Source organism: Gopherus evgoodei, chromosome 9 (assembly GCF_007399415.2).
Source record: "Gopherus evgoodei ecotype Sinaloan lineage chromosome 9, rGopEvg1_v1.p, whole genome shotgun sequence".
Taxonomy (NCBI): domain Eukaryota; kingdom Metazoa; phylum Chordata; order Testudines; family Testudinidae; genus Gopherus; species Gopherus evgoodei.
In genome coordinates, this window is record NC_044330.1 from 61,798,338 (window position 1) to 62,375,053 (window position 576,716).

General features: G+C 47.9%; 1 protein-coding gene and 1 long non-coding RNA gene across 6 annotated transcripts; one reads left to right on the top strand and one right to left on the bottom strand.

Moving 5' to 3' along the window:
* Positions 1-18,384: 18,384 nt before the first annotated feature.
* LOC115657517 (probable E3 ubiquitin-protein ligase MID2) lies at positions 18,385-420,284 on the top strand. Of its 5 annotated transcripts, none has more exons than XM_030575451.1 (10): positions 18,385-18,450; positions 88,185-88,900; positions 244,305-244,400; positions 278,637-278,744; positions 331,158-331,306; positions 332,710-332,837; positions 334,507-334,650; positions 357,650-357,811; positions 395,257-395,464; positions 417,062-420,284. In XM_030575451.1, the coding sequence occupies exons 2-10, from the start codon at positions 88,241-88,243 to the stop codon at positions 417,462-417,464; spliced, it is 2,058 nt and encodes a 685-aa protein (XP_030431311.1). In that variant the 5' UTR covers positions 18,385-18,450; positions 88,185-88,240; the 3' UTR covers positions 417,465-420,284. The 5 variants fall into 5 exon arrangements, with proteins under 5 accessions (XP_030431311.1, XP_030431315.1, XP_030431316.1 ...); XM_030575454.1 differs by lacking the exon at positions 18,385-18,450 and adding an exon at positions 62,463-62,547; XM_030575455.1 differs by lacking the exon at positions 357,650-357,811.
* Positions 371,043-381,766, bottom strand: LOC115657518. The gene is made up of 3 exons (XR_004001993.1): positions 381,753-381,766; positions 375,581-375,583; positions 371,043-371,190 (listed from the first exon to the last, which is right to left on the bottom strand). It is a non-coding gene; the product is annotated as an uncharacterized LOC115657518 (long non-coding RNA).
* Positions 420,285-576,716: the final 156,432 nt, after the last annotated feature.

Here is a 576,716-nt window from a genome sequence, read left to right on the forward strand (position 1 = left end):
AACAGTTAATGCAGTTGCCCTTGTTGAACCTCATCAGGTTTCTTTTGGCCCAATCCTCTAATTTGTTTAGGTCCCTCTATACTACCCCTACCCTCCAGCATATCTACCACTCCTCCCTGTTTAGTGTCATCTGCAAACTTGCTGAGGGTGCAGTCCATGCCATCTTCCAGATCATTAATGAAGATATTGAACAAAACACTTGGGGAATTCCACTTGAAACTGGCTGCCAACTAGACATGGAGCCATTGATCACTACCCATTGAGGCTGACAATCTAGCCAGCTTTCTATCCACCTTATAGTCCATTCATCCAGCCCATACTTCTTTAACTTTCCAGCAAGAATACTGTGGGAGACCATATTGAAAGCTTTGCTAAAGTCAAGGAATAACACATCCACTGCTTTCCTCTCATCCACAGAGCCAGTTATCTCCTCATAGAAGGTAATTAGGTTAGTCAGGCATGACTTGCCCTTGGTGAATCCATGCTGACTGTTCCTGGTCACTTTTCTCTCCTTGAAGTGCTTCAGAATTGATTCCCTGAGGACCTGCTCCATGATTTTTCCAGGGACTGAGGTGAGGCTGACTGGCCTGTTGTTCCCCGAATCCTCCTCCTTCCCTTTTTTAAAGATGGGCACTACATTAGCCTTTTTCCAGTCATCTGGGACCTCCCCTGATCGCCATGATTTTTCAAAGATAATGGCCAATGGATCTGCAATCACATCCGCCAACTCCTTTACCACCCTCGGACGCAGCGCATCGGCCCCATGGACTTGTGCTCATCTAGTTTTTCTAAATAGTCCTGAACCGCTTCTTTCTTCACGGAGGGCTGGTCACCTCCTCCCCATACTGTGCTGCCCAGTGCAGCAGTCTGGGAGCTGACCTTGTTTGTGAAGAGAGAGGCAAAAAAATCATTGAGTACATTAGATTTTTCTACATCCTCTGTCACTAGGTTGCCCCCTCATTCAGTAAGGGGCCCACACTTTCCTTGACATTCTTCTTGTTGCTAACATACCTGAAGAAACCCTTCTTGTTACTCTTAACATCTCTTGCTAGCTACAACTCCAAGTGTGATTTGGCCTTCCTGATTTCACTCCTGCATGCCTGAGCAATATTTTTATACTCCTCCCTGGTCATTTGTCCAATATTCCACTTCTTGTAAGCTTTTTTTGCGTTTTAAGATCAGCAAGGATTTCACTGTTAAGCCAAGCTGGTCACCTGCCATATTTACTATTCTTTCTACATATTGGGATGTTTTTTTCCTGCAACCTCAATAATGATTCTTTAAAATACAGACAGCTCTCCTGGACTCCTTTCCCCCTCATGTTGTTCTCCCAGGGAATCCTGCCCATCAGTTCCTTGAGGGAGTCAAAGTCTGCTTTTCTGAAGCCCAGGGTCCATATTCTGCTGCTCTCCTTTCTTTCTTGTGTCAGGATCCTGACCTCTACCATCTCATGGTTACTGCCTCCCAGGTTCCCATACACTTTTGCTTCCCCTACTAATTTTTCCTGGTTTGTGAGCAGCAGGTCTAGTAGAGCTCTGCCCCTAGTTGGTTCTTCCAGCACTTGTACCAGGAAATTGTCCCCTACACTTTCCAAAAACTTCCTGGATTGTTTGTGCACCGCTGTATTGCTCTCCAAGCAGATATCATGGTGATTAAAGTCTCACATGAGAACCAGGGTCTGCGATCTAGTAACTTCTGTTAGTTGCCGGAAGAAAGCCTCGTCCACCTCATCCCCCTGGTCTGGTGATCTATAGCGGACTCCCACCAAAACATCACCCTTGTTGCTCACACTTCTAAACTTAATCCAGAGACTCTCAGGTTTTTCTGCAGTTTCATACCAGAGGTCTGAGCAGTAATACCCCTCTTACATACAATGCAACTGCCCCTGCCCCCTTTTCTGCCCTGCCTGTCCTTCCTGAACAGTTTATATCCATCCATGACAGTACTCCAGTCATGTGAATTATCCCACCAAGTCTGTTATTCCAATCACATCATAGTTCCTTGACTGTGCCAGGACTTCCAGTTCTCCCTGCTTTTTTCCCAGGCTTCTTTCATTTGTGTATAGGCACTTAAGAACTCACTGATTGTCCTGCTTTCTCAGTCTGAGGCAGGAGTCCTCCCCTCTTGCACTCTCCTGCTTGTGCTTCCTCCTGGTATCCCATTTCCCCACTTACCTTAGGGCTTTGGTGGTCTTTCCCTGGTGAACCTGGTTTAAAGCCCTCCTCAGTAGGTTAGTCAGCCTGCTTGCGAAGATGCTCTTCCCTTTCTTCATTATGTGGAGCCTGTCTCTGCCTAGCACTCCTCCTTCTTGGAACACCATCCCATGGTCAAAGAATCCAAACCTCCTCTCCAACACCACCTGCGTAGCCATTCGTTGACTTCCACAATTCAACGGTCTCTACCCAGGCCTTTTCCCTGCACAGGACAGATGGACGAGAACACCACTTGTGCCTCTAATTCCTTTATCCTTCCTAGAGCCACGTAGCCTGCAGTGATCTGCTCAAGGTCATTCTTGGCAGTATCATTGGTGCCCATGTGGAGAAGCAGGAAGGGGTAGCTATCTGAGGGCTTGATGAGTCTTGGCAGTCTCTCCGTCACATTGTGAATCCTAGCTCCTGGCAAGCAGCAGACCTCTCAGTTTTCTCGGTTGGAGCGGCAGATAGATGACTCAGTCCCCCTGAGGAGGGAGTCTCCAACCACCACCACCCTCCTCCTCCTCCTTTTGGGAGTGGTGGTTGTGGAACTCCCATCCCTAGGACAGTGCATCACATGCCTTCCAATCGGTGGAGTCTCCTTCTGCTCTCTTCCCTCAGATGTATCATCTAGTCCACTCTGCATTAGTACCTGTGGAGAGAACATGAAAACGGTTACTCACCTGAATCTCAGTTGCTGGTACATGGACGCTCCTCTTTCTTCTGGAGGTCACATGCTGCCAAATTTCTTCACCGTCCCTCTCTCCCCTCTGGACAGCCTGCTCCAATTCTTCAGGGTCTTGTGCCTGTAGAAGCATATCCTAACATCTGTCCAGGAAATCTTCACTTTCTCTTATGCAACGCAGGGTCAATACTTGTTGCTCCAGACCTCAAACCTTCTCTTCCAATATGGAGACCAGCTTGCACTTCGTACAGACAAAGTCGCTTCTGTCCTGTGGAAGAAAGACAAACATGGCACAACCTGTGCAGGTTACAACAGCTGAATGCTCACCTTCCACTATTTCTTTCTTCTAAGAGCTTCCTCAGCAGTTGCAGCAACTCACAGAAGCCCACAAGATTAAAGCCTCAGTGGGCTCTCCCCAGGCAAACTCCCTCTGTTAACCTCTGCTGTCCACTGTACCTGTTCCAGTTTGAATTCATCCTTCAACATGGGAGACCAGAACTACACACAATATTCCAGATGAGGTCTCCCCAGTGCCTTGTATAATGGTACTAACACCTCCTTATCTTTACTGGAAATACCTCGCCCGATGCATCCCAAGACCACATTAGCTTTTTTCACGGCCATATCACGTTGGTGGCTCAGTCATCCTATGATCAACCAATACTCCGAGGTCCTTCTCCTCCTCTGTTACTTCCAACTGATGCATCCCCAATTTATAACTGAAATTCTTATTAAACCCTAAATGCGTGACCTTGCACTTTTCACTATTCAATTTCATCCTATTACTATTTCTCCAGTTTAAAGGTCATCTAGATCTTCCTGTACGATATCCCAGTTCTTCTCTGTATTAGTAATATCTCCCAGCTTTGTGTCATCCTCAGACTTTATTAGCATATTCCTACTTTTTGTGCCAAGGTCAGTAACAAAAAGATTAAATAAGATTGGTCCCAAAATTGATCCCTGAGGAACTCCACTAGTAACCTCCTTCCAGCCTGACAGTTCACCTTTCAGTATGACCCGTTGTTGTCTCCCCTTTAACCAGTTCCTTATCCACCTTTCAGTTTTCATAGTGATCCTCCATCTTTTCCAATTTAGCTAATAATTCCCCATGTGGAACCATATCAAATGCCTTACTGAAATCAAGGTAAATTAGATCCACTGCATTTCCTTTGTCTAAAAAATCTGTTACCTTCTCAAAGGAGGAGATCAGGTTGGTTTGGCACAATCTAACTTTTGTAAAACCATGTTGTATTTTGTCCCAATTACCATTGACCTCAATGTCTTTAACTACTTTCTCCTTCAATTTTTTCCCTAAGATATTGCATACTACTGATGTCAAACAGGCCTATAGTTACTTTGATCACTTTTTTTTTCCTTTTCTTAAAAGTAGAAACTGTTAGCAATTCTCCAGTCGTACAGTACAACCCTGGAGTTTACTGATTCATTAAAAATTCTTGCTAATGGGCTTGCAATTTCATGTGCCAGTTCCTTTAATATTCTTGGGATGAAAATTATCTGGGCCCCCGATTTAGTCGCATTAAGCTATTCAAGTTTGGCTTCTACCTCAGATGTGGTAATATCTACCTCCTGTCATAAACGGATAGTTAAGGGTTAATAGAACAGGAGTACTTCATGTCTCTTTTGATGGTAAAGGGTTAACAAATTCAGTGAGCCTGGCTGTCACTTGACCAGAGGACCAATCAGGGGACAGGATACTTTCAAATCTTGAGGGAGGGAAGTTTGTGTGTGTGCTGTTAGAATTTGGTGGTTGTTCTCTCTGGGTTCTGAGAGTGACCAGATGTGCAACCAGGTTTCTCTCCAATCTCCCTGATACAGGTTCTTATAGATCCAGAATAGTAAGTCCTAGGTGATAAGGCGAGTTAGGCTTATGTTTGTTTTCTTTATTTGAAAATGTGTATTTGGCTGGAAGGAGTTCAAATTTGTATTTGGCTGAAAGGATTTTAATTTGTACTTGTATACTTAGGCTGTGAGGGTATTCCCAGTGTCTATAGCTGAAAGACCCTGTAACATATTCCATCTTAAATTTACAAAGATAATTTTACTGCTTTTCCCTCTTTAATTAAAAGCTTTTCTTGTTTAAGAACCTGCTTGTTTTTTTTATTCTGGTGAGACCCCAGGGGCCTGGGTCTGGATCCACCAGGGAATTGGTGGGGAGAAAGGAGGGAAGGGGGAGAGAGAGGTTATTTTCTCTCTGTGTTAGGATTACTTTCTCTCTCAGGGAGAGTCTGGGAGGGGGAGAGAGAAGGAGGGGGGAAGGTGGATTTTCCTCTCTGTTTTAAGATTCAAGGAGTTTGAATCACAGTGATCTTCCAGGGTAACCCAGGGAGGGGAAGCTTGGGAGAGGCAACAGTGAGGGAAAGGGTTTACTTTCCTTGTGTTAAGATCCAGAGGGACTGGGTCTTGGGGGTCCCCGGGAAAGGTTCTGGGGGGACCAGAGTGTACCAGGCACTGGAATTCCTGGTTGGTGGCAGCACTATAAGTACTAAGCTGGTAATTGAGCTTAGAGGAATTCATGCTGGTACCCTATCTTTTGGATGCTAAGGTTTAGAGTGGGGATTTATACCATGACACCTCCATATCCTCATTCCCATTTTTCATCCTACCATTATCCTTAAGCTCCTCATTGGCATCATTAAAGATTGAGGCAAAGTATTTGTTTAGATATTGGGCCATGTCTAGATTATCCTTAACCACCACTCCATCCTCAGTGTTTAGCGGTCCCACTTCTTTCTTTCTTTCTTTCTTTCTTTTCTTGTCATCATGACGGCTGGGCCAAACCTGAGTAATGCTGGGACCCAGAGGTTGCAGTGCTTGGAGCAGGAAGGTGAGCCCAGCCAGTGCCATGGGTCAGGAACTGCAGGAATCGTCACGTGACATTTTGTAACATTTTGGCGACCCAGTTTTGTGTCCTGACCCATGGGCTGAGAAGCCCTGCTCTCTGTGGAACTACCAATAGGGGAGGATCATACACACGCTTTGCCAGTGGGTTTCATAGCTGACAGTAGAGGGATGAGGAGACTCAGGAATTCTGGGTTCAATTCCCAATTTTGCAGGGAGTGTCCTCTAGTCGTTACAGACCATTCTGCCTCTATTCTCCCCTTCTCCTGGAAAACCTGCCTTACACTGGTAGACTCGCAGAGCTCCAGCACTACCCAGAGGATTCAGGGGCCTCTTCCATAAAAAAAATTGCAATACTATAGAACACTATATTCTCATGGGGGCCCCTGTGGGGCCCAAGGCAAATGGCTCCACTTCCCCCCCTTCCGCCCCCCACCCCGGCTGCCCTGGGAAAAATAAACATTTAAGAACCTTCTGCATGTCAGCACAAACCCAGTTCTGAGAACTTCTTTTCAAGTCACCTTTACAAGATATCACTGGTTCTCAGCATCAGCTAGTGCTAAAAGGCATTAAAGCTCATTAAAAGGATTGGACAAATATTTTCCATCAAAACTTTTTTTGGATCCAAAACTAGGGGTTTTTAAAAAGCAGAAAAAAATCACGGACAATGTCTACTTTCCTTCAAAATTTGTTGTGGTTTTTTTTAATTAAAAAGCTGAAATTAGTCTGCCAAAACCTGAACATGGTTTGGGGTTTCAGAAGTATGTGGCCAAATATTTGCTGCTTGCTGTGTTTGTTTAAAGAAACAATAAAAAATTTTTGCTTAAAAGAAATCCAAAACTTTTGAACCACCTCAGCTTGTGACCAGATGCCTGAGCCCATCCAGTCAGACTTTTTCCAGGTTTCTGCTACTCCGCTGGCTTCCTTGACTCATATCTGTCTCCATAACTTTGGGTTACTTTAGCTTAGAACAGTGGTCCCCAACGTGGTGCCCGGTAATGATCAAGTGATCTCTCTCCTGCCATCCATCTCCACCCTCTGACAAACAGAGGCTAGGGACACCATTCGTTACCCATCCTGCCTAATAGCCATTAATGGACTTAACCTCCATGAATGTATCTGTTTCCTAGAGACTGGCTCCATGGGGTCCCTCACAAACTGGAGATGGTTACTGTAGGTTTGTCTTTATTATAGCTTATGTACATATTCCACGAACTGAGCATTTGAGCTTGTTCTAGAATCTGGGATGAGCCTACGTTGTGAAAACTGAAATGCTCAAAATAGCACATGCAACCTGTGTCCATTCACATGCTAAAATTAAATTAACTTAGGGATTCTCAAACTAGGGGTTGGGACCCCTCAGGAGGTCATGAGGTTATTACTGGGGGTCACAAGCTGTCAGCCTCTATCTCAAAGCCTGCTTTGCCTCCAGCATTTATAATAGTGTTAAATATATAAAGTGTTTTTAAATTTATAAGGGGGGGGTCATTCAGAGGTTTGCTATGTGAAAGGGGTCACAAGTATAAATGTTTGAGAACTACTGAATTAACCCCTCTGGAGCCTCGGGGAATGCAGGAGAGGGGGGTCTCTCTTGGTAGGGTTGGGAAAGAGGTAGGTGGTGTAGGATGTTGCTCTTCTCATGTGATCCCTCCCCCATGGAAAAGATAACAGCTTGGCTCTTTGTGTTAAATAGTGGTCTGCAAGCCTCAAACTGCTGAATGAGCTTTAGGGTAGGGTAGGCTGTGCCTGACCAAGCAGCCTGGCCCTGCCCCCTATCCACCCCCAATCCACTTCCTGCCCCCCGACTGCCCCCCTCAGAATCTGCGACCCATCCCACTCCTTGTCCCTTCACCACCCCACCCAACACCCCCTCCCCAACCATCACCCTGGGACCCAACCCCCCATCAAACCCCCTTGTTCCCTGTCCCCTGACTGCCCCGACCCCTATCCACAGCCCCCCCCCATGCGAAGTCCTGACAGAACCCTGGAATGCCCATGATCCAACCCCCTGTTCCCCATCTCCTGACCACCACCCCCAGAACCTCTGCCCCCTCCCTGTCCCATGATTGTCCCTGGGACTCCCTGCCCCTTATCCAACCCCCCTCAGTCCCAGCCCCCTGCCATGCTGCTTACCCCCACCTCCACCCTCTCCCGGAGCCTCAGTGCGCCACGTCCACGAGGCCCTGGACAGCACTGCAGTGGCATGGCTCCAGCAGGGCCTAAGTTCCCGCTGGTCAGCCTGGAGCCCCGCCCCCTTACCATGCAGCTACGAGTGGGGAGGAGCTCAGGCCCTTCCCCAGCCATGCCTTTTTAGCTCTATCCAAGGCCACTTCTGGATGCAGCGGCTGGGGGAAGGTGGAGATGGGACCAGGGCCAAAGAATTCTCATGGGGGCCCCTGCTGGGCCAAGGGGCAAATTGCCCCCCCCCCCCGGCAGCCCTGCAGAGCTCAAGCAATTTAGCCTAACAAAGAGAAAATTAAGGGATGACTTGATCACAGTCTATAAATATCTACATGGGGAACAGAAATGTGATAATACAGGGCTCTTCCAATGCCTGGATGCTGAAACTAGACAAACTCAGACTGAAAATAGGGTACAATTCTTTAACAATGAGGGTTACTAACCATTGGAACAACTGACCAAGGGTCATGGTGGATTCTCCATCACTGGGATTATTAAACAAGAATGGATGTTTTTCTAAAAGTTTTGCTCTAGTTCAAACAGGAATTAATTCAGGGAAGTCCTATGGCCTGTGTTATACAGGAGGTCAGTCTGCATGACCAATACAGTTCCTTCTGACTTTATAATCTATGAATCTATGCCCCCTTCTGTCCCTGTCCCCTAGCACAGTGGTTCTCAGCCTGGGGTATGTGTGCCCCTGGAGGTACGCAGAGGTCTCCTGGAGGGGACTTCAACTCATCTAGATATTTTTACAACAGGCTACATAAAATGCACTAGTAAAGTCAGTACCAACTAACATTTCATACAGACAACGACTTGTTTATATTGCTCTATGTACTATACACTGATATGTAAGTACAAGATTTATATTCCAGTTGATTTATTTTATAATTATATGGTATAAATGAGAGAGTCAGCAATTTTTCAGTAGAACCGTGCTGTGACGCTTTTGTATTTTTATGTCTGATTTTATAAGCAAGTAGATTTTAAGTGAGGTGAAACTTGGGGGTATGCAAGACAGACTCCTGAAAGGATATAGTAGTCTGGAAAGTTGAGAGCCACTGGCCGTAGTATGTACCCCAGAAACCTTTCTCTGCGCCTTTCCTGCTCCTGCGCTCTCCACAGCCTGTCTCTGCCTCCCTGTCATTCTCTTTACCTACAGCAGGGGTAGGCAACCTATGGCACGGGTGTCGAAGGCAACACGCAAGCTGCTTTTCAGTGGCACTCACACTGCCCAGTTCCTGACCACCAGTCAAGGGGGCTCTGCATTTTAATTTAATTTTAAATGAAGCTTCTTAAACATTTTAAAAACCTTATTTACTTTACATACAACAGTAGTTTAGTTATATATTATAGACTTATAGAAAGAGACCTTCTAAAAATGTTAAAATGTATTACTGGCACGTGGAACCTTAAATTAGAGTGAATAAATGAAAACTTGGCACAGCACTTCTGAAAGGTTGCCGATCCCTGACCTACAGCCTGTCTCAACCCCTTTTCCCACCAGAACTCCTCTCTTCCCTATCGCCCCCTCCACTCCCTCACTGCTCTGCACTCCACTCAGGCTGTTTTCTCCTTCTCTTAGGTGCCAGCAGGGGGAGCATTGAGAACACAGAAGAGAGAGTCCTTGAGCTCTCAGTTCTTGTACCCAGTGTCATAGTGGCCTGGCAGCCTGAAGGAGAAATTGAAAGGGAGATTATTGCTCAGCTCCTGCATTCCTCGGCTGGAGCACGCTCAATTGTCAGTTGCTTTCCCGGGAATGGCATATGCACAGTCCAGTCTGCATGTGGAAGCTCTGGATCTGGAGACTGTCCAGTGCAGACAAACTCTTTGGAGAGTTTCAGTATTGACAACCCCAACAGTTCAAAAATCATGACTCAGAGCCAAATAAATCATGAAATTCACCCAAAATTTATTTATTTATTTATTTTAAAAAATTATATTCTGGTTTTGGTCTGTCTTTGGATTTTTAAACTCCCCTGTCCACTCGCTGGGCATCTGTGTCGCCAAATGTATAGATGAAGGTGATTTGGGGCCCTGCTGCTGAGACTTTAAAAAGAAAAGCACCCTGAAGCAGATACACAACATGAGACATTTCAGTCCAAATGGTTAACATTTGGCAATTATAAGCAACTGGCAACACGTTCTTATAATGGAAAAGTGTTGCTGCGTGTGTGTGATGGGGTCTACTAGCCCAGACAGGGTTAAGCCCTAGGTATTGACAGCAGAAATCCTGCCTCTCTGGCAAGATTGGGCATGCTCTAAGTGCACTAGTAGTACAAAGGGAGGGAGACCAGCTCATTCTGAGTGGAAGGCTGTAGGGGCAGCACCTGTGGAGGGCCAGCCACAGCCTCTGGCTGCACCAGGAATTGAAGCCGTCCACGGCCTGCCTGCACCCCGGTGACTGGAGGGAACCCTGGAGACAACTGGCTCTACCAAACACAGAGGACCTGGTGTCTCATGGGAAACCCCAACTCAGACTCTGGTAGGAAGTGACCCAGGGAGGGTGATGGAGTGGTACCTCCCACCCGGGGAAGCTCAGTGTGTTTAGGTAGGACCTCCCTGCTGAGTCAGTGGTAAGCTGCTATGCCACTGTTAGGGCCCTGCATTGGGGGCTGGTGGAGTCGGGTGGGCCTGAGCCCCCCTACTGGGGCAGCCACACCCCATAAGGGGTTCCCCAATGCTACAGACTCGAGTCACTAGACTATGCTGCCCTGCACCAAAGGGCTGCTTTATGGACTCTGGCCATTAGGCCCCACTGCCCTGCACCGAAGAGTGGCGCTATAGACTCTGGTCGCCAGGCCACACTGCCCTGCACAGAAGGGCTGCTTTATGGACTGTGACCGATAGCCCATGCTGCCCTGACCCTAGGGGCGTGGACCATCACAGCATGCCACCTACGTTAGCGGTCTGCTAGGATTAGGGCTGATGAGAGCAGAGGAAAGGGAGACAACGGCACTGGGTCCCCAAGCTCAGGGGTCCTCAAGCTCTCTCCTGTGCCCCTAATCCCTTCACTCCTACCCCTTTCATCCCTCTCCTGCACCCATGTGGGGAAACTGACCCCACTGGATGCACAAAGCAGCTGGCATTGCTCCTTGCTCCCCCACTGGACTGCTGCTCCTCTGCCACGTGCATCCCCTGGGCTGCATAAGGAGAGGGCAGAAGAACAGCAGCTGATGCCGCCTCAGCACAGCCCAGGTGGGGAAGTGACCTGAATGCAGGGAGTCCTGGTGTTATGTGTGTTATGTGTTTTGAGGAAAGTGTGTGACAGTGTGTGTGCATGAGATATACAGTGTGTGTTGGGTTGAGGGGAGAGTGTGTGTGCCTGAGTGTAGGCATGTGCTATCTCTTTAAGAAAACACTCAGGGGCAGGAGCCTGAAGGCTTGTGTTCAGACACAAGCAGCCACCAGCAACTCCGGACCCAGAGAGGCAGCAACACACACAAACACATTCCCCCTGTCCCATCACCCCAGCTCATTGGAGGAGCGGCACCCCTGCTCTGGAGGAGTCATCTGGCTCTGATGGCTGGTCACTCAACTTCCCCCTTCAGCTTGGATCTCTCCCCTGGGCCCCCTCTCCAGCGCTGCTGCTCACCTGCCTGACTGCCAGCCATGGCAGACCAGGTGAGAATCCAAACCCTGCTCACAATGCCCTCTTTGGCAGGCTGCCTTGGGCAGGGGCCCAGACAGCCCATCCCAAAGGCCGGCCCTGGTCCTATCTTCCAACAGTGACCAATGCCAGGTCTGTCAGAGGGAATGAACAGAACAGGTAATCCCTGTCGCCCATTCCCATCTTCTGGCAAATAGAGGCTAGGGACACCTACAGCATGGGGTTGCATCCCTGCCCATCCTGGCTAATAGCCACTATGGTCTAGTTCTTTATCCAAACAAAATCTTTCTCAAAAAATATTAAATAAAAAGTCCTTAAACCAAAATAACCTCCAGGATGGTCTACCACTCCCCCATTACTTCTTCTGATGCCCCCATCACTTTGATTTTGCAGCTAGCCTTGCCCTTGTCTCCACTGTGCCCCCATGCTGCAGTACTGGGAGGACTCGATTCATGACCAGCCTCTGTCATATCCCTTGCTGCCTAAATCTCTGGAGGTGAAGTGTGTTGTGGAAGGGTCCCTGTTGGGCACTAGGGAGCAGTAACAGTTTCCCACTTCTCTGACTAGGCATGCTTGGAGCTGGGGGAGCTGGAAAAGGGAGGTCAAGTCCACTTTTCACCACACGCCCGGCCCTCTGCTCTTCCTCTTCCCCATGAGGCCTTGCCCCTGGCCATGCTGGAAACTGGATCCTGGCCCAGGTACAAGTGGCCTGGGGAGCCCAGGCAGCCAGACCCTCCACCCCCCTATATTCGGGATCCAAGCACAGCCCCTGGCCCATGACCCCATCCCCCAGACCACTTGTCCAAGGCAGATGGAAGGTCCGCATCTCTCCATAGCTGTCCTGAGCAGTTCTTATCATGGCCCAGCTGCAGCTCTTCAGCCTTGCTTCCAGGCCAGAAGCCAGAGCTGGGTGGTGGTAACAGTCATGCAGGCAGCTGTGGGGAGCCAAGGACCTTCCACCTGCTCTGTAGGGTGGGGTGGAGATATAGGCAAGGAGCTGCTCTTGGATCCTCCCACCCTGGGCTAGTGGAGGGGCCTGGGATCCCCAGCCAGGATCCGGCTTCTGGCTTTGCCAGGGGTGGCGTTTGGAGGGAAGAGGAGAGGCAGGGGTGGGGCCATGGAGGGGCAGGACCTTGTGCCCCTCCACTTTTAGGAAGAATCTGTTGCCCCTGCATGGAGCACCATTGCATTGGCTTCAGAAGCCTTATTGGGTGCAGGAAGGACATGATGCAAATGGCCATCTGGAGATGAGAAAAGACTTGAGGGATGGAGAAGGGCAATTCTCAAAATGTCCAAGCTTAGACCTCGGCAGACCAACCATAGGGGAACCAGACAACCCTTAGTCAAGTGACTGGGAGTGAAAGCCTGATCTCATTGATGTCAATGGAAGTTTTGCCATTGAACTCAGTGGGGCCAGGATTCCTCCCCTGCATGTTCACGCTGAACTCACAGATGACTTGAGGCTGAAGCTACTGGAAAGCAATTTTATCCGAAGTACATCTGTTCATTTTCCTTCTGTTAAGAGTGACTGGGCTAAGTGCTGAGTGAAGTGACTCTTCGAGAAACACTGCAGAGATGGTTTATATGCACAGACTAGAGCACACAACGTGTTCTGGAAGACAATACACTGGCACTGGATGAGAGAAGTCAAACACTAAAGAGATACTTTAGCCTGGCTGCTGATACCCCTATCTGAGAGAGCTGAACAATAAAGCACAGGGTTGGCACTGATGAAGAGCATGACTCTCAGGATCGATGCCTTGCAGAGGTGAATAGAATTTGTGCTAAGTGAAAAAGAAGCCAGACTTGCTTGTGTCAAGGTAGCTTGGAGAGGCCTTTGGATTGCTAATCATAGGGGCCAGCTGAGATTCTGATTAGACTTGGAAATTCCAAGGATCAGTGTAAGTACTCACTCCATTTGTGAACTAGAAGCTACTGTTCCATGTGCATCTGAAGGGTAAAAAAATGCATGCCTTTGGTTTAAAAATGAAGAGGTAGGAAACCTGGAAAAGCTGAGTCATCCAAAGTGGAGTAATTGCTCAGTGCTGGAAAATTAGAGATTCCTTTATGGGAAGCTATTTAGGTGCATCCATGACCCCCTACCACTATCTCTAGGAATAAAACACTTGGAAAATAATAAAACACTGGCAGCTGGGAAAGAAACAGACACAGACATTCAAGGTTTAAGCAAAGTGGCTGATCCTGACCATGCTGTATATAGAGGAATAAGAGCAAGCTCTGGAGTCAGGAAGTCCTGTGTTCTAATCCTGGCTGCGTTATTGATTCACTAGGTGACCTTGGGCAAGGTGTGTCCTTTATCTGGCCCAGGTCCCTATCTGCACAGTGTAGATGATAACATTTACCTCCCAGCTCCCAGGAGTCTTGGGTAGAGTATCATTTTGTGCTGGTGCTGAGCACTCACAATTCCCAATGTACTTCAGTGGGTGATCCAGGATTCCCTCGACTCTGCAAATCACGTCTGTAGGGTTTCAAAATGCATGTGATTCATTTTAAAATAGTTACCATGTTAGTGCAAAGAGCTGTGCTGGGTTAGTGCTGTATTGCACTATTCACCCCTTATTTTGGCCATGCATTTCTGTATTAAAAAAAGAAAGTGAACAAACAGCTATTTGTAAACATTTGCCAAACATCACCTATGGCATTTCCAGCCCCAAATGCTGCATTATTCAACTAAGCTTAGAAGAACATTTTAGACAGAGGATGCGTTTGATGACAGGGTCCTCTCTACTTGTCAATCTCTTAGGAAAATTGCTTGTGAACTGAAAATGCCTCTTTTAATTCAGAGTCACAAGAGCTTAGTAAAATCTGTCAGGTGAGCAAGCTGGCATCTAAAGAGAAATCCACCAACTGCATTTCTAGGTCCAGGAGATGCATAATGAAAGACCAAAGAGAAATTAACAGAAAGTGGGGCAGCACAAATCCAGCACAAAGGGAGGACATCAAAAGAAAGCCGGGAGGATGCAAAAAAATCATATTGATCTTAACTGTGCTGTGTAGTTCCAGCCTAATGGATCACAACCCCTCGGCATTAGAATAGCTGACATGGTTAGCAGATGGCTCCCTAGCAGGGGCAGAGGCACAACTGTGCACATCTGTCACCGATGCTGGATTGGTAATTGTGTGGTTGCCAGCAGCCGGCAGATTTCTGAAAGATGCACACAGATAGGGAGAGGAGTGAGAACCACTGACATTCATTTTCCTCCACATCACGCTCAAGCCTACTCCAGCTCCCCTCCTCCATGCTGAGTACCTGTCAGCTTGTTTATCTTCCTCAATGACTGAGGTGCGGTATGTGTGCTGGAGCTTAGCTGGAAGACCAGGATACTGCGTGCCTGGCTGCTACACATGCTACCAGGGCTCTATTTCATGTCAGCACCCTTTGCTTTACAAAGAGTGGTGTCTTGTAATGGTTCCCTCACAAGAGGAGGAGAGATGTGGGGCTTTGGCTTTCTGAGTTTGAGACCAGGCCAGGATACTAGACTCCTCTTAGATGTAGTGATTCTGAACATGCCAGAAAAGGAAGCTCCCTTTCAGCTAAGCCTTGCTTAGAAAGCTGCAGGGTCCATCGCAGAGGGTGTGGTTATTTTTGTAATTTCCTTGTATTCTTCATTTGTCAACATGGCCTGACTTTTGTGCCAGACCCATACCCAGGCCCATGGCACTGGGCTGGACACCTGCTCTGCTAGTGCCATGATCACAAGGACTTTTCTCCCCCATTGCTTTGTGTTAATGTTTAGATCATGCTTTGTTTCACATCCTCATGTTTCCTGCCTCCCCAGTAACCCAAACCTTGTCACGCATTTACACTCTCAGGCTGAGATGGGCAAACAAAGACGCAGCTGACCTGTCCACTGCCTGGCACCTTGTGTGATCATTTACACCTGATTCTCATCCCACTTGCACTGGAATTCCAGCGCAATACCACTGAATTCCACATTGTGACATGCGATTTGCTCCAATGTAAACAAGATGAGAATCTGGCCCTATCATTCTGAGCTGGCTGTGCTTCACCCCCACTTTGCATAAGACTCAGGCCCAGAGCAGTTCTCAGTTAGTGACCCATGCTTTGTCTGCACTGCCAAGAAAGGTGTGGTTTTGCTGCAAGATGACTGACGTGCGTTAGCAATCCTGCTGTGAAATCCTAGTGGAGACACAAGATAAATTAGGTGAGGTCAACTATGGGCAGGGATGTAGTGCTGATCTCACCCAGCTACCTCCCTGGAAATGCTGCAGGTGCCTTGTCATGCTATGGATTTTACACCAGGGTAACTAACACGTTAAAAACTCCACCCCTTCTGGCAGTGCAGACATAGCCACAGTGAACTAAGAGCAAAGCTGGGACCAGAACCCAGATCTCTACATTCAAAGTATCCTTCCTAAAACAATCCCTTCCTCCCATTTAAAAAAAACAAGTCACCCAGTAGTTCCCAATCTTTTTCCTTGCATGACTCCATTTTCAGAGGTATTGTTTCCTGTGACCCCGACAGACTGGAAGGTGCCATTTTAAAATGGCATCCTGCCTGCATCATGCGTGCAATGGGATGGGGTGCAGGGTTGAATGCAGGCCAGGTGGGCCAATTAACCCTTTAGAAAGCAGATTAAAGAGGCTCAGCTGGGCAGGAATAGGCAGGGCTTATAAATCCCAGGAGCTGAAAGAAGGGGTGGCTGAGAAAAGGCAGATGCTCAGAGAAAGTGAGGCAAGAGTAGGGACTGCAGTCATTCTGTGGGAGGAGGCTTTGGGGAACTGGCAGGCCCAAGAAGAAAGCAGTAGCAGCCCAGGAGTAAAGCAATGAGGCCAGAGAGAGAAGGCCCAGACTGCTGAGGTGAGGGTACCTAGGCTGGAACCCAGAGTAGAAGGCAGGCCTGGATGCCCCTACCAGCCTCTGTGCAAGTAGCACCAAGGCAGTGAGTGAGAGGACTGCTGAGGAGGAATACATACAGTGACACAGCTAGAGGGCTGAGTCACGGGTTGGATGCTGCAGTTCCTGAGGTTGCAGGAGGAGCTGCAGACAGATGGTGTAACAGTATGCAGATGGAGCAGGGTTTTGGCCTTGAGCTAATCCCCAGGGTACCAGGAGGAGGTGCCAGTCTGTTTGTAAGTGGTGCACTGTGTGACATCCAAGATTGTAAAAGGGCATCCTCCACACACTCAAGATTGTCAAGACCCAATCCACTGATGGAGTGATCCCACTTGGGGTTGTGACCTGTTGAAATAAATAAACAAGGAAGCAACAGCCTGGAGGTATTTCTTTGCATATTTATTCTTAAAGCGGCAGATAACTTTATCTTGCTGGGCAGGTATAGATAACCTATTCAGAGTTACCTATATTATGGGAAAATCATCATGTTTCTAGGATTAACTTCCCCTTTTTTTGCTTTCTTTTTACTGTTACTACTGTATATAAGTGCACTTTATAAATGCCAATAACCATTCAAATTTATCAAAGTGTCTTTAGTGTAGTAAATGTACTAAACACCCTTCCACACTTTTCTGAACTAGAAGAAAAAAAATCTCATTTCTCAGCTGTATCTGCCAATGGAAAAGCAAACACATTAAAAGTGTTTCTGCAAAGAAATGTGAATCTCAACTTACTGTCTCCTTCACTGTGATAATGAATAATAAAACACTCCATGGATCTCATATAAGGCCTTGGCCTGACACCTGTATGTGACCACCTTTTGTAATCTTTACTTTCTTGTGAACAGGGAAGAAATATTCCTTAGTGGCCCGCTCACACTCCCTTCTGTCCTGCAGGCTTCAATACATGCGGTTGCTAGAAACTTTACCCCTAGTTCTGTAAACTAATCCACAGAGGAAGATCCTGGCTGGTGGGGCTCTGCATGACCTCTAGGTGGATCAGCATGCTGAATTGGCCCTCCTGCTCCATCTATGAAACCCAAACAGCAAAACCATCAATAACTGCAGTGGTTTGGAAGAGCTCAAATGCCAAATTACTGAATTGTTGTCATATGCTATATGAGCACTGTCAAACATAAGTGTGAAGGATTGGGGTGGAGGTGTATGTGAGCCTGCCCAGAATAGAGGCAGTATTCTCCTTCATCTCAGAATTTTTTTTTAAGTCAGTCTCTGGCTGCTATAGTTGTAAATGGCTTGCTGTAAATGATGCAGCAATACCTTCCGAATTTGCAGAGAACCTGAAACAATAGCTCTGAGGCTTGACCTACCCCTCCTACTTTCCATGGGCACTATACTCAGTTGCCAGAGATACTATAATAAATGTCAGCTTAGTTAAGGATAGGGCTGCTCTCCAAAGCTGTGGGAAAGGTGAGGCAGGAGATTACAGAAGAGCTACACCAGCGTCTGCTAAAGTGAGGGCACTGGAAGAACCTGCGGGGGTGAATCCCAGCTCTAGGCCTTTCACAGCACACGGATGTGGGGTGGGTGTGTGTGTCAGACTGGCTTCGCTAGCGTGAAGCAGGACTCAGCTTGCCGAAGCTTGGAGACCCCAGCTCCCGACGCTGGGAGCTGCAGGAACCGGCTGTCTCCGCGCCCAAGGCAGGTAGCAGCGCAGGGCTGGGCTGGGCTCTGTCATTTGCCGCGGGCCAGGCGCCGCTCTCCGCCCTGGGGAAGGCTGCTGGGCATGGGGAGACCTGGCTCCAGGGCGCGGGGCTGGAGTCGTGGGCAGCTTAGATCCGGCAGGAACAAGATACCTTTGCCGGGAACTTCCAGCCGCCGGCTTGCGCTCGGGGCGGCTCCGTGTGCACTTACCTGCGGGGAGCGGAGCCGGAGAGGCGGGGCGGGAGGCGGGGCGGCGCGGCTCGGCTCGGCTCGGCTCGGCTCGGCCCTGCCTGCTCGCCGCCGCTTGCTCCGCGGCCGGCGCTGTGTCTCCTGCGCTTCCAAGATGAGCGGGCAGCGGCGAGGCGGCTGCTGGAACTCGCTGGTAGGTGGGAGCCCGAGCCCGTCCGGGCACGGCGCGCTGGGGATGGGCTGCCGGGCTGTCCCGGGGTGAGGTGGCGAAGCCTGGCGCGGGCAAGGGGGTGGCCAGGCAGGTCTGTGTCCCTGCTGCTTTCTGGGCAGCCTGGGGTGGAACTTCGTGCACGCCGCGCGCCGCTGGTGGGAAGGGAAGGGGTTAATGGTGTTTGTCTCCAAGGGGAAGGAGGTCGTTTGGTGCTGGAATAGGAGCGTGTGTGAAGCATCCCTCTTCCCCTTCCTCCCAAACTGGCTTCCCAGGGGAGCTCTTAGCCCAGGGCCTGGCTTGTTTGTTTGGCAGAGGGCGAGCAACTGGCGCAAACAGCAGCTTGTTGTGAAGGAGTTGATGGGAAACCTGATCCCTGTTAGGGCAGCGTCCTTGCCGTTTGGGTAGGAGTGCGCTTCCTACTACCAGCCCTGGCCTGATCCTGACGTTGAAGGGTGGCTGGGGGAGAGCAAATCCACTGTGCAAGGCACGGCTTCCCCAGCATGGGCAGAATTAGCAGGTCAGAGATGGTCAGAGTCCTGCGCTTCCCCCCTTCTTTTTTCCTACAAAGCAAGGCTTTTCCAACTGCCAAGTGTGTCTGCCCTTGTGGGGCAGGTAGATTAACTAGTACTGCCAGTGCTTCGCCGCTTGTTCCCTTCCAAAGCAGGAAGTTAGGTGCCTTGAGACCATCCTTAACGCTGGCTAATACCAGCTGAAGGAAGGACCCCTACTCCCCCATTTCCTTTCCAGGTCTCCCTGCTGACTCTGAACAGTTACAGTTCAAACATCGATTTATTTACTAGTAGCTTTTCTGAACTTGTCACTTGCTGGGCTCTGCTACCTACCCCCCAGCCTGGTACATGCTCCTGGTCCTGTATTAATACATAATAATTAATAATAGTCGCTCTCCGGTCTGACTTTGCAGGCTGGGTGGTGGCCTTTCCCTCTTTCAGTCTAGAGACTACATTTTTAATAATCTTGTTTCAGTTTCAAGCTTCCCTTCTGGTCAGCAGGGTGCAAATGCTGTGGGCTTGCACCAGTCTGATCTTGTTGCTAACAGTGCTATACAGCTTTAGTGGCCATAAAGTTTAGTTAAATAGGAGTTAAGAGATAATGGGTTTCTTGTTATTTAGACAGTTCTCCTCTGAAATCAAAGGCAGAGCTAGGGAAGTGCACACATAAGGACAGTAATAATGCTAATTTGTCAGTTCTGAGCGGTGAGGTCTGAGAAAGAGGCTGGTATTTGAAAGAATGTTTTGCTATTTTTTTTATTGACTTTCTGCTTTTACTGATGTGATCACTGGCTTTGAAATGTAGCATATTATGGTTGAATTGTCAACCTTGTCAGATATTCAATGTGTCTGAGTTAGCACTATTTTAATTCCTAGTTTTCAAGTCTTACTCATAGCTTTTGGAAGCACAATGTGCATCACCTGTGTAGTTTATGACTATAATTATGCATGCAGCTGCCATGGTTCAGGTGCTTAATGGCAGCTCTGTCAAATGGGATGGTGGGATTTGGGATACATGTCTTGGTGCTTCACAGTTCTCTCAAGTCTGAGTGTGCTGATGGGTTAAGCACTGCCTGTTCCCTGTGGTCGTGGGTGTGATGCCTCTGCCCCATGGAAAATGAATTCTACATCCTTGATTCAGTCACTGTTAGACAATGATTCAAACTAGAACGTCTCAATCCAAGGAGCTGCCATAGCTTAGACAGACTGGTAGCCTGTACCCACTACAGCTCTGCAAGGCACAGTTGCTGTGTGTTTCTAGCCAGTGTGTTGTTTTTACCCGTCAGCTGCAAGGTCAGTGGTGGGCAGCATGCTGGGAATTTGGAGTGCAGTGCCAGTTGCTTGTATTGAGGACTGAGACGTGTTGGGCACAGGTTTGAGCAGCTCCTTTATCCTATGAATAATATTAAACACCCCCTTCCTTCTCGCTACTTTAAAATAACTCAGGTACCCAGTCTGTAGATAGCACTGATGTCCTGCTCAGGAACAGGGAAGCGAGAATGTCACCTGATGTAGATGATGACAGACAAATTTGAGGACAGGCAGCTCACCACCGCCATATTTCCTGTTTGCAGTGCCTGTCACTGCTGCCCGTAACTTGTTAGGAATCTGCTTGTGTTGCTTTCCCTTTTCTTTTCCTTTTAATGAATAAATAATAAATGCACTCAGAAATGAAGAAAAGCAACAACTTGCCTTGATGCAATAGAACAAAACACACAAGTGACTGGAACTATGAGTATAATGAAGCTACAGGAAAGAGAGCAAGCAGCGTAAAGATGCAGAAGGAGGAAGTACCGTTGGCAAAGGTCCATTGCATGGAGTTAGGTGGTGGTTGTGGTTGCTCCCAGAGCCTTGGGTGTGCCTTATGAGGAGCCTTTTGCAGTGTCAAGGGAAAGCTGTGTGCACCCTGTATGTGCTAAAAGTTACCGTTCCTGGTTTGTAAAGAGATAGCTCAGTAGTTTGAGCATTGACCTGCTAAACTTAGGGTTATGAGTTCAGTCCTTGAGGGGACCACTTAGGGATCTGGGGCTAAAACAGTACTTGGTCCTGCTAGTGAAGGCAGGGGGCTGGGCTTGATGACCTTTCAGGGTCCCTTCCAGCTCTATGAGATAGGCATAGCATGGAAACAATCCAATGATGAGTCCTCTCTGTCTAGAGGGGAAACTGATCTAACATTTTAGGGGAGAGGAATAGCTCAGTGGTTTGAGCATTGGCCTACTAAACCCAGGGTTGGGAGTTTAATCCTTGAGGGGGCCATTTAGGGATTGGGGCAAAAATCTGTCTAGGGATTTGTCCTGCTTTAAGCAGGGAGTTGGACTAGATGACCTCAGATCCTTTCCAACCCTGATATTCAATGATTAAACATTGCTCTTCTGAAGCTGCTGATGATAAATTCCATCCACTGAAACAGACCACTTGCATTAATAAGGGGAGCCAACAGCATCCCTGACAGAGGCATAACATGTTAAGTGACTGCTAACTGTTGTGTGCAGACAGACATATATGTGTGTGAAGACAGGGGAGGTACAGTTTCTGAGAGTGCACATGATTGGCTTCTGACTATTAGAAAAATACTGTCACTTTAAATCACCCTCTGTTTAGGGTTGAATCACTTTCCCAAACGCATATATTTTTACCCTTAAAGTTTGGCCTGATTTTTAGGTTTGTTTTAGTTGATGTTTTTGCCCCCTGTTGGGTGGTCCTCAGTCAGTTCTGAGATGACTGTGTCCTGTTTAACCTGGCAGTTCTTGGGTGGAGATGATGAGAATTGTCTCAATGGTGCATTTCCCAGGGACAGCACTTTCAAAAAGGGCTCAGGGCTGCTAAGATTAAGTGCCCTGGTTTTCAGTTCCAAGTGAAGCCAAGGATGACGGGTGACCAGCCCTCTGGAAATGTGGGTGTCTCTGGTTGAGCACGTGGAACCATTCTTTAAAAAGAAAAAAAAAGTGACTGTACCCCGTCCCTTAGGGGTCAGTCTGCTCTAGTGGGATAAGCCAGTGCAATATTGCAGGGAATAGCACAACGGCAAGGAATAAAGGGACCCTTTGGGACAGAAGCCATTTAAGGCTGAGTTCTGCTCATGTAATTCTGTGGTACAGGGTTAGATCTGCATATTGAACTGCTGTGTACTGATGCCACTGAACTCATGGCTTAAATTGTCCCAAATGGCAAGCCTGAAGGACAGTTAGCAGCTGCAGTCTTCTTCTGTGATATTTAAAATCTTGTTCTCCCCATTAAAAGGGAAAAAAAAAAAACCAACCTTGGTTGGTTTTGATCTGGATTTCAACCCCTCAAGTTGAGGAGTGTCTGGATCTGGGGGTTTGGTTGGGCTCCCAAGCTGAGATTCGGGCCCATTGCTGCTCATTTTGCTTGCGAGCCTTGTAGCCAGCTGAGTGGGAATAACTGTCAGCAGCACTGCTTTGGCTTTCAGTCTCCTTAGACCTTTCAGCGCTGTGTGTGTACCTGCCAAGAACACGACGTCTGTGCCTAGCCCTAGGAATCCTCTTGGCCAGAGAGAACGCCCTTCCTTGGGTTTGAAGTCACCCCATATTCTGATCAGTTCTGGAGCTCAGATGCTGGGGACTGTGCCCACTGCTCTCCCCCGACTTTATAGAGCACTCTGCTTCACAGCCACTGGTGTAAAGTTGGCTGCTTTTTATTATTTTTTCCCCGAGAACAGTTGTACGTTACGGCTTAATGAGAACTCTGGTGTAGTGTCATCTATTATAAATGAATAACTGTTAGTTACACTGATTAATGAGCAGAATACACAGTAGGGAAGGAAACTACTGACCTTACTGGGCCTTCTGTTCAGGTTGTTTACTCAGTTGCTGTGTCTTGTTCCTATAGTGACAACAGTGGGTTGGAACCTGCGGTCCCAAGAACACCGGCGAAGATTGGTTATTTAGGGAAAAATTCTAGCACTAGTGTGAGGCTGAAATACCTGTATTGTGCTTTGTGTTAACACCATTGCTGGGCTGTGAAGAATCCTCAAGCCAAAGCAGAGTTCCCTGGGCTGGACAGATCTTGGGAATGGAATGTCTCAGCTCTTGAATTAGATACCAGCTTCCTGTTTTCCCAACTGTGGCTGTTAGCAAACGTGAAAAGAAACTCCTTTGCCAGCGGCCTAGAACATATTTCTGTCCCTCTCCAGCTGTAAAGGAGGAAGCGGAACAAGGCCTTAGCCCATGCACACTTCATTCAAGAAAGCGATACGCTCTAAGCACTGCAAACCCTTCCTGCGCTATGTCAGGATTGGTGTGTGGGACAGGAGGGGTTGAGGCCTTGGCCAGCTTCAGTAAAATGTATCTCACTTGTTGGCTTTAAGATTCCCCACCGTGTGCACTCCTTGGTCCCTCACTGAGCCTCTAGGAGTGAGGGGCAGACTGGGGAGTACAGGATAACTCCTGCATGGCTGGATGTATTGGCTCCTCTCAGGAAATACACCAGGGAGTGACCACTGAATACAATAGCTGAGCTCTGATTTCCCCCTGCGGGGCTTGTAGCCATCCCCAGTCAGGTGCTGCTTGTGCCCTGCCCCTGCTCAGCCCATCTCTCTTCTCTCTCACCTCCTTTTTGGCCTGTCTCTTCCTAGGGTGTTTGCTGCCCCACTGGAGCAGTGGGGGTGGCAAGCGGAGGGAGAGGGGCAGAGAGCCCTGGGCTGGCAGATGCTGTGGCCAGCTGCCCTAGAGATCCCTCGGGAGCCAAGAGAGTAGGCAAGTGGCTTTGAAGGAACATGCGGGCAGATCTACTGGCTTTATCTGCAGACGTGGGAGAGGAGGGACAGATCTGGGGCCCTGCAGCCCTGCCTGTGCCTCTCCCTTGCCCTTTTCCCCAACCTGGCTTTGTGTCTCCGAGTGCTGCAGGTTTTTGTGGTGTTATGTGATATGTGTAAATGCCACAATCTTGTCCTGTGTTGCATGTGTGCAGGGATTCTCCAAGAGCAGGGAAGGGTAACGGGATATGAAGATCATGCTCCCTTGGGCACCAGGCTGGGGTCCTGCTGCTGCATCTAGTGATGCTCGCCTGCCTGAAGGCATGCGGAGGTGACCAGTTCTCGCCTTCTCTCAGGCAGCAGGTATTGGGGAGGGGTCCGCACACTGCTCTGCTTTAGGGCTTCAGGAAGGAGTATGGCTGAGTACACTGCCCCCCCCCCCCGGGACCCATAGTTCGGAATGGGTCTGGTCCTCGGCTCAGTGCTCTGTCTCTGCTGCTGCCTTGCAGCCCCCCACCTTGGTCAAAGCGGAATCTTGCTAAAACACCCACCCTTTTTACATCCAGTATTTTAAATAAACTCCTCCAAGGTTGAGCTGCCTCCGAGGAGGACAAAACTGAGTGAGCTGGCAGGAGACAGCAGGTCTGTGGTGACTAATTTTTCCAGTCTCCCTCCCTTTTGTGTTTAAATGGTCTGTGTCCAATCCTGGCCCGCTGGCCCCAGCACTGCACCAGCCTTGCAGTTGGGACTGCACACGCTTGGCCAAGTGATCAGAAAGGCCATCTACTTGCACTGTAGCTGCTGCAAGCTCCTCGAGGTCTGCTGCAGAAATGCGCGGTGTTTGCTCCGTGCTGCTGCATTGCAGCCCACGTCCCTATTTTTATCTCCCCTCTGCAGCATTGGAGGCAGCACTGTCACCAGGGTAGGGATGGGCCACAGTCGGCCTCTTGCTTCACTAGCAAATCCCCCTTGCTCCGGGGAACTGTTCTAAACCACGGCAGTGAACAATGTGACAGCTCCTTAGGGCGTGGATGGGGGCTACAGTCCATGTGGGATCGCAGACCCCTTTCTCACCAGCCTGGGGGCCTTAGGGATTTTGGGGCATGCTGTAAAGAGGAGCGGCTAGTGCTGCTGCTGGGACTTGGTCCCTCACAGCTTGTGGGGGTGCAGGCTGTGGGCAAGGGTCTGTGCCCTTCTTTGCTCCTCTGGGATGTGGGAGGGTGAAGGGTTTGGTGTATTGCTTTTCTTCCGCTCTGAAAGCCGACTCTTCCTTGCTAGTGCTGGACGACACCTTGGGGATCTGGGATGTGCATCCCACCCCACCTGCTTGGGTCCAGACTGTCCAACGGGGGTCCTTTCTTCCAAATGCTGCTAGTCAGAGGTGCGACCCAGCGAACACAACTGACAGTTTGGAGTAGGCTGCGGCTCTGATCCTGCCCAGACTTGTGTATGTGCTCTGGTGGAGGCATGGGACAAGGCCTGCTGACCCCAGTGGAATTCCTTGTATGAGTCAAGTGAAGCAAGTGTAGCGGTGAGCTGCATTTCCTTTCTCCTCACAGCTGCCCATCACCCGACTCTTACTGTAACTTTATCAGTTCTCCATCACCACAGTGTCTCCTAGGGTGGGCAGGGTCCAAGTATACAACCTTTTGGGTTTTAAACTACTTTAAGAATCAGAGAAGGGCACAAGGCCAATATATTCCCCCTTTGCAGGCCCCTTTTGTGACAAGATCATCTTTCTCATTAGTACTGCATTCACACAGGGGGACTCTGCCTCTTTCCCGCCATCCCAGTGTTACATCTGGTAATACGATCAAGGCACACTATGGTGTGTAGGTGGCCTCCATTGATAAGGTAGGGCATGGGGTGAAGAGGGATGATTATAATGGCCAAGTCCTGTGGGGAAAGGTTTAAACCGCTGATCTATGTTCAAGCAGGCTTGCAGAGACTCCAGATGCATCTGGTTTTTCAGCCGAGTGGTGAGGAAGTCTGGAGGATTGCTTTGTAGTTAGACTGCTTCCTCCCTAGCAGTGGTGTGCGAAGTGAATGGCCATGTGAGCCCTCTCCCCAGGAGCATTGCCGCTGGATGCGATGAGCAGTGTGACAGAACATACTGCTTATCACTTTCCTGTGTAATTATTTATGGGTGTAGAAAACGCACACATGATCAAAGGAAGAGGCTGCCTCCTGGTCTCAAGCCATTAGGGGTTCTCTGTCTGCGCCCTGTTCTCCATTTAAACTGGGACAGTAGTGTGACCATCCATCACGTTTTGGTCCAACTCTGAGCCAAGAGGAGTCTCCGAATAGGCAGCAAATGTTACTTAAGGGAGCTGGAGAGTATTTCCCAATAAAACCCACATTTATTATTTAAAATTGCGCTAACTAGGATATGGCCAGAGGGAAGGACGTGCTCAGCATACTACGGCAAGCAACCAGGCTTAATAAATGGATGTCTGTTCTCCCCCACCTGCTGCATTTCTGGTGTAGGGATCGGTAAAAAACTGCCAAGTGCTTGAAGGGAAATAAAACCAGGCTCTGCTTGAGGCATATCAAAGGAGCATGCTCAAAACCTAGAGTGTAGGGTGTGCTGTTGTATGCTCTTCCCCAGCATCTTGTGTGTTCTGGACCTGATCTTTCAGTCCTTTCTCAGGTAAAACTCCCATCATGGATTGGGACTTTTATATTCACCCATTTAAATTAATAGTAAAACTCGCTATCTCCTCCAAAACCTCCAAGTAAGTTGTATTTATTTTACAGCTCTTAAAAAGTCTGCTGAAGCCACTCTGAGCTCCCATGCCCCTGAAGTCAGCATGAGTTCTAGGATTGAGGATAGGACTCAGCATTGGAGAGCAGAGGGGCAAAGCCCAATAGATCATAAAAAGGGGAGAAGTGTTACTTTCCCCATCTGTGATGCCAGGATAAAAATGTTGCTATCTGTAGAGTGGTTTGAAATTCTCACCTGAAAGGGGCTATACACTTTATTATTATTGCTAGAATTCATGTTGAATAGTGACATTAATCAGTAGATCTATTTATTTATTATATTATAGTAACTGGATCACATTAAGGGTAATGGCCTAGGAACATTTCGTTTCAATCCACTGTTGAGCTAGTTGAGCAAACCAAAGCAAAAAAACTCCAAAAGTCTTAACTTCTCTTAGCAAGCAGGAGTGTTACAATGGCAAGTTTCAGCACCAGTATAATAAATGCAGGCTGGGAGAAAAGCTGCATGGAAGTAAACAGAAAAGGTGCTAAAAAGATGCACTCCTCCTGCAGCCTCCTTCAGCAGCAAATCAGAGATACCAGGGACTAAATTAGCTTGTGTGTTCTTCAAAGAGACACAGAGCGTATGAAATGTGTGTCATAGACAGACATCAAAAGAATCCCAGTAAATCTGGTTGTGTAACTGGGCTGATTAAAATTAGGCTGTTTAATTATGCTCAAGCACCTGAAACACAGTGTGCTCCGGAGAGCAGCGGGGCCGTGAGTTAAGCTGTGACATTAGCTCAGGCTGACATGAAGCTATTAACCTGCTCTGCTGCGGGAAGGCTCCGGGTGATAAGACAGGGCTGAAGGTGTCACGGCCTGACGTGGGTGCTCTGTGGCAAACCCACCTGATTTATTTGCGTCTTCTGGGGGGTTCCCAGCTGTGTCCCCCAGGCAGGAGGGGCACACTTGACGTCCTCGTGTTGCTGCTAAGTTACATTGTATTAGAATGCACATTAGCTAGCACCAGGCAAGCATGCAGGCTCTGATGGTTCTGAAGGGGTCAGCATTGGCTCTACCCTGCCTCCATTGAGCTGTACCATTGGCTGTCATAGGAGCAGAGTCAGAGTGACTCTGAGGGCATCTGAAACACCCTCTCTCTGCGCAAAGCTGGCCCATTGTGCTTACAGTCCTGTGGCCTGGCCCCAGGTGCACTGCAGTTAACCACAAGGAGCTGAGGCAGTGTTAGGCACTGCAGGACATGTTAGGGAATGTGTCTGAACTCAGGTAGTTTCCCTGTGAAGACAAACCCTGATGGGCTGGCGTTAGCCTTGCCAGTCACCCGCAGGCCATTCAGAAGGCACTGGATGCTGTTACCCAGCAACTTAACATCCAGCCAGAGGAGGGCACCATAAGCCCCACAGCACAACCAGGTCACAGGGGCCCAGGCTCAGGAGAAGCCAGAGGTTGCCCGTGAGCAGGTGACTGGAGAACACAGCCTGGCAGCTGTTGGTGCAGGGAAGGCTGGGCCCTAAGCAGCGCAAGAGCCAGGACAGGCAGGGGAGCATCTGGGTGCTTGTCGCTGGCAGGAGGCCAGCAGCATTTCTGGCAACCAGGGAAACCCTAGGGGAAGGAGAGGGTTCCTCTTGTACTGTGTATTGAACTGCCCCTAGGGACTACTGGCTTCTCTCTCACTGTGGGGCTGAGGGTATTTGCACCTGTTATTTCAGCAGCCTAGAAAAGCATAATCTGTTCCCTGCGGTGTGTGAGCATTAATAGGACCCCCGAAAACAGAAGCCTAGAGATCCCAGTGCTGGAAGCACCTGCCGTCCATTGAGCAGGCTGTAGAGGGGGCCTCTGTGTCACGCAACACCCTGCAGCGGGGTGTGGACACTGTGTTCACTTAGCAAATGGGGAGTGGTTTTTGCCTTAAGGGTTTCATGGCTCTTCAGAGGGATGGATCAAGGGGTGGGAAGAGACACCTACCACAGGGCCTAAACCTGCTGTTCCTCTGTCCATACAAAAGACGAGGAGTCAATCAGGGAGGTCCAGGGGCAGTGCCCTGTGGAAGAGCTCAGTCCCCTCCTGTGTCCTTTCTGCCATATGGTAATGACAGTAACCAGGGCTGTGTCCAGTATTGTGCAGGGACTGGTTAGAATAACCAGAATAAATGGCTCAAGATGACTTGGGGATACAAATACAATTTCTTTAGGGTACAAAACAAACCAGCTAAAACTAGTTAATTAGCAAATGGCTGATCACCCAATGTGCTTAGCTCCCAGCTGGAAACCCCACTCCTTGATAGGTTAAAATGGGGCTAGATAGCTTAGGGGCCTGGAGCTGAGGCTCCTGGATGAAGCCGGCCAGCAGATGGGTAAATAGAGGCAAGGTGGTTGTTGGCCAGAAATTCTCCTTGTCTGGTGTGTAGGCAATGCCATTGAGACGTGGCTGGATCCTTGCCATAGGGCTGCCTGCCAGGAGTGCCTTCATAGAATCATAGAGAATCATAGACTATCGGGGTTGGAAGGGACCTCAGGAGGTCCAATTCCCAACTGAATCAGTCCCTGAAACAGTCCAATTAGTCTTTCAAAAAAAAAATATGGAGATATACCTATCTCACAGAGCTAGAAGGGACACCAAAAGGTCACTGAGTCCAGCTCCCTGCCTTCACTAGCAGGACCAAGTACTGATTTTTGCCCCAGATCCCTAAGTGGCCCCCCTTAAGGATTGAATGCCCAGCCCTGGGTTTAGCAGGCCAGTGCTCAAACCACTGAGCTATCCCTCCCTTCCTTCTGAATGCCAATAGCCTGTATGGGTTTAATTTATAACAAAAGCATACGCCCATGCCCCCATAATAAGCCCCAACACCATAGTCCAGTCAAAACATCAAATGCAGCCCTGGCTTCCCAGTCAGCTCTGGCACCCCTCACTATGCCCTAGCTCCTTTGCCCTTCCAACTGGAGTCCTGCCCCACTCTTCCCTGTGGCAATCCCACAGCCTCTCAGCTGGGAGCATCCCTCGCTCCCTCAGCCCTGTCATGGTTCCCTTGGGTCTAGAAAAGTGGTTAGTCTAGCCCCGGAGATGTTAGTGGATGTGCCCCTGCACTGCTCTCTTCAGCCCTCCCTGGCCCTTGGTTCTGGCATAGAGCCAGCAGGCAACCCCCCACTGCTTCTTTCTTGGCTTCAGTGTTCTCACAGGAACCAGCTTCTGCTGGCTTCCAGGTCTCCCCCGGTCTCTGGCACTTCTCACCTGCCCTTCTTGGCTGTACCCATCTGCTCCGGTTTACTGAGACCCACTTTTTAGGCCCCAAGTGCTGCCCTGCCCTTTTAATTGGCCAAGCAGGGAGCACCCATTCTGGCAGGGGAGCTGGATCTGTTTCATTCACATGGGGCAGCCACCCTGGAACAATCCAGTGCTCACATTGCAGGAAACTTCACTGCGGCTGGCACTGATTGTCCCTCTTGTATGCAGTTTCAACAGAGGCAAAGGGATGAACGGGCCCTGGGGAGCGAACTCAAACCCTACCAGGGAGGGACCACAGGAGCAAGAGGGAAGGGAGAGTGGCATGGGAAAAATGCAGTAGTTTTGGCTGTGCCGTCCCTGCTGTGTGGGTTAAGGGTGAATCTCCAGAGCCAGTGCAGTGCTGAGGTAACAGAGAAATAATTGTTCCAAAGGCATCTGTATTCCTCTCCCTAGAGAGCTCTAGGGGAGAGTGTAGGGATCTTCTGCACGATGCAGGGAAAAATCGTAACTAATGGAATAATAGCTTCCAACATTGTCCCAAAGTGACTTATGGGCAGTATTCTGGCTTGTGCTGCCCCTTGGCACGTGCTGGAAACCTACCACCAGTGGTGGCCTCTTCAAGATATTGCAGTGGCTTTGGGCCGGCCCACAACAGAGGTGCATTACAGGATATGTCTCCACTACAGTCGGGACAGCCTGTGTAGGTGAACCAGAGCTAGCTCGCTCACAGTAGTTGCAGCGACACAGGCCAGCTGACCGCGTATGTTTGTCAGGTTCCGGGTGGGATTGTACTCGGGTGACTATGTCATCCCACTACCTGTGCTGTTGTGGTTGGCTGGATCGAGGCTAGCTTGGGTGTGCCTACATTGCACCTCCCAGCGGCTGTGTAAATATCTCCTAAGATCTCATGCAGACGGCTGCTGCCTGACCCAGGCTCCTCACGCTTGCTGTCTGGTTCCCAGGCACATGCCCAAGGCTGCTATGTTTGTGTTAGAAAGGGACTTAGCCTGGATTTTGAACGCTTCAGCTTTGCAAACATTTATCACTATCTTAGAGGACTCACTTTCCTCCCTTCCTCATGCCCAATAAAATGCAGTTGCCTGGGAGGATGGCAGTTTGTGGACGTGCACCACTGCAAAGTGGTGTGGAACTTTGGGGAGAGGTGGGAACAACTTTGAGAAAATGTCCCCCACCAGAAAGTGGGCTGTAGCCTCCGGAAGCACAGAGTGTTAGCGAAATGATGGCCTTATGAACTGGCTTTTGTTGCTGAAGTTTTTGATGCAGCCTAGGGTGACAGCAGGATTGTTAAGATGCTGAGGCAGAAGAAATCCAGAAACTGCGAGTTGTTACTAAGATTTATTGGCACAGTCTGCATAAAAGCATTTTATTTATCTGAACGCATCTGACACATACTTAAAGCTGGCACTTTAAAGTTTCTGGAATTCTTCTGGCATAATATTCCCTGGAGTATCATTCACACACATTGTCTCTCTCCTAAACTTTATATGTAAACACTGAAAGCTCATTTATGGAACGTGCATGCTATAAGGTAACTTCTCTGTTTCCCTTGGTACGTCTACACTATGGGATAATTCCGATTTTACATAAACTAGTTTTATAAAACAGATTGTATAAAATCGAGTGCACGCGGCAACACTAAGCACATTAATTTGGCGGTGTGCGTCCATGGTCCAAGGCTAGCGTTGATTTCCGGAGGGTTGCACTGTGGGTAGCTATTTCGTAGCTATCCCATAGTTCCCGTAGTCTCCCCCACCCCTTCTAGGTTGAGAGCCCAGTGGCTGATGGGGCAAAAATCATTGTCGCAGGTGGTTCTGGGTAAATGTCGTCAGTCATTCCTTCCTCCGGGAAAGCAACGGCAGACAATCATCTCGCGCCCTTTTTCCCTGGATTGTCCTGGCAGACGCCATAGCATGGCAACTATGGAGCCTGTTCAGCTTTTTTTTTTTTTACAGTCACCGTATGTGTACTGGATGCCGCGGACAGAGGCGATACTCCAGCGCTACACAGCAGCATTCATTTGCTTTTGTATGATAGCAGAGATGGTTACCAGTCGTCCTGTACCGTCTGCTGCCAGGATAATTTGGCAATGAGATGACGGTTATCTGTCCTTCTGTGCTGTCTGCTGCTATCATGGGTGCCCCTGGCTGAGGTCGTCCGGGGGCGCAAAAGCAAAACCGGGAATGACTCCCCGAGTCAATCCCTCCTTTATGGTTTCTAAAAATAGAGTCAGTCCTGCCTAGAATTTGGGGCAAGTGTACTAGAGAAGCAGTGTATCAGAGAGTACAGCTGCTCCGTGTCAGATCCTGCAGAAATGATGAGCTATATGCCATTCACGGGGGTGCCCCTGCAACAACCCCACCTGTTGCTTCCCTCCTCCCCCAACTTTCCTGGGATACCATGGCAGTGTCCCCCCCATTTGTGTCACGAAGTTATAAAGAATGCAGGAATAAGAAACAGTGACTTGTTAGTGAGATAAAATGAGGGGGAGGCAGCCTCCCGGTGCTATGACAGTCCAGGCAGGATATTAAGCAGTGCGGAGGAGAGGAGCCCAGCATCCCGCTGCTGTGATAGTCCAGGCAGTACAGAATCTTTTCTTTACACAGGAAAGGGAGGGGGCTGATGGAGCTCAGCCCCCAGTTGCTATGATGAGGACAGTTACCAGCCGTTCTGTCCCATCTACTGGGAATGACCAGGAATCATTCCTATTTTTACCCAGGCACCCCCAGCCGACCTCACCTGAGGCAAGCCAGGAGCACTCACGGGCTGATGGTGACGACGGATATCAGTCATATTGTACCGTCTGCCACCAGGGAGGGGAGAGGAGCGGCTACTGCTCTTCACCGCTGCAGCATCGCATCTACCAGCAGCATTCAGTAGACATAGGGTGACATTGAAAAAAGTCAAGAAACGATTTCTTTCCCTTTTCTTTCACGTGGGGGGGCGGGAGGGAGTAAATTGACGAGCTATTCCCTGAACCACGCCGGACAATGTGTTTGACCCTACAGGCATTGGGAGCTCAGCCAGGAATGCAAATACTTTTTGGAGACTGCTGTGGACTGTGGGATAGCTGGAGTCCTCAGTACCCCCTCCCTCCCTCCATGAGCGTCCGTTTGAGTCTCTGGCTTCCCGTTACGCTTGTCACGCAGCACTGTGTAGCCTGTAGATTTTTTTTTTTTCCAAATGCTTTGGCATTTCGTCTTCTGTAACGGACCTCTGATAGAACAGATTTGTTTCCCCATACAGCGATCAGATTCAGTATCTCCCGTATGGTCCATGCTAGAGCTCTTTTTGGATTTGGGACTGCATTGCCACCCGTGCTGATCAGAGCTCCACACTGGGCAAACAGGAAATGAAAATCAAAATTTCGCGAGGCTTTTCCTGTTTACCTGGCCACCGCATCCGAGCTGAGATTGCTGTCCAGAGTGGTCACAGTGGTGCACTGTGGGATACCGCCTGGAGGCCAATACTGTCAATTTGCGGCCACACTAACCCTAACCCGATATGGTAATACCGATTTTAGCGCTACTCCTCTCGTTGGGGAGGAGTACAGAAACCGATATAAAGAGCCCTTTATATCGATATAAAGGGCCTCGTAGTGTGGACGGGTACAGCATTAAATCGGTTTAACGCTGCTAAAATTGGTTTAAACGCGTAGTGTAGACCAGGCCCCCTGTTTTAGCCCTGGCGCTTTGTGTTCCCATCTTCCTATGCCCTTGCAAGTTGAATCCAGAGTCTAACATACTGAAAGCTCCAGGTAGCTTTGAAATGTTTATCCAGGGATTTGAGTGCTGCAGCATGAGAATCTGGGCCCTCTGGTGCTCTATGCTGACACAGCAATCTGCAATTCACTCTCCATCTTGCAAGATCCTGTGGAGACGGAGCCAGAAACAATTCAGTTTACTTAGCAAACTGGCCCTGATTTCTCCTAGTCTGTGCTTTACATTATGATGGATGGGGAATGAGTGCTCGAGTACATTGTTTTAGCTCCGCTCAAAGATGCCTTTGTCTGCTCTGCTTGTTTTTCCTCCAGAAATGTGCTCTGGCTTTACTTGGAGGTTTTCCCTGGCTGCTGGTTGGTTCTGTCTTGCTCCCAGGTGCTGGAAGCTTTTGCACATGCATTATTAGAAAGGGATGATCTGGGACTGTGTATGTAGGACCCAGCTCTGCCCCTCTCTGCGCCCCACTCTAGCTACTGCACTGCTCCTTTGCTTGCAGCGTTGCTGTTCCAGCGCAATTTGTGATTAGCACTGCAGCTTTTAACTATGCCAGTAGCCAGGCCTTGCTTGGGCTGTCTCCTGAGCCCAATAGTTCTCTAGCTTTGCCTCACAAACTTGCTTCTCCTCCTCCTTCTCTCCTCAGGACTGTGGCCATTTCTTCAAGACAACATATGCAAAGAGCTTTCTGATTCTGCCTTCCTCCAGCCAGACGCCCACTCCTGGATCCCCAAATGTTTTTTATCAGCTCCTAAGCCCTGACTCCAATCACTTCTGACTTCTCTGGGCCACGTGCTCACATAGACCCCAAGTCCCATGCCTCTCCAGCTGCGGCCTCCTCCCCTTTGCCTTTCAGCTCCTGACTTTCTGCTGATGCCCTGATCTCCTCTGCTCTGCAATCCTCGCCTCCCCTGAAAATATCCTCCCAGGGCCTCCTCCTGCTCAGGTCCATGGGCTCTCTTCCTGCCTACCGTGGGGCTGCCTCCCTTGCTCTCTCCCTGCTCCTGTGCTCTAAGTCTTGGCTATTCCTTGGATCTCCTCTTCCATCTTCCCCTCTCTGTTGGCTTCTCTGGGTTCTGTCTTCAGTCTCCTCCTTTCTGGTGCTTCCTTGTCTGTTTTCAGGGCCTCTTTAGTTGTGAAGTCCAGTCTCCCTCTCCTCTTCTGTGCGGACTCAAACCTCTGACACATGCTGAGCTCAAACTTCTTCAACATCCTTCAAGCCTCTCTTGTCCTCTCATCACCCAGTGCACAGTCTCAGCGTCCTGTCTCTTTTAGGGTGACCTGATGTCCCGATTTTATAGGGCAGTCCCAATATTTGGGGCTTTGTCTTATATAGGTGCCTATTTACCACCACCCCCGCCCCATCCGCTGTCCTGATTTTTCATACGTGCTGTCTGGTCACCCTAATCTCCTTCCATGCACTGTCTATGCCATGTGCTGTCACTCTTCTGCACCACCACTAACCCTGATCCCCGCCCATCCCAAATGGCTTGGCCACCTCTCGCCTCCACTAAAACAAACGGCTCGTCCTGGCCACCCTGCTCCTCAACTCATCTCCTACTCCTCCCCCATCCCATCCCAAATATTGCTACTCAAATCACCTTCTGTTCCTCTGATGGCTCTGCAGCTCCCTTGAGATCCATCCATCAACTCCCAGCCTTTGACCCTCAGTGCGGGGCACGGCTCTGTCCTGGCACATGTCTCTGCTCTCCCTTCTCACTCCTTTTTGCTCTGCACAGCCAGGATAGTTTGCTGCTCCTTTTGTGTCCCCTGCTCACTCTCAGTTGTGTAAGGCCTTCCTTGCTGCCCTGTCCCTATCCTCACAGCACACTCCTTTGTGCGGGCCTTTCAGCAAGCATCTCTGGGAATGTCAGAAACGGTCTCAAATTCATACTGGCTCAGCTGTGTCTGCAGCATTTTAAGCTACAGGAGGTAGGTCCTGTGTCCCCTCTTCTGTTCTCACAGCACGATGCACCCTGCCGCCCCTTGGCAGAGAGCGCAATGATCGCTTTTGCTTCGGGTGGCAATGTCTGTGCTGTATTTAACATCCACCATTACAAATAGGTTGAAATGAAATTTGAAAACCTTAATGAAAAGAGCCTCTATTAGTGTGAGGGGCAACCGAACCTGATATGTGGTCCTGGGATCCCTACCAGTGTCACCTTTATTGCTCCAGGTCCTGGCATTTGACATGTTCTCTCATTTCTAGAAGGACATAATAGCGCATCCTCCTTTAATTCCGATTATCCCCCCAGGACTCCTCAAGTCATTTAATCAGCACTTTATCTAATGAATAATTATCAATCAACATTATCCTTTCCTTAGGAGGTGATTATAACTAGTCTGTTTAGCTAGGTGATTAGAAGTGAGGTAATGTTTATTTCAGCAATCTCTGTGCTCCTATCGGCTGTGTTTTTGCAGCTTCCCAAAGCAAATATAAGAGGTAATGTACACCCAGCTGCTGGAATACCATTGTGGGGCTATGGTGATGTGGCAAACCTTAGAAGAAAAATCAGAATGGTTTGTTAATGTCACCAAACCACACAGATTTATGAGTGTCTTGGGAGCATGTTATTCATTGCATATCTGCAAACAAATTCTTTATTTTGCTGCTTCCTGTCTATCTCATTCATTCTTTCTGCCTCTTCTTTCTCACCTCATTCTCCCATCTTCTCTCTGTAGAGGGAGTGTGATCTAGTGCTGAGACCAGGGTACTAGGAGTCAGTAGACCTGGTTCTGTTTGTGTCTGTGCCCAGCAGTTTGTGGCCATGGGTACGTCACTTAATTTTTTGTTGCTCAGTGTTCCCATGGCCTACCCAGCTGCCTATAAGGGCCCGTCACTGTAGCATGCAAGCTAACCCAGTGAGGGTTTTTGAGGCTCCATCAGTAATATCTGTGAAGTACTTTGAGATCCTCAGATGAAAGGCATTATGAAAATATTGTGCCCCATGCCACTGAGGGTCTTTGCCTCCCTTCCCAATCTCTCCCCTGAGCACAGCCAAGCCTCTGATGCGGTGGCCGTAATGGGAGATCCATATTCTGGATGTTGGGAGACTGAATTGATTTAAACTCCTGCCTTTCACACATATTTCCTTAAGCCCTTTGCTGCTGGCGGGTTCTCATATAGTTGTATGATCTGAGAAAAGTGCCCCCAGCTCCCGATAGTGTTCTCAGGATTAATGCATGTGTATTACAGTTCAGCAGTTGTATACTGTGCCATTGCACACATGGTGCTTTCTGTAGAGAATAAAGGCACAGTCGCTCTCAAGGGGAGAATATGCCTTTGGATATAATGCTCTTTTTCTCACAAGCGGATTCCAAGCTCTGTGATTATTCCACTGATCTGCTGCTGCTCCATGCAACGTACTCAAAATGCAAGATACAAAGCTTTTATATTTCTTTCTACTCATTAAAGGAAAACCCCAGTGTAATATACCAGGCATTATCCCACAGTACATCTCATCACAGAGATGGCCAATCACTGAGCCATCCCTTCCACTCCTGTTGGGTTGCAGGGGAAAGCTGTGCTGTGTATATGTAAATTAACATTGTAGTTAACTGCCTCATGTCTGGAATTTCACCTAAGGAAGGCTGTGCTTCTGCTGGATGAAGAGAGAAGCTGTAGCCTGTGTCTGCTGACAAAACTATTCCAGGCCAGACCTTAAAAGAAAATTGCTCCCAGTTGGGTCAGCTGGTAAAGGTAGCCTGACCCATCAGGGCAATGAATGTAAGTACTCAAGAATGGCAAAATCTAAGGGTATGTCTGCACTACGGGATTACTCCGAATTTACAGAATTCAATTTTTGGCAACCGATTGTATCAAGTCAAGTGCACGCGGCCACACTAAGCACATTAATTCGGTGGTGTGCATCCATGTACTGAGGCTAGTGTTGACTTCTGGAGCGTTGCACTGTGGGTAGCTATCCCATAGTTCCCGCAGTCTCACCTGCCCGTTGGAATTCTGGGTTGAGATCCCAATCCCTGATGGGGCAAAAAACATTGTCGCTGGTGGTTCTGGATACATCCTCCCCATCCCTCCATGCAAGCAATGGCAGACAACCATTTTGCGTCTTTTTTCCTGGGTGAATTGTGCAGACACCATACCACGGCAAGCACGGAGCCTGCTCAGCTCAAGACAGCAGTCATGAACATTGTAAACACCTCGTGCATTATTGTGCAGTCTATGCTGAACCAGGACCTAAAAAAACAGGTGAGGAGGAGGCAGCTATGGCAGTGTGGCAACGAGAGTGATGAGGACATGGACACAATTCTCTCAAACCGTGGGCCTTGGTGCTTTGGAGATCATGCTCTTAATGGGGAAGGTTATAGCCATGGAATGCCAATTCTGGGCTTGAGAAACAAGCACAGACTGGTGGGATCGCATAGTGTTGCAGGTCTGGGATAATTCCCAGTGGCTGCGAAACTTTCGCATGCGTAAGGGCACTTTCATGGAACTTTGTGACTTGCTTTCCCCTGCCCTGAAATGCCATAATACCAAGATGAGAGCAGCCCTCACAGTTGAGAAGCGAGTGGTGATAACCCTGTGGAAGCTTGCAACGCCAGACAGCTACCGGTCAGTTGGGAATCAATTTGGAGTGGGAAAATCTGCTGTGAGGGCTGCTGGGATGCAAGTATCCAAAGCAATCACTGAGCTGCTGCTACCAAAGGCAGTGACTCTGGGAAATGTGCAGGTCATAGCGGGTGGCTTTGCTGCAGTGGGGCGATAGCTGGAACCCATATCCCTATCTTGGCACCAGAGCACAGGGGCAGCCAGTACATAAACCGCAAAGGGTACTTTTCAGTGGTGCTGCAAGCACTGGTGGATCACATGGGACGTTTCACCAATATCAGTGTGGGATGGCCAGGAAGAGTTCATGACGCTCGTGTCTTCAGGAACACTAATCTGTTTAAACGGCTACAGCAAGGGATTTACTTCCCAGACCAGAAAATAACCGTTGGGAATGTTGAAATGCCTGTAGTTATCCTTGGGGACCCAGCCTATCCCTTAATGCCATGACTCATGAAGCCATACACAGGCAGCCTGGAAAGTAGTAAGAAGCTATTCAACTACAGGCTGAGCAAGTACAGAATGGTGATAGAATGTGCATTTAGACGTTTAAAGGCTCGCTGGCGCACATTACTGACTCGCTCAGACCTCAGCCAAACCAATGTTCATATTGTTATTGCTACTTGCTGTGTGCTCCACAATCTCTGTGAGAGTAAGGGGGAGACATTTATAGCGGGGTGGGAGGCTGAGGCAAATCCCCTGGCCGCTGATTACACACAGCCAGACACTAGGGCGATTAGAAGAGCACACCAGGAAGAGCTGTGCCTCAGAGAAGCTTTGAAAACCAGTTTCACGACTGGCCAGGCTACGGTGTGAAAGTTCTGTTTGTTTCTCCTTGATGAAAACCCACCCTCTTGATTGACTCATTCTCTGTAAGCAACTCACCCTCCACCTTCGATCACAGCTTGCTTTCAAAGGAAATAAAGTCACTATCATTTAAAAATCATGTATTCTTTATTAATTGATTATAAAAAGAGGGAGAGAACTGACAAGGTAGCCCGGGTGTGGTTTGGGAGGAGGATAGGAGGAAAGGAAAAGGCCACCAAAAAGTTCAAATTAATGACAGCCTTTTGCTTGGGCTGGGGTGCAGTGGGAGGGTGCACGGAACTTCCCTCTCCCTCCCCCTGGCGTTCTTACACATCTGGGTGAGGAGGCTATGGAATATGGTGAGGGGGAGGGCAGTTATATAGGGGCTGCAGCGGCACTCTGTGATCCTGCTGCCATTCCTGAAGGTCCACCAGAAGCCGGAGCATGTCTGTTTGCTCATGCAGCAGTCCCAGCATTGCATCCTGCCTCCTTTGACATTCCTGTCACCACCTCTCATCTCGAGTGTCTTCCTCTCCTCACGTTAGTCCCTTTTGTCCTCACATTGGTCCCTCATGTTCTCACGTTGGTCCCTCCTGTCCTTACATTCACTGGCATCCTTCCTGTACTTTGATACTATGTCTTTTCACTCATTCAGATGAGCTCTTTCATTGTGGGTCGATTCTATGATTTCAGAGACAATTTCGTCTTTGAGTCCGTTTTTGTCGCCGCCTTATCTGAGATAGCCTTCGAGATGGAGGGAGGCTTGAAAAATTTGCAGCTGCGGGAGGGAGGGAAAAAAGGGAAAGAACTATTTAAAAAGTTACATTTTACAGAACAATGCTTATATTCTTTCACGGTGAACAACACTATTCACATTACATAGCACATGTGATTTCGGTACAAGGTTGCGTTTTGCATCTTAATATTGAGTGCTTGTGGCTTTGATGTTAGAAATCACAGATGCAGGTCTGGGCAACAGAATTCGGCTTGCATGCGGCCATAGTAAGCCATTGTCTTTTGGCTTCTGCAGCCTTCATAAAAACAGCACCTCCTTTCCCACATACCAAGCAAAGCCTGTTGAGTGCTGCGGTTTTTGTGTTAACGTGCAGCAGCAGAAACTAAACTACCCCCCCCCCCCGGCAATCCAAGTCTCTGGGAAGATCACTTTATCCCTACCCCCACCACGTGGCTAGTATCAGGGAAGATCCGTGCTAGCCAAATGCAAAAAACTCAGCATCAGTGCCCCACCCCTCCACTTGGCTAACTGCAGGGAAGGATTTCTTTTCAGCCACAGGCAAACAGCCCAGTAGGAACGGCCACCTCTGTCCCCTTAATTAAATTCCCGTATTTCAATCAGGTTACCATGAACGATATCACTCTCCTGAGGAGAACACAGTGAGATAAAGAACGGATGTTGCTTGAATGCCAGCAAACACCAGGACCATACGCTGCCAGGCTTTGTCATGCAGTGATACCAGATTACTTGCTATTAGCATGGCATGGTCATGTGTCCTACCATGGAGGACGGAATAAGGCTGCACTGCCCAGAAACCTTCTGCAGAGGCTTTTGGAGTACCCCCAGGAGAGCTTCATGGAGATGTCCCTGGAGGATTTCTGCTCCATCCCCAGACACGTTAACAGACTTTTCCAGTAGCTGTATTGGCTGCGGATGCTTCCCAAGTCCTCAGGGCAAATTAATCATTAAAAAACGCTTGCTTTTAAACCATGTTTTATATCTACAAAGGTACACTCACCAGAGGTCCCTTCCATGGCTTCCTGGTCTGAAATACTGCTTGGGAGTGTTGGGAGGGTACTTCATTCAGGCTGAGAAAAAGATCCTGGCTGTTAGGGAGAGCTGCGTGCTCTCCGCAAGCTCGTCCTCCTCCTCCCACTTCTCGTCTTCCCCATCTGCAGAATCCTCAGCCATGGCTGAGATTACACCCTCCTCAGAATCCATGGTCAGAGGTGGGGTAGTGATGGCGGTGCCCCCTAGAATTGCATGCAGCTCAGCGTAGAAGCAGCATGTCTGTGGCTCTGACCGTTTGCTTCTTTGATTTTCTAGTAGGCTTGTCTGAGCTCCTTAACTTTCACACGGCACTGTAGTGAGTCCCTATTGTGGCCTCTCTCCATCATGCACTTGAAGATTTTTTTCAAATGTTTTGGCATTTTGTCTTTTGGAATGTAGTTCTGCTAGCATGGAATCCTCTCCCCATATAGTGATCAGATCTGGTACCTCCTGTATGGTCCATGCTGGTGCTCTTTTTCGATTCTCGGACTGCATGGTTACCCGTGCTGATGAGCTCTGCGTAGTCACCTGTGCTCTCCACGCTGGGCAAACAGGAAATGAAATTCAAAAGTTCATGGAACTTTTCCTGTCTACCTGGCCAGTGAATCCGAGTTCAGATTGCTGTCCAGAGCGGTCACAATGGTGCACTGTGGGATAGCTTCCGGAGGCCAATATTTTCGAATTGCGGCCACACTAACCCTAATTCGAAATTGTAATATTGATTTCGGCACTACTCCCCTTGTCGGGGAGGAATACAGAAATCAATTTTAAGAGCCCTTTATGTTGAAGTAAATGGCTTCGTTGTGTGGACGGGTGCACGGTTAATTCGATTTAACGCTATTAAATTTGACCTAAACTCATAGTATAGACCAGGCCTAACAAACTGCTGTATGTGTAGACGTATAAGCGGAGAGAAAAATGTATGTGGTTGAATTATCTGGCATGTGATCATGTAATTAAAGACTTGTAATGCCAAGGGGATAGAGTTAGGGGTTGTGTTGGGTTTCTCACACCCCAACTGATGCCAATGAAACCTAGCCTTCTTTATTTGTGCTTGTGTTCCCTAGTGGTTAGACCTCAGGGCTGAGTGTCAGGATTCCATGCTCGTAGTGGTTCTCATTCATTCGGTATTACTGTAGCATCCAAAAGCCACTGTGTTATGTGTGAAGAAAACCAAGTGCCATAGAAGAGACAGTCCCTGCCTTTGAGAGCTAGTGGTCTGAAAAGAGACAGAGATGAGAGCCTGGGGACAGAAGATCTGGTCAAATAAACAGTGATAATTGGCGCAATTGTGGTATTTACCTGCTTTGTTGTTGTTGTTTTGAAATTGGAGGCAGAGGGGAGTGAGGGCCAGTGACCCCTCATTGGCTATCTATCTGGGTTTTGCCTTGGCTCTGTACTGATGTTCTGTGTGGCTTTGGGGAAGGCATTTAACCTCTTTATCCAGCTATAAAATGGGTATAACGCTTGCCTGCCTGCCTTGCCAGGGTGTTCTGAGATGCCAGCCCTTGTTTTCTCTGCAAGCGCCCAGTTGTAAAATTCACACCGTCATGTCTTAACTTGGATCATAAGCTCCTTTGTGCAGGGATATTGTCTTGTACCTGCATGTAAAATGCCGTGAGGATCAGTGCAGAACATAGAATCCTAGAATATCAGGGTTGGAAGGGACCTCAGGAGGTCATCTAGTCCAACCCCCGCTCAAAGCAGGACCAGTCCCCAACTAAATCATCTCAGCTAGGGCTTTGTCAAGCCTGAGCTTAAAAACCTCTAAGGAAGGAGATTCCACCACCTCCCTCGGTAACCCATTCCAGTGCTTCACAACCCTCCTAGTAAAAAAGTTTTTCCTAATATCCAACCTAAACCTCCCCCACTGCCACTTGAGACCATTACTTCTTGTTCTATCATCTGGTACCACTGAGAACAGTCTAGATCAGAGATGGGCAAACTACAGCCCACAGGCCACATCCGGCCCATAGGACCCTCCTGCCCGGCTCCTGAGCTCCTGGCCCGGGAGGTTAACCTCTGGCCCCTCCCCTGCTGTTACCCTTCTGCAGCCTCAACTCACTGCGCTGCCGGCATAGTGCTCTGAGCGGCAGGGCTGTGAGCTCCTGCCGGCAGCGCAGCTGCAGAGTCACAGCCTGACCTGGTGCTCTGTGATACGGGGTGGTGTGGCTGACTCCAGCCAAGTGACACAGCTTCCTGTCCTAGTGCTCTGGGTGGCGTGGTAAGGGGACAGGGAGCAAAGGGGGTTGGATAGAGGGCAGGGGAGTTCAGGGTGGTGGTCAGGGGGTGGGGATTTGGATAGGGGTCGGAGCAGTCAGAGGGTGGGGAGCAGGGGGGTTGAATGGGGACAGAGGTCCCAGGGGGGCAGTCAGGAAAGAGGGGGGGTTGGATAGGCCGGTGGAGGGCAGTTGGGGCAGGGGTTCCAGAGGTGGTCAGGGAGAAAGGGGAATTGGGGGGTTGGATGGGGCAGGGGTCCTGGAGGGGCACTTAGGAATGAGAGGAGGGGTTGGATGGGGCTGTGGGAGGCAGTCGGGGACGGAGGGTCCGGAGGAGGTCAGGGGACAGGGAGAGGTGGACGCAGGGGCAGGGGGCCCAGGGGGCCCGTCGGGACGAGAAGCAGGAGGGGTCAGATGGGGGCAGGAGCCGGGCCACACCTGGCTGTTTGAGGAGGCACAGCCTCCCCTAACCAACCCTCCCTACAATTTCAGAAACCCGATGTGGCCCTCAGGCCAAAAGGTTTGCTCACCCCTGGTCTAGATCCATCTTCTTTGGAACCCCCTTTCAGGTAGTTGAAAGCAGCTATCAAATCCCCCCTCATTCTTCTCTTCTGCAGACTAAATAATCCCAGTTCCCTCAGCCAGGACCGGCTTTAGGCTGATTCCTCTGATTCCCGGGAATCGGACTCAGCGCCTAAGAGGGCCCCGCACCTTAGGCACCTTTTTTAATTTTTAATTTTTTTTTACTTCCCCGGGACTTGGGCGACATTTCGGTGGGGCGGAGGGGTACGCTACAGGTTTTCGGCAGCATTTCGGCAGCGGGGTAGGGGGTCTGCTCCAGGTCTTCGGTGGCACCCTGGACCACCGTCAGGTATTCGAATCGGGCTCTGCAGTTCATAAAGCCGGCCCTGCCCTCAACCTTTCCTCCTAAGTTATGTGCCCCAGCCCCCTAATCATTTTTGGTGCCCTCTGCTGGACTTTTTCCAATTTTTCCACATCCTTCTTGTAGTGTGGGGCCCAAAACTGGACACTGTACTCCAGATGAGGGCTCACCAGTGCTGAATAGAGGGGAATGATTACGTCCCTCGGTCTGCTGGCAATGCTCCTACTTATACAGCCCAAAATGCCGTTAGCCTTCTTGGCAACAAGGGCACACTGTTGACTCATATCCAGCTTCTCGTCCACCATAACACTTTTTCTGCAGAACTGCTGCTTAGCCACTCAGTCCCTAGTCTGTAGCAGTTCATGGGATTCTTCCTTCCTAAGTGCAGGACTCTGCACTTGTCTTTGTTGAACCTCATCAGATTTCTTTTGGCCCAATCCTTTCATTTGTCTAGGGCCCTCTGTATCCTATCCCTACCCTCCAGCGTATCTACCACTCCTCCCTGTATAGTGTCATCTGCAAACTTGCTGAGCCTGCAGTCCATACCATCCTCCAGATCATTAATGAAGATACTGAACAAAACTGGCCCCAGAACCGACCCTTGGGGCACTCTGCTTGATACTGGCTGCCAGTTAGACATGGAGTCATTGATCACTACCCGTTGAGTCCGATGATCTGGCCAGCTTTCTATCCACCGTATAGTCCATTCATCCAGCCCATACTTCTTTAACTTGCTGGCAAGAATACTGTGGGAGACCATATCAAAAGCTTTGCTAACGTCAAGGAATAACACATCCACTGCTTTCCCCTCATCCACAGAGCCAGTTATCTAATCGTAGAAGGCAATTAAGTTAGTCAGGCATGACTTGCCCTTGGTGAATCCATGCTGACTGTTCCTGATCACTTTCCTCTCCTCAAAGTGCTTCAGAATTGATTCCTTGAGGACCTGCTTTATGATTTTTCCAGGGACTGAGGTGAGGCTGACTGGCCTGTAGTTCCCCGGATCCTCTTTCTTCCCTTTTTTAAAGATGGGCTGTCATAAACAGATAGCTAAGGGTTAATGTCTCTTTCACCTGAAAAAAAAAGTAACCTGAAGCACCTGACCAGAGGACCAATCAGGAAACAGGATTTTTTCAACTCTGGGTGGAGGGAAGTTTGTGTCTGAGTTCTTTGTCTTTTGTTCTGGGTCTTCTGCCCAGTTCATCTCTACAATAGACTTAACCAAGGGGTACTGGCAAGTACCGCTAGATGAACCTGCCAAGGAGAGGTCAGCATTCGTCACCCATGCTGGAGTGTATGAATTTAATGTCCTTCCTTTCGGCCTTCGAAATGCACCCGCCACCTTCCACAGGCTGGTAGATGGTCTACTAGCAGGACTGGCAGAATATGCAGTTGCCTACCTTGATGATGTGGCCATTTTTTCAGACTCCTGGCCCGAACACCTACTACACCTGGAAAAGGTCTTTGAGCGCATCAGGCAGGCCGGACTAACTGTTAAGGCCAAAAAGTGTCAAATAGGCTAAAACAGAGTCACTTACCTGGGGCACCAGGTGGGTTGAGGAACCATAAACCCCCTACAGGCCAAGGTGGATGCTATCCAAAAGTGGCCTATCCCACGGTCAAAGAAACAGGTCCAATCCTTCTTAGGGTTGGCCGGGTACTACAGGCGATTTGTACCACACTACAGCCAAATTGCTGCCCCACTGACCGACCTGACCAAAAACACCCAGCCAAATGCAGTTAAGTGGACTGATGAGTGTCAAAAGGCCTTTACCCAACTTAAGGCAACGCTCATGTCTGACCCTGTACTCAGGGCCCCGGATTTTGACAGGCCATTCCTAGTAGCCATGGATGCATCTGAGCGTGGTATTGTAGCAGTTCTCATGCAGGAAGCAACAGATCACAACTTCCATCCTGTCGTGTTTCTCAGCAAGAAACTGTCTGAGAGGGAAACTCACTGGTCAGTCAGTGAAAAGGAATGCTAGGCCATTGTGTACGCCCTGAAAAAGCTACGCCCATATGTTTGGGAACGGCGGTTCCAGCTACAAACTGACCATGCTGCACTAAAGTGGCTTCATACTGCCAAGGGGAACAACAAGAAACTTCTTCGTTGGAGTTTAGCTCTCCAAGATTTTGATTTTAAAATTCAGCACATCTCAGGAGCTTCTAACAAAGTAGCTGATGCACTCTCCCTGACAGTTTCCCAAAATCCAGTAGTTAAACAGTGTTCTTAAAATGTAGAAGTCTGTTAGTTATATACTTAGTGGTATATGTAAAGGTGCATGTGTTGTATTAATCTGTTTATTTTAAAGTTCTAGAAGGAAATCGCCGCCAGTGAGCTTCCCCACTGTCTGCAATTTGGGGGTGTGTGTCATAAACAGATAGCTAAGGGTTAATGTCTCTTTCACCTGAAAAAAAAAGTAACCTGAAGCACCTGACCAGAGGACCAATCAGGAAACAGGATTTTTTCAACTCTGGGTGGAGGGAAGTTTGTGTCTGAGTTCTTTGTCTTTTGTTCTGGGTCTTCTGCCTGAATCTCTCTCAGCTATGAGAAGGATTTTTCTATTTCCTGCTTTCTAATCTTCTGTTTCCAAGTTGTGAGTACAAAAATGGTTTGTTGTTTTGTATTTACATGTCTATAGTTGCTGAAGTGCTTTAAATTGTATTCTTTTTAAATAAGGCTGTTTATTCATATTTCTTTTAAGCAATTGACCCTGTATTTGTCACCTTAATACAGAGAGACCATTTGTATGTATTTTTCTTTCTTTTTTATATAAAGCTTTCTTTTAAGACCTGTTGGAGTTTTTCTTTAGTGAGGAACTCCAGGGAGTTGGGTCTGCAGCTCACCAGGGAATTGGTGGGAGGAAGAAGTCAGGGGGAGATCTGTGTGTGTTAGATTTACTAGCCTGACTTTGCATTCCCTCTGGGTGAAGAGGGAAGTGTTTTTGTTTCCAGGACTGGAATTAGAGAGGGTGGACTCCCTCTGCTTAGATTCACGGAGGTTGCTTCTGTGTATCTCTCCAGGAGCACCTGGAGGGGGGAAGGGAAAGGTTTATTTCCCTTTGTTGTGAGACTCAAGGGATTTGGGTCTTGGGGTCCCCAGGGAAGGTTTTTGTGGGGACCAGAGTGCCCCAAAACACTCTAATTTTTTGGGTGGTGGCAGCAGTACCAGGTCCAAGCTGGTAACTAAGCTTGGAGGTTTTCGTGCTAACCCCCATATTTTGGACGCTAAGGTCCAAATCTGGGACTAGGTTATTGGTTTTTGGATTCTATCTTTCCCACAAACGCTGCCACCTTTGCTCAGCCATTGTACTTCTGTTTGCAAGATAAGGTCAGATTGTTTATCATCAACATCTTCCAACAGGGCCTTAAAAAGTCAGTGTTGCAAAGGTTTCGCTCAAATCAAGTTAATTATTTCAAGAATCAACAGAAAGAAAGAAACAGACAGAACTCCACTGGCCATCACTTACAGTCCTCGGCTAAAACCTCTCCAATGCATCATCAGTGATCTACAACCCATTCTGGACAATGATCCCTCACTTTCACAGGCCTTTGTAGGCAGACCAGTCCTCGCTCACAGACTACCCGCCAACCTTAAGCATATTCTCACCAGCAACCACACACCACACCATAGTAACCACACACCGTAGTAACCACACACCACACCATAGGAACCAATCCATGCAACAAATCTCAATGCCAACTCTGCCCACATATTTACACCAGTGACACCATCACAGGACCTAACCAGATCAGCCACAACATCACTGGTTCATTCACCTGCACATCAATATACCTGCACCAATGTAATATATGCCATCACGTGCCAGCAATGCCCCTCTGCTATGTACATCGGCCAAACTGGACAATCCCTATGTAAAAGGATAAATGGACACAAATCAGATATTAGGAATGGCAATATACATCACTTACAGTCCTCGGCTAAAACCTCTCCAATGCATCATCAGTGATCTACAACCCATTCTGGACAATGATCCCTCACTTTCACAGGCCTTTGTAGGCAGACCAGTCCTCGCTCACAGACTACCCGCCAACCTTAAGCATATTCTCACCAGCAACCACACACCACACCATAGTAACCACACACCATAGTAACCACACACCACACCATAGGAACCAATCCATGCAACAAATCTCAATGCCAACTCTGCCCACATATTTACACCAGCGACACCATCACAGGACCTAACCAGATCAGCCACAACATCACTGGTTCATTCACCTGCACATCAATATACCTGCACCAATGTAATATATGCCATCACGTGCCAGCAATGCCCCTCTGCTATGTACATCGGCCAAACTGGACAATCCCTATGTAAAAGGATAAATGGACACAAATCAGATATTAGGAATGGCAATATACAAAAACCTGTAGGAGAACACTTCAACCTCCCTAGACATACAATAGCAGATTTAAAGGTAACCATCCTGTAGCAAAAAAACTTCAGGACCAGACTCCAAAGAGAAACTGCTGAACTTCAGTTCATTTGCAAATTTGACACCATCAGCTCAGGATTAAACAAAGACCGTGAACAGCTAGTCAACTACAAAAGCAGTTTCTCCTCCCTTGGTGTTCATACCTCAACTGCTAGAAGAGGGCCTTATCCTCCCTGATTGAACAAACCTCGTTATCTCTAGACTGATTCTTGCCTGCATATTTATATCTGCCGCTGGAAATTTGCACCACATGCGTCTGACGAAGTGGGTATTCACCCACGAAAGCTTATACTCCAATACTTCTGTGTTTTTATAAGGTGCCATAGGATTCTTTGTCTCTATTTTAATAATGATATTCATGATGTGTTGAAAAAAAAAGAACTTTGATGCACAAAGCTTCTTGGTGGATAATGCAATGATAAGACACAAAGTTCGGAAAGGATTCATTCATCTTGCAGAGTGCAATGAATCCATTGGTGCTGCCTATCATTGCTGGTGCCCCATCAGTGGTGATCGCAGACAGCTTGTGTAGTAGCATACTAATTGATGTTGCGTATGATTTGAATAAACTATAGATGTCCTCACCCTTTGTTCGCCCTTTCATAGGCAATACTTTTAGTAACTCTTCTTTTATGGTGAAGTCACTAAATACAGGGAAACCTCGCTATAATGCGCCCTGCAATAATGCAAATTCGGCTATAACGCGATTGTAAGGTGGCTCCGGCTGCCCCAGGCCAAAAAAAAAAAAAAAAGCGGCCAGAGCGCCGTGGAAGCACAAAAGAGAAAAAATATAAAAAAAAGAAAAAAGAAAAAAAAGAGGCTGGAGCACCCCCGAAGAAAAAAAAAACAAAAAATGGAATGTGCCTTCCCCACTGCCTCTTTCCCCCTACCCCTGCTTACCCTTTAGGTAAGAAGAGCCGTTCTCCTCCCCAGCTGCTCCTCGCTCTTCCTCTGCCCCTTGCACATCTCCCCTGCTCTCCCCAAGTGTTTCACTCTTTCACTGCATGGCTGAGAGCCCCTGCTGCTGGAGCTGCACCCTTCTAGTTACTGTTATGGGCAGTTCACAAATGAAAGTAGTTTGCTGCCCAAGAGAAATCAATCGGCTTGAAACTGACCAGCTTGAAATGGTAAACCCCACTATACCGCGACCCCGCATTTAGCGCGATCGAATTTTTTGGACCCTAATCATCGTGTTATAGCAGGGTTTCACTGTACCATCCTCACCATAACTGCCAACTGCACTGTATCTGATATATCTGTCAACTCATCAAACTGCAGTGAAAACCAGTCACATATTTCCAAGTCATCCTTTAGCTGAGTTTGCATGTCGCTTGAAATTGCATGTATCTTCCTCGTAACTGTTGTCTGATAACTGCAAGCCTTGTATTGCCGACAAAATCTCACACTTGTTAGAAAATCCTTGAAATAGGCAATCAGCACCAGTCAAAAATGCTTCCCTCCACAATTCACCATCTTGAAAGGATTTTTTCTTCTTTGCGAGCAGATGAGCAATTTTAAAGGAAGCAATAGTAGCACTTTTAGACTTTTTACCACTTGTCTAGTGAAAACAGATAGGTTTGATTTGAATTGATTAATTTTCTTCTTTCTCAACTCAGATTTAAGTGGATGGCTAATGTCAAAAGAGTCGTGATTAGTTTGAAAATGGCGTTCGACATTACGTTTTTTCAGCACTGCAACAGTACCACTGCACAATAAGCTAACACATTTCCCTTTATTTTCAATAAAACAATAGGATTCTTCCCACTCTGCGTTGAAATAATACATATTTATTTAAACCACTCATTTTGGGGCAAAATGTTAAAAAATAAAATCACAAAGCACAAGAAAACAGCAGTATCAGTGCAGCGGAAGAATACTCACATAATATATGGAACCACGGGTCACTAACATCCCACTGCGTGCGCAGGCTCAAGCAGAAAAAAAAAGAGTGGTGATACATGAGTGACGAGAAGTTGGAACCAACAGCATGTGCATGAGACAGCCTACATTCACACTACCATGATACTATTAAACCTGGTAGGTCGTTCCGGTGAACGAAAATGAGACCAGTTTGCGCTAGGTAGCATGGAGAGAAGAAGGAGAGAAGCCATGGCCCTGCGCCTGCCGGGGACAGAGAACATCTGTCCCCGGCAGGCGTGAGGCAGTGGCACTACTTTTCACACCTTGTCACTAGGCAGGCGCACATACATGCTCCGGCGGGTCCCATGGCGCACATGGGCACCACATTGGGGACAACTGCTCTAGAATATCATCCAGGAGACATCCTATCATCCTGTGGCCTGGGAATGTCTCTGCTCATTTTACCTGTGTGCATCATTCATGTCTGACAGTATCTGAAATGTTTCTTCATTGGCGCATTGTGAATGCAGATTTGCAAATGAAAGACTTTCTGATAACAGCAATATGCATCTTCCCTACTGCTTAGTGTTATCTGATGGCTGGTAATGAAAGACTCTCTGTTCTGGTCTTTCTATGTGCGAGAGGTGGGTTATACCAGCTCTCTTTCCTGTCTGTGGGACTGTGGGTTTAAATTTCAGCTTAAGCATTAACAGTTCCTTGCAATTAACTTATTTTTGTACCTCCTGTTGTAGCTTTGTCAGGGTTGCAGACATTGGATGCCTCATTTAGCAGGTATGTTGGTGTTTCTGCATCTTCCCCTTGTGTTGTCTGCTTACAGCTTAGAAAGTTCAAGAAGGTCTTTGTAAAAGTGAAGCTGTAGCTCAAGTGATGGAGCCTGCACTGTTGGAGCTGTAGAAAGCAGGGCTCTCTCTGCAGGTGTCTTCATTGCAGGAGTTTGGCTTATTACTGAGAAGAGAGAAGCTCTTCAGAGTTCAGGTTGCAAACTCACACCCATTACAAAGATGATATTGTTCCCTATTCTCATGCTGTTGCATTTTCAGCGTTATTGCAACATTTTTCTTTATTTTTGTTTATTTAAAAAATGGAAGGGACTACACCACACTTAGCACAAGGCGATATCCCAGAGTCTGGTTATTTATCACACCCACATACTGAGTGTTGTCTTAGATTGGATGGCAAGCTTTTTGGGGCAACTCTCTCTCAATATGTGTTTGTACATAATCTAGCACAGTCAGACTCCTGTCCTGACTGAGGGCTTCAAGTGCTACAGCAATGCAAATCAATAGTGATCTCAGTGGCACCTGGATTATGGTTTGGAAATGTTGATCAAATTGAATGGGGCGATGGGGGCAAAAAACCTAACTGGCTTCAAGACTGTGTGTGAAAAGTTTGTGGAGAGGATGGTGTGATAGGATGGCCTACAGTGGCATGTGGCCCATAGGCAACTGTTAGTCACAAAAATCACCAACAGCTGGAGAGGGGACACTAAATGAGGAGGGGTCTGAATTACTATGGAGAATTCTTTCCCAGGTATCTGTCTGGTGGGTCTTGCCCACATGCTCAGGGTTTAATTGATTGCCAAATTTGGGGTCAGGAAGAAATTTCCCCTGGGTCAGATTGGCAGAGAGACGCTGGAGGGTTTTCGCTTTCCTCTGCAGCACGGGGCATGGGTCACTTGCAGGTTTAAACTAGTGTAAATGGTGGACTCTCTGTAACTTGAAGTCTTTGATCATGATTTGAGGATGTCAGTAACTCAGCCAGAGGTTGGGGTCTGTTACAGGAGCGGATGGGTGAGGTTCTGTGGCCTGCAATGTGCAGAAGGTCAGACTAGATCGGGGCAGGCCAACTTTTTGGTCCGAGGGCTGCATCGGGTTTCATAAATTGTATGGAGGGCCAGTTAGGGGAGGGGTCATGGCCCGGCCTGCACCTCCTATCTGCCCCCCGCCAGGGACTCCTGCCCCATCCACACACACACCACTCCCTGTCCCCTGACTGTAGCGTGACCAGATGTTAAGGGGAAAATATCGGGACTGCCATGGGGAGAGGGGGGATTTACACTCACCCGTCTATGAGTTTGGCCGCAATTTGGCGGAGAGCCCTTCAGTTGCGGACAGTCTTCGGCGGTATATCAGCAGCGGGTAATAAACCTTGCTGCCAAAGACAGAAGCACCCCGCCACCGAAATAGTGCCAAAGACCGTCCGCGACTGAAGGACTCTCTGCCGAATTGCCGCCGAAGACCAGGAAACAAAATATCGGGACAAATGGCATCCCGACTGTACTCTGGTCGGGACGAGGGACAAACATTTCAAAATCAGGACAGTTCTCATTTTATTGGGATGTCTGGTCACTCTACCTGACTGCCCCTGGATCGCTGCCGCCCCATCCAACCCCTCCTCTCATTTCTTATGGCCTCCCCGGGATCTCTGCCTCATCCAACCACTCCTTCTCCCTGGCCCCTGACTGCCCCCGGAACCCCTTCCCCTGGCTGCCCCCTGCTGCCCCATCCAACCCCCCTCCTTCCTGACTGCCCCCGGGACCCCTGCCCCCATTCAACCCTCTGTTTCCCTCCCGACCACCATCCACACCCCCGCCCCCTGCCCTCTGTCCAACCCTACCTTCTTCCTGCCCCCTTACTGCGCTGCCTGGAGCACCGGTGGCTGGCAGCGCGGTCGGCTGGAGCTGGGCCAGGTTGTCGCCACTGCCACTAAGCAGCACAGAGACCAGGTCAGGCCGGCTCTGCAGCTGCGCTGCCCCAGGAGCTCATAGTCCCGCTGCCCAGGGCATTGCACTGGTGGTAGAGTGAGCGAGCTGAGGCTATGGGGGGACAGCCGGGGAGGGGCCAGAGACAAGCTTCCTGGGCCAGGAGCTTGGGGGCCTTAAAGTCTATGAGTCTGAGACCTTTTTGAGATTAAGGGTAACATTATGAAAGCATTGGAAGTCCCATTTTCAAAAGTGACTGAGGCATTTCGGAGCCTAAATCTCACAGTAAATCAGCGGGGTCAATGAGTTGACTTTGAGAATTTTTCCTCACAAGATGTTAAAATGCCCTTTTTTGAACATGCTTGCAGAACATCTACCCCATCTGTATGCTGGGATAACAGCACTGCCCTACCCTACAGGGGTATGAAGAGAAACGCAGTAAAGACTGGGAAGTGCTTTGAGATCTACTGATCCATAAATGGTTGTTACAAGGAGGAGAGAGAAAAATTGTTCTTAATCACTGAAGATAGGACAAGAAGTCGCGGGCTTAAATTGCAGCAAGGAGATTTAGGTTGGGCATTAGGAAAAACTTCCTAACTGTCAGGGTGGCAAGCACTGGAATAAATTGCCTAGGGAGGTTGTTGAATATCCCTCATTGGAGTTTTTTAAGAGCAAGTTAGATAAATGTGTCAGGGATGGTCTAAATCAGGAGTTCTCAGACTTCATTGTACTGTGACCCCCTTCTGACAACAAAAATTACTACATGACCCCAGGAGGGGGGACAGGAGCCTGAGTCTGCCTGGGCCCCACTGCCCCAGGCACAGGGGCCAAAGCTGAAGCCTGAGGACTTCAGCCTGGGGTAGGGGGCCTGTAACCTAAACTCCACTGCCGAGGGCTGAAGCCCTCAGGCCCTGGGCAGTGGGCTTCAGCCCTGGTCCCTGGCAAGTATAAACCATCCCTGGCGACTCCATTAAAGTGGGATCGCAAACCATTGTTTGTGAGTCACTGGTCTAGATAATACTTATTCCTGCCATGAGTGCCGGAGACTCGAATAGATGACTTCTTGATGTCCCTTCCAGTCCTACGATTCTATGATAAAGAGCGCTATATAAGACCTAGTTAATACTTATTATAATTTAGGTGACCTGTATATTGTCAGGGCTGTGCAAAAGAAGGCAGGACTCAGTTGGCAATGCTCCTCTTCTTCAATCCAACTTATAAGTTTGAGGACCCATCCGATCCACTGAGACTTTATTTAACCTCACGTGCATGCACACACTCACGTGCACAAAAGGGAAATTTGATAATAAACAATAATTTCATTTTAAAAAAACAGACAGTTACAGTCATTTCCTGATCGTGTTGTACTTACCCATTCCCTCACTTCCAAAGCCCAGGCATTTGAAAGCGGAGTGATGAATAGATCATAAATCTCATACTGCCCACAGAATAGCAAACACAACCTTATAGTCGAGTGTACAAAATTTGAAGTTCTTCAAAATGCAATCCCCTTAACTCTGACCTCATAAATGCTGTTCTTTCACTAGTGATCACAAGATCTAATTACAATGCCAAACCCTCTGAAAAGCAAAATTGATGAGCTTGTCTCATTGCTGCATGACTCCCGTTTTATATGCAATAATGTTGCTGTCATGAGTATTGATCAGCCTGAAGAGCCTATCTACAAAATCCCATCATTCTGCCATAAATGCATAGTGTTCAACTCTTCCTGTACAAACTAAGTATACATTATTCTCATGAAACCTCAATTATAAGCGTTACACTAAAATATTCTATTTCCTATGTAGCAGAATCCCTTAAAAAAATTAGATACCGAGGTCTGTGACTGGGGCTTTTCGGTGCTATGATAACACAAATTATTAATAACAGAACACCACAAATACTTTAAGACCCCCTCCCCACTGCCCAAACATTGTATAGGTCAGAGTTAAAGTGGTTGTGTTGCGATGAACTTTACATTTCTGAACGGAATAATGTGTGTGTCATTGCAAGTAGGATCACAGGTGTGGTGCCCTTAACTCTCCACTTCCTTGCCTTGGAGTGCTGGCTCTTTGCAGCCATCACTCAGTTCTAAAAGGAAGGGTTTGGCCTTGGAATGTATAACGTACTTTGGGCCTCTCCCAGTGGGAGGTGTTGCAGACAGTGCAGTACTTGCATTCCTCCATCTTGTGGTCAGTCTGTGCTGCCAGCCGTGGTTTTGTTACACTGTAGCAACTGTACTCCTTTTCCTTGTGATGTCCCCAGGGAAGCCCTGTGCAGCTGAGTGACTCATTGGCTGAGCTGTCATGGTGCCCTGTTAATGGACCTGGAGCCCTTTCAGTGGCCAGCAGTTCTGTTCTGCCCTCTCCCCCCAGTAGATACCCATCAAACCCCTGTCAGCTCATGATGCCTCAGAGAGTGGGGTGTGCAGTTTTTTGGCTGCTGATTGCCCCACTTACCCTGCTGCTTGGGGCACTTACTCTCTCTGACCCCATCTGCCTTTTGGGTTTTGGCAGCAGTGAGAGGAGATTTCTTCCAAGGTGTCATCTTAACTCTACCTTCGTATAACCACTTTTGAAATGATTTTTTAAGATCTGGTCTCCAGTCAGTTCTAAATTCCAGTGTCCTGCTGCTCCTCTGGATGATTTATACATTGTGTTTGCAGGAGTCCCTTCAGCGGAGTGGAGCTAGTAAAGCTGTGATTTGTTTGTGTCCCATTCCTGTCTGGGAGACAAATGGCAGCTATGAAGCAGCCTGAACAAAAATAAAAAAGAGATTCACTCGCCTTGTAGAGTTCTGATGATCGGGCATGGCTGGCGAGGCAAGTGTCCCAAAAGAAGCCTGCCTGTCTCTGTGTTAATAACTCAGGAGGTGTAAAGCCCATGCCAAGAGTGCCGGAGCAGGCTGTTTGGCTCTCCCCAGATCTCTGTAGAGAACGAGCAGATCATGCTCAAAATATGCTTTTCCTTTGGGATCACGATGTTTAAAGGTCAGCAGGATTAATGTACAGTTACTTGTAGTGCATTCGTCTGTAATTTTGCAAAGGAGCTGCTGGCACCTTGCAGGCCAAACACGGAGGAGCTGGCTGAAGCACTAAGAGCTGCAGTGCTGCCCTGTCAATGCTCACTCTTCCCTTCCAAAGGGAAACTCCCGCACCTTAGGAGTGTGGAATTAGGCACTGAAATACCTGTAAGGATCTGGGCCCTAAAGCCCTGGTGGGTGCACTGAGCAGGGCTGGAGTGGAGAAGGAATTTGTGCTGAAAGGATGGTCCAGTGGTCCGGGCACTAGGCTGGGACTTGGGAGACTTGATTCCATTCCGTGCTCTGCCACAGACTTTCTGTGTGACATTGGTGAAGTCCCTTAGCCTGTGGACTCAGTTCCCTGAGGATGCTAGCACTGCCTTGTGCATGAAAGCACTTGAGATTGCAAGCATTACAGACTGCAGTCTGCTTACTGTATGGGGTTCTGCCTGTGTTTGCCCTGTGCAGACAGGAGGCCTCGTGGCTTCTTTAATTCCATGCAGCATCTTCCTGGGAACATGAGCACCACCTACCCTACAAGTGAGGAGTCATCACGGCATATCAACTGTTTTCATAAATAACCAGTTAACTCCCCGCTCTGCTGCTATCACTGTTCAGGTTTGCTGGCCACATGGAAATAGATGGACTGTGCCGAGCTTCTGAAAACTTGCTAAATTATTGGGTGGGGAAAAGGGAGAAGAAATGTAGGAAAGCTGGGAGATGTATGCATGTGTAGGGCATTGGAGAGCTGGCTTCTGTCACTGACTCCACCTGTGTGACCCTGGGCAAGCTGACTGCCAGTACTGTGCCTCAGTTTCCCCCTCTGGAGGATAAGATAATGAGCCTTACTTCCCATTGCAAAGTGAGATGTGACTCTCAGTTAAAAGTGCCACGTAGGTCCTGAGTATTTACTGTTGTTGTTCCCATGAAAGGCCCAACGCATGGATGGGAATTTGCATTTCTGAGCGTGGTGCCAGTCATACAGTGGAGAGGAGGATCCTCATTTGGAAATAGTTGCACTTTGCTGCTGCCCTTGGGTCGCTTCCTCCAGCAGCAGACGGTGTATGAATTGGCCTAAGCCAGACCTGCTGAATTGATTCTTAAAATGTTTGAATTTATTAAAACATTTGGGTGCTTGTTTAAGTGTTGTTGATTTTATAGTTTCACCTGCGTTACAGTGACAGCTGCTGGCACATTGATTTCATTGTGGCATAAAAAGCCATTGCCCTCTGCTATAGCGCTCCAGTTTAAATCCGTTCAAAGCAGATATTCTTCTTTGAGTGGTGTCCCTATGGGTGCCCCACTGTAGGTGTGTTTGCAGCCCTGTGCTGCTAATTGGAGAACTTCAGAAGCAGTGTCCCTTGGGCCCGCACATGCGTTGTCTCTCTGTGCTGTGCCACAAGGTTAGCCAGCGCAGGCAGGGCCTGTTTTAGCAAGTGTGGGGCCCAATTTGTATTCACTGGGCGGACCCGCTGCCGAAGACCCAGAGCACCACTGGGTGAGTTAAAATTAAAAAGGCCGCCAGCGTGATGCAGTGCGGGACTCTTTTAGGCGCGGGTCCCGATTTGGGGGAATGGGGCAAATCTCCCTAAAGCCGGCCCTGAGCACAGGCTAACCCCCCTGAGTTCTTTCTCAACCGCCCCTGGCTAGAGATGGAGCCATTACTTGTCAGTTAGTGGATCATTAACTCTACTTTTCATTTGTTAAACTTTAGCTTTTAGAAACCTTCTAACTTTCTTCTGGCTCTTTATTTGTCCACACCTGAAAAAAGAAGAGAGAAGAGACTTTGTTCTTTTGCTCAACCCCGGTCCTGAGGGGGAACCCCCTGGACAAGCGTATACCCGGCTCTCTGGGCTTCAAGAAGTATCGCACTTGCAGTGAGGTGATTCCTGGTGGCGGATGTGCATTCACTGCCTCGGTGAGGCATCCAACAGTAGTGTTCCCTCTGTCAAGATCCCACAAGGACAGAGAGCTCCACCAGAAAATCATCAGTATGGATGTGGGTCTCTGACCCCAGCCCTCCGACTGTCATGAGTCTTCCACTCAGCCTTTGACTTTGAAGGATAGTGAGTTGAAGAAACAGTCCAGGGACTCCTTTCACAAGTCAAAAAATTGAGCAGGAAGTTCCCTCAGCGAGCCCAGGAATAGCCAAAAGTGATTGCCATCTCACTTGGTATTCTCGGCAATGAGATCATCTGGTACCTACACCTCACAGCGACCGTCAGTGTCCAGTACCGTTCATAGGCCTATGGACCCTTTGGGCATGGGCACCGAATCTTCAGTACAGAGACACAAGGGCAAACACCCTAAGATGCTCCTGTAACGCAAGCTGATGTTGGTTCACCAGTGGCATCAGCACCCAGCACAAGAGAGATGGATGCGGACGAGGTCCCCATGTCCCCCAACACCGGGACATTCGGTATTGATGGAATTCCATCATGAGCATGTTGGAAGCTTGACTCTCCCTCCCTCGGTATCGAGATCATGGCACCAAGCCATGGCCAGCTGAGGGTATTTCCCCACAATCATGCCATGCCCCTCTAATGGCAAGCGAGGGATTGGATAGCAAGCCAGAAGGAGTTTCACAATACTCCTCCCAAGCTCCATATGGGACTCACTATTAGCAGGGTCTGGGAATACACCACCAGGTGTGACCACCACCATCCTGGTGCACCACCTGTGGGCATCACCACCAGGTCCTATACCACTGCAATTGCTGTACTGGGACCCCTGGGCTGTGCAGACACAATCTGCCTCAAGGGTACTGAGCATTGCCCAAGAACCTGCATACCCAGATGTTAGGCGGGCCCTTCATTCTATCTTGGTAGGACAAAGGCCTTCAAAAAGTCCCTAGACTGTTCCTCTCTGTGCCAGAAAGGTCCAAGGACTCAGCAATATCAGCCCAAAGACTCTCCAAGTGGTTCTTGAATTGCATCAGACACCACTACCAAATTTGTAACATGACCCCTCCAAATTCAATCCATACACATTCCACAAGATCAATCTTCTCATCTCTTGCCTTCTTGAAGGATGTCCCCATCTTATAGATCTGCAGAGTGGCAATGTGGATATCAGCCCACATCTTCACAGAACATCATGCGATCATCAGGGACTCTGCCTCTGATACCATCTTTGGCTCCACAGTACGGTCATCTGTGACTGACCTGACTTTGAAGTCCCAGCCCTCCAGTGCGGGTACTGCTGGGAGTCACCTACAGTGGAGCACCCACAGGGACTGTACTCGAAGAAGTTGTTACTAGCCTTGTGCAGTAACAATGGTTCTTTGAGATGTGTGTCACTGTGGGTGCTCTACGACCCGCCTGCATTCCCTATGCTTTGAAGTTCTCGCTATGACTCTGGGTAGAGAAGGAACTGAGGACGGTTAGCCCACATGCACTGGCTAGCCTTGTGGCACAGCACAAGGAGAGACCACGCATGTGCGGGCCCAATAGACACTGCTACCGAAATTCTCCAATCCTCAGTGCAGAGACGGAGACACACCTACAGTGGGCCACCAATAAGGACACTACTGGAAGAACGGTTTCAGAGTAGCAGCATGTTAGTCTGTATCCACAAAAAGAACAGGAGTACTTGTAGCACCTTAGAGACTAACACATTTATTTGAGCACAAATACTCCTGTTCTTTTTACTGGAAGAACCATCATTACTGCAAAAGATGAGTAACTTCTTCATCCTAGAGGAGCAGTATGCTGGAGGGGGTGTGGGGGCATGTAATCTCCCAGTGCTGCCTCCTATTGGCAGCAATAAATTGCTATCACACAAGGTTATGCCTCATTAGGGCTCAAACTCTCCCTGCACTAGGACACACGGAAATTGTGACATAATAGAAATGGCTGTTGGCTTCCCATTGCTAGCTGTTCTTTTCAACCCCCTTTTCTAGTTAGTGTAAACAGACCTGGATCCAAGTGGCTACTGGTGCTGATGAAAACAGGATTAATTCTTGAATGCTGAGTGCTGGTGTTGCCACTAGAATGCCCCGCAACCAGCATAACCAGCAAGAAAGTAAACAAGCAGGTTTTCAGCTCTCAGAGCGACTGAATCCAGCTTTACAAGTTGCATGCTGGAGGCTGGGTTGTGGGTGGAATCCCAACTACTGGCATATGGGAAGGAATAAAAGCCTTCAGGGCAGCAATGGAGGAAGGGAATCGTTCCCAGTAATGGAGAATGGGATGAGAAGCTGAGGCCGGTAGTGAAGGGAGGAGGAATTTAGCTTAAATTTTAGGGGGAAATTGATTTGTCACACTGCGAGCATGTGATACGCGTGCTCTGCATTGACGCAGAGTTCATGGGCCAGAACCAATGTCTTACAACCTAAAGGGGTTTGGGTCAAGAATGCATGTGATTGTCACTCTGTGTGTTCCATCTTGCCATGGTGACTGGAGCTACCAGGATTTAAACAGGGCTTGGCTGGCTGGTTATCTTCTATGAAGAGAACAAGGCTTTGGTATACGTTCCGTTTCCCCTGTGGCTTGCAGACCTCCTAGGTGTGCAGCTTGGGCTGCTGAGCAGTGTGAGGGGGTTGGAGCCTGGTGCAGTGGGGATGTTTTGCTCTGGTTTTTGTTGACTGGCTGTTAATTGCACAGGGAGGAGATCGGAGGCTGATGTTTCCTGGCTTGTGGTTTAGTAATTGCCAGAGTGCTCAGAGCCGGAAAGGATGCTTCCTTGACTAGAAATCAAAGGAAGCAAATGAGAAATAATGATGCACTTGCAGCCTTGCTGAATTCTGGGGATCAGGCAAGAGGCTCTCTGCCCCCTTTTATGGTCCTACATTCCACAGGCCTTTGAAGGAAGCAGAACGTGAAGATTTTCACAGCTAGTGTGTACAGCTGTGGGAGCTGCAGCTATCAAAGGCCTCCAGGCCCTGGGGGTCAGGGTGACTTAGTGAGTGGCTACAGAGGTGCTTTTAAATTACTCTGATTGCAGAAAAATACATGTTGCTTTTCCTGCACACATGACACAAATCAGCTAAGCAATGGTAAGAATCATAGAATATCAAGGTTGGAAGGGACCTCAGGAGGTCATCTAGTCCAACCCCCTGCTCAAAGCAGGACTAATCCCCAGACAGATTTTTCCCCACATCCCTAAATGGCCCCCTTAAGGCTTGATCTTCCAACCCTCGGTTTAGTAGGCCAATGCTCAAACCACTGAGCTATCCCTCCCCCATAGGTTAACACCCTATGTGTGCGCACACACAGTGTATTGCACTAAACAAGCCCTAGACATTGGATTCTATTGGAGATTCAAATAGACTCAGGCTCTTTGGCTCTCTCGGCATTGCCTGTGCAGGGAGGGAGGATGCTGCAAATTCTGTGGGGCCAGGGGAATGTGTTATTCTTTATTTGTGTAGTGTGGAGTATTTGTAGGTGCTACTATAAATTGTAGTGAGGGTCTCAATCTAGAGCCCCATTTCGGACCCTTTAATGTTGCTCCTGCAGTATCAAGCAGTTGGAAAGCCACAATCTCCCTAATGGGGCAGTAAAGAGCAGCCATGCTTTCCTCTCCATGTCCTGTCAAAGGGGTCATGCTTGGTCTGTTCCAGGGTGAGGAGGCTTGGTTGCATCATCATGCAGCACCCTTGGACTCCAAGGAGGTGGATAAATTGGAAAGAGTCCAGCAGAGGGCAATGGAAATGATTAGGGGGCTGGGGCACATGACTTACGAGGAGAGGCTGAGGGAACTGGGATTATTTAGTCTGCAGAAGAGAAGTGAGAGGGGATTTGATAGCAGCCTTCAACTACCTGAAGGGAGGCTCCAAAGAGGATGAAGCTCAGTGGTGGCAGATGACAGAACAAGGAGCAATGATCTCAAGTTGCAGTGGGGAAGGTCTAAATTTTTCCTGATATCCGACCATTTCACTAGGAGAGTGGTGAAGCCCTGGAATGAGTTATCTAGGGAGGTGGTGGAATCTCCATCCTTAGAGGTTTTTAAGGCTCAGCTTGACAAAGCCCTGGCTTGGATGATTTAGTTGGGGTTGGCCTAGATGGCCTCCTGAGCTCTCTTCCAACCAGGGCCGCACAGAGGATTCAGGGGGCCTTGGGTCTTTGGTGGCGGGGGGGCCCTGCTGCGGCGGTAGTTCAGCAGCGAGGGTCCTTCCACTCTGGGACCTGCCGACGAAGTGCCCCGAAGACCTGCGGCAGGGACGCCTGCTGCCGAATTACCATGGAAGCGAGACCCGCCGCCGAAGTGCTGGGTCTTCGGTGATAATTTGGCGGCGGGGGGTCCTTCTGCTCTGGAGCGGAAGGACCCACTGCCTCTGAAGACCTGGAGTGGAAGAAGCTCTGGGGGCCCGGGCCCTGCAAGAGTTTTCCAGGGCCCTCAGAGCGAGTGAAGGACCCTGCTCCATGAACCCCAAAAAACTCTCGTGGGGGCCCCTGTGTGGCCTGGGGTAAATTGCCCCACTTGCCCTCCAGCAGCCCTGCTTCCAACCCTAGTCTTCTATGATTCCAGCAGTCATAGAATATCAGGGTTGGAAGGGACCTCAGGAGGTCATCTAGTCCAACCTGCTGCTTGAAACAGGACTAATCTCTAGATCCCTAAGTGGGCCCCTCAAGGATTGAACTCTCAGCCCTGGGCTTAATAGGGCAATGCTCAAACCTCTGAGCTATCCCTTGCCCCTGACTGACAGGTGGCCCTTTGGGGGTCATTGCTATTTGGGTGATTTGATTATTTTTTTTAGAGCAGCCCTGCACTGCTCAGATTGCCCCAAGATTGAGGTGCTGCAGATGGCTCCTGTGCAGCTTCTGCAGCTCGGCTGCATCCAGTGGACTGATCTGAAGGTTGAGCCCTTACTGCGCAGTCACCACCTCCAAGAACCTCTCATATACAGGTAACCTCTGTCATGTAGCATTCTGTTCTCTATCTGCTAAGGGCTGCTGCTCATGTATGCTAGCGCCTTTGGACAGTTTACAGGTTTCTGTAAAATCCTAACAAGTGCATTGTAAACCTACCACCCATGGTGATCATGAAGGATGGCTTGGCTTCAGACTCTTGCAGAACAGGGCTGGCTGTATAGCTCACTGGTTTTCTAAGGGTAGGTCTACATCTACAATTTTGCAGCGCTGGTTGTTATAGCTGTATTAGTACAGCTGCATAGGGCCAGCGCTGCAGAGTGGCCACACTTACAGCAACCCAGCGCTGCAAGTGGTGTTAGATGTGGCCACATTGCAGCGCTGTTGGGCGGCTTCAAGGGGGGTTCGGGGAACGGGAGAGCAAACCGGGGAAGGAGACCTGCTTCGCCGCGGTTTGCTCTCGCGTTCCCCGAACCCCCCTGCAAACCGCAGGGAAGGAGACTTGCTTGCTCCGGGATTCGGGGAACGCGAGAGCAAACCGCAGGGAAGGAGACCTGCTTGCTCGGGGATTCGGGGAACGCGAGAGCAAACCGCAGGGAAGGAGACCTGCTTGCACGGAGGTTCGGGGAACGCGAGAGCAAACCGGGGAAGGAGACCTGCTTCGCTGCGGTTTGCTCCCGCGTTCCCCGAACCCCCCTGCAAACCGCAGGGAAGGAGACCTGCTTGCACGGGGGTTCGGGGAACGCGAGAGCAAACCGGGAAAGGAGACCAGCTTCGCCGCGGTTTGCTCTCGCGTTCCCTGAACCCCCCTGCAAACCGGGGAAGGAGACCTGCTTGATTACCAGACGCTTCCTCAGGTATGCTGGGATACCTGCTCATTCCACGGAGGTCAAGAAAAGCGCTGGTAAGTGTCTACACTTGATTACCAGCGCTGGATTCTCTACACCTGAGACAAAACGGGAGTACGGCCAGCGCTGCAAACAGGGAGTTGCAGCGCTGGTGATGCCCTGCAGATGTGTACACCTCCTAAGTTGCAGCGCTGTAACCCCCTCACCAGCGCTGCAACTTCGTGATGTAGACAAGCCCTAAGTGACATATCTGATGTATGGTGCGTTAGGGAGCCTGCTTGAAAAAATACCGGAGTGGTCAGAGGGCGGGGAATGGGGATTGAATGGGGGCAAGGGCCCCGCGGAGCAGTCAGGAAGGAGAGGGGGGGTTGGATGGGGCAGTCAGGGGCAGTGGTTCCAGGGGCGGTCGGGGATAGAGAGAAAGGTTGGTTGGATGGGGTAGGAGTCCTGAGGGGGGGCGTCAAGGAACATGAGGGTTGGATGGGCCATGAGTCCCGGGGGGCGGGCCATGACCCCCTTGTGGGGCGGGGAGGGAACTGATTGTTAAGATCTTGGCAGCTCATCACTGCTCCCAAGTACATCTTAATCCAATCAGACTAAGGAAATAGAATAATAGCAGCTGATGGTTAAGCATTAGGAAGCATCTGTTATTGACATGATCCTTCCCCATTGCAAATTTTCCAACCCAGAGGACTATGACTCTTCATTTCACACTGAGTGAGTAGGAGATTGCTGCAGAGGGAAAGGTTTCATTTCATTGTCAGAACAAATACCTTAGTCAATTGATTAAATAGTATTAGCTGTTTAGAATGATAGGAAATGCTTAACTCTGGTACGAGGGGAGAAGAAAACTGCAGAGAATTGTGGACTGAGAGAATTCTGGGCAAGGCACAAATATAGAGAGTATAACTTCTAGGTCATGACCTTTGATGGGGTGACAGGTATTTTGCATATGGAGAAGCCTAAAAATGTTGCTGTGTTGCTAGATGGCAGGGATGCACGAGGAGCTGCTCAGTAAAGCAGAGATGTTATCGGGAAAGAACTAAACAAAACAAAACAAGCCTCTTGTCCTGTTCTGTCAGAAACTTGTCCTTCTTTGTCAGTCCTTCTTTGTCAGGCTATCTGCTTGCAGTGGAAAAAATAAGAGCAAACTGCTACAGAGTGCAAGCTGCATGGTGGCCCAGGGATGGATTTGTACACTGGGGCGAGTGGCCCTTGGCGCTCTGACTGCAGAAGCAGCACTGAGAGGTCAGAGCTGAAGAATCAAAGGAGCAGAGATGGGATTAATAGGACGAGTGACATCAGAATGGCCTGGTCCCACCCTCAAGTTGAGGAAACTGGTGTTGTGATCTCAGGGGGCCAAGGTAATATGGTTGGAAGGACACCCCCGAGCTGGCACCTTGTGATGGAAGAGGTGGAGCCTGGTCTTTGATCATGCTTGGAAGGGATATCTCCAGCCCCTGGAGCAGTGGTTGTGAGAAGTACTCAGGCTGTGCCAATAGTGGGTTCTATCATTAGGAACGTGGATGGTGGGTGGCTTGCCTACGGGCAGCAGAGTGTCGCATCTTTCAAGGCACTGAGACAGATTTCCAGACAGGCATGGCCAGGGAGGAGCCCGTATCTCCTGGCATGGATAGGGATGTGTAGGAGATAGGTCCTGGAAACTAAGTTTAGATTGCTAGGAAAGAGAGGCCTCTGTGGCAGCTTTCTGTGGAATGCCTCCAGTTCCACACTCATGGCCAGCTAGACCAGAGGGCACCTCAGAGCCTAGGTGAAGGTGACGGAAAGGAGTGGTTTACGTCTGGCAGTGGGAAACTTTTTGGGGTAGGCAGAGTCTATATGGAGGGAGAGCAGGGTTCCACACTTACCCACAGGAGAGCCAGACAGCTGATGTGCCCAGCTAACAAGATTTCGGGGGGGGGGGGGCGGTTATTTTTCCTAGTGGGAGGCAGAAAGGAGCATTCATGTTGTAGAAAGACCTCTGCTAGGGATGTTTATAACACGAAAGTCTCTTTGTAGCTGGGAAAGGACAGAACAGAAATTATAGATAAACTGAGGTGGGGACAGATTGAGATCAGAGGTAAATTCTGAATAGGATCAAGGTATTCGCTAAAGAAGCTAAATGAAAAATACACATGGCCAAAAATATAACAGTAAATGTCTATAGAGCAACACAAGAAGCTAATTTCTCAAAATGAGTGAACTCAAATGCCAGTCAATGGAAAAGGAGCCTCAGATGACAGGATCACTGAGACAAAGATCCATGGGATAGTGAGGACAGCAGATCAATGTGCTAAACCTGGCTCTAAATTAGCCAGCAAGGACAGCTGAGATCCTAGAGATGGGAGGGCATCATTTACCTGGAAGATTTCATAGACTCTATTGAACTAGAACTTCTATGTGGAGAGAGCCATACTGAGAAATTGGTAACAGCTACTATCCAGAGTCACCAGAATACAAAGGTACTACCGGAGTAATCTTGCTGACCTCTTGATCATGGAAAGGATGCTGAGTATCTAGTGCTGAGGGAGTTTAAAGAGGCAACTAAGTCTAATAAAACAGCAATAACGGGTGGTGGCTCACATGTTAAGTGGCCAGATGACACAATGAGACATGATTTAGAGAAGCAGTTTCTTGACACTGTGATTGCTTCCTGCAACAGCTAGTTTTACGGCACATAAGGAGAGAGATATCTGAAGACAGCTAGCCAGAGACATACTTAAAACAACCCAAAATAACACTAGCAGCAGTCAAGGACCAAGGGATCCTTTCAGAATCTCAGATGAGGCAAGCCTGTGAGAGAATGGGGGGGTCTGCTAAACAACCAGAGAGTAAAGGAAGAAATTAAGGAAGAAGAAGAAAGATGTTGCAGAGAAGCTAAATTATTTCTTTCCATCTGTCAAGAGGCTGTTGTGGAAGATAAAGATGAGCTATGGCAGAAAGTGAGGTGCTGGAAGAAAAAGATGAGCTATGGCAGAAAGTGAGGTGCCGGAACAAATGGCTAAATGAAACAGCAGCAGATCATCATCAGGTCCTGTGACTGCTGCCAACTGTTCTGGAGGAATTCAGAACTGAAGTGACTGAGCTGCTAAAAGATCCCGTAATCTCTCATTAAAGTCAGCTGCTCCACAGGAGTAAAACCTTGTTGATGCTATCTTTAACTTTAAAAAAAAGGTAGAAGGAGGGATTTGGGGAAGTTACAGACCAGTAAGGATTTTTTTTAGTACCAAGAAAATTAGTTGAGAAAATAATTAAAACTAGAGTTAAAAAATACTTTGCAGAATGTGACAGATTAGGGACACCCAAACATCATTTCTCTACAGGAAAACTAGGCCTGTCTAGTCTACAAGGATTCTGTGAGCATTTCAACAAAATGATAGTTGAGAACTGGCTGAGATAATTTATTTGGACTTTTAAAATCCTTTGTCAAAGTCCACGAGTTATTAAGGAAACTAGGTAGTCATGGGATTAGAGTAAAGTTTTTTGTCATGAATTAGAAACTTACTTAGGGCTACTCTGCATTGCTGTACTTCAGTAGTTGTAGACAAGCCCTAAGAGTCAGAAAACAAGAGCAAGATTCTGTGCACATCTATGCATGCACAGACACAAACGCGTGCACACACATGCTCAAATTTCAACATTGCCAAAAGTTTTTCAAATTCCAGGTTCCTGTTCTGGGCCTGGTGGTTTTTGTTTATTTTACACACACACACACACACACACACACACACACACACACACACACACACACACACACACACACACACACGGAAAAGAACATTGTTAAGGTGCAAAGTCAAGCACGACAAAGTTAGGAAATGCCAAAATTAAGGTTACTGGTCCAAATTTAATTTGGCCTTCTTGTGTGTATGCATTGTGACAGTCTTTAATTACATGATCACATACTGGTTTTTTCCACAGACCCCCTGCATCATTCAGTGCACAGGATGGATCTACTCTGGGGATGCATCAGGGTTGGGCAGTGAAGGGGAGAGTCTTCTGTAGGACCTGTGCTTCATTTGTTGCAGAAGCTGGAATGTGTTCAGAGAATGAGACAAAGGACTACAGGAAGAGAAAGGACATTCTCATGGGTAGGCCAATTGAATTTTGCCCTGAAGAACTGATTGTATCCCGCCTGCTCCAGAGTATAGTGGTGGTTGAGCTTCTCAGAGAAAAGATCACCAAATTTTTTAACACAAGGAAAACATATTTTTCCTGAGCCTTGTTCTTAGAAATGGCTGAACTATTTTGGTTTAAATAAAAAAAAAATATATCAGCTTGAGGCAGACACCCAGCATGGAATATTTGGGCCCAAACGGTAAAAGTTACAAGTGGAAAGTTACAAGCAACTGAACACGGTCATAAATTGGGAAGTGTCAGGTAACCTTAACAGGTGGTGCTACCAGCTCTGCCTTTAATTATCTGCAAAAAGAACTGACTAGTGAGCTGCAAAACTTGCAGCTAACACACGATTATTTTGACTAGTCAGTTCTAGAGAAGACTGAGGAATTGGAGAGGGAACTAATAGAAGTGATTCAGCACTGGCAAATGCAAGACAATGTGTATTGGAAGGGAGAATGTGATCTATTCATGCACCTTGGTGGGTTCTAAATTAATTGTAACCACTTAGGCAAGAGACCTGGGTGTCAGTGTACAATGGTCAATAAAACTACTACTCAATATGCAAAAGGCATAATTAACCTGTGGAACTCATTACCACAGGATAGCATTGAGGCCAGGTGTTTAGGAGGATTAGATTTTTATGGGGTAAAGAGATTATCCACAGTTAAGTTAGGCAGGATTTTTTTTTTAAAATGTGGCAGTACCTTCATGTTTCAGGGCAAAAATTAACTCCCTAATCAGATGGAATTATGAAGAAATGTTCTGTTTGTGGTGATTCTTCCATAATTGGCTAATATGGGGTTTCTTGCATTTTCTTGTGAAGCATTTGTTACTGAGTCACTGTCAGAGACAGTCTAGTGGACTGTAAGGATCACTGGTCTAATCTGGTGTGGCAAATTCCTAACAAATGCATAGAAACGGCAGCCATCAGTTTTGAGCATAAAGGTACCATGTTGAGCTGTAATTACATTTTGGGAGTTGCATGGACTGGATACATTAGAGTGGGCAGTTCACTCCTCTCTGGTCACTAGTTGCAACAGCTGAGAGAGCTAAGCAGTGCTCACAGTAACCCAAAGGGATGCCATGCAGTAGCGGAGATAAATCCCACAAGACTGAGATTGGTTAGGGGAAGAACAGAGACAGAGTTTAAGGCTCTAGCGTGGGCAAACCACCATTAGGAGAAGAGGGAGAAGATTTTGCAAAATGATATTTTTAAGGTGGGTGTATTTTGGGAACCCCTTGCTCCAATAACTAGGGTTGCCAGCTGTCTAATCACACAAGCCCAAACACCCTTGCCCTGCCCCTTTTCTGAGGCCCCGCCCCCTCACTCACTCCATTCGCCCTCCCTCCGTCACTCATTCTCCCCCACCCTCACTCACTTTCGCCTGGCTGGGGCAGTAGGCTGGGATGCAGGAGAGGGTATGGGCTCTGGGAGGGAGTTTGGGTGCAGGAGGAGGCTCAGGGCTGGAGCCGGAGGGTTGGGTACAAGAGTGGATGCAGGCTCTGGTAGGGAGTTTTGGTGCCGGGAGGAGGTTCTGAGCTGGGGCAGGGGGTGGGGTGCAGGAGGGGTGCAGGATGTGGCCTCTGGTCAGGTGGCGCTTACCTCGGGCGGCTCCCAGAAGCAACTGGCATGTCTGGCTCCTAGGCTTAGGGGCAGCCAGGCGGATCTGCAAGCTGCCCCAGCCTGCAGACACTGCCCCTGCAGCTCCCAGCCAATGGGAGCTCTGGAGTCCTGCGCTCAGAGCGGGGACAACACGCAGAAAACTCCTGGCCACCCCTTTGCCTAGGAGCCAGAGGGACCTGCCGGTCACTTCCGGGAGTCGTATGGAGCTGGGGCAGGTTGGGAGCCTGCCTTAGCTCCGGGCCCTCGCTGCCCCGCTGACTGGACTTTTAGTGGCTTATTAAAATCTCCTGGATGGCTTTTAATAGCCTCCGGGAGATTGATGCTGATTCCAGGAGACTCCTGGCCAATCTGGGAGGGTTGGCAACCCTACTGATGACCCCAGGTTTGTACTGCTTATGCTACCCAGTGAGGCATTACAAAATTCGAGATAATCCGAGTAAGTGTGCCCTTGTTGCCAAGAAGGCTAATGGCATTTTGGCTGTATAAGTAGGGGCATTGCCAGCAGATTGAGGGATGTAATCATTCCCCTCTATTCGGCATTGGTGAGGCCTCATCTGGAGTACTGTGTCCAGTTTTGGGCCCCATACTACAAGAAGCATGTGGAGAAATTGGAAAGAGTCCAGCGGAGGGCAACAAAAATGATTAGAGGGCTGGAGCACATGACTTATGAGGGGAGGCTGAGGGAACTGGGATTGTTTAGTCTGCAGAAAAGAATGAGAGGGGATTTGATAGCTGCTTTCAACTATCTGAAAGGGGGTTCCAAAGAGGATGGATCTAGATTGTTCTCAGTGGTAGCAGATGACAGAACAAGGAATAATGGTCTCAAGTTGCAGTGGGGGAGGTTTAGGTTGGATATTAGGAAAAACTTTTTCACTAGGAGGGTGGTGAATCACTGGAATGGGTTACCTAGGGAGGTGGTGTAATCTCCTTCCTTAGAGGTTTTTAAGGTCAGGCTTGACAGAGCCCTGACTGGGATGATTTAGTTGGGGATTGGTCCTGCTTTGAGCAGGGGGTTGGACTAGATGACCTCCTGAGGTCCCTTCCAACCCTGATATTCTATGATTCTAAGCCTGCAGATTTTGGAGCATGGAAAAGAGTTGATCTTTAAACAGATGGCAATACTCAATCTTACGTACAGGGGAGTTGGTGCTCTGCTATAATACCTGCTCTGCAATCTATATAGTGTCAATGTTGCATTCAATGACTCTTCTGCTGTCTTTGTCCTCTTTATTTGGTGTCCATTGATTCCTCTCCCCCCCGCTTTATGTTTTGAATGGAGCTGAAATTAACACAGCTGCTTTTGTTTCTCAGCATCAACAACAACTTGCCCTCAGTGTTGTTTTTATCCTGCCACAGCTTCTTTGTCCTGACTCTAATAGGCCGGCACTATGGTAAACAGGAAGTACCCAGAATCTGCCTATTCTGTTAGCAGAAAAAGGATTACAAAAGGGTGGAAGCAACTAAGGAGAGATATTTGTTCACACCAATTTGCTGATAATGAGCTCCAGTGAGAGAGGCTTGTTGCTTCTGAGGTGAAGGTTCTGGCAGGCCAGAGCGGGTCCTTGCACCAGAGATTTAAGTTGGACCTGTGAAGTCAGAACCAGAACATGTTCAATGCAGTAAATGAAAATCTGGTCAGTGACTGCCCTGACAAGTGCACTCTGCACTGCAACGGCACCTACTGATCCCAGGAACTATTCACTTGGAGGCAAAGCCTCCAAGAGGAATATTGAGGTTACTTTCCAGCACTATCACTGCCTGAGACTGCTCCTTAACTGGGATAAAATAGCCTCTGATTAATGACACCATCTCAGAAAATCTCCTTCCCTTTTTCCCATGTGCTTTCATGAAACCATTTGGCTTGACAGTGCAGGGCACAATTGGCAGGTTGCAGGGGCAGCAAAAGAGCTAATGATGATGTGTTTTGGGAGTGGCTGCTAGGATGAAAACTGTGGTTATTTTCCACATTGCCCAGGCTGGTGAGAGTTCTGGGGCAGAGTTGCTGAGGATCTCCTCAGTCATATTAGGAATGGGCCAGCACTGTTCCTAGGATCCCCACCCTCAGGGGTCTGTGCTGGGTGTCACGGAGTGTGGGGGAGTCCAGCCCTGCACCCCTGGGACCCACAGTGACTCTCAGCCAGCCAGTAAAACAGAAGGTTTATTGGACAACAGGAACACAGGTTACAGCAGAGCTTGCAGGCACAGTCAGGACCCCTCCACCGAGTCCTTCTGGGCTTTCAGGGTGCTTGGATCCTAGCTAGGATACCCTGAATTCCGCCCACACAGCCCCAAGCCCAAACTCAAACTGCTTCCCTCTTGCCACTCCCTTCCTTTGTCCCCTTCCCGGGCAAAGGTGTTGACCTTTCCCCTCCCTTACCTAGCTCAGGTTACCGGCTCTGGCATCGTCCATCCCCTAAAGTCCTCCCCTGATCTCCCACTCCCCACACAGACAGTACCTACTGCATCACATCTCTCCCCCCTTCGAGACTGAACTGAGCGGGGTCACTCTGCCCAGTGACCTGGGGAAGTTCAGGGTCCCCTCTCCGGGACAACGCATCCGCTGTCAGGTTGGCACTTCCCTTCACATGGACCACGTCCATGTCATAGTCCTGCAGGAGCAGGCTCCACCTCAGGAGCTTGGCGTTGGCTCCTTTCATCTGGTGCAGCCAGGTCAGGGGAGAGTGGTCGGTGTACATGGTGAAGTGTCGCCCAAAGAGATATGGCTCTAGCTTCTTAAGGGCCCACACCATGGCCAGGCATTCCTTCTCGATGGCCGCGTAGCTTTGTTCCTGGGGTAGCAACTTCTTACTCAGGTACACGATGGGGTGTCTCTCCCCCTTTTCATCCTCTTGCATTAACACCGCCCCCAGTCCCGTGTCTGAGGCATCGGTGAACACCATAAAGGGTTTGTCAAAATCTGGGTTTGCCAGCACTGGGCCACTAACCAGAGCCTCCTTCAGCGCCCGGAAAGCCTCCTGGCACTGCTCAGTCCAGATCACCGTGTCTGGCTTCCCCTTTTTGCACAGTTCAGTGATGGGGCCGGCTATGGCACTAAAGTGGGGCACGAACCTTCGATAGTACCCCGCCATCCCAATAAAGGCCTGGACCTGCTTTTTGGTTTGGGGAGCAGGCCAGTCTCTGATCACCTCCACCTTGGCTGGTTCCGGCTTCAGGCAGCCGCTCCCCACCCGATGGCCCAGGTAAGATACTTCAGCCATCCCCACCTTGCACTTCTCAGCCTTTACTGTTAACCCAGCCTTTCGGAGTCGGTCCAGGACTTGTTTAACCTGGGACATGTGGTCCTCCCAGGTCTGGCTGAAGACGCAGATGTCGTCAATATACGCCACGGCAAAACTCTCCATCCCCCTCAGTAGCTGATCCACCAGGCGCTGGAAGGTGGCCGGCGCTCCCTTGAGGCCGAAGGGCAGGTTCAGAAACTCATAGAGCCCCAGAGGGGTGATAAAGGCCGATTTCAGCCTGGCATCTGCGTCCAGCGGCACTTGCCAGTAGCCTTTGGTAAGATCCATGGTGGTGAGGTACCGAGCACCTCCCAGCTTGTCTAGTAGCTCGTCAGGCCTGGGCATAGGGTAGGCATCAGATACGGTGATGGCATTGAGCTTTCGATAGTCCACACAGAACCGGATTGACCCATCCTTCTTGGGGACCAGCACCACTGGCGAGGCCCAAGGGCTGGAAGACGGCTGGATCACCCCCAAAGCCAGCATGTCCCTGACCTCTCTTTCAAGATCCTGGGCAGTTTTCCCAGTGACCCGAAAAGGGGAGCATCTTATAGGGGGATGTGACCCGGTCTCCACCCGGTGGACAGTCAAATTAGTGCGTCCAGGCTGGTTGGAAAACAGCTGTCGGTATAGATGCAGCACCCCCCTGATCTCAGCGTGCTGGCCCGGGGTCAGCTGATCAGAGAGGGGAATCGCCTCCAGGGGGGAACCCGCTTTGGTCCCAGGGAATAGATCTACTAAGGGGTCATCTCCCTGCCCCTCCCAATGTCCACACACGGCCAACACCACGTTTCCCCTGTCATAGTATGGTTTCATCATGTTCACATGGTATACCTGACGGTGATGTGCCCGGTTTGACAGCTCCACCACATAGTTTACCTCATTCAGTTGCTTGATAACCTTGAAGGGCCCTTCCCAGGCGGCCTGGAGTTTGTTTCTCCTCACGGGGATGAGAACCATCACCTGATCTCCGGTGGCGAAGGCACGGGCCCGTGCCGTGCGGTCATACCAGATCTTCTGCCTCCTCTGGGCTCGGGCCAGATTCTCCCTGGCCAGGCCCATGAGCTCGGCCAGTCTTTCCCGGAAGGTCAGGACATACTCCACCACTGACTCTCCCTCGGGAGAGGCCTTCCCCTCCCATTCGTCCCTCATCAGGTCTAGGGGCCCCCTTACCCGCCTTCCATACAACAGTTCGAAAGGTGAAAACCCGGTAGATTCCTGGGGCACCTCCCTGTACGCGAACAGCAGGTGAGGTAAGTACTTGTCCCAGTCCTGCGGGTGCTGGTTCATAAATGTTTTTAGCATCATCTTCAGCGTCCCGTTGAACCTTTCTACCAGCCCGTTGGACTGGGGGTGATACGCTGAGGCCCAGTTGTGCTGGACCCCACATTTCTGCCATAAAGACCGGAGCAGGGCCGACATGAAGTTGGACCCCTGGTCCGTTAAGACCTCCTTGGGGAACCCCACCCGGCTGAAAATTGTCAGCAGCGCATCTGCCACTGTGTCTGCTTCGATAGAGGACAAGGCCACCGCCTCGGGGTAGCGAGTGGCAAAATCCACCACCACCAGGATGTATTTCTTCCCTGACCGGGTCATCTTGCTGAGGGGTCCCACTATGTCCATGGCCACCTTCTGGAAAGGTTCTTCTATGATGGGTAAAGGCCTCAAAGTCGCTTTCCCCTTGTCCCGGGCCTTCCCCACCCTCTGGCAGGGGTCACAGGATTGACAGTACTGTCTGACATGGGTAAAGACCCCAGGCCAGTAAAAGTTCTGTAGCAGCCTCTGCCTGGTGCGTCGGATTCCCTGGTGCCCCGCGAGAGGGATGTCATGGGCCAGGTACAGCAGCTTGTGACGAAACTTCTGGGGAACCACCAGCTGCCTCCTGATCCCCCATGACTCTACTTCCCCTGGGGGAGCCCATTCTCGGTACAGGAACCCCTTCTCCCACAGGAACCTCTCCTTGCAACCTCTCCTCATGGTCTGTACCGCACTAAGGTCAGCCCGGTCCCGGTGCTTCCGCAAGGAGGGATCTTTCTGCAACTCGGCCTGGAACTCAGCAGCTGGGACAGGAATAGGGACCGGCTCTCTCTTGCTGGCTGGGTCTGAGGCCGCAGCCTCTCTGCACCGTGCCCCTGGGCGTTCCCTGCTCCCTGGGTTAGGGTCCTGCACCTCGGGTCGAGTACCTTCTCCGTTGTCGGGGTGCAGTGCCCTTTGCCGACTCTGACTACGAGTCACGACCAGGGCACTCTGGGTGTTACTAGGCCAGTCCTCGAGGTCCCCTCCCATTAACACGTCAGTGGGCAAATATCGGTGTACCCCCACATCCTTGGGGCCCTCCTTGGCCCCCCATTTCAGGTGTACCCTTGCCACGGGCACCTTGAATGGGGTCCCGCCCACGCCCATCAGGGTCAGGTAGGTGTCAGGCACCATCCGATCTGAGGCCACTACCTCGGGTCGGGCCAGCGTCACTTCTGCGCCCGTGTCCCAGTACCCAATGACCTTCCTCCCATCTACCTCCAGGGAAACAATGCACTCCTTCCGGAGGGGCAGCCCCGCGCCCACCCGGTAAACCAAAAACCCGGAGCCTGGAGCATCCACAGGTGGTACGTTGCCATCCCCCCTTTCCTGGGAATGTAGCCCCTCCTCTGATTGGGTTTTTACCCAGTCCACCCTCTGCGGGTTGGGTCTGCTTGGTCTGTCCCTGAGCTTGGGGCACTGGGCCCGTATGTGACCTCGTTGGCCACAGCGATAGCAGCCCATGTCTCGTGGGTCCCCTTGAGTGGGTCGGAGGGACCTGCCGCTGGCTGTTCCCCTGTTGGGGGGGTTCTCCATAGGACCCCGCTGGGAGATCCCATGATGACTCTCTCTCTGCGTTGAGGCAGGCTTGCTCCTTCGAGACTCCTCCCTGCCATCCCCTGCCCGACTGTCCACAAATTGGTCGGCCAGCTGGCCTGCGTGCTGTGGGTTCTCCGGCTTCTGGTCCATCAACCACAGCCTCAAGTCGGATGGGCACTGCTCGTACAGGTGCTCCAGTATGAATAGGTCAAGCAGGTCCTCTTTAGTTTGGGCCCCAGCTGTCCACTTGCGGGCATACCCCTGCGCCCGGTTGACCAGTTGTAGGTATGTGACCTCACGGGTTTTACGCTGGCTCCGGAACTTTTTCCGGTACATCTCAGGAGTCAGCCCAAACTCGCGGAGCAGGGCCTGTTTGAACAGTTCGTAGTCCCCTGCCTCCGCCCCTTTCAGTCGGCTGTACACCTCCACGGCTGTGGAGTCCAGTAAGGGGGTGAGAACTGCAATCCTGTCTGCAGGGTCAACCCGGTGCAGCTCGCAGGCATTCTCAAAGGCCGTCAGGAAGGTATCTATGTCCTCCCCCTCCTTACGCCGGGGCAGCAAGTGCTTATCAAAGCTCTTTGTAGGCTTGGGTCCCCCCTCACTCACCGCAGCCAGGGCCCCACTGTTCGCCAACCGGGCCAGCTCCAGCTCATGTTTACGCTGGTTCTCCTTCTCCTCCCGCTCATGTTCACGCTGTTTTGCCTTCTCCTCCAGCTCTTTCCTCTTTAACTCGAATTCCTCCCGTTTCAGCTCCCTTTCATATTCCAGCCGCGTCCGCTCCACGGATGCCGAGCGTTGCCGGGAGGATCCCCTGCTGGGGGGTGAGCTTCGCTGGGCAGATCCCCTGCTGGCCGGGGGTGTCACGGTGCCCTCGGTATACACTGGGCTCCTCCCCGCCCTTCCCCTACGCCTAGGAAGGGGGGATCTCGGGAAGCCCTCGTCCGCCGGCTGACCACTCCCAGCGGGGACAGACACTGGTGCCTGCGCTGCATCTGCCCGGCTGCTTCCCTCAGAGACAGGGCTCCGTTCATTCATGCGGTCTCCCTGCTCCAGCTGGGCAATCAGCTGGTCCTTCCTGAGCCTCCCTGGATGCAGCCCCCTCTGCTTGCACAGCTCCACCAGGTCACACTTGCGCCGCTTGGCATACATCTTCCTGCTGGGCGCTCACAGGCCGGGGTGCTCGCTGCTCCCCACGGTTTTCAGGGGGACCCCTAGTGCACCAGCCCTTCTTGAGGTCACCACCTCTCTGCCAGGGTCGAGCTGTAGACTCCTCCGCCCCTGGGACCGCTCGCTGCAATCCCCCGGGGGACCCTGTTACTGCAAAGTCCTTCTCACTGGGCACACACTCCCAGGGGTTAATCACCCCTTCGTTTTACTGCTCCCCAGTCACTTACTGCAGGAAGCGCCGTCCACGGGGTGCAGTATGTCCCGCCGCTGCCACCAGTTGTCACGGAGTGTGGGGGAGTCCGGCCCTGCACCCCTGGGACCCACAGTGACTCTCAGCCAGCCAGTAAAACAGAAGGTTTATTGGACAACAGGAACACAGGTTACACCAGAGATTGCAGGCACAGTCAGGACCCCTCCACCGAGTCCTTCTGGGCTTTCAGGGTGCTTGGATCCTAGCTAGGATACCCTGAATTCCGCCCACACAGCCCCAAGCCCAAACTCAAACTGCTTCCCTCTTGCCACTCCCTTCCTTTGTCCCCTTCCCGGGCAAAGGTGTTGACCTTTCCCCTCCCTTACCTAGCTCAGGTTACCGGCTCTGGCATCGTCCATCCCCTAAAGTCCTCCCCTGATCTCCCACTCCCCACACAGACAGTACCTACTGCATCACACTGGGTTATTTGTAAAAGGATCTGTAATCTGCTTCTGTGCGCGGTGCTGCTGAGTTTTCTCTTCTTCTCTTTTAAACCCTGTTGATCAAGTTCCTTTGACTGCCTCCCCTGCACTCTGCCCACTAACCCACCTCCATGTTTAGTGATGCAAAGTGTGGCTCACACACCAAGTGTGGAGTTCTGGATTGTGGTACGTGGCTGCTTTTGTCTTCAGCATAGAGTTATAGCTCACAGGCTGCAGCTCCCAGCATGTAATGCTCCATCCTGACCAAAAGGGACTCTGCGGGCCACGCCCTGATGTTAAAGATGAAGGTGGGTTGTGGGTACTGGCCCCACTTTGCTTGCCCCTTTGCTGGAGAGTTAGAGGAACCCTCGCACCAGAATGAGACTCGCAGAATTTGGTGTACATTTAAAATTGCCCCCTTAAGTGCTAAATATTTACCAATTGCTTACTGAATTAGCACCTTAGATGAGATTTTGATCAAGCAGAAAGAATGCTGGAAATAGCTTATGTCTGATACCTGAACCCCTCTGCTGAATGGGTGGGAGACTATCGGCTGCTGCATGGAATGACCTTTCAGCAGAATTTCTGCTTAAATATCAATGGAGACCAATGTGAAACTGCTTGTAACACCAACATTTTGACAAGCAGAGGCCCTGGGTAGATACGCTGTGAAGGCAACGTGTGTACCGATGGATTATATAACTAAATGGAAAGTCATCCCACCCAAGTGTTTCCATGGCAAAAATATTTGCTTTTATGTTGAACTTTACTGAAACACTGATTCCTGTAACTGTAGCCCTGTCCAACAGCTGCTTTCCTGTAGTTTCCCCAGAGGGTGATTTGTGCTGTGGTTTGGAATAGCTAATCTCTCAGACCCTCATGCAGAGCCTGTGCATTATGACACATGCTGCTGCCCTCATATGCCTTGTTAATATTGTATAGTTTTTATATTTAGGGTGTTAATTACTGTAAACAAAGCAGATTAATCTAATCAGCTGTTCTATCTGCTGCATCAATCACAGACATCAAAGTGAACATAAAAGAAAGAAGAATAAAAGCACTTTGAAAGCAGAGCCAACTGATTCACCCAGGTGCATCTGAACTAGCTTCCCAGTCCATGTCGTTTCTCTGTTTGCTATAGACCCATTTCAAGGCTTTCAGTTATCCCAGATCTATTAGATATTGCAGTGCTGGGCAAAGGAGATTGCCATAAGAATGGCTATATGAGAACAAAGCAATGGTTTATGTAGTCCAGTTTTTTGCCTCCTAGTGCTTGAAGGAAGGCATAAAATATCTACAGTGCATCTACCTGTGCGATGCTGTCGTGGGGAACTAACTCAGATGGTGAGCAATTGTGGCATAAAGCAGTGGTTCCCAAACTTTTCCCTTGCATGACCTCATTTTCAGATGTTTCCTGTGATCTGGACAGATTGGAATCCTTCATACAGCATGACCTCGCATGGACCCTACGTGCAAGATCACACTGTGATTTTAGAAAATGGTGTCCTCCACACACCTGGGATGCCGTGACCCAATCTGCTGATGGAGTGTCCCAACTTGGGATCGTGACCCTTAATTTGGGAACTGATGCCGTGAAATAGAAGGACGCAAGTCCCTTGGGAATATCCTAGACATTGTAGCTGCAGCAGGTGTTGTTCTTACTAACCAGCTGCACCAGTGACTCCATAAACAAGGTTGCAGAAATCTTTCCTTTATAATCCTTGCCTACATATCCTTTGTTAGGGTTTTTAAAAAGGCAAACAAACCCATTTTGGCCTGCAATCCCTCTTCCCACCTCAGGTCAGAGGAGAATGTATTTAGTTAGGGCTCATTTCTGCAACACTCGTATTGCCACTAATTTGAATGAGATTACTCATGATAGTAAACCCTGCTCTCCATACGGACTGTTGAATTCTGTCTATAAGCACTGGCCTCTTAAAAATAAAGCAGCTGGGCTTACCTAATTGGAGGCTCCTGCCTCAGCAAGTAACAAATGCTGAGTCAAGGGTGGTTTGTAATAAATTTCAGAGGGTCACAACACTCTGAACAAACCAAAGGAAATGCAGTGTAGTTGCTAGCAGCAGCAGCAATAGTGAGGAATAGCCAGCATGGTGGTGAAACAGATATTTAACCCAATCCCTACCATCTGCATGGGCCCGGATATCACAAAGGAGTATAGCAGAGTCCGCTTAGGAGATGGAAATATTGGGGCATGTGGCAAAGCTTTCTTGGCTGCTCCCCTCACTCTACCATAGTGACCCAGACAGGAGTTGGGGTTTGAGAACCGGCACTAGGGCAAAGGGAAAAGCTAGTGCTGGGAACAGTTTCCTTTCTCCAAATGTTTTTGTACACAGCTGCTTTTCCACACTCCAAGTCCTTGGGTATTTTTGGCAGGCCTTGGAAGGATTACTACAGCAGTAAGATACATTACATTTTTAATTAATTTTATAAGCTCTGTGAGCTGGTGCGGGCAGAGATGAAAGTCTGCTCGAGGCACTTGCAAGTGTTGTTCCAGGCAGTTCGGAATAGATTGTATGATACGGTACTGGCTCAGGCAGGTTCCAACAAGCTGCCTGCATTTCTGAATGTTTGAAGATGCCTGAAGCTCAGCAGGGAAGCGGGTCCCCAAGCCATGCTGCTGTCAGTCCCCTTGTGGTCAGGGAGCAGCTGCTGGTACTGCCCCCAGGTTGTGTAGAAGCCTGTCACGTCCTTGTGATCTTAGTGATTGCTCTGGGCTTTTGGAGCCATTTAGGGAATTGCTCTTGTTGGAGTTGGAGACGGAAACCCATGGTGGGACTCCGAGGCAGCATGAGGAGGAACTGTCCCGGTCAATGTGGTGCAAGGGTCTTCTGTCCCTAAGATTAACTTGTGACATTCCCAAAGTGCCCCTGCTCCTGCTCCTGCCTGTCAAACCCTCTCTGCCCTGAGCACCACTGTGCTGAACCCTCGAGCACCATCCCAGCTCTCAAACCTTCCTGACCACTCCCCCTCCAGTGAGACGTCTCCAGAGCACCTCCCAGCTACCAAACCCTCTTTTCCAGCTGGCAGAGCACTCTCTGCCCCACCTGTTTTCATGTCAATGTCTAGGTCTGGGGATGGTAATTAGAACAGACTCCTTTATCTTCAAAGTTACGCACTCCCTCCCCCACAGTGACTGTGGCATCAAGGGAAGGTGCTCTGCCCTTACCAGATAATGTAGGGGAGTTAGTGCTTTGAGAGTGCCTGACAATAGGGCATGTAGCCATTGCTAGCTCCAGACAGCCAGGCTCTGCGCTCGCAGTGTACCCTCTTTGTTGCAGTCCCACGGATTTCATTAGATTTACTCCTGACTTACACCAGCAAAAGACCAGCGTGGCCGCAGGCCTGCAAGAACTACAACAAAAGAAGTCTTGTGCAACCTTTTATTCCAAGGGTAGGTATCGCTTGGAGCATCTGCTCTGAAGGAATTCAGGCAGGTTGGTCTGCGCTTGGTCGGCACATTGTAGTCAGTCCAACATGCAAAGGAACGACAAAGCTGCAAAGTGGATCTGCAGAGTCTGATTGTTTCCACCAATGGCATTAAGGAGATGCATCAGCTCACCTGGAGGCTAGTGCATGGCAGTATCTGAGGGAGCTGCAGTGGTGCAATGCTGGGGGAGGTCCTTTTAGCTGGATCAGTTGAGGGAAGTCCTGATGCTTTGGAGTGGTGGGTGGGTTCTTTCCATCCGAGGCTGGTCATAAATCCTAAGAGAGTTCGTGTTCCTACCAAACGGTTGCTCCCCGGGGCAGGCAGTAACTATTCAGATTGGGGACCTTTCTGGTACACAGGAATTCTCTCAGGAGCAGAGTTGCCACTGAGAGAGAGAAGTGTTTTGCTGCAGTGATGTACTTCAGATCACTGCCTCTGATGTCAAAGTGCCCCATTACTCTATGTGTAATCAGAGGCTTTGCTACCAAGATCTTCCCAAAGGAATGACTTAGTGCAGTGGTTTTCAACCTGTGGTTCATGGACTTCTGGGGGTCCACAGACTATGCTTAAGATTTCCAAAGGCGTTTAGGGGTCTGCAAATGAAAAAAGATTGAAAACCACTGATTTAGTCTATTAATTCTTTCAGCGTCAGGGATGTTGTATTGAGAAATAGATTTTACTTAGACCACATTGTAGGGTTTTGTAGGGGCAATGAAAGGTGCTTTGGTCTAGTGGATTGAGCATGGGGCTGGAATCCAGGAAGCTGAGTTCTAATCCCATTTGTCACCAATTTGCTGTCTGGACAAGTCTCTAACTCCTTTATGCCTCATTTTCTCCATCTCTGAAATAACTCCTCCTTACCTGCCTCTCAGGAACTTGTAAGGATGACCGAGTCATTGCCTGTCGAGCACTCTGCTATGTCGATGCTAAGGACTGTGTTCTCTTGAGCCTAAATAGATTTTTAAAGTTACTTTGTTGCTAAGATGTAATAAGAGTAATCGAATGTGATGATTTAGATTTAATATTAAAAAGCTGTGTGAGAAAGCGCCTGCTGCTCTCTAGCAGAAATTAATGAGTTTCCTCCATTCCCATGGCTGTGCATTTATCACTGACAGTGCTGCTGCCGCAGACACAGGAGTAAACAAACAGCCACCTGCCTGCCACTAGAAATATGGCACCTCGAGTAGTGCGTGGGAGGGTGTTTGCAAGTGTGGCGAACTGGGACTGTTCTTAATGTTTTCTCTGAATACTGTGTGGGGGCCTCAGTTCCTGGCCAACCCTCTGTCGCCTAGCAACTAATAGCCAGGCCCTTCCCACCCTGCAAGGGGATGCTAAACGTGTGGGAGACAGATCAGGTGACCTCCTGGCCCCGGAAAGCAACTAAGCAGAGGAGGAGGGGCTGGAGGGGTTTTCAGTCTGGAGCTGGCTGGGGACGAGGAGTGAAGTGCAGATGTAGGGGTCTGGCTCACGGCCCCCCAGAATAGACCCAGCCGAGGGGTCCCGTTCTCTGTACCTGCAAGCTCTGTTTTAGACTGTGTTCCTGTCATCTAATAAACCTCTGTTTTACTGGCTGGCTGAGAGTCACGTCTGACTGCAAAGTGAGGGTGCAGGACCCTCTGGCTTCCCCAGGACCCTGCTGGGGTGGGCTCGCTGTGGGAAGTGCACGGAGGGGCAGAGGATGCTGAATGCTCCAAGGAGAGACCCAGGAGGTGAAGACGTGTGAGCTTCTTGCCCTGAAAACAGTCTGCTACAAGGGAGAAGAGGCTCCCCAAAGTCCTGACTGGCTTTGTGGGGAGCAGTTCGAGCTTCGCCCAGGGACTCCGTGACAGCAAGCGTCTCAGGAGTGTGACAAACCAAGGGAGCAGCTGGTGCCAATATGGAATGACTAGGGCTGGGTTGTTGGCTGGTTTTCTCCTAATTCTGAAGGCAAAGGGCAGGCTGGATAACTGACCTCTCCTTTTACTGGTGGGGTTTCTGCTGAGAGCCCCCCTCTGAGTGGCTATCTATGGCGATGCCTAACTGCTGCACCCGTGGGCAGAAGAGGCTGGGCCTGCCCATAGAAAAGGGCTGGCTGCTCTTTCAGAATGGCCCAGATTTGGTGGGGGCTGGAGGAGCTGCCCTGTGGGAGGGTGGGAAACAGCTGCCCCATTCCTCAGTGGAGAGTCCCCCTGCTGGGCCGAGGGGTAGGGAGAAAGCACAGGAAGGCAGGGGGAGGCCGTGGGGCTAATGAGGAGCCTCCCTGGCAAACAAAGACAGCTATGTGGGGGGGGGGGGGTAGGGAAGAGCACCTAGCAGTAGGCAGCACTCCTGCTCCCTCGCACAGGGTCAGCCAGCACTAAGTTACCCACAGGCAGTTTCCCTTTGCCCTCCTGGGAGGAGAAGGAGAGGAACAGGAGTCTGTGTGTCTTGCCCTGGGCAAGTGTCCCCCACACCTGCCATGCACATACCAGGAGTAAGAAACCTCCCAGGTCGGCCATGTGCGCATCCTGCCCGTCCCTCTGAGACACGGCAGTGCCACGACAGCTTGGCACATAACCAGCTCCTTCCAGCTATTCTCTTCGATAGCCAGCTCAGAGCATTGTGCATTGGAGGGCCTCTACCAGTCCAACTGTTCCCCAGATCAGTAATTGCTGTGTCTTCCTCGTGTTAGGTAGTTCACATCAGAGTCAACCTGGAAGAGTGAGTTAGACCTAGAAGGCATATGAGTTTTTACCGAGACCGTGCTCTGTGAATGTACCCTTCCTACAGTTTCATCTCCCCGCTCCCAGCAGGAGAGCGGAGAAGATGACTAACCATTTATTGGTTTGCCAGCAGTGCAGTCCACTCCTTTTTAACACAGAACAGAACTAGTGGGAGCACGTGTCAGATATACACAGCCAGACTGTCTCGCAGCCTACTGCAGTGCCCCTGCTTGCTGATTAGCCTCTGCCACTCTGCATCATGCCAGGCATCAGGAGCACTTGGGTCAACTTGTTTTTTCCTCTCCTTAGTGCCTGCAGTCCATTATTCTGGCATGTTTCGGAAGTGAAAATTTCCACCTGGAAAAGAAGCTGGTGTGAGGTCTGGAAGTGGTTTTACCAGGCAACTTCCACTGCAGATAGCCATTGCTCATCCAGTAGGTGTTTAATAATTACACTTGGAAGGATTAGATTTGTAATGGTGAATGTCGGTACACATCAGTTTCACAGTACACACACAAAATGAAGAAAAAGTATTTCCAGCAGTAATAATCAAAAAGTAAGAAAAATGCCACTTGAGAACTTCTGAGCATTTAGGGATGTTTCCGTTGTATATTTTGACATGTGATCATGTTAATTTGTGTTTTAATGGTTACAGAGCTTTAACTTTCTGACTTTCAATGTCTACTGCCATTATATCATTATTGTCTTGCTCCCCTGGTGTGTGACCTCTTCCCATAATGTTGAGCAACTGTGAAAAAACCTAAAAAATGGATGAAAATAAACATCAGTATTATCTGTCAAAATGATCAAAACCCACAAACTTCTGCCAAGCCTGTTAATAACGTAGAGAGTGTCAATGCATGTCAGAGCATCACTTATGCTTTTTTTCAGCCATCTGAGGAGCAACTGCCATCTAAACTCTGCTAATTGCCTCTTTTTAAGCACTTTTGTTGAAGGCAGCTGACCTGGTCTGAGGGGCGGGAGAAGGTTGGGTTTGGGGCTGGGAGGGATGAGTGAGCTGCTACTCAGGTCTGGTCTACACTACGATTTTAGGTCGAATTTAGCAGCATTACCTCGATTTAACCCTGGACCCGTCCACACGACGAAGCCCTTTTTTTGACTTAAAGGACTCTGTAAAGTGATTTCTTTACTCCACCTCTGATGAGGGGATTAGAGCTTAAATCGCCCTTGCCGGGTTGAATTTAGGGTAGTGTGGACGCAATTCAACAGTATTGGCCTCTGGGTGCTATCCCAGAGTGCTCCATTGTGACCAGTCTGGACAGTGCTCTCAACTCAGATGCACTGGCCAGGTAGACAGGAAAAGGCCCATGAACTTTTGAATTTCATTTCCTGATTAGCCAGCGTAGTGAGCTGATCAGCACAGGTGACCATGCAGAGCTCATCAGCAGAGGTGACCATGGAGTCCCAGAATCACAAAACAGCTCCAGCATGGCTCGATCGGGAGGTACTGGATCTGATCACTGTATGGGGAGATGAATCTGTGCTATCAAAACTCCGTTCCAAAAGACAAAATGCCAAAATATTTGAAAAAGTCTCCAAGGGCATGAAGGACAGATGCTATAACAGGGACTCGTGGCAGTGCCATGTGAAAATTAAGGAGCTCAGGCAAGTCTGCCAAATAACCAGAGGGGCAAATGCCACTCCAGGTCACAGCCCCAAACATGATGCTTCTACGATGAGCAGCATGCCATTCTAGGGGGTGCAGCCACCAGTACCCCAACCCTGTGCTTTGACTCCATCAATGGAGTAGGACGCAACACAGAAACGGGTTTTGGGGGCGAGGAAGATAGCTCACAGTAAGGAAGCAGAGAAACTGGTTTCCCCAGCAGCCAGGATCTGTTTCTCACCCTGGACCTGGAGCCAGTAACCCGCAAACCCACCCAAGTGTGCCTCTCAAACCCGCCAGGCAGAGAAGGGACCTCTGGTGAGTAAATATTAGATATGGTTTAAAAGCAAGCGTATTTAAAGATTAATTTGCCCTGGCATTTGCGGCCAGTACAGCTACTGGAAAAGTTTGTTAATGTGTCTGGGGATGGAGCGGAAATCCTCCAGGGACATCTCCTCCATAAAGCTTTCCTGGATGTACTCCCAAAGCCTTTGCAAAAGGTTTCTGGGGAGGGTGGCCTTATTTCTTCCACCATGGTAGGACACTTTACCACGCCAGGCCAGCAGCATGTAGTCAGGAATCATTGCAGAACAAAGCATTGCAGCATATGGTCCCGGTGTTTGCTGGCATTCAAACAACATCCGTTCTTTATCTCTCTTTTATCCTCAGGAGAGAGATATCATTCATGGTCACCTGGTTGAAATAGGGTGCTTTTATTAAGAGGACATTCAGAGGTGCCTGTTCCTGCTGGGATGTTTGCCTGTGGCTGAACAGAAATGTTCCTCATTGTTAGCCACGCAATGGATGGTGAAGCCATCAAAATGCGACTTTGTAATGAAAGCACACGTGCTATGTAATGTTAACAGCAAGGTTTACCATTGTTCTATAAAATGTGTCTTTTTAACTACCACTCTTCCTTTTTTTTCCTCCACCAACTGCATATGTTTCTCCTTCCCAGAGGCTAGCAAAGATTAGAAGGCGAAAAAAATGCACTGGGGATGAAATGTTCTTTGCGCTCATGCTGTCCTCCCACACTGACAGAGCACAGCAGAATGCGTGGAGGCAGGCAATGTCAGAGTGCAGGAAAGCACAATCTGAACACGAGGAGAGGTGGTGGGCTGAAGAGAGTAAGTGGCGGGCTGAAGATGATAGGTGGTGTCAGCTTGCTGACAGAAGGCAGGAGTCAATGCTCAGGCTGCTGGAGCATCAAACTCATATGCTCCAGCATATGGTTGAGCTGCAGGAAAGGCAGCAGGGGCACAGACTGCCACTACAGCCCCTGTGTAACCAACTGCCCTCTCCAAGTTCCATAGCCTCCTCACCCAGGCGCCCAAGGACGCAGTGGGGGGGCCTCCGGCCACCCAGCCACTCCACCCCAGAGGATTGCCTAAGAAACAGAAGGCTGGCCTTCAATAAGTTTTTAAGTTTTAAAGTGCAATGTGGCCTTGTCCTTCCCTCCTCCCCCACCTCTCCTGGGCTACCTTGGCAGTTATTCCCCTATTTGTGTGATGAATTAATAAAGAATGCATGAATATGAAGCAACAATGACTTTATTGCCTCTGCAAGCGGTGATCAAAGGGGGCAGGTAAGGGTGGGTTAGCTTACAGGGAAGTAGAGTGAACCGGGGTGTGTGGGGGGGTTTCATCAAGGAGAAACAAACACAACAGTCTCACTATATCCTGGCCAGTCATGAAACTGGCTTTCAAAGATTCTCTGATGTGGCAGCAAACGGTGCAGTTCAACTGCTAGGCATCGACATCTCCTGGCTGCTGTCCAGAAGATGGTGCAGTACGAATGCTAACCATGATCATCTCCTGGGTGCTCAGCAGAAGATGGGAATGACCTGGCTGAGTCACTCCTCACCGAGGTCAACTAAAAGAGCACCCAGTAGTACGACGATGACGGATACCAGTCGTAAGGCACCGTCTGCTGCCAAAAGGCAATGAGCTGCTGCTGTGTAGCACTGCAGTCCCACGTCTGCCAGCACCCAGGAGACATACGGTAATAGCTGATCGGGCTCAATGCTTGCCATGGTATGGCATCCGCACAGGTGACCCAGGAAAAAAGGCGCGAAATGATTGTCTGCCGTTGCTTTCACGGAGGGAGGGGGGCAGGGCCTGACGATATATACCCAGAACCACCCGCGATTCTGTTTTTGCCCCATCAGGCATTGGGATCTCAGTCCAGAATTCCAATGGGGTGGCGGAGACTGGGGGAACTGTGAGATAGCTACCCACAGTGCAATGCTCCGGAAGTCGATGCTAGCCACGGTACTGTGGATGCAGTTCCTCAACTTAATACGCTGAGAGCATTTTGTGTGGGGACACACACAATCGACTGTATAAAAATGATTTCTAAAAAAAGACTTCTATAAATTCAACCTAATTTCATAGTGTAAACATACCCTCAGTTTGCCAGGAATGAAATGGAGTAGCCCGTTTTGCCCAGGGCAGGAGGGACTAATTTGAGTTCATGCACTGTGAAATCAGCCATTTATTGTTCTGTGCTCGGAAATGCATTTGGTGATGCAGTTTAAAGCCCGGCATCTGAACAGAGCCCATTTCAAACCTTCCTCAGAGGAGCTGTGTAAAAATATAGCCCTGTTTTCCTCCAGCTGGAGATGATTTAGGATCCGCTGCATTCTTCCTTGAAGTGCTTTGGAGAAAATAGAGCGATGGAAGTTTAGAAACTATCAACTCACTCTCCTCTCTTCCCCACCCCCACCCCAAAGACTGAGGAGCTGATTCAAACACACAGCAAAAGAATAATACATTGGAGTCCCTGACTCTTTTGCTTGGTCAGAGGTTCCAAGACTCCAGTCTCTCCCTTCCCATGCTTTTCCTAGGATCCTTCACTGAAAAGAAGTAGGTGCTTTCTAATCAGTAGAGAAAATGTTTAGGGTTTTATCGTTGCTGCTTGTTTTTCCTCCTTGATGTACACCAGAATTCTCATGCACACAAGACAGGCACGATCCCTCTGTTTCTTGTCTTCTGCAGTGAAATTGTGCAGTTTACCTTGCCTTAGCTTTTTGCATTGCTGTCCCATCCTTCCTTCCCAGGCAAGAGGGAAAGCTTTATAGCAGAGTTGGCTCTTTTTTCCCACCCCCAATTTCCTGTCTGAAAATATTCCTGCAAATTGTGAGTCAACGTCTCAGCTTCGTATGAATATGATCTTGAGGATGTGATGGAAGGTTTTGGACCATCCCCTGCCATGCTCATGTGAATGCAGTGCATTTAAGATCCACACTGGCTGCATCCCTCTCTCCTTTCCCCAAGAAAATGTCTGGTCTCAGTTTCAGGCAGGAAGGAGTCACTGCTATCTTTCCTTTTGCTGATGCTAATGTAGTTCCTGAAGTCCCTTGTATTGAGTGGCTTGCTCTCATGCTGCTCCTTTCTCCTGTTCTCTCTTGTAGGTATCTGACCAGCTTCCCTGGTTTTTGATGGTAAAGCAGGATTGTTTTAACTAAAGATGGAAACACTGGAGTCAGAATTGACCTGCCCAATCTGCTTGGAGTTATTTGAAGACCCTCTGTTGCTGCCGTGTGCTCACAGCCTGTGCTTCAGTTGTGCCCATCGCATCCTGGTGTCCAGCTGCTCCTCCAGCGAGTCAATAGAGCCCATCACAGCATTCCAGTGCCCCACCTGCAGGTATGTCATCTCCCTTAACCACCGCGGCCTAGAGGGCCTCAAGCGGAATGTGACCCTGCAGAACATTATAGATCGCTTCCAAAAGGCTTCTCTGAGTGGCCCCAACTCCCCTAGCGAGAGCCGCCGAGAGAGAACATACCGCAAGAGCCCTGCCATGTCCAGTGAAAGGATAGCATGTCAGTTCTGTGAGCAGGACCCGCCGCGGGATGCGGTGAAGACCTGCATAACCTGCGAGGTGTCCTACTGTGACCGCTGCCTCCGGGCCACGCACCCTAACAAGAAGCCATTCACCAGCCACCGCCTGGTGGAGCCCGTGCCGGACACACACTTCCGAGGACTCACTTGCTTGGAGCACGAGAATGAGAAAGTGAACATGTACTGTGTTGCGGACGACCAGCTGATCTGTGCCTTATGCAAACTGGTGGGACGCCACCGGGACCACCAGGTGGCATCACTGAGTGATCGATTTGAGAAGCTCAAGGTAAGAGTCACTGGCTTTCCCAAAACGAGTGGTGTGAGCTGGGAAGGGTCGTTTGTGGCTCGCTGGGCTCGCCCTAAACCAGGTGTGGCCGAATTGTGCAGGAAATGGAGCAGGTGCCAGCTGGGAGCATGATGAAGCATTGCATCCTGGGAGCTGTAGTTTCAGTGGGCCTGAGCTCTATGGTGAAGTGTCATGGGTCAAAGGTGGAATGCCGTGAACTGTTGCTCTTTGGCCATCTGGTTCAGTGGCAGAGCCCTAGTGCCACGAGGAAAGCTGCTGCATGCTGAGAGTTGGACAGCCTTCCTTGTAGGGACCGTGGTTTTCCAGTGGAGTATTTTTAAAGCTAAATCAGTTCCAGATGTCCTAGTCAGACTCTTATTTACACCTAATGAACCCTCCAGGCTTTAGAAGGTCCATAGGTTAATGAAAGCTGCATGATCCTTTAGCGGTGAAATCTCCAGACCATTGGCAGCTAGAAGGTTAAGCGAACCACATGAAAGAGAGATCCTGCTTGTATGATTGCAAGAAAGTTGTTCATTTTCTGCTGATCTGCATGTCACGAGTTCAGTCCTCAGGCATGCTAACCAAACCATAGAGCCCACAAAGTACAGAACAAGCCTCCCCGTGCCCCAAATTAGAGGGGGTTGTTGTGTGTAATAGAGAATGCAATGGTGGTTCTGGGCAGCAGCACCAAGAATGTCCACGCAATAGAGAGTGCAGGGCTGCTTTGGGGAAATGGGTATGGGTGGGGAGGGCATGAGTGGGGAGTTTCAGGGTAGTGGAGAAGCTAGTACTGGAGCTGGGCACTGGGTGCAGGAACTTATGAGATCTGGTGCTGGCTGTGGCTATTGGACCCAGGAATTTCAGGGATTTGCTTAGTATTTATTGTGGAGATTCTCCTACTGAAAAATCTTCCTTGCACATCCCTGCAGATTTCCCAGATCCTGGATCTTCCAAGCTGCTGCTCTCCCTGCCCCAGCAATGGGTCCTGTGTGCAGACCCTTGCTATGTCTATTGGCTGACTGTAATTTCTGCAATGAAGGATTATTGGAAATGAAGTGTGTCTGACTCGACACAGATCAGTGGTGAAGTGTCATTGAAATTAGAGGTGTACTCTCCCCCGATTCACTCCCTGCAATTGGGGGTGCATCTGTTCCCTCCCTGATGCAGGCATGCAGTGTAATCCCCCTGAATGGGACTTGTATCTGCATGCATTGCACGTGAGGAAATGTCCTTCTATCCTTCTGTATTTGAAGCTGGAATCCCAGCTTTGTCCCCAGGGCTAGATGGGAACAGTGCCTTCCATCTAGGACTGCAGGGTGAGCTGAACTAAGCAGATCTAGGGGCACTCTGCCACAAACATCAGATCCCAGTCCAGGTGTGAATATGGTGGCGTGCATTTAATTGTGGTACAGCAATGACTATGCAAGTTAGATTTGGCCCTCAAGCCCCAGGCAGTTTGTCATTGGGCTGCAGGGTTTCTCGCTACATTGGCCAGGCCCTGGATTAAAGTTATTGGTTTATTAACCAATGGGAGCCTTGTCTCTCTGTTTTTCCTCAATCCACACTCTCGTTCCCCATCCATTCAGTGCCTAGTTATGCGTGCCCAGGTTCCTTAGTTTCTCTGCACTGAAGAGTTTTGGCAGCCTTTATTTATCCCGTAAGGACAAAAGTCTTCTGTTGCCTTTCTTTGTTTCTGGGGGTGGTTGGTCTGTCTAGCACTAGTGGGGGTATTACTACTAGCCTTCCCCAGGTCGGCTTGTCCAAAGCTTTGTTGGGGTGACTCCACGATTGGCTCTTGTTTCATGAGATAAGGCCTGGAAAATGAAGGTTACTCAATGGCACTTGGTCAGAACACACACACTGCCTGGCGAATAGCTGACTAAGTGCTGAGGTCAGTAACCTATCTGGCAGCATGGCTGCATCTCCGTGCTTGACTGCCTTCCTTTCTGCTCAGCCCCTATAATCTCCCATAAGCCGCTGTCTCCTCTTTATTAGAGGCAGAAAAATGAGCAGATGAACCTGTCAGCTAGACTTGCTGTGAATATGGAAAGGGTCAATTAAACTGATCGCAGGGTAGGTTCCTTCTCCGTTCCCGTATGTTTCGGTGCACACTGGCTCTTCCAGGAGTTAAGCCGACTCCATCCATAGAAGCAGTGCTGACTGTGGTGGAGCTGAGCTCCAAAGGCCATGGCAGAATTCCTGGGTTCATGCTGCTTGCATGCTTGCAGGAAATGCACGGGGGCCTGGGAAAAATCATGAAACCAAGGGTGCTGAACCCAAGAGGCGCTGTGACCAGTGTGCCATGTCACAAAGCCCAGAGCCACCACTGCAAAGTGATCACAGCTCAGTCTCTCTCTAGCTAGGCCTGGGCCCTCCCCTCCACATTGGGCTGGGATCAGTACTGGGGTGGAGGGTGCTGCTGCAGGTGACTGGTGCCGCCTGTAGCTACAGTATAATGCTCCCATTAAATCTGGAGGCTCAATCTGCCCCTGGGAGCTGTATCCTGATCTAACCAGGATGGGCTGGAGGCACAGTGGGGGAGGGGTAGACATCCTCACTGCAGAGATTGAAGCCGATGTCGGTGTGGCTGAGGCATCCTGATCAGACGGGGTGAGCTAACCAGCCTTGTACAATGCAGTTCATGTGAGTCTTTCTAGGGATAATGGTCCTGGGGCCTGATGCTCCCAGGCATGGCGTGTTCTGTTCTGCTAGCTGTGATGTGCCCCGGGAACTTCCCTTTCCCCAGCTCCTACTTCTGACAGGTACCAACTGCATGCTGCTCATTGGCCCCGTCAGGTCAATCCTGACAGCATCTGTCCCCCTTCCTCTGTCGGTCTCCTGCTAACTGATGCCATTGCAGGATCTGCACTGGGGACAGCCTTCTCCAGCAGTACCAGCAATAAACTCCCCAGCACCACTGAAGCGCACCAGACAGTCTCCCCTCTCCTGCCCTTTTGGCCAAAGCTCTATATCTAGCCATCTGTCCCGGGCTATCTGGACACCTCACAATCATTTGGGGCTTTCAGCGCCACAGCTGTTACCTCATTGTATAGGTGCAGAACCAAGCAGCAGGGGAGATTAAGTGACTTGCACAAGGCCTGTGGTTGAGCTGGGAATTGCCTCTCCTGTGACCTGTCTGCTGCACCATCCTTCCTATCCTCCCATCTCATTTGTCTGCTGTATAAGGACTATTTATCATTTTCATCAGCCTTCCTTTCCCTCCCTCCCTCCCCACCTTCTCCCAGTCCCTGCAGAGATACGCCTGGAAGTAGCCTCAGGTGTGTTGCCACCTTGCTCTCTGTGTCTGGGGAACCTTCCCTCTGTGGTAGACTGTTTTCCAGCTGGAATATCCCCCACAGTGAAGCAGCAGAAATGGGTGATCATCCCCCCCAACACAAGTATGTAGCATGTGTTTGATCTGAACTGAATTACAGTTCTGCGCTTTCCAAGTTGGAGAGATCAAACTTCCTGGAATACTTCCCACAGTCCCTGAGGAGTACTTTGAAGCCTGATTTTTAAGCAGCACTAATGGCTCCACTGAATCTGAAGTGAACCTGAATGCCTGATATTTGACCTACATACAAAATATAAAATTAGAAATCTCTCCCCCCAACCCAATGCATTCCATGTGAATCTGCAAAATAGTTTTAATTAATTTTATTTTCAAACAAAATTAAAAACCTGTATAGTCTGTTATATTACTGATTATGCTAGTAAGACTATAGTTAGTCAGATTTCCATTAGAATCCTCTTTCACATGCTCATAATTTTTTCATCACTTCTCTTTCCAGTTGAAATTTTCCAGGCTTATTCTCAGCCTAAAAGTGATTTCTTTTTTTAAATATTTAAGCAAAATCAATTCATCTACTTTTGTTATGTGAGGGGGCAGGAAGAAATACTTTCCCCTCTCTAGCAAAACTGCCAGGCACTCTTTCATGCACAGGTTAGATTTCTAAATAAAAGGACTGATGATTGGACAATAAAACTTTCCAGAAGTCTTGTCCTAACTGAGGGCTATTCTCTAGACTAATTTGCATACATAGAAACAAACACTAACCACAAATTGTTTAAATTTACTATTTTTGCACATTTATACTATGAAAATACTGTCTAAGGACTATTGATAACAGAAATAAATGAAATGGTAGCAACTGAAACAGTCAGCATTTGTCAATGGCAACCCCATATTGGTGATGCTGCCTAGGTTTCTTATTAAAGTGTCTCAAATACCACTGTCATGTTTAGTGGTGATCTCTGCAACATAGGCACTGATTCTGCGGGTACTCCAGGTCTCAAGCACCCATGGAAAAAAAATAAGGAGTGCTTAGCACCCCCCAGCCGGAGCTGTTTGGCGGGGCTGCTGATCAGCGGCTTGGCTGCTGTCGGACAGCACTCGGGGGAGCAGGGCTGGCTTTAGGAAGTGCAGGGCCCAATTCAAACGTTTTCGGCAGGACCCCGACATGGATGACTTAAAAAAAATGTTAAAAAGGCCTTTCATTTCTTAGCAACCAGTTCCCTATAAAAAGTTCTGATTTAAGGGATGTGCCACAGTATGTATTTTTTGTACCAGTAGGGTTACCATACCTCCGTATTTTCCTCCTGGATGGTGATTTAAGAACCAAAAAGATGGACATGTCTGGGAAAATACGGATGTATGTTAATCCTACCTAAAGTTCTTTTTTAAAAAGATGGGCCTGAACTAGAAATGAGCTCCGTTTCACATGTGTGGGTCCCCGCCACTCCCTGGGGGTGTGCTAGGGTGACCAGATGTCCTGATTTTATAGGGACAGTCCCAATTTTTGGGTCTTTTTCTTATAGAGGATCTTATTACCCTCCACCCCCTGTCCCTATTATTCACACTTGCTGTCTGGTCACCCTAGCCCAGTGTGCACATTTGTGGGTCCCAGCTGCTCCCTGCCCTCCTCATTGAAGTAGGTGTGCAGGGTTACTGCCCTGGGAACTGCAGGGCACCAGTGGACATGATGGGACTGTCTGGAGGCAGGGCAGGGGCTGACTGGAGGTAGGGTCTGGCTGCAGGCAGGGCAAGGGGTGTGGGGCTGGCTGGAAATGGGTGGAGTGGGCTGGCTGGCTTCAAGTAGGGCCATGGAGGGGGGTGAGGCATGGGTCGGCAGGGCTGGAGACAGAGAAGTGTGGGACTGGCTGGCTTCAGACAGGGACGTGCAGCAGGGGTTGGGTGGAGACGGCAGGGGGTGCGGGGCTGGCTGGAAATGGGCTGGTGCGGGCAGGGCAGGAACTGCGGGGCTGGAGGCAGGGGGTGTGGGGCTGGCTGGAGACGGGCTGGTGCAGGCAGGGCAGGGGGTGCAGCAGGGGCTGGCTGTGGGCAGGGCATGTGGATACAGGGGGTACAGCCCACCCTGTACGGTGACTGCCCCCTCCTCCTCCCTCTCCCCTCGGGGTAGCAGCAGCAGCAGCCAGGGGTTTGGGGGCTATTTAAAGGGCCTGGGGCTGCCCTGCTTCCACCGCCCCGTAAATAGCCGAGGGAGCTCTGGGGAAGCGGGGGAGGGCTCTTGCAGCTCTTAAAATAGCCCCCAGAGCCCCCTGCTACCCCAGGGCTCTGGGGGCTATTTAAAGGGCCCAGGGCTCCCCTGCTTCTACCGTCCTGGCCCTTTAAATAGCCTGGGGAAGCGGCGGGGCTCCAGTGGTTATTTAAAGGGGCGGGGCTGTAGAGGCAGGAGAGCCCCAGACTTTTTAAATAGCCCTCAGAGCCCTGCAGCCCTACCCCAGGGTTCCAGCAGTGGGGCTCTGGTGGCAATTTAAAGCCAGGCCACCCTGGCACAGTGCACCGGCTTTTGCCAGTACGCCGAACGGGGCTTGAGTGCGGGGCCCTCTTAGGGGTGGGGCCTGATTCAGGGGTATTGGTTGAATTGGCCTAAAGCCGGCCCTGCAGGGGAGGGCGGAGAGCAGCGAGAGTGGAGCCGGTGGGGAGGGTGAACAGACAGAGTGAGGATGGGGCCTCAGGGGAAGGGGTGGAGTGGGGGCAGGGTCTCAGGGTGGAGCATGGGTGGAGCACCCTCTGGGAAAAATAAAAGTCAGTTCCTGTGCTCTCCAATATTGTAGTTTCCTAGTTCTGTAGATGTTCTTTCTTTGGTGTTTCAGTGCAGCGTTCTGTTTGGGTCACAATCACTTTGGGGAAGAAAGATAACAGAGGCTCCCCGAAATAGTTATTAATGATTCCCAATCTTGCTGGAAAGATATAACAAGTGGGGTTCCGCAGGGGCCTGTTTTGGGACTGGCTTTGTTCAATATCTTCATCAGCGACTTAGACGTTGGCATAGAAAGTACTCTTATTAAGTTTGCAGATGATACCAAACTGGGAGGGATTGCAACTGAAGAAGAAAAGACGGTTACTCACCTTTGTAACTGTTGTTCTTTGAGATGTGTTGCTCATATCCATTCCAATTAGGTGTGCGCGCGCCGCATGCACGTTCGTCGGAAGACTTTTACCCTAGCAACACTCGGTGGTTCGGCTGGGTCACCCCCTGGAGTGGCGCCGTTATGGCGCTGGATATATACCCCTGCCGACCCAACGGCCCCTTCAGTTCCTTCTTGCCAGTTACTCCGACAGAGGGGAAGGAGGGCAGGTTTGGAATGGATATGAGCAACACATGTTGAAGAACAACAATTACAAAGATGAGTAACCATCTTTTCTTATTCGAGTGCTTGCTCATATCGATTCCAATTTGGTGATTCCCAAGCCTTCCCTAGGCGGTGGGGTCGGAGTGAGATGTTGCAGAATGCAAAACCGCTGAGCTAAATGCTGCATCATCTCTGGACTGTTGAACCAATGCGTAATGTGAGGCAAAGGTGTGAATCGATGACCAGGTAGCTGCCTGACATATTCCTGGATGGGGATATGGGCCAGGAAGGCGGCAGATGACACTTGCGCCTGAGTAGAATGGGCAGTGAGGTGGCTAGCCAGAACGTGAGCCAATTCATAGCATGTGCAGATGCAGGATGTTACCCAAGATGAAATTCATTGGGAAGAGACCAGTAGGCCTTTCATCTGGTCTGTGACAACTATAAAGAGCTGAGGTGACCTTCGGAAGGATTTGGTTCTCTCGATATAAAAGGTGAGAGTCCTGAGGACATCCAGGGTGTGTAGCTGTTGTTCCCAATGCGATGGGTGCGGCTTCTGGAAGAAGACTGGGAGGAAGATTTCTTGATTGACATGAAAGACAGACACCACCTTAGGGAGGAAAGAGAGGTGTGGTCGCAGCTATACCTTGTCCTTATGGAATACTGTATATGGGGGGTCCGCTGTCAAAGCCCGCAGCTCAGATACTCGTCTCACCGAAGTAATAGCGATGAGGAAGGCTGTCTTCCAGGAAAGGTACAGCAGCGAGCAGGTGGCCAGTGGCTCGAAAGGAGCACCCATAAGCTTGGCTAGCACCAGGTTTAGATCCCAGGTAGGGGTCGGGCGTCTGACTTGAGGGTACAAACGCTCCAATCCCTTGAGGAACCTTGAAACTATAGGGTGAGAGAAGATTGATTGGTCATTTTCCCTTGGGTGGAAGGCAGAAATGGCTGCTAGATGCATCTTTATGGAAGAGACCGCTAGGCCCTGCTCTTTTAGGGACCAGAGGTAGTCCAGGACCATAGGAACGGACACTTGTCTGGGGACTAAGTTACGCTGAGCGCACCAGCAGGAGAAACGTTTCCACTTGGCAAAGTATGTCATCCTATTGGAAGACTTCCTACTGCCCAAGAGCACCTGTTGGACCGAGGCAGAGCAACGCAACTCAGACTGGCTCAACCACGCAGCAACCATGCTGTGAGATGAAGGGACTGCGGGTCCGGATGGTGAAGCCTGCTGAAGTCCTGTGTTATGAGGTCCGGCCAGAGTGGCAGGGGGATCAGGTCTGCCACTGAGAGGTCGAACAACATGGTGTACCAGTGCTGCCTCGGCCACGATGGAGCAATCAGGATCAGGTGGGCGCTGTGCCTGCAGAGCTTGAGTAGGACTCTGTGGATGAGTGGAAACGGTGGGAAGGCGTAAAGTAGGTGCCTCTTCCACAGGATCAGGAATGCATCTGAGAGGGAGCCCAGGGAGCGTCCCTGGAAGGAGCAGAACACCTGGCATTTCCTGTTCTCTTGGGAGGCAAAGAGATCTATGTGAAGAAACCCCCACTTCCAGAAAACAGAATGGATGATGTCCGGACGAATCGATCACTTGTGAGACAGGAAGGATCTGCTGAGGTGATCCGCCAGAGTGTTCTGGACTCCTGGGAGAAAAGATGCTACCAATTCGATCGAGTGGGCTATGCAAAAGTTCCAGAGGTGGATGGCTTCTTGACAAAGGAGGGAGGAGCATGCTCCACCCTGCTTGTTCGTGTAAAACATGGCAGTTGTGTTGTCCGTGAATACTGACACACAACGGCCTTGGAGATGGTCTCGAAACACCTGGCATGCTAGACGGACTGCTCTCAGCTCCCACACATTGATGTGTAAGGCCAGTTCTTGGGGCAACCAGAGGCCTTGAGTGCGAAGGCCCCCGAGGTGGGCACCCCAACCCAGAGATGACGCGTCCGTGGTCAGGGCCATCGAGGGTTGTGGTGGGTGGAATGGCATCCTTTCACAGACTAGAGTGGGGTCTAGCCACCAGGTTAGGGAGCCCAGAACGTTCCTGGTGATAGTGAGCACCGAGTCCAGGCTGTGTCTGCGTGGTTGGTATATTGAAGCAAGCCAGGTTTGGAAGGGACGGAGGCGTAGCCTGGTGTACTTGGTCACGAAGGTGCAGGAGGCCATGTGACCTACTAGGCCGAGGCAGGTGCGCACCGACATTGTCGGGAAGGTTTGAAGACTTTGGATTATGGAAGCCATTGCTTGAAAACACGACTGCAGGAGGCAGGCTCTGGCCACATTGGAGTCCAGAACCGCTTCGATGAAGTCTATTCTCTGCATGGGTGTCAGAGTAGACTTTTCTGTGTTGATCATGAGGCCTAGGCTCCCGAAGAGGTCTGTGATGATGCGCAGGTGCTGTGATACTTGCAACTGGGAAGTCCCTCGACTGAGCCAATCGTCGAGATACGGGTAGGCGTGTACCCAACAATGGCAGAGGGAGGCGGCGACTGCAGCCATGCATTTTGTGAAGACACGCGGAGCTGTAGAAAGGCCAAACGGAAGTACAGTGAACTGAAAGTGTTGATGGTTGACCACAAAATGGAGGTACCGTCTGTGTGGTGGATAGATTGCGATGTGGAAATATGCATCCTTCATATTGAAGGCGTCATACCAGTCTCCCGTATCCAGGGACGGGCTAATGGTCCCCAGAGATACCATGTGGAACGTCAGTTTTGTCATGAATTTGTTGAGTTCTCGCAGGTCTAGGATCGGTCATAGACCTCCCTTTGCCTTGGGGATTAAGAAGTAGCAGAAATAGAACCCCTTGCCTCTCATGTCCTCTGACACCTCTTCTATGGGCTCCCATGGCTAGGAGCGACTGGACCTCTTGTAAGAGGAATTGCTTGTGAGAGGGGTCCCTGAAGAGGGATGGGTAGGGAGGGTGGGAAGGCAGGGTTGAAGCAAACTAGAGGTGGTATCCCCCTTCCACCATGCGCAGGACCCAATGATCTGAAGTTAGCTGGGACCAGGCAGGGAGGAATTGGAAGAGGTGGTTGAAAAAGGGAGGAGAAGGATCCGGTAGGGTAACTGGTGGGCTGTCCTCGGGCGTCCCATCAAAAGTTCTGCTTGGGCCTCGCTGGTGGTTTGGGGGGCGCCTGATTTTGAGCTCCTTGAGGGCCAGATTGTCTCTGGCGATTCCCCCTGCCATGCCTTCTGGTAGTATCCTGATGCGGCCTAGGCTGGGCATAAGGACGGTGTGGCTGGGGCTGGAAGGTCCTGCGTTGGGTCACTGGCGTATGCATATCCAGTGAGCGCATTATAACGCGATTGTCCTTCAGACTTTGCAACCTGGGGTCAGTCTTGTCTGAGAAAAGGCCCTGGCCTTTGAAGGGTAAATCCTGAATGGTTTGTTGCAATTCAGGAGGAAGACCTGATACCTGGAGCCAGGAGATACGGCTCATCGTCACTCCTGATGCCAGAGTTCTGGATGCAGAGTCCGCTGCATCCAGAGAGGCCTGGAGGGAAGTTCTTGCTACCTTTTTACCCTCCTCAAGTAGGGCCGTGAATTCTTGATGGGGCTCCTGGGGAAGAAGCTCCGTAAACTTCCCCAAGGACACCCAAGTGTTAAAGTTATACCTATGTAGGAGGGCTTGTTGGTTTGCCACCCTAAGTTGGAGGCCCCCGGCCAAGTATATTTTGTGGCCTAGGAGGTCCATACGCCTAGCCTCCTTTGACTTAGGAGCTGGGGCTTGCTGGCCGTGACACTCCCTTTCGTTCACCGACTGGACAACTAGAGAGCAAGGAGGTGGGTGAGTGTAGAGATATTCATGCCCCTTTGAGGGGACCATATATTTCCTCTCTACTCCCCTTGCTGCAGGTGGAATTGAAGCTGGGGATTGCCAAATGGTATCTGCATTAACCTGTATGGTGCGGATGAACAGAAGAGTGACTCTAGTAGGTGTATCAGCCGATAGGATGTCCATGACCAGGTCCTCTATTTTAGGGACCTCCTCCACCTGCAAGTTCATATTCTGAGCCACTCGCCTCAAAAGGTCTTGATGGGCCCTGAGATCAATTGGTGGAGGGCCTGAGGATGATGTCCTCGCCACCGCCTCATCAGGCGAGGAGGAGGAGGAGAGGCCCGAGACCAAAGGGTCCTGTGGTGGCTCCTGTACTTGAGGGGCATCATCTGCGTTAGGTGGAACCTCGGTGACTGCAGATGGTATTGAAGCCTCATCTGTGGCGGGAGGTGGCTTATTGTCGCCTCTGGTACCCGGTGTTCTGACGGAGCCACTGATGGTGCACCTTGGGCTTGGTGCTATGCCCATGGTGTCCAGAAGGACCAGTGATGAGGTCCTTGCTCGTGGCTCTATCTCTCTGGGAATATGTGGCTGGGGACATCAGAGTCATGCTCCTGATGGTAGGATGCGCTACCAGCCTGCGATGAGACCGATGTGTGTCTCGAAGGCCACGGTGGTGCCAATAGACCCTGGGAGGGTGCCACTGTTCTCGACGCTCGAGCCCGGGACGGTACAGGGGAGCAGTACCGGGAGCTATAACAGTACCGCGAGCGAGACCGAGACCTTCTACCATACCGGTGCCGGGAGGTCGACCGAGATCTTGAGTCCCTTCGTCTGGAGTGACTGCGGGATACACGGTGCTGAGATTGGTGCCGTGAGTCAGATCGGTACCAGGAGTATCTGTCCGGCGAAGGAGATGTCGAACGATGCCGCGAGTGTGACCGGTACCGTGATGGAGAGCGGTGCCAGGACTGCGAGTGGCGCCGGGAGCAGGAACGACACGATCGAGAGCATCTGTGAGACCGTGATCTTGAACGACGTCTCTCTGGTGGACCAATGGAAGGTGGCCTTACCAGGGCCGGCTTGCCGATGGATTGTATGACCCGCACTGGCGTTGCCGGGGGTTGAGGCCGTGTTGACTCCGTCATTGTGATGAGCTCTCTTGCTGTGGAGAAGGTCTCCGGCATAGAAGGGAGGGCAAACTCAACCACAGCATGAGCCGGGCAGCTGTCAGGCACCAGACTCAACGGCCCTTGTGGGACTGGAATCGATGGTGCTGCACTTGGCGGAGCTGCAATCTGTGGTGCCACAGTCGACGGTGCCGCGGCAGATGATGGTGCCGGATGAACCGTCTTGGAAGAGCGCTCCTTCCGTGGAGCTGAAGTTGGAGCACTATGTTGCTTCCCAGGTCTCGGGGACAGGGAGCGGTGGCGAGCAGATGTCGGTGCCAGCAAGGGTCGGTGCTGGGACTCCTTCTCGGTACCAGAGTGGTCCAGGGCTGGAGGAACGCTCCTTACAGAAGCAGTTTGTTGGGCACTCAGTACCGACGCTGCAGGACTAAGTGCCGACTCCATGAGGAGCTGTTTCAGTTGAAAGTCCCGCTCCTTCTTCGTCCTTGGTTTAAACGACTTGCAGATGTGGCACTTATCAGCAAGGTGGGATTTCCCTAGGCACTTGAGGCAGGAGTCGTGGGGATCCCCTATTGGCATCGGCTTCTGACGTGCCGAGCATGATTTGAATCCCGGTGCTTTGAGCATGGTCCCGCACTGAGGTGGAGGAAAGGGGCTAATCCCTGATCCCTCCTTAAACTATATACACTAACTATAAAGACAACAACTAATACTAACTATAACTACAAGAACTCGAACTATACACACAGTAAACAGCAAAGAACTGCAAGTAGCTAGGGATATGGAGATCAGCAAAGCCGCGCTCCACTGTTCCAATGACCGTCACAGGCGATAAGAAGGAACTGAAGGGCCGTTGGGTCGGCAGGGGTATATATCCAGCACCATAATGGCGCCGCTCCAGGAGGCGACCCAGCTGACCCACCGAGTGTTGCTAGGGTAAAAATCTTCTGACGAATGTGCATGCGGCGCGCGCACACCTAACTGGAATTGATATGAGCAAACACTCGAAGACGAACAGTTTTCACACTGTAGCCTGGCCAGTCATGAAACTGGTTTTCAAAGCTGCTCTGATGTGCACCACGCCTTCCTGTACTCTTCTAACCACCTTGATGTCTAGCTGTGCGTAATTAGCGGCCAGGCGATTTGCCTCAGCCTCCCTCCTTGCCATAAATGTCTCCCCCTTACTCTCTCAGATATTGTGGCGCGCATAGCAAGCAGTAATAACAATGGGAATATTGGTTTCGCTGAGGTCTAGCCAAGTCAGTAAACTGCGCCAGTGAGCTTTTAAACGTCCAAATGCACATTCTACCACCATTCTGCACTTGCTCAGCCTATAGTTGAACAGCTCCTGACTACTGTCCAGGCTGCCTATGTATGGCTTCATGAGCCATGGAATTAAGGGGTAGGCTGGGTTCCCAACAATAACTATAGGCATTTCAACTTCCCCAACAGTTATTTTCTGGTCTGGGAAGAAAGTCCCTTCCTGCAGCTTTTGAAACAGACCAGAGTTCCTGAAGATGCGAGCGTCATGTTCCTTTCCCAGCCATCCCAAGTTGATGTTGGTGAAACGTCCTATGTGATCCACCAGTGCTTGCAGCAGCATTGAAAAGTACCCCTTTTGGTTTATGTACTCGCTGGCTTGGTGCGCCGGTGCCAAGATAGGGATATGGGTTCCATCTATCGCCCCACCACAGTTAGGGAATCCCATTGCAGCAAAGCCATCCACTATAACCTGCACATTTCCCAGAGTCGCTACCCTTGATATCAGCAGCTCTTTGATTGTGTTGGCTACTTCATCACAGCAGCCTCCACAGTTTGCCCACTCCAAGTTGATGCCCGACTGACCGGTAGCTGTCTGGCATTGCAAGCTTCCACAGGACTATTGCCACTCGCTTCTCAACTGTGAGGGCTGTTCTCATCTTGGTATTCTGGTGCTTCAGGGTAGGGGAAAGCAAGTCTCAAAGTTCCATGAAAGTGCCCTGACGGATGCAAAAGTTTTGCAGCCACTGGGAATTGTCCCAGACCTGCAACACTATGTGGTCCCACCAGTCTATGCTTGTTCTCCAGGCCCAGAATCGGTGTTCCACGGCATGAACCTGCCCCATTAACACCATGATGTGCTCATTGCCGGGGCCCGTACTTTGTGAGAAGTCTGTGTCCAGGTCTATGTCCTCATCACTCTCGTCACTGTGCTGCTGTTGCCTCCTCGCCAGGTTTTGCTTTGGCAGGTTCTGGTTCTGCATATACTCCAGGATAATGAGCGTGGTGTTTACAGTGCTCACAATCGCTGCGGTGATCTGAGCGGGCTCCATGATCCCAGTGCTATGGCGTCTGGTCTGAAAAAAGGCACAAAACGATTGTCTGCTCTAACGGAGGGAGGGGCGACTGATAACATAGCTTACAGGAAACTAGAGTCCACAAAGGGGATGGCTTTGTATCAAGGAGAAACACAAACAACTGTCACACAGAATGGCCCCCTCAAGGTCAAGGATCGAACTCAAAACTCTGGGTTTAGCAGGCTCTTGATTTCACGGAGGGAGGGAGGAAACGAATACAAAACAAATCGGGTCTATTTCTTCTTTTGATCTACTCCATCTATCTTTTACATCTTTAGGAGAGCAGCAGACAGTGCAGTTCGACTGCTAGCCATCGTCATCTCCTGGGTGCTCAGCAGAAGATGCTGCATTACGACTGCTAGCCATCGTCGTCATCTGGGTGCTTGGCAGAAGATAGGAAAGACCTGGCTGAGTCACTCCTATGTTTGTCCAGGCGCCCCGACTGACCTCACCGAGGTCGGTTAAAAGAGCACCCAGGAATATGACGATACCCAGTCGTAATGCACCGTCTGCTGTCAAAAGGCAATGAGTTGCTGCTGTGTAGCAATGCAGTGCCACGTTTGCCAGCACCTAGGAGACTTACAGTGATGGTCAGCTGTGCGGGCTCCATGCTTGCCATGGTATGGCGTCTGCACAGGTAACCCAGGAAAAAAGGCGCGAAATGATTGTCTGCCGTTGCTTTCACGGAGGGAGGGAGGAAGGGCGGGACCTGACGACGTACACAGAATCACCTGCAATACTGTTTTTGTCCCATCAGGCATTAGGATCTCAACCCAGAATTCCAATAGGTGGAGGAGACTGCGAGAACTGTGGGATAGCTACCCACAGCGCAACGCTCCAGAAGTTGACACTAGCCTTGGTACTGTGGATGCAGTCCGCGCAACTTAATGCACTTAGAGCATTTTTTGTAGGGGGACACACAGTCGACTGTATAAAAACAATTTCTGAAAAACCGACTTCTATAAATTTGACCTAATTTTGTAGTGTAGACATACCCTAAACTGCTGCTGTAATCTTCAGTCATTTAATTTCATTAGGCCTTTCTGAAGTTCCTCACAGTCCTTTCTTTGATGACACAATTTTACATCACCTGGAAATTGTCACCTCCTTTCTCTCCCCTTCTTCCAAATCACCAATAAATATATTAATTGAACCCATTTTAGTATGGATAACTTTAACACCCTTGCATACTAAACACTGACCCATTTCACTTAATATCTGTTTTCTATCTCTTAACCAGGGCTGATCAAAAATTTCACATCAAACTGTTTCTGACAGACAACTGGATTTGACAAAACTATTTCTTGTAGAAAGTGTCTGCTTTCCCTGGAAAACTTCAGTTATTTTGCTGAAAAATTGAATGCCTGAAACCAAAATATTTTGCCTAAAAAATAATAGATTTTGATTTCCAAATGTTGCCCTGGTGCCTCATGGAAGTTGTAGTTTGATGTCTCGAATCCCCATTCTCTTCTATGGGCCAGGCTCACCAGCTGGATTACGACTCCAGTGATGCACCCAGGGACTCCCATGATGCACTATTTCCCCTCTTCAGGAGGGGAGACTATGATCTTACTTTATCCCCCAGGGTGCTCTGGAGAGTCAAGCCTATGGAAAAATGAAAGCATGAAGTAACATGTTGGCCAATTTTTTTGGCATTTGAATTTCAGCCAAAAATTCAAAAATTTCTGCAGAAAATCTCCCAATTTTTTTACCAGCTCTACTCTTAATCCATGTCCAGTCTATGGCAGCACATTGTCACTCTCTTCATGCCTACTTAGTTCTTTTAACAGTCTTTCATGGAGAACGTTATCAGTGGTTTTTTGAACATTCAGATACGTTCTGCTACCTGTTCTCCTTTATCCATTAGTTTGTTGACTCCCTCAAAATTCAGACTTAAAAGTAGCAATTCTTCAACAAAAAAACTTCAAAAACAGACTTCAATGAGAAACTGCAGAACTGGAATTAATTTGCAAACTAGACACCATCGAATTAGGCCTGAATAAAGACTAGGAATGGATGGGTCACTACAAAAAGTAATTTTCCCTCTGCTGATACTCAGACCTTCTTGTCAAATTTTGGAAATGGGCAATGTCCACCTTGATTGCATTGGCCTTGTTAGCACTACAAAAGTAATTTTCCTTGTCTTGATATTCACCCCTTTTTATCAACTGTTGAGAATAGGCCACTTCCACCTTAATGGAATTGGCCTTGTTAGCACTGACCCCCCACTTGGTAAGACAACTCCCATCTTTTCATGTGCTGTGATATATATACTGCTTACTATATTTTTCATTCCATGCATCTCATGAAGTGGATTTTAGTCCCCAAAAGCTTATGCACAAATAAATTTGTTAGTCTCTAAGGTGCCACAAGGACTCTTTGTTTTTTTTTGCTGATACAGACTAACACAGCTACTACTCTGAAAACTGTCAGAATTCCAGTAGGTTGGAGAGGTAAGATTCTCCTTTAGAGAAGCTGTGCTGACCTTCCCCAACCAGATCCTGCTCACATAGGGTTTTTAAAACCATCTTTGATCATTTTGGAGATGATGTGTCCCTTGTCAGGTCATGCATTGTTAGCTCCACTAGGTTATCTACAGGGTGGGAGGAAGAAATCAGTAGCACTAAGCGTGTGCAGTTTTCCTGAACTTTTATAAACTTGACTCGGAAACCTTCTCTGACTTTTCAGCAGAGACTGAAGAAGTTCAAATTTACGTTGCTGTCCCAATGAGCAGCTGTGTGGCTGTTTTTTTTTTAGACCATATAAACAGTTGTGCTTCTGTTTCAGAAGTTTCCTTTTGAGGCTGAATAGTTCTTCCTTTGTTAAAATGGAAAAGTTCATATCGCAGCCTGGAATTTTTGAACCTGCCACCTGGTATTTAATACAATACACAATGGAAGTGCTGCCTGTCTGACAGCTGTGCTAAGTTGCTTGGTACAGAGGAGTTTTCACACTGCTCACACATCTGCACCATCAGGAGACTGTCCTGTACCTGTTTTCTTTTTAATGTCATATTGTGCCACAGGCTGGCCCTTTTCGAAGGCAACTCCATCTCTGTGCTGTCCAGGGCAGGAGACATAATCTGCCACTGAAGCAGCAAGAAGCATCAATGATGTAAACACCGAGCATAATAAAACTATCTATTTGTCACTGTTATCCTTAGTTTAGCCTGCTGTGTGATGCCTAGGGATTTACACATAATTCCATGCACCTGTTTGAAAATAAATACATTTAAAACTAGGCATCTTTCCTACATTCTGTTTCAGATGCTTTGAAATATATCCATTGCCAGCTTTGCTATTTCATATTGATGCTTCTGATTCAAACAACACGAGACTTGGCCCCTTCAAGGCATATGAGTTTGACCAAAGCTGCCCTCTTGTCTATGGCAGATGCTTTTGTCCTCTCTTAGAAGGTGCAGAGACTTCCCTCTTTCTTCTCTTGCTGTTAACCACAGTCTGTATTTACTCTGGGGCTGTGGGGGTGGATGATGTGACTTTCTAAATAAATAAATAGGCCATGAGCTGTGATGAGCAATGCTAAAAGTTTGGCAAGGTTTGTGGAACTAATATTGTGAACAGCATGATGGTCAGCTAGGAGTTCTGCTGGGAGCTCTTGCCAAGGGAAACGCAATGGGGTCCATACACTTTCATTTTTTCAAGGACTGTAGAATAGTCCTTGAAATAGCCTACATCAAAGGCTATTGGCCGAAAGGCAGAGATGAGTAAATGAGGGCAAAATAGCTCCTTGGATAGAAAAATGGCTCATGAGAGAGAGTGGCTGGTCACAGTAAGTGTACTGAGGCTCTCATAGAATTGTAGCTATGAGAGATGGAGAGACCTGTGGTGGTGGTTTGGTGGGTGGGTGAGAATAGGAAAGTGGATTATGCCAGAATTTGTTGCTTGTAGCAGAACTGGAGTGACAACAGATAGGGTCATTGCAACCAGACTGAGTGTTGTGTGAATGCAAATGGAGAGCATGTGCTTAATGTGATAGGCATGCAGCATGCTGGCCTGGAAGAGGATGTGGGAATTATACTGGGACTGCAGAAATCCTTGCCTGTCAGTCTAGCATGGGGCTGTGATTAAAGAAGGCAAACTGAGGACTAGGTTATATTAAGTAAGGGTGAGATAATGCATCAAAAGAAAGGGAAGATGTTTAGTACAATACATATGGCACTGGTTAGAATTTAGGGTTCAGTTGTGGCCTTTTTGGTATTACTACCTGATTAAGTACCCTGCAGGACTTCCAGAGTGATTTTAGGTTTCAGAAATATACTGCAGAAGGAGTTTAGCACATTTCTACTGGAGACAAGATGACTATGAAGCGGTCTAAGGCAAAAGTTCTGAAGCATGACAACAGGCCGGCGAAGTACAACAAAAAACTGTTCGTGGATGTGAGACTCAGAAACCATCACTTGCGGATAGAACAACTATGTAATCAAGTGTGGGCAGCTCAAGCATTATACTTATACATCTGCTCATACAGCTCCTGATAGAGCTGGAAACACTGGATGTGTAACAACAACCAAATATGAAGACGATACAATGCTAAAATCAGAAGATTGAGTAAACAGCAAAGCTGTGTAGACCCGTATCACTCAGCTGCAAATATGGAATAAGTTGCAAAGTGGGGTTATTGAATTAAACTGTGTTAAAATACATTAAACACTGGGCACTCATGCAGAGAAACTTAGTGACAAGCAACAGCCAGTAATGCCATTTCACATAGGAAGTAGACTCTACACCTGAAGAGGAGCTCTGTGTAGCTTGAAAGCTTGTCTCTGGGTATGGCTACACTTGAAATTTCAAAGCGCTGCCGTGGCAGTGCTTTGAAGTGTGAGTGTGGTCAGAGTGCAGAGCTCTCCCAGCGCTGCACGTAAACCACATCCCTTACGGGTGTAGCTTGCAGCACTGGGAGCCGTGCTCCCAGCGCTGCAGCACTGATTACACTGAGGCTTTACAGCGCTGTATCTTGCAGCGCTCAGTTGGGTGTTTTTTCACACCTCAGTTGCAGCGCTGTAAAGTGCCAGTGTAGCCAAGCCCTCTGTCACCGACAGAAGTTAGTCCAATAAAAAAAAATTACCTCTCCCATCTTGTCATGCCACATGAGAGTTACTCCAGGGGTTCTTAAATGCCATCTCCTCCCAGGCAAGGAGACTGTGCACATGCAAGCACCCAGCAGAAGCGTTTCTCTTTGTGAACTCTACTGGTTGGGAAAGTGCAGCGGCCAGAGGTCACATGTAGTCCAGGCCACGCGCTCTGATGAGGCAGAGTAAATACCCTGCGGCTGCAAGCAGAAGAGTCTCTTGCACGTGTGCACGCACACCCACACCCCCACACACCAAAAAAAAACTGATCCCTTTTTCATAACAAGAACAGCAGTACTTGTGGCACCTTAGAGGCTAACAAATTTATTTCAGCATGAGCTTTCATGAGCTACAGCTCACTTCTTCGGATGCATAGAATGGAACACACAGACAGGAGATATTTATACATACAGAGAACATGAAAAGGTGGAAGTAGGCATACCAACAGGAAGAGTCTAATCAATTGAGGTGAGCTATCATCAGCAGGAGAAAAAAAACTTTTGAAGTGATAATTAAGATGACCCATAGAAGGTGTGAGGAGAACTTAACATAAGGAAATAGATTCATTTAGGGTAATGACCCAACCATTCCCAGTCTTCGTTTAGGCCTGAGTTAATTGTATCTAATTTGCATATTAATTCGAGTTCAGCAGTCTCTCTTTGTAGTCTGTTTTTGAAGTTTTTTTGTTGCAAAATTGCCACCTTCAAGTCTGTCACTGACTGGTTAGAGAGGTTGAAGTGACAGACTTGAAAGTGGCAATTTTGCAACAAAAAAACTTCAAGAACAGACTACAAAGAGAGACTGCTGAACTTGAATTAGTATGCAAATTAGATACAATTAACTCAGGCCTAAACAGAGACTGGGAATGGTTGGGTCATTACCCTAATTGAATCTATTTCCTTATGTTAAGTTCTCCTCACACCTTCTATGGGTCATCTTAATTATCACTTCAAAAGTTTTTTCTCCTGCTGATGATAGCTCATCTCAATTGATTAGACTCTTCCTGTTAGTATACCTACTTTCACCTTTTCATGTTCTCTGTATGTATAAATATCTCCTGTCTGTGTGTTCCATTCTATGCATCCGAAGAAGTGCGCTGTAGCTCACGAAAGCTCATGCTGAAATAAATTTGTTAGGGCTTGTCTACATCAGAAAGTTGCAGCGCTGGTGAGGGAGTTACAGCGCTGCAACTTTGAAGGTGTACACATCTGCAGGGCACCACCAGCGCTGCAACTCCGTTTGCAGCGCTGGCCGTACTCCCGTTTTGTCTCGGGTGTAGAGGATCCAGCGCTGGTGATCCAGCGCTGGTAATCCAATGTAGACACTTACCAGCGCTTTTCTTGACCTCCGTGGAAGGAGGAAGCCTCTGGTAATCAAGCTGGTCTCCTTTCCCGGTTTGCTCTCTCGTTCCCGGAACCCCGAGCAAGCAGGTCTCCTTCCCTGCGGTTTGCAGGGTGGTTCGGGGAACGCGAGAGCAAACCGCGGCGAAGCTGGTCTCCTTTCCCGGTTTGCTCTCTCGTTCCTGGAACCCCGAGCAAGCAGGTCTCCTTCCCTGCGGTTTGCTGGGTGGTTCCGGGAACGCGAGAGCAAACCGCGGCGAAGCTGGTCTCCTTTCCCGGTTTGCTCTCTCGTTCCCGGAACCCCGAGCAAGCAGGTCTCCTTCCCTGCGGTTTGCTGGGTGGCTCCGGAAACGCGAGAGCAAACCGCGGCGAAGCTGGTCTCCTTTCCCGGTTTGCTCTCTCGTTCCCGGAACCCCGAGCAAGCAGGTCTCCTTCCCTGCGGTTTGCAGGGTGGTTCGGGGAACGCGAGAGCAAACCGCGGCGAAGCTGATCTCCTTTCCCGGTTTGCTGTCTCGTTCCCGGAACCCCGAGCAAGCAGGTCTCCTTCCCTGCGGTTTGCTGGGTGGCTCCGGGAACGCGAGAGCAAACCGCGGCGAAGCTGGTCTCCTTTCCCGGTTTGCTCTCTCGTTCCCGGAACCCCGAGCAAGCAGGTCTCCTTCCCTGCGGTTTGCAGGGTGGTTCGGGGAACGCGAGAGCAAACCGCGGCGAAGCTGGTCTCCTTTCCCGGTTTGCTCTCTTGTTCCCAGAACCCCGAGCAAGCAGGTCTCCTTCCCTGCGGTTTGCTGGGTGGCTCCGGGAACGCGATAGCAAACCGCAGCGAAGCTGATCTTCTTTCCCGGTTTGCTCTCGCATTCCCGGAACCCCGAGCAAGCAGGTCTCCTTCCCTGCGGTTTGCAGGGTGGTTCGGGGAACGCGAGAGCAAACCGCGGCGAAGCTGATCTCCTTTCCCGGTTTGCTCTCGCGTTCCCGGAACCCCGAGCAAGCAGGTCTCCTTCCCTGCGGTTTGCTGGGTGGCTCCGGGAACGCGAGAGCAAACCGCGGCGAAGCTGGTCTCCTTTCCCGGTTTGCTCTCGCGTTCCCGGAACCCCCCTTGAAGCCGCCCAACAGCGCTGCAGTGTGGCCACATCTAACACCACTTGCAGCGCTGGTTGCTGTAAGTGTGGCCACTCTGCAGCGCTGGCCCTATACAGCTGTACTAATACAGCTGTAACAACCAGCGCTGCAAAATTTTAGATGTAGACATGGCCTTAGTCTCTAAGATGCCACAAGTACTCCTGTTCTTTTTGTGGATACAGACTAACACGGCTGCTACTCTGAAACTTTTTCATAACAGGGAATCTTGCCTTGCAAAATATGACTGTAGCTCTTCTTTATTAAGGCATCTCTTTGTTAATTGCTATGAATTTGTTAGCCCCTCTCCCCCGGTGTTACAGATCTTATATGCAAGAGGGAGAGGGTTTGGAAATTTGCCTGGAATTAAATAGTGAGAGAGGATATTTTCTTAGTCTGTTCTAATAACGAGGTTTAGAGTGCTGTGTATAACTATAGCACTTTCTATAAAAAATGGGCTCAGCTGAGACTAGCTCTGTTCAGCTATGTCTGATGATGTTAACAGGTTATGGCAAAATCCTTAAGATGCTGAATTTCAAAAGGATTTGTGTTTAGTTTGATGAGTTAGCCTTTCCCCATGTTAAATCCATGCTGTATCTTAATCACAACAGGAAAAATTTAATTCTAAACTCACTACATTTTTTGGTCACACCTTTTGGGCCTCTGCTGTTTGGTTTGTTAAAAGTTTCTAAGAATGATCAATTTCAGAGAATTCTGTTGCAGTGTGACCTTAAACGGTGAGAGACCCACTGAAATATTTATATCTGATTTTACAGTGACAAGGCACAGCACTTCAACCATGAAGAGTGCTTACCTTTGTCTTCTACATATTTATCTAAAGCAGCAATGGGTACAGGGGAGAAGTGCTTTTCCTTTCTCCTTCTTTAGACAAAATGGAAGTCGCATCATATTTACCTTTGCAGGATTGTGTGTGTCTGTTCCAATCTTGCCTGCTAACCTGGAGCTTTGAAAGATTGCGCATGCACGGTCACATAGGCTTTTATGGCAGGGAACTGTAATGCCACTGGTTTAGAATTCATTGGCAAGCTGATTATATTTGTCTGGAGCAGTTGCCCTCTGTGAATCTATTGGCAACTGGACAGTGTGCATTTAGCTGAGACAAATTTGTGTGGCGGTCTGAGAGGATGACTGTATGTCAAGCTGCGCCTTTGGATGAAAGCAGCAATAGCACTCCCATCAGAGGGCTTCTGCTGTTCAGTTCCCAGGCAGCTACCTATCTGAGAGAGGTCCGGTGTTAGCAGTGTGAAACTGTACAATCCACCCTGAGTTTGCCTCTGTGTTTTGTGCAATGCCTTGTAATGAATTTGGTGCTTGGAACTGAGGCGTTAATAATGTAAGGCAGATCCACTGGATAGCCTCTTGGCAAGCTTCCCCCAAACACAGCTCTGCCAGCGTCTCTTGAGGCTGACCCACAATACTCTGTGCTGTTTCAATCTTGGTTTTATCTTGGCCTGAGACTGCTAGTCATGCCCAGCTGTGTGGTGCGCTTGGGTATTAGTTAATAACATGAGACCAACTAACTCATTTGAATTTGTTACCGGAGTTAGCCAATGTCTCCAGAGGCAAGAGGACGATGATGCATCCTTTCTGAAACCCTGGCTTCTATTGAAGGGAAAAAGGTAGTTTGACTTTATTGCTTATCTTTTCACTGTGTTCTTTGTGTTCAGATATGGAAATTGAATACAATCTGGTTTATGGTCGCAGTAATGCAAAAATTCCTGAGTTAGTCACTAAAAATTAGCATTACAGATCAAATTAAAAATTAATGCAGATTGAGTGAAAGTAATGCCTTGACCTAGATGAAACAAATGCCTGGGATAGCAGTGCACTATCAATGAAATGAAATCTCTGCTAATTAAAAAGTCAAATTAGTTGAAACTCTCACTATTGGTTCTCTCTGTGGAGCATAACATGCAGAATCCTGTCCTTTCATGCCACACATGTTACTGTACACTGTAGCTGTTTGGTGCTGATTGCTAGTTTGGTACCCCTAAACAGTGGGTCAGTCTGTGATCTGTGGACCCCATGGGGTCCACAGACTCTGTCCAAGGGGTCTGTGAAAGGTTGTCATTACCACAGAACAATGGTTTGCAACTTGTGATCCACAGACCCTTGGTAATCCGCAGACTAAGATTTCCAAGGCGTCCGCACCTTCATTTCAAATTTTTTAGGGGTCTGCAAGTGAAATAAGGTTGCAAATCTCTGCTCTAGAACTATAACTGCAAGAGGGGAAGAGCACCAAGGTTATTTTTCAAAGTGCTTGTGTGTGAACGATTTATATTGGGAAGAGTATTTGGTGCAGAGCTCTTTCAGAATGCTACCATTCAGGATTTGTGGCAGAGAAAATAGCTTTCCAAAAAGGAGGTGTATTCCCCCTCTTGCATTAATCACTTCATACCAATCAGCACTCTTTCCATCTGTTCTGTGTCTCCTTTTGCAGAGATCAGACAGCGTCCAGCTTAGCACAATGTTTTCCTTTGTCAGTGCCTAGATGTTCTGGTGATTGGCATTCCCTAAATACCAGAGACACGCGTTTATTTTGTAATCTTTTATATTGGTGGTTCACTAAGTACATACTATATACGAGCCAAATTCCATGCTCAGTTACACTTGGATAGATCCACAGACTTCAGTGTGCTCACGCGATTGTGTGAATGAAGTTAGGACTGGGCCAGCATGGGTTTTTTCCTACATAGAGAAGCTGCTGCCCATTCTAGTGTTCTTATGTGAATGGTGAAATGAATTACTAAGAACTTCCAAGAAATATGGACTTTTTTGCCTATGGACTTTTGAAAATCTTTTCACTTCTACTGTGAGAGTTACCGAGAAGATCACTGCTTAATTTATAATTTACTGATAATGCTATGAGGCTAAATTGAAATCTCTTTCCATGTCACTCCTACACAAAAAAATGAGCATATATTGTAAAGTTTGCAGCTGTGGTTACTATGACCCTTATACTAAGTCTGTAACAAGTTTATTACCATTTTAAAAGTATCTCAGCCTGGACAGGAAGGAAATGAGAATAAAGGTAATTTGATATAACTGTTCTGTGACACTAACAGGTCAGATATTTGCTTAACGACATTATTTGCTCTCAAAGTTCATCCTGCCTCAGAGGTCCCCAAACTGTGGGGTATATCCCCCTATGGGGGCGTGGAGGAACCTTTTGAGGGGATCATGGTGGGGACCAGGCCAGCCCCCAAGGGGGACATGGAGGGAGCACCATCCAGCCTCAGTCCGGCACTTCCCGGGGCTCCAGCTCCAGCTCTGCCCCCAGCCTTGGCCCTTGACTGCAGCCCAGCCACGGCTCTGTTCCCTGCCCCAGACCATAGGGTGCTGGAAGTATGGGTGCAGCAGCACCCCCTGTCTTGAAGTGGTTTCCATCATATACAGGATTTACAGATTTGTTCAATGGCATTCAGCACCCCCACTATACAAATTGTTCCAGCACCTATGCCCCAGACCTGCCCCCTGCTGCGGCCCCCTTACAGCTGTCCGCTCCCCACCCCCCCATGAGCCATGGCCCCACTCCTGGCTCCCTTGGGTGGAGTACTGACAAGGGTAAGGGAGGGTGTGACCATGAAAAGTTTGGGGACTACTGTCCTATCTATTCCAAGACCAATCTTAATTCTGACCCAAAGGAGGTCAAACTCTTTCAACATGTACACCAATGATCCAGTTTACATGGAGTAACATACATTTATATGTTACTCTTTCTCTCTCTCTGGCACTCTAGCTTACAGAGAGATGTCTAAACACAGCATCGACTTAGTCGTGGCCAGATGTACACCTAACTTGATTTGCCGGATAGTGTGGATGAGACCACAGAGAATTCAAACAGGATTCAAAAACCATGTGCCAGCCTAAGTTCCCAGCTTGGCTAGAACATGGTTATTCTAAGATGGTACGGTCTGTCCACAAACTAAATTAGAACCCCATTTGCCCCAGTCAAGCTCAAACTTCTTAAATTCCTGTCAGACTAGTGCAGACAGGTGCCTCTCTGTTTCTCTCCCTCAGGGAAAGAGGCTGCTTCCTTCTCCTCCCTCTCACACAGCTAACCGTTCCTGGCTGGCTGCTGCAGCTTTGGAATTACAGGCTAATGTCATTTCCTTAATTTAAAGTCAACGCGGCTGTGACTACTGACAGATGTTTCATTACAGGCAGAGCACACAACCCCCCACCTTCCTTTCCAGCACCTGATCCTTAACATGAACTGGGATTTGTAATCTTTCTTTTTCTTCCTCTCTTGTGCAGACCACAATTCCCTGCCCAGCTCTAGCAGCGCACAGGTCGTTTTTAAATGCTTGAAGGTCGTGAAATGAACACGAGCTAACCAGCACAATTTCATCTATTTAGTTACTCTGTGTTGAGCCTGTCAGCCGCAGACATTGCTAGAAATCTCTCTGAGCTGGGGAGTGACTTAAAATAGGTCCTCAGCAGAGCATTACGCATTTCCCTCAGTTTGTTTCCAGCAAAGCCAAATGCCTTGTAAACCAGCAAGAACTTAATTGATGTTGCATGCACACAAAAGAGCATCTTGTGTTGTCCTTCACTCAGATAAAGGCCTTTGGTCCCCTGCCAGATTCCCAGGTCAAATGATTACCCAAATCTCCATACAGCAGTATAGTGTGCTCGTCACATCAAAACAACTTTGATTTCTTACAGTGCAAGTCAAGACAGTGATTGTAATTTGGTTTAAAGGCAAGGATGCCACAAATTTAGCCAGCTGAGGCCCATGCTAGTAACTTGCCAAAGAGGACTAGAGTTGCACCTAATTTCTGCATAGAGTTAATGAGGAGGAATTGCCCATGAAAGAATACCATGCTCCATGTCAATCCAAGCTGAGACTGCACAAGAGCCAGAAGGAGCATTGCACACTGGGATTTGTAGTCTTTATGTTGTACAGACACTCCCTGGGTTATGCAAGACCTGACTTACGCAAATTCGCACTTATAGAAAAAATTCCATAAGCCAGAAATAGGATTTTCGAGTTGCGGAAATTTTTGCATAATTTCCAACTTACGAAAAATTTGAATTACACAAGGCTTTCTGGAACGGAACAATTGTGTAAGTGGAGGGTGAGGGGGGTCTGTATTAGGAACCAAGTTGACTTCACTTTCTGGGTTAGTGTCTTGGCCTCTCGCCCACATTTTGATCAGCTTGCCTAAAGAGGCTGGCCATAGCTTTAGATCTTAAGCATGTGATAGCTGTTCTGCAGTGGGATATGTTTGCTTATTTGTATCATGGTTTGGTTCTCCATTCAGGGTAATCTGTTTGGGAAGTTGTGGTGCTGACATCATCTGAGACGGAGAGAGCCCTGCACACAGGACAAGGCTTGCAGGGAGATCTATCATAATTCCAAGTACTGGGATTTCACTCTGTTCTCTGATCCTGTTCACGCTTGCTCACGTCTTTACCACGTGCACAGAAATGACTGTAACTGAATAGGTAAATGCGGTGAAACACCAGGTATAATTAAGGTTACTTAGGCTTTGTTTTTAAATTCATAGAATCATAGATTATTAAATTCTGACATCAAGCAACAGAAATCAGGAATGTGTTGGTGAGGAATTGCATCAAGCCTTAAGATTTATTTAAGTATCATGAGTCATATTCAAGTTTGAATTTTCCTGGCCTTTCTCCCTGATCTAGAGATGGATCAGAATTTGCACTGGCCTCTGGTGCAGGATCTAATTGATTAAGTGCTGAACCAGTGCATAAACATTAAAAAAAAGCAGTGGTAGTCCTAAAGATCAGTGACAGTTTTCAGTCCAATCGCTTGTGGGCCAGTGGAACTAGAAATAAAAACTATTTGCCATCAGGCTGCTGGGATACCTCGCTTTCGAGAAGCATAATGCATTTTTTAAAATCCATGGTAGGTTGTGAGATTTCAGATCTAAAATGCGTAATTCTGAATGATCATCTTGTTTTTTTTCTGCCCCACTTCATTTCCCACCTGACTTCAGTGTCACTGTCTCAAGAGCTTTTAGGGCTAGGAACAGAAAGCATCACTCTCTACTAAAGCACCTGGGGATGCTTGTCTTTCAGACAGGATAAAGCATTAATCTCCAGCTTTTGTATTCTGAGAGAGAGCAGGCCAAAACTGAAGTGTGTGCACATGTTAGAGAAGCAAGAGTCCCAGAGCTCAGGCTCCAGAGCAAGTCCGAACGACTACACTGCAGTTTTACAGCCCTGTAGCCTGAGCCCCCTGAGCCCAAGTCAGCTGACATAGGCCAGCTGCAGGTGTTTTAACTGTAGTGTAGACATACCCTTAGTCTCTCTGTGCCTCAGTTTCCCATCTATAAAGTGTGGATAACAACACTGCCCTGCCCCACAGGCATGTGAAAAGATAAATATAGACTGTGAAGTGCTCAGATACTGCACTCACCAGGGCTACAGAAGTGCCTAAGTAGGATAGAAAGCTGAGAAATCTGTGTTGAGGCCCTTAGAGCAGTGGCCTGATTCCCAGAGTGCCAAGCACCTGCAGCTCCCAGTTAACACCAGTGGAATTGTTAATATCTGATGCTTTTGCATCTCCAGGCATTTATTTAGATGATCCGACCTGGCCAGCCCATGCTGCCGAACGTTTCTTACCGGGGGAGACTGGGGCATGGATGGCATCAAGCAGGTTGAAGCTCCATGTGGATAAGACTGAGATGCTGGGCTGGGGAAAGTGCCCAGGAGAGACGGTGAGGTTGACTGAAGCAGGGGTAGGGGTGCCTGACGTTTTGTGCCTCGTAGTTGATGCTCTCTAGATGCTGTTGGATCTCCAGCTGCCAGATCACAACAGTGTCCAAGAGTGGCTTTTCCCCATCTGGGCCTGGTGAAGCAGTTGCGACCATCTCTTTTCTTTCCTTCTTTCATGCTGTTATCCCCTCCAGCCAATATTACTGCAGTTTGCTCTATGTGGGGCTGCACCTGGAGTCAGTCTGGACACCTACACCAGTGCATTCTGTAGGGGTGAAGGGTGCCTGTCAGTGGGAGTATGTCACCAACGTGCTTAGCTGCACTCCCTGCCTTTCAGGGTCGTTTTTCACTTTTAAATCCTTGGGACCTGCCTACCGGCTAGACACATGTCTCACTTGGCCATAGAGCAGTGACTTGGTCAGTAGAACTGCCCAAGCTGGAGTGCCCTCCATTTCAAAGACAAAGGGTTGGCAGCAGAGCACTTTCTGTTAGAGTGTCCTCAGCTCTGTAACTAGTTCTGTCCCTTAGTCTAAAATAGCCTTTAGGGCACTGCTGCAAGGTGCATTGATTTACTGGAGCTGGGTGGAGGTGGGAAGCATTGTAAGTACTTTTTATCTGAGCATGTGCAGTAATCTGTGGCTTGATTTGTCAGACCATAGTACAAAACTATTTTGGATCACATGATACTGTTTCAGCCAATCAGAGTTGAGGAGAAAGTATCGTTCAAATTACTTGTAACATTTACTTAGCAGCTGTATCGCTATGGGCATCGAATCACCACTAATGCTGAAGCTAAAGCAGCACAAGAGTTCCCATTATAGCTCCTGTGCTTATGTGTGCTTGTAACTTGGCAAAGCATTTGTGGTTTGGGTTTAAATTTTCCATAGAATCATAGACCTTAAGGTCAGAAGGGACCATTATGATCATCTAAGTCTGACCTGCACAATGCAGGCCACAGAATCTCACCCACCCACTCCTGTATCAAACCTGTGTCTGAGCCACTGAAGTCCTCAAATCAAGGTTTAAAGACTTCAAGGTGCAGAGAATCTTGTGTTTGGGTGTTACCCGCTGCGCGCCGAGCCCGTTCTCCTCAGTCTGTTTGCTTGGCTGGCCGCCTGAAGGACTGTGCGCCGCGGCCGGCATCCGGAGGCTGCGAGTACCAAGGTCCTTCGCCGCTGCCTGGCAGTGTTGGAAGTTTTGTTTTTTATGTTTTTTTTAAGTTTGAGAATATTCCCTTTGACTGCTTGATGAGTTATGGGAGATGTGGAAAGCCTCATCTTTGGCACTGACAATATTTAACTTGGGAGTCAAACCCATATCAAGTCAAATGGGCAAATGTTGCATTGGCTCAGGTGTGTCTGGCTTGTTATTCCATAAGCACTCTGTGCTGTGCAGAAAGTTGGAAAATGCCAGTTCCTTACTCTTGTACAACCTGAGCCACTGGGCTTAGCACAGATGCCGTCTGTGGGCTGGGGAGGGGGAGTGGAATGGAATCCTTGATGCATGGGGCACAGAGCCATTTTCCGGTAACTGCTGTGGTGGTGGCAACTGTACTCCATCTTGGGTACAGCTCTTGTCAGTTGGTGTGCATAGCGCCTGCCCTTACCCACCCCCACACTCCCTAGGGGGTGTTGGGGAGAAGTCGTTGCAGAGGCCATCACAAAAGGGTGCGTGGGCGCTGTGTCCATCTCTACCATGGACACTATCTGTGCAGAAGAACTGCGCCAAGACTTTCTATGGCCCCTCCGCAGAACACAAAGATTTTCCCTGTGGCAGGGCCTACAGGGAAATACGGTAGCTTGGGAAATGGAGAATTTGAATTTCCATTTGGAACAGCAAACCATGCCTGTGGGTAGAATGTGGAGGGGGAATTGTTTGGTATAAAGATGGGCAAACCCACATCAGTCAGGGTCTGGATTTGCCAAAGGGCAGGAATGGTTTGGCTCTGGGCCTCATGTATCCACCTGCTCCCTTCCTCGATGCTAGGGGGGAGTCATTCTCTGGGGAATGGTTCCATCTCCCCCCACCCATTGTCTGTTTTGATGTGCTGGTGCTGTTCCTCTTTTGCTCCTGCAACACTCTGAGACCCTCACAAAGACCCGCACCATGGCCCTACATCCAGATTTTCCCAAGGGCAAAAGGCCCTGTTCACCATGGCAGGTTACTATGATAATGATTGTTTTGTGATAGTGTCCAGTCACAGACCAGAGCCCCATTGTGAAAGATACTGTACAAACAGAGTAACAAATGGTCCCCTCCCCAAAGAGCTTACAGTCTAAGACAAGAGAGAGCAGGTGAGGGAAGCACAAGGAAAAGCATTGACAATAGGGATCACGGCACACCAGCTGCCTAGCCAGTGGAAAGGGGCCCTTCCATTTTACACTCTTGTGTGCTTTTGCAGTCGCATGTGAACATTTCTGTGCATTGCATAGTCGGAACATGCAGCTTCTTCTGATCTCTGCGAGCAGCAGGCAAGCAGCTCTGTTTTCCCCCCTCACTGATCCTATTGGTGAAGAAAGGACAAGAGCATGGGCTGGACCGGACCTTATTCAGTCACAAGAGCTATCGGAACACATCACAGTGCACCTACATTGGGTGGGATCTGCCCAGCAGGATGTTTGAGGTACATGAGATTACAGCTTCTAAAGGAAAGGAGCAAATTATGTTCTCAGTGTTTCATCTATCTTTCTGTAGCAGGGTAGCCTGCCCCAAAGGGGTGGAGGCCTGGGGCAACCAAATCTGAGTACCGAAGAAACTGCTCCAGCCCACCTGTGCTGCATTAACAGCCTGGATGGGGCCTGATGGAGAACAGCTGATTTTCCTAGGAAGGAGATCAGGATGCTGTGGTGAAGGGGGAAAGCGCAGGAACTTGCAGAGAGTGAGGGAGGCTCTTGCAGGGAAGACCCTTTCACCAGAGGAGTTGAGACATTAAAACAAGGAGGTTGAACTCCAAACTGATAAAGCCTGGAAGTGTCTGGGATGTGGATTCCCTACTGAATGGGGGAGAGACACTGAATTGGGTTTGGGTTCTGGATGGCCAATGTGTACCCAGAAGATTGAATAAATTGGACCCGCAGAAGGGAATTGTTTTAATTAACGTTGGGTTGTGTCTTTGAGTTTGAGGACTCGAGGGGAAATAGAGGCAGGGTTCCGCAGGGTGGCCTCTGGCTACAAGCAGGTGCTGAGGAGACAGGATGAGTCAGGGACCTGGAAATGGGATCCAGAGCCTGGGTTCTTTGTTTGAATGTGTTTCGGGTCAGAGGCTGTGAGCTGGCAAGGGGACATAACCTTTCACCTCTAGGGCTCAGGTTTCAATTTGGCCTTGCTCACACTGACTAGAGTTCCCATCTGATGCCTGTGACGGGTACCTGGCCCACATGGCTCCCTACCAGGAGCCCTACAGTCTTACCACACTCCACCCCAGGACTCAGCAAAAGGAGCAGTGAAGCTGGATCCTCCAGGGGTGCCCGGAGAGGACTCTTTGCTCAGCCACTTTGGAACCACAGAGACCTGGTCCTCCAAAGGCTAGCTGGAGTAGCGACAGCCAATCAGGGCACAGCAGGCTGAGATAAAAGGAATGGCAGGGCCCTAGTTGGGACAAGAGGAGAGAGGCTCTGTTCTGGCCAGAGGAGCTTGAGAGGCAGCCAGTGTCTGTTCTCCAGCCACATTTCGCACAGCCGGGTTTGCAGGGGGAGAGGACCGAAGAGCCTTAACCCTGAGCTGAAGGTGAAGCTGAAGGGGCCTGGGGGGAAGAGGCCCAGGGAGAAGCAATGATGAATTGACTCAAGCTGTACATGGCTGTCATGTCTAGGGTCCCTGGACTGGTTCAGTGGAATAAACCCCCAGAAGGGGACTGAGCTTATCTGGGGCCTGAACAAAGAGCTGTATTTAAAGGATCTAGAGTGGGGGTTGAAAACCCAAGTGAGGGTGGTTAGACCATTTATTTATTGGACTCTGTAATACCCTGGACGAGGCTCATTAGAAGTTGGTGACTTGGCCAGAGTGCCAATCCACTGACAACCCAGCAAGGTTGGCTGCAGTCTGCAGGGAGCACCAGGGATGCAAAAAGGACTGTGATACAGCACCCACCTCTGGGAAGTGTTTCAGACCTGAGCATCCCATTACAATGCTGTGCAATGATCTGTGTTTAATGAGGTGGTAGTCACAGCCCAGCTTCTAGTAGGGAGTCCTTTATGTCACAGCTGTCATTGTTAATGTGCATGCCTATTGCTGCTTTCATCAGAGATGCACCCAGGTTAATGACTGTTCTTCTCCCGGTCAGGACTGAGTTTTAGCAGTAGGGGCAGTGAATGAGGCTGACAAACCGTTCTGTCCCTGCTTTGTGGTTAAGGGACCTCACTTTCTGGAATGGTGAGTGTAGCACCTTTTCACCAGACTGAAATTAGGTTCCTAGGCCCAGGTCGCAGTGCTTTTGGACAAGGGCAGCCTCCGTGCAGGTGTTGTGCACGGGACCTTTGCATTAGGAGAATTGTCTGAGTGAAGATGGCTCATTCTGCTTATCCCAGAAACCCACTTCCCCTTCACTCTGCTCTCAGAGCCTCCTTGAGTGCTGGGCAATGGAACAAAGGGGACCTCCATCCAGATAAGGAAAATCAATGTAAACTATCCAAAAGAACAGAACTGTCTGGTGCAGCCATGTCAGTCACCACTACTGATTGCTTTATGGGAATGGAGTCGGGAAGGAGGATCAGAAAACAGATGTCCTTTTTGGAGCAGTTCCTGCAGAGCTTTGCTGTCCTGTGCAGGAGACACAGGGAATTAAATGCAACTGGGGGGAGAGATTTTTCCAGCTTTCTTCACCAGTGATATGTGCATTTGAACAAAAGGAGGAAGTAGTAAAATGTGTGTGTGATTTGCCAGCTGGGAAAGAAAAGCTGTGTCTGTGTCCTGGAGACATTGTTTATCAGGGATTGATTGTTTTGGAAGGATTCGCCCCATATAGTAGAGTCCATGGAATATTTGTACACCCTAGGCAGACAGGACTTGGCTATGCTACTAGCCCAGCTTCCCCAAAAGTCTTTTAAGTCAAGTGAACCCATGCAACACAAACAGCTCCACCAAGTTGAAAAGTTAGTTCAGATGCTTCCAGGGAAAGGATGTAAGCTGCAGGGGGATGGAAAGGAACTTTACAGCATGCACAAATGGCCACGCGCCATGAGAATGGGTTTTTTTGTCTCTATCTGGCGATGGCTGCTGCCAGATGTGAGACAAGGCCGGTGTGATCCAAATATTTTCTGCAGTCTTGATCCCAATTAGTTCTTCAGTTTCCTTTTGTGAATTGGGGGGGGAGGAGGGAGGAGAACCTTCTTGTTTGTGTCAGGTGCCTGCTGGGTTTGCATGTGTTAATGTCTCTGGGGCAGCCAATGGGAAGTAGGTGGGCTGAGGATAAACCAGGGAGCTCTCCACTCAGGCTCGCAGCAACCCTTCTCTGTAAAGGGACATAGTCAACTCAGTTATCACAGCTCCGCCTTGCCGTGTTGTATCACAGTCCTTACAAGTGACCTCTCTGATTGTCAGCCCTGGTCTACAGTTAAAACTTAGATCAACACAGGTACAGTGCTCAGGGGTGTGAAAAATCTGCACCCCTCAGCACCGCAGCTAGGCAAACATAAACCCCTGGTGTAGATATAGCTAGATTGACTGAAGAATGCTGCTATTGATCCAGTGACTGCTGCTTGTGGAAAGGGAGTTACTACAGTGACAGAAAAACCCCTTCCATCACTGCCATGTGCTTCTACACTCGGCGCCATGGCATAGCTATAGTGCGCTAGCTGTGTCACTGTAGTGTCCATAGTAAAGATGTTGCCTCTGTTTTATCCATTGCTTTACTCCATGCATTCAACAGCACTTTGCTTAGCTTCACCACCATTCCTTCCTAGCTGGAAAGACTCTTAGAAACATTGGTGGGGGAGGAAAACATTTATATAGTGTTTAATAAAACAACAAACAGGCCCCACCATGCTCCGAGTTGGGTGCTTGGATCAAGATGAATCCTTCGTGCTGGGGCCAACCACCTCTGTGGGCAGACGGCTATAACCCTGTCACGGAGTTTGGGGGAGACAAGGCCCTGCACCCCTGGCTTCCTGTAATTCACTGTGACTCTCAGCCAGCCAGCAAAACAAAAAGTTTATTTAGATGACAGGAACACAGTCCAGGACAGGTCTTGCATGTACAGACAACAGGACCTCCTCAGTCAGGTCCATCTTGGGGGTAAGGGAGGCCAGAGCCCTGTCTGGGCTCCCCTCCACTTTCCCAGCCAGCTCCGAACTGAAACTTTCCAGCCTCTCCTCTCTGGCCTTTGTCTCTTTCATGGGCCAGGAGGTGACCTGACCTCTTTGTTCCCCAACACCATCAGCTGGCGTTTTTGCAGGGGAGGGGCCCAGGCCATTAGCTGCCATGAGACAGAGTGCTGGCCATTCTCTCTGCAGACAGTATCACAGGGGCCCTCTTGGGCTCTGCAACAATCATACACCCTGATCCTCCCAACTAGATACCTAAGAAATGCATAGGGGAAACTGAGGCACCCACAAGGTATTCAGAGAAAACATTAAGAACATTTCCACTTCGTCACAAGCCCATTCTATCCAATGTGAATTAGGTGCTGCCTTCTGGGCTTCTGTTAGGTTACCAGTGCCACCAGCAGTTGGATACCCTCATACCTTACCATCAAAGTTCCTTTTCTGATCTAGGGCTACAACAGACATGCTCTGTCCTTCCAGCATCCTGCTTTCAGTGTTTTCCTTATTTCCTGTTTGTGTGCGTGTGTGTATGTATCAAACATTCACAGCACCACATTTAATATCTCTCTGTTGAAGATCTTTTTTTGTTACTTCATAAATAGGTTCCGAGGCCAGCACCGCTAATATCTCAGATCTTCAGGGAGGCGATTATTGTACTTTGGAATTTAAGATTGTGGTTTCCAGGTCAAGTGGAGTATGAGTTTTCTATAAGGGGTGGAGAAACAGAACTTTTTTTTCTTGAGCAGAGGATAAGAGCAGTCCCTGCAGGAATGTAGCTACTTCATTAGCGAACTAACAAGAAACAAAAAACACATCCAAGTTACTGGCGGAGGAAGGAAACGTTTTGGCAGGAGTTGCTGCACTGGTAAATTAGAAATGAAAAATTTATGAGCGTGTTAAATTGTACAACTGCAGCAACTCCAGATCATTAGGTATTAAATTCCTGGTTAACTTTATACCTTATGATGATTGACTTTTATACAGTGATTAGTTGGGTGGGAATAACTTGTGCACACATGTTCCTTGCACCTTCCCTGCCTGAGCTTTAAACTCTTGGCATGCTGTGCTGAGGCAGGCAGCCCTCATGATTCTTGGGAAGGAGAGAAGCATTAGATGCTGGAAGTAAATAATTTCCTGCTCCAAAGGCTTGCAGAAGAAGTGGGGTGTGTAACAAGGGAAGGAATTCGTTATCTCTGCAGCGTGGTTTGTCTCTCTGCCGGGGAATCAGGCAGCACATTTCACCTTCATTTAAACTATATTTTCAATTGGTAGAGCCTAGTTGTTGTGTATCTTTGTGAACATTTTCTCTCTCGCATTTCAGATATGGTAGGCCAGCTGCCTCCGGTAAGTGCCAGGAAAATGATTTGCTGATTAAAACAGAAATCTCGAGATTCTATTACTTCAGATGGGGTTTGTCCCCAAGCTCCCAAAGCAGAAAATGAACACACAGTATAAAATGAGCATTGGCTGCAGATGTCTAACTACCATTCCTTTTTTTCCTAATCACCCAAACCTGCCAAAACAAGATGCTACACACTATAGATAGAACAGATCATTGTACCATGAGCATCCCTCTTCTTTTATCCATGCAGTGATGACAGCTCATCCATAACCGTTTTGATGAGTTTTTTTTGTGATGTGCTCCCCTATGCTCTTCTTTCCTGCATGCATGAATCCACAGGGAAAAAGCTAACAGTGTTGTCACTTTAACATGTAATTGTTGGGCTTCAGTGTTAATGGCATGTTGAGATGGGCAGGGTACTTCGCAGCTCTCAGAACTATTGTTTCAGGCTGTCTGCAGATTCAGGCTGATGTCACTGTACACTTGGGCCACAATTTGACGGTTTCTTTAAAATTGCGTTTCCCTCCTGTGGCTCTCTGTACCTCACAGGGGAGACCTAATAAATGCACATAGTCAATAGAAGGAAACCCTTTAAAGTACACTTTCCTTAATGCTGGGAAAAGGTGCTGTCCTCAAGGCCCAGGAGACCGAAGAACTGTGTGTGTCCATAGAGCAAGCACTGTTTGGACAGCACAGACTTTTCCCACATGCTGCCCACAGCAGGGACCACCTGTAAGGGGAGAGGGGAAGTTCAGTTTCTAGTAGCCGTTGGCTAGGATGCCAACATACATGCCTGTTCTGATGATTTTTTTTTTTGTGACTTGCTCCCCCATGCAGTAGAACATACCCAGCTTGTACCCTCAGCTCATGTCATAGAGATTATTTAACATCTATCAGATCACTGGGCTAGATTTGAACCAGTGACCCAGGTGAAATGCTCTGCATTCCTGAGCCATCCAGGCCCATTGGTTGCTCCACCCTTTAAACAATTAGTAGCAATACCAAAAGATTGATATTACAGCTGTAAGGAGATGTTTAATATTCAGGCTATATTCCCTCACTTGTATAATGAATATTCAGAATGTGAATTAACAAAGTTGATTCTGATCTGTGTGCAATATGGAATGTCCTGTTTTTATTATGGCTCAGTAATTCAGCATGCATACTATCACTTGGAAAATGGATCTGAGAAATATTCAGTATCTTTAGGTAATTTGGAGAATCAACTGCATAGTCTTTAGTGAGGGTAATGTGAATTTCTTACTAGGAGTAAGCTCTGAGATGCTGAATATTACTATTATCAAATTAGCCCCTTAAATAGGTTTACAAGTGTCATTAAGTGATTTTACCATGACAGATGACAGGCTTGTTTAAGTTTAATTTGAATATCACAGCAGTGTATAGTGGATGTAAAGGTTTTTTTAGAAATTAATGTACAGGAGCAGTGCAGCTACCTATAAAAACCCTTTGCATTGGAAGTGGCTGTCAAACTAGAGATAGAGTCCACTGATGAGATTACGTGGTCCATCCAGTCTGGGCTATTGCAGCAACGCTCCCTGTTATGCATTTGCTAGTGCTTTGTGCTGTCTAGGTTTATCACAAACCACTGGGCTTCCAGCACCTTCACTGGAGAGACACAACCCAGCCCCAACCCCCTCTTTCGCAGGAAGCCTCCTTTTATATTGGGAATATTTCCCCCCTTCTTATTTTTAGCCTGTCATTCTTAGTTATCCCCATTGGAGCAGGAATAAGTGTGTGTGTCCTTCGAATGTTAACAAACTGGTATGTCTCCCTCCCCTTCACCCCCCAGACACCTTTCATCATTGGTAGGCCATGTCTACACTAGCAATTATGCTGGCAAAATGTCCGTTGTTCAGGCGTGTGAAAAATCACCATCCTGAGCGACAGAAGCTTTGCCACCATAAGTGGTAGTGTGCACAGTACTATGTTGATGGGAAAGCAGCTTCCTCAGCAGACACAGCTACCGCCGTTCGTTGGGGGTGGTTTAATTATGTCGATGGGAGAGCCTTCTCCTATTGGCATAATGTGGCTACACGAGAACTCTTATAGTGTGGCTACACGAGAACTCTTATAGTGGCACTGCTGTATTGGTACAGCTGTGCCACACTGTAAGTGTAGACCTAGATTCCTTCGGATGTTGTAATCTCTCCTCCTACATCAGCTCCTCCAACAGTGTGATCAGTTTTGTCACTCTTCTCTGCACTTCGTCCAGTTTCTTAGTGTTCTGGTAATGGGGTGCTCAGAACTCATCTCTGTGACCTGGGTCTCTCTCGAGCTCTGTAGATTGTCTCCTTGCTCTGTGGAGTGGATCCAAAGCATTTTTCATGGAAAAGGTTGGATTTCTCTCCAAGTGCTTATTGGACTCTTCGCAGCGGCATACAAAAGCTTTTCGCAGTCAGTAATGGATTTATCCTCATGTGTCCCTGTGGAAAATTAGATGACTCATCCAAGATTGCCAGGGAAATCTGTGTCTGAGCTGGGAATTGAATCCGGGTTTCCTGAGAACTGCCACAATCCCCAATCCATCCAACTCCCCTAAGCAGCAGTTCAGGGTCCTTACACTAACCTACATTAGAACTTCACATCTATTGCAAGATTGCCATATTTGGCACAGTCCAGAATGAGTGAACAAATTAAAAACCAAGAGAGTTACCAACTTTAGCTTCTGTCTATTGATACCTGTAAACGTGTGCTGTCGGGGTTCACCCCTCTCTGTGGCGGTTGGGAGCCTGGCCGCCTCACTACCTGGGGCAACAAAGGACAGCTCAGGGCTCTGGTCCTTAGGCAGGGGCTGAGCAAACAGTTCAGTAATTTAAGCGCAAAAACTAGGTCAGGGCGGGGCTACAAACAACCATTCAGGGCTCAGACCCTCAGGCAGGGTCTGAGCAAACAGTTCAGTATACTAAGCCCAGGCCCTAGGTCAGGGTGGGACTACAAACAACCATTCAGGGCTCAGACCCTCAGGCAGGGTCTGAGCAAACAGTTCAGTATACTAAGCCCAGGCCCTAGGTCAGGGCGGGGCAACAAACAACAGTTCAGGGCTCAGACCCTCAGGCAGTGCTGAGCAAACAGTTAAGTAAGGTAAGCCCAGGCTCCTGGGCCTGAGCGTCGGGGTGAGGGGGAGACTGCCACCCGTGAGTGGGGTGGCGGGGGGATGCAGGCCCACCCCCTCCTCTGCGTCCCAGCCTGGGGCCCTAACAGCGGCAGGCAGCCGGCTGTGTCAGTGGGGATCCTGGCCACAACACACTGACATTGGCTCTGGGTGTGCTGCAGCCAAACTAGGGTCGGCTGCCTCCGGGCTACTTCCGACCTCCCCCTCTACCAGTACCTCTGTCTCGGCGGCATCTTTCGCAGCATCACACACCATGGGCTCCTCAGGATACTGAGCGAGGGGTAAACTGGGCAGCTCCTCGGGGTCCCTTTGTAACAGCCGGCCTAGGGGCTCTTCCAGTGCCTGGTCGGCGTCCAGGCTCCGCAGGTACAGCCAGTCCTGGGGTCGGTCACAGGCGGCAGGAGTCTCCCCAGCAGGAGCTAAGGCACCAGCGTCTGGCCTCTCCGATGGCCAGGCAGCTTCTGAGCCCTGGGGCTGGGCTTTTATACTTCCTGGCCTGCGCCTTGACCTCTGGGGGGTGGGCACAAGCTCCTGTGGCTCTGCCCACTTTGGCGTCTGTAAGGGCTCGTGCCTCTCTGGGGCAGCTGGGAGCCAGGCTGCCTCACTACAATACCTCATTAATCTCGTGGTGAATGGCCTGCAGTGTATTTTGTGTAGTACTGAAATCTGGGGACCTCATCATATGTCCATCTCCCCCATTTCTGTGAGTTTTCTTTGTAGGAATTACGAGGTGTGCAGGTGAATGAATTTCCAGAGGATGAGGTTCTGTGGGGAATGGGCAGTCTGCATAGTGGGCATGTACTGAACTCTAGGTGTTTAGCCTCTGGTAGTAACTGAATCCCAAATCTAAGTCCTGGGGCTAGTCATTGGGAGTCCCTTCAGGCTCAGGGCTGGAGAAGTTTCAGGGCAGAGTGGGAGGCTATTCTAGAAGTAGGGGGCACTGCTGGGAGGATGAAGGGATGGTTGGCAGGATCAGGCTCTGTGGCTCCATTAAAAAATGCATTGGTATTTAGGCCCTGTAATACACTGTGCAGGCATAGCAGAAGCACGGTAGACTGGGGACTGGAGGGAGGAGCACCAGGCAAGCACCAACTCGGCAGAAGGAAGTCAGAGCGGACCTAAAATGGCCAATGTCAGCATGTGGTGGCAGGTATTTCAGGTGTTTGCTGGGACTTTTCACTGGCTCTTGTAGAAGTTGGCTGCAGGTGTTAGGGTGTGAGAAGAGCCTTCCTCACGCTCCTTTGGAAAAGCTGCAGCTATACGTGCTTCAGAGTGGAGTCTGGGCTTGTTCCATATCGTTAGTGTGATGCATAGTTATGTGTAATAAAGCTGCTGCAAGGCCTAGCCGTAGCAATAATTTTAAAATTAAGACTGGATTTTTAAAAAAAGGATATGTACTGGTTCCCGCAGGAATTATTTTGGGTAAATACTGTGGGCTGTATTAAGAGGTCAGACTGGGTGATCACAGTGATTCCTTCTGGTCTTGGGATCTATCACTAGCCAGGACCAGGAGCTTCCAAGGAAGGCATACCTTCCATCCCCCACATCCTAATGGACAAGTGTTGAATAACCTGCCCGCAAGAAAAGCTTCTTCCTAACCCCAGACAGTCGGTCACTGGCATATGTCCTGAAGCATGCCAGGTTTTCAGCCCCATGTAAATTTCTACCTTTCCTGACTGCGAATGTTCACATTCTACACATTGTACAGGTGTCAAACTAATGCTGCTTAGTACCTTGGGAAGGCCTTGGCTTCAATAGTAGCTTGTGGCAGTGAGTTCTGCAGATTAACTCAACACTGAATAAACCATTTATTTCATGGCCTTGTGACTGATGGGTAGGAAATCAGCCTGGGTCATGGGCCTGTGTTATACAGAATGATCTAATGCTCCTTTCTGGCCTTCAACTCTATGAATCATGGTGTTCACTTCCCAGGGGGTAGGTATGGGAGTGAGGAAAAAGGAGACCTCTCCCATAAACACTTGGAATGGCTTCACGAGCCCAAAAGAACAAGCTGCTCGATTAGGAAGGGGTTAATACTTGGAATGTCTTGCCAGCTGTTCACTGAATAATACTTAGGGGCTGGGTCCATATGTCTGCAGCATATAGAGAGTTCAGGGGTTGGGATACATTGTGACAATGTACAAAGTGTTAAGAAAATATCAGCATGGTCTATGCAGTCAGCACAGGTGGCAGCTCTGACTTACTGTTGTGATCTAACTATGATTTACTGATTGAACTAAGTAGACAGCAGCCTGACCTATGCTTCATTTAAAGTTGTGTTCTAGCAATACCCCAGGGGATTTTACATGACTATCTTCCATTAATACTGGTGGGAATTACATGCATAAATCTGAGTGCTCTCTGTAATGTTGCTTCTTTTCAATATGAATGTGCTTATCACCAGATAATGTGTCGAGGTTAACTCTGAATTTCCAAGGGTTTTGACCTCAGGAGATGGGCCCATGGGGCCTGACTTTTGGAGCAATGTTTACCAGTTTACAGATTAAGATGTGACAAAATGGGACTGTACTTACAGTTTCCTCTGAATACTGTGTGGGTTCCTCAGTTTCTGGCCGATACTCTGTCTCCTGGCAACTAATGGCCCAGGCCCTTCCTCCATGCAAGGGGATGGGTAAAGGTGAACAAATAGATCAGGTGACCTCCTGGCCTGGGAAAGGAACAAAGCCCAGAGGAGGAGGGGCTGGGCAGGGGGGTTCAGTTGGGAGCTGTCTGGGGCAGAAAGTGAGGGCAGACGGGGTTGTCTGCCTCGCTGGGCCCCAGAATGGACCCGGCTGAGAAGTCCCGTTCTCTGTACCTACAAGTTCTGTTTCAGACCGTGTTCCTGTCATCTAATAAACCTCTGTTTTACTGGCTGGCTAAGAGTCACATCTGACTGTGAAGTGGGGGTGCAGGACCCTATGGCTTCCCCAGGACCCCGTGGGAAGCGCATGGAGGGGCACATGCTGAATGCTCCAAGGTTAGACCCAGGAAGGTGAAGCCATGTGAGCTTCTTGCCCTGAAGCCAGTCTGTTCCAAGGGAGAGGAGGCTCCCCAAAGTTCTGACTGGCTTTGTGGGGAGCAGTTCCAGAGCATCGCCCGGGGACTCTGTGACATCAGATACTGGGGTGCTTTTGAAAATTTTACCAAGTCCCATTTTTAAAAGTAACTTAAGCACATTGGAGACTAAGGGCCAGATTACAAAGGCATTTGGGCACCTAAAAATGCAGGTAATTGCCTAGTGGGATTTACAGCAACACCTAAGTGAGTTTGGTGCCTGACTCCCGTTGGCTTTCAATGGGAGTTAGGCACCAAACCTGCTTAGGCACTTTTTAAATCCCATGAGGTGTCTGGCTCCATCTTTTGGAGCCTTTGTGAATCAGGCCCTGTGTCTTATTGAAAGCCAGTGGGATTTAGGCTTTTGAAAATGAGACTTGGGTGCTTTTTGAAAATTGCACCATTAACAATACCAGCCTGTTATTACTGCCTGCCGTTCTAGCAGCAGGCAGGTGACAGAGTATTAGGGCTGGGGGAGGAATCCCCCTTGCAAGGGGAGACGAGAACACTGATTACAAAAGCCTGAAGCATCAGTACGAGTTGCGTGACCCCTGGATCTGCGGATCAGTGAGCTAATGCATTTGTTTTTAGGAATAAAGCTCTGTGTTCCTAACTGTCTTTGCTGCTTTGAGCAAAGTGATCCTGGAATGTGATGAAAAGATTTCGTTAAGAGGTGCTATCTCCCAGGAATGGGTTAGGTGTCTTGTTTCTGCTCCTGCCTATTGTGTTCCTTTTATCTGTCTGTCAGCCTTGCTTTTGGAAGATCACTTACTCTGCATGGAGTGCTGTGTGAAAAATGTTCTCTGGGAGACCGTTATAGCAGTGTTAGTGTGTTGCTTGGGATGAGGATATGATAAGGTTTGTCTGCCTGCCTATCTTGCTAGAATCGCTAAAGAAGTGCTCTATTAATCATTCCGTGAAGATAGCCCAACAAACTCCTACAATGCAGAGATACCTTGAGAACACAACATTTACAGCTGACCTCATCAAGAGAGCTTTAAACTAGAAAGTTGGGGGAGATGGTTGGGAGATGTTCGGGAGATCTCCATGCTGGAATATAACCTGGAGAGGGAAGTAAACAAAATGAGAGGGGATACCCTTGCGGTCCCAAGAATTGATCCAAGGAGGAATAGTGGAGTAGAAACCAGAGTAACGGGTGATGCTGGTGGTAGAAGGTCTCTGCACGACGGGGGAAAGAATGTCACTGACGCCAAACGCCGAAAATTAAAAGGTCTGTACACTAATGCGAGGAGCCTAGGCAACAAGATGGAGGAACCGGAGTTACTGGTGCAGGAAGTGAAACCGGATATTATAGGGATAACCGAAACCTGGTGGAATAGTACTCATGACTGGAGCATGGGTATTGAAGGCTATATGCTGTTTAGAAAAGACAGGAAGAAAGGCAAAGGTGGTGGAGTAGCCTTGTACATCAATGATGAAATTAACTGTAGCGAAATAAGAAGCGATGGAATGGATAAGACAGAGTCTGTCTGGGCAAAAATCACACTGGGTAAAAAAGCAACTAGAGCTTCCCCTGAGATAGTGCTTGGGTTGTGCTATAGACCGCCGGGATCTGATTGGGATATGGATAGAGACCTCTTTAATGTCTTTAATGAAGTAAACACTAAGGGGAAATGTGTGATTATGGGGGACTTCAACTTCCCGGATATAGACTGGAGAACGAGTGCTTGCAAGAATAATAGGGGTCAGATTTTCCTGGATGTGATAGCGGATGGATTTCTTCATCAAGTAGTTGAAGTACCTACGAGAGGGGATGCCATTTTAGATTTGGTGTTGGTGAGCAGTGAGGACCTCGTAGAAGAAATGGTGGTAGGGGACAACCTTGGTTCGAGTGATCATGAGCTGATTCAGTTCAAACTAGATGGAAGGATAAACAAATGTAGATCTGGGATTAGGGTTTTCGACTTCTCGAGGGCTAATTTTAAAGAGTTAAGGAAATTAGTTAGGGAAGTGGATTGGACGGAGGAATTAGTGGATTTAAACGCGGAGGAGGCCTGGAATTACTTTAAGTCGCAGTTGCGGAGACTGTCGGAAGCCTGCATCCCAAGAAAGGGGAAAAAAACCATGGGCAGGAGTTGTAGGCCAAACTGGATGAGCAAGCAACTCAGAGAGGGGATTAGACAAAAGCAGAAAGCTTACAGGGAGTGGAAGAAAGGCAGGATCAGTAAGGAAAGCTACCTTGGTGAGGTCAGAACATGTAGGGATAAAGTGAGGAAGGCTAAAAGCCGCATTGAACTGGACCTTGCAAAGGGAATCCAAACCAATAGCAAAAGGTTCTACAGCCACATAAATAAGAAGAAAACAAAGAAAGAAGAAGTGGGGCCGCTATACACTGAGGATGGAATGGAGGTTAAGGATAACCTAGGCATGGCCCAACATCTAAACAAGTACTTTGCCTCAGTTTTTAATAAGACTAGTGAGGAATCTAGCGATGATGGAGGGATGATAAACGGGAATGTGGATATGGAAGTGAATATTACCGCAACTGAGGTAGAGGCCGTACTTGAACAGCTCAATGGGACGAAGTCGGAGGGCCCGGACAATCTCCATCCGAGGATATTAAAGGAACTGGCGTGTGAAATTGCGAGCCCGTTAGCGAGAATTTTTAAGCAATCGGTAAACTCGGGGGTTGTGCCGTATGACTGGAGGATTGCTAATGTAGTTCCTATTTTTAAGAAAGGGAATAAAAGTGATCCGGGTAATTATAGGCCTGTTAGCTTGACGTCCGTAGTATGTAAGGTCTTGGAAAAAATTTTAAGGGAGAAAGTAGTTAAGGACATAGAGGTCAATGGTAATTGGGACGAATTGCAACACGGATTTAGTAAAGGTAGATCGTGTCAAACCAATCTGATCTCCTTCTTTGAGAAGGTGACGGATTACTTAGATAAAGGAAATGCGGTAGATATAATTTACCTAGATTTCAGTAAGGCGTTCGACACGGTTCCGCACGGGGAACTGTTAGTTAAATTGGAAAAGATGGGGATGAATATGAAAGTTGTAAGGTGGATAAGGAACTGGTTAAAGGGGAGACTCCAGCGGGTCGTATTGAAAGGTGAACTGTCAGGCTGGAAGGAGGTCACTAGTGGAGTCCCTCAAGGATCGGTTTTGGGACCGATCTTATTTAAACTTTTTATTACTGACCTTGGCACAAAGAGCGGGAATGTGCTAATAAAGTTTGCAGATGACACAAAGCTGGGGGGTATTGCTAACACGGAGAAGGACAGGGATACTATTCAGGAAGATCTGAACCACCTTGTAAACTGGAGTAATAGAAATAGGATGAAATACAATAGTGAAAAGTGCAAGGTCATGCACTTAGGAATTAATAATAAGAATTTTGGCTATACGTTGGGGGCGCATCAGTTGGAAGCGATGGAGGAGGAGAAGGACCTTGGGGTACTGGTTGATAGCAGGATGACTATGAGTCGCCAATGTGATACGGCTGTTAAAAAAGCAAATGCGATTTTGGGATGCATCAGGCGGGGTATTTCCTGCAAGGATAAGGAGGTGTTAGTACTGTTATATAAGGCGTTGGTGAGACCCCATCTGGAATACTGTGTGCAGTTCTGGTGTCCCATGTTCAAGAAGGATGAATTCAAACTGGAACAGGTTCAGAGACGGGCTACAAGGATGATCCGAGGAATGGAAAAACTGCCTTATGAAAGGAGACTCAAAGAGCTTGGCTTGTTTAGCCTGGCCAAAAGAAGGCTGCGGGGGGGATATGCTTGCTCTATATAAATATATCAGGGGGGTTAACGTTAGAGAGGGAGAGGAATTATTTAAGTTTAGTACGAATGTAGGCACGAGAACGAATGGGTATAAATTGGATATTAGGAAGTTTAGACTTGATATTAGACGAAGGTTTCTAACCATTAGGGGAGTGAGGTTCTGGAACAGCCTTCCGAGGGATATGGGGGCAAAAGACTTTTCTGGCTTTAAGACAAAGCTTGATAAGTATATGGAGGGGATGTTATGATAGGATCGTTAATTTGGGCAATTGATCTTGGAATACCACCAGATAGGTCTGCTCAATGGTCTGCGGGGAGATGTGGATGGGATGGGAACTGAGTTACTGCAGAGAATTCCTTCTTGGGTGCTGGCTGGTGACTCTTGCCCACATGCTCAGGGTTTAGCTGATCGCTATATTTGGGGTCGGGAAGGAATTTTCCTCCAGGGTGGATTGGCAGGGGCCCTGGAGGTTTTTCGCCTTCCCCTGCAGCGTGGGGCACGGGTCGCTTGCTGGTGGATTCTCTGCAGCTTGAGGTCTTCAAACCAATTTTGAGGATTTCAATAACTCGGTCCTGGGTTAGGGGTTGTTATAAAATTGGATGGGTGGGGTTCTGTGGCCTGCCTTGTACAGGAGGTCAGACTAGATGATCATATTGGTCCCTTCTGACCTATGAGTCTATGAGTTTTTACAGGTCATGTCCGCAGATCTTTTGGGCAAGTCTGTGTTGTTTTGACTTTCTTCCTCTTCTTCTTCCTTCTCTCCTGGTAACAGGGCTGTAATTTACATCAGCTATGTACAGGGATAAAAAACACTCGACTTGAAGATCATGTCTTTCCAGTACAGTAGTTGAGCCAATGAAGTGCATCTCTGGCAAAGCTATATACGTTCTGACACACTGCATTGTCTCCAGAGTGTGGATGGGCCGAGTGTTATCCTTGTTCATTGAGCCCTTCCAAGCAATTCGGGGTGGAGGCAGGTGTGGGCTGATTGAGGACAGCAGTGTGGCCCAGATGGCAGACTTTTTTTTTTTGCTTTCTGAAGGTTGCAGAGTCAAATATTACTTTTCATCTGTGAAAAGTAATCAGATCAATCAGTTGCATCCAGCTGTGCATTGCAAGTACAGCAATTGATGAATCCTGTTCGGACCCATCTGTGTGTTCTGAATGGGTGGAAGTAGATCATTTGGCAGGTTATTTTTATGGGTATGGCTCAAAGGCCTCATTTGTGCTTGAATTTGGAAAACGTATGATTGCAGAGAACTAGCGTTTCAGCTGACTCTCCATGTGCCCTTCAAGTAAGTTTCTTATAAGGACAAGTAACTGTATTTATGAAAGGAAACAGAGTTCTTCTGACCCAACGCATTTGCACTTTGGGTCAACTGGCTGTAGCATGCGGGCTGTGGTTTCAAGTCTGTCTCAAGTTCAGTTGAGACAGTATTCTTTTCCTGTTGAGTAGTTATGTTTCCTTTAACCAAAGGAACAGCATTTTCTGTCTGAATGCTGCTGTTGTACCAGTTTGTGTTCACCACTGCATGCACTAATTGCATACCCATGGTACTGTATGAAAGGCTGGAAGTATTTCAAGTCTCAAATTTAGTTGCAAGAGGATTTGATTTATCTGAAATTAATCTTACTGTAAAAGCCAGCCTTAGATTTTTAGGTATCCTGGTAAACCCAGTCAGTAGATCCCTTCCATCCCTCCTGGTGTCTGTATTGCCTAGAGTATAATTCCAGAAAACAAGAGTGCAAAGAAAAGTCTAGTGGGATATTTCAAAGAGATAACAGGAGAATCTTCACTTGCTTCTACAGGGGGATTTTGAGAATCAGAGCTCTGGTGATTACTGATAGAAAATGTTTGGATAGGTTTAAACTGTGGTCTGAAAATAAAGTTCATGACGAATGAGAGCTTCCTACAGTTATTAATGTTGCTGAGTGTAGAGCCCCAACAATTACTCCACATTTAAGATTGTAGGAAAGTATCCATACGAAGCCAGATGTTTTACCCCTCCATCCTCAGATTCACTGGAAAAGAGCTTTTCTTTCTGAAGCTTTCATTTCTTCCAGGCAGGAAGAGATGGTTTTGATTGGCGAATCTGAGGATAATTGGACTAACTTGAGTTATGGGACTTGGCACAGTTGAAGTCTTCTAATGTGTTTGTAGAAGCTTAGCTCAGAAATAGCTTGGTCAAAAAATTTCACACTGTTTTTAAATATTATTGCTCCATGCCAGCTAGTGCATAGAACTATTATTGCTCCATGCCAGCTAGTGCATAGAAGATTGGGTTGAAAATCTTGGCGTTATTAGGTGCAAAAGTTTAAACCGCTGGGAGCTCCATGAAGGTATCTATGGACATGAAGTGGATAAGGAGTCTTGATGAAGTTTTAAGCAATGTGAGAATGTCTGGGGAGTTTGAAAATTTGGGGAGACTAATAGCTAGGGTAATACTGTGATAGTTTCCATTATAAACCCAATTTTCTTCTAACTCAGGTCTAACTTCACGACAAAAGCTTCTTTTTGCCTATGGTTTCTCATATTTGGTTTCCCACTGGAAGAGAACTATTCTGGGAAGTTTGAGAATAAATGAATGAGCCAGTTTAGAGAAATAAAATTTAGGGAGGAAAATGGTGGGTTTTACACTCTAAGCAAAGAATTCTGTGTTTTCAGTGATTTGTAACTCCAAAGTAGCTTAGCCTGAAGAATTCAAATTGTTTTCAATATGTGAGAACAACAACTGCATAGGACTGTTCTGCTAAGGTGGTGTGGGAAACTTGTGAATTCTTAAAGATAAAACATGGCTGGGAGCCACATGAAGGGATTTCTGGGGCCTGGTCTACACGGGGGGTGGGGTGGGGAAGATCGATCTAATTTACGCAACTTCAGCTACGTGAATAACGTAGCTGAAGTCTACTTACTTAGACCTACTTACCGCAGTGTCTTCACCATGGTGAGTTGACTGCTGCTGCTCCCCCGTCGACTCTGCCTGCACCTCTCGTGGTGGTGGAGTACAGGAGTCGACAGGAGAGTGCTCGGGGGTCAATTTATTGTGTCTAGCAAATCAACCTCCACTGGATCGATCACTGCCTGCTGATCCGGAGGGTGGTGTAGACATACCCTAAGAGGAATAATTTGGAGAGAATCTGTATTGTTTGAATGTGCCTTGACGCCAGCATGCACAGATGCTGCTAGCACAGCCAGCAGAGATTGTAATTTCTGTGAGAGAAATTACTGCAGAATACTAAAGGCTGAAAGGTCATTCTGATGTATATCCTGTGAGAGAGACAGCTATATGGTTCATGGCACTTACTGTCTCTGAGAACACAGCCTGTAATCCCCATAGCAGAAATATCGATATCCTTGCAAGGAGATTAATACAAACCAAAAAACAAAACCCCACCACAGTAACATTCACTTTAAAAAGGGGAACTACACTAAATGAGGACACTTGTTAGATGGAAATTAAAAGAAGCTGTTGGAAGGCTTAAATGCCTGCAAGCAGCACTAGGACTACTTAAAAACAGCATGGTAGAGGCTCACACTAAGTGTATTTCCCTACCAGAAAAGACAATAAGAGGAGCAAAAGAATGCCACCGTGGCTAAACAACAGAGTAAGGGAAGCTGTTAATGGCAAAAAGGCATCCTTTAAAATTTGGAAGTCAAAACCTAGTGAGGATAATAGGAAGGAGCACAGACTCTGTCAGGTTAAGTGTAAAAAAATTAGGCACGCCAAGAAAGAATTTGAGAAGCACCTTGCTGAAGACCATGGGCAAGTCTACACTTAAAACACTGCATTGGCGCAGCTGCACCGGTATAGCACTTTCATGAAGATGCTCCTACGCCGACGGGAGAGCGCTTTCCCATCAGCATAGTTAATCCACCCCCCCGAGAGGCAGTAGCTATGTCCACGGGAGAAGCTCTCTCTTCAGTATAGTACTGTTATATGGGGATTTGGATCAGTCTAACCACGTCACTCAATGTAGTTATACCAATACAGGTCTGTAGTGTAGACCAGACCCCAGAAACTAAGAGCAACCTTTTTTTAAGCACATCAGAAGCAGGAAGCCTCCCAAACAGGCAGTGGGGCCACTAGCTGACAGAGATGCTAAATGAGCATTCAGGAAGACAAGGCCACTACAGAAAAGCTAAATTAATTCTTAGCATCAGTCTTTGCTGCAGAGGAGGTAGGGGAGATACCTACGTTGGTGCTAATCTTTTTGGGTGACAAATCTGAAGTATTGTTCCACGCTGATGTGTCAATAAGAGGTTGTAGAACAAATCTGATAAATTAAACAGTAATAGATCATCAGGACTAGATGGGATTCATCCAAGAGTTCTGAAGGATTTAAAATATGAGATTGCAGAACTATTAATCGTAGTATATAACTTATTGCTGAACCAAGCTTCTGTACCAGATGACTGGAAGATAGCTAATGTGACGCTTATTTTTAAAATGGGCTCCAGAGGTGATCCGACAATTACAAGCCAGTGAACTTAACTTCAGTATCATGCAAAGTGGTAGAAACTATAGTAAAAAACAGATTTATCAGACACATAGATAAACACGATTTGTTGGGGAAGAGTCCCACACCAAAGGCTCTTAAGGAAACTAAGGCCTGGTCTACACTAGTCTGTTATTTTGGAATTAGCTGAGTTAATTTGAAAAAAAAATGATTCTGTCCACAAGACCAAACCGTTTTTTTTCGATTTAAAGGGCTCTTTAATTCGATTTCTGTACTCCACCTCAGCAAGTGGAGTAGTGCTTAAATCGAGATTGCAGTCCTGGGTTAAAGGTATTGTGGCTGCAATTTGACGTTATTGGCCTCTGGGAGCTATCCTAGAATGCTTCCTTGTGACCGCTCTGGACAATATTCTCAACTCCGATGCACTAGCCAGGTGGGCAGGAAAAGCCTTAGGAACTTTTGAATTTCATTTCCTGTTTGGTCACCATCAGCACAGGCGACCATGCAGACTCCACCATCACAAGAGATCATGAAGTCCCGGATTCGCAGCATGGTCTGAACGGGAGGTACTGGATATCATCGTTTATTGGGGAGACTAGTCTGTTATGGGAGAATTACATTCCAAGAAAAGGAACACAAATAACGTACGCTAAAGTCTCCAGGGCCATGACGGAAAGAGGCTACTCCAGGGACACAGAGCAGTGTCATACAAAAATCAAGGAGCTCAGGCAAGCTTACCAAAAAGCCAGGGAGGCGAACGGGCACTCTGGGTCACAGCCCCATACATTCCACTTCTACTGTGAGCTGCATGCAATTATGGGGGGTGACGCCACCATTACTCCACCACTGTCTGTGGACACCTGCAAGGGGGGAGTTGCACGGAGCGAGGAGGAAGAGTCATTGGAGGACGAAGAGGAGGAGGAGGAGGAGGAGGAGAGCAGTGCACAGGTGGCAAGTGGGGAATCCATTTCCCCTCCTAGCCAGAAACTATTCTTAACGCTGGAGCCAATAGCCTCCCCCCACTCCCAAGGTGGGCTCTCGGACCATGACCCTGGAGAAGGTACTTCTGGTGAGTGAGAGCCTGATTGGAGCCACGCGGTGGGGGCTGAGGGGAACCCAGCCACGCTGGGCTGTTCGCATTTAGACTAAAGGGCTCATCCCTGCTCAGAGCCTCATCGGAGCCGTGCGGGGTGGTGGTGTGTGAAGCGATCATCCCAGAGAGCCTGCAGGCCCTCCTTTTATATGGCAAATCCACCAGGCATTGCTTGCTATGGGAAAGGGGGCCCAGCAGTTTGAAATCATTGAAATGAATGTAGAAGAACCACACATGCTAGGCTGCCTGCAAGCTGAATTCTGTTCCCCGGCCATGTGTGATGGCTTACTCACACCAAAGTGTCCCCTTTGTTCTCTGAAATGTATCTTTTAAAATACTACCCTCCCTTTTTCGCCTCCCGCAGGTGCAAATGTTTCAACATCACTCCTATCTATTCCGTCCCAGAGGCTAATCCAAATTAGAAGGCGGAAAAAATGAACTCGGGATGACATGTTCACTGAGCTCATGCAGTCCTCCCGCACTGAAAGGACCCATCTGAATGTGTGGAGGCAAAGAACTGAGCAGTCCCGTAAAGCATTACAGGAACATGAAGAGAGGAGGGATGTGCGCGATAAGAGCAGTCAGGATGCTATGGTCAAGCTCATGGGGGAGCAAACTGACATGCTCCGCTCTATGATGGATCTAATGCAGGAAAGGCAGCAAGCCCACAGACTGCTGCTGCTGCAGCCCCTGTATAACTGCCCTCCCTCTTCCCCAAGTTCCATAGCCTCCTCACCCAGATGCCCAAGAACACAAGGTGGGAGGCTATGGGGCCCCACACACTCAACCGCAGAAGATCGCCAAGGAGCAGAAAGCTGGCATATGTGAACTTTTGATTTGGTTTCTGGACTTGTCCTTCCCTCTTCCTCCACCCCCTTAACCCATTACCTCCCCTCCCCCAGTCTACCTCCTGATTTCTCTCAATGTATTGTGCAACAAATAATATAGAAAAGTTTTTAAACACTTTTGACTTTATTTCCTTTCATATATATAGGGGGCGGATAACTTCAAGAGAAACAAACACAACTGTCACACCATACCCTGGCCAGTTATGAAACTGGCTTTCAAAGCTTCTCTGATGAGCAGCACGCCCTGCTGTGCTCTTCTAATTGCCCAGTTATCTGGCTGTGCGAAATTGTCCACCAGGCAAGTTGCCTCAACCTCCCACCCCGCCATAAACATGTCCCCCTTACTCTCACAGATATTGTGGAGCACACAACAATCAGCCATTACAATTGGAATATTGGTTGTGCTGAGATCTAACCGAGTCAGTAAACTGCACCAGCGCCCTTTCAAACGTCCAAAAGCACATTCTACCACCATTCTGCATTTGCTCAGCCAATAGTTGAACTACTCCTTACTAGTGTCCAGGGCGCCTGTGTACAGCTTCATGAGCCATGGCATTAAGGGGTAGCCTGGGTCCCCGTGCATAACTATAGGCATTTCAACATCCCCAACAGTAATTTTCTGGTCTGGGAAGTAAGTTTCCTCCTGCAGCTGTTCAAACAGACCAGAGTTCCTGAAGATGCGAGCATCATGCACCTTTCCAGGCCATCCCATGTTGGTGTCAGTGAAACATCCCTTGTGATCCACCAGTGCTTGCAGCACCATGGAAAAGTATCCCTTGCAGTTTATGCACTGGCTGCCCTGGTGTGCTGGGGCCAAGACAGGGATATGCGTTCCGTCTATCACCTCGCTGCAGTTAGGGAACACCAGTGCATTAAAACCATCCACAATGGTCTGCACATTTCCCAGAGTCACTACCCTTGATAGCAGCTGGTCAATGATTGCGTTGGCTACTTGTAGCACAGCAGCCCCTACAGTAGATTTGCCCACTCCAAACTGATTCCCGACTGAACGGTAGCTGTCGGGCATTGCAAGCTTGCGCAATGCTATGGCCACTCGCTTCTGAACTGTGTGGGCTGCTCTCATTTTGGTGTCTTTGCACATCAGGGCAGGAGACAGCAAGTCACAAAGTTCCATGAAAGTGGCCCTACGCATATGAAAGTTTCGCAGCCATTGGGAATATTCCCAGACCTGCAACACTATGCGGTCCCACCAGTCTGTGCTTGTTTCCCGGGTCCAGAAGTGGCATTCCTGCACTTCACTCCCGTGCAAGGCACCAAACATTACTGTTGGTTTTCAGCCTCAAATTCCTCCCTCAAGGCATCCCTAATCCTTGCGGCCTCTCTAGTAGCCCTGCTGTGCAAATTCAGCCTCCAGGTGTTGAACCTCAGAGGTCCATGCCTGACTGAATCTTTCACACTTCCCTTCACAAATATTATGGAGGGTACTGCACGCGGATATAACCATGGAGATGCTGCTTTCCCCCAAGTCTAGCTTCCCATACAGAGATCGCCAGCGCCCCTCTAAATGGCCAAAAGCACACTCCTCAGTCATTCGGCATCGGCTCAGCCTGTGGTTGAACCATGCCTTGCTCCTGTCAAGCTTCCCTGTATACGGTTTCATGAGCCAAGGCATTAACAGGTAAGCAGGGTCTCCAAGGATCACAATAGGCATTTTGACGTCCCTTACTGTGAGCTTCTGGTCTGGGAAAAAAGTCCCTGCCTGCAGCTTCCTGAACAGGCCAGTGTTCCGAAAGATGTGTGCATCATGCACCTTTCCAGGCCAGCCTGTGTTAATGTCAGTGTAACGCCCATGGTGATCCACAAGCGCCTGGAGACCCATAGAGAAATACCCCTTCCGATTAATGTACTCGGATGCTATGTGGGGTGGTGCCAGAATAGGAATATGCATCCCATCTATCGCCCCTCCACAGTTAGGGAAATCCATTTGTGCAAAGCCATCCACAATGTCCTGCACGTTCCCCAGAGTCACGGTTCTTCTTAGCAGGATGCGACTAGTGGCCCTGCAAACTTGCATCAACATGATTCCAACAGTCGACTTTCCCACTTCAAACAGATTCCCAAACGATTGGTAGCTGTCTGGAGTTGTCAGCTTCCAGATTCTCCACCGGCAGGGCAACTCTCAATCTTGTGTCCTTGCGCCGCAGGGTGGGGGCGAGCTCCCCACATAGTCCCATGAAAGTGGCTTTTCTCATCTAAAAGTTCTGCAGCTATTGCTCATCATCCGAGACTTCCATGACGATGTGATCCCACCACTCAGTGCTTGTTTCCCGAGCCCAAAAATGGTGTTCCATGGTGCTGAGCATTTCCGTGAATGCCAGAAGCAATTTAGTGTCATACGCGTCAGGCGACTTGCTATCATTGTCGGACTCCTCATCACTTTGGATCTTAAGGAATAGCTCAACTGCCAATGTGATGTGCTGGCGAGACTCGTCAGCATACTCCTCAGCAGTTTGGGCTCCATTTCCCACAGAAATCGCGCTGCACAGAAACCGTTGAGAGAGTCAAGATGGCACCAAACGTGGACGGAAAAACGGATTGCTGGGATGTGAAGCGATGCATCACAGGGCATTGGGACAGGAAGCAGAATGACCAGCCTCCTCCGCCCCCTTCCCACAACCCACGGTGCCAAAATGGGACAAGGTGCTCTGTGGGATAGCTGCCCATAATGCACCACTCCCAACACCGCTGCAAATGCTGCAAATGTGGCCACACTCTAGCACTGGTAGCTCTCAGTGTGGCCACACTGCAGCGCTTCCCCTACACAGCTGTACGAAGACAGCTGTAACTCCCAGCGCTGCACACCTGCAAGTGTAGCCAAACCCTGAGGTTCTTAGAGATGTGTGTCCCTGTGAGTGCTCCATTCCAGGTGATGGTGCATTCCGGCACCATTGACCTTCGTAGTAGCAGTGCTTGGTCGGGACGCATGTGCTCAGCTGCTGTCTCGCAGACTCTTTAGAGTCTGCCTGAGCGCGCGCTTCCTGTGCCCCCCTCGGTTCCTTCTCTACTGTGGAGAGGTCAGAATAGTACTCCAAAGTAGAGGGGAGGAGGGCGGGGAGTGGAGCACTCACAGGGCATACATCTTGAAGAACCTCAGTTACTGCAAGGTGAGTAACTTTCTCTTCTTCTTCGAGTGCTTTCCCTGTGGGTGCTCCACTCCAGGTGCATGTGAAGCAGTACACACGATGACTGGTGGGACTTTGGAGTTGCGGCAGTGACAACTGTAGACAGTACTTTGTGGCCTACTATGGTGTCTGCCATGGTATCCTGCGTGATAGTATAATGTTTGGCAAATGTGTGGTCAGATGTCCACATGGCCGCTTTGCAGATGTCAGTAATAGGTACGTTATGGAGGAAGGCAATGGATGTTGACATTGCCCGAATAGAATGAGTTCTGATGCCCTTGGGTGGTTGGGCGTTCTGAGTTCGGTAACAGGCTCTTTTCCCACACGAGCTGTTCTTTCTTGGTTGGATGCATCCATATCATAGGATATGGAACCGAAGGCAAACAGCTGTTCAACCCAGAGCCTCCCTGAAATATGCAAAATGGAATGGCATCTGTCTTTTCTGTTTCAACTCATTTACTTATCTTTTCATACTGGTGCTTCAGCCTTTTCTTGCTAGCAAGGCACTAACATAGTGTACCTTGGCCAATATAGGCAAGGTATGCAGGCACAGAATGGTGCTCTAACGCCCTCCATCAGCCCTATTCTGCAGTCTGCTTTTGTGAAATATTCACTAACATTTGGTCACCTGTGTCTACGTAGTGGGGAAAGCTCGTGAGAATGTCGACTAAAGAGAGCTGGCCGAGGGCTGCTGTAATTCGTGCCTGACTCTGGCTGCTTCCTTAAAGAACTAAACTTGTTTTTGTTAGCAAATAAATGCTCGCTTGATTGGCAGCATGGATGAGTGCTGCTATTCCTTCAGCCAATTCAGTTTTAGATGCAGACAGTCCCTAGGGTAAATGCAGTGGAAAATGCATGAGCTCCATAGGTGTCCCTGCAATAAACAATGCAGAATAACAGGCAGTGCATTCTGGGGATTAGCACATGGCATGGCAGGTGGTGCATTTCTAAAGGCTGAGAGCCCAACCTCGGGGGGTGAAGGGGTACTCGAGAATACCGGGTACTGCGTTTCTATTGGAATCATTCCTGAATGAGTGACTGTACAGGGAAACTGCCACATCTAAGCACCCGGTGACATGCCAATCTTGGGACACAAAGGTCACTAGAGCTTACCTTTCCCTGGATCCAGGAGTTTCCCCATCAAACCATGGGGTCTCCCAGAAAGAGCATTAGCACCTAAGCCGAATGATCATGCTTTAGTGTTCTGACACTTAAAGCTGATGGGAGAACATCCTTGTCGCCAATGTGGAAATGGATAGAATGTGTCAAATTCTCTTCCTTGTCTCCTCATCGATAAATGGAGAGTTGGGCCCTGCCGGAGCGAGGCAGCAAAGGATTGTAAAATGGCATTTTGGTGATGTGGGGGATTGGTAACTTGTGGTGGCTGATGACACCCTTATGACAGTTTAGGCTGTTAGCTAGCTTCCCACAGCATGGAGCTGGCTGTAAGATAAGATGGTCACTTCATCTTGTGCAATGTAGGGGGCTACCAGAGGAGGAATGACTGTTATTGTAGCAGCCATGTTGGTAACCAATAGGATTGTTAACACTGCAAAGCACTCCACACACTTGCTTCGGCTGTTGGTTGTCTTGGCTACTAACATGATAAAGCAAGTAGTTGGTACTTGAGTGGTGCCCTGGGACCTTCCATTTCAATAGCTGACATTCGGATAGCATCAGGGTATGTCTACATCTACAATTTTGCAGCGCTGGTTGTTACAGCTGTATTAGTACAGCTGTATAGGGCCAGCGCTGCAGAGTGGCCACACTTACAGCAACCAGCGCTGCAAGTGGTGTTAGATGTGGCCACGCTGCAGCGCTGTTGCACACCGCGGGGAAGGAGACCTGCTTGGAGGGCAGTGGAGTTTGCTTAATTACCAGAGAGGCTTCCTCAGGTATGCTGGGATACCTGCTTATTCCACGGAGGTCAACAAAAACGCTGGTCTACACCTGATGACCAGCGCTGGTGATCCAGCGCTGGATCCTCTACACCCGAGGCACGACCGGGTGTACGGCCAGCGCTGCAAACAGGGAGTTGCAGCGCTGGTAATGCCCTGCAGCTGTGTACACATCCTAAGTTGCAGCGCTGTAACCCCCTCACCAGCGCTGCAACTTTGTAGTGTAGACAAGGCCTCAGTGATGGGTTAGTGTGATACAACTACAGCGGTATCTATAGAGGAGACTGCTTATTTTTGCCTTCTCTCACTAAGCCCTGTGCAGCTGTTTGCCTGCCCATGGGCTTAGGTTATGGAGCAGGGAAGGGACAATGACAACAGCTAGGAATGTGCATCCCCCAGGATGCTGGTGCATCTGGACACAGATATTAGTTGCCTGCATGGATCTGGATAGTAATTTGCAGATTGGGTCTTCGTAGACCAGGGCTGTAAACACAGGGTCCATGAGCAACCCCGAATGATTGATAGATGATGTATGGATACACAGGGAAAAAATAATATAAAACTTTGGGGCTTGCATGGACCCTCTGGTCAGGGAATCATGAAATAATTCTGTTAGCATCATTATCCAGCAAGGGCATGGAGATGGGTACTCAGACCAGGAGACAACATAAGAGAAGCAAGCGCCAGGAAATTCAGAGGGCTAGAGAGAGAGTTCCTGGGCAGGGATGCCATGGAGTAAGAGAGGGATGGAGCATCTAGAGAGACGTGGTAAAAATGGTCCCTTCTGTTTAGTTGCCTGCTGCTGCTGGTACCATTCCCCATCCAGCATGAGAATTTGAGGAGACCTATATAATCCCCTCTGCCTCACATGCTCCACACCTAGGGGAGAAAGAATGTCCTCCTTGACATAATGGTTTGTGTGGGGAAGTGTTTTCAGGCCGGAATGGGACGGATATACCTTGAAGAGGATCTTTCTTGTACCCCAGTTAATTCCTTTAGAGCTCATGGGCTCAGCCTGATGAATTTGGGGTACCCTCCAGAACAGGGACTGTTCCTACCACTATCCCAACATCAAATACACTCCCCATGAGGGAATAGATAGGAAAAAAAACCCAGCACCCCTTCCCAAACATACTCCTCTCTCATCCATTGACCCAAACATGCATGACCCATCCTGATGAGCAAACCTCACCCATTCACCAAGCCGCACTGTAGGCAAGCCCATCCTGGCTGTAAAGCGATTTGTTCATGGAAGAGCAGCTGAGAGAAGGCATTTGAGAATCAGCAGTAATGTCCAAAGGGAAATGAGGTAACAGTCTCAGGGGAACAGGATGATAGACAGATGAATTTAGGCACAAGGGTCTGACTGGTTAAACTTTCCTGCACTAGTTGCTTTCATCCTGTCACTGTAATTTTGTTAATTTTTTTTAAACAAAATCTGTTATGAATCTAAATGTTTTAATGAAACTTGTTTGGATTGAAACATTCCCAGGTAGTTAATGCAACACAAAAATTGCAGCCTTCTGCTAATGTGAAAGAACCAAGAAGTGAAACTGACTAGAAACAGAATCATAATGCAGCGTCCTCCATATATACATATACTACTCACATTCCCACACATTACAGTCTGGCAACCTCAAGTGATCAAAATCATATTGGTTTAAAAATCAAGGATTTTTTTAAAAATATTGGGTACTTTTCTCTCCCCTTTGGGTTTTTGAGCCTTTAGGGTGCAATCAGGCCACATTTTCATGTTTTTTTTCTCTGCAGTCATGAGGGCTAGAAACTTACATTTTTGAAATGCAATCTGACATCCTCCCCATGTCACCTTACTCCCAGAGCTGGAGCTTTAAGTAAAACACCAAATTTCGTGAGACTTGCAGTAAAATCATGAGAGTTGGCAACACTGGAATTATGCCTTGCACTCCTCCTCTGAGGTAAGTGCCATAATATTATAAAAACATAAGAATGGCCCTACTGGGTCAAACCAAAGGTCTGTCTAGCCCAGTATCCTGTCTTCTGACAGTGGCCAGTGCCAGGTGCCCTAGAGGGAATGAACAGAACAGATAATCGTCAAGTGATCCAGCCCTGTTGCTCACTCCCAGCTTCTGGCAAACAGAGGCTAGGGACACCATTCCTGCCCATCCTGGCTAATCCTCCATTAATTTATCTAGTTCTTTTTTGAACCCTGTTGTGGTCTTGGCCTTCACAACATCCTCTGGCAAGGAGTTCCACAGGTTGACTTTGCGTTGTGTGAAGAAATACTTCCTTTTATTTATTTTAAACCTGCTGCCTATTAATTTCATTTGGTGACCCCTAGTTCTTGCGTTACGAGAAGTAGTAAACAACACTTCCTTATCTACTTTCTCTACATCAGTCATGATTTTATAGACTTCAATCATCTCTCCCCTTAGCCATCTCTTTTCAAGCTGAAAAGTACCAGTCTTATTAATCTCTCCTCATACGGAAGCAGTTCCATACTCACAATCATTTTTGTTGCCCTTTTCTGAACCTTTTCCAATTCCAATATATCTTTTTTGAGATGGGGCGACTACCTCTGCACACAGTATTCAAGATGGGGGCATACCATGGATTTATATAGAGCAACATGATATTTTCTGTCCTATTATCTAACCCTTTCTTAATTATGCCCAGCATTCTATTCGCTTTTTCGACTGCTGCTGCATATTGAGTGGATATTTTTAGAGAACTACCACAATGACTCCAAGATCTCTTTCTTGAGTGGTAACAGCTAATTTAGACCCCATCATTTTATATGTATGGTTGGGATTGTGCTTTCCAATGTGCATTACTTAGCATTTATGAACGTTAAATGTCATCTGCCATTTTGTTGCCCAGTCACCCAGTTTTGAGAGATCCTGTTGTAGCTCTTTGCAGTCTGCCTAGGTCTTAATTCTCTTTAGTAATTTTGTATCGTCTACAATTTTTGCCACCTCACTGTTTACATCTGACAGGGAAAATGGAGTACAAAGCAGTGAAGTGACTTACCCAAGGTCAGTTGATGAGTCAGTGGCGGCTCTTGGAATAGAGATCACATCTTTTTATGCTGTCATGCTCTAACCATTGGACCATGCTTCCTTGACTAACAAATTCCAGACTGAAAGAAGTGCAAAAAGGAAACAAGCAGCATATTAACAGTGAGAGCTCATACAAGGCCAATCCTGGCCAGGGCTGAACATCACCAGCTCCCATGGGGTTTGAGAGTACTGAACATCTGGGCAGGAGGTGCTCAGCACCTTGCAGCATCCAGTCCTGTATTTTAAATGTTCTTTCCAGTTGAATCTGATGTGAAGCTGTTTAATTCTTAAAACCACGATTTTTAATTTGACAGTGTCCCTTTAAATTCCGTCAGGAGCTGCATTTGGGACCAGCTGAGAAACACAGCCAAAAAAAAGACACCAAAAGGTTTGCAGTACTTTGATCTATTTTTCACAGAGCTGAGTAAGAGACAGTGATTAGTCTCATGCAATCTGTTTGCTGCTCTCTTGGTACTAGAGGACGACACTGGCTATATTGATCAAAATCATAAAAAAGAATAATCCCAAACCCACACTTGCAATTAAACGTGTTCCTTACTGAACTCCGGAGTTTAATCAAATATACATCCAATTTTTTGTTTTTCATTCTGTTTCTAAATCCTCATCTGAGGACAAGTAAGTTGGGTGAATTCCACATCAGTCAGATGCTGTGCTGTTTCATATTCTGGTCAGGCTTAATTAATGAAATATATTAACATGTTATGGTATAGTCAAAGTACAAATATGCAGAGGGGGAATATATTATAACAGAGGGCACTTCTCTAAGAGGAGCTTGGAATGGACAAAGTAATGGGGTCAGAAATCCTGTTTGGAAAATAGATTTTTAGGTTCTAAGTGTTTGCAGCATTACTGCTGAGACTGCCTGAGATAACCTGCTTGGTTGGCAAACTCCATTATTATCTAGATTACAAAATTCATCTCCACAAAACGGTTGTAAAATTATGTGCTGTAAAATCGTCAATCGATGATTGCTTCGTCATGAGGGATATGTGTCTGTGCTGATAAACCAAGATGTTGTTAGCTAAAATGGACTCTACTGTGTAGCGGGTCTCATCGCTTGAGGGCTGTTGGAATCGTCTGACTTTTCTTCTTGTGCTCTGACTCTATAATAACTTTTAAATATTACCTTTTTGTAAGTTCTCCCTTTGATTTCAGAAACTAATTACCTTAAATGTATTACGCAGACGTCCTCATGGATCTTTCCACAGCCTATTCCCCTCACTGATGGACATCTTACCCCTTGGTACAATATTATTCTTTAATGATCTGTGTGTATTTTTAAGCTGTAGCTTCCCTGATTTAAAAATATACCTATTGAATAGTTTCCCTGTAAAGCTTTTGAACAGTCAAAAGTGAGTCTTGAAGCCTTTAGTCTAAGAATTATAGGGACAGTAAATCGATACACGCCACTCTGTGGTTTTATAGGAGTATTTTAGTCGGATAAATAGGATGTATTGGTTCAGACTTCTGTCACTCCAAAGAAGCAGCACTGTAGAGGCCAGACGGGCAAAGGCTGTGAAATACTTTGGTATGTCTATACTACAGGATTATTCTGATTTTACATAAACCGGTCTTGTAAAACAGATTGTATAAAGTTGAGTGCACGCGGCCACACTAAGCACATTAATTCGGTGGTGTGCATCCATGTACCAAGGCTAGCATCGATTTCTGGAGCGTTGCACTGTGGGTAGCTATCCTGTAGTTCCCGCAGTCTCCCCCGCCCATTGGAATTCTGGGTTGAGATCCCAATGCATGATGGTGCAAAAACAGTGTCATGGGTGATTCTGGGTAAATGTCGTTACTCAGTCCTTCCTCCGTGAAAGCAATGGCAGACAATCATTTTGTGCCCTTTTTCCCCTGGATTGCCCTGGCAGATGCCATAGCATGACAAGCATGGAGCCTGTTTTGCCTTTTGTCACTGTCATCGTATGTGTACTGGATGCTGCTGACAGAGGCGGTACTGCAGTGCTACATAGCAGCATTCATTTGCCTTTGCAAGGTAGCAGAGATGGTTACCTATTGCACCGTCTGCCATTGTAAATTGGCGATGAGATGATGGTTATCAGTCATTTTGCACAGTTTGCAATTGGAAATTGGTGATGACAGTTATCAATCATTTTGTACCGTCTGCTGCTGTCATGGGTGCTCCTGGCTGGTCCTTCTTTATGTTTTGTCTAAAAATAGAGTCAGTCCTGCCTAGAATACGGGGCAAGTCTACTAGAGAGCCAGAGAGCACAGCTGCTCCGGGTCAGAGCCCCAGAGATCCTGCAGAAGTGATGAGTTGCATGCCATTCTAGAGGGTGCCCCTGCAACAACCCCACTCATTGCTTCCCTCCTCCTCCAACCTTCCTGGGCTACCGTTGCAATGTCCCCCCATTTGTGTGATGAAGTAATAAAGAATGCAGGAATAAGAACCACTGACTTGTTAGCAAGATATAATGAGGGGGAGGCAGCCTTCAGCTGCTATGATAGTCCAGGAAGGAATTAAAGGATTGGGGAGAGAGGAGCGCAGCCTCTCGCTGCTATGATAGTCCAGGGAGTACAGAATCTTTTCTTTAGACTCGAAACGGGGGGGGGGGGGAGCTGATAGAGCTCAGGCTCCAGCTGCTATGATGAGGACGGTTACCAAGCATTTTGTACCATCTGCCAGGAATGACAGGGAATCATTCCCATTTTTACCCAGGCGCCCCTGGCCAGCCTCACCGAGGCCAGCCAGGAGCACTCACGGGATGATGACGGTTTTCCACCATTTTGTACCATCTGCCATCAGGAAAGGAAGGGGAGGGGATGCTGCTGTTCAGCGCCGCAGCACCGTGTCTACCAGCAGCATGCAGTAGACATATGGTGACACTGAAAAATGGCAAGAAACGATTTTTTTTCCTTTTTCTTTCACGGGGGCTGAGGGGGTGTAAATTGACAAGATATACCCTGAACCACCCCGGACAATGTGTTTGACCCTACAGGCATTGGGAGCTCAGCCAAGAATGCAAATACTTTTCGGAGACTGTGGGAACTGTGGGATAGCTGGAGTCCTCAGTCCCCCCTCCCTCCATTTGATTCTTTGGCTTTCCGTTAGGCTTGTCATGCAGCACTGTGCTGAGTCCCTGCTGTGGCCTCTGTCTATCATAGCCTGGAGATTTTTTCAAATGCTTTGGCATTTCGTCTTCTGTAACGGAGCTCTGATAGAACAGATTTGTCTTCCTATACAGCGATCAGATCCAGTATCTCCCATACGGTCCATGCTGGAGCTCTTTTTGGATTTGGGACTGCATCTCCACCTGTGCTGATCTGAGCTCCATATTGGGCAAACAGGAAATGCAATTCAAAAGTTCGCGGGGCTTTTCCTGTCTATCTGGCCAGTGCATCTGAGTTCAGATTGCTTTCCAAAGCAGTCACAATGGTGCACTGTGGGATACCGCCCAGAGGCCAATACCATCAATTTGCGGCCACACTAACTCTAATCCGACATGGCAATACCGATTTCAGCGCTACTCCTCTTATCGAGGAGGAGTACAGAAACCGGTTTAAAGAGCCCTTTATATCGATATAAAGGGCCTCGTTGTGTGGACAGGTGCAGGGTTAAATCAGTTTAACATTGCTAAATTCGGTTTAAACGCATAGTGTAGACCAGGCCTTTGTCAGTGCTGCTGGCTGTGCCCTGAGATTTCTGGTGCTTCTCTTTCTTGTTGGTAGGATGCTTTCAGAAGCTTCCTGTCTGCCTTTGTGTCAGTGAAGGATAGGAGAAGGGAAAGATGTAAATTCTCCCGCAGGAGCCTCTGTTCAGAAGTCACTACCTCTTTTTGTTTTATTTATCTTTTGCTACAGGGAAAGTGACTTGAACAAACACTCAGGTACAGAATAAACTTCTAGAGCAAATCTACTTGCTAACCAAGGTGCACTCTGCAGAACAAATCGCTATGCTGGGAATTGACAGCCCAGGGCTAAGTGGTGCCCTCTGATATGTGTGCATCTCCCATGGTAGTCTAAGGGCAGAATCTGGCCTTAAAGGCATATCAGTCCTTATGTGTTAAGCATGAGAGGAAATGGAACTTGGATGGATTAAAAAGTTGTTCATGAGAAAAACTTCTTCAATGTATGAATCTAAAATATACAGACACCTGTTCCCATGGAACATCGGGAGCTTTGCGAACAGAGGCTGCTAACAGGGAGTTTTGCAAGGGAGTTTTCCAGGTGAAGGAGGAGTAAATACAGCATCTGTGGGGTAAGTGACTGTCTGTAGTGTGTGTTTGTTTGTGTTTGGGGGTTACTTGCTGTGTGCTGAGCTTGTGTTTGTCAGTCTGTTTGGTTGGTTGGTTGAAGGACCATGTGCTGTGGCTGGCAGTTGGAGGCTGTGAGCTTCAAAGGAAGGTTTGAAAGCTAAAAGCCTCTGTTAATTGGCTGAGCCTTAATCAGTGGGTGGGGCATTCACTCAGGCCAGGGCTTTATAAAGCCGTGCACAAGTGACCAGGGAGCTTTGCGAAAAGGGGCTGCTAATAGGCAGTTTCGCAAGGGAGTTTGGAAGGGGAGCGGGAAGGGAGTGGGGATCTCTTGTCAGTTCTAACTGTGCCCCTGTGTTCTCCTTAAAACCTATAAACCAAACTACATTCAGAACTTCTTTCTTTAAACCACCCTTTCAGTAACTAGGAGACAATGCAGGCAGAAGCCCAGCAGCAGGGTGGGGGCTATCCAGTTTATTGCACTGAGTGTAGCATGTAGGATTACCTGCCCTGTGGGCGGGTGGCTATGTGTGCAGTCGGTGCAAGGTGCTCCTGGCCCTCAGAGACCATGTACGGTCTTTGGAGGCCAGAGTGGCGGAACTGGAGGAGCTAAAAGAGGCAGAGAGGTATGTTGATGAGGCTTTCTGGGACACTGTAGAATTGTCCCACCTCCGCTCAGACAGCCTCTGTGCTATTGAGGAGGAAGAAGGGCCCAGGGAAGCAGAGCAGTCAATGGGAGCAGAGGGAAACCTTCCCATAGTTGGGGCCCTCCTTCCAGATGGTGCTGGGGTTGCCTCCTGCACTGAGGTTACCTCTCCAGGGGAGGGAATTCCAGTTTCTAGGAAAAGGCAGGTGTTAGTAATGGGAGATTCGATCATTAGAAACGTAGATAGCTGGGTTTGTGATGATCGGGAGAACTGTGTGGTGACTTGCCTGCCTGGTACGAAGGCTGCGGATCTCTTGAGGCATCTAGACAGACTTATGTGTAGTGCTGGGGAGGAGCCGGTGGTCGTGGTACATGTAGGTACCAATGACATAGGGAAGGATAGGAGAGATGTCCTGGAAGCCAAATTTAGGCTGCTAGGGAAGAGACTGAAATCCAGAACCTCTATGGTGGCATTCTCAAAAATGCTCCCAGTTCCACGTGCAGGACCAGGTAGGCAGGCAGAGCTTCAGAGTCTCAATGCGTGGATGAGACGATGATGTAGAGAGGAGGGGTTTACATTCATTAGGAACTGGGGAAACTTTTGGGATGGGGGGAGCCTATACAGGAGAGATGGGCTCCACCTAAACCAAAGTGGAACCAGACTGCTGGCACTTAACATTAAAAAGGTTGTAGAGCAGTTTTTAAACTAGGAGATGGGGGAAAGCCGACTACTGCAGAGGAGTATGTGGATCAGACACAGACTTCTCTTAGGGGAGAGTCTGATGATAGAGAATCACCAAGTTATAGTCAGGAGCAGAGGACGGAAGATGATAATGTAAGGGCCAGATCAGATGATAAACAGTCACATAAAAAAGAATCTGGCACATCAGAAAAGGGCAGACAAATAAACAGGGAGAAGTTTTTAAAGTTCTTGTACACAAATTCTAGAAATCTAAATAATAAGATGGGTGAACTAACATGCCTTGTGATAAAGGAGGATATTGATATAATAGGCATCACAGAAACCTGGTGGACTGAGAGCAATCAATGGGACGCAATCATTCCGGGGTACAAAATATATCGGAAGGACAGAACAGGTCGTGCAGGGGGAGGAGTGGCACTATATGTGAAAGAAAATGTAGATTCAAATGAAGTAAAAATATTAAGCGGATCCATATGTTCCATAGAATCTCTATGGATAGACATGTCATGCTCTAATAAAAATATAACATTAGGGATCTATTATCGACCACCTGACCAGGACAATAATAGTGATGATGAAATGCTAAGGGAAATTAGAGAGGCTATCAAAATTAAGAACCCAATAATAATGGGGGATTTCAATTATCCCCATATTGACTGGGAACATTTCACTTCAGGACGAAATGCAGAGATAAAATTTCTCGATCCTTTAAATGACTGCTTCATGGAGCAGCTGGTATGGGTACCCACAAGGGGAGAGGCAACTCTAGATTTAATCCTGAGTGGAGCGCAGGAGCTGATCCAAGAGGTAACTATAGCAGGACCGCTTGGAAATAGTGACAATAATACAATAGCATTCAACATCCCTGTGGTGGGAAGAACATCTCAACAGCCCAACACTGTGGCATTTAATTTCAAAAGGAGGAACTATACAAAAATGAGGGGGTTAGTTGAACAAAAGTTAAAAGGTACAATGACTAAAGTGAAATCCCTGCAAGCTGCATGGGTGCTTTTTAAAGACACCATAATAGAGGCCCAACTTCAATGTATACCCCAAATTAAGAAACACAGTAAAAGAACTAAAAAAGAGCCACCGTGGCTTAACAACCATGTAAAAGAAGCAGTGAGAGATAAAAAGACTTCCTTTAGAAAGTGGAAGTCAAATCCTAGTGAGGCAAATAGAAAGGAGTATAAACACTGCCAACTTAAGTGCAAGAGTGTAATAAGAAAAGCCAAAGAGGAGTTTGAAGAACAGCTAGCCAAAAATTCCAAAGGTGGTAATAAAATGTTTTTTAAGTACATCAGAAGCAGGAAGCCTGCTAAACAACCAGTGGGGCCTCTTGACAATCGAAATACAAAAGGAGCGCTTAAAGATGATAAAGTCATTGTGGAGAAACTAAATGGATTCTTTGCTTCAGTTTTCACAGCTGAGGATGTTAGGTAGATTCCCAAACCTGAGCTGGCTTTTGTAGGTGACAAATCTGAGTAACTGTCACAGATTGAAGTGTCACTAGAGGAGGTTTTGGAATTAATTGATAAACTCAACATTAACAAGTCACCGAGACCCGATGGCATTCACCCAAGAGTTCTGAAAGAACTCAAATGTGAAGTTGCGGAACTATTAACTAAGGTTTGTAATCTGTCCTTTAAATAGGCTTCAGTACCCAATGACTGGAAGTTAGCTAATGTAACGCCAATATTTAAAAAGGGCTCTAGAGGTGATCCCGGCAGTTACAGACTGGTAAGTCTAACGTCGTCGGTACTGGGCAAATTAGTCAAAACAATAGTTAAGAATAAAATTGTCAGACACACAGAAAAACATAAACTGTTGAGCAATAGTCAACATGGTTTTTGTAAAGGGAAATCGTGTCTTACTAATCTATTAGAGTTCTTTGAAGGGGTCAACAAACATGTGAACAAGGGACATAGTGTACATAGTGTACTTAGATTTCCAGAAAGCCTTTGACAAGGCTCTTATGTAAATTGAGCTGTCATGGGATAAAATGGAAGGTCCTTTCATGGATTGAGAACTGGTTAAAAGACAGGGAACAAAGGGTAGGAATTAATGGTAAATTCTCAGAATGGAGAGGGGTAACTAGTGGTGTTCCCCAAGGGTCAGTCCTAGGACCAGTCCTATTCAATTTATTCATAAATGATCTGGAGAAAGGGGTAAACAGTGAGGTGGCAAAGTTTGCAGATGATACTAAACTACTCAAGATAGTTAAGACCAAAGCAGATTGTGAAGAACTTCAAAAAGATCTCACAAAACTAAGTGATTGGGCAACAAAATGGCAAATGAAATTTAATGTAGATAAATGTAAAGTAACGCACATTGGAAAAAATAACCCCAACTATACATACAATATGATGGAGGCTAATTTAGCTACAACGAGTCAGGAAAAAGATCTTGGAGTCATCGTGGATAGTTCTCTGAAGATGTCCACGCAGTGTGCAGAGGCAGTCAAAAAAGCAAACAGGATGTTAGGAATAATTAAAAAGGGGATAGAGAATAAGACTGAGAATATATTATTGCCCTTGCATAAATCCATGGTACGCCATATCTTGAATACTGTGTACAGACATGGTCTCCTCATCTAAAAAAAGAAATTCTGGCACTAGAAAAGGTTCAGAAAAGGGCAACTAAAATGATTAGAGGTTTCGAGAGGGTCCCATACGAGGAAAGATTAAAGAGGCTAGGCCTCTTCAGCTTGGAAAAGAGGAGACTAAGGGGGGATATGATAGAGGTATATAAAATCATGAGTGATGTGGAGAAAGTGGATAAGGAAAAGTTATTTACTTATTCCCATAATACAAGAACTAGGGGTCACCAAATGAAATTAATAAGCAGCAGGTATAAAACAAATAAAAGGAAGAAGTTCTTCACGCAGCGCACAGTCAACTTGTGGAACTCCTTACCTGAGTAGGTTGTGAAGGCTAGGACTGTAACAGTGTTTAAAAGAGAACTGGATAAATTCATGATGGTTAAGTCCATAAATGGCTATTAGCCAGGATGGGTAAGGAATGGTGTCCCTAGCCTCTGTTCGTCAGAGGATGGAGCTGGATAGCAGGAGAGAGATCACTTGATCATTGCCTGTTAGGTTCACTCCCTCTGGGGCACCTGGCATTGGCCACTGTCGGTAGACAGATACTGGCCTAGATGGACCTTTGGTCTGACCCAGTACGGCTGTTCTTATGTTCCTAGTAGGTAACAGCTTCCATCAATGATGATGATAATTTTGTGGTAGCACATAGGGGCCTGGATCAGGAACACATTGTACCAGGGCCTCTGACACACACTAAAAGCATGAATGTGAGACCAAAGGTGATTAGTGGTGCGGTTACACTTTGTCTCTTCTTGACTGTGCTGGGAGTCACCCTCACTCTCCAGCCTTTCTGTGTTTTTCCAAGAACATACAACTATCCTCTTTCATTTCCCTTTTTCTTCTCTCTAATAGTGCTGCTGTCTTTCCATCTTTCTCTCTAATCCTGGCTTCCCCAGAAGTAGTTAATAGTAGGCTGCATTTTCAGTCCCTCTGTTCTGCTCTCAGTCTGTCCACACTAGACTAAGCCTAAATTAAAACTTTCACGGCTGCTGCTGGGTGGGTATTGACTCTGAGCCCTGCTGGGCTAAGATGCTGTCAAGGTCCCTTCCCCACTCTGAACTTTAGGGTACGAATGTGGGGACCTGCATGGGCACTTCTAAGCTTAATTACTAGCTTAGATCTGGTACACTGACACCATCCAGAAGTCAGTGTCTGAGCACTTCCTGTCCCCCTAAAACTCTCCTCTCCCTGGGTGGCCTTGAGGGACTTCTCCAATTCCCCTTGGAGAAATTAACCATCCCCCCCCTCCTTTCCCCCACCAATCCCTAGTGAGTCCAGATCCAATCACCTTGGGTCTTAAAACAAGGAAAAATCAATCAGGTTCTTAAAAAGAAAGCTTTTAATTAAAGAAGAAAGGTAAAAATCATCTCTGTAAAATCAGGATGGAAAATACTTTACAGGGAAATCAAATTTGTATAGCCCAGAGGAACCCCCTCTAGCCTTAAGTTCAAAGTTACAGCAAACAGAGGTAAAATCCTCTCAGCAAAAAAGGACATTTACAAGTTGAGAAAACAAAAATAAAACTAATCTGCCTTCCTGGCTGTTACTTAACAATTCTGAAACATGACAGACTGGTTTAGAAAGATTTGGAGAGCTTGGATGGACGTCTGGTCCGTCTTAGTCCCAAGAGCGAACAACACCCAAAAACAAAGAGCACAAACAAAGACTTCCCTCCACCAAGATTTGAAAGTATCTTGTCACCTTATTGGTCCTCTGGTCAGGTGTCAGCCAGGTTTACTGAGCTTCTTAACCCTTTACGGGTAAAAGAGGCATTAACCCTTACCTATCTGTTTATGACAGATGCAGTAACTCTCTTCAGTACACATGGAGAAAATGTCTATTTGTCAGATTGGCATTTGGTTCTGGCATGTGGAGAAGGTGGGGGAAAAGGATAAAGGTCTTTAAAACAAAAACAAAAACAAAAAACCAACCACCGAGCCCCTTTCTCACTAGCCCCACCCCACCCCTAGAACTACAATTGAAGGCCAGAACCTGCTGCTGTTGCTCCCCTCAGCAGTGCCATTGGTTTCATTTAGATGAGAAGAGTTGCAGGCTTGGACTGTAATTCCGGCTGGATGTGGGGGGTGTCTCCTTGTAGTGATCAGCTCTAGCTAGAAACTGGAGTGGTTGCTGGATTTGCACACTTCTTGGACCTTGCGTATTGAACACTGACTAAATAAGTATGAGACTAGATGGCTTCCTACCACCAAGCTAGAGGCACCTAAAATAAATAGTGTTACAATAGAGGAGGCTCGGATGGCAGAACAATGGGATTGGCAAATCGGTGCATTTTTATATCTGCTTTTCCCCTCCATGCAGGAAATGAATGTGAAGTGAGGAGATGTTTGGCAGTGTAGATTTCATTATTGCCCACGTAATTTGTTATTTATAGTGGCCGAAAGATGTTTTCAAATCTTCTTTTCATTCAGGTGATTGTCAGGCTCCAGGCTGTTTATCTGCTCTATCGTTGCACATACAAGATTGCGGTCGTGCCAGACTAAATACATTTTTCAGCTTGAAGGATTGCTACTTGAATAATAGCCAGAAGCGAGGACAAGTGTGCACATATGAGGGGCATGTTTGGACATTAACTCTTCTAATCCTGTGCTCTACTTGAGGTTGTGCTACATGTTCTGAACATGTAGTAGCCATGAAGTGCTATGTCCTTATGTCTATATGCTGACAAACTGAAGGACCAGTGTTTATTTCTGCTATCATCAAGGATCACTGTATGCATGAATAAAGCATGACTGGAGCAACCATCTTCTCTGGGGTGTCCGTGCAGTAAGGAGCAGAGAAGCACATATGCTCCAGCCTTATTCCTTTGAATAATTTTTGATGAGTTATGATTAAGTCTTGATTCTGTACTCCCTCGGGCCAGCTCTTTCCTGTGACAGCTAACCTTAACCTGGTGATGCTGTCCACTAGTCGTTTCCCCAACAGTGCGTTTCACAAGTGATCAGTGTGACTTACACTTGCCTCTTGCACAAGGAGTGTGAGCTCAGGAATGTTGTTTTCAGCTCAGAGTGGTGGGTGAATCTAGACTGGAGTGGGCAAACTCTTTGGCCCGAGGGCCACATCTGGGTATGGAAATTTTATGGTGGGCCATGAATGCTCACAAAATTGGGGTTGGGTGAGGGAGGGGGTGCAGGTTCTGGGGCGGGACCAGAAATCAGGAGTTCAGGGTGCAGGAGGGGGCTCCGGGCTCAGGCAGGTGGTTGGGGTGCGAGTGAGGGGGCTGGCTAGGGGTGTGGGATCTGGGGTGCAGGAGGGTGGGACCTAGGGGTTCAGAGGGCAGGAGGGGGATCAGGGCTGAGGCAAGGGGTTGGCGTGCAGGAGGGGGTTAGGGTGCAGGCTCTGGGTGGCGCTTACCTCAGGCAGCTTCCGGAAACAGTGGCATGTGTCTCCCCTACCCCGCCCCGGCTCCTACATGGAGGCACAGCCAGGTTGCTCTGCATGCTGCCCTGTCCACAGGCACCACCCCTGCAGCTCTCGCTGGCCCCGTTTGCTGGCCAGTGGGTCTTGCGGGGGCGGCGCTTGGGACGGGGCAGTGTGCGGAGCCCCTGGCTGTCCCTACGCATAGGAGCTGGAGATGGAGCATGCCACTGCTTCTGGGAGCCATGCGGATCAAGCTCCTGACCCCACTCCCCAGCAGGAGCTTGAGGGCCGAATTAAAATGTCTGAAGGGCTGGATGCGGCCTCCGGGCCATACTTTACTCATAGACTCATAGGTCAGAAGGGACCAATCTGATCATCTAGTCTGACCTCCTGCACAAGGCAGGCCACAGAACCCCACCCATCCAATTTTATAACAACCCCTATCCCAGGATAGAGTTATTGAAATCTTCAAAATTGGTTTGAAGACCTCAAGCTGCAGAGAAACCACCAGCAAGTGACCCGTGCCCCACGCTGCAGGGGAAGGCGAAAAACCTCCAGGGCCACTGCCAATTTGCCCTGGAGGAAAATTCCTTCCCGACCCCAAATATGGCGATCAGCTAAACCCTGAGCATGTGGGCAAGACTCACCAGCCAGCACCCAAGAAGGAATTCTCTGCAGTAACTCAGTTCCCATGCCATCCAACAACTGCCCGCAGATCATTGAGCAGACCTATCTGGTGGTAATCCAAGATCAATTGCCCAAATTACAATCCTATCATAACATCCCCTCCATATACTTATCGAGCTTTGTCTTAAAGCCAGGAAAGTCTTTTGCCCCCACTACTTCCCTCGGAAGGCTGTTCCAGAACTTCACTCCCCTAATGGTTAGAAACCTTCGTCTAATTTCAAGTCTAAACTTCCTAATATCCAGTTTATACCCATTCGTCCTCGTGCCTACATTAGTACTAAACTTAAATAATTCCTCTCCCTCCCTAACGTTAACCCCCCTGATATATTTATATAGAGTAAGCATATCCCCCCGCAGCCTTCTTTTGGCCAGGCTAAACAAGCCAAGCTCTTTGAGTCTCCTTTCATAAGGCAGTTTTTCCATTCCTCGGATCATCCTCGTAGCCCGTCTCTGAACCTGTTCCAGTTTGAATTCATCCTTCTTGAACATGGGACACCAGAACTGCACACAGTATTCCAGATGGGGTCTCACCAACGCCTTGTATAATGGTACTAACACCTCCTTATCCTTGCAGGAAATACCCCGCCTGATGCATCCCAAAATCGCATTTGCTTTTTTAACAGCCGTATCACATTGGCGACTCATAGTCATCCTGCTATCAACCAGCACCCCAAGGTCCTTCTCCTCCTCCGTCGCTTCCAACTGATGCTCCCCCAACGTATATCCAAAATTCTTATTATTAATTCCTAAATGCATAACCTTGCACTTTTCACTATTGTATTTCATCCTATTTCTATTACTCCAGTTTATAAGGTGGTTCAGATCTTCCTGAATAGTATCCCTGTCCTTCTCCGTATTAGCAATACCTCCCAGCTTCGTGTCATCCGCAAACTTAATTAGCACATTCCCGCTCTTTGTGCCAAGGTCAGTAATAAAAAGGTTAAATAAGATCGGTCCCAAAACCGATCCTTGAGGGACTCCACTAGTGACCTCCTTCCAGCCTGACAATTCACCCTTCAATACGACCCTCTGGAGTCTCCCCTTTAACCAGTTCCTTGTCCAACTTACAACTTTCGTATTCATTCCCATCTTTTCCAATTTGACTAACAGTTCCCCGTGCGGAACCGTGTCGAACGCCTTACTAAAATCTAGGTAAATTATATCTACCGCATTTCCTTTATCTAAGTAATCCGTCACCTTCTCAAAGAAGGAGATCAGATTGGTTTGGCACGATCTACCTTTACTAAATCCGTGTTGCAATTCGTCCCAATTGCCATTGACTTCTATGTCCTTGACTACTTTCTCCCTTAAGATTTTTTCCAAGACCTTGCATACTACAGACGTCAAGCTAACAGGCCTATAATTACCCGGATCACTTTTATTCCCTTTCTTAAAAATAGGAACTACATTAGCAATCCTCCAATCATACGGCACAACCCCCGAGTTTACCGATTGCTTAAAAATTTCTGCTAACGGGCTCGCAATTTCACGCGCCAGTTCCTTTAATATCCTCGGATGGAGATTGTCCGGGCCCTCCGACTTCGTCCCATCGAGCTGTTCAAGTACGGCCTCTACCTCAGTTGCGGTAATATCCATTTCCATATCCACATTCCCGTTTATCATCCCTCCATCATCCCAAGGTTCACTAGTCTTATTAAAAACTGAAGCAAAGTACTTGTTTAGATGTTGGGCCATGCCTAGGTTATCCTTAATCTCCATTCCATCCTCTGTGTATAGCGGCCCCACTTCTTCTTTCTTTGTTTTCTTCTTATTTATGTGGCTGTAGAACCTTTACTATTGGTTTTGATTCCCTTTGCAAGGTCCAGTTCAATGCGGCTTTTAGCCTTCCTCACTTTATCCCTACATGTTCTGACCTCACCAAGGTAGCTTTCCTTACTGATCCTGCCTTTCTTCCACTCTCTGTAAGCTGTCTGCTTATGTCTAATCCCCTCTCTGAGTTGTTTGCTCATCCAGTTTGGCCTACGACTCCTGCCCATGTTTTTTTTCCCCTTTCTCGGGATGCAGGCTTCCGACAGTCTCCGCAGCTGTGACTTAAAGTAATTCCAGGCCTCCTCCGCATCCAAATCCACTAATTCCTCCGTCCAATCCACTTCCCTAACTAATTTCCTTAACTCTTTAAAATTAGCCCTCGAGAAGTCAAAAACCCTAATCCCAGATCTACATTTGTTTACCCTTCCATCTAGTTTGAACTGAATCAGCTCATGATCACTCGAACCAAGGTTATCCCCCACCACCATTTCTTCTACGAGGTCCTCACTGCTCACCAACACCAAATCTAAAATGGCATCTCCTCTCGTAGGTACTTCAACTACTTGCCCACCCCTGATCTAGACGCAAGAGCCACTGGGACAGAAATGCTGATTAGAGACTCTAGCTTGTGTCGCCACTGTCACTGATGTTAATTTTAAAGAAATGGAAGCGTTAGTCTATCCAGCACAAAGACTGTAACTGTGGTTGGTCTACCCTTTGAAACTCGAGTTTTGCCATTAATAACAGCCCCATACAAAGGACAGTGCAGGATGAAACTCATTGCAGAAATGGAAGCGGCTTTGTCCAGCCCATGGAGTCCTCCTGCTATGTTGACAATTGGGCTATGTCTATATTAAGCTTGCTATTGAGAAGAAATTTCTGTTGAGTGAAGGGATCAAGGAGTTCTGGTGGCTCAGTGCTGGGAAATGTGCTTGGCTCTACTGCAGTAGCTCAGTACCTTGAATTCTTATAAGCTTATAGCAGGGTGGACCCCTGCCCTGAAGGGCTTAAAACAGCCCAAGAGAGGGCTGTAGTTGGGGCAAGAAGCCTGGGCTGATTGGGGAAAGTAGGCTCAGCTGCGGCCATGCCCCAGTCAGGCTCAGCTGGCCCCTATGAGAGGCTGTGAACCAGAAGCCCAGGAAGTCTCCCTCTGCCTGTAGAGGGAGAAGGGCCTGGCTGCAGGGAGCTAGACACAGAGTGCCTGAGGGGAGCAGGGCTGGGGAAAGGCAGAGGAGCTGGGGAGCGCCTGCCTGGAAAGCCCCAGGCTGCGGCTTAGCATAAGGCCAAGAGGTACTGGGAGTTGCAGGGGGCAGCCCAGGGGGTAAGCAAAGGCAACAGGTCCAAACCCCTTTCCTACGATGAGTGGCTGATACTGCAGTCTGTCTCAGTGCGTGGGGGCTAGATGGAGACTGGGCAGTAGCCAAAACTGAGGCAAAGTGGGGATAGTGGGTTGCGGGTTCCCCTGGGTGGGGAGACCCAGATTGGTGGGGTACTGCCAGGGGGCAGCACCCCAATCAGAAGGGCACCGGGGTCCAGAGGGGGACACGGGAACCAACAGCAAGCAGATCACCGGCCTGCAGAGAGCACTCCTGGGTCAAAGAGCTAATTCCCAAGGACAACCAGCAGGAGGCGCCACAGGGGCGAGTCTGTGCTGTGCTACAAAGCTCAACAGGAACCTTGAAATGGCAATGTGTGTGCTGAGGGATTCTTGTGGGATGAATGAGTGGGCCCTGTCGTGTGGAAAACTTGTTAAAGCCAAGATATCATCTCAGGAGGAAGAGAACATGAGCACCACTAGGTGGGTTAGATAATCCAGCTGGCGCTAGCTAAACAAAGTCCTCTGAAGATGAATATTCCCTCTCGAAGTTAATGTGGGTCAATTTTTCCATGAAGCAGTTGAAACCTCCCTTTCCCATTGTAGTGCATAAGAACATGCTGACATTGCCTTCTGTTTGCCTTCCTGGTATTTCCTTCCACATTGTGGCCTTTTTACATATTTTATCCTTTTGCTGCAGCTTCATCCAGGAGATGTGGTGCTCTTTCAGTTTGCCGATAACAGAGAGCCCCCTGTGAGGTGTGGCAGTCAAGTGCATCATTGGAATAAAATTGTGTCATAAATTATCAACAAAACCAGCTCCTTCCTTCTAACAGCTCAGCGGTGTCCCAGGCATCACAACCAAACGTTTTAATACAGCAGCTTCAAAGGAGAGGCCTTTTTAGTATCCCACGGTCATGGTATAAACCCCCACTCTGAACCTTAGCGTTCAAAAGATGGGGTACCAGCATGAATTCCTCTAAGCTCAATTACCAGCTTAGTACTTGTAGCGCTGCCACTAACCAGGAATTCCAGTGCCTGGTACACTCTGGTCCCTCCAAAATCTTGCCCGGGGACCCCCAAGACCCAGTCCCTCTGGATCTTAGCACAAGGAAAGTAAACCCTTTCCCTCACCATTGTCTCTCCCAGGCTTCCCCTCCCTGGGTTACCCTGGAAGATTACTGTGATTCGAACTCCTTGAATCTTAAAACAGAGAGGAAAATGCACCTTACCCCTTCCTTCTCTTTCCCCCTCCCAGACTCTCCCTGAGAGAGACAGTAATCCTAACACAGAGAGAAATTAGCCTCACTCTCCCCCTTCCCTCCTTTCTCCCCACCAATTCCCTGGTGAATCCAGACCCCGTCCCCTGGGGTCTCACATCAGAATAAAAAAACAATCAGGTTCTTAAACAAGAAACTTTTAATTAAAGAGAGAAAAACAGTAAAAATTATCTTTGTAAATTTAAAATGGAATAGGTACAGGGTCTTTCAGCTATAGACACTGGGAATACCCTCCCAGCCCAAGTATACAAGTACAAATTAAAATCCTTTCAGCCGAATACAAATTTGAACTCCTCCCAGCCAAATACACATTTGCAAATAAAGAAAACAAACATAAGCCTAACTTGCCTTATCTACCTAGTACTCACTGTTTTGAACTTAAGAGCCTGTATCAGAGAGATTGGAGAGAAATCTGGTTGCACATCTGGTCCCTCTCAGAACCCAGAGAGAACAACAACCAAAAACTAACAGCACACACAAAGCCTTCCCTCCCTCAAGATTTGAAAGTATCCTGTCCCCTGATTGGTCCTCTGGTCAGGTGACAGCCAGGCTCACTGAACTTGTTAACCTTTTACAGGCAAAAAAGACATGAAGTACTCCTGTTCTATTAACCCTTAACTATCTGTTTATGACATTCACTTTTTTATTTTCAGCTAGTGTCTAGGGAAAACAGGGTGTAAAATATATAGTTCAGATCCCTCCAAACAAAACAATTGAAAATACGCAGGGGTTTTGCCCTAATACTTTGCATTTTCCCTTCTCTGCTAGCTTGGGCTCCTGCACTGCACTTCCATACTCCCAGAATGAACCAGATTTTAGCAAACCAGGAAAACTCCATCACTGCACTACAGAAGATTTGCAGAACATACAAGGGCACTAACTGGTTGGGCCAATTTCCAATTTCGTATCCAAAATGAGAGATGAAGAAAGCAGCAGAGGAGGAGCTGGCCACACAGACAAGTGACTCATACTCTGTCTTGTCTCCTCTCTTGTTCTGGTACCTGGGAAAAATTGGTTTTACAAATTACTGTTTTTCTCTACTAGGTTCTTTGAGCAGGAGGCACCTGTACTGATAGAGTCCAGCTCCCAGAGAAGAGTGCCTGACCTTAGCAGTGTTACAGTGTGCCTATTTTTCACATGGATAAAGTGTTTTTTAAAATTTCTACAAAATTTCTACAAACAGACTTCAGGCAAATAAGTTGCTTCTTGCTGCTCCTTGGAACTGGTCGTCTGCTGTATCTAGATTCTATATTTTTATACAGTTTGAAGTCCTGACCCCATCAAGTCCATCTCACAATTCCCATTAACTTCAGTAGGGTCAGGATTTCACCCCAGTGCATAATAATTTTTCAGATAGCTCTGTGTATTTCTCTTAGTTTATATCTCTGTATTGACAGAGGTCCAGGGTGGGAAAACTTCAGTGCTAGCTTAGCCACATGTTTAAAAGCCCTATATCTCATGTAGTGCTAGAAATTAGATCTTTTTCCAAATAACCAGAGCAGGGGTGTCCAGCCTGAGCCTGAGAAGGAGCCAGAATTTACCAATGTACATTGCCAAAGAGCCGCAGTAATACATCAGCAGCTCCCCATCAGCTTCCTGCCCCCCTCTCCCAGCGCCTCCCACCCACCGGCAACCCCGCTGAACTGCACCTCCCCGCACCTCCCAATCAGCGTGGCATGCAGGAGGCTCTGGGGGAAGGAGGGGGAGGAGCGAGGGCACAGCAGGCTCAGGGGTGGGAAGGGGTGGAGTGGGGGCAGGGCCTGTGGCCTGTGGAAGAGACAGGGGTTAAGCAGTGAGCACCCCCTGGCACATTGGAAAGTTGGCGCCTGTAGCTCCAGCCCCAGAGTCGGTGCCTATACAAGCAGGCACATATTAACTTCTGAAGAGCCGCATGTGGCTCTCGAGCCACAAGTTGGCCACCCCTGGGCCAGAGGATCTTCCTAGCTTCCCCATGGGGGACACAGCACCAGTTTAGTCCTAGAAAGACCTCAAATACTGGGCTCTGAAGATCTTATTTTTAGTACAGAAAAGCTATATGATCTTATTCTTGGTCATTTGATCAGCTTTTATGGCACCCTTTTAGTCTTGTACTGTTGGAACCCAGGGCAAGTTAGGCACTTGGCATTACAGATAAGGATATGAGCAACTGTCCCAATAAAGCAGCAAAGAGTCCTGTGGCATCTTATTGACTAACAGATGTATTGGAGCATGAGCTTTCATGGGTGAATACCCACTTCGTCAGATGCATGTAGTGGAAATTTCCAGAGGCAGGTATAAATATGCAAGCAAGAATCAGGCTAGAGATAACGAGGTTAGTTCAATCAGAGAGGATGAGGCCCTCTTCTAGCAGTTGAGGTGTGAAACTGCTTTTGTAGTTGGCTAGCCATTCACAATCTTTGTTTAATCCTGAGCTGATGGTGTCAAATTTGCAGATGAACTGAAGCTCAGCAGTTTCTCTTTGAAGCCTGGTCCTGAAGTTTTTTTGCTGCAGGATGGCCACCTTAAGGTCTGCTATAGTGTGTCCAGGGAGATTGAAGTGTTCTCCTACATGTTTTTGTATACTGCCATTCTTAATATCTGGTTTGTGTCCATTTATCCTTTTACGTAGGGACTCTTTGCTGCTTTTACATATCCAGACTAACACGGCTACCCCTCTGATACTTGTCCCAATAAAATGTTTTAAAAACTCTCTAAACCGTTTTTGAAATATTTTATTTTCGTGTAACAGACAGGGCATTTACTGAGTATGCGAATTATTTCTCTCCATATGTATATAATGTAACAGTAATATCTTAGCTATGATGCTTACATCTTGCAGTTTAATGCTAGTCAATATATCTATGGTGCTCTTGGACCTTCTCACCTTGGCTTTAAAGGGAAATGGCTAGGAAGCCTTTACTGACTTGTCTTGAATTTAAAAAAAAAAAGTGCCATAGAGGTCAATGAGTGGCAATAAAAATGAACAGTGTTGGTAGAACCACTCATATGGAACCCACAGAACCATAGCCAGGTCTGCACTCTGTCTAGGTATGTGTGCAGCCCTCAATGCACACAATAGGATCATAGCAATGTACGGCTGGAAGGGACTATGAGAAGACATCAAGCCCAGCTCCCAGCACTGAGGAGGACTGAGTAAACCAAGACCATCCCTGACAGGTGTCTTCCAACTTGTTCCCAAATACCTTCAGTGATGGGCATTCCACAACCTCCTTTGGAAGCCTGTTCCAGAGCTTAACTATTGTTAGAAACTGTAACTATTTGAAATATTTCCTAATATCTAACCTAACTCTCCCTTGCTGCAGTTTAAACCCATTGCTGCTTGTCCTACCTTCAGTGGACATGGAGAACAATTGATGACAGACTTGTTTATAAGCGCTCTTGACAGATTTTAAGACTGTTACAGTAGAACCTCTGAGTTATGAACACCTCAGGAATGGAAGTTGTTCATAACTCTGAAACGTTCATAACCCTGAACAAAATGTTATAGTTGTTCTTTCAAAAGTTTACAGCTGAACATTGACTTAATACAGCTTTTAAAATTTGTAGAAGAAAAATGCTGCTTTCCCTTTATTTTTTTTTTTTAGTAGTTTACATTTAACATAGTACTATACAGTATTTGCATTTTGGATTTTTTGTCTCTGCTGCTGCCTGATTGGATATTTCCAGTTCCAAATGGGGTATGTGATTGACTGGTCAGTTTGTAACTCTAGTGTTTGCAACTCTGAAGTTCTACTGTATCAAGACACCCCCCATCCCCCACGCCCCTTTGTGGTCTTCAAGACTAAACATGCCCAGTTTTGTTTAGGCTTGGCTCATAGATCAGGTTTTCATTTTTGTTGCTTTCCTCTGGACTGTCTCCAATTTATCCATGTTAATTCCTGAAGGTGTCTAAAGTACTCTGGCTGAGAGCTCACCAGTGCCCAGCAGAGCGGAACAGTTACCTCTTGTGTCTTAGAGTACGTCTACACTATGGGATAATTCCGATTTTACATAAACTGGTTTTATAAAACAGATTGTATAAAGTCAAGTGCACGTGGCCACATTAAGCACATTAATTTGGTGGTGTGCGTCCATGGTCCGAGGCTAGCGTCGATTTCCGGAGCGTTGCACTGTGGGTAGCTATTCCGTAGCTATCCCACAGTTCCCCCGCCCCTTGGAATTCTGGGTTGAGAGCCCAGTGGCTGATGGGGCAATAATCATTGTCGTGGGTGGTTCTGGGTAAATGTCGTCAGTCATTCCTTCCTCCAGGAAAGCAACAGCAGACAATCATTTCGCGCCCTTTTTCCCTGGATTCTCCTGGCAGACACCATAGCACGGCAACCATGGAGCCCGTTCAGCTTTTTTTTTTTTTTACAGTCACCGTATGTGTACTGGATGCCACGGACAGAAGCGATACTCCAGCGCTACACAGCAGCATTCATTTGCTTTTGCATGATAGCAGAGATGGTTACCAGTTGTTCTGTACCGTCTGCTGCCAGTGTAATTTGGCAATGAGATGATGGTTATCTGTCCTTCTGTGCTGTCTGCTGCTATCATGGGTGCCCCTGGCTGAGGTCAGCCGGGGGTGCAAAAGCAAAACTGGGAATGACTCCCTGAGTCAACCCCTACTTTATGGTTTCTAAAAATAGAGTCAGTCCTGCCTAGAATTTGGGGCAAGTGTGCTAGAGAACCAGTGTATCAGAGAGCACAGCTGCTCTGTGTCAGATCCCGCAGAAATGAAGAGCTACATGCCATTCACGGGGGGTGCCCCTGCAACAACCCCACACGTTGCTTCCCTCCTCCCCCAACCTTCCTGGGCTACCGTGTCAGTGTCCCCCCCATTTGTGTCATTACGTTATAAAGCATGCAGGAATAAGAAACAATGACTTGTTAGTGAGATAAAATGATGGGGAGGCAGCCTCCCGGTGCTATGACAGTCCAGGCAGGACATTAAGCGGTGTGGGGGAGAGGAGCCCAGCATCCCTCTGCAAGATAGTCCAGGCAGTACAGAATCTTTTCTTTACACCAGAAAGGGAGGGGGCTGATGGAGCTCAGCCCCCAGTGGCTATGATGAAGACGGTTACCAGCCGTTCTGTCTCATCTACTGGGAATGACCAGGAATCATTCCTATTTTTACCCAGGCACCCTTGAGGCCAGCCAGGAGTATTCAGCAGTTATCAAGCATGTACCGTCTGCCACCAGGGAGGGGAGAGGAGCAGATACTGCTCTTCACTGCTGCAGCATCGCGTCTACCAGCAGCATTCAGTAGACATAGGGTGACATTGAAAGAAGTCAAGAAACGATTTCTTTCTCTTTTCTTTCATGTGGTGGGTGGGAGTAAATTGACGAGCTATTCCCTGAACCACGCCGGACAATGTGTTTGACCCTACAGGCATTGGGAGCTCAGCCAAGAATGCAAATACTTTTTGGAGACTGCTGTGGACTGTGAGATAGCTGGAGTCCTCAATGCCCCCTCCCTCCCTCCATGAGTGTCCATTTGAGTCTCTGGCTTCCCATTACGTTTAACACGCAGCACTGTGTAGCCTGTAGATTTTTTTTTCAAACGCTTTGGCATTTCGTCTTCTGTAACGGAGCTCTGATAGAACAGATTTGTTTCCCCATACAGCGATCAGATCAAGTATCTCCCATACGGTCCATGCTGGAGCTCTTTTTGGATTTGGGACTGCATTGCCATCCGTGCTGATCAGAGCTCCACACTGGGCAAACAGGAAATGAAAATCGAAATTTCGCGGGGCTTTTCCTGTTTACCTGGCCACTGCATCCGAGTTGAGATTGCTGTCCAGAGTGGTCACAGTGGTGCACTGTGGGATACTGCCCGAAGGCCAATACAGTCGATTTGTGGCCACACTAACCCTAATCCGATATGGTAATACCGATTTTAGCGCTACTCCTCTCGTCAGGAAGAAGTACAGAAACCGATTTAAAGAGCCCTTTATATCGATATAAAGGGCCTCGTAGTGTGGACGGGTATGTTAAATCGGTTTAACGCTGCTAAAATCGGTTTAAATGCGTAGTGTAGACCAGGCCTTATATACGACGCTCCTGTTAATGCACCCCAGAATGATATTGGCCTTTTTTACAACTGCTTCCTGTTCAATTTGTGATCTACTATAACCCCCAGATCCTTTTCCGCAGTACTACCTTCTAGCCAGTTATTCCCCATTTTGTAGCTGTGCATTTGATTTTTCCTTCTGAAGTGTAGTACTGTGAGTGCCTCTCACGCAGTGAGTGAGGGCTCACAAACACTCCTATGACATAGGACAGTGTCATTATGTCCATAGTACAGGTGGGGAAGGTGGGGCAGAAAGAGAGGAAATGGCTGTCAAATGAGGTCTGTGGCAGGGTTGGGACCTGAACGTTAAACATCCTGAGTAATTTGTAACAATGCTCACGTAGATCTCCCAAAATAAATGTGCAGAACCTGGTAGTGGCTCTGCTGCCCTCTTATCCTGCAGATGTTCACCCATGTGTGCTGTGACATATGCCTTTCTGTCTCTGAGTGCAAAATGGATCCCAAATGTTACGAGTCTTTCCCTTTAAAGATGAAAATAGAGACTACTGTGACCACATGTGTACTCCCCAATTAAATACTCGTTAAGCCAAAATCTAACTCAGAAGCTACTCTACTTTTGGAAATCCAGGGCATTTGCTTTTCTTTCCCAGCATAATAGCTTCACACAGCAAAGGGATGCAGATCTATAGGGAAAGGAAAACATCCTGCTCCACTGAGACATAACTAGGGGGCTGAAAACAGAGCAGGCATCATTGTGTACGGGTGACCATTTCAGCATGTACCCATGAGAGAGAGAGAGGCCATTTCAGAGAGCATAGCTCTCTGTGCCACAAGAGAATTCTGCCTGACCATCGCTTGTCTGCCTTCAAGTCATTAAGTGAACCTGTGAAATGGTGACCACACAGTGGTGCTGAAAAAGTTTGAGACGTCACTGCATGTAATAGGGTGGGTCTGGGCAGTAGGACTGAAATCTTCAGAGTGATAGAGGTTCTGATGTGGGTCTAAGCAGTGTCTTGGCATCAGAATTACAAACAGTGTAGTGCTAGTTCTGGGCAACAGCTGCAAGGATTACAGAATTAACAAGGATGCAGCATAGGTCCTCAACTGCAGCTCCAGGTGCTCCTGGTTTAATATGCATTGTGCATGTTGCCATTAATAATAATAATAATTAATAATTAATAAATAATTAATAGCACTTTACCCTTCTCAAAGTCTGGCACAAACCCTGCCTAGCTAGTCCTCACTGCACACGCGTGAGGTACCTGTCGGTGAGCGAGGTTCCTCTCCCGCAGAGCAAGAATTGAGGTGCTGGGAGGGGAAGTGGTTTGCTTCAGGTGACACTGAAGAGGCTGGAACTAAGTCTGAGGAGTCCTTCGCTCCTGTGGAGCATGCTTTGCCTCAGGTTGGCATGCATTTTAACTAAATCAAGGTGTGTTTCCAGGCCATCCATGCTGCGTTCGTCCTGGAGGTTCGAGCAGCTTGTCTGTGGGTTTGCAGCGCTGGCTGAAAATGCAGCGAGGGAAGATGCTGGCTGTTACACCCAGCACATCATGATGCCTCATGTATGGCTTAATTCTGCCTGCAGGCATCCGTGCGGCTCTGTGTGCAGGTGGCATGTAGTGGCTGAAGCCTCTTCCGTTCTCACAGCCCTGTGAATACTGGCACACGAGGGCAGGCCTTTCTGAAGTGTTTTATCCCTCAGGAGTCTGTTGCCCTTTGAGGGTGCAACATTAGGGTGGTGCAGAATTCAGTGTCATAACTGTGTTTTGATGGAAAATCAGGTTTTTGACTAAACAAATTTTTTCACAAAATGTGTCTGCTTTCCAGGGAGAAATTCTTTTTATTTTTTGTCCAAAAGCGGAACACCAAAGTGAAATGCTGCGGCAGAGCCTCATGGGAGTTGTAGTTCAAGTGCCTCATGCTCCCGTTCTCCTCTGCAGACCAACTTTCTAATCACACAAAACCGAACGCCCTTGTCCCACCCTGCTCACTCTATCCCCCCTCCCTCCATTGCACACTCTCCCTCACTCGCTCATTTGCACCGGACTGGGGAGGGTCCCTTTTCGACCTGGTGTTCCAGTTGAAAACCAGACACTTGGCAACCCTATGTAACAGACAGACTTCCCATGATGCATCGTGGCCATGTCACTGCCATGATGTCCCTCCCACCCCCCACCACCAAGAGGGGAGAGACCATGGTGCATCATGGGAGATGTAATCTGGCCAGCAAACTGAGCCTGTATGGGAGCATGAGGAACCTGTGCTACAACTCCCAGGAGCACCGTGGTGGCATTTCAGAACCAAAATATTTTGGATTTTGATTTTTTTGGTAGGAAAACTGGAAATTTCCTGTGTGTGGTTGGGGGGGGGGGAGGGGGAAGGGACCTATTTTCCAGACAGCTCTAGTCGGACACCTTTAAGGCTAGCCTGTTTCTGAGGGGAAGTTTGCCAAGTTGTGACAAATAAAGGGAGGGGAGGTAGCTACCTTTGATGGACAGCCAGCCAGCCAGTTAGCTCTAACCTCCCTCTTGGTAGCTGTTCTTTACTTGCTTTACCTGTAAAGGGTTAAAAAGTCCCCCAGGTAAAGGGAAAAAAAGTGGGCACCTGACCAAAAGAGCCAGTGGGAAGGCTACAACTTTTTAAAATGTGAAAAGAAACTTTCCCTTTATCTGTGGTTGCTCTCTCTGAGCTGCAAGAACAAGGAGCAGCAATACTATAAGCTGAAATGCTATGTAAGGTTTGAACCAGGTATGTAAAATTATTTTCCATACCTAGCAGGACTCATTGGGACAGGGAATGTTTAGGTAGACATGATTAGGTTATTTCTTTATTTTGGCTTATGGATCTCCTCTGTGCAAACCCCGGATCCTTTTGTTTGCTTGTAACCTTTAAACTGAACCCCCAAGAAGCTATTTTGGGTGCTTAATTTTTGGAATTGCTCTTAGAAAATACATTTGGAACTTAGATTTTAATTCTTTTTGTTTTTAATAAAATTTACCTTTTCTAAGAACAGGATTGGATTTTTGGTGTCCTAAGAGGTTTGTGCACATGCTGTTTGATTAGCTGGGGGCAACTGCTAATTTTCTTTGTTTTCTTTCTCAGCTCTTTCCTGGAGGCGGAGAGTGAAAGGGCTTGAGCTACCTCACAAGGAGGAATTCCCAAGTGCTCCTTCCTGGGTCCAAGGAATTTTTTTTTTGCATTTGGGTGGTGGTAGTGTTTACCAAGCCAAGGTCAGAGAAAAGCTGTAACCTTAGGAGTTTAATACAAGCCTGGAGTGGCAAGTATTAATTTTTAGAATCCTTGTGGGCCCCAACTTTCTGCACTCGGAGTGACAGAATGAGGATTCAGCCTTGACACAAGTGAAGGGAAATTTTGGAAGCTGGACAATGGGTCTCCCTCATTCTCTGATTCTGCTCTGTCAGTTCTCTGTCCTCCTGGTTCCTGACCACTCCCTCAGCCAGGGAGAGGCAGCAGGACTGCAGCGGAGGGGAATTGTTACAGGGCTGAAGGTGGCTCCATGCAGGCTGGTGGGTTTGGACATTAGGACGGACTCACTGTGGGGGAGATCATTAGAGAGAGACTGGAGGAAGGGCTGCTGCTGGGAAGTGCAAGAAGGCCACAGGGACATAAGCTGCATTTACTCCTCTGAGGGTTAAGTGAGGAGATACCTGCTCAGGGTGTCCCCCCATTTCCATGTGGACCTGACTTTGTCCATCAGTCCCTGAGAAGCCTCTTGTCTATCATATTATCCAGCGCACTTGCCTCATCCCCATTGCCCTAGCATCTGAACATCCCACAGTGACTCTCTGTCCTCGCAACACTCCTGGGAGAAGGGAAGTGCTGTTATCCCCAGGTGACTGAGGCACAGGGAAACCAATGGCTGGTTTGCAGAGGTGAATATGCCCAAGCTCACCTGCCCAAGGTCACGTTGGGGGGTGTCTCTGGTAGAGTGGGGAGTTATTCCCGGTCTAGAGTCCTAACCATGGGGCCAGCCTTCTCACCTGCAGTTTGTGCCACCTTCCATGCTGATGATCAGCTACAGCCTGTCTTTGCAGAGTAGTAGAAACACCTCTGTATTCCCACTGGACTACTGGATTGTAACTGTTCTTTACAGTCGCACAATTAATTCCATATTCCCCTAACCATGTCACAGAGTGAGCCAATTACTGCCCAGAAACCTGAGCCCGGCAGCTCCCTGCCCTAGCATTTCTGGGGAAATCCTTCTGCCTATTCTAGGTATGTATTTGCCAAAGAAAGTGTTTGTGTGTGTGTGGTTGGGGGCAGAGATTATTTTTGGCAAGCTCAAGTCCTGTTTCCGAGCAGTTTTTAAAAGACCTTTTTGCAGTTTTCCTTCTGTGTGCGTTCTGCTGAACTCTTGTCTCATGGCTTCAGGGAATGATGTGGGAGAATGCCTGCTCTTCTGGCCTAAATAATCTTTTTTTTCCAAATGCATTTTGATAGTTTACTATTGCTGGGCAATGTTGTGGTTGATAGACCCATAGAACTTTTCAATACGCAGTGAGTATGTCTACGCTACAATAGAACACCCATGGCTGGCCTGTGTCAGCTAGCTTGGGCTCTCAAGGCTTGGGCTGCAGGGCTATAAAATTGTGGTACAGACATTTGGGCTCTTGCTGGAGCCCAGACTAGAACCTCATGAAGGGGAAGGGTCCCGGAAACTTAATCCCTAAGTGCATGACCTTGCACTTTTCACTATTAAATTTCATCCTATTACTATTACTCCAGTTTACAAGGTCGTCCAGATCTTCCTGTATGATATCCCGGTCCTTCTCCGTGTTAGCAATACACCCTAGCTTTGTGTCATCTGCGAACTTATTAGCACATTTCCACTTTTTGTGCCAAGGTCAGTAATAAAAAGGTTAAATAATATTGGTCCCAGAACCGATCCTTGAGGAGCTCCACAAGTAACCTCCTTCCAGCCTGACAGTTCACCCTTCAGTATGACCTGTTGTAGTCTCCCCTTTAACCAGTTCCTTATCCACCTTTCAATTCTCGTATTGATCCCCATCTTTTCCAATTTGACTAATAATTCCGCATGTGGAACCGTGTCAAATGCCTTACTGAAATCGAGGTAAATTAGGTCTACCGCATTTCCTTTGTCTAAATAGTCTGTCACCTTCTCAAAGAAGGAGATCAGGTTGGTTTTTCACGATCTACCTTTAGTAAAACCATGTTGTACTTTGTCCCAATTTACCAGTGACCTTAATGTCCTTAGCTACTTTCTCCTTCAACATTTTTTCCAAGACCTTACATACTACAGATGTCAAACTAACAGGCCTATAGTTACTCGGATCACTCTTTCTCCCTTTCTTAAAGATAGGAACTACGTTAGCAATTCTCCAGTCGTACGGTACAACCCCTGAGTTTACTGATTCATTAAAAATTCTCGCTAACTGGCTTGCAATTTCATGCGCCAGTTCCTTTAATATTCTCGGATGAAGATTGTCTGGGCCCTCCGATTTTGTCCCATTAAGCTGTTCAAGTTTGGCTTCTACCTCAGATGTGGTAATATCCACCTCCATATCCTCATTCCCGTTTGTCATCCTTCCATTACCCCTAAGCTCCCCATTAGCCTTATTAAAGACTGAGGCAAAGTACTTATTTAGATATTGGGCCATTTCCTTTCCTCGCCCTTTAAGCCGACCTCTCCGTTCAGAAAACTAAGGTGCCAGTTATATTAAAGAAAAACATGGGGGATATGTGATGAGCATGCATAGTAAGCTTGGTGCAGCTACTTGGGAGGAGAGAATCCTGTTTACTAGGGTGGTGGTGGTTCGGGTCTTGACAAAGGATGCAGTGAGGCAATTCTTTGAAGTGGTAAGAGAAGCTAATGTGGAATTGGAAATAAGGAAGAATTGTCCCCTTTTGGAATAATGACTGTCATTACAGAGAGGTCAGCACTGGCTCAGAGGATATAGACTGACTGTGCTGGCATCAGACTGAGGCACAAAGAAGATAGAAAAAATGAGGAAAATACAGAATAATAAAAGTGACAGCTTCTGAAATCATTTAAATTCCAGTCATGCAGAACCAAATGGTTTATCTCTCAAGTTATCCGCAACTGAATTTTGTATAAACTTGGATAATTTTCTGAGTAATTTGGGGGCTTCCTTGACACATTTGATAATATCTGTGCCTGAGATATTTATTTAGCACTGAAATATCTGCTTTTAACATATTTTTAAACTGTTCATTTAGAAAAATAAAAATAAAATGCTAATTGGTTTGGTTCCAAAGCCTTTGACAATACCTTCTAGAGAAGATATATATTTGCAGCCCTGCTTGCCAACACATAAATTAGTGGTGTTAAATGGAACAAAAAGTTGCCATTAGTAAAGATTAGTTTTTAACAAAACACGAGGTGGTTTGGGTTCTGTAGTTTCCGTATCGGTGTGTTGCTCTTTTAAGACTTCTGAAAGCATGCTCCACACCTCATCTCTCTCTCAGATTTTGGAAGGCTCTTCAGATTCTTAAACCTTAGCTACAGCTCTCAACCCATCTTTAGAAATCTCACATTGGTACCTGCTTTGTGTTTTGTGAAAACTGCAGTGAAAATGTCCTTAAAATGAACAACGTGCTGGATCATCATCTGAGACTGCTATAACTTGAAATATATGGCAGAATGCGGGTAAAATAGAACAGGGGACATACAATTCTCCCCCATGGAGTTCAGTCACAAATTTAATTAACATGTTATTTTTTTAACGAGCATCATCAGCATGGAAGCATGTCCTCTGGAATGGTGGCCGAAGCACGAAGGGGCATACAAACATTTGGCATATCTAGCACGTAAATACTTTGCAATGCTGGCTACAAAAGTGCCATGCAAATACCTGTTCTCACTTTCTGGTGATGTAAATAAGAAGAGGGCAGCATTATCTCTGTAAATGCAAACAAACTTGTTAGTCTTAGCGATTGGCTGAACAAGAAGTAGGATTGAGTGGACTTTGTTTTTGAGTGCAGTTACGTAACAAAAAAAATGTACATTTGTAAGCTGCACTTTCACAAAAAAGAGATTGCACTATAGTACTTTTATGAGGTAAATTGAAATACTATTTCTTTTGTTTATCATTTTTACAGTGCAAATAATAATAATAAAAAAATAAAGTGAGTACTATACACTTTGTATTCTGTGTTGTAATTGAAATCAATATATTTGAAAATGTAGAAAAACATCCAAAAATATTTAATAAATTTCACTTAGTATTCTATTGCTTAACAGTGTGGATAAAACTGTGATTAATCACAATTAGTTTTTTAATCACAATTATTTCTTTTGAGTTAATCACGAGTTAACTGTGATTAATAGATAACCCTACTAATGAAATAAAGGGTCTCTGTGTTCTTGATACTCAGTATGGGGAGAACCGAAGGAGTGTTAGTGAAGGCATTTCCAGTGGTGAACACGCCATGCCTTATTTCTTCAGCCTGCAAACTGCCCTGCCAAGGAAGGGACTTTTCCTGTTTTTGGTATCATATTGATCATTTCCCCCATGTTGTCCCTCCAAAAAGCTCTCCTAGGCCATGGCTACACTTACAGTTCTGCAGCACTGGTAGTTACAGCTGTGTTCGTACAGCTGTGTAGGGCCAGCGCTGCAGTGTGGCCACACTGACAGCTACCAGCGCTGCAGTGTGGCCACATTTGCAGCATTTGCAGCGCTGTTGGGAGTGGTGCATTGTGGGCAGCTATTCCAGCATTCAAGTGGCTGCAACGTGCTTTTCAAAAGAGGGGGGTGGGGTGGAATGTGACAGGGAGCGTGGGGGAGTCAGAGAGAATGGATTTTTGGAGCTGACACTGTTCTCAGCTCCCTGCCTTGCAAGTTCTAAGGACTGGAAGACACAAAGTGCCTACCTTCAATCATTTTAAAAGTTCTGACCTCTTCTCCCACCCCTCTCTCATTCACTAAATGCAAATTATGCACTCCTAAATATCCGTCAGACCAGATAAGCATCTGCTCAACATGGACTTCCCCTTCCCCCTCTGCCGTGTGAGCGTGCTGTTTCTCTCTTCAAGCAAACAGCTGTGAACATTCCAAAGTAATTCCCCTGCCTGCCTCTGCTCGCTCAGCAAACAGGAGCTGTGTTTGTTTTTTAAATAAGCAGTTTGGCTGAACTCCGAGCTACCCCTTTCTTCTGGTTTGTTGTGGACAGGAATTCTGGGATACCTCCTTATAGCTCGGAGGTCAATAAAAGCGCTGGTGGGGTCCACACTTGCTGACCAGCGCTGGATCACCAGCGTTGGAATTGATACACCCGTGGCACGACCGGGTGTATAGCCAGCGCTGCAACCAGGGAGTTGCAGCGCTGGCCGTGCTTTGCAAGTGCGGCCACATCCTAAGTTGCAGCGCTGTAACCCCCTCACCAGCGCTGCAACTCTCTAGTGTAGCCATGGCCCTAGTCCAGTGTATTTCAGTGGAGTTAGAGTGTGTTTATACTTCCTCCTGTCCCCACCCCACCAGTGCCAATCCATAGAGAAGAAGAATGATCCAGTGCAGGGGTGGCTCCAGGCCCCAGTACGCCAAGCGCGTGCTTGGGGCGGCATGCCGCGGGGGGTGCTCTGCTGGTCGCCGGAGGGCGGCAGGTGGCTCCGGTGGACCTCCTGCAGGCGTGCCTGCAGAGGGTCCGCTGGTCCTGCAGCTTCGGTGGAGCCGTGGGACCAGCGGACTCTCTGCAGGCACGCCTGCAGGAGGTCCACTGAAGCCGCGGGACCAGTGGACCCTCCGCAGGCACGCCTGCAGGAGGTCCACCAGAGCCATGGACCGGCGACCGGCAGAGCGCCCCCTGCGGCATGCCGCAATGCTTGGGGTGGTGAAATATCTAGAGCCGCCCCATATCCAGTCAGTAGGATGTTAGCTGGGGTCTGGGAGAAGCTGGTTCAATTCTTGCTGTGCCACAGCATGCCTGTGTGACACGGGGAAGGGCACTTTGCTTCTCCGTGCCACATCTGTAAAATGGGGACAGTAGCTCTACTGTGAGCAGAGGTCCAGGAAAAGACTGTGAGGCTTTCAGGTATTGTGATACCAGGGACCGTATAAGTACCTCAGATAGGGTAGATCTGAGATGGCCATGGGTATGAATATACTATATCAACACTAACTTGCTAACTCCCGGTATGTTGATGATTTTTAGTTAGCTTGGCTTTGTCCAGAGGATCTTGTGTGTTTGCCATTCTCTGCCTGCTTGGTGCCTGTGGTAGAACAGGCTTTGTCAGTTTACAAGGCCTCCCATGTGAATGAGATGGGAAGTGTTGTTATTTTACCACCTTGCAGAGACATGGAAGAGGGAAGTGACTTGCCCAGTGCTGTAGCTGTTTTTATAACTTGTGAGATCCTGGCTCCCAGTGCTAAGACCAGCCTGCTAGCCCAGGAGAGGCTCCATCTTCGGTTCAGCAGCTGCACCAGTTTGAATGTGCCCAATCTCACCTGCTTTGAGGTTACTCGGGGGGGAGCCTGAGGAGAGCCGTGATCCTGCATGCTGCTCCACCTGGAGGGACCCCTGTCCGTGTGTGGAGCTCAAGAACTCCACCTGTACTGAGCAGCTTGTACATTGGGTTCTTGGTCAAACCCAAACTGCATGGGATAGAGATGTCACAATGTGGCCCAGTTGAAGGCCATGTTGGCAGCTGGGCAGGATCCAAAAATGGGAGCAAATTGCAGATGCTCTTGACCTTTAATAGTGGGTCCAGCTTGTGGAGAGTACAGGTGGCTGTTAGTAATCCTGTTCATTACGGTAGTGCTTAAGGACCAGCTAAGCAGGGGCCCATTGAGCTGGACACTGCACAAACACAGAGCGGTAGATGGCACCTGCCCCAAAGAGCTTATAATCTTAGCAGACAAGACAGATTCAGGGTGGGAGAAGGAGTAGAACACAGCGGCAGAGTGAACAATGAGATGGCCACAAACATCAGGTAAGTTCCATAATTCATTTTTTTGAGGTGGTAGGTTTAGTTAGGAGGAGATCAGTTAACTGGGAAGAGAAGTGAATGAAACTGAACTTGATTATTTTTAGTTAGCTTGGCCATATCCAGGGGATCTTGTGTGTGTGCCATTCTCTGCCTGCTTGGTGCTTGTGGTAGAACAGGCTTTGTCAGCTGACCGACATCCTGCTATATCTGTTGCCTTTGTTGTGATAAACCTGCTACGTTTGTGGGTTGCATTGGCAAATCCTGGCGTCGTCATTGCTGGATCTGGAGAGTTTAAAATGAGCATCAGTTTCTAATCTCCTGGCAAAGCCAGATATAGGAGTTCTTCACAGAACTTCACATCCTCTGGCTCCGATGGGTGTGCGGTGCAAGTAAGGAAAGTGGCCAGTGCCAATGTAAAAGAAAAGGTCATCTTTGTTGTTGCTTTCTGCTCTGTGCACTTTACACTGCATTAAACATAATCACTTGATTAAGATTCAGCTGCTTTTTTCCATTATCAAATAACCCACATGTGCTGCAGTTGCTTTCCTGGGTGGTCTATACTATTACTTGCATAGTTACTGTATGCTGAAACTAAGAGAAGCTAAAACCTTTCTGATCTCTAGCTGTTCCGTCAGCCTTAGGTGATTGCATAATTCCTCTCTTCAGTCCTTTTTCTTCTTGCTAAAATCTGGCCCTTGCCTTTCAAGTTCAGTGAGATCGGCCATAATACTAATGAGATGGAGTCTCAACTGGAAAGTTTGCGACACAGGGCTTTTTGCCATAACATTCACCAGGCAGTGTAAGTAGCCTTTGCAGAACCCTGTCAGGTGAGTGAGTAAATATTGTTGTCCCCATTTTACAGGTGGGGAAACTGAGGCAGGCATTTTCAAAAATGGACTATTCTTGGAGCCTCAGTTCACTGTGGTCCTAGTTTGCACAGGTACAGAAACTGCCGACCACTCGCACTGAGACTAAGCGTGCAGCACCTCTGAAAATCAGACCTGAGGCTTTGAAAGTTGAGCAACCCCTGATAGATCGGGTTAAGAATGGATGCCCAGTTCTGTGCCCATTCCACCAGACTGTGTTGCCTCTTGTCAGTGATGTGAATGAAGAATAGTTTGAGAACTCATTTCTGCTTGAGTGACAAAATACCACACATTCTGGAAGCATCTCTGCACTTGCTAGCATTGTCTGGGGTCTCTGTGTGTACACACTGAGAGGAATGGCACAGGAGGTGTTAAACGCTACAAGCCAGACCTTTATCCCAAAACCAGAAGGAGTGGTGGAGGCAGTTTAAGTGGCATATTTCGTAAGTTAATCATAAAATGCAGTATCTAAAAAAAAAAAAGCCAATATATTCTGTGAGCTAAAGGCATTCCAATACTTCTCCATATTCAGTTTGAAAACTGAAGTGCTGATGCCAATAATTTACACAGTGCTATGGACCTTTAAAAGATGAATAAGCTTGGAAGAATGTGCTTAATGTATAAAAATAAGTGGCTAGCAATTCCTTAGAACTTTTGGCCAAGTCTTTAAATAGAAAAGGGTCTATTTAAAAGGATACGCTTGAAGTGAGCTGTTTGCCAATCAATGTCTGACGGGCTCCAGATGAATACAAAGTGGCAAGTGCTATCTGAGTTTGGGTGAAGTATGAATACTGCCTTGTCCTGTGTGAAGTGCTGATCCTGCCAGGGGCCTTATGCCAGTGTGGCTCCCTTTGCTGGGTTAGGGTGTCAGTCACTCTCTTTTGTTGTTCTTTTTTCAGAAATGGAAGCTGAGAATGCAGTAGTAGTGTTCAATTTCTGCTTCCTGGACCTTGCCTCTCACCACATTTTTTTTTTCTGAAGTCCCAGTAACTTTTATTCTTCATTTTTTAAGGAAAAAAAAATTAAATGCAATTTCAGTGCCAGGTTTTGGAGTGGGGAACAAAATGCTCTTTTCATATTGTAAATGGATCGTTTACATTCCTTGCACTAAAGAGCCCCTGCCCATAGCTGACCCTTCTTTAACATCTTGTTTATCATAAGTGGGTCACATTGTCTATCTAAGTCTAGGCCTCATCGGATCTGCTTCTGAAATAATTGGCTGGTGGACAGCCTCAGTGCTTCATCTTTCTTTGGTGCCCCCTCAAGGTGCTGAATTCATCACATGGTTCCAGTCTGGTGAGAATGGATACCTCCGTTTACTGGAAATAATACCCACTGCAGAAGTTTATCCTTTCAGAGAAGAGAAGGGAGTTTTCCCTGCCAACATCAGAGCCAGGGTTCTGTGTTGCCGCTGCTGTACTTGGTGGCCAGGGAGCTCTGCTTTGGGTGTGGTGATGCCATGAAATGCCACAAAGAAAGGCACCAGTCGGTAGCAGAGGGAGTGATTCTTATTGCCAGGGCTGGCGTCAGGGCCTGCTCCAGGCACCAGCGGACCAAGCACATGCTGGGGTGGCACCTTATAAGGAGTGGCCAATCTTGGTTCGGCAGGGCAGCGCTTGGAGTTTTGGGAGGTTTTTTTTGGTTTGGTAGGGCAGCGCTCCGGGGTGGGGGGATGTTTATTTTCTCTTTGGTTTAGCGGGGCGGCCCTCTGGGGCGGGGGGCTAATTTTGTTTTTGTTTCGGCGAGGTGGCATTCTGGGGAGGAGGGTTGATTTTGTTTTTGGTTCGGTGGGGCAGCGCTCCCGGGGGGGCGGATTTTGTTTTTGGTTCAGTGGGGTGGCACTCGGGGGGGGGGGGTTGATTTTGTTTTTGGTTCGGCGGGGCGGCGCTCCGGGGGTGCGGTGATTTTGTTTTTGGTTTGGCGGGGCAGCGCTCTGGGGCAGTTGATTTTGCTTCGGTGGTGCAGCACTGGTTTTTTTTGTTGTTGTTTTTGGTTCGGTGGGGTGGCGCTTGTGGGGTGGGAGTTGGTTCGGTGGGGCTGCATGTTGGGTTTTTTGTTTTTTTTTTCCCTTGGGGCAGCTAAAAAGTTAGAGCCGGCCCTGCTTACTGCTGTTGTTTTAAAAGGTGTTTGTAACTTCTGCTTGTGCCCATTTATGCCCTTTGAGCTGGACTGTTGCAGGCCTGGCTCAGCCACGCAGGAAAGCTAGCTCTGCACTGCTCTGGCTAGGCTTGTGGCACTAGCCATGCGGAGGAACGTACAGGTCATTCACCCACTACCCCCTGAGAGCAAGGGAGGGTGGAGGAACCCATCATGTGCATGAGAATGTCATCTGTTATTAAAAAAAGTGAGTTTCTAAGTCTCATAATTGTGGAGGAAATCTGGAAGGGGTGACTCCTAATGGCCCTACAACCAGGAGGCTGATGATGAGAACCCAACATTGCTTAATTTTAGAAATCTTATCATTTTTAAAGCAATTTCTTTTTCTCTTTTTTTTTTTTTTGGTGGGGGAAGGGGCCTGACTCGTGATTTTTTAACACAGGAGGTGGGCTAGAATGTCCTTCCACGCTGGGACATTGTGGGGACAGCTCCAGGGTGTAACCTGGGGCTTAGGAGGTGGTGGACACTGAGCTGCTGTGTAATCATATGAATGCTGTATATTAGCTGGATAGAGTGGTAGAGCTGCTATCCAGCTACATTGGATTATTGGCCTGTCCTGGTGCAATGCGTTAGTCTAGCTGTGGGGGGGCTGCTGGAAGAATAAGCAGGAAGGCAACAAGGTGGCTGTAGAGGAGCAGCCTCCAGCAAACCCTTGGGGGCCATTACAAGCCAATGGCTCAGCTGTTAGCAGTGAAGGTGCTGCTCCCGGGCCCCAGCCCAAAGATACCCGGCTGCTGCCGAGGCTAATGATCACAGGGCATCAACATGTGAAAAGACTCCCCGAGGAGAAGAGGAAGGGAGCTGGGAGAGCTGATCATGGTGGAACAGGCAACAGGGACACAGAGGGTATGTCTGCACAGCAATTAAACACCCGGGGCTGGCCCCTGGCAGCTGACTCAGCTCACAGGGCCTGTAGAGGTGATCGCGGTTAGTACCAGGGGACTATAGCCCCCAGCCCAGTCTGAGAATCATGGCTTTCCCCCTGAGAATGGTGATACCTCTAGGCCTTCAAAAGGGAGTGCGCTTAGAGACCCAGAGGGTGACTGTGCCATGGGACACACAACAGTGAACATTAGTAGAAAGCAAAAAGTTCTGCCAGAATTCATTCAATAGGGGGAGAGAGATCAAATGTGAAAACAGAAACATACCTAATGGAGGAAGAAACATGTTGGTTACTAGGACCTACCAGCCCCATCTACTGTAAGATCCTGGCAATACCTTTTGTTATAACCTTAGTCCCAGATTTGGACCTTAGCGTCCAAAATATGGGGGTTAGCATGAAAACCTCCAAGCTTAATTACCAGCTTGGACCTGGTACTTGCTGCCACCACCCAAAAAATTAGAGTGTTTTGGGGCACTCTGGTCCCCCTGAAAAACCTTCCCTGGGGACCCCAAGACCCAAATCCCTTGAGTCTCACAACAAAGGGAAATAATCCTTTTTCCCTCCCCCCCTCCAGGTGCTCCTGGAGAGATACACAGACACAAGCTCTGTGAAACTACACAGAGTGACTCCCCCTCTCTGTTCCCAATCCTGGAAACAAAAAGAACTTTCCTACTCCCCCAGAGGGAATGCAAAATCAGGCTAGCAAATCCAACCCACACACAGATCTCCCCTGATTTCTTCCTCCCACCAATTCCCTGGTGAGTACAGATTCAATTTCCCTGAAGTAAAGAAAAACTCCAACAGGTCTTAAAAGAAAGCTTTATAAAAAAAAAAGAAAGAAAAAATACAAATGGTCTCTCAGTATTAAGATGACGAATACAGGGTCAATTGCTTAAAAGAATATTGAATAAACAGCCTTATTCAAAAAGAATACAAATCAAAGCACTCCAGCACTTATATTCATGCAAATACCAAAGAAAAGAAACCATATAACTTACTATCTGATCTCTTTGTCCTTACACTTAAAAACAGAAGATTAGAAAACAGAACTACTTCTCCAAAGCTCAGAGAAAGCAGGCAGCCAGAAAACAAAGACCCCAGACACACAATTCCCTCCACCCAAAGTTGAAAAAATCCGGTTTCCTGATTGGTCCTCTGGTCAGGTGCTCCAGGTGAAAGAGACATTAACCCTTAGCTATCTGTTTATGACACCTTTAAGTCAATCTAAAAGATATAAAATGGGCTAAATACTGGCAGCTTAGAAATTATCACAAAGCTCTGTTTCTAAGGGTTCAGCCTGGAAAAAAATGGATGTTTCTGACTAGCAGCAGTGTTAAAAAACCCAGAGAGAGATGCTAGGGATTAGTTTCAAGGCTTAAACTGAGAAAGTGGGGAGGGAGAAAAATAACCGTGCAACACTGATATTCTTAAGCATAACCATTACCAAAGCAAAGATAAGACTGTCCAGGGAGTACGGAGTGAGAGTGCAGGAGAAGTGATGGCATCAGAAGACCTGAGTCATCAATTCTAAGGCCAGAAAGGACCATTGTGATCATCATTTTAAAAACCTTATTTACTTTACATATAACACTAGTTCAGTTATATATTATAGACTTATAGAAAGAGACCTTCTAAAAACATTAAAATGTATGACTGGCACGGGAAACCTTAAATGAGAGTGAATAAATGAAGACTCGGCACAGCACTTCTGAAAGGTTGCCGATCCCTGTTCTAGAAAAACATTTTCTCTTGAGAAAGAATTCATGGAGCAGTGTTTCTCAAAGTGGGTCCTGACCCAAAAAGTGGTTGCAAGACTATTGTAGGAGAGGTCATGAGAACAGCACGAGAACAGCTGCTTGCCAAGTGCCCAGCTCTGAAGGCAGCGCTGCTGCTAGCAGCAGTGCAGAAGTGAGGATGGCATGGTATTAGGGAGTGGGGGGGCCATCACAGTTTGAAATATTTTCAAAGGGGGTCCCACAAAAAAAAGTTTCAGAACCCCTGTCATAGAGCATCTCATCTTAATACAGCACTGAAAACCATGGGATATGCTCTTAGAAGCCTTAGTGCCATACACAAGTGACTGTGGCCACTCTCAGTCAAGCGAGGCTAATTCCAGAGGAGAAACTCACGGAATGTAGCTAACTTGAGGTAACTTGGCAGTGAAGACATGCCCTCAGGCGCACAGCCCTGCTTCATGAGAAGAGGAGGGGCTGCTATGACCTTGCAGGAAAGAGATGCAGTTGCAAGGAGGTAGAATTCTGACCTAAGTGCCCCAGCCAGCTCTACTGGCTGGTGTGTAAGGACAGTGGGGAGGGGGCCATGCCTCTGTGATCTCTTTGTCTCCTTTGAGGTGTCTTAGGTCTTGAGATATTTGGTATTTGTTTGGCACTCTGCCTCCTGGAGGGAGGTGATTATGTGGGAAGCTTGGCTTTCATTACAAATAAAAAAGTAAGTTCCTAGCCCTTATTGCTGTGGAGGAAAGCTTGAAAACATGATTCAAGTGTACTCTAAGGGGAAAAAAAAAAAAAACCCAAAACCACAGAAGGCAAATAAAAATGTATTATTTTTTAAAACAATCTTAAGATTTTTAAACCAGTCTCGTGACTTTTTCGGCCCTGGTGCATGATTTTTGGACACTTGTGGTTGGCAGTACTGCATAGCTGCAGATATAAGATATGAATATACAAAATGGGAAGGGAATTCTCCTATGCAATCCAAAATCTGATTGAAACTAGAGTGGGGAGAATAGCATTGGGAGAATAGTGCACATTCTTTTAAATGTTTGATCCTCTATTTTCCTAGTTCTTTTTGCTTTACTTTAATATTCTTTTATTTTGTATTCCTGAAGGCTGTGAGCAATGAAGTAAACTAAAGTTAGTGTAGTGCTCACTGCGAAATAGGGCTTTCTTCGCTGCAGCTAGCTAGCCAAGTCCTGCTACTAAACAGCACTGAGCCTACACAGAGTGATTAGATTAGATTAGCAGTTGAGTTGTGCTAACTCAACTGCAGCCCATGGTGGCATTACCAGCTGGAGCATCAGCAGCATTCAAGCTTCAACCAACCCACCCACCCACCATCTCCTCTGCCAGCCCAGCTAGCTCCACTTGAAAGCACCACTTTATGCACACTGGACATTTTTGTATGTGGATGGGAATCAGGTTAGGGGCAACACTCAGGTTATACCTTGAGTTAACACTGCAGTAAAGACAAGCCCAAAGATGGGTAAAAGATACACTTTTAGGAATGGAATGTTTGTGCAGTTGTGCTTAATATTAATGTTGTGTCCCATTACAGGGAGAAGTTGAGAGTTAAAGCCCAAAACTTGTTTCGCTTTCAGGTCCAGAGCATCTTTCATCAAGGCCAGCTCTTACCTGAAACCTAAACATAGTTTAAAAAGAGAGAAAAACAGTTATCAGAGCTTTCTAAAATCCAGGAATTTCAGAAGCTGTTACCTAACCTAGAGAAACTGTCTGTAAATAATGCCAAATGTAACGATCTCTAAATAAATCTATTCCTGGCTGGATGTTTGATGTTATAGTTAGATATTTATCTGACTAGCAGTTGCCTGCAAACTGCTAGAGCATCTCAAGTCAGAGGTCTCATTTAAAAAAAAATGTTCCTTTGGAGAGTTATGTTTTCAGTCTGAAGGAAAACTGGAGCTTGGATCCAAAGTCTTGTACCAAGAGCGGGTGAACAGCTTGCTTTGTTACTGGACCAAGTTTCCTCATCATCCCAAGAAGGTAAGATATGCAGGCCACTCATTTTGTGTATCCAAATTGAGGCATCAGGGTCTGGTTGTCTGAGGTGCTGGAAACCGAGGGCTCCTGTTGAAGTCAGCGACTTTGAAAATTAGGCCGAAGGTTGCTCACATTGGGAACCCAGAAATTACAGCACCAGAACCAGTGGGTGATTTTGAAAATGTTGCATTTATTTTGGGAGAAAGTGGTTGATAGTGGCCCCAGCTTAGGGTGACCAGATCACAACGCTAAAATATCGGGACACATTGGGATGCCATCAGCCCTGCCCACAGTTTACCCCTGCTCCTCCCAGGCTCTGCCCCTACTCTGCCCCAGATCCTGCCCCTTCCCCGCTTGCCCCCCCCCATGCCCTTCCTCATCCCCCAGCCCCCTGCTGGCTTGCTGCATCTCTCCTCAGTCCCCCACCCACTGCTCACCTCCTCACCCCCCCACCCACCTGCCACTCACCTCTTCACCCCCCTGCCCACCACTCAGCCCTACAGTGCCGACTTCCCCTCTGCCGGGTGGGTGCTCGCCCACCCCCGCCTCTTCCCACTCAAGCATCCAGCCTCACTCCACTCCCATTCTATCCCCTACCCCCGAGTCGCGCCCCTGCCCTGCCTCTTCTTCACCTCCTCCTCTGAGCGCGCCACATCCCCGCTTCTCCCCCCTCCCTCCTGGAAAGTGCTAAGTGCCACCAGACGGCTGTTAGCTGGCAGAAAGCGGCGAGGGGGAGGTATGAGCAGGGACGCAGTTTGCTGGTGGGAGGGGGGAAAGGAGGCAAGGGGGGAGAGCTTGGCTGCAATTTTTCCCCATGGGTACTCCATCCTCCCTCCCGCTCGCCTCCTTACCTGAATATTGGGACAAATAGTGTCCCAACTGTACATTGATCGGGACGCGGGACAAATGGTTAAATATTGGAACAGTCCCGATTTTATCGGGACATCTGGTCACCCTACCCCAGCTATACTGCATTTGAACCTAAAAGCAAAACAGTGAACATCAGTTCATCTGACCTTTTGAGCCCTCCTTCACCCCCCAAACCAAAAAAATGTGTTGCCCACAATGCCCTGGATTCTCTGCATTCCTCATTAGGAATGAAAAGCACTTTGAATGTACTAGCTTGCAGCAGGGTCTACTTACAGCAACTGCCAAGCTTCAGATAAACATGTGAACATAAATATAGCAACAAGATAAGTGTTCTCTCCTCCCTCCAACTAGTGATTTGAAGAACATGAAATGCCGCTACATATCAGTTCAACAAAAACAATGAAAGACACAATTGCTTTATTTCCTTTTGTATTAATTTCCACCAAGGCCTGTTTTTCATTTAAATGATGGGAGTCCAACCAATGCTGGAAAAGGATTGTCCTGACAAGCCAGCTACTCGCTAAGCAATAAAAATAGTGGATTGCATCATTACTGTCTTCGTCAGGATGAGTGTGATTTACATATTTATATTTTCTAGTAGCAACGGAGACATGCAGCTCCCTCCGCAGCCTGGGCTTTCCATACAATTGGGTTAATTGCTCTTGGGTTTGCATTAGTTATATATATAAAGCTTCTGTAAACCAGTGATGTGAAATGCATTTCAGTGTACGCCAAGTCACTTTGTATTGGGAGGCTCCCTCTTCTAGTGCATGACGAAGACTTTTACAGAACTCTCTCTGCCATGCAGGAGCTCAGAGCCACTGGAGTGCGTGTGCCTGTGTTGTCAACTTGGATGCACTCAGGGTGGGGATGGGTCGCAAAGCTTCTAGCATGAGAATTTAATGACCTAATCCTGCTATGTACTGTTGAAGTCAGTGGGAACTGAGAATACTCTGCTCCTTGCAGGAGCTCTGTTTGTGGTCAGTAGGTATGGCCCATGGCCTCCCTGGTGTTTAAATACCTTTGAGGATCTGGTGGGGGGTGGTGCATTCAGTCATTTTGTCACCTTTGTGTCAGGCTGATCACCTTTTATTTAGGGCCTCACACTCATGGAGGAGGGCTGCAAAGGAGTCCAGAGAACTTCTTGCAGTCACATGCCCAAGGTTCGTATCACAGCCTGCACTGACGTTAGCTGGTGTGGTGATTTCCCACTGATATCAATGGGGAGTTCTGCCTATAGTTCAATGGACAATAAGACCATGTAGCGATTGTCCTATGCTGTGAGCTCAGTTGTGCTTCCTGTGAACTATGTTAAGCATAGTGCCTAAAAAGGTGTTGCAAGTGCTCTGCCATTACAGCTACTCTAGTGATGAAAGGCCACCTGCATCTGATCTGTCAGTGATCAGGACATGGGCAGTTGTGCCTAGCGGTTGGAGGAGTTGGGAATTGGAGCCAGCAGGTCAGTTGGGTTACCTGGAGAGAGGCATGGCTGGGTCCAAGATAGGAGCTATCACAACCATGAGAAAATGCTTTTGAGCAGCCAAGGAACTGCTTCTGGGCTTAAGAGGCAGTCTGCTGACTCTTCCAACCAAACAGGTGGCGTAGCCAATCAGGCAGCCTAGGTCAGGCCACCTGAACTAGTGCTGCCACAGCACTCCCTGACTACCTGCACACTGCTTCTTGTAGCTCAGTCGTCCCCAACCTTTTCATCTGGTGGGCGCCAGATGAAGGACCACTGTGGCGGTGGAGCACCTGCCGAAATGCCGCCGAATTTTGACGGCATTTCGGCGACAATGCCTCTCGATGTTGCCGCTTGCTGTTGACAAGCGACGTCATCGAGAGGCGTCCCCACCGAAATTCAGGAGCGACGCCTCTCGATGACGTCACTTGTCGACGGCAAGCGGCATCATCGAGAGGCATCCCCGCCGAAATGCTGCTGAAATTTGGCGGCATTTGGGGGGGTGCTCTCCCGGGGACCAGGACGCAGATGCATTAAGATACACCGCATTGGGGACCACTGTTGTAGCTCATCCAAATGGAGAGAGAGACTTTAGCCCAGTGACTGCAGCACAGTAAACCTTCTGCAAACAGGTATCTGACTGGTGCTCTCCTGTGGCGATATGGGATCCTGTGGGAACAGCTAGCTTTGACAAACGTTGATCTACTAATGGATGGAGAGGTAGTGTTGTCAGCTTTCACGATATCCAATGTTGTTCTTAGAGTCACAGCTCTTGGAGTCAGGGGTTATATGAGAATCTGTGCTTGCTTTTATTAATTCAAGTTTTTAACCCTCATGGCTGCAGAAAAAAGCTTGAAAATTTGACCCCTAAAGGCTCAGAAGCCAGAAAACAAATAAAAAAGACCCCACCTGTATTATTTAAAAACATTTCATTACTTTGGAGGGATCTGACTGATTTTTGAATGCCTGGAGTTGGCAATACTGTTAAGCAGTGAATTGCCAATGTGCAATTAGTAAAGAGAAGTAATGTTCCATAAAATGAAGTGGAAAGTGGTTTAGATCAGTACAGCAGAATCTGTGAGGCTCTAGCTATGACTAAAATGAAGGAGAGACTAGGGAGGTAGCTTCTGGAGTGTGGGGGATGAATCTATTGACAGTGTTTTATTACTTATTTATTCTTTTAGAGTCTTCTTTCTGAATGCATTTCTGCTGGTTTTAATTCCAAAGTGGGGGAGATTTTGTGGCTTGTAAAGTGGCACCTGTACGTAAAAATTGCTTTTCATAGTGCTTTTATCATGGACAGTTTAAAAACCTATTCAGAGGAGCTACAGTGAATGTGTTATGTAACACTGGCTGCAGCACCAAAGCTGTGGATTCAGTTTGTATTTATTTTGGCTTCCACTACTCTCGCTCTTCCACTTGCAACAAACAACCTCTCTGTGTTTCCTATTTATGCTCAACCATTCCCCAATTAATAGATCTAAATAGAGATCAATCCGGGTGCCACCCAATCTGCAAGGAGGTTACGTCCCTTTAAAACCTGCCACGATGACGAGGATGACTCCCCAATTAATACTCCACTAATCTGCACAACTCCAATGGCTTTCAGTGGCTTTGCACCACTGCACTGCAGCATTTAACCCTGTATTATATATACATGATTACATTTGATGTGATCTGTGATTTCAGAACAATAAATCTGCATGCCTTTTCTGTACATATCCATCTGTAGCAGTGTGTGTTGTAGGCATGGCTATTATTATTAAAGCTGCTCAACACTTCCTATTACAAGATTCTGTTTTCTGTTATTTATAACTTTTGCAAAACGGAACTGTTTGGGCTGAAATTTTCTGTCTGCCTCAGGTTGTTTGTTATTTTTGAATTTCATCCAGAAGGATTGGGCAGTTTCTGAGAACAAGGGAATGGGAGATGGAATCCCATAGTTTTGCCAGTGTGCAAAAATTCTGGTGATCTTGCCTTTCAGCAGTTCTAGTACCTCCATGCTATGAAGCAGGCACTTGAAATTTAGCAGGGAGGTGGCCTTTGTGTCAGTGATGTGCCTTTTGCTGTCCTCATGAAAATTTGGCCAAGTTACAAGTTTTTGAATAATTGCAGTTTGCATGTGCTCAATAGAGACTTTGATTTTAGCTTCAAAAGTTCCTGAAGATTCTCACCTCACTGAGTGTGCTCCATCTTCTCACAATTCCTACTTGAGGACCAGAATGTCCATGTGCCACCCCCAAAGAGCAATTGAGCATGCTCCAGCCCAGGGCTATAGAGGTGATGCTGAACATTCCCCTGTAACGGCTAGTCCCAGCTGTTTTGGGGCTGGAGTTGGACCAGGCAACTTTAGATCTGGAATCTTTAGATCCACTGCCATTCTTAGTCTCCACTACTACATCCTACATCCCGGCTCCGGGTTCCTTGTCCAATCATAATCCCAGTCTCCCCTCTCCATTATCTCACCAGGTCTGGGTCTTGCTCCTCTGCACATGAGGAGGGCTGTTTCCTCCTCTTTGTTGCCTGGGGGCTATTGGGGGAGTGCTGAGAGCACAGGAGAGACAGCCTCCCTGCCCTTAGATCCTGTAGCTGGTGTCAGAGCAGTCCACAGCAGTTAGGAGGAGCGGTTGCAAGGCAATCCTGCCCAGCCCCTGCAGCCCCAGGATGGAGCATGCTCAGTTGGTCTGGGTGGGATGGTGCATAGAGAAGCTGTGTGATGCCAGAGCATGCTCTGTGCAGATGGGATCATCGGAGAGTTTAGCAGCCAAAGTCTGGCAAGTCTCTACTGAGTATGTGCAAACTGAGATTTTTCAAAGGCTCATAACTTGGCCAAGTTGGGGTGATTTTTTCACAAGAACAGCAAAAGGCACATCCCTGGCACTAGGGTGACTTCTTCTCTGCCAGATTTCAAATCCTTGCTTCAAATTATAAGAGCACTAGAGCTTTTCAGTGAAATGATTGTAAGACTATTTTTAACATTGGGAAACTAGTGATGTTTTCCTTAGTCTTGCTCTTGGAATTGGCTGAACCATTTTGCTGAAACCTTCCAAAAAATTCAGCATGAAGCAGGTGCTCCATATGGGAAATTTCAGCCCCGATGGTTCAGGTTTGGCAAAGTTGTTATCAACTGCAATCAGGGTCTTGTAATTGAAACTATTGGGGGCTCTGCTTGTTTGCAATACCCTTACTCTTGGAGTTGAAATTGCTTTAGGACTTGCACTAATGCCCACTCCACCCTATTTTCAGAGAGTTATAACTCTCTGAAAAATCCTGCTTTCACGCTGAAATTTCCCAGGCTTGTTCTTAGCCCAAGGTTAAGATGAACAAAATCCTGCAGCAGGTTTGAAGTATGGAAGAGTACAAGGGAGAATACATTTCTTTTTTAAATCAAGTGTTTCCAAGTTCCCCAAAGATCTTTCTTTTTCTGCCAGGGCCAGTGTTGCTGCAAGCACGAGATTTTGTGTCTTTCAGATGTCTAGTTGGAAGGTGTAATCTGGGGAGCAGCTGCCTGGAGGCATCCAGAAGAAATGCTGCTAGTTTCAGCGCAACAGCAAAGGGCAACTGCCTGGCAGCACTGCAGTGTTTGGATTTGACAACTAGGACAAGGTCATGCTTACAGTGAAATAATCGGGGATCTATTAGATAACTAAAGGCAATCCTGGTTTATTAGGACACCTGGTCACCCTCCTTAAACTGTCCAAACCCATTCACCTTCAGGCTGAGGCCAAGATTGGAAAACTTCAGGCCATGAGGAATTTCTGAGCCACTAAGCTGGGCAGGTGGGAGGCAGGAACTGGCATTGTAACTGCTGCTGTCATGTAATGCAGGTATGCAAGGAGAATATGTGAGCGTGGAGAGTGATGGAAGTTCTATTTCCATCAATTAGAGATGACCTTTTGTAACTCAAGAGTGGCAAAGTGAAACCACAAGGTCATCCCTAAACAGTGGAAATTTCTCATGTCACATGCTCCCGTCTCATGTGTTTGGTTTGTGCTTCAGCCCCGATTATCTGACGGCCAGGGAAAGTGCCAAATAAAGTTCAGGTGGTCAAAGAACACTTTGAGGCAGTTACAGATACTGAGCAGCATCACTCTGCTTTGACTAGTGGGGGTGGGGTTCGAATGATGAGATTAGGGACAGCAGAGGCTGTGCTGTATGCAGTTTGCACACTCAGAGAAAGCTGTCAAATTCTGTAGCACTCATTGCTGTGTAAAATCGATGTGTTATCTAATCCATCAGTTACCATGGCATGATATGTTTTCCCTTAAGTAGTTGGTAAAACTGGTTGCAAAACATACCCTATGTTATCTGAGCCTGGCTGTTTAATTGGCTAAAAGTTGTTCCGTGGTTTGGGCTAGATGAATGAATGGAGCTAGTGTTTGGTGGTCATCATTTTAGCTCCTGCGAGCGTGCCCTGAATGACCAGATAGGATGGGAGCCTGCCCTGAGGAACTCACAGTCTTGATGGATTTGACAGATGGGTGGCTATAACATACACCAGGCCTGGCGGACTCTGGCAACAGTTGCTCTGCCACATGATCACTTGGGTTAGGTGTGCATTCACTTTAGTGAGTCAACTGTTGTTTGGAGTTTTTTAAAGAGCGAATGCACTGATTTTCATAGGCGATGCAGCAGAAATGAAGATGTAGCTTGGGGTGGTGGGGACAGTTACAGCACAGGCAATGTCAGAGAGTGCTTGGTCACCAAGCTATGAGAAGCTAACAATGGCAGAGGATTGGGTGTGCTTAGATTAAGAAAGGGCTGGTGAGTGTATCATCTGTGACAGTTGCAGTCGGGCTTTTCTAGGTGGAATTTTCTTTAGTTGCTGAGCCGAGGGAAATAAGCTGCACTGTGTCCAGTGGATCTAATGCTTAGCAGTGATGTCTGGAATTTCTGGTTATTTCTTCTGCTTAATTTCTAGGCTTTTGTTTTGTTTGTTCATTTCTAGTGCAAAAATAGTGTCTGGGAGGGGAGAGAAAGGGGAAGACGCTTCCTTTTTGATCAAATCTGCCCAGTGGACTAAATCTTTCCTTGGTGTAATCCACTGAAGTCAATGCAGTTACTGCTGGGCTGAGTTTATGCCTGTATATATGTATCTCTAGCTCTGTCTCTAAATATCTCACTGTGGCTCAATATAAGCAATATGGGCAGCCAAAATCAGCTGTGTCCTGGACAGATGCTTGGTGTGTTTTATCTGCTTATGAGAGAAACTTGAGAGTTTGGTTTCCTTTGGCAAGACTTGCAAACTGTCCTGCCAACAAAGCATTATTGAATGGAATGAACTGGATGTGAGAGGGGAGGAAAAATGAAGCTGTTATTCAGGCTTCATCTCTGTCCTCAATTTCTCTTGTACCCAGGTGCTGTAGCTGCCTGATTAGTATGTAAATTCCTGCTAGGCCCCCAAAGAGAGCATCGTATGGTCAAAAATATCCAGGAGGCTGCACGAGAGAAGGAAAGAACCTGAGCATTAAACCCCATGTGAAATGAGCTCTCGTAGAAGGAATGCTGCTGCACTTTTAAGGCTCATGTAATAATACAACATGGCCACTGTGTATTTGCCAAGCCTGCCATTTTAGGTATGAGGCTCAGTTTTCCTCCTGTGCACTCCTGATGCCTGCCCCGTTCAGCACATCTGACAGATAGGTGTGTGTGTTACCTTCTGCGTTGTCTCTGTGATGCTGCATGGTGCTGCTCCCCAGGCAATGGGTATTGGTGCCAAAATGAGGTGTGATTGAACTCAACATTGGCAAGAGTATTTCCAGTTCAGGCTCGGCCACTGGACAAGCCTGCTTAGAATCCAAGATAGCCATTCTGGTCTGCAGTGGGAATGACACATCAGTCCTTTACTTTAACACAGCAGCCTGATTGTAAGAGAGAATTGCTGGTGAGAGGTTAGCCTCCCAATGGGCACGAGTGTATTTTATGTTTAATCATCCCCATTTGTCATAGTCTTACTTTGCGCAGTGCTAACTCAAATCCAGATGTTGAAAGCAATCTCGGTGCCTCTTTCAGCTGCTGTGAACCAGGAGCCACAAACCGCCCAGTTTGAATGTGGCTTTTCATTGGAACGATTGGGTTTTCTGGTCACTGGCTTTTTCCCCTTAGGAGCAAAGGGCAGAGTTTGATAAAGAGGCACTTGCTGTTTTCAGATCAAAAACCAAGTGGCATTTAGAGAACTTAATAATCAAAAGCGTTTTCTGGTAACCAGTCAAAACAAGTCTCTTTTCATGTCTTCAGGTTATCAAAAGGAAAAGCACTTGGCTTTATTTCCTTCAAATAAGCTACTCAATAGAGCGATTTAAATCTAAAGCAAACAAGACTGCAAGGGCTGAATACGGTCAGAGGATCCAAGAATATCCAAGCCATCTTCTGAGTGTTCAAGCATGTGCTTAATCATTAGCTGCGTTTGCAGCACTCCACTCTATTCTCCCTCAAGCATCCTGCTTCAGTTGTTTTCTGCTTCACTCGAGCTCTGTTCTCTCAGCCTTTCATGTTCAGTTGGCCCATAAAGCAAGCCAGAGTCCAGCCTTCCTCATGGTCTCCGAGGCAGTGGGAATCCAGGGCCTGATTCTACTCTCCTTCCTATTGGTGTAAATGGAGAGTAACTCAGTGATATCACACCAGCATCAGACTGAGGCCAGCAAGGGGCGATTCAGGCCCGTAGGACCCAATCCTGGCTGACGAATCTCCAGCTAGCATCAGTGGAAGAGAAATTAGTGAGGACAGTGGAACTGGGCCTCAAGGGAGTATCATGCTGGCTAATTAATTGGAATGTGAATGCCTTTTCTATCCTAAAAGGAAACTGCCTCCATCCTCCCCAGCTCCGCAGTACAGAGCATCCCAGGGTGCAACACGCTCATCATTGCCTTGAGCACAGGGCGAAAACACATTCTCTTAAAAACCGTTTTATTTCTAATTGACATGTTGAGCTGAGGGCTGGAGGCTGCCACCTTGTAAAAGAAGGTGCTGCCCTTTTGGTCCAGTACAGCAGGGGAAGGGGGGGAAATGGAGGGCAGAAATGGCCATATGACCTGGTTTGCTCCTGCCCTCCTGTTGCTTTCATAGTCAGCAGGGGATCCTTCATATTCAGACAGTGTTTCTCATGGCTAGCTGGCATCTGGGGCCCATTGCGACCTGGTGCCCCGAGTGCATTGGCAGGGGAAGCTGGGCAGAGGTGTCCTCAGATACTGTGTCCTGTGCAGCACGCTGTGATACACTGCAGCCCAGACTGCTGCTTTGGAAGGGTGATTCAGGTGCTCCCGCTAGAGAGTGCTGCCAAACACACCAACAAGCTCACAGGGGAGGGGCAGCCTTGACTACAGCAGCCATGGAGTATCATGGAGTATCTCCACCCCAGCAGCCATGGGGGATCTTGGGCATACAGATGAGGCTCCAGTCTTAGTGCTCCAGGGAATGCTAGCTCTCTATTATACTGGGCTTCTGTGGGCATAGGTTGGGAAAGAAATTCCCTCCGCACAGCCCCACGTCTGTTGCTCCTGCAAAGAGGCAGTCAGGATTGGGTCCAACGCAGGCTGGAGACTGGCTGAGGGAGAGAGAGCCAAAGTGACTTACTAGCCCAAATCCCACTGAAAGTCACTGACCGTTGAAACCCCCCTGCCTCTTTCCCGGGGACTCACATGGGTCTAGAACCATACACATGGCATGTCTCTTGAGCAAAATGGCTGTCCCCAGCATGAGGCTTCCAATGGCCAAGTAGAGTGCTATTGTACATTAGTTTCAAAACATATCATGTCATTATTTTCTTCATTACAGCTTCCTAGATTAAAAGAGTGGCCGTGCCAGAGTCTGGGGATAGAAAGCCCAAATACAGCCGGGCCCCCAACTCCAACTAGAGCTGCGTGAATAAATCATTGAGGGCGAAGCAGCAGCGTCAGGGGCTGAGTTAGCTGGAGGGAGCTTTCTGGCTAAGAATACATCTACACTACAGGATTATTACGATTTTACATAAACCGGTTTTGTAAAACAGATTGTATAAAGTCGAGTGCATGTGGCCACACAAAGCAAAATAATTCAGTGGTGTGCCTCCATGTTCCGAGGCTAGCGTCGATTTCTGAAGTGTTGCACTGTGGGTAGCTATCCCGTAGCTATCCCATAGTTCCCGCAGTCGCCCCCGCCCATTGGAATTCTGCGTTGAGATCCCAATGCATGATGGTGCAAAAACAGTGTCGCGGGTGATTCTGGGTAAATGTCGTCACTCATTCCTCCCTCCGTGAAAGCAACGGCAGACAATTATTTCGCGCCCTTTTTCCCTGGGTTGCACTGGCAGATACCATAGCATGGCAACCTTGGAGCCTGTTTTGCCTTTTGTCACTGTCACCGTATGTGTACTGGATGCTGCTGACAGAGGCGGTACTGCAGCGCTACACAGCAGCATTCATTTGCCTTTGCAAGGTAGCAGAGACGGTTACCAGTTGTTCTGTACCATCTGCTATGCCATTGTAAATTGGCGATGAGTTGACGATTATCAGTCGTTCTGTACCATCTGCTGCTGTCATGGGTGCTGCTGGCTGACCTTTGCTGAGGTCGGCCGGGGGCGCAAAGACAAAAATGGGAATGACCCCCCAGGTCATTCCCTCCTTTATGTTGTATCTAAAAATAGAGTCAGTCCTGCTAGAATATGGGGCAAGTGTATTAGAGAACAAGTGTATCAGAGAACCAGAGAGCACAGCTGCTCTGTGTCAGATCCCACAGAAATGATGAGCTGCATGCCATTCACAGGGGATGCCCCTGCAACAACCCCACCCGTTGCTTCCCTCCTCCTCCAACCCTTCTGGGCTACCGTTGCAGGGTCCCCCCATTTGTGTGATGAAGTAATAAAGAATGCAGGAATAAGAAACACTGACTTTTTAGTGAGATAAAATGAGGGGGAGGCAGCCTCCAGCTGCTATGATAGTCCAGGCAGGACGTTAAACGGTGGGGAGGAGAGGAGCCCAGCATCCCGCTGCTATGATAGTCCAGGCAGTACAAAATCTTTTCTTTAGACATGAAAGGGGGGGAGTGATGGAGTTCAGCCCCCAGTTGCTATGATGAGGATGGTTACCAGCCGTTCTGTACCATCTGCTGGGAATAACCGGGAGTCATTCCTATTTTTACCCAGGCGCCCCTGGCCGACCTCACCTGAGGCCAGCCAGGAGCACTCACAGGCTGATGACGAGGATGGCTACCAGTCCTACTGCACTGTACCGTCTGCCACCAGGGAAGGGACGGGAGAGGATGCTGCTGTTCAGTGCCCCAGCACCGTGTCTACCAGCAGCATGCAGTAGACATACGGTGACATTGAAAAAAGTAAAGAAACGTTTCTTTCATGGCGAGGTGGGAGGGGGAGTAAATTGACGAGATATACCCTGAACCACCCCGGACAATGTGTTTGACCCTACAGGCTTGGGAGCTCAGCCAAGAATGCAAATACTTTTCGGAGACTGCGGGGACTGTGGGATAGCTGGAGTCCTCAGTCCCCCCTCCCTTCCTCCATGAGCGTCCATTTGATTCTTTGGCTTTCCATTATGCTTGTCACACAGCACTGTGCTGTGGACTCTGTATCATAGCCTGGAGATTTTTTTCAAAACCTTTGGCATTTCGTCTTCTGTAACGGAGCTCTGATAGAACAGATTTGTCTCCCCATACAGCGATCAGATCCAGTATCTCCCATACGATACATGCTGGAGCTCTTTTTGGATTTGGGACTGCATGGCCACCCGTGCTGATCAGAGCTCCACGCTGGGCAAACAAAATATGCAATTCAAAAGTTTGCGGAGCTTTTCCTGTCTAACTGGCCAGTGCATCCGAGTTCAGATTGCTTTCCAGAGCGGTCACAGTGGTGCACTGTGGGATACCACCCAGAGGCCAATACCGTCGATTTGCGACCACACTAACCCTAATCCAATATGATAATACTGATTTCAGCGCTACTCCTCTCGTCGGGGAGGAGTACAGAAACCGGTTTAAAGAGCCCTTTATATCAATATAAAGGACCTCGTTGTGTGGACGGGTGCAGCGTTAAATCGGTTTAACGCTGCTAAAATCGGTATAAACGCGTAGTGTAGACCAGGCCTTAGAGTGCTCATATGGTGCATCACTTGCAATTCACCGCCTGTTTGCAGTCACTGCTAACAAGGCCAGCAGAGCAAGACAACAGCCTAAGCCAGGAGTGCATACTGGAGTGCATTTTGCTGTTTTCCCTTACCGACACCGATGCCAGCACTGCCGACAAACAATGGCAGGGTTTATGGGATGGCTTTGAAAAGTTGATACAGATGTTTTGTGACAATTAATCTGGCTATTTATATCAGCACAATTAGCCATGTTATTAATATTATCAAGCTTCCATGGTGCTAATCATATGTCTGCTTAACACTGACTATCAGTGCTGTTTAAAATGCAATGTAATTTTGCCTGACATTATCTCTACCATTAATGTTATTTGTTGTATGCTAAGGAAAATAATTTGATGCTTATAATCACTGTGTTGCCAATTATGCAAACCATCCCCGTTTGTAGAAACCTTTGCGGTTGATGCCTCCAAGTGGCGTAACTTTTCTAGTGATGTTTCCCTGGGACATTCTGAGCTTCCCCTAAGCACTTTGTCCATCTGACCCTTTTCAGAGAGATGTTATTAGTAGAGTGTTGAAAACCACGTCGTCTGGAGAAATCCTACAAATAATGAGAATTAAGCAATGTTCCTTGATCAGCACTAAATATCATTTTTCTTGCTAGGTCTTTAGGAAGGCTACTCATTTTTGAAGAGGTGCACGGCTGAGCCATGGAGGCCCCAGATTTGACCAACTGTCCCGTAACTAAATGTTCCTTAGGTAGATAAAATGTGCTGTATCTTATGGCGCTGATCTGTAGTGTTCAGAGATCGTCATCCACTGTTGAAATGTAGCTAACTCTGGGGTGGAAGGTGGCAACTGTATGTTGGGTTTGGGATCTGGAGGAGCTGTAGGAGCTAAACTGAGTAAATATATTTTTAAGTTGAACAAGTGAATGTGCATCCTTAGTTGCATTTCAATGTACATTCACGTTGCTTTATTCATAAACAACACTCATTTGTAAATGAGACCATGCTAATCACTAAAGACAACATTTTCAAACCTGCATGTTTAGAGTTTGGCCCCTAAATCTATGTTTCAGGACTTAGATCAGTGACTTGATTTTCAGAGTACCCTCAAATCCCATTGCAGTCAGTGGGAGCTACAGTGCTCAGCACCTTTGAAAATTAGGCCTCTTATGTTTTGGTGCCTCAATATGGATGTAAGAGCCAAATTATAGACCTTGAAGCTTTAAAAGTGTTGACAAAGTGCCTAATTTTCAAAAGCACCGAGCATCTAAAGCTCCAATTGGCCTGGCTAAAATTTTCAAAAGTGCATAAGTGACTTAGGAATCCAGGTCTCAACTTAGGTTCCTAAGTCACTTAGGCATGTTTTAAATGTTCCCACTTAACTTTTCTACATGTGGACTTTGTTGGCCACTTATGGAACTCTGTGACTGGTGTATTCCTGCTGTAGCAGGCTACCCTGGCTGCTGACTGGAAGCCGATGTGCTCTAGGGCTCCAGGCTGTGTTCAGCAGAGGCTGTCTCATCCCACTCCCTGCCCTAGTGAACTGCTCTCTATTGCACACTTACTGGTTCGTTGATTTAAATGTACCCAGCGATGGAGCTTCCACCACTTTTGTTAGGAAGCCATGCCCCAGTCCACCTCCCTGGCTAGAACTGAGATATTCAGCTGAACTTTTCTGTTTCTTCATATCATCCTGTTACTCCAGTATTTAAAGTTTCTTACCCACATGACTGAAGAGTGTGTGTATGATCAAAGAGCCTGCCAGGCGGTGTTGTGAGAGAGGAGACCAGCCAGCATCAACGGTCAGACTGTGACTGTCTGCAGAATGAGGGTTTGAGATGTGAAAAGCAATTTTGGCTACTGGTGCTCTAGATACTTTTTGTGCCTTATGCACCATCCTTCCCTCTCCTGCATGTTAGTGAATATCCTGGCTTTGCAGTGGAGTACTGGCTGAACCAGACCCTTTACACTAATGTAAGAGAATCTCTGTGAATGGGTTTATTCTGTTGCCTCCATCGACAAGGTGAGGTGGTCAAAAATATTAAAAGGTGCCAATAGTCATGAACAAAAGACAGCAACTGAGTACTACAGTGTGATTCCCCCCTCCCACCCTGCCAGACAGTGGGTTTTAAATAGAGAGAGCCTCAGATATAGGAGAGAGGGAGAGAAATGTTTGTTGGTACCTTTTTGTGTGCGTACGTGCGTGCGTGTGTGTGTGTGTGTGTGTGCGCGCGCGCTTTCCTGCTGCTGAAACATCAGGACTCTCCAGTAAAGCCTGTGTGGGAGATTGAGGGTGAAGTGAGGAAATGCAAAAGGAGCTGTTTTTCCACTAAATATCTAAGAGAAAAACGTCTAGCTATGTGAGTTGCTGGAAACCCAGCTGGCACGTTGTTTGATTGTCAACCCTCACTACTGGGTTTAGGGGAAGTGCTCTGCCAGTCTGGCTAGTGGGGCACCCTGTGAGAGGAAAGAAACTTCAAAGCAGGCAGTTCCAGCCTCAAAGCCATCCCTGAGTAAGAGATTCTAGTGGGGAGATAAGGAAGCCTGTAGAGAGCTGCCTATTGATGAAGTGCTGCTTGAGCGAGGGTCTGGGCCAGGAACAGTCAAATTAGACTAGTAAATATTAGAGCAGCAGGAGCTTTGGCAGGGAGCTAAACCTTCCTGCTTCAGGGAATGATCTAACCTGGAACGACTGGGGTCAGGAGGAAACTGCCCTGCGGCAGGTTATCCCGTCACTACTTGCTGCAGGGCTCCTTTCTCTGTGGTGCTGGCTGCTCTTGGGGCAGCATACTGAACGAGATGGGCCACTGGTCCAATCCAGCCTGGCGTCTCCTGCGTGCCAGAGAGAAGCCTTATGATGTGCCTTTAAGGTTGCCAAACTCCGTGTCCTGGGGGTAGCAGTGTTTGAAGTTGAGAGCACTCTGCCGTTAGCTCTGGGAGTGGTACACATCCCAAAACCAACAGGCGGGGCAATCCAGCAGATCCCATCTGCCCCAGCATAGCGGGCAGAGGTCTCATCTGGTAGTCTCTTAGGTGAAGCTTAGGGGGCTGTGATCAATGTGCTGAACCTGGAAACAAACCAGCAGAGCCCTGGTCTAATATGCGCATGGTGACACGTCCCACTAGGGAGATGAGTGGCTTGAGCAGGAGGAGACTGGTCTCTCCTCCCCATCACCACCTTCTTGTGAGTCTTCTGAAGTCTGCAGGACGGGGGAAGACCCCCAGGCTTTTCTGCTGGAATGGGGAGGTCTAAGGCATGGGTCTGCATCACGTGTAGTGTGGCTATTGTAGGGCTGAATGGCTTCTTCTTTTTGCATCCCAGAGGACCAGTGGTGGATTACCCACTGGGCCAACAGGGCCCGTGCGCAGGGGCCCTGGCCAATTGGAGGACCTCAGAAAAATGGGCATCCTCGCGCCTGACCCCACTCCGTGGCAGGAGGGGCAGGCGGGGGAAGCCCCTGCACCCTGACTGCATATCCCCAGCAGGAGTGCGGGGGGAGGTGGCTCAGCAGTGACTGAAGCAGGAGGCTGCTCCAAGCCTGGGGTACAGCGGGGAAAAGTCGAGGATTTTTTTTTAAAATGAAAGATTTGCATTTTAAAAATGTAATTTAAAATACATTCTTTAGAAAATGTTCAAAAATCACATTCAAAATTCTGACAACCTACATCAAGGCCTAAACTAGCCATAGTCTATTAAAATCACTGAAATAAAACAATGCTTCATCTGTGAGTCTTCCTATGATTTTAATGAGTTAGAGCGTGCTGTCTTTTTAATTACACAGAGAATCAGGGAGAAAACATCTTCCCTGGTTTGGGCAACCTGGGCTTTATAAGTATGTCACAATGTCATCTGACTCATTAAGTATCTCTGTTATTGTCACTCAGCACAATAGAGTGAATTCTGGTATTTGCATTTTTCCAAATGTGTTTTCAGTTTCTGTGCTGCAGAAAAGCTGATGCAGAGAGAATATTTTCTTGTAAAGAGTTCAAGAATCAGGGAAGCTTATTTTCCTCTCATACTCTATGAATAAAGAACCAGGTGGGAGATGAGATCTGCTAATTCAAAACATTTGAAGGACATGGGCCAGATTGTCAAAGGTATTTAGTCACCTAAAGATGCAGATAGGTGCCTAGTGGGGTTTTCAAAAGCACCTAAACAGATTAGGCACCTAACTGTGACCCTAGGCTCCCCTGGATTCAGACCCCACACACTTCTGCAATGATAGTTGTACAAACAATGTTGTATGAGGTATCATCTGAAAACTAATAACACACTGGTCAATAAAATCTTTGTGGAATATATGTCACTGCTGCATGTGGAGTTATGGATGTAATTTGATATTATATTTTAAAGTCTATATTGAACAAAATAGAAATTTACATGTGTAGTATACAGAACCATCAAAGCTCACAGGTGGTTGTGGTATTGGCATATCTGGAACATAAATTATTGTGTATTTACTTATGTAACCAGCACTGTCATCAGGCAGAGACAATGATGGTATATTTACATAAAAGCATAAAAGGTAAACAAAGCCGTCAGGCTAACAGGGGAGGAGGTGACGACTCAATTATCAACAGGGGATGGAGACAGGGCCTTGAGGAAGTCTTCAAGAAGCAATGAACTTTGAGAGATGCTTTTCAAAGGTTTACTGGACTATACAGAGAGGAGCGGTGAACCCTTGAATTATCTTTCACGTAAGATTAAAAAGGAAGCCAGCAGCTCGTAGTTCTGTGAAAAGTCCTGACTGAGAGACAGTCAGCCATGCTGGACCAAGAGTAACTGGTGAGCAAAACCATCTTGAACAAAGGCTGTGACTTGCTAGATTAAGTTTTAGATTTTTAGATGTGTTTTCATTTTTATTTGCTTGTAACTATCTTGTCCTTTAAGCTGTGCATCACTAACCTATGTCTTGTTGTAATGAACATGTTTTATTTTCATCTAAATCAGCCCAGTCTTGTGCTTGAATTGAAGTAATTGTAAATTCCAGTTAATGTGGCAAGCTGCTGGGTATTGTCTCTTTAAAGGAGCTGCAGATCCTTCTTATTTCTCTGAGTGGTCCAGAAGAAGGCTGAACACTCCAGTGTGGGTGGTTTTGGGAAAATTCAGGACTGGGAGTGTATTGGGGTCATTTGGTTAGTAGTAGCCAAGGCTGGTTGAGACCAGAGTGTGGCTGTGGTGTAACAAACAGGCTGCTGGAGTCAGAGTTACTAAACCAGGACCGCTTACCACACAGACACTCAATGCATGCTTGTATGCTGGCTGAGCATGTCCAGAAAAGGGAGGTACAGTAGCAAAGAATTTTAAGGCATCAAGGGTTGCAGGGCAGGTGGTGACGCAGCTTCTCAATGATCTGGATTATACCCCAAAATGTGACACTAACTCCTATTGATGTCAACTGTATTGACTGTCAGTGGTTTTTGGCTCCGAAATGCCTAATTCCCTTCTGAAAATATACATGTGCAGAACATGATTAGAATAGGTGGTGCATGTCACAGTTCACCTTGCCAAAACATGCACTGCAACAGAGCAAGATTTTCAGACTCCTTACAGGGCTCCCTGCCCCTCAGATCTATCAGCCAACTCCCCTACTGGGGGCCACAGTGGCTTGGCTGCTGCATCTCAGTCTGTGAGGGGGATGGGAAGATTCCAGCTCCAATGGACTTTTTCTATTTATTCAGGCTGCTCACTCAGGGGATATGCAAGCCAGGACATAAATAACAGCTCAGTCCAGAAACCAAGTGTGCAAAGGCAGGAGGGCAGCTAACTCGGAGAGCTGGTTCCAGGGAAGCTTTGAGGAGGCTGAGTCAGCCAAGGCCATGCAGACCTCTTGAAAGAGAGAATCAACAACTTCCACTGGAAATCTCCTTCCTCCTGCCCCCAAAACACCTTCCGGATCACTGCCCAGGAGGTCTTCTGCCTTCTTTGTATTGCCACTGCTCCCAGCCCTTCCTGCCCTCTTTCTTCCATTTGCCTCAGATTTATTCCCTCCCTCACTGGCCTCCTCAGCCTCTCCTTGGGTTTTGGCTTTTTTCCCTCTCAACATAAATGAGCCCTGGTCTCCCCTATCCTCCAAAGGCTGTCCCTTGCTCCAGCTGCCTTCCCCAATGCTTTCCCACTTCATAAAATCACTGAGCAGTCTGCATCCAGTGCCCCAATTTCCTGTCCTCCAGTTCTTGGCTCCTTTCCAGTCAGGCTGGCTTATGACATTTCTGCTCTAGTGAACTCGCTCTGGTCACTAATGACGTTTTCCTGGTCCAATCTCAGGGCCACTATTCTGTCTTCATCTTGCTTGACCTCTCTGCTGCTTTTCATATTGTGAATCTTCCTCTCTTTTTGACCATCGTCTCTGTACTGGGCTTTCTACTCTCTCCTGGCTGTCCTCCCACATCTCTGATATCTCATCTCATCATCTTTCATTGCTGCCGCCTCCTCCCCCTCCCTCTCTCACAGAGCCACCTCTCCACCACCAGCCTATCTCCTTCTCTCTGACATCTTCCCTGGGTGTATCCTCATTAGCTTAAACTGAACACGGCCAAAGCTAGACTCCTACTTTCCCCCCTCCCCTTTCCTACTTCTCCAGCACTCAGACCTTCCATTTTAGGGTTATTTTCCACTCCTTTTTTTTCCCTTTCTTCAGGCCTTTTTCAGATCCTACTGCTCCTTCAGAGTGTCCAAGAGACATCCTTTTTTTCTCCATTTGCACAGCCAGGTCTCTTGTTCCGGCCCTTGTTACATCCTGCCTTGATGGTCAACACCGACATGGCCTGCTTCAGTCCTTGCAGAACACTAGGGCTAAACTCCTCTTCCTTGCCTGTCAGTCTGATTGCATCGCTCCCAGTCTCTCTACTGGTTTCCCATCCAATATTATAGCAAATTTAAACACTTTGCCACTGTCTTCAGAGCTCTACATCTCTCTGTCCTTTCCTACTGATCCTCCCTTGTCAAGTTTCATGTTGCCCCCATCCAGTGATGAGCTGCCAAATCTTAACACCGGTTCGCTATAAAAAGTTCTGATTTAAGGGATGTGCCATAGTATGTATTTTTTGTACCAATAGGGTTACCATACGTCCAGACAGTGATTTAAGAACCAAAAAGCCCGACATGTCCAGAAAATTACAGATGTATGTTAACCCTACCTAAAGTTCTTTTTTAAAAAGATGGGCCTGAACTAGAAATGAGCTCCGTTTCACATGTGTGGGTCCCCGCCACTCCCTGGGGGTGTGCTAGGGTGACCAGATGTCCCGATTTTATAGGGGCAGTCCTGATTTTTGGGTCTTTTTCTTATATAGGCTCCCATTACCTCCTACCCTCATTGCAGTTTTTCACACTTGCTGTCTGGTCACCCTGGGATGTGAACATGTTGGGTCCCAGCTGCTCCCCTCATTGAAGCAGGTGTGCAGGGTTACTGCCCTGGGAACTGCAGGACACCAGTGGATGTGGGGCTGGCTGCAGACAGGGGCGTGGGGCAGAGCTAGCTGGAGACAGGGATGTGTGGGGTTGGCTAGAGGCAGGGCAGGGGCTGACTGGAGGTAGGGGCTGGCTGCAGGCAGGATTGGGGTTGCGGGGCTGGCTGGAGACAGGTGGGTGGGGTTGGCTGGCTTTGGGCAGGGCTGCAGGGGTGTGCGGCAAGGGTTGGCTGGAGACAGGGTAGGGGGTGCGGGGCTGGCTGGAGACAGGAGCTGGCTGCGGGCAAAGTGACGGGTATTCACAGGGAGATCGGCTTGGAGCAGCCCAAGCAGCAGGACGCAGCCCAGGCCCAGCAGAGCAGTCAGGGACCCACCCAGGCAGCAGCAGGAGCCAAGGGCCAGGGGTTGAGAGAGCAGCAGCAGCAACAGGGCCAAGCGGTAGCCCACATGGCTCCTGCAGTGCAGTGCCCCCAGCGGCCAGAGGAGGAATTACATCACTTCCCAGCCAGAGCCCATCAAAGCTGCAGCAGCGCCCACTCACAGTGAATCAGGTTAACAATCGGTTCTAAAATTGCTTCAAAATGTAATAACCGGTTCGCGTGAACTGATGTGAACCAGCTGCAGCTCACCACTGCCCCCATGTCTTCTCCTCTTCCAGTGCTCCCAGCCTCCATCCACCCTCTTGTTAGAGTCTCACACAGTCACTTCTGTACCCTTTTCCAGGCAGCCCTCTCTGCATCGTGCAGCTTCCCTAAACCTGTTGGCATTGCTCCTACCCTGCCCACATGCAAGTCCCCGAGACTCGCCTCTGCCATGCCGCCTGCTGTAAATTGAGTAGATATTGTGTATAACTGGCCTGTGGTTCCCATCCTCTAGCCTCTATCTTCCTGTCTGTCTTTTGACTGTAAGCTCTTCAGAGATGGGACTCTCTCTGAGCATTTGGAAAGTGCCTGGCACACACTGAGTGCTGCCATTAATAGATAATGACGTCCAGAAAAACAGGTAAAATGTTTATGTATGCCCCAGAAATGGTAACTCAGCATTTGATCAGAAATGATATAATGATGGAAGCAATACAAACACCCACTACAATAAAATAAAATCTGAGCGGCTGGGTCAATTAAACTTGTCACGGAATAACGTGGGATCCTTTTTGTCTGCGTTCTGAAACTAGCAGGGATGCTTGGAAGCAATCCATATTTACATACTTTCAACATGGTCCAAGAAATTTCTATAGACTGCATTGTGTTCTGGTAGTTCAATTTATAAATTCATCTTCCAAATGATAGAGCTACATTATTGTGGTCGTCCTGAATTCTTGGGCTGTTGTCAGGGCTCTGATTGTGCAATAATAAACCTATCTGCACAGGGTCAGGCTGTGCATAGCCATCCTTCCAGTCTCCAAATAATAGGTGACTTTAAGGAAGAGTCATACAGGAAGATAAATGGTATGTTTTGTTGCAAATTAATATTTTGGATTACAGTCATGCTCTGAAATATTTTTGCCAAATAAACATAAACTCTGAGGCAAGTCATAACAGGAATGATGTTCCCCAGGAACTTATCACTCTCCCAGTATTTATCATCAAGCTTCAGAGGCACATCTTTCCAGCTTCTGCAGAGACCACTGTATTATGTGCAATAATTTAAAATGCATAAGCTTTAACTTGGCTCCCATGCTAATTGTATGCTTATAATTCAAAACACCTTCCCATTGTTTAGGAGTGGATTCTGCTTCTAATTAATTTTATTCATTTCGTTTTCAATTTTTGTAAAGCTCTGTTTGGATATTCCAAGCTGACCCCAGAGAGAGATGAGAAATGGATATTACATGAACCCATCTTGAAATATTTCATTACATTTTCATCTCTGAATTTTTCATCAGATAACTAAGTTTGGAGGTGCAACAGTTAGGGACTGAATGAGACAATTTAAAGTCACTGGTAAAACCATTCTTGATCTGGTGATAATCTCGAAGAATCTTGTAATGGAGACCAGATGTTCATCCATAGCACACACAAATCTCCAGTGAATTTAACTCTTAATACTTTTCTGAATTTCCTGTTGCATGGATACCCATTGAATTTTAAGCAGCAAAGAATCCTGTGGCACCTTATAGACTAACAGACGTTTGGAGCATGAGCTTTCATGGGTGAATACCTACTTCGTCAGATGCATGTAGTGGAAATTTCCGAGGCAGGTATATATATGCAGGCAAGCTAGAGAAAATGAGGTTAGTTCAATCAGGGAGGATGAGGCCCTGTTCTAGCAGTTGAGGTGTGAAAACCAAGGGAGGAGAAACTGGTTTTGTAGTTGGCAAGCCATTCACAGTTTTTGTTTAATCCTGAGCTGATGGTGTCAAATTTGCAGATGATCTGAAGCTCAGCAGTTTCTCTTTGAAGTCTGGTCCTGAAGTTTTTTTTGCTGCAGGATGGCCACCTTAAGGTCTCCTTTAGTGTGGCCAGGGAAGTTGAAGTGTTCTCCTACAGGTTTTTGTATATTGCTGTTCCTAATATCAGATTTGTGTCCGTTTATCCTTTTCCGTAGAGACTGTCCAGTTTGGCCAATGTACATAGCAGAGGGGCATTGCTGGCATATGATGGCATATTTTACATTGGTGGACGTGCAGGTGAATGAAGCAGTGATGGTATGGCTGATCTGGTTAGGTCCTGTGATGGTGGAAGTGTGGGATCATTGTCCAGGATGGGTTGTAGATCTCTGATGATGCGTTGGAGGGGTTTTAGCTGGGACTGTATGTGATGGCCAGTGGAGTCCTGTTGGTTTCTTTCTTGGGTTTGTCTTGCAGTAGGAGGCTTCTGGGTACCCGTCTGGCTCTGTTGGTCTGTTTCCTTATTTCCTCGTGCGGGTATTGTAGTTTTGAGAATGCTTGGTGGAGATTTTGTAGGTGTTGGTCTCTGTCTGAGGGGTTAGAGCAGATGCGATTGTACCTCAGTGCTTGGCCGTAGACAATGTATCGTGTGATGTGCCCGGGATGGAAGCTGGAGGCATGAAGGTAGGCATAGCAGTCGGTAGGTTTTCGGTATAGGGTGGTGTTAATGTGACCATCACTTATTTGCACTGTGGTGTCTAGGAAGTGGATCTCCCGTGTAGATTGGTCCAGGCTGGGGCTGATGGTGGGGTGGAAGCTGTTGAAATCGTGGTGGAATTTTTCCAGAGTCTCCTTCCCATGGGTCCAGAGGATGAAGATGTCATCAATGTAGCGTAGGTAGAGAAGGGACGTGAGTGGATGAGAGCCGAGGAAGCGTTGTTCCAGGTCGGCCATAAAAATATTGGCATATTGTGGGGCCATGCAGGTGCCCATAGCGGTGCCACTGATCTGGAGATATATATTGTCATCAAATTTGAAATAGTTGTGTGTGAGGATAAAGGCACAGAGCTCAACAGCCAGTTGTGCTGTGGCATCATCAGGGATACTGTTCCTGACAGCTTGTATTCCATCTGTGTGGGGGATGTTCGTGCAGAGAGCCTCTACGTCCATGGTGGCTAGGATGGTGTTTTCTGGAAGGTCACCAATGCATTGTAGTTTCCTCAGGAAATCAGTGGTGTCACGGAGACAGCTGGGAGTGCTGATGGCATAGGGTCTGAGTAGAGCGTCCACAGATCCAGACAGTCCTTCAGTGAGATTGCCAATGCCCGAGATGATGGGGCGTCCAGGATTTCCGGGTTTCTGGATCTTGGGTAGTAGATAGAATAACCCTGGTTGGGGCTCTAAGGGTATGTTGATTTGTTCTGGTGTTAGTGTAGGGAGTGTCCTGAGTAGATGTTGCAGTTTCTTAGTGTATTCCTCAGTGGGATCTGAGGGAAGTGGCCTGTAGAATTTGGTGTTGGAGAGCTGACTGGCGGCCTCCTTTTGGTAGTCAGACCTGTTCATGATGACAACAGCACCTCCTTTATCAGCCTCTTTGATGATAATGTCAGGGTGGTTTCTGAGGCTGTGGATGGCATTGCGTTCTGCACGACTTAGGTTATGAGGCAAGCGATGTTGTTTTTCCACAATTTTTGCCTGTGCACGTCGGCAGAGGCATTCAATGTATAGGTCCAGACTGTCATTTCGACCCTCAGGAGTCCATGGGGAGTTCTTCTTTTTGTGCTGTTGGTAGGAGGGTACCTGTGTATCAGTGCGCTGTTCAGTGTTGTCCTGAAAGTATTCTTTGAGTCGGAGACAGCGAAAGTAGGCTTCCAGATCGCCGCAGAACTGTATCATGTTGGTGGGGGTGGCAGGGCAGAAAGAGAGTCTCTGAGATAGGACAGACTTTTCTTCTGGGCTGAGTGTTTAGTTGGATAGATTGACGATATTGCTGTGTGGTCTGGGGATACCACGGTTGTGGCCCAATGAGGCAGGTAGGAGTTTAGACAGCTTACAGTCCTTTTTCCAATCCATGCAACAAGCCTCAATGCCAACTCTGCCCACATATCTACACCAGCGACACCATCACAGGACTAACCAGATTAGCCATATCATCACCGCTTCATTCACCTGCACATCCACCAAGTAATATATGCCATCATATGCCAGCAATGCCCCTCTGCTATGTACATCGGCCAAACTGGACCGTCTCTACGGAAAAGTATAAATGGACACAAATCAGATATTAGGAATGGCAATATACAAAAACCTGTAGGAGAACACTTCAACCTCCCTGGCCACACTAAAGGAGACCTTAAGGTGGCCCTCCTGCAGCAAAAAAACTTCAGGACCAGACTTCAAAGAAAAACTGCTGAGCTTCAGTTCCTCTGCAAATTTGACACCATCAGCTCAGGATTAAACAAAGACTGTGAATGGCTTGCCAATTACAAAACCAGTTTCTCCTCCCTTGGTTTTCACACCTCAACTGCTAGAACAGGGCCTCATCCTCCCTGATTGAACCTACCTCATTATCTCTAGCTTGCCTGCATATATATACCTGCCCCTGGAAATTTCCACTACATGCATCTGACGAAGTGGGTATTCACCCACGAAAGCTCATGCTCCAAAACTTCTGTTAGTCTATAAGGTGCCACGGGATTCTTTGCTGCTTTTACAGATCCAGACTAACACAGCTACCCGTGTTTCATTCCCCCACCAGAAAGAAGATTCTTAGTAAGTGCCAAGGTGATTTTACCTAAACTATCAGCCAAATTCCAAATTTCCTTCTTGTCTTTCAGAATTAGGTTCTTTGGATGATATCATGAGGCTGGAGAGGCTGTCAAATATTTCAGGTATATGTAGGGATTTCATATTGCATATGGTCCACTGAATGATTTCATACTTCCTTAGAATGCATGAGGCAGTCTCTTCAGCTTTCAAACTATTTAAAATGCTGGCAAAAACCTATATAAGCCGGTGTGGATTTATATACTTACGCATTACGACTTTTACTGAAGGAGTCACAGGGGCCTGGTGGTTAATTATGCAATCATGAAACCAAAATAAGTATACTAATATTCCTTCCTGTATCACTCTATTCTCCATTTTCAAGAGAGTAATACAAAAAAAGCTTTTGACTAATGATGCTCTCTGGGTTATGAAATAATAGGCTAGCGGAAGGTTTCTATGATAGTATTTAGGCATTAAAGATGTAGCTAGGCATGTAATGGAGTCTTATCTGTACCTTTAGGGCACCTAAATACCTTTTAAAAATCTGGCTCTCAGTTCCTGTTACTTTTAGGGGCTGGTTCTTTGGGAGAAAGGAGCACTGGAAGTTGGAAGGCTACAGAAAGTACTTGGCATCTTGGATGTCTTTGGAATTCACAGCAGTATCTTGGGAAGTGTGGTGCGGCTTTGCTGCGGTTCGTCCCTCAGCGGGGCTGTTGGGTATCCCACCGCCTCACTCTAATTCGCCGGCCGTCGGCTCTGCGGTTGTGGGGAATAATGCACATTTGATTAGGGGCTCAGACCCTTGGAGCGGGGGCTGAGTCAATAGTCAAATGGCAGCCCAGGCCCTAGATCAGGGCGAGGCAGCAAACAAACAGTCAGAGACTCAGGCCTTTAAGCAGGGAGCTGAGTCAATAGTTCTGTAGCAGCCCAGGCCGTAGCTCAGGGCAGGGCAGCAAACAAACAGTTAAGGACTCAGGCCTTTGAGCAGGGGCTGAGTCAATAGTTCTATAGCAGCCCGGGCCCTAGCTCAGGGCAGGGCCCAACAAACAATCAAGGACTCAGGCCCTTGAGCAGGGGCTGAGTCAATAGTTCACTAGCAAGAGGTCCTAGCCTCTCCAGGCCAGGGAGAAGGAGGAGTCTGCCACCCAAGGAGTGGGTGGCAGGGGGGACGCAGGCCCTCCCATTCCACTGCGTCCCAGCCCGGGACCCTAGCAGTGGCAAAGACTTGCTGCTGTCAGTGGCGATCCTAGCCACAACACACTGACATAGGTTCAGGCAGTGCTGCAGCCAGACTTGGGTCAGCTGCCCCCGGGCTACTTCCACACTCCCCCTCGTAGGTTACCTGGGTCTTGCTAGCATCCTTGGCGGTCTCGAGCACCATCGGTTCCTCGGGGTATGCATCGAAGGGCAGGCTCGGCTCCTCCTCGGGGTAGCTAGGAAGGGGCAGGCTCGGCCAGTCCTCCTCGGGGTAGCAAGCGCGGGGTAGGCTTGGCCAGTCCTCCTTGGGGTAGCGAGCAAGGAGTAGGCTCGGCTGGCCGGGTGCGAGCTCAGGCCGGCTGCCGGCTGCTGCTGTCTCCCAAGAGGGAGCTTGGTCGCGGACGTCTGGTCTCTGCAGCGTCTGGTTCTCCACTGAGCTCTGCAGGTGAGCTTTTATACTTCCGGGTCTGCGCCGTGACCTCTGAGGGGCGGGTGCAGGACCCAGTGGCTCCGCCCATGTTGGTGTTAGGGGAGGTCTGTCCCTCAGCGGGGCTGTGGGGTATCCCATCGCCTCACTACAGGAAGGAATCTGCATTGCAGCTGGCATACAAAATCCTGTATCTTCAATCTGGGGATCTGCAGTGGTATCTTTAGGGGTGACATTAGTTTGTTCTCTTGCAACTTCCAGAAAGATATCAGGGAAGATCATTAATTTTTTGTTTTTCCATTTCATTGAAGCTGCATTTCTAGCAAACTGACAGATTTTTCTTCTTGTCCTTTGACTGTGAAACCCTTAAGGGGGTGTGTGGGGCGGGGGAAGACCCTCGTAAATGGTTTGCTAGATTGCTATGGTTGCATGGTTAACCACTCAAAGGTCAGGGAGTTTAAATGTCATCTACAGCCTTCCCATTGCCTCCTTGTGCGTGTTCCTTGAGATATAGTCTTTCATTGAACACCTGCCATCAAATTGGAACAAATATATAATAGATCATGTTTGGGAAATAAAACACTAATTTATTTCCAGATAGAGATAAATTTAAACAAAGGAATGCAACAAATGCCAGACTGGATCAGACAAATGGCTCACCTTGCTCAGAATCCTGGCTTCATCAGCAGCCCCAGTACTAAATACTGGTTAAGAAATCTCAGTTATGGAATCACCTGTCCACTGGGGGGGATGTTCCTTCCTGACCTCAGGTAGTTAGCAGGTGGCCTGTGTCTTGAAGCATGGAGGTTTATATGTCTCTTAAATATTTTAGTGCTATCGATGAACTTCTGTATGTAAATTAAAAATAGTTTGTTATTTCCTCTTTATCGGCTTTATTTTGTTGCCTTTCAATCTCACTGACTTTCCCCTGGGTTTGGTATTATGAGGAGAGATAAACAGGAGCTCATGATTTACCTGCCGCAGACTAGCTCCTTCTGTCATGTTCCCATTTATTTATTTCTTCTCTTTAAACTAAGTGTGTCAGTGCTTTCAGTCCTGCCTCATAATGAAGTCTCTCCTGACCCTTAAGGCCTTGTCTACATGGAAAGGTTTTTTTCCATATAACTTAGTGTCAGTTAAAATGGATACTTACCCTGGTATAATCCCCCAGGTAGGCATTCTTATACAGTATCAGAATGGCCATTTTTCAGTTTAGCTTATGTCACTTGGGAAGGATTTTAAACTAAACAAAAAAAAAGTCACTCTTATATTGGAATAAGCATAGCCCCATGTGGGGCTATGTCAGAATAAGTATATCCGGACACCAGTGTTTCTGAATCTGGTGAAACTTTCCTGTGGAGACAAAGTCTACCATTTTCAACCCTCCTCTCTGAATCCTGTCTGTTTCTGCTATTAGAGAGACAAGGTGGGTGAGATAATATGTTTTATTAGACCAGCTTCTGGGTGAGAGAGACAACTTTTAAACTTCCACAGAGTTCTTTTGTGACAGAGAGACCAGAATTTAGAAAAGCATTCCAGATTAGAATATTCCACTGACTCATTAATGGCACTATAATACTTTGTGATGGTTCAGTTTCTTCAAAGGGAGGATGGGAAGCTAGGAAATCATTCCCTGGAGAATATTTGCTTTCCAAAAAATCCTGGAAAAGGTAATTGCGATAGGGGAATTATTTATTTAAACCAACAAAGGTAGGAGGATAGATTCATCAATAGCTATTAGCCAGAATGGACAGGGATGATGTCCCTAGCCTCTGTTTGCCAGAAGCTGGGAATGAGCGACAGGGGATGGATCACTTGATGATTACCTGTGCTGTTCATTCCCTCTTGGGAACCTGGCATTGGCCACTGTTGGAAGACAGGATACTCGGCAAGATGGATGTTTGGTTTGACCCAGTATGTCCGTTCTTATGTTCTTCAGGTAGAAGGGTGTTCAGAAGGCACAGAAGACTCCAAAGCCAGGGAGTTCTGTAAACCAAAAAATACAAACACAATAAGATGTATCAAAACCATGTTCTGTTAGATTAAAAAGTCTAAATTGGGGAGTAAAGCATCACAGATGTAAGACAACTCACACATTTCAATAATGATTCGATGGCTTTGATAATGAAAGAAAAGCTTTCTTGTCACTGTCTGGGTGACATTAATAAAATATTTAAACACTTTTCAACAGGACTGCAATGGCACAGCAAACTGTTATAATATCCAGAAAATAGGAATGCTATGAACAGATCAAACCCACTGACACCAGTCTACCTCAGTGATCCTTTTACACTTCAACAGCACTGTACAAATGTAAGTAAAATAAATCACTCTTCCCATGTTATAGATGGACAAACTGAGGGACAATGAGGTGAAGGGACTCACCTAAGGTAATTGGAACACAGGTTAGAACCAGTGTCTCCTGATCCCTTATCTAACACCTCTCTAGGCTTCAGTAAATTGTGCAGGGCAGAGTGGTAATGGCACTTCTGTATGCACCTCAGAGAGATGCCCACCCTCTTAATGAACATGAATCTGGCACTCAGTATACTGGCCTCCTTGTTCACTGGCAGTTTCCCTCCCAATGCTCAGGCAGTAAGTATAACGTGCACTGACTGGGTCAGCTTTGGGGAAGGAATCCTGGATCTGTCATTATGTGGATCATCCCCAGAGCCTTTTTAAAATATGGGTTCAAGATTTGCTCCCTTTCAGTCCTCTGGGATAGTGGATGTTTTTAATGATAGCAAATTTTGCTAGTAGCCTAGCTATTGCATACATAAGCTCCTTCAGAATCCTTAAATGGACCATCTGGGCCTGGTGACTTGGTGCGTTTTAAATTAGGTTGCTCCAGCATCTCTTCTTCTGTCATCTCATTCTTATTACTGGTAAAGACCAGGTCCAGGGTAGGCATCTCCGCAACATCCTCAATGATGAAGACTGATGCAAAGAAATAATTTATCTTCCCAGCAATGTTGTTACATTCTTAGCTGTGTGCTTTAGCCATGGGTTATCCCACTAGAGCGATTTTCATAGTTACATGAGACACTGTAAAGCAAAAGATGCTATGGAATAGGGTAGGTCCAGTCCATTGTTTACTTACCAATATACCATGCAGTAGCAGGAGGTTAAAAGAGAAGGTCCCCCAAAAGTGCAGCACACTCCTCCAGTGCAGGAGAGAATTCACATTTATCCTGGGCTCTCTTCTTGCTATCAGGATGGAGTGCAAGAGATTAAACACAGTAGGTTAGCTCTTGTTTATCAGATTCTTTTGCAGGCTTCCTACTTCTGATAGACTGAAGAATCTCTTGTTTGTTTTGCTTTGGATTGCTTCCCCAGCTGCCCAAGTTGAAGAATGACGCTTTCTGTAGCACTGGCGTGCCAGGCCGACCTCCTTAGTTACACTCTGTGGTAGCGGCCTGCCAAAGGAATGAGCATTTCAGGGCCTCTACATCACTTGCCAGTCTGCTGCCTTCACTGCTGCTTGCTCATAAGCCTCCTTGGGTTCAGTCTGACACACCTCCCCAAGGTCTTCGGTTCATGGGTCCCTGATGAAGGACACTGTGGCAGCTCTGAGAAAAGAGACAATACAAAAGGGAGATTCACCACTTCCTCTGAGTGCTGTATGAACTGATAACTTGTCACTGGCATGAAAGGGAAAGGAAAATGTGTTTGAGGGCATGTTCAGCGGGGGCATGAGAAATGAACTCCTTCCCACTGCAGATAAACAAGAGCCAACCTATTGTGTTTAATCTCTTGCACTCCATCCTGATAGCAAGAAGAGCGCCCAGAATAGAAGTGAATTCTCCCCTGCACTAGAGGAGTGTGCTGCACTTCTAGGAGACCTTCTCTTTTCCTCTCCTGTCACTGCATGGTATATTGGTAAGTGCAGGGCCGTCCTTAGCCATAGGCAGAACAGGCAGCCGCCTAGGGCACCACTAGGTCTGGGGGCACCGCTCTGCTGGGAGCCCAGACAGACCGGAATCAGTGGAGCATGTAAGAGCAGGGCTGCTGGGTCCTAGAGAGAGGCGAATGCAGCACAGTCTGAGGGAGGCGATTGGCTCTCTGGGAAGGGGTGGGCGAAGGAACTCACCTGTAAGATGACCAGATGTCTTGATTTTAGAGGGACCGTCCCGATTTTTGGGTCTTTTTCTTATATAGGCTCTTATTCCCCTCCACCCCCATCCCAATTTTTCACATTTGCTGTCTGGTCACCCTAGGTGGGGGTAATTGTTACCTATATAAGACAAAGCCCCAAATATCTGGACTGGTCCTATAAAATCAGGACATCTGGATCTGGTCACCCTAGCTGGGGAGCGTGTCTCTCCACCAGGCTGGCAGCGATCCATCTCATCCAGGGGGAGCTGCACAGAGCAGGATGAGCTGCTGTGGCTCCATGGGTGCCCTGTCCCTGAGATCAGATGCTGTGCTAACTTCACCATGGTCTGTTGGGCTGGCTATGGTGCCCATTGGCGTGTGATTGGACCTGAGAGTTTGCTGCTGCTGTTGCCACTCTGCACCCCAAGAGGTAGATTTTGTGGTCCTGCAGTTTTCCACTTATCTCCTCCACTACTGCAGCTGTTGGACCAGCAGGCTGGGGTGTGAGCCAAGCATGAAAGCAGTACTGCGTTGCCATTTAGATTGTCATTTAACAACTTTGTTCACCAAAAATGTTTGCTCACAATCCTGAATTCAGTTTCAATATATATATTTTTTAATCAATATCTTAGCCAAAAACAGAAAATTAAGTTGTTGACAATTATTTGTGACAAGTTTGTTTTGGGGAAGGAAGTGGGCTAGTTTTCATCAGAGAAACAAAAAAATGTTGACTGACTTTCCTATAGCCCTGTTACTGCTAAATAGAGCCCTCCAACAACTGTAATATGCTCGTCTCCTTACTAATGTATAGAGCAGGGGTTGGCAACCTATGGCACATGTGCCAAAGGTGGCACGCGAGCTGATTTTTGATGGCACACAGTGGCGGGCTGAGCGGCTCAGCCCGCCACTGCTCTGGGGTTCAGACTGCTGCCCCATTGCCACCTGGGGTCCCGGCCACTGGCCCACTCAGCACCCACTGCTGGCCTGGGGATCCTCAAGGAACACCAGGCTGGCAGTGGGCTGAGCAGGCCAGTGGCTGATACCCTAGCTGAGCCACTCAACCTGCTGTCGGCCTGGGGTTCCATTCACTCAGCTGGTAGCGGGCTGAGCAGGACTACATTCTTCGAAATAAGAAAACAAGAGCAACTAATGACAAAGTGCAATAACCTAGAGCAGTGGTCCCCAGCCTTTTTCATCTGATGGTCACCAGACGAAGGACCATGGCAGTGGACGAGCATCCGTTGAAATGCCACCAAAATTCGGCGGCATTTCAGTGGCGACGCACCTGGATGACGCTGCTTATCAGCGGCAAGCAGTGTCATCCAGAAGCGTCGCTGCCGAAATGCCGCCAAATTTCGGCAGATGCTTGTCTGCCGGCCAGTACGCAGGTGCACTGAGAGGCCCCTGTGGGCGCCATGGCACCCTCGGGCACCGCGTTGGGGACCCCTGACCTAGAGAGCCTCCTGAAGCACAGCGATCATTTTGATTTAAATGGACTTGAACTGTATGAAGAATTGAGGACACTGTCATCAATGTTGCCACATGCAAAATCGATGATGGACATTGTACAGTTTATTCATACCAGCAAACTTGTTGACATATATCCTAATGTGTACATTGCCACTCGTATTCTGACAATTCCTGTAACAGTAGCATCAGGAGAACGGAGTTTCTCAAAACTAAAGCTCATTAAAAACTATCTCCACTCTACAAGGAGTCAGGAACACTTGATTGGTCTTGCTATTCTTGCAATCGAACAAGACATCACTTTGTGTTTGTCATGCGATGACATTATTATTGATTTTGCAGCAAAAAAAGCCAGAAAGATTGCTTTTAAATAAAAACAAATCCTTGTTTCAATACCTCTTCATATACATTTCCAATAAAATGTTGACAAATTAAAAAAATTATATTATTTGCATCATTCAGTCAAATCAGAATTTTTTCTATAGTGCTACTTCTTTAGTACTAATCCATCAGCATTACAGGGCTCCACTGGCCATCACATACAGTCCCCAGCTAAAACCCCTCCAACGCATCATCAGGGATCTACAACCCATCCTGGACAATGATCCCACACTTTCACAGGCCTTGGGTGGCAGGCCAGTCCTCGCCCACAGACAACCTGCCAACCTGAAACATATTCTCACCAGTAACTGCACACCGCACCATAGTAACTCTAGCTCAGGAACCAATCCATGCAACAAACCTCAATGCCAACTCTGCCCACATATCTACACCAGCGACACCATCACAGGATCTAACCAGATCAGCCATACCATCACTGGTTCATTCACCTGCACATCCACCAATGTAATATATGCCATCATATGCCAGCAATGCCCCTCTGCTATGTACATTGGCCAAACTGGACAGTCTCTACGGAAAAGGATAAACAGACACAAATCAGATATTAGGAATGGCAATATACAAAAACCTGTAGGAGAACACTTCAACTTCCCTGGCCACACTAAAGGAGACCTTAAGGTGGCCAATCTGCAGCAGAAAAACTTCAGGACCAGACTTCAAAGAGAAACTACTGAGCTTCAGTTCATCTGCAAATTTGACACCATCAGCTCAGGATTGAACAAAGACTGTGAATGGCTTGCCAACTACAGAACCTGTTTCTCCTCCCTTGGTTTTCACACCTCAACTGCTAGAACAGGGCCTCATCCTCCCTGATTGAACTAACCTCATTATCTCTAGCTTGCTTGCATATATATACCTGCCCCTGGAAATTTCTACTACATGCGTCTGACGAAGTGGGTATTCACCCATGAAAGCTCATGCTCCAAAACGTCTGTTAGTCTATAAGGTGCCACAGGATTCTTTGCTGCTTTTACAGCATTACAGTATGCTTAATTAAGTTAAACTGGTTTTAATAACATGCACATGGCAAGTTTTCCAATAGTGTAAGCTTATATTTGTGTTGCTAAGAGCAAGACAGGCACAGGGATACCAGTTTAATAATGGAATCCTGTGGCACCTTATAGACTAACAGACGTTTTGGAGCATGAGCTTTCGTGGGTGAATACCCACTTCCTCAGATGCATGTAATGGAAATATCCAGGGGCAGGTATATATATGTGTGCTAGCAAGCAAGCTAGAGATAACGAAGTTGACCTCGTTATCTCTAGCTTGCTTGCTAGCACACGTATATATACCTGCCCCTGGATATTTCCATTACATGCATCTGAGGAAGTGGGTATTCACCCACGAAAGCTCATGCTCCAAAACGTCTGTTAGTCTGTAAGGTGCCACAGGATTCTTTGCTGCTTTTACAGATCCAGACTAACACGGCTACCCTCTGATACTTGACAGTTTAATAATCCCGCCTAGGGCACCATAAATCCTAAGGACAGCCCTGGGTAAGTGAACAATGGACTGGACCTACCCCATGAAATTCAATAGCATCTTTTGCTCTCCAGTGTCTCATGGTAACAATGAAAATTGCTCTAGTCTCCACAGTGCTGAGAACAGGTCCCAGCAGGTTTGCTTCTGCTTTGAGCTTCACTTCAGCCAGGAGAGAGGGGTAAAACTGCTGACATTCTGGGGATGTATATTGTATGTTATGTTATGTATTTGTGCTGATGAGCACCAGCAGTGAGAGGCTCTGTTGCCTGGACAGAGCCATTCTTGCTTCTCACTGGGATAATGGAACAGCCTATGCCAAGGACTTGCAAGTGTTGGGACCATAACAGGTCTAAAGAGTGATTTCAGAACAGAAATTTGTGCATTTCTCTGTATGTCAGGGAGAGCAGAAAGCAAAACCGGGTGGAATTCAGCCCTGTGAACAGCCAGACAGTGAGACCTGCCAGAAAGATGCTCCAGACCAAGTCTACAGCTAATCAGTGGCTTCTGGAGAGATGACACTATTAGAAGATGTCATTTTTTTCCCCCTACAACTCTGATTTATAAAGGAATTAGCAACCCCACACCCAACCCCTGGCTGCCTTTGTGGCTGAGCAGAACATTTCATGAGGCTCTCAGGGACAGCAGGCAGTTGCATGGGTTTCCATTGGGGTGAGCATGCTGGGGTCCTGGAAGCCATTCCAGTCCCCGCACATCCACAAGCTGTTAGCTTTACACCTGTCCTTTCTTGTCCCATTTCTAAAGTTTAAAAAAAGTGAACAATTAAACGTCCAAAATAGAGGGAAACCTGATAGTGTGAGTACAGCTGAGGGGCAAGTCTACAAGAGTAGACAAGTAGGCAAGAGATTTTCCCTTTGCTCTTGGCTTTGTCATTCTCCAATGTGCCCTCTATGGGCTTCCAGGTGCAATTTTGGTGCTGCAATTGTAATGAAGCAGGGGGCTGAACACAGACTGTTCAGAGGGATATGTTAAAAGAGAAATATAATCAGCCTCCCCATTAGCAGTACAGAGGTTCAGTTATGTGTCTGGGGCACTTCGGTAATTCTGTGGAGATGCTGTGACCCTTGGCTTACTCCATTAAGATGGCTGAGAAGATGCAACATGCCTGGGATACTCTCATAATATCGGGGTGGGGTGGGGTGAAATTGACCAGACTAGAGAGTGGGTCTTGGACAATGGTGTGTTGATGACCTGTGGCCAACAGAGTTCTTGCTGATGGTTTGTGGAAAGCTGGCTGTTCGTATGGGGCTGTCTCTCCTCTTGGTCCTCCGCTGCTAAGTTGCATTAAAAGGAGTTATAAATGGAAGCTATTGAATACTTTCCGAGTGTGACTTTTCCAGTGAAGCAATTGCTGTGACTGCCACAGGAATGTTATGTAGCTGCCAAAGGGAGGAGAGGTCTGGGAAGGGCGTCGTTCTGTGTTGTTATGAATGGTGGGGAGGAGGTGTCCCAGAGGCAGGTCTGAGCGCTCCTACAGAGCATAGTGTCATTCTGGATTCGTTTGCTAGGAGTGGACAGTGTGCTCAGCATGGGGCGAGGCCTCTGGCTTGGCCCCAGGAGCTTGCAGTCTAAAGAGATGTGGCAGACGCTGATCGTCCCAGCGGAAGGATGCTCCTCAGCGTGCCATGTTAGCCCTTCTGGGTGGTAGGTCAGGAGCTTAGTCCCAGTGAGTTTCATAGGTGGAATTGGTTTTGAGGTGGGATGTGACTGATGTCAGGGGAGGCCCCTGGCATCCTAGGCTGGGAGAGTGGAGTCACCAGGCATGGGAGTAGTAATGCAGAAGGGTGTGTGAGGGGAGGAGACAAAGGCCTCACACTAATTGAAGTTCCCTGCTTGCTTTGCTCCAGTAACATGGGGCGCTCTCGCTACTGGAATCTGTCTGCCCAAGTGTACTTGTGTCACCTTAGAGACTAACAAATTTATTTCAACATAAGCTTTCGTGGGCTACAGCTCACGTCTTCGGATACATAGAATGGAACACACAGAAAGAAGATATTTATACATACAGAGAACATGAAAAGGTGCAAGTACCCATACCAACTCTAAGAGGCCAATCAATTGAGATGAGCTATCATCAGCAGGAGAAAAAAACAAAACAAACAAACAAAAAACCCTTTGAAGTGATAATCGAGATGACCCATAGAAGGTGTGAGGAGAACTTAACATGGGGAAATAGATTCAATTAGTTTAATGACCCAACCATTCCCAGTCTCTGGTTAAACCTAAGTTAATTGTATCTAATTTGCATAGTTATTTGAGTTCAGCAGTCTCTCTTTGGAGTCTGTTTTTGAAGATTTTTTTGTTGCAAAATTGCCACCTTCAAGTCTGTCACTGAGTGGTTAGAGAGGTTGAAGTGTTCTCCCACTGGTTTTTGAATGTTATGCTTCCTGATATCAGATTTCTGTCCATTTATTCTTTTGCTTAGAGACTGTCCAGTTTGGCCACTGTACATGGCAGAGGGGCATTGCTGGCACATGATGGCATATATTACATTGGTATAGCATGGCTTATGGCATGGCTGATGTGATTAGGTCCTATGATGGTGTTACGGCTGCTACTCTGTCTGCCCAAATGTTCATACTGCACTCCTCATTGTGGTGTCTGAGGGTCACATCCTCTGCTGGTGTAAATGAGGGTCAGTCCTTTGAAGTCAATGATGCTAGGACAGTTTATATCCATTGAGGAGCAGGACGCCTCTAGGGTTACTCTACTGCCCCAGAGAAGAAGAGCAATGGAACCCTTGCAAGACCCACTGATATAACAGAGCCCGTCTGGGGACAGACCCTCCCTAGCTGTGCATGATAACAGAAATGCTGCTATGATGCTGTTAAATTCTCAGAGACACTCTCTGATGAGAGGAAATGGGGATTAGCTGTATGGGTTTGGCAGTTTTAGCATAACACAGCCGGACCCATGCATTAATGTCTGTCTGTCTCCCTTTGCAATCTAGACTGAGAGAACCCAGAGCAGCAACACTTCTCTCAGCAGGTGAGTAGAAATCTAGATGCACAAAGTAACAGTCCTGTCTCCTCTCACCCCACCCAAAGCCTCTTTGCTTTGTGTGTTCATCTCTCAGGCTTTGATACATGTCGGCAGCTGGAGTTAATGAAATGTCCAGGCTGTCTGTGTTCCAATCGCCCAGACAGGATTGGCTTTGTTGTGAGAAGTTCACCTTCACTGAAGTTTGCTCTCCTTCTATCACTGAGTTTTACAGGTTACCCAGACCTGACCTGTGTAATTAGAGTCTACTCCCTTGCCTTCTACATTGGGGCCCAGGTGATCAGCTCCCAGCAGGATTTATGCTAGCTAGCTTCAGGGCAATGCTTGGTATGCAAACCTTAGGGTTTTTGCACATCTGAGTGCATGCTGGTACCTGTTCTAGCCCTGCAACTCCTGCTGCCTGAAGACAAGCTATTCTGCTACTGTGTAGTCAGATCCCTGTAAGCATAGGTCATAGTAGCTTCAAGAATGAAATGTGTTTTTTTAAGTATAATTTACATCCAGAAACCTTCAAGAAAAAAATGTTGAGCATTCTTGTAAACCTTCAAAGAGACAAAGCTTCGTCCCAGGTTTGCGGGACATAGGCTGTGGTATATAGCACGTGCCCTATACAATGCAAATCTACTTTTCCGCTGTCAATACTTCAGAAGTGTGAATGAATCTCCCCAGGCAGAGCTGACAGTGCTGTGAACCTGGGTGACCAAAATTACGACATATCCTTATTTTTAAGTGATGATTCATTTTGATTGTGAGATTTTCCAGTGACCTCAATGGTCAAGATCCACATCTGTGTAAATCCAACATGATTACTGTAATTCTCTTTCAGAGTGATGCCTTTACAGTTTCCATCCCCCCTGCCAGAAAACACAGCTCATGAGAAACCACAGGAATAATGGAATTTCCTGAAAAGGAGAAACGAGCACATTCTCTTTACCACATTTTTGTCGCTACAAATGAGTCTCATCCATTCATGTATTAAGTTCTTGTTATTCATAAACAGTCCCGTGCAGTAAATGGTCTCCTGCTGATAATATAGTACAGCGAGGCAAAGACAGAAATGGTTTGGCAAAGTGCAGGGTGGGGACCTGACCACTTGTCTGGGTTTCTCGCAGTGAATCTCTCCTCCTTTCCATATTCAGGAGAAGGGGAGGCCACTGGAATCGTCTCTTCATTATTAACACGTTTGCTCTTCAGTGCCAGAGGACTCATCATAATGAACCAATTTGAGATGCGTGCTTCAGAGACGCTCTTTTATTATTCAGATAACCGTGGCTGAATTAATGGGCCTGTAGTTGAATGTGCAATCGATGGGCGATATCAGTGAAACATGTGGGGTGGGGGGAATGCTGGCACTGTAAAAAAGCAGGATGCCTTTAAGCTTCAGGGTATTGTGTGAACAGCAGGGTCAGGCTTGCTGGGTCAGTGGGAAAGAGGGAAAAGTGGTGCCGGTAGAAAGCCGAGGTTGGTCAAAGCCTGGCCTATGCAGCCACAAATGCAAGCATCCTCCTGTGCCACATGGAGGTGCGGCCTACACAATGCCTAGAGCCTGAGACTAATGCAAAGCCTGGATCCCAGCATGCAGCACTTTCTCCGAATCCCACCAGCCTTCAGCAGTCTCCTTTAGCTTGGTCACAATGGCAGAGATTAAGAATTCATCCACTCTCCCAAGTCATTCAATGTTAAGTGTTGTGAGTCTTCATTATTAGCAGGAGTATAGTTAGTGTGTGTGGCGGGGGTGAGGGTGGGGGGGAATGGGAGAGAATTAGATTTGGGAAGAATCAGGAAAGCTGCATGGAGTGAAGGCTGAGCTCAGAACAGTGCATAGAGCTGGTCTGAGTTGCCAGATGTCCCCTCCTCTGAGGGCATATAAACCTTGTGGCAAAAGAAAATAGCAAGAAATGTGGCAGGTAGTCAGACGCCTGTGCTCTGTTCTTGACTCTGTCACCTTGGGCATGTCAGTGTCTTTCTCTGCACCTCAGCTTCCTGATCTGGAAGCTAGAGAGTATTGTTGTTGTAATGGGCTGTTCTCCCAAAGAGCTTATCATCTCAGTGGAGAATCCTGTACTTTTGCTAAGAGCTCAGTTTAACAGCCCTCCCCCATATGCATTATAATGAAGTCAAGAGGACCTTGTGGGTTATCAGTCATTGTACACCAGCTTTGTACAAATGTGTGCTATTAAATAAATTAGACCAGTGCTTTTCAACGTTTTTTTCATTTGCGAACTCCTAAACAATTTTGAGTGGAGGTGCTGACCCCTTTGGAAATCTTAGATATAGTCTGCAGACCCTCAAGGGTCCACAGATCACAGATTCAAAACCACTTCTCTATGGTAATGACAACCTTTGGCGGACTCTTTAGACATAGTCTGCGGACCCTCAAGGGTCTGTGGACCACAGGTCTAAAACCGCTGAATTAGACAGTCACCCCTGACAGTTCATTGATGAAATTGCTCTTTTTATGGTACATACTGCACTTCAAGCTACTCTAGATCCTTTACTGTGGTTAGGTTCAGGGCTGCTGTCCCAGGCAAGGAGCATCTTTGGTGTCCACCCCCTCCATTTATTAAACTTTTGAATATCTTCTTTTTTTATTGCATTTGTAACCCTTATCATGACTCGTTGCACAATCTGCATGCAAGATTTCTCCCTGTCATATAAGATGATAAATTTGCACGCTAGGATTTGTATATCTGTATTTATTCATGCCATATATAAGCAAATAAAAAAAAGTTTCCTCTAAGTTTATAGAAACTTTTTAATTTTAAGAATACCTAAAATGTACGAACATCAAGAAATTGAACTGTGCACCAACATTGGGGGACTAGTATTAAATAATGTTACAGTAGGTGAGAGCTTTAGAGAAGATTAGTGAAACATGGAATACCTGAAACATTTTACTTCAAACATTCTATTTTCTCTTGTCGCTAAGACCAAAAACAGCACCCTGAACCTGCCATTTCCCAAGCCCTGGCACCCCAGGCTCCCGCCTGAGTCACCTGCCCCTAAATCCATCCCTGGCTGGATTTATATTTAGTCTTGACTGTAGGTTGATTTGGATTAGTCATAAACCATGACAGTTTCATTTTACTACCTTTTCCACCAGAGGTGAGGTAAGAAGCATCTTGCAGGTTATACTTGTAGGACAAGAATGTTTGCATGCAGGCAGTTCTCTTAGTCTGGAAGCAGCAATATTGTTCCACTCCCTGGTTTTAGGTGGCAGGACAGCATAAGAACCCTCCTTGTGTGTCTCTGTGAACCCACAGTGGCTCACTGTAAATTGGAAGAGAGTTTCCAAAACCTCTTAACCTGTGATGGTTAAGTTATTACACTCTCAGTCAGGCATGCAGAATACCCCGTGTGTTCATGTGCATGCACGTGCATTCACAAGCCATGCAAAGTGCACTTCCTTTTTTACCATGGCCATAGCATCGGTTTGGCTCTAATGAAGAGTTCTGCTTTGATGTTGAGCCAAGGCCCTTGGGAATCACTGAGAAAATTACCAGAAGCAACCTGTGTCCAGAGCAATAAAAATGGCAGCAGTTAGTTAGGAGGATAAGAGCTGTTTCCTAGGAGGATGGGACTGGAAAAAGTTTCAGCTGCCTGGCTGTCTCCCAAAAGGTAGCGTGTACTCCCCATTGAGAAGAACATTATGCAAGAGGGCAGGCATCACACGTCTGCCTAGAGAAAACCAGACCTTTAAATGCAAGGAATAAGCTTTTTGCAGAGCTCCCTGCAAATGCAGGGCCCTCTGTAACATGTGCACATCAGGGTGTGGGATGTTGCTGTTGCGGTTCTTCAGAAGGTGATATGCTGCTGACCTAAAGCGATACCTGGGCTGGGTGGGGAGAATTTGCCAATCTAGTAGGCTTTGTCAAATTAGTTTTATTTCACTGAACAAACACCAGGACGCTTGCTTTCCCCTTGAGAAGAAAGTGGAAACTTCTCTTAAAAACAAACTACACAGCAGATCCCTGACACCTTGTCAAGATCTAGACCTGGACCCTTCATGGCAGTTGTGATTCTCTGCTCAGCCGGCAGCAGTGAGAGTTTGAGCTGGGCTTTGCCATTCATTTTCCCCTTTTCACTGTCAGCAGCCAAAACAGCACAGTTGTTAAGAAATCTTTGGATGCTATAGCTACTGGATTCTTACAGCAAAGTATTTTCTTTAACACCTACATGCTAATATACACTGCAACAGCTGTCAAAAACAGTACAACAAAATACTACTTAGAATTAGTTACAACTGGAAACACATTATTGAAATTACAGTACATCACTGGAAGGCAATTTGCCAAGATGCTGGAAATCTGACTAAGAAATGACCCCGGGTCTGTGAAGCTTAGATTGGATCCAAGATCAATATGTCATTTTCTCCCCCTGCTAATTTGAAATGGTGAGGAGGAGCGGGAGAAAAGAAGCATGAGAATTAGTGAAGTATGAAATGGGAGAGAGTGAGGGGAAGCAGCAGTGGGTGAGGTTGGCAGTCTCACTGCACAGCTACTGTGGAAGGAAGGAGTAAATAATGCATTATGGTTTTGGTGGTTAAGTAAACTTCCATGCAGACCCATCTGATCTCATTAGGCCACTGTTGGATTCTTTCAGTTGATTACATGATTGTCCTGGTGGTGAACCTGACACGTCCGTCACATGGGCAGTGTGGTTGGTTTCTTTTGCTTTTCACAAATGAGGGGGTGTCTTGCAATGGGGGAAAAAATTGCATTACAGTGTGTGTTTTATTATCTTGTGTGCGACAAGATGTTTATTCTCAATAATTGAATGTAGTGAGGATGAGTTATGGAAAGGCTGATTAGCTCCATCCAAGAGAAAAGGCTTGAAAACACTAAGAAGACTGAAATCCAATATGTGCTAATTATCCAGTGGCACAACAAACTCAGCTGCATTTTTTGCATTAAATTAGCCCTGTTTGCTAGTTGTTTGTTAGTTTTTTATTTACATTTCCAGGCAGGCATTAGTTACAGCATATGCTAATTCAGCCTGCTTTGAAATGATGAATCTCGAGGTGCTTGTTTTTGCTTTTATCTGCCTGTAGCAGACCTGTCCCATGGGAATATTCTGGTTGGTGTCAGAAGAGTGGTGGATCTGGACTCCAGGAGTATGATTTTCCTTTCACATCAATGTAAATTGGGATTGAAGCTGTGGGGCTGGTGGACATGAGAGGGCAAGCAGGTCCAGGCAGGAATGGTGGAAGGTCCCTAGAAGAGAGAGGGGCCCACTGGTGCCCAAACTTTGGCCCCACCCCCATTCCTTCCCCTTAAAGTCCTGCCCCTACACCATCCCTTCCCCCCCTAAGATCCCACCCCTTCCCGCCCATGGCTTACCCTTATGGCCGGTAAAAAGTGGGAGGGCCTTGGCCCCCCCGTTCCAATGTCCCTGGGTTCAGGCTTTGCTGAGATAATTGTCTTTGAGCTTAGGTGGGCCACGGAATTGCTTGTCTTCATCTCTGTGGGGGTGAAGCTGCTAGTGCAGGGGTCGGCAGCCTTTCAGCAGTGGTGTGCTGAGTCTTCATGTATACGCTCTAATTTAAGGCTTCGCGTGCCAGTAATACATTTTAACGTTTTTTAGAAGGTCTCTCTATAAGTCTATAATATATAACCAAACTACTGTTATATGTAAAGTAAACAACGTTTTCAAAATGTTTCAGAAGCTTTATTTAAAATTAAATTAAAATGCAGATCTTATTAGTTTAGTGTGATCCTTGCCCTTGCATTTCCTTGCTAAGTTTTCCAGTGTCTGGTGGCACGTATCTGGCTACTTTAAGCTGCACACAGGCTTCTGAGTGATCAGTTGTTAACTGGCTGAAACCCCAGATCGGCAGCTGAGGTGAGTGGAGCTGGCGGCTGGTAGGGCTGATCAGGGCCAGAGGCCTGGACCCTGTCTGAAAGGGGGCCTGCGCTGAAGCAAGGTGACTGGGACTATGGTGGGGACCCCGGCTGGCAAGGGGCCAGCATCCGGAACCTCAGAGCGGCAGTGGGCTGAGCAGGTCAGCCAGCCCAGCTCTGCGGTTTTGGTGGCGGCCTGAGTGTCTTCGCCAGCCCCTGCTCTGGGGTTTCAGCTGCCGGCTCCTGCCAGCCGGTGTCTCATCCCATTGCCAACCTGAGGTTCCTTCACCCAGGCCAGCAGCAGGCGCTGAGAAGGACTGGCGAGGGACCCTGGCTGGCAAGGAGCCAGCAGCGGGAACCCCAGAGCAGCACTCAGCCCACCCCTCTTTGGGGTTTTGGCTGCTGGCTCCTGCCAGCTGGGGTCTCAGCCCGCTGCCAGCCTGGGGGAAGAACCCCAGGCCAGCAGCAGGTGCTGAGTGAGACCGGTAGTGAGACCCCAGCTGGCAAGGGGCCAGCAGCAGAAACCCCAGAGCGGCAGTGGGCTAAGCAGCTCAGCTTACAGCCACTCTGGGGTTTCAGCCCCTGGCTCCTGCCAACTGGGGTCTCAGCCCACTGCCAGCCTGAGGAAGGAACCCCAGGCCAGCAGGGGGTGCTGAGTGGGACCGGCGGTGGGACCCCGGCTGGCAAGAGCCGGTGGTGGAAACCCCTCAGCCTGCCACAGCTCTGAGGTTTTGGCTGCTGGCTCCTGTCAGCTGGGCTCACAGCCCGCTGCCAGCCTGGGGTTCCTTCCCCCAGGCCAGCAGTGGGTGCTGAGTGGGACTGGTGGCGGGACCCCAGCTGGCAAGGGGCCAGCAGCGGGAACCCCAGGGCTATGGCTGGCTGAGTGGCTTAGCCCGCCCCGTGTGCTTTCAAAAATTGGCTAGCATGCCACCTTTGGCTAGCGTTGTCGACCCCTGTGGTTGTCGACCCTTGTGGTTGTCAACCCCTGTGCTAGAGGGATGCAGATTGGGTGAGCTTATGGTTGCCAACTTTCTAATTACACAAAATCGAACACTGCTCCCCTGCCGTGCCCCTTTTCTGAGGCCCCGACCCCTCACTCTAACCTCCTCCCCTGTTGTTGCTCACTTTCCCACACCCTCACTCACTTTCACCAAGCTGGGGCAGGAGGTTGGAGTCTGGGAGGGAGTATGGGCTCTGACTGGGGTGTAAGCTCTGGGGGGGGCCAGAAGTTAAGGGTTCAGGGTGTGGGAGGGGGTGAGGGCTCTGGGGTGGGGTCAGGGATGAGGGGTTTGCGGTGCAGGAGGGGGCTCAGGGCTTGGGCAGGAGGTTGGGGTATGGGGGGGTGAGGTCTCTGGCTAGGATGCGGGCTCTGGGATGGGGCTAGGGATGAAGGGTTTGGGGTGCAGGAGGGGGCTCAGGGCTTGGGCAGGAGGTTGGGGTATGGGGGAGTGAGGTCTCTGGCTAGGATGCGGGCTCTGGGGTGGGGCTAGGGATGAGGGGTTTGGGATTCAGCAGGGGCCTCAGGCAGGGGGTTGAGGTTCGGGAGGAGGTGTGGGCTCCAGGAGGGAGTTTGGTTGTGGGAGGGAGCTCAGAGCTGGGGCATGGGGTTGGGATGTGGGAGGGGGTGAGGAGTGCGGACTCCAGCCAGCCAGCGCTTACCTCACGCAATTCCAGAAAATGGCCAGTATGTCTAGGCAAAGGGGCGGCCACGGGGGCTTCTCCTGCTTCTCCTGCCCACAGGTGCTGCCCCTACCTGCAGGCATTGCCCCTGCAGCACCCATTGACTGTGGTTCCCAGCCAATGGGAGCGGCAGAACCGGCACTTGGGGCAGGGTAGTGCATGGAGCCCCCGGCCATCCCTCTGCCTAGGAGCCAGACATTCTGGCCGATTCCGGAAGCCGGGCAGGGAACCTGCCTTATCCCTGCTTTGCCGCTGACCGAACTTTTAGTGGCCTGATCAACAGTGCTGATCGGAGCCACCAGTATCCCTTTTCAACCGGACATTCCGGTCGAAAACCGGATGCCTAGCAACTCTAAGGGGGCTCAGGGCTGGGGCATGGAGTTGGGGTGCGGACTCCAAGCATCACTCATCTCAGGCAGCTCCCAGAAGCAACGTGTCCCTCCAGCTCCTGGGCACAGGGGATGGCTAGATGGCTCCACTTGTTGCCCCTGGCCACAGGCACTGCGTCTGCAGCACCCATTGGCCAGGAATGCAGCCAGTGTTAGTGAGGACCTAGAGAGTGCGTTGGCTCATGCCACCCATCCCCTGCATAGCTGACCCCTTCTTGTGAAGGAGCATTACATTTGAACCATTGATGATCAGATATTGTGGGAAATGAGACATGGAGCAAACTTGCTGTGAAAAACCTGACAGTGTGGTGCAATCTCCAGGGAGATTCAGGAAGGCAAAATGGTGGTTCTGAATAGTGATATTGGTGATAGCCTCTGACCCCTCTCACTGCAGAGGGTTTAACACTTTGCTGTGCGTACACACAGTGCTCCTGAAATGCAGCCGCCTCTGTGGAGGAAGGCAGCAGCCATCACAGCAAGCCCAGCGTGATGGGTGGGTAGGGGCTTCTTGGCCCAGCACATGAGGTAAGGCCATCTTTATGGAAATGGCCACAGCGTCTGCCTCTTCCATGCAGAATGGGTAGGACTTCGCTTTTCAAAGTGGTGCCCATAGGCCCCATGTAGCAGAATGCTTAGAAAGCAGTTGGTGTGTCAGGAGCTGAACCTATGGTTCCTTGGAGTCTCGGTATTTCAAACCTGATGCCTAATTCAAAGCGACTGTTAACTGCCCTGAATGGACAGACAGATGCATGCCAGGGTACCTGCGTGGAAAGGGATGACAAGTGGGGGCTGGGATCTACCTGAGCTTTGAAATGCTGTCAGGATAGCTGGAAAGCAGCCCACAGACAGGCTCATACTTGCTGGGTTTTAGCATAATATAAAATCTCCCTGTTATCTCCACTGTGTTCAGTGCTGAACTAGATGGCCAGTTGTTTCTGGTCCAGGAGGAATATGAACTGTATGTGCCTGGTGGTGGTCAGCTGAAAGAGAAGGGTCCATGTCAGGAATTTCTCCCCTTGAGCACGGAGGCTGGCACTGTACCATTGGGCATCCAAAGGGTTAATAGAGTCTGTTGCTCTTTCAGCTGCTTGCAGTTTCCCACTGTTTGAGGCGAAGAACAAAAATGGAACAATGCCGTCTTGTTGAGCTTTGAGGATCCTCTGCAATTTAGGACCGGAGGATCAGAACAGGGACAAAGACCTAGGAGGATCCAATGCTTTTCCTTCCGCATCGTGGAGGCATGATCATCAATTTGGGATACTCATGCATCAAAACAGTGCCCGGGACACAATGATTTAGTTAATGTCAGTGGCTGAGATGTGACCTGAGAGAAGAGTGGGTGTCTGAATGCTCTGCTCAGTGCTACAGTTTAGTGTGTGACCTCAGACTAATTAGGCAGAGCAATAAAAAATGGCATGATAAACATGCAACCCTGTCATTGCTGGGGCCTTCCTTTAACTGATGGGATAATTATCAGTCTCTCTTTTGGCTCAAAGCTTCGTTTCCAGACTATATTGAGCCCAATTATAAACACTGTCATAACTTCACCATAACAAATTGTTTGATTTTCTAGGTCAAATCTGCTACTTAGGGTGATATCACTCATGAAAGCTGGTATTTTATTTCAGCTTTTACCAGCATTATTTTGCTTCAAAATTACTTAAAATGCATTAGTGTCATAGCTTGTGAGCTACTTGGAGATTTTTGGCAGACTAAATTGTACCTTTCCTTGCCTTGTTCTAGTAGCTGAACAATTGCAATTTTTTCATTAAGTTACAAAAATGGAATAAATTGTGCTCATCTTCTATAGATTTTTTTCCTAATTAATTTTGCTAAAACAGTCACGGGGGAGAAAGAGGAGGTTGATTTTTAAACACTGCATCAGAGATGGACACAAATAGTGCAGCTAATGAGCACCTCCACCAATACTCCTGGAGCCTTTCTTCTGATGCGCACTCTGGATAGCTGAGGTCAGCCAAAGCACTCCTGTTAACAGCTCCAAGACTTTAAACTCTTTGGATCTGGCATTTTCCGTGGAGGGAGCTCCTCAATTCTAGCAGATTTGTCTTGTTAGTGTGCCAGACCCCAAGTTTTCAGCTAGGCAGCAGGAAGTTGTGATTGCTGCCCAGATTGGCTAAGAATTGCCCATGTCCTATTATCACTACACTCTCTCCCCTCCACTCTAACCACGTGTTTGATTCATCCACCTCTTCCATCTTGTCTTTTAGACACTAAGCTCTCTGGGGCATGTTTGCACAGCGCCTGGCGCTGTGGGGCCCAGTCTGGTTAGGTTCTTGCTGCTACTGCAATAGTGTGTTAAAAAATAATAAAAGTTTGTTCACCTTCTATGGAGGGTGCAAGGCCCATGTGTTTATTTGGGCCTTTGCCTGCACTGGAGTTCCATTAAGTGTTGGATGGGGTTTGGGTTTTATCTTCCTTATGGTTGTGTCTGGTAAGTGATTTGGGTGTTGCCTATTTGTGGCCAGTTGTTGGCTATTTGTGATGAATTTTGTAATTATTTTTTTCCCAGTGGCTTGGGCAGCATGTGACTATTTTGCTGATATGGCTAACATTACAGCTACTGTGTGTGTGTTGATACTGCCTGGTGCATGCAGGGCAGGTGCCGTATTTCACTCATTCCTGTGATCCTTACTGGCCCAGGAAAGAGGCGATCTTAGTCTTCTGTGTGGGTCATCATCAGCATTGAGGCTGGTGACCCTCAAGAAAGGGGAAGTAGTGCAGGAATCAGCGTGGGGGATCCAGTTGCTCTGTTGTGGGTCTGTGAAGAGAACGAAAGCTATCATTCCTTTAGTTAAAACTGAGTTACCACAGTGAAATGAGTGTCTGAGGCCTGCCCTGGAGATGCAGAGGGATGTTGCTCAGACCCAGGGCCCTAGCCTCACCTTTAGGGACATGAGACATTCCAGTGACAGGAATGGCTGCTTTTCTGTGCTAGTGCATCTAGCTGGCAATTCCAACCTGGAAAATAGTCATGTTACATCTTCACCTCTTAATTGGTGACAGGCGGTGAGACTTCTGAATGCTATCAAGGCCTTCCCAGGATGCTCGTGCCCCAGTGTAGCACCTAAACCTGCCCAAGAAAAAAGAAGATTCAGAAATGTCCTTCCGTGGGAGGAGGTAGAGTTACTTTCAGGAAACAGCCCCAAGAAAAATGCCCTGGTGCTGATGGGGAATGGCCATTGTGCCCAAGAAAGCATTCTGAAAATGTATTTTGAACAGAATTTTTGGAAAATAGAGAAGGTCTTGCTGCCACAAGAAAGCTACACAAGGTTAACATGGATCAGTTTTTAAACCTATTTAGTTAAACTATTGCAAACCCCAGTGTGAATAATATAATTTGGTTTAAGGATGGCTTATTTCAGTTCAGCTCATTAAATGCCTACTTGACTTTATTCAAACCAAAATGAGCCTGATTCAAACCAAACTGATGTCCATGTGGCCTTTGGTACCAGCTTAACAGATTTGGTTTAAAATCACAATTAAAAAAAAGTTAAACTAGTGCAGCATTCTCATGTAGACAGTCTCAGAGGAGATCCACTATTTTGTATCTCTGCCCTGCTGCACATACAGATTCAGGGCAAGAGGGATTCAGTCAGTACTTAACAGATGCCCATGCAGTTTGGTTTGCAGCTAAGAGATGTTTGATAACCCAGCTAGCAACTGAATTGATGTACATTCTTAAGGCAATAAGTGAATCTCAGAGGCTTTGTAGCTCCCCGGGCTCCTTTATGTACATGGAGAAGGCAGTAGTGTGAAGTAGGTCAGCAGGTGTTAGAATGTAAAAGTATTTGGTCCAGAGCATCCATTTATTTGGATTTAGGAAGTAACCAGGATTATGGGATTTAGCTGGGAAAACATAACATAACGTAAAGTTGGATTGGGTGGCATAGTTGATGTTTGGAGACCAAGGAAACTGTCTCATTGATGAAACCAGGCTTGCTTTGTTGACCTGGACAATGAGTACAATTAACGCATTCCAAACCAATGGTGAATGTAGGAATGGACAGTGGTATCAGTATACTGTGTAGTTGTGCAGGAGATCAGCACTCATGAGCAGCATGGCTCACAAATAATGTGTTCAAGGATATTGGGTGATGTGGAAGGGAGGTGGCAGGAAAAGCTGCGCTGTTCATATACCATCAGTTCTACTCTATATTATTATTAGTCATATTTATTGAATTATTGTCAACTTGCTCAGTGTTGGACAAGACCTTAAGAGAAAGACAGTCTCTGCCCCAGAGAGTCTGAGATACTGTGCACTGGGAAATCCAGGCAGGGCAGGGCTGGGATGCTCACCACTTAATGCAAACTATCTGGCCTCCATTCTGGGGAAAGTAAAACACCTTATAAAGAAGTCTTGTCTTCCCCATCTCAGCGCTCTTCTCTTGTAGAGTTCTGTGATTTGTGATTACAGTCCCTTGTTGCTTAAAGAAATTCTGCTTGAATTGCTTATTCATTAGTCCCTTCAGGCTCCTGCTCAACTTCTGTGCAGGAAAATGCAGAGCCAGAGTCCTTTGAGAGCCCTTCCTCAGTTCTGTAATAAGCAAATCCAGATGCATTCATTTAACATCCATTTGCTGCCTTTCTAATGAAGCATTAGATAGGGTTGGTTTTAAAGTGAATTTAGTTTGGGTGAGAGGCAGCACATGACAGCCCAGGAGACAGAGTTCCCTTTTTATATCCACTGGGGTGTGAGTCTCTGGGTGTCAAGTGCTCCAGGCATTTCCCCACCAGCAGGAAGGTTAGACACAGACCTTTCTGAAATGAAAGCTGAGATTCTCCTGACTCAAGGAGCTATAGCTTTAAGAACCTTGAAGTAAGGCTACTTTCCAGGGATTGTCAGTCATGGCTAGTGCCACGGTGTTGGCAGTGTTTGGGTTGGGGACACACACACTCCAGAGTGAAGGATGCAGTATAAAAACCTAGAGAGTGATACTGTAAACTGATCTGGGACCCACTAACTCCTTCCGATAAGACCATTCAACAGCCATCCCATGATACTGACTCGTGGTCACTACCAACCTGCATTAGGCTGGATTTGAAGCAGTTACCAGGTGGAAAAAGGCTCCGCATCGCATCTCCCAAGTGAATTTTCTGGAGTAGTTTTGATGGTTAAGTGTTCACGTTTGAAGGCACCAGTAGACATGCTTGTGGAATATGTTAGTTAATCCAGTGGTGAGGGTAAGGAACATTCAGGAAACTCCAATTATTAAGGTTACACTAGAAAGGCTAATTTGGCCACATTTCATGCCAACTTTTATAGTTTACAGTGTAGTCTAATAACAAAGGATTATATTAAAGGTTACATTTAATAAGGGAGAAAGGAATAGAAAATATTGTTTATTTCCAGCATGGCTGAGCTAACATGGCTGGAGCAAATTCAAATATGCAGTTTCTCAATTTGTCTTGAGCTCATGACCTTGATATTGCATTAACAATTGTTTCTTAAATTTTCTAATTTTGGATTTGTTTTATTTTTCTTTCCTTTTCTCTCTTTCTTATTTTTTCTTAAAAGAGAAAGAAAATAGAAAAAAAAACTGGTGATAATTGGCTTTGTAACCTATGAGAGCTAGCAAAGCTTGTAATCTATGAACCAGCAAGCTGGCACCTAACTAACCACCTTTTATGTGGAGAATGCATCTGTCTTTAAGTGCACCTAGACTCCAGGGAATACTGTACTGCTCATGCTTAGGAAGTGGTTCTAAAATGGTCATATGTTTACATGCAAAGCAGAAGCTGTTGCCTTCAAAGAGGACTGTGTCCATGCCAAGGTCCAAGCTTCTGCTGTTTTTGGTGGGGGTTGGATGCAGAGAGGAAGTGTGGTTATCATTTTCAATTTAAATTAAATCTACTTATTTTGGGCCAAAGGAATTTTGCTCATACCCATGCTGCTACTCCCCTTTTCCCCACTCCAAAAAATCACAGTTGTGCAAAGACCAAGACTGGAATATTTCAGGTCAGGAGGTAAATGCTTTGCAAAAAATTAGAGAGGCAAGGTGAGTGACTTAATAGCTTTTATTGGACCAGCTTCTGTTGCTGAAAGAGACAAATTTTTGAGTTCCATAGGCGTTCTTGTTCAGGAAAAATAGAGTATGGGAAAATAAGAGTTAAACAGGAATTATAATTTCTATAATTATAGATATAATAACTACCTGGTATAATTAGGACTTCAGGTATGTTTTCTTTTTGTTTTTCAGCAAATTAAACAGAAGCAACCTATGTTTGCATTTTCATGTACTATCCTAGTCCTGGTACTAGCAATGGTCAGCCCTGTTTTTCGGCAAAGATGGTTTGAAGGACAGGAGTATCAAGAAGAGTATTTGGGACTTATTTAGTACATCCTTAGGACCCTGGATCGTTGTTTTAATATCAGAGAAAACTTAATGAATTGATGCCTGCTCAATATAAAGTGTTATGAATGCTTTACAGGACACACACACACACACACACACACACACACACACACACACTCTCTCTCTCTCTCTCTCTCTCTCTCTCTCTCTCTCTCTCTCACAAAATCTCTTAGGAAGAAAGACAGCAGCTTTCCAGAAGCTGGGAATGGGCGACAGGGGATGGATCATTTGGTGATTACCTGTTCTATTCATTCCCTCTGTGGCATTGGCCGCTGTTGGAAGACATGATACTGGGCTAGATGGTCCTTTGATCTGACCCAATATGGCCGTTCTTATGTTCTTAGCTGTAGATCCTGGATTCCTGAACAGCTATTTGAGAATTTCATGTAATGAAGGATTTAACTGAAAACTCACTTCTCCCACCCTCCTTGCCCCTCCTCAACAGCATTAGACCATTAAAGAAGATCAACTCCCATTTCAGCGCAGAAACTCCAGTGTAGCTAAGGCCATGGCTACACTCACACTTTACAGCGCTGCAACTTTCGCGCTCAGGGGTGTGAAAAAACACCCCCCTGAGCGCTGCAAGATACAGTGCAGTAAAGCGTCAGTGTATCAGGGCGGCAGCGCTGGGAGCGCGGCTCCCAGCGCTGCAAGCTACACCCATAAGGGATGTGGTTTACGTGCAGCGCTGGGAGAGCTCTCTCCCAGCTCTGCCACTCCGACTACACTCACACTTTAAAGCGCTGCCGTGGCAGTGCTCCCTCAGCGCTGCCGGGGCAGCGCTTTGAAATTCCAAATGTAGCCATACCCTAAGTCAATGATGAGAAAGATAATTAGCATGTTAAATGCTCAGTGCTTTATTCAAATTATGTTTAATAATATTGAGCTATAAGAAAACAGTGGCAAAAACTGTTAACAGCTGGCTTTTTCATTATCAATGTAGGTTTGTTTTGCATAGCATTTTCAGCTTAATGAAAGGTGCCTGAGTTTCATGTCATTTTCCAATCCTATTTCTTTATTATGTTTTTCAGCCATTGGCTAGCAATTCACAGGATTGCAAATGAGCTCTGAATATTTTAGGAGCCAGTGGGTTTCAAGAATTAATGATTTGCCTATATTTTATGACTGTGATTCAAGTTCCATTGGCTAACCAGCCCCAGAATTATATGTGCATGCAGAGGGAATCTTGTTTATGGGGCTGTTAAAGTCTTGCTGGGAGCTATGGGCCGCAGTTCCAAGCCAAGTATGAATAAAACACCATGGGGGATTCTTTTTCGGCTCTGAAGCTTCAAATATTAATAGGGTATCATTTTCATGACAAGTATTGCAACAGGTTGTGAGCACTTTGTTATAAAACATTTTCTCTTAGTGGAATCACATATTTTAATGGAAATGTGATGTCATTTAAATTATTGATATCCAAAAGCACAAGTCCACTGTGTGTCCACAGATATTGAAATAGTTTCAAATGGGCTCTCTTCTAGCTGCTCCTATGTCTGTTAGACTGCATTCCTCTCCATAAATATTACATCAACCAGCACACCAAGACCGATGTGACAGCAAACCAGCATTTAGCGTAATAGGCAGCAAATGGAAGCAAGATTGCAAACTGTCTCAGTTCATCTAAATGGCCCAGGCTTCCACACAAAACCTTCGAGTTGTGGTTAGCCACAAATGACTTTTTTTTATTTCGCTATAATATTAACAACCCCCCTTCAGAAATTTGACAAAGAGTTCATCGAATGTAGGGATTGGCACGGACCCTAGGGAATCAGGAGGTCTCCCGGGAGAGAATGTGGGCCAGTTTTTGCTCTTGCACTAGGGTAAATCCATAGCCAGTGAAGTTGTTCTGGATTTACACCACTGTCTTTTTTCTGTGTTTGTACAGTGCCTTGCACAATGGGCTCCTAGGTGCCAGTGCTATACGAACAATAAATATAGCTGAAAGCGCAGCTTGCTCCAAATGTTTTCAGTCTTTCATTTCAGTGCTTTTGGGGTTTTATGGAGTTGGTGGTGCGAGGGTACCAGGGATTTGTTTAGCCTGGGGCTAACATACCTGTTCCTCACTACTTTACTATAGCCATCTGCCTGTCACAATAGGCAAAGTAAGGAAAACACTCCTTGAGAACTTATTAAAGTTTGATTTTAAAGTATTTACTGTATATATTTGGACATATTACATAGACAATTTGTATCTGAATGGTTACAAAGCTTTAACTTTAATCTCAGCAGTCTAAAGTAATTAAATAATAATTGTCTCACCTCCCTGTACTCTGATGCATTTATAATTTCCCACAACTGTGAAAATTTAAATAAAAATTAAAAAAATGTTTAAAAATACACATGGACAAAGTTATTTTTAAAAAAAGGAAATTGAATTCTGCCAAGCCTATCTATATGTATTGCTATATGAAAGGTGGGAAAAATAGATGTGTGGTTTTTATGGGTTTTATAATGTTCAAAGGAGCCTGAAGCTATTTAATAAAAAACGGTTTGCTTTTTATTTTAGAAACGTGAGGAATATCAAGTCTGGTCTGCCCTGCTTTTGTTGCAGGACTCTTTGGTAACAATGTGAGATTCCTCTGCTTGCAGTTGGAAGGGAGGAAAGATGGGGAGATGTATCTTTAACAAAAGAGTTTTTCTTCCAGGTGTGTGTAGGACATTGGAGTTGTATGCTGTAGCTATTAACATAAGTGCAGTGTGTTTAGTGTCTTGAGTCTCACTTCACTTTCCCATACTCGGCATCTTTTGATGTCATAACAGAGCTGCCAACCCCAATTATTTAAAATCAGGTGCCAGGTCCCAAAAAAATCATGACAGTTAAAAAATATGGTTTCAGAGTAGCAGCCGTGTTAGTCTGTATCCGCAGAAAGAACAGGAGTACTTGTGGCACCTTAGAGACTAACACATTTATTTCAGCATGAGCTTTCGTGAGCTACAGCTCACTCCGAAGAAGGGAGCTGTAGCTCACGAAAGCTCATGCTGAAATAAATTCGTTAGTTTCTAAGGTGCCACAAGTACTCCTGTTCTTTTTGAAAAAAATATGGTGTTCTTTTTATTTGCCTTCTGGTTTTTGAGCCTAAAGGGGTCCTGTTTTTCAGTTTTGCTCTGCAACCTCAACGATTAGAAATGTGTGTGTTTTTAAAAAAAACTCATATAATCTCATGACTTCAGGAGCTGGGGCTTTTAGAAATACTGCTTATATCATGGGGAGATTGCAAGAGCTGGAATAATCGATTAGTTCTCCTGTGCATAGAGTTTTCCAGGAAAGTCAGGGGAGTCAAAACTCAGTTTTGTACATTAAAACACAAAAAGAAAAATCAAGGCAGGGTTAAAAACTCACCTCCCAAATTCCAGGCCTTGGTCGTAAATAAAGTAATAGAAGAAGCACAAACAATCCCTTCTCTGTGCTGATGACCTTTAAGGATGCAGGCTGCATTGCCAAACCCTGTGGGCCACTTGCACTGTGCTGCCCTCGAGCCATCCATAAAAGTTACTATAGCTGTCAACCTGGGATAATAAAATAACATTAGCTTTGGCTTAGAAGCAGGTTATTGTGCCTCCCTTTTCTATATGAAGCGGCATTCCAGCATTCTGTGGTAGCTGCAAATGGCCCAGGTGGAAGCTACCAATGCAACCAAGCATCTCTGCCCAAAGACATTAATGTGTGTGTGTGTTTTGTCATCAGACATGATCACTGGATAATGTTCTGAGATGTTCCCAATCCGTGGAGCTGGTTCTTCAGCTCTGCTGATGCTTACACTCTCTATTTTTTCTTCCTGTTTTTGTGCCGGCAGCAAACCCTGGAGACGAACCTCACCAACCTGGTTAAACGCAATAGCGAACTAGAAAACCAGATGGCCAAGCTGATACAGATCTGCCAGCAGGTGGAGGTACGTGGTGGCAATGCTTCAGAGAGTGGGGGTCTGTGCTGTGCTGAGAGATGCATGTATTGGGGGCATGATACCTGCCTGCAGCATGGGAACCCTGAATTGGGAAGAGGGGTTATTTAGGATGATTGGGGGGCGGGCAATGGGATGAAATTTGGAAAGGGATCATGCAGGGGAAAGCCCTGGTGTGAGATGAATGAGGCTGCAGAATGGTGTCCCATGGGCAATGGCAGAAACCTCATACCTCGATTCACTTAAATCTAGGCAGGACAGACTGCTGGTAAATAGAATATCAGGGTTGGAAGGGACCTCAGGAGGTCATCTAGTCCAACCACCTGCTCAAAGCAGGACCAATCCCCAAATCACCCCCTCGGGGATTGAACTCACAATCTTGGGTTTAGCAGGCCAATGCTCAAACCACTGAGCTATCCTTCCCCCCATTACAATGAGCAAACTGCACTGGTAATGGGGGAGGTGGCCTAATAGTATGATCCCTCTACCTGAGATTGTTCTGTGCAATTCTCCCATGGCAGCTGAATGTTGGGAGGTGGACGATGTCCCTGATTGGTGGGGGCATGCACTGCCTGACCACTGTGGGTACGTCACCCTCTCACGATGTAGGGGGATTAGTTGATACAGGGAGGTGTATTAAGAGGGTTTCCCAGCTTGCCCCAGCTTGGGCCAGTCTGGCCCAATATAGCTAGCCTTGTGAGCCAGTAAACAGTCTGAGACAATTTCCTGGGAGAAGATAGAGTTTGTCTGGAGAAGGGCAAACAGAAGTGACTGATGGACCATAACCAGAATAATTATAACTGTACTGTGGAGAGAAGTATGGAGTAGGCTGCATGGGATCTGCCCTGGAGTCTGTCCTCTTAACTACCTTCATACGTGCTGTGGAGGAAGCAGAAATCCATATGCAGTGAGAGCTGGAGAGACCATATTGTAAAACACAGGGGTTAGAGGACAAACAAGCAACAATCAATGAGATGAGAGGTAGCATAGATAATTGCAGAGGGAATGCCTTCCAATCCCAATCCTACAAGGTGACGTGCGCATGTGAACACCTGCTGTTGCAGCGCGGCACTGAGAATACGGGGCCCACGTGTGGGCTCAGGGCTCAAGTGGGGAAGTAGGAAGGAAGAAGGAATTCTGTGCTATTCGGAATTTGAGTGCTGCTGCATGGACACAAACTGGCCTATGTTGCTTGTGGGTGGTTGCGGTTGTGATGGTTGGACCCCATCCTGGGGCATCACCTGATATGCTGGGATCTCACTGAGCCCACCCTTTCCACCAGCCTGGGTTTCCTCACCCTGTTTTTGCTGTGCTAGGCTCTCAAGCCTTCTCCAGCGCGCGCGCGTGCTCACACACACTGAAATCAGCTCTGTGTGGGAAGACTTAGGAGAATGGCAAGCACTCATGTGCACACCTCCTTAGTCTCTTTACTGTCTAAACCCCTGTTCTCAGCCTGGACTCGTCCCTTGCCTTCCCATAGCTTAGTTCCTTGGTTTCTTCAGGAGCTTTCAGCAATCTTCCTTCTTGGGTGGGGAGGCAAATGGAGAGCCCCAATTGCCTTGCTTCCCAGCCTTAAACAGAATTTACATGAGGTGGGAAGCCTTTGTTTCCAGTGGAAAAGTGCCAGCAATGTCCCAGGTGGTATTTTGTACCAGGTGACCTTATCACCTGACCTTGCAGTGTCAAAGCATCCATGAAACAAGATTTATTTGCAATGTCCACAGGAAGGAACTCCAGGGAAGATGGGAGATGCACATCTTCAAAGACTCATTGTTTTTTCCTAATGGCCCTTTAAGGCTGATTGCTTAGTCTGGTGGGTGTTTCCCAAATACACACACAGTTGTAATTGGTACATAGACAATATTCCTAACTTCAGATACAGAAATGATACATGCGTAAAAATTGGATAAACACATTCAGTAAATCATAACCTTTCCAACGATACCTCATACTACCCATCTTGCATAAAGCATGTCTTAGTTATGCCATATTCATATCATAACCATATTTCTACAAAGAATGAGGTGTAATGTCATAGTGGTGTCTATGCCACTAACTGGTGTCAAAGTTAGAATCAGGACTCACAATTTGTCAGACCACTCTGTTTATTAGCGCAGCACTCCGCCAATAACATTCAGAATACGTGAGTGGCCATGCAAGGCCCAAACAGTCTTATTTATACAGATAAAAGAGCGGGCATTAGAGAAAGGGACAAAGAAATCAAAACAGTAAAATTCACCTGGGGCACAGCATGCATATCCTATTTTCTTACTAACTGTTATCGATCTAAGGCTAATGCTTCACCAATTGCCCTTAAACGGTGCAATTGTTCTATGTTAATGTCTGTATTCCTGACGCCTGGTTGCAACATTCCAACAATTTTGCTTAAAGGTACAGACAACATTTCTTTAATCCTTTCTATTCTTACTATATAATTCATTCTACTTTCACACTGGTTATAGAATCCTGATAATCGTCATGGCTGCTCTGGGCCACTGGATAGGGTTGCCAACTTGCTTATTGCACAAAACCAAACACCCAAGGTCCTATCCTGCCCCACCCCTTCTCTGAGGCACCGCCTCCACTTACTCCAGCCCCCTTCTCTCCATTGCTCACTCTCCCACACTCTCATTCACTTTCACTGGGCTGGGGAAGGGGGTTGGGGTGTGGGAGGGAGTGAGGGCTCTAACTGAGGGTGCAGATTCTGGGGTGGAGCTAGGGTGCAGAGGGGAGAGGTTTGGGGTGCAGAGGTTTGGGGTGGAGAGGTTTGGGGTGCAGGAGGGGCACCAGGCAGGGGCCAAATGTTTGAGTGCGGGAGGGGGCTCAGGCTGGGGGTTGGGGTGGCGGGGTGACCGGTGTAGGGTCTGGGAAGGAGTTAGGGTGCAGGAGGGAATTCCAGCCTGGGGCAAGGGGGTTGGGGTACAGTCTCCAGCCAGACAGCGCTTACCTCAGGCAGCTCCTGGTTCATAGCTCAGAGGTGGTAAGGCAGACTCCTTGTCTGTCCTGGTACTGCGCAGGTCCTGGAAGCGGCTGGCACGTCTGGCCCTTAGGTGGAGGCATGGCCAGGTAGCTTGGCACGGTGCATGCTGTCCACGCCTGCAGGCGCTGCTCCTGCAGCTCCTCTTGGTTGCGGTTCCTGGCCAATGGGGACGACGGAGCCGGTGCTTAGAGTGGGGTCAGCACACGGAGGTTCCCTGATTGCCCCTGCATCTAGGAGACACAGGGACATGCTGGCCACTTCCTGGAGCTATGTGGAGCCAGGACAGGAAAGAAGCCTGCCTTAGCCCTGCTGTGCTGCTGACCGGACTTTTAATGGCCTGGTCAGCAATGCTGACCAGAGCCGCTAGAATCCCTTTTCAACCAGGTGTTCCAGTCGAAAACTGGATGCCTGGCAATCCTAGCACTGTAGGGTGCTGTGGGGGCTGGGAGGGTAATGAGTGGTACATGATCTCACAATGTGAAGCTCCAGCAGAGTCAAGCCAGTGCTGTATTGGGATACATCACTTAGGAAGTGGTCCCCAAACTTTTTACCAAAGCAACCCTCTCCCCTTCCCCTAAGCCCCCCATTGCCTTTTGTCTCTTTCTGTGACCCACATTCCATAAATGCACCCTTTGCCCTGGCACCACAACACTAGTCCTGACCCGGCCCACTCTGCACTCATTCTGCAGTAGCAGCTCCTGTCTCACAGTGCTCAGCCCAATGCCCCGCTCCAGATATTGTGACCTGGTTCGTGGGGTCTCAGCACCACTCAGGTTTGGCCGGGTCACCGCTCCACACCAGGCTGGGAGAAGTGTGTGTTTGCCTTGGTCATGGCCCAGGGATGGGTTAATCCAGCCCTGGATGTGGCAACTAATCTAGAACTTTCTCACAACCGACTGTTTGGGAAACACTGAATTAGGTGCTTCAACATCCTCTGACTCAAAACCTGTTTGTCAAATTTGTTGTAGATACAAATTTCATACATGATTTCATAAATATTGCAATGATTATGAAGATCAGGATGACATAAGCTTTTATTAACTATCTTACATTATATTCTCTCTGGATAAATACTAGGAAAGCAGTGTGCTAGGCGTAGTGAGTTTGGTACAGCTGTTAGGAGCCTTGACACAGAGTATTGACTCCTTTCCCAACTGGTACCAATTGACCTCAGTGTCACACAAGGAGCTTGGGAGGGTGGGGGTGGAAGGGAAATGTGGAAATTGCTGGGCAATGTGATGGAGACTGAAAGGAGGAAGACTGGGACTAGTAATAGTTGAGGGGAGACTGAGACAAGGACTGGCTGGGCAAAGAGACAGGGATCAGAAACCTGGGACTTGGTAGACAAGGAGAATCATAATGGCCGAGGTGATGGCCCAGGAGTGGGAAAGAGACAGGAGTGGTACAGGGACAGGTTGGGGCAGAAGGGGTCAAGTTTGAGGGAAAGAGGCAGAGTCTGAGCCCCTTAAAGTATACTTCCATCCAGAATCTGGAATGGAACTCAAAATCCCTAAGTTTCACCATTTCTCTGCTGTCAGCAAATATCTGTGAAACCCACTGACAAAGTTTATGGCTCACCCCTCTCTAGTTGCTTGTCCACACAAAAGGATGACAACCTAATATTGCTATTAGTTATTCTTAGTTCAAGTGGCTGAGTCTGTGCAGTGGATTTAAAGATTCCAGCCCTGCTGATGAGCCACATGGGTATACCTTTTCAGTTTTCTTTTTTGAAAAACCTAGGAAATTTACACACCAAACCTACATTCAAAGATCATTATTGTGGTTGCAAAGTCAAGCACTCAAAAGTTAGGAAATGTCAGAATTAGGACAACCTTAGTTCTACCCCCTTGTGCATGTGCATCATGACACCATCTTTAATCACATGATCACATACTAGTTTTTCCACAGGCCGCCAGCCTCATTCAGTACGCAGGATGGACCTGCTCTTGTGATGAATCGGGGGTATATAGTGAAGAAGGCTGTTGTCGTTCATTGCAGAAGTTGGATAGCATGTAGTGAATGAGGCAGGAGACTGCAGAAAGAGAAGGGATGGTCTGATGGTGATGGTCTGATGGTGAAGGCAGTTGAATGCCGCCCTGGAAAAAGGGATTCTGTCCCTATATTTACCACAGAGTTCCTATGCGATTCTGGGCAAGTCGCATAAACCAAACTTTTCAGAGGTGGTCACTAACTGTGTGTTCCTCATTTTCTGGGTACCTGACTTTAGACCCTGGGATCTGAAGTGCTGAGTTCTCACAGCAACAACTGAAGTCAATAGGAGCTAGGCTTTGACTATACAAAGTGCTGTATAATGCTATGTGATCCCCAAAATCCAGTCCTAGATTTCTCATTTCAGGCCCTCAATCATTAATGGAGGTGTTTGATGTTAATCTCTGCTTCAGTACACCACCTATAAGATATCATCACCACTCCTCTTACAAGAGCATTGGGAAGAGAAATTAACAAATATTTGTGAAGCCCTTGGATACCCAAGTGATGAATGCCACAAGAAATTAATCATTCTGTCTCCAGAACAGGGTTTGAAGTGTGTGCAAAAAGTAAGGCAGGGGCAACACCCTGAAGAATGTGGCTAATGCAAGATTTTGAAAAGCTGCTTGTTGAGTGAGCACCATATATTCTGTGCACTGAATGAGGCAGGAATCCTATGGAAAAATAATATGTAATAATGTAATCAAAGACTATATCATGGTGCATATGCACAAGGGAGCAGAATTAAAGTTGCACAGGAAACCTTAATTGTGGCATTTCTCTGCTGCTGAGTGCCTGACTTTGCAACCTTGATAATGTTTTCTTGATGTATTTTGAGTGTGTATAATTATATGACAACATTTGAGACACTAGAGAGAATGTGAGACAGAGTGATAAAGATGGTGAGAGGATTGGAGCACATGGCTTAACAAAAGAGAGATGAAGGCAAATGAATATGTGCAGCTTGGAGAAGCAGGGACAGTGGGTAAGTGATAACTGGAAGTGCTTGAAAGGGAATGACACAAAAGGGGCAGAGGCTGAAGGTGGTGAAATGGGTGGGGAATGTAAGCTGAAGCAGTGGCCTGGATTAAAGCAGGATAGGTTTCAGTTGGAGTCGGCCCTATTCCAGAAGGGAGGTTGAACAGCATTTGCCAAGGGATGTAGATGCAATGGAGGCATCAACATGAGAGGTGTCTGAATGCAGAGTAGCAAGAATGTTTACAGTAAGAGAGGATGAGAACAGCCTTCCCTAGTGAAGGAGGAGATGCGCTATCTAACCCAGGAGAGCCCTTTCCAACAAGCCATTTTCTCTGTAATTCTGCGGCTGTTATATTTCAGCTGCTGACACTAGCGCATCAGTAGGCAGGCAGCTTGCCACAATTATGGGTAATTATTTGACATACCTGGTCCCTTTGCAAAACTACTGAAACCTTGTGGGAAACAAAAGAAACAGCATCTGCTTAGGACGAGCAGTCTCATTGTTTTCCTTCCAAAATGAAGGGGACATTTGTTTGAAAACAATTAAAAGACTTAGAAGGCGGTGACAATACAAATGAGACCATGTTTGGGAAGCACACCGACAATGCAGGGATGAGCAAGTGTCATACTCCAGCCTGTCAATAAACCAGTGCGTTTTGTTCTCTGCAAGATTTCAATTCTTACTGCACCTCAAACCATTGGCTTGTCCTAATGCATCCCAGCAGAGTCTTCTGATGGCGGCATGAGCATAAGCCCAGCTTCTCAGGCCTTTTCCAGTGTGATGGGGGCACCTAGCCATCCCTTTGCCCTGTTCACACTCCCATGGCAATGTTGTGTGGAAGTCACAGGCAGTCATGCTAGGCAATCAATCCTGCTATGTACACTGGGACAAAACCCCTCTTGAACCCTGTCCATGCTATGACTGTGCATCCTACAAACCAAGCCTTTTAAAAAGTTATTTAAAAGAATGTTGCAGCATGGCATATCCATCCAAAAAGCCATGGTATGTAGGTGACTGGAGTGGGCTCTGCCAGCTCTGTGCCCTCTGATATCCCGCCCCTCAAAATAGAAATCATTTTAGAGCATATCAGGAACAAAGGGAAACCTGGAAAATGTTATGGTCCACTGTAATCCCACCCCCCAGTACTTCATTTAGCTCGTTGCAGTTGTTGGGCACCAGACACTAGAGCCTAGACAGGGAGAGGTCAGGGACTAACCTAGTTGGTTCATGACAAGCTTTCCTGTTCCCCCTGCATACCTCCTCTTCGGCTCAATCACACTGCTGTGTGATGGAGCACAGCACCTCCCCGCCTGCCCCCACATTGCCCAGGACACCCCCCCCTCCTGCTTCACCCCAGCCCAGCAACAGCTTTCCTAGCATGAGGGCAAGTGTCATCCTAAGCCTGAGGAAAAGGACATAGTTCTGGACTCTCACCCTCTTACTCTGCTGGGTTATGCATGCCTAGGCTGGGTAGGAAAGGTGGGCTGCTGAGCCCAGAGGGGCTGGTTGCACTGGGGGTTCTGAGGTAGTGATGCCCATTTTGGAAGTAGCAGTTTGTCCCTTTAAGGAACAATAGGAGAGCAATGAATAAGACCAAACTGAGCCACAGTGTCTGCGGCCCTAGGAGCATGCATGGAGTAGGGTGGGGGAAATGTGTCCCACAGTCCATTTCAAATGGGGAATTCGCTATCACCATGGGTTATCAGAATGGAGGAGAACATGAGCTAGCAGCACACCTTCTGGGAGAGGACTCAGTGTTCCAAGTGATCTGGAATCCCCAGCAGGGCAGGCTCTGGACACAAGGGCGGGTTGGAATTTATTTGTCAAAACTGTGTTTTGATGGAAAATTGGGTTTTAAATTAAACAAAATTTATGCAAAAAAAGTTTTGCTTTCTGCAGAAAATTTTGGGGTTTTTTTTCCATAGAAGGTTTCTTCTCTATAAGCCAGGATTCCCTGGCAGCTGAATTACATCTTTTGTAATGCACCATGGCCAAGAATTGCATGATGCAAATCATTCCCTCACCTAAATGGGAGACTAGGGTGCATTATGGGAGCTGTAATCAAGAGGGGCAAAGTGGAGACACAAGGGGCAAACTACAACTCCCATGAAGCTCTGCAACTCCAATATTTAGCCAAAAACCTGATTTTGTGGTTTTGGTAAAAAGTCAGAACTTCCTGCGAGGGGATAAATTACCCAAAACATTTTTTTTTCATTTCTGTCAAAAATTTCCCACCAGGGGAAGGGAAGGGACCGCAAATGTGGACCAGCTGCACTGGATACATTTACATCACTGTCTTGCCCCTGAGGCATTCATTGTGGCCTTCCTGGAGAGTCTGAGGCTATTTCTACACTTAAAATGCTACAGAGAGACATCACAGCTGCAGCTGTGCCACTGTAGGGCTTCAGGGTAGACACTCACTACAGTGATGGGATGTAATTAATCCACCTCCCCGAGAGGCGGTACCTAGGTCAATGGAAGAATTCTTCTGTCAATCCAGCGCTGTATGTACCGAGGGCTAGATTGGCATAGCTGCATCTCTCAGGGGTGTGGATTTTTCATGTCCCTCAGAGATGTAGCAATACCAAGGTAAATTTGCAGTTTACAACAGCTCTGAGACTCTCACAATCTCATTAAAATGAGATTTATTAGTCACAGTCAAAGGTAGAGTTGCCAGGGGTCTGTTTTTTTTACTGGAAAGTCTGGTTGAAAAGGGGACCTGGCAGTGTCCAATCAAAAAATCCAGTTACCATGGGCAGAGTGGGAGGCGCTGGGTCATCCACCTGTGCCAGGGCTGCCTCCTACCTGCATCTCATCTCTCTCCTCTCTGACCCCTCTGGCCGGCAGTCTGTCAGGGTATGTCGACACTGGAGTTTTTGGTAATTGATTGCTGATTAACTGGCGGTGGTTAACGCCTCTAGAAAGGCTACTCCAAACACTACCTAGATGTTTGTTCCAGGCTACAGTACTCTTCTACTTTCAAATATAAATGACACCAGGTCAGATTGCTGATGAGTGTTGGGTAGACCTATTGTCAAGGTCACAGAATACAGATGTTTCCAAGAAAGAAGCAGTAGGATGAGGGAGACTGTCTTTTCCCCCTCTGCATTCTCTAAACATACTGTTTTTTCCCATCATGCCTAAATTGTTTCCTTCCTCTTTTCTCCCTCTCCTCCGAAAACATTATGAAACTGCACCCCTCCTGCTTTCAGAAACCAAGATTAGAATTTCCATAGGCTGAATTCTGTAGCCAAGCAGCGGCTTTTGCAGGCAGGACAGCAGCAATTGGAAAATGTTTTGTATTGAGGATTACAGGAAAGAATCAGAGGAAAAGAGAAGATCACCTTTAATCCCATTGAAGAAAGGGACTGATCTGACCTGGCTACTCTGACCACTTGATCTGTAAAATTCTTTGTCTTGCTGATTAGCAATCAGGCATCCTTTGTTTGCATTTCCAAAGGAAACCTCTGTAGAATGCACACCCAATAGAAAGTATATGCCAACAGATTAATGCTTCCTCTTGGCTATTACTGTATGAACCAGGAGTTCATAAATAAGGAGCCCTCGCAAACAACAACTGAAGGGAAGAAAATGGTTAATAACGTATTGTTCTTTCAAAGTGCATAACAATTAATAGTAAATTAATTTATTTTGTTTGCTGAGGGTGATCCATGGAGAGAGACCATTGCAATTAGTTTCTTCCTAATGGGCTATTGATTTTCAGTTACTAAATTAAGCAGCAGTTCCTCAAACAAGTTCCTTTAAAAAGAATAAAGACACTGATCTACTGCAGGGATCTCAGAAATGGATTTAGGTCATTTTTGTCGATACTTCAGCAAATTTGTCATGAAGGTTATTTATCTAGTTGAGTTACATTTCCCCAGACCGAGACGTCTCCCCCCTCACACCTGCAGTAGATAGAATGCTCCTACTACTTGGCCTTGCTATAACTTTCGATGCAGCTGCTAACCACAAGCTGCTCAGGGACTAGCTACAGCCACCGATGACACAGAACTATAGTGGCTCTAATCATCCCTCTCCAACAGGACCCGAGAGTGGTGATGGATACACTGCTTCTCACCTGGAGTCCCACAAAGACCACACTGCTTGAGAGCACTGGCAGAAGTGCTGAGGCTCCTTGACCAGCCAGCTCTGAAACTGCAGGTTTTAGCTAAATCATGTGCCTGTTCTTTGACCAGCTCCACTCTTAATCCAGGAAGGGGAGACAAGAAGCAAATCTAGTCAGGTCCTCCCCATGCAGAAGTAATTTACTTGTGACAGCTGCAATGGACATTAAAGACAGTCCTGAGAGAGCGTGAGCAATCTATGTGAACTTGCTTTTGAATGATGCTTTGAGCTTTGTTCTTGCTCCAGTTTTACAGAGATGCGATTCCAGTGGCTTTGTGCCTTGGCACGTTTATCTCAGAAATAACCCAGCATTAATCCAAGAAGTGCGGCTGTTCCTGTTGCCTCCCTATGACTGGCTGAGGATAGTCTCCACAAGGGAAGGTTTTTCCTCTAATGGGCATCCTTCTAGCCATGTTCCCAGGGCTCCTTCTCTCCCTCCTGTCTGTGCCCCTTACTGTAGCTCATGACAGAGAACATTAATAAGGGGGAATGAAGAGTGGATTGATTTTTGCAAGCAGAATATTCAGAGTAAGACCTGTAACTTCACTAGGCAAAATGAAAGTGACTAACATTCAAACTTTTTATAGGTCAGGGTATGACTCAAAGGCCCTGCCGGGGTTGGAAGAGGGACACAGCTGGATATGTCAATGTCTTCAGTTTGTGAAAGGTGGTCATCTAGGGGATTTATATATAGAGCTGCTGGTAGGCTCTGTATGTTCAGCTTTCTGAACTGTGCAATGAGTAAATGACAAGATTTTTTGACCTTATGTTAGATCCCCAAGTGAGATCAGCTCCTGCATTAACTATTGCTCACATTTTATAGGTTGCCCTTAAGGTCATCTGCATCAGTCCCATCTGTGAAAGGCTGGCTTCCAATCCTGAAGCTGAGTGGCCTGTGTGGCCAATCCTGATCCAGTAGTAGGGAGTAGACGTAGAGTTAATATTAGACATGTTTTAAACAAAAGATCATCCTGCAGGGAAACAAAGGTAACTAAATCCAGGTCTTGGCCAGTGCAGAGAGCAAATGAGGGGGCTGTATGTGAGAGAGATTTGTTGGACAGGAGAGTAGGGGAGTGAGAGTTCACTTCTAGTGAAGACTGTGACTTGTGTTTTTATTTCTATGTTGGGAAGAGGCGCTAGGTATTTATCTCTGTCAAACAGGTCAGCAGTGTTCAAAGCCCTTTTCAAGGAAATATATATGTCTACCATGCTCTTCTGAATGGGTGAGAAGCCCTGCCCATGGCTTTGAGTTCACCTCTGGGATTTATAACAAATTTACCTGAGATAAATTAAATGGTTTGATATATTTTTAGATCCTGGAAGTCTAGGCTGTGTAGTTTTCTACTTCATTTGGAAGTTTTAAGCTTTGTCAATCATTCCTCATAAAAAACATAGTTGAAATAAATTTCTCTGACTTAATAAACTATGCCTCCCTGATCTCCAGAGGCAGCATTTGAGAAAGAACATTCAAACATGGAGCAGAAAATATCTTTGCTATTCTAGATCTACTCTATGGGCTTGGGTTCAAGGGATTCTACCTTACAAAGTCTTCCTTGTCATTGTATAACTAGGCACCAGTGATTCCTAATTATACTGTTCAGTCTCTTGTTCAGCTTAATTCCTAAATTCTACCCAGAAAGCTGAAATTACTAGAATGGTAAGATAGCCCAGTTAAGTATTAAAAAGTGAGGAAATAACTTTAGTGCTGAACATGCAACCTTAATTGTGCCCCAGGTGTATATAATGATATGATCCCATATTATTTCTGTATACTCCAAGCAAACAGCATTAGTCTCAGTAATTTGTCTAAAAAATATACTCCATGCGCTACAGGTTGAGAATAACCATGCAGAAGAATAGTGAAAATATGCTAGTTCACAGGTAGTTTTACAGTTAACTGCCTCAGTCTCTTGATTACATTGGAGGGACGTTAAGCTGCAGCTTTGGGCATGTCTGCACTTAAAAGCAACAGTGGCACTGCACTGTCTACACTGGGACTTAGGTCTCTTCTATTGACCAAGCACTGTCTACATGGGGATTTAGGTCAGATTAAGTACATGGCTCAGGGGTGTGGATTTTTCACACCCGTAAGCGATACAGCTAGGTTGACCTAATTTTCTAGCATAGACCAGCCCTTAATAGGCAAATGTATACTACATGGGTGTTGCCAACATGATTAAAATACACATCTGAGGCCTGATTTACATCTAAAACATATGTCGACCTACCTATGATACTCACACTCCTGAGAGACATAGTTAAGCCCCAGTGTAAACACTGCTAGGTCGATGGAAGAATTCTTCCTTCAACCTACCACTTCTCAAGGAGACAGATTTACTACAATCACAGAAAAACCTCTTGCATTGCTGTAGCAAGTATCTACGCTACAGCAGTGTAGCATTGCTTCTGTAGCACATATAGTGTAAACATGCCCTCAGAGAGAAGAAAGTTTCTCCGTAAAGCATCTGTCAGTCAAGATACCTGACTCATGGCCATGCAGTTGGTGCAGAAGGAAATATTCTAAAATGTAACAAACATGTATGCAAGTAGAAAGACACATGTGTTTTTAACAGGATATCAGGGAACAACATGGCTGCTAACTCTGCCTAGCTCCCTTGTGCATAGCCTAATCTTACATTTGGCTGCTTTCCTGTAGCTGAGTCACAACACTGTTTGCAGTGTGTGGGGCACTGGGGTGGCTAGTTGCCCCAACAATCTATTCAGTAGGAAATCCCAGAATAATTTGACCCAAGTGTTGCTGGTGCTCTTCTGTGTACATGTCCTCTGGGCGCATAGCCTCCGCAAGCATTATAGAAGAATTATTGAGATCTCTCAGAATGCACTGGTACAGGCAATATCAGGTGCCATGGCAGTTACAGATATGCAAATGTGGCTGCGTAGTGAGAGAAGCCTCTCATCTGAATACAGTTCAATGAATCAATGTGTCTCATAACCAGGTGAAATGGGAGTGGCACAAAGCAATCGCAAAAAGATAGTAGCATTTGTAACGTGAACAGGCCTGAGTTACCTGTGTCTGAATGATTGCATTGCAGATCCTTCCTTAAACTGCATGTTAAAAATACAGCCAAAAAAAAAATCAATCTACTTTGCATGCACAGAACATGATTTTCAAAGGTTCTGTGACAGGGTCAGGACTCATCACTGTGGCACCTCCCGCTGGTCACTCTGGCAAGTAGCTCAGTCCTTGGTGGGGCACCCGCTGCTGGTGGTGTCCCATCTGTCCTCTACTCCTTTGTTGTTGTCTGGACCCGCATTGCTTCCCACTTGGCGGCATCCTCTTCAGGACACAGTGCCCCCTGCTCTGATCTCACCCCCTTCGGCGGGTGTCTGCACCCCAGCCACCATGGTCAGCCACACCTCAAAGTCTAACCCCTAGCATCAGGGGTCTGGTGCAGTCCACTATCACCACATCCACTGGCTGGGTGTTTATACAAGGGGGAAGGAGGGGACCCAGGCCACCCTCTACACTGGGTCCCGACCCAGGGATCCTTCGGTGGCCACATTCCTGTCCTCCTCTTCTCCCCTTGTGCACCTCTCTTCTTGGGCCACTTCCCCTTTGGCCCCTTTGCACCAGCTAGGACCTTCCCTCAGGGCCTGCAGCCTGGGAGGTAGCAGGCTGGAGTTCTCTTCTACTCCCCTGAGCCTGCCCTGCCCCACGTGCTAGTCTTCTCACTAAAGAGACACACCTTCCCCTCTGAAGGTCTGGGAGAGATTGCCTGCTCCTTGCCTAGGCAGCCTTTATATAGGGCCTAGCCTAGTCGTGATTGGCTGGCTCTAATGTCGGCCCTGATTGGCTCTTGTTAAGCCCTTTCCTGATTGGCTGCTGGCCTGTACCACTGCTCTGGCCTACTCTAGCCCCCTCTCACATGGGGGTGGGGCAGCTGCTCCACCACAGGCTCAGATCTGGAACTAATCCAAACCAGTTTACTCCACAAGCCAAGCTGTTGCTCCCTAGTGAGAGCCAATTCCAGGCTAACAGTTTTCATTCATTCCCCACTTTTTTTGAGTGTAGTGCTGCTCCATGATAGGTCACAGCTGCCCCTAGTGTCATAACTGATATATTTATGGTGTTGGTTCCAGTCACTTTATACTCAAAAAAGGTTGAACTGTTTTTGCTCAAATGAGAGAAAATATTCATTCTTGGCATCTGGACAGAGATCAGACCTGAAAAATTTCAACCCAAAACGTGAATGCTTCAGAAATTAGAATGGGAATGGTTATGCAGCCTTGCCTGTAGGAGGTGCTGATGCTTCTGCTCTAATAGAGTCAGATCTTTTTACTCATTTAATCTCCCAAAGCGTAAACATGGCGGAACTGCAGATTTTTGTCAATATTGAGATTTCTGATTTAGAATTGATTTAACTCGGAGTGCTGAATTTTCCATGATATTTAAGGTTGCAGAGATAGTGTGATTTGAGTTGCTTGTTATGGATTGTCTCCATGTTCAGCAGTAACATATGCAGCCCCTCCCCTGATATGTCCTTTCTGCTTGTTATAGCGATCACTAAGGGTTCTAAAGCCAGTGCAAATAGCAAATGCTAATAAGGGCATCCCAGTTTAGTGATTCTGTGAAAAAAGAAGGTGCTCACAAACTATTCCTCCACACCATTGCCTCAAGTGGTGAATAAATCTCTGTAATCACATGCTGTGTCAAAACTTCTGAACCCAGACCAACTATTTAGGGCATGTAAAACTCCATTATTCACCCCTGTCAAAAACATATGAGGCCAGGAATGACATTGGGTGTAAATTGTCTTTAGATTCCTCTATAATGTCCAGTAGGTTACAGAGATTATCTGCTGTTTGCCTCTCTGGAATTAACTCCACCAGATCTTCATTAATTGTTTCCCCTTTCGCTCTGTTTAATCTGCTGGTCAGGATTTTAATAAATTGTTTGTAATCTGTATTTAACGGAGGGTGGTCTATAACTACTCTGCTGTTTCAGATCTTTTTGTAGTTTCAAAAACAGGGAGATCCATTTTATTCATGGCAACTGGTAGAGTGTTTATTTTATTACAGAGGGAATCCGATTTCTCGCTGTAATTTGTCTGACTCCCCTGGTATGCCACCCCTTCCTAGAGAGTGATACATTGTAACCCTTTCATGGCCTCTCACTTTCACTGTAGTGGGGTATCTTCTTCCTGCTGCTCCCTTCTTAGTTCAAATATTGCAAGTATTTGAAACTTGGGGTGAGAAAAGGGTCCATCAGAGATTAGTTAGCCTGAGTTAAATGAAATGCATTTACAGAGACAAGCCAGCTCCTGACTTCTCTCCCCTGCATTCATTCCACTTCATCACAGGGGTGCCAGAATGGGCTGTGCAGGGACTATGGGCCATGCCCCTCCCCACATTTTACTAGCTGTAAGGGTAAGCAACGGGGGAGGGGGCGGAGAAGAGTGAGTGGGGGGAATGGGTAGTGCGAGGGCAGGGGCTTGGGGAAAAGGAGTGGGCTGGGGGCACAGGGAGAAGGGGTGATACAAGCGTGGAGTCCCGGGGGGCAGTGCAGGGGGGGGTTCAGGTGCCTGTGGGCACTTTGAGGGCACTTGTGCTGCTCCTGCTTCATCATGAATAGCAAGGAGAGCCCTAGAACTGGCTGGTTTCTCAAGCTCACTAACCAAAAACCTAATTATCTAGTCTGCGTTTGAATGGCCCATATTCACACATATCAGTAAACAGCGTGTGTGCACTTCATATTTTGTCTTGACTAGATTAGATTCTGCAGGATCCTCTTGGTAAGTGGCTTTGAAACTTCTGCTGTGATTCATAATTCCCAAGGCCAGAAGGGCCCACTGTGATCATCCAATCTGACCCCCTGTATCCCACAAGCCTGCCCCACTATGATCCCAAGGCCAGATCTTTTAGAAAAATATCACACTCTTGCTTTTAAAATTGTCACTGATGGAGACTCTACCACGGGGTGCTGACCTTTCAATTAGCTTGTTTCTAGTCTGAAACTCTCCCTTCAGTGTGTCACCTGTCTCCAGTACAGCTCCACACAGGTTTACCAACCCTTCCCATAACATTCCTTTTTCTATTCCCTGGCAGAAGGCTCCTGTTGTAGTGCCATAGCGTAGACACGTCCTACATCAACAGAAGGGATTTTTCTGTGGATGTAGGTAATCTACCTCTCCAAGCAGCAGTAGTTAGGTGGATGAAAGAATTCTTCGCTCATCCTACACCAGGGGTTAGGTTGGCTTCTAAATTTTAAGTGTAGACTAGGGCAAAAAGGTGTTAAGTCTTTAGATAGAGGTGGCCAGATTTGAAATATTAAGATCAAGAGATAGTGGTCACGTCTTAGTGGAACTAGTTAGTTATTGTATTGCCTGGGTCACCTTTCAGCACATCCCTAATCTGACCCTGGGACAAAAGGAAATCTCCTGTGGTGTTACCCTTTGTGAAGTGCTGAGTAGAGAATCCAATCCCTCTTCTTTGCATTGAAAGTCTCTAGGGACCTGTGAAATTGTAATACACACCCAGGGGTTTCAGTGCCCTTTTCTCTAGCTGTCATGACCCATTGTGTTCTTGGATCTAGCCAAGGTGGAGTCCTGAGTGACAGGATGATATTCGCTTCATATGGTTTTCCTTCTTTTAAGAAGGGAGTGGAGGTTACAGCTTATCCAGCTGATGCGCTATCATCTTGATGAGACATGTAATGGAGTCTAAGGCCATATAGCCAGCCAGTTCCTATCTACTGTGGAATAGGACTGTTTCATTCTCTGTTTTCCCCTTAAATGGATACCCAGCTTGTAAGTGTCAGTGTCCGGGGAGGGGACTGCCTGTGAGACAAGGATGGGCAGTGCAGCGCTGAGTTCTTCAGCACAGCTTGTGAATGCTCCAGTCACCTGCAGCTGTGGCATGCTGCATTTTTTGCAAAGTAGGTTCCCATAACAAATTGCCATTAGGACCATGTGATGGTCTAGTCTGGAAGGCTCTTGGTTCTAACCTATCGGTGTCTTGGCAAAATGGAGATGGGCTTGTGTCAGGTCATCTTGCAGTGTAAATGGGCTCCATCCTCAGCTGGAGGCAGTAACTGCTCTTGAGCGTGAAGCTCACTCCCTCCACATGTTCTCAAACCAGAAGTTGCCTGTCTTGGCCTTAGGGAGGGTGTCTAGTCACTGGAATCACCCAACTGCTGTAGATGCTAGAAGACAGGGGACATTTGGATATATACACACAGTATGTATGTTTCTCTCTTAAGTTTCTTCAGCCCTGTTTTAATGTCATATGAGCCATGGCCCCCTCTGGCTCACTCACCTGGAGCTGCCCTGAATAATGCCACCAGCCGTTCTCTTACTCAGGCTATGTCTACACTACCGCAATAAGTCGACCTACCCTACGCAGCTCCAGCATATGAATAACGTAACTGGAGTCGACATACCTTAGGTCGAGTTACCACAGGGTCTACACTGCGGGGTGTCGATGGGAGAAAATCTCCTGTTGACTTACCTTATTCTTCTCATCGGAGTAGAGTACAGATGTCAGCTGGAGAGCGATCTGCAGTCAATTTGGCGGGTCTTTACTAGACCTGCTAAATAGACTGCCAGTGGATCGATCTCAGAGCGTTGATTCCTGCTGTAGTGTAGACCTGCCCTCAGTGTCTTAGCAAGGAGATAGAACATGTCCAGGTACTCGGCCTCTAGCTCTGTCTTATTAGGTTTTGTTCCTGTGCCCAGGGCAGACAGACTCACAGTCCAGGCTGATGAATAAGAATCCCCCAGACCAGATTTTCTGACTGTGAAAAACCAAAGCCCTTACCTTCCAGCCCCGTGCTGGCTCCGCTCCTCTGAGCCAGCCAGCCCCATGCTGGCTTCGCTCCACTCGGCCAGCAAGCCAGCCCGGCTCTAGGGTCCTGTTCTTTCCTGGTAGCTATTGAAGAATCTCGTTTCTTTTCAATCCAGCAGGAACCAGTCCCTGTGATACAATGAGTTCTAGGTTAAGTCCTAGACATTCAGTAATACGAATGCGCCCTCCCCAAGCTGCTTATCACATGGCATGCAGCTCTGTGTTTTCTTTCCTCCTTTCTTCTCATAGATCAAAGGGTTTTCCACTAGTATTTAGTGGGCTTTATTTTTCCAGCTAACAGCTGCTCTGTTAATGAGACAGACTTGTCATAACACCCCTCTCTCTCCAAAGTAAGATACATTCCTCTCTCAGAGCCACCTCATGTGAGCCAGGAGAGGGCTGTGGGCAGCAGCAATAGCACAGGATGTCTTATTATTTCTTGCATAGTATTGTAACATGAAGGTGCTCATTAATCAGAAATTGAATCAGTGCGAGTGATGGCCTTTTGCATCTGTATTCAGCACTACCTCCTCTCCGAGTACCAGCTGGGATAGATTTGTAGTAAATGAGGTCAATTAAGTCCTGGAAGCTGCAGGAAACAACCCTTGAAGGCAGCTAACAAGCCTTTTTTACACTAATTATGCAGGTAGCATGTGGCATCCTATGCTGTTATAAATGAGTGTTCCACCACAGTGGTCGTACGGTAACATTACTCCACTGGCAGCAGCCATCCAATGATCCTTGCGTGGATAGTAAAGACCGCAGTCTATCTAAGTTTTGAGTTACTCTGGTCTGGTAAATGTAAGCCCTGGGTGCTTTACCTTTTGCCATAGGTGAGTGTGGGTCTGTACATGAAGGTAACTCAATAAACACTGTGACAGGGTCAGGCCAGATGCTACAAGAGAGTGGTCAAAGGTAAATACATTAGGTTAAGCAGATCCCTTTTCCCTGGGTAAGATAACAGGGACTATTCCAGAACACTCAGGAACTTTCTAGAACTAATTAAGGCAGGCAGGCTAATTAGGTTACCTGTAGCCAATTGGGAAGTTACTAGAATTTATGAAGGCTAATCAGGACACCTGGTATAAAAAGGCTCTCACTCCAGTTAGTGAGGTTTGTATAAGGAGCTGGAAGTGAGAGGATGTGCTGCTGGAGGACTGAGGAGTACAAGCGTTAATAGACATCAGAAGGGAGGTCCTGTGGTGAAGACAAAGAAGGTGTTGGGAGGAGGCCATAGGGAAGTAGCCCAGGGAATTGTAGCTGTCGTGTAGCTGTTCCAGAAAGCACTCTAGACAGCTGCAGTCCACAGGGCCCTGGGCTGGAACCCAGGGTAGGGTAGAGGGCGGGCCTGGGTTCCTCCCAAAACCTCCCAACTCCTGATCCAACACAGGAATATCTCTGAGGCTAGCAAAATCCACTAATAAGTGCAGGACCCACCAAGGCAGAGGAGGAACTTTGTCACAACACACATATCTAGTCCCGGCCTTGCCTGACTGCAGCACGATTCCATTCCCTTTGTGCCATTCTAGTAATGATAGCAGCACTGAGATGGCACTGATCCCATAATGCTCACAGCACTCAAAGCACTTTCCCCGTTAACTGAGGCAAGTGTGCTTGCCCCTAAGATCTGAATCTTAGTGACAACGAAGAGTAAATGCTTCCGCTGTCTCTCTCTCCTCTTGTCCCTATTCCCCCACACTGCGTCTGGCTCTTCTCAGCTCAAGAATGAGACTCCTGCTTCTCATCATGGCAGGGACCAAAGAGGTTGGAGAAGACACCCATGTCCCCCAGTGGGCGGAGGACCTCATGCTCCCATCTACCACTCTCTAGCCTTCATATGTATAGAAGAGAGCTGCTCTGGGCTCCATGCCAGGTCGGCTGAGTGCCACCTGCCCATCACTAAGTGGGAACGTAGCATACCAAGGGAGGGCAAGCTGAGTTCTGGCAGAGAGGGCAATTGGGGTTTATTCTAGGCAAGGACAGAGGCCACTCCATGGCCCTGTGACAGCACACCCTTCAGAACAGTCATAGAATCATGAATATCAGGGTTGGAAGGGACCTCAAGGGGTCATCTAGTCCAACCCCCTGCTCAAAGCAGGATCCATCCCCAGACAGATTTTTACCCCAGTTCCTAAATGGCCCCCTTAAGGATTGAACTCACAATGCTGGGTTTAGTAGGCCAATGCTCGAACCACTGAACTATCCCCCTAAAATCCTATCCTTAGATACTCTGACATTAATTGCAGTCTGAGGAGTTACTGAATTAAGCCTCAGAACTCCCCTGCAAGGTGGGTCAGTGTTATTATCCCCTTGTTAGAGGGAAACTGAGGTATAGAGGGGGATGGAGGCCTGCACATGGTTACACAGTGGCAGGACATGGACTGAGGAGTCCTGATCCCCCGTCCTTTGCTCAAAGCTGCAGTTTCACAGCAATATCCATTTAGCTTCTGGGCCCTTTACTGATGCTCCCATCTCCCCAGCCTCCCTGCCAGTGTTTGGGGTCTAGTGATAAAAGACCTCAAAGGGCACTGACTCAGAATGCCATGGAGTAGATGGGGCAGTCCTAGCCCACAGTAGATGCCTTCCCCTGCAGTATTTTGCTGACCAGAAGATATTTGGTCTGGAGAGGAAGGGAGAGTAAAAACTGCCTCCTCTTGGACACAATGGCACATTCATGGATGCTGTTGGCCAGCGGGGTGTGTTATGATCTGGCCTGATGTTCTGCATGACACAGACCAGAAAAGGAGACTCAGGGCTACTGTGTCTAGCTCAGTAACTTCTGGCCAGGCTAATGCATAGCTTTTGGAAAGGTTCATCCAACCTGATTGCATTGCCCCACAGTGGGGTTGCAGGCTGCAGTGGCCAGAGCTGGACCATGTCCTTCTATCCTCCAAACTCTGTTGCTGACCAACAAGGCCTTCTATGGAGCGAGTCTGGAAGATGGCACCAGCCTCTCTGTGGCCTGTGCCCTGCAAAGGAGAAGCTCAGTTGGGCTGTACAGCTCAGACTCGTTCCTTTATCACTAGACCCCAAACACTGGCAGGGAGGCTGGGGAGTTGGGAGCATCAGTAAAGGGCCCAGAAGCTAAATGGATATTGCTGTAAAACTGCAGCTTTTTGTGGCTCATTCCAGAGCTTCATTCAGTGCTGGCACACTTGGGGCATGGGCGCTCCGCCACTGGGAAGTATGAGAGTGTCAACTGTAGCACAGTGAGGAGGGGGAGGCAGGAGAGACCAAGCATATGCCTTTAAAAAGTATGCCCATGCTTCCCATAGCATGAGGCCAAATCAAAGAGGCTTATGGGGCTAGCACCCCACTTCTAGAACTACACTGAATTCCAGGGGACAGATGGCCATTTGCCTGTCTGGGGGAGAAAGCGTAATGGCACAGAGACTTATGGTCAGGATGCTTTCCAGATCAGGTCCTGATATCCTAGCTAGAGCTGAGCAAAATTTTTGGGACAAACCATTTTTTCCCTGAAAAATGCAGATTCGGGTTAACGGAAACATTTTACAAATTCACCTCAAATTCACCAGATTGTTTTGGCCAGGGGAAGAAAAACAAACAAATCTGAAGGGAAAAAACATGGAAACGTTTCATTTTCATAGTATCAGAGGGGTAGCCGAGTTATTCTGGATCTGTAAAAGCAGCAAAGAATCCTGTGGCACCTTATAGACTAACAGACGTTTTGGAGCATGAGCTTTCGTGGGTGAATACCCACTTCGTCAGATGCATGTAGTGGAAATTTCCAGGGGCAGGTATATATATGCAGGCAAGCTAGAGATAATGAGATTAGTTCAATCAGGGAGGATGAGGCTCTGTTCTACCAGTTGAGGTGTGAAAACCAAGGGAGGAGAAACTGGTTTTGTAATTGGCAAGCCATTCACAGTCTTTGTTTAATCCTGAGTTGATGGTGTCAAATTTGCAGATGAACTGAAGCTCAGCAGTTTCTCTTTGAAGTCTGGTCCTGAAGTTTTTTTGCTGCAGGATGGCCACCTTAAGGTCTACTATAGTGTGGCCAGGGAGGTTGAAGTGTTCTCCTACAGGTTTTTGTATATTGCCATTCCTAATATCTGATTTGTGTCCGTTTATCCTTTTCCGTAGCGACTGTCCAGTTTGGCCGATGTACATAGCAGAGGGGCATTGCTGGCATATGATGGCATATATTACATTGGTGGACGTGCAGGTGAATGAACTGGTGATGGTATGGCTGATCTGCTTAGGTCCTGTGATGGTGTCGCTGGTGTAGATATGTGGGCAGAGTTGGCATTGAGGTTTGTTGCATGGATTGGTTCCTGAGCTAGAGTTCCTATGGTGCGGTGTGCAGTTACTGGTGAGAATATGTTTCAGGTTGGCAGGTTGCCTGTGGGCGAGGACTGGCTTGCCACCCAAGGCTTGTGAAAGTGTGGGATCGTTGTCCAGGATGGGTTGTAGATCCCTGATGATGCGTTGGAGGGGTTTTAGCTGGGGACTGTATGTGATGGCCAATGGAGTCCTGTTGGTTTCTTTCTTGGGTTTGTCTTGCAGTAGGAGGCTTCTGGGTACCCGTCTGGCTCTGTTGATCAGTTTCCTTATTTCCTCGTGCGGGTAATGTAGTTTTGAGAATGCTTGGTGGAGATTTTGTAGGTGTTGGTCTCTGTCTGAGGGGTTTGAGCAGATGTGATTGTACCTCAGTGCTTGGCTATAGACAATGGATCGTGTGATGTGCCCGGGATGGAAGCTGGAGGCATTAAGGTAGACATAGCGGTCGGTAGGTTTTAGGTATAGGGTGGTGTTAATGTGACCATCACTTATTTGCACCATGGTGTCTAGGAAGTGGACCTCCCGTGTAGATTGGTCCAGGCTGAGGTTGATGGTGGGGTGGAAGCTGTTGAAATCGTGGTGGAATTTTTCCAGAGTCTCCTTCCCATGGGTCCAGATGATGAAGATGTCATCAATGTAGCGCAGGTAGAGAAGGGGCGTGAGTGGATGAGAGCCGAGGAAGCGTTGTTCCAGATTGGCCATAAAAATATTGGCATATTGTGGGGCCATGCGGGTGCCCATAGTGGTGCCACTCATCTGGAGATATATATTGTCATCAAATTTGAAATAGTTGTGTGTGAGGATAAAGGCACAGAGCTCAGCATCCAGTTGTGCTGTGGCATCATCAGGGATAGTGTTCCTGACAGCTTGTATTCCATCTGTGTTGGGGATGTTCGTGTAGAGAGCTTCTACATCCATAGTGGCTAGGATGGTGTTTTCTGGAAGGTCACCAATGCATTGTAGTTTCCTCAGGAAATCAGTGGTGTCACGGAGACAGCTGGGAGTGCTGATGGCATAGGGTCTGAATAGACAGTCCACAGATCCAGACTGTCCTTCAGTGAGAATGCCAATGCCTGAGATGATGGGGCATCCAGGATTTCTGGGTTTGTGGATCTTGGGTAGTAGATAGAATAACCCTGGTCGGTGCTCTAAGGGTATGTTGATTTGTTCCGGTGTTAGTGTAGGAAGTGTCCTGAGTAGATGTTGCAGTTTCTTAGTGTATTCCTCAGTGGGATCTGAGGGAAGTGGCCTGTAGAATTTGGTGTTGGAGAGTTGACTGGTGGCCTCCTTTTGGTAGTCAGACCTGTTCATGATGACAACAGCACCTCCTTTTTATCACCCTCTTTGAGGATAATGTCAGGGTAGTTTCTGAGGCTGTGGATGGCATTGCGTTCTGCATGGCTTAGGTTGTGAGGCAAGCGATGTTGTTTTTCCACAATTTCTGCCTGTGCGTGTCAACGGAGGCATTCAATCTATAGGTCCAGACTGTCATTTTGACCCTCAGGAGGAGTCCATGTGGATTTCTTCTTTTTGTGCTGTTGGTGGGGGGGCACCCGTGTATCAGTGCGCTGTTCAGTGTTGTCCTGAAAGTATTCTTTGAGTTGGAGACAGTGAAAGTAGGCTTCCAGATCGCCGCAGAACTGTATCATGTTGGTATCAGGGCAGAAAGAGAATCCCTGAGATAGGACAGACTATTCTTCTGGGCTGAGTGTGTAGTTGGATAGATTGACCATATTTGCTGGGTGGGTTGAGGGTACCACGGTTGTGGCCCCATGAGGCAGGTAAGGGTTTAGACAGCTTACAGTCCTTTTTCCTTTGTAGAGAGGTGAAGTGAGTAATTATAGAATATTAGGGTTGGAAGGGACCTCAGGAGATCATCTGGTCCAACCCCCTGTTCAAAGCAGGACCAATCCCCAAATTTTTACCCCAGTTCCCCAAATGGCCCCCTCAAGGATTGAACTCACAACGCTGGGTTTTAGCAGGCCAGTGCTCAAACCACTGAGCTATCCTTTCCCCCCCCAAGTAAGTCAGGAAACACACCCTGAGGGATGGAGGGCAGGTAGGCTTGTCTGGGATTTGAACCCAGGATCTCTTGCACCCTAAGCGAGAATCATATGCCTAGTCCAACAAGTCTTATTTTAGTGAAGTCCATTTGTATGGAAGTTTGGAAAACATCGAAAAAGAGCTCTCCAACCTGGAGACTCTCATTAATAACCAAACTTCCATACAAACGGACTTCACTAAAATAAGACAGGAGATCTACATTACTCACTTCACCTTCTCCAAAGAGAAACTGCTGAGCTTCAGTTCATCTGCAAATTTGACACCATCAGCTCAGGATTAAACAAAGACTGTGAATGACTTGCCAATTACCAAACCAGTTTCTCCTCCCTTGGTTTTCACACCTCAACTGCTAGAACAGGGCCTCATCCTCCCTGATTGAACTAACCTCATTATCTCTAGCTTGCCTGCATATATATACCTGCCCTTGGAAATTTCCACTACATGCATCTGACGAAGTGGGTATTCACCCACGAAAGCTCATGCTCCAAAACGTCTGTAAGTCTATAAGGTGCCACAGGATTCTTTGCTGCTTTCATTTTCATAGAATCATAGAACTAGAAGGGCCATCGAGAGGTCATCTAATCCAGTCCCCTGCATTCAAGGCAGGACCAGGTATTATCTAGATCAGGGGTCGGCAACCTTTCATAAGTGGTGTGCCGAGTCTTCATTTATTCACTCTAATTTAAGGTTTCGTGTGCCAGTAATACATTTTAATGTTTTTTAGAAGGTCTCTCTCTACAAGTCTATATATTATATAACTAAACTAGTGTTGTATTGTGAAATAATCAAGGTTTTCAAAATATTTAAGAAGCTTCATTTAAAATTAAATTAAAATGTTGATCTTATGCCGCCGGCCCACTGCTGGTCTGGAGTTCTGTTCACCTAGGCCGGCAGTGGGCAGAGTGGGGCCTGTGGCTGGGACCCCAGCTGGGAAGGGTCTGGCAGCCAGAACCCCAGACCGGCAGCGGGCTGTGTGGGGCTGGTGGCCGGGACCCTAGACTGGCAGTGGGCTGAGTGGCTCAGCCCACTGCCGCTCAGGGGTTCTATCCGCCACCTCCTGCCAGCTGGCTCCTGGCTGCTGGACCTGCTTAGCCTGCTGCCAGTCTGAGGTCCTGGCCGTGCCTCATACAGTGGGTACCTACCTTCTCCCTCATTCTGGCCCATTCTCTTCCTCTCTCTGCACTGAGCTGAGGGTGGGAATGGACCGAGCACAAGGCTGGGAGTGAAGGGTCTGGCCAGGAGCTAGAATGGGGGAGGGGGCTCAGGGTTGGGGCAGGAGATTTGGGTGTGGGGGCACTTACCTGGTCAGCTCCCATTTGGTGTGAGGGGGTGCTGATGGGAATGTGAGTGGGGGTGCAGGAGCTCAGGGTGGGGGTGGGGATGTGCAGGGTGCATGGGATGTGGGGGGGCTGGGGATGTGGGGGATGCAAGAATCAGGCCAGAGGGCTGGGGGCATGTGAGGGGGGTGCAGGTGTCAGGGTAGGAGGGCTAGGTATGCGTGGGGGTGCCAGAGTCAGGGCTGGGGTCATGGGAGGGGGTGAAGAAGTCAGAGGCCTGGGTGGTACAGGGCTCAGGGCAGGGGTCTGGGGGTGGGGTGGGGCTGCAGGGCTCAGGGCAGAAGGCTGTGTGGGGGGGAGGGATCAGGGCTCAGAGCAGAGGACTGGGTGACTGCCCCCCTTCAAAACCCCCAACCCCCCCCGCTCCTTGTCCCAACTACCCCCTCCTGGGACCCCACCCCCTATCTAAGCTTCCCTGCCCCTTGTCCCCTGACTGCCCCCCAGGACCCTACCTCCTACCTGTCCCTTGACTGCCCCAACCCTTATCCACAACCCCGCACCCAGACAGACCCCCTGGACTCCCATGCCTATCTAACCACTCCCCGCCTCCTGACAGGACCCCCAGAACTCTGGATCCATATAACGCCCCCCCCGCTCCCTGCCTGCCCCAACCCCTCTCCACACCCATGCCTCCTGACAGTCCCCCTAGAACTCCCAACTTATCCAACCGCCCCATCTCCTTGTCCCCTGACCATCCCCTCCAGAGACCCCCCCCACCCTAACTGCTCCTCCAGGACCCTCCTTGCTCCCTGTCTCCTGACTGCCCTGACCCCTATTCACCCTCCAAACAGACCCTGGGACTCCCATGCCCCATCCACCCCCCCCGCTCCCTAACTGCACCCTCCAGAGACCCCTGCCCCTAACCACCTTCCCGGGATCCCACCCCCCCATCCAACCCACCCTGCTCCCTGTCCCCTGACTGCCCCCAACCTTTATCCAACCCCCCCCAGCTCCAGACCCCTTACCATGAGGCTCCCCACTCATCCGGAGCCCTACCGCCATGCACACAGCGCTGCTCCGCCCCTGAGAGTGCTGAACGCGTGGCGGCAGGTCTCCGGATGAGCGGGGAGCGGTTTTCCCTCCGCACAGAGCCAAACACTGCTCCGTGGGAGCACACGGCCCCGGCCCCCAGAGCGTTGCATGCAGTGGCAGCAGGGCTCCAGGGGAAGGCGCGGGAGGGGCCGGCAGCTTGCTGGGCTCAGCTGGTGCTCTGGCCGGGAACGCAGACCCTGCAGCTTGCCGCGTTGGCATGATTTTGAATGGCACACTGGAGTCGCAGCAGGCTTCAGCGTGCCATTAAAAATCGGCTCGCGTGCCATCTTTGACACGCGTGCCATAGGTTGCCAACCCCTGACCTAGATCATCCCTGACAGGCATTTGTCCAACCTGCTCTTAAAAATCCCCAATGATGGAGATTCCACCACCTCCCTAGGCAATTTATTCCAGTGCTTAACCACTCTGATAGTTAAGAAGTTTTTCCTAACGTCCAACCTAAACTGCTCTTGCTGCAATTTAAGCCCATTGCTTCCTGTCCTATCCTCAGAGGTTAAGAAGAACAGTTTTCCTTCCTCCTCCTTGTAACAACCTTTTATGTACTTGAAAACTGTTATCATGTCCCCTCTCAGTCTTCTCTTCTCCAGATTAAAGAAGCCCAGTTTTTTCCATCTTCCCTCATAGATTATGTTTTCTAGACCAGTGGTTCTGAAACCTTTTTTTCCATGAACCACATGAAAATTGCTGAGAGTCTCGGTAGACCACTTAATGATCTTTCCAAATGTTGTTTGTACCATTAGCTAACTATTGTAAAGCGCTTTAGATAAAAGTGCTGCATAAAAAAACACTCAATAATTAATGGGGTTTTTTGTTCTACAAATAAAAGCACACGACTCATATTTTAATATCAGTAGTCCTACCTTTCTAATGCCATGGATGTGCCCTCTCTCCCCCTCCGCGGCAACTCCTGAGCTGAGCTGGGAGGGAGGGGGCTGCAGCCTTGGAGCCGGGGAAAGTAGCCTCTTTCTCTGGCCACCTCAGCCCTGCACTTCACAAATTCCTCCCCCCCTCGCCCCAGTGCCCCCTCCCACCTACACCCTATCCTCCCAAGACCACCACCTCACCTTACATATTGGTCTTCTCCAGGGTCCAGGCACCTAATTAATGGAGGCACACCTGTGTGGCTCCACTAATTAGGTGGGTAACCCTCTCTTCTCTCGTGTGCAGCCACCATGACACACACTTTAAAGGGAACTATCTGTGGAGAACTTGAATGGAGCTCGCAGACCACAGTTTGAGAATCTCTGTTCTAGCCCTTTAATCATTTTTGTTGCTCTTCTCTGGACATTCTCCACTTTGCCCACATCTTCCCTGAACGTGGCACCCAGAACTGGACACAATACTCCAGTTGAGGCCTAATCAGCGCAGAGTAGAGCGGAAGAATTACTTCTCGTGTCTTGTTTACAATATTCCTGCTAATACATCCCAGAATGATGTTTGCTTTTTTTGCAACAGCATTACACTGTTGACTCATATTTAGCTTGTGATCCACTATGACCCCCAGATCCCTTTCCGCAGTACTCCTTCGTAGGCGGTCATTTCCCATTTTGTATGTGTGCAACTGATTGTTCCTTCCTAAGTGGAGTACTTTGCCTTTGTCGTTATTGAATTTTATCCTATTTACTTCAGACCTTTTCTCCAGATCATTTTGAATTTTATTCCTATCGTCCAACGCATTTGCACCCCCTCCGAGCTTGGTATCATCCTCAAACTTTATAAGTGTACTTTCTATGCTATTATCTAAATCATTGATGAAGATATTGAACAGAACCGGACCGAGAACCGATCTCTGCAGGACACCACTCATTATGCCCTTCCAGCATGACTGTGAACCACTGATAACTACTCTCTGAGAATGACTTTCCAACCAGTTATGCACCCAACTTATAGTAGCTCCATGTAGGTTGTATTTCCCTAGTTTGTTTATGAGAATGTCATGAGAAAGAGTATAAAAAGCCTTACTAAAGTCAAGATATACCACATCTACCGCTTCCCCCCTATACACAAGGCTTGTTACTCTGTCAAAGAAAGCTATCAAGTTGGTTTGACATGACTTGTTCTTGACAAATCCATGCTGACTTTTATTTATCACCTTATTTTCTTCCAGGTGTTTGCAAATACATTGCTTAATTATTTGCGCCATTATCTTTCCAGATATAAAAGTTAAGCTGACTGGTCTGTAATTCCCAGGGTTGTCCTTATTTCCCTTCTTATAGATAGGCATTAGATTTGCCCTTTTCCAGTCCTCCGGAATGTCTCCCATCTTCCTTGACTTTTCAAAAATAATTGCTAATGGCTCAGATATCTCCTCAGTCAGCTCCTTGAGTATTCTAGGATGCATTTCATCAGGCCTTGGTGATTTGAAGACATCTAACTTGACTAAGTAATATTTGACTTGTTCTTTCCCTGTTTTAGACTCTGATCATACCTCATTTTCACTGGCATTCACTATGTTAGACGTCCAGTTGCCACCAACCTTCTTGGTGAAAGCTGAAACAAAGAGGTCATTAAGCAGTACTGCCTTTTCCACATTTTTTGTTATCTCCCCCCTCCCCCCCCATTGAGTGACGGGCCTACTCTGTCCTTGGTCTTCCTCTTGCTTCTAATGTATTGTAGAATGTTTTCTTGTTACCTTTTGTGTCCCTAGCTAGTTTGATCTCATTTTGTGCTTTTCTAATTTTGACCCTACATATTTGTGTTGTTTGTTTATATTCATCCTTTGTAATTTGACTGCGTTTCCACTTTTTATAGAACTCTTTTTTGAGTTTTAGTTTATTGAAGATCTCCTGGGTAAGCCAGAGTGGTCTCTTGCCATACTTCCTATCTTTCCTATGCTCTTGTGCCATTAATAATGTCTCTTTGAAAAACTGCCAACTGTCTTCAATTGTTTTTTCTCTTAGACTTGCTTCCATGGGATTTTACCTACCAACTCCTTGAGTTTGCCAAAGTCTGCCTTCTTGAAATCCATTGTCTTTATTGTGCTTTTCTCCCTCCTACTATTCCTTAGAATCTTGAACTACCATTTCATGTTCACTTTTACCCAAGTTGCCTTCCACTTTCAAATTCTCAGCCAGTTCCTCCCTATTTGTCAAAATCAAATCTAGAATAGCCTTCCCCACTAGTAGCTTTTTCTACCTTCTGAAATAAAAAATTGTCTCCAATACATTCCTAGAACTTGTTGGATAATCTGTGTCCTGCTGTGTTATTTTTCCAACAGATGTCTGTGTTGTTGAAGTCCTCCATCACCACCAACTCTTGTGCTTTGGATGATTTTGTTAGTTGTTTAAAAAAGGCCTCATGCACTTCTTCTTCCTGGTTTGGTGGTCTGTAGTAGACCCGCTACCATGACATCACCCTTGTTTTTTACCCCTTTTATCCTTACCCAGAGACTTTCAACAAGTCTGTTTCTTATTTCTATCTCAACCACAGTCCAAGTGTATACATTTTTAATATATAAGACAACACCTCATCCCTTTTCTCCCTACCTGTCCTTCCTGAGCAAGTTGTATCCTTCTATACCAATATTCCAGTCGTGCATATTATCTCACCAAGTCTCCGTGATGCCAACTATGTCATAATTGTGTTTATTTATTAGCATTTCGAGTACTTCCTGATTATTTCCCATTCTTCTTGCATTAGTATACAGATATCTAAAATACTGATTTGATTCCGCCCCCCCCCCACAGTTCTGTCTTGTCTCTCCCTTATTTCTGCTTAACAGCCCATGCTCCCCCCCGAAGTATGACCCTTCTCCCAGGTCTCCCATGTTTTTGACTTATCTGTGGGCTTTGATCACTTGCCCCTGTCAAACCTAGTTTAAAGCCCTCCTCACTAGGTTAGCCAATCTGTAGTCAAATATGCTCTTCCCCTTCCTCGCTAGGTGGACCCCATCTCTTTTTAGCAATCCTTCTTCCTGGAACAGCATCCCATGGTCAAGGAGGCCAAAGCCCTCCTAGCAACACCATCTTTGCAACCAGGCATTCACCTCCAGAATGTATCTGTCTCTGCCGAGGTCCCTACCCTTGACTGGAAGGACTGAAGAGAACACCACCTGCGCTCCCAACTCTCTTACCCTTACTCCCAGAGCCCTGTGGTCACTTCTGATCTGCTGAGGGTCATATCTTGCAGTATCATTAGTGCCCACATGGATGAGTAGCATGGGGTAGTAGTCAGAGGGCCAGATGATCCTCAACAGTCCTTCCGTAACATCTTGGATATGGGCCCCTGGCAGGCAGCATACCTCTTGGGATGCCATGTCCAGGCAACAGAATAGTGCCTCCGTCCCTCTCAGAAGAGTCTCCAACCACCATTTTCCTACGTTTCCTCCTAGGAGTGGTGGCTCTGATCCTCCCAGTCTTGGGGTTATGTGGCTTCTTCTCTTCAGTCTTTGGGGGTGATTCCTCATCACTTGTTGCCAGGGCAGCATAACAGTTCTCCATCACCATGGTGAGTGGGCTGGGAGTAGGAGTGGAGCACTGCCTGCTGCCAGAAGTAACCAGCAGCCAGTGTCCTCCCTATATCAGAGCCTTATCCTCCTCCTTTGGTGGCAAGAGAGCAGTCCTCTCTAGCTGGATAGTGTCCTCAACCTTGGGGCAACAAAAATGATTAGGGGGCTGGAGCACATGACTTATGAGGAGAGGCTGAGGGAACTGGGATTGTTTAGTCTGCAGAAGAGAAGAATGAGGGGGAATTTGATAGCTGCTTTCAACTACCTGAAAGGGGGTTTCAAAGAGGATGGATCTAGACTGTTCTCAGTGGTACCTGATGACAGAACAAGGAGTAATGGTCTCAAGTTCTAGTGGGGGAGGTTTAGGTTGGATATTAGGAAAAACTTTTTCACTCAGAGAGTGGTGAAGCGCTGGAATGGGTTACCTAGAGAGGTGGTGGAATCTCCTTCCTTAGAGGTTTTTAAGGTCAGGCTTGACAAAGCCTGACAGGGATGATTTAGTTGGGAATTGGTCCTGCTTTGAGCAGGGGGTTGGACTAGATGACCTCCTGAAGTCTCTTCTAACCCTGATATTCTATGATTCTATTCTATGATTCTACGTCTCCATACGAATACTCTCGAGAAATTCCTCGTGTGCACGGGTGCTCCTTAGCCTGGCCACCTCTTCCTGTAGTCTCCCAGCTGCTTCCTGAGAGATTCCACCAGCAGGCACCTCTCACACTGGATGGTCCCCCCAGCCTGGCTTTCTGTGAGTGGGAAATGCAGGCCACAGTCTCTGCAAATCCACATCAGCATCTGGGTAGAGGCATTAACCGTTTTGAAAGCAGAAGTTTTGATTTTTCAATTCAAACTGAATTTTTATTTGAAATATATTTTGATGTCCTTCCCAAAACATTTACAGGGTAAAAAAATCAGGTAATGGAACATTTAGTTTCTGATCTAACAAAATGTTGTTCATTTGACCCAGGGACCTGCTGTCTGCTCCACTGCAAGCTGCACGACTGACCTGGTGGGATCCGCCCTGTGTCTAGTCGATGATTATCCATGTTAAAGCAAACCCCGCCATTCCACTAGGCATTGGCCCCTGTGTCAGCAGAGTCAGTGGAGAGGGCAATGGCTGAATGTGCCACTGAGACTGCCCTTGTCACTCTCCCTGAGAGCAGGGCTGAGACCTGCTGGCTGCTTAGCGTGGGTGAAGCGGGCCTGCTGCTGCCCATGGTGAACCCGTTCGGTGGATTAAGGTCTCTCTGCTGAGTACCCTCCATCCAGCTGGAATCTGTCCTGAGCACCTTGGGCTGGCTCCCAGAGGCTGTTACTCTCCAGGGCCTTTTCACCAGTACTCAGGCCATTTAGTGTTTAGGACCAAATTTACAAATCACCGGAAAGAAAGAACAGTGGTAAAACAAGGGAAAATAAGCTGGCCTGTCCCCCAGGAAACAGCAGGCCAGCTTTCTTGTTATTTCTTCATTTAGCCATTTGCATGTAAATCTGCTGCATCTTCTTCTTTAATCCACTGCAATTCTCTTCCTGACTGATCTCCTTTTTAAGTTCTGCTGTGTTCCTCATCGCCTGCCTCAGCCCCTCCTCACTCTGACCCCAATAGCATGGTTGACTTCAGATCGCATGTGTACAGAAGTGTTTGATAATCCTCCAGCTGCTCCTCCGTGCTGAGGCCTAGAACTATACTACCAGAGGTGAAAATAAGGTGGTATAGCGTACCAGCAAGAGCCGGTACGCCATGCTGGACTGGACCGGCTTCTCCGGTGGTGATTTAAAGGGCCTGGGGCTCCCCACAGTGACAGGAACAGCAGGCCCTTTAAATCCCCGCCCAAGCTCTGCTGCCCTAGGACAGCAGCGGCAGGGCTCCCACGATGATTTAAAGGGCCCAGAGCTCCGCAGCCCCAGGCCCTTTAATTCACCCCTGAGCCCTGGGGCTCCCAGCTGCCTGTGCAGCTGGTAGCTCCACAGCAAGAGCCCCAGGGCCTTTAAATCTGGAAAGGCCCTGCCTTTTCCGGTTGAGGCCACGCCCCCTCTCAGAACTCCTGGGTACTGGTAAGTCCTTTAAGTTACTTTCAGCTTTGTATACTGCTGACCTTTCTGCACCAACCTAGGGACTTTGGTACTTTGCATCTGCCCTGCTGCATAAATGCTGCATTATTTTAGCTGCATCTGCCTACAAGAAAGCAATGGATTCTGTCTTGTAGTGTAAAATGGCAAAGCTCCATTCTAGCTCCTGCCTGCTATTCCATTAGAAGCCTAATTCACCCCTCGCATTTTATTCTTTCTCCATGCCCTTTGATGGTGACAGCTTAGTGACTCCTGCTCTGCAATCTCACATTGCTTGAGAGGTCACGGACCCTTTCTTTGTTACGATCAGTTGGAAAGACCCCTTTGGATATATGCTCTGTACAGACAAGCTGGGCCCCAGCATGCTGGGGCATTAAGGCAGGTTGTGGAATCCCTGTTACTGTTGGTTTTAAAGAACAGGTTAGACAAACACCTATCAGGGATGATCTTGGTTTCCTTGGCCCTGTCTCAGCAAAGAAGGCTGCACCAGATGACCTCTCAAGGTCCCCTTCAACCCTATATTTTTATTATTCTAATTATTAGAACCCTGACCCTCATTGGCACTAGCTAGGTTCTAATGGTTGAGCTGTCTGTGCTGGCCTGTGGCCATTAGTATCCAGAAGAAGGCTCAGATTGTGTCATGTGAACTGATTGTATTGGAGAACGTGTCTCTTGCTCCTTTCTGGTCATGGTTGGACACCCAAGGGAACGGCTCTTTCCCGCATCATGAGGGGCCCTGTCATTTGACCTAAGGACAGAAGCTCAGGCTCCAGCTTTGAAGAGTTTAATATCTAGCATTGCTTTGGTGCCTTCCTCCTGCCCCTGAAATGGGAATGAATACAGGACATGGCAGCCTGCTTCTATTTTTATTGCCTGCACAGCAGTAACTGTTAACAGTATTAAGTCCTCCCCACTTCCGTCCCTGGCAGCTGCACAGGCCTTGGCTGACAAGAGGGGGCCTGTTGTGGTAAGCTGTTGTTTATCTCTCTGTCAGAGATGTCAGAGCTGCTGGAGTTGCCAGACTCTGAGTCAGCGTGTTGCATTCTAACAGCTTGGGGTTTCTGCTGTTTCTGCCTAGGTGAACACAGCCATGCATGAGGCCAAGCTGATGGAGGAATTTGATGAGCTCATGGAGATCATCCGGCAGCGCAAGCAAGTGATTGCTGTCAAGATCAAGGAGACGAAGGTAAGTGTCGCTCTGAGGTGTGCGTGCCCAATGCTGATGCCACAATTACTTGGGGGAAGTGCTGTGGACACTGGTGCTGTTGCTCCTATGACATCCCTGCCCCAGATTTTCAGATCAGCTTTGCCAACTTGCCCAGTCCTCTTGGTTTCATGATACAGCATCCTCTCCAGGACAGCATGCTCCCATCCATGGGGCTGACATGTCAGCAAAGAAAGCCACAGAGGAGGAAGATGTACCTTGAGTAAGTGGTCTAAGAGTCCGGGAGACCCACTGGAAAAGATTGGTGTGTCTGGAAATGAGCTTCAAGTCTCAGCATTTCAGAGTTTGCAATGGAGTGGCCAAGAAGTAGCCTACAGAAGGGATAGGATGTGCCAAGGCTGGGTCCTCTAATTCTTTTAAACATAGAGGACAAGGCAGGGAGTGCTTTTCAGAGATGCTTTGTGTGATAGTGGCAGACCAGGTGCCAGCTCATGCCAAAGTCCCCAGGTCTCAACTAAACACTGACAAACACCTAGCTGGAACCAGTCTGACTCACCTGTGGGTTAGTATAGTTGAAACATTAAAATTATAAGAATGTGTTTAGTGTTTAAACTTTATGAAATGCCTGTGAGTTGCTGCCTGCACTAATCTCACTTACAGCATCGGTATCCCACGGTTGAGCATTGGTACTGTAAGCTTCTGTTACTACGTAAATCACTGGACAGGAAAGAGGCATTAAGTAATATGAAGTGCCGCACTGCAACCTTCCAGCCTCAGATGCAGCAGAGGAGACCACTGCAGGGGAATGGGCCCAATTACAGCGCCTGAGAGCACCTTAAGAATGTGAGCATCACAGACTTATGATGGAATTACCAGTCAGGGAGTCTAAGGCAGCTGGGGCAGCTGAGGAGAGAGCCCACCAAAGACACCGGGAACAAGTAACAGCAGTCAAAGCCAACAAAGAAACTGAGGAGCGGGCACACAGGTGTCTGATGGAAGCTCAAACATTTCAGCCCAAATTACAGGAGAAGCAAAAGGAGCCAGTGAGTACACCTGCCCCCGCCCCCAACACAAGGGAGTAGGAGAAAGTCTGCCTAATTTATAAAGAAACTGACTGTACAGAAGAGTTCCAGTCCACCTTGGAGAGACTACTTAGGCTGCACAATATCTCATCAGATAAACAGATGCCTGTTCTCTTAACCAGCATATCTGTGAAGCCAGACAAGTTTTGAATGATCTGGAGGAGGGTGGTGTAAAGGTGAAGAAGAAATTTAAAGGAAATGTATTGGAAAGATTGAAGATTACCTCTGAGATCTGTTGACTGAAGGCTCGAAACATCAGCCTGTTGGACAATGTCATTCATATTGAACAGGTGTATAAAATATGTCATTTTAAGAGAAAATGGATAATCGAGGTGGGTGCTGAAGGTGATGATGGAAAACTGTTTGAGCTGATAGCCCAGAAGCAGTTGCTCTGGGTGGTTATGGATGAGGTGAAGAGAGCCATCTGTGACAAAAAGCCAGACGCAGTTTTAGAGGCTGCAGAAATTGCTTATGATGTTGAGTCAAGGGCCCATGGGGGTAGGCGAGTAAATCCGAGAGGAAGGGAAATCCCCATGTCACCCAGGGTAAGAAGGAAGTGGTGACTGGAAAGAAACCTAACCCCACTTAGATAAAAGCCCTGAAGAGAACCAAAGTTTTAAAGCCACCTACCAACAGGAAAGGCAAGTCAATCACCAGAAGGGAGAGAGGCATTAAGTAATGTGAAGTGCTGCTCTGCAACTGAAGGTGTGACGTCCTACCCAAAAGGAAAAGCCAGTTAACATCAGAAAAATTATTGTGGCATGTTAAAGAGGACAAAAGACTTTGTTGCTCTGTTGCCCCTTCCTCCCCCATGAAGAGAGGGTAGTCACGCATGTTAACGCTGATATAGTGCCTGAGGATTTTACACTTGATAATTGGTTGGGAACATCTAAGTACATAATTCACAGTCAATTTGGAGGTTTTGTCCTGGGTCTTACCAGCCTGCCCTGAGATTGGTGTTCATGCTCCTGAGTCACTGCAGACAGCTTGACACTTGGTAAAATCCATTTTTCTCATTCAGCTCTTATGACAATGAGACTAATAAGCAAACGATGCTGTAGCTCAGTGCGTAGTGCTCCCTGGAGCCGTAGCTTTGCAGAGCCCTTCAAGGGGCCAGCACCTGCACTGTCCAGCCACTCTAGAGACTCACATATCTTACAGCACACAGGGTATGTTGTCATGTTGATATCATTGAGTTGTGCTTCACAAATTCATGAGATGCCGTTAATTTGTCCTACTCCAGCAGCGCTTTTTGGAATAGGCTTTGAATAGCAGCTGTAGTTCAGAGCTTTGAGTTAGATCCCAATAGTGCAGGGAGTGCAGCAGCTATTCTGTATTAGCTCTTACACAGCCATGGACCAGAATGCTGGCTGCCACATGCACATGAATGTCTCTTTGCACATCCTATCAGATAAACCTGAGCCCCTCTTCCATCTCTTCCACATGTGCTGACATTGCAGTGACACCTGGCAGCCTTTTTAAAACAGAGTAGGGATTATTAATCAATTGGGATACTGCATCAGGAAGTCCTTAGGATAGCTAAGAGAGACAAAGGTGAAGATGGAGTTCAGACTGGCCAATGTCAGGGTAGTACCCAGCCAAGCCACTGTAGATTGGCTCTGTCAATCCTCTCTCTGTCTTTGTGTCTCTTCAAGAACTAGCTCCTAACACAGCCACCTCACACCTTTTGCTCCATTGTCTTCCTCCTGCCAGGACGCATGCTGAGTTCACATGTTCTGCCTGAGGGAGTTTCCCATTGTTAGGTGCCAGTTGTTCTGCACTTGGGGTCCTTTTGTCTTTCCAGATCGTCCATAGATATGGTCAGTTTCAACCAGTCCTGAATGACCCACTCCTACCTCCCCAGACAGTTGCATGACCCCGGTACCTGAAGTCTCCTGCTCTGCCCCAGGAGCATTTTAACGTTTCTGTACTTTCTGGGTAGCAATCCCATGTCAGGTAAGCAGGGCCAGTTTTACGCCAATTCCATCAATTCCTCGGAATCAGGCCCTGCGCTGAAGAAGGCACCACGTCTGTGCGTAAAGGGGCCCCGCTCCAGGGGTCATCGATGGCGAGGGGTCCGCTCTGAGGGTCTTTGGTGGTGGGGGGGTCCTTTGGTGCCATGGAAGACCTGGAGCGGATCCCTTGCCGCCGAAGTACTTCCGAAGCCCCAGACTGCCACCGAGTATTCCAGTCGGGCCCTGCGGGTCATAAAGCCGGCCCTGCAGGTAAGTCACTGCTATTCACACAAATATTACAGAAAATTCCTACTTTGGCCCAGCAATAACCCACATCGTTTGGCACCAAATAGCATTCCGAATGTGGCCAGAGCTACACGTTATTACAGAGTATTGTTTGTGAGAATCTTCTCCAGTTTTGCTCTTTAGTGTTTTAACATTGTAACATCATCACCGGAAGGAGTTGTTATAATCTGTGTGGTATGTGAAACGTATACTCCAAAGGGTCTGTCATGGCCTGTCTTTTAATGTGCTTTTGACTCCCCACCTCCTGAAGTTATATGTGAATCTGGGTGGCTCCTCACTGCTCTTATCCTCAGAGTTCAACTGTCTCGGACAAATTAATATTTGAAAGGCCACAGATGGTATCTGGTTTGGGGAGGAGAATGGTACAGATTTGCATGATAGATTGTTGTAGTCACATCTGCCCAGGTAATTTCTTAAGGGGTTTTATAACGCTGCTATGTTACTGCGATAATGTTAATGTCGAAGGGCCATCTTAGACCTACACAGCAGATCAGTTAAAAGCTGAAAACTCTGCAATCTACTTAACGTTAAGTTTGTTGGGTATTCCAGTGGTTTCTGTATAATAGGGAGATATGTGGTGCTTGAATTAACTCTGACGCTAAAACTAGCGTGGGTTCATCTTGTCAGTACTGGTGCTCCAGCCTTTAAATGTGAAATGTTGCTCCACCTCTGTGACAGTGGCCTCACAGAGTTCCATCGTCGTTGTGTATGAACTGATTTCCTCTCTCATATTTGCTCTGGTTGTAAGTAAAAGGATGTTCTCCAACAGCCAACCCTTCAAACCCACCCTAGCATTTGACGGTCACCTCAAGCTCTTTCCATCTTGTGCATCAGCCCAGAGAATAAAGGGGTCTGAGAGCCCAATTCCAGCCCTAGTGATTGCACAGGTGTCACTGACCTGCAGGTTACGCTGTTTGAGAGGGTCTGTATGAGAGAGCCCAGCTTGACTTTCAGATCCCAGAGGGAGTTTGCAGGGATGGCACTTGTAACAGGGTGGGAGGGTTCCTTGCAACCTGAGCAAATGTGGAAAGGAAACGAGTGATACCCAGTGGACAGGGAACCTCACAATGCTATTTATAGAGTCACTTTTCAGGGGAGAATCACCAGTTCATGACAAGTCTCCGAGAGGATGCCTACAGAAGAGCTGGGATGTAATTCTCAGTTCAGGTAGACATGCATGCATTAGCTGTGCTTAAGGTAGTGCCTAAAAATAGCAGAGTGGCTTTAGCAGCTTAGGCTAGCCACCCAAACAGTCCCTCCTGACTCTTCCCTCCTTCCCCCACCACACACCCAGTCCACGCCACTGCAGCCTCACCACTATTTATAGGTGTTAGCTTAAGCAGCACGAATGCATGTATGACTACACCAGCTATGAACTACACCTCCCAGCTACAGGGTAGACTGTACCCTGTTTGTGCCTCTTGTAAGCTGCCAGTGCCATGGACATTCTAACTCACTGTGGCACAAGGACAGCAGTCACAGATAGCCTGAGCTCCATTGTAGGTTTGATTGTGCACAGCTAAGTGGGAGTCTGGCTCCTGGAGTTACGTCTTTTGTCTGAGAAAGTATGAAAGAGGTCCCAAAAGGCTGGAGACTGTTCAGATCACATGATGCTGGTTACAAATAATGCAGGAAAAAGGACACTTCCCTGTGTGTTTAGAGGGGAAGTTGAGATGGTGATAAAAAAGTTTCACTTCTGAGCACTGTAGTGACTGCCAGTGGTCATCCTAGCTACTCTCCAGGCTAATGAAATGTAAGTAAATGCTAAGCTGTTTGTGGCTCCAGCTGCTTTCTTTCTCTAATTCAGAAGCAATGTTGAGAACCAAGCAGCTGGAGCATTATAGAAACGACAGACTGTGCTACTCAATCATAGATAACCGAGTACCAATATGGAGTGTCTTTCCAAGAGCAAAATGAAAACCAATTTCTTTGATCAGCCCCCAACTGCAAATATTTGTAAAATCTGCAGGGGAAAAAAATCAAAAAGTGGGGGGAGGGGAGGAAAGGGGAGATGGGTAGCAAACTGCAGATAAATGAAACATTAAAAACTGACAATCAGGAAATAGTTTGACTGATAAATTGCCAATTCCTTTTCCATACATTCTGTGGTGTTTGTTCTGGTGAATGACCCTACTTAGATGAGATGAGCCACATCACTGCATCAGATGGCCTGATAGCAGCAGGTGGGGAATTGTTGGGTTTTGTTACTGTTAAATAAGTTGTCAAGGATATTTGTACCTTATATTTCTGGTAGCCCTAGGAGAGGGCAGGTGTCTGGGGGAGCCCCCCGAGAGCTAGAGCATGGAAAGCCCAGTGCTGGGTGCACCTGAGTGCTGTTATGCTGCATCCCGGTGGCCCCCCGCCCCGCTTGCTGCAATGCCTGGGTGCTACTCTGTTGACCAGGGTACTTATTTGCAGGCTGGGTTTTATCTTGTTTTAATACATCATGGTTGAAATCTTTGTTTAGTTCTAAAATGTGGTAGAAGGAACCTCTGTCTTCAAACTAGCACCATGCACCTCTCAGGAACTAAAAATCCCAAAGGAGGCATCTCTTTAATGCATGGTGTAACCTGGGCTTTGTTCATCAGAGCTTTTTGCCACTAAGGGTATGTCTACACTGCCCACCAGATCAGCGGGTAGCGATCAATCTATCATGGATCTTTATCGCGCGTAGTGTAGATGCAATAAATTGATCCCCTATCACTCTCCCATCGATTGCTGAACTCCAGCTTGTCGAGAGGCGGAAGCAAAGTCAACGGGGGAGCCGCAGCAATCGACCCCGCTCCGTGAGGATGTGAGGTAAGTCGAACTAAGATATGTCGACTTCAGCTACGCTGTTCTCGTAGCTGAAGTTGCGTATCTTAGGTTGATTCCCCCCGCCCCCAGTGTAGACCAGGCCTGTAATGCTTGTCTAGTCTTTTTTTAATACAGCAAGGCTTTCCTTTCTCGTTCCTTTTCTCCTTTTGATAATTTTCCTGATGAGCCTGGGCATAAAATGAACCATCCATCAGCCCATTAAGTCCCAGCAGGAGAGTCACTGCCTTGTGCAAATATCCATTTGAAGTTTTGTCCACCTTGCTGTTAGTCAGAATGAGCCTGCATGTCTCACTCAGCACAGGCTGTGATGGTTTGGTTCCCATAATGATGAATGAAGGTGTGCGTTACAGATTGGCAGGAGAGATGCATGGCCCGTTGGCGGAACAAATGGATTAATCAGCCCATCCTGGCATTCATAACTCCCTCCTGCAGCCACCAGTAACCAAGTGACACCCAAGCCCAGTGCAGTTGTGTTGGCATTGTGATGTAGGGAGGAGAGAGACTCATAGTCCAAGTGCTCTGGGATGGTATAGCACAATGCACAGAGCAGGAGGAGATCAGCTGTGTGAGGAGGAGGGCAATGCAGGGCACAGAGGCAGTAGGACATGAGGTTGCTGTGAAACTGAAATAGGCCATATCAGGCTACTCTGTCTTAGGTACACAAAGGAGCCATTATTTTGGAAGGAGTGTTTAACTGCCTGGAGTTCCATTTTGTGTGGCAAAAAATGCAGATTCAGATCAACTGCAACATGTGAGACAGATGTCTCTTGCTACCCAGCTGGCAAAGGGTTCATTCTCCTTTACAAGACACTTCTGTCTCAGACCAGACCAACTCATTATACCTAAGACATTGCTTTCATCAATTTATCCATAAAGGGCTGCGCGTGAGGCCTCTACTGAAAGCTTGTAACTTACTGTAGGGCCCCTCTCCACCCAGTCAGGGCCGAATTAACTTTCTGTGGGCCCGGCGCCAAACATATTTGTGGGCCCCCCCGGGGAATAATTGTAAAAAGGGGCTGGGGGTAAAAGCACAGTGGGGCAGGAGCTAGGGTTGGTCTCTGGAGCAAGGAAGGGGTCAGGGGTAAACTTCAAGCGCAGCAGGGCTGGGGAGGGGGTAAACAGGATCCCCCCCGCCCCTGCCCACATAGAGGGGGTACCTACCTGGTTCTAGCTCATTCTCTTTGTCTCTCTCTGACCTGAGCTTCCCCTTCTCCTGCAGCAGCAGGACAGGTTCTCTTCCAGCCCTCTGGGGTGGGTGTTGGGAGTGGGAGGAGCGGAGGCTAATGTGGTTACTCCTATAACTGGACATTTAGTTTCCAGTCAGCACAGCTAACCGGACACTCAGATCCCGTTTTCTACTGGAGTTTCCAGTCTAAAACTGGATACCAGGCAACATGGCTGCCAGGAAGGCCTGAGCGGGGGAGAGGGGCAAGCAATCATTTTTAAAAGTAAGAGGGCTAAGCCTTAAGGGGGGACAAGTGGTGGGTGGGCTAGGGAGTGGAGAGGAGCTAGTGGGCAGGGCCATGTCTGCTGTACTGCCCAGGTAGGTTGGAGATTGTGGGGATCGGCTGACACAATATCCGGGGCCGATGCAAGGATATTTTGCACCCTAGGCAAAACTTCCACATTGCGTCCCCTCTGGAGCATCACTTATTATAAACTTTCAAAAATGAATACAGTGGAGTCACATCTGACGTGGGGGTTAGGTTCTAAGGTCAGCACGTAAGAAGAAAATCACGTATAGTGAAAATTACCATAAACTACAGTATACATAGTATACACTGTCTACACTAGAACAGGGATCCTCAACCTACGGCACACATGCCAAAGATGGCACGCAAGCTGATTTTTTATTTATTTATTTTTAAATGGCAGGCTGTGGGTCCCGACCACCACTGAGCCTGCTGCCAGCCTGGGGTTCCGTTCACTCAGCTATCAGCTGGGGTCCCAGCTGGTGACTCTGCTCAGCCTCTTGCCATTCACCCAGGCCGGCAGGAAGCTGAGCAGGGCCAGTGGCCAAGACCCTAGCTGGCAAGGGGCCAGCAGCCGGAACCCCAGATCATCAGCGGGCTGAGCAGGATTGGCGGCCAGGACCCCAGACAGCCTGCTGCTGGTCTGGGGTTCTGTCTGCTGGCTCCTGCCAGCCGGGGTCCCAGCTGCCGGCCCCACTCAGCCTGCTCAGTCAACTGCCAGCCGGGGTCCTGGACGCCGGATCCATTGAGCCTCCTGGTGGTCTGGGTGAATGGAATCCCAGGCCAGCAGGAGGCTGAGTGGGGCCGGTGGCCAGGATCCTGACTGGCAAGGGGCTGGCAGTCAGAACCCCAGACTGGCAGCAGGCTGAGTGTGGCTGGCGGCTGGGAGCTCAGCCCGCTGCCAGCTGGGGTCCCAGCCACCGGCTCCGCTCAGCCTCCTGCCGGCCTGGGTGAACAGAACCCCAGGATGGCGGACAGAATCCTGGGTGAATGGAACCCCAGACCATTCACCCAGGCTGGCAGCAGGTCAGCGGAGCTGGCTGGGACCCCCGCAGGCTGAGCGGGACTGGCGACTGGGACCCCGGCTGGCAGGAGCCGGCCACTGCTGGCTCTGCTCAGCCCGCTGCCAGCTAAGTGAACAGAACCCCAGGTCGGTAGCAGGCTCAGCGGCAGCCAGGACCCGCAGCCTGCCACTAAAAAAAAAAAAAAAAAAAAATCAGCTTGCGTGCCACCTTTGGGTTGAGGACCCCTGTTCCAGTGTATACTGTACTTTATGGTAATTTTCACTATACGCAATTTTCCTCTTACACGATGACTTTAGAACCAACCCCTGTGTAAGATGTGACTCCACTGTAGTGTTAAAAAAAAAATCGGGGCACCGCTTTTTGGCACCCCCAAATCTTGGAGCCCTAGGCAGTCACCTAGTTTGCCTAGTGGTTACACCGGCCCTGACAGTATTCCCAGCCCAGGTGACGTGACAGCCAGTGGTGGTTTTAGAGTTAGTGGAGCCCCCCAGCCCTTGCTCAGCTTCATTTTGGGGGCTCCTCCTTGGGACCCAGTCAAGAAAAAGAACATTCTCTCTTATCTCCCGCTGCCCCCATTTTTCATTCTTTTTTTCTTCATCCTCCTCCCATAAGTAATAGCAAATAAATGAAAATAAAGTGAGGTACTTTGATTGTTCTTGTTGCCTAACTTATTTTTCCACAAACCACTTGAAAATCACGAGGGGGGTCTCGATGGACCACTTAATGATCTTTCTAAATATTCTAAAAAAAATGTTCGGGTGCGGGGTCTGACCAGGAGCTAAGGTGAGGGAGGGGGCTCAGGGTTGGGGCAGGAGGTTGGGGTGTGGAGCACTTACCTGGGGCAGCTCCTTTTTGGTTCTCAGGATGGGGGTGGGGATGGGGGGGTGCAGGAGTAAGGGCAGGGGACTGGGGAGGTGTGAGGGGGGATGCAGGGTCAGGGAGGGGGGCTGGGAGAGTGTGAGGGGGTGCTGAGGTGTGAGGGGAGTGCAGGGTCAAGGGGCTCAGGGTGTGTGAGTGGGTGCAGGAGTCAGGGCAGGGGCTCAGGATATGTGAGGGGGAGCGGGTGCAGGGGTTAGGGTCATGGGGGTGCTCAAGCAGGGGGCTGGAGGAGGTATGCCCCAATTGCAGCCCCTTCTCCAAGACCTCACCCCTGCCTCTTCTCCTCCTCCTCTCCAGAGCGGTGTTCTGCCGCTCGCTCCTCCCTTGTCCCCCCTCCTGCCAGCAAGGCTGATCCAGCTGACTGGGGGTGGGGAAGGGAACATAGCACGCTGAGGAAAGAGGTGGGGGAGAGTCCTCACCCTGCTTCTTCTTCTCCTCCCCCTTGGAGTGGCATGCTGCAGCTTCGTCCTCCCCGCTCCTTCCTCGGCAGGGGACAATGTAGCACGCTGGGGAAAGGGGCGGGGCAGGAGCCAGGCTGCGGCAGCAGCAAGCTCTGACCCCACAGGAGAGAGTGGGGGGAAGGAGGCTGGAGAAGAGTGTGCTGGGGCCCCTTTTGACCGTGGGCCCAGCGCCATGGTGCCATTATAAATCCGGTATTGCACCTAGTTACCTCCTTTAGTGCCAGTTTCCTTTTTGATGGACAGGCCTGGGTTCTTCTGGATCCCACCTTCAGCTCAGCAGGGAGTAACTTCCTTTTTTTTTTTTAATGAAGATATACCTATCTCATAGAGCTGGAAGAGACCCTGAAAGGTCATTGAGTCCAGCCCCCTGCCTTCACTAGCTGGGCCAAGTACTGATTTTGCCCCAGATCCCCAAGTGGCCCCCTTAAGGACTGAGCTGACAACCCTAGGTTTAGCAGACCAATGCTCAAACCAATGCTCTGTATCACTCCTTCCTGGCAGGGTCACTAGGGGAGGAAAATTCTGACCACAGGATAACCCCCATTTACTTGCCCAAGAGTTGGAAACTCCCAAGAAATAATTAAACACACACAATATATTCAACACAAACACACAATATATTCAGCACTGTCAAATATATTAAACAGGAAGTGTATATAATATAGCAAGGTAAAAACTACTCTCAGGGTCACCAGTGTCCACGCTGATAAAACCCATGAATTTCCCTTGTCACTTTACCTAATATAGCAAATGTAAAATTAGTTTCCTGCTGATACATGCACTTTGTAGGGGCCCTTGATGGCCTGTGGCCACAATAATTTCTGTGCAGCAGTTAGCGATGTGGTGAGTCCCTCCACAGGTTTAATAGGCAGCAGATAATGAAATCCTGAAAGCCTCACCCCTGGCTTGAGGACACAGTTCAGGGATCTGGTGGTCTCCCAAACAATCTCCCGGACTATCTAGCTGAAGGATAGTGACTCTCAAGTCGGTGAACAGTCCTCAGGTTCAGAGATGGTGCTGGACTTCTCAGTCACCGCAGAGGGATTGATCTCTGCTTGCAGGAGTCAGGCTGTTTTTGGTGTCAGGATTTTCCCTCCCCAAAAAGCAGTGCAGGGCTCAGGGTGCATGTTACAAAATTCTACTAAAATCATAGTCTTAGTCTCCCATCCCAGCGCTCAGACACACTTGCAGCCAGAACAGAGCTCGCCATGTGGTTTCTAATCTTGCCTAGGGAGCTGCAGGGCTAAGTTTTCTCAAAGTTCTACAGACTGGGAGTCACTTTGGAGAGGGAGAGGCCCGAGCTGAGGGATGTTGCTGCCAGGCCCCCAGAGGCTGGTTTTCAGGGAGACCTTGCAGGCAAGCCTGGGCCTCACCAGTCCCCACTGCCAGCTCTGCCCTTTCCCTGGCTGGCTCCAGTTCCTCCAGACTGACATCTCTCCTCTCCAGGGCTGCTATTGGGCACTTGGGCAGGCTAGCTCTTCTTCCATGGCTTTCCCTTGTCAGTCATTTGACTCTGCCCCCTCTTTTCTCTCAGGCACTGTACCTCCCCACAGCGGGGGCCTTGCCACCCTCCTCGTGCCAACAAGGCCCCTGTTCTAAACAGCGTCTCTCCTCTCCCTCTGGGCTGCCCAGCAGACTCTGAGTCTGCCCTTGGCCTCTTCCTCCCAGGGACAGTGCCCCTCCCTGAGCTACCAGCACACAGAGACCCAGAGGCCTAGGGGTTACATTCTCCCTGGGTGAAAGTTCTTGCCATCCTTGGCAAGACTTCTTCTCTAACAACTCAAATATGCAAGCTCCTTTTCTTGAGGTCATAGTAAACATTGTAAAGCTAACAATGTTATTGTCCAATAAGCAGGTATCGCCATGTCAGAATATAACAATAATTTAAAAACAACCTTACATTGCTGTGCAATTTACATAGTAACCCTCTCTTACTATATTGAAATAAACTATTTCTTAGTTCCCCCTGGAGACTCCAAGTTTATTATCAGGCAAAAACTATAATAGACCACCCACACCCATCTGTGTACTAGAAGCAAAGGAATTGGAACATCTTAAGTGAGCATCTGTAGAGTTTCTCACTCTTTCTGAATGTTGAAGTACAGAAACTTCTTAGGGTCAGGGTTTTCAACAGTAATGAGTGCAGAACAATCAATGAGTTCCCATTCTGCAATATCTGTAAGTGGAACTATACTAGCTTGTGGACCACTTGCTCCTCGGGGCCAGCAAATGCTGCAAAAGAATGAAGTTGGGGTAAGAATCTGCTTAATTAGATAGAAGAAGTGACTATTAATAAACACTCTAGTTCACATTTTATTATTTCGTTTTGTATGTGACCATTTGTTTCCATTACTCACACTTGTTTCTGTTTGAATCTCTGCTCTTTCTTAAATTCATTTCCTTTTGTTTTACTGTAGCTGAATTCAAGTGCTGTGAGAGACCACTGTCCTGTATCTGAGGTAGAACTGGTAAACTGGGGTGCACTGTCCTTTGGGAACGGCGTATCTGAGTTTTTTTGAATACTCAGTGATCAGGAGCTGGACACCACAGGGGACTCGGGGGTTGGGTGCATCTGTTGTCAACCTGGAGGGCAAAGGCAGGGCTGGCATAGCCCAAAGAAGAGTGCTTGGAGGACTGACGGGCTGGTGGCAGTCGGGCACTGTAAGGGTCCGGTGCTGGGGCCCGTCCCTCTCAGGCGCGGCGGGGAGCCTGGGCACCTCGCTACACAGCAGCAATCTCTCCCGGGCTCAGACCCTTCAGCAGGGGCTGAGCAAATACAGAGTCTATAAGCCCGGCCCTAGAGCAGGGGGGGGGCAACAAGCAGTTCAGGCTCAGGCCTTTCAGCAGGGCTGAGCAAACACAGTATATAAGCCTAGGCCCTTGGGCAGGGCGGGGCAGTAAGCTGAACAGTATAAAGGGGCCTTCTCAGGCGAGGAGGGAGTGGGAGTCTGCCACCCGTGAAAAGGTGGCAGGGGGAATGCAGGCCCTCCCACTCCGCTGCGTTCCGGCCCAGGGCCCTAGCAGCCGCAAAGATTCGCTGCAGTCAGTGGGGATCCTGGCTACAACACACTGACATCGGTTCGGGGTCCCTGGAGCCAGACTGAGGTCAGCTACCCCGGGACCACTTCCAATCTCCCCCTCTCTAGGTACCTGTCTCTCGCCGGCATCGCCGGGTGGGTCCCAGACCATGGGCTCCTCAGGGTACCGGTCATAGGGAAGCTCAGGCCGCTCCTCTGGGTACCGGGCACGGGGCAGGCTCGGCCAGTGCTCCTCAGGGTAGCGAGCACGAGGCAGGCTGGGCCCAGCGGGAGCTCGAGCACCAACATCTATCCTCTCCGGCAGCCTGCACCTAACTGAGTGCTGGGGCCCGACCTTTATACTTCCTGCCCCGCCCCTGGACTTCCGGAGGGCGGGGACAGGCAGGGTTGGCTCTGCCCACTCTGGCGTCAGTTCTGGCCGTCCCTCTCAGGCGCGGCAGGGAGCCAGGGTGCCTCGCTACATGCACTAACGCTCAGCTGGCACAGGCCCCACTCCCTTGTGTTGGAGGCAGATGGCAACAGGGTTACTCAGCCCTGGAGCCCCCGAGAAAAGTGGCACAGAACGCTTAGTGAAGTCAAGTCAATTTGCCAAATTATTTTGGTCAAAGAAAAATCTGAACAGTTTAAAATGTGCTGGTTTGACATTGTCTGAACAAAATGTTTTGATTTTTCAGTTCAAATGATTCTTTGTTTTAAAATGTCCTTCAGTTTTATTTTCAAAAATCTAAAGAAGGTTTATAAAAATACTTGAAATCAAAACTAACCATTTCACTTCACCCCAAGGCTGCTTTTTAAATAAACTTTTCAATTTTCCCCCAAAAATTGAAAAAATGTGTGGAGTTTTTTGGGTCAACCCAAAACTAATTTTTTAAAAAATTCCTGGTGAATCAAAAAAATCAGCTCTACTCACTTGTACTATTCTGGACTCTCCCTGTGCCCTGGCTTGCTGCTTTCTGCCCCTTCCTTATTCCACTCTACCTCACTCTTGCCTTACCTACATTGTTTTGAGTGTGTGATATCAGACTGTACAATGAGGTCAAAGGCTGTTCACTCTGGAGTTTGCAGAATTGGAACTGGGCTTCTTCTTCGAGTGGTTGTTCGTGTCCATTCCAAGCAGATGTGTGCACGCCACATGCACACCAGCCGGAAGATTTTCCCCTAGCAGCATCCGTAGGGTCAGCCCTGGCACCCCCTGCAGTGACGCCACTACAGCGCCCTATAAAGGAGCCCACCAACCCTCTACCCCCTCAGTTCCTTCTTACCGCTGGTGACAGCTAGCTGGAACTTCTCTTGCAGATGGCAAGTTAGCAGTGTCCTATCCTCACGTGTATAGTCCGTGTATATAATTAGTTTACTTAGATCATTTGTATATAGTTCTTGATAGTTGGGGGGTCCCCCACACACACATTTTTGTCGCCTCTGGGTCATGCCCAGGTCCCCCAGGTTTAAACTCTGCAAGGACTGTGGGAAAATCATGCCCAAGAGTGACCCGAACTCTGCTTGTTTGAGGTGCCTCGGAGAGGGCCACCAAAGGGACCGGTGCTCTATCTGCAGGAGCTTCCGCCCCAGAACTCTCAAAGACAGAGCTCAAAGACTTAGAGTCCTCCTGATGGAGGCTGTCTTGCGCCCACCCTCGGACCCGGAACCAGCCGAGGCTGTGCCCAGCACGTCTTCCTCAGTACAGAGCGCCCCAGCACCAGCATCAAGACTTAGGGCCCAGCCCAAATCCCCCCAAACCCGGCACCGAATGGAGTCAGGTCATAGGAAGTCAGCCTCAGTGCGGCACCACTCACCGTCTCCGGTTCCCGCTAAGAAGTGGAGGCTGGTGAGGGAATGGTCACCCCACCAGGACCTCCAGAGGCCGATGCCGTCCGCAGGTACAAGCGGACAGGCTGGGCTACAGCCCTTGGCTGCTCTGTCGACTCCCGCATCGCAGAGAGGGCAGTCGAGTCCGGACCAGCCTAGATCCCCGGCCCTTAGCGGAGACTTCTGCCTCCCCTCGACACTGGAGGCATTTGAGGCGGCCTCTGACTTGATGGGACTCCCGGCACCGGCCTCCCCGCATCGTAGCAGGGAGTTGCCTACCACTACCCGTCCCCCAGTACAATCAAGGGGCAAGCCGGCAATGCTGTCACCTCCCTCCCAGCCTCGCGCCGCGAGGGCGGCACCGGACCAGATAGAAGTCTCCCCACCACCTCAGCATCGCTCTCCAAGGGCACGGGATGCTGCTCCCCCGAGGTCCTCTTACTCAGAGACCTCAGACTCAGAGGCAGATTCCTACCGCTCCAGCCGGTCACGGAGCAGGAGATCAGTTTTCGGGGTGAGCCACCAGCGTTACCCACAGTGGCAGCAGCAGCAATGGCATCCGCCCTCACAGTGGCCGTTTTGGACCCCCTGGGCCTACCGCCAGTTGGCGGGCCAGGCATTTGGTCCTCGATCCAGGTCGGCCTTGGTCTCCTCGGCATCGGTGGCCCCAGAGCAGTTGCCTCCTCCACCAGCACCATCGCCAGGCAGGGGTGTGCCATATCCAAGTTCAGCACGCCCTAGCTGGGCAGCGGCACCGGCAGCGACTACGGTTCGGGCTCAGCAGACACCGCCTGATACGCCAAGCCGCTCACTGGCGACCCCAGTACTGGTCACGGTGCCGCATTCAGAATCAGAACCGGCCCTGCAACCACAGTACTGTGTGCCACAGGACTCCAAAGGGCTACATGCACCTGAGGAAGGGCCAAGCCAGGTGATTTCCTCGTCTTCCTCCCCGGACAAAGCGGTCTCGGGCATAGCTGCGGCACTGGCCCTGGAGGACACTCGGATCATCCAACAACTGCTCTGGCGAGCAGCTCAGAGCCTCACAATCCAGGCTGAGGAAATCGAGGTGGACGCAGATCTGGTAGTGGACATCCTGGCTCCCTCAGGACCATTCAGAGAGGCCCTTCCATTGATCAAGACCATAGCGGATACATCCCGCACCTTATGGCAAACCCCAGCCTCATTGGTCCCTACTGCCAAGAGGACGGAACGACGTTATTTTGTCCCCTCTAAGGGGCATGAACACTTGTACACTCACCCTCCCCTGGACTCCTTGGTGGTAGACGCAGCCAACCAACGGGAGCGTCAAGGGTTTCATGGGTCAACACCAAAGAACAGGGATGCCAAAAGGCTCGACCTCTTTGGTAGAAAGGTGTACTCTACAGCAGGCCTTCAACTCCGTATTGCCAACCAATAGGTGATCATAAGCTGATATGGTCATAACACATGTTCAGCCATGTCGAAGTTTACGGCTTCCCCAGGACTTGAGGTCAGAGTTTTCGGCCCTGGCAGAGAAAGAGAAACTGATCTCCAAAGCCTCTCTCCAAACGGCCCTAGATGCAGCGGACTCAGCCTCGCGCACCCTGGCCACGGGCCTGGTCATGAGGCGAGGAGCCTGGCTCCAGGTCTCAGGCCTTCCCTATGAGGTCCCGCAAACCATTCAGGAGCTCCTCTTCGAGGGACAGATGCTGTTTTCAGAAAAAATGGACAAGCATCTACATAGCCTAAAGGACTCGAGGGCTACGCTTCTCTCGCTGGGCTTGCATACTCCTGCGACCCAGCGCAGGCATTTTAGGCCGCAGGTGGCCCCGCACACCTACCAGCCTCAGACTCGCCAGGAGCTGGGGCGCAGGCGGGGCAGAAATGGCAGGAGGCGTCACCAATGCCACCCCTCCGGCCAGGCGTCTGGTCAACCGAGGCCATCATCGGGGCCTAGGCCCCCTATTTGATGGTACGGTCAAGGGCAACCTACCTATCAAGACTCCGGATCCTTCTACCCCTACCTTTGGGTCACATCTGTCCCTCTTCTATCATGCCTGGTCCCGAATCACGTCGGACAACTGGGTGCTCCGCATGGTAGAGAGGGGATATTCTATCCAGTTTTCCTCCCTCCTGCCCCACCAGCCCCCCTCCCCGTGCCTCTTTAAGAACCCCTCTCAGGAGCAACTCCTAATTCAGGAAGTGCAGTCCCTCCTCGAGGCACGGGTAGTGGAGGAAGTCCCGTGGGAGCTCAGGGGCAAAGACTTCTATTCCAGATATTTCCTAATACCAAAGGCGAAAGGGGGCCTCAGACCCATCCTGGACTTGCGGCGACTGAACAAGTTTGTACGAAAGCTCAAGTTCCGCGTGGTCTCCGTGTCCTTGATCATTCCCTCTGGATCCAGGAGATTGGTACACCACCCTCAACTTAAAGGACGCTTATTTCCATATCTCCATAATTCCCCGACACTGTCAGTACCTCAGATTCGTCATGGCCAACGCCCATCTGCAGTTCACGGTGCTCCCATTCAGCCTGTCAGCTGCCCCAAGGGTCTTCACAAAGAGCATGGCAGTTGTGGTGGCCTTCCTGCGCAGGCGGGGCATCCAAGTATTCCCTTACCTGGACAATTGGCTCATAAAGGGCCACACCAAGGAGCAGATGGAGGCTCAGGTGTTATTCATCAGGCAGACCTTTCTCAATCTCCGCCTCCTCTTGAACGAAGCCAAGTCTACCCTGTCTCCTATGCAACTAATAGAATTCATAGGGGCGGTTCTGGACTCCATCCATGCCAGAGCATACCTTCCGGAATCCAGGTTCCGCGCAATGTCCGAGCTCATCCTCGGACTGCAACGCGCCCCGACTACCACGGCGCAGATCTGCCTCCGGCTGTTGGGTCACATGGCGGCATGCACCTATGTGGTAAACCATGCCAGACTCCGGCTTTGCCCGCTACAGTCCTGGTTAGCGACAGTATACCGCCCGGCCAGGGACCCCTTGGACTCAGTGGTGTCCATTCCCCACTTGGTGCTGAGCTTGCTACGGTGGTGGCTCGATCCGCAGAAAGTGTGCATGGGCGTCCCCTTCGCCGCCCCTCAACCTTCCCTCTCTCTGGTAACTGATGCCTCAGATTGGGGTTGGGGAGCGCACCTGGGGAATCTGAGGACGCAGGGCTTGTGGTCGCCGGAGGACCTCGAGTTGCATATCAACGTCAGAGAGCTGAGAGCGGTTTGCCTGGCTTGTTTGACCTTCTGGTCCCACCTGGCCGGCAGATGTGTTTCAGTCCTCTCAGACAACACATTGGCGATTTTTTATATCAACAAACAGGGGGCTGCACGCTCCTCTCCCCTGTGCAGGGAAGCCCTCACGTTGTGGGATTTCTGCTTTCAGAATGCTACCCACCTGACAGCATTCTACCTTCCAGGAGAGCTAAACGGCCTGGCGGACACCGTCAGCTGCTCATTCCGGGGTCACGTGTGGTCCCTCCGACGGGACGTAGTACGCTCAATCTTCCAGCTCTGGGGCTTTCCGCAGTTAGACCTGTTCGCCTTGAGGGAAAACAGGAAGTGCCGACGGTTCTGTTCTCTCCTGGGCTGCAGTCCAGGGTCTCTGTCGAACGCCTTCCTCCAGTCTTGGGGGGTTGGACTGCTCTACGCCTTTCCTCCAATCCCCCTGATACACAGGGTGATTTTGAAGATCCACAGGGACCACACATGGGTAATCCTGATAGCTCCGGCATGGCCGCGCCAACATTGGTACATGTCGCTCCTGCACTTGTCTGTTCAGGCGCCCCTGATGCTGCCACTGCTTCCGGACCTGATCACGCAGGACTGGGACTATCTCTGCCACCCAAACCTGGAATCTCTCCACCTCACAGCCTGGATGCTCCATGGCTGAACCTGGTGGAGATGCAGTGCTCCCAGCAGGTCAGACAAGTGCTGCTCGGTAGTAGGAAACCATCAACCAGGGCCACTTACCTGGCCAAATGGAAGCACTTCTCCCTATGGTCAGGTCAGCAAGGTCATGATCTACTGGGGGTCCCAATCCCTATTATCCTAGACTATTTGCTCCACCTCAGACACCTGGGCCTTTCCCCCTCCTCTATTCGTGTTCACTTGGCAGCCATCTCGGCTTTCCATCCGGGAAAGGGGGGTACCTCGGTGTTCACAAACCCACTGGTTGGTCATTTCCTCAAGGGCATGGACAGGCTATTTCCGCATGTTCGTCAACCAGCTCCTGTCTGGGACCTGAATCTGGTCCTCTGTGCCCTCACTGGACCTCCCTTCGAGCCCCTGGCTTCGTGCTCCCTGTTGTACTTGTCATATAAAACTGCCTTCCTGGTGGCGATCACCTCGGCCAGGAGGGTGTCGGAGCTCAGGGCGTTGACATCCAAGCCCTCGTACACTGTCTTTGATAAAGACAAGGTCCAACTTAGACCTCACCCGACCTTCCTCCCCAAGGCCGTCTCACAGTTCCACGTGGGACAAGATATCTTTCTCCTCGTGTTTTATCTGAAACCACACTCTTCCGGTGAGGAGCGGAGGCTACATTCCTCGGACGTCCGCAGGGCCTTAGCCTTTTACACTGAACGTACCAAGCCGTTCAGACACTTGACTCAGCTCTTCATCGTGGTGGCGGTTAGGATGAAAGGGCTCCCGGTCTCCTCTCAGCGAATCTCTTTGTGGATCACGGCCTGCATCCAGGAATGTTACCGCATAGCTAAGACCCCTGTCCTTCTGGTCACGGCCACTCCACTAGGGCACAGGCCTCCTCTGCGGTGTTCCTGGCTCAGATTCCAACTCGGGAGATTTGTAGAGCGGCCACGTGGTCCTCCATCCACACGTTCACGTCACACTATGCCATCACGCACCAGGCTAGAGATGATGCAGCCTTTGGTTGTGCAGTACTCCAGTCAGCAGTGAACTCCGACCCACCACCTAGGTTCAGGCTTGTGAGTCACCTGCTTGGAATGGACATGAACAACCACTCGAAGAAGAAAAAATGGTTACCCGCCTTTTAGTAACTGTTGTTCTTCAAGATGTGTTGTTCATGTCCATTCCAATACCCACCCTCCTGCCCCTCTGTCGGAGTGCCGGCAAGAAGGAACTGAGTGGGTAGAGGGTCGGTGGGCCCCTTTATAGGGCGCTGTAGTGGTGCCACTCCAGGGGGCGGCAGGGCCGACCCTACGGATGCTGCTAGGGGAAAATCTTCCAGCTGGCATGCACACGGCGCGCACACATCCACTTGGAATGGACATGAACAACACATCTCGAAGAACAACAGTTACTAAAAGGTGGGTAACCTTTTTTTAATTTGAAGGTGATCTGTACCTAAATGCATCATTTTAAACCTATGTATTACATTTTCTGTTCTTCCTCTGAGCTCCATCTGCAGATCAAATTGAGATGATCCCACACAACAGCTTCATCCCCCTGAACTTACTTCCTCCTTCTACTTCAGTATTTTCTGCCAGGCTCTGCTCCCCTAACTCCTGGTAAATTGTACCTTATTCCATGAATAGACCTTTTAAATCAGTAGGACCCCTCTGAAATCACTAGGACGGTGCATGGAGGAAGGTGTGACTCTGCTTGAACAGGAGTGGAAGAATTTGGTCATTAAAAACTGATCTTTCTGCTTTCACAAGAATGACGTAGCTTTCGCTGCAGCTGTCTGCTTCCCAGTTATTAACCGATTCTTCCCCTCTTCATAACTTATGATCTCACTCCTAGTCAGAGACTTTATGCAATAATCCATCATGTGCAACTTGGGCAAAAGCTTTCTGAAAACATTAAGCTTATTGCTTCCCCTCAGTCTACACCCAGAGCAATTTCACTGAAAACAAACAAGTGTCAGGGTTGCTTGAAGTGATTTATCTTTTATGCGTTCATGCTGACTCATTGCACCGTTAAATTATGCTCTTGCTTTTCCAAATGTTTCCTTATAATAGCAAATGCCCTTGCGGAAACATTTCCTGCCCAGTCACATGTTCCAGCCTTTCTTCTGCTTATTGATCATTCCCTAGTTTCAGGTAAGGAAACCTTGTCCCTCAGTAATAGTCATACACCTATCACCTTGGACATATTCTTAGCATCATTCTTACCAAAACTAGATGGGAATGAACATTTAGGGCTTGTCTACACTGGCACTTTACAGTTCTGCAACTTTCTCGCTCAGGGATGTGAAAAAACACCCCCCTGAGCACAGCAAGTTTCAGCACTGTAAAGCTACGCTCCTCATGGAGATGGTTTTATTAGAGCTCTGCCGCAACCACACAAGCCATGTTAAAGCACTGCTTTAACATTGCCCGTGTAGACTAGCTCTTAGTGCTACCATTTCTCACTCAGTAACTTTACATCATAAAAATAGTTACAACAATTATTATAAATATTGCTTGGTTTGCTGCTTTTTTAAGTGCTGACCTGGCAAAGCACTTTAGTGCATGCTTAGCTTTAAGGATCTGACTGATAAATGGCATTGCTCACATGAGACTAACTCCAATGTCCCCATTGGTTCAGCTTTCAGCCCTTCAGTCTTATATTGTTTATCATAACAACCTTAGTCTAGTTGAATAGTTAAGTGATGGGATATGATTCTTTTCGTGAGACATCTTGGACTTGGGAAATAAGCGAGGCAGAGTCCCAGCACTGTGCAGTTACCTGCATTTCACTCATCAGCGAGGTGCAAACACAAAATCATCAGTTAGACTCATAGACTCATAGGTCAGAAGGGACCAATCTGATCATCTAGTCTGACCTCCTGCACAAGGCAGGCCACAGAACCCCACCCATCCAATTTTATAACAACCCCTATCCCAGGACCGAGTTATTGAAATCCTCAAAATTGGTTTGAAGACCTCAAGCTGCAGAGAAACCACCAGCAAGCGACCCGTGCCCCACGCTGCAGGGGAAGGCGAAAAACCTCCAGGGCCCCTGCCAATCCGCCCTGGAGGAAAATTCCTTCCCGACCCCAAATATGGCGATCAGCTAAACCCTGAGCATGTGGGCAAGAGTCACCAGCCAGCACCCAAGAAGGAATTCTCTGCAGTAACTCAGTTCCCATTCCATCCAACATCTCCCCGCAGACCACTGAGCAGACCTATCTGGTGGTAATCCAAGATCAATTGCCCAAATTAACGATCCTATCATAACATCCCCTCCATATACTTATCAAGCTTTGTCTTAAAGCCAGGAAAGTCTTTTGCCCCCACTACTTCCCTCGGAAGGCTGTTCCAGAACTTCACTCCCCTAATGGTTAGAAACCTTCGTCTAATTTCAAGTCTAAATTTCCTAATATCCAGTTTATACCCATTCGTCCTTGTGCCTACATTAGTACTAAACTTAAATAATTCCTCTCCCTCCCTAACGTTAACCCCCCTGATATATTTATATAGAGCAAGCATATCCCCCCGCAGCCTTCTTTTGGCCAGGCTAAACAAGCCAAGCTCTTTGAGTCTCCTTTCATAAGGCAGTTTTTCCATTCCTCGGATCATCCTTGTAGCCCGTCTCTGAACCTGTTCCAGTTTGAATTCATCCTTCTTGAACATGGGACACCAGAACTGCACACAGTATTCCAAATGGGGTCTCACCAACGCCTTGTATAATGGTACTAACACCTCCTTATCCTTGCAGGAAATACCCCGCCTGATGCATCCCAAAATCGCATTTGCTTTTTTAACAGCCGTATCACATTGGCGACTCATAGTCATCCTGCTATCAACCAGTACCCCAAGGTCCTTCTCCTCCTCCGTCGCTTCCAACTGATGCGCCCCCAACATATATCCAAAATTCTTATTATTAATTCCTAAATGCATAACCTTGCACTTTTCACTATTGTATTTCATCCTATTTCTATTACTCCAGTTTACAAGGTGGTTCAGATCTTCCTGAATAGTATCCCTGTCCTTCTCCGTGTTAGCAATATCCCCCAGCTTCGTGTCATCCGCAAACTTTATTAGCACATTCCTGCTCTTTGTGCCAAGGTCAGTAATAAAAAGGTTAAATAAGATCGGTCCCAAAACCGATCCTTGAGGGACTCCACTAGTGACCTCCTTCCAGCCTGACAATTCACCTTTCAATATGACCCTCTGGAGTTTCCCCTTTAACCAGTTCCTTATCCACCTTACAACTTTCATATTTATTCCCATCTTTTCCAATTTGACTAACAGTTCCCCGTGCGGAACCGTGTCGAACGCCTTACTGAAATCTAGGTAAATTATATCTACCGCATTTCCTTTATCTAAGTAATCCGTCATCTTCTCAAAGAAGGAGATCAGATTGGTTTGACATGATCTACCTTTACTAAATCCGTGTTGCAATTCGTCCCAATTACCATTGGCCTCTATGTCCTTAACTACTTTCTCCCTTAAAATTTTTTCCAAGACCTTGCATACTACGGACGTCAAGCTAACAGGCCTATAATTACCCGGATCACTTTTATTCCCTTTCTTAAAAATAGGAACTACATTAGCAATCCTCCAGTCATACGGCACAACCCCCGAGTTTATCGATTGCTCAAAAATTCTCGCTAACGGGCTCGCAATTTCACGCGCCAGTTCCTTTAATATCCTCGGATGGAGATTGTCCGGGCCCTCCGACTTCGTCCCATCGAGCTGTTCAAGTACGGCCTCTACCTCAGTTGCGGTAATATCCACTTCCATATCCACATTCCCGTTTATCATCCCTCCATCATCGCAAGGTTCCTCACTAGTCTTATTAAAAACTGAAGCAAAGTACTTGTTTAGATGTTGGGCCATGCCTAGGTTATCCTTAACCTCCATTCCATCCTCAGTGTATAGCGGCCCCACTTCTTCTTTCTTTGTTTTCTTCTTATTTATGTGGCTGTAGAACCTTTTACTATTGGTTTTGATTCCCTTTGCAAGGTCCAGTTCAATGCGGCTTTTAGCCTTCCTCACTTTATCCCTACATGTTCTGACCTCACCAAGGTAGCTTTCCTTACTGATCCTGCCTTTCTTCCACTCCCTGTAAGCTTTCTGCTTTTGTCTAATCCCCTCTCTGAGTTGCTTGCTCAACCAGTTTGGCCTACAACTCCTGCCCATGCTTTTTTCCCCTTTCTCGGGATGCAGGCTTCCGACAGTCTCCGCAGCTGCGACTTAAAGTAATTCCAGGCCTCCTCCGCATTTAAATCCACTAATTCCTCCGTCCAATCCACTTCCCTAACTAATTTCCTTAACTCTTTAAAATTAGCCCTCGAGAAGTCAAAAACCCTAATCCCAGATCTGCATTTGTTTATCCTTCCATCTAGTTTGAACTGAATCAGCTCATGATCACTCGAACCAAGGTTGTCCCCTACCACCATTTCTTCTACGAGGTCCTCACTGCTCACCAACACCAAATCTAAAATGGCATCTCCTCTCGTAGGTACTTCAACTACTTGATGAAGAAATCCATCCGCTATCACATCCAGAAAAATCTGACCCCTATTATTCTTGCAAGTACTCGTCCTCCAGTCTATATCCCGGAAGTAGAAGTCCCCCATAATCACACATTTCCCCTTTGTGTTTACTTCATTAAAGACATTAAAGAGGTCTCTATCCATATCCCAATCAGATCCCGGCGGTCTGTAGCACACGCCAAGCACTATCTCAGGGGAAGCTCTAGTTGCTTTTTTACCCAGTGTGATTTTTGCCCAGACAGACTCTGTCTTATCCATTCCATCGCTTCTTATTTCGCTACAGTTAATTTCATCATTGATGTACAAGGCTACTCCACCACCTTTGCCTTTCTTCCTGTCCTTTCTAAACAGCACATAGCCTTCAATACCCGTGCTCCAGTCATGAGTACTATTCCACCATGTTTCAGTTATCCCTATAATATCCGGTTTCACTTCCTGCACCAGTAACTCCAGTTCCTCCATCTTGTTACCTAGGCTCCTCGCATTAGTGTACAGACCTTTTAATTTTCGGTGTTTGGCGTCAGTGACATTCTTTCCCCCGTCGTGCAGAGACCTTTTACCACCAGCATCACCCGTTACTCTGGTTTCTACTCCACTGTTCCTCCTTGGATCAAATCTTGGGACCGCAAGGGTATCCCCTCTCACTTTGTTTACTTTCCTCTCCAGGTTATATTCCGGTGTGGAGATCTCCCGAACATCTCCCAACCATCTCCCCCAACTTCCTAGTTTAAAGCTCTCTTGACGAGGTCGGCGAGCCTCCATCCTAGAATTCTATTTCCCTCCTTGCTTAGATGAAGTCCATCCTGAGCAAACAGTCGTCTATCCGTAAACGCTTCCCAGTGACCGTACATCCCAAAGCCCTCCTTATAACACCACTCCCTAAGCCATCTGTTGATCGCCATAATCTTGTCACTCCTTCGTCGCCCCGCTCTAGGAACCGGCAGAATCCCACTGAAGATCACCTGAGCCTCGATGTCTTTGAGCCTCTTCCCCAGTCTGGCATAGTCCTCCTTGATACAGTCCAGCGAGTAACTAGCCGTATCATTCGTTCCCACATGAAGGATAATCAACGGATTCTTTCCCGCTCCCGCTAAGATCGTATTCAGCCTCAGGTCCACATCCTGTATCTTAGTCCCTGGCAGACAGCACACCCTTCTGTTCTCCCGATCAGGTCTAGTTATAGGCCTATCTACTCTTCTCAGTAAAGAGTCTCCAATCACGTAGACTTGCCTTTTCCTGGCGACAGTCCGATTCTGCGGTCTATCCCCCACAGCAGGTGGTCGCAATTCCTTTCGATTTGTCCAAACCTTCTGCTGAATCCTCCCTGGGGAGGGGAGTTCAGAGTTGAGAACAGTCACGACTTTAGCTCTTGACACTGGCAATATGGAGGAGCACCATGCTGAGCGCTTCTGGAATTCCAGCCCTGCTTCCTCATTGGGAAAGGGGTTGGAGTTACATGTTGATTATGGCTGTTAGGGGCTTTCCTTCACCCCTCCCTGGTTCTAGTCATGCAGACAGAAAGAGGAAGACCAGAAGTCCAAAGTGCAGTCAATGTGATGTTTATTTGGGTTAATCAAGCAAGCATATCCATAGCTCTGCACACCAGTAAAGCTTTTTTCCCAGTGTCCCAGTTTCCCCTTCCTTAGCAGATGTAATTAAGACCTGTAGTGCACGCCCTTGGTCCCACCTCTTACAAGTTGTGGTCATGTTCTGTTTTGGAGGGTCTTGGATCTGGGGGCTTCAGTGCCACCTTTTTTGTAGCCAATGGGAGGGGTAAGGAGTGAAGTGGTGCTTCAGTCAGGGACAGGCATTTCTTTGGCTTTTAGTGTTTTTATACCTCCCCCCACCCATCCCTCTGACCCCTCCTAACTGGTTGCTTGACCTTATCTCGGGCTTATGTCCTTCAAGTGCACACTTCTATATTACACTCCCACTCTACCCAGCAACTCTTTAGCTCTATCTCTTATCTCTTTTCCCCCTATCTGCTTGTGGGCAGATGTACCACACAGTGTCTTTGTTCACACATATGAATAAGAATATAAATATAGCAAAAGTCAAATGGGCAACAAGACTCAAAATTCTATCTCAGGAAAATATACAGGCCTGAATACTACCTCATCGTCAGTAATACTCCTAACAATAACTCTTAAAGCTGTAGGCCTGGGTTTTCTTTTCAACTATCTCTCCCTCACCCTGCTTTCTTGAACACCTGTGATTTGATAAGTGGGTTTGTCTTCTTAATTATTTAAAAATCCAGCAGCTGCCATTGTAAATTCTCAGCAGGATCTGCCCAGTTCTGCTGCTGCTTTAGCCTTTGGCCTTGTCAGTGGAACTAACACTTGACTGAAGGGACACATCTCTTGCAGTCGCAGCACCAGTTGCATGATACTAGTCAGGAAGGTAACACCTGCTACCTGCCCAATGTGTGCCCACCACAGGGGCTTTCCTAATGACCTTGTCACCATTTGAGTTGATGGGCAGTCCTATCACAGAGTTACTGTTCTAGGTAACAGTGCGTTGGAACTGTCCTGGGTGCTGTATGGCTCAGAACATACAGCTGCCTATGCTGGATCTAGGCTTGTGTGTTGGAGTTGTATCTGGTGTATTTCCTCTTGTGGTTGAAAGTCAGGGTGCACCTTTCTCATTGGTGCTGGGGCCTACTTGATTATCCTCCCTGCACAGATCATTAGAACTGATGTGTTTCTAGAGAGTTCTGCAGGAGAATAGTATCAGAGGGGTAGCCGTGTTAGTCTGGATCTGTAAAAGCAGCAAAGAATCCTGTGGCACCTTATAGACCAACAGACGTTTTGGAGCATGAGCTTTCGTGGGTGAATACCCACTTCATCAGATGCATGTAGTGGAAATTTCCAGGGGCAGGTATATGCAGGCAAGCTAGAGATAATGAGGTAGTTCAATCAGGGAGGGTGAGGCCCTGTTCTAGCAGTGTGAGGTGTGAAAACCAAGAGAGGAGAAACTGGTTTTGTAATTGGCAAGCCATTCGCAGTCTTTGTTTAATCCTGAGCTGATGGTATCAAATTTGCAGATGAACTGAAGCTCAGCAGTTTCTCTTTGAAGTCTGGTCTTGAAGTTTTTTTGCTGCAGGATGACCACCTTAAGGTCTGCTATAGTGTGGCCAGGGAGGTTGAAGTGTTCTCCTACAGGTTTTGTATATTGCCATTCCTAATATCTGATTTGTGTCCGTTTATCCTTTTCCTTAGCGACTGTCCAGTTTGACCGATGTACATAGCAGAGGGGCATTGCTGGCATATGATGGCGTATATTACATTGGTGGACGTGCAGGTGAATGAACCGGTGATGGTGTGGCTGATCTAGTTAAGTCCTGTGATGGTGTCGCTGGTGTAGATATGTGGGCAGAGTTGGCATCGAGGTTTGTTGCATGGATTGGTTCCTGAGCTAGAGTTCCTATGGTGCAGTGTGCAGTTACTGGTGAGAATATGTTTCAGGTTGGCAGGTTGCCTGTGGGCGAGGACTAGCCTGCCACCCAAGGCCTGTGAAAGTGTGGGATCATTGTCCAGGATGGGTTGTAGATCCCTGATGATGCATTGGAGAGGTTTTAGCTGGGGACTGTATGTGATGGCCCGTGGAGTCCTGTTGGTTTCTTTCTTGGGTTTGTCTTGCAGTAGGAGGCTTCTGGGTACACGTCTGGCTCTGTTGGTCTGTTTCCTTATTTCCTCGTGTGGGTATTGTAGTTTTGAGAATGCTTGGTGGAGATTTTGTAGGTGTCGATCTCTGTCTGAGGGGTTAGAGGAGATGCGGTTGTACCTCAGTGCTTGGCTATAGACAATGGATCGTGTGATGTGCCCGGGATGGAAGCTGGAGGCATGAAGGTAGACATAGCAGTCGGTAGGTTTTCGGTATAGGGTGGTGTTAATATGGCCATCACTTATTTGCACCGTGGTGTCTAGGAAGTGGACCTCCTATGTAGATTGATCCAGGCTGAGGTTGATGGTGGGGTGGAAGCTGTTGAAATCGTGGTGGAATTTTTCCAGAATCTCCTTCCCATGGGTCCAGATGATGAAGATGTCATCAATGTAGCGTAGGTAGAGAAGGGGCGTGAGTGGACGAGAGCCGAGGAAGCGTTGTTCCAGGTCGGCCATAAAAATATTGGCATATTGTGGGGCCATGCGGGTGCCCATAGCGGTGCCACTCATCTGGAGATATATATTGTCATCAAATTTGAAATAGTTGTGTGTGACGATAAAGGCACAGAGCTCAGCAGCCAGTTGTGCTGTGGCATCATCAGGGATACTGTTCCTGACAGCTTGTATTCCATCTGTGTGGGGGATGTTCGTGTAGAGAGCCTCTACATCCATGGTGGCTAGGATGGTGTTTTCTGGAAAGTCACCAATGAATTGTAGTTTCCTCAGGAAATCAGTGGTGTCACGGAGATAGCTGGGAGTGCTGGTGGCATAGGGTCTGAGTAGAGAGTCCATATATCCAGACAGTCCTTCAGTGAGAGTGCCAATGCCCGAGAAGATGGGGCGTCCAGGATTTCCGGGTTTGTGGATCTTGGGTAGTAGATAGAATAACTCTGGTCGGGGATCTAAGGGTATGTTGATTTGTTCCGGTGTTAGTGTAGGGAGTGTCCTGAGTAGATGTGCAGTTTCTTAGTGTATTCCTCAGTGGGATCTGAGGGAAGTGGCCTGTAGAATTTGGTGTTGGAGAGTTGACTGGCAGCCTCCTTTTGGTAGTCAGACCTGTTCATGATGACAACGGCACCTCCTTTATCAGCCTCTTTGATGATAATGTCAGGGTGGTTTCTGAGGCTGTGGATGGCATTGCATTCTGCACGGCTTAGGTTATGAGGCAAGCGATTTTGTTTTTCCACAATTTCTGCCTGTGCATGTCGGTGGAAGCATTCAATGTATAGGTCCAGATTGTCATTTCGACCCTCAGGAGTCCATGGGGAGTTCTTCTTCTTGTGCTGTTGGTGGGAGGGTACCTGTGTATCAGTGTGCTGTTCAGGGTTGTCCTGAAAGTATTCTTTGAGTCGGAGACAGCGAAAGTAGGCTTCCAGATCGCCGCAGAACTGTATCATGTTGGTGGGGGTGGCAGGGCAGAAAAAGAGTCCCCGAGATAGGACAGACTTTTCTTCTGGGCTGAGTGTGTAGTTGGATAGATTGACGATATTGCTGGGTGGGTTGGGGGTACCACGGTTGTGGCCCCATGAGGCAGGTAGGAGTTTAGACAGCTTACAGTCCTTTTTCATTTGTAGAGAGGTGAAGTGAGTAATGTAGATCTCCTGTCTTATTTTAGTGAAGTCCGTTTGTATGGAAGTTTGGTTATTAACTAACTAACTAAGTTTGATTATTAACTTAATTAACTGGTAATTAAGTTTAGAAAAGGATAAACGGACACAAATCAGATATTAGGAATGGCAATATACAAAAACCTGTAGGAGAACACTTCAACCTCCCTGGCCACACTATAGCAGACCTTAAGATGGCCATCCTGCAGCAAAAAAACTTCAGGACCAGACTCCAAAGAGAAACTGCTGAGCTTCAGTTCATCTGCAAATTTGACACCATCAGCTCAGGATTAAACAAAGACTGTGAATGGCTTGCCAATTACAAAACCAGTTTCTCCTCCCTTGGTTTTCACACCTCAACTGCTAGAACAGGGCCTCATCCTCCCTGATTGAACTACCTCATTATCTCTAGCTTGCCTGCATATATATACCTGCCTCTGGAAATTTCCACTACATGCATCTGATGAAGTGGGTATTCACCCACGAAAGCTCATGCTCCAAAACGTCTGTTAGTCTATAAGGTGCCACAGGATTCTTTGCTGCTTCTGCAGGAGAATGCCGTTCAGCCAACATATCACTCTTTTGATTTTCTAATGGGCCTTAGTGATCTTCTGTCCCTTCCTATCGGCACAGTGGCCTCTCTCCCACCTGCACTGGCTTACGGATGGTCTGTGATAGAAGAAGTGAGATAGTATGCCAGTGGCACAAGTACGATGCCATGTTTGGGGGACTGTAGCATAGAGAATACTCAATGTTTTAGCCTCAGCTTTGCAGGCAGCAAAGACAGCTTCCTTCACATGTACCACAGGGCCGGCGAAGTCCTGAGCAGCAGGCGCCTTCTGGGAGATGGATAATCAGCAGGCTTGGAAAATTTCAGTTTCTGTTGATGATCACTGGTAAACATTGATTTCAGCTCGCACACGGAAATTGATAAAAAATATCCATTGATGATAATGGAATGGGGAGGTACCAGGGTGAAGACAATGCCAGGGCAGAATGTGGGGGTGGGTGGGGGAGGTGGAATCTCTGCTCTGCCCAGCAAACACAGCCTCCCCCGCACCTAGCACCCACAAGGATCTGGTTCCTGGGCCTTTTGGTCATACAGGGAGTCTCTTTTAGCCCCACTGCAATTGGCACCTTGGCTATGCAGGAACCGTCCTTCAGCTCTGCTGTCACCGGACTCTGCTTGCTCATTCACCCGCCAGGAGTGCAAGGGGCACCCTGCCGCCCCTGAATTGCTCAGCAACAGAGTAGCCTCCCATGCAGTGAGGCGCTCATCCACCATATCACGGTCCTGCAAGAACCAGACACTTCCTTGGTGAAGTTGGCTATGCAGCCAGGCCATGGCACTTGGCAGAAGCAGCAGCGATCACGTGACAAAGGGCTATAGAGGCCACCAAGCAGTGCTGCAGCTGAAGATTAACCATGCAGGCAAATTGTAGTGCTGAGCATTTGAACAGCGTCATTTGAAAGTAAAAGAAAGTCAAGCAAAGGGAACCCAACTTTTGGTAGATGCCTGGATGGGAAGAATGGGAAAAACGAAAGAAGAAGCTGCAGATTTCCACATTATCTGGTATATGCGACATGCTTTAAGGTGATTCCAGTCAATGCTGGCTGAGCTTCGAGCTTTTCATTAGCTCTGCTTCACAAGCATGCACTGGCAGCACACACTTCGCCATTGTGTCAGCATCTGGAAAACAAATATCTGCCTGAAACTTTTGCTCACCACTAAGCTGCAATTAAGGATCTTTTGAGTGGTGAGAAATTCTCTTTAGTACTTGATGAAACCCCAGAGTTTGCTGGATAGCCAGCAATTAACGTGCTTGCGTCGTTCTGCAGTGACAAAAATAAATCAATAAATACTGTTCTAGTAAAATTGTCTGTTCTTCAGTGCAGCCTGGGAGTCATTTCAATTTGGATTCAAGATGTGTTGTGAGAGTACAGCTAAATGTGGGAAGACTGTGACTCTGTGAGACACATGCAATAAATAGTTAGTAAAGGACTTGAAAGATCTTCATCCACATTCTGTATTCACATTGCTGCACATTCCATTTGTTCCTCATCTTTTGTCTGTAACCATTGATCATGCAATCAAAACAATGAGTTCCATTGTGGCAACGAATATTTGGTACATTTTCCAGTGATATTTAAACATGCCAACAGGCAAAGATGAGCACTTTTTAAAGTCTGTGCAAGCAACAACGTGACCCCATCGGGGTGCGTGTGTCGCCTTGTGTTGTGCCATTGTGCTGGGTTTCATGGCTCAAGGCAGCAAAATTCTTTCATGTGCACTGGGACAGTGTGACAGACTTTCTTATTAAAGAAGAGGATGCAGTCACTTCAAAGAAGACAATGAAGTTATGCCAGATGAAAACCAATGAGACTGTATTACAAGTTATCTTTTTTGTGTGTGTATTTTTGGGGAAAATCCACGGGGTTCATTTCCAAATGGAAATAAATGCATCCTGATACATCACTTTGATACATTGCTTAACTGCAGTTTATAAGTTGCCACTAATGTAGATAATACCTTAAAAGAAATGGAACTCAAGTCAATGGGCTCCAAAAGGCAACTCTTTCATATCGGAATTTCAAAGCAAACTGAGGGTATGTCTACATCTACAATTTTGCAGCGCTGGTTGTTACAGCTGTATTAGTACAGCTGTATAGGGCCAGCGCTGCAGAGTGGCCACACTTACAGCAACCAGTGCTGCAAGTGGTGTTAGATGTGGCCACACTGCAGCGCTGTTGGGCAGCTTCAAGGGGGGTTCGGGGAACGGGAGAGCAAACCGGGGAAGGAGACCAGCTTCCCCGCGGTTTGCTCTCGCGTTCCCCAAACCCCCCTGCAAACCGCAGGGAAGGAGACCTGCTTGCTCGGGGGTTCGGGGAACGCGAGAGCAAACCGGGGAAGGAGACCAGCTTTCCCACGGTTTGCTCTTGCGTTCCCCGAACCCCCCTGCAAACCGCAGGGAAGGAGACCTGCTTGCTCGGGGGTTCGGGGAACGCGAGAGCAAACCGCAGGGAAGGAGACCTGCTTGCACTGGGGTTCGGGGAACGCGAGAGCAAACCGGGGAAGGAGACCAGCTTCCCCGCGGTTTGCTCTCGCGTTCCCCAAACCCCCCTGCAAACCGCAGGGAAGGAGACCTGCTTGCTCGGGGGTTCAGGGAATGCGAGAGCAAACCGGGGAAGGAGACCAGCTTCCCCGCGGTTTGCTCTCGCGTTCCCCGAACCCCCCTGCAAACCGCAGGGAAGGAGACCTACTTGCTCGGGGTTTCGGGGAACGCGAGAGCAAACCGGGGAAGGAGACCAGCTTCCCCGTGGTTTGCTCTTGCGTTCCCCGAACTCCTGCAAACCGCAGGGAAGGAGACCTGCTTGTTCGGGGAACGCGAGAGCAAACCGCAGGGAAGGAGACCTGCTTGCACTGGGGTTCGGGGAACGCGAGAGCAAACCGAGGAAGGAGACCAGCTTCCCCGCGGTTTGCTCTCGCTTTCCCCGAACCCCCCTGCAAACCGCAGGGAAGGAGACCTGCTTGCACAGCGGTTCGGGGAACGCGAGAGCAAACCGGGGAAGGAGACCTGCTTGATTACCAGAGAGGCTTCCTCAGGTATGCTGGGATACCTGCTTATTCCACGGAGGTCAAGAAAAGCGCTGGTAAGTGTCTACACTTGATTATCAGCGCTGGATCACCAGCGCTGGATCCTCTACACCCGAGACAAAACGGGAGTACGGCCAGCGCTGCAAACAGGGAGTTGCAGCGCTGGTGATGCCCTGCAGATGTGTACACCTCCTAAGTTGCAGCGCTGTAACCCCCTCACCAGCGCTGCAACTTTGTGATGTAGACAAGCCCTCAAGACAAGCATATCCCACAATGTCCTTGATGGCACACTGGATCTTGTGGATTGAGATCTCTTTTGCCAACTCTAAAGTACTTGATCCATTTGTCAAGGCTAAGATGTCACGCAATGTTAGCAGCCATGGAAATATTCTGGGTGTTTTCCCTTAAAAGGCAGAAGAGTGGAGGCATGATTTTAACTTGTACATGGAGCGTGAAATGCCCTGTGATGACAGCATAACGGCACTTGAATACTGGAAAAGTGAAACCCAGTCATTGCCTGTCATGTCTAGTGTGGCATTATGTGTACTTGCAGTACCACTAACATTGATGTCTGTGGAAAGATCATTGTCCTTTCAGAAAAGTTCAAGACAAATGTTGCATGCGCCTCTACGAATACCAACTTGGGCTGCTCAACATTTTGTTCTACAACAGAGACATATGCTTAAATTCTGAGGGCTTTCAAAATCTCGTTTGCTGCTTCTAACAAATAATTATGCATTCTAGTAGCTGTAAAAAAATCCTGAGATTTCTTAATTTTTATTTATTTATTTTTGCTCGAACTTTGTAACTGTTGGAACTGAAGACTTCAATAGGCAAAATCCAGTGGTTTAGTCTTTTGAATTAGGCTTGTAATTTGATTTTTACAAATGAATAGTAAAAACAGGTCTGATTTGTTGATTTAAAGATGTTTACTTTGTATATTTTGACCTGAGATGTTGATGACCTTTTTTTAACAGTTTACAAAGCTTTAACTTTTTGAATCTTAACATTCTCATTCAGTCATTGTCCAGCAACTGTGAAAATTAAAATTGTGGTTGTGGAGTTCCTGGTGAGTGTCCCAGCTAGGCTCTTACCCCTTCTGGCAGGTGAAAACATGTGGGGAAGTGCTGGCCCCCTCCTGGTGAGGATTTCTGAGGCCGCTTTTCAGCTAGGTAGGGCCAGTTATCCTGAAGGAGGCTATAGCATGGCCCTGCTGGAGAAGCCATTGTTTGGCATTGACAGTAGGGCTTGTTGGAAAATATTCTTTCTAAACTGTTTTTTAAAGAAATGCCGAGTTTTGGATTAAATGAAAAAATTCAGAAAAAAAGTCTGCTGTCCAAAACCATTGATGTTTTGATGAAAAAATGAAATATTTTGGCCAGAATCAGAAATATTTTGGCTTTTTAATTTCTGCCAAAAAATTTGAAAGTACACAAATGGGGGAGGGATAGCTCAGTGGTTTGAGCATTGGCCTGCTAAACCCAGGGTTGTGAGTTCAATCCTTGAGGGGGCCACTTACAGATCTGGGGCAAAACTTGGTCCTGCTAGTGAAGGCAGGGGACTGGACCCAATGACCTTTCAAGGTCCCTTCCACTTCTAGGAGATTGGTATATCTCCAATTATTACCTATTACCGCAAGAATACAAGAAAATTTCATTGACATTTTTTGCCGGAGGTGCAGCAAGCTGTTCCTGCCACACCTCAGTCCGCCTTTCCCCTTATTAGTACAGGGAGAGGGTTGTGGAAGTAGGAAAAAAATAAACAAAAATTTGTAGGGAATCTCAATGCATGTCAGTCTGTTAGCAAGAGTCAGGCTAGCAGTTAACAAAAGTTAGGCCAGCTGTAACCCTAATATTGCTCTCTCTAATTAAATTTTAAATAACAAGTACCAAAGGCACTTTGTTGCCATTGCCTCTGCCATCTCCTCCATTACACTATTACCCCTATAATACATCCAAATACAAACAATCCATATATTTAATAAAACCAGTGGCCAAGGCCTTCACACTTTAGTAATTTATTTTAAAAATGTTTAAAAAAATTTTTTTTAAGTTCAAAATATCCCATATAAGTAAACAATTAGGTAAAAAATAAATAAATCAGTAAAAATAAAAATCTACAATATCACTACAAATAACCCCCAAAAATCTGTAATTAAAATTAATGGGTTCCATAGTAAAGTAAATATAATTGCTCTTCCTAAAATTTGTACTGTGTTACATAAAAAAAGCCCTTATTGTTATTTGATTACCCAATTAAAAAATAATCAAATACCCAAAAAGTTTGTTCTGCCACTAAAAATTTTACTTGTATTAAAACCATTCCAGTAACTAATAATGTAACCTGTACCTTATTGCAATACACTCCCTCCTATGCTATTAATGTCAATGCCTCTTAAAAGTATCTAAAATTAGTTAAAGATATACAACCAACAAATGTAATATAGTACTACACCAAAAAAAATGTATGAAAATATCAATAAACTGTAATTAATACAACACTAAAAATTGTCAAATTTACATTACCCTTATCCAGTTTCCAGATCACCTCTACATACCCAAATTGCTCACAAGGGGCTGCCATTAAATTAGCACAACAAAGGGCCTGGATTATTTCCTCTAAAAAAAAAACACTTAACTAAATCCCTATAAAATAGGGCCAATAGCGCAGCAGCCATTTAAAATATTTTTAAAAGCCAAAAACATAATAAAAAATCAGGCCAACTATAAAAGGCCACTAGCCTTATTTCTAAAGCTCAGCAAACCCAAGTACAAACTAAAGTTGGTAAGTTATATGTTATTTCCACCCTTAGTTCTATAACCCAAAAGTTACTAACAAAACTGGTATTAAATATCACTAAGGTTAAAAAGGCATTGCAGTAAAATCTAGTATGTTTAAAAATTCAAAATTTCCTAAATATCCAGCTAATGGCCATTCAAAGTAATCTTAAGCACCAAACTTGGCCCACTGTCCTTACAAACACATCAAAAGTACCATCTAATCTGTGGTCATAAAAACATATTTAAAGACTTTCTAAGTAAATGTGTAAACATTCACAGTGCTCCTTCCAAGCATTTAAACCAGTTAGGGGGGTGTGGGCTCCCACATACCAAATCCTGACAGGTCCATAAAAAAAATGCATATAAAACTAAATTATTCACCAAAACATCTAAAAAATTAAACCACCTGGTATACCTAACTAATTTATAGTCAGTGCCCCTAAAATAACACCTAATATTTTAAATAAAAATAAAAAGTCAATAAACATTTGGCTGTTAAAACCCCTAAAGCTTCAGTGTATCCATAAACTAAAGCCAAAAAAAGTTGTCACTGTTCATAATAATGTTTGCTAAAAAAGTAAAAAACAAAAAACTATCCTAACTAAACACCTACTTTTTCAAGCTAATAATAGCTGTGTGTATGTTAAAACCACCACATTGCAAAATATACATTTTAATCTCATTACCACTGCAGGCAATCATATTGTTTATTGGCCTGCAAATAAAATTTTGCAAGTAGCCCTAAGTTTCCAAATACCCTTTAATTAAACCAGCTTAGTATCGAATCAATTTCAAAATTTGCTTTCATTGTTACCAAAGGTTCAAAAAATCTCTAAAATATAAGGGCAAATTCACATACTTCAAAATATATATCAAACTAAAAAAAATGCCTTTCATACAGTTTATAAAGTGTCTATTTTATGTACTAAGTATAATGTATTGTGCTTTGTAACCAAAACTGTACAACAACCTCATCATATTATTGCTATGAAAATGTTATTGCTTACATTGCTGTTAGTTAGTTTAAAATAGTTATTGTTGTTGTAAAAAACATAATACTAGTAATACCTTTCATGTCCATGCTAATCATGCATAATCATTACATCCAGTAAAAACTCCTAAGGTTAAAACATCTAATGTAAAATCAAAAATCCATAACTTAATGCAAATAAAAATTTAAAAATATCTGTTGTACTAAAAGTGCAAAAGGAGGAAGTGTGGAAATAGGAAAAAAATTAACAAAAATTTGTAGGGAATCTCAATGCATGTCAGTCTGTTAGCAAGAGTCAGGCTAGCAGTTAACAAAGGTTAGGCCAGCTATAACCCTAATAACACAAAACTTGTAAAAGCAAAAATGGTGTAAGGCAAGTAAAAAAAAAACTGTATAAAAAGTTGTCACAACCTTGCACTAATAACCAAATATGTAAACTGGCATCTTCTAAAAGTAAAAAAAATAAAATAGCAAAATAGCCTATGTATAAACAAAATGCAGCTATTGCTTATTATTGTCTGTATTATTGCTTGTTATTGTCTATAACAAAGGTATAAATGCTTGCTGTAATTTTTTACCTGTTAAAAAACCTGTCTGGAACTGGGCAACCCTGTGTCCTAGGACACTCCCTCCCTCTATTGCAATTGCTAAAAAACTAATAAAGTATTTAATTTTGCTGCACCCAAACAAAAAAGCAAAAACTAAGTTTTTCTCCAAAAGGGTTGTGCCAGGGCAGTTCTTGCTAATATTTCCCTCACCCAGCTCAGTCTAGCCTCAGGCCTAGGCTTGGCAAGGGCACTGTGGAGTGGCTCCATTCCTGTCCCTGAAGGGTGTTTCGAGTGACGGCTTGTTTAACACATGGGCTCTCTCCGACGGGATGTCCCTGAGTCCATCCTCTCACCCCATCTGATCACTGTGCATATGAGGCCCTCTGGCCAGCTGGGGAATTTACAGTGCTTCCACTATGCTGATGGCACTCAGCACGGGTCCATCTCATCTGCTGTGGTTGGTGCAAGAAGATGACTTGCTTGTTGTCTGAATGAGGTTGGTGCTGGGATGAAAGCCAATGAGCAGGATGAGATGAGATGAGATTAAGGGGGCTGTTGGTAGGTTGGGGGAAACAGCTGGAAGAGATGGCAAGATGATATCTGCACCTGCCACTTGTCCAACAGGTTCACAGTTTGGGTGTCAGGTTAGATCCTCAGGTGCAGATGGATGCACAGGTGACATCTGCACTCAGAGTGCTGTGTTTATCTGAGCTTGGTAAGGGTGATCTTTTCTTCAGCTGCGAGGACCTTCCTACCTTGATTCAGGTCTCCAGATTCAGTAGTGTTCTCTGTTTGCCAGAAACTGGGAGTGGATGACAGAGGCTGGATCACCCAATAATTTCCCTATTCTGTTCATTCCTTCTGAAGCACCTGGCATTGCCACTGTCAGAAGACAGGACACTGGGCTAGATGGACCATTGGTCTAACCCATTATGGCCATTCTTATGTTCTTTAAGTGAGGTAACACCTTGGAACCATTCAGAAGTTTAAACTAGGGCTGTCAAGTGATTAAAAAAATTAACCACGATTAATCGCACTGATAAAAAATAATAGAATACCATTTATTTAAATATTTTTGGATGTTTTCTACATTTTCAAATATATTGATTTCTATTACAACACAGAAAACAAAGTGTACAGTGCTCACTTTATATTTATTCTATTACAAATATTTGCATTGTAAAAAAACAAAAGAAATATCATTTTTCAGTTCACCTAATACAAGTACAATAGTGCAGTCTCTTTACCATGAAAGTTGAACTTACAAATGTAGAATTATGTACATAAAATAGCTGCATTCAAAAATAAAACAATGTAAAACTTTAGAGCTTACAAGCCCACTCAGTCCTACTTCTTGTTCAGCCAATCACTCAAACAAATAAGTTTATTTACATTTACAGGAGATAATGCTGCCTGCTTCTTGTCCACAGTGTCACCTGAAAGTGAGAACAGGCATTCGCATGACACTGTTGTAGCCAACGTTGCAAGATGTTTACATGCCATATGCTCTTAAGATTCATATGTCCTTTCAGGCCTCAACCACCATTCCAAAGGACATGCATCCATACTGATGGGTTCTGCTTGATAACAATCCAAAGCAATGCTGACTGACACATGTTCATTTTCATTATCTGAGTCATAAGCCACCAGCAGAAGGTCAATTTTCTATTTTGGTAGTTTGGGTTCTGTAGTTTCAGCATTGGAGTGTTTTTCTTTTAAGACTTCTGAAAGTATGCTCTCTACACCTTGTCCCTCTCAGATTTTGAAAGTCACTTCAGATTCTTAAACCTTGAGTCAAGTGCTGTAGCTATCTTTAGAAATCTCACATTGGTACCTTTTTTGCATTTTATGAGATTTGTAGTGAAAGTGTTCTTAAAACGAACAACATGTGCTGGGTCATCATCTGAGACTGCTATAACATGAAATATATGGCAGAATGTGGGGAGAACAGACCAGGAGACAAGCAATTATCTCCCAAGAAGTTGAGTCACAAATTTCATTATTGTGTTATTTTTTTAACGAGCATCATCAGCACGGTAGCATGTCCTCTGGAATGGAAGCTGAAGCATGAAGGAGCATACAAATGTTTAGCATATCTGGTATGTAAATACCTTCAATGCCGACTACAACAGTGCCATGTGAACGCCTGTTCTCACTTTCTAGTGACATTGTAAATAAAGAAGCAGGCAGCATTATCTCCTGTAAATGTAAACAAACTTGTTTGTTTGAGCAATTGGCTGAACAAGAACTAGGACTGAGTGGACTTGTAGGCTCTAAAGTTTTACATTGTTTTGTTTTTGAGTGCAGTTATGTAAGAAAAAAAATCTACATTTGTAAGTTGCACTTTCACAATAAAGACATTTCACTACAGTACTTGAGGTGAATTGAAAAATACTGTTACTTTAGTTTATCATTTTTACAGTGCATATATTTGTAATAAAAATAATACAAAGTGAGCACTGTATACTTTTTATTCTGTGTTGTAATTGAAATCAAAATTTGAAAATGTAGAAAAACATCCACAAATATTTAATAAATTTCAATTGGTATTCTATTGTTTAACAGTGTGATTAAAACTGTGATTAATCACGGTTAATTTTTGTACTCACGATTAATTTTTTTGAGTTAATCATGTGAGTTAACTGCGATTAATAGCCCTAGTTTGAACTTGTGTAAACTCTCCCTACCCTTCTATTCAGCAGCAAGCGCTTACACTTCCAGTTAAGTCAGTGTGCGATGGAGTTCACAATGTGCCTTTTCACCTGTATAAAGCTGTTTGTCTGGTTATCCGAGAGCCCCAGCAATCTCCTGGTGGGAATGGGTTGCAGTTTGGGTCAGTAGAGGTGCTCAAAGCAAGAGTCCCCTCACTTTAAAACAGAGTGGTTTGGCAACAGGAGTCTTGAGGCAGGAATTCACTTCCGCCTTGATCCATAACTACTAGGGTAAGATGGCCTTTTGGGTGCATCTCATGGTGCATCTGTTTCCTGGGGCATTTGCTGAGGGGAAGCAGTGTGCCACGTGTGAGAGTTTCGTTGGTAGTTGGTTTGAGAGTTAGCTGTTCTTGGAGCTAGTTTGTTATATTTTTGGACTGTTTGTGATAAATACCTGTGAAAGGACAAGGGCTGCTTGGGGTAGGAGCTGCAAAGTGATCCAAAGTGACGTGAAGTGCCGTTTCCGTCGGTCACCTGTCGATGTTGCCATGTGAGCATGGCGGTGGTGTCAAAAAGGGGATTAGTGTGATGTTTAATTGTAAAGCGCTGACAATGTTGACAGTTTTGAGAGAGTGACTCAAGTATTCTCCCTGTCTCCCTGTCAGCTCCAAAGACTCCGGCTCTTGTTTCTTGTCAGATTTCTGAAGCACAGACAGGGGTTTCAAGCTGACAGGATGCTCCGGGGCAGTGGCTTTGACACAGGAACTGACAAGTGGAAAGCTCTGGGAGCTGCTGTAATGTGGGCTTTGGGGAGTTCTGTAAAATATGTCTCTCTAGTTAAAATAGAAAAATGTAACAAAATAATAGTAGGGCAGAAAACTCACCTGGGAGGGAGACTAATGGTGCATAGGAATGGGCATGTGATGTATATCTGCTGTGTACCAATATGCATGCAGATGTGTGTGTATACCTGTGTATGGTAAGACATCTGCTGGTGTGATAATAGGAGTGTGTGAGTCCACATGCCATTGGGTGTATGGGTATGCATGTGCACATGTGCCTTTTTCATTAGGACTGTGGGTGTGCATAAGGGTGCATGTGCATGTGTGTCTGCACACTTGAGTATGTGTAAAACATATAAGTGAGAGAAAATATCAACCTCCTTGGTCGTATTGTCACAAACTGAGGTGCAGCTAGAGAGATGCATTGATGAGATCACCATAGAGCTAAAGGAGAAGTTGTCTCTCCCCTACCTGCCCCCCCACAGAATTGATCATAGAATCATAGAATAATAGTACACTGGGGGCGGGGTGTGTGGACCGATCTAAGTTACACAACTTCAGCTGCATGAATAATGTAGCTGAAGTTGATGTACTTAGTCGATTTACAATATTAAGGAGTCCAAGTCAGTATCGGTGAAGCGGATAAGTACATGGGTGGGATGCGTCCCTTGGTCCGTCAGGGAAGGGAGTGGGTGATTTCCCTGGTCGGTGGTCTCGGTTACTCGGTGTGGTATTGGCAGTGTCTGGTTATGTGTTCGGTATAAATGTCTCTGGACCACCTGATGGCGTCGGACACCATGAGCTGTCTCATGAACCGGGCGTAGTGTTGACCGACACTGCACACTCTCAGAACCAGATCGTTGCGAGAGTCCCACAAGCCCAAGGCTCCCACGATCAGGGCATGTACCTAGACTTCATAGCCCTGGGCTCCCAGGGTCTCGGCCAGTGGGGCGTACTTCGACTCCATCCATGCTCGGGCCTCGTGGAAGGCTGGTAACCGGTTTTCGAAAGGCACCATGACGTCTACCAGGAGGACCTTCTTCTTTTCTGCGTCCGTCACAACGATGTTGGGTCGCAGTCGGCTGTCTGTCCTGGGGATGGCGGAGTCCAGGGTGATCTTCCCCAGGGACGGCGGGATGGCTTTCACCAACTGGTTCTGGATGGTGTTGTGGCACTGCTGCCAGGCTCCGGAGTGCTGCTTACAACCAAACAGGACATGCAGCAGGAGTCGACAAGTACATCAAGTACATGCGGTTAGTCGACAAGAGAGTGCTCGGGGGTCGATTTATCGTGTCTAGACTAGACACGATAAATCAACCCTTGCTGGATCGATCGCTGCCTGCCAATCCAGTGGGTAGTATAGACATACCCATAGAATATCAGGATTGGAAGGGACCTCAGGAGGTCATCTAGTCCAACCCCCTGCTCAAAGCAAGACCAATCCCCAACTAAATCATCCCAGCCAGGGCTTCATCAAGCCTGACCTTAAAAACCAGTAAGGAAGGAGATTCCACCACCTGCCTAGGTAACCCATTCCAATGCTTCACCACCCTCCTAGTGAAAATGTTTTTCCTAACATCCAACCTAAACCCTCCCCCACTGGAACTTGAGACCTTTTCTCCTTGTTCTGTCATCTGCTACCACTGAGAACAGTCTAGATCCATCCTCTTTGGAACCCCCTTTCAGGTAGTTGAAAGCAGCTATCAAATTCCCCCCTCACTCTTCTCTTCTGGAGACTAAATAATCCCAGTTCCCTCACCTTCTCCTCATAAGTCATGTGCTCCAGCCCCCTAATCATTTTTGTTGCCCTCCACTGGACTCTTTCCAATTTTTCCACATCCTTCTTGTAGTGTGGGGCCCAAAACTGGACAAGTACTCCAGATGAGGCCTCACCAATGTCGAATAGAGGGGAATGATCACGTCCCTCATTCTGCTGGCAATGCCTCTACTTATACAGCCCAAAATGCCGTTAACCTTTTTAGCAACAAGGGCACACTGTCGACTCATATCCAGCTTCTCGTCCACTGTAACGCCTAAGTCCTTTTCTGCTGAACTGCTGCCTACCCATTCGGTTCCTAGTCTGTAGCAGTGAATGGGATTCTTCCATCCTAAATGCAGGACTCTGTACTTGTCCTTGTTGAACCTCATCCGATTTCTTTTGGCTCAATCCTCTAATTTATCTAGGTCCCTCTGTATCCTATCTCTACCCTCCTCTACCACTCCTCTCAGTATCTACCACTCCTCTCAGTTTAGTGTCACCTGCAGACTTGCTGAGGGTGCAGTCCATCCAGGGCTGGCGGTACCATTTAGGCGACCTAGGCAATGGCCTAAGGCGCCAGAATTTTTGGGGGGCGCTATTTTGCCGGAGAGGCGGCCCGCAGGTCCGGTGGACCTACCACAGTCATGCCGGCAGATGGTCTGCTGCTGGAAAGGCTCCAGTGGAGCTGCCGCAGTCATTTTGGTGGACGGTGTGCTGGTCTAAAGGCTCCAGCGGACCTACCACAGTCATGCCTGCGGCAGGTCCACCAGAGCCTTTAGACCAGCGGACCGCCCACCGGCATCACTGTGGCAGCTCCACTGGAGCCTTTCCAGCAGCGGACCGTCCGCTGGCATGACTGCAGTAGGTCCACCGGACCTGCGAGTGGCAGCAAAATGGCCGTCCGCCTAGGGCGTCAGAAACCCTGGCGCCGCTCCTGAGTACATCCCATCATCCAGATCATTAATGAAGATATTGAACAAAACTGGCCCCAGGACCGACCCTTGGGGCACTCCGCTTGATCCTGGCTGCCAACTAGACATGGAGCCATTGATCACTACTCATTGAGCCCAACGATCTAGCCAGCTTTCCATCCACCGTATAGTCCATTCATCCAGCCCATACTTCTTTAACTTGCTGGCAAGAATACCGTGGGAGACTGTATCAAAAGCTTTGCTAAAGTCAAGGAATGACATGTTCACTGCTTTCCCCTCATTCACAGAGCCAGTTATCTCATCATAGAAGGCAATTAGATTAATCAGGCATGATTTGCCCTTCGTGAATCCATGCTGACTATTCCTGATCACTTTCCTCTCCTTGGAGTGCAGCAGGACTGATTCCTTGAGGACCTGCTCTATGATTTTTCCAGGGACTGAGGTGAGGCTGACTGGCCTGTAGTTCCCTGGATCCTCCTTCTTCCCTTTTTTAAAGATGGGCACCACATTAGCCTTTTTCCAGTCATCCGGGACGTCCCCTGATCGCCATGAGTTTTCAAAGATAATGGCCAATGGCTCTGCAATCACATGATCTGTGATTTGATCTTTGATGATCTGGTTTATTGAAAATACATTTGTGTGATGCCTTTCTGCTGAGCAGTGCTGTGCGGGAAGCGGAGGAGGTGTGTCAGCGTGGGTCTGAGCTCCGAGAGACAGGGTTTATTACTGCAGGGGGCCTGTTGTTTTAAACACACATACTACCATTGACAATACCTTTGGAAATACACTTCCCATCATCTGGGTGTGCATACTTAGGATCTGCTGTGCTCAGGAACATGACAGGGGTTTTGTCTTGTGGGGTGTGTGTGTGTGTAACTGTGTCCCATCAGCAGGATGTAGTGTTGTTGTAGCTGTGTTGGTCCCAGGATATTAGAGAAACAAGCATGGGCAGAGTTGAGGGAGGATGGGGGCATTGCCCCTCCCCCCCAAAACTGCAAACCTGAGGCAGGTGCGGAATTCCTCCCCCACCCCACTCACACAGTAGTAGTATAGTTAGAATAGTTAAGTGTGCTCGGATCGAGGCATGCCCCATGCCGTGGGTTTTAAGTAGTGCGACACCTGTAAAAGGCCTATGCGCATGAGTGACCCGCACACGGACTGTTTGCACTGTCTGGGGGAAATCCACCTCAGTGACTGCTGCAAAATTTGCAGATACTTTAAGCCTCAGACCAAGAAGGAGAGGAACATACAGCTCCAAGCCATTTTGATGAAGTTGGCTCTGACCCCAACACCGCTGCACCACTCCGAGTTGGCACTGAGCACTGCTGCATCAATGCACGGCTATCCAACAGTGCCCTGCAACAGTCAGCACCACTTCCTGTCCACAGGGCACTCTAAAAAGGCAAAGAAGAAGTCTTCCCCACCTAGGCACCAGGTCAAGACTGGGGGAGAGACTAGAACGATGTTGGGCAGCTCTCAATCTCCATCAATCTCACGGCCTCCGACTGAAGTCGAGCTGAGCAGCCCAGCCCCCTCCAAGCCGACCTTCCTGGACGCCAGTGGTCACATTCAGGTGCCCTCCACTCTGGAGACCCTGCAGGCTGCTCGAGACATTATGTCTCTACCGGTACCAGTTGCACCGACGCCAGCGGCTCTCCAGTTCAGAGGTGAAGTTACGCAGTGTTATGGGCTCCTGCACAACATAAAAGACTCTTGGTCTCTATGTCCTGGCCGCAGCCAGGACCAAATTCAAACTGCAGCAGGCCCCCAGTCAGGCCACCCACTCCAGATATGAGCCCCCTTATAAAAAAAATCAAGGGACTATAAAAAGTGCCCACAACGGCAATCTCGGCCTGCACCCCAGCCTGGGCCCTTTAAGGGCAAGCAGGCAGGTAAGCACCAGTTTTGATGGGATGCCCAGGGATGACTTACCAGTTTGTATCAGGGATCCACCCGACCTTCCCTTCTCCAACTGCCTATGTACTTTCCTCCCGGAGTGGTCGCTGCTCAGCTTGGACCGATGGGTCCTCAACAGCATCTGCTGGGGCTATACTCTCCATTTTCTTTCTACACCGCGCACCCACCCTCCTCCCTGTCCCTCTTCAGGGACCCCTCTCACAGAGCTTACTCGAGCAAGAGGTGAGACAGCTCCTTCACTTAGGATCTGGCAGAGTTCAGATACAAGGAGTACTACTCCCACTATTTCCTTATCCTGAAGGCCAAAGGGGGGCTCAGGCCCATCCTGGACCTGTGAGGCCTGAACCACTACATGGTAAAGCTCAGGTTTTGCATGATCTCTCTGGCCTCCATTATCCCCTCCCTGGATCTAGGAGACTGGTACACCACCCTCGATCTATAGGACACGTACTTCCACATTCATATATTCAAGGACAGGAGCAGTACCAGTTCACTGTCCTCCTGTTTGGCCTATTGACAGTTCCCAGAGTCTTCACAAAGTATATGTCTGTGGTAGCGGCCTACCTCGGGCATCGGAGGGTCCAGATCTTTCCTTACCTCGATGACTGGCTGGTCAAAGGCAGCTCCAGGGCACAGGTACAGGATCTTGTAACACTCCTCCTGTCCACGTGCACCACACTGGGGCTGCTGGTAAACAACACCAAGTCCACACTGGTATCGGTGCAACGCATAGAGTTCATTGGTGCAATTCTGGATGTGACATCGGCCAGAGCCTCTCTCCCACCGGACAGATTCGAAACCTTAAGGGAGCTCATTGCCATGGTCATGAGGTTTTCCATGATGACTGCCAGAGCATGCCTTCAACTCCTGGGTCATATATTGGCATACACATACATGGTTTGTCACACCAGACTCAGGATGCAGCCCCTTCAGCTCTGGTTGGCTTTGGTATTCTCCCAGTCCAGAGACAGGATGGACAAAGATCTCACTGTGCCCAAACCTGTGCTAGCCTCCCTCTGCTGGTGATCCACCCCAGGGAACATGCTCCAAGGAGTCCCGTTCAGGGCCCAGCCCCCAACCATAGAGTTGGAGTCCGATGCATCGGACTTGGGATGAGGAGTCCATGTGGGAAACCTCCAGACCCAAGGTCTGTGGTCCACGCAGAAACTAGCCCTGCATATAAATGTCAAGGAGCTCAGGGCGGTTCATCTAGCCTGTGTGGCCTTTTGCTCGTGCCTAGCAGGCAGAGTGGTCAGAGTTCTCACAGATAACACAGCCTCGATGTTCTACATCAACAGGCAAGGTGGAGCCCACTCCCCAGCCCTCTGCCAGGAAGCCCTTAGACTGTGGGACTTCTGTGTAGCCCACGATATCTACTTGGAAGCCCCCCACTTACCGGGCATCCAAAACTCTCGGGCAGATCGGCTGAGCCAGGACTTCTCCTCTCAGCACGAATGGTCACTGCATCCAGAGATGGTACACAGGATTTTCCAAACATGGGGCACTCCCCAAGTGGACCTCTTTGCTACCCGGCAGAACCACCAGTGTCCCCGTTTCTGCTTCAGGGGAGGGTTGGGCCTGGGCACAATCTCCAATGCCTTACTCCAGTCCTGGTCAGGTCAGCTTTTTACAACATGGTTTTACAAAAGGTAGATTGTGCCAAACCAACCTGATCTCCTTATTTGAGAAGGTAACAGATTTTCTAGACAAAGGAAACGCAATGGATCTAATTTACCTCGATTTCAGTAAGGCATTTGACACGGTTCCACATGGGGAATTACTAGTTAAATTGGAAAAGATGGGGGTCAGTATGAAAATTGAAAATTGGATAAGGAACTGGTTAAAGGGGAGACTACAACGGGTCGTATTGAAAGGTGAACTGTCAGGCTGGAAGGAGGTTACTAGTGGAGTTCCTCAGGGATCAGTTTTGGGGCCAATCTTATTCAACCTTTTTATTACTGACCTTGGCACAAAAAGCGGGAATGTGATAATAAAGTTTGTGGATGACACAAACCTGGGAGGTATTGCTAACACAGAGAAGGACAGGGATATCATACAGAAAGATCTGGGTGACCTTGTAAACTGGAATAATAGTAATAGGATGAAATTTAATAGTGAAAAGTGCAAGGTCATGCATTTAGGGATTAATAACAAGAATTTTAGTTATAAATTGGGGACACATCAGTTGGAAGTAACAGAGGAGAAGGACCTCGGAGTATTGGTTGATCACAGGATGACTATGAGCCGCCAATGTGATATGGCCATTAAAAAAGCTAATGCAGTTTTAGGATGCATCAGGCGAGGTATTTCCAGCAAAGATAAAGAGGTGTTAGTACCATTATACAAGGCACTGGTGAGACCTCATCTGGAACACTGTGTGCAGTTCTGGTCCTCCATGTTTAAGAAGGATGAACTTAAACTGGAACAGGTTCAGAGACGGGCTACTAGGGTGATCTGAGGAATGGAAAACCTGTCTTATGAAAGGAGACTGAAAGAGCTTGGCTTGTTTAGCTAACCAAAAGAAGGTTGAGGGGGGATATGATGGCTCTTTATAAATATATCAGCGGGATTAATATTAGGGAGGGAGAGGAATTATTTAAGCTTAATACCAATGTGGACACAAGAACAAATGGATATAAACTGGACACTAGGAAGTTTAGACTTGAAATTAAATGAAGGTTTCTAACCGTTAGAGGAGTGAAGTTCTGGAACAGCCTTCCAAGGGGAGTAGTGGGGGTAAAAGACATATCTGGCTTTAAGACTAAGCTTGATAAGTTTATGGAGGGGATGGTATGATGGGATAGCCTAATTAATTTTGGTAATTGATCATGCCAGGCCTACCTGTCAAAATGGTCTCGGTTTTCCCAGTGGGCTGCAGATTGGGGTGTCTCACCAGTGGCTGCTCCGATCCAGCTTGTACTAGATTTCCTCCTTCATCTCTGAGCCCACGGCCTAGCGCCCTTGTCTGTCATGGTGCATCTGGCAGCCATATCGGCCTTCCACCCGCCAGTGCAGGGCCACATGATATGCCATGACCGGTCGATTCCTTAAAGGGTTTGGATCTCCTCTTTCCTTATGATAGACCCCCAGTCCCTCAGTGGTACCTGAACTTGCTGCTGGCCAGGCTAACTGAGCCTCCATTTGAGCTGCTTGCTACATGCTCCTGGTCACACCTCTCATTGGAAATAGCCTTTCTTGTGGTGATCACTTCTACTAGATGGGTCTCGAAGCTCTGGGCCCTGAGTGCTGAACCCCCGTACATAGTGTTCCGTAAGGATAAGGTCCAGCTCCGCTCACACCCTTCGTTCCTTCCTAAGATGGTCTCCACCTACCATATGGGTCAGGACATTTTCCTGGCGATGCTCTGTCCCAAGTCCCATGCATCCAGTGAGAAGAACCGCCTCCACATTCTAGATGTGAGACAGACTCTGGCCTTTTACCTGGAATGTACAAAACCGTTCAGGAAGTTTTCGCAGCTGTTCATCACCGTGACCGAATGCATGAAGGTCAGCCAATCTCCACTCAGCAGCTCTCCAACTGGATCACTTCATATATCCATAATTGTTACGACCTGGCGGGAGTTCCCCCGCCACTGATTGTGAGGGCACACTCGACTATGGCGCAGGCCTCATCGGCTGCCTTTCTGGCTCATTTCCTTATTCAAGACATTTGTAGGGCTGCCACATGGTCGTCGGTCCACACGTTCACCTCTCATTATGTGATCATCTCCCAGACTAGGGAGGACGCCGGGTTTGGCAAGGCAGTGCTCCATCCCGAGTGTCTGTGAACTCCTGCCCACCTCCAACAGATATAGCTTGGAATCACCTATTGTGGAATGCACATGAGCAATCACTCAAAAAAGAAAAATCAGTTACCTTTTCCGTAACTGGTGTTCTTCGAGACGGGTTGCTCAAGTCCATTCCACATCCCGCCCTCCTTCCCCTCTATCAGAGTTGTCTGGAAAAAAGGAACTGAGGGTGAGGGGAGCTCACAGCACCCCTTACACCGTGCCATAGAGGCGTCACTCCAGGGGTTGCTAGGGGTGCTCCTCTATGGGTACTGCTAAGAGAAAAACTTCCGGCACCAGTGCACGTAGTGACCATGCACACCTACTATGGAATGGACGTGAGCAACACATCTTGAAGAACACCAGTTACGGAAAGGATAACTGTCTTTTCCTGTCTCTAGCACCCAGACACCCAGCTCCCAATTGGATCCAAACCCCAAATAAATCTGTTTTACTCTGTATAAAGCTTAAGCCATTTACAACTAATTGTCCTAGCTGATGGGAGCCATCAAAATTCCAAACCACCATTAATGGCCCACACTTTGCCTAATTACAATAGGACCTCAGAGTTATATTTCATATTTCTAGTTTCAGATACAAGAATGATACATTTATACTAATAGGATGACCACACTCTGTAGATTATAAGCTTTGTAATGACACCTTACAAGAGACCTCTTGCATGAAGCATGTTCCAGTTACATTATATTCACACTCATTAGCATATTTTCATAAAATCATATGGAGTGTATTGTCACACATGCCACTGGGGACAGAGCAGTGCATTCATCAAAGTGGTGTCCCCATCTGATACCAGTCAAAATCACATTTGGTTTTGTCTCAGTACTGGGTGGGGTGCAGACATTACTAAAGCAGGACTGGCCTGCCTCGGCTGTGGGTTCAAAGAGAAAGTTCTGCCCAAATTTTTTTCTCTAATGAGGACAAAAATGAAAGCAGCCAAGCGCCCGTGCTTGTTTGCTCTGGTGATTTCCAGGCGGTCCTTCTCCTTGATCACTCATGCTAAGTAAGGCACTGCATGGGGCATTTTATCAAGGCAGGATGGCTTGGCAGTGGGAGTGGGATGGGGGAGCCTTTCCCATCTAGGTTGGTGGTTCCCATGCATCTGTGGTTAGCAGCGACTGAAAGTTCTTGCCCCCTGACCGCTACTTCACCTATGGTAGCACATTGCACTCAAGCATTTGATGGGACAGTGCCCACATCTGATCACCTGGGGCACTGAGCAGCATCCTTATGAGCAGCCTTATCAGAGGCCACGTGTAAGCGAATGCCCTCTCATGCTTAGACGGGTCTCTGAGGTCATGGTTGGGGCATATAGGCTACAGCAGGTTGAGGGAGGCTGGAGGCACTTCTAGCCATGCTGCACCCATACTGTGAATAGCGGACTTCAGTCTCTAGGCTTGTTAGTTCCCTAGCACCAAATGCACCATAGCTGCAGCCATCTCAGTGCCCTGAGACATCCACATACGCTTCAAACGTGGCCTTACAAAAATTAGGGACTGGCATACTTTCCTGGCCAGATGGGCAGCAAATGGCAATCCTGGTTTTCATGAGGAGACAGTTTGAATCTGCCCTTGAGAATAAAGCTGTTTTCATGAAGATTTACCATTCTGGGTACCATGTAGGTGGCTGGTTCCTTGGGTGAGTGCACTTATTGCAGCTAGAATTTCTCCACTAAAGGAATGTGTGTCATATTAGGGCACTGGAGTGGGTAGAAGAACCAATTACCTCACCTAACACATTGCAGATCTCAACATCATTCCGTAGGAGGCCCTCTCCTGAGCACAGTCCTGAGGAGTTCTGAGAACTTCAATATGACATTTCCTTGAGTATGGACTTCGGGATTTGACACCATAAGAAACACTGGTCATTCTGGTTTCATGGTGAACTCCACTGTCACAAGATGCAGTCAGTTTTCTCACCATGCTTTGCTGAAGAAAAATCAGAGAGATGATACCACAGAACTTCAAATAGCAGTGCTGTGAATTTTTGGTTTATCATGTGTTATCTTAAACAGCCAATAAACACACTTTAGAAATTCCCTGCAGAAAAAGCTGAATTGTTGGCCATTTTTCTCTGACAGTACTGAATTTCTTCTGATCTGAACTTTGGCTAGGGCAGAGTATGACTTCCAAAATGCAGCAAAGACTTTGAAGCAGGGAATGGTGACAAGTTAATTGTCATCCTGTTACTTAGAAATGGTCTTCCTGATATCCGAAGGCAGCTTGGTGCAGAGTGGGGCTGACTGCTTTTGAGATGTCTGTCATTCTTTGTGCATGCTTGTGTCTGATCATGTTTACAGCTGGTTGAGTTTGCATCTCATTCCAGGTGTCGCAGCTTACTTCTCCATCCCATGTTATTGCCACATCTCACCCCCCTGGGTTGCAGTTATGAAACTATCTGTGGCTGAAACTGTAATGCTTTCTGAGTGCAAGTCTGAGCTGTGCACTGACTGAGCTGCTCTACAGAAGTGTGAGGTTTCCTTGTACTGTTCTGACCTGCTTTCAGAAAGGAGATTTGTCCCTAAACTAGGGCCAACTCAAAAAGGGGGTTACATGAATGTCTCATTTTTTTGTGCTAAAGTAAAGGGAATGAGGTGAGATTTAAGCCCTCAGAGTTTGAAAATGTGAAAAGTGAAGAGCAGCTGCATCACTTTTGATCGCACAAGCCTTTAGAGCAACCAAAAACCTTTTTCCCAGGGTTTCAGTCTGAAAATGTGAAAAGTGAAGAGCAGCTGCATCACTTTTGATCGCACAAGCCTTTAGAGCAACCAAAAACCTTTTTCCCAGGGTTTCAGTCTGTCTGTTCTGTAATCTAAATGAACATAGAGAGTGAACCTTTAAATGCTTCTTAACTCTCTTTTCCACAACAAGCTGTTTGGCTGGGAGGGGCTGGAGCACAAGGCTCTGGCAGAGTTTTACTCCTGCTGACTTTTGTTGAGAAGCCTCCTCTGCTAGGACCAGTGCTTTCTCCTTTGGTTTTAAAGCAATGCCTTTGATGTGCTCACAGGGCACTGCAGAGGATAAGCTATTGTGGCAGTCTCTCCGTCAGCCTTGTCCTAAACAAGGCAGCTTTAGCCAGTTGATTAATAAGCCCAATTCCCAGGGCTCTGTGCCGATCTCCTTCAAGTGCTGTTTTCTGTTTTTTGTTTCCCCTCTGCTCCTCTCTCCAAGGTTATGAAGCTGAGGAAGCTGGCCCAGCAAGTAGCTAACTGTCGGCAGTGCCTGGAGCGCTCTACGGTCCTCATCAATCAAGCAGAACATATCCTGAAAGAGAATGACCATGCACGGTTCCTGCAGACTGCCAGGAATGTGGCTGAGAGGTGGGCTTGCTAGGTGTTACTGGCCAGCCAGCTTGGGTTTAAATCCCCAGTAGAAAATGGTGCATGTGTTTTTTAGAGTGGTAGAAAAAATAGCTGTCTCAGCAGTTCTGAGCACAGAACCCCCCCGGAAGTTCATTTATCCTGTGAGATTTTTCCCTCAATGTTGCCTGTTTTCTGAACTATCTTTATCTATTTACTAAGCCTCACAGCCACAGAAGTGGTGCTCACAAAGAGTACTCTTAGAATATCAGGGTTGGAAGGGGCCTCAGGAAGTCATCTAGTCCAACCCCCTGCCCAGAGCATGACTAATCCCCAGACAGATTTTTTACCCAGTTCCCTAAGTGGTCCCGTCAAGGATTGAACTCACAACCCTGTGTTTAAGCAGGCCAATGCTCAAACCACTGAGCTATCCCTCCCCCCTCTTGCCAGCTATCAAAGTGCTTTACAGTGGCACAGCATGCAGCATCACACAGGGCCACCAGCAAATCGTATGACAGGTACAGGGATTTGAGAATGGCCCGTGAGAGTAATAGACGAAACATTGAAAGAATGATGGCTCTAGGGTTCATCTGCTGAATAATTATTGGTCATGGTTACCTCCCTTTCAGTTCCACTAGTAGTGGTGTCAGCTGTCCTCTGGGCTGAAACACCAGGGATTGAACTGAGGACCTCCAGAGCTAAACCGTACAACCTGCTACTGTGTGAGCTAGAGTCAGGTTCTTTAACCAGGGCTGTAACTGACTCATAACCTCTGTTACATACATTCACTAGTGGGTATAGACAGGGCCCCAGGAGATTACTGGGTATTCCAATCCAACCCTGTTTAGAGGTGACCTGCACAACTCAGTGCTGAAAGCACTGGTGGGTGCTGGTGCTCTAAGTCACACCATTGCAGCCACATGTGGAGATGCAACAGTGGCAAATATTAGCAGAAATGTCCTAGTGCAGAGAAGGCCTGTGAGAATTTTCACTAGGGATCGTATCAGGTGCGGGGTGCCATTCACCCTGGGATCGCGAATGTCCAGCTGGGACAATGGGAGGCAAGTCGTTCAGAAGGTGAACATGAAGTGTGAATGGGAGCATGTTCTTCCTTGGAGGAACAGGCAGCGCTGTCGTTTAGGTAGCCCTGTCTAGCCCAGCGTAATGTTTTTGATTGTTTCAAAGAGCAAAAGGAGAATGCTTCTGTCACTAAGAACAACAACAAAAGCAAACAAAGCCACCAGGCCCTTCCACAGGGGCTTGCTGCTTTGCTTCTCCAGAGGAGCCTGCTTTGGGTGGTGGTTTTCCTCCTGGCATGTTACATTACTGCAAGACTGTTTGCACCTTTTTAATCAGCAATCTAACTGCCGGCTGGGTTGTCCAAACACCCCTAATGTATATTGATGCTCTTTTCTTTCTTTCAGGGTCGCCATGGCAACTGCATCCTCTCAAGTGCTGATACCAGATATCAATTTTAACGATGCCTTTGAAAACTTTGCTTTAGATTTTTCCAGAGAAAAGAAACTGCTGGAGGGGCTGGATTATCTAACAGGTGTGTGCTGATCCTGCTTTCCTAACACACTCTGTAACCTTCTTTGTCCTCTCAGATGAGGTGGAAAATATTTTAATATCAATTACATTGTAAGTTGTTCTAGTCTTTTAAAATTCTTCTTGATGCTGCGGGCAAAATCAGTACTTGGTCCTGCTAGTGAAGGCAGGGGGCTGAACTCGGTGACCTTTTGGGATCCCTTCCAGTTCTATGAGATAGGTATATCTATCTATCTATCTATCTATCTATCTATATAATGGAGTGGCTCAGTCATCAGTCCTTGGGCTTTTGGTGTTCAGGCATGTTCTTAGGGTAGCTGTTTCTGAAATCTGTTACAATTCTCTTCCCTTTCTGCAAAACCTCTGAGTCACGCTCTCATCCCCTGGCTTGAGTACAGCATCCTTCTCCTCGGACCCTTCCCTTCACCCACATCACTTCTGTCCAGTCATTTGCTATGACCACCTTCCTTTTGACCATGTAACCACCCCATCCCACTTTAAATCCTTCTCATGGTTCCCCTATTTCCACCCCATCCAGTTGAAGTGTCTCACTTCCAAGCACCTTCATAGTTCTGTCCCTTCATATCTGCTCTCATCACATTGGCTGCTATCTCCTGCTTCCCCTTTCCCATCTCCTCTGCTCCACCAGTGGTGCTGACATCCACCGCTTTGCTGAATGCTGGGAATGCCCTCTCTGAAAAAATCCCTGGCGCCTCCTTCTTCAAATCCCACTTCCTGCCATGCTGCCCACAGGAAATGAGCAGCCAATAGTATATTTGAAAAAAAACATGTAATACATTCAACGTGTAATATATAGGTTAGTATTTCCTCTTTGCTGCCCTTTGTATGTGTCTTGAAGCCTTAAATTGAAAGCTCTTTTGGATGGGGATCATGTCAACCCTTGGGTTCAGACAGCACCTAGCACATTGGGTCTCTGATCCAGATTTGGGTCTCTGGGTGTGACAGTAATACACATAAGAATAAAGGGTATACCATAATGCAAGTAAATAGCAATGAAGGGCTACTCCCGTCCTGATGTGCTGCAGTCCTTTTTGACGGATTTTCTTCCACATTTGAAGAAAGTGGGAGAAAAGCTTCCCATGTAGTGTATGGTATCTGCAGAGGGCATAGCCATGCTGCCATGGCCACACTGCTATGTTGAGCATGCTAGCTCCGCTCAAGCTATCCTGGGTACATCTACTTGGACTGGGAATTACTTCACCCAACTGCCCTATAGATATACCTGTGTTTCTTAACAAGGCTACTTAAAGCCACTGAGGAGACAAATGTACCAGAGAAGCTAACTGATCTTTGGGTCCATCTATCAGATTTTCAAGCAGATAATATGAGGAGAAATGTCATCTGTGTCCAGAACATTTATCAGATAAAAAGTTGTTAAAAAATCAGTGCCAACCAGAGGCGAGGCTTTAATTAGCGGCCTAAGCCTTCAATGTGACCACATTAATAATTGTCTCCTAGCCTTGTCCCTGATGCCCCAGCCCTTCCAGGAGCCTCCATTTTACTCCAGCAGTCACTCAACAACACATAGAATTGTTTTTTCTGTGCAGTGTCTGTGCTCCCTCCATATAGAGGCTGTCTCCATTATGAGGTGTCACCCAAGTGGATATGAAAACCCCTTATTATCTCTACATTGTCATCTGTCGCCCATGCAGCACCCAATCCACCATCTGTCCGAGAGGAACTTTGTACAGCTTCCCATGACACCATTACAGTCCATTGGATCTCGGAGGATGAGTTCAGTGTCAGCTCCTATGAGCTCCAGTACACCATCTTTACCGGACAGGCCAACTTCATCAGTAAGTAGCCATTTGCTTGCGGTGAATGCAGTGTTGCAGTGAAGAAAGTAAAGAGGGCATCACCAGGGATCACAGTCCAGTCTGGCAGAAAAGATGCCATCGGTCAATGTCAGGAAGGGTTCAAGGGCTACAGTAGCATCGCAGTTCCCATATCAACTTGCCAGGAACCTTGAGAGCTGTTTAACCCCCAAAATTAGTTTTGGTTAGAAACAAAATTTTGCAAAACTCAAGCACAGGAGAAAATTTAGCTCCGTTTTTGTTTTTTGGGGGTATTTTTGGAAGTCTGGTGAAAACAGCATATGGTTGTGATTGCTCCCTTCCCCTATGGCATTTGCAGCCCAGCCTTGCCACAAAGGGCTTATGCACGAGCACCAACAAGGGGAACTGGCCAATCAATTTTCATTTTCCAAGTTCAGCAAAACAGGAAAAGTAAACCATCAGTGTTACCGAGACAAAAGTAAATGAGGTTTCCCCTAAGGATTGCCATTTGAGAATGAAGATGGGGTTAACAATCCAGGCATCTTGTTTTCTTAATGGGAATTTTAGCTTGACTGTCTTTTTAAAGTGTTCTCTGCATCCTGTTTGTACATGGGTTCTGTGCAGGTATCCAGTGTCTGTGGGGGATGGGGAGGAGAGCACTTTAAAGAGGATTCCCTGCAATTTTCACCTTCCTCCCTCGAGGCTCTGCACCTGGACCACTGGTCTTTGGCTGAGGAGAGCTGCATGAACACTTTCCACCGAGAGCGGGCTCTAGATTGACACAGTGTGTTCTGCCCACCCCCCAAAGCCCACTCCTTGGGGACTGAATGTTTTGCCACCTCCCAAGCACCCCACTTCCTGTCAGACTGGGGCCCAAACTTGGGACCTAAACCTAGACCTCTCACAGCTTGGTGCAGGGCACTGGGGTTGCTAACCCACAGCAGTCTCTGCTGATTTACCATTAATACTGCTAACACTTTGCACTCAAACACCTATCAGTGAGGAATGGTTTACCTGCCCCGCTGAGGAAGGCAAGTATCAGCCCCCTGTTATGCATGGGGAAGCTGGCATTGAGGGGAAGTCAATTGCCCAAGGCCATGTAGGTAAACAGTGGAAGAGCTGAGGTTGGCGTCTGAGTTGCTCTCTCCGATGCTCAGTCCTTTAGACGGCAGCACCCTGTGACAGTCTATAACAAAGAACTCGCCATCCTGTTGGCTACTGATTTAATCAAAGTGCAGCAAGATAACAGAAGTTCATTTTCCGTCATTACTTTTGTGAGGCCCCAGGACATATATATTCCATTGCACTGGGGCTTGGTCACTCCCCATTCTTCCCGGCCCATGTCCTATTTGGGTAGCATAAATAAACCATGAAAGCTTTGTGCTCTGGCACTTAGCAAGCTGGCTTGCCCAGGAGACATGGGAGTTTGGAGGACGCTGTGAGACGTGTCTCAGGGCAGTAATCGAAATGATTAAGGAGCAGAGAGGAACTTTGAAGTGCAGTTTGTTAACTCTGTGCTTTGGGGGTCCGGAACTGAATTGTTTTGTGCTGCACTGAGCATCCAACATCCTTCAGTTCACTGAAGCATCCTCAGCATTAGCAGATCTAATTTGTCTGGTGGCTGGTCATTCGGGTAGCTACCAAGAGACACGTGCCTAGCAACACGCTCACATAATTCCCTAGGATTATACAAATAGGACAAGCTGGTGCTCAGCGAGCTGCAGGCTAAAAATGAAATTTGTTTTATTTATTCCCCACAACAATACCAAGAGAAGTCTCTAGGTAATTCATTCAGAAAATGCCTGTTTGCTTGGCCAGCGATAAGATTAAAGGAATGTGCCTGTCGGCACCTAATCACTTAGTAAATGGGCTGTGGTCAAATGGTGAGGAATCATCAGTGTGCGCTTCAGTTCCCACCTCATCAGCAAAGATTCAGGGCTTGGCTACACTCGAAACTCCAAAGCGCTGCCGCAGGAGCGCTCCCGCGGCAGCGCTTTGAAGTGCGAGTGTGGTCGCAGTGCCTGTGCTGGGAGAGAGCTCTCCCAGCGCTGCAGGTACTCCACCTCCCCGTGGAGATTAGCTTGCAGCGCTGGGAGCCGCGCTCCCCGCGCTGGGGCACTGTTAACACTGGTGCTTTGCAGCGCTGTAACTTGCTGCACTCAGGGGTGTGTTTTTTCACACCCCTGAGTGAGAAAGTTGCAGCGCTGTAAAGCACCAGTGTAGCCAAGGCCTGGGACAGCAGTGAATGCTGGCTCTCACATGGCAGTAGGCTTAATGCTGTGTTAAGGGCCATCTTTACAAGGATTCCACAGGGTTGTAGCCACCCCCAGCCTTGTTGTTAGAGCAAATGGAGTGACAACTATTTTCATTTGTAACTCATCCCTAACCATCTGTTCTGGGTCGAAAAATTTGGAAAGCAGCACCGCAGCCTGGCTGGGATCTCCTTGAACATGAACTCCTGGTTGTGTTCTAACCAAATATTTTGTGGTCTTGCGGTTGTTGACATATTTTATGTAATTCACCCAAACTTGTCATATTTATCCCTACCCTGTTTTTATACCCTGTTTTATGCCCAGTAATGAGAAAGAGAAGGCTTGTCCCCTCTACACATGCTAGACACACGCTGTGCTTAGATAATAATTAAATCAGAGGTTTTTTTGTTTTTTAGTCTGAAAAATATTTTCATAGTATATATAACAAATGGCTCCCATGACTCAGGAAGTTCATAATGGGATACGAAGTCTTTCATGGGGTTTATTGTTATGTATTTGCATGGCACAATAGGTGGACGTGGGGCTATTCAACTTCTGAACATGAGAGAAGGCAGGCTTGTGAATAGAAGTATGTTAAAAAGACATTTTGTGCCCCAGGACATCACTTTTTGCAGTGAATAAGGACCAAGGGTGGGGACACAGCAACAGAAAAGGGAAGAAGAGAACCCCACCCTAAATTCTGGGAAGGGGATGCTGCCTTTGGACACCATTGTTTTGTTGAGACAGTAGATCATCTGTGCTGATTTGTTCTGAATATTTCATCTGTTACTGCTGTCCTAAACTAGAGGGTCAAGAGCTGGATATACTGTAAATATATTAGCACTGGAACAGAGGTCAATGGTGGGGAGATCAAGTCCTGCCCAAAAAGCTAGTAACCCAGTCTACATCGGACATTAGTACAGCACCTTAGCTTGCCATGCAGTAACCTCCTATGTGGACACTGCTACAGCGCACTAAAATATGTGTAGTGTGCTGTGACGGACTGCTGTGTGAAGCGGGAGCATGCCATCAATGTTGTCATCATCTGATGGCTGTCCACTGGCTAGTGAGAAATAATTTGGGGGCTCATGGTCCCACTGCATACAGCCCAGTTGTGCTGCAGTTGTAGTCAGGGGAGCAGGTTGGAGCCCCTAGTGAACACTACACAAGTCACAAAACCAGGCATTACAAATGGCACCAAGTCCCCTCGTTGGCAGCCTCAACAGAGAAGCCAAGGACTGAAGAAGCCATTGAAAGATAACCCCGGAGCTGTGTGCTGCATGCCAGTGGAATGTCAACAGACTTTTCCAGCCACTGCCGCTGCAGGACCTGCTCTGAGGTTGGCCCAAAATAGATTGTCCTCTAGAGCTGTCAGTCCAGCACCTTTCCCTAGCATTGCAATCACATAATTTAGTTTTTTCTCTGATCTCGCCGATTTTACCCTCTAGTCTCGGACATCTGCCTCTGATTTTGGAGTACCTTGCTCACCTGCATGGTGGGGTGTGTACTAGGATTGGTCTATTACTGCTCATCTTTGTCTCTTGTGTAACAATCTCTGCCTAGCAGCAAAGCGGTGGTTGTATTTTTTTCCCTAGCATCTCGCAGCACCCATGCTAGCCCTGGTCAAACAAAATCAGACAGCACAAAGGAACATCAGAAAAGGCAAATCTGGGCTGGTGGTTGTTCTGATCAGGCTCCAGATACAGCAAGTCTGCTGTTTAAAATAAGTTTATTTATTATTTCAAAGTTTACATCTGATATTAGCTAATATTAGAACAAAACTCCAGTCACTAGTCAGAATTTCTTCAGAGTTTAGAAATCAGCTGAAGTCTTGGTGATAAAGCAATATGCAAATTGCCTTGATGTTAAAATTTAACAAACGTGCTAAACATCTACTTGATTCCCCTGCCCCAAGTTAAGAATATCAAACAAGGTATTGCCAGCTCTTTGCTAGCACCGTTGATTATCATTAAGTAGACTCAGTAAATTACAGACTGAGGAGACCAGAGATTCAAAACTGTGGTTGAGATGACTTGTCTTCAGTATCTATTTACTCTTGGTCATTATTCATCATCAGAGATGATCAAAAACTTGATTGTAAACAAAGAAAATGTCATTCTTTTGATTTTTACAGATGTGTAGGATAAGTGGCAAAAGCACAGAGCCTTTAAAGCCAAGGGCTGTTGATTCTGCCCTCAGACACAGTGATTCGTTTCTCCAGTAGCTGGACTCATCCTCATGGCATGAGGGAATATGTGAATTTTCTCATTTTAGAGCACTGCCTCCCTCCCCTTTCAAATATGATGTGAAAAATTAGTACAGTCTGAAGAAACAGATACAAAGTTCCCATGACAGTTTGTGGAGTTGGTTTTGAGAGGGCTCTGGTGAAGGTCCCTCTCTTGATATCAGAAGTATTATGCATGTTCAAATGGGAAATTAAGCAATAACCACTTAGCTACATGATCCCTTTCCTCCTTCAGGAAGGTATAATGCCTGGGCAATAAGAGCCATTCATACATTTCCAGAATGTCCACATTTCTTTGTAACAGAAGCACTGACCAGTGGTTTAGCACTTGCTTCTTTAGTCTCTTGAACATCTGTCTAAGGCACCTCACAATTGTTAATGTCTTTACCCTGACCCACCTTTCTGAGGCAGGGCAGTGCTGTTATGCCCATTTTACAGATGGAGAAGTGAGGCACAGAAAGTGACTTGTCCAGGGTCATGCAGGGGGTCTGTGGCGGAGCTGGGAATTGAACTCAGCTCCCCCAAGCTACTGTGCTAGCCATTGGGCCAGCCTTCCTCTCAATAACTTGTTTTCCAGCAGATATTATTTCCTCTTCCAAGTCAGGTCATTTTAAAGCTTCCGTATATTCACATATATTCAGGGCTGTTCTAAAGAGGATGGTGGACAATTGGTTTCCATGTCCACTGAGGGTAGGATAAGAAGGAATCAACTTAGTTTGCAGCAAGGGAGATTTAGGATAACATTAGGAAAAACTTGGAATCCCAGTCACTGGAGGTTTTCAGGAACAGGTGAGACAAACATGTCAGGCATGGTATAGGTTTACTTGGCTTGCCTCAGCAAAGGCGACTGGACTCTTGAGGTACTTCCAGCACTACATTTTTATGATTCTGTACTGAATTTGTTCTCCAAAGAATCAGAATGGGTCTCTGACCTGACTGTTACAGAGAAGGTATTTTTCTTCACTGCAGCTTACACGCTGAGGTTGATGCCAAAGGCGTAGAATCTGGTCTTTCCCCTGATAACTGAGCTGTGTGGAGGAGGGAGGATGTGACAGGGACTGTGAGAGGAACGAGTGTCTCTGATTCAAACACTCTGACCCAAGTTCCTCAGTGAGACTCAGCGGCAGGAAACTTTTGTCTCAGGCTATTTCTAGAGTTTCCTTTGGCTGCACGGTGATGACCAGCGGGTGAGAAAAGTGTCTCCTAACACAGGGGAGAAGGAGAAACAATGTTATAAGAATCCAGCTGAAGGTGTTTAAAATGCATACTGTGTCAGGCTGGCCCATCAAGTCCTCCTGCTAATAGAGAGAAGCAAAGAGTTCTTCCTCCTGTGGCGGGGTGTCCAGCCCAAAAGGCCCAGGGACCACAGTCAGTACTGAGGGGCAGGCTCTCTGCCCTGTCTCATGTGGCTGGCACAAAGGAAGCAGAATCCAACCTGTGGGAGAATCCCCTTGTGCAAGGATTCCTTGGCAGGCATAAGGCTGCTGTAGACGCCTCCTATGCTTCCCTCCTCCCAGGATCAGTGCAAAGATGAGGAAGGGGAGTGGCTGGACTGTGCTGTGCTTCAGCTATCCACAGCCAGTGTACAGTCCTGTGGGGGAGGGGAGGGAAGCATTGTCAGCTAGCATCCACTAGAGCAGCCCCTGGGCTCTAACCTGGGCGAGGGCAAGGCTCTAATGGCTATTGGCACTCTCAGTTTCTCCTCTCTTTCCCCCTGTGGAGCTGCGTGGGGGAGATCTGTCCTTTGCTAGGCTCTGCCCCAGACTGAGGTAGAGCCAGTCGAGTTCTCCTCCTGCTCTCCATGAAGCTCCCGCAGCTGGCAGTGATGCAGGTGATAGAGCCTCTGTTACTGCTCTCCTCCCTCTGCTGGGATGCAGCAGGTGGCCAGCGCAGTGCATGTGAGCAGCCACAGCAGGAAGTGGGCAGCAGGCTCTCGCTGCGCTCCCAGAGCTACGCCTGGGGCTGCTGGCAGATGGTGGGAGGTAGTACCCCCTACCTCCTCCCTGTAGGGACAGGACTGCTTCAAGCACTTCAGTATAAACGTCACCAGTGCTGGTTAGGGAGGCATATTCATCTAGGGTGACCAGATGTCCTGATTTTATAGGGACAGTCTCAATATTTGAGGCTTTTTCGTATATAGAAGCCTGTTACCCCCCACCCCATCCCGATTTTTCACACTTGCTGTCTGGTCACCCTATATTCAACTCACCGTCAAAGGAACATTGTATTTTCAGATCAGTTGACTTGGAGGGGCACAGCTTGGCAGACACCCCTGCTGTACTATACAGAGCTCTCATGTTATTTTCCAAACAGCTGGATTTCTCCTGCCAAAAGACTCCAATTAAATAAAAAGAGGAGAGGGGGCTAAACTCCAGGTATTACCACCGAATTACCAGCAGCTTCCCTGTTTTGTACTTATAGCTGATCCGCAATGAACTCCACCCGCGGGCAACTGGAAGAGCTCCTCAGGCCAACTCCTCAGCTGGCGTAACTCAGTGTGGCCCCTGTACTGGTTGACGCCGGCTCTGAGTCTGCCCCAGAAATGTGCTGCTTAGGACGCAGTTAGGACTAATTCAGAAAGAAACTCCCAGTGTGTCGTTAAATGTATTTAATGAAGGCATTTCCCAGTAACAGTTGGAATGGGTACAATGCAAGTGATTTACAGTAGAAGGTTTGAACTGTTTCCTTTTGCCAATGAACTCTCCTGGCTGTGGAATCCCTTGTCTCAGCCCCTGCAGAGTACAGTGTTCAATCCTTTGGGAAGGAGCTTTTAGGAACAGAGGGGAGGCAGTGCAGAGTAGTGCCTTGGACCAGCTCCAAGAGCCACACTGCTCTCCAGGGACCATGCTGACAAGAGAGGGTCTGGGTCTTCATTAGAGCTGGTTGGGAAATAGGCATTTCCCCCCATGGAAAATTTCCGCAAAAATTTAAAAAAAATGTTTTCATCAACATTTCCCAGGGAAAAGTTTGCCTTTTAATCAAAAAAAAACCAAACAAACAAACAAAACAAAACAAAAAACCAAAAATCTAAAATATTTTAAATCAGAAATGTTGCTGTGGTGCTTCACAGGAGTTGTAGTTTGGGTGCCTCATACTCTCATTCTCCTGTATAGGCTGGGATCACCATTCAGACTGCATCTCCCATGATTCAGCATGGTCCATCATGGGAGTCCCTGGCTGTGGTGTACCATGGGAGATGTAGTCCAACTGGGGGAGGCATAGAGGAAAAGGGGATCTTTGAAGAATCAGAACTACAACTCCCATGTAGTACTTTAACTGATTATCCAAATCAAAATATGCTGGGTTCTGGGTGTGCGTTTTTTCAATGAAAAATTAGTTTCCTACGGAATGCAGACACTTGTCATGAAAACATTCATCTTGTTGAAAATCCAGTTTTCCATCAAAAAAATAGTTTTGATGAAAACTTTTTGATCAACCCTCATCTTGATAAACCAACAGTAGCAGGTACAGAGAGAACAAGAATGCAGCAATGGGATTATACATTACTGGGCTCTGTCTCAAATCTTGTTCCCATCAGGGGAAGGACAGACTAGCTCACCTGCCCTGATTCTAGTTGAGGTCCCTTTCTGGTCTTCACAAACTGTTGCTGAGTTTAGAGCCAAGGGAATCAACTGGCTTGTTTCTTATTTCTGGGGCAAAAGCACCAAATTCACTTCATTGGCCAGTTGGTGATCTACAGGGCATTGAGGTATGTGGGAGGCCCTACCTGTGGACTTTCATATCCCCACCCATCACCCTCATGCAGGTGTTTCTCTGAGAGCCAAGGCTGGCTTTAGTTTCTGAAGGGACTCAGGATATGGCTACACTTGCAGCTGTACAGTGCTGGGAGTTAAACCTGTCTTTCTTACAGCTGACTAGGGAAAGCGCTGCAGTCTGGCCACACTGACAGCTACCAGCACACTGTCGTGGCCACATGTGCGGCATCTGCAGCGGCATTGGGAGTGGCGAATTATGGACAGCTATCCCAGCATTCAAGTGGCTGCAATGTGCTTTTCAAAAGTGGGAGGGTGGAGTGTGACAGGGAGCGTGGGGGGAGAGAGAGTGGATTTTTGGAGCCAACACTCTATCAGCAGCTGCAAGTTCCGGCCCCCTCCCACACCCTTCTCTCACTCACTGAAAGCAAATAGCCCTCTTTGTTTTTTTCTTCACAGACAGATAAGCAGCCTCCCTGAAACGGATCCCACCCCCATCCTGCACGCCGTGCTGCTTCTGTCCTCAAGCCCCCTCTCTTCAAGCAAACACTAGCTGTGGGCATTCCAAAGGGAGCTCATTCACAGCAAACAGTAGCTGTGTTTGTATTTTTGATAAGCAGCTTCGGGAGCCCCGAGTTCACAACAAAACAAACAGAGGCATCACAACAAAACAAAGAGAGTTATCTCTACTTAAAAGCATTATGGGAAGGTTCCAGAGGTCAGTTACAGCGTAAGATTATTCCCTGTTTACACTGGCACCCCAGCGCTGCAGCACCAGCGCTATTCTCTTTATTCCTCTTGTCGAGGTGGAGTACAACCAGCGCTGTAGCCAGAGAGATACAGCGCTGTATGTGCCTTGCCAGTGTGGACGGGGAGTGAGTTACAGCGCTATAAAGCCACCAGCGGTGCTGTAACTCTCAACTGTAGCCAAGGCCTCAGAAAGTAGAGGGGCCATCCTGTCTGCACCACATGGGAGGAAGAAAATTAATGTCAGGTTACACAGTGAAATTAGAATTCAAATGGTCTAGCTGGTGTGTGTGGTTTCTAGGCTTTTTCCTGAATTAGTGTGTGCTTTCCACAGAAGCATAACACTCTCAGGGAAGAGGTGATAAATTTAACTCCAACTGCACTCTCATTTCATTGCTTTTGCAGCAATGTTCATTTCCCAGCCCCTCACTCCTTTTCAAGTAGTTTATTACATGGAACATTTGTGGCCTTAGACTCATAGACTTTAAGGTCAGAAGGGACCATTATGATCATCTAGTTTGACCTCCTGCACAATGCCGGCCACAGAATCTCACCCACCCACTCCTGTAACAAACCCCTAACCTATGTCTGAGTTACTGAAGTCCTCAAATTGTGGTTTGAAGACCTCAAGCTGCAGAGAATCCTCCAGCAAGTGACCTGTGCCCCACATGGACGGCAAGTTATATACCCACATGGTGCCCAAGCACCAGCAATATTCAGAGCCCAGGGGCTCAGCTGCACCAATGTTTGGAGCCCCCTCCTGCCTCATGAACCCCTCATCTCCAGCCCCACCCCACAGCCCTCACCCTCCATCTCACCCTTCTGCCATAGCCCTGAGCCCCTTCCCACACCCCAAACCTCTCATCCCCAGCCTCACCCCAAACCTAGCCCTACCCCTGCTCTCCTTCACTCCCCCAAACTCCCTCTCAGAATCTGCACCCCCTCCCTCCACACCCCCTCCCATCCCCAAACTCCCTCCCAGCACCTGCACCCCTCCTGCAGCCCAGACCTCCTCCCCCACCCAAATTCCCTCCCAGAGCCTTGGACAGGTAGGAGGCGGAGTTTTGGGGGGGCAGAGTTTGGGCAGGGGTGGGTTCTGGGTACCACCAAAATTTCTAACATCTTGCCGCCCATGGTGCCCCATGCTGCAGAGGAAGGCAAAAAACCTCCAAGGCCTCTGCCAATCTGCCCTGGAGGAAAATTCCTTCCTGACCCCAAATATGGCAATCACTTAAACCCTGAGCATGTGGGCTTGAATCCTGTGTCTCTGTTACTGAGCCAAGCATTGTCACAGCCTATGTACTGTTAGGGATTGAGCCCTGGCTGCAGATAAAGGCGTGCTAGTGGATTCAAAAAAGGAAAATGCAGTGTCACAACAGAGGGAGATTTCTAAATGAGCTTATTAAGTGCACCTTAAATATACAGGAGGCTTCCAGTGAGAATGGCAGAATGAAATCTTCAAAGCTGATATAACCTGCCTATCCAGCCGTCTCTGGCATCCTTTGTGCTTTCATTAAAAGGAAAAAACCAATTAAGCTTTTCTCTTTGTAGTCAGACATCAGCTGACAATTAGCAAACTTTACCTGTTCCTCCCACTGTGTTCCAGCTGTTAGACAGTAACCAGCCAAGAATCTCAGCACTCTGATATTCTGGTCCACAGGGCAAACCTTTTGTACAGTCACACTTGGTATTTGGCACTATACTCTTATCTCTTTGCATGCTTCCCCCGTATGGAGCGGGAAGCTGCAGTAGAGATGTTTTATAGCCATGTTCCTTTGTCTGTGGCACCATCTCGCCTCCCATAAAGCGAGAGGCTGCAAATAGTAACTAATCTGGCAATAAATTTTCAGTACCTGGCATGGAACTTTCAACCCAAAGCTCGCTAATATTAACAAGACTTCACATCTTTTCCCTTGAACATTGTGATGAGAATGGCAGTCCTCTAGGCTAGGACTTCCCATACCGGGCGCTTGTGCAGTTATACCTTCCATCAAATGTAGGGGACCTTCCATACCTTGCATTCTTCAACCAGAGTATGGGAGTTCTGATCTAACTTTGGGTATGTCTACAGTATGGGATTATACTGATTTTACATAAACCAGTTTTTTAAAACAGATTGTATAAAGTCGAGTGCATGCGGCGACACTAAGCACATTAATTCGGCGGTGTGCGTCTATGTACCGAGGCTAGCGTCGATTTCCAGAGTGTTTCATTGTGGGTAGCTATCCCATAGTTACCACAGTCTCCTCTGCCCATTGGAATTCTGGTTTGAGATCACAATGCATGATAGAGCAAAAACAGTGTCACGAGTGATTTTGGGTAAATGTCATCACTCATTCCTTCCTCCATGAAAGCAATGGCAGACAATCATTTCGCGCCCTTTTTCTCTGGATTGCCCTGGCAGACGCCATAGCATGGTAACCATGGAGCCCGTTTAGCCTTTTTTCACTGTCACTGTATGTGTACTGGGACCGGGAGTCATTCCCATTTTTGCCCAGGCACCCCCAGCCAACCTCACTAAGGCAAGCCAGGAGCACTCACGGGATGATGACGAGGATGGCTATCAGTCATTGTATTGTATTGTATCGTACCTTACCATCTACCGGAGAGGAGAGGATGCTGCTGTTTAGCGCTGCAGCACCCCGTCTACCAGCAGCATCCAGTAGACATACGGTGACACTGAAAAGAGGTGAGAAATGATTTTTTTCCCTTTTCTTGGGGGGGGGGGTAAATTGACAACATATTCCCTGAACCACCCCTGACAATGTTTTTGACCCTTCAGGCATTGGGAGCTCAGCCAAGAATGCAAATGCTTTTCAGAGACTGCAGGAACTGTGGGATAGCTTGAGTCCTCAGTCCTCCCTCCCTCCCTCCATGAGCGTCCATTTGATTTTTTGGCTTTCTGTTACGGTTGTCACACAGCACTGTGTTGAGTCCCTGCTGTGGCCTCTATCTATCATAGCCTGGAGATTTTTTCAAATGCTTTGTCATTTCGTCTTCTGTAACGGAGCTCTGATAGAACAGATTTGTCTCCCCATACAGCGATCAGATCCAGTATCTCCCGTACGGTCCATGCTGGAGCTCTTTTTGGATTTGGGACTGCATGGCCACCCGTGCTGATCAGCTCTCCACGCTGGGCAAGCAGGAAATGAAATTCAAAAGTTCGCGGGCTCTCCACGCTGGGCAAGCAGGAAATGAAATTCAAAAGTTCGCGGGGCTTTTTCTGTCTACCAGGCCACTACATCTGAGTTTAGATGGTTTTCCAGAGCGGTCACAACGGTGCACTGAGAGATACCACCCGGAGGCCAATACCGTCGAATTGCGGCCACATTAACCCTAATCTGACATGGCAATACCGATTTCAGCGCTACTCCTCTCGTCGGGGAAGAGTACAGAAATCGGTTTTAAGAGCCCTTTATATCAATATAAAAGCTTCGTTGTGTGGACAGGTGCAGGGTTAAATCGGTTTAACGCTGCTAAATTCGTATAAACATGTAGAGTAGACCAGGCCTTTGAGTCACATTCTTAAGCAGCCACCAGAGTTCATATGACCTGGATCTCCCAGCATAGCAAGCACATTTGAACAGGCTTGGATGGGAACATTGCACATGGGTTAGAAGCTGTGAAGGATGGTGCAGCCACAAGCAGTGTGTTGAGCTGACAGAAAGCACCTAATGAGCACCAAAGGCATTAACATTAGGACTTGTATTATTTAAAATTTTCATTAAAAGTTCAGAAAAGAGAGTAAACAGCAAGTCAATGACAATTTCAGATTAAAAAATCAGTAGTACCCCTTCACCTGGAATAACCCATTCAGAGACAGGTGACGAGAATATTAGAGGTCTGGAAAAACTCTCTGATGAAGAGAGATTGAAAACATTGGAATGTTTGAGAGGACACATGGTAAAGATATAAAAAATAATGACTCATCTGGAGAAGGTACGCTGTTCATCCTCTAACATAATACAAGAACATGGGGACATTCAATTAAAGGAAATACTCTTTCACACAACACACAATTAGCCCATGGAACTCATTGCCACAAGCTATCTTTGAGACCAAGAGCTTAGTAGGATTTGGAAATTTATCTGGATAACAAGAGCATCTAGAGTTAAAATAAAAAGGTTGGGTTTTTTTTGTTTTTTAAAGGTTTGGGCAGGGATATAAACCTTCATATTCAAGGCCTCAGCCAACCCCTGACTGAGAGGGAATTAAGAAAAAGTTTTCCCCATGTGCAAGTAATTCCATAACTGCCCACTACAGACTTTCTCTCACCTTCCTCCAAGGCTTCTGGTGCTGGCCACTGTCTGAGACAGGATACTGGGATAGATGGATCACTCCCTATGCTTCTAAACTGGATGGAGTTTTGAACTGCAATGAAGATGAAGAAAGAACCCCCAGGGGTCACAGGGAAATCTGACGTGGGCAGAAAAGATGAAGATGAGTCCATTGGGAAAATTGCCTGAAATCAGTAGAAAATTGGTCACAGAACCCCGGGTGGGGTGAACGTGTAAGGCAGCAATGCCACAAGATACCTACTGCAGGGAACCGAGTGGACAGTGCAATTCTGGAGCTGAGAGATTACAATGAGCAATGTCAACACAAAGGCAGTGGAATGGCTCCAGGTCACATAGGAGAGGGTTGTGGAGCTCCGGTGAGATCACAGCTGGAAAATGGCATTAGTTCTTGGACCCTGCATTAATAGAAGGGTGCAGTCAGACCAGAGGAAGTACGTGCAAGAGAAGCAAAAGTTCCTGGATGTTGGAGGGCTTATGAGACATTATGAGAGTGTAGTTGTGCAACAATATAGGGTACACATGATAAATCTCTGAGGGCTTGGCTACAGTTGAGAGTTACAGCGCCGGTGATGGCTTTACAGTGCTGTAACTTATTCCCCGTCCACACTGGCAAGGCACATACAGCGCTGTATCTCCCTGGCTACAGCGCTGGTTGTACTCCACATGGATGAGAGGAATAAAGAGAACAGTGCTGGTGCTGCAGCACTGGAGTGCCAGTGTAAACAGTGATTAATCTTACTACGCTGTAACTGACCTCCGGAATTTTCCCATAATGCTTTTAACTAAAGAACTCTTTGTTTTGTTGTGAACTCGGGGCCCCCGGAGAGGCTTATCTAAAAAAAAAATGCAGCAATTGTTTACTCCAGCAGAGGCAGGCAGGGAATGTCCACAGCTAGTGTTTGCTTGAGCAGAGAAACAGCACGGCGGGGGGTGGGGGGAAAGGGAGTCCCTCGGAGCAGCTGCTTATCTGGTCTGAAAGCTATTTGCATTTAAGAGTAAATGAGAGAGGGGTGGGGGAAGTGGTCACACTCCACCCCATCCCCCTCTTTTGAAAAGCACGTTGCAGCCACTTGAATGCTGGGATAGCTGCCCATAATGCACCACTCCCAACACTGCTGCAAATGTGGCCACACTGCAGCACTGGTAGCTGTCAGTGTGGCCACGCTGCAGCGCTTTCCCTCACAGCTGTACAAAGACAGCTTTAACTCCCAGTGCTGTACAGCTGCAACTGTAGTCAAACTCTGACCGTTTGAAGGCTGCAGAGCCTGAGGAAGACAATTGGTCAGTTATTTGGGGCACAGTCAATTTTGTATGTCTTTATTGTAGCTATTTCACCTTGTGCTTAAAATAGTGATGCCCTGATCCTCTAGGTGCTTTAAACAAACATTTCAGACAAAATGCATATGGACACATGCAGCCTGTCCTCCCCTTCTTGTGATCTGAGCTAACCAGCCAGGAGCTGAAAAACAACTCTCATGCCAAGCATTGCCCTAGTTATACCCAGGGATAGAACTGAGAGTTATGGAGCTACAATGAGGAAGAGGAGCAGTAAGGTGAATCCCAGGAAAGGCTTCCTGAACATGAGATGTATTGGATGGAGGGATGGGAGCAGAGTGAGACCCCTGCTTGGGTCATTTAAAACTGGCCTGCAGGAGATACTAGAAAGTGAATTGTGGGACTCAGTCTGATGCTGTCCCCAAGGGATGGACTGGATGGGACCTAAGAGTCCTTTCCCATCTCAAATACTTATGGCATGATTACAATGTTTGCTTATGGGGGGCAGGGGAAAGCACAGTTAGTCAACCCAGCCTTCCAAACTCCAGGTCACCTCGCTGTATGACCCGTGGGTCTCAAACCTGGGTCTGCAGGAGCAGCTAACCTCCAACCCTTCACCAGATAGCCTGCTAATGCTTGCATACCTGGGATCCATGAAGCCCAGCCCCAGTTGGAGGCTCTGCCCCTGCAGTTCTATTGGTGGAATCCCGGAGCAGCTGATTGGCCTATTTAAGCCAGCAGCAGGACCAGGAAGCTGTCTGAACAACTGGGCTGCACCCTGTTCTACACTGTGTGCCCCCTATCTTGATTTCTTGGCATTCTGACCCAGTGTGACTCCTGGCATCTGATTTGTGATTCTAACTCCTGGTGTCCTGACCCAGCTGACTCCTATCTTGTGACTGCACTGTGGCTCTGAGTGCTATGTCGGGCTGCCCACAACCTGTCTGTGACAGGCTGTTCAGATCACACTCGAAGCATCGAACACCGCCAAATGCCCCCCCACACACACACTTATAATCAAGCACTGCAGGCACAAATTGTGCAGATAACTTCAGACAACTAGCAGCTGCAGGAGCAAGTGAGGCAGCTGAGTGGAGAATACTGTGCTGCCAATGCAGTGTGCGGGGTCTGGCCCTGAACAGAGGCCTGCAATACCATTGCCACAATGGCTTGACAGGAATCGGTGGCAGTTCCAGGGCTTCATGAACCAATGCCACCTTCTGTTCCAGGTGCATCCCCAAATCTGTGCCTCTGACCAGGCTAACGCAGCCCTGGTAATCAGCCTGCTGACAGGAGATGCATTAGACTGGGCCTCCCCCTTGCTGGAAGGCCATAGCCTGGTGCTGTTGCACTAGGATGCTTTTCTCCAGTTGATGTCAACCATCTTCAATGACCTGCACTGAGCACAAGCAGCCGAGGCAGCCCTGAGAGGGCTCCGGCAGGGGTCAGGCATGATGGCCTCCTATGCAGTGCTCGTCCGCCACGCTACAGCACATACAGAGTGGAATGAAGCAGCACAGCCATACCAGTTCCGATGGAGCTTGCAGGGAGAAATCAAAGATGACTGGCCCATGTAGAGATGACAGCAAGCCTAGATGCCTTTGTGGCCCTTACCGTATGCATGGATAATCAGCTGTGAGAACAAAGGGAGGAGAAAGCGGTTGCCTGCAACCTCTGTTACTGTGGACCATGACCCCAACTGCTGTATCACCTGCTGAACCCATGCAAGCCATCTGACTGACCAGCGACTCACACCTGAAGAAAAGGAACAACACCATCAGTTGGGCTTCTACTGTGGTGAAACTAGTCATGCCACCTCAGCCTGCCCAGTACGAATGCCAAAGAGCCTAGGGACACAAGCCAACCCAGGACCGGTGTGGGGAGCTGCCATGGACCTTGAAAGAATAGAACTTCCCCATACCTTAGTCCTCACTGAACTGCACCCTGAGGCCCATCCACAGGCTTCCACTTTGCAGGTGCCTATCAAGCTGCGCATACCAGGGGACCCTGACAGATTCCCCTCCAACAAGCCCTCATCAGTTTGGGAGCAGCAAACAATTTCATGGATGCAGCTACAGCTCAGACTCTAAAGCTGCTCCTGCTACACACGGCCATGCCCTTTATCCAGTTGAGGAGGAGATTGTCCTTCTGGAGGCTGTTATTCAGGAACACGGAGAAATGATGCAATTCGGTGAGATCCATGTCCCACATTTTCCCCTGATCCTTGACATCTATTGACTGACCCTTCATGACACCCTCACTCACTGGTGAGAACAGAAAGTTACGTTCCCTTCAGAACTCAGCTGACTGCAGGGGTAGGAGTCAGCAAATGTTGCACGCAGACCCAAGGAGGCTCAAGTAGGGGTAGTTGGCTGCACTGAAACACCTACTGGGGGAGCTATGGAACTTCCCTCCCCACCCAAGGTTGTGACAGTGGGCTCTGGCTACTAGGTCTGGCCCCCCATGACCCAGCCATGATCCAGCCATCCAGCACAAGTGAAATGTTGGGGCTAAGGAGGGAATTTAACCAGTGCACTAGTGGCTGCTAGCGCACACCTTCTCCACATGCTTCTGCTACGGCCCAGCACACATAACACACTTGAGTGGCGGCGCACAGCTGCTAGAGGACGGAAGCCACCTGCACTTTCCTCCATCCATGTTCCCATTGTCATCAAGAGAAGGTCATTGGACCTCCTTCAGTAATCCAACATCCCCTTCCCCACAACTCATTATTACCTCTTCATGCCTTACTCCCCTCCAGCCCAGAAGCCAGCGCCATTCCTCCTACTCCCACCCAGCCAGCACCAGAGCCCCCTCACATCCGCAGTCAACACCATTCCTCCACCTCCCACCCAGCCAGTGCCACTTCACGTGCTCAGCCAACGCCAGAGCCTGCACCCCCTCACATCCTTAGCCGGTGCCCCCTCACAGCCTCAGACAGCACCATCCCACCACCTCCAACACAGCCAGTGCACCCTCATGTCCTTAGCCACCACCAGCACCAGCTCACATCCTCAGCCAACGCCAGCACCTCCTCCTATCCTTAACCAGCGCCATCCCTCCAACTCCCACCTAGCCAGCACCTATGCCCCCTCATGTCCTCAGTCAGCACCATCCCTCCACCTCCCACCCAGCCAGCGCCTGCACTCCATCACGTCCTCAGCCATCGGCCTGTCACATCCTCAGCCAGTGCCATCCCTCTACCTCCCAACCAGCCAGCACCATCCCTCCACCTCCAACCCAGCCAGCTCCCCTTCACTTCCTCGGTCAGAACCATTTCTCTACCTCTCACCCTGCCAGCACCCCCTCACGTCCTCATCCAGGACCATCCCTCTATCTCCCACCCAAACAGCACCTGTGCCCCCACACATCATCTGCTAGTGCCTGTGCCCCCTCATGTCCTTAGCAAGTGCCATTGCGCCCTCACGTCCTCAGTCAGCACCATTCATCCACCTCCCAACCAGAGAGCACCTGCACCCCCTCAGTTCCTTAGTGCCATCCCTCGATGATGGGTTCAGTCACAGAGACTCCCTTGGGACTGTCACCTGACATGCTGAAACTACCTCTGAGCCCATTTTCCCTGCCAGCTTGGGACTCCAGAACACTGTCTTGTTGAGCCAGACACACTACTCCGCTGCAACACAGACCCAGAGTCTGAACCATGCCCCCAAAGCTGCAGACTTTAACCAAAATTGCTCAGCAGGTTTCCTATCTCCAGCCCCCAGACACCCAGCTCCCAATGGGATCCAAACCCCAAATAAATCCATTTTACTCTATATAAAGCTTATACAGGGTAAACTCATTAATTGTCCACCCTCAATAACACTGATAGAGAGATATGCACACAGCTGTTTGCTCCCCCAAATATTAATCACTAACTCTGGGTCAATTAATAAACAAAAGTGATTTTACTAAGTATAAAAAGTAGGATTTCAGTGGTTTCAACTAATAACAGACAAAACAAAGTAATTTACCAAGTAAAATAAAACAAAAACACACAAGTCTAAGCCTAATACATTAAGAAATTGAATACAGGAAACTGAAATACCCTCAGAGATGTTTCAATAAGCTTCTTTCACAGACTAGACTCCTCCTTAGTCTGGGCCAAATACTTTCCCCTGGTACAGTTCTTGTTAGTTCCAGCTCAGGTGGTAACTAGTGGATTTCTCCTTTGTTCTGTTCCACCCCCTTTATAGCTTTGGCATAAGGCAGAAATCTTTTGTCTCTCTGGGCCCCACCACTCCTTCTAAATGGAAAAGCATCAGGTTTAAGATGGATTCTAGGCAACATGGTCACATGTCCTGTGAGACCCCAAGTCTCCATTCTTCCCAGCCTGATTTATGGGAATACAGGAAGGTTTACAAGTAAATAGAGCCATTTACAAACAATTGTTTTAGTCAATGGGAGCCATCAAGATTCTAAACCACCATTAATGGTCCTCAACCAGCACCATTTCTTCACCTCTCACCCAGCCAGCACCATCCTTCCACCTCTCACACAGCCACGTCTCCACCCCCTCACATCCTCAGCCAGCACCTGTGGCCCCTCACGTCCTCGGCACCATCCCTTCACCTCCCACCAAGCCAGCGCCAGGTCCCCCTCATGTCCTCAGCCAGTGCCGTCCCTCCACCTCCCACACAGCCAGCGCCTGCGCCCTCTCATGTCCTCAGCCAGCACCATTTCTCCCCATTTCACCCAGCCAGCTCCCCCTCATGTCCACAGCCATCACCATGGACCCCTCACATCCTCAGCCAGTGCATCCCTCCACCTCCCACCCAGCCAATGCCCCCTCACGTCCTCAGTCTGTGCCACCCCTCCACCTTCCAGTCAGCACATGCACCCCCTCATATCCTCAGTCAGTGCCATCCCTCCACCTCCCACTCAGCCAGCACCAGCACCCCCTCACATCCTCAGTCAGCGCCATCCCTCCACCTCCCACCCAGCCAATGCCCCCTCACGTCCTCAGTCAGTGCCACCCCTCCACCTTCCAGTCAGCACATGCACCCCCTCATATCCTCAGTCAGCGCCATCCCTCCACCTCCCACCCAGCCAGCACCAGCACCCCCCCATATCCTCAGTCAGCGCCATCTCTCCATCTCCCACCCATCCAGAACCTGCACCCCCTCACATCCTCAGTCAGCGCCATCTCTCCACCTCCCACCCAGCCAGTGCTCCCTCATGTCCTTAACCATCACCATCACCCCCCCTGACACCCTCAGTTGGCTCCATCCCACCACCTTCCACCCAGCCCGCACCAGCACCCCCTCACATCCTTAGCCATCACCATCGTCCCCTGTCTTCAGCCAGCACCATCCCTCCACCTTCCAGCCACCTAATGCCTGCACCCCCTCGCATCTTTAGCCAGCGCCATTCCTCCACCTCCCACTCAGCCAGCGCCTGACCCTCCTCACGTCTTCAGCCAGCGCCATTCCTCCACTTCCCACGCAGCCAGCACCTGTGCCCCCTCATGTCATGAGCCAGCAACAGCAGTCACTTAACACAGCCATGCAGAGTCTTCACATGGATCTACCAGTGTAGCTGAAGTGGGTTAGTGGATTGTTTCCTGGGGTTTTGCATTTTTGTGGCTCTTTTGCGAAGCATTTTTAGTTTGTGTTGAAATCTGCTCCATACTCCCCATCCCTCAGACAAATTATGTGTAGTCCTTTCTGAAAATCTATTTTCTAATCTATGTGATATTTCTGTTTTTGAACTCCAACTGTTCCTTTCACATTTCAATATATCATTTGAATACATACTGGTAACAGCTCAATTTCCATTTCCTGCTTATGTTTTTTTACCCCTCTAATCTGTTCCACAATCCCAAGCAGAGCCCCTTTGGCTGTTTTTCTTGCTATACTCTTTGTTTCTCAGAGGAACTGTCCTCTGCTCTACATGAAGTGTGAGGTGTGGAGCAGTTCCCCATCTTCTTCCACATAGACGTACACACATATGGATTTTTTTAATACTTCCTCCTGTTGCACCCTATTCAGTAGGTTCCTTCATTCCCTAAATTTCCTTCCCTGAAATCCAATAGTCATGTACTGCTTTATTCTATGCTCCACCCTTTACCAACCTGAATCCAAATAGCCCGTAATCATAGGTTCAAATTTCCTTATTATTCTTGTATTCCCAGCTGGTTCCTCTCTGTTGATAAGAAGTAGTGCTATGTTGGATTCTCTGTCATACAGGTGTTTTCTGATTTGCCTGGGAACATCTTTGGTACCCATGCCTGGGTGTCTGTCACGCAACAGATGATACTTGGGTAGTTGCCATCCACCTAGACCATGGGTCTGAATACTTCAAATTGGTCCAGGAATGTTTCATTGTCTGTTTCCTCCAGTTCTGGTGGTCTATAGCAGCTGTTCACTGGAGTTTCTTCTCTAACTGACATTAGCATTTGCTTATAGCACAGGTATCTGTAATAAGAATGTCTCTCATAGATGCAATGTTGCTGTTTTCCTTTCCCTTGCTACTTTGAAATCCTGTTTTATTACAGAATATCACATAATGTGCCTGTATAATGACCACCTAATCGGGGACCGTCAATGCTAAAAGAATAATCCGCAACTGCTTCTGAACTACTTGAATAACTCCTTTAGCTGATAGCTTTAGTAGACTTTTAATCTCTTATATGAATTAGCCATTAAAGGGTGACAAAGTGACATATTACTAATATGAGTTACACTAGCCTGTAATGTCACTCATGGATTAATATTAATTATAGCTGTACCTTCCTTTCCCCTTTTAATCTGTGAACACTGAGCCCCATGTGGTATTTATGTGACCAGTGGGAAGGTATTAGAACCATAAAGCAGTACAAATGTCATATTTCCTTTTATTTTTAATAGGCTGTGTCACAGGGCTGTGGTGTCACCCATTACAACTTGCTGAGTGACACAGCAAGATTTTCCTGGAGGGGAGAGAAATTGTGAGAGGTGAACAAGCTCATGTTTCATTCAAGAGAGGCCATTAGGCATTGGTACATAGACCTTGTGCTGGCTTGCTGTACGGAGGTGAATGCCCTTTACCCTTGTGGGCTGTAATGGTAGCAGCAATGGCTAATGAAAAGGAATAAATATTGACCCAAGCCGCAAATGCTGTTTGGTGAAATTGTGTATGGTTGTGGGAAATTTACACTTGCAGCCAGGACAGCAATGTAGGGGAGAAGTGGGCATCGCCAAGGGAAATGTTTTGTTCTACAAGAGGGTGGAAGCAGCTGCAGGGTTCCAGCACCATCCTATATGGAGAACAGACAGAACTGCTGTACTGACAGTGCTTCTTAGTTCCACCCTGGTGGGTTCTCCTTGCACATCACATCAATGTTCTTAACATTACAACACACTGAGCAGTGAAAAGGACACGCCAGCATGACAGGATTACATTGGCTGGTGAAAGCACTGCTGTGCATGAGGTGGCATCCAGATAATGAAATTCCACTGGCAGGCAGTGTGTTGCTGCCAGTCCATTCCCCTCACTGCCTTCGTTTATTACAACCAAGTAAATGCCATCAAGAGCTCACAGCCTTTCTAAGGTGCACTTCCTGAAGCATTTGTTTCTCATTTTGCTCATGTAAGTCCCCTTGCACAGCAGTATTTTATTTGCATTTTACATGGCAACTTGAAAAGGAAACTCAGTGAGGCCGCAGCATATTAGCAGCATTGCTCAGACCCTGTTGTAATGGTAATCCCTGTAGACAGGGAAAGCTAATTTGAGTGGCTGCAGGAGGGTGGGTTAAGTTTATAGGTGCTGGTTCATAGAAACCAGCTCAGGCAAAGACCTTTCATCTGATAAACAAATCACTCTGCATTAAGGTACAAACTGTGAGCGCTCTCTGGTCACCCAGCACAGCTGCATGCTCCTCCTGGTGTGAACACTGGTGCTGCTCTCCCACAGTTAATGGGAAAGCTTACACCTGGAGCTCATTAGCAACCCTTTTAAGCAGCTCTAATGAATGTGAGTCCTAAGCCAGAGACAGCCCAACAATCAAGCCTGCCCACTCAGTGAGGTCTTATCAGCAGCTATTATTTGGCTTATCTTGTCTTCTCCCAGGCATACTCTGCTGGATGTTTCATCTTCCAGGTGGCCTGGACCTGGAAGAATCTTTATATTTTAATTTCTTTCCAAAGTTTTCTCTGGCCCTCGCCTCCGTCCCTTCCCCAGATAACAACATGATGGGCTGACTGCAATGCCTGCATCCTCTTTCTCACCATTCCCTGGCCATGATGCCAGATTTGACTTATCAAGCTTCGCTTTCATGTGATAATAAAAAGAATCTCCCAGCAGCCGTTTTCTATCATTATGTAAATTTTTCTTCAGCTTCTTCAGCAAGTTTCTATTGTTAACTCCTGGGCAGACAGTAAATCAGTCTGAAGGATGCAGAGTCCATGAACTCCACTTTACCCGCTTGTGTTGCCTTTGCATTATATCTTGTCCTCTGACTCCATTACCTGGTAATAAATCTCCTCTCCATGCCTTGCTCCTGTACTGCAGGTCTGTATAACTCCATGGATAGCTGGATGATTGTCCCTAACATCAAACAGAACCACTACACCGTGCATGGGCTCCAGAGTGGCACCAGATACATCTTCCTAGTCAAGGCCATAAACCAAGCTGGCAGCCGGAACAGCGAACCTGCCAGGCTCAAGACAAACAGTATGTGCCAAGGCTTTTTTTTCAGGTTAGGTGGGAAGTAGAAAAGCGGCTTTATCAATCTTGGAGTTTAAAAGGATATTGCTGAGATTTTCCCTAACTCTTTAATTGCTGTGGCTTGTAACCACCCTTTGTAAACTTGAAATCTTTGTTGTTTCCCTGCTTGACTTGTTTTTTTTTTTCCCATCATGCTCACAAAACACAAAGGCCAGATAGCACGTGAGCCCTGGGCACTGCATGCTAGCTGGTATCTCTAGGGTTGCCCCAGAATGCTAAGCTGTGTCCATGTTGCTTGTTGGATAGGATTTGTTATTGTAGAGTTATTCATGAGCTCCTTTTTGCAAACATGTCTGTCTCTACTGTTCCCTCGTCTCCAGTCCCTTCCCCTCCATTCAGCTGTTGCATACTGTCTAAATCCTAGGCTCTGGGGCAGGGACTGTTTGGGCAAACATTCAGGTCAGTTCATATCCACTCTGAACCTACTTCTCCAAACCATATCTAGAAATCTGGCTTGGTCAAGAAGCGAAAGTAGCAGAAATCTAGTTGCACAACCTGTTCTTAATGAGCATCCCACATTTTTGGTGCTTAATAAAGTCAAATCTCTTGAAATTGACCTCTCACTCACTTCTGAGCACTGAGCTTGGTGTCTACTGGTTTGTTAAGACAGGGTCACTCGTGTGAACTAGACAGCTCACTGGCTTATTATTGTGGGTTATTTGGGAGGACTGTGAGGCATGTGCTGGTTTGATATCGTATGGTTATTAGGAAAAGAAACCTGAAAAGCATCTATATGGAAAATGTCATGGGCTTTGCCAACAAACATGAGAAAAAAGTTAGTTCAGACTTTGGTTCTCCCAACCTAAATTCCCTCAGAGGGGAGGGAAAGAGTTAAAGACATTCTAAAAATGGGAACAGGACCAGATGACAGGTCCATTGACTTCAAAGGGAACAGGATTGGATCCACTCTGGCCATGGAGTAGAACATGATATATGGAGGATTTAAACCTCATTTCCCGTTAGCTCAGTAACACATCTGGAATGATTATTTCCCAATAAGTGGTGATTTATAATACAAAAAAAAAGGTAAAAATATTGGAATGGGCAGTCGGTCTCCAAAGTAGTTGCAAGTGGCTCATCTCTTGGCTTTTGTCCAGTGCTGCCTGATCTGTGGCCATGTCTTGTTGATGATTATAAAATTCCTCTGTCTGGTCCTGACGTGCCCAGTGTTCTTTTTTGTTCCCTTTTCTTGATGTTTCAATCATGTCTGAGTTCTGCACTTGAGTAGACTTTTGAAATGATTTATTGCTTCTACCGCTTCAATCTTTTCATTAGACTGTGGTAATTTTAAATACAATTGAATTAAATTAAGTCCATACATTGGAGAGAATGGATAGAAGCTGATGAAAAACAAACTCCAATCTAATTCTCTTTTGTTTATAAAAAATGTATCCCTCCCTCCAATGCTGTTTAAAAGCACGCTCCCTGCTTTGAAATACACTCAAGATGGAAATAAAAAATTGGTGACTTGACAGGCCTAGAGCTGATATGACAAACCTACTCAGAAGAAAGGAAAATAGGTTAGTTTCAGTAGTTCCCTGGGGAGACTGCAACTTGTTATTTTATTCAGTGTCAGTCATCGGAGATATTAGCACGCTGCTAAGTGCGGTGCTTTACAGATGAACCTGATTTACTGAAAGATATACGGGATCAAATTTTTAATTCTGATTGTTCACTGTCTCTAGCAGCTTCCTACATTTGTCAAACTGTAAAGCAGGAATTGCATAAAATGCTATAAGAAGTGCTCAACATTACTGTTATGCATATTACAAAATGAACCTCTAACATTGCAATTGTATGATCGTTTAAATAATCATTGCATCCCCAACCCAGCAGAAGGATAAGAGAACAGCTAAATTAACATTAAAACATTATTTGCATATGTTGTTACAATATCTGTCTGGAGCCAACCTTCTCATCAGTGTCACCTTGAGACTTCTACGTAACTACCTGTTTCCACATGTTCAAAACTTGAACCTCTCTCTTTTGGTTAATGTGCTCTGTGCTTGATGTCTGTCAGTCCCAATTTTTGGAAAGTTTGAGCAAACTTTGTCTACCTCATTTTGAGTAAGTTGAGGATGATGATGTTAATGAAAGCACTGCTGCTTGAGAGCCAGGTTACATCTGCTGAGAGGCAGGAGAGCCTAAGCACCTCATTAGCACGAGGAGGATTGCACGTCTCTTCAGACAGTCTGTGCTCCTCTCTACCCTTCATTTACTCTGCACCCTTGAGAGCAAGGCAACAGGCATTCCAAGGGCTTTGAACTTCCCTGTGCGAGTGCCGGACTGCCCCTAGCATGGAACTTGATTGCAGCACATGCGGTCTCCCCTGAAGTGCAGCAGTCACCCTTCAATCCCCCTCTCTCTTCTTGTATGTTAATCTCTGCTCTGGTCCTTAGATCAGCAGACACACAGGGAAAAGAGTGGACTGATTTCTCTTCTAGTGGCTGCTAGTTGAGCACTGAGGGTACGTCTACACTACGGGATTATTCCGATTTTACATAAACAGGTTTTGTAAAACAGATTGTATAAAGTCGAGTGCACGTGGCCACACTAAGCACATTAATTCGGTGGTGTGCGTCCATGGTCGGAGGCTAGCATTGATTTCGGGAGCGTTGCACTGTGGGTAGCTATTCTGTAGCTATCCCATAGTTCCCGCAGTCTCCCCCGCCCCTTGGAATTCTGGGTTGAGATCCCAGTTCCTGATGGGGCAAAAATCATTGTCGCGGATGGTTCTGGGTAAATGTCTTCACTCATTCCTTCCTCCGGGAAAACAACGGCAGACAATCATTTCGCGCCCTTTTTCCCTGGATTGCCCTGGCAGATACCATAGCACGGCAACCATGGAGCCCGTTCAGCTTTTTTTTTTTTTTTTACTGTCACCTATGTGTACTGGATGCCTCTAACAGAGGCGTTACTGCAGCACTACACAGCAGCATTCATTTACTTTTGCATGATAGCAGAGATGGTTATCAGTTGTTCTGTACCATCAGCTGCCATTGTAAATTAGCAATAAGATGATGGTTATCTGTCATTCTGTACTGTCTGCTGCTATCATGGGTGCCCCTGGCTGAGGTTGGCTGGGGGCACAAAGGCAAAACTGGGAATGACTCCCCAAGTCAATCACTTCTTTATGGTTTCTAAAAATAGAGTCAGTCCTGCCTAGAATATGGGGCAAGTGTACTAGAAAACCAGTGTACCAGAGAGCACAGCTGCTCCATGTCAGATCCCACAGAAATGATGAGCTATATGCCATTCACGGGGGCTGCCCCTGCAACAACCCCACCTGTTGCTTCCCTCCTCCCCCAACCTTCCTGGGCTACCATGGCAGTGTCCCCCCCATTTGTGTCATGAAGTTATAAAGAATGCAGGAATAAGAAACAGTGACTTGTTAGTGAGATAAAATGAGGGGGAGGCAGCCTCCCGCTGCTATGACAGTCCAGGCAGGACATTAAGTGGTGCGGAGGAGAGGAGCCCAGCATCCCGCTGCTATGATAGTCCAGGCAGTACAGAATCTTTTCTTTACACAGGAAAGGGAGGGGGCTGATGGAGCTCAGCCCCCAGTTGCTATGATGAGGATGGTTACCAGCCATTCTGTACCATCTACTAGGAATGACGAGGAATCATTCCTATTTTTACCCAGGCGCCCCCGGCCAGCCTCACCTGAGGCCAGCCAGGAGCACTCACGGGCTGATGGTGATGATGGATAGCAATCATATTGTACCATCTGCCACCAGGGAGGGGAAAGGAGCGGATACTGCTCTTCACTGCTGCAGCATCGCGTCTACCACCAGCATTCAGTAGATATAGAGTGACACTGAAAAAAGTCAAGAAACGATTTCTTTCCCTTTGACGAGCTATACCCTGAACCACGCTGGACAATGTGTTTGAACCTACAGGCACTGGGAGCTTAGCCAAGAATGCAAATAGTTTTTGGAGACTGCTGTGGACTGTGGGATAGCTGGAGTCCTCAGTACCCCCTCCCTCCCTCCATGAGCGTCCATTTGATTCTTTGGCTTTCCGTTAACGCTTGTCACGCAGCACTGTGTAGCCTGGAGATTTTTTTCAAATGCTTTGACATTTCGTCTTCTGTAATGGAGCTCTGATAGAACAGATTTGTCTCCCCATACAGCGATCAGATCCAGTATCTCCTGTACGATCCATGCTGGAGCTCTTTTTGGATTTGGGACTGCATCGCCACCTGTGCTGATCTGAGCTCCATGCTGGGCAAACAGGAAACGTAATTCAAAAGTTCGTGGAGCTTTTCCTGTTTACCTGGCCACCGCATCCGAGTTCAGATTGCTGTCCAGAGCGGTCACAGTGGTGCACTGTGGGATACCACCCGGAGGCCAATACCATCAATTTGCGGCCACACTAACCCTAATCCGACATGGTAATACCGATTTTAGCACTACTCGTCCCTTTGGGGAGGAGTACAGAAACCGATTCAAAGAGCCCTTTATATTGATATAAAGGGCCTCGTAGTGTGGACGCGTGCGGCGTTAAATCGGTTTAACGCTGCTAAAATCAGTTTAAACGCGTAGTGTAGACCAGGCCTGAGAGGCAAGGATCCCACCAGCCTGGTGTACAGGTCTAGAGAAGAAAGAGCAACATATTAACCATGGAAAACGTGTTCTGAGAGCACTGCCTGCCATGAAGGTTGCTCAGCGCTTCTCGTTATAAGACCCTGTTTTCAGCTGCCAAGCTTTGACCAATTGGGCTGAAATTTCTCATGTCATGTATCTGGTTCAGGCTGAATTTTTTTTTTCCTTTTATGAAATATTTCACCAAAAAAGTCCAGCATTTCCAAGAAGGAGGCTGGGGGGAAATAAGTTGTTTTGCCCATGTGAAAGTGTTCTGGAAGCCGTTCCCTGGAGAAGTCTAGGCTTTGGAGCAGGGACTTACCATTTTGACAGGAGTAGCCTTTGTGTCAGGGCTGTGCTTTTTGATGTTCCCTGTGAAAATCCCTCCAAATGTGGCCATACAGTAAGCCTTTGAAAAATCTCAGGCCATACCTGCTCAGAAGAGACTTCTTCAGTTTTAACAAGTAAAATCTCCAAAGATTGCTTCCACACTGGGCATGCTTGGGCCTCTCCCAGCTCCCAGAGCTGACCAGACTGCCTGTGCGTCATGCCCATGGAGCCAATGAGCATATTCCAGCCCTGGGCTACAGGAGCAATGCTGGACTTTCCCTGTGATGGCTGCTCCCAGCTGCCTTGGGCCGGGGTGGAGCTGGGCTGAAACTGAAGAGCTGGGAGCCTGTATTTCCTGTGCAATCTGTAACCCTCCTATTGGAGCTCACGCAGAGGGTAGGGCAAAAGCTGGACTGGGGGAGGGAAAGGAGAAGTTTGGGACAAGCAATCTAATGGGATAGGAACTGGAGGTAGGGGGAGAAGAGAAACTGTAACTGGGAATTGGAGGCTGAGAGAGTGAACCTGAGTGTGGGGAGTAGGGAGAGTAGGACTGGGCTCATGGTTAAAGCAGTTGAATGCAGCCCTGGAGAACTGGATATTATCCCTGCCTGTGCCACAGAGCTCCTGTGTGATGCTGGGTGAGTCACTTAAACTGGTCACTGTCTGTTCTTAATTTTCTGGGTGCCTAACTTGAGACCCTGGTCTCTGATTGTACTAGTGCTGAGTGCTCAGAGCTGCAACTGAAGTCAACAGTAGCTGTGCTTTGAACATAAAGTTTTACATGTGCTATGAAATCAGATCCAAGGTGTCTCGGATTGGGTACCCAAAATGAGTACTTAAATCTTTCTGCCTCAGTACCTCGTCTATAAAATGGGGATCTTACGGGGGTGTTTTGAAAATAAATTGATGTTGGTGAAGCACTCAGAGAGTGTCATGATGAGCATCTCAAAAAAGCCCAAGAAGAAATTAATGATTCTGCCCTCACAGCAGGGTTTGAATAGCATGCAGTAAATAAGGGAGGAGGCACACACTGAACAATGAGAAGAAAACAAATATTGAATACCTGCTAATTAAGTGAATGAAGCAAGGGTCCTGTGGAAAAAAAATAGTATGTGATTGTGTAAGACTGTGTTATAATGCATAAGCACAAAGGGGCTGAATGAAGGTTGCACAGGCAACCTTAATTGTGTGATTTCCCAACTTTTCAGTGATTACTAAGGTTGCAAAGTCAATGTCCTTTTAACATAGTTTTTCTGTGTTTTTATTTTTATATAACAATATATAGTTACAGATAAATAAACTCTACTATGTTGCAGCATGGCTACCATTTCCTGAGCACGCAGAGAATGAACAATGCCCTGTGAAGGAATCTGTCTCTTTAAGGTTCTCCTGTGGGTATTAATAGGCCTATTTGCTGCACACTACAAACAAATGTTTTGTTCTTTGTGTGTGAGGATCCTACTACTTTGTGCTGGGTTTGTAGTGGTTTGCTCTGGGTTATTTCTCCTTCCTGTATTTGTCAGTGTGGAACCCTGTGTGCAGCAATTTATTATAGTCCTTCAAAAGAGCCAATTATAACAGAGTGCATACTTCACAAATGATGTCACTTCAGAAAAATGTCAACAGTCATACAAGAAAAGAATGACCAATTAACCTATTTTGGATTCTACTCTCTGCTTCTGAAGCAGTGTTTTGAGAGATTCCACCATAGACTTAATGTAAGCGGGGGAATAGTCCCACTATTGTGGGGAACTTTCCTGGCTTCTGCACTACCCCGGTGAAGTGGGCTAGCGAAAGGATCTGAGTCCTCGCTCCCACTTCCTTTACCCAGAGGCCTCCCTGCCCTTGAGGACTCCCCCTCCACTCTCCTTTCTGGCAGAGTCCTCGGAACCCCAACAAGGTTGGGCCCAGGATTCCTGAGGGGGCTCAACCCCCAGCCCTGCTGTGGTCACCCAGGACAGGGGCTAGAATGTCCCCACTCCGGGGTACTCTCTTTGCACTGCGCACCTCCCTGACCCACTGATCACATCATACAATTTAAAGCAAATACAAGTTATTTATTTAACAATTAATTTTAAAAAAGAATAAGGAAAAACGGGAGAGGTTAAAGGAAAACACTGCTCTGTGGCAGAGAACATCACAAACAGTGTCTCTGGAACATCAGGGCAGTTCACAGTCTGTTCCTTGTAGGTCCCAGGCCGCCTCCTCGGGCCCTGGCTGTGCTGCAGGGACGCTGCGGGTTGGACATTTGCTCTGGCGGTGGCCACAGACTCTCAGGCTCTGGGTGGCAGGACCCTTCTCCCCAGCGTCACCCCCGCCCTGTCAGGGTTATGATCCCCCTCCAAGTCTGGCCTGCAGGACCTCTTGGCTGAGGCGTCTCCCTGTGCTGGGCCCACTGCCCAGGGTCCCCCTCGCTCTCCCCAGCTGCTCACTGCACTCAGCTCCAGACTGCTCCAGCCCCAGCTCCAGCTCCACTCTGCCTCAGCACGGCTGCTGCTGCTGCTCTGCCTTCAGCTCCCTGGGCTGCTTCTCTGGCCTCTCTGGCTCCAGTTGCTACAGCTCTCTCAGAGCAGGTCTGCTCTGCAGGCTGCTTCTGTGACTCTGCTCCCAGAATCTCACCTGATTCCTGGGCTGCTTTTCTGGCCCCTTTGGCTCTGGTTCCTGCAGCTCTCCTCCCAGGGCAGATCTGCTCACTCTGGGCTGTGCTCTGGCTTTTTGGGCTGCAGCTCTGCTCGTAGCAGCTTAGCTTGGGCCCCTCTCCATCTGACTCAGACAATTCCAGCTCACACGGATGATGGGACCCTCCTGGCCTCCTGACTCCTTGATTAGCCTGCCCTCCCTTCAATCAGGCTGACCTGGGGCATTGGCCTCTCCACATTGTTCCTGGAGACTGTCAGTCTCAGGCTGCTCATTTCCCATCAACCCCTCCCTTTTTAGTGCTGGGAGTTAGCCAACCAAACACCCCCACTGAATGTTAGTAAGGGGGCAACAGTCCCCTTACATTAAGGCCTGTGGCAAGACAGATATTAACTCCCAGAATGCAAAAGTGTCAGTGCTCCCACTGAATCTTAACTGGTCGGAATGTAAAACCAACTGGCTTGGAGGGTCTATTTTGGTTTTAAGACAGGGTGAAAAGCTGATGTTTCCGAAGTAAGCACACGCCCTTGGCCTCATTAAGTGTCTCAAAGTGCACCGGGCTCCTCACAGAATACAGAGAAAGCCACAGCTCTTGTACTGAAGGGAATAGAGGGGAGATGGCTTTTATTGGTGGAGCTTTGTCCAGTGCTTTAAATATTCAGTCCTCTATTGACTCATGCTGATGATATGTTTCCACCTGTTGACATTTATGCATCACTTTGTAATGGCTGATGAGCTCCAGGCTATGATAATGTGTGTCCCATGGGCTGGTTTTCTGTAAGTCACAAGAAGTGGAAATTATCATAACATTATTTGGAAAATGGAAATTAATAGTACAGCTGGAAGGGCCCCAGGTTCTGCTCTTAGTCCAGATTAAGGATTTGTCTTGCTGGGGAGGTGATTCCTGAATAAGGCAGGGTGTGAATTTAAAGCTTTTGCAGAATAAGAATGTCCACACAATGAGTTATCCCAGAATAGCTATTCCAGTCACCTTCCCTGTATAGACAAGCTCTAACCTCTTTGACAGCAATGTTCTGGACTTACACTGCTGTAACTGAGAGCAGAGGTTGCCATCTGGTTAGGAGCTGAAGGAATCAGACCCACTTTCCATTGTTTGTCTCATAATGCATTATGATGATGAAGTACACAGAGAAATGCCTTCACTTCAGCAAAGAAATGTGTCAAGTGATTCTAAGGCAAATGCCCCATTTAGCAGGTGTTTCCCTCTGGGCTTTTAATTTTAGGAACAGTTGGAAGTGTGTGTCCTGCACACCCTCATAAGTTGGGTCTATGACAGTGGTTCCAGTTTGGATTTACAGTGGTGGCACGTCAGGCAGGGCTAGTCTGAGTTTCGGGCTAGGGCAGATCTTTGTTTGGTGTGGGTTCACACTAAGGGCTGAGATTTTATCTGCATTTGAGACGAGGGCATTGGCCGGTCCAGTTTTCAGACTCCAAGAAATTATTCTAACTAACAATAAAACACTAGTCAAATGCTAAGGAATGTCCCCTGTCTCTTCTATGAGGATCCCAATACCTCCACACACAGGATGCACCTTTTCACACTTGCCTGCCACACACATGACATAAACCACCTTTAGCACCATCCTTCTCCAGCTACTATACTTTGGGCAAACCAGTTGATCATCTATTGTAAGAGCAATTCAGCTGCTGTCATGTATTATTCAATAATTTTTAAACCTGTTTGAAGTTCAAGTTGGGAACATCTGAAAGTTTGATCTCATCGTCAGGGGAATTGATTCATCATGGGTTCTGCAGGTCTGCTGGGTGAGCACCAGCTCTCTCATCTTTCTGTTAACACACACATGTTCTGAGGAACTGGATGCTGTGTAGCAGGCAATCCCTAAACAAGAAAATCCACAGGGAATCTGTTTGGAGATTTGTATATTTTGATAGTTGTATTGTGTTTCTGTTATTCAGCGGCTCCATTGCAATCTAGCTGCTTGTCCTCCTCCAAGACAGTATCAGAGAAGAGGACAATAATCACCAGTTTTCATGCCCACCCTCAATACTGTTCTCTGCTTTGCAGCCTTCGTTCACCAGTTAGTTTTCTGACTGCATAGCAGACAGTTGTGGACTTCCCTACCATGCTGAGAGGTCTGGTCTTGCTTGCTTTTTTCGGCTGCACCCTTAGAGGCATAGTGCACCCAAGTGTTTCAGACCTTTATTTTGGTCTTATGCTGGTCTGTTCAGGCTTCTCAGTGTCATGCTAAGGGACGTAGCGTCTTTCTCTGGGCCAGGTATAAGGATGTAAATTGACAGAGAGAGGAATCATCTAGGGTGACCAGATGTCCCAATTTTTTAGGGACAGTCCTGATTTTGGATCTTTTTCTTATATAAGCTCCTATTACCCCCTACACCCTGTTCTGATTTTTCACATTTGCTGTCTGGTCACCCTAGCATCATCAGCCAGGCTTTGCATCCTGGTTACTTCTGCATAATCAGAATCGTTGACTTCTTAGCTGACTGACCAAGACTGGAACACTGTTGGTTCTGCTCTCCAGCTGAAGTAGGAAAGAAAAAGCACTGCAAAGAAAGATGTCAGGTGTGTGCTGCTTGCGGCCTGTTACCCTGGGATTATTTGCTTGGTTTGCACTTCAGCCATGCAGACCGCAATGGGTGTCTGTTCCAGCGCCAGAGATTGAGTCCTTCCTTGACGTAGGAGTCCAGATCCTCCCTAGGCAATGTTGTATTGAAAGCCAAGCCCAGATCAGGGTTTCAGTGTCTCACCGTCCCTTCTCTCTAGGACATAAATCCAGGTGACCTCAGGAGGGTTTCTGTTCCAATTCCAAACTACCCCAGGGGATCTGCGTCCCCCTCCTGAAGAAGTGCCATGGGATCAAGACTCCGGGAGGCTTTCCTCTTGTCTCCTTTGTTGTTCCTCAAGACGTAGAGGGAAGGGTCATCTACAGAGCCACCTGAAGGTGGGGGAGAATATACTGCACTCCCAAGGGGATGTAGGCTCCCATGGTGCTGTTCCCACATGCAGTCCTGCACTTTCTGCTCAGTCTGGCTCTCTGTGCCTTCAAAGAAATTCAAGCTTCATTTCCATGCTGATAGCTGGGGAGGAGAGTGACAGAGCCATAAAACCTAACACAATGCCTCTTCCCAGCAAAATGGCAGAGGCTTAATGAAGAGAGTCACCATTTACTCATTCTCTGTTGGAATCAATAGGGCTAGAACAATTAAGTGAATAAGTGCTTTTTCAGTGCTGGTTCTGCAGGCGGAAGGGAAGGAGCCAAATGAAGATACAATCTGAGAGCTTTGTAAAGTGCAGAGCCTTGGCATTTTTGCATAATGAGGTGCTTAACAAATGAGGCCACATTGTGCAGAACTCTGGCACACATCTGCAAAAGCCTGGGCTAGCATGTACCAGTAAAACTGGGGCCTGTGGCAATTGCTCAGCATACCCACAGGTTTGGTTTCCAGATCTAAAATCTACAGAAGAGGCATAAATAGGAGAGGGAGATTGCCTGGGGCTCCCAGTCCACCTCCATAGCTTCTACCAAGCCCACCAGCCTAGCTGGGCCAACCGGTAGCCTGTTGTTAACCCTTCCTTCTTTATGGCCTTTCAGAAATAGATACTTCTTCATCTCTAAGGGTACATCTACACTACAGCATAATATCGAATTAACTTAAACCGGTTTTATAAAACAAATATTATAAAGTCGAATTTACGCGTCCACACTAGGCACATTAATTCGACGGTGTGCGTCCATGGTCCGAGGCTACCATCGATTTCCGGAGCGTTGCACTGTGGGTAGCTATCCCGTAGCTATCCCATAGTTCCCGCAGTATTCCCTGACCCTTGGAATTCTGGGTTAATACCCCAATGCCTGATGGGGCAAAAATCATTGTCGCGGGTGGTTCTGGGTACAGCCTCACTCCTCCCTTCTTGAAAGCAGCAGACAGCCATTTCACACCTTTTTTACTGGGTGAACTGAGCAAACGCCATAGCACAGCAAGCATGGACCCTGCTCAGATCAATAGCACGATCGTGGACGTTGTAAACACCTCACGCATTCTCATGCTGTCTATGGTGAACCATGAACTGCAAACGCAGGAGAGGAGGAGGCAGCTACGGCAGCGCGGCGACGAGAGTGATGAGGACATGGACACTGATTTCTCCCTAACCGCGGGCTCCCGCGCTTTGGAGCTCCTGCTGGTAATGGGGGAGGTTCTACCCATTGAACGCCAATTTTGGGCCCGGGAAACAAGCACAGACTGGTGGGACCGCATAGTTTTGCAGGTGTGGGACGATTCGCAGTGGCTGCGAAACTTTCGCATGCGTAAGAGCACTTTCTTTGAACTTTGTGACTTGCTTTCCCCTGCCCTGAAACGCCATAATACCAAGATGAGACCAGCCCTCACAGTGGAGAAGTGAGTGGCAATAGCCCTCTGGAAGCTTGCACCGCCAGACAGCTACCGGTCAGTCGGGAATCAATTTGGAGTGGGAAAATCTACTGTGGGGGTTGCTGTGTTGCAAGTAGCCAAAGCAATCATTAAGCTGCTGCTACAAAAGGTTGTGACTCTGGGAAACGTGCAGGTCATAGTGGATGGCTTTGCTGCAATGGGATTCCCTAACTATGGGGGGCGATAGATGGAACCCATAACCCTATCTTGGCACCGGAGCACCAGGGCACCCAGTACATAAACCGCAAGGGATACTTTTCAATGGTGCTGCAAGCAGTGGTGGATCACAAGGGACGTTTCACCAACATCCACGTGGGATGGCCAGGAAGGGTTCATGACGCTCGCGTCTTCAGAAGCACTACTCTGTTTAAACGGCTGCAGCAAGGGACTTACTTCCCAGACCAGAAAATAACAGTTGGGGATGTTGAAATGCCTGTCGTTATCCTGGGTGACCCAGCCTACCCCTTGATGCCATGGCTCATGAAGCCATACACAGGCAGCCTGGACAGTGGTCAGGAGCTGTTCAACTACAGGCTGAGCAAGTGCAGGATGGTGGTAGAATGTGCATTTGGCCGTTTAAAAGCCTGCTGGTGAACGTTACTCACTCGCTCAGACCTCAGCCAAACCAATGTCCCCTTTGTTATTGCTGCTTGCTGTGTGCTCCACAGTCTCTATGAAAGTAAGGGGGAGACCTTTATGGCGGGGTGGGAGGCTGAGGCAAATCACCTGACCGCTGATTACATGCAGCCAGACACCAGAGCGATTAGAAGAGCTCACCAGGAAGCGGTGTGCATCAGAGAAGCCTTGAAAATGAGTTTCATCACGGGCCAGGGTACGGTGTGACTGCCGTGTTTGTTTCCCCTTCATGAACCTCCCCCGCTTTATTGACTCCTCCTGTAAGCAACCCACCCTCCCCCTTCGATTACAGCTTGCTTCTGGAAATAAAGTCACTATCATTTAAAAAGCATGTAATTATAAAAAGAGGAAGAGAATTAACAAGGTATCCCGGGTGTGGTTTGGGAGGAGGATAGGAGGGAAGAAAAAGGCCATTTCAATGTAATGACAGCCTTTTGGTTGGACTGTCCATGGGGGTGGAGTGGGTGGGTGTGGAAAGCCTTGCCCCACGCGTTCTTACACGTCTGGGTGTGGAAGATATGGAACATGATGAGTACTGAGGGTGGTTAAACATGGGCTGGAGCGGCACTCTGTGACCCCGCTGCTCTTCCTGAAGATCCACCAGACGGAGGAGGATATCAGTTTGATCACGCAGCATCTCCAGCGTTGCATCTCGCCACCGCTGATCATCCTGCCTACACCTCTGATCTTCCTGCCGCCACCTCTCATCTAAGGCATCCCTCCTATCCTCACGGTGGTCCCTCCTGTGCTCACGTTCTCTGGCATCTTTCCTGTACTTTGCTACCACGTCCTTCCTCTCCCCCAGATGAGCTCTTTCATTGCGGGTTACTGCCATGATTTCTGTGAACATTTCATCTCGTGTCCTCTTCTTCCTCCGCCTTATCTGAGACAGCCTTCGGGATGGAGTAGGGAGGCTTGAAAAATTTGCAGCTGCATGAGTGGGGGAAAATAGCGATAGAAGGATTATAAAAGATACATTTCACAGAAAAATGGTTATACTCTTTCACAGTGAACAACACTATTCACCTTACATAGCACATGTGATTTCACTACAAGATCGCATTTGGATTCTTTTAGTATTGAGTGCCTGCGGCTGTGGTGTAACAGATCAAAACAGACACAGGTCCAAGCATCACAATTCAGCTTGTAAGCGGTCATGGTAAGCCATACAAAGAGGCATATAGCTTCTCCCTGTGCTGCTTCTTTAACAAGGAGCAGCAGACGCCAAACCCTAACCCTAACCCTGGAATTGCTTTACCCCTCCCCCCACCGCGTGGCTGGTAGCTGGGAAGATTCCTGCTGGCCAAACGCTAAAAAGCTCAGCGCCATTAACCTCCCTCCCCTCCCCCCGCTTGGCTACCTGCAAGGAAGGATTTCTTTTAAGCAACAGGCAAGCAGCCCAGTAGGAATGCCCATCTCTGTCCCCTTAATAAAATTCCTTAATTTCAACCAGGTTACCATGAACGATATCACTCTGCTGAGGATAACAGAGCGAGATAAAGAACGGATGTTTCTTGAATGCCTGCAATCACCGGGACCATACACAGCTAGGCTTTGTCATGCAATGATACCCGATTACTTGCTACATGCGTGGCGTGGTAAAGTGTCCTACCATGGTGGACAGAACAAGGCTGCCTTGCCCAGAAACCTTCTGCAAAGGCTTTTGGAGTACCTCCAGGAGCGCTTCATGGAGATGTCCCTGGAGGATTTCCGCTCCATCCCCAGACATGTTAACAAACTTTTGCAGTAACTTTACTGGCTGTTAATGCATCCCAAGCCCTCAAGGCAAATCAATCATTAAAAAACGCTTGCTTTTAAACTGTGTTTTATATTTACAAAGGTACACTCACCAGAGGTCGCTTCCATGGCGTCACTGTCTGGGCTAGTGGCTTGGGAGGACTGGGAGGGTAATTCTGTCTGGGTCACAAAAAGCTCCTGGCTGTTGGGGAGAATGGAGTGCTGTGTGCTCTCTGCAAGCTCATCCTCCTGTTCCTCCTCCTCCTCTTCCCCCTCCGCTGAATCCTCATCCATGGTTGAGATTATAACCCCCACTTCGGAATCCATGGACAAGGGGGGGGTAGTGGTGGCGCAGCCCCCTAAAATTGCATGCAGCTCAGCGTAGAAGCAGCATGTTTTTGGCCCTGATCTGGATCTTCCGTTTGCTGCTTTGGTTTTCTGGTAGGCTTGTCTGAGCTCCTTCACTTTCACTCTGCACTGCACTGCCCTGGTGTGGCCTCTCTCCTTCATGGTATTGGAAATTTTTTCAAAAGTTTTTTCATTTCATCTTTTGGAACGGAGTTCTGTTAGCACTGAATCCTCTCCCCATATAGCGATAAGATCCAGAACCTCTCGTGCGATCCATGCTGGAGCTCTTTTTCTATTCTCAGGAGACTGCATTGTTACCTGTGCTGATGAGCTCTGCATGGTCACCTGTGCTGATGAGAGCTCCACACTGGCCAAACAGGAAATGCAATTCAAAAGTTCACGGGGCTTTTCCTGTATACCTGGCCAGTGCATTAATGTTCAGTTACCTATCCAGAGCGGCCAGTGGTGCACTGTGGGATACCGCCCGGAGGCCAATAACTTCGATTTGTGGCCACACTAACCCTAAATCAATATGTTAATATCGATTTTAGCGTTACTCCTCTCTTTGGGGAGGAGTACAGAAATCGATTTAAGGAACCCTTTAAATCAATTTAAAGTGCATTGTAGTGTGGATGGGTACAGCGTTAAATCGATTTAACGCTGTTAAAATCGGTTTAACAGCGTAGTGTGGACCAGGCCTAATATAAATACCTCTTCAGCTTCAGTTCCTTGTAGAGACAGCATGCAGTTCTTATTGATGGATGGCATTTGCTAGACATCTCTGGCAATCTGATCTCCAGTGCCCTAAGGAGTGTGTGACTATGGCATGTTTGCATTGCCCAATGTTGGTTGTACAGACCAGGAGGCTGGTACCCTTTGGACTTACCTCTGCTGGTATGACAAGTGGGATAGCTGATCCTGTTGAGCTTAATTGTAAATTACTCCCCTGCTGAGAAGGAAAGGACAGCTTGGTACACTGACTGGCCTATTAACTATCTTTGTCTCACTGACAAAGTACTGCTTAGGTAAACGGAAAAACACATCTGGTCTAAATATTAATGCCCAGCCACAGTGGAACTGAAACACATGCAATTAAACTGCAGGGAGGTGAAGCAGAGTGAGAAATTATCTGTAGAGTATGACAAAGAATATTTCTTTAAAAGACAAAAGCAGTTTCAAAGTGTCATATTTTCAAGGAGCTGTGATTTAGGTGGAGACACCGAACGCGTTGGGGCCAGTGAGTGGAAATGGCAGACACCTGACTATCCTGGGCTTGCAAAAGGAGAGGACATCTCAGAGCGGTTACCTTGGAAATTATTAGCGACAAATCCCAAAGCTTTACAAATGAGATGTACATTGAAAGAGACAGGTTAGAAATAGACTCGAAAGGGAAGGAAAAACCATCCAAGCTGCAGACAAGCTGAGAAGGGGAATATTTCCAGTTGTGGTTGAGAGAACAAATGAAAAAACAGTCTTCTAGTTTTTGAAGTACAGTCCCAAGGAAAACTAGCAGGGGATTTGAAGAGAATTTTCTCTAGCTCTTCTGTGCAGCCAGCAGGAGGGCACCGCGCTAAGTACCCAGTGAAGTGCCTGTCCAGAGTCTGATTCCGGCACAGCAGGAGCCTTTGTGCTCTTCAAGACACCAAGTTAATTTGACAAGGTATGTCCATGTGCCCACATGAAAGGAGAGACAGGAAAGGGACAAAGCAGGCTCCAGTAGCCCAACATACAAACAAAGACCCTTTTAGGTGCTGAAAGAGAAGCCTTAAAATGATCCTGCCTTGAGGGTTTTACCCTGACAGTGCCCTGTGGCTTCCATCCAGCTATTTCTGCACCCGTGTCTCTGCAGCATTACAGGTGTGGACAAAGTGTGCCCTGGCGATAGCGTGACAGATTCATGGCCCACACATTGGGACACAGGGCTCTTCTGTTGAGATGTCAGGTGCTCAAGCTCAGTGTTGGGATGCCGAGGGTATTTCTAATGTCACACTAAGGTTAAATCAGGGTTGTCTAGTCAGCATCAATCTAGAAGTATAACAGGGTTTGGAGTAGCTCTCTGAAGCTGAGGGAAGTAGGGGCGGAGACTGAGAGATCCTGTAGGGACAGCCCAGGCAGCTAGAGAGAGCTTTGGTTGATGCTTTTGCTTTGATGGGTGTAGCTGAGACTTGGAGCCCCATGGATGAGTTGGGAGTGTCTCTGGTGTTCTCAGAAAGAGAGGTGCAGCTTCAGAGTGGGGGAGAGGTCAGCCCCAGAAGGAACTCAACAGGCTTTCCATCTCTTGTGCTGAAATGTTTGTAAAATTTCTCTTAGGTTCACAGGGATCAGTGCTCCCAGCCATACCACATACATAATGAGAAGCCTAAGGTTTGGCTTCATTGATTTTGTGGCCAGAATCATAGACTATCAGGGTTGAAATGGATCTCAGGAGGTCATCTAGTCCAACCTGCTGCTCAAAGCAAGACCAATCCCCAGACAGATTTTTACCCCAGTTCCCTAAATGGCCCCGTCAAGGATTGAACTTACAACCCTGGGTTTAGCAGGCTAATGCTCAAATCACTGAGCTATCCCTCCCCCCAGAACCATTGTGATCATCTAGACTGACCGCCTGTATAACGCAGACGAGAGAACTGCCCCACAGTGATTCCTAGAGCAGAGCTTTTAGAAAAACATCCCATCTTGATTTAAAATTGTCAGTGATGAAGAATCCACCACAACTCTTGGTGAATTGTTTCAATGGTTAGTTGCTCTCAGTGTTATAAATTTACGCCTTATTGTGAGTCAGAATTTGTCTAGCTTCAACTCCCAGCCATTGGATCATGTTAGACCTTTGCTAGACTGTACAGCCCATTATTCACTCCTCACATAGATACTTACAGACAAAATCAAGTCACCCCTTAACCTTCTCTTTATTAAGCAAAATAGATTCACCTCTGAGTCTGTCACTATAAAGCAGGTTTTCTAACCTTTTAATCATTCTTGTGGTTCTTCTCTGAACCCTCTCCCATTTATCAACATCCTTCTTGAATTATGGGCACCAGAACTAAACAGAGTATTCCAGCAACAGTCGCACGAGTGCCAAATACTTCAAATATTCAAGGTTCTTCTGTTTGTACATCCCAGGATGTACTGAACACTGTAACTGAACACCAAAGTTTCAAACTGACCAGTTAACCACAGACCTCATTTGGAACCAGAAGTACGCAATCAGGCAGCAACAGAGACAAAAAAAAAAAAAATACAGTACAGTACTAAAAAACTAAAGGGAAAGCAGCATTTTTCTTCTGCATAGTGAACTTTCAAAGCTATATTAAGTCAATGTTTGGTTGTAAACTTTTGAAAGAACCATAACGATTTGGTCAGAGTTGCGAAGAGCCTCCAATTCCCAAGGTGTTCGTAATTCTGAGGTTTACTGTAGCTCTTTTGGCCATTGGAGTTCATGTTCAGCTGATTATCTCCTGCTCCCCCTCCTCCTCCTCCTTCTCCCCCGCCCCCAAGTAAAGGTCTATCTATCCTGTGTGCTAGCAGATGACAATATCTGAAATTTCGGAGGAAGGAGAAATCCTTCCCCCCACTGGATCTTAACCAATGATATAATATTGTTGGTTTTACAAGGAATTATCCTCTCTTGACCCCAGCAGGCAATCAGCTTATTTTTGACTCCAGCAGGCAGTCAGTTTGCTATCCCTATCATTGTCTTAGCTTCCATAGCTACCATTGCTATTAATGATCATGAAGCTACCCATGGTGATGCGCAAGAATCCTGCATCTGCCCTGGCATGGAATCCAAACTCTCCTTTGCCCTTTCATTTCCATCAGTGTTTCTGTGTCATTGACCCTCCTAATTAACTTTCAAAGTTTTCCTTGAGGCATCAGCAACTCTTTAGGAAAAAACAAACTCCCTATTTCCTCTGTAACCCAGCACACCCATAAACCCAGCCAGGATTTCCTCCTCTGAGTTCAGTACATTTCTTCAGTTCCTGAAACTCTCTAGGGAAGGAAAGTAAAATTCAAATAATCAACAGCCCAGAAGGTGTATCCTTGTAGTGTCTGGCCTCAGAGTTGGTTGGCCTCCTGCTTAGGTGGTGCAGGAGCAGCATGTGACTAAAGGGACTAGTCTAATAAGCTGAATTTGTGAGATCAAAGCTACCTGACTGACAGAACTGGAATAAATGTTAATCAAATGTGACAGCAGAAGCTGTCCTAGCTCCCTGACAAACAGCACTGTACTGAAGACATGTTATCAGGAATGAGGAGGTGTCTGCTAACTTGAGAGCAAAGGTGAGCTGGGGAGGCTTGGGACATTGAGCAGGGAGCGGAGGTGCTGCTCTGCCTGCATTCTCTGTTGTGGAATGAAAAGGCCATGCTAGACACTGCAGGAAGTAGTTTTACCCTGTGCCCCTGGGGACAAGTGACTGGATGGCACCTAAGGGTTCCTCTCCAGCTCTCAGTAATCTCATCCTGTTACCTTTTTTGCAGCCCTTTGGCACTAAAGGTTTTATTCTCTTGCTTTGTAGCAGCACCTTTGAAGTGGCTTATATCTCCTCTTTTCTTTCTTTGCTGACTTCTCTGTGTCCCTTAGGAGATTGAGATAGTGCTGTTTCAGATACATGTAAGAATCAAATAGCTCTTGGTATTTTACTTCCTTGTTTGTATGAGATCTTCAGTGGTATCTGAGCACAGCCTATGGAGAGGGGTAGCACAAACACCATTATCCAAACCTCCATTAGCTGAACCTTTGTTTTCCTAAACAGGGTGAAATCCCTGGATGTTCACTTGCTTTTTAATTCTCCAAAGCCTTGGTTGTCATTAACAATTGTTCATTGTCCCTCTGCTTATGGAGAGTGTAATGTGCCACTGTAAGTTCGGTGAATGCTGAGAGGGGTCACAGGATAGTGGATGTGAGGTGGCAGGTGACTAAGAGCCTGTTCATTTGTTTAATTTTCTAGTGCCAGGGAGGTATTTTTTTAAGGCAAGTCAGATTTTGGAGCTAAGCTGCAAGACAGCATCCCTTTGAAATGTCCTTGCACCAACAGCAAGGCTTGCAATACCAGCCACTTTGCTCAGTAACTGTGATATTCAGAGTCAATCCTTGTTTTGTGGATTGTACTTGGAGCCCATGGGCTAGGAGTCACACTCATAAATCTGAGGCCAAGGTTTGGCACCATTTGTTTGTATCCACCTCCCAATCAGGTCATCATTACAACAACAAAAGTGACTGTCTCTTTCCTGACAGAGTGAAGAATTTCAGCTCTAATTTGCAAAGAGCTTGTCTCTTTCCATTATTGCAGGAAAAAGACAGATACGGAAATATTACAATAACTGGGGGGTTGAGAATAGGCCTTTTCCAACTGGCAGCTTTATTTTCAGGCTTCTCATTTCAGTTATCTTGCAAATTGGACACTGTGAAAAGTAAACACTCACTGGCACCAGATTTCACAGGCTATAGCATTACAGAGGACACATGCAGCTTTCCAGACTGGCTGATGTTACCCCAGTATCTTCAGTGTTCCCTATTCCTGGCTCGGCAACTGTCTTACAGAGTGACATTGGCCAGGTCATGTCACCTCCCTGAGCCTCAGTTTTCTCAGCTGAAAATGGAGATAGCAACACCAGCCTTTGCAAAGTGCTTTGAAATCTAGGGGTGCAAAGTGAAGCACTGAGTGAAAATGCTGAGAATTACACCATTATTATTAACTTCCCTATGGTTAGTACAAGGAACACTCCAAAAACGGAGGTAACTTTATTTAGTTAGCTAAGGCTAAGTCTACACTACATACTACTGGCAGTGGTGTGTAGGTTATGTGTAGCTATATACTGCAGTGAAAAACAAGCTGCATCCACACTATGGTGTGTAGCTACACCTGTTGGTTAGTGACAGGCTCTGTCAGAGGGGAGGCAGCGGGGAAAGGCTTTGCTTCAGGAGCCTTTCCTTGCTGCAGTGGAAGGCTCCAACAATGGGGAGCTGGCAGAGCCTTTCCTCACTGCCAGAGTCATTCCCTGCAGCAGGGAGAGACTCTGGCAGCAGTGAGACACTACAGTGCTATTTTTGGTCTTTGGCTTTTCAATTTAAAAACTTAAATTTTGTCAGGAAGAATGTCCAACCTTTTCCAGAGGAGCTAGAAATGGTTACCAGCTAATAAAAGTGAAAACGCACATCTAAATGTCTAAAACTTAATCTAGCAAGTTTTGTTTCAAGGCTCTGTTTAAGATGGCCTTTCTCATCCATAGTTTGCCAGCAAGATTGTGACTGACCCTCAGAATGTCTCTCAAAGACACTGTGATTTTGACTTCTTAGGTGAAAGAGATAATTTTGGGTTCTTCTTCAAGGTCTGGTCCTGATCTGTATTCCACAGGTGGAGTACACATGCGCACCATGGGCCCCAATCCAGAAATGTTAACAACCAGCACCCGTTGGCCCTCACATGCACGGTAGGTCTCCTCATGCTCCTACCTAGGGCATAACAGGCAGTGCGGGCTAATGCCTTCTCTCCGCCACATGGCCTGAGTTGGAATCTGCAGATTTCTCCAGCTTTTCATAGAACCTGTAAATAGATTTGTAAATAGTTTGTTATGCTTCTTGGTCTATTACTATAATTAGAGTTTTATCATATAGTTAGTGTATCTTGTTTTTCCTGGTTGGGGACTCCCTCCCAGTGGTCTGGGACTATGCCCAGAATCCTGGGGTTCAAGAACTGCGCCTCTTGCCCTATCACTCCTTCTCCATCAGCGATGACTGCCAATGCAGCTTCTACTGCTTGGGTGAGATGCATATCTCAGGCTATGTCTACACTACAGGATAATTTTGAATTAACATAAACCGGTTTTATAAAACAGATATTATAAAGTCGATTGCACGCGGCCACACTAGGCACATTAATTCGGCGGTGTGCGTCCATGGTCCGAGGCTAGCATCAATTTCCGGAGCGTTGCACTGTGGGTAGCTATTCTGTAGCTATCCTATAGTTCCTGCAGACTCCCCTGCCCCTTGGAATTCTGGGTGGAGATCCCAGTGCCTGATGGGGCAAAAATCATTGTCGCGGGTGGTTCTGGGTACAGCCTCACCCCTCCCTTCCTGAAAGCAGCAGACAACCATTTCGCACCTTTTTTCCTGGGTGAACTGAGCAAACGCCATAGCACAGCAAGCATTGACCCTGCTCAGATCAATAGCGCAATCGTGGACGTTGTAAACACCTCGTGCATTCTCGTGCAGTCTAAGGTGAACCATGAACTGCAAAGGCAGGCGAGGAGGAGGCAGCTACGGCAGCGCGGCGACAAGAGTGATGAGGACATGGACACTGAATTCTCCCTAACTGCGGGCCCCTGCGCTTTGGAGCTCCTGCTGGTAATGGGGGAGGTTCTACCCATTGAACGCTGATTTTGGGCCTGGGAAACAAGCACAGACTGGTGGGACCGCATAGTTTTGCAGGTGTGGGACGATTCACAGTGGCTGCGAAACTTTCTCATGCGTAAGAGCACTTTCTTTGAACTTTGTGACTAGCTTTCCCCTGCCCTGAAAAGCCATAATACCAGGATGAGAGCAGCCCTCACAGTGGTGAAGTGAGTGGCAATAGCCCTCTGGAAGCTTGCACCGCCAGACAGCTACCGGTCAGTCGGGAATCAATTTGGAGAGGGAAAATTACTGTGGGGGCTGCTGTGCTGCAAGTAGCCAAAGCAATCATTAAGCTGCTGCTACGAAAGGTTGTGACTCTAGGAAATGTGCAGGTCATAGTGGATGGCTTTGCTGCAATGGGATTCCCTAACTATGGGGGGGCGATAGATGGAACCCGTATCCCTATCTTGGCACCAGAGCACCAGGGCACCCAGTACATAAACCGCAAGGGGTACTTTTCAATGGTGCTGCAAGCACTGGTGGATCACAAGGGATGTTTCACCAACATCCACGTGGGATGGCCAGGAAGGGTTCATGACGCTCGCGTCTTCAGAAGCACTACTCTGTTTAAACGGCTGCAGCAAGGGACTTATTTCCCGGACCAGAAAATAACAGTTGGGGATGTTGAAATGCCTGTCGTTATCCTGGGTGACCCAGCCTACCCCTTGATGCCATGGCTCATGAAGCCATACACAGGCAGCCTGGACAGTGGTCAGGAGCTGTTCAACTACAGGCTGAGCAAGTGCAGGATGGTGGTAGAATGTGCATTTGGCCGTTTAAAAGCCTGCTGGTGAACGTTACTCACTCGCTCAGACCTCAGCCAAACCAATGTCCCCTTTGTTATTGCTGCTTGCTGTGTGCTCCACAGTCTCTGTGAAAGTAAGGGGGAGACCTTTATGGCGGGGTGGGAGGCTGAGGCAAATCACCTGACCGCTGATTACACGCAGCCAGACACCAGGGCGATTAGAAGAGCTCACCAGGAAGCAGTGTGCATCAGAGAAGCCTTGAAAACGAGTTTCATCACGGGCCAGGGTACGGTGTGACTGCTGTGTTTGTTTCCCCTTCATGAACTTCCCCCCCTTTATTGACTCCTTGCCTGTAAGCAACCCTCCCTCCCCCTTCGATTACAGCTTACTTAAGAAAATAAAGTCACTATCGTTTAAAAAGCATTTATTCTTTATTAAAAGTCATTCCCTGTAAGCAACCTACCCTCCCCCTTCGATTACAGCTTGCTTAAGGAAATAAAGTCACTATCGTTTGAAAAGCAGGTATTCTTTATTAAAAGTCATTCCCTGTAAGCAACCCACCCTCCCCCTTCGATTACAGCTTGCTTCTGGAAATAAAGTCATTATCGTTTAAAAAGCATGTAATTATAAAAAGAGGAAGAGAATTAACAGGGTATCCCGCGTGTGGTTTGGGAGGAAGATAGGAGGGAAGGAAAAGGCCATTAAGGCCATTTCAATGTAATGACAGCTTTTTGGTTGGACTGTCCACGGGGGTGGAGTGGACGGGTGCATAAAGCCTTCCCCCACGCGTTCTTACACATCTGGGTGAGGAAGATACAGAACATGGTGAGTACTGAGGGGGTTAAACATGGGCTGGAGCGGCACTCTGTGACCCCGCTGCTCTTCCTGAAGATCCACCAGATGGAGGAGGATATCAGTTTGATCACGCAGCAGCTCAAACATTGCATCCCGCCACTGCTGATCTTCCTGCCTACACCTCTGATCTTCCTGTCGCCACCTCTCATCTCGAGCATCCCTCCTATCCTCACGTTGGTCCCTCCTGTCCTCACGTTCACTGGCATCTTTCCTGTACTTTGCTACCACGTCCTTCCACTCCCCCAGATGAGCTCTTTCATTGCGGGTTACTGCCATGATTTCTGTGAACATTTCATCTCATGTCCTCTTCTTCCTCCGCCTTATCTGAGCTAGCCTTCGGGATGGAGTAGGGAGGCTTGAAAAATGTGCAGCTGCATGAGGGAGCGTAAATAGGGAGAGAAGGATTTAAAAAGACATGTTTTACAGAACAATGGTTATACTCTTTCACAGTGAACAACAATACTCACCTTACATAGCACATGTGATTTCACTACAAGGTCGCATTTGGAAACTTTTAATATTGAGTGCCTGCGGCTCTGGTGTTACAGATCTCACAGACGCAGGTCTGGGTATCACAATTCAGCTTGCATGCGGTCATGGTAAGCCATAGCTTCTCCAGCCTTCATATACACAGTGCCCTGCTTCTTTCCTGTTAACAAGCAGCAGCAGACGCCAACCCTTCCCTTCCCCAATCCAATTCTCTAGGATTGCTTTACCCCTCCCGCCACTGCATGGCTGGTATCATGGAAGATCACTGCTAATCACCCCCCTTCCTCCGCCCCCCAAACGTGTGGCTGGTAGCTGGGAAGATTCCTGCTGGCCAAACGCTAAAAAGCTCAGCGCCATTACCCCACCCCTCCCCCCGCTTTGCTACATGCAAGGAAGACTTTCTTTTAAGCAACAGCCCAGTAGGAAAATGGCCATCTCTCTGTCCCCTTAATTAAATTCCTTAATTTCAACCAGGTTACCATGAACGATATCACTCTGCTGAGGATAACAGAGCGAGATAAAGAACGGATGTTTCTTGAATGCCTGCAATCACTGGGACCATACGCAGCTAGGCTTTGTCATGCAATGATACCCGATTACTTGCTACATGCATGGCGTGGTAAAGTGTCCTATCATGGTGAACGGAACAAGGCTGCCTTGCCCAGAAACCTTCTGCAAAGGCTTTTGGAGTACCTCCAGGAGCGCTTCATGGAGATGTCCCTGGAGGATTTCCGCTCCATCCCCAGACATGTTAACAAACTTTTGCAGTAACTTTACTGGCTGTTAATGCATCCCAAGCCCTCATGGCAAATCAATCATTAAAAAATGCTTGCTTTTAAACCATGCTTTATATTTACAAAGATACACTCACCAGAGGTCGCTTCCATGGCTTCACTATCTGGGCTAGTGGTTTGGGAGGACTGGGAGGGTAATTCCGTCTGGGTCACGAAAAGCTCCTGGCTGTTGGGGCTAATGGAGTGCTGTGTGCTCACTGCAAGGTTGTCCTCCTCTTCCTCCTCCTCCTCCTCATCTTCCCCCTCTGCTGAATCCTCAGCCACGGTTGAGATTATAACCTCCACCTCGGAATCCATGGACAAGGGGGGGGTAGTGGTGGCGCAGCCCCCTAAAATTGCATGCAGCTCAGCGTAGAAGCGGCATGTTTTTGGCCCTGACCCAGATCTTCCGTTTGCTGCTTTGGTTTTCTGGTAGGCTTGTCTGAGCTCCTTCACTTTCACTCTGCACTGCACTGAGTCCCTGGTGTGGCCTCTCTCCTTCATGGTATTGGAAATTTTTTCAAAAGTTTTTTCATTTCATCTTTTGGAACGGAGTTCTGTTAGCACTGAATCCTCTCCCCATATAGCGATAAGATCCAGAACCTCCCGTGCGGTCCATGTTGGTGCTCTTTTTCTATTCTCAGGAGACTGCATTGTTACCTGTGCTGATGAGCTCTGCGTGGTCACCTGTGCTGATGAGAGCTCCACGCTGGCCAAACAGGAAATGCAATTCAAAAGTTCGCGGGGCTTTTCCTGTATACCTGGCCAGTGCATCAGAGTTCAGATACCTGGCCAGAGCGGTCAGTGGTGCACTGTTGGATACCACCCAGAGGCCAATAACTTCGATTTGCGGCCACACTAACCCTAAACCGATATGTTAATATCGATTTTATCGTTACTCCTCTCTTTGGGGAGGAGTACAGAAATCGATTTAAAAAGCCCTTTAAATCGATATAAAGTGCATTATAGTGTGGATGGGTACAGCGTTAAATCGATTTAACACTGTTAAAATCGGTTTAACTGCGTAATGTGGACCAGGCCTTAGTGAAGTGCAGTATGTGTTGCTTGTTTCCATAAGAACTCCTGAAGCTCATGAGCTTTGCCTAAGGAAACACCTGATGGAGAAGGCTATGAGGCTCATCACTGATTTAGGCCAAGGAAACCCCCCTGTACATCAACCCCAACTGCCGATCAGCACCCCTCCAAGCACGTGCTTAGAAGTGGAGTCTGCATTTCCTAAGCCCAAGGAATTTTTGTTCTGACTTCTGCCATTCCACCCCCAACTTTCTGGAGGTAGAGGCAGAGACGACTAGGTCACACCATCAAAGACCACCCTGGCTCAAAGAGGCTGGACCTTGTGGGGAGAAGAGTCTTTTCCTCTGTGGGCCTGCAATTTCCTGTCGCTAACTATCAGGCTCTGTTAGCGAAATACAACATGTACAACTATTCCAGGCTGGTGGACTTTAAGGACAAGCTCCCCACAGAAGACATAGCCCAGTTCCAGTTCTTCATAGAGGAAGGCAAGTTAGTGCAGTAGAGGCAGCAAATATGGCATCCAGAGGGCTGGCAATTGGCATATTCATGAGGAGGGATTCTAGGTACAATTGGCAGGTTTCCCTAGGAAAGTCCAGAACTCCACTCAGGGCCTTCCCTTGATGAGTCAAATCTCTTAAACAAGAAAACAGACGAGTCCCTACACTTGTTACAGAACTCGAGATCGACCTCACACTCCTTGGGGTTCTACATTCCAGCCCCATGGAGGAAACACCAGAGACAAACCTGTAAACCAAGGCCACCTCTTCCTCATGCGTTCTGCCAGCGTCCACCGAGCCTCTGCAGAGACCTCAGAGGGTTCAGAGGCCTCAGCCCCCTCTGTCACCATGCCATGTACCCATGCCCAGTCACCTGCAAAGGGCTACTTTTGATGTCTCAGTCAAGCCCCTTCTAGCACCACTGATGCCAACCATCTCTTCTCCCATTATTTTCAGGAGCCATCTTATGCAGTTTGCCACAACTGAGAATTGATCACAACAGACAATTAGATCTCAGAAATTATCCATCAAGGATACTCCATGGAGTTCCTCTTCCTCCCCCACTCACAAGCCCCCTTCAGGAACCACTCTCATGAGGTGATCCTTCAACTAGAGGCGAACCCTCCAGCAGCAAGGGTCAACAGAGCATGTCTCATCTCAGTATCAAGGAAGAGGGTTCTATTCCCCATATTTCCTAGTTTGCCAAAAAGGAGGAGAGTGGAGACCCATTCTAGACCTTCAGCAACTCAACATCTTCATTCAAATATTGGAATTCCGGATGGTTATATTAGCAGAGGGGATGTGGTTTACAGCTCTTGACGTGAAGGATGCATATTTTCATATAGACATTCCTCCCTCCCCCAGGAGGTTTCTGTGGTTTATGGTGGGCCAAAAATATTTCCAGTTTAGAGTCTTCCCCTTTGGGTTTGCGACAGCACCCATAGTGTTCACTCTGTTGGCTGCAGGGCATCCTGGGAGTTGTAGGGGATGCAGTTCAGCCAGAGATCATGACCCTTAGGGGAGAATGGGGGCACATGGGATGTGGAACTACACCTGCCAGCAGTCACCATGGCTGCTCAGGTGGACAGAGATATTAATGTCGATCTCCTCTGAAAGATTTTGACATTTGTGATTCAAACATTTTCAGAACTTTGTGCTGCACATGAGGTTTCGATATATCAGCTTTCATCCCCGTTCAGGATGCAAACACATGTTGAAATATTGGACGGAACATTCGGTCAGCTCTAGAACTGACTATTGTCAGGAGTTGAGATGTGGGGGAGAGTTTTTGGGTGTGTCTGCAGTGCAGCTGGGAGCATGCTTCCCAGCACGGGCAGACGGACACGGGCTAGCACTGTTTGAGCAAGTGTGCTAAAATAGCAGCGTAACCGAGGATAGCATGGGCAGCAGCTCAGGGTGGCCATCTTAGTACAAACCTGCATGGACCCCCAGGTACATACACAATCCCTTGCCCAGGCCACAGCTACCCCCAGCTACAGTGCTATTTTCAGAGCACTAGCTCAGGCAGAGCTAGCATATCTGTCTCCCATGCTGAGAAGCACACACCCAACTTCAGTGTAGATACACCTTTGAGGGATGTCTATATTGCAGTTAGACACCTACGTCTAGCCCATGCCTGCTGACTTGGGCTCGCACGGCTCAGGCTAAGGGGCTGTTTCACTGCAGTAGAGATGTTCAGGATCCTGCTACGACCCAAGCTCTGAAACCCTCCCACTTCACAATGTCCTAGAGCCCAGGCTCCAGCCTGAGCCAGAATATCTATACCACAATGAAACAACCCCTTAGTTTGAGCCCTGCAAGCCCAAGTCAGCTGGCCCAGTGTCTAACTGCAGTCTAGACATACCCTTAGGGATTCTGCTTGTGCTGGGTCCAGGCCGCCCAGAGGATTCAGGGGGCCTGGGGTCTTGCCGCTGAACTGCAGCTGAAGACCCGGCACTTTGGCAGCGGGTCCCAGGGCATAAGGACCCCCTGCTGTGAATGTTTGGGGCACTTCAGCGGCGGGTCCCAGAGCGGAAGGATCCCCCACCACCGAATTGCCGCCAAAGACCCGGCACTTTGGCGGCGGGTCCCAGGGTGGAAGGACCCCGCGCCGCAGGTCTTCGGGGCACTTCAGTGGCAGGGGGTCCTTCCACTCTGGGACCCACCACCAAATTGCCGCTGAAGACCTGGAGCGGAAGAAGCTCCCGGGGCCTGGGCCGTGCAAGAGTTTTCCAGAGCCCCCGGAGTGAGTGAAGGACCCCACTCCAGGAGCCTCGAAAAACTCTTATGGGGGCCCCTGTGGGGCCCAGGGCCTGGGGCAAATTGCCCCATTTGCCCCCCCCCATGGGCGGCCCTGGCTGGGTCACAGCAGGTACTGGGAACACCACTTGCCTTTCCCGGACAGCTTGGTGGGTGCAGCTCAATGGAGATCGAAAGGGAGGCTATCCCTCTGGTGTATGCAGCCGGCCTTCTGCATGAGCCAGTCCAGATTGGCTAGCCCAGCTGCAGCGCCAGCTCACCACTGCTATTTGTGCAGGGAAGATTTATGGCGCCGGGTTACGTTCTGGGAAAGGATGGCTCATTATATGCTGTCTATATTTCTCACCGTACAGTTCATCGCGAGCACAATAACCATCTCTCTCCTGCTGTCTGGCTGCTGTTGAAGCCCTCCAGTGCTATCAGTAGTGCCCATCTCCAGCTGCCATCCTTCCCATCCTTTCCTTGTCATCTGTGCTCAAGTCTGAAGCAAAAGAAAATGGCCTGCTTTCTAAACAGTGAAGCGATTCATTAGTGAGCCTGTGTTTCAGTCTCTGGCTCCTCTGCCTCTTTCAGCCCGTTAGAGAGTATCACTAAAACTCTTGCTTTAACAACTCTGGCATTTTTACAGCAGCGCCCAGCCAGCATCAGAGCACCCTGCAGACAACGGACTTGCCCTTTCAGCACCACTGTGAGCTACACAAGCGTTACTATCTGTTCTATGGATGGGGACGCTGAGGCACTGAGAGGGAAGTGAGTAACCCAGGCTCACTCCACATGCCCATAGTAGAGCTGAGAACAGGGTCCAGGTCTCCTGAATGCCAGTCGCATGCTGTAATCACACTCCCTATCTAGTGCCAGTCACTGTCCAGATTCTATTGCTATAATAACCATGGGGCTGGGCCAAACTGTTAGAATCTCAGTTTGGCTCTCAGGATGCATTCTGCCCCCTCCCGTGTTTCTCCCCAGTTAGCCCTATTTTTCCTATGTGTTTTCCCTTTAATCTAAGTTCTTAATGATCCACTGATCAGTTAATTCTGACTCCTGCAGCTCTGTGAAGGACTAGGGGCCCTCTGCTCTGGAGGACCTCAGGACTTAACTGGCAGGGCTGAGGTGCTGTGGAAATGCTGTATGTAAATCCAGGACTGGAGTAGCAGGGGGTTGGTGCGCTGTGACAGAGCTGTGTGTGTGAGGCCCATTGGGCTGGAACAGCAGGGGAGCTGCAGGTCAGGACTAAGGAGCTCAGCCGGCTGTTTGTGAGATCTACTGGCTGGAATAAAGTGTGTGGGAGTGCGGGTCAGGACTGGGATTCTTTGGCCAAGTTGCCTGCACCCTGGAGGTGGGGAACCGGACTAGAACAGCAGGGGATGCTGAATGTCCAGCTTACGATGCACTGGCAGAGCTGGCTGCACAGAGCCTACACACACTGCGCTTGGCCTCCCATTGGGGAAATGTGCAGCATCTGCCCACCCAATACCTGACTCAAGATGATGCTCTTAGGGGCTTGCTTTCCTGGGCAGTAAATTCACGCTGTTTTTTTCTGAGGTGCAATCTGGGTGATTGGTGCAAGCTGTTGTGGCTCAGGATGCTGCTGCCTAGATTGATAGCGCAGAATTCCCCAGCCCTCCAGATTCAAGGGCACTCGCTTTGCAAGAAACCTGTCTCCTGCACAAATGAAAGCCAGTCTCAGGAGCTGTCAGCATGTGAGTTTGCCCTGCCATGAGGCTGTGCAGAATCAGATGAGTCATTCCTTTATTCCTGGTTCAAAATCTGATCCTGTTAATTTATAGCCAAGGCACCATACCTTTTCCAGCATAGCAAAGAACAGAGGCTTTCAGAAAATCCTTACCACTTATTGTGCTGTTTTACAATTGTGGATTGCTCCATGTTTATCAGCGTGAGCAAGGCCAAATATTCCTTGGCTGTAATGAATCTTTAGGAGGGTTTTATCAAAGCGAGCAGGAGAGTGAGTGCGTGTCAATTAGGAAATAGTTTGGCGTTCTGACGGCTGGTAACATGACAAAGGAATTTCAGTCGTGTTTCAAGCCAGCATTAAAAGACCTGCAGAGAAACCCTCAAAATCTGTTCTGTTGATTGAGAATGAAGTACTCTCTCTTCCAGTGCATGTGCCACAGTGCCTGATCTTTGATGCTACCAGATTAGGGAAGTATCAAGTTTAAGAGCACAGCCTGTGCAAATCCAGATTTCATTGTATGCCTTTGGTTTGTTTCTGTAACTAGCGCGGTGTGTAAGGCACAGCCTGCGAGCAGAAGACACTGAGCTGAGACTTTCAGCTGGTAATAGAAGAAGTACTGAGAAACTAAGGGCATGTTTCCTGCAATGTGTAATATACTGCAGGGAGTAAATGGCAACAGCTGGAAGTGGGTATGTGGAGATTGGCTAGATAGATCTGTGTTTCAGTGACATTATTGTACCAGTACTCAAGGGTCTATTTGCCTTTCAGTATGTTTGTATAACTTTCATTAATGCTAATAGAGCAGTGGTTTTCAGCCGATGGGCCGCAGGCCCCTAGGGGTCCGCAGACTATGTCTAAGCCCACATCCACACTACAGGTTAAAATCGGTGGTTTCAAAATCGATTTTATAAAGCAGGGTTTATAAAATCGATTTTGTGCGTCCACACTACGGCGACTTACATCGATCTTGAGCGTCCATGTTCCCTGGCGTCCATTGAAACCCGGAGCGTTGCACTCTGGGTACCTATCCCACAGTTCCTGCAGGGGTCCCTGCCCATTGGAATTATGGGTTACTACCCCAGTGCGTGATGGGGCCAAAATCCCCGTCGTGGGTGGTTCTGGGTACAGCCTCACCCCCTCCCTTCCTGAAAGCGGCAGACAGTCACTTCGCGCGTTTTTTACTGGCTGCAGTGAGAAAACGCCATTTTGCAGCAAGCATGGATCCTGGTCAGCTCTTATCCTTGATCGCAGATGCTGTAAACAGTTCACGCATTCTCGTGCTATCCATGCTGAACCATGAGACAGAAATGCAAGAGAGAATGCTTCAGTGCGGGGACGACAGTGATGAGGACTTGGAGAACGAGTTTTCCGACACTGCAGGCCCCTGTGCTTTGGAGCTCCTGACGGTTATGGGGGAGGTTCTACCCGTTCCTCGCCCATTTTGGGCACGGGAAACAAGCACTGACTGGTGGGACCGCATAGTCCTGCAGGTGTGGGACGATTCGCAGTGGCTGCGGAACTTTCGCATGCGTAAGAGCACTTTCTTTGAGCTTTGTGACTTGCTTTCCCCTGTCCTGAAACGCCATAATACCAGAATGAGACCAGCCCTCATAGTGGAGAAGCGAGTGGCAATAGCCATCTGGAAGCTTGCAACGCCAGATAGCTACCGGTCAGTCGGTAATCAATTTGGAGTGGGCAAATCTACTGTGGGGGCTGCTGTGCTGGAAGTAGCCAAAGCAATCATTAAGCTGCTGCTACGAAAGGTTGTGACTCTGGGAAACGTGCAGGTCATAGTGGATGGCTTTGCTGCAATGGGATTCCCTAACTGTGGGGGGGCCATAGATGGAACCCATATCCCTATCTTGGCACCGGAGCACCAGGGCACCCAGTACATAAACCACAAAGGGTACTTTTCGATGGTGCTGCAAGCCCTGGTGGATCACAAGGGACGTTTCACCAACATCCACGTGGGATGGCCAGGAAGGGTTCATGACGCTCGTGTCTTCAGGAGCACTACTCTGTTTAAATGGCTGCAGCAAGGGACTTACTTCCCGGACCAGAGAATAACAGTTGGAGATGTTGAAATGCCTATAGTTATCCTGGGGGACCCAGCCTACCCCTTGATGCCCTGGCTAATGAAGCCATACACAGGCAGCCTGGACAGTGGTCAGGAGTTGTTTAATTACAGGCTGAGCAAGTGCAGAATGGTCGTAGAATGTGCATTTGGCAGATTGAAAGGACACTGGAGAACGCTACTTACTCGCTCGGATCTCAGCCAAATCAATATCCCCTTTGTTATTGCTGCTTGCTGTGTGCTCCACAATCTCTGTGAGAGTAAGGGGGAGACCTTTATAGCGGGGTGGGAGGCTGAGGCAAACCACCTGGCCACTGACTATGCGCAGCGAGACACCAGGGAAATTAGAAGATCACACCAGGATGCCGTGCGCATCAGAGAAGCCCTGAAAAGTAGCTTCCTCATGGGCCAGGGTACAGTTTGAATGCAGAGTTTCTTTTCCATTGATTACCACCCTCCCCATGTATTTAGTCCTGCTGCTGCAAGGTAGCTACCCTGCACCCTTCCAGAACTGCTTGCTTACGGAAAGTAAAGTTACTGTCTGTAGAAAACATTGAATTCTTTATTAGAAGACAGTTCCTGTAAGCAACGCACCCTCCCTCTTGCATTTACAAGCCTGAGAATAGAATTACATAAGTTGGGTTTTTTGGGGGGGAGAATAGTAAAGGGTTAGGGTTAGGGAGGGAGGGAGGAAGGGAACACAAAGGTAGTTAAGGGAGCCCAGAAGTGTCATCATGGACCAGGGAACGGTGTGACTGCTATGTTTATTTCCCTTTTATTACCCACCTCCCCATGTCTTGACTCCTGCTGCTGCAAGCAAGCTTCCCTGCACCCTTCCATAACTGATTGCTTATTGAAAATAAAGTTACTATTATATGCTTAAAAAATTGTGTTCATTATTAAAAGTCAGTCCCTTTAAGCAACCAACCCTCATGCTTGCTTTATCAAGCCTCTGAATGAAATTTCATACCTCGGGGTTTTCCAGGGAAGGGAGGGAGGGAGGTTTGAAGGGAGGGAGGGACGGAGGTAAGAAAAAGGCGCATCAGAGAAGCCCTGAAAACAAGATTTATCATGGTCCATGGTACGGTGTGACTGCTGTGTTTATTTCCCCTTTATTACCCACCTCCCCATGTGTTAACTCCTGATGCTGCAAGCTAGTTTCCCTGCAGCCTTCCAGAACTGCTTGCTTACTATCATTAACAACCCACCCTCACACTGCCTTTGAATAGCATGTACTGAGAGTCAAAAAAATGAAAAGGTACCACGGGAGAGGTTTGGGAGGAGTACAGGAGGGAAGAAACATGACATAAAGGGCATTTCAATGTAATGACAGCCTTCTGTTTGGACTGTCCACGGAGGTGGAGTGGGCAGTTGCAGAAAGCCTTCCCCCACGCGTTCTTACACGCCTGGTTCTGGAAGGAGTGGGACACGGTGAATACTGAGGGAGGTTATACATGGGCTGCAGTGGCACTCTGTGACCCCGCAGCTCTTCCAGCATACTGCGGAGGATGTCAGTCTGATCACGAAGAAGCTCCAGCGTTGCTGCCCGCCAACGCTGATCTTCCTCCCGCCACAAATCATTTTTAGCGTCCCTCCTGTCTTCATGTTGACTGGCAGCCTCCCTGTACTTTGCGACCAAATGTTTCCAGTCCCCCGATGAGCTCTCTCAGTACGGGTTGCTGCCATTATTTCTGTGAACATCTCCTCCCATGTCCTCTTCTTCCTTAGCCTCCTTATCTGACCTCCCCATCGGACAGGAGAAGGGAGGATGGAGAAATGTGCAGCTGTGCGGGGGGTGGGGGGGAAAGAGTGATAGAAGAATCATAAGAGACACATTTCACAGAACAATGGTTATACTCTTTCACAGTGAACTGCACTATTCACCGTACCTAGCACATGTAACTGTACTACAAGGTCGCCTTAGGATTCTTTTAATACTTATTGCTTGCGGCTGTGGACTGAGATATCAGCTCAGACGCAGTTCAGGGGAGCACACAAACCGTGTCTGGAGAACATGGTAAGTGAAATGGCAGTGAACCGTTCAATGGCTTTTATTACCCTGCACCCCCTGCTATTATCAGGTAGCTTGCACGCTTTGGAGGCAAAGTGCTTAAAGGAATAACACTGGATGCTTTTCTTAAGCCATGGAAAAGGTTCAGCAGAGGGCAATAGTGAATGCCCCTCCCCCCACAATCTGCATCTCTGTTGTACTGGGAGGTAGGTTTAACGCCTTCCACCTCACCCCTTCCCCTCTCTGCCATGGCAATTACTAGCGATGATTCATGCTGCCCAAGTGCTTGGAGACACCGCCCCGTGGGAATGTTTAGCATTCTACCATCCCCCACAGGGCTAAATGTTAGGAAAGATTTTCATTTACTGGAGCAATACAGCAGACACGAAAGAATGGTCATCTCTGTTCCCTTACTAAAGTACATTAATTTCTAACAGGTGACCATGAACGATATCACTCTCCTGAGGATAACAGAAAGAGAAAAAGAAATTATGCTTCTTGAATGCCAGCAGTCCCCGGGCCCATTCGCTGCTAGGCTTTGTCATGCAATGATACCTGATTACGTGCTCCAGGCATGGCGTGGTAAAGTTTCGTTTCATGGCGGACGGAACAAGGCAGCCCTGCCCAGAAACCTTCTGCAAAGGCTTTTGGGGTTCCTCCAGGAGTGCTTCATAGAGATGTCCCTGGAGGATATTCGCTCCATCCCCAGACATGTTAACAGACTGTTCCAGTAACTCTAATTCCAGCTACTGCATGCAAGCACTCATGGCAAATCACTCAGTAAAAAACGCTTGCTTTCCAGCTATGCTTTTAATTAAAAAAAGTGCACTCACCAGAGGACGCTTCCACAGCTTCATTTTCTGGGCTACTGGCTTGAGAGGGCTGCCAGGGTACTTCTGTCAGGGTTAGGAAAAGACCCTGGCTGTTAGGGGGAATTGAATGCTCTGTGCTCTCTGCTGTCTCGTCCTCCTCCTTTTCCTCATCCACATCTTCCACGTCCTCTAAGTCTTCAGCAGTGGCAGAGATCACTACCCCCACCTCTGAATCCACAGACAAGGGGGGGTTTGTCGTTGCGCAATTCCCTAATATTGCGTTAAGCTCCTCGTAGAAGCGGCATGTTTTGGGGCCAGATCCTGACCTGCCCTTTGCTGCTTTGGTCTTCTGATACGCCTGTCTGAGCTCCTTCACTTTCACCCTGCACTGCAACGAGTCTCTACTGTGTCCTCTCTGTCTCATGGCATTAGAAATCTTTTCAAAGGTTTTCTCATTTCGTCTACTGGACCGCAGTTCTGAAAGTACTGCTCTTCTCCCCATACAGCTATCAGATCCTGTAACTCCTGTGTGTTCCATGCTGGAGCTCTTTTCCTATTCTCAGGAGATTGCATTGTTATCTCTGCTGCTGAGAGCTCCACGCTGGGCAGACAGGAAATGAAATTTAAAAGTTCCCGGGGCTTTTCCTGTGTACCTGGCCAGCAGTAGAGTTCCTTTACCTGTGCGGAGCGGCCACTGGTGCACTGTGGGATACCTCCCGGAGGCCATTAACTTTGATTTCCGTCCACACTAGCTTAAAATCGATTTTAAAAAATCGATATTAGGGTTACTCCTCTCGTTTAGCTGGAGTACAAAAATCGATTTTAGGGCCCCTTAAAATCGATTTTCTGTACCCTGTAGTGTGAACGGTTACAGCGTTAAATCGATTTAACGCTGTTTAAATCGATTTAAAGCTCTAGTCTGGACCTGGCCTAAGATTTCAAAAGAGGCCTACACCTCCATTTGAAAAAGAATTGGGTTCTACAAATGAAAAAAGGTTGAAAACCCACTGTAATAGAGAATAGACCCTTTAACAAATTCAAACCACTTACCATGCTTGGATTTGATTTCCACTGCTTTAGGGCATCCTTGTCTCCACCTCCATTATCTGCAACCAGCTCCCTATTTCTGTTTAAGGGAGTGTGTTTACAGCGGTAAGTCTGAACAATGTAACACAATTAGCCGAGGACTGAGAGTTCCCTGCCCAAACATCCCAGCTGGGATGATTATACAATACCATAGAACTCATCAGCTACCCAAAACTCTTCATGGATACGTCTCAAAGTACTCACATAGGAGGGGCAGCCTCCTTATCTGCCTTTTAATGTTGGGGAAACTGAGGCATGGGGCAGTTAAGTGACTGCCCAAGGTCACACAGCGAGTCTGTAGCAGAGCTGTTACCTAGCTCTCTTCAGTCCCAGTCCTGTGCCCTGTCCACACTAAGAAGAAGCCATTTACAGACAAGGAAAATGTAAAAATGGCCTCCATACTATAGACCAGCAGTTTGGAGCAATGCTTGACTCCATTCTTAAGTGGCCAAGCTTTCATTCTCTTTTTAATTATTGCTTTTGTTCCAACTATAATTAGACTTATTTCTCTCTAGCACAACTTCATAAACCTCTTCTGATTTCACCTCTGAGCTATTCCTCCCTTCGCTGCATTAGGTCGATGAAGATTAAATAAATTCACGAGGCCAGCACACCATCTAGCTCCTGCCTGTGTCCTGTTGTGATGACTTACATGGGACTCAAGTGATGCATGGGCCGTGTTAGTATTAGAGGGACCTTTTGCTCTGGAATCAGCTTTTGACAGTACATTGGTGAGGCATGTGGTTGAGCCTTGTCCTGCCAGCGGGGGGCAGCCTGGAGCGTGCCAAGAGTACACAGTACTTTCTATGAATGCTCTGGTATGTGGTTGGAAGGACCAGGTACCCTGGCTGATACCCTGTCTCACGTCCCATGGCTTGGTGTAACAGGCAGAAGAGAGGCAATTCAGGATTCAGCCTGTGTGACAGGGAAGAAGACACACTAACCATTGGTATTTCTGTCTCCTTTCAGGTCAGCCCTTTAAGTTGGATCCTAAGATGGCTCACAAGAAGCTGAAGCTCTCCAATGATGGGCTGCAGATGGAAAAAGATGAGAGCTCCTTGAAAAAGAGCCACACGCCTGAGAGGTTCAGCAGCACTGGATGCTACGGAGCAGCAGGCAACATATTCATTGACAGTGGGTGCCATTACTGGGAAGTGATGGTGGGATCTTCAGCCTGGTAAGCAGATCTGCCAGGAAGTGCTCCGTTCTCTTCCCCCTTGGTCCCTACCCTGAAACGGACTGTGAGACAGTGTAATGAAAGGACAGTCCCTTTATAGGGCTGTGTCACGAACAGAGGGGTGGCTGGTGCTATCCCTACGTGCTTTCTCATCTACTCAGGGAGCTGTAACTGCAGACTGATGCCAACTGTGAAATGAGACTCTGCAGTAACCCTGGACAGGTGATAGGTCACAGCCCCTCCCACAGGCTCTTGAGTCAAATCTGCTCAGGTTTCATGGTGCAGTGTAGAAACAGCTGGTGCTGTGAACTCCTGCCAGGACATGAACCCCAGCTCGGTGTGTTCTGCCTGACATCAGCCCTAGTCACGGAGGTCCTCCCATAAGATCTCCGCTGGATGTTTCACAGAAGACGCACAAGGCTGGACTCCAGCTTGCTGGTCCATAGCCCTGCAGGCTCCTCAGGACTCATGGGCTAAAGCTCATGTGTCTTAATGAAGTCTGTGGCTCTGCCTCAGCTCTGAGGGGTAAGAAGTTGCTGTTGGGCCAACCCTAGACATGCAGCCACTGCAAGAGTGTTACCTGAGGTCAGAGTGTTTACTCAGGGTGACTGGAACCTGGTGCTGCTTGGGTTCCCCTTTCATGGGTTCCGTAATAGGACCTGCGTTTTCCTTAGTGTGGCCCCTGGAGGATTAATGTCTCATTCCTCCTCATCTTGACAGTCACGTGTAATGGCAGGCCCAGCCCTGCCATCTGTAGAGGTTGTCTATGTCTCAAGGGGCCCTCCGAAAGTTTTGCTGGTCCAGCATGTGTGACATTTCCTCGCATGATGTGTAAATTCACAGATTTGTACCCCAGCCTGGGCCCTTCCTGGCACTCCATCATGGAAACATTCTGCTGTTCAAAGGACTTTGGGGCACTCCGCAGCAATAGATTACGTTCCCCAAGGCTCAGGAGTGCCACGGCTTAACACAAGTGGTGTCACAGGTGCTGTGTGTAACAGACAATGCAGCACTGGGAATTTCAGGCCAGAAGAGAAAAGCATCATTCCTAGGTGGCAGCACTGGTGAAATTCAGGGTAATAGCATCACTGGGGACGTTAAAATAACGTAGACTGGAGTGCCTACCCTGGGCAGTGGCAGCCTGGACAGCAGGGGTTAGTTTGCTATTCCGCAGGCTTTCTCCGTCCCCGTGGTCTCCTCCAGGGCCTTACAGAAATGAAACAGACACCATTACAAAGTTAGAATCTGGAAGGTCAGTGGTGGCTGAAGGGGGAGAAATGAACATGTCAGGCCCACAAGACCAGAGATCATAGAATAACAGAATATCAGGGTTGAAAGGGACCTCAGGAGGTCATCTAGTCCAACCCCCTGTTCCAAGCAGGATCAACCCCTAAACTAAATCATCCTAGCCAGGGCCTTGTCAAGCCTGACCTTAAAAACCTCTAAGGAAGGAGATTCCACCACCTGCCTAGGTAACCTATTCCAGTGCTTCACCATCCTCCTAGTGAAAAAGTTTTTCCTAATATCCAACCTAAACCTCCCACACTGCAACTTGAGACCATTACTCCTTGTTCTGCCATCTGCTACCACTCAGAACAGTCTAGATCCATCCTCTTTGGATCCCCCTTTCAGGTAGTTGAAAGCAGCTATCAAATCCCCCCTCATTCTTCTCTTCTGCAGACTAAATAATCCCATAATCCTCTCCTCATAAGTCATGTGCTCCAGTCCGCTAATCATTTTTGTTGCCCTCTGCTGGTTTCTTTCCAATTTTTCCACATCCTTCTTGTGGTGTGGGGCCCAGAACTGGACAAAGTACTCCAGATGAGGCCTCACCAATGTTGAATAGAGATCATGTCCCTCAATCTGCTGGCAATGCTCCCTCACTTATACAGCCCAAAATGCCGTTAGCCTTCTTGACAACAAGGGTACACTGTCGACTCATATCCAGCTTCTCGTCCACTGTACCCCCTAGGTCCTTTTCTGCAGAACTGCTGCCTAGCCACTCGGTCCCTCGTGTGTAGTAGTGCATGGGATTCTTCTGTCCTAAGTGCAGGACATTGCACTCATCCTTGCTGAACCTCATCAAATTTCTTTTGGCCCAATCCTCTAATTTGTCCAGGACCCTCTGTATCCTATCCCTACCCTCCAGTGTATCTATCAGTCCTCCCAGTTTAGTGTCATCTGCAAACTTGCTGAGGGTGCAAACCAAGCCATCCTCCAAATCATTAATGAAGATATTGAACAGAACCGGCCCCAGCACCGACCCTTTGGGTACTCCACTTGATACCGGTTGCCAACTAGACATGGTGCCATTGATCACTACCTGCTGAGCCCAATGATCTAGCCAGCTTTCTATCCACCTTATTGTCCATTCATCCAGCCCATACTTCATTAACTTGCTCGCAAGAATACTGTGTGAGACCATATCAGAAGTTTTGCTAAGGTCAAGGAATAACATGTCCACTGCTTTCCCCTCATCCACAGAGCCAGTTATCTCATCATAGAAGGCAATTAGGTTAGTCAGGCATGAATTGCCCTTGGTGAATCCATGCTGACTGTTCCTGGTCACTTTCCTCTCCTTGAAGTGCATCAGAATTGATTCCTTGAGGACCTGCTCCATGATTTTTCCAGGGACTGAAGTGAGGTTGACTGGCTATAGTTCCCCAGATCCTCTTCCTTCCCTTTTTTAAAGATGGACACTACATTAGCCTTTTTCCAGTCATCTGGGACTCTCACGGTTGCCATGAGTTTTCAAAGATAATGGCCAATTGCTCTGCAACCACATCCACCAACTCCTTTAGCACCCTCAGATACAGTGCATCCGGCTCCATGGACTTGTGCTCATCCAGCTTTTCTAAATAGTCCTGAACCACTTCTTTCTCCACAGATGGTTGGTCACTTCCTCTCCATACTGTGCTGCCCAGTGCAGTAGTCTGGGAACTGACCTTGTTCGTGAAGACAGAGGCAAAAAAGCATTGAGTACATTAGCTTTTTCCACATCCTCTGTCACTAGGTTGCCTCCCCCATTCAGTAATTGTCCCACACTTTCCTTGACCTTCTTCTTGTTGCTAACATACCTGAAGAAACCTTTCTTGTTCATCTTAACATCCCTTGCTATTTGCAACTCCAAGTGTGATTTGGCCTTCCTGATTTCACTCCTGCATGCCTGAGCAATATTTTTATACTCCTCCCTGGTCATTTGTCCAATCTTCCCCTTCTTGTAAGCTTCTTTTTTGTGTTTAAGATCAGCAAGGATTTCAATGTTAAGCCAAGCTGGTCACCTGTCATATTTACTATTCTTTCTACACATCGGGATGGTTTGTTTCTGCAACCTCAATAAGGATTCGTTAAAATACAGCCAGCTCTCATTTATTCTCCCAGGGGATCTTGCCCATCAGCTCTCTGAGGGAGTCAACGCCTGCTTTTCTGAAGTCCAGGGTCCATATTCTGCTGCTCTCCTTTCTTCCTTGTGTCAGGATCCTGAACTCGACCATCTCCTAGTCACTGCCTCCCCCATCCACTTTTGCTTCCCTTACTAATTCTTCCCTATTTGTGAGCAGCAGGTCAAGAAGCGCTCTGCCGCTAGTTGGTTCCTCCAGCACTTGCACCAGAAAATTGTCCCCTACACTTTCCAAAAACTTCCTGGATTGTCTGTGCACCTCTGTATTGCTGTCCCAGCAGATACCAGGTTGATTGAAGTCCCCCATGAGAACCAGGGAGATGTTTTCCAGGGACATCTGAGAAGAACTTCGGAGTCAATGACAAGTCCCTGCATGTCTGAGGTAGCTCACAGTTCCTCCTGTGGCCCACACTGGACAGACACACAGTGGTCGCAGCATAAGCGGGGTATGAGCAATGGAGTGCAAGCATGATAGCCACCCTCTTGGCTGGCTCCCCAGGGATTGAAACAGGGACCTCCAGGGCTAACAGCCTGAGCTAGAGAGCCCAGGCTCCCGAGGAGTGGGATTGGAACAATTCATCTCCACTGCAGATCGGCCTTGGGGGGACCTGTCACACACACTCACTAGTGGGCTAGTAAGCGGCGACCATGATGCCATAGCTAATGTACTGTGGAATGGCACAATCTAGCAGGGAAAATGTGTAATCAGAACAAAGTCTCCTGGCACCATCCGTCACACAACTCCGAGGACTTCCCAATGGCAGTTGGGTATTGTTAATCCCCATTGCAGGGTGGATGGGGGTGGGGGGCACAGAGAGTGGAAGCGGCTTGCCGGCAGTCACCCTGCTGAATTGGGAGGAGACCCCAGGAGTTCTGAATTCTAGTGCTCTTCTGTCTTGGTGGAACCCTCTGAACAGCTGGAACACTCACCGTGCCCTTGGCTGGGATCTCTGGGTCCAGGAAGGCAGCCAGGCTGAGGAACCACCAGTATAGGAGTGTGGCAGAGTGTAGCGACATCACTAATGGGGAAGCACCATCAGGAGGGGCAGGCGCTGGATGATGCTGCCAGCAAAGAGGAAATAAGAAGTGCAGGGAGTAGGTAACACAGGTGGGGAGTCTAGTGTTGCTGAGGAGAGTCATGGAGCCAAAGGTGCAGAAAGGAGGGCTGGAGGGTATCAATGTGGTGGGAAGTGTAGGGCTTACCAAGATTCTTGGCAGAAGGGCACCAAGGTCTGTGGTAGGGCAGGAATCAGAAACTGGACTGACTAGGAGAGCAAAGATGGGAGGCGTGGACAGGAATCTGCCTCTGCTGCTGCCCTGTGTAGGATGGACAGAGCGACATGTGCTGTGCCATGCTGCAGGCAGAGGATTGGTATGGAGTCAGGCTTTAGCTCTTCAGGATCCCCCTCCCCCAAAAGTGCTGCCAGAAGGAGTTAACAATCGGAGCGCACTCCCAGGTACAGGTTATCTTTATGATTACATTGCCCAGGAGAACGTGCAGTTGTCTGTATTGCTGCCCTTGGGCAGGCAAAGGGGGCTGAAGCTGTTCTCTAGGCCAGTGCATCTGGGCAGGACTCAGTGGCACTGGCAGTGAAGAACTAGTTATCGTTCACTCTCCACTGATGTGCTACGGGGATGCTTCTGCATTGTTTTGGGAGAAGCCTCATTCACTGTGACAAGCTTCAAGCCTCAGGGAGCAGGATAAAACATCTTCATCGTGTCAGTGAAAATGCAAAGGTCCATGTATTTCCCATCAGTGTGCCCTGGGACAAGCTGAAGGTGCCATGCAGTTGTTAGAACAGCTGGAGTAATAGCAGACAGGGAACTTCCAAATGTGATCTCTGCTGCATGCCTTTACTGAAGTAGCTTATGGGGAGAGGGGAGGCTGGCTTCCCCCAGAGAGTGTCTGACAAAATGCTGTAACCCCAAGCCAGGCTCCTGTGCAGAGTCATACCAGCTGCAGGAGAGTCCAGGCTGGGCTGACATGGGAGAGAGTGGCTTTAGTCAGCTGCTCTGATGGAGCTGCAGAAGCTTGGGCACTGGATTCAGTGCCGGAATCCGTGAGCACCTTCTTGTGCGAATCAGCAGCTGCTCTGCTGAGTCACAGTGGCTGCAGCAGAGTGAGAGAGATCAGGATCTGTCTTTCCGTCTGCTCCCTGGTTCAAGGTTGGATGGTCAACCTCGAGGCCAAGCTCGGAATGTGGAATTCACTGTGGGAGGCTGTAATTGCCTGGGATGATTATTTTATGTGACACTTAAATGTATGCACCCCAGTAAAAGGGTGTTTGCTTTGCTTGGTTCCCTGGGACCTGCAGCTGGTGAGTTGGTGCTGAAAGTGGGAGAATGTTTGCTGCTCTGTGTGTGCAGTGAGCTGTCATCCCAGCATTCAGAAGCATGGGATGAGGTGGCCAGCTGCACCGAGGCACTGGTCCTATTCCCACGAAGTCAGTAGCAACTCCCAGTCTCACTGAGTTGTGCAGGGCCAGGAGCAGGCCGGAGGAAGCTGGAGGCTGAGTGGGAGTGTGGTGTGTTCATGCCTGGGTTGGCACATGAACAGATTCTCCATTGCCCTGCAGCCTGGAGTCTTTTCTGCCCGTGCATGGTGGGTTTAAAACGCTGCTATTATAATGGAATGGTGTCTTGCACTCACTGGCCATGGCCAGAAATGGCTGCAGGGTTGGGGACAAATGATGCGTGGGCTTGGAGCTGAGGATCCTTCAAATACAGTCCATGAGAATGGGACCATGTCAAGAAATATCAAGCAGACTCAGCAGATTCTTCATTCCCCCTTGCTAGCTGCTCTGGGCTCACTGCAGAGCAATGGCTCCTTCTGGGCAGCTTCTTTGAGTGTGCAGCATTCATTGAGTGTGCAGGGATGGAGACTGCTGCTGCTCCTTCCCTCCCAGTGACATACATTGCCTTGTCTCCTCTCCTGGAGGTGCCTTCACCCCAAGGAGAACTTGTACCCAGCCTTTGAGATGCTCCCTTTCTGAGCACAGTCTGTGTGGCCAAGCGCTGCCTTGGCCAGCACCACAAGGGAATTGATGTGGCACCCCTTGGGTTTGCTGCTGGGGCAAGTCAGGCCAAGCTACTGCCACTGGGGTGCCCCAGATCACCCCTTGCTGCTTAACAGCTACTGCGAATGGTAGCATGTCTCCTGGCTGGGGAGCTGAACACAGAGTTGCAGTCCCATCCACCCAGACCCCACAGTGGGTGCCGCATGGAGATATCCTGCCTAACCATAGCAGTGTTGAGGGAGGACCCTCTGCCTCACTCACCTGTCACCTAGCGGGCAGGATTCAGCCTCACAAAAGGATCACTCAGCCCCTGTGATTGTAGAGACAGGACTGGAAGGGGCCTGCTTGGGTCAATGAGTCCATAGAATATCAGGGTTGGAAGGGACCTCAGGAGATCATCTAGTCCAACCCTTTGTTTAGAGGGGGACTAATCCCCAGACAGATTTTTGCCCTGATCCCTACATGGCCCCCTCAAGGACTGAGCTCCCAACCCTGGGTTTAGCAGGCCAATGCTCAAACACTGAGCTATTGCTCCATTCCACTGCTGTCATGGAGTTAATTAAGGACAGTAAACCCTTTCTAATTAATAGTTTCACCATTGACCTGATTCTTCACATGGCACCAACAGCCTAACCTACTCAGCGAGTTTAGCATCTGGTCAGATGAAGCTATCTGACCAACCTCAGAACAAACCTAGAGAATATGCAAGGCAGCATTGACTCGTTCTCCCAGCATTTTCCAGCATCTGTTGGGAGAAGCAGATCCTGTCATGCCCCTAGCACAGTGTAGGAGGGGGAGCTGCAAAGCAGCATAGAGGGGAGGCTTGGCAATTTGATTTGTAAGTTCTTTCACAGAAAGCTGAATTTTATTAGGGGCTGTGCCTTAGAAATGAATCAATTCCAAGAGTTGGTTTCTCGATGACTGAGTCATTCAGTCCTTGTAGCTGGAAAAATTAATTTAAAATGTACAGCAGTATCATAGGCTCTGAACAGAGGTGTACGCAAGAGACAGCCACGTGCTGCAGGTAGGCAAAAGTATAATGGGGTTGGCTACAGCTGTGACTGAGTGAGCCTGGAGCCTTGTGTCTCATGGATCTTGTCTACACTGCCACTTTACAATGCTGCCACTTTCTAGCTCAGGGATTTGAAAAAAACACATCCTTGACCCCTGCAAGTTTCAGCGCTGTAAAGTGGCAGTGTTGGCAATGCACCAGCACTGGTAGCTACTCCCCTTGTGGGGGTGGGTTTTTTACACAGCCGTTAAAGCGCTGCCATGGCAGCACTTTAACGATGCTAGTGAAGAAATACCCACAGAAACTTACAGCACTGATCAAAGGCACAGCAGGGCCTGCAGCTTTCTGCAGCCTTCAATAAATACTCCATCTCCCCTCCCCTCAGTCCTCACCCAAAAACCCAATCAAATGCCATCCCCCAAGCAAACACATCTTTGTCCCATCACTTCATTGTCACAAAGGACAATATTAGATTTGGTGCAAATGATTTGCTGATTTGCAGGGCTTCTCAGTGTGAAGACAGCTATGTCAAACTCCCTTCTCTTCCCCCCTCCACGGCTGCACACAGCCAGCATTCCCTGCCTCTGTCAAGGACCAAGAGGTGCCAGCTTGTGCTGGCAGAAGCAAATCAAAAAGTGATAGAAGGAAATGAAATGGCTCTTTGGTGGCCAAAGCTTCAATTGGCAGGTTCATTAATGACGGCCTGAGGGAAATGCCTGCAGTCCATGACATTCCTGCTTCGGTGCTTTCTCCGGCTGCTATTTCTTGGACAAAACTTCTAGCCTATACAGTTCACCTGCTAGCTCCCAGGCTGGAATATAATGAGGAACCCAACAGCTCTTCAAATGCTTCAGGGTCGAGGCTCTTCTGATGGGGCAAATAATCAGATGCTTCTCCTCTCTCTGCCCTTAGAAGATAGAGAGGAGTTGAGACAAAAGTGACCTTTCAGGAAGGATAATACAGCCCAGCTATAAGTGTATGTTCCACTCTTTGGGTACTTTAACTTTTTGATTTGTGCATGAATAGCCAAGCAAGGTTCAGATCTTCCAGATATTGCTGAGACCCACCATCACATCTCTTACTAATTCCTATTCAAGCCTTGTGGAGAAATACAACTGCTCTTTCATGAACAGGCTGCCAGCTGACCTAGCCTCAGGAATGGGTGTTTGGCTTTCATGCATTCCTTCCATTCTATTCCTGCATGTTTTTCCCTGTCCTTCCTCCCACATTTTAGGGTAGTGTATGTAATGGGATCACTGTTGGGTTATATTGGAGAAAACCTAATAGCAGTGTATTTAAGGCTTCAATAGTGGCAAAAGCCTTGAAACCTCAAAGGACTCCCCCTTGAGGGTACTTATCTGGCCCTCATTACCACAGTATGCCTGCCCCTGACTCTCTTGTAAGGTATTGCCCCTCACAGCACCGCAGTGCCAAGGGACAGTGCTAGCTATTTTAAAATCAGAGAACTGAGGTGTGGAGAGCTACAGTTTTGCCTAGGATTACACAGAGAACTGGGACAAAGTAGGGAATCAAACCTGAGTTTTCCAGATCTTAAGCTAATGCCCTGATCACTAGCCATCCTTCCTCTCTTTTCAGAAATCTTTTTTGAACAGATCTCAAACACAGGTGTGGTCTTACAGAGCTGTGCTAGTGATGAGAGAAACTAGCCAGCTGTTCTGCACAAAAATGTGTCTCCAGTTTATTAACAAAAATCAAGAGCTGTATATTAGTCACATCAGGTTTATCTTTGTATGTAAAATGTATGGCTAGGAATATGAGCCACATACCCGCAGTGTGTTACCTCTGTTTTAAATAACATGGTAGAAGCTCAGCCTTTTAACATGTCACTTGTTCTAAAGTATCCAAATATACTGTCCCTGTAATGCAGAGTTACACAAGAAGCCAGTCTAGTTGGGGACAGATCATTCTCTCTCTCTGATGAGCAGAAGCAGCCCTGGGATTAGTCTCCCTTTAAGAGAACAAGTGCATTTTTCTGGCACTGCTGAAGTGGCAGCTGGCTCCTGGGTGCTGCAGGCCACATGAGGCACAGCAAGGCTGGCAAGTGAAAGGATGGGGTGGGGGAGTGTACATGGATGTGTGTCCTCCTGCCCCATGGCTTGGCAACCACTTTTCAATCAGCAGCATTCCAGACTGGGCTATACGAATGCTGCAGAATCAGATGAATTTATGCCTGCTTTTTCTGCAGCGGTGCACATACAGCATGCACTTTGGCCTCATTAGGTTCATACCTGGTGGAGACACATGCATTTCTGACTCCCAGGGTATGCACAGGCATCTCTGAGGCAGAACTGGATCCAGCATGCTTGGGTTTCATTGCCTTTGAACATGTGCATTGGGGAGCTGGAATGGATGGTCAAGCTGCATGGATGACAATTCAAATATGCCCACAGCAAGGTTAATGAGATTTGAACAAAAGAGAAAAATCCATCACAGAAGGAAATCTTGCGTGTAAATAATATCTTCTCCTTGTCAGAATGCATCTTCCCTCCTGCTCTAGGACAGTGGTTTTCAAACTTTTTTTTCTAGACCTAGTTGAAGGAAATGTCTAGGGTAGAGGGTTGGGGTCCAGGGGTGGGGCTGAGAATAAGGGGTTTGGGGTGTAGGAGGGGACCCTGGATAGGGGACCCTGGGTAGGGCTAGGGGCAGGGGGTTGGGGTGTGGGAGGGGTCAGAGCTCTGGGCTCAGGGTGCAAGTTCTGGGGTGAGGCTGGGGATAAGAGGTTTGGGGTGCAGGAAGGGGTTCCAGGTTTGAGGGGGAGCTCAGGGCTGGGGCAGGGGGTTGGGGTGTGGGAGGAGGGGTCGGGGCTGTGGGCTGGGGGTGCAGGCTCTGGGGTGGAGCCAGAGATGAGGGATTTAGGATGCAGGAAAGGGTTCCAGGTTGGGGGAGAGCTCAGGGCTGGGGCAGTGGATTGGGGCACCAGGTTGGGGTGTGGACTTTCCTCTGGCAGCTCCTGGTCAGCAGCATAGCCAGGGTGCAGAGTCAGGCTTCCCACCTGTCCTGGCATCATGGACTGCGCTGTGCCCCAGAAGCAGCCAGCAGCAGGTCCGGCTCCTAGGCAGAGGTGCGCAAGCGGCTTTCCACAACTCTCGCCCGCAGGCATTGTCTTCCCCTCCCCAGTTCCCATTGGCCAGTTCCCTGCCTAGAAGCCGGACCCACAGCTTACTGCTTCCAGGGCGCAGCACAGTGTCAAAACAGGTAGGGCACTACCCTGCCCTAGCTGAGCAGCACTGCCAAAGGGACTTTTAACATCACGATTGGCATTGCTGACCAGAGCGACCCAGTGCCTGACGTGCTGCAGCCCAGTACAGGATTGCGACCCGAACTTTGAAAACTGCTGCTCTAGAACATTAAAAGGCCAAGAAAATGGCATTAAAAGGGTTCTGGTTTTAGGGTTACACTAATAAAAATCCAGGTAAAGCAGAAACAGAATCACAGAAAAATAGGACTAAGAGGTCATCTAGCCCAGCCTTCTGCCCAGAGGTGGGACCAAGTAAATCTAGACCATCTCTCACTGGTGTTTGTCCATTCTGTTCTTAAAAACCTCCAGTGACAGAGATTCTACAGCCTCCCTTGGAGGCCTGTTCCAGAGTTTAACTGTCCCCATAGTTAGGAAGTTTTTATTTTCTTAAGACTAAACATGCCCAGTTTTTTTAATCTTTCCTCACAGGTCAGGTTTTCCAAACCTTTCGTTTTTGTGGCTCTCCTCTGGACTCTCTTTGTTTGTTCTCATCTTTCCTGAAATGTGGTGCCCAGAACTGGACACAGTACTCCAGCTGAGGCCACAGCGGTGCCGAGCAGGACAATTACTTCCTGTTTCTTACATATGACACTCCTGTTAATACACTGCGGAATGATATTGGCCTTTTTCACAACTTCATCTCATTGTTGACTCAGATTCATATTTGTGACCCAATATAACCCCCAAATCCTTTTCAGCAGTACTACCTCCTAGCCAATGTTCCCTGTTTAGTACTTGTGCATTTGATTTTTCCTTCCTATGTGTAGTACTTTCCACTTATCATTATTGAATTTCATCTTGTTGATTTCAGACCAAATGTCCAATTTGTCAAGGTCATTTTAAATTCTAATCCTGTTTTCCAAAGTGCTTGCTGCCCCTCACAGCTTGGTGTCATCTGTAATTTGTATAAGCATACTATCCACTCCATTATGCACCTCATTAATGAAAATACACTGCTACCTCGATATAACGCCACCCAATATAACACGAATTGGGATATAATGCGGTAAAGCAGCGCTCTTGGGGGGCAAGGCTGCACACTCCGGTGGATCAAAGCAAGTTCAATATAACATGGTTTCACCTATAATGCAGTAAGCTTTTTTTGGCTCCCAAGGACAGCGTTATATCAAGGTAGAGGTGTATTGAACAGTACCGGATCCAGGACAGACCCTCTGGGACCCCACAAGACACACCCTCCCAGTTTGACCATTGATAATGACTTCTGAGTTCTGGCTTCCAAACAGTTGTGCTCCCACTTCATAGTAATTTTATCTAAATAACATTTCCCTAGTTTGTTTATGAGCATGCCATGTGAGACTGTATCCAAAGTATTACTAAAACCAAGATGTATCATGATCTATTGGTTTCTCTCCCTCCCCTCCAATCCACTAGGCCAGTAACCCTGTCAAAGAAGGAAATTAGGTTGGTTTAGTAGGATTTGTTTTTGACAAATCCATTCTAGCTATTCCTTATAACCCAGCTATTCTGCAGGTGCTCACAAACTGATTGTTTAATCAGAGGAGGTGCTTATAAAATAGACCCACCAAATGGACTCTGGACCATGACTTGTTTTCAGAAGGGGCCTGTAAAGCCAAAGATCCCTTGATGTCTACTCAGACTCAGCACCAGGCCCACACAGATTCAGAAGACTAGCAACATACATATCAGTGAAGGGGGGCCCATGGCTAAACATTGATAAACAGCCATTTTGATTCCTAAAATTAGCTGTAAATTTGCCCAAAATGAAACCCACTTACATCAGAAAGCTCCCAAGCCAGTGTACTGTTAGTGCCTGTATAGGGCATGTGCCATGAGCTGGGCAAGCCTGCCAGTGTGTTTTGAAGTGTTAGAGCATTCGATAGTGCTTTCCCCATGTATCAGTGTGTGCCAGGCAGTACGTGAGCAGTGCTAATGCAAATGTCGGGTTTTGGCTGCAAGCCAGACTTGTGTTACACATAAAGTCCAATCATGGTCTAGCTTGGGGTGTTTGTATAACTTTCCTACAATTCAGCATTTCCTCTCTAATGGCTGGAAATCTGGGAAGAGATATTAACCCCAGTGATAGCTAGAAATTTCCTGGGAGAGTAAGCAGGCTAGCCTGTGCCTTTGGGATAGAATGTCATAAGTTTTAGCCCCAGGGTGCATAGAGTTCTACAATCTGCTACTGCATGAGTATGCTGGCAGATGGTAAAGGGCTCAGACAGCAAGACAGAGCCCTCAGACTTGAGACTGTCAGTCAGTTGAACCAGAACAGTAACGTTGCATATTGTATAAGAACATTGCCACTGTGAAAAGGCATATGCCCCAAATATTGTGTTTCCCAGTTTCTGCAACATTAAAAGCAAGGTAACACTCTACTTCTGGAGTATTTCTTTCTTTCTGTTGCTTTCGTTACTACATGATTAACAGAAGCTGTTTTTTAGAAATTAATTATTACAAGGTGGAGATGTGTACACACAATTTAAAAATATGTAAGAGACCTTCCTGCAAGCCTCAGAGGTGGGTGCATGTGTGTTTGTCATATTAGAACTGTGAGTTCTATTCCTAGCTTGTATCACTTCTCAAGTAGGTAGGAGGTCTTGCTCAGAAATAAGGACTGTGATGGGCATAGGCGCCAACTTTCTCCAGTGCTGGTAGGTGCTCATGCCCCCGCCCGCCCCTGGCCCTGACCCGATTCCACCCTTTCTCCACCCCTGGCCCCGCCCCCATTCCAACACCTTCGGCAAAGTCTCCACCCCAGCTCCGCCTCCTCCCTGTCCCTATTGGACCCCTTCCCAAATCCCTGCCCAAGCCCCGCCTCTTCTCCCAGCATGCTGTGTTCCCCCTCTTCCCCACTCCCAAGTGCTAGAAGTGAGGGGGAAGAAGCAGGATGTGGCAGTGTGCTCGCGGAGGAGGTGGAGGCAGAGGTGAGCAGTTGCAGGAGGAGGATCCAGACCCATTGTCATCCATCCCATTCAGAGCAGTTCTGTGTAACTAACATACTGAAGTGAGGTTCCGAGCTGGTGCCTGTGCATTGCTAATGAAATGTTTAGAGTTTGGCAGCAAACAAAGAATAAGCTGTACTGAGCAGAACCACCCAGGACAAGGGTGGGCAAACGACGACCTGGCCCATGAGCCGTTTTAAGCCGGCCTGTGAGCTGCATCATGTGGCTGGGCCCCCCTCCGGCCAGGGCACAGGGTCAGGGCTGCACCATGCAGCTCAGCACCGCTCTGGCTGAGGCACAGGGTCAGGGGCCGCACCACGCAGCTCCTGGAAGCCGCAGCATGGTCCCGCTCCAGCTCCTACGTGCTCCAGTGGGAGCTACAGGGACAGTGCCTGCCAGTGGGGCAGTGTGCAGAGCCACCTGGCCATGCCTCCTTGTAGGAGCCAGAGAAGGTACATGCCACTGCTTCCGGGAGCTGCTTGAGGTAAGTACCACTCAGAGCCTGCACCCCCTGCACCTATCCCCACACCCCAACCCCCTGCCCCAGACCTGATCCCCCTTCTGCTCTCCAAACCCCTCAATCCCAGCCCAGAGCACCCTCCTGCACCCCAAACCTCTCATCCCCACCAGAGGCACTGACTCTGTGGGTCCTCCAGGGCTGGAGTGCCCACAGGGAAAAATTGCTGGGTGCTCTGCACCCACCGGCAGGCAAGCTCCCTGTCCCGCCTCCCTAGCTCACCTCCGCCTCCTCCTCTGAGCATGCTGCATCCCCGCTTCTTCTCCCAGGCTTGCCACCGTGAAACAGCTGTTTGGCGGCGTAACAAACTGTGGAAGGGAGCTGGGAGGAGCGGGAACATGGTGTGCTCAGGGGAAGAGGTGGGGCTGGGGCATGGATTTGCGGAAGGAGTCCAATAGGGGCAGGAAGGGGGTGGAGTTAAGGCAGAGACTTTGGAGAAGAGGTTGGAATGGGGGTGGGGCAAGGGTTGGAGGGGGCGGGGCAGGGGTGGAGTCGGAGCACCCATCGACACCAGGAGAAGTAGGCACCTATGGTCCCCACCCCAGAGTTCGCACCCCCACTTGGCACCTGCACCCCTTCCCATGCCCCTTCCCCAGCACTATTCCCCCCTCCTGCTCTCTGAACCCCTCAGTCCCAGCCCAGAGCACCCTCCTACACCCCAAACTCCTCATCCCCAGCCCCACCCCCGAGCTGGCACCCCCAACCAGAGCCCTTACCCCCTCCCACACCCCAACCCCAATTTTGTGAGTATTCATGGTCCGCCATACAATTTCTATTCCCCGATGTGGCCCTCAGGCCAAAAAATTTGCCCACCCCTGACCCAGGAAAAGGCAAAAGCTCAAAACTTGTGAAAATTTGAACAGGCTGTTGTGAAACCAGCAAAAGGCTCCTCCTTCACCCCAGGACTAACCCCCTGCCTCATTTCAAGATCCTCCAACAAACCACGTGGGTTATAGATCTCTTCATATCAATTAGAAGAATTTTTATGATGGAAAGTGTTAGGCATCCTCAGTATAGGGCCTGTTGCTGTTCCCCTGTAATGTCCCCAGAACTCACATTGTTACTGAGTGGAGTTTAGGGGAAATGCTCACACTTTCCCACAGCCTTCCTAAAAACAGTAAAACAATAAAACACTCTGTCAGAGGCTGGGTAATTGTGTGGCCAGTATTTATGCTCAGTAGGCCAATCAATCAGTTCTCACAATGCAGGCACCCACTGGTCACTACAGGGCCTGGAAGGCAGTTCACTCATACACAGGACTGCACCAAGGGGCAGATGCTCTAGGGTTTGGGGCTGGTTTGTTTTTGCTTCGTTGGTTTCCTGAAGCACCCAAGATTGCCCAATGGTCTCTAAACTGGTACAAATCCCATGTTCCTGTCACTGGGAGCTGGCATGTTCCCTTCTGCCTTGGCTGATTCCTAATGCATCCACACTCTCTGCTGGAGGCTCTTGGGCCCCTCACAATCTGACAAACCTTCCAAGAGCCCTGATGCCCCCAAATCCTTTCTCCACCCCCTCATGAACGCCAGCATATCCCTCCCACTGCCAAGCCCTCCTTTAAAGTCCCTTTGACTGCCCCCTGAACACCTATTTCCAGATTGTTCCACTGGTGGGTGAATTGTTGAATGGGTTAATCCCACATGTGATCTGAGTGTAGCACATGGGCCACAAGCTGCTGCCACATGTTTCTCTGTGATGAGGTCACCCTCAAAGCTCCCCAGGTGTTAAAACAACACCCTTTCATCAGGAAGCCCCTGCTGCACTCAGATTTGGCTATGAAGAATTGTGGTTTGCTGAACTCTAAGAAAGCCCTGGCAGCCAGATTGCTTGGAAGGCTCTGCTTCTGATCATCACCATGCATGTTGTGTGTTAGCCGTGAGCCATTACAGAAACATCGTCAAGCTGATCCAATTTTTAAAGCTGTTTTGCCTTGGCTGTCACAATGGGCCTAAAATGGAAGGCTTCTGCTGAAAGAGCCTGGCTGTGTCACTTCTAGCCCTCTTCCTTCCTGACAGGGTGAGATTGTGCTAGGAAGAAATAATGTTTTCGTAGCAGCACTGTGGCAGGTTCATTTTCTATAGAATAAAGATGGGTTTATGCTGCTTTTACACTGTTACATGAAAGGCTGTGGCAGCCCATTCTACGTGTCATGAGGCTCAGTGCAGGAGGAAACAGATGGCATGTTGTGAAGCAGCTGGATAGCGTATACACTGAAAACTAACAGTTTCTTTGCTGAAACCACTGTGAAATCTCCAGGGGATAAGAGGATAGGTTCTCTCATGAATCACTAACTGGTTAAAAGCTAGGAAACAAAGGGTAGGAATAAATGCTCAGTTTTCACAATAGAGAAATGTAACTAGCGGGATCCCCCAAGAATCTGTACTGGGACCTTTGCTGTTCAATGTATTTATAAATGCTCTGGAAAAGGGAGTGAATAGAGGGGCAACATTTGTAGATGATATAAAATTACTCAGGATAGTTAAGTCCAAAGCAGACTGTGAAGAGTTACAAAGGGATCTCACAAAACTGGGTGATTGGGCAACAAAATGGCAGATGAAATTCAGTGCTGATAAATGCAAAGTAATGCACATTGGAAAACATAATCCCAACTATGTATATAAAATGTTGGGATCTAAAATTAGCTGTTACCACTCAAGAAAGAGATCTTGGAGTCCTTGTTGGTAGTTCTCTGAAAGCGTCCACTCAATGTGCAGTAGCAGTCAAAAAAGCGAACAAAATGTTAGGAACCACTAGGCAAGGGATAGATGAGAAGATGGAAAATATCATAATTCCTCTATATCAATCCATGCTACGCCCACACCTTGACTACTGTGTGCAGTTCTGGTCACCCTATCTTGAAAAAGATATATTGGAATTGGAAAAGATACAAGGATGGGCAAAAAAATTATTAGCATCATCCATATGAGGAGAGATTAAAGAAATGGGAACTTTTCAGTTTGGAAAAGAGGTGACTAAGAATGGATATGATAGAGGTCTATACAATTGTGACTGGTGTGGAGAAAGTGAAGAGGGCAGTGTTATTTACTCCTTCTAGGGTGACCAGATGTCCTGATTTTATAGGGACAGTCCCACTATTCAGGCCTTTTTCTGATATAGGCACCTATTACCCCACACACTCTGTCCCGATTTTTTACACTTGCTATCTGGTCACCCTAACTCCTTCAGATAACACAAGAACCAGGCATCACTCAATTAAATTAATAGACAGCAGGTTTAAAACACAGAAAAGGAAGTATTTCTTCACACAATACATAGTCAATCTGTGGAACTCTTTACCAGGGGATGTTGTGAATGGTTCAAAAAAGAACTAGATAAGTTTATGGAGGTTAGCCAAGCTATTAGCCGAGATGGTAAGGCATTCAACCCCATGCTCTAGGTGTCCCTAGCCTCTGATTGCCAGAAGCTCAGAGTGGATGGCAAGGGACGGATCACTCAATGGTTTCCCTATTCTGTTCAGTCCCTCTGAAGCACTTGGCATTAGCCACTATTGGAAGACAAGATACTGAGCTAGGTGGCCCATTGGTCTGGCCTGGTATGGCCAGTCTTATGTTTATTCTGAAGAGTGCATTCAGTTCTCTGTATTATTAGTGTGGTGATCATGCCTGGAGTTCCACCCATCTAAGATACAAGGAGAACTCTCACCGTTAAAAATGTACACCTTATTTCTGGTCGGAATTTGTCTAGCTTCAACTTCCAGCCACTGGATCTTATTAGACCTTCCTCGGCTGGATTGAAGAGCCCATTATTAAATATTTGTTCCCCATGTAGATAAATAGAGCCTTATCAAGTCCATCCTTAACCTTCTCTTTGTTAAACTACATAGATTGAGCTCCTTAAGTCTATCTCTATAAGGCAGGTTTTATAACCTTTTACTCATTCTCATGACTCTTCTCTAAACCCTCTCCAATTTTACAACCTGCATCTGATATTGTGGGCCCCAGAACTGTACACAGGATCCCAGCAGCAGTTGCACCAGTCCCAAATACAGAGGTAAAATAGCCGCTCTACTCCTACTCGAGATTCCCATGTTTATGCATCCCAGGGGCTCATTTGCTCTTTTGGCTACAGCATCACACTGCTCGGCGCTCATGTTCCGCTGATTATCCAACACCTTCTCTCCGCCCCCCCAAAAAAATCTTTTTCAGAGTCCCTGCTTCCCAGGATAGCACTTCCCCACCCTGTAGATATGGCCTACATTCTTTGTTCCTAGACAATACATTTACATTTAGCCATATTACAACACACTGTTTGCTTGCATCCAGTTTGCCAAGTGATCCAGATCGCTCTTTATCAGCGACCTGTCCTCTTCATTCTTTATCTCCCCTCTCCCATGAAATTTTGTATCATCTGCAAATTTTATTAGTGAGGATTTTATGTTTTCTTCCAGTTCTTTGATAAATATATTAAATAGCATAAGGCCAAGACCCAAGCCCTGCTGGCCCCCACTGGAAACAGACCCACTCAATGATGATTCCCCTGTTACAATTACATTTTGAGACCTGTCTGTTACATGTGGTAGCAGTGAACAGGGGAGGAGTAAGTTGGAGCTGCTTGGGAGAGTTGTGATTGTGACGTGAGGATTGTGTCTCTGAACCCTTCTCTTCTGCCCTCCCCCCCCCCCCGTGTGTGATGAAAGGAAAGGGGCCCGTGGACTGCGAGGATCCAGTCTGCAGCGGGTCTGTACAGGAATGTGCAGCTTGTGTCAGGAGTAGGCTACTGGGGTGGGATACAAGAGTAGGCTGAATTGAATGATGGGATGGGGAAAGTCCAGGTTTAGGGGTTGCCTGTGTGCAGGTGTGAAGGGGCTGTAGAAGGGTACAAAGTGGTTGTTACATTTGACAGATGTGGTGTTCTGTTGGGGGAGCAGTGTTTGAGCACAGGGTAGGTACAGGTAGTGCCTGGCCATTACTGTGACAAGGCAGAGTGGGAGTGTGTGTGTCAGGGCATCACTCAAAGAGGGCAGAGTTAAGGCTGTGCGGGCATTTACCTTATCTCTGTATTTCCTGGGTTTCAGAGGTTTGAGTTTTGCTGCGCCTGGCGCAAGGTATCACCTGGCAGCCTGAACTCTGCATTAGCGAAGGGTTTTTCCTATTTAGTTTCCTAGTAGTTTAAACAGAGACATGTTTTTTAGTAGGAGCTACTGGTCATTTAGACTGTTGTATTCTCACCTCGTTGTTAAGTTGATATGCTACTGTGCCTAGGTAATAATCAAAAGCCCTAGCTCTGATCTAGTGCTTTTCATCAGTAGATCTCAGAGAACTTTAGAGCATTACCCCCATTTTACAGAAGGGAAATTGAGACATAGAGCAGCAGCTTGCCCAAGGTCACCCAGCCAGTGGCAGAACTAGCAATAGTTCCAGTCCAGTGACCCCTCCACCTGGATACACGGTTGCCTTGTTATTCTTCAGTGCTCCCTCACCTCTTGAATGGTTTGTTATACTGGAATGGTCTGGCTTTGAAAGGTTTGCAGTGTGTAGCTGCTAACAGGGCCCTAGAGAAATCCCATCCATGCTCTATGTCCCAAACCTTGACAGCTTTATGGCAGGCTTGTTACAGTAACTGACTTTTTAGCAGGTGAGAGCAGGCTAGTGTGTCTCCTTCTCCACTCCCTGCCCACCCCTCACCTCCAACACTTATTCCCTCCCCCACCCTTCCCATCCGACTAAGCCATGAACTGGCCCTGCAAAACCCAGGGATATGTCTGAAGTTGCTCCTTGCTGTCTCCTGCCCTGCGCTGCTGTGGACACACGTCTGTCACAGGCCTGGTCTACACTGGGGGGGGTTGTCGATGTAAGATATGCAACTTCAGCTACATGAATAGCGTAGCCGAAGTCGAAGTATCTTAGATCGATTTACGTCTCACCCTCACGGCGTGGGATCGATGTCCACAGCTCCCCCAGTCAACTCTGCTACCGCATTCGCTCTGATGGAGTTCCGGAGTCAACGGGAACACGTTCAGGGATCGATATATCGCGTCTAGATGAGACACGATATATCGATCCCTGAAAAATCGATCACTACCCGCCGATACGGCGGGTACTCTGGACATACCCACAGACTATTACTGGAGGGCCTCATGCTACCAGGTTCTGTAGCCCAAGCTGCACACTGAGCTGGGCCCCTCACTTTCATTCCCCCCCCCACACACGCACACACGTAGCTGGGACTCCTGCCCCTGCTTCAGCCAGAATTCCCCAGCCATGCCCCTAGCCCTCGCACCCAGTCCCCTTCCCCCCACACAGGGGGGATGTGTATTTTAACTATTAATTTTCTGGATTTCAGATGTTTAAATTTGTTGCCTTCATTCCCTGCACCCCAGATCCCAGCACACATGGAGGGTCAGGAAGAGGGACTCAGACATCCCAGGGGGAGCAGGGTCCCCCAGACTTTAAAGCATATAACCAGTAGGGGACTCTGTCCCCTTGCAGAGGCATAGGGCTCCCTCACTCCCATCACATCACAAAGGGGAGAATTCAAGGCTGAAAGCCCCACCCCTAAACCCCCAACTTCCTCTGCTACACCTCATATTCCCCAACCTCTCCTGTCTTCTCCCCTCCTACTTCCCCAATATCTCCCCCCTTATCTGAGCCCCCCAACCTCTAACGCTCCCCACCATCCATTCATCGCACCCCATAATACCCCTATCCCTCACTGCAGACCCAAACCCTTCTTCCCCCTATTACTGCCTACTCTTCTATCCCTGGATACCCTGCCTCTCCCAGTGAGGACTTGCATGCATACTTTCTTTTCAAAAAATAGTTTCAGCACCTTCCGAATAGTCTGCTGTGCTTCGATTCCATTTCCTCAAATCAGAAATTCTCGGTGACAGAGCAATATGACTCCCTTTTTAATTTCAGATTTCTGCTCTGAGTTGTTTGAATTGCCAATGCCTTGGGCGGTGCTCAGATTCAATGACCAAAACACACCCTCAGAGCCGCCCAGGTCTTGCGATGTAGTGGTAGTACTAGTTTTCCAGATGGGTAGCCTTGTTCTCTGCATGTGCTCAGTGTAATACAGTAGGAGCTAGAATGGGCACTTGAGGCTTGTGAAAATTTTAACGAGAGAAGCAAAATCTTTTTGAAATGACACTGTAATTTGATTTCCCCCAAAGAGCCATTGGGTGCCATGCACTCTGTCTTCGAGCATTGCAGACCCTGGTGCAATGAGCTGACCCTTGGTTTGATCTCTATCTGTGAGCAAAAAAAGATTGCCTTTAAGAAAAGCTGGGAGTTTTGTCAGGGGCTGCATCTTGGGAACCCCTTGGTCAACTTTCCTTTGGGCCACTGACCAAACCCCATGTGCCCATAAGGTGCACCAAATTTCAAGGGATTTGGAGTAACCATGTACATTTTAGGGCAAATTTTAAATTGATGGCTGGATGAGCCCTCTGGGACATGGTTTGTGCATTCTGGAGGGTCTAGGTCAGTAACGTGTGTCCCTCTCCTAGGTACGCCATCGGCATCGCCTATAAATCAGCCCCAAAGAATGAGTGGATTGGCAAGAACTCCTCGTCCTGGGTCTTCTCCCGCTGCAGCAGCAACTTTGTGGTGAGACACAACAACAAGGAAATGCTGGTGGATGTTCACCCACAGATGAAGCGCCTGGGCATCCTCTTGGATTATGACAACAACATCCTGTCCTTCTATGACCCGGCCAGTTCTCTCCATCTCCATACGTTCAACGTTTCCTTCATCCTGCCGGTGTGTCCAACGTTTACTATCTGGAACAAATCTTTGATGATCCTGTCAGGTCTGCCTGCTCCAGATTTCATCGATTACCCGGAGCAGCAGGAGTGTAACTGCCGACCGCAGGAGTCCCCGTATGTATCAGGGATGAAAGCCTGCCACTAAGCAGTAGCCAGCCCCTGTCGTGCTCCACAGTGGATCACAGGGAATGTTTGTGGGGGCTTTTGAAAGCTGGATAGGAAAGCAGATCCTGCCACCAGAGAAATAACGCTCAGCAAGTGAGCACCTCCCACAGGAATTTCATTTTTAAGGGAAAAACAAAACTTTAAAAGCGATTGAAATAAACTCTGTGGCTGAACTCTGTGTGTGCGGGAAGGCGGCTTGAGAAACTCTTTTGTAGCGGGATGGTTTTCCTACAGCTGGACTGTCACACGGCTTGGTTGGGTGTGAGCGGAGGGGGATGTGGACAGGGTTTGTTCCGGGGCCCTCTAGGAGTGTGGGCGAGGGAGGGGATCCTGGGCAAAGCAGGATGTTGCCTGGTAGGGGCCAGCTTGAGCACCAACCGACTCCACTGACCATCGCCATTCAGATGGGGGGCTGCAATCGGCTGCATCTCAGGAAGGATCCATCACATAAGCAGCGTGGCTTTCAGTGTCACCCAGACAGGTGGCTGCAGCCAACCATCCAGAGCCATTTAACTGTATGCAGATTGTGAAAGTGGAACCTCCTCTGAAAGAGCCATCCAGCCGCGTCGCCTGTGGGGTGTGGCTAGAGTGTTTAGCTGACAGGGGCACGCGTTTCTTCCCACTCGGGGGGATGCTCAGACCTGAAATCTGGCTCCACCCAGTGCTCCCTTTTCTTCCGTTATATCTGCCTCCTTTGGGAGGCCCTTTGTCATTATACATCAGGGAGGCCCCAGCCAAGCCCAGCTCTGGCTGATATCTATCTGTGCAAAATGGAGCAAGCTGAGGTGTCTGTCCCCTCCAGTGCCCATCTAGGGCCTGTGGAGAGCACAGGCCCCATCATGCAATGCTGCTTCTTGAGGCTGGGCTAGGTCATGCTCCATGGTAGAGATGCGGCTGGCAAAAGGCTGCACTGGTTTAATGTAGGCCATTGGGAGTGGGGAAAGGGCCCAGTGTCACCTGGTGCTGCTGCTGCCGGGCAGGGGGAGTGGAAGCTGGCCAGACAGCACCATCTCCAGAGAAGCAGGAGGGAGCCAGTGGGCCGTGAGGTGTATGACTACTGTAGTGTACAAGGACTGTATCCATTATTTATGCCTCTGCACACAGCCCTGCTCAGAATTCACTTTCTCCTCTATATGTTGTGTTGGTGTGAGGGTTAACTGAGGGCTACAAGGGAGTAAATCCGGAAGACCAAATATGAGCGCTGATAGCAAGCAGGCAGCCTGGCCTGGCAAAGTCCGTCTAGCTCGTTCTCTATCCCATGCTGGCTGGTTCTTGGGGTCACCTCTGGAATCAATGCTGAGCTGTTCCTTTCACTCTGAAGTTAACCCATGGGGCAGAGATCAGAATCCAGCCCCCAGGCCTTTATGTTTGGGTAACTCTGACCCCTGTCATGCAGAGACTTTCCCAAGATTTTTGTTCCCCATGAATCCCAGCTGGTTTGACCCTCCTGGCAGGCACCTTGTGTCATCACTTATGCTACAACCGAGCAAGGGCAAGTTCTGCCAATCCTGAGCTCTTCCCTTCCTGATGCTGGGGGAGCATGTTGCATAGATAGCTGTGAATGACAACAGGAGCTGGGCAGGGGAGGATGGGCCTGCATGTGTCAGAGGAACCGCAGGTCATGAGGAGACAGTGCCCAAAGCACACAGAAAGCTGCCTCATGGGGCCTTTGATCTGATTTGGGAGAGGGATAGGCAATGTCTTAACTTCCATAGGTGCAAAGGGAATGTCATCACCAGCAAGTGCGACTTACGATGTCTCAGTTCCAGCTGCTTCTGCAGCCGTGGGCAGGTCTAGCCTGGGTTTGCAGCCTTCCACACCAGAGCTGGTCCTGCTGCAGACCCTCATTCCATGCTGTGAACATGGCTGTCTGAATATCAGTCTATTGGCTTTTAAAGTCTGGTTCTTTCACACACAGCTAGTGCTGTTCTGCTGGGAACCCAGCATCCAACCAGCTTTTAGAACTGGTGCTAACAAAACCTCCGAACCTTGGGAAGTCTCTCCTTTGGAAGGAGATTTGGCTCTTTTGCCCAGCCAAGCACCAGGCTGGCAGTATTGGCTAGTGCTGGTCCAGGGGCCAGGTTCAGTGTGTTCTTTGGAATGTCCCTTCTGTTAGTCTCTCCTTGGTTTTGTTGCACGGGGCTGTGTGATCCAGGACAGGAGAAGTTGCCCGACTGCCCTTGTGTGGGTTAAAACTCTGCTTAACTTTTCCTTGGAAGAGACCTCTGGAACTTGCTGATCAGAAATCTACCTCACAGCCCAGCCTCCGGGGAGCAGGTGGATTGATTGATCCGGGGGTAGTCTTAGTGCATGGGCTACTTAGTGTTAGGATGGAGTTGGCAGAGCATAGTTCACCTGGCTGGAGGAAGGTTCTTGCCTAGTTTCAGGAGTGGAGGTCAGAGAGAGCCTGGTTTGGCTCAGATGGAGTGAACTGTGACGTGTGCACTGGACCGCTGGCTGCTGTAAAGTCCTGCTGCTAGGCTTTGAGGATGCTGGTTTGGAGCCAGGCAGCCTGTGGACCAAACCCAGCCCCTCTGCATACATCCCAGTATTGCCCCTTGTGACTTGTCTGAGTTCACTTAATGCCTCCTTCCTTCCTGCCGGCCCTCAGCTATCTGAGGTGCCCCGACTCAAACTGATGTGCTCCCATCTTTCGGTTCTCTCTGGCAGCTTTCCCATACATCTCCATTCCTACCTTGCCCTGCAGCTAAGCCCAGAATCATTTTAAGCAGATAAATTGCCATTTGCAGGTTGATGTTTTTCTTTTCCCTTTGTGCTAACCCAGAGTGTTCCCAACGGGGGGGCTGCTTGTGACGGAAGCTGTCTCAAACAGAAGCCTGCACACTGTAGATGGATTTTAACATTTGAAAAACAGGGGCCAAGTTTTTCGGCTGTCTGTCCTCTGCAGATGGAAATGGATCCTCAAAGCTTCCCTGTTGCGTCATGGCCTTTGCCTCCCACTCATTAGCGAGCAATCCCATTGGTGAAAATGCCCAGTGTCATATGAGGCTGTGACAGTTCCAGCCAGTCTGAGCCTATCCAGCCTCTGCTGCCCATGGTTGGAATTAACATAGAAATGCTTTCTTCCTTTTTCTATCATCCTGTCAGAAGCAGGTGGCAGGATTAGAGGGGACCGGTTCAAGTCATTGCAGGAAGTTCATTTGTCATCTGTATTTCTGCCTCATGCAGAGCTCTGTGGCTGCTAGATGTTTTTATCATAGTAAATCCATTGTATCTGATTTGGGATGTGGTGAAAATCTGGTTACAGCAAAACCTGTCATACTTTCTCTTCATATGTAACGTAACTGGAGTTTGGGTTGCTCTTTTTTTTTGTTTTTTTTTTTGTTTTTATTTTTTTGGCAATTTCTTTGTTAATGTGTATATATATAAATATAATATAATATATATATATGTATTAGCCATGTTTGTGTATGGAGGAGCTGCTGCCACATCTGACATTGCACTCATTCTGGTAATCTCATCTTTGCACATTATATCAACCTTAGAGGGACCCTCATTTGAGCTGAAGACACAGAAGTCAGTCATGTTAAAACCAAAAGCCACAGCTTCCAGATCAGGGTTCCACTCCTTATCAGTTTCACATGCAATCTTTTCAAATCACTTTTTCTCTGTCAACTGGGCTCTCTTCTCTCTACTCAAAATCATCTGGAACTCTGAAGCCATATCACAGGCTGTTTTCTGTAGGAGGGAGGAGGGGAAAATGCTGTTATGCTGCTATACGAGCTAGCAACCAAGATGCCTTAACTAATCCAAAGCCCCAGTAGCACATCACAAAGTGAGGTAGCCCTGTTTAGACATTTTAATGAGTGAGACGAAATCATGGCAGTAAATTAGATAATCACAGTGGAGACAGTCACAAGAGTTTGTGTGGGGCAAACGTAAAGTTGAGATTCCAGTGCAGGACGCTGATATTGTATAACCAGAGTCTCCTGTTATAATCCTTCATAACAATCCAAGTGGATCCCTTCCTAGGCACAGGAGAGACCCCAGCTGAGCTGCCGTATTAGAAACCCCCCACAGCCTGGCTATGTAGGGCTGACTGGGCAAAATGGGAGGGGGGAGGAGCTGCTCTTGCAGGAGAGCTCTGTGTTGTCTGTTAGACTTACTCAAGCACCTGCTCTTGTGGGGCAAATCAAACTGTGGCAAGCTGCTGGAGTTTCCAGAACTGTGAGCCCCTGTGTTACCCGCCTCAGCAAATGCGAGTGTTGCTGCTACTAAGCTATGTGTCAGGTCCCTGGCACACCAGCTTGTCTGCCATGGCAGCAAACTCTTCAGGACTCTGCCCGGCCAAACCTGGCCTAGCCAGTAACAATCAGTGAAGCCCAGTTCCTGAGTTCCTCAGAGATGTCGCTATGCAGTGCTCAGCCACTTGGTCTGTAGCACTCACCAAACCTTATCAGATTTGCTGCTCCTTTAAAGAACCCGTACATAGCTGCTTATTAACTTAATGGGAGCTGACAAACCCTCCGCTTCAAACAGAGCACTGAGTGGGTTTATGGTAAAAGTAAAACAAATTTATTACCAAAAGGGTGGAGGGTTAAGAGATACCAAGCTGAAAGACTAAAGATAAAAATAGTTGCAAACAAACAAAAGTAAAACACACTTCTGTGACTAACACTCAGCTTTAGTTGTCGTTCAAGATGGTTTCCCTACGTACAGCAACTTCTCCAGTGAGACTGGCTGGGATCCACCCTGACACAATCAAACTTCTGGTTACTTTGGTCCCTCAGGAGACAGATAACCTAGGGGTTTGCTCCCCCTCTCTGTATAGCCTTGGACATGGGTAAAGTGCCTTTCTCTTGCTGTGTGTGGATGCCATGCCTGTCTGGTGTAGACTCCAGGCTGGTTCCTCCCTCGCTGGTGATTTTCACAGTGCAAATGTTCTCTTCCTGCAACCCGACACAATTGGCAACCCACTGAATTTGGCCACACTTGGGTTAGCCTTTTTCCGTTGCCTAAAAAAAGCCTGTTTCTCAAAGCTCCCCTGACATTTTAGTCACGTATTTCCAGCACATCTGTGAAGTTCCGTGTGGGTTAACCATACTTGCATCACACAGGAATATTAATGATCAGTGAGTTATTAGTTTTCCAGTGGTCTATTACATACCATCTTTTGGGTAAGTCCCATGAGAATCGCGTGTCATCTGGCATTGGGCTGCAGCAGGGGCACAAACACTTAGCTACCCATATATAGTGGTAGGTAACAAACACTTCCATCCTAAAGGAGAGGAGCTCATGCTGTGGCTGGTGCCTTGCTGGAGGGACTGTAGGGAGATGGCTGGTCATACGGGGCTGGCTCTTTCCCCCAGCTGCTCAGTCACATTCAAAGAACGTTCAATATGTGCCCATATAAAATATTCCCATGTGCCTTGTCCCTGCCAGTGATCACTGCTCTGGGGCTGGTGTAGGCTTGTAAAAGTGGAGCGGGGGCGGGGGGGCTCTTGGAAACAACGTCACCATGAGCTGTTTCATGAAAAGGGCTGAGAAAGGCTACCAATGAGCTATGCAGAGAGTCCAAATTATGGCCCTGTGGCCAGCAGGCTTGCATGAGTGGAACAGAGCAGAATGGGGCCACTGAGTGCACGAACGGCACCCACTGCTGCACAAGCAGGTCAGCACAGCTGTGCAGCACAGGGGTGTTTGGCACCCACTGTGTGGCACCAAAGGGGCAGCAAATAGGCAGAGTTTTAGTTATCCAAATTGGCGCACAGCCAGGTAACCAGTATCTGCAGCCCCCTCCTCTCGTGGGAAGTGCCAGGGATTCAGGATCTCCATTGTACATGCCCTCTGACAACCAGAAAAATGGTGCCTGTAATGCCCATGCTTGGGGCCTAGCTCAATACTGACCCTGCTCCCTGCAGCTCACCATGCTTAGCCCATGTGCTGAGAGCTCCCTGCCCCAAGTGGCATGGTCCCTGAGCTCAGCAAGCAGATTGGTGCAGTGCATGCAGACAGCCCAGAAATAGGGGGCCTCAGAGGGTGTCATGCTCCCCCGGGGTGCTCTGTCCCCATTTGAGAAGGTGCAGCATTTGGTGTGCCTGTGCCTAGCTGCTGCTGGTCAGTGTGGAGGGGAGATAGAGTTGTGGACTCATCCCCATACCTCTTTTCAATGGGGGGTTGGCCTAAACTCATAGGGTGCCTGCACTCCCCAGCCATGCTGGCACTACCACAGGACAGGGTCCTATACCTCTCCTTTGGACACATTCTAGGCCTTGCACACTGGCCAAGGTGCCTGGCATTTAAGGTGCCATGAGAAGTGAGTGCAGGAGTCCGCATGAGCATTCAGTGTCTGGAGCTGGATTACAGGTGTGGCACCTGAGCCCGCAGCCGCTTCGCTGGTGCTGCGGGAGGCCAGGGAAGAGGTGCAATCCGGGACATCATGCTCCATGGGACCAGGCTGGCCACTGAAAGCAAGCCTCATCCTCTGAGCATGCAGAACCTAGGGGCTTGGTAGTGCAGGGCTGGCACGGAGTTGTGTTCAGCGTTTACAAAGTAAATGCCTCGAACAATCAAGGGAGCGAGGGAGCCGTCCTGGCAACTTGTAGTTATGAATTGCCTGACAAAGCCTAAAAGCCCTCAGATTTCAGCCCTGGCAGTAGACAAGCTGCTGGCCCATATAGCATGTCACAGCACTTCCTCCTCAGGCCAATCTCACCCAGCTTCCTCATCCACCCTCTGCTCTGACCATGCACATCAGTCTCGGAGTCCCTGTGTGAATTGCTCTGCAGACTTGGCAGCTTCCAGCCACACCACAGCTCAGAGCAAGGGCAGGATGTTGGTTCCAACAGGCATCACCAGCATCCAATCCCGTGATACAGTGGATGTGTTCATGTGCCAGGAGTCAGCTGCCCCAGGCTGACAGACAGTGTTTGGGGGAGCCATGTGGGGACTATTTGAGCATGTGCATCACAGTTTCCCAGTTGGACCCAGCTGTCACTGCAAGGTGCTTTGCATAAGGCTTGTTCCATGCTAGTGTGTGCCTGTCATAGAATATCAGAGTTGGAAGGGACCTCAGGAGGTCATCTACTCCAACCTCCTGCTCAAAGTAGGACCAATCCCCAGACAGATTTTTTACCCCAGTTCCCTAAATGGCCTCCTCAAGGATTGAACTCCCAACCCTGGGTTTAGCAGGCCCATGCTCAAACCACTGAGCTATCCCTCCCCCACACTCTGCGTTGGGGATATGAAAACCCCAAGCAGTTGTTCTCAGCATAAGTACAGCTGGACAGCAAAAAGAACCCAATACCGGCATCAGTGAGTCTCAGCACCCAACTAATCTGGCTTGGGCCACGTTAGCAGCTGCAGATGAGATGCAGGGCATGACTCATACAAACAGGCAGTCCAGAAGGACTTAACTGCACATGCAGAGGTAGGTTGCCAGGCTCATCCATTACACCCTCCTCCTTTGAGACCCTGGCCCACTGCCTGGATAAGCCTGGCCCTGCTGATGGCTTAGGGTTTCCTTTCTATATAGGAACCATCTGGGGCCTAGCCCTGTTCCCATGACTGAGATCAAGAGAAAAGGACCCAGCAATGTCAGTAGAAGCCAGAGCAAAGTTTGAATTTTTTGATGAATCGAGTGAAGACCAGAGCAGAGACTTCACCAGGGGTCCTGTACATCCCAGCTGAGAGCCCTGACTATAGACCTGTTTTGGGGAGGGTCTCGCGTGCTCTCTTCTTTGTCATTAAAACTGCCCAAAGAGTTCAGTTTTGTCCCACTGGAGACTGTGAAAATGTTTGAAATCTCCAAGATTTTCATAGTATGGAAAAGCAGCTCCAGCTGTCCTCTCTTATCAAACCGTGCCGCCTGCGTGAGAGAGAAACCTGGCCCCAGCTGCCGCTCAGTGAAATCATAGGCACAGAGGCACTAATTCCAGGCCTGAGTCAGAGAACTCCTAAATTGGAGTTGGGCATCTGTCAGTAAATGGCAATGTGTAAAACACATGATGCTCCTGTCCTGGGCTGTTGTTACCATGGCTGCTCTGGGGGAGGGGGAGGGGCAGGGGAGGTGTAATTAAACGGGGGACATGGCTAAAACTGAAATACCGGAACAATATACAAAACAACCTGGGAGTGCAAAATCTGTCTGCCTGCCTTTAATGAGTTCAGTCACTGCAGCCGTCGCACCAGAACATAAGACAAGCACTGATCAGACCAAGGGGTATAATCCACATGTTGGGTTTTGTACCAGGAATAAAACAGTGCAGGGAATTGTCCTTGAAAAACAGACCCTGCCTCAGAGTCCTCATACTGTAGTGAGGGGGCATCCCCGCCCTCTGAGACTGACTGGGAGGGTTTGGCGGGCAGAGCCAGGACACCCCCAGGAAAGCAGAGGGGTGGGACAGGAAGTATAAAAGTCAGGCACAGCTGATCAGTCAGGCCGGAGCTGCCAAAGGTGACAGATGCCTCCCGCTCACCATTGGGGCTGGAGCCCAAAGAGGACACCTGCAGTGCTGAGGACTGGCCGGAGCTGCCTGAACTGCCTGCCACCAGAGAAGCCAAGTAACTGCTGGGACTGCTGCTAGCAGTGTACCCCAAGAAGACGGAGGACAAACCTGAGATACAGGCACATCCTGAGGGGCAGCATAGGAAGTAGCCCGGGGATACCAGATGATAGTCTGGTTGTGTTGTTGCCTGAATATAGGTCAGCGTGTTTTGGGCAGATCCCTGCTGAGCCAGTGGTGGAACACTCCACCACCGTTTGGGCCTTGGTCCGGGACCCAGTGGAGTAGGTTGGGCCCAGGTCCCCCTACCTTCTGCTGCCAACCCCACCCCTTAGGCCAGGAGGCCTGCATTTGTCTGCCATCAGGACTTCGATAACTCAGACATAGGTTAGGGGTTTGTTGCAGGAGTGGGTGGGTGAGATTCTGTGGCCTGCGTTGTGCAGGAGGTCAGACTAGATGATCATAATGGTCCCTTCTGACCTTAAAGTCTATGAGTCTATGAGTTTAGCAATGGAAGAGACATGACAGTTTCCATCCCCCAGGGGACAATACAAGATGGCTGCATTTACTAGCATTTAATCCAGCCCAGTTGTACACATGCCAAACATGGTGACCTCTGGCATCTCCCTTAGGACTGGGCGCGCCAGCAAGTCCATCTCGCCACCAGCAAGTATGGCCTGATTACACTTTACATTTGCCACTTTCCCTTTGTAAATGTCATCCCAGTTTTCCTAGTTATGCCCCTTTGTACTGCCTGAGCTAATTCCTCTCCTTCCCCTGGAGCTTGCATGACTCAAATGGCTGTGGCAGCTTATCATGTCAGTCTGCCTAAGTCATTGCATGACCAAGTGATATACAGTCAGTTCCTTAAAACTCTCTTTGGGTACGTCTACACTACAGGATTATTCCAATTTTACAGAAACCGGTTTTGTAAAACAGATTGTATAAAGTCGAGTGCACGCGGCCACACAAAGCACAATAATTCGGTGGTGTGTGTTCATGTACCGAGGCTAGCATTGATTTCTGGAGCGTTGCACTGTGGGTAGCTATCCTGTAGCTATCCCATAATTCCTGCAGTCTCCCCCACCCATTGGAATTCTGGGTTGAGATCCCAATGCATGATGATGCAAAACAGTGTCGCGGGTGGTTCTGGGTAAATGTCATCACTCTTTCCTTCCTCCGTGAAAGCAACAGCAGACAATCATTTTGCACCCTTTTTCCCTGGATTGCACTGGCAGATGCCATAGCATGGCAACCATGGAGCCCGTTTTGCCTTTTGTCACTGTCACTGTATGTGTACTGGATGCCGCTGACAGAGGCAGTACTGCAGCGCTACACAGCAGCATTCATTTGGCTTTGCAAAGTAGCAGAGATGGTTGTGCTGTACTGTCTGCTGTGCCCTTGTAAATGGGTAATGAGATGACAGTTATCAGTCATTCTATACTATCTGTTGCTGTCAGGGGTGCTCCTGGTTGGCCTTTGCTGAGGCCAGGGGGTGAGGCACAAAGAGGAAAAGGAGAATGACCCAGGGGGTTGTTCCATTCTTTATGTTGTATCTAAAAATAGAGTCAGTCCTGCCTAGAATATGGGGCAAGTGTACTAGAGAGCCAGTGTATCAGAGAACCAGAAAGCACAGTCACTCTGTATCAGATCCTGCAGAAATGATGAGCTGCATGCCATTCTAGGGGGTGTCCCTGCAACAACCCCACCTGTTGCTTCTCTCCTCCCCCAACCTTTCTGGGCTACCATTGCAGGGTCCACCCATTTGTGTGATGAAGTAATAAAGAATGCAGGAATAACACTGACTTTTTGGTGAGATAAAATGAGGGGGAGGCAGCCTCCAGCTGCTATGATAGTCCAGGCAAGACATAAAACGGTGGAGGGGAGAGGAGCGCAGCATCCCACTGCTATGATGGTCTAGGCAGTACAGAATCTTTTCTTCAGATATGAAACAGGGGAGGCTGATGGAGTTCAGTCCCCAGTTGCTATGATGACAACAGTCACCAGCTGTTTTGTACCATCTGCCAGGAATAATCAGGAATCATTCCTATTTTTACCCAGGCACCCCCAACTGACCTCACCTGAGGTTAACCAGGAGCACTCATAGGCTGATGATGAGAACAGCTACCAGTCCTACTGCACTGTACTGTCTGCCACCGGGAAAAGGAGGGAAGAAGATGCTGCTGTTCAGTGCCTCAGCACCGTGTCTACCAGCAGCATGCAGTAGACATACGGTGACTTTGAAAAAAGTCAAGAAATGATTTTTTTCCCATTTCTTTCACGGGAGGGGGAGTAAATTGACGAGATATACCCTGAACCACCCCAGACAATGTGTTTGACCCTACAGGCATTGGGAGCTCAGCCAAGAATGCAAATACTTTTCGGAGTCTGCGGGGACTGTGGGATAGCTGGAGTCCTCAGTCCCCCCTCCCTTCCTCCATGAGTGTCCATTTGATTCTTTGGCTTTCCATTATGCTTGTCACACAGCACTGTGCTGTGGACTCTGTATCATAGCCTGGAGATTTTTTTCAAATGCTTTGGCATTTCGTCTTCTGTAATGGAGCTCTGATAGAACAGATTTGTCTCCCCATACAGCAAGCAGATCCAGTATCTCCCGTACGGTCCATGCTGGAGCTCTTTTTGAATTTGGGACTGCATCTCCACCTGTGCTGATCTGAGCTCCACGCTGGGCAAACAGGAAATGTAATTCAAAAGTTCATGGGGCTTTTCCTGTCTACCTGGCTAGTGCATCCAAGTTCAGATTGCTTTCCAGAGCGGTCACAGTGGTGCACTGTGGGATACCGCCTGGAGGCCAATACTGTCGATTTGCGGCCACACTAACCTTAAGCCGATATGGTAATACTGATTTCAGCGCGACTCCTTTTGTTGTGGAGGAGTACAGAAACCGGTTTAAAGAGCCATTTATATCGATATAAAGGGCCTCGTTGTGTGGACGGATGCAGCATTAAATCTGTTTAACGCTGCTAAAATCAGTATAAACACATAGTGTAGACCAGGCCTAAGTAAAACAAGTCTGCCAGGCCTTGGGCATGGCTGCTGCTCTTCCCCAAACCTCAGACAGTGTTTTCTTGACAGTGGTGTTCAGAGCCCAGTGCAGTGGCCCAGGTGCAGCTTTACAGACCTAGGTGGCGAGGGCTGACTACCTCCCTGCTCCAGGATGAGAACGTACCTTTGTATAGGCCAGTGGTTCCCAAACTTCTGTACTGTTGACCCCTTTCACATAGAAAGTCTCTTGAGTAGGACCCCTCCATATAAAATTTAAAAAATACTTTTTATGTATTTAACACCATTATAAATGCTGGATGCAAAGCAGGTTTTGGGATGGAGGCTGACAGCGCACAACCTCTCATGTAAGAACCTTTTGACCCTTTGAGAGATCCGGAGCCCCAGTTTTCAAACCCTTAATATAGACTATGCAACATTCCATGGGCTGTTTGTGCTGTCATGTGGCCTTATAAATGCCTGCCTACTTTACGCTCCTTTGGCATCTCTGCTTTTGCAAGTTGTCCCTGCCGTGAAGGCTCTTTTAGAATCTTTCACCCACTTGCACTGATGTTAATTTTCTGCTCCTGTAGCTAATCTCTCATAGCCCTTTGGCTTTGCTTCTAAATCTAGATTTAAAATTTGCCCGTGATGGCGAATCCACCACAACACTTGGTAAGTTGTCCCAGTGGTTAATTAGCCTCAGTGTTAAAAATGTACACCTAATTTCCCATCTGAATTGGTCTAGCTTCAACTTCCAGCCATTGGATCATGTGAGACCTTTCTCTGCTAGACTGAAGGGCCAATTATTAAATATTTGTTCCCCATGTAGGTACTTATAGCCTGGGATCAAGTCACCCCTTACATCCTCAGTCTGGAGCATGAGGAGAGCAACTGTGCAGCTGTGGCCCACTGGACACCAATTGTTGGAAAGCTCTGAGCTCAGGAGAATGGTGCGCATGCATGCCCATGTGTGGAATACAGCTAGCAACCCCACAGATCAAAGAACTTTCACTTACAGGAGAGTAACGGCCATATATTGAACCCAGCCTGTGTTGCTGCTGACACCACCTGGCAAATGGGTTACAATAGCAAAGAAACACTAGGGGACTAACCGGGGGCCATGCTACTTGCTATACCTTTAGCTGAATTTCAAGTGTACTTAGCCATCTAATTGCAGAGCACAGGCAATGTATTTACACCTTCAGCATGTAATTTCTTGAAAGCCACTCTGTCCAGCTGTAAGGCTTCCTGCTGCATTACCCACAGAGTAGAATAAAGCCTAACTGATGGTATGCTTGGAACTACATCCTTCGTGTGATGGAGGAGCGAATAGCAGGAAGAATGGAGGGGAGAGGGGGTGTCCTGGCTCCAGCTTGGCTTTGCTGAGGCTTAATGCACCACTGGGAGGCGTTCAGGTAGAGGGTGATGAGTGCAGTGTAAAAGCCTGTCTACAATCGACCAGACCGAGGCACTGGCATTTGGGAGGGCAGCCATGTGTGTTTATTCAGAGGGGGGGATTTCTCTCAGGACCAGAATAGGAGCAAAACTAATGTTGCTGACTTTTCACTAGTGACAGTTAAGCCATTTGGGGTGAAGTGAGACACCCCTCTCCCAGCTCCACTGTGCGGCTGGTCCCAGCACGGAGCTGGGGGAGGTGCACTTTGCTCCTTACTGGCCAGGGTCGCTTTGCTGTCCCTCCACCTCAGGCTGGGAGAGGCACGGAGGGGCTGAAATGCTGCCCCGGTGGCTCATCTTGGTGCCATTGCCAGTGTGACTGGAAAAGAAGAGCTGCCACTGAGAGCTCCAGGTCCTGTCCTGCAGGTGCCCGGGGCTCAGAGGGCTGGAACACGGGCTGAACTCAGCAAAGGTTTGGGGGGTTCCAGCCAGTGAGCTTGAAGACTGCCCGCCTCAGCAGTGGCCACCCAGGGATAGCTATAGGAGCATGGTGAAAATGCTGCTGGCAGAGGCTGTGCTGGGGCTGCCTGTGAGCACCCACTGCAGTGACAGGTCCACCCAAGGGCATACAGCATGCATTGCCTTCTCACCCAGCCAATCAGTTCACTGGAATTGTGGGGATGGGTCTATGGCATTCCCCTCCCCTCCCCTCCCCCCTTTCAACTAGCCAGCAGTGGTTGTAAAGCAATGATGGGAAACTCCTTGCTTCTTCTCTGCACCACCTCCCGTCCCAGGCTCACTGAAATCCAGGGTGGGTATTTGATCCCTGAATTGCTTCTGAGTGCTGCCCTTTGGTTACGGATAGAGCCATATCCCCCAGGGGCACACACCTGGGTTACATGCACAGTGGTGCAGCGAGAGGTCAGCACTTGGAGCAGCAGCTACTGTGCAAAGGATTTGCCTAGGATGTGGAGGGGTGTGTGTGCGTGTGACACCAAGCCTCCGAGATCCATGACTGCTGCAGGAGCTTTGCCATGGGCACCAGCTAGAGTCACACAAAATGGGGGTGTCTATGATGAGCCTGAAGCCCATAAAACTGGATACTTGGCACAGGAATAGCGGAATCTCCTGTGTCTGAACTGTGGTACCGCCCACTTGTGCAACTCCTTCACCCCAAGGCCCCATCCCTATGCCACCTCTTCCCCTAAGACCTCACCTCCCACTCGGTTCTCTCTGCCCCCTTCCCCATCACTCAACCTATGGCCAATAAAAAGTGATGGGACCATGGCCCCCAACCCCTCCTGTTCCAACACCCCTGACCTAGCATTGAGTCTTGAGCTCCCTAATGGCTTTCCTACATCAGCTGCCTCTACAAAGGAATGATCCTGGAAAAACCTTGGCAGGTGCCAACCCTTGCTCCAGCAGTTGTGTATCTCTAAATGGTAGGTGTGACCCAGGGTGCCTGGAGGCAGCCCTCACTGAAAATGCCAAGGTCAAGGCAGGCTACATAAGGAGAGCAGATACTCCCAAAACGGGTGGTTAACACTGTAATTCAGGGGTCGGCAACCTTCCAGAAGTGCTGTGCTGAATCTTCGTTCATTCACTCTAATTTAAGGTTTCGCGTGCCAGTAATATATTTTAACGTTTTTAGAAGGTCTCTTTCTATAAGTCTATAATATATAACTAAACTATTGTTGTATATAAAGTAAATAAGGTTTTTAAAAAGTTTAAGTTTCACTGAAAATTAAACTAAAATGCAGAGTCCCCGGCTAGGTGGCCAGGACCCAGGCAGTGTGAGTGCCACTGAAAATCAGTTTTTGACCACAAAGGACCAACCACATTGCCAGGTCGATCTTATGTGGCAAGGCACCTTCTCAGTTTCACCAGCCTCAGCTGTTTTTAGCCTTGGTAAGACAGGCTAGGGGTAAAACAGTCCCTCTTGGCCAGGGCCGGTACAAGAATGTTTTGCACTCTAGGCAAAACTTCCACCTTATGCCTTCCCCCCTCCGCCCTGAGGTGCCCCCCCCGCAGCAGTTCCCCCACCCCAGCTCACCCCTGCTCCGCGCATGAGCACCCCAAGCACGCCATTGCTGCTTCACTTCTCCCACCTCCCAGGCTTGCGGTGCCAGTCAGCTTAGGCGCCGCAAGCCTGGGAGGCGGGAGAAGTGAAGCGGCCAAGGCATGCTCGGGGAGGAGGCGGGGCAGGGGTGAGCTGAGGTGAGGAGTTCCCTTACATGCCGCCCTCCTGCCCCCTTACTGGCTACAGGCTACCCTACCCGCACTCCCCTGCCCAGCTCCCTCTGCCTAAATGCCGGTGGTGACTGGGTCGGCCGAAGATCCGGCCACTACAGTCACTGCCGAAGAAAATGGCACCCCCCAAATGCCAGTGACCTAGGCGACTGCCAAGGTCTCCTAAATGGTTGCACTGGCCCTGCTCTTGGCTGCTCAGGGGCAGTTCGTAATTCTCACAGCCAGAGTTTTGGGCTTGTTTTTTTCCCTTATGAGAGAGAATGCAGCCTCCCCTTGCTGCTACTCACCTATTGGTAGCTTGACTCCTTCTCTACCCCCCAACAGTGGATAGTTTAAAAAGGTATTAGGCCGCCCTTATTTGGAATCAGCTGATCCTAACTGATCTCTGGTAACCCCTTCTCAGCTGAACCTGATTGACCTGTAGTCACCCCTCCCTAGTTGATGGGGGTGGGGGGCTTTTAACTTTCTGGGACTGTTTTCTACTCCCTCCCCCTTGCAGCCGTTTGTCCTGAGTTTATCACATATACCCCTTCCCACTCCCCACTCAACACTATGTGGTTGGGCTACTTGGGTCAGCAAACAGTGCACCCTCAAAAGGCTATCAACATTGCCATGCTTGATTCTAGACCTATGTTGTACTCTGAAATGGGAAAGTTGTAGTGATAGGAATCATCCTTGTTACTCCTGTGTTTCTTTCTTTGTTTTGGTGCATACACCTCAGAGGGGCATGGTCTGTGACGAGGGTAAACCTCCATCTGAGTAGGTAGTAGCGTAGGTTTTCTACGTCCCACTTTACCACCAGGCATTCCTTCTCTACTATGGCATATTTTCGTTCTCTGGGCAGGAGTTTCCTACTGAGGAACAGAACTGGGTGTTCTTCTTCTCCGACCATTTGTGAAAGAACTGCTCCCAACCCAATGTCAGAGGTACCGGTTTGTAAGATCGGTTTGTAACTCCTTCTCAAAGTCTGGAGCTACCAGAGGGTGGTCCACAGATCCACAGTGCAGAGGGTGGTCCACAGATCTGCAAAAGCCTCCTCGGCTACGCTAGTCCATCTTACTATATCTGGGCCATGGGTTTTTGTTAGGTCTGTTAATAGGCATGCCCTGGTAGCAAAGTAGGGGATGAACCACCTATAATATCCAGCTAGTCCCAGGAATGCTCTGACCTGCTTCTTCTGGACTGGTCGGAGCCAATTCTGTATTGCCTCTAACTTATTCAGCTGGGGCTTCACCATGGCCCTCCCCATGATATACCTGAGGTATTTGGCTTCTGCTAGCCCAATCACGCATTTGGAGGGATTTGCAGTCAGTCCCGCCTTCCTCAGGGTGTCCAGGACTGCTTCCACCTTCTCCAAGTGTGTCTCCCAGACTGGGCTATGTATAATGACGTTGTCGAGATAGGCGGCTGCATACTTGCCATGTAGATGGCAACAGCTTATCCATGAGACATTGGAAAGTTGTGGGAGCCCCATGTAAACCAGAAGGAAGGAAAGTGTACTCATACAGTCCCTCTGGTGTTGAAAAGGCCATCTTCTCTTTGTCAGCCTTGGCAGGGGGATTCACCAATAAGGGAGCACAAAAATTGTGCTTTTCCAAATCTGTCAATTAGCTCATCTATCCTGGGTATAGGGTACACATCAAATTGGGAAACTTCATTCAGTTTCTGGAAGTTGGTGCAGAACCTCATACTGCCATCGGGCTTAGGTCCTAGGAAACTGGACTGGACCATTGACTATGAGACTCTTCAATGACGCCTAACTTCAGCATTTTCCTGACTTCTGTCTTGATCTCTTCTCTTTTCACCTCCAGGATCTGGTATGGCTTGACATTCACCTTCACTCCAGGATCTGTGCGGATGTAATGGTGAACCTCGGTAGTCCTGCCTGGCTTTTCCGAGGATATGTCCTGGTTGTGTTTGATCATGTTGATCACTTCAGTTCATTGGTCAGGGTCAATTCCATGAATATTCCCACTTGGCCATGCCGGTTGCTTTTGGGGGGTGGCGACCCTAGAATGACCTCATGAGCTTCTCTGTCTTGCCAAGTTTTCAACAGGTTTATATGATAGATCTGTTCCAGGCTGTCGGACCTTATAGTCGACCTCTCCAATGACTTCTATTATCTCATATGGCCCCTGCCACCTGGCCAGGAGCTTGCTCTCCACTGTAGGTACGAGCACCATTACCTGATCTCCCACCTGGAATTTTTGGATTGTCGCTTGGTGATTGTAATATGGCTGTTGGGTCCCTTGCACCCTCTCCATGTGTTCCCATACTAAGGGGCTTGGGCTATTCTGTCTTTCATCTGCAGCACATGCTCAATGATGTTTCTCCCTTGGTTCAGCTGTTCTTCCCAACCTTCTTTGGCAATGTCCAGTATGCCATGGGGTTGGCAACCATATAACAGCTCGAATGGGGAAAACCCAGTTGGGAACCTTCCTTATAGCAAACCTTAGGTACAGCAACAGGGCGTCCCAGTTCTTCCCATCCCGGCTCACCACCTTCTGCATCATGTTCTTTAATGTTCTATTAAAACGTTTGACGAGGCCATCAGTCTGCGGATGATAGACTAATGTTCTTATGGTCCGTATGTGGAGCATTGCACACAAATCTCTCAATAATTTAGAACAAAGGGAGTTCCTTGATCCATCAGGATCTCTTTGGATATCCCTACTCTAGAGAAAATTTGGATTAATTCCTTAACCTCTAGTCTTGGACAGGGTGTTTCATAGGGGTATGGCCTCAGGGTATCGGGTGGTGTAATCTAGCACAAACCGTATGTGCTGATGGCCCCAGGCTGACTTCTCCAGTGGGCCTACTAGGTCCATAGCTATCCACTCAAATGGGACATAAATAGTCGGCAGAGGTACCAAAGGGGCCCTTAAGTGTAGTTGGCATTCAGAACAGGAGGCACAATATCATCAGACCGCTGCATAAACTCTGGGCTAAAACAACCTCTGTAGAATTCAGTCAAGGGTTTTTTCTACTCCTAGATGCCCCCTGAACAGATGGATGTGGGCTAGAAACCCTCTGATGCATCTGCAGTACTAAGAACTGTTCCACGACTTGTTCTTGGATCCGGACTATTCTGCATAGCAGATCCCTCTTTATGATATAATATGGCCCTGGGTCCTTGGATCTCCCTTCCACAGAGACTCCATTCACCTCAACTACTTCTTTGTGAATTTTGTTATATATTGGCTGATTGGCCTGATCCTGTCCAAAATTCTCCAGCGAGGGTTCAATTTGCCCAAACTCAGGAGGATCTATTTCCATCTCCCTCTCAGGGGTGGGGGGTCCCCAGGGAACTGGGTCCAGCTTCTGGTTCATTGACCCCCTACATAGTCCCCTTGTCAGTGGGGCCAACTGTCTCCCCTACGAATGTAGGCTTTTGGTTCTGGGCCAAGATTCTCGTTTCCCTTCTCTTACCTGCCCTCCTTTCTTGCCGGGTCTCCCTGGGCTTCCCAGGGGAAGAGAACAAATCATGGGCAAATTCATGGAAGATTGGGAGGGTGCTAAATATCGGGGTCATCCCATTGCTGTTGGGATTATTACCTTCTTCTGATTCCCCTCTGGGGAATAGGCTGCCAAACCCTTGGAAGTCTGGTCTTATGAGGGCTAGATATGGTAGCTTTGGGACCACTCTCACTGTCACTTTAGTGGGGTTTCCCAGGACTTCTATTCTTTCTGGGACAGTTGGGTAGTAGTTGACATTCCCATGTACACAGGATATTTATGTGCATTTTGCCTGGGATAGTTGGTCTTGCCCAATAGTTTTCCCAAGACCAGCGTGAATGCACTTCCCGAGTCCACTAACGTGGTGGTCTCTATGCCATTCATTTTAACTGGTCTAGTATACCTATGGGGGACCATCACAACCCCTACTAGATTTATTGGGTCACATGGTCCTCCTAGATCTCCCAGGTCGCATTGCATGGGCTCTTCTAGGTTCGGGCATTGGGCAGCTATATGCCCTGTTTCCCCACATGCATAACATCTGTACCCTGCCTGGGGCAGCCCCCTATTTTTTGGGCTGTTGGGCCTTACCCCCTGAGTCTTTCTCCCTCAGTCCCCAAGTCGCTCCATGATCTCTGGTTGCTCTTCAGCCTCCTTCCTCCCCTCCATAGTTCTGCCCGGGGCTACGGCAACTCAGGCCCTCAGCACAGAGATTTACCTCCTATTCTGGTGCATTCCTTTTCCAGTGGTTCAAGGAAGTTCTTGGGCTGCGAGGTGTCTCTCTGCAAGGGTAACTAGCTCGTCACAGGAGGAGGGATCATTTTGACTGACCCATCCTCGTATGTCTGGTGTTAGCCCTCTCATGTACCTGTCCAAAACTATGATTTCCTCAATTTTCTCTGAGCCATGGGTCTTGGGGCGCAGCTACTTCTGAGCTAAGTGGATTGGATCAAACAGCTGGGACCTCAGCATTTTTCTGTTTTGGTATTTCCACTTGTGGAACCTCTGGGTTCTTATAGCTGTTGTCACGTCAGACCTTGCCAGGATCTCCGCCTTCAGCTGGGGGTAGCTGCTTCTGTTGTCATGTCAAAAGATGCCTTCTGGACCTCCCCACACAGAAAACGAGCAAGGATACTGGCCCATTGGTCTTGGGGCCAGGCCTTCTGCAGGGCCATTCTCTCGAATGCGAGGAGATATGACTCTATGTTGTCATCCATTGTCATCTTCTGCAAGTAGCTGCTTGCCCGCAGGGGCCAGGTCCTGTGAGGGCATTGTATCAGAGTGGTCAGGGCCTTTAGCTGGTTCGCAACCTCTTGCACAGTGGCTCGATCCTGAGCCGCCTGGCTCATCAGTAATTTATTTGTCTCCTGCTGTATTCGCACTGCCTCCTGCTGGGTAGCCGTCTGAACCCTGGTAGCCTCTTGTTGGGCCCCAGTGGCCTGCACCAATGCCTTCACTATATCCTCCATTTTTATTTATTTTTTTGTTGTGGATGATATACCCTGCTCTGGGATGGTTCGCCATGAATTCTCACTCACAGATCCCACGTGTGGCAAGGCACCTTCTCGATCTCACCAGCCTGCGCTGTTTTTAGCCTTGGTGAGACGGGCTTGGGGTAAAACAGTCCCTCTTGGCTGCACAGGGCAGTTCGTAATTCTCTCAGCCAGTGTTCTGGGCTTGTTTTTCTCCCTTATGGGATGGAATACAGCCTCCCCTCCTGGAGAGGCTTGCTCCCTTGCTGCTACTTGCCTACTGGTAGCTTGACTCCTTCTCTACAGGGGAGGGTCTAAAAAGTTGGAATCAGTTGATCCTAATTGATCTCTGGTAACCCCTTCTCAGCTGAACCTGACTGACCTGTAGTCACTCCTCCCCAGTTGATAGGGAGGGGGGCCTTTTAATGTTCTGGGACTGGTTTCTACCCACCCCCAGAGCCATTTGTCCTGAGTTTATCACAATTAGTTATTAGCATAATATAATGTTGCCAGCCAATTCTTTAGTATCTAAAACTAAAGGATTATTATAAAGAAAATAGAAAGAATGAGAATTGTTAAGTGGTAAAGCAATTAGGTACATATATAAGACTACAAAGTCCATATATCAAGTTCTTAGCAGTGTTGGTGATTTTGCTGGGTTTGAAAGTCCCTCTGGAACACATCCAAAGCATGGATGAGTCATTCAGGCTTTTGTTCAGAGCTTTGTTTGTAGAAAAGTTATTCCAAAGGTAAGCAGCAGGATGAAGACCAAATGGAGGTCATGCAGCTGCCCTTTATATTCCTTTTGCCATACGGTTTGTACTTCCTATGTCACAAACACAAGCTTCACAGCAGATTGCATGGAAAAGCCTTAGACTCCTCTGTCCACCGGCATGCTCCCGCAGGTCCCACTGGCTCATAAAGTGTAGCCCCTGGAGTCTCTCAATGGGTTCTTTGTACAGCTGATGACCCTTGATGGGCCATCGAACAGGCTAGGCAGTGTTAATGCCAATCGGTCTGGGGGTGTCACCCAGAAACACAGCACAAGTTTTGAAATATAGATATACTTATAACTCACAATACAAAGGCGATACAAAGATATAAACAAGTTCATCGTACTTGGCAAATCATAACATTTTCACAGCTACCATACAAGGCACATCTGGTCAGATTTCTTGCAATTTCACAAAGTGTTCCACCTATTCCATACAGCATCACAGTAGGGAAGAGACCAATAATTGCTAAAAGTTTCCCTGGGAGGAGATGCCAGTTGGTAAGGGAAGCAAATAAATGCCCAGTTCTCCAGGGAGGAAGCCACAGAAGATTCAGCTTGGGCTTGTTGAGCAAAGTCTCTGAAATATTTATAAAATAGACAACATATGGTGTAAACCAACACTGTAAAATTAAATATTTCTTACCTTATTCCTCTGCTCAGGGCTTTTTCCCATTAAACATTGAAAGCCCACTCTGAAACAGGCCTCAAGATTGTACAGCTGCCTTTGTTATTGGGACAAATCTACAGCGTGTGTAATAGATCAAACCGCTGTTGTTGGTACATGATTGAGTTCATACACACAACTGAAAAGGTCTTTTGTTGGGGTGCTAATGGCACTTGGTGTTTCTATGCCCTAGCACATCTCAGTCACCGATCTGGCAGCATCTTACTTAACTGGGTCAGCATCATTAACGCCAGCCAAAGCACAGAGAGAGGTCATGGCCCACTTTTCCAAAAGCAGCCTGTGACTTCAAGGCGGTGGCGGTTTGAGGGTCCCTGCTTTACACACTAAGGCCTCATTTTCAGAATTGCTGAAACACCACAAAACTGGCTGTGAGCATTGTATTGCCATTTAATGGGGTGGGGGTTTAGCCTGTATTGCACAGGAAGTCAGACTAGATAATCACAGTGGGCCCTTCTGGTCTTTGAATCTAGGCGTTTATGAGCCATTTTCCCACCTGTTGCCTGCAGTCCATCATGTACATGGGATGCTCGCTGGGGCAGAGCCTGTCTTTATGCAAGAGTCTATATGGACATGTTATAATGTAAGGGTGCCTAGACAAACAAAGCCTAAACCAGGTCCAGGAGGTTCTGTGCTGAGTATCTAGAACATCAAGCCGCATAAGTGAGAGGACAGTTGAGAATTTGGACCTGGGTATATGACTCAAGATCACGGACAAATGACCAGAAAAGCTGGGAACAGAACCCCACTACCCGACTCTGCCCTTGGTTCCCAGTCCTACCCAGAGAACAAGTATGCCTGACAGCTGGGTTCAAAGCCTGATGTAGGGTCTGTGTGAAACAGCAGTGTGGTGAGGTCACACACCTCCATTTGTGAAGAGCATAACATCTCTGTGCTCAGATTGTGACTGACAATCCTAGGAAGAGACTGTTCTTTATGTCTTGGTGCCATGGGTCAAGGTTAGAGATGGTTAACACCCACGTCCTAAGGCAGGGACTCCACGTGCTGTGTTAGAATCACCCCTGCACAGTGGGACATGAGATGTATGTATGGCATGGCCAGTAGTCTGTGGAAGGTTTATGACCAGAACGTAGAGCCCCAACTCCCAATTTTAATCACTATATACGATGCCATCCTAGCGCTCATCTGACAGAGCCCAGCTACGTCGGACACTGTGCGGCCCTGAGTGAGTGAGTGAGTGTGTGTGAGAGAAAGAGAGAGAGAGAGGACTCCTGTGTCTAAGTATAAATGTGCAGATCACCAAGCGTCACTGTCCACTTCCGCCCCCAAGTCCTGTGTTAGGGGCTAGCAGGCAGTGACAGCAGCCAGGCTGTTGGCTCTAGAGAAAGCCCCCATGCCGTGCAGAATATCATGACATGGCATCTGATTGCTTAGTACAGTCCTTCCTATAAGGAGAGCTTGCGAACAGAAAAGCTGCAAGGCTGCATGTGTTTGGAACAAAAGAGAGATGGGACAATTCATTGAAATGAAGTGCAGGTAGCAAGGGGTGGAGAGACGTGGCATACAAAGCACCTAGAGACAGACCCACACTTCCTTCCCTGCTCTGGTACCCGACTGGGGAACCTGCTCTCTAGACAATAACATTTAAGTGCTATCTCTACTTGGACTCTAGTCTGAGGAGCTGCTTTCTGCTACTTTGTAGGTAGCGAGACTCAAACTGCTCAGATCCAGTAGTTATTTTCCTAGCTTATGCACTACTGAAAAATATTTCTGCATTAATGATTCAAGCCATACAATCTGTTCAGGTTTTGCTCTGGGACATGAGCACTTTCATTCACTGTCTCCCTGCCAGTTTGGAAAGCTCAGTATAGTAAGCAGCAGCTGTTGTGATGCAGACAGGACCAGCCGGCTTATAGTCCTTGTGGGGACCTCTCCCATAGAGTCAAACAAAAATAAAGTTGGCTTGTGTCTTATGTCCAGAGAAGAGCTTTAGAATTCTGTCTGAGCTATTTCTACTTCAGACTCAAGCAACTCAACAAGCCACCTACAACGAAGTATGATTATGGGATAGACAAACCCATGGGAGCTAGAAGAAGGGGAGGAAAAGAGAGATTACTTACTTTCTGCAGTAACTGGAGTTCTTCTAAGAGTATGTCTGCAGAACTGGCATTTATCAACTGAAAGCTTCAGTCTATAGGCCTCCAACCTGTCAAGCACTTTAAGACGTCTTTCTTCATGCTCCTTCAAGGTTCTTCCAAATATAATCAGGTCATGCAAATAAACTAAGACTTGCAGTAAGTTCATGTCTCCAACAACTTTCTCCATACGATGTTGAAATGTGGCAGGTGCTTCAGAAATCCCTTGAGGCATGCATTCAGACTGATAAAATCCTAACGGGCAGATGAAGGCTGTCTTTTCCTTGTCTTCTGGACAAGGTAGTATTCACTTCAAATATTCAATGCTGAGAACCACTGGCTTTCCAGTATACAGTCTAAGGCATCTTGGACTTGAGGCATGGTGTACTGTTCAACCACAGGACAGCTGTTCAGGGTGTGGTAGTTGATACACCTCTGGATTTTCCCATTTTCTTTTCAGACCTCCACAATGGGTAAGGTAATTATGCCATTTGCAATCAGCTCGTGAAGATGATGTCGAACATCTTCCATCTCTGAGACAGCAATCTTCCTAGGTCTCTCCCTGAAGGGTCAGAAGTTGTGTAGTCTGATGTGCTTTCCCCTTTTTGCACATCCCATGTCCCACTCATGCAGTGACAATACCTTGGCTCTTTCACAAAGTTTCTTCCTCAGGCAGTCCTTCCACTCCTCAGACAATGGCAAATCTCCAAAATCATACCTTGCAGGGATCTATTGCCAGAACTTGAGCTGCACACTGGGGTCTGACAATGGTTTCAGGATCAACATCACGGCTTGTTTCAATAGCAATCAGTATAATCACCTTTTCCTGGGCTCCAGCTGGACTCCACTGGGGACCAGCACTCCTTCAGGGAGCTCTCCTTCAGCCGATTGCTCTACCATTGCCAGTGCCCCTCTACTGCCTTTCAACCAGGTACTCATGACAAGCCCTTCTTGCGCCGCCCTTGCAGGTACTACAAAGGGAGTCATGACCGCATACCTCAATGCTCCCGTTGGTAGTTCAGACATCTCCTTTTTATTGCTCTCAGTTTTTCCATAGGCTTCATCACAAAGCATATGGCTCATCGGGGTGTTTAGGTATTGGGCCCAAGCTCGTTGTCTGTAGTAATCTGTAAGCACCTTGAAGACAATGGAGTTGGTCCCTAGCAGCACAGACACATCAGACTTTCCTTTAGGATCAGGGCATATTAAGGCAGCGATTTCTACCTCTTCTCTTACCCCAGCAACCTCCTCTGGAAATTCCAGGTGCACTATGACATAGTCTTGGTAGGGGTATTCATTAACGCTGAAGCCACACAGGCCAACGCCTGTCAGTGGCTGTATCAGCAGGTGCCTAAGCATCCATTGGTAGAATGATTGAAATATAATCGTCACTGAAGATCCAGTGTCAAGCACTGCTTTACATTCTGTCCCTTCAATCCTCACCATGATCTATCAGTCCTGAGGGGATCACCGCTGGACTGTCTTTTAGGGGGGAGCCTTCAAGTCCTGTGGGCCTGGGTGGCCCCCATCCCCAGATCCTTCAGCAGTTCCTTGACCCCTCCCAACTGGTCCTCAGCTTTCCATACACTAAGGAGGGATTTTCTTCATTATGACACTTCGCAGCACTGTGTCCATCCTGATCACACTGGTAGCAGAATTGTCCTTTTCCCCTTCGCCCGGGTGGGATGGTGGCTTTAAATGCTGACTTTTCCATCACCACGGCCAGAGGCTCCTTATGCCTGGAAGTCTTAGTTCTGCCAATGGTGCTTTGCAGTTCAGCTATCTCTTCTGTTAGAACCTGCACTTGTTGGGCAAGTTCCTCTCTGGTGCTCACCATTAGTGCAGTGGCTGTTTGCAGAGGTGCAGTGCTGTCTGGCCCAAATGGTTGGGCTTCCCAAAACTCACTGGCAGCCTGCCTTTCTTCCTCCTCTCTGACCTCTTTTATCAGCCTGGAGTAACACAGAGGACGTTCCTCTCATTCTCTTAACTGAAGATGAAGTAGAATTGGATACTGATATTGAGGTCCTCTTATGATTTGAGCCAATCTGGTCCATCTGCTCAGCAGTCACTGCTCCCATTTTGACAGCTCCCTGAAGCAGTCTCTCCAGCCTCTGTATATAGGCTGAAACCTTCTTGCCCCTTTGCTGTTGGGAATTAAGGAACATACAATAACTGTCCTCAGAGCCCTTTATGCTCCCAAAGGTGTGCTCCCAAAGGTGTGCTCGAGGACCTTCACACTCACCTCAGGGTTAGTAAGCTTCAGGGTGCCAATCACATCTAATGCTGGGCCCCTGAGGCTCTCTACTGGACATCTTCACTTTTCTGCATCTGGTACAGCCCACTTCTGCAGCGTTTCAGTGATATATTCCAGCCAGGGTTCAAACTCCTCTTCCCCAGGTATTGGGATGAGACCCCCCAGCAAATAACTTTAACTTATGATAGGAGCTTGACGTAGCATGGGACAGCACAACCTTTTCCAATGTTTGCCTCACTGCTTTTGCCCAATCACTGGCCAAGTCTGCAGATCCTGAGCTAGAGGCTGCTGAGTCAGGGCCCAACAAACCTGACATATTAGCCAATTGACAAACAGTGATTTCCTCAACATATAACAGAATTGTTTTCCCAACTTAGTGAATCACTCAAGATGTGCTTTGCAAGGGGTACTGTCTTAGCATCCTGGACAAGCCCCCCAAAATGTAACTCTTCTGCCAGGCAGAGCCAGCAGCAACCAGGGCTGGGTTCAATATATAGTGATTTCTTTCCATAGATACAACACAGAATCGGCTTGAGCCCACACCCAGTAACCTCGGAAATTTACACAGCACCCCTGGGCATGTCTGAGAGGCAATACGTCCCCACTCGCAAGCACAGAGTCCGAGTGTAGAAAATAAACTTTTAATAAAAGGAGGGAAGTAACTTGGCATTAATTTGGGAAAACACCACAAACAGGCTTCGTAAACGTAAACCATGAGCAAAAGACCCACCCCCCAAGTAAGTTGGGCAGTGTCCTTTTCCTCTCAGGTTCTTAAGTCCAGCAACCCAAAAGTCCCTTTAACGTGCCTGCCCCTTCTTTGTACCCCACTCAGAGTTGCTGTCCTTGGTCAGTGCAGACCTGGAGTTCAGATGTGCATCTGCAGAGTTCACTTCCCACCCTGGGTGGAGGTAAGGAGGCACCTTACTCACTCTGTTGCTTGGGCACTTGCCCTCCATCCCTCTCCACCATCTGCCCTACAGGCCTCTTGCTCCGCTCACTACCTCACCTGCCACTTATTTGCCATCTAACTATCAGTCACCTTCTGCTGCTCTACTATGAGCTCTGCACATTAGTCTCTTACTGATTTCCAGGTCTTTGCAGCTAGGTAGAGAAACTATTACCTCTCAAGTGATTTTAGCTCTCAGTAATTAAGCAATTAAAATAACAAAAGAGGTTCCTAATGAACCCTATTTAACTCTTTTTTTGAACAAGAAGAGTGCTTAGAAAGAATTTACAACTCCTAACTAGAACACTTGTCTCCATCCTCATCTTGCTTTTCATAAGACTCTGGCATTGGAGTCCCTGGCTTAATAAGGTCCTTTCAGGTCCCCTCATTTTGGCCAGGTTAAGCACAGTTGTGCTCCTCTTTATTCACAATAATGCCAACATTGGTAACAGCATTTCACCACCTGCATTCAGTAATAAGGTGATTTGTAACCCACCACCAGCCAAAGTTGATCACTTTGAATATCTGCTTAGATATTCACTCTGTCTGCCAAATATCTAAGGAGAGTGGGTGTGTTCATGTAAATACTGGTTGCTCTTGAAGTCTCTCCCCCTCCCAGCTAGCTGTCAGGGAAGAATTCAACAGACCCTGCTTACTTGCACTTTTTTTCCTAACCTGGGTTACCCATGCAGATATCATAGCATGTCAAGCATGGCGCCCGCTCAGCTGTACACTGTTATTGTAAGCATTACAATACCTTGCTTATCTTACAGTATTTGCTTAGCCGAAGCAGGAGCTGCCGTGTGCAACAACGTGATGCCACACAAGCAGCCCTGCTAGAAGCTATGGAGCGGAGCAATTTACAGATACTGGTGACAGATGTACATCCCCTTGATATAGTGGAGTGCTGCTTCTGGGCTTGGGAAACAAGCGCTAACTGGTGGGACCACATTGTTATGCAGCTATGGGATGATGAGCAGCAACTGCAGAACATTCAAATGTGCAAGACCACTTTCTAGGAACTATGTGATGTGCTTTCCCCAGCCCTAAAGCACAGCAATACTAAAATGAGAGCTGCTCTGATAGTTGAGAAATGTGTGGCAATAGCTTTGTGGAAGCTCGCAATGCCAGATTTCTACCAGTCAACAGGGAATCAATTCAGAGTGGATAAATCTTCCATGGAGTCTGTTGTGATCCAAGTTGCTAGAGCAATCAATAGACTTCTGCTAAGAAGGGTAATGACTCTGGGAAACATGCAGGACATAGTGGATGGTTTTGCTGTGGTGGGGTTCCCTAACTGCAGTGGGGCGACAGACAGACAGTATATCCCTATCTTGGCACCAGACCACCTTGCCAAAGAGTACATAAACTGAAAGGGGTACTTCTCAATGGTGTTGCAAGCACTGGTGGATCACAGGGGCTGTTTCACCAACATCAGTGTGGAATGGTTGGGAAAGGTACATGACACATGCATCTTTAGGAACTCTGGTCTGTTCAGAAAGCTGCAAGCAGGAACATTCTTTCCAGACTGCAAAATAACCATTGGTGATGTTGAAATGCCAGTACACAGGCAGCCTGGACAGCAGTAAGGACTGGTTCAACCATAGGCTGAGCAAGTGCAGAATGGCGGTGGAATGTGCCTTTGAATCTTTAAAAGCTCACTGGCATAGGCTGCTAACTAGGTTAGACCTCCGTGAAAGCAATTGTTGTTGCTGTATGCTGTGTGCGCCATAATATCTGTGAAACAAAGGGAGAAATATTTCTGCCAGGGTGGGGGATTGAGGCAGATCGCCTGGCAGCCAATTTTGAGCAGCCAGGCACTAGGACAATATGAAGAGGACATTGAGGGGCTCTGCATCTCTGTGAGGCTTTGAAGACTAGTTTCATCAATGGCCTACAGTAAAGTGACACTTATGTGTGTTGTTCCTTACCAAGTTATCCCCTTCTTCATTGCATGTACTCCCCTATAAACTACATTCCTGGTAACCACAGTGCGCTGAAAGAATAAAGAGCCTTTTCTCCTCAATCCATTAAGTTTTATTGTGCTCACAAACACTGAGAGACAGCAAAGAAAAGTAAGATAACTTGAGGCAAAAGGGCAAAACAAGGACAGTTTGCTTACAGATGCACTGCAATAACAATCAAAGGTGTGGGAATAGGCGCCTTCTGGTCCTTGTGCCCTCCCCTGGTGCTGAGTGCAAGGGATACTGGACTTCCCCTCGCCTCCATGGCCACATCCTAGGACATCTGGGAGACGAGGATGTGGAACTTGGCGACAATGGCAGCAGGTTCAGCATAAGCTGCAGCAGGACTCTAGCATCCACCTGTCTTTTTTAAACCTCAACCAGACACCTCAACATGTCTGTTTGATCCCTCATAATCTGCACCATCTCGTCCTGCATGTCACACTCCTCTTCTCTGCATGCTCTTCTATCCTTGCGGCTATTGTGCAGGTTCTCTGACAGTATAATCCTTCATGCGCTGAGCTCCGTCTTGTCACTCTTGGAGGCCCACATTAACTCGTTGAACATGTCCTCCCAAGTCTTCTTTTTCAGCCTTCTAAACTGGGAAAGGTGTGGAGGATGCGCCGACGGACAAGGTTTCAGCTGCAAAGAATACAAAGCACAAGAGTAGCATCAACAGTGCATATATTGTTTCTGGTGCAAGGTTAAATCTTTTTATAAAAGAAACTACCCTCAATGCACTTCCCTGCAAGCCAAAACGTAATCAGAACCACTGGCTACTGCAAGAGTCAGTTTGCTGCTCCAGTCTTTTTTGGAGAGCACCCTGCATAGTTGGAGTGGCCACCAACAACCACTATCCCAATATTTTGTTCAGATTCAACATTAAAAATAATAGCACGTAACCCTTACAGTTTGATTGAAAATGTGTACTCACCAAAGGTGCCTTCCCTAGCATCACACTCTGCCGACAATTGGTCCTGTGAAGGGATGGGCTCCAGAGTTAAAAATAGTTCTTGGCTGTCAGGGAGAATGGATCCTCCACTTGCCTGACTCACAATCTCCTCCTCCTCCTCCTCTTTCTCGTTAACAATGTCCTCCTTGTTGTTGCCCGAGGTCGCCAGGATCTCCTGGGAGGTATCCATGAAGTGTTTGGGGGTAGTGGCGGAGTCGCAGCTGAGAATTTCATGCAGCTCTTCATAGAAGCGGCATGTCTGTGGCCCAGAACCAGAGCGACTGTCCGCCTTCCTTGTCTTCTGGTATGTTTGACGAAGCTCCTGTATTTTCATGCAGCACTGCTGTGTGTCCCTGGTATAGTCCTTCTCCCCCACGCCCTGGGCAATTTTAGCACAGATGTCAGCATTTCTTCTGCCGAACTGGAGCTCTGCCTGCACAGACTCTTCTCCCCGCACAACAATAAGATCCATCACCTCCTGTATGCTCCATGCTGGAGTGCATTTGCAGCCTTGAGCATAATGAGCTCTCCATGCCGATCAAACAGGAAATGAAAATTCAGAAGCTTCTGGAGCTTTACCAGGGGGACAGCTGTTTCTTGTGTACCTGGCTGAAATGCACTGGAGTTGAAAGTGCTCTCCAGAGCGGTCACAGCAGAGCACTGTGGGACACCTCCAGGAGGCCAATTCAGTCAAATTACACAACACAGTGTCTACACTATCCCCATGTCAGTGCGTGGATGTTGATTGAAGCACTATGCCTCTCGCAGAGGTGGATTACAGAAGTTGACTTTACAAGCCCTTTAAGTTGGTAGAAGGGATTCAGTAGTGTAGACACATACAGTACTAACTTGACCTAACGGGTCATATGTCAACATAACTTTGTAGGGTAGATCAGGCTTAGATGTGTGTCCCTATGGGTGCTCCAGTTCAGGTACCTTGATCGGAGCTTTTTTGATAACAATGCCTGATCAGCTTGTGCATGCACATCCTTGTGCCCCATACCATGAATGTATAGGGCTGCATGGGTGAACCACCCTCAGTTCTTTCTCTACTGCAAAGTCCCGCAAAGCAAACTTCGAAGCAGAGGGGAAATAGGGCAGGTAGCAGAGCACCTGTAAGGACACACATCTCAAAGAACTCCAGTTACTGCATAAGATGAGTAACATCTCCTTCTTATTTAAGTGTGGTCCTTTGGGTGCTCCACAGGTGACTCCCATGGCATAGCCCCACAGTGAAGAGAGAGCTTTGAAATAGCATCTAATATTGAAGGCAGAACTGCCTTGCCAACTGCAGCATCTAAACTAGAGGTGTGAACCAAAGCATAGTGGTTGGAGAAAGTTTGTACTGAAAATCCAGCGTGCGGGTCTGCAAGTTTCAGCTACTGGAACATTCTTGCATAATGTCATGGAAGCAGACTATGACCTTGTAGAATGGGTCAATATTCTAGAACAGGGAAGGGCAAACTATGGCCTGCGGGCCACATCCGGCCCTCCAGCCATTTTAGGCCGGCCCTCGAGCTCCCACTGAGGAGCGGGGTCTGAGGCTTGCCCTCTTTTGGCGCTCCAGTGTTCCAGCCAACGAGCAGGGTTGGGAGTTGATCCACGCTGTTTCTGAAAGCAGTGGCATGGCCCCGCTCCAGCTCCTACAAGCCAGGGGGCTCCACTCTGCACACTGTCCCCACCCCAAGTGCTGCCCCCACAGCTCCCATTGACTGGGAACTGTAGCCAATGGGAGCTGAAGGGGTGGTGCCTGCAGATGGGGCAGTATGCAGAGCCGTCTGGCTGCGGCTCCATGTAGGAGACAGAGTGGGGACATAGCCACTGCTTCTGGGAGCAATTTGAGGTAAGAGCCACATGGATCCTGCACCCCTGAGCTCCTCCTAGACTCCAACACCCTGCCCCAGCCATGATCCTCCTCCTGCCCTCTGAACCCCTTGGTACCATCCCGGAGCACTCTCCTACATCCCAAACTCTTCATCCCCAGCCCCACCCTAGAGCCTGCACCCCCAGCCAGAGCCCTCACCCCCGCCACACCCTACTCCCCTGCCCCAGCCGGGAGCCCCCTCCCACACCCTGAACTCCTCATTTCTGGCCCCACCCTGGAGCCCACACCCCCAACCAGAACTCTCATTCCCTCCTGCACCCCAACCCCAATTTTGTGAGCATTCATGGCTTGCCATACAATTTCTGTTTCCAGATGTGGCCCTTTGGCCAAAAAGTTTTCCCACCCCTGTTCTAGAAGGAGGCTGAATGTTAGCGGAGACATAACATGAAATGGTACACCCAGAGAACCCTCTTGAAAGCCTGTGGGTGGAGACTGTGGATCCTTTGGGTACATTTGCAATTGAAACATAGTCTGTGAGAGTTTCTGAATGGTTTGAGTCTGACCAAATAGAAGGCTAATGACCTTCACACATCCAGTGTATGAAAAGCTGCATCCTGCCTAGTCTGATGTGGGGGAGGGGGGAGGGAAGAAGGAGGCTCTAGGGAACTACAAACTAGTCACCTCACCTCAGCCCCCGGAAAAATCATGGCGCAGGTCCTCAAGGAATCAGTTCTAAAGAATTTAGAGGAGAGAAAAGTGATCAGGAACAGTGAGCATGGATTCACCAAGGGCAAGTCATGCCTAACTAACAATTGCCTTCTATGAGGAGATAACTGGCTCTGTGGACGAGGGGAAAGCAGTGGATGTGTTATTCCTTGACTTTAGCAAAGCTTTTGATACAGTCTCCCACAGTATTCTTGCCAGTAAGTTAAAGAAGTATGGGCTGGATGATTGGACTATAAGGTGGATAGAAAGCTGGCTAGATCGTCGGGCTCAATGGGTAGTAATCAATGGTTCCATCTCTAGTTGGCAGCCGGCTGAAATAGCTACTAGGGGGGAAGCTGTTCTATACTTGATTTTAACAAATAGGGAGGAACTCATTGAGAATTTGAAAGTAGAAGGCAGCTTGGGTGAAAGTGATCATGAAATCATAGAGTTCACAATTCTAAGGAAGGGTAGAAGGGAGTACAGCAAAATAGAGACAGTGGATTTCAGGAAGACGGATTTTGGTAAGCTCAGAGAGATGATAGGTAAGGTCTCATGGGAATCAAGACTGAGGGGAAAAACAACTGAAGAGAGTTGGCAGTTTTTCAAAGGGACACTATTAAGGGCCCAAAAGCAAGCTATTCCGCTGGGTAGGAAAGATAGAAAAGGTGGCAAAAGACCACCTTGGCTTAACCACGAGATCTTGCATGATCTAAAAAATAAAAAGGAGTCATATAAAAAATAGAAACTAGGACAAATTACAAAGGATGAATATAGGCAAACAACACAGGAATGCAGAGGCAAGATTAGAAAGGCAAAGGCACAAAATGAGCTCCAACTAGCTATGGGAATAAAAGGAAACAAGAAGACTTTTTATCAATACATTAGAAGCAAGAGGAAGACCAAGGACAGGGTAGGCCCACTGCTCAGTGAGGTGGGAGAAAGAGTAATAGGATACTTGGAAATGGCCGAAATGCTTAATGACTTCTTTGTTTTGGTCTTCACTGAGAAGTCTTCTGGTATGCCTAACATAGTGAATGCTAATGAGAAGGGGGTAGGTTTAGAAGATAAAATAATAAAATAACAAGTTAAAAATCACTTAGAAAAGTTAGATGCCTACAAGTCACCAGGGCCTGATGAAATGCATCCTAGAATACTCAAGGAGCTAATAGAGGAGGTATCTGAGCCTCTAGCTATTATCTTTGGAAAATCATGGAAGACGGGAGAGATTCCAGAAGACTGGAAAAGGGCAAATATAGTGCCTATCTATAAAAAGGGAAATAAAAACAACCCAGGAAACTACAGACCAGTTAGTTTAACTTCTATCCCAGGGAAGATAATGGAGCAAGTAATTAAGGAAATCATCTGCAAACACTTGGAAGGTGGTAAGGTGATAGGGAATAGCCAGCATAGATTTGTAAAGAACAAATCGTATCAAACCAATCTGAAAGCTTTCTTTGATAGGATAACGAGTCTTGTGGATAAGGGAGAAGTGGTGGATGTGGTATACCTAGACTTTAGTAAGGCATTTGATACAGTCTCACATGATATTCTTATCGATAAACTAGGCAAACACATTTTAGATGGGACTACTATAAGGTGAGTGCATAACTGGCTGGATAACCGTACTCAGAAAGTAGTTATTAATGGTTCCCAATCCTGCTGGAAAGGTATAACGAGTAGGGTTCCACAAGGGTCTGTTTTGGAACCGGCTCTGTTCAATATCTTCATCAAAAACTTAGAAATTGGCATAGAAAGTATGCTTATTAAGTTTGCAGATGATACCAAACTGGGAGGGATTGCAACTGCTTTGGAGGACAGGGTCTTAATTCAAAATGATCTGGACAAATTGGAGAAATGGTCTGAGGTAAACAGGATGAAGTTTAACAAAGATAAATGCAAAGTGCTTCACTTAGGAAGGAAAAATCAGCTTCACACATACAAAATGGGAAGAGATTGTCTAGGAAGAAGTATGTCAGAAAGAGATCTAGGGGTTATAGTGGACCACAAGCTAAATATGAGTCAACAGTGTGATGCTGTTGCAAAAAAAAGCAAACGTGATTCTGGGATACATTAACAGGTGTGTTGTGAGCAAGACACAAGAAGTCATTCTTCCGCTCTACTCTGCGCTGGTTAGGCCTCAACGGGAGTATTGTGTCCAGTTCTGGGCACCGCATTTCAAGAAAATGTGGAGAAATTGGAGAGAGTCCAGAGAAGAGCAACAAGAATGATTAAAGGTCTTGAGAACATGACCTATGAAGAAAGGCTGAAAGAACTGGGTTTGTTTAGTTTGAAAAATAGAAGACTCAGAGGGGACATGATAACAGTTTTCAGATATCTAAAAGGGTGTCATAAGGAGGAGGGAGAAAACTTGTTCCCCTTAGCCTCTAAGGATAGAACAAGAAGCAATGGACTTAAACTGCAGCAAGGGAGGTTTAGGTTGGACATTAGGAAAAAGTTCCTAACTGTAAGAGTAGTTAAACACTGGAATAAATTTCCTAGAGGGGTTGTGAAATCTCCATCTCTGGAGATATTTAAGAGTAGGTTAGATAAATATGTATCAGGGATGCTCTAGACAGTATTTGGTAATGCCAAGAGGGCAGGGGACTGGACTCGATGACCTCCGGAGGTCCCTTCCAGTTCTTGAATCTATGAATCTATGAATCAAGCAGAGTGCCTCAAGGGTCAGTTCTGGAGCTAGTTTTGTTCATTAATGATCTGGAGGGTGGCATGGACTGCACTCTCAGCAAGTTTACAAACGACACTAAACTGGGAGGAGTGGTAGATACGCTGGAGGGTAGGGATAGGATACAGAGGGACCTAGACAAATTAGAGGATTGGGACAAAAGAAATCTGATGAGGTTCAACAAGGTCAAGTGCAGAGTCCTGCACTTAGGATGGAAGAATCCCATGCACTGTTACAGACTAGGGACCAAATGGCTAGGAAGCAGTTCTGCAGAAAAGGACCTAGGGGTTACAGTGGACGAGAAACTGGATATGAGTCAATAGTGTGCCCTTGTTGCCAAGAAGGCTAACGACTTTCGGTCTCTAGTCTGTAACAGTGAATGGGATTCTTCCATCCTAAGTGCAGGACTCTGCACTTGTCCTTGTTGAACCTCATCAGGTTCTTTTGGCCCAGTCCTCTAATTTGTCTAGGATGATTTAGTTGGGAATTGGTCTTGCTTTGAGCAGAGGGTTGGACTAGATGACCTCCTGAGGTCCCTTCCAACCCTGATATTCTATGATTCTATGAATGTTGATTCGGGGTCAAGGGGGGGATTGTCACAATAAAATTCCTCCCCCCATGGGGTCCCCTGGATAAGCACCAGCATTGTATATTGCTAATCCTTTGAGATGCACTGGAAAGGATTTCGGGGAGGGCTGCAGGTGTGAGTGTGGAGTGAAAAATTCCTTTGCAGGTTGTGAGATGCCGAAGGGTGAGGAAGGGAGAAGAGAACAGGTTAACTCGACGCTTCAGCTCAGTATGAAGATAAGATGCAGGCTCCAGTCCAAGGTCACGGCACTCAAACAGACTCTGTGCAGCCAAGAAGCCTGCAGCCGTATCTGTATCTTACCCAACGCCCAGCCAACTGTGAGAAAAGAGAAGTAAGCTGAACAAGACTGCAGGGGATTGCAAAAACTAGTGAGACAGTGAAGGCCAGCAAGGGGGAAAGCAACGGTTTCGCATCCCTGAAGCTGGTGTGTTTTGGGAAAGCTGAGGAAGCCACAGACTGGTACAAAGAGCACGGGTGACAGAGGTCCCTGAACGAAACGCCCCCAAAAGACCCCAGGACTTAAAACTCTCCTGAGAGCTGAAGCAAATCAGAGATCAACAGCGGACCCTGGATGGCCTGTGCACAGGACAGAACTTTCGTCCACCCTTCCCCCTCTTCTTCTTACGTTACACCCAGGCTTGGCCAGCCTTGTGTTGTGCGTGTGTGAGTATGAAAGTGGGTTAGGGCATGGACACTAATGCTTTTTTCCTTCCTTTGAGTATGTTGGAAGCACCCAGCACTCACTGCTTTTATTTAATTAATAAAACTTTAAAATTAGTCATTTGGTGTGCTCCTTCATCTCCTCCCCTAATGATCCTGCAGCCTCAGCCTGATCACCTGATGCCTCAGGCAGATTGGTAACAGAAATCTGTAACAAGAGGGCTGGGTCAGGGCTAGGGAGAAGGGATGATCACCAAAGGATGGAAGCAGGAAGGGAGAGGACTGGGCCTCAGGGGATGGAGGGAAGAGGTTGGAGAGGAGGAACAATGTTCGGAAACTACGGGTGCCATGCAGCAGCTTGTGCAGGAGGCAGACCGAGGGGAGGCGTTGGGGCTCAGCCAGATGGGTTGGGGCCTCACACTTACCCTTCCCACACCCTGGTTCCTATCTACAAAATACACAGCCCAGACGAGGAGCTGGAATTGGGCAGGTTTTCCCAGACAGGGCTGCAGGAGGTGAGCCCAGATATTCCCTGCTGCTAGACTATTTTCTTCTATTGCTCCCTGCATCTGCTGGAAACGTTTGTGTAGCTACAAACTGTGATCATCTCAGGCAGCAGCTCTGTCAGGTGAATGCAGGGAAGGAGGCTGCCTGCTCCCTGACTGGCCATGGCGAAGCCAGGAGAAGGCTGGGTAACTTCAGCAGAACCATTTAGCAGCAGGGATCTCAGAGGCGGGAGGTCTCCCTTACAGCTAAGAGGAATGGCAGGGCACAGAAGGTGGCAGACTCCTGGACAAGAAAAGGAGGGTAGGCCTAGTGGTTAGCTAAGAAGACACTGGCAAGCTGGACTTCTGGGTTCTGTCCCTGGTTCTGACACCAGTGTAGTGGGTAACCCAAGGCCAAACACTTCCCTCAGTGTATGCCAGTCGTCCCTCCCCTGACACACACATATCTTCAAACCTGGGGATGCCAACACTTCAATACCTTCCAGCAATTGCTACAGCCAAGGCTGCAAAATCCTCCCCATTTTAGTCTCGTTTTCACATGCACAGAGCTTTCTGCAGCATTCACCTTAGGCAGGACCAGTGCTAGAGTTTTTCGCGCCCTAGGCGCACGGCCATTTCGCCGCTCCGCGCGCTGCTCCCGCGGCTCCAGTGGAGCTGCTGCAGCCATTTCTGCGGAGGGTCAGTTGGTCAGCGGCTCCGGTGGAGCTGCCGCAGCCGCACCTGCGGGAGGTCCACCAGCGCCGCATGGGACCAGCAGACCGTCCGTAGGCATGCCTGTGGCAGCTCCACCAGAGCCGCGGACCAATGGACCCTCCGCAGGCATAACTGCGGCAGGTCCACCGGAGCTGCCTGCCGCCCCTCCCCAGGCAAAGTGCCGCCCCCCGAAAATCCTGGCGCCCTAGGCAATTGCCTAGTTTGCCTCAATGGAAGCACCGGCCCGACCATAGGAAGTTTTACAGGTGGGGTTTTCAGTAGTCGGTTTAATTCTTTGCTCATCAATGTTATCAGGAGCTATGCTACTGATTCCAATGAGTGCACAGGCTCTCAGAGACACTAGCCAGGAACAAAGTTGGCTGGCAATTAAAAGAAGGTCTGTAACAATCAGAAGGGTGAGGTTCTGGAACAGCCTCCCAAGAGGGAGTAAACAACTTAATTTGATTTGAGAGCGAGCTGACGACATTTCTGAGTGCTGTTGTGTAACAAGGGGGCTTGTGACAGCAGGGGTACAGTTCGGCAGACGGGTTCACATCCACTTTATGGCTTATGCTCCTAAAGGCTCATGCTTCAAGGCTTCCGCTGGCCACTTGTTGGGGTCAGGAAGGGTTTCCCCCTCCCCAGTGTATTCTGGGAGGGCAGGGTTTGTTCTTCTTCCTATGAAGCATCAGAGATGGCCACAGCTGGAGATGGGATATTGGGCAAAGTGGGACAGGGCTCTGAGGGGTCTCTGTGTTGTGTGTGAGGGGGGAGTGGTGCTTGGCTGGCTGGTTCTTGCTCACACACTCAGGGTCTAAGTGATTACCATATGTGGGATTGTGAAAGAATTTCCCCCAAGGGCAGATTGGCAGTGACCTTGGGGGTGTTTTGCCTTCCTCTCAATATGTCAGCATGGGTCATTTGCCAGGATTATCTGGGTCTATCTCACAATCAGTGCACCGCAGTCCCTCCTATTCCGTGCCTGCAGCACATAACAGCCTAGGTTCCCCTGGACAGTAATACCCTGGTTGAATTTTGGTGGTTGGGTTCAGTGTGCAGGTGCTGGGGGGCTGTGATGCCCAGGAGGTCAGACTAGACGATCCAGCGGTCCATGCTGGCTAGAGATGACCCATCCCTGCCGATACAGGGGGGAGGGGCAGAGTGAAGGCAGCCACCTTCAACAGTGTCTGTTAGAATCCATGTGAGCATGCCCAGTACAAGCCAAGAAGCCTCCCCACACATCGATTCTGCTTCTGGCCTTAAACTGTACCACTGTAAAGCTGTTCCCATGAGATAGCCCCCAGGAAAAAACCAGCCTCTCTTAACATTCATGCATTTAGGCAACTCATTTCTGCGCACAGATCCCAAAGAGGGTTGTGCTCACAGGACCAGTGTCTTAAACACCCCGCTGGATGTATGCCGCCCCTTGCCCTTTCGGGGAAAGCAAATTACAACGTTCTCAGTCAAGGAATTTGGTTTGTCAGGTCAGCATGTCAGCCTTGGAGGTGTTTGGCAGCTTGCCAAAGGACTCGCTACACCGGTACAGAGAGACAGGCTAAGTGGCTTGAAACCAAATTCTGCATCCCAGGACCTGGCTGGCTGAAGGGGGAATGTTCCAGCCATCAAGCAGCAGCCAGGGACTGAGTGTTCCAAGAGAGCCCTCAGCAGAAATCTGAAATAAAGTGGGGCAGCTTGCGCCAATCTGCTGCTGTCACCGGTGTTTTTTTTTATTTGGGGGAAATGGAATCTGAGGCCTGCAGAATATTCTGAAGGCCCTGAAACTATTTTGGAAATGAAAAAATAAACTATTACATATGTATAGTTTGCTGGGCAGGAAGGTGATTGCGGCTGGAAGAGTTGGTGGGAATGGGGTGAGTGGGAGGGTGCAGCAAGGGATTATGGGAGGTGAGTAAATGGGGATGGGTGGGTAGGAGAAGGGTAGTGGGGCCGGTTGATGGAGAGGGGGCTAGGTGGAATGAGAAGGGGGGAAGAGACACTGGGAAGGGGGACATGGAGGTGAGTGACAGGGAGCTAGGGGTGAGAGGATCTGTGGGGTGCTGCCTCTCTTGTGGGGTCTGTGCCTCTTTCCTTACCTTCATGCATGTGCTAAGAGCTGGGGAGCGCCAGCCTCTGTTGAGGGCTCTGCCCCCAATGTGTCCACCTCATTGTAACCCAAATATAGGAGATTTGCACTTCTAGGGGGTGTCTGAACCCCTTTCCCTGCCCTCCCATGTGTGTCAGAATCTGGGGAAGCCCTGCCCATTTACCCTCCCTACTCAGGGGCGGCTCCAGGCCCCAGCACGCCAAGCGTGTGCTTGGGGCGGCAAGCCACTGGGGGTGCTCTGCCAGTTGCCGCAAGGGTAGCAGGCAGACTGCCTTCAGCGGCATGCCTGCAGACGATCCGCTGATCCCGCAGCTTCAGCAGACCCTCCGCAAGCAAGCCACTGAAGGCAGCCTGCCTGCTGTACTTGGGGCAGCAAAATGCCTAGAGCCGCCCCTGTCCCTACCCCCATGTGAGCTGAGTGCTGGAAAGTTGGCCCATCTGGGGCAGGAGCTCTAACCCCTTCTCTCCCTACTCCCCACCATGTGATCTGGGAATCTGGGGTGCCATGTTCCTCCAAGAGGTTCTAAACCCATCTCCCTACCCCTTAACTCACATGCGAGCCAGGATTTGGGGAAGCCCTTCCCTTCTGGGGGAGGAGCTGAGAACAGTACACTTGACAGGTCAAACCACTGAGCTATCCCTCCCCCCCATGACATGTCAGACACTCTCCAGCACTGGTGGAGGAGGGAAGGGACCACCCACTGCCATGAATGGAGCAATGCAGTCTCAAAGCCGTTGTCTCAGGCTGTATTCATCTCCACTGGGTGCTTGCTTTCAGCTGAGAACTTCTCATTGAGATAAATATGCCACTTAAACCTCTCTGAGCCTGTTGCTGTGCTGCTGATGGATGTGTCGAGCCTTTCTCCTCCATGCTCCTCTAATTTCATACAATATTATCGTGGCATGCCAGTTGCCAACTCTGCTCTAGCTAAGGTTGGGGAACCTTCCTGTTTAAAGGACAACTCTTCTAAGTGCGCTGAAGCCTGTGTGCTTACATGAATTGCCTTGAAATTTGGCGTGCAGAGTGGGGTTAGTGATGCAAATGTGGTTGAGCAAGGAGTTCCCGATATACAGCCCCCAGAAACACTACAACAGCACTGAGAAAGTTCCCAGATTCTAGTACCTTTGAAATATGAAACCAGAAATCTGGGAAGGAGCTGTCCACATCTGGGAAAAATCCACCTCTGGCAAGATTTTTTATTTATTTATTTTTTATTTTTTTTAAAGAAATGGACTCTGAGCACAGTAGAATTTTCAGAAGGTGCTGAAACTATTTTTGGATGCAAATAAATTACATCTGTGAATGCTCATTGGGAGGGGAAGGTTGATTGGGGATGAAAGGCTAGGTGGTAATAGGGAAAAAGGGGGGTTGGGTCAGTAGTGAGAGATGAGGTTATTTTGGGGGATAAATGGGAATGAGTGCTAGGGAAGGGAAGAGGACTTGGGTGGGTTGGGTGAGGAGGAGGGTTTGGAGAATGTGACGAGGAGCAGAGTAAGTTGGGGGTTTAGGGGTGAGGCTGACAGCCCTGAATTTTTCCCTTCTGTGTGTGTGCAGGGATTGGGAGAACCCTACCTTGCTGCAGGGGTCTGAGCCCCTCTCCCTGAGCATGCAACCATAACTCTGGCCTTTTTGAGAGACACTTTGATACACCCATGACATCCCCTTCCACTCTACCTTCTCACAGTAATGGTCAGGTGCTACCTGCACCTACCCTGTGCTCAAACACTGAGCCTGCTCTCCCAGCAGAGTACTACACTTGTAAAATTTAACAACCACTTCACACCTTTCTACAAAGGATACCACCTAACCCTGCACTTTCCCCATCCCATCAGTCAATCCATAGCCTGTGCTCACATCTCACCTCACTGCTGACAATCCAGATGTCAAAATCACCCCACTGCCCTGCCCCTGACACAAACTATACAATCCTGTATTGAAATAGTGCTGACTGGAACCTCAAGGTCTGCATGTACCTCTCTCCTTTCATCATGCACATGGCGGATCTCAGAGCCAGACCACTTCATACCACAGTAATAGCCCTGTGACACTCCTCAAACTAATCCTCAGATCATCTCAGCTCACAGACACATCTCTACCAACCTCCCCACCTGCTGCCTCCACTGGCCAGTACAACTACACCTAAAACACTGAAAGCAACAGGAAAGATTGCAGATAATGCCCAGTGACTTTTGCCAGCACCAGGAGCAGGGTGAAGGGAGGGGAAAGTGTTAAGGTTGCACAGGCATTTACCTAAACTCTGTTTCCTGGGTTTCAAACTTTGAGTTTTGCTGCACTGGACATTGTGCAAGAGCATAAGCTATCACCTGGCAGCCTTAAGTCGCTGCATTAACAAAGGGCTTTTTGCCATTTTATTAACGGTAACTTGCCCGCAGAGTAGCCATGTGCTTGTTCGTTGGGGCTACCGCTGGGCAGGCAGTTCCAATGTCAGGATATGGAGCCATGTACAGATTCCATTTTGAATTCAGAATCAGGTTTGTGAACATGTGTTTACAAGAGTTGCATTCATCCAATCAGCCAACATAAACATACCGTGCGGCCTGTGTGTCCAATCAAAACTAGTCAACATAACTTAAGTATCAGACACTCCCAGTTTTTAACAGGCTTGAGCAGGCGCTATTCACAGGAATCATTCGGCAAAGTTTTAAGGTCCAGAAATCATAAGCTGCTCAGTTTACAAATGCTTAGGCATAGATAATTCACCTGGCCTTAGTTGAGACATCATGAGACAGCATTTGTACCATGTCACTGTAATGTCACAGAAACAACTTAATCCTGGCAGGCGGTTCTAAAAGTGATTCTAGCATAGGGTTGCCAACCCTGCAGGGTTGTCCTGGAATCTCCAGAAATTAAAGATGAATCTTTAATTAAAGATTGTGTCATGTGATGAAACCTCCAGGAATATGTTCAACCAAAATTGGCACCCCTATGCTAGCAGAAAACTCCAGCCACTAGGGGACAAACAAATCACAAATCCATGAGCAGGTCTGAGACGACTCAGCGGCTAGCAGCATTGCACAAACACACAAGAAGACGTCTATTCTCTGTAGCTGCAGTGGACGCACATATCGCAGAGAAACAAAGTGGGTGAGGTAATATCTTTAATTGGTCTGATTCTGCCCAGCAGAGGGAAGTGCTAATGTGAATGCAGATCAGCATGTAGCCAGTAGAGGCCAGGAATTATGGAGGTATGTCCATACAGCAAACCAGGCACCAAGCTATGGGGCATGGGGACTATATAAGCATCTTTGAACCCCTGAGGAGCAGCAAGGGCCTGATATGTAGGACAAAAATCAAGGTGAGAAACAACATACACTAGATTTAATTGCTCCAGAAGTCTGCACAAGGGGACATCTCTCTCTCTCTCATATCCCCTCTCTGCCCCCCTCTCCCCAAGTGTGCCAGAAGTACCGGGAAGTGTAATATCAGTTGTCCTGCAATAATGACATTATTCTGAAGCCAGTATCAACAGATCTGCTCGTCATCTTCCTCCTAAAAGAGCAGACTATCTTCTGCAGTCTATGCCATTAGTAGTAGTGGCCTGGATTCAATCCCTCCCCCTCAGCTCTGCCCAACTATCAAGTACAGAGAAGAAAGTTCTACAGCATAAAGATTATATTACATACAAAAAAATCCCACGTTAAAGGAACCATTATTAAGGTTGCAAAGTTAGGCACAGCCAGAATTAAAGTTCCCTGTGCAACTCTAAACCAACCCCGTTGTGCATACACATCATGCTACAGTCTTTAATTATATGCTCACATGCTATTTTTTCCTATAGGATGCCTGCCTCATTCAGTGCATAGCATAGATGCCACTCATTGAATGAAGCCGCTATTCAATGTTTCTTTCCATCTACTTCATTCAATGTGCATTTGCTGCCTTATTTAACCACACAGCAGCCAAACCCTGTGCTGTATGTGGACTTAGTTTCCTCCTGAGCTTTTCTATAGCACTCAGAGCTGTAATAGCTGAGTGCTTCACAACTGGTAATGAATTTCAAGAGTGGATTTAAAAAAATAGACAGTCTAGTTCACAGGAATTATTTTGGGGCAGTTCTCTGGTCCATGTTATACAGGAAGTCCGACTAGATGATCACAATGATCCCTTCTGACCTTAGAATCTATGAATTTATCTTCACAGCAGCCCTGTGAGGTGATATTATTACCTCCATTTTATAGATGGGAAACTGAGGCACAGAGCCATTAAGGATATTATTGTCAAAGGTGTCCACTAATTTGCCATTGGGAGGTGCAATGGCAGTGCATGGAGCAAACCTTAGCTCGCTAGGATCCAGCTAGCTCACTAAAAATAACAACGTAGTCATGGCAGCTCAGGCAGGGGGATGGGCTTGAACATGCCCTTAAGAGTCCTGGGTGGGACTGTGCTTGGGTGGTTAGTCCAGCTTGCTGCCCCTGCTGCTGCAGCTAAGCTGCTATTTTGAGCAGGCTAGCTCAGGGATGCTCATATTGCAGGGCAGACAGTCCATAGAGCCGAAGCCAGGAAGCAGCCAGTTTGTCCCTGTCCAGGCTGCATGGGCAGTTTTGGAGACGGCTGCAAAAGCCACCTTATGGCTCACATTTGGTTTCTGCCCCAAATCCCAGCAGTTTGTGAGCAACGGATGTTTCTTCCAGCTCCTCCTACTACCTGGATCCTGCCTCATCTTGAGATGGAGATTGACAAGTGCCCTCTGCAGAGAGGTCTGCAGGGCGCTATGGATCCAGCCATGTGGTCCAAGGACTCTGGCTCCCATTCCACCCTTTGGCAGGAAGAGGGGGAAGCAGGACTTTAAAGTACATCAAGTGCCCAGCAAATGGGCAGTAAAGTCATACACAGGGGTGGGTGGAGGGTGTCTTGATTTTACCTCCCTGGCTGCAGCCCCAGGACAGTTTGTGAGGAACTAAGAGCAGACAGCTCCAGACTGGGCGATTGGTGGTAGCTGGTAGGTTGTCCCAGTCCAGGAGGGGAACCCTCCAGAGGCTGGCCAGGCCAGGGGTGTATTGAGGTGTATGTTGGGGGAGAATCAGGGACTCTGACACTGCTTCTGCAGCTAGTGGGCCCCTGTCATTGTACTGGGAGAGGAACTGGACTGGCAGCAGGAGTACTGCCAGGAGGGGATATTGCTGAGCAGAAACAGAAGCTGTGGGGAAGCAGGACCATAAGAAGGGAGTGGAGACCTGGGCAGCTGGGAGCCTAGGCCAGATCCTCAATGGGAGTTAGGTGCCTGCAAACCTCTGAGGATCTAGGCCCTTGTGCTTTCAAGATTAGCTGCTTAACTTGGTGGGTTATGGTTTCCCTGATCCCAGTCCCTGTGTCTGCCAGGACCTGTGAGGATTCATTGCTCTTCAGGACCAGAGAGAGCTATGGAGATGGCAGAGCTGACTGTCACAGTTCCTGAGGTAACTATGCCTCAGACCCCTTCATGGCCTCTGTGAGGGCACCCCACTTCAGTCTGAGACCTCCAGCTGTCATCTTCCTCAGAGCAGATCCTGCGATCCTCTCCCAACAGATTGAGTATTTAGGCTGCGGATTCCTGCAGTTCACTGTGAGGATCTCAGCAGGTCTGACTTTCGTTCAGCACCTGCCATCCTGTTCTCTCAGGGACAATGACAGGTTACCCAGTAACCAACGAACAGCAAAGAACTATTTAATCAGAACCAAAGCATTGTAGATGTGACTCCCTAATGAGGTGTGGCTGCAGCCCTCTCTCTCTTCTCCTGGGTCCTGGTGCCTCCACCCAAGGAAACCCCTCCTTGTATGGAGAGCACAAATGGTCAGTCCCCTGGGAAAACATTCAACCCCAGTGTCCTAAAGCAGTGATTCTCAAAGCCGGTCCACTGCTTGTTCAGGGAAAGCCCCTGGTAGGCTGGGCTGGTTTGTTTACCTGCCGCATCTGCAGGTTCGGCCGATCGCAGATCCCACTGGTTGCGGTTCACAGCTCCAGGCCAATGGGGGCTGCAGGAAACAGCACAGGCAGAGAGATATGCTGGCCACTCTTCCCACAGCCCCCATTGGCCTGGAGCAGCAAACCGCAGCCAGTGGGAGCTGTGATCGGCCAAACCTGCGGGCGCGGCAGGTAAACAAACCAGCCCGGCCCGCCAGGGGCTTTCCCTGAACAAACGGCGGACTGGCTTTGAGAACCACTGCCATAGACTGGAGTGTCAGTCAGAACACACACAAATAAAACAGCTATCACAACTCCCAGAGTGATAAAACAGTAACAGGGGCTTTGTTAGGTATGGGGAACTCAGGATGGGGACATTGGAGAAAAGAATCAGGATAATGAGAGATAGAACAATATATAAACACTACCCCTCTCAATATTTACAGCCAGTACAACCCCTTGGCACCCCTTCCCAGCACCTGCCTAGGAAAAGTTTAGCCTCAGTCTTTGACGGTGATGCAGCACAGGAATCGGTGGCCGGCTTAGAGCACAATAGGAACATAAACAAACAGGGGTGTTCTTATAAAGTACCCATGCCAAGGATGGTCAGCTTGTCCTTGTGGCCCTCCGGTATGGATTCTATGTTAGGCTGGCTCTTGGAAGCCTGACTGTGATGCTCCTCAGCCTTCTGGGTGTCTGGTCTGGGCTGAGATGACATTGTTCAGTGTCCCAGAAATCCCAAAAGGACTGAAAATCCTCCATAGGGTTGGAATGTGGAGGGTGGAAGGGTCCTCCCTGGCTGTGATGTTTCTATCCTGGCTCCACTCCAAACTCAGCCAAACCCTTTGTTTCTGGGTTCTGGTGACTAGTTCTGGTGGTGCTCTATCCCACCCTGGACCCTAGGCAACCTGGGAAACGGATTCCTGAGCTTCTGTAGCCATTGCTGCTGTCATCTGGGGTGAGTCGCCTAGATGTGCCATGTAGTATTTCAGGAGCAGCCCCTCTAAAGGAGTGATACTGGGAAAATACAACAGTAAAAAAAGGAACAGCTGACCAGCAGTCATCCATCTTCCACATGGAGGCCCTGGCAGGTTTCAGAGTACGCTGGGGCCTCGGCATGGCCCACCCCTCTGGCAATCTGTTCTTGGAAAGAGTGCATGTGCCCTATCTGTCCCACATCAGGGTGGCCACTTTATAGAGTTCTCAGTTCTTTGTCTGCCAAGCCTCTGAAATGAGGCCAAACCAGTCTACACCATTGCACCCCAATAGGGTGACCATTCCCCAGGCTTGTTACCCACCTAGGAACTGGTGATAATTACCCCCCTGCTCCTGCAGAAAGCTTGTATCTCCCGCACTGAGACAGGAATCCAGTTCCTAGCCATAAGGATGCATAGTATGGTTATAAAATTGATACAATAGTCTTTGACTATTCCATGTATCCATAATATGTCCTCTTAAACTCCTCAGGCCCTGAGGGAGCTGCCAGGGGCTCTTCTGCTTGTGTGAACCCCAGGGAAAAGTCATGGATTCAGGCTCTCATCTCCTTTGCGTACAACACATTAATCCTGAAACTCTGGCAATCCACATTTGAAGGGCCACACTTAAAGGCACAACAGCACTGCAACTGTGTTATTTGCACCATCACGTGGCATTACATGCTGGAGGCCTCAATAGGTGGCCATGTGGGGGTGCACGGGCACAATGCTGCTCCCTGCTGGCAAGGAGGGAGCAGAGCTGTAGCCCCACCATCACCTGTCCCTTCCCTGCTGCTTTGGGCAGCTTGTAACTCTGTAGGCAACTGCAGACTGCTACCCAGTCTCAACATGAGAATTCTCCTTGGCTCTCCCTGCCCTTCTCACACATCCACACCAAATTCAGCACAGATTAGTCCTACATTTCTCAGTGCTTTCCACCATACAGGAACCTTTCCCATGTGCTGGAGCATTTCTATAATGTAATTTCTGATCATCGTCTTTGTACAGTTTCCATCAAGTTCCCAAATCTACCCAGAGGGGAGAGCAATGTTTCTATGCCTCTCTCTTCTCTTATTTGGTGCCTTTTTCTAACAACTTCCAGCTCTGTTTTCCAGGGAACACAGGCCATTGTTTGATGGTCACATGTGAAAGTCTATCGCTGATTGATACAATGTACACTCGCATCACAGGTTGCTGTAGGAAAGTGAAAGCACTTTACAGAACAAAGGTGAAAAGTGAACTTTGATTCTGGAAAAGCAGCAGCTAAGGCAAACACCCTGGGCTGAATGTCAGAGGGGCACCAAATCAACCGGATATTGTTACTCTGGAGTTACTTGGGCCATGCTGTTCTGGGATGATATACCTCTGTTAGCTAGCATCGTTTGAAGGCAGTGTTATGCCAATAGATCAGCCTGGGAACTATTAGCATAACACTGCCTTCGAACGATGCTAGCTAACAGAGATATATCAGCCCAGAACAGCATGGCCCAAGAACAGAGGTGTCTGCTGCTGGGACTAGCTGGGAAGAACACCTCTCATTACCGATGAACCCCATGTAAGGCTGAAACCCCTTTCAAATAGCATGAGAGCTAGTAATATACCCCTCTCCTGCCAGTGATGCAAGTGCCCGTGATTTAAGGCCCTGAACATGGCAGAGAGGGCAAGTGGGCTACAGAATGAGCATCTCATCACAAAGTTGTCAGTGGGGTGGGGTCCAGACACCACGCACAGCTCGGAAGGGCTGTTCCTAGGAATTGGCTTAATATCACTTGTCTGAAAGAGAGACTGAACACTGGCTGAAACCTGCCTAAGGGCCGAACTGGGCCAGAAGCCCTACACGCGCAGGTGCCAACATAGCTCTGTGAGCCATCAGCCATCACTGAATTGCTACACATTGGCTCCCAAGCAGCTTTCTCAGGAAGGTCGGAGAGCACTTTGTGCAATGCAGGGCCCCATCCTGCATTCCATGAGCCCCCAATGCTCCCATGACAGCAACTATCCAGCACGTTAGGAACAACACTGAATTAAAAAGCAGTTTGTCCCCAGACCGCAGCCAGCAGATCTGAGCCCCCTCCAAGACACCATCCAGAACTCCTCTCCCGATACAGCTCCAGCCCCATCACACCCTGGCCTCTGCAGCAGACTTCACAAACAGGGCACTTTGCAGTGTGTCCCAAAGGAGCGAAGCCACTAAAATCCATTATCCTCATTTTAGCACAGAGGGGCCTTGCCCAAGGGCATGTGACCAGCCATTGTCAAGAGCCCAGAAGAGAAAGTTTTCTTTGCATTGGCCTCTTATGGGATTGGGGGCAGGCACAAGTGGTGAGTGCAGGGGGCTGCAAGTCCGAATGCTGGGTTCCGTTCCCAGCATACCACAGCTGTGGTCTTGGGCCAGTCGGTTCCCCTCTCTATGCCTTAGTTTCTGAACCTGTGAAATGGGGACAGTGTTTCCACACTCTGAGGGGAATTGTGAGGGTTAAATAATGTACATGCTTTGAGGTGCTCGGAGGAGTGGTGCTATAAAAAGACAGGCTGAGTCCTCTCCTGCACCCCTCTGCCCTGAGAGTAAGGACTGCAGGGTTAGGCGGATGCTGTGTAGGGTGACCATCTTTTCAAAATGCAAAAACAGGACACATGCAGGAGCCCTGTCCCCCTCCTTGACCCTGCCTCTTTCTCCTCCTCTCCTTTGAAGCCCTGCCCCATGACCAGGCCAAAAGCCAGAGCTTGGCATTGGTAAGAACCACCCAGGGAGCCTGGGCCACTGTGTGAGGAGTCCTGCCCCTCCACCTGGGTGCGAGAGTGCCCAAGAGCAGCCCCTGACCTGTTTCCCTGCCCTCCATGGCATGCTGCCCAGGGGAGGTGGAAGGTCCGGGACTCCAGGACTCCCCATAGCAGCCTAGGCTCCCTGGGCGGCTCTGAGTACTGCCGGGCCCACCTGAGTACTAAGGCCCACCGCAGTCCTCCCCCCGCAGAAAGACACTGGTGCCTTTCCTGATCCTCGGGCAGGTGTGGCATGGCATTGCAAGAAATACAGGACAAACGCTGTCCCGGAGTCATTTAGCCCGGGACCAGGACTTGAAATGTACATTTTGTGATTGTCCTGCCCAATTAAAGATGGGTGATCACCCTAATGTTGGCCAAGTCATGAACGGGGCTGTGGCCTCGACCAGAAGAGGTGTGGCCTCAACCGGAAGTGGCGGGGCCTTTAAATCATCCCCAGAGCTACCAGCTGCAGAGGTGGCTGGGAGCCCTGGGGCTCAGGGGTGATTTAAAGGACCCAGGGCTCTGGCCACCGCTACTGCAGCAGAGCTCTGGGCCCTTTAAATTGTCGACAGAGCCCTGTCACTGCTACCCAGGGGCTCCGGCAGCCGGGCTCAGGTGGCTATTTAAAGGGCCAGGGACTCTGGTTGCTGTGGGGAGCTCCAGGCCCTTTAAAACGCCGCCCGAGCCCCACTGCCAGAGCCCCGGGGTAGTGGAGGCAGGGTTCGGGTGGTAATTTAAAGGGACAGAGCTCCCTGCAGCGGCGGGAGCCCCAGACCCTTTAAATCACTGCCAGAGCCCTACTGCAGCTACTCCAGGGCTCCGGCAGCAGGGTTCAGGAGGCAATTTAAAGGGCCCTGGGCTACAGCCACTGCGGGAAGCCCTGAGGCCTTTAAATTGCCAGCCTGGGGAAGTCAGTCCGGTCCGGCATGGCGTACCGGCTCATGCCAGTACGCCATGCCGGACCGGACCTCTGTGTTAGGTCATTGTCAGTCTGTTGTACTGATGGCTTATTGTAACTGCACTGTGATTACCTAAGTGGCATCCTGCATTTCAACGTATTCATAAAATCCCACTCCAGGCTTGTGGCAGTGGCTAACGAATGTAGGGGATTAAACACAAAAGCAGCTGAATCCATGAAGCAGAGCAGATTAGAGCTTCCGGTTTATGAATGTGTGTCCAGCGTGAGGCTAAATTGTACATAATTGGTTGTTTAAACATAGCAAAGAAAGTCAATTTTAAATTCCCTGAAAGGTGAATATAAAATGATTGTCAGAGCTGCCGAAGATCCAACTGCATCCCACTGCCTGCACAGGGGTCCTGGGGCTCAGAACTAGAACTGGGCGAATAACTGATCTGTTGGTTTGCTGGCAGTTCATCCCCCTCTTCCCAATCAATTGGAGCTGAACCAAAATTGAATTTTTGGTGCCAAAAAATTTCATTTGGGGTCAAACAAAATGTTTCACTTCTGGGAATTTTAAACCTTATTTTAAATCACAGCAAAGGCAATGAAGGGCGAAAGTCACCAAGCAGAAGGTGGGGGGGACCCCGTTATGGCTCTGAGCCAGTGGTTGACACTCACCTGGAGGGCGAGGCAACCTAAGGGCATGTCTACACTGCAGTGGGACAGCTCCAGTGCTGCAGCTGTACTGCTGTAACTCCATAGTGTAGACATTTCTTACATCGACAGATGGGGGTTTTTGATTAGTCCACCGTTCCAAGAGGTGGCAGCTAGGTCGATGAAAGAATTCTCTCATTGACCTCGCTGTGTCTACACTGTGGGGTAAGTTGAACTCACCGAGGAGTCAGAGCATGCTATTTTTCACAGTCGTGACAGACGTAGCTAGGTCAGTCTAATTTGTAAGTGAAGACCAGGCCTAAGTTCGAGTCCATGCCCCAAAGTGTCCTAACCACCAGGCAATTAACTAGTCTGGTGTAGGGCTCACTCAATCTCGCCTGCTGAAGCTATGTCACTGTGTATAAATCACCTGTGAGAGAGTGCGCACAAGCATGAGTGAATGATGCCAAAGTTCAGTGTTTTGGGCACCCACCTGATATGTAGGGGACTCACATCCCTGCTCCCATGGCTTTTTCATTTTTCACTTACCCCACGTCAAACAGGTTCAGCAGGAGAGATTGAGAGAGCTCCAGCCCAGAATAGACAAGAGCCAGATGTTTAGGACAGTCACTTGGGAGGAGGAGATCTGTATTCAAGTCCCTGCTCCAGATCTGGGGTTCAAATCTGGAGGTCCCACAGCCCAGGTCGGCACACTAACCACTGAGTTATTGGGTATAAGGGGGTCCCTGTCATTGCACCTTTTTTTGTTACTAGAGCCTGTGTCCCCTTGTAAATCAACCCTAACTGTTTTTTTTGTCCAAAACTATAGTGCACATTCATATCAAATTCACAAATCACTTCAGTTGACCCAAATCTGCATTTTTGGGGGGCAAATCAACTATTCGTCCAAATAATTTCACCCAGTTCTACTCTGCATCCCTCAGAGTCAGTGTACAGAACAAGCAACAAAGCCAGAATTTAAATGATAGCTGAGCTAATGACAGTGAAAAACTATCCAAAAATAATCCCATTTGTAGACATCCATTAACGACAAAGTTAACAGACAAATGGTGGGATAATCTCAAATAGCAATACAACGTGACATAATTCCCCTGTCCATTAATGAATAATACTTTAACTAGTGAATTTGCTCCAGGTAAAACATAACATTTTATACATGGACAGAGCCAAAAATTCCAACCTGAGCCTGTGATAGATGGCATCTGTTATGTGATTGACATTCTTGGTATTATGCTCTCTGAGCCAGTCCATATTAATCCTCCCTATAACTATAACTGGGACTTTTAAATCTCAAGTGGAATAGAGCCCCTAAAACTGGTAGGTCTTGGTTGTTAGACATGTCAAAGCATTGTGCATGATGTCGTTTTAGAATCACTGATTTGGATCAGGTTGATTGATTTGCAGGTATGCAGTACATGAAATGAGACCAGCTATCCTTTCATGAGAGTAAGTAGTAACTATTTAAAATGTAAGAGGGGGAATGATACCACTATTGTGGGGAACGTTTCTGGTTTGTACAATACCCCAGTGAAATGGGCTAGCAAAAGGATCTGAGTCCTCACTCCCACTTCCTTTACCCAGAGGCCTGCCTGACTGCAAGCCAAGGGTGGGCAAACTTTTTGGCCTGAGAGCCACATATGGATATGGAAATTGTGTGGTGGGCCATGAATGCTCATAAAATTGTGGGTTGGGGTGTGGGAGGGGCTGAGGGCTCTGCAGTGGGGCCAGAAATGAGGAGTTCAGGGTGTGGGACGGGCCTCCAGACTGGGGCAGGGGGGTGGGGGTCTGGGCTCCAGCTAGGGGTGTGGGTACTGCGGTGGGGATGGGGATGAGGGATTGGGGGTGCAGGAGGGTGCTCTGGGCTGGGACCGAGGGGCTCAGAGGGCGGGGGGGGTCAGGGCTTGGATAGGGGGTTGGGGTACAGGAGGGGGTCAGGGGTGCAGGCTTACCTCAAGCAGCTCCCAGAAGCAGCGGCATGTCCTCTCTCCGGCTCCAATGTGGAGGCATGGCCAGGAGCTTCTGCACACTGCCTCATCTGTAGGCACTGCCCCTGCAGCTCCCAGTGGCTGTGGTTTCTGGACAATGGGAGCTGCAGAGCCGGCACTTGGGGCGGGGGCAGCATATGGAGCCCCCTGGCTGCCCCTACACATAGGAGCCGGGAAGGGGGGACATGCTGCTGCTTCTGGGAGCCGTGTAGAGCAGGGCAAGCCCTGGATCCTGCTCCCTGATGGGAGCTCAAGGGCTGGATTAAAATGTCTGAAGGACCCGATGTGGCCCCTGGGCCATAGTTTGCTCACCCCTTCGTCAAGGGCTCCCATTCCACTCTCCTGTGTGGCTGAGTCCTTGTAACCCCAACAAGGCTGGGCCCAGGATTCCTGGGGTTTTGACCCCCAACCTTGCCGTGGTCACTTAGGGCAGGGGGTAGGGTGTCCCCCACCCCGTGGTGCTCTCTCTGAACTGGATGCTTCCCTGACCCACTGATCAATACATACAGTTCAAAGCAAATACAATTTTTTAAACAGCAATCAATTATAAAAAAAATAAGGAAAAACAGGAAAGGTTAAAGAAAAACATGTCACCCTGCTTTGTGACATGGGGACATCACAACCATTATCTCTGGAATGTAAGGCGAGTTCAGTCTGTTCCTCATATGTCCCAGGCCCCTTCTCAGGTCCTGGCTGTGCTGCAGGGATGCTGCGGGTTGGACACTAGCTCTGGTGGTGGCCACATGCTCTCATGCTCTAGATGGCAGGACCCTTCCTCCCAGCATCAGCCCTCTTGTCGGGGTACTGATTCCCCTCCAAGTCTGGCCTGCCAGGCATCTTGGCTGGGGTGTCTCTCTGCACTGGGCCCGCTGCTGAGCCCTTGCTCTCCCCAGCTGATCACTGCACCCGGCTCTGGACTGCTCCAGCCTCAGCTCCAGCTCCACCACTCTGCCTCAGCATGGATGCTGCTCTGCCTCCAGCTCCCTGGGCTACTTTTCTGGCCCCTCTGGCTCTGGTTGCTACAGCTCTCCTTCCAATGCAGGTCTGCTCTGTGGGCTGCATCTAACTCTGCTCCCAGCACTGACCTGCGTCCTGGGCTGCTTTTCTGGCTCCTCTGGCTGGCACAGCTCTGCTCCCCAGCTCAGCTTGGGCCCCTGCTCTCTCCTTAGCTCAGCCCCACTCTGTCTGACCCAGGCAATTCCAGCTCACAGGAAGGATGGGACCCACCCCCCTGGCCTTCTGATTCCCTGATTAGACTCATAGACTCATAGACTTTAAGGTCAGAAGGGACCAATGTGATCATCTAGTCTGACCTCCTACACAAAGCAGGCCACAGAACCCTACCTATCCACTTCTATAACAACCCCCTAACCTATGTCCGAGTTACTGAAGTCCTCAAATTGTGGTTTGAAGACCTCAAGCTGCAGAGAATCCACCAGCAAGTGACCCATGCCCCACGCTGCAGGGGAAGGCAAAAAACCTCCAGGGCCTCTGCCAATCTGCCGCGGAGGAAAATTCCTTCCCGACCCCAAATATGGCGATCAGCTAAACCCTGAGCATGTGGGCAAGGCTCACCAGCCAGCAGGAAAGAATTCTCTGCAGTAAATCAGATCCCATCCCATCCAACATCCCATCACCGCCCACATGACATACTTATCTGCTGATAATCAAAGATCAATTGCCAAAATTAAGCTATCCCATCACACCATCCCTTCCATAAACTTATCAAGCTTAGTCTTAAAGCAGCCCTGTCAATTCGGCTGACCTGGAGCACGGGCCTCCCAATTGTTCCTGGGGCGGGTCGGTCTCAGGATCCTGATTTCCCATGACACTTCCCCTTTTTTTTGGTACTGGCAGCTAGCCAACCAAAACACCCCATTAAGTGTTAGGAAGGGGACAACAGTCCCCTTACAAAAAGGACCCAGTGGGAATGGGTACGTGCAGAGATTGTAATCTGACAGCCCCTGGCATTTTGATTTGGAAGTAACAAACACTCAAAATGGATTGTTTTGTTTAGAAGAAGTAGTGAACTTCATAACCAGAAATAATTGATCAGTTGCTACCAGGAGCTGAGTACAGACAATCACATGAAAGGGGAGTGGCCCAGATTCTCAAAGGCATTTAGGTACCAGTGATTCAATGGGAGTTACAAACGTCAATACCTTTGAAGTTCTGGGACAGTGTCTTTTCACTTGAAAGTTAGGGCATGCCTACCAGAAACTACAGGTAGGAGACAGCACTCAGGGACTGGCAATCTGCATCGCAGAGCAACAGGCTGGAATGGAATCCAGGCAGGTCCATGACCTCTGCATTTTGGACTGTTTAAAGCAGGGGTGGGCAACCTGAGACTCAGAAGGAGCCACAATTTACCAATGTACTTTGCCAAAGAGCCACAGTAATATGTCAGCAACCCTGCATCAGCTCCCGCCTTCCAGCCCCTAGTGCCTCCCAACTACCAGCATCCCCACCAGTCATTGCCTCCTGCCTGCCACAATCAGATGTTTTGCATGCGCAGGAGGTTCTGTGGGGGAGGGGGAGGAGCGAGGGCATGGCAGGCTCAGGAGAAGGGGCACGGGCCTTGGGGATGGAGTAGGGACAGGACCTGGGGCAGAGTAGGGGGTTGAGCAGTGAGCACCCTCCCCTGCACATTGGAAAGTTAGCATCTGTCGCTCCAGCCCCAGAGTCAGCGCCTATGCAAGGAGGCAGAGCCGCATATTAACCTCTGAAGAGCCATATGCGGCTCCAGAGCCACAGGTTGGCCACCCCTGGTTTAAAGCCAGTCTAGAGATGTCATAAGCACCCTTTCCTTAAGCTTATTTGCATTTATCTGTTATTAAACAGCTTTCTTTCTTTCTGTAAAACTGCCAAGGAAAGCTTCTTTAGTTTAAGCCCATCTGAGCAGGCGTTCACTGGGGAAAGCTGAACTCTGGTCTCAGGGGGAGGCAAGGCACAGAATAGAGACATGCCCTCATATCTGGGTCAGAAAAGAACTGGAGGGCCATTGTGGGAAGTGAGGGCTCTGGTTGGCTTCCAGGCAAGGAGGGGACAATAGCAGGAATAATACCCTGGGAGAACGTTAAAAGGTCTCAGTGTGGAAGGTTCCAGAATCAGACCACTCATCAGTGTTTGCAATAGCTCCATTTTCTAGAAGATAAAGAGGTTAATGGAAAAGCACCGCGAGCTACATGTACCCAGAGCCAGGAGGGCAGCTCTGCAATATGCCAGGTGGACTCAGGGGCCCAGATACATTCTAGTGTATTTAGCTGGGGGCCAGGTCTATCTGTTTCAGGGAGCATGCCACAGTTTGGGGCCTTTTGGGGGTGGGCAGCATAGCAAGGAAATACTTTCCCTCTTTTGCATGCTGAGGGATGCCTGCCCCCTGCCTTCCTCTTCTGGGGAGGGAGGATGGGGGTGCTGTGATGGGGAAATGGCTCTGCCTCCCCAACCCCTATGGCGAGTGGGAGAGGAGCATGAGGGCAGCTCCATTGTAACGGGAAGTTGGGCAGGCAGAGGGCACACTGAGTTGCCCTCTGCTCGGGCTCTCGGCTTAAGGCTGCTGCTGTGCTCCCCAGGCTGAGCTAGCAGAGCTCTGACCCCAGCTACCAGCAACATTAGGTGTGAGAACCTATGTGCTACTGCTAACAGAGGCAGTAAGACCAAGACAGCCGGACCCCACTCATCCCTCTTGCTACTGCAGAGCCAGAGGGGGCTCGCTCCAAGTGAAATTGCTCAGCTGCTTGCTAACAGTCTTGGCCCAAGGAAGAAGAAGCTCCATGTTCATTATAAAGGCAAGTTCCTAGCCCTGGCTTCTCCTTGTGAAGATCCTTGGAGACGTAACTGATATAAGCAGGGAGCTGGGGCTGAAAAGGAACAGGCAGCTGGCTGCTCTTCTACAGAGCCTGGCGGGAACCTAGACAAGGATGCAGTGTTTGTGTAAGGGGCATGACAGACACACAATCAAACCACCCCATGCTCAGACCAGCCCTGTGCACAGAGGCTTCCGGAGAGAGAGCAGGAGCCACTGGCACAGCAGTAAGGTTGGTAAGAGAGGCCAAGGAGAGCTGTGCTTGTGAGCCATCCAGCCCCCTCTGAGACTGCACTGGCCGTGGTGCAGGAGCTACTGAAAGAATTCCCTTATCAGTGCTGGGAGCCTCAGGCTATACACTCCCCAGGGCAAGGAGCTTGTCTTACTCTGTGCAGTGCCCAGAACAATGGGCCCCCTCCGGGCACCACAGCAATAACAAACAACTGCAGCTGCCTCTCTCCCTACACTTTGGCTGCCCAATCCCAGTCTGAAGCTTGAGAAGCTGGTATGGGAAGGGAGCCTGGAGTCCTGCTCTTTCCAGCTCATCCCCCACCCCAGTCAGTCACCAGAAGACTCTCTCTGCATCCCCCCATACATTAGCTAAAGTCTGCTTCCCTACCCACCCAGCCACAAGCCACCCCAGAGCTAGGGGGTGGCCACCACTGGTAGGGCAGGCACTGAGGGGAGACTTCAGGAAATGCTGGGGAAAGGAAAGCATGGGGAGTTTAGAGCAGCAGTTCTCAAGCACTAGCTGTGTCACCCTGCACTGCTGGCACATGAAAGACTCTGCAGGGGCTAGGATCCAGCAGGGGAAACAACAGGTTGCTCCCTTCGGCCTCCCTCTTGCTGCTGTGTCTGCCTCCGGCTCTGATCCCACTCCCAATGCTACCTGCCACTTCAAGGGACTGCAGCAATGGCTTCACAGCCTCTTGGAGTGTGCTGCCCAAGGCAAATAATCCTTCTGCTCAAGAGCACTACCCTGCAGCCCACCATCACCTATCCCAACTCCCACACTCTTGTCCATGTGCAAAGTATTATGAGATAGGGAGGGTCCTGGGACCTTTAGTCAGTCATTTTGTGGGCCACCAACTAAAAGTGGCTGAGACATTAAGAACATAAGAATGGTCATGCTGGATCAGACCAATGGGTCATCCAGCCCAGTGTCCTGTCTTCCAACAGCAAACAGTGCCAGATGCTTCAGAGGGAGTGAGCAGAACAGGGCAATTTATTGAGGAATCCATCCCCTGTCGTTCAGTCCCAACTTCTAGCAGTCAGAGGTTTAGAGATACTCAGGGCATGTTTTAGGCAAAAGCGAAGCTAGGTGCACATTTTTGGCAGGGTGATGGTACTATACCCAGGAATACCATCCATTGCATTCACTGAGGAAGCCCCTGTTAAAGTGTTGGTCGCAGATCACTGCCTAGCACCCAGCTCTATTGCCTTGTCAGGCAACCACCAAACCCAGCAACCACTTCCGTTGGCACTGGTTCAGCTTCTGTGGGTCTCTTGGTATAGGTATGTTATCAGAATGGAAGTCCAATGAATTCTGAAGCACGTGTACCAAGGAATGCTGGTACATGACCAATGATAACATCAAAATCAAAAGGTTTTGCTGACATGATGAACAAAAACTGACTCTACAATCAGACCACTTTGTGCACCTTACCAGATATCCATCTGGGTGCACTCAATCTACAAGGAGGCCACATCGCTTTGGGATTTTGCCAGCGATTTGCCTTGTCGAGAGAAGAGGGCTGGCCTGTGGTGCATACAGGGTATAGCACCAGCCATACGAGTCCAGTGGATGTGCAGCTGCAGGTTAAGACACAGAGGGCTGGAGAAGAACAGGTCCTGGATAGCTCAGAGCTGGGAATACTAGGGGACACGCCTTGGACCAGGCAAGATCATATGGAGTGGCAGAACCTTTAATCAGCATGGTGACTGTGCTGAATAACGCTGAGACTTCCAGACATTTATTTTCATGCCAGGATCCCAGGGGGTATGAAAGTAAATGTTAATTTCATGCAGGAGCACTAACCTGGAAGACCAGACATCAGCTGTGACACATCAGTGATAATTATATAATGAGCTGTACCTTTGGTGAAAGCTCTGTTATGACTGAGGTGAACACTGCCAGAAACAATTACACGCAAGTCAGCGGTTTGCAGAAACATGCCAAAATACTTGAATAAAGGGCAGCCAGGAACGTCCCACCAGCCACTTAGTGTTCATTTAACAAAGATAACTCACCAGGCTTAGTGATGGCCTGTTGTGCTGTCCCGGGCAGGGGAGGGGAATCCTGCTTCGAGTCCCTCTCACTGGCACTGGGGAACCAGCAATGGAACATGTGATGTTGCTCTTGGTCAAGGCAGGAGCAGCCCAGCCTGCAGAGCCACAGCATGGCAAAAGGCCAGATTGGAGGTATTGTAACACCAGGCCTGCTTCTGCATGTCTGCCCTGGCCTCCATGCTTAGATGCAAAGCCAGCACGTACACCGAGCTGTTTCCTGTTATTGTCTTTGCCAGTAAAGGCTGAGGGTTGACCATTCCAGTAAAGGCTGAGGCTGAAGTTTGACCGCTCTGTTGCAACTTTACAGATATTTTACAGATATTTTGCAAACAGCTTGCAACAGAATATCCCCCGCTCTTCGGGGAAACTCGGCGAAACCCTACCTTATTTGGTAGACGAGAAGCCCCATATAGCTGTCAGCGGTTTCTTCACTAGAACTTGGGCGGGGGGCGTCACTTTGGGTATATCTGTCCTGCCCACAGTTTGGCAGACAGAGAGGAGAACACATCTGAGTCACTTGCACCCTGAGTGCACCCGTAACCGAGCCTGATCACCTCGAAGCCTCTCTCAGCTCTCGTGTTCCAGTGGAGCTTACGAGTCTGCCGGCCGTAATGTTTTTGCATTGGTTTGTATTAGTAAGTATGCTTCGTAATTAATTACTTTTGGAAGTTAACAAGATTTTTCTTTTTGGGTTAACTGTATATTGTGTCTTTCTTTGTATGAGTATATTGTGTGTTTCCTTGTATAAATAGAGTTGTTAGTCAATATTGTTTCTTTATCACTAATAAACCATTAAGGTAAAGCCATACGTCTCAGTGCCTGCACACTGTGCCACAACTGTTCCCCCTCTAAACATCCAAAAACGAACCTTTATCGTTTGGTCACCCCTGCAACCTGGTAGATAACAGGTGTGCATCTGACTACTTGGGTCCTCGCATACTATCAGGTGACTAACAGGAGGGGGCAGGAATACAGGGAGGATTCAGCAGGGCCCCAGCCCTGTGTAAAAAGCAAGTCAAGAGGACATGCATCCACCAGACTCTTGAGCCATCCATGGTTCCTACAATAGGACAACACTTCCTCCCCCAAGCATCCCCTAGACCCAGCACTGTGCAGAGGAGACCATCCCCCAGAAGCATGAGGTCCCATGTAGCCCCTCACTTCCTCCCAGCCATGTGTCCTCCAGAACAGAACCAACTGGGGGGGCAGAGTCCGCCGGTGGGAGTCAACTCAGAAGCAGGCATAGCAGGGACAGCTGCACCAGAGGAGACGTGGTAGTGAAAGCAGAGTCAGGATGAGCTCTACCCTGACATCTGGTGGAAAGAATTTCAGAGAGTGTATTTGCATAGGCACGCCTACCCCATCCCAGGCTGCCAAGCTGTGGGACTGCTTTGTGACAGAAATGACTCCACCTCAGTTGGGTGGTACTTGCTAGACAAGGGACATGGGTTCCAAAACCCAGTGAATTGAGAAGAGCTGGGGACAGGTATCTGTGTCTGGTGGGGCAGTCTCCTTGTGGAGCTGGAAGCACCAGTTCCACCCCCTCCTCTTTCCAGTGTAGAATGTCAGAGTTGATTTTTTATTTCCTTAAGACTCTCAATACAGGTTACTGAGCTGAACTCACTTTGGGCTAATGGTGCACTAGTGCTGGGGCTCCCTTACTATGAGCTGAAATCACTAAGAGTTGAAATCACTAAGCTGAGAGCACTGAGTACTGTGCTAACTAGTGGGGGAGCCTGAAGCTATACTGCAGAACAGAGCAGCTGGCAGAATGGAGCAGTTTGTGGGGACGGCTGGAGCGGATCACGGGACAGCTGGTGGAGCAGAGCGGAGTAGCTGTGGGATGGGTGGAGCGGCCCAGGGAGCAAGCGGAGCCGAGCAGTTTGCAGGGACAACTGGAGCAGCTCACGGGACAGCTGGTGGAGTGGAGCAGCTGGTGGAGAGGAGCAGTTTGCGAGGACGGCTGGAAGAGCAGAGTGGAGCAGCTGGTAAAGTGGAGCAGTTTGTGGGGATGGCTGGAGCGGATCACGGGACAGCTGGTGGAGCGGAGTGACTGGCTGAGCAGAGTAGCTGTGGGACAGGTGGAACGGCCCACAGAGTGAGCGGAGCTGAGCAGTTTGGAGGGAGAACTGGAGCAGCTCATGGAGCAGAGCAGCTGGTGGAGCAGAGCAGTTTGTGAGGACAGCTGGAGGAGCAGAATGGAGCAGCTAGTAAAGTGGAGCAGTTTGTGGAGAAGGCAGAAGCAGAACCCATGGAGAGGCAGGGCAGTTGGCCCCAGACCATGTAAGGTGCCCCTTTCTACCCAGGCTGGGGGGAGGGACTTCTGCAGATAGACTCTCGAACTTTGAGGCTGCACTGACCCAGGACAGAGACTTTTGGATTGTGGGACTTTTGGGACTGTGGGTGATTTGGGGGTTGCTGGACTCAAGAGCCCAGGGAAAAGGACACAGCCCAATTCCCTGGGGTGGGTCTTTGCTCATGGTTTGGTCTAGGAACTCTAGTTGAGGTGTTTTCCCAATTTAGTGCTTGTTGTTTATCTCATGTAATTAAACCTTTTCTGCTACACCGAGACTCTGTGCTTGCGAGAGGGGAAAGCATTGCATCTCTGAGGCACCTAGGGGTGTGTGTAAGATTTTCCCAGGTCACTGGGTGGGGGCTCGAGCCGGTTATGCATTGTGTCATTGAAATGGAGCCCCTAGATACTGAACCCGGCCTTGTTGCTGCCAACTCAGAGGGGCAGAAAGGTTACAGTAGTCAGGGCCTGCACTTCCATTAGGTGACCTTAGGATTCGGGGGGGGGGCATTTTGTGTGCTCCTCACAGGGCACACAGGAGTTTCTGGTTCCACTCCCTTCACGCTGCCAAAGAAGGACCTTCTGCCAAATTGCTGCAGAAAACAGCGGCAGGCAATTGAGCAGTTCAATGACTGCCACAGTCACCTGCGACATTTCGGCGGAGGGTCCTTCTTTGGTGGTGCGATGGGAGTGGAACCGGAAGCTCCCACGCACCCCGTGGGGAGTGCACATAATGCCACCCCCCAAATTCTGACTAAGGGCGCCAGAAACTCTAGCGCTACTCCTGGTGGTAGTTGAGACCCAGCTTCCGCTATTTCTGCCTATGTCCCCAAACCCAGAACTCTGTGAGAAATCCCAGGGGCACCATGCCCAAGCCATGTGGGCTTGAGAGGGAGAAGCACCAGGGCAGAGCCAGATGGGGCAGACACCCAGCCATCATGAAACAGCACAGCAATCCTCAGACGCTGATGTCACCACTCTGACTCTAGCCATTGGCTTCAATGCCCTCACTAACATGAACCTAACTGCCCCTGCCTTCCACATTCCCTACCAGACATGCCATGGTGCATGATGGGTAATGCCCCCCACCAGCGATTTCTTACGGTGACAGCTGCCCGCAGCCCCCCTCTCTCCGGCCCCCTCTTTGCTTCCGCATACCTCCCAACATTTCCAGTTGGTAAAGCAGGAAGGGTCCTGCCTTTGAGGGAGGGATGCTGGCGATGGGGGCTGGCCCTAAGGGGAGGGAGATCAGGGGGGCAAGCTGCAGAGTGAGCCCACCCGCACTCACTCCCTCAACAGCGGTTCCTGCTGCTCCTGTCTCATAGACTCATAGACTCATAGACTTTAGGGTCAGAAGGGACCAATATGATCATCTGGCACAAAGCAGGCCACAGAACCCTACCTATCCACTTCTATTACAAACCCCTAACCTGTGTCCGACTTACTGAAGTCCTCAAATTGTGGTTTGAAGACCTCAAGCTGCAGAGAATCCACCAGCAAGTGACCCATGCCCCACGCTGCAGAGGAAGGCGAAAACCTCCAGGGCCTCTGCCACTCTGCCCCGGAGGAAAATTCCTTCCAGAACCCCAAATATGGCAATCAGCTAAACCCTGAGCATGACTCACCAGCCAGCACTCAGGAAAGAATTCTCTGCAGTAACTCAGATCCCATCCCATCCAACATCCCATCACAGACCACTGGGCATGCTTATCTGCTGATAATCAAAGATCAATTGCCAAAATTAAGCTATCCCATCATACCATCCCTTCCATAAACTTATCAAGCTTAGTTTTAAAGCCAGATATGTCTTTTGCCCCCACTACTCCCCTTGGAAGGCTGTTCCAGAACTTCACTCCTCTAATGGTTAGAAACCTTTGTCTAATTTCAAGTCTAAACTTCCTAGTGTCTAGTTTATACCCATTCGTTCTTGTGTCTACAATGGTATTAAGCTTAAATAATTCCTCTCCCTCCCTAATATTAATCCCTCTGATATATTTATAAAGAGCAAGCATATCCCCCCTCAGCCTTCTTTTGGCTAGGCTAAACAAGCCAAGCTCTTTGAGTCTCCTTTCATAAGGCAGGTTTTCCATTCCTCGGATCATCCTAGTAGCCTGTCTCTGAACCTGTTCCAGTTTGAATTCATCCTTCTTAAACATGGGAGACCAGAACTGCACACAGTATTCCAGATGAGGTCTCACCAGTGCCTTATATAACGGTACTAACACCTCCTTATCTTTGCTGGAAATACCTCTCCTGATGCATCCTAAAACTGCATTAGATTTTTAATGGCCATATCACATTGGCGGCTCATAGTCATCCTGTGATCAACCAATACTCCAAGGTCCTTCTCCTCCTCTGTTGCTTCCAGCTGATGTGTCCCCAATGTACATCTAAAATTCTTATTATTAATCCCTAAATGCATGACCTTGCACTTTTCACTATTAAATTTCATCCTATTACTATTACTCCAGTTTACAAGGTCATCCAGATCTTCCTGTATGATATCCCGGTCCTTCTCCATGTTAGCAATACCTCCCAGCTCTGTGTCATCTGCAAACTTTATTAGCACATTCCCGCTTTTTGTGCCAAAGTCAGTAATAAAAAGGTTAAATAAGATCGGTCCCAAAACCGATCCTTGAGGAACTCCAATAGTAACCTCCTTCCAGCCTGACAGTTCACCTTTCAGTACGACCTATTGGAGTCTCCCCTTTAACCAGTTCCTTACCCACCTTTCAATTTTCATACTGATCCCCATCTTTTCCAATTTAACTAATAATTCCCCATGTGGAACCGTGTCAAATGCCTTACTGAAATCGAGGTAAATTAGATCTACTGCACTTCCTTTGTCTAAATTAATCTGTCACCTTCTCAAAGAAGGAGATCAGGTTGGTTTGGCATGATCTACCTTTAGTAAAACCATGTTGTAATTTGTCCCAATTACCATTGACCTCAATGTCCTTAACTACTTTTTCCTTCAAAATTTTTTCCAAGACCTTACATACTACAGATGTCAAACTAACAGGCCTGTAGTTACTCATATCACCTTTTTTCCTTTTCTTAAAGATAGGATCTATGTTAGCAATTCTCCAGTCGTACGGTACAACCCCTGAGTTTACCGATTCCTTAAAAATTCTTGCTAATGGACTTGCAATTTCATGTGCCGGTTCCTTTAATATTCTTGGATGAAGATTATCTGGGCCCTCCAATTTTGTCCCATTAAACTGTTCAAGTTTGGCTTTTACCTCAGATGTGGTAATATCCACCTCCATATCCTCATTCCCGATTGTCATCCTTCCATTATCCCCAAGCTTCTCATTAGCCTTATTAAAGACTGAGGCAAAGTACTTATTTAGATATTGGGCCATGCCTAGGTTATCCTAAACCTCCATTCCATCCTCAATGTTTCGCGGTCCTACTTCTTCTTTCTTTGTTTTCTTCTTATTTATATGGCTATAGAACCTTTTACTATTGGTTTTAATTCCCTTTGCAAGGTCCAACTCTACATGGCTAGCTTTCCTTGCTAATCCCACCTTCTTCCACTCCTTGTAGGCTTTCTGCTTTTTCTTAATCATTTCTCTGAGATGCTTGCTCATCCAGCTTGGTCTACAACTCCTGCCTATGTTTTTTTTCCCCTTTCTTGGGATGCAGGCTTCTGATAGTTTCTGCAGCTGTGACTTAAAGTAATTCCAGGCCTCCTCTGCATTTAGATCCACAAGTTCTTCAGTCCAATCCACTTCCCTAACTAATTTCCTTAATTCTTTAAAGTTAGCCCTTGAGAAGTCAAAAACTCTAGTCCCAGATCTATTTTTGATTATCCTTCCATCTAGTTTGAACTGAATTAGCTCATAATCACTCGAACCAAGGTTGTCCCCTACAACCATTTCTTCTCTGAGGTCCCCACTACTCACCAAAACCAAATCTAAAATGGCATCCCCTCTTGTCGGTTCTTCAACTACTTGGTGAAGAAATCCATCTGCTATCACATCCAGAAAAATCTGAGCCCTATTATTCTTGCTAGCACTTGTCCTCCAGTCTATATCTGGGAAGTTAAAGTCTCCCATGATCACACAATTCCCATTAGTGTTTACTTCATTAAAAACATTAAAGAGGTCTCTATCCATATCCAAATCAGATCCCAGCAGTCTGTAGCACACCCCAAGCACTATCTCAGGGGAGGCCCTAGTAGCTTTCTTTCCCAGTGTGATTTTTGCCCAGACAGACTCTGTCTTGTCCATTCTATCACTTCTTATATCTTTACAGTTAACCTCATCGTTGATATACAATGCTACTCCACCACCTTTGCCTTTATTTCTGTCTTTCCTAAACAGCACATAGCCTTCAATACCTGTACAGCAGTTATCACAACTATTCCACCATGTTTCTGTTATCCCTATAATATCCAGTTTCACTTCCTGCACCAATAGCTCTAGTTCCTCCATTTTGTTACCTAGGCTCCTTGCATTAGTGTACAGACATCTTAATTTTTGCCGTTTGGCTTCACTGACATTCTTTACCCGGTTAGGCACAGACATTCTACCACCAGTATCACCAATTAGACTGGTATCTACACTACCCTTCCTCCTTATGTCCATTCTCCTGCCCACAGCTGTATCTTTTCTTACTTTGTTTTCTTCCCTCTCAATGTTAAATTCCGGCATGGAGATTATCTGGACATCTCCTAACCATCTCCCCCAAATTCCTAATTTAAAGCTCTCTTAATCAGTTGTGCCAGCCTCCATCCTAGACATCTATTTCCCTCCTTACTCAGGTGAAGTCCATCCCGAGAGAACAGTCCTCTGTCCATGAAGTCTTCCCAGTGGCCGTACATCCCAAAGCCCTCTTTATAGCACCACTGTCTGAGCCATCTGTTGATCGCCATAATCTTGTCACACCTTTGTCGCTCTTCTCTAGGAACAGGCAGAATCCCACTGAAGATCACCTGAGCTTAGATTTCCTTAAGCGTCTTCCCCAGTCTGGCATAGTCTCCCTTGATACGGTCCAGCGAGAATCTAGCTGTATCATTCGTTCCCACATGAAGGACAATCAACGGATTCTTTCCCGCTCCCACTAGTATCCTTTTCAGCCTCAGGTCCACATCCTGTATCTTAGCACCCGGCAGACAGCACACCCTTCTGTTCTCTGGATCAGCTCTAGTTACAGGCCTGTCTATTCTTCTCAGTAAGGAGTCTCCAATCACATAGACTTGCCTTTTCCTGGTGACAGTGTGATTCTCCGGTCTATCCCCTGCACCCACTGGCTGCAAGTCCTCTCGATTCCTATTCACCCTTGCAATCCTCCTGGGGCTTATATTTGGTGTTGCCTCCATTGATTCCTCCCCTTCTCCTGTAGAACTAACAGCTGTTCTCTTTTTCCTTGCCCTCTCTCCTTCAGCAACCACCTTCTGTGCTCCTTCTTCATTTTCCAACTCTGCAAACCTGTTCCTGAGTTCTATTTCTCCTTCACTGGCTTGTCTTTTCCTCTGCCTGGTTCTCTTAGTCACATGCTTCCACCGTCCACTTTCCTCACCCAGCAGTCTCTCCTCAGAATTCTTTGGTCCTACTTCCATCTGCAAGTCTGAGCTTATCCCTTCAGCCCGCTCGTGTCTGTGCTCCATCATCTGCTTGAACCCCCTTCAAAACTCGACCAGAGTTTCCACCTGCATCTCCAGTCCTCGGATCTTTTCTTGCATCAGCTCTATCAGGCGGCACTTCATGCAGACAAAACTCTTTTCAGGTATCCCCTCCAGGATCATGTACATGCCGCAGCTTCCACATCCAGTCATCCTCATTGTGTCTTTCACTGCTACCTCTGTATCAGTCATAGCCTTCCCACCCAAAACCTGGTAGTTCAAGAAACACAACACAACACAAACCCCCAACAGGCACCAGAACACTGGCAGACCACGACCCACTCCCTTTACTAGCCTGTCAGTTCCTCTGTCTTAGTCTCCCCCGCAACCTCCCCTGTAAACTTCCTCTGAAACTCCCCTGTTTACAGCTCTGTTTGCTGGCTGCTGTGCAGCTGCATGACTGGCTGGCTACTTTTATAGGACCCCTAATCAGGTAAGCCCCGCCCCCTAATCAGGGCTCAGCTGCTCTCCCAGCACACTGCCCCTAGCAGCCGCCACATATACAAACTACACGATACAATACACAAACTACAAAAACCTGCTCCTCCAAGAGAACTCCCTCTGGAACTCCCCTGTTTACAGCTCTGTTTGCTGGCTGCTGTGCCACTGCAGCTGTCCTTAGGGATGGTTGGAATCAGCTCCCAATTAGGGGCGGTGCAACTTGGCCTGTCTGCATGGGGTCGCAGCATTACTCAGGTTGGCCAGGGTCCTTGATGGAAGGGTGGTGCCAGGCCAAATTGGAGTGAGCAGCATTGTGACTTCATGTGCCAGAGGACAGGAGTGAGGAGCCAAGCCTAGCCAGCCATGTGGGACAGGAGGTTTTGTGGGTCAAAGCAGAACAGTCCTGCAACACCTGAGAGTGTTGAGCGGTCCAGCTTGTGCAGATCTCTCCACAGTCTGGCTGGCGCTCTTCAGCCATCCACCTCATGTAGGGTCACCACCTCTGAGATGCAGCAAAACAGTCCACGGCACCCCACCATAGCCTGACATGTCCCTTCCCCACCACCAGCCTGACCCTCCTCTTCTGCACTGGAATGGGTTACCTAGGGAGGTAGTGGAATCTCCTTCCTTAGAGGTTTTTAAGGTCAGGCTTGACAAAGCCCTGGCTGGGATGATTTAGTTGGGAATTGGTCCTGCTTTGAGCAGAGGGTTGGAATAGATGACCTCCTGAGGTCCCTTCCAACCCTGATATTCTATAATTCTATGATTCCCCTTTCACCCTACCCTGGACTTTCACGTTTGCAAATGCCGGACGTGATCGTTCATAAACCAAGTGTGGGACCCTCTTGTCTCTTGCTTGCTTGTGGAACAGTGACACAGAGTGGATACCACTGCTGCACCAGCTTGCTTAGCCAGAGACACATTCAGTTAAAACAGGGTCCCCAAACTGTGGGGTATGTCCCCCTACAGGGGTGTGGAGGAATGTTCAAGCAAGCATAGCAGGGACTGGGCCAGTCCCCATGGAGGATGAGGAGGGAGTGCCACCCAGCCACTGCCCCTCCTCCAGTTCTGCTCCTGCCCCACCCCCAGCCACAGCCCCAGGTTCTGTCCTGCACCTGGCCCTGTTCCCAGCCACTACTCTTCACCCAGCCCTGGCCTCACCCCCAGCCTCAGCCCCTGGCTGCGGTTCCATTTGCAGCCCTATTCCTGGCCCCAAATCCACCCCCCAGCTGCAGACCCAGCCTCAGCCCCCTTACCTCAGGGGCTTGAGGGGGCACATGATACTAAAAAGAGTGTGGGGACCATTGAGCTATAGCACTGTGCTTAGCAGGATCAAACTGGCCCCAGGCACACTTCCTCTTACATGGGGACTTGGGCCATCCCTATTTGTAAACTGGGGGTGGGTCTTAACAGTCTTTTCACACTTCAGCCTTTATGAAAGTACAGCCTCACAACACCACATCCCATAGCAGGGATACTGCAGTGCACCGTACTATACTGGGCAATTTCATTTCTTCAGGGGATTTAAGTGCAGACAGGACCGGCGCTAGAGTTTTTCGCGCCCTAGGCGCACAGCCATTTCGCCGCCCTGCGCACCGCTTCCACGGCTCCAGTGGAGCTGCAGCAGCCATTTCAGTGGAGGGTCCAGGTCTGCGGCTCCGGTGGAGCTGCCGCAGCTGTGCCTGTGGGAGGTCCACTGGAGCCGCACGGGACCAGCGGACCGTCTTCAGGCATGTTTGTGGCAGCTCCACCGAAGCCGTGGACCAACGGACCCTCCACAGGCACGACTGCGGCAGGTCCCCGGAGCTGCCTGCCACCCCTCCCCCGGCAAAATGCTGCCCCTCGAAAATCCTGGCGCTCTAGGCGATTGCCTAGTTCTCCTCAATGGAAGTGCCGGCCCTGAGTGCATGTCCCACTAACAGGGGTACAATGAAAACACACTAATGCATGGGAAAACTGTGTTATGATTGTTTTTAAAGCATTCATGTGCCCAGCCCTGTGCAACATGTAGGAGACACCAACTCTTGTGTGTCTGAGTGGCATGGGTTAACCGCATGTAGGTACTACAATGATGTACACCGGACAAGATACTAAGATGGAGATAGACATCTCTGCTCATCTATGGTCCCCTGCCTTCCAGAATTACGCCTCTCTTTAATGTGCCTTTCCCTTCTTGTTTTTAATCTTCTCAGTGACTTCCCTTCTCATCACTTCTGTCTTCCTTTCTGACTGGGCCCCATCCTGCTGAACTCAGTCGTTTCTAATTTAACAGGATTATTAGATTGAAATGTGTTTCTGGTGCTTCTTTCTGTACAAGTCACCCTCCTGAAAACCCTCATTACCGTCTGCTCTTTGACAGGAAACACGCTGTCACTAACCCGCATTATTCATCTTTGATCACTTGAACACAGCAGAATTGAATTCAGATGACACATCTGTGGTCACATGTTTGGCTGCATGTATGTTTTCTTTCTGTGTGCTGTACTGACTCTGGCCAGATAGCCTGATCAAACTTCCCAGTAAATCTTTGGGGAATGTGCTGGTATCGGGGTATTCTGGTACCACCCTTCTGGAATGTGTCTGAGTGTATGTTCTTGTGTCTAGCACTCCTTAGGAATATGTGTTTCTGCAATATTAGCCCAGTTCTTGACAGATTCTGTGAGCCCTGCCTTTTGCTCACAACTTAACTTTGCTTTATAACAGCAAAGTTTTGACCACTACTTTAGTTTAGGCCTCAGGCCTCATACGAGCCTCTGATACAAGGGCTTATGTTTCAGACCCTCTTCCTACTACAGCACTGAGGCCCTTTCTTTGTGCACTTGTAGGGTCGCTCCTGAGGGTTAGCTCATCTTCTAGCTTTACACACAAGATTGCCAAACACCAACAATCCCAGAATCCTCAGAGCTACCTGCCATCACAGCTGCCAATCCCAGACTACTAGAGAGGCCTGGGATGAGCTCAGGGGCGGCTGCAGGCACCAGCATGCCAAGCGCGTGCTTGGGACAGCAAGCAGCGGGGGGCACTCTGCTGGTAGCTGCGAGGGTGGCAGGTAGGTTGCCTTTGGCGGCAACCTGAGGAGAGTCCGCTGGTCCCGTGGCTTCAGCGGACCTCCCACAGGCGTGTCGCCGAATCCGCGGGACCGGGGACCTCTTGGAAGCAAGCTGCCGAAGGCAGCCTACCTGCCGTTCTTGGGGTGGCAAAATACCTAGAGCTGCCCCTGGATGAGCTGGGAAAGCTCAGGGATAGAATTTGTAAGGCCTATGAGTTTTTTTCATGGTTTCAAAGCAGGGGAGCTGGAACAAGGGGGACCAGGGGCCCTTGGTCCCCCCAACTTTTAAAAGGGGCAAGAGGCGGTGCAGGGGTAGGGTCTTGGGGAAAGGGTTGGTATGAGGGTGGGGCCTCTGGGAGAAAGGATGGGGGCTTGGGGAGACAGGGCAGGGCAGGCTTTCAGGAGAAGAGGTGGTGCAGGGGCAAGGTCTTAGGGGAAGGGGTGGTGTGAGGGTGGGGACTTGGGGAAGGGACAGTGCAAGGATGGGGTCTTGGGGAGAAGGGTTGGTGCGGGAGCAGGGCCTCGTGCTAGTGGCATGGCAGGCAGTGCCACAGTTCGGGTGCTTGTACCCCTCCCACCCACCCCCGGCATGTTAGGGCACTTCTGTGCACCTGCTGTAACTATGAATTTCTGTGTTTATTTCAATCTGAGAGACACCTGTGGCATCTGTCACCACCTCTCAGCAGCTCTGACACATTTTAAGAAGATACACAATAACCACCAAATAACATGTTAGCAGCATAATTTTAACCCAACAGCAAAAAGTCTAAATTTATATTTTTGAACACTTTGCTGTAGTTCTGCGCTCATCCATTGCATTCTCTGGGTTACTGTGAGCCATCGCAGGTGTCTCCTGATAACTTGCATTTCATAGCCAAGTTTCTATTGAGGTGGCTCTGTTCCCTCTCTTGGGTAGAGACCCATGTCTCTCGCCCTCTGGACCTGACTTTTTTCCAGGCTGCACAATTCCCTGTCTAGACAGTATTATTCCCAGCAAGCTCAACTGCCTAGATGGGCCAGTGCCTACACTTTGCTTTCTCCATGGAGGCTTGTAACAGGGTGCTGGCCAAGAGGTCCTGAACCAGGCCTCTGTTAGCCCAGCTCCAATTAAGAAGCATTAATTGAGGCTGGATGAGTATGCCACACCTAATTGCTAGAAGAGAAGCACCTGCAGGCCTTAATAGCCAGGAAGCTCTATATGGCTGACATGGGAAGAGAAAGGAGAGGGAGGAGCCAAAGGCTGGGCATCCCTGCTGGCTGGAGAAGCTAGCTGTCTCCCAGATTGCTGGGTTGAAGCAGTCTGTAAAAAGAAGGTAGTGGGAAGCGGACACTGAAAATAAAAAGCACTGGTGATTGCACTCAGAAGGAGTCTCTGGCTGATTTGTTGCGAGGGCAAGTGAAGGCCTCATTACACGTGGGATCCAAGAGCCAGTGAATATGGTTGGCGGCCCAGATATGGAGGTTTATTAACAGGTTAAAGCCAGCAAACATGTATACACAAAGGAGTTATCATATAACTCCTAAAGGTGACAGAGTTGTAGTGATCTGTCAGTTCAAAGTGTCTTTCGGGTCAGCCCCAGGAGGCAGTCCCCTGGGGATCTCTGGCTTCAGTATGGCCTCTCTGGGCCCTATGAGAACTCAGACAGCAAAGAGATGAAAAATCTTCACATCAGCTATTTGTACTTCCTTTTTCTAGCATTTAGAGCAATGGGACAAGACAGTCTGCCCATACTTCTCCATGGGTGGATGTGGCAATTAAAGCTTTTGTCTGATAATAGCCCACTTACATTTTGATAGTCCACCAGGATGGATGGGGGAGAGTATTCCCATACCTGGGTTCACAAGTTCAAAGCAAACGTTGTCAAAGTTATAAAGCAAATTTTATGTATTTTCTTCTAGCCTGGAATACCGACATTACAAGTGAGATTAATGCAAACACTAAATACATTCTTATAAGACTAATACATATTTTGAGCAAAACTAACATACAGGTGACCTGGGCTGGTCTCTAGCTGAGAGTTTGTCTGGTCTTAGCTAGCATCTGAAGATTTGCCAGCATCACTCCAGGCCTTTTCCATCATCCTGTCTGTGCCGTCAGTCCTTTAGCTGCCCCAGGTGTGCCCTAAGCTCTCCAGATCCCTGCAATGACCCTATCCATCTCCCCTTCAGACAGTGACTGGTCATGCAGTACACACCAGCCTCACAGCAGGAGACCAGGACAAGGTAGCACTGTTTCTCCTATCTCTCTGTTCTACTGCAAGCCAGCGTGGGAGGTTGGTGCCTGTCCCATCTTGTCAGAGTTAATCACAGTCTACCAGAGGCACACGTCCAGGTGCATAAACTAACAAGTATCTTTATTTGCAGATATTCTGCTCTAGGAAGAAAGAGCGTGAAACCTTGGTGCTCCAGGGGTCATGTAAGGGTAACAAAGGTATGGTAGCTCTGTCAGCCCCACACAGCAGCCAGCCCCTCCAAAATGGGTTTGCTTCCTCTCTGCTTCAATTCTGCTTGTGCTGCCATCAGAGACATGAAGACATAAAACCAAGCGGAGAATGGAGGTGATTTCCTTCTAGTCAAGTGTCTGTTGTTTTTTAAGGTAAAATGTTAAAATATCCTAAATTATTAGTGATTATACATAGACACTGAATTACAGATAAATATAATGGACTAGTCAGGTGACCTGGGCTTTTTATTTCAACTCTACTACTGCCTCATTGTGTGACCTAGTGCAAATCATAGAATATCAGGATTAGAAAAGACCTCAGGAGGTCATCTACTCCAACCCCTTGCTCAAAGGAGGATCTATCCCCAGACAGATTTTTGCCCCAGATCCTTAAATGGCCCCTTCAAGGATTGAACTCACAACCCCAGGTTTAGCAGGCTAATGCTTAAACCACTGAGTTATCCTGTGCTTTGTTTCCTCTATGTGTGATACCTACACAGATCCTCTTTTAAACTCTAGGTGTGAACAGTAGATACCCTAAAAATTCATATTACTATCCTACTGTGATTGAACTCAATGGCAAAGGTCCCATTGGGAGCAGGATCAGACCCAAATATATATCAGAACAAAATAGGGTGCTGCCAAGTTCCTTCGTTGGTCACCTGTCAGTATCTGAGTTCCAGAACATCACACAGACACCTTGGACAGAGTGAGAAGATCTAGGAATGCAGCTGCTGGTTTTTAGCATATGTTTCTTATGCCATCAGCTTAGAACCACAGGAATTGCCCTACCCAATGAGATCAATGGTCCATACAGTGCAGTGTGCTGTCTGACAGGGACCAGTTCCAGATGCTTTAAAGGAAGTTTCTTTCTAATCCTGGTCAGCTGGTGATTGGCCTATGCTTTGAAGCATGAGGATTTCTCTCTCTTAGGGTATGTCTACACTACAGAATTATTCCGATTTTACGGAAACCGGTTTTTTAAAACAGATTGTATAAAGTCAAGTGCACGTGACCACACTAAGTGTATTAATTCAGCGGTGTGCGTCCATGTACCAAGGCTAGCATCGATTTCCAGAGCATTGCACTGTGGGTAGCTATCCCATAGCTATCCCACAGTTCCCACAGTCTCTCCCGCCCATTGGATTTCTGAGTTGAGATCACAATGCATGATGGAGAAAAACAGTTTCGCGGGTGATTCTGGGTAAATGTCATCACTCAATCCTTCCTCCGTGAAAGCAACAGCAGACAATCATTTCGCACCCCTTTTCTCTGGATTGCCCTGGTAGATGCCATAGCATGGTAACCATGGAGCCCATTTAGCCTTTTTTTTCACTGTCACCTTATGTGTACTGCATGCTGCAGACAGATGTGGTACTGCAGTGCTACACAGCAGCATTCATTTGCCTTTGCAAGGTAGCAGAGATGATTACCAGCCCTGTTACACCGTCTGCTGCTTTGGAAGTTGGCAATGACAGTTACCAGTCATATTGTACCATCTGCTGCTGTCATGGATGCTCCTGGCTGGCCTCGCTGAGGTCGGTTGGGGGCACATGGAGAAAAACAGGAATGATTTCCCAGGTCATTCCCTTCTTTATGTTTTGTCTAAAAATAGTCAGTCCTGCCTAGAATATGGGGCAAGTCTACTAGAGAACCAGAGAGCACAGCTGCTCCAGGTCAGAGCCCCAGATATCCTGCAGAAATGATGAGCTGCATGCCATTCTAGGGGGTGCCCCTGCAACAACCCTACCCATTGCTTCCCTCCTCCCACATCCCTCCTGGGCTACCATGGCAGTTATCACTCCATTTGTGTGATGAAGTAATAAAGAATGCAGGAATAAGAAACACTGACTTTTTAGTGAGATAAAATGAGGGGGAGGCAGCCTCTAGCTGCTATGATATTCCAGGCAGGACATCTCCATTACTCATTAAAGGGTGGGGATGAGAGAAGCACAGCCTCCAGCTGCTATGAGGAGGACAGTTACCAGCCCTACTGCACCATCTGCCAGGACTGAATCTCCAGGACACAAAGCTTAAAGAAGAGAATGACCAGGAGCCATTCCCATTTTTGCCCAGGCACCCCCAGCTGACCTTACTGAGGCCAGCCAGGAGCACTTACAGGATGATGACCAGGATGACTACCAGTCATAATGTACCATACCATCTGCAGAAGGGAAGAGGATGCTGCTGTTTAGTGTTGCAGCCCCCCGTCTACCAGCAGCATCCAGTAGACATACGGTGACATTGAAAAGAGGCGAGAAACAATTTTTTTCCCTTTTCTTTGGGGGAGTGGAGGAGGGGTAAATTGACGACATATTCCCTGAACCACTGGTGACAATGTTTTTGACCATTCAGGCATTGGGAGCTCAGCCAAGAATGCAAATGCTTTTTGGAGACTGCAGGAACTGTGGGATAGCTCGAGTCCTCAGTCCCCCCTCCCTCCCTCCATGAGCGTCCATTTGATTCTTTGGCTTTCCGTTATGCTTGTCACACAGCACTCTGCTGTGGCCTCTGTCTATCATAGCCTAGAGATTTTTTCAAAAGCTTTGTCATTTCGTCTTCTGTAACAGAGCTCTGATAGAACAGATTTGTCTCCTCATACAGCGATCAGATCCAGTATCTCCCATACGGTCCATGCTGGAGCTCTTTTTGGATTTGGGACTGCATCGCCACCCGTGCTGATCAGCTCTTCATGCTGCACAAACAGGAAATGTAATTCAAAAGTTCGCAGGGCTTTTCCTGTTTACCTGGCCAGTGCATCCGAGTTCAGATTGCTTTCCAGAGTGGTCACACAATGGTGCACTGTGGGATGCCGCCCGGAGGCCAATACCATTGAATTGCGGCCACACTAACCCTAACCCAACATGGCAATACCGATTTCAGTGCTACTCCCCTCATAGGGGAGGAGTACAGAAATTGGTTTTAAGAGCCCTTTATATTGATATAAAGGGCTTCATTGTGTGGACGGGTGCAAGGTTAAATTGGTTTAATGCTGCTAAATTCGGTATAAATGCATAGTGTAGACCAGGCCTTACATATGTTTATCCTGTCTAATGTAACCACTGTGACAAAGTTCCTCCTCTACCTGGGTGGGTCCTGCACTTACTGGAGAATTTGCTCACCTCAGTGATCTTCCAGTCTAGATCCATCCTCTTTGGAACCCACTTTCAGGTAGTTGAAAGCAGCTATCAAATCCCGCCTCATTCTTTTCTTCTGCAGACTAAACAATCCCAGTTCCCTCAGCCTCTCCTCATAAGTCATATGCTCCAGCCCCCAAATCATTTTTGTTGCCTTCCGCTGGACTCTTTCCAACTTTTCCACATCTTTCTTGTAGTGTGGGACCCAAAACTGGACACAGTACTCCAGATGAGGCCTCACCAATGCCTAATAGAGGGGAATAATCATGTTCCTCAATCTGCGGGCAATGCCCCTACTTATACAGTCCAAAATGCCGTTGGCCTTCTTGGCAACAAGGGCACACTGTTGACTCGTATCCAGCTTCTCATCCACTGTAAGCCCTAGGTCCTTTTCTGCAGAACTGCTTCCTAGCCATTCGGTCCCTAGTCTGTAACAGTGAATGGGATTCTTCAGTCCTAAGTGCAGGACTCTGCACTTGTCCTTGTTGAACCACTTCAGATTTCTTTTGGCCCAATCCTCTAATTTGTCTAGGTCCCTCTGTATCCTATCCCTACCCTCCAGCGTATCTACCACTCCTCCCAGTTTAGTGTCATCTGCAAACTTGCTGAGGGTGCAATCCATGCCATCTTCCAGATCATTAATGAAGATATTGAACAAAACCGGCCCCAGAACCAACCCTTGGGGCACTCCGCTTGATACTGGCTGCCAACTAGACATGGAGCCATTGATCACTACCTGTTGATCCCGACGATGTAGCCAGCTTTCTATCCACTTTATAGTCCAGTCATCCAGCCCATACTTCTTTAACTTGCTGGCAAGAATATCGTGAGAGACTGTATCAAAAGCTTTGCTAAAGTCAAGGAATAACACATCCATTGCTTTGCCCTCATCCACAGAGCCAGTTATCTCCTCATAGAAGGCAATTAGGTTAGTCAGGCATGATTTGCCCTTGGTGAATCCATGCTGACTGTTCCTGATCACTTTCCTCTCCTCTAAGTACTTCAGAATTGATTCCTTGAGGACCTGCTCCATGATTTTTCCAGGGACTGAGGTGAGGCTGACTGGCCTATAGTTCCCCAGATCCTCCTACTTCGCTTTTTTAAAGATGGGCACTACATTAGCCTTTTTCCAGTCATCCAGAACTTCCCTTGATCACCATGAGTTTTCAAAGATAATAGCCAATAGCTCTGCAATCACATCCGCCAACTTCTTTAGCACCCTTGGATGCAGCGCATCCAGCGCCATGGACTTGTGCGCATCCAGCTTTCTAAATTGTCCTGAACCACTTCTTTGTCCACAGAGGGCTGGTCACCTCCTCCCAATACTGTGCTGCTCTGTGCAGTTGTCTGGGAGCTAACTTGTTCATGAAGACAGATGCAAAAAAAGCATTGCGAACATTAGCTTTTCCACATCATCTGTCAGTAGGTTGCCTCCCCCATTCAGTAAGGGGCCCACACTTTCCCTGATGCCTTCATATAGGGCCTTTCTCTGGCAATGTTCCAGTTCTGCAATAGGAGGAACACAGCCTGAAAACTGGTGGGTCTTGGGAGGGAAGTCACTCAGGCCTGGGCTACACTAGTGCAGGGGTTCGAACTAAGATACATAACTTCAGCTCTTCCTGTAGCTGAAATAGAAGTATCTCCAGATACTGCAGTCTTCATGGAGGCGAGTCAACTGCCACGGCTCCCCCGTTGACTCCGCTTACTCCTCCTGCTGAGACGGAGTATGGGAGTCAATTATCAGATCGATTTATTATGTCTAGACGAGATGCAATAAATCGACCCCTGATACATCCAACACTGTGTAGACGTACCCTCAGTCTCCCTGTCGAATGGATTGTTTTCATCTAAGGGCTCCATTCTTTGTTGCACTCTAGCTCTGTTTGCCACTCCGCCAATGCAAAGGGGCCAGAAACCCAACTGATCTGGCCAGCTGGGGATCCCTCCTGCACTGGAGGAATGCCAGCATGGCAGAGTTGGTCTACGGCTCTGTTCCTAGTTTAGAGGGTGTGGCTGGGCAAGAAAGGGAATGGCTGAAATGTGTGTGTGCTCCCTTGGAGTCATAGGCAGCTGGGGTACAAGAGGGTGCTCTCACTTATGCCAGGAATTCAACTAGCCTCCAGATAACCTCAGTCTGGAGCTGCATAGGTTGTATAATATTACCTTTGTCTCCATGGCACTGTGCCTGGCACAGCTGGTCCAGACTCCAGAATCTGGCCCATAATGTTGACTCCTGTAAGTTACTTGGGGATCTCCAGAAAAATTCTCCACTTTTGAATGCATCAGGCAAACTCAGGGCCGTGGAAAAGAAAAAAAGTGAGGATTTCAAAAAGATTTTTTGAAACTTCAATTTTTCAGTTCTTTGGTGGTGCTTGAAATACACCCATTAAAGTTTTTTTAATTACATCTTTGAGTTTTTGGTACACAACCCATTTCTGTAAGATCACTCTTAATATAATGTGCTGAATTTTCTAAAATGTATAAAGGCTACTTTTTCAGTGAAAACTTATTGGAAAAGTTTCCACCCCCTCCAGCAAACACTGAGAGACAAATTAATTCCTGGGGCAGCTCCACAGACCTCAGTGCAGTAACACCAGAGATGGGCTCTTCCCTGGCTGAGTAAGGGATAAAGGCCCCTTCCGCTACGGCTGGAGCCTCTTCTGCTTTGCCTGGCGACCTGTGGGCAGCACACTGAGAGCTAATGTGGAGCATGGAATACTAACAAAAACCCAAGGTGAAATGTGTGTAAGCTTTCTGCAACAGAAATGGAAAGCCCTGAATTCAGGTAGCAGCAGATAAAACACTCTTCAGCTCTCTGAGAACAAGACTACCCAGATATGGGCTGGAACCACGTATCTGTGCATCCCACAGTCTGGCAGAGTTCAGCTCTGGTTCTGCTGGTTGTTGCTCCGGGCCCACCTTTGAGGGGGAGACACCCACATCAGTTGCACCAGCTTTAATCAGCCAAGCTATCTCCCATGTTAGACTATGGCCAACACTTTCAAAACTGGGTGCCTAAAATTAGGAACCTAAATCAGTGACTGGATTTTTCCAAAGCATTGTTTGCCCAGCAGCTCCTCTTGAAGTCAATACAATCCAAGGCTGAAATCCTGACTCTCAAACAATTTAACTCCTTGTTTTGGCCATTTCCTCCCCTCCCTCATGCATGAGTTAATTAATTAAATATTCTCACCTACAGATTGCTGGCTGAGGGTGACACCCATTTAATGAACAGCAGAAGGGCCCTAATCAGATTGACAATTAGGAACGTAATTATAGCATTTGCAAATGGTTTTCATGCTGATAAAACATGACAGAATGGAGCATTTTCACTCACTGTCAGCTGCCAGACAATCTGTTACCTATCTAATGGCAATTTAATTACAAATTCCTTCACTGCCTTTGTTTCCGGATTGCCCTGGTCCCTGGCTTGGGCAGGCAGCCTTCTGGATTTGAATGTAATGCTCCTTGACATGGATCTAGAGGTGTGAGTGACACAGCCCAAACCAAGACCAAGGATTTCAGAGCAATGTCTCCAAACTCTTCTGCGTGTCTCAGGGCAGCCTATACTTAACCCTACAATGAGGCTCAATAGTCAGATATCTTCCTTTGAAAGGGGTGCAGACCTGTCGTAACAAGATTTTCTGGAGGGTTGAACTGAAACAAATGGGGAAATGCTCAGTAGCCCTCTAAGGGAATATCTGGGTTAAAGAATGAACCCACTGAAAAACTAACTCCCTGCGAAGCAAAACGTAAAATCTAAGCCAAAACTCTGAATCTCTCTGCTAAATGGAGACATTATTGTGGACAATGCCTCCTCCGGAGCAGCCAGGCCCTTCAGACAGGTCCCGGTTGGAGGATGAGGCATGGTCATTGTAGTCAGTGAAGATGTAGCTGATCTGATTGGGTGCCCCACTGCACTGCAGCCAGGGGAATCCAAACTTCTGCACCCTGGGAGCCCAGGTGTTCTTGGGGTCCCTAGATACACTGTTAGGGTGCAGACCCAGTGGCTAACACTCCCTTCTGACAACTGGAACCTTCTACCTAATCCCCCTGTGTCAAGTGCTAACCTTTCAAAATCCCCCGTACGCAAACACAGCCTCCCCCCAGACTCCATGCTGAGGTGTAAGCTGTGTGGGTCACTGCTGAACTTGCAGGAGGCACTGGGCAGTAGTGGAGCTGTGACGCCTCTGGATGACACTGCTTGCTGCTGACAAACAGTGTTCGGCGGTGACACCTCTGGATGATGCCGCTTGTCGGCCGCATTTCGGCAGATGCTTGTCCGCCACGGTCCTCCGTGGCTCGTCATCTGGCACCCACCAGACGAAAAAGGTTGGAGACCACTGCCTTAGAGACTAACAAATTTATTTGAGCGTAAGCTTTCGTGGGCTCTCCAGTCTAATTGCGCCCAGGCAAGCTAGGCTTAGCGATCACTGACACCAAGGATCACAAAATACTCAGGTTGTTCCAAGAGACCAGTCACTTCCCCCAGATCAATTTGTACCTTAGATCTCACACCAAAGACAATACTGGTAGCCAGTCCTAGAGCAAACAAATTAAGGATTTATTAACTAGGAAATAGAAAGGAGTTATTTACAGGTTAAAGCAGGCAAGATGTATACATAAATGAGTTCAGTTTATGATTCCAAAAAATGACAGAGATGTAGCAATCTGTCAGCACTGAATGATCTTTAGGGCTACCCTGGAGATTGCTGTTTTTTGTTTCTCAGCTCCAGCCCGTGTGAGAGTCCAAACAGCAAAGAGATGAAAAATCTTCATGTCAGCTAGCTTTATTTCCCCCTTCCAGAGCTCAAGCTGGTGGGATGTGCTTTCTCACACCTAGCACCTTCAGGGATGTAAGAGGGCCATTAAACCAGCCTTTGTATTTGTGATGCTCCACAATGGCCTATTTAGTCTTGATAGTGCATTTTTCCAATTATAAAGCAAAACTTTCATGGAGACTAAACACATTCTTACAAGCTCAGCACCTGGCTTGAACAATACTAAAAAACAGGTGAACTAGGCCGGTTTCCACCTATGAATTTGTCAGTGCTCAGCTGACGCCCAGAGACTTGACAAGAGCTGCCACCAGGTTTGCCAGCATCACAGGCTGGGTTTCCCATTCTGGATGGTGTTTCCCTGATGGAGTCTCCTTCCCCAGCTTCCAGTTCCTCCGGGGCTATTCCTCAGCTACGCTGTGTGACTCCTTAGTGAAATCCCACAGAATCACCTGGCTTTCTTCCTTCTGAGGTCATGTTTGGTAACTTTCCATTGCTCCCACCTTAATTCCTCCTCTGTCTGCAGGGGGAGGGGATCTTCCTCCTGCTGAGCAAACCCACCTGGTAGAGCTATTATGGGCAAAGCACGATTGTTTAAATATGCATACTTTCCCATTGTTCTCACTCAGGAATGTACCCTCTGCGCATCCTGTCAGCAGTGATGAATCTACACACATACAGGCTTTCCACCACACACACAGTCATTTAATGATATTGCATAATAGTAATCAAAATTCATAAACTGTACAAAGGCCCCAAACCCTCACAGAAGGCTAGTATGTTTCTACTGTACCATGCATCATGGTAATGGGAACAGCAGTATGTGCCTGAATTGCGGGGACACCCCTCCCTCCCATGGCAATGGGAATTACCTGGCTGTAGTGAGAGGGAAGGAACTTCAGATGGGATCATCAGAGGCACCAGTGGGGGTTAGGGGCCTAAACCCCACATAATTTCAATGAGATTTGAGTGCCTAATTCCTTAGGCTCCTTTGAAGATCCCAGCCTTCTTCATGATAGAGGCTGCCGGCCAGATCCACAGCTGAGAGGATCACTACACGAAATGATGCTGCCTGACAGCAGCTGAAGGTCTGACCCGGTGAAGCCTTTAAAATATTCAACACCAATTTAAAGGAGGTGAATGAATGTAGCTAGCCCTAGCTCTGGATGGAAAACATTAAGACTCGCAATGAGTTATGGAATGGTAAAAAAAGTATTTAAAAAAATCCTGTGGATTGTTTTTGTCATATAGTGCACTGTCCAGACAAGGTCTGCTGCAGGCTTTGTAGACCATTGAAGCTGGGCATTTCCTATCTGTAAATAGATTACATAGATTATTTCTAGTTTATTTTCAAGCCCACATGTTAGTGCAGCTCTCTTGTGGCCCCATGTCTCTTCCACCTGGCCTCACTGGACAGCCCTGCCCACTCAGGGAGCCCCAGCTCACTTGAGAAGTGAAACTGAGGATTATCTGTGCTCTGAGAAACTTGGGAAGCTCTTCTCCAGCCCTCCTCCTCTGCCTCAACATGACTTTCTCCACAGCATATCCCTTCTCTCACCTACTTCCATCTGTACTGTGATTGCCTCTACATAGATTCACACGCTTGTCTGGATCTTCTCAGTCTTGTGATCATTCCATAGTTGAGGGAAGGATGTTGTGCGAGTCCATGAAGGAGCCAGGCTTCCCTTGCTGAGAGGTCACTGGTCACAGACGCAAATGGGGGAGTTACAAAGACCCCACATACAATCATTAGCAGCACATCTGATTACTCTACTTCTGGAAAAAGAACAGGAGTGCTTGTGGCACCTTAGAGACTAACAAATTGATTTGAGAATAAGCTTTCACTTCTGGAGCGTTTGACCTTTATCCAAAGATGGCGTGAAAGGCCAAAAACAGAGGGCTGGTCTGCTGGATCTCTCACGAGATAGGCACTGGCTATGTTGGAAGCTAGTTCTTGTCCCCTCGTATGCCACCTGGAGGTGATAACCCTGGGTTCCTTAGTGAAATTGTCCAAACAGGGCATGGCGTGGTGGATTAAACACTCCTTTAAACAGGGATAGATGTGGCATGTCTTGTTCCTTAAGGAGCAGATTCTGCAAGGCAATGTGTCACCTGATGCCAGGAGGGAGGATGTTGGACCAGATCGGCATCCACCATGGGCTGGTTGGTCTCATGATACCTGTTTTATTCAGCTGAGTGTCTACTAGTCCTGTGTGAAAAGAGCCAGCCGCACCAGGGAGCCATTCGCTGCCCCAGAGTAGCACAAGGCAAGCCTAAAGTTTTAGGGTTTGCACATTGGCTCCCTAGGTAGAACCAGCTAATCTGCTGATCAGTTCATTTCTTGTCATTATTTTCAGCAAGGTCTTGGTAAGGGGTTCCTTGAAAGGCAAGGTATGGTCCAGCAAACATCTAGAAACACAGGCTATGAGTCATGGTCCATCCTGTGTCCATTCAGGAAGCTGTTAAGCTATTTGTAGGACTTTATGTATTATAGATGGAAGCAGCTGGAAACTTTTAAGACGGTTTAAGTCTCCATCATTTACAACCCGGGGGGCACCTTGTTCATCTTGGCATTCGGGGCTTCTAGGTGCCAGACAGATGTTATAGACTCATAGACTATAAGGCCAGAAGGGACCATCATGATCATCTAGTCTGACCTCCTCTGCACGTCGCAGGCCGTAGAACCTCACCCACCCACTCCTGTAATAGACCCCAAACTCTGTCTGAGTTACTGAAGTCCTCACAACTTGATTTAAAGCCTTCAAGTTACAGAGAATCCACAATTTACACTAGTTTAAACATGCAAGTGATCTGTGCCCCATGCTGCAGAGGAAGGCGAAACCCCCCTAGGGTCTCTGCCACTGACCCGGGGAAAATTCCTTCCTGAACCCAGATATGGCAATCATTTAGACCCTGAGCATGTGGGCAAGACCCCCAAGCCAGATACCTGGGAAAGAATTCTCTAGTAACTCAGAGCCTTCCCCATAAAGTGTCCCATCACTGGCATTTGGAGATAATTACTGCTAGCAGTCACAGATGGGCTATGTGCCATTGTAGGCAGTCAAATTCTACCATCCCCTCCATAAACTCATCAAGCTCAGTCTGGAAGCCAGTTGGTTTTGTGCCCCCACTACTCCCCATGGAAGGCTGTTCCAGAACTTCACTGCTTTGATAGTTACAAACTTTCATCTAATTTCAAGCCTAAATTTACTGATGGACAGTTTATATCCATTTGTTTTTGTGTCAACATTGGCACTTAACTTAAATACCAGCCAGGGAGAGAAGTTATTTGCTCTCTATAAATACATCAGAAGGATAATCATATCTCCCCTCAGCCTTCTTTTGGTTAGGCTAAACAAGCCAAATTCTTATACGGTAGGTTTTCCATTCCTCAGATCATCCTAGTAGCCCTTCTCTGTACCTGATCTACTTTGAATTAATCTTTCTTTAACATGGGAGCCCAGAACTGCACACAGTATTTCAGGTGAGGTCTCATCAGTGCCTCATATAATGCTACAAGCACTTCCCTATCTCTAATGAAAATACCTTGCCTGATGCATCCTAGGATTGCATTAGCCTTTTTCATGGCCGCATCACATTGGTGGCTCATAGTCATTGTGTGATCAACTAATACACCATGTCTTTCTCCTCCTCTGTCGCTTCCAACTGATATAACCCCAGTTTATAGAAACATTTTTTGTTGTTAGTCCCTAAGTGCATGACCTTGCACTTTACACTATTAAATTCCATCCCATTTCTATTATTCCAGTTTTCAAGGTCCTCCAGATCTTCTTGTATGATATTCCAATTCTCCTCCACATTGGCAATACCTCCCAACTTTGTGTCATCCACAAATTTTATTAGCATACTCAGTCTTTTTGTGCCAAGGTCACTAATAAAAATGTTAAACAAGATAGTTCCAAAGACTGATCCTGAGGTAACTCCATTAAAAACCTCCCTACAGCCTGACAGTTCATCTTTCAATATGACCTGTTATAGTTTCAGAACTGCTGGAGTTCCAGTTCCTTATCCACCTTTCAATTCTCATATTAATCCCCATCTTCTCCAATTTAATGAATAATTTCTCATGTGGGAATGTATCAAATGCCTTACTGAAAGCCAGGTAGATTAGATCTCCTGCATTTCCTTTGTCTAAAAAAATCAGTTAGCTTCTCAAAGATGGAGATCAGGTGGGTCTGGCATGATCTACCTTTTGTAAAAAAAGTTGTATTTTATCCCAATTACCATTCACCTCTATGTCCTTAACTACTTTGTCTTTCAAAATTTGTTCCAAGACCTTGCATATATGTGAGGTCAAATTAACAGGCCTATAGTTTCCTGGATCACTTTTGCCTCTTTTCTTTCAGATAGGAACTATATTAGCAATTCTCCGGTCAAAGGGTACGACCTCTGAGTTTACAGATTGATTTGAATAGATAAAATGTCTGGCAGTGGTGTTGTACACAGGTTGAAAAGTGTTGGTGCTAGAACTGAGACCTCAAGTAGACTATTGTGTTGGGGGCACCCAGAGCTGGGGGTTTGTTTTTGCCCGAGTGAAACTTGGAACCTGCAGCAGTTCCGCAGCCATGACACCCCACATTGGTAAGGCCAATGACTGTTTGTACAGTGTATGCCTGATTGTGTCATATGCAGCAGTAAGATCTTAGAAATCTGCGCCCGTCTTCTGCCTGACCTGGAAGCCATTCTTGATGTTGGTGGTGAGTGCCAGCATTTTGTCAGGTACTGCTTCTTGGTCTGAAACCTGCCTGATCCACACTCAGGATATCACCAACTGTGGGAGTAATTCTATGAAGAATAAGGTTTTCAAGTAATTTGTACACACAGCTTAGCAAAGAGATGAGACAGTAACTTGTCGCATGTTGGTGGTCTTTCTCAGATTTTGGGAAAGCTATTTTGCATTGCCACATCTTAGGTATTTTATTCTAGAGACTCTAAATAGAAAGATGGCTAGCCATTGTCTGCTAGTTTTTCCCAGGTTCTTCAGGAATTCAGGAAGATGTTATCAAGCCCATAGGCTTTACCTGTTTTCAAGGTTTTGATCCCAGTGGTGAAAGGCTGGAAGTCTTCTTTGGTTTCAAGTATGCACTGTTTGTATTGCCGCCATCTCTTCTTCACCTCTCCGTCAGACTTTTTCTCCTTATCTGCCTTTGTGGCATTATCAGGTGGGTAGCAGCGCTGTTTGCAGAGACTAGGTAATGGTGCTGTGCTGCAGGCTTCTGAGGAGCACCTAGTTTTCTGACTGGATCATGGCATGTTTAGTTCTGCGCTAGCCTGCTACCATCTTGCTCTTCTAGAAGTTGCTCTAGATCACTACTCTCTCCATAGTGCTTGAGGAGTTTGGTACACTCCTCATCTAGATTGGAAATTGAGGTCTTAGAAAAATCTGTTGGGGTTGACTTGGTGGCAACTTTGTAAATGGCTCTTGTGAGATGCATATAAACTTCTTCAATAGAGATGTTGGTGGATACAGTGATGAAGAGGTCGGTGAATTGTGTAAAGCTGGGCCAGTTTGCTTTCCTATTGTTCCAGTGACGGTTTTTATTGGTGCTCACAATAGGTACAGCCACTCCAACTTTGGTAAAGATTGGGCAATGCTGACTACATGCAAAGTTTTTCAATACAGCATGTATAGTTTGTAATGGATGATTGCCTGTGTTGGTGGCCGAGGTGAGGTTAGCAGAGTAGTGGTGTTTCTGTCTGGTAGAATGAAAAGTAACCTGTTGTTTTGGGTAGTGGAGCAAGACCCTGTCCAAAAGATTAACCTCACTTTGATTTGACTTTGAATCCTCAGGTGATGTGAGAGGTATTAAAATCTCCAATATAGATGGCAGGATATAGGAGCTTAAGAAGAATATTTGGGGTAGGCCAGGGTTGGTTCGGGAGCTTGTACACAATCATCGCTCTGAAATGACTGACTCTCACAATATCACAAAGGTCTGAGTTAGATGGGAGTGGTTCTGAGTTACAAGATCTGCTCTAACATAGGTCGCATGGCCATACTTGTTCTACTGAGAGTAACTCATAAGGTCATAACCTTTGAAGTTGAGGCAGCTGGCAGACAGAGAGTCGATATGTATTTCCTGAAGGTAGATTACATCCGTGTTCTATTTAGAGGATAAGATTAGGAGAATAAAGTGTCTAGCGGCTCACACGCCTTCAATGTTTAGCTGAAGGATTTTCAAGGATGGTCCAGTGACCTAAGTTCTTTGATCATGGAAAGTCCATGCTGACCAATGTTCCCTCTAATTTTTTCCATCCATGTGCAGAATAAATTTTGTTATGTGCACCAAGGTACATGGGGATGTGCGCCATCAGTAGAAACAATAAACCTATATATCTATATAATATATATATTTTTAAAGTTATTATAGGAATAATTACTCCAATCAGGATAGGTTAGGCATTTTAGGACTCACTACTCAAAGAATTAAATTTAAGTGTAAGAGAAATAAAAATTGTGAAATGCACAGACCATCAAAACACTAAAAGAAAACACTTTGAAAGAATAAAATTACAGAGAATATATGTGCATTGTAGGAAGTACCAAGAAGTAACAACAACAATAATACAAGTATGTGTTGGTAGGTGAGTGTGAAAGAGACAGTGTGCATGTGTCTGTGTGTGTGTGAGAGAGAGACAGAGAGAGAGACAGAGAGTGTGAACTGGCTGCTGGGGAAGTCTCAGACTATGCACCGTCTCTTTAAGAAAGGCACTCACTCACCGCCTAGAAGCTGGAGTCTTCAGATCTCAGCAGCTCTGAGTCCTGAGCCAGGCTCTCCCCTCTGCTCTGTTCTGCGGAGATGGAGTACAGGGGAGGGGGAGGCCCTGATATCAGCACCCCACCACACACACACACACACACTCTGCACAGCCAGCAGGAGGGTCCCAGGAGCAGCTGCAGGAGGAAGGTGACTGAACACACAGTGCTGGATGTGTGTGGCTCTGCTAATCAGCTGTGCAGCACTTGAATCTCTTCTGGGTGGCTGCCCAACCACACAGCTTACAGGGAACACATACTGACATGGATCTGAAAGATTTGGCCTGATAGTTGCAGCTTTGTATTTCCCTGGTGAAACATATTACTTACGGGATATATGACTGGAACATAGCTACATAATACCTCACATACTCCATAGCTTCTTCCTACTCAATGACATCCAGAGTTGGCAGTGGTGTTTGTGCAGAGAGCTTCAGAGGACTCAAGGAAGGAGGCCTGGCAATACTGGTGAACATGAGCAGCTGTTGGATTTAGGCTTTGGAGAACTCTGTAGATCATAATGATGAAGGGTCTATGTGGTTACGTGTACCTGTGCTGTGTTTGAGCTGCCATGAGGACGCATCTGCATGCAAAATCTGGAGCTTGTGTAGAGTTTCTCTGCTAAACTCTCCATTGTGCAGAGTCAGCACAAGGCCTCATTCACAGATTCATAGATTCCAAGGCCAGAAGGGACCATTGTGATCATCTAGTCTGACCTCCTTTATAACACATGCCAAAGAACTGCCCTAAAAGAATTCCTTGAACAGATCTTTTAGAAAAACATCCAATCTGGATTCAACAGTTCTCAGTGATGGAGAATCCACCATGATCCTTGGTCAGTTGTTCCAATGGTTAATTACTCTCTGTTAAATATGTACGCCTTATTTCCCATCTGAATTTGTCTAGCTTCAACTTCCAGCCATTGGATCATGTTAGTCCTTTCTCTGTTAGACTGAAGAGCCCATTATTAAATATTTGTTCCCCATGTAGGTACTTAAAGATTGTAATCAAGTCAACCCTTAAACTTCTCCTTGTTAATCTCCATTAAGCCCTCACACAAGGCTTAAGTGGAGCATAGACCTTGGTATGATACTGTCCCTTTGCACTGGGGAGGATTTCACCCACTGTGATTCTCTATTTATAGGGGATTGAGAAAACATGAGATGCAGAGGAGGCATTTTAAACATTCCCTCTACGAATGGGAATAAATCATTGAGCAACAAAATATGGAAATGCAATTGTCCCCTGAAGAGCGACTTGGTTAAACTTGGGGACTAAATTCAATCATTCCGTTGCTGACAATTTTTAAAGGAAGTTTTCATAAAAAGCTCTGCTCTAAGAAATTATTGTGGGGCAGTTCTCTGGCCTGTGTTACACAGGGGGTCAGACAAAAGGATTACAAAGGTCCTTTCTGGCCTTGGAATGTATGAAGGAAAATGTGAACTAGAGGGATTTTAGCCCTATTTTAACTGCAAATCTTGATGCAACCTTAACTATGGAGCAGCTAGAGCATCTCCATAATTAGTTACAGGAGGTGAAGACTTACTGTGAATGGGGGGCGAGTGGGATAGAAGGGAAGGTTGTGGGGGGGGGGCAGATAACTCCATGCTGGGAAGGATGGTCTCAGCAATTCCCACTTGCTCCCGGGCTTGCTCCAGCTCCCATTTACTGCTTTCCAACCTGCTCCTGGGCTCTGTGGCAGTCACTCGAGCCCTTCTGCATCTCATTCTTGCCTGGCATGCGTTAATTTACATGGCAGAGCCCTCACCATATTTCCATTGCAGGGGCACTAGCACTGTCTGTCCCCGAGTTCCACTGTCTCTGGTTAGTCAGCATGTCTGCTTCTGGCGTAGATGCAGTGTATCTGCGTGTGCCTTTCCCTCTCCTTGATTGCTGCTGAAACCATAGAAATGTAGGACTGGAAGGGTCCTTGAGAGGTCATCTTGTCATTTTACAACTGCCCTTGGAAGCCTGTTCCATGGCTTAACTGCTCTTTATAGTTAGAAAGATTTTCTTAATGTCTAACCTAAATCTTCCTTGCTGCAGACTAAGCCCATTACTTCTTGTCCTGCATTCAGCAGACATGGAGAAAAATCAGTCCCTGTCCTCTTTATGACAGCCCTGAATAATATTTGAAGACTGTTAAGTCCCCCCTCAGTCTTCTTTTCTCCAGACTAAACATGCTCAGTTTTTTCAACCTTACCTCCTAGGTCAGGTTTTCTAAACCTCTGATCATTTTTGTTGCTCTCTTCCAGATTCTTTTCAATTTGTTCACACCTTAAAGTGTGGTGCCCAAAACTGGACACCAGCTGAGGTCTCACCAGTGCCTAGTAGAGTGGAACGTTTACCTCCCCTTTCTTATCTACGACACTACTGTCAATTCACCCTAGAGTGACATTTGCCTTTTTCAAAACAGCATCTCGCTGCTGACACTCATTCAATTTGTGATCTGCTATAACCCCCAGCTCCTCTTCTGTAGCACTGCTGCCTAGCCAGTTATTCCCCAGTTTGTATGTATGCATTTGGATTTCCTTGCTCCTTAGCACTTGTTATTATTGAATTTTATTCTATGTGGACTTTGAAAACAGTTGTCCAAGAAGAATCTGTTCAACAGGTCTCCAGTACCGAAAGACGTGTGAACAAGCATTTAGATCTTCTTCTATACTTGATTAAATGTATTCAAAGTGTTCATGCTTTGCAGTGTCACAGCTACAAGTGCAACAGAGATCCAGCTTGTCCTTGTGCCTGGCTTTCCTGGCCAGTTAGCCGCCAAAAGCTACGAACCCAAGCTACAAAATCAAGCTATGAACTTAAGCTATCTTCAGGATTGGTAACTATGCAGCAGCTGCAGAACATCTGATGGATGTGTGTGTGTGTGTGTGTGTATAGGTATTAGGTATAATGTGTGTTTATAAGAATTAAGATATTAGTTATTAGTCATAAATCAAATTGTTATCATAATAAATGTGGCATCTTTGTCTTGTCCCCTTTAATAAGATCCTGCTGGTTTTTACTGGTCTAATATAATTGGTATAACAAGGTCCTCTGCCTAGGTCTCTAAGTCTCCCCTGCAAACTCCCACTGAAACTCCCCTGTTTACAGCTCTGTTTGCTGGCTCCTGTGCTGCTGCAGCTGAATAAGGTGGTGCTAAATGGGACTCCCTCAAACTGAGTCCTGTGATTTTACACAGCCTGGGTCTGCCATAGCAGATCTGTTATGAGACCAAGGCCCAAGGTAATGAGAATCACTCCTTTGGAAAGTTTTTACGAGAGTCTCCTGTGGGTTTAGAACCCCTGGAGTCTAAATTTCACATAGTGCTTAATGCTGCCTGTGGTGGCTTTTGGAGTTGCTCTGTAATAGTTCATGGTTCTTCTTCGAGTGGTTGTTCATGTCCATTCCAAGCAGGTGCGTGCGCACCGCATGCACGCCAGCCTGAAGATTTTCCCCAGCAGCGTCCATAGGATCGGCCCTGGCCACCCCCTGGAGTGGCGCCACTACGGCGCCCTATAAAGGGGCCCACCAACCCTCCACCCCCTCAGTTCCTTCTTACCGCTGGTGACGGCTAGCTGGAACTTCTCTTGCGCATAGCAAGTTAGCAGTGTCCTATCCTTGTGTATAGTCCGTGTATATAGTTAGTATATAGTTAGTTTACTTAGGTCATATGTATATAGTTCTTGGTAGTTGGGGGTTCTCCCCCACGTTTTTGTCACCCGCTGGGGCATGCCCGGGTCCCCCAGGTTTAAACTCTGTAAGGACTGTGGGAAATTCATGCCCAAGAGTGACCTGCACTCTGCTTGCTTGAGGTGCCTCGGAGAGGGCCACCAAAGGGACTGGTGCTCTATCTGCAGGGGCTTCCGCCCGAGAACTCTCAAAGACAGAGCTCAAAGACTTAGAGTCCTCCTGATGGAGACTGTCCTGCGGCCACCCTCAGATCCGGAGCTTGCCGAGGCGGTGCCCAGCACGTCTTCCTTGGTGCGGAGCGCCCCGGCGCCAGCATCAGGACTTAGGGGCCAGCCCAAGTCATCTAAAACCAGGCACTGAATGGAGTCGGGTCATAGGAAGTCTGCCTCAGTGCGGCACCGCTCACCATCTCCGGTGCCTGCTAAGAAGAGGAAGCTGGTGAGGGAACGGTCACCCCACCAGGACCCCCAGAGGCCAACGCCATCTGCGGGTGCAAGTGGACAGGCTGGGCTACAGCCCTCGGCTGATCTGTCGACTCCTGCACTGCAGGGAGGGCAGTCGAGTCCGGACCGGCCTAGATCCCCGGACCTTAGCAGAGACTTGCACCTCCTCTCGACACCAGAGGCATTCGAGGGGGTCTCAGACTTGATGGGACTCCCAGCACCGGCCTCCCCACACCGTAGTAGGGAGTTGCTTACCACGGCCAGTCCCCCAGTACAATTGAGGGGCAAGCCGGCCATGCTGTCACCTCCCTCCCTGCCCCGTGCCACTAGGGTGGCACCGGACCAGATAGGAGGCTCCCTGCCGCCTCAGCATGGCTCTTCAATGGCACAGGGTGCTGCTCCGCCTCGGTCCTCTTATTCAGAGACTTCCAACTCAGAGGCAGACTCCTACTGCTCCAGCCAGTCGCAGAGCAGGAGGTTGATTACGGAGGTGAGCCACCAGCGTTACCCACAGTGGCAGCAGCAGCAATGGCATCCGCCCTCACAGTGGCCATTTTGGACTCCCTGGGCCTACCACCAGTCAGTAGGCCAGGCGTTTGGTCTTCGCTCAAGGTCGGCCTCGGTCTCCTCGGTGTCGGTGGCCCCGGCAAAGTTGCCTTCTCCACCGGCACCATCACTGGGCAGGGTGTGCCATATCCAAGTTCAGCACCCCCTAACCGGGCAGCGGCACCGGCAGTGACTACGGTTCGGGCTCAGCAGGCATCGCCCGATACACCAAGCCGCTCACTGGCAACCCCGGTACCGGTCGCTGTGCACCATTTAGAATCGGAACCGGTCCTGCAACCATGGTACCGTGTGCCGCAGGACCCAGAAGGGCTACATGCATCTGAGGAAGGGCTGATCCAAGTAATTTCCTCGTCTTCCTCCCCGGACACAGCGGTCTCGGGCACAGCTGCGGCACCAGCCCTGGAGGACACTCGGATCCTCCAACAACTGCTTCAGCGAGCTGCTCAGAGCCTTGCAATCCAGGCTGAGGAAATTGAGGTGGACGCGGATCCGGTAGTAGACATCCTGGCTCCCTCAGTGCCATCCAGGGTGGCTCTTCCATTGCTCAAGACCATAGCGGATACGTCCCGCACCTTATGGCAAATGCCAGCTTCACTGACCTCTACTCCCAAGAGAACGGAACGGCGTTATTTCGTCCCCTCTAAGGGGCATGAACACTTGTACACTCATCCCCCCCCGGACCCACTGGTGGTGGATGCAGCCAACCAACGGGAGCGTCTAAGGTTTCAGGGGTCAACACTAAAGAACAGGGATGCCAAAAGACTCGACCTCTTTGGTAGAAAGATGTACTCTACAGCAGGCCTACAACTCCGTATTGCCAACCAACAGGTGATCGTAAGCTGATATGGTCATAACACATGTTCAGCCATGTCGAAGTTTATGTAGCCCCTTCCACAGGACTTGAGATCAGAGTTTTTGGCCCTGGCAGAGGAGGAGAAATTGATCTCCCGAGCCTCTCTCCAAGCGGCCCTAGGTGCGGCGGACTCAGCCTCGCGCACCCTGGCCATGGGCCTTGTCATGAGGCGGGGAGCCTGGCTCCAGGTCTCAGGCCTTCCCTATGAGGTCCAGCAGACAATTCAGGACCTCCACTTGAAGGGGTGGATGCTGTTTTCAGAAAAAACGGACGAGCTTCTCCATAGCCTAAAGGACTCGAGGGCCACATTTCACTTGCTGGGCTTGCATACCGCTGCAACCCAGCGCAGGCAGTTTAGGCCGCAGGCGGCCCCACATGCCTACCAGCCTCAGACTCGCCAGGAGCTAGGACGCATGCGGGGCAGAAATGGCAGAAGGCATCACCAACGCCACCCCTCCGGCCAGGTGTCCGGTCAATCGAGACCAACATCAGGGCCTAGGCCCCCTATTTGATGGTATGGTCGAGGGCGACCTACCTATTGAGACTCTGGATCCTTCTACCCCTACCTTTGGGTCACGTCTGTCCCCCTTCTATCATGCTTGGTCCCGAATCACGTTGGACAGCTGGGTGCTCCGCACGGTAGAGAGGGGATATTCTATCCAGTTTTTCTCCCTCCCACCCCACCAGACCCCCTCCCCGTCCCTCTTCAGGGACCCATCTCATGAGCAACTTCTAATTCAAGAAGTGAAGTCCCTCATGGAGGCAGGGGCGGTGGAGGAAGTCCCTCAAGAGCTCAGGGGCAAAGACTTCTACTTTTGCTATTTCCTAATACCAAAGGTGAAAGGGGGCCTGAGACCCATCCTGGACTTGCGGCGACTGAACAAGTTTGTACGAAAGCTCAAGTTCCGTGTGGTCTCCCTGTCCTCGATCATTCCCTTTCTGGATCCAGGAGATTGGTGCACTGCCCTTGACTTAAAGGACGCTTATTTCCACATCGCCATAATTCCCCGACACTGTCAGTACCTCAGGTTCGTCGTGGCTGATGCCCATCTGCAGTTCACGGTGCTCCCGTTCGGCCGGTCAGCTGCCCCAAGGGTCTTCATGAAGTGCATGGCAGTTGTGGCGGCCTTCCTGCGCAGGCGGGGCATCCAGGTATTCCCCTACCTGGACGATTGGCTCATAAAGGGCCACACCAAGGAGCAGGTGGAGGCTCAGGTGTTGTTCATCAGGCGGACCTTTCTCAGACTCAGCCTCCTCTTGAACGAAGCCAAGTCCACCCTGTCTCCTATGCAATGAATAGAGTTCATAGGGGTGGTTCTGGACTCCACCCACGCCAGAGCGTACCTTCCGGAATCCAGGTTCCACACGATTTCTGAGCTCATCCTCGGACTGCAATGCTCCCCGATTACCATGGCACGGGTCTGCCTCTGGCTGTTGGGTCACATGGCGGCGTGCACCTAAGTGGTAAACCATGCCAGACTCCGACTTAGCCCGCTACAGTCCTGGTTAGCAACAGTATACCGCCCGGACAGGGACCCCTTGGACTCAGTGGTGTCCATTCCCCACTTGGTGCTGAGCTCGCTACGGTGGTGGCTCGACCCGCAGAAGGTGTGCATGGGTGTCCCCTTCGATGCCCCTCAACCCTCCCTCTCTCTGGTAATGGATGACTCAGATCAGGGTTGGGGAGCGCACCTCGGGAATCTCAGGACGCAGGGCTTGTGGTCACCAGAGGACCTTGAGTTGCAAATCAATGTCAGGGAGCTGAGAGCAGTTCGCCTGGCTTGTTTGACCTTCCGGTCCCACCTGGCCGGCAGATGTGTTTCAGTCCTCTCGGACAACACATCGGCAGTCTTTTATATCAACAAACAAGGGGGTGCATGCTCCTCTCCCCTGTGCAGGGAAGCCCTCGCGTTGTGGGATTTCTGCGTCCAGAATGTTACCCACCTGACAGCATTCTACCTTCCGGGGGAGCAGAACGGCCTGGCGGACACCCTCAGCCGCTTGTTCCGGTGTCACGAGTGGTGCCTCCGATGGGACGTGGTACGCTCAATCTTCCAGCTCTGGGGCTTTCCCCAGTTAGACCTGTTCGCCTCGAGAGAAAACAGGAAGTGCTGACGGTTCTGCTCCCTCCTGGGCTGCAGTCCGGGGTCTCTGTTGGACGCCATCCTCCAGTCTTGGGGGGGTCGGTCTGCTCTATGCCTTTCCTCCAATCCCACTGATACGCAGGGTGATTTTGAAGATCCGCAGGGACCGCGCACGGGTAATCCTGATACCTCCGGTTTGGCCGCGCCAACATTGGTACACGTCACTCCTGCACATGTCCGTTCAGGCACCCCTGACGCTCCCCCTGCTTCCGGACCTGATCACGCAGGACCAGGTCTCCCTCCGCCACCCGAACCTGGAATCTCACCAGGTCACAGCCTGGATGCTCCATGGCTGAACCTGGTGGAAATGCAGTGCTCCCAGCAGGTCAGACAAGTGCTGCTCGGTAGTAGGAAACCATCAACCAGGGCCACCTACCTGGCCAAATGGAAGCGCTTCTCCATATGGTCGGGTCAGTGAGGTCACAATCCACTGGAGGTCCCAATCCCTATTATCCTAGACTATTTGCTCCACCTCAGACAACTGGGCCTCTCCCTCTCCTTGATTCGTGTTCACTTGGCGGTCATCTCGGCTTTCCATCCTGGAGAGGGGGGTACCTCGGTGTTTGTGAACACGCTGGTTGGGCGTTTCCTCAAGGGTATGGACAGGCTATTTCCACATGTTTGTCAGCCAGCTCCTGCCTGGGACCTGAATCTGGTCCTCTCTGCCCTCTTGGGACCTCCGTTTGAGCCCCTGGCTTCGTGCTCCCTGTTGTACTTGTTGTATAAGACCACCTTCCTGGTGGTGATCACCTCGGCCAGGAGGGTGTGGGAGCTCAGGGCGTTAACATCTGAGCCCCTGTACACTGTCTTTTATAAGGACAGGGTCCAACTTAGACCTCACCTGGCCTTCCTCCCCAAGGTTGTCTCACAGTTCCACATGGGACAAGATATCTTTCTCCCAGTGTTTTATCCAAAACCACACTCTTCCAGTAATGAGCGGAGGTTACATTCCCTGGATGTCCGCAGGGCTTTAACTTTTTACATCGAGCATACCAAGCCGTTCAGACACTGGACTCAGCTCTTCATTGTGGTGGCGGATAGGATGAAAGGGCTTCCGGTCTCCTCTCAGCAAATCTCTTCATGGATCACGACCTGCATCTGGGAATGCTACCACATAGCTAAGACTCCTGTCCCTCCGGTCACGGCCACTCCACTAGGGCGCAGGCCTCCTCTGCGGTGTTCCTGGCTCAGATCCCAACTCGGGAGATTTGTAGAGCGGCCACGTGGTCCTCCATCCACACGTTCTCATCACGCTATGCCATCACTCACCAGGCTAGGGATGATGCAGCCTTCGGTCGTGCAGTACTCCAGTCAGCAGTGAACTCCGATCCACCACCTAGGTTCAGGCTTGTGAGTCACCTGCTTGGAATGGACATGAACAACCACTCGAAGAAGAAAAAATGGTTACCCACCTTTTAGTAACTGTTGTTGTTCGAGATGTGTTGTTCATGTCCATTCCAATACCCACCCTCCTGCCCCTCTGTCGGAGTGCCGGCAAAAAGGAACTGAGGGGGTGGAGGGTTGGCGGGCCCCTTTATAGGGCCCCATACTGGCACCACTTCAGGGGGTGCCAGGGCCGACCCTACGGACCCTGCTAGGGGGAAATCTTTCGACTGGCGTGCACGCGGTGCGCACACACCTGCTTGGAATGGACGTGAACAACACATCTCGAAGAACAACAGTTACTAAAAGGTGAGTAACCATTTTATACTGTATGTTGGCTGTGATGACTATACTGATTTAGCTCCATAGAAATATAGGCAGGAAGGAAGAGAATGGCTCAAGGTACACACCTCTCAGAAAATATTTGAGTTGTTAAGGGACAATGCCAGAACTACTTGATCTTATCTCCCACGCCAGCCACCAACAAAAGTGGTTTTGACCAGAAAGGCAGAGCCCAGGAACAGATGAACAAAAGAATTCTGGGAGAATTAGAAAGGACCCTCTCCCTCCAGAGGTAACCATTGTTTGAGGAAACCAGACTGAGTCCCAGAACCCTGCTGTGGGAGTCAGAAGTAGTTAGACATGCCTGAGTTACCATCAGGATATGGTAGGCTATAAGATAAGATAAATAATCATAATACATGCATGTTTATTATTTATTACTGTAGTATCCAGAAGCATCAGTCGTGGACCAGGGGCCCTGTTGTGCTAGGCTGTTTTAAAATCATTATCTCTAATGCTTTGAGCTTAATCTAAACAAAATACTTTGGTTTTAAGGTTGCTGTTTTGTCACATTCACCACTGATTGCAAACTCTCAAAGGGCAGAACTACAGGCAGGGGCAGCTCCGGGCCCCAGCACGCCAAGCGCGTGCTTAGGGCAGCAAGCCGCGGGGGGCGCTCTGCCGGCGCCGAGAGGGCAGCAGGCAAGCTGCCTTCGGCAGTTTGCCGGCGGAGGGTCGGCTGGTCCCACAGCTTCAGCGGACCCTCTGCAGGCACACCTGCGGGAGGTCCGCCAAAGTCGCGGGACCAGCGGACCTTCCGCTGGCAAACAGCCAGAGGCAGCCTGCCTGCCATGCTTGGGGTGGCAAAATCCCTAGAGCCACCCCTGACTGCAGGTGCCCGGACCTACTCAGACGTGTCAGACAAGTACAAGCAATATACAGGGTGCTGTAGCCCAGGACCTGGTCTAAGACTGGGAGAACTGCAGAATTCTAGCCCCGGAGAGGTAAAGGCACAAGGCCTGACACCCAAGGGAGTGCACTCAGAGGCTAGAAAGGGGACAGAGGTGCAGCAGGCACTGATGTCCTTCCATGTTGGCAGCAGAATGTTACCCAGAGTCTCTCATCTCACCCTTCTTTTTTATAGGCTTTTAGTTTGGATTCAAAGTCTATAGGTCTTGCTGTGTCACGCTGCCTCTGGGTTTAGATTGATCACCCATCAATTGCAGGCGTGACTTTCAGCCTTGAACCTGGCTTTGATCTTCCTTCTGTTGTTCTGTTGTCCTTTTCTTTTTAGGGTGGATGCTTCTTACTTTGTTTAGGGCTGTTGTCTAGGTCTTCAGCCATTGGTATTTGAACTTTATCTCATCAGGACAGGCTGGGGCTGGAGGTTGATTCCATCATTCATACATACCTCATTCACACATCTAAACTTAATTAATAAGATTACAGCAGGGTTTGCAAAAATGAAGGTTGGAGGAAGCTTTTACAAAATGGAGTGAGTGTTTTAAAATGGGGTTTGAATTACAATATGGAACAGAAGTTACAGTGTAGGCAAGTGTAGTGAATAGTGAACAGAAGTTACATTAATAAAGTGAATGATTAAAAACAATTTCATTTATCAGTTCTACAACCTGACAGGCCAGTGAAGATAGTGGGTGGTGTTCTGCCGGTGTTCTGGTGCCTGTTGGGGGTTTGTTTTGGTTTGCGTTTCCTGGACTAAGAGGGTTTAGGTGGGAAGGCGATGACCGATACAGAGGCAGCAGTGAAAGACACAATGAGGATGACTGGATGTGGAAGTTGTGGCATGTACAAGATCCTGGAGGGGGTACCTGAAAAGAGTTTCATCTACATGAAGTGCCAACTGATAGAGCTGATGAAAGAAAAGATCTGAGGACTGGAGATGCAGGTGGAAACTCTAGTAGAGTTTAGAAGGGGGTCTGAGCAGATGGTGGAGCAAAGATATGAGGAGGCTGAAGGGATAAGCTCAGACTTGCAGATGGAAGCAGGACCAATGAATTCTGAGGAGAGACTGCTGAGTGAGGAAAGTGGAAGGTGGAATCATGTGACTAAGAGAACCAGGCAGAGGAAAAGACAGGCCAGTGAAGGAGAAATAAAGCTCAGGAACAGGTTTGCGGAGTTGGAAAATGAAGAAGGGGCACAGCAGGTGGTCGCTGAAGGTGAGAGGGCAAGGAAGAAGGGAAGAGCAGCTAGTCCTATTGGAAGAGGCGAAGAGTCAATGGAGACAACACCAAATATGAGTCCAGGAGGATATGGAATGGGTTGTGGAGGATTGCAAGGGATGATAGAAATCGAGAGGATTTGCAGCCAGAGGGAGCAGAGGATAGACTGGAGAATCACACTGTCACCAGGAAAAGGCAAGTCTATGTAATTGGGGACTCCTTACTGAGAAGAATAGAGAGGCCTGTAACTAGAGCTGATCCAGAGAACAGAAGGGTGTGCTGTCTGCTGGGTGCTAAGATATGGGATGTGGACCTGAGGCTGAAAAGAATCCTAACAGGAACAGGAAAGAATCCACTGATTGTCCTTCATGTGGGAACGAATGATACGGCTAGATTCTTGCTGGAACATATCAAGGGAGACTATGCCAGACTGGGGAAGACGCTTAAGGAAATCGAAGCTCAGGTGATCTTCAGTGGGATTCTGCCTGTTCCTAGAGAAGAGCGACTAAGGTGTGACAAGATTATGGCGATCAACAGATGGCTCAGACAGTGGTGCTATAAAGAGGGCTTTGGGATGTACGGCCATTAGGAAGACTTCATGGACAGAGGACTGTTCTCTCGGGATGGACTTCACCTGAGTAAGGAGGGAAATAGATGTCTAGGATGGAGGCTGGCACAACTGATTAAGAGAGCTTTAAATTAGGAATTTGAGGGAGATGGTTAGGAGATGTCCAGATAATCTCCATGCCAGAATTTAACATTGAGAGTGAAGAAAACAAAGTAAGAAAAGATACAGCCGTGGGCAGGAGAATGGACATAAGGAGGAAGGGTAGTGTAGATACCAGTCTAATTGGTGATACTGGTGGTAGAATGTCTGTGCCTAACCGGGTAAAGAATGTCAGTGAAGCCAAACGGCAAAAATTAAGATGTTTGTAAACCAATGCAAGGAGCCTAGGTGTCACAGACTCACAGATCATGCCCACTCGTGGCCCCGTGTGGTGCGGTGGGAGTGCCTCTGTCTGTGAGACAGCCCTTCTCAGGGATCCACTCTCTCCCAGGGTCAGGCCCCTCCACTTCCTGGAGCCGCACCTCTCTCAGCCTTAGCATACCTGTTTCTCACCGTGGGCCCCCTCAGGGAATCCACGCACTCTGGACTCCCCAGGCCTCCTCACCCCCGAAGGGGTTGATGTAACCCTGTTCTCTAGACCGGAGCGACTCTCAGCCAGCATAAAACAGGAGGGTTTGAGAGTTGAACACAGCACAGGAAACTCTCACGATCTCAGGCCTGGCCTCCCTCAGCACAGCATATCCCAGTTCCCCTGCATCCAGGTGGGCTCTGCCTGCTCCTCCTCTCCAGCCCAGAGCCCCCCTGCTTCCCAGCTGGGCCTCCGATATCCCTGGCCCCAAGCCCCGCCTCTGTCCATTGTCTTCTCTCTAGGTAAATAGGGTTGTAAATAGGAAGGCCTGGGTCTCCTCTCCTCTCAGCTCTCCTCTGGCCCCCTCTGGCTGGTCAGGTCACCAAGGTCCTCTCTTCGCAGCCCATTGTCCTCCCACTGGCCAGAACTGGCTGTGACTCCTGAACTGCGTCTCCAGGTCACCAGGTCACCAGTCGCTGGGGTCTCCATCCTCCAGGCCCTTGGCTCGGGTCCCAAGTTCCCTCTCCAGTCCTCTGTAACAACAAACTCCCTCTCCCCTCACCTTGTTAAACCAGTAACACCCGGGGACACTGAGTACCACTCTCTCTGCATGCAACCCACTGGAAAACACAGAAAACCCAAGAAACCCCCCCACTTTGTCACACTAGGTAACAAAATGGAGGAACTAGGGCTACTGGTGCAGGCAGTGAAACTGGATATTACAGGGATAACAGAAACTTGGTGGAATAGTAGTCAGGACTGGAGTACAGGTATTGAAGACTATGTGCTGTTTAGGAAAGACAGAAATAAAGGCAAAGGTGGTGGAGTAGCATTGTATATCAACGATGAGGTTAACTGTAAAGAAATAAGAAGTGATGGAAAGGATAGGACAGAGTCTGTCTGGCCAAAAATCACACTGGGAAAGAAAGCTACTAGAGCCTCCCCTGAGATAGTGCTTGGGGTGTGCTACAGACTGCTGGGATCTGATTTGGATATGGATAGAGACCTCTTTAATGTTTTTAATGAAGTAAACACTAATGGGAATTGTGTGATCATGAGAGATTTTAACTTCCCAGATATAGACTGGAGGACAAGTGCTAGTAATAATGATAGGGCTCAGATTTTTCTGGATGTGAGAGTTGATGGATTTCTTCACCAAGTAGTTGAAGAACCGACAAGAGGGGATGCCATTTTAGATTTGGTTTTGGTGAGTAGTGAGGACCTCAGAGAAGAAATGGTTGTAGGGGACAACCTTGGTTTGAGTGATCATGAGGTAATTCAGTTCAAACTAGATGGAAGGATAAACAAAAATAGATATGGGACTAGAGTTTTTGATTTCAAAAGGACTAACTTTAAAGAATTAAGGAAATTAGTTAGGGAAGTGGATTGGACTGAAGAACTTGTGGATCTAAAGGCGGAGGAGGCCTGAAATTACTTCAAGTCAAAGTTGCAGAAACTATCAGAAGCCTGCATCCCAAGAAAGGGGAAAAAAATTATAGACAGGAGTTGTAGACCAAGCTGGATGAGCAAGCATTTCAGAGAGGTGATTAAGAAAAAGCAGAAAGCCTACAAGGAGTGGAAGATGGGAGGGATTAGCAAGGAAAGCTACTTTACTGAGGTCAGAACATGTAGGGATAAAGTGAGAAAGGCCAAAAGCCATGTAGAGTTGGACCCTGCAAAGGGAATTAAAACCAATAGTAAAAGGTTCTATAGCCATATAAATAAGAAAACAAAGAAAGAAGAAGTGGGACTGCTAAACACTAAGGACGGAATGGAGGTTAAAGATAATCTAGGCATGGCCCAATATCCAAACAAATACTTTGTGTCAGTCTTTAGTGAGGCTAATGAGGAGTTTAAGGATAATGGTAGGTTGACAAATGGGAATGAGGATATGGAGTTAGATATTACCACATCCGAGGTAGAAGCCAAACTCAAACAGCTTAATGGGATAAAATCGGAGGGCCCAGATAATCTTCATCCAGGAATATTAAAGGAACTGGCACATGAAATTGCAAGCCCATTAGCAAGAATTTTTAATGAATTAGTAAACTCACGGGTTGAACAGTACGACTGTAGAACTGCTAACTTAGTTCCTATTTTTAAGAAAGGGAAAAAAGTGATCTGAGTAACTATAGGCCTGTTAGTTTGACATGTGTAGTATGTAAGGTCTTGGAAAAAATTTTGAAGGAGAAAGTAGTTAAAGACATTGAGGTAAATGGTAATTAGGATGAAATACAACACGATTTTACAAAAGGTAGATCGTACCAAGACAACCTGATCTCCTTTTTTGAGAAGGTAACAGATTTTTTAGACAAAGGAAACACAGTGGATCTTATTTACCTCCATTTCAGTAAAGCATTTGAGACGGTTCCACATGGGGAATTATTAGTTAAATTGGAAGAAATACGGATGAATATGAAAACTGAAAGGTGGATAAGGAACTGGTTAAAGGGGAGACTACAGTGGGTCATACTGAAAGGTGAACTGTCAGGCTGGAAGGAGGTTACTAGTGGAGTTCCTCAAGGATCGGTTTTGGGACCGATCTTATTTAATCTTTTTATTACTGACCTTGGCACAAAAAGTGGGGATGTGCTAATAAAGTTTGTGGGTGACACAAAGCTGGGAGGTATTGCTAACATGGAGAAGGACCGGGATATCATACAGGAAGATCTAGATGACCTTGTACACTGGAGTAATAGTAATAGGATGAAATTTAATAGTGAAAAGTGCAAGGTCACACATTTAGGGATTAATAACAAGAATTTTGGTTATAAATTGAGGACACATCAGTTGAAAGTAACAGAGGTGGAGAAGGACTTCGGAGTATTGGTTGATCATAGGATGACTATATGAGGTATTTCCAGCAAAGATAAGGAGATGTTAGTACCATTATACAAGGCACTGGTGAGACCTCATCTGGAATATTGTGTGCAGTTCTGATCTCCCATGTTTGAGAAGGATGAATTCAAACTGGAACAGGTACAGAGAAGGGCTACTAGGATGATCCGAGGAATTGAAAATCTGTCTCATGAAAGGAGACTCAAAGAGCTTAGCTTGTTTAGTCTAACCAAAAAAAGGTTGAGAGGGCATATGATTGCTCTTTACAAATATATCAGAGGGATAAATATTAGGGAGTGAGAGGAATTATTTAAGCTTAGTACCAATGGGGACACAAGAACAAATGGATATAAACTGGACACTAGGAAGTTTAGACTTGAAATTAGATGAAGGTGTCTAACCATTAGAGGAGTGAAGTTCTGGAACAGCCTTCCAAGGGGAGTAATGGGGGCAAAAGACATATCTGGCTTTAAGACTAAGCTTGATCAGTTTATGGAGGGGATGGTATGATGGGATAGCCTAATTCTGGCAATTAATTTGACAATTGATCTTTGATTATCAGCAGGTAAGTATGCCCAATGGTCTGTGATGGGATGTTAGATGGGGTGGGATCTGAGTTAATGCAGAGAATTCTTTCCTGGGTGCTGGCTGGTGGGTCTTGCCCACATGCTCAGGGTTTAACTGATCGCCATATTTGGGGTCGGGAAGGAATTTTCCTCCAGGACAGATCGGCAGAGACCCTGGAGGTTTTTCACCTTCCTCTGCAGTATGGGGCATGAATCACTTTCTGGAGGATTCTCTGCAGCTTGAGGTCTTCAAACCACAATTTGAAGACTTCAATAACTCAGACATAGGTTAGGGGTTTGTTACAGCAGTGGGTGAGTGAGATTCTGTGGCCTGCATTGTGCAGGAGGTCAGACTAGATGATCATAATGGTCCCTTCTGACCTTAAAGTCTATGAATCTATGAGTCTATTACTCTCCTTTTGGAATGCTGACTGGTAGCGTTCCTTTTTTATAAAGGAATTTACTCAGATTCATGGCTGTTAAGATTAATGGCTGTTAAGTCCAGAAGGGACTGTTATAACCATCTAGTCTGACTTCCTGTATAACAGAGACTAGAGAACTGTCTTGAAAGAATTCATAGTTCAGATTTTTAAAAAAGCATCCAGTCTTGATTTAAAAATGGTCAGTAATGGAGAATCCACCACAACCTTTGCTAAATTGTTCCAATGATTAATTACCTTCACTGTCATAAATTTGCATTTTATTTCCTGTCTGAATTTGTCTAGCTTCAACTTCTCTGCTGGATTGAAGAGCCTGTTATTAAAGATTTGTTCCCCATGTAGGTATTTATAGACTGTGATCCAGTCACCCCTTAACCTTCTCCTTGTTAAGCTAAATAGATTGAGTTCCTTGAGTCTTATCACTGTAAGGCAGATTTTCTAATCCTTTTATCATTTTTGTGACTCTTCTCTGAACCATCTCCAATTTATCAACATCATTCTTGAGCTGTGGACACCAGAACTGGACACAGGATTCCAGCAACAGTTCCAAATCTAGAGGTAAAATAAACTCTCTGCTCTGACTCAAGATTCTCCTGTTTATGCATCCCAGAATCACAATAGCTCTTTTGGTCACATCATCATTCTGGGAGCTCATGCTCACCTGATTATCCATCATGATACTCAAATCATTTTTGGAGTCACTGCTTCCCAGGACAGAGTCTCCCATCCTGTAAGTCTGGCCTACATTCTTTGTTCCCAGATATATACATTTACATTTAGCCATATTAAAACTGCTTGTGCCCAGTTTACCAAGTGATTTTGATCACTCTGTATCAGTGGCCTATCCTCTTCAGTATTTACCATTTCCCCAGTTTTGTTTGTCATCTACAAACTTTATTAGTGATGATTTCATATTTTCTTCCAGGTCATTGATAAAAATCTTTTAATAGTATAGGGCCAAGAACCAATTGCCATGGGAAAAGAACCAATCACCATGGGACGCCACTGGAAACAGACCCACTCAATGACCATTCCCCATTTACACTTACATTTTGAGACCTATCAGTTAGCCAACTATTTAATGTGCACCATGTTAATTTTATAATATGTATTTTTAAAATAAAAATATAATGCAGTGCCAAGTCTAATGCCTTACAGAAGTCTAGGTATATTGCATCAGCACTATTACCGTTATCAATCAAATGTGTAATCTTATTTTTTTAAAAAGCTATTGTTAGTTTGACAGGATCTATTTTCCATAAACCCATGTTGATTTGCATTAATTGCATTACTTTTAGTTCTTTACTAATCAAATCCCATATCAGCCGCTCCATTACTTGCCCAAGATTGATGTCAGGTTTGACGGGATTATAATTATCTAGGTCATTGTGTTTACCATTTTTAAATATTGGCACAACATTAGCTTTCCTCCAGACTTCTAACTTAACTAGTGCTCCAAGACATTTGAAAATCAACGTTAATGGCCCAGTGAGCTCCTTAAATAGCTTTTTAAAAACCCTTTCATGCACGTTATCTGGACTCTCTGTTTTAAGACTTTAGCAGCTTCTGTTTAACATTTTCCAGAGATACTAGTGGAATGGAAAGAGTGCTATTATCAGCATATGATGAGACCATATCATCTGTCTTTTCTCCAAATACAGAACAGAAATATTTATTGAATACTTCTGCCTTTGCTGCATTATTATTGATAATTCTACCATTTCCACCTAGTAATGGTCCAACATACATTGTCAGGATTTTTTGGTTCCTAATATATTTTAAAAACTCCTTATTGTCCGTATCTCTGGAGGCCATAGAGTTAGCCTTGTGTCCCATGGTTTCACTTATCAATTTTCTACAGTTCCTAACTTCCACTTTATATTTATTACTATCAATTTTCCTATTCTGACATTTGTTGTATATATTTTTTTACAGCTGCCTTCATGTCCCCACTAAAGCTGTTCTTTTAACCAGCACAGCCTTCTTCCTCCATTGTGGGACTGTGGTTTTTTGGGCATCTAGTAAGGTGCTCTTAAATGATTCCCAATGATTAAATGATTCACATGTTTCTGATTGAATTCTGGTCTAGCTCATAATTGTTTTCATCTTTGTGAAATTGGCCCTATTAAAGCACCATGCATAGATATTACTGGTCTGGACTTTATTCTGCTTGCACATTATAAATGTAATCAAGTCATGATCACTGTACCTAAGGTACCATTAACTTTTAGGTCTGTGATCAGTTCCTCTGTATCTATTAGGGCAAAGTCTAAGGGTACGTCTTCACTACCCGCCATATCGGCGGGTAGCAATCGATTGCTCTGGGATTGATATATCGCGTCTCATCTAGACGCGATATATCGATCCCGAATGCGCTTATATCAATTCCGTAACTCCACCAGCCCGAACGGAGTTGCGGAATCAACGGGGGGAGCCGCGGACATCGATCCTGCGCCATGAGGATGGTAATTCTATCTTAGATACTTCGACTTCAGCTACGTTATTCACATAGCTGAAGTTGCGTATCTAAGATCGATTTTCCCCCGTAGTATAGACCAGCCCTAATATAGAATTCCCCTGTGTCAGCTGCAACGCTTTTTGAGTTAGAAAATGGTCAGCTATAATGTTTAGAAGTCCCAAGGATATTTAGAACAGGTAAGCATGGCACCTCCAGCACGTCACTCAGTGCGAAGTCCCCCATAATCACACCGTTTTTTTCCTACACATTATAGATATGTGTGCAAGGAGCCTGCCGTCCTGTTCCCTACTGTGATTTGGGGGTCTGTATCAGACACAAACTTACACCCTGTCTGGTGCTTACTCTGTTAAAACATTGAGCCATAAGCATTCAAGTTCATTTTCTTCTGAGTTATCAGAGACTTGAAAACAGGTAATGCCATTTTTGGCCGAGTGCCCCTCTCCCTCCCATTTTGCATACTTGATCCTGCCTAAATAGGTTGTAACCATTGACCTTACCATTCCAATTGTGTGAAACATCCCGTGAGGTTTCAGTAATATCAACTAGATGAAACTGATGCTCATAAATATACAATTCCAATGCCTCTTCTTTGTTACCCTGTCTCCTGTCATCAGTGTATAGACAATTCAGAACTCTCTTCTCTTCATGGCCTTTTGGTTTCTTTACTAATCTTGTTTTCAGCATCTCAGTTTTGTGCTGAGTGCTCCTATCTTCCCTCTTTTTACCCTCCTCCCCTTTTTCTATTAGTTGAACCCCCCTCCTGACTATTCTTGTCAGCTTGTCCCCAAGGAGATTGATCCCACTTCTATGGAGGTGGAGACCATCCGAACTATACAGCCCCCTTTCCCCATATAAGGTGGACCAATGTTCCATAAAACCAAGGCTCTGCACCTAACACCCTTTACCTAGCCAGCAATTGACTTCCAAAATCTTCTGCCTTCTATCTTCCTTTGCTCGTGGGACAGGGAAGATCTCAGAGAAGATTGCTTGGACATTCTTCTTCTTTAGCATGCTTCAGCGTTCCCTGAAGTCATCTACTATGTGTGAGGTATCCCACAATGCAGTGTCATTAGTGCCAATATGAAACATTGCCTAGGGATCCTTGTCTGTCGACTTCATAAGCCTATTTAGTCTTAGAGTGACATCTCATGTCATGGCTCCAGGAAGGCAGCACACTGTCCTGTCTACCTGTCCCTTGCCGAATGTTCTTTTGATTTTTCTGAGTATTGAATCTCTAGCAAGGATCGTCTGTCTTCCTGGGATGGACAGAGAACACTGTGGACAAGCTTGATTTTCTTACTGGTTGGGCTGAGCTGCCATCCACCCCATGTATCCTGTCCATCTCTCCATTCCCTTAGATGTGCTGGATCTTGAGAGGCATCTTCCCTAGTTTCCATATTGTGGACTTGGTATAAATTTGAAATGAACCTGACCTGGAAATACTGCTTTTCCCTCTGTTTTTAGGGATGTTTCAGTCTGGGCTGTGCGTGGTTGGGCCCTTTTGCTCTGCAACTACACAGAGACATGGAGGACAGCAAGAAAGGAGAAAAGACAGAGAGGCCTGAATCAGCAGAAGGGAGGTGGAGCCTATGCACTATGCTCCTCCCCCTTCCTGGACGCTTGACAAGAAACTTTTGTGGATGTGGATCCCAAGGTCTGAAGGTGCAGAGTCAGTAGTCCTCTGTGTGGATCATTGCTGATCTGACACTTTCCTACTGATTGCCAGGTAAACAGGCTAGGGTGAATGGGGGATGGTGCAGGGCATGTGAGGAGAAGCGGGGGCTGGGAACTATTGCAGGGAAAGGAGTATGCTATCCCCATGCCTTTCTCCAGCATATCCCCGCTCTAATAGCTGCAAAAACAGCCACGCTTCTCTCCCCATTGCCGTAGGCGCACATGAACAGAGGCATCAGTCTGGGTTTGGGCAGACTCACCCTGGGCAGCAGCACAGGAGCCTGGAAGAACAACCAGCACTTTGAAAATCATTTTTGCACATATCTTTTATGCTAAAAACCCCAACTTTGCTGCCTCAGGAGGGAAGAAACATGGGGGGTGGGCGACAGTGGAAGAATTCACATTTTATGCAGCCAGACCTGCTCCTTTCTTTGGATTAAAGAGAGGCCAAAGCTCCCTCCACAGTATATCCTTGCTCACAGCAGATGGCCCCTAAAACTATTTCACCCTAAATACGTCACTGTAGACATTTAATAAGAATTCATTCTATTTTTCCTACCGTTGTTTTTAATTAGCACTGTGTTTACTGAGCCTTCAGTCATTAAACACATTGTGGATCTGTCTTGTACTCATTAACTCCAGCCTCAGCTTAGTGTTAGCATTTGCATTGGAGCAACAAAGATGCTGTATGTATTGTACAGCCTTGTAGTTACGCTAGCAAGTGCCAGTCACGGCTGAATCCCAGCTCCCATTCTAGTCCCTGCTGTTTTGGACTGGCATTTTTCCATGCTCAGTCTCAGCCCAGAGATCATTTCAGCCAATGCCATACCACTGAATGTGAAGGATATGCAGCTGCCTGGAATCATTTATTACTATTTTATGTTCTTTGCTTGTTGTTGTGTTCTCTGCTGTATCTCCCAAGCAGCGATTAGTTGCACCTATGCAAGAAAGAGCACAAGAGCAGTTCCCTCTCCTGCCGGCATTTACTGATACATAAGTGCAGGAGTAATTTGTTTTGCTGTTTTCCCTTTAATCAAACAGAGCTCAACAGTCTGGCATGGCCTGGCGTGGAGGCTGTCCAAGCAGAGGAAAATGGAACAAAGAGGTAGTCTGTCACTGGAGGGCTGCCCTCAGACAGACAAGAAAGGGGTCCAGGGTGCAGCTAGCTTTGGGACCATGACACTGAGTTCTACATTTCCTCCTCCTCATGGTCTGATTAAGATTTCAACATTTGAAAAATTTCAAATGCTGAAGCTACAGCTCCCAAATATGGATTTTTTTTGTGCTCCTCACTGAGGCCCTGATCCTGCAAAGGCTTACTCATGTGTTCAACTACACTGAAGCCAATGAGACTACTCCTGTAAGGAAAATTAAGCACATTCATAAGTTTTGCACGATAGGAACCTAAGACACTGAGACTGGGAAGGTGGGGTTCTGCCAGTTCTGCACATGCCAGTGGAGCATTTCCATTCCCTGTGTAAAATCTGGGTTTGTAAAGGGTTTAAGCTCCATGGTTGGCCTAGAAAGCTAGAACAATGGCGCATGTTGGAGAGGCCGAACTGCCCCAGATCTGAGCTGATCTGAGGCTGCAGGCACCACAACTGAGGCCCTCCCATGTGTTGAGGCAGGTTAACCTTTGAGTTCGCAGGGAGCTTGAGGAGCTCTAGCATCTGGCCAAAACTTTTGAGACATCCAGAATTGAAAATTTTTTCATTGCAATAATTTTCCAATGGGCAAAAAAAACCTTTTCACAAAACTGAATTTTTCTATGATAAAAAGTCAGTGTTGCCAAAATAAATTCTATTTTCATTCAGTCAAGTATCTGGCAGAAAGTGCAGTTGACAAGAGCTTTCCCAGAGGATTATCAGGCTGAAAGCCCTGGGGTACTCAGCCGTTCTCTCTTCCCACTGCGGGAGCAGCGAAGCCGATGGTTTATTGACAAGAACCTTCCAGGCAGGCACCTGGAAAGCTGAAATACCCATTTTGGTTCCTCTGAAACAGACATGTTCCTGGAATCTCTTTCCTTGAGCAATTCTGCATTTTTGATTTTCTGTCCTGGCTCAGGGCACCATTGTTTTTCAACTCCCTGAAATTTTTCCCAGGAAGGGATTCCCAGTTTTTGGTCTACTCCACAAAACAGTGATTGAGAATGGCTGAACAGAGGGAGCAGCACATTGTTCAAGACAGTTGGATGTGGGAGGCCCAGATTAAAGACATCCATCCTCAGGATGGAGACAGCCCTGTTAAACTTTGGGCCAAGGTGATTATTTGGCTGGGATACAATTTCCAGAAGCTAAATTTTCCTGTGGAGTCTTCCACAAAGCTCATCTCCTGCTGACCCCTAGCCCAGCATTCACCCTGGCCAGGATCCACAAATGCATATGTAGTAAATTAGCTTAATCACATCATTTAAAAAATCCCCAGCCAGAACACACTGCTTCAGGCCCAATTCCTCTACCACTGCTGCCCTACCCTGTTCACATTGTTTATTGACATTGCTTGCCAGTGCTGGCCATGCCCCTGCAATGAGCTCCATGCCCACTGAAGCTAGTGGCACACCATGTGGCTGCAAGGCTCTGCCCACATAGGGTACATCCACACTGCAATAAAAACCATAGCACCAAGTCTCAGAGCCCAGGTCAATTGAGTCAGGCTGACAGGGCTTGGGCTGTGGAGCTAAAAATTGCCGTGTAGATGTTTATGCTCAGGCTGGAGCCTGGGCTCTGAGACCCACCCCCACTCATTGGGCTTCAAAGCAGGGACTCCAGTCCAAGCCTGAAAGTCTACACTGCAATTTTTAACCCCACAGCCCAAACCTGAGTCAACTGACCCGGGCCATGGTACAGGTCTTTTCTTGCAGTGTAAATATACTCATTGAGCACATTGGAGGTTTGGGACCTTTCATTGTTAGCTCCTGGGGACAGAGAATGTTATTTTAGTTGTGTGAAACCTCCGTTCACATCTGCGGAACCATAAACACAGTGGTGACAGATTGGACCCCCGTCCGGGATGCCACCTGAAGTACTGATGTTCCAATGAGCCCACCTGCTCCACCAGCCTGGTCCCCCTTTCCCTCTGTCTTGCTGAATCAGACTCTCTGGCCTCTGGCAGCACACACACAGGTAGGGAGCACCAGCTGTAGAATCACACAGAGTCTGCAAACAGCTCTCTATAGGACGATTAGGCTAGGAAATTGCCCAGCACTCAAGTGCACCTCCTCTCTGGAGAGTAAACCCAAGAGAATATTGTCCTGTGCTGCATAGAGAAATTCGTACAGCGCAAGCTCCTAAAAATTGCCTTCTCCCTCAAAGGGGAGACAGAGATGCACAGCTTCACCTCCCTCCTCCCCTAATATGAATTGGCACAAACTGGGTTATATTATAAACAAGAAATAAGTTTATTAACTACAAAAAGTAAATTTTAAGTGATTATAAGGAACAGCAAACAGAACAAAGCAGATTACTGAGCAAATAAAACAAAACCCACAAACTAAGCTTAATATGCTCGAGACACAGATTACAAAATGTAATTTCTCACCCTAAATGTTATTTTAGGCAAGTTGCAGTATTTCTGTAGCTTAGAGTTCCAGTTATTTCTCTTTTCAGACTAGATCCCTGTCTCAGCCTGAACTCAGCCCTTGCCTTTCCCTCAGCTTAGTTCTTTTGTCTTTTTGGGTACTTTCAGCAATCGGGTACTTTCAGCAGTCTTTCTTTTTGGCTGGGAAGGCAGTGGAGAAGAAGCCTCGTTGCCTTGCTTCCCACTCTTAAACAGAATTTACATATGGCAGGAAGCCTTTGTTTCCAGTGGAAATGTACCAGCAAAGTCCCAGGTGGTATTTTGTATCAGGTGTTGTTATCACCTGACCTTGCAGTGTCAAAGCAACCATGAAACCAGGTTTACTTGCAAGGTCCATAGGAAGGAATCCCCAGGAAGATGGAGGATCAACATTTTCAAAGACTCATTGTCTTTTCCTGATGGTCCATTAAGGCTAATTGCTTACTGTCTGGTGGGTGTTTCCCCAGCACATACCCACATAGCTGTAATTGTTACATAGACAATATTCCTAACTTTAGATACAGAAATGATACACGCATACAAATTGGATAAACACATTCAGTAAATCATAACCTTTCCAATGATATCTTACAATACCCATCTTGCATAAAATATATCTTAGTTATGCCATATTCATATCACAAGCATATTTCTATAAAGATATGGAGCATCACGTCACAGTAGCAAGTAATTCCTTTTCTTTCTTTCCTTGCACAAATACTAATGTTAATGAAACATTCAGAGATTCCAAGGCCAGAAGGGACCATTATGATCATCCAGTCTGACTCCCTGAATAACACAGGCCAGAAAACTGCCCCAAAAGAATTCCTAGAGAAGATAGTTTAGAAAAAAATTCCATCTGAATTAACAATTGTCAGTGATGAAGAATCCACCATGGCCTGTGGTAAGCTGTTCCAGTGGTTAATTACTCACAGTTAAAAATGTATACCTTCTTTCCTGTCTGAATTTGTCTAGCTTCAACTTCCACCCATTGGATCATATTAAACCTTCCTCTAGTAGACTGAAGAGCCCACTATGAAATAATTGTTCTGTTACTCCTAACATTAGTCAACTTTGTTTTGAGAAATGAAGCCCACAAGAATTAGGATTGCAGAACTAAGGATGAATAGTCAATAATATACTATAGCTCTGGTTTTTGCACTGGAGTGAGAAGTGGGATTTTGTTGCTACCCCAGGGGTGAGAAGTGCACTGCAGTGCAGTGGGGCTGAAGCACTTGGGGAAGTGGCAGACATCCTAAAGTGAGCAGCTGATGGGAGCAAGAGGGTACAGACCAGGGCAACGCTCCTTCCTATCTCCTAACCAGAGAAGCTGATGCAGCTGAATGAAGAATCCTGATTAGAGAACTCACCCACAGCAGTTACCATGCAGTCTGTAGGGCTGGATAGATGAACCAGGGAAGAGTGAGCAAATGGAGGCCGAGTTTGGAAACCTGCATCTAGTAGCAGAAACAACAAAATCTACAACTTAAGAATGAGAAGGCTCTGAGTGACTCTGGCACAGGCCAGGTGAGCTGCAGCAAACAGCTTGTCCAGGGCTCCTAGCCCAGCTGTCACTACTGTCTGGCAACCAGACACCTGGGAGGGAGGCCCAGGTCTGAGTTTAATCCATGGGCTGAAGTTGATATGGCCTTCCAGACAGCTGGGTTCAGTGAACCAGCCGACACAGATGGGATCAGCTCCTATACAGAACAACGGTTTGGCTCAGTCTTTCACTGCCTCTCAGCTTAGGAGCCATATCCTTCATGGCAGTGACAGTGGATGCTACTGAGCTGCTGCTGCTGGAGGCTGCCAATCTAGTCCCCATCACCTGAGAGACTCCTCGCTGACAAAGGGGAGGCCATGTTTGAAGAATCTGTGTGGCTCTGGGCACTTGCTGCCTTTTGAGTGCTTGGTTCCTCAACATGTGTGTCATAGGGTGGCCACATGTCCTAGTTCATTGCGATAGGCCTGGCTGGTAGCACAGTCTTGGAGTTGAAGCTGAATCACCCTAGGCTTTGCCTCACTATCACTACCATCAGACCAGCATCCATTCTGTCCCAGCCCTCAGTCTTATTTCCCTTTCTACCCCATGCAGGGCTGTGCCTCAAGGCACTAACCACCATGATATGGGTCACTGGAGCATTCTGGGAGGTGGTATAGCCCGTAATCCATTACACAGTAGCACAGTAAACTTGGAGAGAGAGCAGTGGTGCATTGAAACCCAGCAGAAGCAACAGGAGCTAGGTGGTTTGTCATTACAGCCCCAGGAGCAATAGCAGCACTGGGGCTCAACTGCAGTCACTGGACTCCAAGGTGCCCTATGATAGGGGATGGGAAACAGATGGGGTGTGAAGAAGGGATGGGAAGAGTGGACAGGCTGGGGTGCAGTTGCATGCCTGGGGGAGTTAGAGTGAATGGTGATGCCTATGGAGAAGGGTAAGAGGTTGAAGAAGGAAGCAAACACATTCCCACTCTGCCTGCCCCCAGCCAAAGCTTAGCCCCCCACATGTTCCCACTTCCCAGTGGGGACTGATGTCCTCGCTTTGCTTTTCAGAGATCACTCCAGACCATTTGGCCAGTGACAGTTGCAGACTATTGTAAAGCTGTTACAATGAAGGCAAAACTATTCCTCTGTAGAGAAGCAGCCCATCGGCACCAGTGCGTAGGATTTGCATCTCATTATGGGGGTGCACCACCCAAGGAGATGAAAGCACAGAAAGAACCTTCCCTGGCTAATAAGCAAGCAGGTGATTAACAGGCTAAGTGGCAGCAGCCTGTGAGAGAGGCAGGTGAGGGAGACAAAGGCAGCAGCCTGATCAAGATTAAATACATTTTTATAACCACTTATGAAAATTGATTCCACAAGCATCTCCCCCACCTCCACTGACAGAGTCATTTCCCAGAACAAAGAGCTCCTTTATCTCCCCGCTGCCTGGATATTGAACCTGAGGCTCCCCTAATGAATCATCAGGATCCAGATAAGTGTGACTGCTCTGATTTCCAAAAGTGATGGATGTGGCTGTGTTTTAAACACTTAGTGCCTAGTTACTGTCCATCTTTCCCACCCCAGGCAGTCTGGGCGCCGATGGCAAAGAGCTCTGCTAATGGGGAGATTTGTATGTTATTCTTTGGCAGCTGGGGTTTCAAAGTTGCTTCTTCTGGTTGCCTTTTAAATCTCCCTGAGAGTGAGTGAAGATACTGATAGCTAGATCTATGGAACTCATCAAAGCATTTTACTGGTGCCTAAAATACATTCATCAATTTAATTCTTGGTGTGAGATCTCAAGGCCCTGCATATATACAGCAGCAGTGCATCTTTCAAGTGGGAGACCAGGCACCTCATAGTAATATTAGGGGATGCACAGAGCATGCAATAAGCAGTTAGGCCATGAGTGACAAGGAACATCTATGCAGATTCAGCTTGCCTTTCATTGCTGGCATGCTGTTCTTGGAAGGACTTTTATCCAGGGATCCAGCTATGCTTGCCAGGCAAATGGTGTTAGTGCCTCTCTAAGGATCTGCATCAAAGAAAGGTGCTTCACACAATCCAAGCATGAACCCTGACTGTGCAGAAGTGTTACTTGCCCTGACTAGCCAGATTACAGGAGGAATTGGAGAATCTGCTAGATGGAGCCTCAGCTGCCCCTTGTTAGCCCTGAATACCTTCCCATCTCAAATGCTGCCTTTTCCTCTGCAGATCTTCCCCAGGCGCCATGTTCTTGTGTTTAAAACCTGCAACAGTGAATTCCAAAGCCCAGGTCTACAGACTCAGGCTCACGCTAAAAATAGCCATGCAGATGTTTGGGCTTGGATGGGAGTGTGAGCTCTGAAGCCGGGGGGGGGGGTGGACTTCAGAGCCCGAGTTCCAGCCCAAGCCTACATGTAATACCAATAGACCCTGGTTGCTGTCAAGCAGGATCAAACCTATGACCTTTGGAGCTCAGTGACTGAGCCTCTAGCACATGACATAAAGGCAAACTGGCTGTTAGCTAAGGAGCACACTCATTTTACATCTGTCTCTCTCTCTAAGTGGTCTCAGTGCCACTAAATGGGACAGAACACCACACCCATAAGGTGTGTGGGTTACGTACACAGCTGTTTTTAGTACTGTACAGGGAGCCTGTCAAGCCTGAATCCGTAGACCAAGGTTTGGAGACTCATTGCTGTGGATTTTAAACTGCAGTGTAGACATACCCTGAGAGGGTATGGTCCCTGGGGCAGGAGCTTTGGGCTCTGTTTATAGACAGTGGAGCCCTGTCAGGGTGCACCACTCACCACTGGTCTGGCACCTCTTCCTGGTCACTGTGGGGATTAGCTCTTGAGGTTGATGCCTCTGTCTGCAGTCGCTCTGTCTCTCCCTCTCTCAGCCCTAGGATCAGCAGTGTCCTCCTCATGACTCAGCCCTCCAGCCGTGTCACTCAGTGTCCCCCCTTCTGGGGTAGAAAAGTCCCTTCTCTTTCGCAGTTCTAGGCATCTTCCCTTCCAACAGGGGCGGCTCTAGACATTTCGCCGCCCCAAGCACGGCAGCATGCTGTGGGGAGTCCTCTGCTGGTCGCCGTGTCGCCACTCCGGTGGACCTCCCACAGGCGTGCCTGCAGAGGGTCCGCTGGTCCCGCAGCTCCACCTAAGCCGCGGGACCAGTGGACCCTTCGCAGGCATGCCACCGAAGCACCCTGCCTGCCTCCCTCCCGGCAACCAGCAGAGCGCCCTCCTCGGCATGCTGCCCCAAGCACGCGCTTGGCGTGCTGGGGCCTGGAGCCGTCCCTGCCTTCCACTGCCTCTTTCTCAATGGCTAGCAGGGGAACCCAAGCCCACCTTCTACTTCAGGTTCCATTCCAGGACCCTCAGTTCAGCAGCCGTAGGCTTTCCTCTCCCAGCCCTCACTGCTCCTTCCCTGAACTGCTTCCTGCCATTCCTGGTTCCCTTCCTTGTCCTGGGCATAGCAGCACCAAATCCCACTCCCTCTTCCCAGGGAGTGACAGCTTCCTGCAGGCTTTCCCTGCAGCCCCCAATTTCCTAGCAGCCCCTGTCTGTAGCCAGCTTCCTGGCTTTATAGGCCTTGCCTGCTCCTGCACAGGTGAGCCTCTTCCTAATTAGCTGTCTCCAGCCTACAGCTTCCCTCGTAAGAGCCTAATTATCTAATTGGACTCACCTGGCGCAATTCAGCTCTTGCAGGGCCAGTGTGAGCAGCACACCCCATCACAGGCCCACAATACAAATAATAAATAAAATAATTCTAATGAGTATCTATTTACTATCTGGCTGCAAGATCCCCACCAACCCTGGCCATTACATTCCCACTGACTCAACCTATTGCCTATTGTAGTCAATGGGAGTCCGTCAATGGGTATTCAGGCCCTTAGTGTCCATCACCGGTGGTCTCCCAAGTCCTCCCCAGTCATGATCCTTCATAGATTTGCTATGTTCTCTCCTCTCTGAGCAGCTTATCTCCACCACTACCGCACATGTTTACTCTGCTCCCTAGTCCCGCCATCTTCTCCCTCCTCTCTCTAAGGCGGAGGGTAATTCTACCTCATCTACCCCTTCTATCTGAGCCAGCATGTCCATCCTATCGGTGCACGCCCCCTTAAACCTCCCTCTTCTCTTTCTCCCCAGACTCGGCTCTTAGGCCTGCAGCCCTTTGTTATTCACCGTGTCAAGGACACTACATAAAAATAAATAGTGTGGTATTTATGTTCCTCTGGATTGTGTGTGCATGGGACCAATGTAATTTTAAAAGCTTTTATAAGCAGTTTATGGACATAGATTTCATTGCTGGTGACATTTGCAGCTTGATGTTGCTAAACACTTGAGTGTAGCTCATTTGCAGCTGTTAACAAACACAGAGGCATGTGATGCATTAACAAAGTGTTGCTAATACCTTTTTATAATACTTTGTCTCCTGATATTACAAAGATGAGAGCTGTTAATCTGCAGCTGGAGCATTTTCCTTAAATCCAGCATTAGACTCTCAGCCAGTGTCACTCCCTTTGCTGGGGTCTCTCCATGCCGCACTCATTTAGGGGTGTAAATCCTGCAGGTCTTCTAGTTCTTCTGTCGTATGCTTAAAAAGAGCAACATTAGAAGTCCATATCTAGGTTGGGCGATCCAGTTCATAGGTTCCAAGGCCTGAAGCACCCATTATGATCACCTTTATGACACAAGCCAGAGAACTGCCCCACAATAATCCCTAGAGAAGATCTTGTAGAAATTACTTTGGGGGAAATTGTTTGGCCTATGCCAGTGGTCAGACTAGATGATCAGAATGGTCCTTTTGGCCTTGGACATCTGTGAATTTAAAACCTGGATTGCCAGCCTAGACTTGGACATCCAACACTGCTGGTTTTTAAGCCATAGGAGAGAAGAAGAATTTGATTGCTTCCTGCAGCATGGAGTGGAGAGTAGAGATACCACCAGGATATGATCATTTGGGACATTGATTGAGGAGGTGTTCCATAGTTGGAAGTCCATTTCCGCAGTCACAAATAGGATTGTGTCTCAGTCCCCATTTATGGAGAAAGTAGGCGTATCTGCCATATGGTCTGTAGATGCAATTAAACTGGACAATATTTTCTGTGGGAGTGAAAAGCCACGGAGGTTTTAAGTTGGGTTCTTGATGAGGTGTTTATTTGGAATGTTAGTGTCCTCCCATCTTGCTCACCATTGGTATTTGGGTTGGGACCTGGTGTAGTGGGTGGGCCAAGGTCCCCCCAGCAGCCACCAGAAAAATGGCCTAGGCCCCAAGAAGGGGCTAAGAGTAAGACTCTATATTAAAAGTCCAAGAAAGGAGCTTGGACTTCAAGCAGGCCCAGGTAGGGGCTGAAGATCCTGGAGAGGGCCCACCCTTCATTTAATTTTGTTACCTCTCCCCACAAAAGGGGACTGAAGTTAAGAAGTGACCTGGCTGGAGAGTTGGGACACCACAGAACCACTAAAGGCAAAGAATCTCCAGGGAGAAAGCCCTAGGGGCACTGCTCTATAAAAGCGCAGGAACAGATTTAAAACTAGCCCAGAAGAGGCTGAGAACTGAGTCCAGGGGCAGGGCCACAGATACCAACAAGGGCAGTTATAATCCTTGTTGGACCTTTGTTACCCTGGAAGGGGTTCATCCATTTTAGACTGTGTGTGACTTAGCCAGAGGGCTGAGCCACTGATGGCCTGATGAGGGGAACAGCCAACAGGGGGCACCATGCACATGAGAGAGAAAGAGTGTGCAGGTTCACACCCAGCCAGCAGGAGGTGCTCACAAGAGAGAAGTGTACCCCCCCACACTCACATTTCCTTCTTCCTCGAAGCATAGTGTCACTGTTGTTATCTAGAAATTTTTGCTTTACAGTATGTTTCTGTTCTTCATGGCAGGACTCATCATCACTGTCCTATACTTTGCTTGCTCTTCACGGTAAACCTGTGACAAGCTCTTGCACGTAAGTCAGCAAATTAACAGCAACAACAAGATCCAGCTTGGCTTTTGAAGCTTTATACTAGTTGTGTCATACCTTTCTAGTATCACATTCCATAAGATACACTCATACTCAAAGGCAGTTTCCAATTGGCATTTTCTTGTACAACAATCATGTTTACCTGTGAGTTTCGCTGTTTTCTGCTGCACTGTCCATTGTTTCTTTCAAACAACATTGAATGCCCTCATAGTTCACTGCAGTTGTTTACAAGATTCAGTGACAGGACTATCTCATATCAGACAGGAAATTCTCCTTGATCACTCTTGGTGCACAGAAGCTGCCATCACCTGGGTGATGCTGAAAAAAAAAGCCATATAGTTTCTGAAAAAACTGAAGACATTTATGGCTTCCATGTTGGAATCAATGCTGCATATTCCAACGAAGTTCAGAGAATAAGCTGTGCATGGCATATGCAGAGCTAGTGGGTTTAGTCCTTGGATCTGAGCTTGAAAATCTTTATACTTTCCAGACAGGTTACTTGTGTTTCATATGACTGACATCTGCAGTTTTCAATAGCTGTGTTGTTTGTGTCCAAAAAATCCTTCATAGTCTTGAAAAGCAACTTACCCCTGTGGCTTTCAATAGCAGTAAACCCAAGGAAATGCTCATTTATGGCAGCCTGTAAGCAGTACCGTAAAACAGCAGATAACTGATCAACATGAGCAATATCAGGAGTTGAGCCTACTATTGAAGATTCCAAAAATCTTACATTCCAATTAGCTCAATGAACTCATCACAGATTGTTTTAGACAAGTAGGATGCGTGACCTTTCCCTTTGTTTCCATAGCATTTAATATGCTCATTTAGAAATGGGTCAAATTTGGTGATTACTTCAAGAATACCTACGTAATTCTGCTCAGAGAGAAGCTTAGCAACTGTCACAATATGCCTTATAACTGCCTTCCAGTAAGCAATTTGCATTAAAAACAGCTGTACTATCTCCCCGTTGATGCGATTCTTGCCTTGCAAACATGCTAGCCAGGCAACCATGGCATTGCAATGTTCCACACTGTTTTCATGAGAACAAGTCCTCTTCTTGTTATGGACTGGGATGTGGGCAGTCTGGCCTAGTAATGAGAGGAAGAATCAGATCTAGCGGGCGGAGGAGGCATTCAGGTTGGGGAACAAAGCCAAGGGTCAGCACCAGAGTCAACTGCCAGTTACCAGAGCCAGTGGTGCAGCCAGAGTCAGAACCAGGAATCGAAGCTGAGGGTCAAAGACCAAAGGCCAGAGCAAGTGTCAAGCCAGAGTCAGGCTCAGAAGTTAGAGGTGGAGTCAGAGCAAGGACTGGTAACTGGTGATTGGAGATGAGGCGTAAGTGCAGGAACTGGAGGAGAGGCAAAGGTCAGCCTGACTTCAGTACCTAGGAAGCTACTAGAGCCATGTATAAAACATTCAATTTGCTAAATACCTGGAGGGTGAAGGGTGATCACTAGCAGCCACCAGGGATTTACCAAGAACAAAGCATGCCAAACCAGCTTGATTTCCTTCTTTGACAAGTAACTGGTTTGGTGGATGGGGGGAATGCAGTGGATATAGTATATTTGGACTTCAGCCAGACTTTTGACAAAGTCCCACATGACATTCTGAAAAGTAAGCTGGAGAAATGTGGGCTGGTGGAACTACCATTAAATGGATACATAATTGGTTAAACAATCACAAACAAAGAATCACTAATAATGGAATGATGTCAGATTGAAAGGCAAACTCAAGTGGGGTTCCACAGGGATCAGTTCTGTGTCTGGTATTGTTTAACATCTTTATTAATGACCTGGATGTAGGAATGGAGAGTATACTGATCAACTTTGCAGATGACACAAAGCTAGAAGACTGCAAACACTTGAGGATAGAGCTAAAATTCAAAAGGATCTTGATAAATTGGAGAACTGAGCTATAGACAACAAAATGAAATTCAAAGAGAAATGTAAGGTGCTGCATGAGTCAATAATGTGATGTTGTTGCAAAAAAACTAAAAACAAATGCAATTTTGTGTTGCATTTAGAGAGTTATAGCATGCAAGTCATGGGAGGTGATATTACCGCTCTACTCAACACTGGTTAGACCACAACTGGAGTACTACGTCCAATTTTGGTCACCACTATATAGAAAGGATGTGAAGAAACTGGAACACATCCAGACGGGAGAAACAAAGATGATCAAAGTGATAGAATGCAAGCCATATGAACAAAGGCTGAAGGAACTTGGTATGTTTAGTTTGGAAAAGAGGAGATTGCAGGGGGACATGATAGTGCTCTTCAGATACTTGAAAGGCTACCATAAAAATGTTGGAGAAAAGTTGTTCTTTCTTGCCACAGAGGGCAGTACAAGAGGCATTGGGTTCAAACTACAGCACAGCAAATTTAGATTAAATCTCAGGAAAAACTTCCTAACTGTAAGAGCAGTAGGACAATGGAACAAAATGCTTGAGAATTTGTGGAAGCTCCTTCATTGGAGGTTTTCAGAAAGAGGCTGGATAGCCATCTGTTTCGGATGGTCTAGACACAACAAATCCTGTATCTTGGCAGGGGGTTAGACTAGATGATCCTTGCAGTCCCTTCTAACTCTATGATTCTTACACAGGAATCCCCAGCTACCCCTTTCACTCTGCTTTCTAGCTGCTTGGTGCTGCCTGATCAGCACCAAGTAGCCGATCAGGGGACTATGGATCTGATCTATGACTTTTTCCACTGATTTCCCCAGGTATTTTTAAAGTAAAAACCAGGGTGAAATGCCTTTGTTCAATAAGCAAGTTTAATCAACATTAAAATAGTCTTAATTAGGCCACGACTTACACATCTCGCTGATGTGAATGGGATGATGGAGAAACACTTGCTCCCCTTTGCTGCTGCTGTGTTGGGGCTGGGTTTAGAGAAGAGCAGCACCTCAGTTTCCCTTGTGATGGGTGCATCCTCCCAGTGAAGAAGTACTGAAGGGTTAAGGGCAGGTCTATACTTCTGTTTAAGTCGATGTAAGTTACGATGCTCGGGGTGCAAAAAAGACAAGTTACAGCAATCTAAGCGCTGTCCATACTGGCATTATGTCGACAGGAGACATAGCTTCCACCTCCCATGGAGGTGGAGTAATTATGCCAACTGGAGAGCGCTCTCCCATTGGCATACAGCATCTTCACCAGATGCACTATAGTGGCGCAGCTGCATCAGTGCAGCTATGTCAATGTAGTGCTTCTAGTATATACCTGCCCTTAGAATTTGCAGAATGCAGCCAAAATTGTGGCAGGCCTCTGGATTGACAGGGACTGTGATCTTGGTTGTACACTCGGTTTTCCTTTTGTCCTGATGTTAATGCATTTTACTGGAAGGGTTTCACTATGGATGTTACACTCTCCTTCATGCAGATGCCCCAAGCAGCAACAGCTCCATTCCCTGTTGAGCTGGCCAGAGAAAATGTGCAATCTACCTTACCCCTCAGTGTGAGGTGACAGAGGATATCAGGGTTTCATTAGACTGCTACAGATCTTAGCAGATGCACACTGAGCAGGCTTAGCAGTGATAGCCCACTGCTACGGGGCAGTTAATAAGGAGGAAAGTTTCAAGGTTCAGAATCCGACCCACTGTGCGGAATTGATGAAGCCTCTGCTCCCAGTTTCTTTGGAAGAGGAGGAAGAAGTTGGGTCAAAATTATTCCTTTTCTTATCAAAACCAGGCTTCTTATTTTGATACTGCCTGCCCCTTAACACTGCATTTCCTTTACCCTTATACTGAGTCATGCTGTAGGTGGTGCTCCTGATTAAATGCTGGTGGTGGTTCCCTTGGTTCAGTGGAGGGACAGGAGAAATCTGTAGGGCCAGATCCGCAGCTGGTATAGATCCATGTAGTTCCACTGAAGTCAGTCCTGATGCCTCTCCCACTGAAGTCAATGGAGCTCTGCCAAACTACGCTAGCAGAGGACCCGGCCCTCATTGGTGGGGAATCTGCCATGCCCAACTCTGGCCAGGCGGCACCTGTAGTGCTACCATGTTTCTTCAGATCAGAGGCTGTGTCCAATGTAGCTAGATAGACATGATAAGCATCCACAGTCTCTGTGGTCGATTCAGACCTTGGTTTCTCTGTAGCAGAGGCCAGTCAGTGCAGCAGCTATAGAAGTTGTCCACTAGGAACTAGACTGAGACCAATCATTTGTTTCACATAGGAGCCACTGAAGAGACATCAGAAGATAATTACTCCTCCCATTACTAGCCAGATTTTGACCCAGGTTAGATTTCCTTCAATAATTAAGGGTGTGAAAGACTTCATAACCCACCTCTAATTCCCAGAGCCAAACAATACCCTATAAAGAGCTTTAAATGAAGAACCTTTAGCCAATAGTTACCCTGGAAGCAATAAATTACTTGCTGTGTGTAAGACACACACGTGTATAGAATTCAGATAATGGAATCCAATCTGTTTAAGAAGAGCCTAAGCAGACATGATTTACAAGCCATGGGTTATTGGCAGTCCCTAGCATAGCTCACAACAAGCTGGCTGGTGCTCAGCAGTCAGTATAATTTATTAACTCTGTGTTGCTAGAGTGTCATATATTATTAATCAGTCATATTCTAAGAGAGCCAAATTTATGTTGACTTTAATTAGACTGGCCTTTCTAAAATCTCCTAGCAGGAGATCAGACTGACTGAGAATGGGAATCTGATGAAGAAGGGTATATTCTGGGAGCCAACAGTGTTTTCCCTTCCTTGATGTACCATTATAACGTTTGCAGGTTGCCATTAACATGCAGACCCATGATGACATAGCCACCTATCATCCCATCCTATCCCCAGAGTCATCAGCAAGATCTCTTGGAATTATTTTGAAATGGTAAAACCAAGGCTATTAAAGAAAGACCTTGAACTGAACACACTGAAGGCAGAAACAGTGTATTTGGTATGCAGCATAGCTGCAGAACAGTGAATTTTCCTGCACTAGAGAAGGAATGCTAAAAGAGTTAAGCATTTTGAATATGTGATCAGCTGGCCTTTCCATTCCACTAGGGAAGAAAAGGATCCTAGACCTGATACCTCTTCCTATGGAATCAGCTGGGATTTAAGTTAGGGTTGCCCACCATCTAGGTTTTACCTGGACAGTCCAGCTTTTGGCTTCTGGGTCTGGGTGCCATAGGATTGCCAGGTGCCTGGTTTTCAACCAGAAAGTCCAGTCGAAAGGGGACCTGGCAGTGTCTGGTCAGATGTATTGATGGCCACCAAAAGCGCAGTTACCACAGGGGGCAGGGATGCACCAGGTTAGCCCGCGTCAGTCCCTGCTCAGCCAGGGACATCTCCTACCTACAGGCAGGCTCCTTGTCAAGTTGCAGCAGCTCCTGTTCCAGCCCCAGAGCAGAGGGAGTCCTACTGGGGGGGGGGAGAAAAGTGGAGATGATCCTGTGAATGACAGAGGAAGGGGGGAAGAGGAGCAAGTGACAGGGGCTTAGCCTTGAGGGGGGAAGAGATGGAGAAAGGGGCAGGGCATCAAGAGAAGAGGTGGAGGGGAGTGGAGTCTGGGGGAAGAGGTGGGGCAGGGGTAGAGCCTCAGGAGTCCAGTTACCAGCAATTAGAAAGGTGGCAAACCTTAATTTGAGCGCACAGGTCTAGCAAACAGTTGTGTTTAGCGTAATATAGCAACTAAAGGTCTGGAGATGAGAGAGAGAGAGAGAGAAAACGAGAACAACTACTGAGTTCTCTAACAGCTGAAATGAACTAACACAGGGAAGCCAGGACAAATCTCCAACTGTCCTCTGTGTCTGAAAACGAACCAGCACATTGGCATGTAACAAAACAATCATGGAATGAAACATCATATTGGCACCATTACATCAGATCAGTTCTCATTGGCTGGTGTCTGACGTCTCATGCCTAGCATCTGCATCTTTTTTCTTATATTAACCCTTTCCTTGGTGTCATACTTATCCATATATTTAGATGTAACTTAGGCATTTCTAAAGGACAATGCTACTGCACTATTTTGTGTCAGCTATGGAGCAGGGTAATCTCTAAACCCATGTACCATAACACAGGCATGGTCTACACTACAGCATATTACCGTTAAATTTTGCATTATTTCAGCACACTCAATCTGGAGTCTTGCCAGTAATATCTTGATTTTGTCAGTCATGTTATACCACTTCCCCCATTGACACAAGCTCTGCAGTGACACAATGTCTGTGTGAACACTGCAGTACCAGTAGTGGACAAAACGGTCCTCCAGCAACAGTCCCATAGGCATGTGACCACTCAAATCAGCACCCCTCCCACCAGATTCAAAACAGGTTTACAGTCATTAAACTCCACAGACAGAGAGCAGCACACGGCAGTATTATGGCATACTGTTAAAGTGGTCTTTTAAGGTCTCCTTCAGCCATACAGCACCCAGGGCCAGCTCTAGGCACCAGCGTTCCAAGCATGTGCTTGGGGTGGCACTTTTCAATGGGTGGTACTCTGGCTTTTTTTTTTGCTTGGGGTGGCAAAAAACCTGGAGCCGGCCCTAACAGCACTACAGTGCACTCTTATAATTGTCCTTGTGTTTGGCTGTTCAAAATCACCAGAATGTCTTTCCAGCTCATCCCTCCACCCTGCCAGTCATGTTGCCCCCAACTCTTGCTTCATAAATATTATGTAAGACACAACATGCAGAGATAACTGGGAATATTCAGCTCGCCGATGTCCAGGCTAGTCATGAGACATCTTCAGCGTTCTTTTTAATCTACCAAATACACATTCAACAGTTGTCTTGAAATTGCTGGGTCAACAGTGAAATCTTTCCTTGCTGTTGTCTAGGTCTCTGACATATGGCTTCATGAGCTAAGAAAGCAAAGGGCAAGCCAGGTCCCTGAGAATCATAACTGGCACTGAAACCCCACCAGTGCAAATCATAGGTGCCAACTTCCCCTCTTCCCAGTGGGTGCTCAACCCCCCCCCGGCCCCACCTCTGCACTGCCCTTGCCCTGCCCCCATTCCACCCCTACCCCAAAGTCCCCACCCCTGCCCTACCTCTTCTCTGCCTCCTCCCCTGAGCACATTGTGTCCCTGCTCCTCCCCTTCCCTCCTGGAAAGTCCTAAGTGCCACAAAACAGCTGTTAGGCGGCGGGGCAGCAGGAAGCGCTGTGAGGGAGGGGGAAAAGCAGGAACGCAGTGCACTGTCAGGGGAGAAGGAAGCAAGGATGGGGAGCTTGGCTTCTGTTGGGTGTGGAGTACTGCAACACTCCCTCACCCCGGAAGAGGGAGGTCACTGAAGGGCTGGCGGTAGCCAGCTGCCAAGCTTGTCACAGCTTAACTAGGGCCGGAGCCCGTCTGGGTTCCGGCAGCTGGCGAACAACAATCTCATGGGGCTGGCTATAAGCCTGGGTAGGCTCAGGCAGCCAGCAAACACTAGTCTTAAGGTAGGCTGGGGCCTGGGCTTGCAGGGCTCAGGCAGCCAGCAAACAACAGTTTCAAGGGGGCTGGGGCCACTCATCTTCAGAGAGAGCACCTTGCAGAGGCACGAGGGTCAGCCACCTGGGGGGTGCGAGGCAGAGATATGCAGGCCCTCCTCCCTGGCAGGGTCAGAATCAGATGCCCCAGGGTCGGCGGGGATCCAACCACAACACATCGATGCGGGGGTTTGGGGCTTTGCAACCAGTGCTCCGGGGGCTGCCTCTGAGCCACTTCCTGCCTCCCCTGGGGTGGGTACCTCTAACATCCAATCATCATCTGGCTCCTCCGGGTAAGCGGCAGCAGGCACTCTGGGCCAGTTGTCGTCCACGTCCGGGGCTTGGGCCGAGTCAGGAGGGGAATCCGCTCCGTGCTGCTCTTGAATTAGCGGGTCATCCTTCCCCTCTGCAGGCTTCCCCCTCAATAGGCTGCGGGTCTGATCTTTTATACTACTTGCCACACCCTTGTCCTTCCAGCGAGAGGGGGGTGGGGCAGCCTAGGCTTTTCCCTCCAAGGGGTGTGTAATACTCCCTCACTCATCCCTGAGGAGGGAGGTCTATCCGCCTCACTACAAGTATCCACTCATTTTTCCCTGTGGATGCTACAGCCCCGGAGCACCCACACAGTTGGCACTTATGGCGCGAATGTGCCGATCTGGGGAAAATGGCCCTGACTGCAGCTTTTCAAAAAGACCAGCATTTGTAAAGATGCAAGCATCATGCACCTTTCCAGATCAGCCAATGCCAACATCAATGAAATAAGTACAGAACAAGAAGCAATGGTCTCAAGTTGCAGTCTAGGTTGGATATTAGGAAACACTATTTCACTAGGAGGGTGATGAAGCACTGGAATGGGTTACCTAGAGAGGTGGTGGAATCTTCTTCCTTAGAGGTTAAGGTCCAGTTTGACAAAGCCCTGGCTGGGATGATTTAGATATTGTTTGTATCTACCATTTGTAGCTGGTGAGCAAATGCCTGCACATCTGGGGACTGTCATTCACTGTTACATCATCCACTCCCCCTTGGTTTTCTATTTCTGCTGCTACAGGACCTGTAGTAATAGTTACCAAAGTTCCACAAAATAGAAATATCAGACACTCTATCTTTAAAACAGATGTGAGAACTCTGCTGATCTCTTCACCATCCATGCGTCTGCCAGTGAGATGCCAGAGAAATTGAAAAGCAGCATGAGGAACTGTGGAAAAAGAATATGGGATGGAACAAAGGAAATTGTTGGAACTTGACTCCAAGCTCTCATAATTCCCTCAAAGGAGTGCTGGTATCCCTCAATGCACTGCAAAAATGTCCCACATTGGCATGGGGCACACTGGCAGGGGGGTCACTGGGATGCCTACCTACTGTGCACCACGTCTTTTGCCAACACAACCAATGACAGCACTGGCAAAGGCATCCCAGAGGGCATGCACTCTAGCGACATTGCAGTATTGGCAGCTGTATACCAGCAAAAATGCTGCTGGTGACATTTTCCAGTGTATATCTGGCCTCAGACTAGAACCAAAGGGAAGAAAAGAATGCCACCCATGTCCCTTAATCCACACTTGAGGGATCTCTGCCACCTAGGGCAGGAGAGGAATTCACTCTCCATGGAGACACTATTCTTTATTTCTTTACAGGGGCTGCCAAAGGAGGGGTCTGATTTGGTGCCAGATGCGACAGTGCTATGAACTGGGCAGAGATCCATCCAGTCATTTTCCACAGGTCACTGAGCAAGCATCCTACAGGGCCCTGTTCTGCCATTCTCCCTCATGCTGAGGAGGTTTTACTGATGCAAGCAGCCCTGTTGAGAAGACACATGAGCACACCATTGTGTTTGGGGGCATTCTAACACACAGCTGACTCGTGGATATTCATCATAGAATTATAGAATATCAGGGTTGGAAGGGACCTCAGGAGGCCATCTAGTCCAACCTCCTGCTCAAATCAGGACCAATTCTCAACTAAATCAAGACTAAATATTAAGCTTTTGTAAAAGACAAATGGTCCATTGAACACCCCCTAGTTCTGCTGTCTGACTCACAGCCAAGAGGACTCACAGCTCCATGGCAAACTCCTTTGCATACATAGTTTCTTAACAAACAAACCACAATTTACTGCCACTGCTTGTATGAGACAGACACCCATGCATCAAGAAAGGATTTTCCAAGGAAAGTAAGAGCTGAATTTCAGAGAGGTCTGGGTGCCTAGTTTGCTTAGATTCCTTTGAAAAGCTCAGCCCAAGTCTGCTCACCAGTGAATGCTTTGCCTCAGCCAGGGTGCAGTCATCTTGCTCAGCAAGCAGAAGTCTTAGCAAAAGCAAGAGTGGATGCAGGATGAACAGAGAGAGACACTTCAAAGGGTGGAGTCTTCCTAGCACTGCAAAGAATGGGCAGTAACATTTGGTACCCGGCAGAAGAGAATTTAAATTAAGTTATGTGGAAGAGGGAGGATAATAGGCTACTTTAATGCAGTGTTAGGATGGTACCTGGAGCAGGACTATGCAAATAGAGGCAGTCAGAAAAGGTTCCATGTTACATTATGATCTCTTGCCCCGTGCAGCGCTCAGACTCAAAAGCAGTTCCCTGATCTGTCAACACTTTGACTGGGTATCCATAAGGCCTTACAAAATATGTCCAGAAGGCCTGGGCCATAGTCTGCACAGACAAATCCTTCACAGGAACCACCACTACAAATGTTGTGTAATCATCAATCATGATGAGCATATGATGCCGTCAGAGGTTGTGTTCGCAAAAGATGTGGTGCACAGAGAGTAGGCATCCCAGTGACCCCCATGCCATTGTGCCCCATGCCAGTGTGGGACATTTTTGAAGTGCACTGTGGGATACCAGTTTGTCATGAGAGAGACAAGCTTTCAAGCTACACAGAGCTCTTCAGCTGCCCTGAAGAGATCTTTGTGCATCTCCAAAGCTTGTCTCTTTCACCAACAGAAATTGGTTCAATAAAAGATTCTACCGCACCCATCTCCTCTCTCTAATATTCTGGGACAGACACAGCTACAACACCACTACATACAGACCAATGCTAGGAATTCCATTTTGAATGAATGGTATCTCTCATCTTTTCTTTCAGATCCTTTCAAGCCTCAACTTGCACAAGCTATCACTTGCTCCCTGTCATCTTGGTCCTGAGAAAGGATGGCTCCCAATCCTTTGTTACTGGCATCAGTAGACACTCTAAATGGTAGTTCATAATCTGGGTATGCCAGGCTAGGTGATTTCACTAGGAGAGATTTCATTTCTTCAACTATTGCTTGGCATTCTGCTCTCCATTTTACCTGGGCAGCTTTGGTAATTTTCTTATCTCATGTTTCTTAGCTATTCATGTGATGGCAGAGTAACGTCAGCAAAGTCCTTTATAAATCAGCAATAATAATCAACAAATCCCAAGAATTTCTGTAAGTCTCATACCATAGCAGGTACTGGCCATTCCTCTAGCAGTCTCTATATCAGGAGGGAGGTCCCAGAGCGGAGGCTCCATGCTGAGCCTGAATGTCTACACCGCAATTTTATGACCTACAGCTTGAGCCCCCACAAGCCCAAGTTAGCTGACATGGACCAGCCACGGGTGTTTAATTGCAGTGTAGACACACTCTATCTGTCCTCCAAAAATTCACCACTTCTTTTAGAAAATGACATTTTGAAGGTTTTATTTTTAATCCATACTGTGTAAGTCTTTCAAATACCATACCCAAGTGTTGTAACTGTTCCTCAAAGGATTTGGAATACACAATGATGTCTCCTAGATGCAATAAACGGGTATCAAGCTTTTCAGAGATTTTTGGAGCATTGTCAAGGCTGTGAAAAGTCCTCAGAGCATTACATAATCCTAATGGCATTCTTGTCAACTCAAAGCCCTGTGGGTGTCAGAGAATTTTTCTCTTCATGTTTTGGTGCCACTTCCAATTTGCCAATACCCACTTGCTAAATGGACAGTAGAGTAGAAAATTGATGACTTAAATGCCATTAAGGAATCTTTAGTTCTCGATAAGGGAGAGGCATCTTTATGGGTGACCCGGTTCAGTTGTTGGTAATCTACACAAAAAGTCTAGTTTCCCTATCTTTTTCCTCAACTAGCCTAATGAGCACTGCCCCTGCACTATCACTCTCTTTTATTACATTAGCTTCCAACATCTCTTATTTCCTTCACTGGTTGTACAAAGCTGAATCAATTGGTCAAAATGGTTCCCTAATTAGAGGCTGTAAGCCAGTGGGTATAGTGTGTTGTGTCTGGTGGCATACCACAATCCAAAGGAGATTGTGAAAAAGCTTTCTCAATCAATTGTACCAACCTGTCAACATGCTCTGCAGATGCTGTAGGCATTCCCAAGTCTATTTTCTTTGTCCATGCGTATGGCTCTGTCCCGGCATCCTGGATTACTATCTGCAGGTGTCCCACTTCCACAACCTATTTCTTGAGCACCAAGATGTTCTCCCAGCCTATGCGCATCAGACGCCAACCACCTGATTTCTATTTAGTGTCACAGTCTGGCCCTTTAATTTAGCATCCAGACTGGTAATAATCCTTTTCCCACAACAACACTTTTTGCCACTGTTGTGGAATCTTCTTCTTTTGTCCCAACAAAATTCCAGTAAAACATAATCCTGACCCTGCAGACCAGCTTTTGTTTTACAAATAACAATGGTTTCTCTATATAGCCAGCACATGAGATAGCCAAACCATTTTCTGCTATCAATTTCATCCTGTTCATGGTAGTTAACAATCAATCTGAAGTCCAATGTTTCCTAAAATGTTGGCTCCGTAAGGTAGTGACTCGAGACCTGGTATCTAGCAAGGCTCATATTTCTAGTCCATTAATCTTATTCAACACAATTGGACACCTTCCTACAGCAGTAGCCTGCCCTTTAATGTCATTTGGGTCTATTCTCTGTTCCCTGCGGTCTGACCCCCGATCCAGGAGACTGTGTGTTTAAAGCCATGGCATTAATATTCCCCTTTCTATACATTCCACCTCACTATATCTTCTGCAAATAGGGTTGCCATCATGATCAAACTTATCAGTTGTCCCATTTACCCTATTCTGACTCCCTGTAGCCTGTGCTCGTATTCTCTAGATGCCGGGAACTCCTATTTCAAAGTCAGTCTCATACACTGAATTTCTATCCTTATATCATCAAGGAGTGTTCTTTCAATTCCTCTATCTCCCTTTTAAATTTTCTTTGAAAAGTATCTTCCATTCCAGAATTACCATCCTCTGACTTCTGGCTAGTCTGCCCCACACAGTGCCCACCATCTATAGGCTGCATGTCAACAAAAGATTTGCAACTATGTTGTGGACACATGGTAACTACCCTGTCTGGTCCTTTACCACCCAGAAGTTTAACATACTCCTTAAAGTCTAGAAAGGAAATTTCTGGATTCTATCTTAGTAATAGCCTTAGTTTCCTCCATAATGTATCATCGCCCCTCAACAAATTTGTCCTTCAGCATTTTGTCAGTATCTAGGGCTTCATGAAGTTCTAATTTTTCTATTGCTTGCAAAGCTGCTGGGCATACCAATGCATACTCCCCTAGACTCTCTACTGGACTCAGGAGAAGAACCTCTGCTTCACTTCTGACAAGATGCAAATGTCAGACACACAGCCTAGCCTTCTAACTATCCGTTCTAAAGCTCCTTTTTCATTTTCTGGCCATGTCTGCACTTCCTGTCTAGCTGCACCCTCTAATTGCCCCAGCAGAATCTCTGTTTTTTGTCTTTCTGGCAGGGCATGTAATCTAACCATTGACTGAAGCATTGTCTTAAATTCCCCAAATGACAGTGTTACTTTCACAGTTTTTTTCAGAAAAAAATCTAGGTGTGAAGCAGTCGACTCACTGCTTGTGCCTCCTTGTGGCTAGGAGTGGTGCAGGAGTGATCTCTGTGCTGGAGGTCTCCCAAAGGTGGATGCTCCACTTCTGTCATGGCCTAATTCTTCCTGTGATTTGGCCCTCAGGCCAGATAACTTCAAAGTCTCTCACCTTTTGGGGCAGTCTATGAACAAAAAGCAAGGAGAATTAATACAAATAAACTGAGTTAGTAAGAGAGAGGAGGGAATGACTGTCTTCACGAACAAGGTCAGCTCCCAGACTCCTGCACTGGGCAGCACAGTATGGGGAGGAGGTGACCAGCCCTCTGGGGAGAAAGAAGTGGTTCAGGACTATTTAGAAAAGCTGAAAGAGCACAAGTCCATGGAGCCGGATGTGCTGCATCCAAGGGTGCTAAAAGAGTTGGCAGATGTGATTGCAGAGCCATTGGCCATTATCTTTGAAAACTCATGGTGATCGGGGGAAGTCCTCGATGACTGGAAAAAGGCTAATGTAGTGCCCATCTTTAAAAAAGGGAAGGAGGATCTGGGGAACTACAGGCCAGTCAGCCTCACCTCAGTCCCTGGAAAAATCATGAAGCAGGTCCTCAAGGAATCAATTCTGAAACATTTAGAGGAGAGGAAAGTGATCAGGAACAGTCAGTATGGATTCACCAAGGGCAAGTCATGTCTGACTAACCTAATTGCCTTCTATGAGGAGATAACTGGCTCTGTGGATGAGGGGAAAGCAGTGGACATGTTATTCCTTGACTTTAGCTAAGTTTTTGAATGGCTTGCCAGTTACAGAACCAGTTTCTCCTCCCTTGGTTTTCACACCTCAACTGCTAGAACAGGGCCTCATCCTCCCTGATTGAACTACCTCATTATCTCTAACTTGCCTGCATATATATACCTGCCCCTGGAAATTTCCACTACATGCATCTGACGAAGTGGGTATTCACCCACGAAAGCTCATGCTCTAAAACGTCTGTTAGTCTCTAAGGTGCCACAGGACTCTCTGCTGCTTTTTGATACTGTCTTCCACAGTATTCTTGCTGGCAAGTTAAAGAAGTATGGGCTGGATGAATGGACTATAAGGTGGACAGAAAGCTGGCTAGATCGTCGGGATCAACAGGTAGTGATCAATCGCTCCATGTCTAGTTGGCAGCCGGTATCAAGTGCAGTGCCCAAGGGTCAGTCCTGGGGCCGGTTTTGTTCAATATCTTCATTAATGATCTGGAGGATGGCGTGGACTCCACTCTCAGCAAGTTTGCAGATGACACTAAACTGGAAGGAGTGGTAGTTATGCTGGAGGGTAGGGATAGGATATAGAGGGACCTAGACAAATTAGAGGATTGGGCCAAAAGAAATCTGATGAGGTTCAACAAGGACAAGTGCAGAGTCCTGCACTTAGGACGGAAGAATCCCATTCACTGTTTCAGACTAGGGACCGAATGGCTAGGAAGTAGTTCTGCAGAAAAGGACCTAGGGGTTACAGTGGAGGAGAAGCTGGATATGAGTCAACAGTGTGCCCTTGTCAAGAAGGCTAACAGCATTTTGGGCTGTATAAGTAGGGGCATTGCCAGCAGATCAAGGGACGTGATCATTCCCCTCTATTTGACATTGATGAGGCCTCCTCTGGAGTACTATGTCCAGTTTTGGGCCCCACACTACAAGAAGGATATGGAAAAACTGGAAAGAGTCCAGCGGAAGGCAACAAAAATGATTAGGGGGCTGGAGCACATGACTTATGAGGAGAGGCTGAGGGAACTGGGATTGTTTAGTCTGCAGAAGAAAAGAATGAGGTGGGATTTGATAGCTGCTTTCAACTACCTGAAAGGGGGTTCCAAAGAGGATCGATCTAGACTGTTGTCAGTGGTAGCAGATGACAAAACAAGGAGTAATGGTCTCAAGTTGCAGTGGGGGAGGTTTAGGTTGGATATTAGGAAAAACTTTTTCACTAGGAGTGTGATGAAGCCAGGAGCGGTGCGAGAGTTTTTGGCGCCCTAGGCACAGGGCCGGCTCGCCGGTCCCGCGGCTCCAGTGGACCTGCTGCAAGCGTCCCTGCGGATGGTCCGCTGGTCCCGCGGCTCCGGTCAGGGCCGGCTTTAGGCCGATTCGCCCGATTCCCAGGAATCGGGCCCCGCACCTAAGAGGGCCCCGCGCCTTAGACATTTTTTTTTTAAACTTACCCTGGGTCCCTGGCTGCGATCTGCTCAGGGGTCTTCTGTGGTCCCGCTCCCTTGAGCAAAGCGGGAGCGAGGCAAGCCCCATGGCCCCGGCTAGAGTTCCGGCCGGAGCGCGGCAAGCCCCGCTGTCCCGGCTGGAGCTCCGGCCGGAGCGTGGCAAGCCCCACGGCCCCACTCTGCTGGCTGGAGCTCCGGGCCTTTAAATAGCCTCCAGAGCCCTAGAGTAGTGAGGGGCTCCAGGGGCTATTTAAAGGGCCAGGGCTCCAGCTGCATCTGCCACTCATGTCCTTTAAATAGCCGCCAGAGCCCCACCACCCCCATGCATTCCCCAGGGTTCCCGCAGCTATTTAAAAGGTCCGGGGTGGGGTAGAACCTGGGGAGCCCGGGGCCCTTTAAATAGCCCCCAAAGCCTTGGGATAGCAGGGAGCTTGGGGGCTATTTAAAGGGCTGGGGCTCCAGCTGCCTCTGCTGCACCCCTGCCCTGCCCACACCAGCCCCGCTCCCCATGCCTGCAGCCAGCTCTGCACCCCCTGCCCAGAGCCTCTCCCTGTCAAACCCCCTGCCGTGTCTCCAGTCAACCCCTGCCACACACCCCTATGGCCCTGCCTAAAGCCAGCCAGCCCCACACACACTGCTGCCCGCACCAGACCTGTACACCCTGCCCTGTCTCCAGCCAACCCCTGCTGCACCCCCCTGTTTGAAGCCAGCCAGTCTCACACTCCTCTGTCTCCAGTCCTGCCAACCCCTGCTGCATCCCCCCGCGGCCCTGCCTGAAGCCAGCCCGCCTCACACACCCACTATCTCCAACCAGCCCCGCACCCCTTGCCCTACCTGCAGCCAGACCCTACCTCCAGTCAGCTCCTGCCCTGCCTCCAGCCAGCCCCATGCCCACTGTGGTATCTCATGCGGAGCACAGAAAACTTCTACTGTTAACACAGCTGCAAAACGAGTCAGATTTGATCAGAACAGAGCTTCCTTTATTTTTTCCACTCTTCCTTATATAGTTAAGTCTGGTTACATAAGCATTAATCATGTGTGCTAACATCATACATACTAGCCATTTGATTGGACTAGAAAAAATATCACGCACATAGCATTCACAAAGCAGAAGACCTACGGGCACCATTCACGGCCTTGTTTACTTCACTACTCAAAGTTAACTAAAGTTCAGTCAGTCATGTGACCATTACAAGAATCTCAGTATTTTTCCAGACTGACTTCACAATCTTTGTCTAAAATACACGATAATTCCCCACAACTCCCCCCTTCTTATTAAATGCTGAGTTTACAAGGCGCTGCAAGCTGCGTTGAATACATTAAATTATGCAAGGAATAAAAATAATTAAAAATAATATGCCCAGCAAAATAATAATAATCGTATGAGCCAATGAAACAAGCCAGCTGGGCCAACCAAAACCTGCGAGCCAATCCCATAAGGGGTTGTCAACTTGCTTCAACTTATTAACATTAGCTTGCAATTGTCAAAGCAAGGCATGAATAGAATGAGAATGATCGGACAAATTCATACAGCACATGCCTTCAAATTCGTCACATCCATGTCCTTGTGCCAGCAACAAAAAATCAATAGCAGCACGATTTTGCAAAACAGCATGTCGTATACTGTCTACATCTTGCAATAAAGCAGTTATCATTTCAGAGGTTAAATTAAACTGTTTAATACTCCAACATGCCAACTTTTCCAAATTATTTAAAGCAAGAGCAGAAGCCACACCAGGAGCCAAAAATGCTGCAAATATACGAGACACAGGGTCTAAAAATTCAATGGTGTCCTTACAATCTGGAGCAAAGGAATGAATAGAATGCTTATTGCGAAGAGCATGCCTAGCATTAATACTATGCAACTGGTGTAGGGAGGGTGCAAATAATGTTAATCGTCCAAGGTAACATGGTTCTCCAATTGGATTACTTGGTATGCCTTGCCATGCCCTATCCCCACAGATTAAAAAGTATCCGGGGGAAAGCATTTTGGGAGTGCCATTATTCCAAATTCCTTCTTCTCGTAACTTGAGGCCTAGGCTGGGGCTTTGACCGTCACAATAATTACCCTGAACAAAGGGGGCCGAGGGAGTAACATTATAGGTGCCTAAAAAGGCGCGAGGACCAAACTCAATATTAAAAGTAGTCGAAAGAACAGGATTCAGTCCCCCAAAGGCAAAGCAGCTGGAGGACAAATTAGCTACTTTGCTAAACCGGCCCGGGAGAGAACCCAGCAACCCTAATTCCTGAGGGGGAGAAACAAGGGAGACATTAAGATTGTTAATAATGTGGCCCTGTAGTAAACTCCTAAGTGTGCCTGGGCACTGCTTGTCACGATTATTGTAGCAGGATAACAGGTGACAAGTTTGATTTTGACCTTGCGCATCAGAATCATTGCCTTTAAGCAGGGTATAGTTACTAACATACAAAACAAAATCGGGTGGAAACAAGTACGGGTACCCGATTAAACATGTATGAAAGGGATCCGAGGGCGTGGCCATAGAAACACAAAAAGCATTTTGTCCTGTCTGATTTGCCCAGGTGACCCAGACATTTTGGCGAGGGTCTACCCATGGGACCGCAGCACAGGGCAGCAATACATACAGGCATACAACAATTTTACAATACATTTTGATCTTCAATAAAAAGAAAACTAAGATCCGGAATATTTTCATCTTCGATAGCACCCTGCGATTGTTTCGAGTCGCCCGAGCCGCTCGGTGATTGCTTCGGGTTACTGCAGACTAACCATGGTCGAACCCACTTCGCAGGCAGCCATTTGGGACCTGTAGTAGTAGAAACACAAGCATAACTCCTTCCCCATGTTAATAAATCCACAGGACCTTGCCATTTTTGATCTATATAGTTAAACCATCGAACCTGTGGACGGGGCAATTGGCAATCTTGGCCCGTAGCGCCAGCAATATGTCGCGCAACTGGCGGAACATTACGGGTTCCTACCTGTAACCAATTAAGCACATATAGAGCCTTTGAGAGGCGAGCATGGGGTGTACGGGACAATGGATCAGCATCGGGGCAACTCCCCCTTTTTGTTTTAATAAAAGAAGCTTTAACGAGGCATGAGAGCGTTCCACAATAGCTTGGCCGGTGGAATTGCCGGGGTCATCGGTAACATGAGAAATACCCCATAAGGAAAGAAAGCGAGCTGTACGACGAGAAATATAGCCAGCGCCATTATCTGTTTTTATGGATGCAGGAATGCCCATAACAGCAAAGCAAACCTGCCAATGTTTTATAACGTCCCGGGAACCGGTACTGGCTAACGCCGAAGCCCATAAAAATCCTGAAAAGGTGTCTACCGTAACATGAATATATTTAAGGGAGCCAAATTCAGGAAAAAGGGTAACATCAGTTTGCCAAATTTGTAAGGAGGACAAACCGCGAGGGTTAACGCCAGAGGCAAGGGAAGGGGGCATAACGTGCTGTTGACAACTAGGACAGGAGGCCACAAGGGCACGAGTAGCAGCCAAAGGGAGCTTAAACTGCCGGGCTAAGGCACGGGCAGACTGGTGAAAAAAAATCATGCGAAAGGCGAGCCTGAGCAAAGGAGTCAGGGACATGAACTGAACCAACCAATTGGTCAACGACGGCGTTGCCCTGGGCCAAACCATCAACAATACCAGAATGACTGCGAATATGAGTAATAAAATAGGGACAGGAGCGGGCATCAAGTAAATGCCAAAGTCACAAAAGGGCTTGCCACAGCACAGGATTAGGCACTTGTCTCAGAAGAGAACGTTCCAATCAACACGTCGCACCCACAGCTTAAAGAGAATCACTAACAATATTAAGAGGGGTGGTGGGCCACTTAATAAAGGCACGAATAATGGCTTGAAATTCCAGAACTTGGAGAGATCCCTCAGCCACCACCAGCTCATGATGCCAGGCACCGGCAGTGTACCACAAAAGGCCGGCGCGGGCCATTTTGCCACTGGCATCAGTAAACACAGTAAGCCCCTGAACAGGGGAAGATTGTTGCATGACCACCTTTTCTAAGGGAATTGTCACTGATAAAAGGCGGTGAGAGGGATAGTGATTAGTAAGATGACCAGTATAACATAACAAAGCAACAGCAAAAGAGACATCATTAGCAAGAATGTGGGAGAGTAAAGGAGCATTAAAAGGCGCATAAATAACATCAGGATCAGCGCCTGTAATTGCAACAGTACGGGAACGGGCTGTCACAATAAGTGATGCAATGGCTTCCAATCGAGTGGTAACTGTTTTGGAAAATTGAGAAGATGGGAAAATCCATTCAAGTCTGATGAGAGGATCAGGTAGATCTGGAAGCCATTGAAAAAGTAGCGCTTCCAGGGAGGTATCTCTGGAGAGAATCGCTAAGGACACAGGTGAACCCGGGAAAATATGGCCGGAATACCGAAGCGTAATCTTATTGGCAATAGTGCGGAGGGCAACCTCATGTTGTGGTTGGAAGGAGCGAGGTTCAGCTGGATCACGGTCTCCTTTGAGAAGTTGAAGAAGGGGAGCAAGGTCCTCATTAGAAATGCCACAAAGCCCACGGACCCACTGTAAGGCTCCGACCAGGCGTTGGACGTCATGCAGGTTGCGAATAGTGAGATTAATAGTCAGTTTTTGTGGTCGTACGAGAGAGTTAGTAATGTGCATGCCTAAATAAAAATAAGGTGCCTGTCGTTGAATTTTGTCCGGGGCTATGGTGAGACCAGCAGATTGCAGCACAGAAGCAATTTCCGAGATGGCCGTTTCAGGATTAAGAGTTGCTGAAGCAAAAAGAATGTCGTCCATATAATGGTAGATATGCCATTCGGGATGTGCATGACGGAGTGGCCGCGATGCCCAGGCCACATAAAGCTGGCAAATGGTGGGTGAATTTTTCATGCCTTGGGGAAGCACTGTCCATTGATATCGTTGAGCGGGTTCGGCCTTGTTCACAGAAGGAACCGAGAAAGCAAACTTGTTCTTATCATTGGGATGAAGAGGAATTGTAAAGAAACAATCCTTTAAATCGATTACAAGAAGAGGCCAATCACGTGGGAGCATTGCAGGGGTAGGCAAACCTGGTTGAAGGGCCCCCATGTCTTTTATAACCGCATTTATTGCTCGTAAATCATGTAACAGCCACCACTTTCCTGATTTTTTAGGAATGGTAAATATTGGAGTGTTCCAAGGGCTCAGAGAAGGTTCAAGGTGGCCCTTGTTGAGCTGTTCTTGGACCAATTCTTGGACACGGGCGAGCTTGTGAGCTGACAACGGCCATTGAGCGACCCACACCGGAGTAGAGGTTAACCATTCCAATTGTAGGATCGGCCGTCCCTCAATGGCCGCTAAGCAAAAGGGGAGTTGTGTAAAACAACCCCCCACTGACTTAAGCAGTCACGACCCGACAGCCAGACGGGAGCGGAGAGAACGTAAGGACGTACCTTCGCCGTTGTAGCAGGGTCCTCGTCGTCACAGATTGTAATACAGTAGGAACTGATGCGAGTGGTTTGGGTCCCCCCAATACCCCTGACTGATGTCGTGGCATCTTGCAAGGGCCAAGAATTAGGCCAAAACTGGATTGGGACGATAGTCACATCGGCGCCAGTATCCAAGAGGGCTTCATGTCGTATTTGGCGGCCATCCGGGCCCTGTAGGCACACCATCCGGGAGGGCTTACGTTGGGTTACTGTCATGGCAAAGGCCACCTGGGGGGAATCTGTAGAGCCGAAACCATGGGACCCACGTTCCGTCAGTTTAGTTTTTGGTACGGAGCCTTGGAATGGAATTAGTTGAGCGATACAAGTGCCGGCTGCAATATTGACCGGAGGGAAGAGGGCACGGACCATTATCCCGATATTTCCGGTATAATCCGCATCGATAAGACCAGGCAGCACAAAAAGCCCTTGCTTGGACATAGAAGAGCGGCCGATTAAGAGAGCACTAAGTCCGTACCCCAAGGGGCCATTTACTACCGAGGGAATGATTTGTACTTTATCGTCTTCTAATGTTACATCTGCTGCTGTGGCCAAGTCCACTCCGGCACTTCCTCGGGTGGCTCCTGCAAGGTATTCCAAACAACCGGCTTGGGGTTGGGGGACTCTTGTGTCTTCGCGCCCCCCCGGCGGGCGCTCCGCATCCCGTTTCCCTGAAACGGTGTGCCATCCTTTTTAAAACGAGATCGACATTCAGATGCACGGTGTCCAAACTTGTCACAGCGGTTACAAGTTCCTGCAAAGGCCTTCGTTGCATTTTCGGTCCCCACCCGTATATTCTTACTTGGGCAGTCCTTCTTCATATGCCCCGGCTTTCCGCACGCGAAACAAACCCCCGACGGGCGGGAAGGCTTACTGGGCCTCACCACAGGTCGAAGGGCTACTGCCAATGCTGATGCATGAGCCTTTGCATGTATTTCCGCTTTATCAGTTTCCTCGTATACCGACGCTCTGTTACAGGCTTCTACCATTTCGGTGAGGGAGGCAGTTTTTGGCAAGGTAGCCAAGATACGACGACAAACGGCATTGGCATTCTGTGTAACAAGATCGAGCCCAACAGCTGCCTTCGCTTCGGCCGTCAAATTAGGGGAGCGGTCTATCGCTTCTCTAAGTCGATCAAGAAATGTTGAATAAGGCTCTGAGGGATCCTGGACAATTTTTGCGTACGGTGGGATCGGTTTACCCATTTGAGGTACATCCTTAAAAGCGGCCAAGGCCAATCCCTGCAACTGCTGTACAATCCGAGGATCAAGGCGGGCTTGCCGCTGCGGGTCTGCATAAATGCCAGATCCCATAAGCATATCCTGAGTGGCGTTACGCAGCGGATTGTTCTCATCCAGATCAATATTATGTAAGATAGCCATTTCCACACGTCTTGACCAATTATCCTTCCACAATAGCTTTTGGGTGGGTGTTAGAAGCATATCAGCAAACTTTAACGAGTCATAAGGGCACATAGCTTGTCCGACAAACACCTGTTCTACGAGGGACTGCACATATGGATTATTCATGCCATAAGACATTATAGCCTTTTGTGCCTCACGGACGAGCTTCCAATCCAACGGCGCCCACTGTCGCCTAGCAGGGTTATTTGAGTCTGGTGTAATAACTGGGAAGGCATTGGATAAAAATTCCCCCTCTATGTGGGCTTCTTTTATAAGTCCATGCCACCACTGCACCGGATCAGGCGAGCTCATTCCAGCAGCATCAGAGGAATACGCCGGCGGCTTAGTAAGAAAGGGACTGGCTTGTTTTAAAGATTCGGCTGCCAAAGGACGGCCTGGTAGTTGACGAGTAGAGGGGGGACTGCCACCGGTACAGTGCGCATCACACCCCCACAGCCCACAACGGGGACACGAAACCGTATTATTGCTAGATTGTAAGGGCTTATCCGGTGGTTTAGCTTTATAGTTTTCATAGCCCTGCAAAGTCTTTAAAAGATGAGATTGAGGAGAGGAAGTTTCTCCTGCCATACGAGACAGTTTATCCAGCATTTCCTGCAGCTGGTGTCCTTGTCGTTTCATTTCCTCCCGAAATTCCGTGGATTCAGTAAAAGGGGTGCGATCGGTGTCCATATTTTCAAAAGATCCCTCCGAATCTTGAGGAAGGGGGACCGTGTGAGGATCAACGTCAGGTCCATCTGGGTCAAAACCAGGTGCGGTAGGGACAATTACTTCCTCCCTTCCAAAAAATTCTTTAGCTCCGACTGGTAATACAACAGGTGGCTCGGGCAGCACCATAGGCGACTCATCAGTCTTCTTTGGTCGGAAAATATCGTCCACAGCGGCCTGAACTCCCGCCTCGGCAGCGAGCATTTCTACTACTTTCTTTGTTTTGTACCATATCTGACTAAGGGAGACAGCTTCCTTACTGCCTTGGGCGACTGATTCCCACAGATCGGATCCAAGTCGCTCCCAAACAGTCTTATCAAAGACAGTGTTCGGGGTAACAAAAAACCCATGTCGTTGTCCCCATTTAAGCAAGCGTGACAGCGGTTCAGGAGAAATCTTTTCTCCCTGCTTTTCTGCTATGCGTAGCAAAAAATCGTGCACTGTTTTCTCCTCTGCTGACAACGCAGAACCCATATTTCTTTTATAATGCGCGGCCGCTCACCTGTGAGCTCATGAACGTCACTCTCGGACGACCAGGAGCCGATATCCCCTCGGTACCTCCTGCCGCGGCCGCTACCTCCGCCTTCTTTGTCTCGAGCGCACCGACCAGGTCCTGCTGGATCGGATCACGTCGGGGTCACCAATTGTGGTATCTCATGCGGAGCACAGAAAACTTCTACTGTTAACACAGCTGCAAAACGAGTCAGATTTGATCAGAACAGAGCTTCCTTTATTTTTTCCACTCTTCCTTATATAGTTAAGTCTGGTTACATAAGCATTAATCATGTGTGCTAACATCATACATACTAGCCATTTGATTGGACTAGAAAAAATATCACGCGCATAGCATGCACAAAGCAGAAGACCTACGGGCATCATTCACGGCCTTGTTTACTTCACTACTCAAAGTTAACTAAAGTTCAGTCAGTCATGTGACCATTACAAGAATCTCAGTATTTTTCCATACTGACTTCACAATCTTTGTCTAAAATACACGATAATTCCCCACAGTCCACTTGTGCCCTGCAGTTCCCAGGGCAGTAATCCTGCACACCTGCTACAATGAGAGGGGCAAGGAGCAGCTGGGACCCACACATGTGAAACGGCAGTCATTAATAACCAATCAACAGCATATATGATGCAATGTACATAATATATAATTTTATTTATATAGTTATGGAAAGTAAATAATACATGAAAGAAATGAAAGGCTTTTTTTTCCACTTTTTTTTTTTAAGTCATCCCTTCCAGGGCCCTGCCGAAAATGTTCGAATTGGGCCCCGCACTTCCTAAAGCCGGCAATGGCTCCGGTGGACCTGCTGCAGACGTGCCTGCGGATGCTCCGCTGGAGCCGCAGGACCAGCGGACCCTCCACAGGCACGCCTGCGGGAGGTCCCACCGGGGCAGTCTGCCACCCTCCCAAATCCTGGCGCCCTAGATGACTGCCTAGGTCGCCTAAATGGAAGCGCTGGCCCTGGGTGAAGCACTGGAATGAGTTACCTAGGGAGATGGCGGAATCTCCTTCCTTAGAGGTTTTTAAGGTCAGGCTTGACAAAGCCCTGGCTGGGATGATTTAGTTGGGGACTGATCCTGCCTTGAGAAGGGGGTTGGACTAGATGACCTCCTGAGATCCCTTCCAACCCTGATATTCTATGATTCTAAGACTCTCTCTCAGGGTACATCAGGATCAGGCCCTCCCTTTGCTCAGGGAGGGCCCTTCAGGCAGTGGTTGTCTGAGAAACTCCTGCCTTCCATCAGCCCTTTCCTCGGGAGCTGAGCATCTGTTCTTTTCCTTGGTCTGCCCACCAGTGAGCTGGTGTGCTCCCCTTTTAACTCTTCCTCCAGCCTGTATGAGTGGCACAGGTGTCGTGGGGCAGGGCAGGCTGATCCTAACCCTAGAGCAGCTCCTTAACATCTTGGTGTCCAGTGTGGGGTTTGTACACCCCATCACATGTGGTAGGAGTATCTGTACAAGTGGCAGTTGGGCCCCAACCGTTGACCTTTCCCCTGTGCTATCCCCTGACAGACTCATGTTGTTCTAAGATGGTTACCCCTGCTTTGGGCTCCTCCTACTGTGGTCATGATGCCAGTTTCAGGGAGCCAGTCCCTGGTTAGGCTGTGCCTACTGGGAGAAGAGGCAGAGGCAAACCGACATAATGGAGATCACCTTCCATTTTAAACTTTATAATGGAAAAAAAACTAGAAAATTGGCAGGAATAACAGAATATAAATAAGATGAAGTAACATCAGATGCTTGCTGAGGAAAATGATAATCTGTATGTTACTATGACAGGGTTGGGATTTGCCACAGCAGCGCCTCCCGCTGGCACATCTGGGAATTAGCTCTGTCTCCTGCGGGGCACCCTCTGCCAGTGCTGTCCCATCCATTGTCTGCTCCCCTGGTGGTGCCCAGACCTGCGTTGCTCCCTGCTTGGCAGTGTCCTCTTCAGGACACTGCCCTCTGGCATTGCCCACTGCTCTGGTCTCACCCCCTTTCAGGGGTCTGGTGTTATCAGCAGCCCTCAGTCTGCACCTGTTCTAGTAGCCAGATGCAGCCTCAAAGTCTAGGCCCTTTGTCACATGGGACAGACACAGCTTGTATCAGGCCATGCTCCTCCTCAGCCAGGTGTAGTACATGGGGAAAGAGGGGGACCAAGGGCCCCCCACTACTCTGGGTCCTGACCCAGGGACCCTCTAGCGGCAGCCTCCCTGCCCTCCTTCTCTCCCGTTGTCAGACTTTTGTCCCTGGGCCACTTCCCCTTTGGCCCTGTGCATCCTCTCGGCCCTTTTTAGCAAGGCCTGCAGCCTGGGGTTTTCCTTGGCTGGAGATCCCCAACTCCTTCTGCCCTTCTCCAACACTGTTCTGTTCTGTTCTGTTCTGTTCTGTTCTGTTCTGTTCTGTTCTGTTCTGTTCTGTTCTGTTCTGTTCTGTTGGCCAATTTTCAGCCCAGAAGCCAGTCCTCCTCCCTTGGTAGTCAGAGAGAGACTGCCTTTCCTCCTGCTAGGCAGTCTTTATGTAGGGCCTAACCTGGCCCTGATTGGCTGCCTCTGCCCTGCCCTCATTGGCTCCTAACAGGCCTCTATTGATTGGCTGCCGGTCTGCACCGCCTTAAAGGCCTGTTCCAGCCTTCTTCTCAGGGGGCGGGGCACCGCCCCACCACAGTTACCATCACCATAAGAGAAGCTTTTCACCACTACTCTGTGTCAGCTCCTCCCATCCCTGATGCCAAAGTCCCACTTCTCCCCAGCTGTCCTGCCTTTGTCTCTTTCCAGCTGACAATGCCCCCTTGCTTTAATGCTGAGGTGCTGCACCTCTTTCTAGCAGGCCCACCCACAAACAGCAGCTCTTCACCCAGAGGGCAGCACCTGATCTCTAGGCACGCAAATTGTCTCCCAACGTCAGTGTCCTAAAGGTCAGCCTCACCAGTCAGTCGTTCTCTGCCCCTTGCAGCTGTGCTCCTTGCACACAGCCCTTTAAGGTCCAACTTCCTCAGCAATTCCTCTCTTTTCACCTCCTTTAACTGTCTTCCCACTGCCTCCTTTGAGAGGATCCAGAGTCCCTTCCCCAGCTTGGGCTGCCCTCTCATGGGCTTTCTCACCCCCACCCCAAACAGCATTCAGTGCTGCTGTAGCACAGGACCTAACACCACCCCCTTGGTTGAGATTGCAGCATGAGCTAGTGTCAGGGTCAGGGATACTACACAACCTGTTAGGCTAAGGGTCATCCAGCCTCATGTTCCAGGTTGTAAACAGATCAGGAAGGAATTCCCTTATGACTCGTGTACAACAGTGCACATCTGGTCAAGTACATTATGGTAAAGGTCTTGGCCTTTCTCTGAAGCATCAGGCACTGTCGCAGACAGGTTATTCGACTCAACAGACAATTAGTTTGACCTAGTGTGGCAAATCCTGTGTTCCATTGTCTCTTCTCCTATATCACTCTGCTATCCCAAAAAGGCTGTGTCTAATTTGGAAGAGATTTTATCAGACACACATCTGGGCTTGTGCATGTCGCTTGTGGCTCTAAGACATCTGTCTCATCAGTATGACTTAATCCATCCTGATAAATATGTCTGTGTCTGGAAGTGACATGAAACGATTTTTTCACTGCCTGTAGGCACAGGATGAGAAATTCTGCTAGAGAGAGTTTATAACAGAAAGCCAAAGCTCACCCACCTCTGGGACTTGTACATATTAAGACCAGGAGACACTATTACATCACCTAGTCCACCACAGGTCAGAGAACTCCATCTGCTTCCCTCTGCCCTGAGCCCAATAGCTTCTGTTTGGCTAAAGCCTCTCCAAGAGGCTGGATGCAAAGACATCATGAGATGGGGAATCTATCACTTTCTTGGGGAGTTCATCCCAATAGTTAATCACCCTTGTTGTTAAAAATGAGTGCCTTCGTTCTGACTTGAATACGTCTGTGTAGCAGGGTGATCATCCCACTCCTGCCCGGAGGGGTTAAAAGCAGCCCTGGGGAGGGCCGTGGCTGGGAAAGGGTGATTAGGGAAGCAGCCTCAGCTGTGGCCACACCCCAATCAGGGCCCAGCTAGCCCTTATAAGAGGGCAGTGGGCCAGGGGCAGAGAGTCTATCTCTAGAGGGAGACAGGCCTGGCTGCTGGGAAGCTGAACCAAGTACCTAAAGTGGAGCAGGGCTGAGGAAAGGCCATATGATCTGGGGAGCTCCAGCCTGGAAAAACCCCAGGCTACAGGCCTCGTTAAGGGCCGAAAGGGTACTGGGGTTGCATTGGGGCAGCCCAAGGGTAGGCAGAGGCAGCAGGTCCAACCCTCCTTGCTGGTGATGAGTGGCAATTATACTGCAGTCTGGCCCAGTAAGCAGGTGGTGACTGGCAGTAGCCAAGGACTGAGGTGAGGTGGGGATAGGGGGTTGGGGGTTCCCCAGGGAAGGGAGACTCAGAGACACCATGGGGTACTGCAGGGGGCAGAACAGCAGCAGAAGAGGCACCAGCGTATGGGAGGGACACCAGTGGCATGGTGAGACACTGGCCTGCAGAGAGTTAATTCCCAGGAAGAGCTAATTCCCAGGACGACTGACAGGAGGTGCCACAGGGGTTAGTCATTGCCCCGCTACAGTCTGGTTTTAACGTCCAGGCATTAGCTCTCAGTCTGACTTTCTCTGCTAAATTAAAGAGCCCTTTGTTACCTGGTATTTTGTCCTCTTGTAGGTACTTATATACTGTACTCAGGTTAGCTTTCAATCTTCTTCCTGATAAGCTAAACAGGGAGTTGGACTAGATGACCTTCTGAGGTCCCTTCCAGCCGAGATATTCTTTGATTCTATGACACTATGAAATCGCTCCCAGTAAGACATTTTGGCACAGATTCATAGATTCTAAGGCCAGAAGGGACCACCGTGGTCCTGTACTCTGACATCCTATTTAACATAGGCCAAGAACTTCCCCCCAAAAATTCCTAAACAAATCTTTTAGAAAAAAATCTAATCTTGATTTAAAAATTGTTAGTGATACAGAATCCACCATGACCCTTGGTAAATTGTTCCAGTGGCTAATTACCCTTCTTGTTAAAAATTTACACCTTATTTCCTGTCTGAATATGACTAGTTTCAACTTCTAGCCCTTGGATCATGTTATTCTGTTTTCTGCTAGACTGAATAGCCCATTATCAAATATTTGCTCCCCATGTAGGTACTTGTAGACTTTGATCAAGTCACCCCTTCACCTTGTTAAGCTAAATAGATTCAGCTCTTTGAGTCTATCACCATAAGGCATGTTTGCCAATCTTCTAATCGTACTTCAGGCTTTTCTCTGAACCTTCTTCAATTGATCAACATCCTCCTTGAATTACGGGCACCAGAAATGGACACAGGATTCCGGCAGCAGTTGCACCAGTGCCAAATACAGGGGTAAAATAACCTCCCTGCTCCTACTGGAGATTCCCCTGTGTCCAAAAATCACATAACACCTTTTGGCTACAGCGTTGCACTGAGAGCTCATGTTCAGATGATGATTCCCCCATGACACCCAAATCTTTTTCAGACTCACTGGATCCCAGGATAGAGTCCGCCATTGTGTAAGTGTTGCTTATATTTAAAAGTAGCAGCATTAAAATACATATTGTTGTCTTATGCCAGCTTTTCAAGCGCTCAAGTGTTGTCAGATGCTACCGGTGTGGTACTTTGCTCTGTTCAGTGTTGATATCACTCGGCTGCGTGCGTGTGTTCCCTCTGTGTGCTGTCCCAGCTCTTCAAAGATAGCTGACACAGCAGACCCGAGGAGAACCCCCAATGACCACAGACTCTAGCAAGGTACGAAGGCACATCGGCCAGGTTTATTGCCGTATCGGACACAATAGTAGTTCCCTCTAGATTGTTACTCTGCAGAACATACTACGAGAAAGTGCCTCTTGGCAATGGACTCGGCTCAGTTAGTGGCGGAACTTTCCACTGCCCCCTCAGCTGGACAAAGACATCGCCCCAGGGATGCATTCTTATACACAGGTACAAACAAGTTACACATACTCCTGACGTATAAGGTGCAACCCCTCTACGTAGCAAGGTACAACCCCTCTACGTAGTAAGGTGCCGCCTCTCACCTTGCACATGTTGGTTCGAACAAAACAACTCTATCCATCATATTACCCTTTTGGCCCTGTCGTTGGGCTGGATCAGCTTGTTTCTTGTTATCTGTGTGGAGTGTACGAATATGCAAGTGTTCTGATACCTGGTGTCCAGCTATGTCTCTTTCTGCAGCATCAGCAGTTTCCTTGCCAGCTTCTGTGAGCAGGGCCTGCCTCTGGCTCACAGCTTAACTTTGCTTTATGCTAGCAAAGTCTTGACCATTACTTTAGTTCAGGCCTTAGGCCTCATACTAGGCCTCTAATACCAAGGTTTTTATCTCAAGGCCTTAGGCCTCATACCAGGCCTCTGATACCAAGGTTTATATCTCAGGGCCTCCTCTTACTACATTCCCCCACTTTTTGTCTTTTTATGGGAAAGATGTTTACCCATGGTCCTGGAAAAGCATAATGCATGGACTAAAGATAATCCAGTGAGCTAAACACTGTTATGTGGTTACCTTATTTTACCATTCATACACTTATGCCCCATCTGTCTTTTTAGTCTACACATTTCCTTGTACGACTGTTAGGCAGATTTTATTATCCAATTATTTTTTAGTTCCTTATGGTGGGCCTGGGAATGTTAGGCCCGGGACCATGACTGAGGAATGTAATATTATGATTGAGCCTTAGAGGCACTCCCAAATAATTAATATATATGAATTATATGGATATTGCATATATATTTGTAGTGTGTATGGGCATATATGTATAGTATGTATGTGTACATATGACGCCAACTTATATCTAAGCGTAACCATGTTTTTCCAGGCTGCTGGTGTACTCTGGCCCTTTTAGTTTGGTGACACAGACAGAAACACACTCCTATTAGGGCAATTCCAGTGACCACCTCTCTCATCATTAGTAGTAGGCTGAGGGTTTTGAAATACTGGGATATGGACTGTGATAGTGTGTCCCGCACTGCTATGTGTATGAGAAGTAAAACAGAAATTTGGAGTAGAGACACTACCATTGAGGCCTTTATATAGAAATATATTGTAATTAGTTACTACACAGTACTGTCCATTCATGTTATAGGTTACCCTTACCGCTGATTGTCACCCTTTGGTCAGCTTTACCATGCAGGAAACAGAAGTGGGTAGCTTCTCTGTTCCATTGGTTGATGTAGCTTCAGTTGTTTTTTATGGATGCTGTCTTCCAGATAACCTACTGAACTGACAGTAACCAATTTATCAAATATTCAGTATCAGGATTTAATATTGGTACCCAGACACTGACCAAGATTGTTTTGAATAACATGTGCCTCAGTTAGGATGCAGTGTCACTACCCCAAATTATGACTGGTACTAATAGGGAATTTGTTTACCCAATTTATAGTTACTATGTAACAATTTCTTTACCAATTTGTTTTTTCCTTGCCTTCATGTTGTTTGTTGCCATTTGGTTGTTGATTTTTACCTATGTGTTGGTTAAACAGTTTAGCAAGGTTATGCACATTGTACATGTTGTACAGCAATAATACAATACAGCAATAATACAGCAGTACAATGATAATACAGTAGTACAGCAATAATACAGTTGTTTTTACACAGTAACCATGTTGAAATTAAATGACAGTTTTCCTGGTCCAGCTAGTGGTTTTTAGCTGATTGTTAACTTAATTGTCCATATATGGTAGATAGAGGTGTATTTGACCAGTCTCTTATTTATAAAGCACTTCACTTTTCTTTTCTTGATGCTTGGGGGTTTCTTCACTGTATACTGATGTTATCTGGTGTCTTTAGGGTGTGATATTTTCTGGAATCTTTCGTCTGTGGGATGCAACTTAAACAACTTTTGTTAATTAACATAGTACAGTTTTTTGTTTGTTTGTTTTCAGTAACCCAAACTTAATACACAGTTTTAACTTAGTTTGTTTACAATGTAATAAGAACAATGTAATAGGGACCGAGCCTTTTATAAGGTTTATATCTCAAGGCCTTAGGCCTCATACCAGGCCTCTAATACCAAGATTTATATCTCAGGGCCTCCTCTTTTTGTACCTCTTTCCAGCACCCTCTTCTGTTCCAAATGTAGCATCAGAACTGGACACACTATTCTACTATGGTCTCCTTAGTGCTATGTATGGAGGTAAAATCACTTCCCTACTCCTCACCACTCTCCTGTTTATACATCCAAGGATTGCATTAACCCTGGTTGGCCACAGCATCACATTGGGAACTCATGTTGAGTTTTCTCTTCACTCTGACCTCAGAGTCGCTGCTTTCCAGGCTACAGTCCCCCATTCTGTAGGGGCTGCCTGCATTCCTTGTTCCTAGATGTATACATTTGGCTTTATTCAAATACATTTTGTTGGAATGGGCCCAGTTTACGAAATTCTTCAGATCTCTTTGTATGACTGGCCTGTCCTTTGTATTAGTTACCACTCTGCCAGTCTTTGTGTCATCTGCAAAGGTTAGCAGCAGTGATTTTATATTGACTTCCTGCTCATTGATGAAACTGTTAAATAGCATCAGGCCTAGTATGGATCTCTGCAGAACTCCCCCAGTCTATGATGATGCCCCATTGAAAACCTCATGGACTCGGTCTTTTGTCAAGGGACACTTTTTGCCCACTTGAGCCAAACCAGTTGTCAAGGGGGGAAGCTGGAGGTCTGGGCAGGTGGGGATGGGAAAGCTGGGATTTCTGGCACAAGGGCTGGTGGTTTGGGATTCTTGACAAACACATTAGATGAAGGTTTCTGTTAAAACAGGGGTGGGCAAACTATGGCTTGCAGGCCAGATCCAGCCCCTTAAGGCTTTGGATCCAGCTCGCAGGATTGCCACCCGTGTCGCCGTGGGCCCCGCACCACTCTCAGAAGCGGTCCTCGGACGGGGAGCAGAGGGCTCCACGTGCGTTGCCGTTGCCTCCCAGCACAACCCCCCACAGCTCCCATTGGCTGGGAATGGGGAACCCTGGCCAATGGGAGCTTCGGGGGAGGTACCTGGAGGCATGGCAAGGGCAGCGCATGCAGAACCCTCTGCCCCCCTTCCCCCAGGGGCCGCAGCGCTTCCTGGAGCAGAGTGGGTTGGGGACAGGGCAGGCATGTAGGGAGCCTGCACTGGCCCTCATGCACGCTGCTGCCACCCTGGAGCCACTTTAAGTAAGTGGTGCTGGGCTGGAGCTCAAACCCCTCCTGCACTCTGCCCCCCAACTCCCTGCCCTAAGCCCCCTACCTGCACTTTGCACCCTTCCTGCACTCCAACCCCCTGCCCTGAGCCTCCTCCTGTACGCCACACCCCTCCTGCACCCCAACCCTCTTCTCTGAGCCCCCTCATACACTCCACATCCCTCCTCTGCCCCAATCCCTTTCCCTGAGCCCCTTCCTGAACACCGCACCCCCTCCCACAGCCCACACTCCCTCCTGCACCCAAACCCCCTGCCCCAGCCCTGCATACAATTTCCCCACCCAGATGTGGCCTCAGCCCAAAAAGTTTGCTCACCCCTGTGCTAAAATGATCAGTAGTTAAGTGATCAGCATTTAAACACTCTTGATTAGGTTTCAGAGTTAACACCCCATATAGATGAATGAGAGCATTTCACACCTTTCTGTGCTATTGTTTCAGGCTGGCTGAAAATTCAGGTAGATGCCATGGCATTGGTTTCAACTCATTTCACTTTTCAAAGGGTTACTTTTCAATGATAAAAGCCAGAAATTTTAAAAATGAAATCTCAAATTTTGGATCCAATGTACCAAAGTACACACCTGTGGAATCGTGGAGTACATGGTACCACAGTTATAAACATTTAAAACAAAAACAAATACTTGGCACTCTTCATCTGGTGATCTCAAAGCAGGTTACAAAGATGAATAAGAACTATTATCCCCTCTTTTCAGTTGGGGAGGCTGTGGCACAAGGAGATTAAATGACTGGCCCAAGATCAGACAGTGAAACAGTGGCAGAGCAGGGGAGGGAAGCCAGATCTTCTGAGTCCTAGTCTGATGCCCCAGCCAATGTGCCATTAACCCCTTCTACCCATAAAAGCCCTGCTGGTTTTGACCTCAGCTTATGTGGAAACATCAAATGCTAACAGTTGCATCTTCCCAAAGAAGGCTCAGATGCTCTGTAAATCCAAAGCCCTTCTCTCTGCACCATCAGCATGAGCTCTGGTTGGTCTTGATGAGACTCTTCCTTTTCTTCATTAGCGCTTGGCACCAGAAGGATCTTGGAGGAGGTTTCATGTGTCATTCCCTGAGATTATCCTTTTTAGTGAATTTATGGAAGCTCAGCAGGAGCAGAGGCAGGAAGGCTTTGCAAGAGTAGGACTAAGGCTACATCTGGATGCTTAAAGCAACTCCAGAAGGTGCTCAGGTACCCCAGTGATGAGAGTGGGATATGAACCTGCATAGAATTTAATAGAATAGAATCCAAAACCACACACATCCAATTCTGGTGTAAAATTCAGCGCTGGAGTCGTATTCTGAGACAGCACTGGGAGTTCTAACAGCTGAAGGAGCAGGCCACATCTGAGGAGCTGGAATGAGTCATTATCTCCCGCAGCCTCAGACTGGAGAAATTTATATCATGTATTTAAACTACACCATCCTGAGGGTGCCACCACGCCAAACTTTTCAGCAAAACAAACATTTCTTTTAATAGAGGGTTATTACTGGGCTGTTTATTTCATCCCTCAAAAAAAAAAAAGAAGGAATAAAAGTGAAAAATGGTGTTTTTATTTACTTGTAGCAGAGGCAGCACAGAAGCTAATGTTCTGTGCAAGTCTTGTCTCAGGAACATCTGTCCCCAGTGCTGTAACCGCCTCATCAACACAATGAATAAAAATGACAGAGATTCAGGAATGAAATCAGAGTGCTATTACTAGGCAATTGCACTGCACTGGCAAGCATCACTTGGATGTGTTTTAACCATTGTGGCTTCCCAAGATGCCATTGCACCAGGGCATTTAAATGTGAAGAAGCACAGGCCAAGAAGAACTGTTTCTGCTTAAATAGCGTTAGGAGCAGTTTGATCTAGACTCAGGATTGCTGTAACTTTTCTCATTAAGATTATACAAATATCCCAGGCAATCCCTTAGTGCCAGGGCAATATTTGCATGTTTATGGCAAGGAGTTTTTATGCCTAATTTTATCTCTCATTTGCCTGAGTCTATTACACCCTCAGTTACCTTGCAGAGCTGAAGGCAGCTGTAGCAATGAACCCAGTCAATTCTGCAGGGCTATTGTGCAGCACCTAACTCTCCATCTTTCCTTCCTTGGGCCTGTTGATCTCTTCACAAGTGGCTTGAGCTCTGGCTGCAATGTAGAAATTCCTCTTTGCTGGCAACACACTGGCATAGAGAAAGGGCAGCCAGTGAACCAGATGCTAGGGTAATCTGCTGAGCCCAAGACTACAGAGCAGTGCAGGTTTCTCAGAACAGAATGGAATCTGGGACAAGATGGACTTGAACTGCCCGAGTTCAGTTGCTCCACCAGTGCTACTCTAAGGCTTATTCCTATTTACAAAGGTCCTCCTGGTAGACATCATGGTGCCTTTCGAAAACCGGTCATCGGCCTTCCACGAGGCCCAAGCACAGAAGGAGTCGAAGTATGTCCCACTGGCTGAGATCCTGAAAGTCCAGGGCTATGAAGTCCAGGTACATGCCCTGACTGTGGGAGCCTTGGGCCCATGGGACCCCTGCAACAAGCTGGTTCTGAGAGTGTGTGGGGTCAGTCAACGCTACGCCCGGCTCATGAGACAGCTCATGGTGTCCGACAGCATCAGGTGTCCAGAGACATTTATACCGAACACATCACCAGACACTGCCAATACCACACCGAGTAATCGAGATAGCCGACCAGGGAAATAACCCACTTCCTTCCCTGATGGACCTAGGGACACACCCCACCCATATACCTATCCGCTCTACCGATACTGACTTGGACTCCTTATTCATTCCATGGGTGGCACACCTGAGCCCACTGTTCCACTGACACTTTAAAAACCCCTGCACCCCAATCTGGGTCTATGCCGGTTATGCGATATGTATGTATCTTTTCATCCTTGCAAACGATATCTTTAACCCCCCATAACCCAAGCCTGACCCCAGATGTACAGTACCTTCCCTCTCAACCTGTGTATATTTCATTTCAAACACTTATTTTAATAAAATTTTTAATTCTATGGCAAGCCCCTGTTGGGGCGGTTATTCAGGGAGTCAGTTGAAACCTTGTTGAAACTGGTGGGCTTGCCCTACAGGCAGGATAAATGTGAGAAGCAGTTAACCTGGAGTAAGACTAGCTGTATACACCAACCAAAACACAGGCCCCATGCAAGGCCAGTCAGGAACTAAGATATGTGGGAGAGCGGGTTTTGCTGAGTATTGTTTTGATGGGGCTGGGGTGAGGAGGGGCAGATGCAGCCAGAAACACCACAGAAGTAGACAGAGGAAGCAGCAGAAAGCCAATGACAGCCAGAGAAGCACATGTACTGTGACCCTGAGAGAAACTTAAGAGAGAGAGCTTTTAGGCAGAGTGCTGGCTCTGAAAAAAAGGTTTGGAATGCTGGGCAAGGAAACTGTCTGCTGTTGTTTGATTCCTACTGTGCTCAGAAAAACAAGACTTCATCTGTTTTCTCTGTAAACAAATGTTTGAACTAAAGAAATGGACTGTATCATCAAAAGAGGTAATGAGGGGGATCAGTGCCCCATTGTGCTAGGGGCATTGAAATACCACAGTAAGGCACCATCACCACCCTGAAGAGCCTAGTGTCTAAAATGGCCCCAAACAGGCTAAGGGTGGGACCCAGGCTACAGGCTTTGTTTGTTGGAGAACACCTAGGCGCAAAGGAGTGGGTAAGAGGAAAGATGGGCAGGAGAAGGGAGGGTAGGCTGGAGGGGATTTGGGGGGCACAGGAAGTGGGGCAGGAAGAAAAGTGGGAGGGGTTGGGGCAAACAACAGGCATAGGATAATGTGCAGAGTCCAAACAGCAAGCAGAAGGCTGTTGACTTCACAGAGGCTTGGGGAAGCAGGAGGCTCTGACTGGACCTCTCCTACCACCCCACTACTGGCCCAGCTCCTGTCAGCATGCAGTGGATGCTTCACTACCAGGGCCGGCTGGCTGCCCAGCTACAGTGTGCTTTTAGCAGCAGAGTCCTTGTCCTTGCAATGTCACATTTCAATCAGCCACATCAGCCACGTTTGGGTGAACCCCTGCGTCACAAAGGGTATGTCTACACTATGAGATTATTCCAATTTTACATAAACCGGTTTTGTAAAACAGATTGTATAAAGTCGAGTGCACGCGGCCACACTAAGCACATTAATTCGGTGGTGTGCATCCATGTACCAAGGCTAGCATTGATTTCTGGAGCTTTGCACTGTGGGTAGCTATCCTGTAGTTCCCGCAGTCTCCCCCGCCCATTGGAATTCTGGGTTGAGATCTCAATGCCTGATGGTGCAAAAACAGTGTCGTGGGTGATTCTGGGTAAATGTCGTTACTCAGTCCTTCCTCCGTGAAAGCAATGGCAGACAATCATTTCGCGCCCTTTTTCCCCTGGATTGCCCTGGCAGATGCCATAGCATGACAAGCATGGAGCCTGTTTTGCCTTTTGTCACTGTCACCGTATGTGTACTGGATGCTGCTGACAGAGGCAGTACTGCAATGCTACATAGCAGCATTCATTTGCCTTTGCAAGGTAGCAGAGATGGTTACCTATTGCACTGTCTGCCATTGTAAATTGGTGATGAGATGATGGTTATCAATCATTTTGTACTGTTTGCAATTGGAAATTGGCAATGATAGTTATCAGTCATTTTGTACCATCTGCTGCTGTTATGGGTGCTCCTGGCTGGCCTTGCTGAGGTTGGCTGGGGGTGCATGGACAAAAATGGGTCATTCCCTTCTTTATGTTTTGTCTAAAAATAGAGTCAGTCCTGCCTAGAGTATGGGGCAAGTCTACTAGAGAGCCAGAGAGTGCAGCTGCTCCAGGTCAGAGCCCCAGAGATCCTGCAGAAATGATGAGCTGTATGCCATTCTAGGGGGTGCCCCTGCAACAACCCCACCCGTTGCTTCCCTCCTTCCCCAACCGTCCTGGGCTACCATTGCAATGTCTCCCCTTTTGTGTGGTGAAGTAATAAAGAATGCAGGAATAAGAAACACTGACTTTTTAGCGAGATAAAATGAGGGGGAGGCAGCCTCCAGCTGCTTTGACAGTCCAAGCAGGACCTTAAAGGCTGCGGGGGAGAGGAGCACAGCCTCCCGCTGTTATGATAGTCCAGAGAGTAGAGAATATTTTCTTTAGACACAAAAGGGGGGCGGGCTGATGGAGCTCAGGCTCCAGCTGCTATGATGAGGACCATTACCAAGCAATTTGTACCATCTGCCAGGAATGACAGGGAGTCATTCTAATTTTTACCCAGGCACCCCCGGCCAACCTCACCGAGGCCAGCCAGGAGCACTCATGAGATGATGATGGTTTTCCACCATTTTGTACCGTCTGCCATCTGCAATGGAAAGGGAGGATGCTGCTGTTCAGCGCCGCAGCACCGCATACGGTGACATTGAAAAATGGCAAGAAACAATTTTTTTCCCTTTTCTTTCACGGGGGGTTAAATTGACAAGATATACCCTGAACCACCCCGGACAATGTTTTTGACCCTACAGGCATTGGGAGCTCAGCCAAGAATGCAAATGCTTTTCGGAGACTGCAGGGACTGTGGGATAGTTGGAGTCCTCAGTCCCCCCTTCCTCCCTCCCTCCATGAGTGTCCATTTGATTCTTTGGCTTTCCGTTACACTTGTCACATAGCACTGTACTGTGGCCTCTGTATCATAGCCTGGAGATTTTTTCAAATGCTTTGTCATTTTGTCTTCTGTAACGGAGCTCTGATAGAACAGATTTGTCTTCCCATACAATGCTCAGATCCAGTATCTCCCGTACGGTCCATGCTGGAGCTCTCTTTGGATTTGGGACTGCATGGCCACCCGTGCTGATCAGAGCTCCATGCTGCGCAAACAGGAAATGAAATTCAAAAGTTCTTGGGGCTTTTCCTGTCTACCTGGCCAGTGCATCCAAGTTCAGATTGCTTTCCAGAGCAGTCACAATGGTGCACTGTGGGATACCGCCCAGAGGCCAATACCGTCAATTTGCGGCCACACTAACCCTAATCCGACATGGCAATACTGATTTCAGCGCTACTCCTCTCGTCGGTGAGGAGTACAGAAATCAGTTTAAAGAGCCCTTTATATCGATATAAAGGGCTTCATTGTGTGGACGGGTGCAGGGTTAAATCGGTTTAACACTGCTAAATTTGGTTTAAACGCGTAGTGTAGACCAGGCCAAAGTGTCTGCATCAGTGAAATCAAACAGGTCGCTGCATACAACCTCAGCTCAGAGAGCATCCGGACAGGGATGAGGACAGTTAAACCTAGCGGTCAGCACAGGACTCAGGCCAAGTCAGGTGCCCAGAATCTGAGATAGGCCAGAGGGTGAACCTAGAGTCAGGCAGGGTCAGGGTACCAGGATATCAAGGCTGAGCACCAGGTTGCAGAAAGCAATGGACTAGCAAAGTCGAGGACAAACCAGGGTCAGAAGCCAGAGTCTAGGGTCTATTGCAAGCAGGCTGTGGCACAGACAGTCAGTATTGCTACTCAGACAGCTTCCCTTCCTAGCTTCCTGCTTTAAGTACTGGTATCAGCCAATCAAGGGGCTGTGAGAGGCTATCACTCAAGTCCTGCTGGGTGGCACTTCCCGCTGGATCCAACTTCACAAGGCCCTCCTCTAGGTCCTTAACCTAAACCACCCATGGTGATGCAGAGGTGTCAGTGGCTCATAGACTCAGGTTCTAGCCCTGTAGGCTCTAAAACAGCAGATTCTAACCTGGAGTGCATGCACCCTCTGGGGATGCAAGATGCCCTTTCTGGGGGTGTGAGACATGCCAGATTTTTTTAGAAGATAAATCATCGAAAACACAAATTAAGCACAGGCACGTACGTACAACTACTTTGTTTCACCAAACCCATGTATTTATGAACATTATACATTTTTTTAACAATTACTGTAATATACAAACAAAAAATATATCAGAGTTTAAAGAACTGACCTACTTCAACCATTTTTGATAAGGGCTGCAAGAACATATTTTGATTTTTGATAAGGGGTACGAGAACATATTTTGAGAACCAAAGGAGTGCAGGCTGCAGTAAAGGTTAAGAACCACTGCATATCAGCACCAGATAGGACCCCTGCTGGGGCTTTAAGACTGCAATATCACCAGCCCCAAAGGTTCAAAAATCACAGTCAAATGCCCCAAAAATCACAAGACTGGCCCAAAAATCATGAGATATTTAAAACAAGGTTACATGGTGCTTTTTTCATTTCTCTTACTCTGCCCTCCCTTCCTCCCTCCTGTTGTGTGCATGTGTGCACATGACATTTCATCCCAATTGCTCACAGCAGGGGAGAGGGCAGAGCCACCCTGAGCTGCTGTGCTTTTTCTGCTCCCACTTTCCTCTCCCCGCCTAAGAAAATTGCTTCCCTGTTGCTGAAGGGAGGGGGGAAGAGCTCTGTCTGCCTCCTGCAACAGCTCTGACTAGCTGCTCTTTGGCAGGAGGTGGGGCACTGTGGAAAGCAGCCAATCACAAGGAGTCTGCTTCCCTCCTGCAGCAAGGCTGAAATTCATTAGAGGGCTGGTACTTCTGGGT

Bases quoted from the DNA above. Each gene is read 5' to 3' on its own strand.
- LOC115657517 (XM_030575451.1), top strand. From the start codon at position 88,241: ATGGAAACACTGGAGTCAGAATTGACCTGCCCAATCTGCTTGGAGTTA. The intron at 244,401-278,636 runs GTACGTGGTGGC...GTTTCTGCCTAG, and splicing joins AGATCTGCCAGCAGGTGGAG to GTGAACACAGCCATGCATGA. The intron at 278,745-331,157 runs GTAAGTGTCGCT...CCTCTCTCCAAG, and splicing joins TCAAGATCAAGGAGACGAAG to GTTATGAAGCTGAGGAAGCT.